Raw genomic sequence first — 574,556 nt, 5'->3', positions numbered from 1 at the left:
GAAATGTTAAATCGGTCAGGCTCTAGTGGAATTGCGCTTTTGTTAAAATAAAATAAGTTATTCCCATAGTGGCTCATAATTTCTTCCTTTAATGAGGTGAACATTTTGAGGTACCCTCTGTTCATATTTGCATTTGAATGGCAATGCATCATACTTACTGCTTACTGTACATTACCACCTAGTTCCTCTACTCACCTGATAAATATGCATCATACTTACTGCTTACTGTACATTACCACCTAGTTCCTCTACTCACCTGATAAATATGCATCATACTTACTGCTTACTGTACATTACCACCTAGTTCCTCTACTCACCTGATAAATATGCATCATACTTACTGCTTACTGTACATTACCACCTAGTTCCTCTACTCACCTGATAAATATGCATCATACTTACTGCTTACTGTACATTACCACCTAGTTCCTCTACTCACCTGATAAATATGCATCATACTTACTGCTTACTGTACATTACCACCTAGTTCCTCTACTCACCTGATAAATATGCATCATACTTACTGCTTACTGTACATTACCACCTAGTTCCTCTACTCACCTGATAAATATGCATCATACTTACTGCTTACTGTACATTACCACCTAGTTCCTCTACTCACCTGATAAATATGCATCATACTTACTGCTTACTGTACATTACCACCTAGTTCCTCTACTCACCTGATAAATATGCATCATACTTACTGCTTACTGTACATTACCACCTAGTTCCTCTACTCACCTGATAAATATGCATCATACTTACTGCTTACTGTACATTACCACCTAGTTCCTCTACTCACCTGATAAATATGCATCATACTTACTGCTTACTGTACATTACCACCTAGTTCCTCTACTCACCTGATAAATATGCATCATACTTACTGCTTACTGTACATTACCACCTAGTTCCTCTACTCACCTGATAAATATGCATCATACTTACTGCTTACTGTACATTACCACCTAGTTCCTCTACTCACCTGATAAATATGCATCATACTTACTGCTTACTGTACATTACCACCTAGTTCCTCTACTCACCTGATAAATATGCATCATACTTACTGCTTACTGTACATTACCACCTAGTTCCTCTACTCACCTGATAAATATGCATCATACTTACTGCTTACTGTACATTACCACCTAGTTCCTCTTACTGTACATTACCACCTAGTTCCTCTACTCACCTGATAAATATGCATCATACTTACTGCTTACTGTACATTACCACCTAGTTCCTCTACTCACCTGATAAATATGCATCATACTTACTGCTTACTGTACATTACCACCTAGTTCCTCTACTCACCTGATAAATATGCATCCGGCCGTCCATTCTTTTAACATTATACAACATTATACAATAGCAGTACAGTTTAGCTTAACCACAATTGGAATCAAACTCATTCCCGTTGCACTCACTATCAGTTTCTCGATTAGACACAATCTCCCTACCACTACCACTTAAAGGATGTATCGCTCAGTATTGTCCTAAATAAGCTCTCGCTGTGGCGTGATGACAAGGTGCAAATATCAGTAATGAAATCCAATGAATGCTGAAACAGAACAGCAGTGTGACTTGTGTGTTTTCCCCTCTTGGCTAGAGGATCAGACTACACACACACAAGAGGGACTCTTAATCACCCAGCTGCGGAGGAATAAGTTGACTACTGAGCCCGGAGCACAAAGAGTCCCCTCTGGCCATTTCATTAGCTGTGCTAGACCGTTTAAAAAGACAAAGGAGACCATGTCACAGCCCCATGACATATTGGGTATTTTTCTACAATATCTTCATTAGGTTTGAGAGTTTGTTGGTTACTGGTGAAACTAGTCAACATGAGAATGAAGAAAGCTTGGTAGCCAGCTATCAATATACAGTGCAGATGTAGGATCTTAATTTGATCACCCTGTTGCTTGAGAACTTGCAATGCAGGACATTTAAAATTGTAGTGTATTGAGGTTTAAAAATGCTTCTGAAGTTACGAAAAATGTATCAACCCCTACAAAAATGTCCATTATTTATAATTAACATTTACTATTGCTGCAGGATTCTTTTTTCTGCTGTAGCAAACTGGCTCAAATTACAATCCTACGTCAGTATCGCCCAGCTTTTCACTTTATCTCTGCAGCTTTGTCACTTCGAAGTAAACCCAGTAGGAAATATGCCTAAAGCCATTTTAAAGATCAAGGGTAAGCCTCAGCATCTGGTCTCCTTATATTACAGACCTATTTGTAGGGATTGGTGCTCTTCCAAAGAATTATATGTTAGGATACAGTATGAGACATCCTCCTCTTGATTCAGGCAAACTCTGATAGCTTTCTGGGATTATTCTCCCATGGCTCTGGTGTCCAAAGATCAAACTGTTTTCTTAATTTTTCCCCCATGCCCTGCAGCCCTCTCCTACTATGAAAGTTTTATATTGACTTTATAAGTCTGGTTTAGGGGTTCAGATGACCATGCGCTAAATGGGCCCTCAGCAGTGTACTTTGGCAGGCAAAGCAACCAGAGTAGACCATTCCGGGGGCAATATTTACCATTTGTTAGATGTTAAACAGACAAACATGAACTGTGCTGTCGAGTGAACCGTTCACTGTGTATGCATGGATGAGAATCATAGCATGTCGGTGCCAGCACAGTCACAGGGAGGCAACCAGCTCCCTCTTGAGTATGCTTGAGAAGGTTCAGTGTTTGTCTTGAAGGTGAGCTAATTCACCCCTCTTATCTCTGGCACTTTCTGCCAGCTGCTGTTTCTAGATAGATTACTGTCAGATTGAGTCCACTGTATGTGTGGTAAGAACATTAGAACCATGACTGACAGGGAGCGTGCTTTAACATGAGTTACCGTCCCAAACAGAACACAGGATATCAAAATCTGAGGCAAAAACAACAACATATGTTTGGCTGCTGTCCGGGTTGCTTTTTTACCCCCTACTGTACACAGGTAGTGGTACACATTCTGTGACATTGACTGTGTCTGCATCTGCCCAAAGATTGATCTAGACCCCATGGTCTTTCCCCATTCGCAAGTGGAAGACAAACCACCCTCGACATCTGCACTGACATTCTAGAACACGGGGAGTGACCTTCTAGAACACTGAGAGCAGTCGAACCTCACGACAGCAGGTCAGTTAAGGGTTGTAACTGCTTCACTGAGGAGAGGCAGTTACATTTCCTGTATGATTTTTTAAATATTTGGTAAATACTTCCCATAAAAAAATTATAATAAATGCAGCTCCTCTGGTAATTGTATTTGTATTTATTAGAGATTCCCATTAGCTGCTGCCAAGGCAGGGGTCCAAACACATTAAAGCACTTACATCTCACATAAATCAAAGATAAACAGTACATCATATATCATTATTACACCACTACATGCAGTGCATTCGGACAGCATTCAGACCCCTTGACTTTTTCCACATTAAAGCCTTAATACAAAATGATTTAAATCGTTTTCCCCCCCTCATCAATCTACACACAATACCCCATAATGACAAAGCAAAACCTGCTTAAAAAAAACATTTTTACAAATATATACAGCCGATTTTGCAGGTTTTCCTACTTACAAAGCATGTAGAGGTCTGTCATTTTTTAAATCATAGGTACACTTCAACTGTGAGAGACGGAATCTAAAACAAAAATCCAAAAATCACATTGTATGATTTTTAAGTAATTCATTTGCATTTTATTGCATGACACAAGTATTTTATCACCTACCAACCAGTAAGAATTTCGGGTCTCACAAACCTGTTCGTTTTTCTTTAAGAACCCCTCCTGTTCTCCACCTGTATTAACTGCACCTGTTTGAACTCGTTGTTTGGAGGAAGAAGAAGGATGAGTACAACCCCAAGAACACCATCCCAACCGTGAAGCATGGAGGTGGAAACATTCTTTGGGGATGCTTTTCTGCAAAGGGGACAGGACGACTGCACCGTATTGAGGGGAGGATGGATGGGGCCATGTATCGCGGGATCTTGGCCAACAACCTCCTTCCCTCAACAAGAGCATTGAAGATGGGTCATGGCTGGGTCTTCCAGCATGACAACGACCCGAAACACACAGTCAGGGCAACTAAGGAGTAGATCCGTAAGAAGCATCTCAAGGTCCTGGAGTGGCCTAGCCAGTCACCAGACCTGAGCCCAATAGAAAATCTTTGGAGGGAGCTGAAAGTCTGTATTGCCCAGTGATAGCCCCGAAACCTGAAAGATCTGGAGAAGGTCTGTATGGAGGAGTGGGCCAAAATCCCTGCTGCAGTGTGTGCAAATCTGGTCAAGAACTACAGGAAATGTATGATCTCTGTAATGGCAAACAAAGGTTTCTGTACCAAATATTAAGTTCTGCTTTTCTGATGTCATGCAATGAAATGTAAATTAATTACTTAAAAATCATGCAATGTGATTTTCTGGATTTTTAGATTCCGTCTCTCACAGTTGAAGTGTACCTATGATAAAAATGACAGACCTCTACATGCTTTGTAAGTAGGAAAACCTGCAAAATCGGCAGTCTATCAAATACTTGTTCTCCCAACTGCTGTTATATATATATACTGTATATACATTTACATAAGTATTCAGACCCTTTACTCAGTACTTTGTTGAAGCACCTTTGGCATCGATTACAGCATCTTCTTGGGTATGACGCTACAAGCTTGGCACACCTGTATTTGGGGAGTTTCTCCCATTCTTCTCTGCAGATCCTCTCAACCTCTGTCAGTTCGCTGCACAACTATTTTCAAGATTCTCCAGAGATGTTTGATCGGTTTCAGGTCCGGGCTCTGGCTGGGCCACTCAAAGACATTCAGAGGCTTGTCCCGGCTGTGCCTTGGCTGTGTGCTTAGGGTCATTGTCCTGTTAGAAGATTAACCTTTACCCCAGTCTGAGGTCCTGAGCGCTCTGGAACAGGTTTTCATCAAGGATCTCTCTGTACTTGTCTCCGTTCATCTTTCCCTCGATCCTGGCAAGTCTCCTAGTCCCTGCCGCTGAAAAATATCCCCACAGATGATCCCATGATGCTGCCACCATCATGCTTCACTGTAGGGATGGTACCAGGTTTCCTCCAGACGTGACTCTTGGCATTCAGGCCAAAGAGTTCAATCTTGGTTTCATCCGACCAGAGAATCTACCATAAAGGCCTGATTGGTGGAGTGCTGCAGAGATGGTTCTCCTTCTGGAAGGTCCTCCCATCTCCACAGAGGAACTCTGGAGCTCTGTCAGAGTGACTATTGGGTTCTTGGTCACCTCCCTGACCAAGACCCTTCTCCCCCGATTGCTCAGTTTGGCCGGGTGTCCAGCTCTAAAAAGAGTCTTGGTGGTTCCAAAATTCTTCCATTTCGACACAATCCTGTCCCGGAGCTCTACGGACATATCCTCTGACCTCATGGCTTGGGTTTTGCTCTGACATGCACTGTCAACTGGGGGACCTTATATAGACAGGTGTGTGCCTTTCCAAATAATTTTCCAATCAATAGATTTGACCACAAGTGGTCTCCAATCAAGTTGTAGAAACATCTCAAGGATGATCAATGGAAACAGGATGAACCTGAGTGTCATGTGTGCTCTCTCTCCGGCCTCTAGGTCACCAGGCTGCTCGTTATGGCTTACACCTGTCACCATCGTTACGCACACCTGCACGTCATCAGACTCACCTGGACTCCATCACCTCCTTGATTACCTTTACCTATATGTTACTATCTTTGGTTTCTTCCCCATGCGTCATTGTTTCTGTTCTTGTGTCATGTCTGCGTTTTTTTGTGTGTCTTATTTTGTATTATGGTGTGTTTATTTATTAAAACACTCACTCCCTGAACTTGCTTCCCGACTCTCAGCGCACATCATTACACTGAGCTCAATTTGGAGTCTCAAAGAAAAGGGTCTGAATACTTATGTAAGGAAGGTATTTCTTTATTTTTTATACAGTTGCAGAAATTTCTAAACCTGTTTTGGCTTTGTCATTATTGGTTATTGTGTGTAGATTCATGAGGGAAAAAATATATGTAATCCGTTTTATAATAAGGCTGTAATGTAACAAAATGTGGCAAAAGTGAAGGGGTCTGAATACTTTCCTAATGCACGGTATCTACAATACAAAATGTATTATACCACCATACAACAATATTATAATGTACTGTCTGTGTGTAGGGTGCGTGTGCTAGCTTGTGTGTGCGTATGTGTTCTTCTGTTCCTCTGTGTGTGTGTGTGTGTGTGTGTGTGTGTGTGTGTGTGTGTGTGTGTGTGTGTGTGTGTGTGTGTGTGTGTGTGTGTGTGTGTGTGTGTGTGTGTGTGTGTGTGTGTGTGTGTGTGTGTGTGTGTGTGTGTGTGTGTGTGTGTGTGTGTGTGTGTGTGTTCACAGTCCCCGCTGTTCCATAAGGTGTATTTTTATCTGGTTTTTAAATCTAATCTACTGCTTGCTTCAGTTACCCAATGTGTGATAGAGTTCGTTGTAATCATGGCTCTATGTAATACTGTGCATCTCCCGTAGTCTATTCTGGATTTGAGGATTGTGGAGAAATCTCTGGTGGCATGTCTTGTGTGGTATGTATGGGTGTCCGAGCTGTGTGCTAGTAGTTTAAGCAGACAGCTCGGTGCATTCAGCATGTCAATACTTCTTGCAAAAACAAGTAGTGATGAAGTCAATCCATCCTCCACTTTGAGCCATGAGAAATTTGTACATTTGATTAATGTTAGCTCTATGTGTACATTTAAGGGCCAGCTGTGCTGCCCAGTTCTGAGCCAATTGTAAATTTCCAAGGTTTCTCTTTGTGGCAGCTGACCACACGACTGAACAGTAGTCCAGGTGCGACAAAACTAAGGCCTGTAGGACCTGCCTTGTTGATATTGTTGTTAAGAAGGCAGAGCAGTGCTTTGTTATGGACAGACTTCTCCCCATCTTAGCTGCTGTTGTATAAACATGTTTTGACCATGACAGTTTAAAATCCAGGGTTACTCCAAGCAGTTTAGTCACCTCAACTTGCTCAATTTCCATGTTACTCATTACAATATTTAGTTGAGGTTTAGGGTTTAGTGAATGATTTGTCCCAAATACAGTATTTTTAGTTTTGAAATATTTAGTACTAACTTATTCCTTGCCACACATTCTGAAACTAACTGCATGTCTGTGTTGATGTGTGTGCAGGTATTTATTGGTATGAATCTTGTCCTGGAGGCAAAGTTGGGCAACTTCCACTAGATGGGCCAGCTACAAAGTAAAAAATGTACTATAATACATAAAAATGCATGAAAATAACTGCTTTTTTGGTCTTAATTTAAGGTTAGGGTTAGTCATAAGGTTAGCAGTATAATTAATGTTAAGGTTAGGGTTAGGTTTAAAATCAGATTTTATGACCTTGTGGCTGTGCCAGCTAGTGATACCCTTTAGAGCTGCCTCCAGTACGAGGTCTCCCAATAAATATCAACCTACGAGTGTGTGTGTGTGTGTGTGTGTGTGTGTGTGTGTGTGTGTGTGTGTGTGTGTGTGTGTGTGTGTGTGTGTGTGTGTGTGTGTGTGTGTGTGTGTGTGTGTGTGTGTGTGTGTGTGTGTGTGTGTGTGTGTGTGTGTGTGTGTGTGTGTGTGTGTGTGTGTGCTCGATCCAGGCCTTTTTGGCATGTACAGTACTGAAATTAAATTGCTGCTGCGTCAGCCTCGTAATTCCCAGCCGGCAAGGTTTTTGATTTGGTGCCAGGCTTTTAGCATGAGACACGTATACTGGACCCTGTGCGCCCTCCCTGTACCCATAGCATGGGTACACCATTAAGGCCAGCACCCCTGCTCATGTCACACCAGAGGGTCATGACCTTTATTATCCCTGCCTCTTTCTAATGGTGCAGAGATCTGAGCTAGCTTCGCCTCTGCCTCCCTCCTCATAGGCTGTGTCTGAAATGCCACTCTATTCACAGTATAGTTTGCACTACGTTTGACCAGAGCCCAGACGCACTAGCTTCTGCTCTGACAACCTCCACATAGAAAACGGTAATGCACTTGAAGACACCCTGAGTACAAGCATGCTCTGTTTAAGTGAGGGCCACAGCTCAGAATTGCTCAGATCCAAGGTTATCTGCTCAAGTGGATTATTGTGTGTAGTGTTTCAGGCTGAGTCGTGATCTGGGAGCTATTAAACCATCGCCTGACATAACGCTTTGTATTCAGGACATAAAGTTAAGTTCTTTGCCAATTGTTTGTAGTTTTACTTTAGTGAAAACAGGATGCATGTTTTGGAAACAATGTTCAGTACAGGCTTCCTTCTTTTCACTCTGTCATTTACAGTTGAAGTCGGAAGTTTACATACGTACACTCCACAAATTTCTTGTTAACAAACTATAGTTTTGGCAAGTCGGTTAGGACATCTACTTTGTGCATGACACAAGTAATTTTTTCAACAATTTTTTACAGACAGATTATTTCACTTATAATTCACTCTATCACAATTCCAGTGGGTCAGAAGTTTGCATACACTAGGTTGACTGTGCCTTTAAACAGCTTGAAAAAATCCAGAAAATTATGTCATGGCTTTAGAAGCTTCTGATAGGCTAATTGACATAATTTGAGTCAATTGGAGGTGTACCTGTGGATGTATTTCAAGGCCTACCTTCAAACTCAGTGCCTCTTTGCGTGACATCATGGGGAAATCAAAAGCAATCAGCCAAGACCTCAGAAAAAAATTGTAGACCTCTGCAAGTCTGGTTCATCCTTGGGAGCAATTTCCAAACGCCTGAAGGTACCACGTTCATCTGTACAAACAATAGACCGCAAGTATAAACACCATGGGACCATGCAGCCATCATACCGCTCAGGAAGGAGACGCTTTCTGTCTCCTAGAGATGAACGTACTTTGGTGCGAAAAGTGCAAATGAATCCCAGAATAACAGGACCTTGTGAAGATGCTGGAGGAAACATGTACAAAAGTATCTATATCCACAGTAAAACGAGTCCTATATCAACATAATCTGAAAGGCCTCTCAGCAAGGAAGAAGCCACTGCTCCAAACCCGGCATAAAAAAGACAGACTACGGTTTGAAACTAAACATGGGGACAAACGTCATACTTTCTGGAGAAATGTACTCTGGTCTGATGAAACAAAAATAGAACTGTTTGGCCATAATGATCATTGTTATGTTTGGAGGAAAAAGGGGAGGCTTGCAAGCCGAAGAACACCATCCAAACTGTGAAGCACAGGAGTGGCAGCATCATGTTGTGGGGGTGCTTTGCTGCAGGAGGGACTGGTGCACTTCACAAAATAGATGGCCGCATGAGGGAGGAAAATTATGTGGATATATTGAAGCTACATCTCAAGACATCAGTCAGGAAGCTAAAGCTTGGTCGCAAATGGATCTTCCAAATGGACAATGGCCCCAAGCATACTTCCAAAGTTGTGGCAAAATGGCTTAAGGACAACAAAGTCAAGGTATTGGAGTGGCCATCACAAAGACCTGATCTCAATCATATAGAACATTTGTGGGAAGAACTGAAAAACCGTGTGCGAACAAGGAGGCCTATAAACCTGATTCAGTTACACCCGCTCTGTCAGGAGGAATGGGCCAAAATTCACCCAACTCATTGTGCGAAACTTGTGGAAGGCTACCCGAAATGTTTGACCCAAGTTAAACAATTTAAAGGCAATGCTACCAAATACTAATTGAGTGTATGTAAACTTCTGACCCACTGGGAATGTGATGAAAGAAAGAAAAGCTTAAATAAATAATGTAAAAAAATAAAGTTCTCTCTATTATTATTCTGACATTTCACATTCTTAAAATAAAGTGGTGATCTTAACTGACCTAAGACAGGGAATTTTTACTAGGATTAAATCTCAGGAATTGTGAAAAACTGAGTTTAAATGTATTAGGCTAAGGTGTATGTAAACTTCCGACTTCGACTGTCGGTTAGTATTGTGGAGTAACTACAATATTGTTGATCCATCCTCAGTTTTCTCCTGTCTCAGCCATTAGACTCTGTAACTGTTTTCACCATTGGCCTCTTGGTGAAACCTCTGAACGGTGTCTTTCCTCTCCGGAAACTGAGTTAGGAAGGTGCAATTACTAACTTCATGCTCAAAGGGATACTCAATATCTCACTTTTATTTTTACCCATCTACCAATAGGTGCTCTTTGTGGTTGAATCTGTGTTTGAAATTCACTGCTCGACTGAGGGACCTTACAGATAATTGTATGTGTGGGGTCCAGAGATGAAGTAGTCGTTAAAAAGTAATGTTAGACGCTATTATTGCACACAGAGTGTGTCCAGCAACTTATTATGTGACTTGTTCAGAACATTTTCCTCCAGCACTTATTTAGGCTTGCCATAACAAAGGGATTGAATACTTATTGACTCGAGACATTTCAGGTTTTCATTCTTTATGAATTTGTAAAAATGTCTAATAACATAATTCCACTTTGACATTATCTGGTATTGTGTTTAGGCCAGTGACACATAATCTCAATTTAATCCATTTCAAATTCAGACTGTAACACAAGAAATGTGGAATAAGTAAAGGGGTGTGAAAACTTTTTGAATGCACTTTACACTGTTGCTACCAAAAGCATCTGACTTCATTGTTAATGATCATCTCTAGCGAATGGGATATTAGAGGTCGGTTCAGTTTTGGTTTGATTATTCATTTATTATTACGGTATTATTTGATTATTATTATTATTATTACGGTCTCATATGGTCTGTGTGTTTAACCGCCTCTGCCTGTGGCCCGAAAGAACAGGTGCAATGTATTATGGTCATTGTAGTTAATTACCACATTTATGCACTGAACTAGGTTGACTATTTGCCTAATGAAAATACAACTTCCAATCAGCCACAGTTTTTGACTTAACTTTTAGAGAAACGGCGTGTTGAGCTCACCCCAAAAAATTACTAAATGGAATTTTAGAAATTGAATCGACGTCGGTCAACTAGTTGTTTAACAACCCACCAAAAAACGAAATGTAATTTATTCGCTCAGCACTACCGCTTGGGAAGGTGGACGATATCATCTCCCATAGTGTTGATCACATACATACAGTACCAGTCAAAAGTTTGGAAACACCTACTCATTTCAGGGTTTTTCTGCACTGGTTTTTCTGCATTGTAGAAAAAAAGTGAAGACATCAAAACTCTCAAACACATATGAAACTCTGAAACACATATGAAACTCTGAAACACATATGAAACTCTGAAACACATATGAAACTCTGAAACACATATGAAACTCTGAAACACATATGAAACTCTGAAACACATATGAAACTCTGAAACACATATGAAACTCTCAAACACATATGAAACTCTGAAACACATATGAAACTCTGAAACACATATGAAACTCTCAAACACATATGAAACTCTGAAACACATATGAAACTCTGAAACACATATGAAACTCTGAAACACATATGAAACTCTGAAACACATATGAAACTCTCAAACACATATGAAACTCTGAAACACATATGGAATCGTGTAATAACCAAAAAAGTGTTAAACAAATCAATATTTAATATTTTATATTCTTCAAAGTAGCCAACCTTTGACTTGATGACAGTTTTGTACACTCTTGGCATCCTCTCAACCAGCTTCATGAGGTAGTCACCTGGACATCATTTCAATTAACAGGTGTACCTTGTTAAAAGGGAATTTGTGGAATTTCTTTCCTTCTTAATGTGTTTTAGCTAATAAGTTGTGTTGTGACAAGGTAGGGTTGATAAACAGAAGACCCTAGACCCTATTTGGTAAAAGACCAAGTCCATATTATGTCAAGAACAGCTCAAATAAACAAAGAGAAACGACAGTCCATCATTACTTTAAGACATGAAGGTCAGTCAATCTGGAAAATTTCAAGAACTTAGTACAGTCGCAAGAACCATCAAGCGCTATGATGAAACTGGCTCTTATGATGACCGCCACAGGAAAGATAAGTTCATTAGCATTACCAGCATCAGAAATTGCAGGCCAAATAAATGCATCACAGTGTTCAAGTAACAGACACATCTTAACATTAACTGTTTAGAGGAGACTGTGTGAATCAGGCTTTCATGATCAAATTGCTGCAAAGAAACAATTTTTGGTTCCAACCGCTGTGTCTTTGTAAGACGCATAGTAGGTGAACAGATGATCTCCGCATGTGTGGTTCCCATCATGAAGCATGGAGGAGGTGTGAGGGTGCTTTGCTGGTGACACTGTCAATTATTTATTTAGAATTCCAAGCACAACTTGGCTACTTTTTTACTTATTTTACCCAGTAAGATGACTGAGAAGACATTCTCATTTACAGTAACAACTTGGGGAATAGTTACAGGGGAGAGGAGGGATGAATGAGCCAATTGTAAGTTGGGGGTGATTAGGTGGCCATGATGGTATGAAGGCCAGATTGTAAATTTAGCCAGGACACTGAGGTTAACACCCCTACTCTTACAATAAGTGCCATGGGATCTTTAGTGACCACAGAGAGTCAGGACACCCATTTATGTCCCACCCCTACACAGGGAAATGTTCCCAATCACTGCGCTGGGGCATTGGGATATTTTTTTAGACCAGAGGAATGGGTGCCTCCTACAGGCCCTGCAACACCACTTCCAGCAGCATCTGGTCTCCCATCCAGGAACTGACCAGGACCAACCCTGCTTATCTTCAGAAGCAAGCCAGCAGTGGGATGCAAGGTGGTATGCTGCTGCATTTGGCAGTGACATGCCATCCCATCTGGTTTGCAGTCTGTATAAGGGATATTTTACCAAGAAGGAGAGGGATGGAATGCTGCATCAGATGACCTGGCCTCCACAATCATTTTACCTAAACCCAATTGAGATGGTTAGGGATGAGTTGGACTGCAGAGTGAAGGTAAAGCAGCCAACAAATGCTTAGCATATGTGGGAACTCCTTCAAGACTGTTGGAAAATCATTCCAGGTAAAGCTGGTTGAGAGATTGCCAAGAGTGTGCAAAGCTGTCATCAAGGCAAAGGGTGGCTACTTTAAAGAATCTCAAATTTAAAATATATTTTGATTTGTTTTAACACTTTTTTGGTTACTACATGATTCCATATGTATTATTTCATAGTTTTGATGTATTCACTAATTATTCTACGATGTAGAAAATATTAAAAATAAAGAAAAATCCTTGAATGAGTAGGTATGTCCAAACTTTTGACTGGTACTCTATGTGACATAATAATCTTATGACATGACAGAGTTCTAATATTTTTGCCAGTCTTTGCATTCTCATCTGTCCTTAATTCTAAGACTTATTTGAGGTGTAAAAAAATGACAGTAAAACCCAGCACAATATTTACACACAAAAAACACAGGTCCTCCTCAAAATGTCCCTTCCTTTTAGGTTAGGCTCAATTCCATTGTGAGTACCTGACGCTTCGCCTTTCACAGTCCAAAGAAGTGATCAGTAGTGCTGTCACCCCCTGTCTCCTGTGTGAGTCAGTAGCAGTGACCTCCCCTAGTCCTGAGGTGTTCAGTGTCACTGCCTGTCTGGGCCCTGTCTGGCTACACTAGGTGAAACAGGAGAGAGGAGAGGAATGGAAAGGAGAGGTGAGGCGGAGTAGAGATAGAAGAAAGAATAGGTGGAGGGATGGAGGAGAGGAATAAGGGGGGCTCATTGTGTTCGACAACTCACCGCTGGTGCTGCCCATGCCTGTTCTCCCAGTGAGCTTTTCTCTCTGCTGCATGGATGTATAAAAGCTGTTCTCAAATATTGTCTGTGCTCGGCAGAGTGTGCTTTTTCAATCCCAACCTCAGTGCCAAACAGGGCCAGAGGTGGCAGAGATGCCAAGATATGAGCGGCAGCTTTGACGTTGTCATGTGCCGTGGGGACTAGCAGTGGTACAGCATCAGGACCCTCTCACTCTCTCTGAATGCTGGGCAGACTTGTCTTGCTTTGACGATTCAAGGGCACCACGGCAGAATCGGATATGAGAGGTGACTACTTGTCTCGCTTTCAAATGCCTGTGGAGGAGAGTGCACACAAAGAGATTGCTGAGGCACACACACACACACACACACACACACACACACACACACACACACACACACACACACACACACACACACACACACACACACACACACACACACACACACACACACACACACACACACACACACACACACACACACACACACACACACACCTCTTATGTGGCTGCTTTGGTGTTGTGTGAAAGGCTGATAATTCTTGCAGACAGGCGGCATTGTTGCTTTGGTGTAACAAATTGGTCGGGGACTCATCCTCTTGTGCAGCATGGCGCAGTAAGCTGCGATCCTTTGTGAACATTAATTGTCTTTAAAATAAATATGACAATGCCTGCAGAGGATGCTGTGGAGGATAGTAAGTAGCTCCACACTCTGTGGAGGGGCCAGGCCGGGCCTTGTTTTAACAGGATGGATGCTCCACTGCAGCAGTGGCACTAATTCAATGACTGGCTGTATTTCCCATTTCCTTTCTGATGCCGTGCCCAGCGGGCAAAACCGGCAGCAATGATGTAATTCTGACGTCTTATATGACATCATGGTCAGGTTGAATGTAAACTGATGAAATGAAAAACACATTCTTAACTGGTAGCAATCTGGTTATCAGATAACAACATACATCCTTCCCAGATTGTCTTAATTTTTTCATGATTGACATCGTTACCTGGTTTTAATCTCGACATTTTACAACTCTGCAACCAGAAAAACAATTTACAACCACAAAATGATGTCATTATGACATCCCATGCCAAATTTTGTGAGCTGGGTATCTTTATAGAGTAAATGCATTACTAAGAGGCAGTATATACTGTAGGTGGGAGCAGACATTAATGCCATGCTCTTGGTGATGCAGTAGTGACAGAGCATGTACAGATGTAGGATCTTAATTTGATCACTCTTTTGTTGATAGGAAATGCAAACTTGTGGTGTAGTTGTGTTTGAAAATGGCTTGTCGAGTTTCTAATTTCTACTTTGGCATTTCAGGCTTGATCTGCCCTTATAAAAAGGTATCAACCCCTACTAAAATGTTATAATCCACATATTCATTCATATTTCCTTTTGCTGCCAGATTATTTTCCTGCTGTAGAAAACTTGCTCAAATTAAGATCCTACATCTGTAGGCCCCATTCACAAATAGAATAGTATGTCCACTCACTGCAGTAGTGCTGTAGCTGTCAGTATGTAGTGTTTGTAAGAGAATGCACAAGGAAAATGCATGAAAACATTGCTCTGGTATCACATGAGAGAGCAGTCTCTCCTATCAAGTAGAAGCAAATTTAAATGGGATTTGAAAAACAGCAGGAGGGGAACGCTTTTTCCTTGAAAAATAAACTATAAGAGCAAGGCATTCAACATGGCAGTGACAGGGGTTCCTGAGCTGTAGTCTTTGCTCCTCGTATCGCTTAATTTCTCATTTCACTTATGTCATGATCACGGAAAGCCTATTGTAGTTCTTATTTATTTTCATATTCTATGACAATGGATGTCAATGGTATGTTAAGTATATTTTAAAATGTCAGCATTGTCTGTGTGTAAGGATTGTGAGGTTATGTGTCTAGTGGTTAGAGGGCTTTTCTATGAGTATGTGGGTAAGAATCTGATTCGTTGAGACAAGGTTGGATCCTAAAGAATGTTTTCGCATTTCAATCAACATTTATTCACAAGTTGAAAGGGAAATCATGTACAGCATTTCAGACAATCTATCAAAATGACATTATACAGCACATTTTGTCATAACCTACTGTCAATTTGTGCAGTGGTTTTACTATTTCTCACTTTTTGAAGGCCATAACTGAGATATGTTATTTGTCATTTATAAATCGCATATTGATGTCAATGTAATGTATGCACGAAAGTTTGAGTAAGTTACACACACTTATCTCATACTGGTATTCAGCCTAAAAATCTATCTAGGTTAAGTTACTGTTCCTTCACTGGTGTGTTCTATTCTGGATGCTCATATAAACCCTTTATAAGGCGTATATAGATATCAGTAGTTAGCCAATCATACTACAAAAGGTTGAATAGAATAGAATGGAATTACTTTATTTTTCCAGAATAACCTTCAGTTGTGGCAAGTAGGATGTGGCAAGTAGGATGTGGCAAGTAGGATGTGGCAAGTAAGATAAAGAAACATATAAACAGCAACTTTCACACATGACCAATACAAATGCTGCCACCCCAATTTATTCTCATTTAAGAACCGCGCTATGCAAAATAAAAAATGTCAGACAATTCCATTTTTATTTTAAAAGCCGTACTTATAAATGTATAAATGATTTGTGAAGTATCTATGTAGTTCTTATGAAGCCTTTATGAATGCTCTATAAAGCCAGTATAAGTTGTTTGTTTAAAGTGGGACCTAATCTAATGCTATTCTCTCCTCTCTGGTTCTCTCTCCTTTTCTCCCCAGAGGATGGGCTGTAGCTACTTCCTGTGCACCATCATGCTCTTCGTGGCCGTCCTCCTGGCCGTGACGGCAACGGGTACCATCCTCTTAATGAACCACTACCAAGCCCCACCCCCCGGCACTAACAACGGTCCCCCACTCATCTCCACCAACCAGGATGAAGGCAACGCCCTGGTGACGGTCGAGCGGGGCGACGGCTCACGCATCAACATTTTCATCGACCCCAACTGCCCCGACTACAACAACAACTTCCTGCGGCTGGAGGGTGTGCAGACTTCGCTGCTCCACTCGCTGACCGACCACGACACAAGCCTAAAGTCAGTGAAGGGCCAGGACCGAGCCTTGCTGGTGAAGTTGGCTGAGGAGGTGGCCAAGCTCTCGGCCCATGCCAGCCAGCTCAGGTTGGAGTACGAATCTCTAAGGCGAGGCCAGGGGAACCTGGGACAAGAGCTCAACACTCTGCAAACGGAGCAAGGCCGACTTATCCAGGTTAAAGCCCTTTCCTCAATAGGCCCCAAAGCCCCATTCCTCATCTGACCCCTGGAAAGTGGGAGTTTAATGGTTACTTTGCTTAGTGGTGTCTTTCCACCAAAGTGACTTCCACGGCTGTCCCATCTTAGATTTTTCTAGCAGAGTATGTTCTGTACTCAAGTAATCCAGGTTAAGTATTGTGCTCAAGGGCATAACTGCACTATTCTCCACCTGACATTTAGGCCACAGACCTTCTGTTCAACCTTCTGCTAGTTACCATTCACTGCTTGCCTCTACTGCTGCATATGTTCATGAAACTCATACACTCTTGGAAAAAAGGGTTCCTAAAGGGTTATTCCTCTGTCCTCATAGGAGAATGCCTTTTGGTTCCAGGGAGTACCCTTTTGTACAACCTTTTTGGGTTCCATGTAGATCCCTCTGTAGAAAGCGTCCTACATGGAACCCAAAAGGGCTCTTCCTGCAACCAAAAAAGGGTTTTCAAAGGGTTCTCCTATTGGGACAGTCGAAGAACAATTTTAGCTTCTAGATAGATACAGTGCATTTGGGAAAGTATTCAGACCGCTTCACTTTTGCCACATTTTGTTTGGTTACAACCTTATTTTAAAATGTATTGAATGAAAAATGTCCTCATCAATCTACAAACAAAAGTCCATAATGACAAAGCAAAAACTGTTTTTAGAAACTTTTGCAAATATATTACCAATAAAAAACATAAATACCTTATTTACATAAGCATTCAGATCCTTTGCTGAGACTAGACATTGAGCTCAGGTGCATCTTGTTTCCATTGATTATCCTTGAGATGTTTCCAAAACTTGATTGGAGTCCATCTGTGGTTAATTCAATTGGATGAATATTATTTGGAAAGGCACACACCTGTCTATATAAGGTCCCACAGTTGACAGTCAGAGCAAAAACCAAGCCATGAGGTCAGAGGAATTGTCCGTAGAGCTCCGAGACAGGATTGTGTCGAGGCACAAATCTGGGGAAAAGTACCAAAAAATGTCTGCAGCATTGAAGGTCCCCAAGAACACAGTGGCCACCATCATTGCCTCTACTGTGGAAGAAGTTTGGAACCACCAAGACTCTTAGAGCTGGCCGCCTAGATAAACTGAGCAACCGGGGCAGAAAGGCCTTGGTCAGGGAGGCGACCAAGAACCTGACGGTCACTCTGACAGAGATCCAGAGTTCCTCTGTGGAGATGGGGGAACCTTCCAGAAGGACAACCACCTCTGTAGCACTTCACCAATCAGCCCTTTATGGTAGAGTGGCCAGACAGAAGCCACCCCTCAGTAAAAGGTACATGACAGCCTGCTTGGAGTTTGCCAAAAGGCACCTGAAGGACTCTGACTATGATAAACAAGATGCTCTGGTCTGATGAAACCAAGATTGAACTCTTTGGCCTGAATGCCAAGCATCACTTGGCCAATACCATCCCTACGGTGAAGCATGGTGGTGGCAGCATCATGCTGTGAGGATGTTTTTCAGCGGCAGGGACTGGGAGATTAGTCAGGATCGAGGAAAAGATGAATGGAGCAAAGAACAGAGGGATTATTGATGAAAACCTGCTCCAGAGAGCTCAGAACCTCAGACGGGGTTGAAGCTTCACCTTCCAACATGACAACAACCCAAAGCACACAGCCAAGACAATGCAGGAGTGGCTTCGGGACAAGTCTCTGAATGGCCTTCAGCGGCCCAGCCAGAGCCCAGACGTGAAATCAGGTGATAGGGATCTGGAGAGTGAGCTACATTCAGGGGATCTACATGTTTGAGAGTGTGAGTTGGAAGCAGACGTTACAGCTGTAACATAACAAAATGTGGAAAAGTCAAGGGTTCTGAATACTTTCCGAATGCACTGTATTTACTCTTTACAGGTTTTTTGGGTTTGAATAATAACTTAAAAGTTTAAGAACCATGATAAAAAGACAGATTTTTCCATCGACTGCCAGATGGTGAAACATGATTCATACCACTTTGCGGCTGAGCCGATGTTGCTCCCAGACGTTTCCACTTCAGAATAAAAGCACTTACAGTTGATTGGGACAGCTCTAGCAGGGCAGAGATTTGACAAACTGACTTGTTGGAAAGGTGGCATCCTATGATGGTGCCACGTTGAAAGACACTGAGCTCTTCAGTAAGGTCATTCTACTGCCATTGGTTGTCGATGGAGATTGCATGGCTGTGTGCTCGATTTCATACACCTGTCAGCAACGGGTGTGGCTGAAATAGCCGAATCAACTGTATATACTTTTGTATATACAGTGCTAGTCAAAAGTTTGGACAACTACTCATTCAAGGGTTTTCTTTATTTTGACTGTTTTCTATATTGTAAAATAATAGTGAATACATAAAAACTATGAAATAACACATATGGAATCATGTAGAAACAAAAAAAGTGTTTAACATATATTTTAAATTTGTGATTCTTCAAAGTAGCCACCCTTTGCCTTGATGAAAGCTTTACACACTCTTGGTATTCTCTCAACCAGCTTCATGAGGTATTCATCACATGCATTTCAATTAGCAGGTGTGCCTTGTTAAAATTGTATTTGTGGAATTTCTTTCCTTCTGAATGTGTTTGAGCCGGTCAGTTGTGTTGTGACAAGGTACGGTTGGTATACAGAAGATAGCCCTATTTGGTAAAATACCAAGTCCATATTATGTCAAGAACAGCTCAAATAAGCAAAGAGAAATGACAGTCCACCATTACTTTAAGACATAAAGGTCAGTCAATAGGGAAACATACAAGAACTTTGAAAGTTTCTTCAAGTGCAGTCATGAAACTGGCTCTCATGAGGATTGCCACAGGAAAGGAAGACCCAGAGTTACCTCTACTGCAGAGGATAAGTTCATTAGCGTTACCAGACTCATAAATTGCAGCCCAAAAAATTATTCACAGAGTTCAAGTAAAAGACACATCTCAGCATCAACTATTCAGAGGAGACTGCTTGAATCAAGTCTTCATGGTTGAATTGCTGCAAAGAAACCACTACTAAAGGACACAAATAAGAAGAGACTTGCTAGGGCCAATAAACACAAGCAGTGGACATTAGATGGGTGGAAATATGTCCATTGGTCTGATGAGTCCAAATTTGAGATTTTTGGTTTCAACCGGCGTGTCTTTGTGAGACGCAGAGTAGTTGGACGGATGATCTCTGCATGTGTGGTTCCCACCGTGAAGCATGGAGGAGGAGGTGTGATGGTGTGGGGGTGCTTTGCTGGTGACACTGCCAGTGATGTATTTCAAATTCAAGGCACACTTAACCTCTCTTGGGTAGGGGGCAGTATTTTCACATCCGGATGAAAAGCGTGCTCAAAGTAAACTGCCTGTTACTCAGGCCCAGAAGCTAGGATATGCATATAATTGGTAGATGTGGATAGAGAACACTCTAATGTTTTTAACACTATTAAAATAATGTCTGTGAGTATAACAGAACTAATATGGCAGGCAAAACCCCGAGGACAAACCAAAAAAATCAACCGACCACTTTTTTCAATTGCTGTCACTTTTATTATAAGGTGAAGTCCTCCCAGATTGCAGTTCCTAGGGCTTCCACTAGATGTCAACAGTCTTTCGAAAGAGTCTCAGGCTGTTTTTGGAAAATTCTTACCAGAAATTGTAGTTTTTCTATGTGGCTCCCATTTTGGCTGTAGTGTTTCCAAGCGTGTGGAAGAGAGCGCGTTCTTTGGTATTTGTCTCCGGTAAAGACAATAACGATTATCTGTCTTAAATTTTATCGTTTATTCATGTGTTAGGTTACCTAAGGTTTGATTATAAATGTTGTTTGACTTGTTTGGAAAACTTTATTAGTAACGTTTGGGATTCATTTTGTATGCATTTTGATGGAGGGAACACTGGGTGGATTATTGACTGAAGCGCGCCAGCTAAACTGAGTTTTTATGGATATAAAGAAGGACATTATCGAACAAAAGGACCATTTATGATGTAACTGGGACCTTTTGGAGTGCCAACAGAAGAAGATCGTCAAAGGTAAGGCATTTATTATATCGCTATTTCTGACTTTTGTGACGCACCTGCCTGGTTGAAATATGTTTTTCTTGGTTTTGTATGCGGGGCGCTGTCCTCAGATAATTGCATGGTGTGTTTTCGCCGTAAAGCCTAAAAATCTGACACAGCAGCTGGATTAACAAGAAGTTAAGCTTTACTTTGATGTATTACAATTGTGATTTTATGAAAGTTAAATATTTATAATTCTGTAGTTTGAATTTTGCGCTCTGCAATTTCACCGGATGTTGCCCAGGTGGGACGCCACCGTCCCACCTGCCCCCAGCATGGCTACCCCATCATTCTGCAGCGATACGCCATCCTATCTGGTTTGCGCTTAGTGGACAATGACCCAACACACCTCCAGGCTGTGTAACGGCTTTTTGACCAAGAAGGAGAGTGATGGAGTGCTGCATCAGATGACCTGGCATCCACAATCACCCTACCTCAACCCAATTGAGATGGTTTGGGATGATTTGGACCTCAGAGTGAACGAAAAGCAGCTAACAAGTGCTCAGCATATGTGGGACCTCCTTCAAGACTTTTAGAAAAGCATTCTCGATGAAGTTGGTTCAGAGAATGCCAAGAGTGTGCAAAGCTGTCAACAAGGCAAAGGGATGACTACTTAGAATAATCTCACATTTAAAATACATTTTGATTTGTTTAACACTTTTTTGGTTCATAGTTTTGATTCCTTCACTATTATTCTACAATGGAGAAAATAGTATTAAAAAAACAATTTAAAACTTGAATGAGTAGGTGTGTCCAAGCTTTTAACTGGTACTGTATGCTGTTACTAATAGATGACAACTTGTCCGTTCTACTATTTTGATATGAACAGTTAGTTTATTCCCATCAGCACTAATTTCAAACTCACGCATTTGATCAATCCCCAGCGTGATAAGAATGAGATTTTTTAAATTAAATCTGCAATATTCCACTGGCAGCCTGACAGCGGGAGGAGTTCATTCTCAAGTACCTGTGTTAACATTTGTCAAAAGCACACACACACACATATAAAAACACACACACATATAAACACACATATAAACACACACACACCATTATCACTGTGAGTTTCTCACTAATACAAAATACACCATTGTAATCCGATTAGTCTTGGATCAGGAAGACAATAACACTGTCTGTACACATTTACCGTAACATAGTGTATATCGTTTTTTGGGGGGCCTGTTGTTAAGTCTGACTGCTGTTGCTCGGCCATTGTAAGACATGCTTATCAACTCTGTGGACAGAGGTGTGACCAGTGTCATTTTAAACTCTGCATCAACGTGGGTGTGTTTATTAGGGCATTCAATGGAAAACATTTAAAAACTCTTTGCAACACAGTTCATTTTCCTCTAATGAACACGACCTACTGTATGAGTTAATGCGCAGTGGACATTTCTTAGCACCATTCAGATCAATCCATTTTTATTACGTTTTCTCACAAAAAAGAAAATTACTCTTGAGTCCCATTAGGGAGGTGATAACCTAGAGAATAAGCTATAGTCACATACCAGGGGCTGCTCTGCCTCCAGCAGGCTTTAGATCTACCAGGGGACGGATAAATACACTCACCGTATAGAATGTGAATATTTATTTGCTGAGGAAGGCTCAAGGTTAGGTACTTTTATCTTGTCATAAACGTGTTTCATAGTGGTTCTTTTCAGGGGTAAAGAATAAACACACCATAAATTGTATTCATAGCACAGGGGCATTTTCACTTGTGATTACCAAATGATCCTTTCATTGGTTGAGTGAGTCTCACACACACAACATATTTAGTTTTTGTCACTATTGATTTGAGAGTGATTTTGAAGAATCTTAACTGAGGACCCAACATGTATACAGAACAGGATACCAATGATCCCTCAAACACCGATCAAAAAGGGGATTATTTGTGATGAATGAGTCAAGTGAAGCTGCTGCAGTATTGGCATTTATCATGCATTTTCAATGCTGTTGTTCTCCTCTAATCAATAGAGGAGCTTTCATCTCCTACTGAATGGTAATGGTGATATGCTAAGTATGTGTCCTCTGAGTGCCTTTGAAACCCGGATGGCAATGTAACCCTGGGAGCCTGACTCTGCACAGGAGCCCTGTCACTAATGAGGCCTGAAGACACCCTATAGCCCCCTCATTATCTCAATACACACACACCATCTGCGTGGAAAATACAAAATGCTTTATACTATAGGCTACATATTGTAGGATACTGTTCATATGATACTGTAGCAGCAGAAGGAGAAATGCAAAATACAAAGCAACAAATCGTCAAGATCCATGCAGCAGTAACTAGAGCCTAAATTGCATCAGAGTATGTCGGGATGCAGACAATACCGTCTTCCATATCCCAGTTGTCAAACCTTTTAAAGGCCTATTGTGGTCAAAATTACGTTGTTCCTGTGTTTAATATCATATTGTTGCTGATGAAACTAACACTGTAAAAGTGTGAAAACATTTGATCAGAGTTATTTCCTGATAGTTGCTGGTTGAAAATACAATCTACACAGGACCTTCTAATCAGCAGGTTTTCATGGGCGGGAGTTTGGGCTTTTCCATACTTTTCCAAAATATACTTTTTCGCTTACGTTTTCATTTACAGAATAAAAATCTAAAGTTCAATGTGTTTCCATCGCATTTTCAGCTCTGCCGATAGTTTTGTCACAAAAACTAGCCAACAGCTCACAGATACAGTGCAGCTAGGGGAGTTCTACATGATGAGATTATTATGGATAAGAGCAAGAATATTTTAACTTGTCAAACGGCAGTCAAGCTTTAATCATCATGTCACCAGAATAAGATCCTCAAAATGTATTGGAAAGGAGCAGCTAGCTCATCACCGGGCACTCTCACCACCCTGTGAAGTTCATCCGAATTTATTTCATCTGTAGCCTAATAAACTGCATAGTTTCCCGAGTCATAGTGGGAGAACCACACACCATATTATCGTGTGACTCCAAGTTTACTTTGATATGATGGTTATTGTATCAGTTTTTGCGCATAAAGGCGTTTCCACCAGCAGTTCTCGCATAATTAACTTTACAGACACAAAAAGATCCCACCATGTCAAACGAACAAATTATCTGTGGGCATTTACAAAATTGTACCAAAACTACTTGTTTCCATCATAGCTGTTGTGATGTTTTGGAAACATGGTTTGTGATATTAAACGGCTGCATCGGGCCTTTAAGGTCTGCCAGAGAGAAAAAAACATTTTTGGAAAGTCTTTGTCTGTATCTCCTCTCATTCCTCATACCTCTCTACTCACTCTACTTCTGTAATATTGGATTCCACTACAAAATGGAAAAAGAGATCTACTTTTCTAACCTGCTGTCTTTTCTACCCTTTACCAGGGGGAATCAAAACAGCTAAGTAAGTCATAATTAAGCAATAATACATTAGAGACCATGTGTTGTGACATTTGTAACATGGCTGTGACGAGGTCATAACCATGATATTAAACCAATCTATTATGACCCGTCTATGGAAATATGAGACTCTTACATGTTGGTTGTTTTGTTCTAAGACGCCCACTAGCCTCACAAGACTCGCCTGAAGGTAGCCAAGTACCAGTCAAAACAAAATGAAGGAAAGTATTTTCTTTATGGAAGTACTGTAGTTTAGTGCCTAAAAAAAAGGGGTTACATTTAAGAATACATATATAATTTCCTGATCTTTCTTCCTGATCTTCAGATATAGGACAAACACTTCAAAACAAACTACCTTTTGATTTATTTTATGACTGTTTTATCTGTTTCTCCATGTATGAATCTGTTATTCAATGTGTTTCTATGGGCTATTAGCGCTAAGGACAAATTCTATGTTTCATCAAATAAATGTTATACTGTATATTTTATAACTAAAGGGGTCCTAAAATTCCAAATCAAATACCTAAATGATCCTTGGTATGAACATCTCAAAACAATTCCATATTGTTCTTAGTTGAACTTTGTAGGTTGCTATGGCAAGCAAAAATTGTATCATAAGGAGTGTGAGGTATAGGGGCTGTGAAACTATCTTTGCGGTCCTTTCTAGCTCAGTTGACAGAGTATGGCACTTATAACACCAGGGTAGTGGGTTTGAGTCCATCCATATGTAACATGTATGCACGCATGACTGTAAGTCGCTTTTCGATAAAAGTTGCATATATTATTTGCAGGGCATCATTTGTAAACAGTTGTGGTAGAAGTGGATGGTTCCAGAGTCTGGTCTAGTGGTACAGTAGTGCTGCTGACTTTAGACCATATCCCCTAGGAATTCTAAACCTGTTTGAGCCCTTCCTATCTAACTACCCCCTCTGCATCTGTCTCCTTATCTCCTTTCTACCACACTGTCCTAAATAATGGAATACCAAAGGGAATTGGAATTTCGATCTCCTTAAAAAAAGGAATAGAGGTGGTGCTGTAGTAGTTCACTACCTGCTGGGAATTCACAGTCCTGCAAGAGCTCTGCTGCATATCGTCACTTTATTATCAAAGTAAGCTCATTAGAATGACCACTACAGGAAATAGATACCCAGTCCGTCGCTACAGTGCTACATTCCATCAGGGCCGGGGTGATTATAGCCTCTGTTACAGAAACAACCGTCTCTGCCCTTTGCCGTCTCTACCCTCGCATAGTCATAGGAATCAAGAAGGAGGCATGACTCACCTCGATTCATATGTAACCCGAGCCGTTAAATTAATACTGGCTGGCACTTCTCCCCCTCCCTTGTCCCTGCCCTCTTTTCAAGTGGCATCCGCTCACTGACAGACAGCCCAACTCTGCTGCACAGTCACATTTAAATTTATACACAGAGTGTCGGAGACCCAAAGCCTAAGCTGTAGAAACACTCTCAGACGAAATTGACATTTAAAGAGTAGAGCCGAGGCCTTCTTCCTCATACAAGGTAGCAGGTAAATGCGAGGAGTGTCGTTGTGCTTTCCAGGCAGTGCTTTCTGGGAAGCCATTTGACAGTGTTGAGAATAGTAGCCAGAGGGAGATAAGAAAAACGTTTTTGGAGGAAAGGAGAGAGAGGTGGGGGAATTTATTTATTGATTTCAATGGAGAGACCTCTGGATGTGTTTTCAGTTATTAAGGTGGTAATAACTGAATCTCAAGCACAGTGTAAGTTTTATATTTGGCACCCCCTTGTCATATTTATAGTTATTTTTGATGTAGAGCACATATGATTTAAAATGATGATTGTAGGCCTACATCACGTTTTCCAAGCCGAGAGTTCGAGCAAATCCTATCCTAGAGCAAAATATGTCTATGCACATTTTTACAAGACAACCTATTGCTAGAAGTACACATACTGTGTAACCACTGCTCATAGTTTTATATTCACAAAGTACAGTATATCAAAGTACAGTATCAAACTGCTGTAGGAGTTGCTACTGTGTGAGAAGAGAGAGGGCTTCAGCAGATCAGAGAAGAGATGAGTGGAGTGTACACCTCCTGTGGTTAGCATATATTTTTCATACCAGCATTGTTGTTTGAGACCCACTCGTGATTGACAGGCAAGTGTCATTGCTACAGAAGGATGTTAGGGAGGGGGTGGGTGGGGAAGAGGGGAATGGATATGTGGGAGGGAATATGTGCAGAGAGTGATCATGTTTTCACCATGTGCACAGGAAGAGCGCTCCCGTCGGCTGTCATCAATGTCAACCCTGGGGCATTGTGGGTCTCCAAAGAGTTCCTATGTCACCTCTCCTTACTGTAGTCTTAACCTCATACAACCATCCGGGATGTCTTGCAAGCCTACGTTCTGTTTCGCTACCCAGATTCCAGTCTAGTAATTACGAGGCTACTGTGGACTTCCTAAAACATTCTCATTCTAATGAATGAACACTCACACTCAGGGAGATCCCTTTTCTAATTACATTTACTCCCAATTGTGTGGGGTGTGCTGTTAGTCCTATGTCTATCAAGGGAAATGTAATCTAATTTGTGTGTGTGTGTGTGTGTGTGTGTGTGTGTGTGTGTGTGTGTGTGTGTGTGTGTGTGTGTGTGTGTGTGTGTGTGTGTGTGTGTGTGTGTGTGTGTGTGTGTGTGTGTGTGTGTGTGTGTGTGTGTGTGTGTGTGTGTGTGTGTGTGTGTGTGTGTGTGTGTGTGTGTGTGTGTGTGTGTGTGTGTGTGTGTGTGTTGTTAAGTTGTTTTTCCAACTACCGAGTGGGTGTTTAATGGAAGGTTTGTGTGTTTGTTTCCAGCTGCTGTCTGAGAGCCAGATAAACATGGTGAAGGTGATGAACTCAGTGAACGATGCTCTCAACTCCATGCAGAAGGAGACAGGGAACCTGAAGAGCAAGTTCAAGGCAGACCTCCAGAGAGCACCTGTTCGCAGTGCCCGGCCCAAAGGCTGCTCCAATGGTAGGCCTATGGATGGACACCAATGGTGGCTGGTGGAAGGAGAAAAAGGCAATGAGTGCATGGACATCTCCTAACTACACCATGTCAGCTGTAGAAATGGTTGATCCTTTGAGCTGAAGTAAACCATATGTTTGGCCAACTAGATGTATTTAATGCCTGACAAGGCTATTTTACAATTTCACTAGAAGGAAAAAAGCACAGCTTCATACTGAAATATGTTTGCATACTACACCTCTGATACCACAAATTTAACAAAAATGGCATTTCTATAAAGTACAGGATTTGGACGTGATGAAGTGAAGCTGTCAGGACAGATTCAGACGGCTGACTATTAAGAGAAGAAAATGTTGGAGCTCTCTGGTTTCATTTAATCATTTCTATGATAAAATCCAGGATTTAAAAGTTAATCTGGTGTCTATCTGATCTCGCTAGGCTCCAGACCTCGGGACTGCAGCGATATCTACGCAAGTGGTCAGCGGGAGGACGGGATCTACTCTGTCTTTCCCATGCACTACCCTGCTGGTTTCCAGGTCTTCTGTGACATGACAACGGACGGAGGAGGATGGACGGTGAGTGTCTGATCCCTGTATCAACCTGTGTCACGCCCAGCTGTTGCGTAGGAGAAACGACGATGTTCATGTATGGTCCCAGCAAACCGGGAACATTCCCAGAACATTAGCTAAGATTCCCTATAAAGATGCATGATGTGAATATGGCTCTGTTGAAATACAATTAAAATGCCTCAAATGTGAATTTCCATTAAAACATAATGGGGATGTATTCCAAACGGCTTTAAGGAATACACATTTGCATGCTGAGAATGTTGTGGTAATATTAGGTAAAACTTAAAATAACATGTTCTTGAAATGTTCTGAGGACCTTCAAGACAAAGTCTTGGCATAAGCTTGCCTTATAGGCAGAGTCACAAAGAAAAAGACATATCTCAGACTGACTAAGATGGGCAAAAGAACAGAGACACTGGACAGAGGAACTCTGCCTAGAAGGCCAGCATCACGGTGTCATCTCTTCTCTGTTGCCAATGAGACTGATGTTTTGTGGGTACTATTTAATGAAGCTGCCAGTTGAGGAATTGTGAGGTGTCTGTTTCTCAAACTAGACACTCTAATGTACTTGTCCTCTTGCTCAGTTGTGCACCGCTCCTCTTTCTGTTCTGGTTAGAGACAGTTTGCGCTGTTCTGTGAAGGGAGAAGCTCACAGCGTTGTATGAGATCTTCAGTTTCTTGACAATTTCTCGCATGGAATAGCCTTAATTTCTCAAAACAAGAATAGACTGACGAGTTTCAGAAGAAAGTGCTTTGTTTCTGCCCATTTTGAGCCTGTAATCGAACCCACAAATGCTGATGCTCCAGATACTCAACGAGTCTAAAGAAGGCCAGTTGTATTGCTTCTTTAATCAGAACAACAGTTTTCAGCTGTGTTAACATAATTGCAAAATGATTTTCTAATGATCAATTAGCCTTTTAAAATGATAAACTTGGATTAGCAAAAACAACGTGCCATTGGAACACATGAGTGATGGTTGCTGATAATGGGCCTCTGTACGTCTTTGTAGATATTCCATTTAAAAAAAATAGCTTTTCTTTCAAAAACAAGGACATTTCTAAGTGGCCCCAAACATTTGAACGGTAGTGTATATATTTTTCATAATAATTTTTTAGCAAAAAGTTAGGGCTCAAAACAGGTGGGGCTCTCCTGACAGTTTAGCAGTTACTCCGGTCGGCCCCAGTGTCAATAAATTAATAAAACCAAAAGCTTACCTTGACTTGGAAAAGTTCCAGTGTTGGATAGTCATAGCCAGCTAGTTAACATAGCATCCCTCTCTGTTTGAGTTGGCTGAACTATCTTTTGCTTTCAGTACTAAATTATTTTTCTGATCCTTTGATTGGGTGGACAACATGTCATTTCATGCTGCAAGAGCTCTGATAGGTTAGAGGTTTCCTCAGGAAGTTGTCATAATTACTGTGTAAGTCTATGGAAGGGGGTGAGAACCATAAGCCTTCGAGGTTTTGTTTTGAAGTTAATGTACCTAGAGGAGAATGGAAGCTAGCTGTCTTCTGGGTACACCATGGTGCTACCCTACAGAGTGCTGTTGAGGCTACTATAGACCTTCATTGCAAAACAGTGTGTTGTAATCAACTATTTGGTGAAGTTTCTTTTTACTTGAGTCACAGAGCAGTTAAAAGTATGGCCTTTTCTAAAAGTATTACATTTACATTACATTTACATTTAAGTCATTTAGCAGACGCTCTTATCCAGAGCGACTTACAAATTGGTGCATTCACCTTATGACATCCAGTGGAACAGCCACTTTACAATAGTGCATCTAAATATTTTAAGGGGGGGAAGGGGGGTGAGAAGGATTACTTTATCCTATCCTAAGTATTCCTTAAAGAGGTGGGGTTTCAGGTGTCTCCGGAAGGTGGTGATTGACTCCGCTGTCCGCTGTATTACTCACTAATTCATCAAACACATAGGAGCTTTAATAGTGTTACTATCAGAAAAGTTCTAATTAAGTCCAACTTTCAGGGTATGTTTGGACACATTCATTTGTGGTACTTTTCTCATCAATATTCGTGGTATTTCTCTCATCAATATTCGTGGTACTTCTCTCATCAATATTCGTGGTACTTTTCTCATCAATATTATTGAAGTGACCTCTATCACTTTATTGCTCAAAAGCCAATTATTCTGAATTCTGTTTCTATGAGGGATCACTTAAAAGTGCATCTTTCTCAATGCATTGCAATGTGTTTCAAATATAATGCCCAATTAACTGTTCAAGTGTCTTGATGTCACGCCTTGGTCATTGTATCTTGTGTTTTTGTTATATGTTTGGGTAGGCCAGGGTGTGACATGGGTTTATATGTTGTATTTCGTATTAGGGTTTGTATTAATTGGGAGTGTGTATTATTAGGGGTGTGTCTAGTTAGGCTTGGCTGCCTGAGGCGATTCCTAATTGGAGTCAGCTGATTCTAGTTGTCTCGGATTGGGAACCGTATTTAGGTAGCCTGAGTGCGCGTTGTATTTCGTGGGTGATTGTACCTGTCTTAGTGTTAGTCACCAGATAGGCTGTATTAGTTTCATTCGTTTGTTGTTTTCTTCTTCCGTTATTTCATGTACCGTATTAGCTTCATTAAAAGTCATGAGTAACCTACACGCTGCATTTCGGTATGACTTTCTACAAACAACAGAAGAAGATCGTTACAGAATCACCCACCACGATTCACAGACCGAGCAGCGTGTGAACTGGCAGGATCTGAAGGAGGACGATATGGATTATACTACGTGGGAAGAAATCGACAGGTGGGCGGCCGACCCAGTGCGAGTGCAGGAGCCCGCCTGGGATTCCCTACAGCAATGCGAAGAGGGCTATACACGGATGGAATCGAAAAGGAGAGCATGTCTATACAGAGCGAAAACCGTAGGTAACGGGGAAAGCGCAGAGAGAGAGTGGCAGAGTCAGGAGTCAGACCTGAGCCTACTCTCCCTGTTAATTGTGAGGAGCAGCAATATGAGGACTTCTGGTCTTGGGAGATGATATTAGACGGAAAAGGACCCTGGGCGCAGCCGGGAAAATATCGCTGTCCCAAGGAGGAAATAGAAGTAGCTAAAGCGGAGAGGCGTGAGTATGAGGAGGCAGCACTGCGACGTGGTTGGAAACCGGAAAGTCACCCCAAAAAATGTATTGGGGGGGGCTAAAAGGGAGAATAGTTATGCCAGGTAGGAAACCTGTGCATACTCCCTGTGCTCACCGTTGGGCTAGAGAGACCGGGCAGGCACCGTGTTATGCTATGGAGCGCACGGTGTTTCCAGTGCGGGTGCAGAGCCAGCTGCGACTTATACCAGCCCTTCCTATTGGCCGGGCTAGAGTGGGCATCGAGCCAGGTAAGCTTGGGCAGGCTCGGTGCTCAAGAGCTCCAGTGCCCCTGCACGGTCCGGTCTATCCAGAGCCACCTATACACACCAGTCCTCCGGTAGCAGCTCCCCGCACCAGGCTTCCTGTGCGTGTCCTCGCGCCAGTACCACCAGTTCCAGCACCACGCACCAGGCCTCCAGTGCGCCTCGCCTGTTTAGCACAGCCAGAGCTTTTCTCCTCTCCTGCGCTGCCGGAGTCTCCTGTCTGTCCAGCGCCACCAGTGCTCCCAGTCGGCCCAGCGCGTCCAGTGCGCATCGCCTGTTCAGCACAGCCAGTGCTTTTCTCCCCTCCTGTGCTATCGGAGTCTCCAGCCTGTTTAGCGCAGCCAGAGCCTTTCTCCTCTCCGGCGCTGCCGGAGTCTCCTGTCTGTCCAGCGCCACCAGTGCTACCAGTCGGCCCAGCGCGTCCAGTGCGCATCGCCTGTTCAGCGCAGCCAGAGCTTTTCTCCTCTCCTGCACTGTTGGAGTCTCCCGCCTGTTCAGCTCAGCCAGAGCCTTTCTCCTCTCCTGTGCTGCCGGAGTCTCCTGTCGGCCCAGCGTCACCAGTCTGCCAGGATCCACCAGAAGTGCCAGTCTGCCAGGATCCGCCAGAAGTGCCAGTCTGCCAAGATCTTCTAGATCGGCCAGACAACCTTAATCATCCAGGTCCACCAGCCAGCCAGGATTTACCGGAGCCTACTACCTGCCTGAGCTTCCTCTCAGTACTGAGCTTCCTCTCAGTACTAGGCTCCCTCTCTGTACTGGGCTCCCTTTCAGTACCGAGCTTCCTCTCAATACCGAGCTTCCCCTCAGTACCGGGCTTCCCCTCAGTACCGAGCTTCCCCTCAGTACCGGGCTTCCCCTCTGTCCCGAGCTGCCCCTCGGTCCCGAGCTGCCCCTCAGTTATGTGGGGATCAGGGTGAGGACTATTAGGCCATGGTCGGCGGAGAAGGTGGATTATCCTAGGACGCGTAGGGGAGGAACTAGGACATTTATGGAGTGGGGTCCACGTCCCGAGCCAGAACCGCCACCATGGACAGACGCCCACCCGGACCCTCCCTATGCTCTTGAGGTGCGTCCCGGAGTCCGCACCTTGGGGGGGGGGTTCTGTCACGCCTTGGTCATTGTATCTTGTGTTTTTGTTATATGTTTGGGTAGGCCAGGGTGTGACATGGGTTTATATGTTGTATTTCGTATTAGGGTTTGTATTAATTGGGAGTGTGTATTATTAGGGGTGTGTCTAGTTAGGCTTGGCTGCCTGAGGCGATTCCTAATTGGAGTCAGCTGATTCTAGTTGTCTCGGATTGGGAACCGTATTTAGGTAGCCTGAGTGCGCGTTGTATTTCGTGGGTGATTGTACCTGTCTTAGTGTTAGTCACCAGATAGGCTGTATTAGTTTCATTCGTTTGTTGTTTTCTTCTTCCGTTATTTCATGTACCGTATTAGCTTCATTAAAAGTCATGAGTAACCTACACGCTGCATTTCGGTCTGACTTTCTACAAACAACAGACGAAGATCGTTACACTTGAAGATAATATCCAGGGGCTCCTTGGCTTTCCTACCTCTCTTGCATTTTATGTTGCTCTTGAATGTAATGTAGTACAGAGCATCAAACTTTACATATGACAGCATGACATGAGGTCAACAAAAATCCCTGCATGGGGTTTGCTTTATTTGTCGTTGATCACCCGATGGACATCTTCCTCCCATATGTAAGCAAGTGGACTCCCTATCCCACTGGTGCAGTTTGAATAAGTTCCATTCATTTCCCCGCCTGCAGTCAAGGTCTGCAGAAACCCCCCAGATGGCTTGTGCTGAGAGGAGCGGTGGTGAAATGGCATTTTAAACTGAAAAGAGTGTGATATTCATACATTCCCCCCTGCGGGATGGCAATAGCTGAAATAGTGACCTTGCAGCACTGCCTCTATGACTTGTTGAGGTCTCCAGGGCTCTAGAGTCATCTCCCCTTAGCTTGATGTCTAGAGACTGGCTCAGGTTGGTTTAGCAGAGTAGTACCAGGAGACACATTCCCAGACCAAAGAGTCCAACGAATCATTCAAGGAGAGCCCTTTGTTAGCTCTCCATTAAACCAACTGTGGGCAACCACCGCTCATTAGGACCAATGGCTCTGATAAACTAATTAGCCATAGTAAGGCAATTCATAAGGAGAATATTATAGACCAAGCTTTTTCCCACCGACGAGTTTCCTATATTTCTGATACATTTTCTTCCTTCTGAGCACATCTCAGCAGTGGGAGATGGAAGGCGAAGAATGGCGCATTTACAGGGAATTAATAGTCACAGCAACCCTATTCATCATCGCTGGCTTCCAGCAGTTTCCTGATGAGGATGCAGTCTCATCTCTCTCTGCACCGCTGAAGAGCTGGGAGCTCTGCTTTCCTGAGGTACAGGAGGGCTGCTGGTACACTCTCAGACATACCCCCCCCTCTCTCCTGCTCTCTCTCTCTCCACTCTCTCTCTCCTCTTTTTCCTCCATTTGTTTGCCATATAAACACATGAATAGAATATGAATGAGGAAGCCAATTTATGATGTGTGGTACGAGCCTTAGCCAAGTGCTTCCTCCAAGGTCATAGTGTTGGAATCCAGTATTACCGTAGTGTTAGCCTCGTGAGAAAGCCAGATCATATCACACAACCCTAATGGAAAGCATGGATGAAGGTACACTACATAACCAAACATATGTGGACACCTGCTCATCGAACATCTCATTCCAAAATCATGGGCATTAATATGGAATTCGTCCCCCCTTTGTTGCTATAACAGCCTCCACTCTTCTGGGAGGCTTTCCACTAGATGTTGGAACATTGCTGTTGGCACTTGATTCCATTCAGCCACAAGAGCATTAGTGAGTTTGGGCACTGATGTTGGGCGATTAGGCCTGGCTCGTAGTCGGCATTCCAATTCACCCCAAAGGTGTTCGATGGGATTGAGGTCAGGGCTCTTTGCAGGCCAGTCAAGTTCTTCAAGACCGATCTCAACAAACCATTTCTGTATAGACCTCGCTTTCTGCACGGGGGCATTGTCATGCTGAAACAGAAAATGTCCTTCCCTAAACTGTTGCCACAAAGTTGGAAGTACAAAATCGTCTAGAATGTCATTCTAAACTGTAACATTAAGATTTCTCTTCACTGGAACTAATGGGACTAGCCCAAACCATGAAAAACAGCCACAGAACATTAATCCTCCTCCACCAAAGTTTACAGTTGGCACTATGTATTTGGGAAGGTAGCGTTCTCTTGGCATCTGCCAAACCCAGATTAGTCTGTTGGACTGCCAGATGGTGAAGCGTGATTCACCACTCCAGCAGACTCATTGCATTGCGCATGGTAATCTTAGGCTTACAGTATGTGCGGTTGCTCGACCATGGAAACCCATTTCACGAAGCTCCCTACGAACAGTTCTTGTACTGACGTTGCTTCCAGAGGCAGTTGGGAACTCGGTAGTGATTGTTGCAAAAGAGGACAGACCATTTTTAATGCCCTACACGCTTCAGCACTCGTTGGTCCAGTGAGCTTGTGTGGCCAACCACTTCACAGCTGAGCTGTTGTTGCTCCTAGACATTTCCACAATAACAGCACTTAACAGGGCAGACATTTGACGAACTGACTAGTTGGAAATGTGGCATCCTATGACGGTGCCACATTGAAAGTCACTGAGCTCTTGGAGATTGAAGATTGTTTGGCTGTGTGCTCAATTTTATACACCTGTCAGCAACGGGCGTAGCTGAAATAGCAGAATCCACTCATTTGAAGGGTTTATCCACATACTTTTTGCCATGTAGTGTATTTTCTCTGAGGCAGCCCTGATGTTGACAAAGTGACAAAGTGAACAGAACAACCACTTAGTGGTTCTTTTTAGTATAATTGGTAGAAAATGGCGCTTGTAACATCAAGATAGTGAGTTAGATTCCCGGGACCACCCATCCATAAAATGTATGCACACATAACTGTAAGTAGCTTTGGATAAAATCTTCTGCTAAATGGCATATATTATTATTATTACAAGCCAGAGTGAGTTGGCAGATGTCACTCAGATCCCTCTGATTTCAGTTACATGTTGAGGCTTAGCATCAGCTGTGGTGGTGAAGGAAAGGGTTACCTGCTAATAAACATTTAATATAACATTTAATATATACATTTAATACAAGATTGTAACTACCAATTGGTTAAAAAAAATGGGGTAAAAGTACACAACAAAAGAATGTATATATTTTTTTGTGTACTTTTACCCCATTTTTTACCAATTGGTAGTTACAATCTTGTCCCATCGCTGCAACTCCCCTGTGGACTCGGGACAGGTGATGGTTGAGAGCCACACCAATGTGTCGGTGGAAACACCGTCCAGCTGGTGACTGGGGTCAGCTTGCAGGCACCTGGCCCGCCACAAGGAGTCGCTAGAGCATGATGGGACAAGGAAATCCTGGCCGGCCAAACCCTCCCCTAACCCGGACGACACTGGGCCAATTGTGCGCCGACTCATGGGTCTCTCGGTCACTGCCGGCTGTGACACTGCCTGGGATCGAATCCAGGTCTGCGATGCAGTGCCTTAGACCAGTGCACCGCTCGGGAGGCCCCCTGCTAATAAACTTTTTGATAATTAACCGTCCTCCTGGTGGAAGCTCCATAACCAGGCTTCTTTTAGATGAGCTCCTGAGTGGTGCAGCGATTTAAGGCACTGCTAGAGGTGTCACTACAGACCCTGGTTCGATTCCAGGCTGTTTCACAACCGGCTGCGACTAGGAGAACAATGAGGCACGGCACAATTGGCCCAGCACTGTAGATAGGTGGGTTATGACACTCTGGTGTGCAAATATGCCTAAGAGGGAGTGTCTCCATCAGGACACTTCATGCTCTACAGGAGAGCTGTCAAAGATCAAGACCTCGGAGGCCCAGCATCCATACATTATGATCACATTATAACCATCATCTGGAGGGGTCGTCACAAGCTACCACAGCCACAAAGTCATAATTATGGCTAAACCTTGCCTAATTCTACAAAAATATGTAACGGCGTTCTTCGTTTGTAGAAAGAGAGTCGGACCGAAATGCAGCGCGGTGGTTACTCATGTCTTTAATAAATGAAGAGCGATACATGAAATAACTAAATACAAAAGCAAAACAACAAACGGAACGTGAAAACCTAATTACAGCCTATCTGGTGAAACTACACAGAGACAGGAGCAATCACCCACAAAATACAAAGTGACTGGGATGTCTGGGATGGTGGAGTTAATGTGTGCCATAACTACCCTCTCAAAGCACCCAATGATTATAAAAGTGAGTGCTACAGGGCCGTAGTCATTGTAGCATGAAGCCTTAGAGTCTTTAGGAACAGGAATGATTGTGGTAATATTAAAACATGTGGGGATTACAGACTGGGACAAGGAGAGGTTGAAAATGACTGTGAATATGCCTGCCAGCTGTTCTGCGCATGCTCTGAGAGCGCGCCCGTCAGGCCTTGTGGCCTTGCGGGTATTGACCTAATTAAAGACCCTTCTCACGTCGGCCTCAGAGAGCGAGATCACCCAATCCTCTGGGTTGGTGATGGCCCTCACACCCGTCTCAATGTTGTTGTCAAAGCGTGTATAAAATGCTTTGAGTTTGTCTGGTAGAGAGGCATCATTGGGCAGCTCACGGTTAGGTCTTCCTTTGTAATCCGTAATGGACTGATGCCCCTGCCACATACGGCAGGCAGCAGACCCTATGTAATATGATTGTACCTTATTCCTATATAGTCCTTTTGCTTGTTTGGTGACTCTGCGGAGGTCATAGCGGGCCTTCTTGTACTTATTATTGTCTTCGGCCACAGCATCAGTGTTGCCTACAATATATCACTAGCCACTTTAAACAATGCTACCTTATATAATGTTACTTACCCTACATTATTCATCTCATATACATATGTATATACTGTACTCTACAACATCGACTGCATCCTTATGTAACACATGTATCACTAGCCACTTTAACTATGCCACTTTGTTTACTTTGTCTACACACTCATCTCATATGTATATACTGTACTCGATACCATCTACTGTATGCTGCTCTGTACCATCACTCATTCATATATCCTTATGTACATGTTCCTTATCCCCTTACACTGTGTATAAGACTGTAGTTTTGGAATTGTTAGTTAGATTACTTGTTGGTTATCACTGCATTGTCGGAACTAGAAGCACAAGCATTTCGCTACACTCGCATTAACATCTGCTAACCATGTGTATGTGACAAATAAAATTTGATTTGATTTGATTTGATTTGATTTAGCTCTGTGTGTGGTAGCCCTGTTCTTTAGTTTAGCACCAAACTCGGTGTTAATCCAGGGCTTTTCATTGGGGAAGCAGCGAACCCTCACTTGGGTTCAACATCGCTGATGTATTTTATAATGAAACCTGTGACGGAGGTGATTAGCTTGTCAATGTTATCGGCTGAGTCTCAAAACATATTTCAATCAGCGCTAGCAAAGCAGTCCTGTAGCATAGCCTCTGATTCTGGTTACAATTTCTCAACGGAGCGAATCACGGGTATTTCCTGTTTCAACTTCTGCTTGTAAACAGGAAGCAAGAGTACGGAGTCATTATCTGATTTGCCGAATGGCGGACAAGGGAGGGCATTGTACGCTTGCTTGTGTGTAAAGTAGAAGTGGTCTAAGACTTTATTGCCTCTAGTGGTGTTAGAGACAGGTTGATGGAAGTTGGGATTCCCGTGTCTTAGTGACGCCAAATTAAAATCGCCAGAAACCAGAAAGGCAGCCTTTGGGTGTAGGTCTTCCTGCTTGTTTATAGTCTTGTACAGTTTGTTAACTTCTTACGGCTGAAATCCCGTTAACGGGATCGATATGACAACAGTCAGTGAAAGTGCACGGCACCAATTTCAAACAACATATATCTCATAATTAAAATTCCTCAAACATACAAGTATTATACACCATAACAAGATAAACTTGTTGTTAATCCCACCAGTGTCCGATTTCAAAAAGGCTTTATGACAAAAGCATACCTTGCGATTATGTTAGGTCAGCACCTAGTCACAGAAAAACCCAACCATTTTTCCAGCCAAAGAGAGGAGTCACAAAAAGCAGAAATAGAGATAAAATGAATCACTAACCTTTGATGATCTTCATCAGATGACACTCATAGGACTTCATGTTAGACAATACATGTATGTTTTGTTCGATAAAGTTCATATTTATATCCAAAAATCTCAGTTTACATTGGCGCGTTGTGTTCAGTATTGTTTTGCTTCCAAAACATCCGGTGATTTTGCAAAGAGCTACGTCAATTTACAGAAATACTCACAATAAACATTGATAAAGGATACAAGTGTTATGCATGGAATTATAGATAAACCTCTCCTTAATGCAACCGCTGTGTCAGATTTGAAAAAAGGTTTACGGAAAAAGCACACCATGCAATAATCTGAGTCCATCATTTATGTCCAAATACCTCCTTTTTGTTTGCGTGTTTAGTTCACAAATCCAAATTCATGAGGCGCGAGCACTAGGTCCAGACGAAAAGTCAAAAAGTTCCATTACAGTTTGTAGAAACATGTCAAACGATGTATAGAATCAATCTTTAGGATGTTTTTAACATAAATCTTCAATAATGTTCCATAATGTTTTCGTTCATTCTCTTTGTGATATTTGTTATTTAGTGAAATAAAAGTATGAACACTTACCACCCTGCGATTTGGTCCACACCTTCTTCAACAGATGATCGTTACAGATACATCCTTTTCTCTTAAAGCTTCTCTCCAAGCGAAGCACCCGTAGCTCGGCAGTCCTCTCCGCTCATTCTGTTTTTTCTGTTTACCCCATTTTCTCCCCAATAACTGGTTATGACCTTGTCTCATTGCTGCAACTCCTCAAAGGGCTCAGGAGGGGCAAAGGTCAAGACTTGCTTAACACAGAAGTCAGCCGCACCAATGTGTCGGCGGAAACACAGTTCGACTGATGACCGAAGTCAGCTTGCAGGCTTATTTCTGATGGCAAACCTTAAAAAGTAAAGAAAGATAAAAGTGACATAAATACCAGATAGGCAACTCCGTGGTATATCTACCACTAAAGGTCTAGAGAAGCTGTCACGTGTGCTCCCTCTCCAGCCTCTAAGTCACCAGGCTGCTCATTATGGCACACACCTGTCACCATTGTTACGCGCACCTGTGTGTTGTCAGACTCACCTTCCTCCCTGACTACCTTCCCTATATGTGTCACTCCCTTTGGTTCATTGTTTCTGTTGCTGTGTCATGTCTATGCGTTGTTTGTGTTTCTTGTTTTGTATTTAGTTGTGTTTAGTTATTAAACACTCACTCCCTGAACTTGCTTCTCGACACTCAGCGCACTCGTTTTTTGTTTCGGTTGGAATGACGTCGGGTCCGGGAGCCGCTATGGGCTCTCATGCCTCAGACAGATCGCCAGACTCCCTTTCCTCCGCCGGTTCGTCAGGCTCTCATGCCTCTGCCGGATCGCCAGGCTCCCCTGCTTCCACCAGCTCGTCAGGCTCTCATGCCTCTGCCGGATCACCATGCTCCCCTGCCACAGCTGGATCATCGTGCTTTCATGCCTTCACCGGATCGCCAGGCTCCCCTGCTTCCACCAGCTCATCAGGCTCTCATGCCTCAGCCGGATCACCATGCTCCCCTGCCACAGCTGGATCATCGTGCTTTCATGCCTTCACCGGATCGCCAGGCTCCCCTGCTTCCACCAGCTCGTCAGGCTCTCATGCCTCTGCCGGATCACCATGCTCCCCTGCCACAGCTGGATCATCGTGCTTTCATGCCTTCACCGGATCGCCAGGCTCCCCTGCTTCCACCAGCTCATCAGGCTCTCATGCCTCAGCCGGATCACCATGCTCCCCTGCCTCAGCCGGTCTGTCAGGTTCCCGCACCCCAGCCAGCAACAAGTTCCAGCGCATCAGCAGGGGTGACCGGTCCGCTCCTGATCCCCGGGTTCGTCATTTTGGTTGCCGTCCTGCGGCTGGAGCCACACGTTGGGGGGGGGGGGGTGTACTGTCATGTGTGCTCCCTCTCCGGCCTCTAGGTCAATAGGCTACTCATTATGGCGCACACCTGTCACCATCGTTACGCGCACCTGCGTGTCGTCAGACTCACCTGGACTCCATCACTTCCCTGATTACCTTCCCTATATACGTCACTCCCTTTGATTCCTTTCCCAGGCGTCATTTCTGTTTTTGTGTCATGTCTGTGCGTTGTTCGTGTTACTTGTTTTGTATTAAGTTGCGTTTATATATTAAACACTCAGTCCCTGAACTTGCTTCCTGACTCTCACCGCACTTGTTACAGAAGCTCTGAAGATTCTTGGAGTGACTCTTTTTATACTCTGAAAGATGATGCTGTCCAAAGGTTGTTTTAAAACCACCGAACCCTGCAAACTTAAAGAAGTGGCTCGACCATTGATCCTGCAAAGAGTCATGATTTACTATCGTTACAGATGGGTTGGAATTGTAATGCAGTTCTCAATGGGGAGAGTTATTAATAAAAAGCACATTTAATCCATATAGGACTCAAATGTCCCTGATACTAGCAGAACTAGACATGCAATCAGACTGAATACACAATTCTTTGCATTTTATTTTATTTGCTAAAAGGAAGAGTTCAAATGAATGCTTTATTCATTATGGCTCTAGAAGGTTTACTGAAATATTTATCTTTGATATACAGCACAGCACATTTTAAACATTTTCAGTTGGATGTACTATTGCAGGTGTCTTGTAAAAAACAATTATGTTCAATGTATTTTTAATGTGTATACCACTTTTTCCAGTAACCTGTAATTCATTAGTTCCTGAAGTGTCTTTAAAAAAACTATTTAACCATATTTTCTCTGTTGGATAAGGTTTGAACAGTATTTCTGTATAAAACCTAAAATCCTACTCTCAGATTCTCTGCAATAATTCCATTGTGAAGAAGCAGGTAATTTGTGGTGATACTGTATCTTGACATTCAAATTTACAGTATGTTATGTATGGACTCAGCAGCAATACAGAAGTTCCAGAGAATGTCTAGTTCGTCCTTGTAAATATCTCGTCTATCAACGTGTCTATTGTTTGAAATATCAAATGGGTGAAAAAATATTATGATGCCTCCTTCATATACTGTAGATTTTTAATTCTTAATGGGTTTGAATTCATTGTTAGGCATACCTGGAATTGGAAATCCAATGTAATTTTCATCCACAATATTTCAGCAGTAGATTTTTATGATTTTGGCAGGCGATTGAACTTCCGTTGCTGACATCAAGTCAAAATGTATTTGTCACATTGGACAAATACATAGGTGTAGTAGACCTTAGCGTGAAATGCTTACTTTACAAGCCCTTAACCAACATTGCAGTTCAAGAAATAGAGTTAAGAAAATATTTACTAAATAAAAAATCAAATAAAAATATATAAAAGTAACACAATAAAATTACATAACAATAACTAGGCTTTATACAGGGGGTACCGGTGCTGAGTCAATGTGCAGGTGTAGAGGTTAGTCGTGGTAATTTGTAAAGTGACTATGCATCGATAATAAACAGCGAGTAGCAGCATTGTAAAAAGCAAGGGGTTGGTCAATGCAAATAGTCCGGGTGGCCGTTTGATGAAGTGTTCGGCAGTCTTATGGCTTGGGGGTAAAAGCTGTTATGGAGCCTTTTGGACTTGGTGCTCAGGTACCGCTGGAGACTTTGATCATTTTTTTGGTATTCTTCTGACACCGCCGAGTATATACAGTTGAAGTCAGAGTTTTGCATTCACCTTAGCCAAATACATTTAAACTCAGTTTTTCACAATTCCTTTTTTTATCATATTCCCAGTGGGTCAGAAGTTTACATACACTCAATTCGTATTTGGTAGCATTGCCTTTAAATGGTTTAATTTGGGTCAAATGTTTCAGGTAGCCTTCCACAAGCGTCCCACAATAAGTTGGGTGAATTTTGGCCCATTCCTCCTGACAGAGTTGGTGTAACTGAGTCAGGTTTGCCTCCTTGCTCGCACATGCTTTTTCAGTTCTGCCCACACATTTTCTATAGGATTGAGGTCGGAGCTTTGTGATGGCGACTCCAAAGTACATTCATCTCTAGGAGACAGAATGCGTCTCCTTCCTGAGTGGTATGACGGCTGCGTGGTCCCATCGTGTTTATACTTGCGTACTATTGTCTATACAGATGAACGTTGTACCTTCAGGCGTTTGGAAATTGCTCCCAAGGATGAGCCAGACTTGTGGAGGTCCACAATTTCTTTCCTAAGGTCTTAGTTGATTTATTTTGATTTTCCCATGATGTCTAGCAGAGACACTGAGTTTGAAGGTAGGCCTTGAAATACAACCACAGGTACACCTCCAATTGACACAAATTATGTCAATTAGCCTATCAGAAGCTTCTAAAGCCATGACATCATTTACTGGATTTTTAAAAAGCTGTTTAAAGGCACAGTTAACTTAGTGTATGTTAACCTCTGACCCACTGGAATTGTGATACAGTGAATTATAAGTGAAATAATCTGTCTATAAACAATTGTTGGAAAAATTACTTGTGTCATGCATGTCATGCATGCCCTAACCGACTTGCCAAAACAATAGTTTATTAACAAGAAATTTGTGGAGTGGTTGAAAAACGAGTTTTAATGACTCCAACCTAAGTGTATGTATGCTTCCAACTTCAACTGTATTTACTGTACGTTTGTTTATGTGTAACTCTGTGTTGCTGTTTTTGTCGCACTGCTTTGCTTTATCTTGGCCAGGTCGCAGTTGTAAATGAGAACTTGTTCTCAACTGGCCTACCTGGTTAAATAAAGGTGAAATAAATAGATAATGGGGGCCTGTTCGGCCCTCCTTTTCCTATAGTCCACGATCAGCTCCTTTGTCTTGCTCACATTGAGGGAGAGGTTGTTGTCCTGGCACCACACTGCCAGGTCTCTGACCTCCTCCCTATAGTCTGTCTCACCGTTGTCGGTGATCAGTCACTGTTGTGTCATCAGCAAACTTAATGATTGTGATGGTGTCGTGCTTGGCCAAGCAGTCATGGGTGAACATGGAGTACAGGAGGGGTCTAAGCACGCAACCCTGAGAGGCCCCAGTTTTGAGGATCAGCATGGCAGATGTGTTGTTGCCTACCTTTGCCCATCAGGAAGTCCAGGATCTTGCCAAATTTGCCAAATGAAGAGAGAGGGAGAGCTTTGTATGCGTCTCTGTGTGTGGAGTAAAGGTGGTCTCGAGTTTTTTTCCTCTGCTTGCACATGTGATATGCTGGCAGAAATGAGGTATAACAGATTTAAGTTTGCCTAGATTACCTTATATCTACCAGCACGTCGCATGTGCAAGCACAGGGGGAAAAACACTGTTTACTCCATAAACAGAGACGCAGGATAAGAGTAGGAGGGCATGGGGGAAATGGAGTGGCACTGGATCTACGCACAGTTTCCACAAGACAAGTGTGACCCAGATAAGACTGAATTCCTCTAGTGTGCTTCTGCACTTCAAAGTGTAGAAGTGTAGAAGAGACAGTATGGTTTGGAGAATATTGTTGGGTCAGTGTATGTACCTTAATTGGGGAGAATGGGCACGTGGTAATGGCTGGAGCGAAATAAGTGGAAAGGTATCAACAACATCAAACACATCATTTCCATGTGTTTAATGCCATTCTATTCGCTCCATTCCAGCTACTATTATGAGCTATCCTCCTCTCAGCAGCCTCCACTGGTATATAAGTATATCCATGATGTTGTTGGGTACAATGGAAGACAGAATAGGGTTGTGCTCATTAGGGCATACAATGGAAAACATTTTAAAACATTTTTAAATGAAAATGAGCATTTCTTATTGGAAAATTCCAAATAATCCCTCCCTGTTTTAGCCTGTTTCAATGTTACGCGTTCAGTTTCTCTCCTCCACTTATTCCATGTTTCATCAAAAGCTTTTGCCACTTACAGAAAGTCTGATACATTCTCCAAATGGATGTTGGCAAGTCACATAATTTGAGTTGAGGTTCAAAGCTCTTGAACATCTTTGATTCTGTCAACACAAGTCAGACTTGACCCAACAGCAAATGAAAAGCTGAAGGTCTACCCCAATCTACCCCAATCGGCATGTGACAGCACCTCAGTCTTGCTCCCTCTCTGTGTCCAAATAGAAAAACTTACAGCTTATTGGAGCTCGCTAAGCAGTTTATCAGTAATAGAAAAGGATTACCAGGGCTTCATTTGCAAAGGTAAGTAGAGCAGTGCTTTACAGGTGGCCTTTATTTCGTTTGGCTTGTTAGCACTGCATTTACGGTGTGGCTCCATAATCCTAAACAGGTTCAATTAACAGTGCCAGGCATTAAAGACCTTACTTTAAGTCCTACTCCAGTCTATTTTTCAGCTCATTTAGCACCTGATTTACTTAACAAAAGGCACAACTCAATACGTGATCCAGGCATCCTCATGACATGGCACAAGTGGTGGGGAGGCCGAGTGGGGAGGCCGAGTGGGGAGGCCGAGTGGGGAGGCCGATCATCAGAGAACACCATCAGACCAACTCCTCGAATTGCCTCCCGATGAAGTTTTCACTTGTGTCTATTTTGCTCAAAACATATTTTTTTGTGTGTGCATTACTCTATTCATATGTGGGATGTTGTTGTTCAACAGGAAAAGTTTTTTAAATTGCTTTAAATTGCTTTGGAATGGCCCAGGGAGACCACAGCCAGTTCAGAGTGAAAGAATCTGCTAATTGGATCTTCAGATAATAGTAGATTGCCTTTCTCATGTTTAAAGACACAGCAATGGACATTATATACTGTCGCTTTTCATCATGGAATAACCTATGCAGTTATGATACAGATATTCTTCGTTCCCCATTGTATTTATGGTGTTTGGGAGACTGTGTACTTTAACATGTGCATTCATATGTGGTCATAACCGATCAGATGAACCTAATACTTTTATTGATCAAATCTGTATAGAGAATCATGAAGTGGCTTTTGCTGTGTGATCTATTTGAGAAAATGTACAGTTGGAATAAAAAGCCTTTGTTGTGGTGGAGTGATGCACTTTCTCTCTGAGGCTTTGAAAGCTGGCGTTGGTCAGCCAGAGAAAAAGTAGGGGTCATGACACACAAGGGGGTGCAGCAATCTTGCACAACAGAATGACGTCAATGGGAATGACAATGGGAATGACTTTGGGCTAGAATGGTGCTGTGCTATTGGAAAGTGGTTTACGGGGACACTCTGTAGCCCATCTGTCTTTTGGGCTTGTTAACAGGCCTGTATGGAGCCTTATGATGGAACTGGGTAAGTTCTGTTGAGCAGAGGACTGTAGGGAAGAGCAATTTGTACTGCCAACGTGATGTACAGATTAATTTGAACCAATTTGCTACAGCATGATAATAATCCTGCGGCAACAGGAAATGTATTATTGTGTGGATTATAATTAATGGACATTCTTTGTAGGGGTTGATATATTTTCGCAAATCAAGTCTGACATTTTAAAGTGGAAATTACAAACTTTAGAAACTGCTTTAAACCTTGAATACACAACAAGTTTTCATTTCCTGCAGTGCAGGAAAATTCTCAGAAATAAATTAAGATCAAATTAATATCCTACTTCTGTAACGACAACAGGAGCTTTGAAAATATGCCGGCATTGTGTACTTGTGGAACTGTCAATATGTTGACTATTGTTGCTGGTAGTAGTAGTAGTTGTGGGCCAATAACTGAAAGTTCGCTGGTTTGAATATGACAAGGTGAAAAATATCTGTCAATGTGCGCTTGAGCAAGGCACTTAACCCTAATTACTCCAGGGCAGGTATTCCCAAACTGGGATACGTACGTGCAACGTACGCGTGATTCACATTTAAAATATACAGTATATATTTTTTAAATGTAATGGTATTTAAAAAATACCTTTCTTCCCATTTTCAAACAGTACATTTATATTTTCCAACTGGCTATACATTTGTCAAATACATGTAGCCTAGTCAAATAATTACCATCCAATCACATGAACCATTACTCTCTTGCGGAAAACCTTCACTCTTGCACAGACATTTAGAAACAAATCATGACCTTTGAAAAATAAGCCATGGGAGTTTTTTGAGCGAGAATAAATACGACTTTCGAGTAGTAAGACATGTACAAAAGCAACAGATACCATTAATAAGACGGGCTAGAAGCATCTTATATGGTGAGCTACCGAGTGACTAGGACAGGCAAGCCCCATACTATTGTGGAGGACTTAATTCTTCCTGCTGCCGCGGATATGGATGGGACAATACTGGGGGAAAAGGCCAAAAAGACTATGCAGACAATGCCTTCATCAAATATCACTGTTTCACGACGCATCAGTGACATGGCAGGAGATGTTTTGAAACAATTACTGCTTCTTATACAAGCCAGTAAATTATATGTGTTACATCTGGATGAGTCAACAGACATGGCGGGCCTGGCACAGCTCCTGGTATTTTTCCGTTACATTTGTGGGAGATCAATTAAGGAAGAGATCCTCATCTGCAAACCACTGGAAACCAGGACAACATGAGAGGATATTTTTTAAGTACTGGACAGCTTTGTGACATCAAATGGACTTTGGTGGTCAAGATGTGGTGGTATCTGTACTGATGGTGCTAAAGCCATGACAGGGAGACATAGTGGAGTGGGATCGCGTGTGCAAGCAGTTGCTCCCGACGCCACTTGGGTACACTGCAGCATCCACCGAGAGGCTCTTGCTGCCAAAGGAATGCCTGACAGCTTGAAAGACAGTTTGAACACCATAGTGAAAACACTTCCGGCGCCGACAGTGATGGCCGCCTCGCTTCACGGTCCTAAGAAACTATGCATTATTTTGTTTTTTTATGTGTTATTTCTTACATTGTTACCCCAGAAAATCTTAGGTTTTATTACATACAGTCAGGAGGAACTATTGGATATAAGTGCAACGTCAACTCACCAACATTACAACCAGGAATACGATTTTCCCGATGCAGATCCTCTGTTTGGTCCACCACCCAGGACAATGGATTGGATCCCAACTGGCGATCCAAAACTACGGCCCGCAGAAGGGGCAGATGGAGCGGTCTTCTGGTCAGACTCCGTAGACGTGCACATCATGCACCGCTCCCGAGCATACTACTCGCCAATGTCCAGTCTCTTGACAACAAGGTAGACAAAATCCGAGCAAGGGTTGCCATCCAGAGACTGTAACGTTCTTTGTTTCGTGGAAACATGTCTCACTCGAGACACGCTATCGGAGGTGGCACAGCCATCTGGTTTCTTCATGCTTCCTGTCGACAGAAACAAGCATCTCTCTGGTAAGAAGAAGGGCAGGGGTGTATGCCTTGTGATTAACGAGATGTGGTGTGATCATAACAACATACAGGAACTCAAGTCCTTTTGTTCACCTGACCTAGAGTTCCTTACAATCAAATGCCGACCGCATTATCTACCAAGTGAATTCTCTTCAATCATAATCACTGTTGTGTATATTCCCCCCCAAGCAGACACATCAACGGCCTTGAAAGAACTTCATTTGACTCTATATAAACTGGAAACCACATATCCCGAGGCTGCATTTAGTGGAGCTGGGGATTTTAACAAGGCTAATCTGAAAACAAGGCTCCCTAAATTTTATCAGCATATCGATTGCGAGACCCGGGCTGGCAAAACCCTGGATCATTGTTATTCTAACTTCTGAGACGCATATAAAGCCCTCCCCCGCCCCCCTTTCGGAAAAGCTGACCACGACTCCATTTTGTTGCTCCCAGCCTACAGACAGAAACTAAAACAGGAAGCACCTGTGCTCAGGTCTGTTCAACGCTAGTCCGACCAATCGGATTCCACGCTTCAAGATTGCTTCGATCACGTGGACTGGGATATGTTCTGCATAGCATCGAACAACGACATTGATGAATACGGTGATTCGGTGAGCGAGTTTATTTGCACGTGCATTGGTGATGTTGTATCCACAGCGTCTATTAAAACAGTCCCCAACCAGAAACCGTTGATTGATGGCAGCATTCACGCAAAACTGAAAGTACGAACCACTGCTTTTAATCAGGGCAAGGTGACCGGAAACATGACCGAATACAAACAGTGTAACTATTCCCGCCGCAGGGCAATCAAACAAGCTAAGCGTCAGTATAGAGACAAAGTAGAGTCGCAATTCAACGGCTCATGAGAGGTAAGTGGCAGGGTCTACAGTCAATCACGGACTACAAAGAAAAACCAGACCCGCCGCGGACCTTGATGTCTTGCTCCCAGACAAATTAAACAACTTCTTTGCTTGCTTTGAGGACAATACAGTGCCACTGACACGGCCCGCTACCAAAACCTGCAGGCTCTTCTTCACTGCAGCCAACGTGAGTAAAACATTTAAGCGTGTTAACCCTCGCAATGCTGCAGGCGCAGACGGCATCCCCAGCCGCGTCCTCAGAGCATGCGCAGACCAGCTGGCTGGTGTGTTTATGGACATATTCAATCAATCCTTATCCCAGTCAGCTGTTCCCACATACTTCAAGAGGGCCACCATTGTTCCTGTTCCCAAGAAAGCTAAGGTAACTGAGCTAAATGACTAATTTCCGGCATCATGAAGTGCTTTGAGAGACTAGTCAAGGACCATATCACCTCCACCCTACCTGACACCCTAGACCCACTCCAATTTGCTTACCGCCCCAATAGGTCCACAGACAACACAATTGCAATCACACTGCACACTGCCCTAACCCATCTGGACAAGGAATACCTATGTAAGAATGCTGTTCATCGACCTCAGCTCAGCATTTAACACCATAGTACCCTCCAAACTCGTCATCAAGCTTGAGACCCTGGGTCTCGACCCCGCCTTGTGCAATTGGGTCCTGGACCTCCTGACGGGCCGCCTCCAGGTGGTGAAGGTAGGTAACAACATCTCCACCCCGCTGATCCTCAACACTGGGGTCCCACAAGGGTGCGTTGTCAGCCCCCTCCCTGTTCACCCATGACTGCATGGCCATGCACGCCTCCAACTCAATCATCAAATTTGCAGACAACACTACAGTGGTCGGCTTGATTACCAACAACGACGAGATGGCCTACAGGGAGGAGGGGAGGGCACTCGAAGTGTGGTGTCAGGAAAATAACCTCACACTCAATGTCAACAAATCAAAGGAGACGATCGAGGACTTCAGGAAACAGCAGATGGAGCAGCCCCCTATGCACATCGACGGGACAGTAGTGGAGAAGGTGGGAAGTTTTAAGTTCCTCGGCATACACATCACAGACAAACTGAGATGGTCCACCTACACAGACAGCGTGGTAAAGAAGGTTCAGCAGCGCCTCTTCAACCTCAGGAGGCTGAAGAAATTCAGCTTGTCACCAAAAACACTCACAAACCTTTACAGATGCACAATCGAGAGCATCCTGTCGGACTATATCAATGCCTGGTACGGCAACTGCTCCACCCACAACCGCAAGGCTCTCCAGAGGGTAGTGAGGTCTGCACAACGCATCACCGAGGACAAACTACCTGCCCTCCAGGACACCTATGCCACCCGATGTCACAGGAAGGCCTAAAAGATCATCAAGGACAACAACCACCCGAGCCACTGCTTGTTCACCCCGCTATCTTCCAGAAGGCGAGGTCAGTACAAGTGCATCAAAGCTGGGACCGAGAGACTGAAAAACAGCTTCTATCTCAAGGCCATCAGACTGTTAAACAGCCACCACTAACATTGAGGGGCTGCTACAACATACTGACTCAACTCTAGCCACTTTAATAATGGAATAATTGATGTAATAAATGTATCACTAACCACTTTAAACAATGGCACTTTATATAATGTTTACATACTCCATTTTTTATTTTTTTATTTTTTTTACCTTTATTTAACCAGGCAAGTCAGTTAAGAACATATTCTTATTTTCAATGACGGCCTGGGAACAGTGGGTTAACTGCCTTACTCATCTCAAATGTACCTGTATATACTGTACTCTGTACCATCTACTGCACCTTGCCTATGCCGCTCGGCCATCACTCATTCATATATTTTTTATGTACATATTCTTATTCATTCCTTTACACTTGTGTGTATAAGGTAGTTGTTGTGAAATTGTTAGGTTAGATTACTTGTTAGATATTGCTGCATGGTCGGAACTAGAAGCACAAGCATTTCGCTACACTGGCATTAACATCTGCTAACCAATGTGACAAATAACATTTGATTTGATTTGTTTAACTTTGCTAAAGCAAGGCCTCTGAACTCTTGTGAATTTTCTGCATTATGCAATGATATGGGCAGCGACCATGTAACGCTTTTACAACATACAGAAGTGCGCTGGTTATCAAGGGGCAAAGTATTTACACTTTTTTTTAAATTGAGAGACGAGCTTAAAGTTTTCTTTACTGACCATCATTTTCACTTGTCTGACCAACTGCATGATGACGGGTTTCTCACAAGACTGGCCGATCTGGGTGATGTTTTTTCTCGCCTGAATGATCTGAATCTAGGATTACAGGGCTCTCCACAACTATATTCAATGTGTGGGACAAAATTGAGGCTATGATTAAGAAGTTGGAGATCTTTTCTGTCTGCATTAAGAAGGACAACACATAGGTCTTTCCATCATTGTATGATTTTTTGTGTGCACATGAACTCAAGCTTCCGGACAATGTCAAATGTGATATAGCGAATCACCTGAGTGAGCTGGGTGCGCAATTACGGATGACACAAACAACTGGATTCGTTATCCCTTTCATGCCCTGCCTCCAGCCCACTTACCGATATCTGAACAAGAGAGCCTCATCAAAATTGCAAAAAGCTGGCCTCCCGGGTGGCGCAGTGGTCTAAGGCACTTCATCACAGTGCTAGCGAGCCCAAGCTCTGTCGCAGCCAGCCGCGACCGGAAAGTCTATGGGGCGACGCGCAATCGGCCTAGCTTCATCCGGGTTAGGAAGGGTTTGGCTGGTAGGGATATCCTTGTCTCATCGCGCACTAGCGACTCCTGTGGTGGGCCAGGCGCAGTGCATGCTAACCAGGTCACTAGGTGTACGGTGTTTCCTCCGACACATTGGTGTGGCTGGCTTCCTGGGTTGGATGTGCGCTGTGTTAAGAAGCAGTGCGGCTTGGTTGTGCTTCGGAGGACGCATGGCTCTCTACCTTTGTCTCTCCCGAGCCCTTACGGGAGTTGTAGTGATGAGACAAGACAGTAACTTCTAACAATTGGATACCATGAAAAAGGGGGAATAAATCAATAAAATTGCAATGTGAAAGTTTAATTTAAATCAGAAACCACTGCCAGATTTCTGAATAGGGCTGCGCTCAGAGTTTCTTGCCTTGGCAAATCCCACTGTTAAGACACTGATGCCCTTCGAAAACACCTTCCTATGTGAGAGTGGATTCTCAGCTCTCACTAGCATGAAAACTAAATACAGGCACAGACTGTGTGTGGAAAATGATTTAAGACATTCTCTTGAATACAACCCAACATTGCAGAGTTATGTGCATCCTTTCAAGCACACCCCGTGGTGAGTTATTCACAATTTTTGATTAACAAATAAGGTTTTATATGTAAGATGACTAAATTATAAGCAAAATGATTGATTATTATTATATTATTATTTGTACCCTGGTCCTATAAGAGCTCTTTGTCACTTCCCACGAGCCGGATTGTGACAAAAAACAAATTCCTATGTTTAAAAAATCTATCATATAGTGTGTGTGTGGCAGGATTAACATGATGGCAAAAAAACTACATTTGAGAGTGCGCTGACCCTGGTGCTAGAGGGGGTATGCAGCTGGACGTTGAATGTTTGAAGGGGTACAGGTCCATAAAAAGTTTGGGAACCACTGCTGTAGGGTCACCTTTGTTAATGGCTGACACTGGCAGTGTGAAATAGGACAAATATAAGCACCCACCAAATTATAAGGAGTAGTCGTAGTAGCAGTAGTCTTAGTAAGAGTCGTTGTATTAGTAGTAGTAGCAATAGTCTTAGTAACAGTAGTTCTATTAGTAGTAGACGTAGTAGCAGTAGTCTTAGTAACAGTCAGTGGCAATTGTAGCATGGAAATCTTGGTGGGTGAAAAAGAAAAGTGGATTGCATGCCAGCACAGCCACTACACAACACTAAACAATACATTAATTTCACTATAATGGTGACAAATGGTTCCTACAAACTGTTAGCACCTACATAAAGCTGTCTCAACAGCAGTCCCAACATCTTATCACTGCTACATTTGACTATCAGTGGAGCCTTGTCTGGCAGCAAAACAGTTATATCAGCAAACTGAGATTAGGAGCAGTCCCTTTAAGTCCCTGCACTCCTAATCTCAGCTCGTTACCTGTATAAAAGACACCTGGGAGCCAGAAATCCTTTTTTGATTGAGAGGGGGTCAAATACTTATTTCCCTCATTAAAATGCAAATCAATTTTTAACATTTTTGACATGTGTTTTTCTGGATTTTTTTGTTGTTATTCTGTCTCTCATTGTTCAAATAAACCTACCATTAAAATTATAGACTGATAATTTCTTTGTCAGTGGGTAAATGTACAAAATCAGCAGGGGATCAAATACTTTTTTCCCTCACTGTAGCTGATATGGCTGACTTGCTCGGTCATACTATGGCATAAGGGGACGACAAGCGGATAAGAGGCATTCCATAATTTAGATTAATACATTCATGAGCGAGCTAGGACGGACGTAACGTTAGTTTAGCAAATTTGAAATGTACAGCGACAGAATTCAGAACATGGGCCGTAAATAAAGTAAATAAAGTGGGCATATAAGCAGACAATGAAAGCTCTTACAATATTCGATGATAACATTTCTCTAAGACAGGTTATAGGCTTCAGCAGAACAGTCAGAACAGTAGGCGAAATTAAGAGGGGTAATAGACCTAATTGTTAGGATGAGGCACATGGGCTACTACACAACATACACGTAGTATTACTTTCTTAGCTGCAGTATACATATCTCCCTGGCATATTACATAATTTATGAAGCACCATACAATACATTTTTGGACTCACATTGTTCACACTCTGCTAACTTGAACAGGAAGGTGGCGCAGAGGTCCTCTGAGTTAACAGTTGTTTTGAGCGCGGCAAAAATCATGCTTCATTGACAGCATGTCCAATGTTGAATGTTTATCATTTTAAACTTGGAAAAGAGCCCCTGTCACGTCCTGACCATAGAAAGCCTGTATTTTCTATGGTAGAGTAGGTCAGGGCGTGACTAGGGGTGTTTAGTCTAGTTTATTATTTCTATGTGGGGTTCTAGGTTTATTTTTCTATGTTTGTGTTTGTGTATGATTCCCAATTAGAGGCAGCTGGTAATCGTTGTCTCTAATTGGGGATCATACTTAAATTGCATTTTTCCACCTGTGGGTTATGGGATATTGTTTATGTATAGTGTGTTTGAGCATTACGTAGTCACGGGTCTTTGTAAGTTTTGTTATTTTGTTTTTAGTTTCACTTATTCATTCAAAGATGTGGATCTATACTCACGCTGCGCCTTGGTCCAGTCATTATTACGAACGACGTGACAGCCCCTTAATCCCAGATTTGGGACCACACAGCTACTGTCACTGACTCCTTCCAAACCACTCGTTGAATTTGCATATTCCAACTTGTTGTGTAATGTTTATGTCCAATGGCCGATGAGCACGATACATTTTATCTATAATTTCTCTTCATTATTTATCTTCATATAACTAGGATTAAAAAGGATTTGCCAGTAGATTGTCGACTTGATTCATGGTGATGACGGCTAGCTAAGATTGTGAAAGTATGATGTTGCCATGATCAGTCCAATCAAAGCTAATGTACATATAACGTGATTTGACATCATTTTATATGTGTCCAATGACCTTGAGCCTTCTTGGATGGGCACTTCTATTTCAGCAGCCGAAGGGCAAAACTTTCAAGGTCTCCTCTTACACTTGGCAGTGACGTAAAGTGACAGAACACTGAGCCAATCACGGCGCAACGCTTCGTATTTTCTGCTGGCTTGCCACACCACACAAGCATGGCACTAGGCTGAAACACCTGCATTTTGAAGCTGTCTTACTCAAGAAAACAAACCAGAGACCAGAGCTGTGTTCGAAAACTCATACTACCCGCACTAACCGTACTATTTGTGGTGTGAATTGACTATATAGTATGCTTATTGGTCATAGTAGGGATATAGTTAGTATGCCAAAAGTTCCCGTATGCCATACTAAATTCACCAAAATACGAAGTATACATGCAGTATTTCCCTGCTTTTAGGGCCCATAATGCAATTCTTCCGAAATTGGGCATGGCATCACAACATTTTCAGGTTTGAAGAAAATGGCAGAAAATATACAGCCAAAGTCCGATAAAAGTGGATACAAATTCTGTAGGAGACTATTACACAGTAGATATGGTAGGAGAAAATCCAAAGAAATACCAACCGGACCAAAAACCAAGACCATGCTCTTACAATGGAAAGTATAGAGGCATACTGAATTCTAGCTCCCAGGATGCAATTCCTACGGCCTCCACCGGGTGTCAGCAGTCTATGTTCAAGACTTCAGGCTTGTAACTTCCAAAACTGATAAGAAACATCAGTTTTAGTACAGGGACACTGTCTTGGAAATTCGAGTTTGGGCGTGCCATGAAGACAAGACGCACCTGCTAAAGTCATTTTTTTTATTGAACATACTTCTTTCGGTAAGAAATATTTTAGTTTGATTACATTTTAGGGTATCTGAGGAGTAAATAGAAACGTATTTTGACTCGTTGAAAAAAGGTTTAGGGGTACATTTTCAGATTATGTTCTATGCATGTTGAATGAATGGATTACTCAAATCGACAGTGCAATTAGATTAACAATAATTTAAGCTTTCAACCGATATAAAACACGTGTGTACCTAAATGTACCTAATATCCATAATTTTTATGATTATTTATTTTAATTGCGCGACCTCCAGTTTCTAGCGGGACACCTAGCCCTAATTAACAAAACTATAGTTTTGGCAAGTCGGTTAGGACATCTACTTTGTGCATGACACAAGTCCTTTTCCCAAAACTTGATTACAGGCAGATTATTTCATTTATAATTCACTGTATCACAATTCCAGTGGCTCTTTCAAATGGACAACGACCTTAAGGCTTAAGGACAACAAAGTCAAGGTATTGGAGTGGCCATCACAAATCCCTGACCTCAATCCCATAGAAAATGTGTGGACAGAACTGAAAAGCATGTGCGAGCAAGGAGGCCAACAAACCTGACTCAGTTACACCAGCTCTGTCAGGAATGGGCCAAAATTTATTGTGGGAAGCTTGTGGAAGGCTATCCAAAACGTTTGACCCAAGTTAAACAGTTTCAAGGCAATGTTACCAAATACTAATTGAGTGTATGTAAACTTCTGACCTACTGGGAATGTGATTAAATAAATAAAAGCTGAAATAAATAATTTTTAAAAATAAAGTGGTGATCCTAAGACAGGGAATTTCTACTAGGATTAAATGTCAGGAATTGTGAAAGTTTAAATGTATTTGGCTAAGGTGTATGTAAACTTCTGACTTCAACTGTATAAGTGCCAACCACTGGTACCATTGGGGAAGCATTTGATAGCCTTCAATAGTGGCTGTACTACAGAATTTTAAATCATTTTTTTTAAGAACATAGTATATGGGACTAATTTTAAGAAATGTTGCTTAATTAATCTGCTTAATATTATGGTGTTTCTATTCCAAGAAAAACAAAAAAACCTCTGGGATTCCTTTAGGATGGAACAGAAAATATGGTGTTATAGGACGGTCGGGAGTAGGCTACAGTACTTGGCTATTTAGCTAAAGAATCCCCTTGTCATGTGGGCACGTGGGAGACCTGGGTTCAATTCCCTGATGGGGAGGAAGGAGTAGGCTGTCCTTGTAAGTAAGAATGTGTTCTTAACTGACTTGCCTAGTTAAATAAAGGTTACACTTAGAGCATATCATTCCTACACCCTAATTGTGTAATTGTTGTCTAACCAATAGCCAAACAGATATTCTAATTGATTTATGAAGACCAGTCCCCATGCTTGTCTCAGAGCAGTGGTAAAATAGTTGTAGGCTATTGCTTCAAATCCTATTGCTTCTAACTTCAATATGCTCTTTAAATAAATAAGACATACACCAATTAATGGTATATTATAATTCTGTACATGGTGTCCAGGTCAGGATAACCAAAACCTTTCTTTATTAACCTCTTGCTCCTACCTGGCACGCAGGCGTCCCATCTAGACATCTGGAAATGCAAATGCGCTACGCTAAATGCTAATAGTACTAGTTAAAACTCAAACGTTCATTAAAATACACATGCAGGGTATTGAATTAAAGCTACACTCGTTGTGAATCCAGGCAACAAGTCAGATTTTTAAAATGCTTTTCGGCGAAAGCATGAGAAGCTATTATCTGATAGCATGTAACACCCCAAAAGACCCGCAGGGGACGTAAACAAAATAGTCGTCGCTACACAAACCGCACAAATAAAATATAAAACATTCATTACCTTTGACCATCTTCTTTGTTGGCACTCCTAGATGTCCCATAATCACTATTGGGTATTTTTTTCGATTAAATCGGTCCATATATAGCCTAGATATCGATCTATGAAGACTGTGTGATAAACGGAAAAAAATAGCGTCTTATAACGTAACGTCATTTTTTTTAAATTAAAAAAGTTGACGATAAACTTTCACAAAACACTTCGAAATACTTTTGTAATGCAACTTTAGGTATTAGTAAACGTTAATAAGCGATCAAATTGATCACGAGGCGAAGTATATTCTTTAGCTGTCCGTCTGGGTACATCTCAACCAAAATATCCAGTCGGAGACCGGAAGAAATGCGCTGACTTGCGTCTGTTTGACCAAGAAACAAATAGTAGGCAAATGACAAGACTCTAAACAACGTGTGGAAGCTATAGGTATTGCAACCTCGGCCCCATTAAATGTGGTTCACCTTTATCAATGGGTTCAAGTCGCGCATTGATATATTTTTCCATTTTCAGTGATCAGATTTTCCTGCACTTTTCGATGAAATGCACGTTCTGTTATAGTCACAGCCGTGATTTAACCAGTTTTATAAACGTCTGAGTGTTTTCTAACCACACATACTAATCATATGCATATACTATATTCCTGGCATGAGCAGCAGGGCGCTGAAATGTTGCGCGATTTTTAACAGAATGTTCGAAAAAGTAGGGGGTAGGAGTAACAGGTTAAAGACTATCTTAATGTTGGTACTTATTTATTTTGATCCAAAGCCATGAATTAGTGAGTCACTCAGCTTTATGTAGGTGCCGGGCTATATGACTGTGCCATCAACTTGATAATATTTAACGATATTTTGGAGGTTATTTAGTTTTTTTAAATGTAAGTCAGTGATTTTAATCTGAATAAAGGCCCAAATAATATTTGTAAAGGCCAAAACATTTATTTCTGTTTTTAGAGGGAGAGAAACGCAGGACCAATTGTGCACCGCCCTGTGGGACTCCCAATCACGGTCCCAATACTTTTTGTTGTATTATTTGCTTTCTCTTTTCCGGTGTACTAAACTAAAATTGCAACCAATCACGGCCGGTTGTGATACAGCCAACCTAACTGAAGAAATACATTTGACGATAGAATTCTCAATAGAATTCTTCACCTACCCAAGTCTATTGTCCAGCTACCTGCTAACAGCCGTAATGGCCCTGTACAACATAACCGTGTGTGTTTAAAATAGTATTTTCCAGTAAGCAACATTTTGTATACCTTCATTAGACAACTTTGTTCCAATATTCTTGTAATTCATTGATATTTATTCCCAAAGTAATTCATTATAGATACAGAACTAAATTAACATCGGCATTTTGAAATAGTATTTTTATCATTATTTTATTAACGAAAGCATAACACATTGTTTTAGTTTGAACTTGCAGACTGGCACTAAGAACAGCGGGAACGTTTCCCTAGTCAGTGCCATTATTAGTTGCTCTATGCTACCCAGTGTGGCGGCTCCTCCTCCCTTCGCCATGGGCTAGGTCCGTCTTCTGTGCTCGGCACTGCGGGCCCCCTACCCTCGTGCCTTGAACCTTGCGCGCTTTCTGTGGATACAGCTGGAGAACTGCAAGGCAATCCCATTGTGTGCAACTCGGGAGCCGTGACCAATATATATTGTCCTGCTATTAACAGGGTTAATAATATATATGTGAGAATATCCAAGGGGCTTTTATATAATTCTAAATTAATAGTAATAATAATAATCTCTTTGTTTAAAAAATAACAATATTTTGGAGATTTATTATAATTTTTTTCAAATAACCTAAAATTAGCGAGAAAAGGCCATTCCTGAACATGGGGTAAGACATTGTTACTAATTTGTAAATAAAGCCAGTCTGTTATTTATTTCAGTTTTGAGGGAGAGAAACCAGACCCATCTCATGGGTCTGCCAGTTGAGGCCATTGAACCAGCATCTGTAGCAACACAACTTGCACTGCTATGCAGTGTCTTAGACGTTGCACCACTCAGGAGCTGTACAACATGACAGGTCGGGAGTGGCCTACACTACTACAGTAAGAGCAAAATAATCCTAACAAAATAGAAGAATAAAAACCATAGTGTAACAACAGTTTTAGTAATAATACTGAAGTTGTGCACAATTATCAGTTTCTATTTAGGTTTATGTCGCCCATTCATTGTCAGTTAGAGAAACAGTAGTACCCAAAAGCATAACCAGTGCTCTAACTCCCCCTTGCGCTGGTCTGGAGCAATGAAGATATGACGCAGGGTAATCGTATTAAAACACAAATTACCTCTAAGTACCACAGCTTAATCGCAAAACTTTTAGTGGAGCAGCCACTGTTGCTACCTAACATTAGTTGGCTACTAATACATCAAACTTGCCAAGCAGTATTATTAACTATCTGCTATCTAACTAACTAACCAATGTTTATTGACCTGATTATTCACATCATTCTTAGCTAAGTGATATATTCATTGTGTGTTTCAATCGACATTGTTCATTCTGGCTATCTACTCCGATTTCAGAGCACTCTCGCACAGAATAACTGATTCATTTACGAATGCTCAACACCCGTTGAATATGGCCGGTGTCAGTAAAAGTCGGTGAATATAAGCCTAATTAAATTGTTGCCAGCAGCACAGTTACAGTCACCAACACTCTAGATAACATGAAAACAGCCTAACAAGCTCTGCTAGGGTGAGTAAAATGGTCAGAGTGAGGTGTTCTCTGTCTCATTTGTGTCTGGAAGTAGCTAGCCAACATGGGTGCTTGACTGCCATTCTACTCCTTCGCCAGCGTGTCCAGTGTGAGCTCTGAACGCTCCGAATTTATGAACGGATAATCTGACAATGCTCTAGATTTAGGAACGGCCAGAGCGCACTCTGGCACTCCAGATTAAATTTACGAACACAACCAAAATCGTAAAATGTTTAGCTAGTCAATTTTTATGCTAACAAGCTAGCAAGAGGTTGCATAGCAACAACATCAACTTCCGGGAGACAGGTGAAGCTCTAGGACGCTCAACTGAAACGAACAGTTCGTTTACAGTTTACTAAAATGAAAATATACTGTTGTATGTAGTATATTCAAACACCCATACTCATTAAGTATGTAGTATACGGTATTGTAATGGTATTATACAGTAGTTTATAAGCGCAGATATCGACTCTGTCACACAAGCATGCTTTTGCGGCACAGTCGATAGCACGAAGGTCGAGGGTTCGAGACCTGCTCCCTGCTGTTTCATTACATTGGTGTTTAGAAGCGATCACACCTTGCATCCACGACAGTGTGTGTGCTTGGCATGTGAGCACGTTCCTATAAGACGTTGAGTCGCAAGCTTGCGAGGACGCGCTCTTTGAAAGGAGGGAGTAATGCAATGACCCTGGGTTTATAAGTACGGATATCGACTCTGCCGCTCAAGCATACTTTTGCGGCACAGTCGATAGCGTGCTGGACTTCGGGCTAGAAGGTAGAGGGTTCGAGACCTGCTCCCTGCCTGTTTCATTACACTATGTTAGTATGGGTATTCGAACACAGCTCAGGTTTGTATGCGGCATTATTAACTCAATGATATACTGTATATTGTTTTTTTTTACGTTGTTTAAAACTGATATGTGACACGTATTAATGCCAAAATAACATGCAAAACAGACAAGCCCCCCCACCCCAAAAAAATGTGGGGCTCAAAACAGTGACGGGTTGCCACTGGTAACAGTAGTGGTATTAGTAGTAGTAGCAGTAGTTAGTCTAAGTAACAGTAGTGGTGTTAGTAATTGGCATGGTAGCAGTAGTCTTTGTAACAGTAGTTGTATTAATTGTAGTAGCAGTAGTCTTAGTAACAGTAGTTGTGTTAGTAATAGGCATAGTAGCAGTAGTCTTAGTAACAGTAGTTGTGTTAGTAGTAGGCGTTGTATTAGTAGTTGTAGTAGCAGTAATCTTAGTAACAGTAGTTGTGTTAGTAATAGACATAGTAGCAGTAGTCTTAGTAACAATAGTATTAGTAATAGGCATAGTAGCAGTAGTCTTAGTAACAGTAGTTGTGTTAGTAATAGACATAGTAGCAGTAGTCTTAGTAACAATAGTATTAGTAATAGACATAGTAGCAGTAGTCTTAGTAACAATAGTATTAGTAATAGGCATAGTAGCAGTAGTCTTAGTAACAGTAGTTGTGTTAGTAATAGGCATAGTAGCAGTAGTCTTAGTAACAGTAGTTGTGTTAGTAGTAGGCGTTGTATTAGTAGTTGTAGTAGCAGTAATCTTAGTAACAGTAGTTGTGTTAGTAATAGACATAGTAGCAGTAGTCTTAGTAACAATAGTATTAGTAATAGGCATAGTAGCAGTAGTCTTAGTAACAGTAGTTGTATTAGTAATAGACATAGTAGCAGTAGTCTTAGTAGTAGGCATAGTAGCAGTAGTCTTAGTAACAGTAGTTGTATTAGTAGTAGGGATAGTAGCAGTAGTAGTAGTAGCAGTATTCTTTGTAACAGTAGTTGTATTAATAGTAGTAGTAGCAATAGTAGTAGCAGTAGTCTATTAGTATTAGGCATAGTAGCAGTAGTCTTAGTAACAGTAGTTGTATTAGTAAAAGGCATAGTAGCAGTAGTCATAGTATCAGTTGTCTTAGTAACAGCAGTTTATTAGTAAAAGGCATAATAGTAGTAGTCTTAGTAACAGTAGTTGTATTAGTAGTAGTAGCCTTAGTCTTAGTAACAGTAGTATTGGTAGTAGGCATAGTAGCAGTAGTCTTAGTAACAGTAGTTGTATTAGTAATAGGCATAGTAGCAGTAGTCATAGTATCAGTTGTCTTAGTAACAGTAGTATTAGTAGTAGGCATAGTATCAGTTGTCTTAGTAACAGCAGTTTATTAGTAAAATGCATAATAGTAGTAGTCTTAGTAACAGTAGTTGTATTAGTAATAGGCATAGTTGCAGTAGTCTTAGTAACAATAGTATTAGTAATAGGCATAGTAGCAGTAGTCTTAGTAACAGTAGTTGTGTTAGTAATAGACATAGTAGCAGTAGTCTTAGTAACAATAGTATTAGTAATAGACATAGTAGCAGTAGTCTTAGTAACAATAGTATTAGTAATAGGCATAGTAGCAGTAGTCTTAGTAACAGTAGTTGTGTTAGTAATAGGCATAGTAGCAGTAGTCTTAGTAACAGTAGTTGTGTTAGTAGTAGGCGTTGTATTAGTAGTTGTAGTAGCAGTAATCTTAGTAACAGTAGTTGTGTTAGTAATAGACATAGTAGCAGTAGTCTTAGTAACAATAGTATTAGTAATAGGCATAGTAGCAGTAGTCTTAGTAACAGTAGTTGTATTAGTAATAGACATAGTAGCAGTAGTCTTAGTAGTAGGCATAGTAGCAGTAGTCTTAGTAACAGTAGTTGTATTAGTAGTAGGGATAGTAGCAGTAGTAGTAGTAGCAGTATTCTTTGTAACAGTAGTTGTATTAATAGTAGTAGTAGCAATAGTAGTAGCAGTAGTCTATTAGTATTAGGCATAGTAGCAGTAGTCTTAGTAACAGTAGTTGTATTAGTAAAAGGCATAGTAGCAGTAGTCATAGTATCAGTTGTCTTAGTAACAGCAGTTTATTAGTAAAAGGCATAATAGTAGTAGTCTTAGTAACAGTAGTTGTATTAGTAGTAGTAGCCTTAGTCTTAGTAACAGTAGTATTGGTAGTAGGCATAGTAGCAGTAGTCTTAGTAACAGTAGTTGTATTAGTAATAGGCATAGTAGCAGTAGTCATAGTATCAGTTGTCTTAGTAACAGTAGTATTAGTAGTAGGCATAGTATCAGTTGTCTTAGTAACAGCAGTTTATTAGTAAAATGCATAATAGTAGTAGTCTTAGTAACAGTAGTTGTATTAGTAATAGGCATAGTTGCAGTAGTCTTAGTAACAATAGTATTAGTAATAGGCATAGTAGCAGTAGTCTTAGTAACAGTAGTTGTGTTAGTAATAGACATAGTAGCAGTAGTCTTAGTAACAATAGTATTAGTAATAGACATAGTAGCAGTAGTCTTAGTAACAATAGTATTAGTAATAGGCATAGTAGCAGTAGTCTTAGTAACAGTAGTTGTGTTAGTAATAGGCATAGTAGCAGTAGTCTTAGTAACAGTAGTTGTGTTAGTAGTAGGCGTTGTATTAGTAGTTGTAGTAGCAGTAATCTTAGTAACAGTAGTTGTGTTAGTAATAGACATAGTAGCAGTAGTCTTAGTAACAATAGTATTAGTAATAGGCATAGTAGCAGTAGTCTTAGTAACAGTAGTTGTATTAGTAATAGACATAGTAGCAGTAGTCTTAGTAGTAGGCATAGTAGCAGTAGTCTTAGTAACAGTAGTTGTATTAGTAGTAGGGATAGTAGCAGTAGTAGTAGTAGCAGTATTCTTTGTAACAGTAGTTGTATTAATAGTAGTAGTAGCAATAGTAGTAGCAGTAGTCTATTAGTATTAGGCATAGTAGCAGTAGTCTTAGTAACAGTAGTTGTATTAGTAAAAGGCATAGTAGCAGTAGTCATAGTATCAGTTGTCTTAGTAACAGCAGTTTATTAGTAAAAGGCATAATAGTAGTAGTCTTAGTAACAGTAGTTGTATTAGTAGTAGTAGCCTTAGTCTTAGTAACAGTAGTATTGGTAGTAGGCATAGTAGCAGTAGTCTTAGTAACAGTAGTTGTATTAGTAATAGGCATAGTAGCAGTAGTCATAGTATCAGTTGTCTTAGTAACAGTAGTATTAGTAGTAGGCATAGTATCAGTTGTCTTAGTAACAGCAGTTTATTAGTAAAATGCATAATAGTAGTAGTCTTAGTAACAGTAGTTGTATTAGTAATAGGCATAGTTGCAGTAGTCGTATCAGTAGTCTTAGTAACAGTAGTTGTAGTATTAGCAGTCGTAGTAGTATTAGCAGTCATTTAGGTCAGTGCAGCAGCTTCAAGAGAACGGATAAGTCCACTGTCTCAGTTGATTGACAGCTCTGGGGGAGTACAGTACGTTATCAAATCCGCCGTGTGGTGTCTAATATTCCCTGCCAGATTGACAAGAAGAGGGCATGTTTGTTGGCATTGGAAAGGCCTCTCCTTTTACAAACCAGAAGATTGGCATGCTATTCTACTCTGCCAGTATTGGCTGCTCCAAGAGTCTTCCTGGGAATATTCCAATGACATGATTTGATTCTTGTGTTTTTGCACTGTGTGGTTTTGTTTGAGAAGTATGAATTCAGGCTTTCAACAGCTGAGCCAGCTGAGCCCTACAACACACCAAGTACACACCGCAGAAACTCAAGCCACAGACTTTCTAATGTCTCATGCTTGTGCATTAGGGTAATATGAAACTAGCTTTTAATAATCATTCTGAGTGCCGAGATTTGTGCCAAGGAGAAATATTCTGTTTTGAGACATAATAAAAGGATGACAGAACAAAACAATATCTATCAGATGCGATTGTAATTTTTTTGTTTTATAAACATTTATGCAGTATTTTCCTCCGAGTTGAATGAAACATATTCCTAAAGTGATTCATCTGGAACTTCTTATGTTATGAAAATCAACAAAGTGACATTCCATCATGACTTAAATATTCACATTCTCAGGTCCCCTTTAATCTCTCCTAAAGTACACTGTATCTCTCGTCTTCTTCCAAATACAAACGTTTTGTAAGTGATTAGGAGTAGCCTAGTCCTATACTGTATGTACTGTAGCCAGCTCTTCCATCGTTGCCATGCGCCATCCCAACATCATTTCTATTTACCTATGTATACCCAGAACATTAGTAGGCATGTTTTGAGAACGTTAAAATGGCAAGCTTTCCCAGAACTTTTGAGGTTTCCATGGATGTTCCCATGACATGACTATGACGTTATCTCTATGAACATACGGATAACACATTCCAGAAACCATTGTCGCATGTCCTTCTACTAATGTTTATTCAATTAAGTTTTCATTTGAAAAACATTAATGGGATGTTGTCATTAGCTGGAAACCTAATTGGGCACGCAATGGAACACTGTATAACTTTGTTGGAATGCTCTCTGTTTGCTGGGATGATGGGCCTACTAGACCATAGGAAAGTTACATTTGAATCCACAAGAGATTATCCACCACTGCCTCATGTCCATGGCAGCTGTACCATCCCAACATGCTGTTAATGAAGAGCTAAACTATGGGAGTCTGGAGTTCTCAACACATTCTGAGCAGAGCAGAGCAGACCACACAAACACACCAGACAGATTGAGAGCGACGACTGACGATGGAATCAGTAGCCCTTTCTATGGCAAACGTTTAGTCATATTTCAGTTTTCCGTAATGTATATCAAGTGTGATATTGGGATGCAAATTCAAAATGTAATACATTTCAACTCTATATCTGACATGGTACAGGTGTTATGCAGGTGAATGAGGACCCAAAAGCGACTTGGCGAAAACAGAGTCTTTATTCCAGTAAAGGATAAAAGCAATACTCCTGGACAATCAGAGCAGAAAACAAAACATAAAAAACTAAAATCCACTCGTAGTGACGAGGACAGACTGGAGACTCGACCATTAACTGTAGGTTGCCTCGGGAAGGCACCGACCGTAGCAGACTAAGGCACCTGCTCGCACGCAGCATCTGAAGGTGACAAGACACAACAGGGCGAGACAATGACACAGCACAGCGAACATCAAACAAGGATCCGACAGGACAGAAACGGAAAACAAGGGGAGAAATAGGGACTCTAATCAGAGGACAAGATAGGGAACAGGTGTGGAAAGACTAAATGAGTGAGTAGGAGAATGAGGAACAGCTGGGAGCAGGAACAGAACGATAGAGAGAGGAGAGAGAGGGAGGGAGAGAGAGAGGGATAGAAAAAGGGAACGAACCTAATAAGACCAGCAGGGGGAAACGAACAGAAGGGAAAGCATAATGACAAGACAATATAAGACAAAACATGACAGTACCCCCCCACTCACCGAGCGCCTCCTGGCGCACTCGAGGGGGAACACTGGCGGCAACGGAGGAAATCATAGATCACAAACGGTCCAGCACGTCCCGAGAAAGAACCCAACTCCTCTCCTCAGGACCGTAACGGAAAACGATAAAAAGGGAAACTAGGGTACTACTCTAAAAAAAAAATGAGACACGGGTAGAGAACTGAAAGCTTTAGAGCAAACAGGACCAAACAGGCCAGGAGAGTAACAACTAGGGACAGACTGAGACACAGCAAGGGCAGGAACAAGACCAGGAGAGATGCGGTGGCAGGGAACAGACTGAGACCCAGCAAGACCAGGAGCAGAAGCAGAAAAAAAATTACCAGACTTATTCTGCGCGCAGTCCGAACAAGCAGCCACGAAACGGCGCGTGTCACGCTCCTGAGTAGGCCACCAAAACCGCTGGCGAATAGAAGCAAGCGTACCCCGAACGCCGGGGTGGCCAGCTAACTTGGCAGAGTGCGCCCACTGAAGAACAGCCAGACGAGTAGAGACAGGAACGAAAAGAAGGTTACTAGGACAAGCGCGCGGCGACGGAGTGTGAGTGAGTGCTTGCTTAACCTGTCTCTCAATTCCCCAGACAGTCAACCCGACAACACGCCCAACAGGAAGGATCCCCTCGGGATCGGTAGAAGCCACAGAAGAACTAAAGAGACGGGATAAAGCATGAGGCTTGGTGTTCTTAGTTCCCGGGCAATAAGAAATAACGAACTCGAAACGAGCGAAAAACAACGCCCAACGAGCATGACGCGCATTCAGTCGTTTGGCAGAACGGATGTACTCAAGGTTCCTTTGGTCAGTCCAAACGACAAAAGGAACGGTCGCCCTCCAACCACTGTCGCCATTTGCCTAGGGCTAAACGGATGGCGAGCAGTTCGCGGTTAGCCACATCATAGTTACGTTCCGACGGTGACAGGCGATGAGAAAAGTACGCGCAAGGGTGGACCCCATCGTCAGTATCGGAGCGCTGGGACAGAATGGCTCCCACGCCCACCCCCGACGCGTCAACCTCGACAATAAACTGTTTAGTGACGTCAGGTGCAACAAGGATAGGAGCGGATGCAAAACGCTTCTTGAGGAGATCAGAACAACAATCATACGACCGGTGAGGAGGAAGGGAGTTGGTTCTGGACCGACTGAAGACCGTGCGCAGACCATGATATTCCTCCGGCACTCCTGTCAAATCACCAGGTTCCTCCTGTGAAGAGTGAGCAGAAGAAACAGGAGGAATAGCAGACATTAAACACTTCACATGACAAGAAACGTTCCAGGAAAGGATAGAATTACTAGACCAATCAAAAGAAGGATTATGACACACTAGCCAGGGATGACCCAAAACAACAGGTGTAAAAGGTGAACAAAAAATCAAAAAAGAAATGGTCTCACTATGGTTACCAGATACAGTGAGGGTTAAAGGTAGTGTTTCACATAATATACTGGGGAGAGGACTACCATCCAAGGCGAACATGACCGTGGGCTCCCCTAACTGTCTGAGAGGAATGTCATGTTCCCGAGCCCAGGCTTCGTCCATAAAACAGCCCTCAGCCCCAGAGTCTATTAATGCACTGCAGGAAGCTGCCGATCCGGTCCAGCGTAGATGGACCGGTAAGGTAGTACAGGTATTTGACGGAGAGGACCGTCTAGTAGCGCTTATCAGTCGCCCTCCGCTTACTGATGAGCTCTGGCCTTTAACTGGACATGAAATGACAAAATGACCAGCGGAACCGCAATAGAGACAGAGGCGGTTGGTGATTCTCCGTTCCCTCTCCTTAGTCGAAATGCGAATACCCCCCAGCTGCATGGGCTCAACACCTGAGTCAGTGGGGAAAGATGGTAGTGTCGGAGAGAGGGGGGACACAGTTAACGCGAGCTCTCTTCTATGAGCTCGGTGACGAAGATCTACCCGTCGTTCAATGCGAATAGCGAGTTCAATCAGAGAATCCACGCTGGATGGAACCTCCCGAGAGAGAATCTCATCCTTAACCTTAGCGTGGAGTCCCTCCAGAAAACGAGCGAGCAACGCCTGCTCGTTCCAGTTACTGGAGGCAGCAAGAGTGCGAAATTCTATAGAGTAATCCGTTATGGATCGATTACCTTGACATAGGGAAGACAGGGACCAGGAAGCTTCTTTCCCAAAAACAGAACGATCAAAAACCCTTATCATCTCCTCTTTAAAGTTCAGATAATCGTTAGTACACTCAGCGCTTGCCTCCCAGATAGCTGTGCCCCACTGCCGAGCCCGACCAGTAAGGAGTGATATGACGTAGGCAATCCGAGCTCTCTCTCTTGAGTATGTGTTGGGTTGGAGAGAGAACACTATATCACACTGGGTGAGAAAGGAGCGGCACTCAGTGGGCTTCCCAGAATAACATGGTGGGTTATTAACCCTAGGTTCCGGAGACTCGGAAGACCCGGAAGTAGCTGGTGGCACGAGACGAAGACTCTGATACTGTCCTGAGAGGTCGGAGACCTGAGCGGCCAGGGTCTCAACGGCATGCCGAGCAGCAGACAATTCCTGCTCGTGTCTGCCGAGCATCGCTCCCTGGAACTCGAGAGTAGAGTAGAGAGAATCCATAGTCGCTGGGTCCATTCTTGGTCGGATCCTTCTGTTTGGTCCTTCTGTAGCTCAGTTGGTAGAGCATGGCGCTTGTAACGCCAGGGTAGTGGGTTCAATCCCCGGGACCACCCATACGTAGAATGTATGCACACATGACTGTAAGTCGCTTTGGATAAAAGCGTCTGCTAAATGGCATTTATTATTATTATTATTATTTATTATTATGCAGGTGAATGAGGACCCAAAAGCGACTTGGCGAAAACAGAGTCTTTATTCCAGTAAAGGATAAAAGCAATACTCCTGGACAATCAGATGAGAAAACAAAACATAAAAAACTAAAATCCACTCGTAGTGACGAGGACAGACTGGAGACTCGACCATTAACTGTAGGTTGCCTCGGGAAGGCACCGACCGTAGCAGACTAAGGCACCTGCTCGCACGCAGCATCTGAAGGTGACAAGACACAACAGGGCGAGACAATGACACAGCACAGCGAACATCAAACAAGGATCCGACAGGACAGAAACGGAAAACAAGGGGAGAAATAGGGACTCTAATCAGAGGACAAGATAGGGAACAGGTGTGGAAAGACTAAATGAGTGAGTAGGAGAATGAGGAACAGCTGGGAGCAGGAACGGAACGATAGAGAGAGGAGAGAGAGGGAGGGAGAGAGAGAGGGATAGAAAAAGGGAACGAACCTAATAAGACCAGCAGGGGGAAAACGAACAGAAGGGAAAGCATAATGACAAGACAATATAAGACAAAACATGACAACAGGTGTCTTCTTTTTTTAAGCCCATAACCATGTGTGTGAGGTGTATACATTTGTTTCAAATTAGATTTGTTTGACTACAAAGAAACACTCTGTGTGACCCTGATTCAGCCCACTGCAGTAAAAGGTTAAGCTCTTCTCACATACACAGGACACATTATTCAAGTGATTATGTGAACTAATACCATATTGTGGAATGTGTAAGAAGACCATGCCTCTTCCGATGCTGTGCCTGTCAGACAAAGTGTGTCATCTCTTTTTCTCCAAGATGCTGTCATCTAGCATGACGCTTTCCTGTGAATGACTGAATGACTGCTCTGTATTGGGGGCTGGCAAAGAGATTCATTGGAACAGGTGAAATTGCTTTCGGGACTCACTCTTTACGGCGAGGCACAACAAACAGACAAATCAGAGACAGGGGAGGGAGCGAGCAGTACACCCGCCCCTTTGGATTTTATGACACAATAACATATTTCTTTTTAGTGTTTACCCAGCATGTGGGGCTTTCGAGTCAGCGCTTTTCTCAGCAATGTTATTACAAGTGCCCCGTAGCTATACCCATCAATCATCCCCCAATTTCCCATCTCTCTATCTCTCCCAACGCCCAGGACTGTGTCAGCCAGCCTGATATGCCAGCCCGGTTTCTTTATGCCGTCTGAACACCCCTTAATTTGAAGTCAGCATCAGGCCCTCTGATGGGAATATTCATATCCCAGCTCATCAAATATTTATTAAAACATGAGAATTTGCCTTTATTTTAATCACCTGGTTTACACAAGGTGCCGTGGTGATTGGGACAGATTAAGCATCGAGAGGTGGCTAGTTGAGCATTTCCACAGATTAGAGTGAAGAAGTCAAATGTATTGGGTTTCATGGTGGGTTGGAGGAGAGAACAGATTTATTCTCAGTGAGGCCTCTACATATTAATTTTGAATGTAGCCCGAAGCACCTGTCCAGAATGTTGGCATCCTTTATTGAGAGAATTAGGGTGTTTTCACAGATCTCATGACCAAGGTCAGCGCTCTTCAAAGTGTGCATGCTGCTACATGATTAAACACATCAAATGACATTGACCTAGCCATTAGCGCATTGAGCCAGTAACCAAAAGGTTGCTGGTTCAAAGAGCCGACAAGGTTAAAAACCTGTCGATGTGCCCTTGAGCAAGGCACTTAACCCTAATTTGCTATAGGGGCACTGTACTACTATGGCTGACCCTGTAAAACAACACATTTCACTGCACCTATCCTACTGCAATGGCTGACCCTGTAAAACAACACATTTCACTGCACCTATCCTACTGCTATGGCTGACCCTGTAAAACAACACATTTCACTGCACCTATCCTACTGCTATGGCTGAGCCTGTAAAACAACACATTTCACTGCACCTATCCTACTGCTATGGCTGACCCTGTAAAACAACACATTTCACTGCACCTATCCTACTGCTATGGCTGACCCTGTAAAACAACACATTGCACTGCACCTATCCTGTGTACGGTATGTGACAGTAAAACATATGAATATTAGAAGGAATAGATGTACAGCTAGTCATTAGGCGCCAGGTGCTTTAAAAGAGCCTTACCTTTAGTAACATTGATTACTTGAGCCTCTCCAATGGATCACTGATGACTGGGCTAGAGATGGGAATGCTATGAGGCATTTTTAGCAAAATACTCGGAGGAATAACGCTCTTACTGTATCACTATCATAATTACATTTCACATGGACGGGTCCTCTGTCACAATGTATTTGTTTTTCAGTCAACGTGTGTGTGGCCTCTCTCCTGGCTGTGGCTCCTTGGGTTGGTGGTGTGGAACATGTGAGAGGGGGGGGGGCTCATTTACATTGATGGCGACCCTTGCCTCCGCTGGCATTTTCATCGGCCATTGATCCAGTGCCTGACTGATTAATCGTCTATAAAGGGATCAGGAGTCAATTAGTGTCTGAAGCTCACTTCTAATTCCAGCCATGCATCAGCATCCTAGCAGCCTTACCAGGGACCACACAGTTTACACAGACTTTCTGGAGCTATTCACATTGTCAGGCATCCCAATATTGTGCCGATTGAATGTTAAAATGTTTGTTTTCTCTTGATTTCAAAAGGACCGTTGCATACCAAAGACAAAGACCAACCTCTCAGAGGAAAGAGCATTGTTTTATGTTCGCTATGGGTTTTCGTGGCTTTCAGCATTTTTAAGAAAGCAAAATGAATTAAAGGATGATCGGAAACTTGTGACAGATGGTGTTTTGGTCTTGTTTCTAATGCCAATCGAGCACAGTGTCTGAGACATTTAGGAGAAAGATATGTTGACATGATATGGAATTTCCAATGGTATTTTCACTAAATGGGGCTGGCAAACCAACCATTCAAATTCATATTCCCAACAGAAGAAAACAGACTGAAATAGGTAGGGACTACTTGAGCTCATCCAATAAGATCATTTTCTGTTGCAATTTCATATGGTGTACACTAATTAATACAGCCCTGGATTAGGTTGCATTTGGGTTGCATGTTGTCATGGTAATAATATGGGGTGTTTCTTATGTTCTTCCTCCCAGGTCATTCAGCGCAGAGAGGACGGCGCAGTGAACTTCTTCCGAGCATGGGACGCATACCGCGACGGCTTCGGCAAGATCACAGGGGAGCACTGGCTTGGTGAGCACTGATAAACAGGACCAGTACAAATGTATGACTTCCTCCATTGGTTCGATAACGCTTCAAGTTCTTGTCACATTTCCAAAGTCTGCCCATGAAGAAAGGAGAACATTTTATTTAGGTGTGTAATACCAAAACCCCTTCCACGCACTAGAACAACAATTTCAAGCAGACAAGACAGCTGAATCAAATTAACACCTACACAGAAGCTACACTGGGTTGTTGTGAAAACAGTAGGTATTTTACCTGTAACACCAGAAGCGTAGAAGCACAGAGTTACACTAAGCAGCTCCATCCTCTCAGGTTTCATTCATGAGTAGGAGTGTCTCACGCTCTGTAAAAGTTACACATCTGGTGTAGCAAACAACTTGGTCTTTTGCTTTAGCTGAGGATCTACAGGGAACCCCAAAGGGACCAGCTGAGAGCAATTGCATGTTTGTGTGTGTGCGTGTGTGTGTGTGAAGATATAAAGAAGTTGAGTAGCTCTTTTCCTTGTGGCATTTAATACTGGGTGTTGCTACCTCACCAAAAAGAAATCTGCATTCGGTGTTTATATGTTTCATTTCTCAAGTTGCCTCTTTGGGACACTGACGCTTCAGGGGCATAATTGGGTTTGTTTCCTCTTGTACATTCCACCGATCAGGCTCTGGTCAAAAGTAGTGCACTATATAGCGAATAAGGGTGCCATTTGGGGATTGGACAGGGTGAGGCCCCCCGTTTGGCCCCAGCTCGTCCTCACTGTCTCTCCTCTTTGTGGCCTGAAATATGTGAATACAAGATTGTGTAGGTGGAGTGTAGTGTGTGCTTGCATAGGTGCTTGTGTGTTTTTTGTTTGCCCTCAGTGAGTGAACCGGAGCCCTAATTCAGGGTTGGAGGATTGGAAATGACAGTCCTGCTACAAAGCATCAGCATGTCCAGATTGAGTTCTCCAAGAGAGGAGCAGGAAAGAGGAAAATTGCTGCCCACCACATGTTATGAAAGTTATTTTACCTACAGGCACAGCAGAGCACTCTTTATGTACTGTGGGAAGCATCGAGGAGGAGGGGTTCAACAGACATGACAAATGTAAAACTTGATCAATATCGTAACTTTTGAGAGCATTCACTTTACGGCCACCATCTGTTTTGATCCAGGGTTTCAGTATGGGACCTGTCAGTAAATTGTACATAGATCCCATCCCTTGGATAAAGCTTTTCCCTTATCCTAATGCCTGAGAAGACTGTGGTCACCTCCACTTGGAAGATGATCCCACCTATCACACAGACACACACACACACACACTCACTCACTCACTCACTCTCACACACACACTTAACACATTCTGCTGCTAAATCAAAAATATTATAAGTTTAAGTTAGCTGACTTATTACTGAGGTTATCCAAATAACTGTTTATGGTCGAAGCAATATGATCCTGCAGATTTATTTCAGGAAAATACAAATTTGTCTTGCAGCATAAGAATTTGCCTGAAATATGAAAATATGTGTTATTTTGATATTGTGTAGATATGAATATTAATATTTGTATTTTTAAGTCATCAAAGGGTATGTTTGAAAATGCAATTCCATATTTTTATTTGGTAAAGCATTAGCATATTCAGTCAAAACCAACATAGCAGAGTACTTCAGATAAGCAATCTCTTTTATCAGTCATTTTCAAATTAATTTCAATTGGTGATCAAAAACTCAATACCAATATTCTCCTATAAAACTCAGAACCTTTACTCAGCATGCCAATAAATGACCAGTGCCAACACATAGAGACACAAGCATGTAGACACAAACGTTAAGCTCCAGTTCCAGTGGTCTGCAAGGGTAGGAGGGATTATTGAAGACCAAGTGGGGGGGGGGGGCTGACACAACTGCCCTGACGTGATTATGACAGTCATAACATAACAACACGACACCTAACATAACTGCAGTCATTTTACCTGCCTGGCCTGTCAGCACATATTGCATTCTTTTCTCCCAGTAATGAATTAATGACATGGGCCATGCCTGCCAATGCCTCCTGGCGTATTGATCACAGTCTGCATAGTAATGCCTTGTTGCTCATTAAGCACTGCATGCTGGAGAATGAGGGCCAGGGAGTGTGCTGCTAGCGATACAATCTCATCACTCTGCTCGTTTAGAAGAACACACGTCCCAGGGACAGGCAGGGACCCAATTTCCGTGAATGTCTTCATACTGAAAAATAATAAAATAAAATAAAATCAAATTTTATTTGTCACATACACATGGTTAGCAGATGTTAATGCGAGTGTAGCGAAATGCTTATGCTTCTAGTTCCGACAATGCAGTAATAACCAACAAGTAATCTAACTAACAATTCCAAAACTACTGTCTTATACACAGTGTAAGGGGATAAAGAATATGTACATAAAGATATATGAATGAGTGATGGTACAGAGCAGCATAGGCAAGATACAGTAGATGGTATTGAGTACAGTATATACATATGAGATGAGTATGTAAACAAAGTGGCATAGTTAAAGTGGCTAGTGATACATGTATTACACAGGATGCAGTAGATGATATAGAGTACAGTATATACGTATGCATATGAGATGAATAATGTAGGGTATGTAACATTATATTAGGTAGCATTGTTTAATGTGGCTAGTGATATATTTTACATCATTTCCCATCAATTCCCATTATTAAAGTGGCTGGAGTTGAGTCAGTGTCAGTGTGTTGGCAGCAGCCACTCAATGTTAGTGGTGGCTGTTTAACAGTCTGATGGCCTTGAGATAGAAGCTGTTTTTCAGTCTCTCGGTCCCAGCTTTGATGCACCTGTACTGACCTCGCCTTCTGGATGATAGCGGGGTGAACGGGCAGTGGCTTGGGTGGTTGTTGTCCTTGATGATCTTTATGGCCTTCCTGTAACATCGGGTGGTGTAGGTGTCCTGGAGGGCAGGTAGTTTCCCCCCGGTGATGCGTTGTGCAGACCTCACTACCCTCTGGAGAGCCTTACGGTTGTGGGCGGAGCAGTTGCCATACCAGGCGGTGATACAGCCCGCCAGGATGCTCTCGATTGTGCATCTGTAGAAGTTTGTGAGTGTATTTGGTGACAAGCCAAATTTCTTCAGCCTCCTGAGGTTGAAGAGGCGCTGCTGCGCCTTCTTCACGATGCTGTCTGTGTGAGTGGACCAATTCAGTTTGTCTGTGATGTGTATGCCGAGGAACTTAAAACTTACTACCCTCTCCACTACTGTTCCATCGATGTGGATAGGGGGGTGTTCCCTCTGCTGTTTCCTGAAGTCCACAATCATCTCCTTAGTTTTGTTGACGTTGAGTGTGAGGTTATTTTCCTGACACCACACTCCGAGAGCCCTCACCTCCTCCCTGTAAGTCGTCTCGTCATTGTTGGTAATCAAGCCTACCACTGTTGTGTCGTCCGCAAACTTGATGATTGATTTGGAGGCGTGAGTGGACACGCAGTCGTGGGTGAACAGGGAGTACAGGAGAGGGCTCAGAACGCACCCTTGTGGGGCCCCAGTGTTGAGGATCAGCGGGGTGGAGATGTTGTTGCCTACCCTCACCACCTGGGGGCGGCCCGTCAGGAAGTCCAGTACCCAGTTGCACAGGGCGGGGTCGAGACCCAGGGTCTCGAGCTTGATGACGAGCTTGGAGGGTACTATGGTGTTGAATTCCGAGCTGTAGTCGATGAACAGCATTCTCACATAGGTATTCCTCTTGTCCAGATGGGTTAGGGCAGTGTGCAGTGTGATTGAGATTGCATCGTCTGTGGACCTATTTGGGCGGTAAGCAAATTGGAGTGGGTCTAGGGTGTCAGGTAGGGTGGAGGTGATATGGTCCTTGACTAGTCTCTCAAAGCACTTCATGATGACGGAAGTGAGTGCTACGGGACGGTAGTCGTTAAGCTCAGTTACCTTAGCTTTCTTGGGAACAGGAACAATGGTGGCCCTCTTGAAGCATGTGGGAACAGCAGACTGGTATAGGGATTGATTGAATATGTCCGTAAACACACCGGCCAGCTGGTCTGCGCATGCTCTGAGGGCGCGGCTGGGGATGCCGTCTGGGCCTGCAGCCTTGCGAGGGTTAACACGTTTAAATGTTTTACTCACCTCGGCTGCAGTGAAGGAGAGTCCGCATGTTTTCGTTGCAGTCTGTGTCAGTGGCACTGTATTGTCCTCAAAGCGGGCAAAAAATGTATTTAGTCTGCCTGGGAGCAAGACATCCTGGCCCGTGACTGGGCTGGTTTTCTTCTTGTAGTCCGTGATTGACTGTAGACCCTGCCACATACCTCCTGTGTCTGAGCCGTTGAACAGTCCATTAGAAGGTGGTTTAAGCACCTCTATTGTTAATGTATGAAGTGACATATTTCGATGAACTGGGTAGGCTACTGTTCTTGACCCAAATGTCTTTTGGGGATATGTTTTTTTGCCATAATACTCTATTTCAGCTATAGCAACTGATTAAAATGAGAAACTGTGAGGTGAGATTTTGGTCTAGTGCCTGGCACCGATGAGATGAATGCATAATTAATTTGACTGCATACTTTTTGCATTAACTTAAGAAGAGGCGAGTTGCGCGCCCAGGCTCTGTCGTAACTGGCCGCGACCGGGAGTTCTGTGGGGCGACGCACAATTGGCCTAGCGTCTGTCCGGGTTAGAGAGGGGTTGGCCGGTAGGGATATCCTTGTCTCATCGTGCACCAGCGACTCCTGTGGCGGGCCGGGTGCAGTGCACGCTAACCAGGGTTGCCAGGTGCACGGTGTTTCCTCCGACACATTGGTGCAGCTCGCTTCCGGGATGGATGCGCACTGTGTTAAGAAGCAGTGCGGCTTGGTTGGGTTGTGTATCGGAGGGCGCATGACTTTCAACCTTCGTCTCTCCCGAGCCCGTATGGGAGTTGTAGCGATGAGACAAGATAGTAGCTACTAAACAATTGGATACCACGAAATTGGGGAGAAAACGGGGTAAAATTCGAAAAAAAAGAAGAGGTGAGTAAATAAGGATAGCCGGTTAAGTTTTCACATCTGCCTGGGGTTTTCTTCCATAAATTTGAATTGCCATGATGTGGAGCATAAGGTCTGTTTTGGACTGGAATTCAAATAACTTTTTCACACTACTGAGTTAAGCCTAGCCGAGCTGTGCTGTGCTGGCCAGGTAGCCACCCTAGTTGCTGGAACTGGCTGCACAGCCACCACAGTTGCTGGAAAGGACAATGTAAAAAGAAAGCTTTGATAGCTTGAAGAACTAACAAAAAAGGGAGGGACTTACATTCAGTAAGACACACAAATTTTCGTTTTCTGTTGCAAAACGTTTTAAAACATTTTCCGTTGCGTGCTGTAATGAACAAGACCCAGGCTAGGGAAAACAGGCTAGTGGGATGTGGCCATGACAGGTTGTCTAGTCAGGCCGTTGCCCCTGTTTCACCTAATGGAATGCTGTCTCTGTAACTTCGTAATCCTTCTAAAAACTCCCTGGTTTCTTTCTTTCTCGCTCACTTGTACTCTTTGTTTTCATATTCAAATTTAGAGTTCAATTGATTTCAATAAGCTTAGATAAGCAATTTCAGCCTTGGCGCATGATTCAGTCACCTTGCATCTCTTCCCATTAGAATTTGAACAACTACACAGAGAGTAGGATATGGAGTCTTTGCAGAATAGCTCTTCTCATACCACACTATGCAGCCCACTTTTTTTTACTAATGTCCATTATAAACCACTGAACTCTGATGGGAAATGTGATAACAAGACTTTCTGCTGTTGATCATTACTTACATAATTCCTTTCTCTCAGGACTAACTGCTATTGTGGTAGTGATTGTTCTTTGTTTAAGCTAGCTGTTGTACTGTAGCTAGGTTTTTTAAATTGCCTAGGTGATTTGTTGCCATCTTAAATACGCACATTTCAAAGAGTGCCTTTTCTAAATATGAAAACACATATAGTGTAAATAGACTTTATTTCACAGCTAAGCGTTCTGCCATTCATGTAGGTCTAAGCCCTTAGATCAGAATATCTCCTAAGCGAACATATGGAATTTTTTAAGGTAGTCATACAATTTATAATTTAACCATTTGATTTGGAATTTTAGGAGCCCTGTAGGTCTAAAAATAATTTATAACAAAATGATTTGATAAAATATTGCATTTTTTCTTTACTGCTACAGCCCATAGAAACACATTGAATAACAATTGTGGCAAAACAGTCAAAAATAAATCATAAGGACTAAGATTTTGAAGTGTCTGTCCAATATCTAAGAGATACTGTATATATATAAAAAATGACCCATGTTTGGTCACATTATTCGTGACACTTTTTACCCCCTCACAACGTTGGGAGACGAGAAGCAAGCACAGGGAGTGAATATTTAATAAATAACGGACATGAAACAAAACAAGGGCGGTGTCTGGACAAGGGGAACAAAATTACATTAATGCAGACACGGGGAAGAAACTGAGGAAGTGACAGATATAGGGGAGGCAATCAAGATATAATAGAGTCCAGGTGAGTCCCATGAAGCACAGATGTGCGCAATGATGGTGACAGGTGTGCGTAATGATGGGCCGCCCTCGAGCGCCAGAGAGCGGGAGCTGGAGCAGGCGTGACAGTTGCGCCATTTTTACAGCCCGGTATTGGGTTACCTTCAGATGACTGTGTGATTTGCAGCACAAAACAACCGACACTCGTGTTCGTGAGTCTCCCCTTTCGATATTGGTGACATAGTAGTTTGTAGCTCAAACGTTTCGGTCTGAATAGTTGGTTTTGTGAGAAGACCTCTTCACAATTAGGACGTCTGCGCCAGAAAGTTCAGTTGACTGCCGTAAAGCTTGTGGATGTTTTAGAGCAAAACAATCAACACTTATTGGTTTGTAGCTCAAACGGCTTTACAGACGATTTCGTGACTATTTTCTTGTCTGCATCTTCACTTGTGTAGAAAAAGACCGCTTTCACAAACTTTATATTGGCGGAAAGAGGGGATTGAGCTGCAGCCACTACAAGAAATGGCAAGTACTAGCAAAAACACACAGGGAGCTATTCAATATTCAAAATTACATCAACATGTGACGCACAGGTGCATCTATCGACTGTGGGGTTAATGGAGGAATTAGCTTTGGGACATTATTTGATGCATGATCTATAGTTCTTTGCACAGAGAGTGTTATTTAATGAAAGCCTCTCCAACATTATCCAGGAAGAATCAGGAATTCCCCAGGGCAGCTGTCTAGGCCCCTTACTTTTTTCAATCTTCATGAGTAAAGCCAGTGTGTCTATGTATGCGGATGACTCAACACTATACACATCAGCTGCTACAGTGACTGAAATGACTGCAACACTTAACAAAGAGCTGCAGTTAGTTTCAATATTTCAAAAACTAAAAACTAAAAGCATTCACTGAACCCTAAACCTCAACTAAATCTTGTAATGAATATTGTGGAAATTGAGCAAGTTGAGCAACTGTTAGATTGATACAACAGTAGCTAAGATGGGGAGAATTCTGTCCATAATAAAGCGCTGCTCTGCCTTCTTATTAGCATTATTTTTTTAAATTTTAATTTTGAATTTTACCTTTATTTAACCAGGCAAGTCAGTTAAGAACACATTCTTATTTTCAATGACAGCCTGGGAACAGTGGGTTAACTGCCTGTTCAGGGGCAGAACGACAGATCTGTACCTTGTCAGCTCGGGGGTTTGAACTCGCAACCTTCCGGTTACTAGTCCAATGCTCGAACCACTAGGCTACCCTGCAGCCCCAACAACATGGCACGTCCTACAGGCCTTAGTTTTGTCACACCTGGACTACTGTTCAGTCTTGTGATCAAAGAGGGACTCAGGAAAATTGCAATTGACTCAGAATAGGGCAGAATAGGGTACATGGGGAGCTAACATTAATAATATGCATGTCAATCTCTCCTGGCTCAAAGTGGAGGAGAGATTGACTTCATCACTACTTGTATTTTTGAGAGGTATTGACATGTTGAATGCACCGAGCTGTCTGTTTGAACTACTGGCACACAGCTCAGATACCCATGTATACCCCACAAGACATGCCACCAAAGGTATTTTCACATTCCCCAAGGGAAGAACAGACTATGGGAGGCACGCCACCCCATAGTCTGTTCTTGATTTGGGGGCTGTGAAGGGGACTGTGAAGAGTTCTCTGGTGGCATGAAGTCAACCTCTCCTCTCTCATGACTACATGGAACTCTATTCCACATCAAGTAACTCATGCAAGCAGTAAAATTAGATTTTAAAAACAGATAAATATACACCTTATGGAACAGCGGAGACTGTGATGACACACAAACACAGGCACAAACACATGCATACACACACACAATAACTGAACGCACTCACTTAATCTGATGTGAAATCTGTTGTGAAGGTATTGTAACATTTTTAAAATTGTATAACTGCCTTCATTTTGCTGAACACCAGGAGCAGCTGCTGTCTTGGCAGGAACTAATGGGGATCCATAATAAATAAAAATACAAATAGATGAGAAACACATCTACAGTATATTGACAATACTATCAACATATTCACTGAACATTGTATTGTAAAATAAATTGCAGTTGAAGATTTACCAAACTAGTGGAAATATTTGTTATGTTAGTGTGTATACTGTATCCTTGTCCCACTCCAGGCCTCACAGTGGTCATTATGGAGTGCTATTGCTCAGCGAGCTGCAGGCATTATCTCTCTCACAGCTCCACTCTTCCTACTCTCTCTGGGTTTAAACACATTGACCCCTCAAAACACACACACACACTGCACTGACTCTATGCACGCACACTGGACTCTACCCACACACTCACACATACTTACACTAGATACGCCCACACACACATAACCATAACATGCGCACACATGTATACTGACTACACACACACACTCACACCAGTGGAGGCTGCTGAGGGGAGAACGGCTCATAATAATCGCCGGAACGAAGCTAATGGAATGGAATGAAACACCTGGAAACCATGTGTTTGATGTATTTGATACCATTCCACTGATTCCGCTCCAGTCATTACCACGAGCACCGTCCTCCCCAATTAAGGAACCACCAACCTCCTGTGACTCACACACACACACACTTTCACACTCACCACATATGCTGCTACTGCTCATTATCTATCCTGTTGCCTAGTCACTTTACCCCTACCTATATGTACATAGCTACCTCAATTACTTTGTACCCCTGCACATCGACTCGGTACTGGTATTTCCTGTATATAGCCATGTTATTTTTACTCGGTATTGTAATTGTTTATTCACTGTGTATTTATTCCTTTTGTCACTATTTTATTTTTTTGTATTATTTTTTTTTTTATCTTTAACTCTGCATTGTTGAAAAAGGACCCGTAAGTAAACATTTCACTGTTAGTCTACACATAATCTTTACGAAGAATATGACAAATACATTTCGATTTGATTTGATTTGACACACCAGCCCTTCCGTTGCTGTCTTTCCATTCAGTTGATGTTAATTGAAATACTGCTGACAAACTAATGGTCATAGTATGTCTGTTTTATTCTGTGTGTGAGTGCCTCGGAGTGTTATGCAGTATGTGTGTAGTTGGATTACTATTGTTTACTTAAAGTGATGAGATGGGCTGGATCAATCACGATGTCCTGTGTTTTTATAGCGATGTTTGTGCAGACATGGCAAATGCCTAAACCGGCGCTCCCTTTGGATCTCACAGATGAGTTGTATCCATTGGTCAGGAACCAGAGTCAGCCAGGTATTCACTGGTGAAGTTTTTCTCTTGATGTTCTCTTGTAAATTGATATTTAGTCCCTTCAAAGTACATACAGCTCTTGCAAGTAAATGATATGGCGTTCACAGCCTCTGCAAAATCATCCTCACTATATTGAATAATGTAAGCTACAGTTCTGTTTTTAGTCTGATATGTATATGCCCTGTATTGCAGACCCTCCCTGAGTCCCTAATCTTATATAGTCATAAAGTAAATCGCTATAAACAACTCTGGATGGCGGAGAAGGAGAAAGATAAAGAGAATGTATTCCATTGTTCTAGAATAATATCTCACAACAGCATAGAAGCTATGAGCAGGGGTCACCAACAGTGAATATATTGTTGTAATTGCTAAATTTTCTTGACCATAATGTATGTACCTACAAATACCTAGGTCTCTGGTTAGACTGTAAACTCTCCTTCCAGACTCACATTAAGCCTCTCCAATCCAAAATTAAATCTAGAATCAGCTTCCTATTTCGCAACAAAGCCTCCTTCAATCATGCTGCCAAACGTACCCTCGTAAAACGGACTATCCTACCGAACCTTGACTTCGGCAGGGCAGCGATCCTTGACTTCTACTCAGCAAATTGGATGTAGTCTATCACAGTACCATCCGTTTCGTCACCAAAGCCCCATATACAACCCACCACTATGACCTGTATGCTCTCATTGGCTGGCCCTCACTACATATTCATCTCCAAACTCACTGGCTCCAGTACATCTATAAGTCTTTGCTAGGTAAAGCCCCGCCTTATCTCAGCTCACTGGTCACCATAGCAACATCCACCCGTAGCACGCGCTCCAGCAGATATATTTCACTGGTCATCCCCAAAGCCAACACTTCCTTTGGCCGCTTTTCCTTCCAGTTCTCTACTGCCAATGACTGGAACGAATTGCAAAAATCACTGAAGCTGTAACTTTAAGCATCAGCTGTCAGAGCAGCTTACTGTACCTGTACACAGCCAATCTGTAAATAGCACACCAAATTACCTCATTCCCATATTGTTATTTATCTTCTTGCTCTTTTGCACCCCGGTATCACTACTTGCACATCATCATATGCTTGTAACGCCAGGGTAGTGGGTTCGATTCCCGGGACCACCCATACGTAGAATGTATGCACACATGACTGTAAGTCGCTTTGGATAAAAGCGTCTGCTAAATGGCATATATTATTATTATTATTATCATCTGCACATCTATCACACAGTGTTAATTGTAATTATTTCACCTCTATGGTCTATTTATTGCCTTACCTCCCTACTCTTCTACATTTACACACACTGTACATAGATTTTTATTTTGTGTTATTGACTGTATGTTTGTTTATGTGTAACTCTGTGTTGTTGTTTTTGTCGCACTGCTTTGCTTTATCTTGGCCAGGTCGCAGTTGGAAATGAGAACTTGTTCTCAACTGGCCGACCTGGTTAACTTCTTATGGCTGGGGGGCAGTATTGAGTAGCTTGGATGAATAAGGTGTCCAGATGTGCCCAGAGTAAACTGCCTGCTCCTCAGTCCCAGTTGCTAAAATAAATAAAGGTGAAATAGATCAAATAAAAAATAAAAATTGTATTGAGCTCCATGTCAAAAGATAGTGTAAATGGTCTGAGACATTCTCATAATGGGATATCTGTCAGCACAATACTAGGGTGATTCCTGATCACACAACTAGTTTTGATCTTCGCCTCTAGATGATTCTAATTACAGGTCTCTCTAAATCCCTCTCCTGTAGCACTCCTTCATCTCTGACTACTTGTCAAATAAGTGAAGGCCTATGAATTGATGAATGGTCTCTAATACGGTTCCAATCGGCCTTTTTCCCCACAATGTACAAGTTCCCACTCCCAGTGTCTCCTACGTTGGATGGAATAAGTCCGCGAATTGTACTGAATTTTATAGAGATGAGCCAACATCATCAGCTATTCCCTGTTGTGTCGTTTGCCAACATAATCACAGAGTCGTGTGGCCCATTCTCCCGCCGTGTTAAATAAAACATTATTTGGCTCAGCATTGTTAACCTCTCTGGGATATGTGGGACGCCAAATTCAAATAAATTACTATAAAAATCTAACTTTCATTAAATCACACATGCAAGATAGCAAATTAAAGCTAAATCTGTTGTGAATCCAGCCAACATGTCAGATTTCAAAAAGGCTTTTCGGTGAAAGCAAACGAGGCTATTATCTGAGGATAGCACCTCCATAAACAAAAGAGAGAAACCATATTTCAAGACTGCAGGTGCGACACAAAACACAAAAATAATAATATAATTCATGCCTTAACTTTGTCAAGCTTCTTTTGTTGGCACTCCAATATGTCCCATAAACATCAAAAATGGTCCTTTTGTTTGATTAATTCCATTGATATATATCCAAAATGTCCATTTATTTGATCCAGAAAAACACCGGTTCCATCTTGCGCAACGTGACTACAAAATATCTCAAAAGTTACTTGTAGACTTTGCCAAAACATTTCAAACTACTTTTGTAATACAACTTTAGGTATTTTTTAACGTAAATAATTGATAAAATTGAAGACGGGATGATCTGTGTTTAATACAGGAAGAGAACAAACTGTAGCTAACTTTCTGGTCACACACCTTTATCTAACAGTACATTTCAAGTGACCCTCGTTCAAGATGGCAATCCTTCTTCATTACACAAAGGAATAACCTCAACCAATTTCTAAAGACTGTTAACATCCAGTGGAAGCGATAGGAACTGCAAGACGGCCCCTTAGAAATCTGGATACCCAATGAAAACCCATTGAAAAGAGAGTGATCTCCAAAAAAAAAAGATCTGAATGGTTTGTCCTCGGGGTTTCGCCTGCTAAATAAGTTATGTTATACTCACAGACATGATTCAAACAGTTTTATAAACTTCTGCGTGTTTTCTATCCAAATCTAATAATATCATATGCATATCATATCTTCTGGGGATGAGTAGCAGGCAGTTGAATTTGGGCATGCATTTCATCCCGACGTGAAAATACTGCCCCCTGTCACCAAGAAGTTAATAATGTGTTTCGTTAATCGCTTTTGTTGTTGTCTTAGACTAACTACTTATCTAACTCTGCGAGAAAGTCTCTGCTTGTTCCACTGTCCAGAAATGGACTGAAATAAATTAGAACCACCAGTGTTATTTTGGCCAACCCATTTTGCATAAAATGTATATGCTATCACACCATTAAGCCTTTTTATCAATCCAATCCATGCCTCTGCAATTTGCAGCCAACTTGTATTCAACTGAGGTGAATTCCAAGTCAGGGAAATTACATGAACAGAAATACAAGCAGATACCCTAACTATTTTCCCTTGACTAATCTTGGTCGCATACCATACAATGTTTCCTCTGTATCTCAACTTGAATATTCATTGCTTGGATTGTTTTGAATTAAATGCATTTTGTACTTTCAAAGGTAGATTTTTTTTTACTCTCCGTCTGTGAGCTTGTTGATTGGGTTGAGAACTCGACCACAGTAATTTTTCCTTTTAGTTTCATCTGAGAGGTGTAATGACTAATGATGAGAGAGAGATGATGCCTGACTAGCCGAGGATGTCACGCCCTGATCTGTTTCACATGTCCTTATGTCCTTGTGCTTGTCTTCACCCCCCTCCAGGTGTTGCACATCTTCCCCATTATCCCCTGGGTACTTATACCTGTGTTTTCTGTCTGTCTGTGCGAGTTTGTTTTGTTCCTCAAACCCACCAGTGGGTTTCCCCTTGCTCCTGCCTTGTCTATTTTCTAGTTTTCCCGGTTTTGTCCTTTCTGCCTGCCCTAACCCTGTGCCTGCATGCCATCCAGTACCTGTGCATGCCCGTGTTCAAATGAATACACTTTTTTTACTTCGACATTGTCTGCACCTGGGTCTTACCTTCAAATGTGATAGAGGAGGCAAAATCAAGTCAATGCCTTGGAAGATAAGATGTTGATGCTCGGGAGAGTACAGCCAGTACAGAAGTTCAGGGGAGTCATTTGTCATTCACGCGTAGGCATAGATATGTAGGTAAACCATGTGTGGGATCATTTCCATGCAAAGTGTGAGATTTATCAATACGAGCGCAGTGGTGTAAAGTACTTAAGTAAATATACTTTAAAGTACTAAAGTATTTTTTGGGGATATCTGTACTTTACTATTTATATTTTTGACTACTTTTACTTCACTACATTCCTTAAGAGATTTGTACTCTTTACTCCATACATTTTCCTTGACACCCAAAAGTACTCTTTACATTTTGAATGCTTAGCAGGCCAGGAAAATAGTCAAATTCACGCACTTATCAACCGAACATCCCTTGTCATCCCTACTGCCTCTGATCTGGCAGACTCACTTAACACACATGCTTCTTTTGTAAATTATGTCTGAATGTTGGAGTGTGCCCGTGGCCTTCCGTAAATAAATTTAAAAAACAAGAAAATGGTGCCTTCCAGGCCTCCCCGGCCTCCCCGGTGGCACAGTAGTCTAGGGCACTGCATCGCATTGCTAGCTGAGCCACCAGAGACCCTGGGTTCGAGCCCAGGCTCCCTCGCAGCCGGCAGAGACCTGGAGGTCCATGGGGCGACGCACAACTTTACTTTTGATACTTAAGTATATTTTAAACCAATTACTTTTAGACTTTTACTCAATATAATTTTACTGGGTGACTTTAACTTTTACTTGAATCATTTTCTATTAAGGTATCTTTACTTTTACTCAAGTATGACAGTTGGGTACTTTTTCCACCACTGTATGAGTGTTTGCTTACGCACAGTCATGACCATGCGTATACACAGTGCCAAGTGATGTAATAAGGGAACTGCTTGTCAATGTGGAATGGGGAAAACACAAAACATGAAGAACGCTTGCTCTTCCATGACATAGACTGACCAAGTGAAAGCTATGATGAAAGTTATGATCCCTTATTGATGTCACTTGTTACACCGAACAAAAATGTAAAAGCAAAATTCAACAATTTCAACGATTTTACTGAGTTACAGTTCATATGAGGAAATCAGTCAATTTAAATAAATTCATTAGGCCCTGAGAATACAGATACAACAAAATACTGTTGGTCACAGATACCTTTAAAAAAAATGGGCCTCACAATGGGCCTCATCACGGTATTTCTGTGTATTCAGATTGCCTTCAGTAAAATGCAATTGTGTTCATTGTCAATAGTTTATGCCTGCCCATACCATAACCCCACCACCAGCCTTCTGTTATGTATATAAAGTGTATTATTGGGATGCAAACTCAAAATGTAATACATTTCAACTGTATATCTGACATGGTAAATGTGTCTTCTTTTTTTAAGACCATAACCATGTTTGTGAGGTGTATACTTTTGTTTCAAAATAGATTTGTTTAAGACTACCAAGAGACACTCTCTGTGTCACCCTGATTTAGCCCACTGCAGTAGAAGTTTGTGTCAAGAACTGCAAAGCTGCTGGGATTTTCATGCTCAACAGTTTCCAGTGTGTATCAACAATGGTCTCCTAACCAAAAGACATCCAGCCAACTTGACACAACTGTGGGAAGCACTGGAGTCAACATGGGCCAGCATCCCTGTGGAACGCTTTTGACACCTCATAAAGTCCATGTCGTTCTGGGGGCAAAAGGGGAGAGGAGTGCAACTCAATATTAGGAAGCTGTTCCTAATGTTTAGTATATTCAGTGTATATGTTGAAAATGTCTGAAATTGTGAGAGTAATAATTTAATAATTATTGTGAATTCATACAACATGCCAAATGGCATCTCACAGCCCTCGATGAGCTAATGTTTTGGATGCAATCATCAGCAAAACAAACTGTGTGTGTATGACACTTGTAGGAGTTTGATAAATCACACTTTTTCAATGCTTTATATTATACTGTCTCTTAGGCCGTGTCTACACTTGACACTTACATGTGCCTTCTGCTATCAGAATGCGAAGATCTCATTGAAAAGACCGGTCTAGACACATAAAAGTCGCATTGTGAGGAGGTGGTCAGGGATGCATTGTGTGTAGATTTATCCTCAGTCTGGATGTAATCAGGCTACCAAAAGCGCATACAGTGGGATACGTGGTCAGCACTCCGCCCACAAGACTCAACAATGTTTTGTTTGGCTTGTAAGTCGCTCTGGATAAGAGCGTCTGCTAAATGACTTAAATGTAATGTTAAATGTAGGATTATGCTAACCCGTTTGCAGTCCGTTTCGCTTTGCATGCCAGCTAGCTGGCTGTTAGCTACAGTAGTTAGCTACTGCCATCAAGTTGTTGTTGTGTTGTTGTCATATTTAGCCTATTCCACCGTTTGTAGAATGCGTATTTGAATATAGCACAGTGAAAATTAATCTGGACACATTTAAATGTAAGTATAGACGCATGATGTGTTCAGAATTCAAATTCGGAACTCCATGATCAGAATACAAAAACTGCATTAACTGTCAAGTCTAGACACAGCCTTATAGTCTCTCCCCTTCGTAATTGTACAAGCTTCATTAGCTCAGCTTTCGCAGAGAACGGCATTTTATTTTTAATTGAATAATTGCTATTTCATAAGCCTGTAGGTTAAACAATGACAGAGGTTAGCTGGATATTGGGCGGTCTCCCCTGGGAGTGTTCCCCTCAGAATCCAGGAGGACGCTTCTCATGGAGAAGAATGTCAAAGACAAAACGAAAGCTGCATCAAGCCTAATTAAATCTTCACCCTTATTTGCATAGAACTGCGCTAAAGGCGGAGAATGGCTTTGCCAAATCAACTCTGCACAGAGACCTGAGCCTCCTCAATGCAGACGTGCTGGAAATGAATGAAATCAATACCGATGCAGTGATGTGCCTGTCTATGGTGCCAAAGCCACAGGCGAAACCAGATATTTAAAGTAGGGGGACGTAGGGAGGGCCCCAGGTGTCATGGTGGAATGATTCATTTAGAGCAGAACTAAGAGGCTCCATGTCACCCTTTCTGACGGGTGTTCAAAGAACCCCTAACCTAGACTCGCAACTCTCAGGGTCGGCGCAGACGACTGTGTGATGTACTCTATGAAGTCAGCCTCCTCTACCTCTCACCTCTTTCTATGCCTTTATCTGACAGGGGAGGGAGAACACCCGCGCTAGATGTGTTACCAAGAACAAGCACGACTGAAAAGTAAAATCCTGCTGCTGCACAGATGGAAGAGTGTATTCTTAATAATTGGTGGCCAGGAATGTTGCTTCCTGAGGGAAAGGTAGTGTAGTCATGATCATAACCAGGTGGCAAGATTCATGTTTCCTCCTGGCACAATAAAAAAAGAGCTGGTTAATAAATGCATCAAATGTGGCCAATCTCCTATACATACAATCATTACCGGTACTCACCTTAAATAGTTACTCAAACATAATTTTTTATTAGACCAATTTTACAGTTTCTTCATAGTTACATGTAAGCCACACAATTTAAACTTACTTTGAAATGTATACAACTACCTCATCAACTTTACTTGGTATATTTGTCACTGAAGTGATAATTCCCATCAGCATCTTACGGGTGCAAAGACTAACTAATAATCTTTTACAGTTGAAGTCGGAAGTTTGCATATACTTAGGTTGGAGTCATTAAAACTCGTTGTTCAACCACTCCACAAATTTCTTGTTAACAAACTATAGTTTTGGCAAGTTGGTTAGGACATCCACTTCGTGCATGACACAAGTCATTTTTCCAACAATTGTTTACAGACAGATTATGTCACTGTATCACAATTCCAGTGGGTCAGAAGTTTACATACACAAAGTTGTCTGTGCTTTTAAACAGTTTGGAAAATTCCAGAAAATTATGTCATGGCTTTAGAAGCTTCTGATAGGCTACTTGACATCATTTGAGTCAATTGGAGGTGTACCTGTGGATGTATTTCAAGGCCTACCTTCAAACTCAGTGCCTCTGCTTGACATCATGGGAAAATCAAAAGAAATCATCCAAGCCCTCAGAAAAAAATTGTAGACCTCCACAAGTCTGGTTCATCCTTGGGAGCAATTTCCAAACGCCTGAAGATACCGCGTTCATCTGTACAAACAATAGTACGCAAGTATTAACACCATGGGACCACGCAGCCATCATACCGCTCAGGAAGGAGACGCGTTCTGTCTCTTAGAGATGAACATACTTTGGTGCGAAAAGTGCAAATCAATCCCAGAACCACAGCAAAGGACCCTGTGAAGATGCTGGAGGAAACAGGTACAAAAAGTACCTATATCCACAGTAAAATGAGTCCTATATCGACATAACCTGAAAGGCCGCTCAGCATAGAAGAAGCCACTGCTCCAAAACCACCGTAAAAAAGCCAGACTACGGTTTGCAACTGCACATGGGGACAAAGATCGTACTTTTTGGAGAAATGTCCTCTGGTCTGATGAAACAAAAATAGACCATAATGTTTGGCCATAATGACCATCGTTATATTTGGAGGAAAAGGGGGGAGTTGCAAGCCGAAGAACACCATCCCAACTGTGAAGCACGGGTGTGGCAGCATCATGTTGTGGGAGTGCTTTGCTGCAGGATGGACTTGTGCACTTCAGAAAATAGATGGCGTCATGAGGGAGGAAAATGATGTGGATATTTTGAAGCAACAAGACAGCCGTCAGGAAGTTAAAGCTTGGTCGCAAATGGGTCTTCCAAATGGACAATGACCCCAAGCATACTTCCAAAGTTGTGGCAAAATGGCTTAAGGACAACAAAGTCAAGGTACTAGAGTGGCCATCACAAAGCCCTGACCTCAATCCTATAGAAAATTTGTGGGCAGAACTGAAAAAGCTTGTGCGAGCAAGAGGCCTACAAACCTGACTCAGTTACTGTCATGTTTTGTCATTAATTATCATGTCTTGTCCCTGTGCTTCCCCTTCTATTCGTTTCCCTCTGCTGGTCTTATTAGGTTCTTTCCCTCTTTCTATCCCTCTCTCTCCCCCTCCCTCTCTCACTCTCTCGCTCTCTCTTCTCTCTATCGTTCCGTTCCTGCTCCCAGCTGTTCCTATTCCCCTAATCAATCATTTAGTCTTCCCACACCTGTTCCCGATCCTTTTCCCTGATTAGAGTCCCTATTTCTCTCCTTGTTTTCCGTACCTGCCCTGTCGGATCCTTGTCTATATTCACCGTGCTGTGTCTATGTTTTGCCCTGTCGTGTCGTGTTTCCCTCAGATGCTGCGTGGTGAGCAGGTGTCTGAGTCTGCTAGGTTCAAGTGCCTTCCCGAGGCAACCTGCAGTTCTTGATCAAGTCTCCAGTCTGTTCTCGTCTTTACGAGTAGTATTATGCCTTTTGTTTTGTTAAGTATCTTACTGGATTAAAAACTCTGTTTTCGCCAAGTCGCTTTTGGGTCCTCATTCACCTGCATAACAGTTACACCAGCTCTGTCAGGAGGAATGGGACAAAATTCACCCAACTTATTGTGGGAAGCTTGTGGAAGGCTACCCCAAATGTCTGACCCAAGTTAAACAATTTAAAGGCAATGCTACCAAATACTAATTGAGTGTTTGTAAACTTCTGACCCCACTGGGAATGTGATGAAATAAATAAAAGCTGAAATAAGTCATTCTCTCTACTATTATTCTGCTATTTCACATTCTTAAAATAAAGGGATGATCCTAACTGAACTAAAATGGAATTGTTACTAGGATTAAATGTCAGGAATTGTGAAAAACTGAGTTTAAATGTATTTGGCTATGATGTATGTAAACTTCCGACTTGAACTGTATATGTCAAAGTCATTAACAAAAACTATTCAAGGCATTACCAATTACTGATTAAAGATGCAGTCCGGGTTCTTAAGCGCAACAAATTAGTAACATATTGTGCGAATCGGATTCGTAACATAAAGTGTAATAATATAACCCAGGACATAACATCATACGAAATGGACGACATAATACACAATTCGATAATGTAGTACACCAAAAACAGGGATCCGTTTTGGCACTGCACCACCACTTTAAAAACTATTGGCTGGAATTATACAAAGGTTCTGTAGTATCACTTCAACACCTGAGTGTTAAGATTTAATTTGAGATAATGAATATGCTGTTAAACGTCTCCACTGCAATGAGCGCTATTTTATTGGATGAGAGATTCTCAAGGGGTCTAATTAAAACCTAAGCACAATTATGGAAATTCACAGGAAAGTGCAGTTTAAATATAAGTAGTGTGCTTAATTTACCCCCAAAATTCCAAAGCTTTGATGCTGGAAAATGTTAAATGATTTGGCTTAAGATATGTAAACTGTCAGTCTAAAAGCCAAAAGGAGCTGGGGTAAAAAGATACATACTGTGAGCACAAGGATGTAGGGTTAAGACAACACTGAAAAACTCACATTTTGAGGCATGAGAATTGATAGATTGACCATTTTGCGTTGATAAGGACAGACCTACCGGTATGTGCCAGACGGCTCAACTGGGATGAATGAGTGAAGGTCAGACAAAAAGAGGTTCCAATTGGAAAACAGCATGGAGAGTTGTTCATCTCATCAATAATTCAAAAGAGAACATGCAAACTGGCAAGTAAATGCATTTTTTTATTTGTGCTTTTTCAGTGTACAGATCTATCTGTTTCGACATACTGGAAGTCTCTATGGCTTGAGGCTCTGCGTGTACCAATTAATGTCTCAAACTTTTTCCCAAATGATGAAATAACTATCAGATCTATCTGATTGGTACACGTTGCTCTAGTCTAGATGGTCGTGAACTGTTATGGAGACGCATGCAGACAGTGCCACGTCACTTGGTGCATTTGTGCATCACATCGTCTAAGATGTCCTTGAGCTCCACAGTTTCACAAGTCCACAACACCCTCTTACGTTAGCCCTTCGCTCATTCAATAAGTATTCCAACCTTGTGTGTGTCTGATGAAATAAACAGTCAATACAGAACAAGTTGAAGGGCACACAAAACACATTGTAGCTTCCCAATATTAAGACAATGTATTCCAGAATATGAAGCTGTTTGCCTTCAGTGTTATTCTCCTGCCCTCTGTTTCATGTGATCTGCAGGTTGGGGAGAATGTCAGACAATCTCTGTAGACCGCTCCTTGCAGAGGGATTATCAGGCAGTAGCAGCGATCAATGCCCGAAAAGGCATGGTTATCAAAGGGAGGTTTGTGTCGACAACACTGACAACCACGCAAGTTTACCCTGAGACACTGAAGGCTGTGGTGGTTTATTTACTGTAGTTACTGAGCTATCTGTGGGTGTCTTTAATCTCAAATTCTGTAGTCCTTATTTCTTCAGAGGCAAAACTAGTACATATGATTTCATATTATGGATGATGCCACGATGCCATCTTATAGCTTGTTTTGCGAACACACCTAAGTGCACGCAGAGTTCCATCTGATCTGTGATTATAATAGTATCTCATAATTAATCATTGTTAAATTTCTTATATGATCCTAACACACCCTTACAAAAAGGAATGGTGCCCCGTGTGAGGGAAACCCCTTTATATTCTATCGATACAGGTGCACGAGTGGGCACACCGTTGCAGCTGTGGGTGCCATTGTGGAGACTGATGATAACCTTCCAGTGTAAATAGCCCATCTATTTGCTGTGGAATGAACCCATTAAACAACACTGTTTATGCCTGATGATGAACTCTAGCGATATGCTCTGCTGCTGGGAGAAGCCTATCCAATGGATCCAGCTGTTTGAACAATGTGTCTGCACTGGGCAGAGGACGGATTAGGGGGGAGAGAGATTAGGCTACTTGGTGTGGCTTTCCACTGTAATATTAAGGTCATTCTCGAGTGCTGAACCTTTTGGAGTTAAACTTAATCTAAAATCAATTTAGACGCTCCTCCAGCAGCCATGTAATGAATTGGTCAATCAGTGTGCTAGCGATGCGTTCCAAGATTTCTATATGAGAACATGAACTCTTTCTGGTATTTGAGACCACCGCACCATAGCACAGCACATACAATGTGCATACAGAGCATTATGGGTAATAATGTGATAAATGTTAATTGTGACTTTCTCCTCAATTTTCTCCTCACTGGCTATGTGAAGACTAATGTGGAGGCACAATGAAATGACGTAGAACCAACATGGAATAGACTTTGAATTGACGTCTGTGCCCAGTGGGGGTTCACTTGTAGGAACCATACGAGGTGTTCCACAACTGTCGACAACAGCTGTAGAGACGCAGCATGATTGGCTTAGCACCGGCAAAATCTCCTGGCCTATTGTTTTTCTGCCCTGGTGGTATAGCACATAGACCAGTCTACGGCCTACAAAGAGAATTCATATGAGGGAGAGCACAGTAGTTCCTTGCCAAGCACCCATATACTTGCAGAGAGAGAGAGAGGTGCACCCACTGGGTCTGAAACACCTGAAAAGTTAGTTACTGTGCCTTGGATAATGTTATCGTTCAGTGATGGAAAGTGCTCCATTGTGCCATTCCTATTTCTCCATCTTGAATCACAGCTGTTCATGTCAGATCATGACGGGCCTCTCCTCTGTTTCGTCTCAGGTTTGAAGAGGATGCATGCCTTGACCATCCAAGCCAACTACGAGCTGCGAATTGACCTGGAGGACTTTGAGAACAGCACAGCTTTCGCCCAGTACGGAGCCTTTGGAGTGGGACTGTTCTCTGTTGACCCGGATGAGGATGGATACCCGCTGACTATTGCTGACTACTCAGGCACTGCAGGTAATGCAATACCCTACTGTACTGTAGCCATTTATTATGGCTCATACCTGTCGGTTTAGTAGACTTTATAAATCCCCTATAAACCCTAGAAATTCCAGTTTGTTTAAACTTCTTTAAAACTTGTCATTACTATTGGTTCTACTGATCTTTCTATTGATCCTACTGATCTTCTTATTGATCCTACTGATCTTCATATTGGTCCTATTGATCTTCATATTGGTCCTACTGATCTTCATATTGGTCCTATTGATCTTCCTATTGGTCCTACTGATCTTTCTATTGGTTCTACTGATCTTCCTATTGGTCCAACTGATATTCCTATTGGTCCTACTGATCTTCATATTGGTCCTACTGATCTTCCTATTGATCTTCATATTGGTCCTACTGAGCTTCACATTGGTCCTACTGATCTTCATATTGGTCCTACTGATCTTCCTATTGATCTTCATATTGGTCCTACTGATCAAATCAAATCAAATCAAATGTATTTATATAGCCCTTCGTACATCAGCTGATGTCTCAAAGTGCTGTACAGAAACCCAGCCTAAAACCCCAAACAGCAAGCAATGCAGGTTTAGAAGCACGGTGGCTAGGAAAAACTCCCTAGAAAGGCCAACACCTAGGAAAAAACTAGAGGAACCAGGCTATGTGGGGTGGCCAGTCCTCTTCTGGCTGTGCCGGGTGGAAATTATAACAGAACATGGCCAAGATGTTCAAATGTTCATAAATTACCAGCATGGTCAAATAATAGTAATCACAGGCAGAACAGTTGAAACTGGAGCAGCAGCACAGCCAGGTGGACTGGGGACAGCAAGGAGTCATCATATCAGGTAGTCCTGAGGCATGGTCCTAGGGCTCAGGTCCTCCGAGAGAGAGAGAGAAAGAAAGAGAGAAAGAGAGAATTAAAAGAGAGCATACTTAAATTCACACAGGACACCGGATAGGACAGGAGAAGTACTCCAGATATAACAAACTGACCCTAGCCCCCCGACACATAAACTACTGCAGCATAAATACTGGAGGCTGAGACAGGAGGGGTACTGATCTTCCTATTGGTCCTACTGATCTTCCTATTGGTACTACTGATCTTCCTATTGGTCCTATTGATCTTCCTATTGGTCCTATTGATTTTCTTATTGGTCCTACTGATCTTCATATTGGTCCTATTGATCTTTCTATTGGTCAATTCACCCCTCTCTGGGAAGATATACAGTACAGTTTTGAAACATCCAGATATCTGGAAAATCTGATTCAGACATCTGTCAACCAATACGAGAGATCTTTTCAGCTGTAGATCATGAGTAGCAGCATCCAGGCAGTGTGTGTGTGTAATTCTCCTCGATTCAGCTCTATCGCAGGGGGCTCTTTTTGATGTTAATTGGATCCCTCTACTCAGTTAGTCCCAGGTTCCCCTCCTCAGACCCTCACTCATGGTTGGGCCCAGCCAGACAGACTGTTGACCTTCTGGAGCTGCTGGAAAGGGCAGGAATAATGAAGTTGCAAGATGCCTCTGTGGCCACGGCTAACAAAGCAGGTCGTTATTACGGCCCGACATAAACAAACATTCGGATTATCATACATTTAGGAGGAGAATACTGCTTCCACTCGTGTTTAATTAGTGAGGTAGTCTTTAAAGGGCTGCTGCTTGGGATTCAGGGAACATTGATTCCCAATCTTATCAATTAAAACAGTTTTTCATCAGAGTAATTGATTCTGTAGTATTAAAAAAATAACAAGTTTATTTAATTAAGGTTGATACTGCAGCGGCACTGTGTTGGCTTTAGCACAGTCCCGAGTTTTCTTTCAATACCTGCATTTAAATGATTTGTTCTTCATATTTGGTTTCAGTTGACGAACATTTAGGAGTAGCAGGTTGAGATTTAACTGCTGAAACTAATGACAAAGTATCTGTTCACAAATTGGCTCGGACTAAGACAACGCGTGTACATTATTTCACTGTTTGCACTCTATCCGTTTACCCACAAAACTGTCTCTGCCCTTCTATTCTTTGATACTTCATCTTCAACCCCTGCATAGATGATTTAACTATTATCAATAACAACAAACATAATGGTTCTGTCCTACAAAGATGGACATAGGGCTGTAGCGATTCATGACATTTTGTTAGACGATTATTGCCGGTCTCACAATAATTGATCGTTAATTAACATAAACACGTTTAGTATCTCCAGGCCTCCACACATACAAGCTGCATTCCAGCCCCTGATTTGCAACATCTCAGTGCACCTTTGCAACATCTACATTTTTAAAAGTATAATAAATCAATTGAATATACACCATCCATTATTTATTTTAGGCAGGTCTAAAGAAACATTATGATATGTTGAAAATGTATACCAAATTAACAGAATATGAGTTATCCTACTGTATGTTATCTGGCTATGCGCCATGCCATAGGCTTGTTCGTTTAGCTGACAAGATATGCTTATACAGTTCATTCGGAAAGTATTCAGATAGCTTGACTTTTTCCAAATGTTGTTATGTTACAGCTTTACTCTAAAATGGATTCACTTGTTTTTTCCCCTCATCAATCTACACAGAACACCCCATAATGAAAAAACAAAAACAGGTTTTTACAGGCCCCAATCTGAGGTCCTGAGCTCTGGAGCAGGTTTTCATTAAGGATCTCTCTGTACTTTGCTCCATTCATCTTTCCCTTGATCCTGACTAGACTCCCATTCCCTGCCACTGAAAACATCCGCACAGCATGATGCTGCCACCACCATGCTTCACCGTAGGGATGGTGCCAGTTTTCCTCCAGATGTGATGCTTGGCAATCAGGCCAAAGATTTGAATCTTGGTTTCATCAGACCAGAGAATCTTGTTTCTCATGGTCTGAGAGTCTTTTGGCTGCTTTTTGGCAAACTCCAAGCAGGCTGTCATTTGCCTTAAGGAGGAGTGGCTTCTGTCTGGCAACTCTACCATAAAGGCCTGGTAGAATGCTGCAGGAAGGTTCTCCCATCTCCACAGAGGAACTGGAGCTCTGTCAGAGTAACCATCGGGTTCTTGATCACCTCCCTGACCAAGGCCCTTCTGCCCCGATTGCTCAGTTTGGCCTTGTGGCCAGCTCAAGGAAGAATATAGGTGGTTCCAAACTTCTTCCATTTAAGAATGATGGAGGCCATTGTGTTCTTGGGTACCTTCAATGCTGCAGACATTTTTTGGCACCCTTCCCCAGGTCTGTGCCTTGACACAATCCTGTCTCGGAGCGCTACAAACAATTCGTTCGACCTCATGGCTTGGTTTTTGCTCTGACATGCACTGTCAGCTGTGGGACCTTATATAGACAGGTGTGTGCCTTTCCAAATCATGTCCAATTAATTGAATTTACCACAGGTGGACTCCAATCAAGTTGTAGAAACATCTCAAGGATGATTAATGGAAACAGGATGCACCTGAGCTCGATTTCGAGTCTCATAGCAAAAGGTCAGAATACTTATGTAAATAAAGTGTGTCTGTTTTTTATTGTTAATACATTTGCAAAATTGTAAAAAAAAACTGTTTTCGCTTTGTTATTATGGGGAGTTGTGTGTAGAGTGATTACATTTTTAAAAATCAATTTTAAAATAATGTTGTAATGTAACAAAATGTGGAAAAAGGGAAGGGGTCTGAACACTTTCTGAATACACTGTAAGTCCCATGCAATTATTTTATATTATATGATTTTATAGAAAGAAAAATATAATTGAACTTAAAATATAAAGGATATTTTTCCCATTTCGGAGCGAGTGTGCATATGAAGTGGCTGTGTTGAGTGTAAAAGTGATTCAGAGTTATTTGGCAACTCAAGTTGTGAATGATACAAACCTTAGAATGTCTTAGACATCAAAACATATACAGTGTGGACTACATGATGCGACTATAGGCTTTTTATGATTTGAGAAAGAGGCAGAAAAAGCTTGTGCTCTGTTCCTTGCCTCAGGCTGCACATCTGTTCTCTCATCAAGTGATCATATTTTCACCCATCATACTATTCTCAATTTCATCTTGTCTTAACTAATATGTAATAATTCGTTTAGAATGGCCCATTATCAAATGGGCAGGGACAGGGGCAGGGAAAAAAGCGAATGGAGGCCACACCACACGCTTTCCAGACAGTTTGCTTTTCAAAGATGCCTGGTAGGCTACTTCGGTTTTATAGCCGAGCTGAGAAGTAAATATTAAAACACACACATCAACCACTGTTTGAGGAGTGTGCTCTCACTGCGCAACAGTGTAGGACCAAAGCGCAGAGTGGTTAGTGTTCATCATGTTCAATAAAGACAATAAACGTGAACACTACAAAATACAAAACAACAAAATGTGAAAACCAAAACAGTCCATAGACACAAAGACAGGAGACAACCACCCACAAAACCCAACACAAAACAGGCTACCTAAATATGGTTCCCAATCAGAGACAATGACTAACACCTGCCTCTGATTGAGAACCATATCAGGCCAAACATAGAAATGGGAAAACTAGACACACAACATAGAATGCCCACTCAGCTTACGTCCTGACCAACACTAAAACAAAGAAAACACAAAAGAACTATGGTCAGAACGTGACAGACAGGTGATACTCTGCCCAACTCTGTGTGCCATGGGCTCTCCAACCCTATTCTTGCAGCTACCCAGTGCTTCACTTGGGAAACCAAGTGAAATCTGTTTGGAAACATCGATAGTAACATGTTTTCACAACGAAGCATACTTCACTAAACTGTTGACAGCCACTCTCTCTGCACGCTGGAGAAAGAAATGAAGGAGAGAGGGGAGGAAATGGAAACGTAAGGTGGTGAGATATTCTGGATAGCGAAAGGTAATCTGTCACTCAATTAATTATGAAAATATGAAACATTCCCTATTACTAGGCTATTCAAAATCGCCCTGCACAATCAATGAACCAACTGCATCGCCCAGGGCTATGTGTTCGCTCCCAGACTCATGGATAGAAATGTTGGAGTGAAGCATAAGGTCCATCCAGTATGCATCATAATACAGTCTACACTCAAAGGCGATCACTGAAATGTGTTTAATTTTGGAGTATAGGCAGCCGCTAGACCAATTATGTACCTCTTAAATCATCACTTTTGTATTATGTTTTTTTGCCATCTGTAACATGCGGTAGGCTATGTATTATATAATGGCACAATCATTATTTTAATTCAATTTTTGTTCGGGCTTGGGCTCATAAGCCTATGCATATGCATAATCTGTAATATGCGTATGGGTGTTTTGAATGAATCATCACCTTAGAAAGCTCTGTCCATTTCATTGTGTTAGGCTTTGAAACAACATCCACAATGGCATGTTTTACACACAGTTTCAACCTGCTTTTGAACCTCTTTCTTCAAATTGATTATCACAGTGAGGTGAGTTTTAAAAGCAGATACTGTTTAGAATAGAAGTGTTTGATGTGATTTTCGATTGCATTTGGATTGTGGTTAGTGGTTAGAGGGAAAATAGAGCCTTGAGTATCAGGCCATTAGGACCCGATGGAGGGACAATAGAGCCTTGAGTATCAGGCCATTAGAAACCGATGGAGGGACAATAGAGCCTTGAGTATCAGGCCATTATGACCCGATGGAGGGACAATAGAGCCTTGAGTATCAGGCCATTAGGACTCGATGGAGGGACAATAGAGCCTTGAGTATCAGGCCATTAGGACCCGATGGAGGGACAATAGAGCCTTGAGTATCAGGCCATTAGGACTCAATGGAGGGACAGTATAGCCTTGAGTATCAGGCCATTAGAACCCGATGGAGGGACAATAGAGCCTTGAGTATCAGGCCATTAGGACCCGATGGAGGGACAATAGAGCCTTGAGTATCAGGCCATTAGAAACCGATGGAGGGACAATAGAGCCTTGAGTATCAGGCCATTAGGAACCGATGGAGGGACAATAGAGCCTTGACTATCAGGCCATTAGGACCCGATAGAGGGACAATAGAGCCTTGAGTATCATGCCATTAGGATCCGATGGAGGGACAATAGAGCCCTGAGTACCAGTCCATTAGGACCTGATGGTTGTTAACGAGTTGTGTACTACCAATGCATGTGCAGAGTGCATAACAGGAGATTACCATGACTCAACGGTCACATGGAATTATACTGAAGTCATGACTCATGACTGCTGGTGTGGTGGTAATACGGTCACCGCAACAGCCCTAGTTGAGAGAGAGAGAGACCGCAACAGCCCTAGTTGAGAGAGAGAGAGAGACCGCAACAGCCCTAGTTGAGAGAGAGAGAGAGACCGCAACAGCCCTATTTGAGAGAGAGAGAGAGACCGCAACAGCCCTAGTTGAGAGAGAGAGAGACCGCAACAGCCCTAGTTGAGAGAGAGAGAGACCGCAACAGCCCTAGTTGAGAGAGAGAGAGAGAGAGACCGCAACAGCCCTAGTTGAGAGAGAGAGAGACCGCAACAGCCCTAGTTGAGAGAGAGAGAGACCGCAACAGCCCTAGTTGAGAGAGAGAGAGACCGCAACACCCCTAGTTGAGAGAGAGAGAGACCGCAACAGCCCTAGTTGAGAGAGAGAGAGACCGCAACAGCCCTAGTTGAGAGAGAGAGACCGCAACAGCCCTAGTTGAGAGAGAGAGAGAGACCGCAACAGCCCTAGTTGAGAGAGAGAGAGACCGCAACAGCCCTAGTTGAGAGAGAGAGAGAGACCGCAATAGCCCTAGTTGAGAGAGAGAGAGACCGCAACAGCCCTAGTTGAGAGAGAGAGAGAGAGAGACCGCAACAGCCCTTGTTGAGAGAGAGAGAGAGAGAGAGAGAGAGAGAGAGAGAGAGAGTTGAGAGAGAGAGAGACCACAACAGCCCTAGTTGAGAGAGAGAGAGAGAGAGAGAGAGAGAGAGAGAGAGAGAGAGAGAGAGAGAGAGAGAGAGAGAGAGAGAGAGAGAGAGAGAGACCACAACAGCCCTAGTTGAGAGAGAGAGAGACTGCAACAGCCCTAGTTGAGAGAGAGAGAGAGAGAGAGACCACAACAGCCCTAGTTGAGAGAGAGAGAGAGAGAGACCGCAACAGCCCTTGTTGAGAGAGAGAGAGACCGCAACAGCCCTAGTTGAGAGAGAGAGACCACAACAGCCCTAGTTGAGAGAGAGAGAGAGAGAGACCACAACAGCCCTAGTTGAGAGAGAGAGAGACCGCAACAGCCCTAGTTGAGAGAGAGAGAGAGACCGCAACAGCCCTAGTTGAGAGAGAGAGAGAGACCACAACAGCCCTAGTTGAGAGAGAGAGAGAGAGAGAGAGAGAGAGAGAGAGAGAGAGAGAGAGAGAGAGAGAGAGAGAGAGAGAGAGAGAGAGAGAGAGACCGCAACAGCCCTTGTTGAGAGAGAGAGAGAGACAACAACAGCCCTAGTTGAGAGAGAGAGAGACCGCAACAGCCCTAGTTGAGAGAGAGAGACCGCAACAGCCCTAGTTGAGAGAGAGAGAGACCACAACAGCCCTAGTTGAGAGAGAGAGAGACCACAACAGCCCTAGTTGAGAGAGAGAGAGACCGCAACAGCCCTAGTTGAGAGAGAGAGAGACCGCAACAGCCCTAGTTGAGAGAGAGACAGAGACCGCAACAGCCCTAGTTGAGAGAGAGACCGCAACAGCCCTAGTAGAGAGAGAGAGAGAGAATTGGTAAACACCTTGAGTGCTTACTCTCAGAACTTAAAATAAACGCTTTAATGACAGTTTGTTACCTAACTGAAATGTTTTAACCGTTTCATTAGGAGGACAAAAAAGCAATACGATTATCAATGAGTGCTGAATAATTTTTGCTACAATGCTCGTGGAGAAGAGCATACGTTCTCTCTGATGTTTTAATGTATTCATTATGATTATGAGTTCTGTTGCATGTTTAAATACTTTCGCTGCTCTTGTTGTAGATTTCTCTGATTTTTTTTATTCAAATGTGTCCTACATTACATTGCATTACATTTTTTAATGGTACAGTAGGCATCCTTTTTCGGAGGCGTTTTACAGAATTGAAGATGTTAATCATTAATACAGTGTTTCATTATCATATCCTGACACTATGTTAACAATTATTCAATATTATAAAGGTTGCCAACCTTTTTCTCAGTAATCCACAAGCTTGTTGATAAGAGGTAGAGTAGGTAGGCCTACAATGCTCCGGGGTACTTCTTCCATAGGAAGAGAGGCAGACTGACATAGGACAGCAGTTTTCCCTAATCAACTGACACTGAGATTTGTGCAATTACATGATTTTACTATTATCATCACCACTCCCTTTCATCTTCATGATTTTACTATTATCATCACCACTCCCTTTCATCTTCATGATTTTACTATTATCATCACCACTCCCTTTCATCTTCATGATTTTACTATTATCATCACCACTCCCTTTCATCTTCATGATTTTACTATTATCATCACCACTCCCTTTCATCTTCATGATTTTACTATTATCATCACCACTCCCTTTCATCTTCATGATTTTACTATTATCATCACCACTCCCTTTCATCTTCATGATTTTACTATTATCATCACCACTCCCTTTCATCTTCATGATTTTACTATTATCATCACAACGCTCTTTCATTTTCATGATTTTACTATTATCATCACCACTCCCTTTCATCTTCATGATTTTACTATTATCATCACCACTCCCTTTCATCTTCATGATTTTACTATTATTATCATCACAACGCTCTTTCATCTTCATGATTTTACTATTATCATCACCACTCCCTTTCATCTTCATGATTTTACTATTATCATCACCACTCTCTTTCATCTTCATGATTTTACTATTATCATCACCACTCCTTTTCATCTTCATGATTTTACTATTACCATCACAGCTGTATGGTCTGGGTCTAGCTGGTGCAGAGGAGTCAGGCGCAAGACAGCAGAGATGAGTAACACAAGTAACTTTACTCAAAGATTGCAATAATATGTCGTAATACCGAGCCCACAATAACGGACCAAACATACATAAAACAATCACGCACAAAAACCATGGGGAAAACAGAGGGTTAAATAATGAAAATGTAATTGGGGATTTGAAACCAGGTGTGTAAAACAAAGACAAAACAAATGGAAAATGAAAAGTGGATCGGCGATGGCTAGAAGGAGAGGGACCAACTTCGGCGGAAGTCATGTCAACAATGTTCTTTCATCGTCATGATTTTACCACTCTCTTTCATCTTTATGATTTTACTGTTATCATCACAACGTTCTTTCATCTTCATGATTTTACTATTATCATCACAAGTCTCTTTCATCTTCATGATTTTACTATTATCATCACAACTCTCTTTCATCTTCATGATTTTTATCCGGATCCTCATTAGCTGTTGAAGCAGTAGCAGCTATCCTTCCTGCGATCCACAGAAAATATGTAGCATGACAAAATACAGAACAGTAATGGACAGGAACAGCAAGCAACATTTAAACTAAAGACACTATGACTAAAGGAAAATACTACTATTTTAAAGATTATAAGATGAAGAAAGAGAAAATAAATAAAATTAATAATACTAAGAATAATGTGTGGGTATGTGTAGTGTGTGTTTGTTAGAGTGTGTGTTAGAGTGTGTGTGTGTATGTGTGTATGTATATGTGTGTGTGTGCGTGTGTGCGTGTGCGTGTGTGCGTGTGTGTATGTCTCTTCACAGTTTTCTCTTCACAGAAAAAAACAAATGATGCGGTCTGTAGGAATCCGATGGCATTATCGTAGGAGTAAGGGAGTTAACCACGGTGTCCTGGCTATATTCCCAATCTGACCTCGCATACTACAGTGTAACTTGTTCTTAGCCAACTCACCTGGTTGAACAAGAGTTAATTAAATAAGTCTATACTGATGCTACTGGTGGAAAATTTAAATATACAACAGGATCTGTGCTCTGCATAGTGGGATAGATGGGAAGAGATTTTCCTCGTTACCATCAGCCCAAGATTACAAGACAATGAAGACATAACATCCTGTGTGGAAGCAAAATAAGCATCTGAGAGGATATCAGTACAAGAAACCACGGTGCTATGTAGGAAAGAAGCAGCTGTCCAGTCACAGCAGAATCAGCACCTGCAGAGTAGAGCTTGGTGCTGCATTGAGAGGGGATTAGATTAACATGCCACTGGCTGCTACGTTACATCCCTGAGACATACAGTACACCATAGGGTTTAATAAGGCCACCACTGCTGCAGCACATAAAGCCTACAGCCTCTCTACATGCCCCCCTCTGATCTGCGCGCACACACACGCACACACACACGCACACACACACACACACACACACACACACACACACACACACACACACACACACACACACACACACACACACACACACACACACACACACACACACACACACACACACACACACACACACACACACACACACATATCTCTCTCTTTCACGCACGCACGCACACACATTCAACCCACACATATCTCTCACACACACACGCACGCACAAACACACACACACACACACACACACACACACACACACACACACACACACACACACACACACACACACACACACACACACACACACACACACACACACACACACACACACACACACACACACACACACACACACACACACACACACACACACACACACACACACACACACACACACACACACACATACACAGAACCTGTCCAAAGGGAAGTAACGGACTTCCCTGTCCCTGTGGTGTTCATTTATTTTCAATTAGCAGTTTACTATTATATTTCACCCAGCAGTAATGGTCCTTGTTGTTAAACCTCTCACACATATACAGTCCAGTACAGCACCTCCACACCTGTCATTATGATCCTGACAAAATGTCAAAGTGCTAACATGCTGGATGTGAAGGAGGTGAGAGCTAACACTGTACCTCTCTCATTACTCACCCTCTCTCTCCGTCTCTGTCTCTCTGTACTCCCTGCTGCTGCACCCACCCCTCTTTTTGTTCTGTCTGTCTGTCTGCCTGCCTGCCTGCCTGCATGCCTGTCTGTCTGTCTGTCTGTCTGTCTGTCTGTCTGTCTGTCTGTCTGTCTGTCTGTCTGTCTGTCTGTCTGTCTGTCTGTCTGTCTGTCTGTCTGTCTGTCTGTCTGTCTGTCTGTCTGTCTGTCTGTTTGCCTGCCCGCCCGCACGCCGATCTGTCTGTCTGTCTGTCTGTCTGTCTGTCTGTCTGTCTGTCTGTCTGTCTGTCTGTCTGTCTGTCTGTCTGTCTGTCTGTCTGTCTGTCTGTCTGTCTGTCTGTCTGTCTGTCTGTCTGTCTGTCTGTCTGTCTGTCTGTCTGTCTGTCTGTCTGTCTGTCTGTCTGTCTTTGTAAGGTGACTCGATGCTCAAACACAATGGGATGAAATTCACCACCAAGGATCAAGATAACGATCACTCAGAGAACAACTGTGCCTCCTTCTACCACGGCGCCTGGTGGTACCGCAACTGCCACACGTCCAACCTGAACGGACAATACCTGCGTGGGCAGCACACCTCCTACGCCGACGGCATCGAATGGTCCTCCTGGACGGGTTGGCAGTACTCCCTTAAATTCGCAGAGATGAAGATTAGGGCCACGAGAGAGGAGAACAAATGAGATGGAAACAATACTACGTGAAACCATAGACTAATGGACTTAGGTGTTTTTAAAGACACTCAACCTGCCGTGAATCAGAATGAGGACTATGCTCGTACTGTAACCCCTGTCCAAAAACATTCTAATCCCCTCTTGTGGTGTTGTGTTGAAGCCTCCAAGGTTTTGTAACCTTTTGCAATCTCTCGCTGATCTGATCATGTTTGTAATAATTAAGTCAAAATAATGCAGGTAATGTCAGAACTACAGTATCGTTGTGCAATTTTGAAATATGAAATGTTAGGATTTCTCTCATTCCCTTAAATTAATAGAATTTCTTACAGTTTATTTTGGCTGTCCCTGTTACTTGTATATACAGTTATCTTTGCATCTGACAGCATCATGAGTTCTCCTAAGTGTTACGCACTGGTTTCGGTGAACCAAGTTTGCTTGATGAGTAACCTTGCTTGAGACCTGGAGACTTGTGTTAGCTCCCCAAGCTAATGCTTAGGCTTTAGCTCAGTGGGCTATGACCATACTGTGGCGCACAGGAAACGTGGGTTTTAACCCGGTCAGTTACATGAGCTCCTGGTTGACCCCTAGCTCCTGGTTGACCCCTAGCTCCTTGTTGACCCCTAGCTCCTGGTTAACCCCTAGATCCTGGTTGACCCCTTTCTCCTGGTTGACCCCTAGCTCCTGGTTGACCACTAGCTCCTGGTTGACCCCTAGCTCCTTGTTGACCACTAGCTCCTGGTTAATCCCTAGCTCCTGGTTGACCCATAGCTCCTGGTTGACCCCTAGCTCCTGATTGACCTCTAGCTCCTGGTTGACCTCTAGCTCCTGGTTGACCCCTAGCTCCTTGTTGACCACTAGCTCCTGGTTAATCCCTAGCTCCTGGTTGACCCGTAGCTCCTGGTTGACCCCTAGCTCCTGGTTGATCTCTAGCTCCTGGTTGACCTCTAGCTCCTGGTTGACCCCTAGCTCCTTGTTGACCCCTAGCTCCTGGTTAACCCCTAGCTCCTGGTTGACCCCTTGCTCCTGGTTGACCCCTAGCTCCTGGTTGACCCCTAGCTCCTTGTTGACCACTAGCTCCTGGTTAATCCCTAGCTCCTGGTTGACCCGTAGCTCCTGGTTGACCCCTAGCTCCTGGTTGACCTCTAGCTCCTGGTTAACCCCTAGCTTCTGATTGACCCCTAGCTTCTGATTGACCCCTAGCTAATGGTTGACCCCTAGCTCCTGCTTAACCCCTAGACATACCTTGTGATCATGTGTCAGTCCTGTGTCCAGTAAGACACATTCATGACAAAGACATTATATCTGTCAGACAGGGTTTTTCAAGCCAATCACTTCATAAATGGCACTCTTTTTTTTATATAACATTCTCAAAAGACATTGACCCCACAAGACTGGCTTTGAGTGGCATGCGTGTGTGACCTGTGACAGTGGTAGTAGAGAGAATGAAGAGCATAGGTGAGGGGGCTCGGCCAGCGGGCTGGGCCAATTATGATCAGAGGCCTGTATCTGTGTAGACTTCCAGTTGGTGGTGGAAACCTTCTCAGACAGTAGCTACTAGCCTATAAGTTCATCTCCTTGTCATGTGGAGGCTTCCCTGTCTCTCACTTTCTCTCCCTTACTTTACAATCACTGAGAGACAAGTCTGTTCACTGATATGCTGTCTTGACTCAACTCAAATCAGTTGATTCAGTATACTGGGTTTTGGCTGCATTTACACAGGCAGCTCAATTCATTAATCAGATCAGCTCTGAAAAATATTTGATGTGAAAGATCTGATGTGATTGGTCAAAAGACCAAGGAGTGTAAAAAAATATCAGAATGTGGCTATCTGTGTAAATGCAGCCTTCTAGTCTCAGTCCTCTTCAGTGATGCGTCTGTACAGGAGGTGGTTAATAAGTAAGGCAAATCATGTTCTTTACTCAGTACCAAATATTGAGATTCCCTCATGGGCACCCACAATAGAAAAAAAAACATATCCAAAACGCATTATTTGTATCATAATACAATGACTTCTGGCAACTCATTCCCCACAAAAAGCAGCCATTTGGCCAGGCATTGAAAGGCATTGTGTTGCTGGTACAGTAGGACTGTACAGTGTGTCTTTCTCCTTCTTTACAGTGACTTGACATGGCTTTAGATGCCTTTGTGGCAGCAGACAATTGTACATCTGTGTGGTGCCTCCTCAGCTGTAAAAGTCTGAATGACAACATGGCAGGTAGGCTAGCGGCAGGTAGGTAGCCTATAAGACTGTTGAGCAAGTTACCGAAGGTAACCGAAGCCTAGTTGAAAAATAAGTCGATCTTGAGCAAGGCACTTAACCCTAATTGCTTCTGTAAGATGCTCTGGATAAGAGTGTCTGCTAAATTACTCAAATGTAAAAATATGTTGTTACAAAGTTGTAGTGGCACATTGAGGCTCAGAACTTGGAGTCTTGAAACGACATTATGTGGTAGTTATGTGTTTGCTGGGAATGTGGTGTTCTTCTATGAATTCTGTATTATGTTGCAGCCATTTTTCATTTACTGTAATCATGTACTTATTTATTTCCTTATTTAACCTCTGTTTGTTTCGTCATGATGTGGCTAATGTTTCCATTTAAAGGTTGAGTGAAAGCATATCTTATTAACCTCACCAATATGTGATAGGTAGAGAGATCTGTCTAAGTTTGGCTGAAGCTCAAAAGATGGAATCCGCAGTAAGGGAAACTGCGCAACTGTCTGCCCAACGGCCGTAGTTATTGTTTTGTTCATGAAGCAGGGCAGAGAAGTCCGTGGGGGGGGGGACAGTGTTTGTTGTTTACAGTAACTTCTTTGTTGTTGTAATACCACAATCTAACGTGGCAGTTTAACCAATAAGGACTCCAGCTTGAAGGTGAGATTTTTATGATGATATTATTTTGAGTCTGTTTATAATGGTCTGCTGTTGTTGTAAAAGATCCCTCAGTCAAATATGAGCACTTTAAAAGCAGATACGTTGCGATTGACATACAGTATAATTTGTATGTTTTTGTCTCATAAGGAATAAAAAAAGAAACCATCGTTTAGATGTGTATAGTTGTCTCTTCACAGCATTTGAAAATAAAGGTTTAAAGGGTCTGGGTGGTAATGTCTGTTTAGAAGCTTCATAAAGGTATCTTACATGTACTAACATTTATCATTTTACAAGCTTAGTTCTTTCTTTGTTATTATTGTAGCCTTATGGTATAGCTCATTATGGTAAGACTACAATATTAGATGATAATCCATGATTCCACAATCATTTTTTTAACCTTTATTTAAACTAGGCAAGTCAGTTAAGAACAAATGACGGCATACCCCGGCCAAACCTGGAAGACGCTGGGCCAATTGTGCGACGCCCTATGGGACTCCCCATCACATCCAGATCTGATACAACCTGGATTCAAACCAGGACTTGCACTTAGATGCAGTGCCCTAGACCGCTGCGCCACTCGGGAGCCCAAGTGGTGATGAGAAAGACATTGAACAAAACATTCTCAATAAGAGACTACTGTCAGTTTGTCATTTTGGGGAGGTACAAAAATATGTTTATTCTACATAAATAGGCTGCTATAATATATTAGAAATACAATATCCTCCCTCAAAATGAGTATGTCTGTGACTTTAATGACCTCTGGAACGTCTAGTGGTGATCTGTTGAACTGCATCCTTATCCAAGACCCTAATAGCCCTAACCCACCATCCGTGGAAGTTACTAAGGCGTGAAATTGTGCATGTCCTTCAATATAACTCCCCCTTAGGAAGACGACTGACTTCTGCTGTTGTCATCGTTTTCCCCCTAAATGCACAATGTCCATCACCGTTCCCTTTCGGTTCATTTTTCTTTTTGTTTATGAACCAAAAAATAGGCAGAAATGGTTTGTTTTGTGGAATGGAATGAGACCAGGTAGACATTTGTAAACAGTCAATCATATACTACAATGACTATTAGCTCAGGATGTTTTCAATCTAAACTGACTCTCCTGACCGGGCTATTTCCCTGGATGTCCATGGCTTTTTCTTGAATCCTGCTACTGTGTTTGAATGTTCTCAACAGCATTTATGAAATATTCATTTTCTTGGTTTATGTATGCTTGGTGCGTTGGAACTATATCTGTGTCATCCCTATTTTGTATTATCTGTCTCCAGTTGACATATTTATGCCTGGTAATTACTCTTCAAGTCAGGGAGGCTAGAACAAGGCTTTCTGGAGCGGGGCTCATAAGCAGGTAATTGAAAAGATGAGCCTAGAATAGATTGTGTGTTTGTGTGTGTGTGTCTCTCTCTCCCTCTCTTTCTCTCCTTTTCTCTCTCTCCCTCTCCCATCCTCTCTTTCTCTCTCTCTCTCCCCCCTCGTTCTCTGTCCCTCTCTCTTCCTCTCTTTCTCTCTCTCTCTTTCTCCCCCTCTTTCTCTCTCTCTCCCTCTTTCTCTCTCTCTCTCTTTTCTCTCTCTCTCCCCCTCTTTCTCTCTCTCTTTCCCCCTCGTTCTCTGTCCCTCTCTCTTCCTCTCTTTCTCTCTCTCTCTTTCTCTCTCCCCCTCTTTCTCTCTCTCTCTCTCTCTCTCTCTCTCTCTCTCTTTTTCTCTCTCTCTCCCCCTCTTTCTCTCTCTCTCCCTCTTTCTCTCTCTCTCTCTTTTTCTCTCTCTCTCCCCCCTCTTTCTCTCTCTCTCCCTCTTTCGCTCTCTCTCTCTCTCAAAGCCTACTTTCTGGACACTTTGACCACTTGATATAATATGAGCTCTCTCTTGCAGGCATCTTTAAGTGTTGCAATCAAGCGTTACAGACCAGGAATGGTGAGATGGTGCCTTTATAAATGTCAGTGGGAAGTTAGCCTAGTTTAGAAACAAGGTAGGATAGAAGGTGATGCGCTTACTTAAATAGTTTAATCTCCTGATTGGTAGAAGTTATTTCTGTTCTGCAATATTTTTAGGAGGACAAAATACTTAATAGTTTAAAAACTACAAATGGTATCAACAGCTGCAATCTATGTGTGGTATGTCTACATGTTTCAGAAATGGAATGGGGTGTCTAACTTAAAAGGTTTAAGATCAATTGTGGTCTAAAGAATAGTAGGGAGAAGAAGTATGTTGAATGTCTAGAGCAGTCTTGAAGCAAGCACATTAGTTATGGCTCTAGGCGCAACAAACCTTTGTCAATGAGGAAGCTAAGAATTAAGAATTCAATGGCTGGATGGAATAAACTATGACATCCAAGCATCATTATGCAATTCACAACAGGAAATTATGGCACCAGGAAACAAGTAGTTGGTGAATAAACTGTGTGCCCCATCCAGCCAAACACTCTAATTATCCCACCATGTTGCAGTAATAGACTCATTGGGTGAAGTATTTGAAAATGACATTCTGACAGCACAGGGCTGTTGTGTGAGGTGTACAAGAGAAAATGGGGAGCGATATGGTGTGTTGAGCCACTGTCATCATTACCCTATAAAAAGTCTGTGTTCCTGCTGTTCTGTTTCTCAGTAGACGTGGGTTCAAATACTATTGGAAATATTTAAAATAATTTAGCTCTAGTTTTCTCAACTCTACCTGGATTACCAAATGGGAGGGGATTGCAATCGTGTTCTATTGGTTCCATTGTGCCAGGCAAGCTCAAATTAAGCCCAGATAAAGTTTTTGAAATAATTTGAAAAAGTATTTGATTTGAATCCAGGTCTGTTCCTTATCAGGGCCATCAGAGTCAGTGAAGTACAGAGACAGAGACAATACAGTTTGATGTTTACAGCAACTCTCAGTTCTTTGTGTTCAGACTGAACTGCATACACTACAAGTTACTAACACAAAAGGTCAGTTCTAGAAAATCTCTCCCATTTAGGGAGGTGTCCAAGTAATGTGTAAAACAAAAGGAGTGGAGAGTTAGTGACGTATAGGTTGACTCATAATGCGCATTGTTATACTGGTGGATTTAGGGTCATGATATATTGGTTGGACGAAGGGCGGGTGGGTTGCGGCCAGGTTGAGTAAAGAGAAACAATACCTTTAAAAAATCTGTAAATGTATCATTCTAGTGCAATTCATATCTGTAAGATACATTTCGTTTTAGCGTTAGTGCATAAGCCTAATCTTTAGGGCCAAACTATATGCGCGCCAAGTAGCCTACACCCCAAAAGACAAATGGCTGAAAAACTTTGATCCACAGAGGCAAAAAGAACAATGCTTGAGTTGAATTCAATAAGAGAAAAGCTGTGAAATGGAGAGTTGAAAAATAAAGACAACGGAGGGACATTAAAGTAACGTTTGGGAAAGTTTTGGTGAAGTGGTAAAAGATGGTGATAGCAGTGCTGGCGATGTTATGTGTGAGGATGCTATCATCATCCTCTTTTACCACTTCACCAAAACTTTACCTGCCTGTTCCTATTTGGCGCACATAAAGTTAGGCCCTAAAGCTCAGGCTTACTCACTAATGCCGAAAAATAATGAAAGTAAATCCTCAATGTAGCCTCCAGATATAAACTGCACAACAATTATACATTTGTGGATTTCTTAAGGTATTGTTTTCTCTTTATTACGATTTTACTTGAATATGCTTTAGAGCTATTATAACTTTAATTTGAATGAGCAAATGTTTAAGCAAGAGCAGTCCAATAGGTTTTATATCATTTTTGTTCTCATGTGGTTGTAGCACAGATGGAAGAAGGAGCCCGTTGTCTCACCAGATGTCGAAATCTGAAGCATCCATTTAGAACTTCCACTCACCACCAAATATGGTGATGAGAGGAAGTCCAATGGCAGAAAGTGAGAGAAGATTGAGCTAGATGAAATTTGGCCGACATTCTGCAGATGTTCTTATCGATGAAACATTCAATCTCAATACCAATACAGTTTTTTGTTCCCAAAACTAGAGTCTGTTACGAACAGAGTGCAATGAGTTTTGTCAACTTAAAATTTGCATCGTTAGGAGTGCAAAGGCGAATTGAGTTATTGCACACACACACACTTCACAGAGTAGGCGTTCCCTAATGGAATTATGCAAATACATGCTAGAAAGAGCCAATAGGATCTCGCTAGCTTGTGCTTGGCTCTGACCACTTCCTTACTTGTTCTGCCCACTATGTTTCATTTTCTCCCATTGGTAACAACATCGGTGGTGTATCTCAGGTTAGTTACTAGTATCTTTGGTTGTACTGTACAGTGCTTCAACTTTGAACAGATTATTTTAGAATAATATCAATGTGAATAGAAAATATGCTGTTTTGCCAAGAAAAATGGATCTTGTGAATGCTCCTGTAAACTGCACTTTTAAAACATCCTTGCATATTACTTGCATCGCTGTTAGTTTTGCCATGACAGCCTGTTGCCATGCAACAACAAAGCAGATAGTTATGGTTCATTTTAATGGGACCTTTTGAGGAGTCAATGCTTATGTCGTATTATGTGTTGTGTGTGTGTGTTTTTTTTACAACCGTCATGTTTTAGTAATGTGCTCATTATTGTAATCATCTTCAGTTACCTAATTGAGTTATTCTGTATAATGACAAAAACATTTTTTTTACTGACAGTAACAGCAACAATAGGCAAACTTCTCAGGGGCCTCTACCACAAGGTTGTGTTCGGTGTTGAGTGACAGGATGTGTGGAAATGATAGAACAGGGACTTTCCTATTTGGCGGATGTGACGGTCATGGAGGCAATTGAACCCCCTCGCGATTTCTGAGAAATTGGTTATAATAACTGTGTGTGTGTGTGTGTGTTTGAGGGAGAGAGAGGGGGGAGGGAGAGAGAGAGGGGAGGGAGAGGGAGTTGGTAGAGGGGGAGGGAGAGAGAGAGAGAGAAGGGGGAGAGGGTGAGGGAGAAAGCTTGAGAGAGAGTGAGACAGAGAGAGAGAGAAAGGGGGAGAGTGAGAGGCAGAGAAAGAAAGAAAGAAAGAAGAGAGAGAGAGAGAGAGAGAGAGAGAGAGAGAGAGAGAGAGAGAGAGAGAGAGAGAGAGAGAGAGAGAGAGAGAGAGAGAGAGAGAGAGAGAGAGAGAGAGAGAGAGAGAGAGAGAGAGAGAGAGAGAGAGAGAGAGAGAGAGAGAGAGAGAGAGAGAGAGAGAGAGAGAGAGAGAGAGAGAGAGAGATATAGAGAGAGAGAGAGAGAAAGCGTAGGGTAGGGGGTAATAGCATTACGTAAGCTGGCTCCTGGAAATATTTACCCCTCATTTGCACACCATGCTTGGAGTTGATGCCTTACTCACCGTAAAGTACAACATTGTTCGGCACCACACATGGGGTTTTAACACGTTTCCAGGTTACCACAGGGGGGAAATCCACGGTAGTTTTCTCGCTTCAAAAAGGTTACAAAGGTTGACACTATTTAATGGACACATCATATATTAGGAGAGAATAGTGACAATTACCATCTCAAACATAACTTGGTGAATTATAAATGGAGTCTAGTTTAAAACCGACTGGCAACTCACACAATGATCCATCTGCACCAGGTGAAAATGAGTATCCTTCTGGATTTCCTCAAAGTATTTGCGATGATGTACCCCAGCAGAAGTACCTGTGCAGCAACTGTAATAACGTACTGAATGAGGCACGTCAAACTTTGTGCGGCCACCGCTACTGCCTCGCTTGTGTCAGTTGGTTAGTGAGGTAAGGCATTTAAATTACTTATATTCAAAGTTTTGTGAAACATCTTCAACAATAACCAAAGTTAACAATTTCTAACACAGCCTACAACTTCCCTTTTTTGCCATTCCCTTAAATTAAGTTAAGATATTACAATTCTGTTAACATATCTGTGTATATTGTATTGTAAATCTAATCCCATATGTTCATTGTTGTTATTTAGTAATAACAACAACCTTGTTTGCAAGATGTGCAAAGAAGAAGATCCAAGCTCAGAGAGTGAAACAAGCATACTGACATCAGACAATGTATGTATAGTATTACTGAACTTTGTTTAAATGCTGTCATAGCACAAGTGGATAGAATTGAATGATACAGCAAGCCTATATGACCTTGAGTATGGGCAACAAAAACATTACGGCACGGATAAATTACTGCAAAAAAAACACTTCAACAACACATTAAAGAGGCAATCTGGGATTGGTACATTCTTTTTTAACTTTTACATTTCTGATATATAGCCATGGATTGTTGGGGAATTTAACTTGTAAATGCCTCATGAGTTTAGCTCAACTGTCGTAACCCATCAGAGCCCAAATTATAAGCCTGTTTTACTCCATTGTTTATAAAACAATGCAATTGTTAATAAACACAGGTATGATTCAAAACATGTTTTTTTAAATGTCATGGATGGTCAAGCCTAGCATCCATAGCTCCGTCTAGTGTTCACCTTTCTCCAGCCCCATCCCTCAGCCGTTTACCAAAACAAGTGGCAGGATGACTACTTTGTTATTTTTAGAATCCCAGATTGCCCCTTGTTAGGACATCCTTTAAAAATACCGTTCTAAATGTAGGCTACAGTTATCTTTTCAGACTCACTATAACACCACAGCGTCAAAAAGTGAACTTTCCTGTAAAAAACCCTACATTGAATGAGTTTAATCCAAAGGGAGAGTTGTTGGAGAGTCCCCCGTGCCCCTGTATCTTTACATAGAGGTGTGATCATAATTTACATTCTTCATTATTTTACTATTATGCATGGTACAGACCCCAAGGTGCTGTGTGAATGGACCTGATGTGGGTAGGATTCTGCTCTAATATAGGGAAGCAAGATTACATTTATTCCTAGATACACATTCAAATAGAGGCTCTACAACAGTATAATATTGGTGCTTCTAGTGTTATCCCAAGCACTCTCCTTCTATCTACCTTCTTCAGATTTCCATCTACCATCCATCTACCTTCATCAACCTTCCAGCTACCTTCCATCTACCATCCATCTACCTTCTTCAAACTTCCATCTACCTTCCCTTACCTTTCATCTATCTCTGGCATTTACCTTTAATCTACCTTCCATCTACCATCCATCTGCCTTCCATCTACCATCCATCTACAGTACCTTCCATCTACCATCCAATCTACCTTCCATCTACCTTCCCTTACCTTTCAAATATTCTCTGTGATTTACCTTTAATCTACCTTCCATCTACCATCCATCTACCTTCCATCTACGTCTGGCATTAAATCCTTTGTATTCCTACACAAAATAAATGTGCAATAGTAAATATTGTATCTGGATAGATAAAATGATTTACTATTGTCTGACATATGCAATGTTTACTATGAATGCAGTCTCTGCTAAAGCGGGAACATTAGCTTTAATTATACAGTGCCTTGCGAAAGTATTCGGCCCCCTTGAACTTTGCGACCTTTTGCCACATTTCAGGCTTCAAACATAGAGATATAAAACTGTATTTTTTGTGAAGAATCAACAACAAGTGGGACACAATCATGAAGTGGAACGACATTTATTGGATATTTCAAACTTTTTTAAGAAATCAAAAACTGAAAAATTTGGCGTGCAAAATTATTCAGCCCCTTTACTTTCAGTGCAGCAAACTCTCTCCAGAAGTTCAGTGAGGATCTCTGAATGATCCAATGTTGACCTAAGTGACTAATGATGATAAATAGAATCCACCTGTGTGTAATCAAGTCTCTGTATAAATGCACCTGCACTGTGATAGTCTTAGAGGTCCGTTAAAAGTGCAGAGAGCATCATGAAGAACAAGGAACACACCAGGCAGGTCCGAGATACTGTTGTGAAGAAGTTTAAAGCCGGATTTGGATACAAAAATATTTCCCAAGCTTTAAACATCCCAAGGAGCACTGTGCAAGCGATAATATTGAAATGGAAGGAGTATCAGACCACTGCAAATCTACCAAGACCTGGCCGTCCCTCTAATCTTTCAGCTCATACAAGGAGAAGACTGATCAGAGATGCAGCCAAGAGGCCCATGATCACTCTGGATGAACTGCAGAGATCTACAGCTGAGGTGGGACACTCTGTCCATAGGACAACAATCAGTCGTATATTGCACAAATCTGGCCTTTATAGAAGAGTGGCAAGAAGAAAGCCATTTCTTAAAGATATCCATAAAAAGTGTTGTTTAAAGTTTGCCACAAGCCACTTGGGAGACACACCAAACATGTGGAAGAAGGTGCTCTGGTCAGATGAAACCAAAATTGAACTTTTTGGCAACAATGCAAAACATTATGTTTGGCGTAAAAGCAATACAGCCATCACCCTGAACACACCATCCCCACTGTCAAACATGGTGGTGGCAGAATCATGGTTTGGGCCTGCTTTTCTTCAGCAGGGACAGGGAAGATGGTTAAAATTGATGGGAAGATGGATGGAGCCAAATACAGGACCATTCTGGAAGAAAACCTGATGGAGTCTGCAAAAGACCTGAGACTGGGATGGAGATTTGTCTTCCAACAAGACAATGATCCAACACATAAAGCAAAATCTACAATGGAATAGTTCAAAAATAAACATATCCAGGTGTTAGAATGACCAAGTCAAAGTCCAGACCTGAATCCAATCGAGAATCTGTGGAAAGAACTGAAAACCGCTGTTCACAAATGCTCTCCATCCAACCTCACTGAGCTCAAGCTGTTTTGCAAGGAGGAATGGGAAAAAATTTCAGTCTCTCGATGTGCAAAACTGATAGAGACATACCCCAAGCGACTTACAGCTGTAATCGCAGCAAAAGGTGGCGCTACAAAGTATTAACTTAAGGGGGCTGAATAATTTTGCACGGCCAATTTTTCAGTTTTTGATTTGTTAAAAAAGTTTGAAATATCCAATAAATGTCGTTCCACTTCATGATTGTCTCCCACTTGTTGTTGATTCTTCACAAAAAAATACAGTTTTATATCTTTATGTTTGAAGCCTGAAATGTGGCAAAAAGTCGCAAAGTTCAAGGGGGCCGAATACTTTCGCAAGGCACTGTATTTCTACTGCACTGTAGCGCAGCTCTTCAGTGCTACGGATTGAATAGTGCTCTAGATATTGTTTAAAACACTGACAATTGAGTTGTACTTTTCAGCTCCCCAAAACAGGAGACTCATAGGTCTGACATTGGCAGTGACATAATCTACCCCCTCTAATCAGAGTTTATATTCTGATTTTAGCTGAATTCTCACCAGAGAATTGCATTGACATAAAATATTTCACTGTTCTGGTCTAAGTCTTCTCAGAAGAATGTAAGAATTGAGAAAGACAATCAATGTGAAGAGATTGCTGGAGTGGAGTGCAGTGGTGTAATTAGAATGGCTGTAGAGTTCACAGCGTTGAACCAGTTGAAATGTGTCTGAGGTAAATTAGTCCACTGCTGAGGTTCTGAGTCCATAGAAAAATAATGACTAAAAAGGACATTCCCATTCATGTCAAAATGCAGTGTTGTTTTTCTATGGCGGAGACATGTGTCTCGCCAAAAAATGACTAGTGAATAGTAATATGTTAAGTCAGCAGGTAACATAAAACTAATACTTCAGCATGCGTGACATATAACTACAATGGTTAAAAGGTATTATTTTTGATAATACCATATTAATACAATATTAATGAGCCCATGTTGGTCATCACTGTAACCGAATGCTTCTGATCCAAGTCTAAGCCCAAAAGAATGTGGTTCAGCATGAGCTCCTCCCATCATCCTAGGCAGAACAGCAGACGCCCCATAATCAGCTCACTTGTTTAATTAGGATTTTGGTCTGTCATGCTAAAATAATAGGCTCGTAGTATATTCATATCAATATGACGGAACATTTGGAAAAATCTATTTTCATGGTGGATGACTCCTATATTTTGATTCAATCGGGTTAATGAGCCACATTGAATACTTAGTGAGCATCACAGTGGAATGGAAACTAATTGCTGAAGCTTATAACAGTAAAATTTTTTACCTTACATTTAGCATTCATCTTCCCTTTTCTAGGGTCACAAAGCAAAGGCTTGACTGCCTCCGACTGTTCCTTCCACAGTGGGTGCATTGTTGGTCGTCAGTTTTCACTAGCTACTGTAATATTGAATGATTATTATGATGATGATTAAAGCGATAGAATGACTTTGTGTATTTATTGCTTCTGAAATCTAACAGTATAGAGACACAGACAGCAGCACTTCAAAGATCCACATCAAACTGTATCAACTCAGAACAATGACAGCCGGAAAACGTTGTCGTTCAAACCAGTTTAGCACGGAAGAAATCGCCAGTGTGATATATAGAAATCCGGCCATTCTTTATTATGCATAAACGTTTTCCCTCTGAGGAATAAAGTGATTTAAAGTGGAAGTACTGAATTATTAATTGAAGTACTGAAAGTTGATCATCTTTCTCCTATGTGTTACATCAGTTATTCAGTGATGCAGCCATCAATAAGGAGATCTTGGAGTTGAAAGTGCATTGTGCTAACCAAGGTTGCTCCTGGAGGAGTATTCTCAAAGACTTTGAGGTATTGACACTTTTTATACATTTGAAGGATACATTTAAGAATGACTTTTTTGTGTGACAGTGACACTGATATACAGTACCAGTCAAAAGTTTGGACACACCTACTCAGGGGTTTCTTTCTTTCACTATTTTCTACATTGTAGAATAATAGTGAAGACATCAAAATGATAAAATAACACATATGTAGTCATGTAGTAACCAGAAAAGTGTTAAACAAATCTAAATATATTTTATATTTGAGATTCTTCAAAGTAGCCACCCTTTGCCTTGATGACAGCTTTGCCCACTCTTGGCATTCTCAAAACCAGCTTCATGATGAATGCTTTTACAACAGTCTTGAAGGAGTTCTCACATATGCAGTGTGTATCACTGCAGAATTCTGTGGTATCCATGCTGGTTAAGTGTGCATTGAATTCTAAATAAATCACTGACAGTGTCACCAGCAAAGCACCCCCACACCATCACACCTCCTCCTCCATGCTTCACGGTGGGAACCACACATGCGGAGATCATCTGTTCGCCTACTCTGCATCTCACAAAGACACAGAGGTCATCAGACCAAAGGACAGATTTCCACCAGTCTAATGTCCATTGCTCGTTTCTTGGCCCAAGCAAGTTTCTTCTTCTTATTGGTGTCCTTTAGTTTTGGTTACTTTGCAGCAATTCGATCATGAAGGCCTGATTCACGCAGTCTCCTCTGAACAGTTGGTGTTGAGATGTGTCTGTTACTTGAACTCTGTGAAGCATTTATTTGGGCTGCAATCTGAGGTGCAGTTAACTCAAATTAACTTATCCTCTGCAGCAGAGGTAACTCTAGGTGTTCCTTTCCTGTGCTGATCCTCATGAGAGCCAGTTTCATCATAGCGCTTGATGGTTTTTGCAACTGCACTTGAAGAAACTTTAAAGCTGGTTGAGAGAATGCCAGAAGTGTGCAAAGCTGTCATCATGGCAAAGGCAAACTTTAAAGAATTTCAAATATAAAATATATTTTGATTTGTTTGGACACTACATGATTGCATATGTGTTATTTCATAGTTTTGATATCTTCACTATTATCCTACAATATAGAAAACAGTACAAATTAAGAAAGACCCTTGAATGAGTAGGTGTGTCCAAGCCTTTGACTGGTGCTGTAGCTTTATTAAAAAAAAAAAAATTTAAACACTGTAATTTGTAGGTAAAATGTAAAAAGTTCTTTACAGTAGTTGCATAATTAGATCAGGATCAGTGGCCAATATGTCATCTAAACGAAATTAAAATGCCAAGTCCTCTTGTAGACCAAATCTTTTAAATTGGTACCAAAATAATTCAAAGTTATTTCGATCACAATGCTACAATTCTAATAAGGACAGTACTTAGTGATTATACATCATCTAATGCTGCTAAGATAATTAGGTTGTTTATTACAAGTATATCATCTCATAAAGTTTAGTTGAAATGTTGCCATTGAAAGTTTATTTGAAAAAGAAGGGGAAACAGAATCTAATAAAAAGAACAGAGGCCTATTTTGAATGATCTAGATCAAAATGGCCCTTGATGGCTGATATTGATTTTGCACTGAGATCGAGATGTTGAGGATGAAATTGATTGATTCACTGAAATGTTGTGCTGAGCTCGGTTTGGTTATAGATTGCTTTGTTGTCCTTTCTGAATTGTCTTGAATCCTCGTTCAGGAGCACCAGGGGCAGTGTGAGTATGCCCTAATCCCCTGCAACATAGGCTGTGGTCACATGGTGCTGCGAAAGGCCTTGGCCTGTCACCTGGAGAAGGCCTGTCCAAACAACATGTCAGTGTGCCCTGCATGCTGCCATTCTTTGCGCCCCATAGAGCTACAGGTAAGACTGGCCCAAAGAATCCAGTTCCAGACGTGCATTCAGTAGCTGTCAAACTAACCACCTCGCCTGAGTTGCAAATACTGACACTAACAGGTCTCGCTGACATTCTGAGATGTTCAGCCCTGGTATGAAGTGTTTTTCCTCCTACAAAATGGTTAGATAAGAGGTAAAGAGTTCCATGAGTTTTGAAAGTTTGGAACACACCCAATAAAAATGTAGTGCTAGCTGACTAATGGAGTTATGGAAATAAATAGCCAGTGTACTGTTTCCTGTGGCTCTAAATTGCAGGAGTTACAGAGTTGGGAATTCTAAAAAAAAATATGTTGGAATTGTTCTCTAGTAAAAAAAAAACATTGGTTGGGGTCTTGGAGATGGGGTCAGTGTGACATTGGAGGGGTCCCTGCAGCGCAGCTGAAGCCGCAGGGTCTCTAGTGTTTACTGCTGCCCCATATTCCCTTTCGCCAGTGATCTGAGTAGGGCGGGAGACTGCTGAGAGCGTTGGACTGCAGCGAAGGGGAGCAGAAAGCCACAGAACACTTTAGACTCAAGTAAAGTTAGGTTGACCATTAGGGGGTAGGGCATCATGAAAATGTCTACAAAGGGTTGTTAGAACCGACTGCAAAAACTTTAAGTGCATACTACTCTGAAACATTAATACTGTACTACTTAAGTAATTTATTTTTATTTAACTAGGCAAGTCAGTTAAGAACAAATTCTTATTTTCAATTACAGCCTAAGAGCAGTGGGTTAACTGCCTGTTCAGGGGCAGAACGACAGATTTGTATCTTGTCAGCTCGGGGGTTTGAACTTGCAACCTTCCGGTTACTAGTCCAATGCTCTAACAACTAGGCTACCCTGCCGCCCATTCTACTGTACTGTACTACTTAAGTAATGCTGTACTTAATCAATGGTATTACTAGATACCTCGTGTAGCTATCGATTCTATGAAAGAAACTGTAGGCCTACAGATGACTGATTCTCTCAATATCTTCAGCATTTTTGTGTGTTATTTTACAGACACACTCATGTCACAGTCTTGGAGAGGAAAAAGCGGATAAAAAACAAAGAAATGGAAAGGTAGGAAAAAATATGTTTGTTCTTAATGTAGCGCCTGTCAAATCCAATGATGTAATTTGTTGTATAGCTGATGGTTGCTTTGAAACACTTCTTTGTTGCCACATGTTAATTGTCAAAATTGTCTTAATTCTACAGAGTAATCCTCTTCCAGGTTCCAAGGGGAAAGAGTATTGTGTTTTCTCTGAAGTTGGTTGCACATTTAAGGTATGCTATTAATGCCATTACTGCATTATAATAAATGGGGCATCAAATACAAATAATGTGACAAATTAGAAAGCTTTTGCAGTACAGTTATTGACATTTTTGCTTCTAATCCCATGTATTTTAGGGGACCACAGAGAAGCTGAGAGTGCATGAGAACAGCAGCCATGTTGGCCACCTTCAGCTCCTGCTGCGTGCTGCCACCACTACCAGCAGTGACCTGCAGGCCTCCCCACTATCAGCCCCTGCCCCAGGCAAGGAGAACAGGGCTATGGATGAGCAGCTGCCCCATCTCAGAGACACTCTGTCTGGCCTGAGGCTCCATTGGGACATGGGACTATTAAAGGGGGAAGGGGAGCTGGAGAAGGAAGGAGGGGACGGAAGGAATAGCTCGGCAGCTCACAGCCTGCGAGATGATGACCAGGTGACCATACTCTTGGACCTAGGGCGGCAGATAGACACACTGCAGCAGAGGGTCCAGATATCTGAGAACATCATCTCCGTCCTGAACAGGGAGGTGGAGAAGACCCAGCTGAGCATGAAGGCTGTGGAGAGGGAGAACCAGAGTAACCAGGAAATGATTTATCACTTAGAAATAAAGGTACAGTATATCTTGAGTTCGAGCATAAACTCATCTTTGTGGACCAGCTGATTCATTCCAGAGCATGCCGTGAACTTCCAAAAAGTTGAATCACACTCCAATAAGTTCAGTTGAATTATACTTCTTAAAACAACTATTAAGAAGTGCATGCGTCTACTATCCTCCCAAATTGTAGAAAAGTAGGCTAATACGTTCAAGGATGTAACTTTTCTGATGCTCCTAATTTGCAGCGGTGGAATTGTAGACTAAGTATTGCTGCATACACCCACTATTCTTGAAGTAAAATAGCATAATAAAATGCTGGTCTGGCTGCCTGAACAGTGATGGGGAAAGGAAATCCTCAAATGTCACATATTGGTCGGAAAAACGGACTGTTGTCAAGAATGAATTTGGCCTTGCTGAAAAATATCAATTTATATGCCGCTTCTGCAAGCATTCCTCCCTGACTCTTAGAGTAGACAGCCTCTACTCATGTAGCAGTACATACTGATGTAGGATCTTAATTTGAGCCAGTTTCCTACAGCAGGAAAATAATCCTGCAGCAACAGGAAATGTGAATCATTATGTGGATTATAATTAATAGACATGTTGTAGTGGTTGATACATTTTTCATAAGGAAAAATCAAGTCTGAAATTTCAAAGTGTATATTACCAACTTTAGAAGTTTTTTAAACCTGAAAATACACTACGAGTTAAACATTTCCTGAATTATAGGAAAGTTCTCCTGCAACAGAGTGATCAAATGAAGATCCTACATCTGTAGAATACAATAGGTACTTTATTTATCCCAAGGGGACATTTAATGTCAAACAGCAGCAGACAAACAAGACACATTTATGAGACAAAAAAAGTGGAATAGAAAATCAGGAGCCATAAAAAGTGGCATAAACATGCCATAAATGGATTAAGAATGCACAAGCTACTGTTGATGGGAGTCAGTTGATGAAAATCACAATTCAACAACCCCCTTACTCATAATGAATGGGAAAAGAGATGTCATTATTCAGTGACAGCTGTGGGGATTTCAGCTTTTGGGGGATTTCTTACTGTAACTCTGAGTAAATATTTGATAAATCTGTTTTTAAGAATCCCGCCCCTGGAGAGAAAAATGTATGTTTTGAAGTAAATTTCCTGCAATTCTACACATTTTGCCATGACTTATGTGATGTTAATGATCTGAGTGAGAGTGACTAAGAAAATCAATGTGGGATCCCTGGAGGTCAGGGCCCCTGAGCACGTGCCCTCTGTGCCCGGTTGCTATTTGGCAACGATTACTTCAAGTATAGATAACTGGTTAGACTAATTTACCAATCTAAATATTGTAAACTGACATGGATAATTGAGACACAACCAAATGTTGAACTTGTACCTTGTGTGTTCTAATATTGTAACCCTCAACGGTAAGTTGAGACCCTGACTGAGTTCCTAAAACATTAAAAAAGTTATTATTACATTTTTTTGGGTCACGGACCCCCTAGCGGCCGGGGGGCCCTACCCGACTGATTATGTCACTTATGCCAGGAGCAGGCCCTGTTTATCAGTTGAACACATTACAATGGTCTCTGTGCTTGTTGCACTGGATAATAAAATGTGTCAGCTTAATTAACAGAAGAATATAAGGTAATGTTACATTGTCAAGAAGTTTTTATCTGTTGTATTCACTGTAACCATATGCTCTAATATTTCTCTCAAATCAAAAACATAACTTTCAAAGTGGAAATTACAAACTCCAGATGCCTTTTAAAACTTTTTTAAATTTTTAAATGTTCTGCATTGCAGTAAAGGTGTCCTGCAACATGGTGATCACATGAACATACTACATTTGTATGTGGAGGATGTTGATACAGTAACCTGACTATGTCTTCTTAATTGACCCTGAGGAGATTAATAAAGTTGTTTTGAATTTAATTGAATATTGCCCTGTAGGTGACAGAGCAGGAGCATAGAATGGCAAGGAAAGATCTGGTCATCAGCTCCATGAAACAATGTCTCAGCGCCCACCAGGAGGTCTCTTATGACGGCACCTTCATCTGGAGATTGTCTGACCTCAGCACCAAAATGAAGGAGGCCGTCTCTAGCCATGGGAATAGACCAAACCTGTACTCTCCAGGTACAGTACTCTTTCAACTTGATCTAAAACATTGGAACCAGTGGTGAAGGGCAGTCTATTTACACGGAGGGACAGTCTTCTATGCATACATTATTAAATAGGCCTTCATTAGAAAGTGCTTCATTTGAACTAAATTGTTCTTATGTAGATGCTTTGTTGAAACATTATACAGACAGCACTGGTTCAGAGGAACCAAGTTCCCTCCAATATGATTTGTATCCACTGAAACACTGGAACAAGTTTATATCAATGTGTTTGTGTCCTCTCTTTTTTCTAGCGTTCTACACAGCCAGGTATGGATTCAAGGTGTGCATGAGGCTGTACCTGAATGGTGACGGGGTGGGAAAAGGCACTCATATCTCTCTTTTCTTTGTGATCATGAAGGGGGAGTATGACCTACTCCTCTCATGGCCATTCAAGCACAAGGTAAGGAAGATTATCTGTGTTATATCTGTGTAACATACATCATAAATGGTTAATTTAAAGGGTTGAAGTTTTCAACTGAAATGTTATTTGAGATGTGTCTCTACAGTAGATAAAACTCAACAAAAACTCATCATGCCTCTTTGTGGATGTAGTTCTCATCTCTTTCCCTCTGCATCATTAAAATTATGAAGAATGATCAGCCATCTTGTGAGTGTATGTCAGACATGTTAGTGTCTAATCAGCATATCTCCTCACCAGGTCACCTTCTTCCTGCTTGATCAGAATCACAGAGAACACGTGATTGACGCCTTCCGGCCCGATCTAACCTCCTCATCCTTCCAAAGGCCTGTCTCTGATATGAATGTGGCCAGTGGTTGCCCACTTTTCTTCCCTCTTGGTAAACTTCACTCGCCTAAGCATGCCTACTTGAAAGACGACACAATCTTCATCAAGTGTGTTGTTGACACTTCATCCTGAGCCATGCTTCAAATGATCTATCAAAGGAGAAGAAGAGAAAAATCTGAAATATCATTGTATGGTTGTACTTGTATTTATGAGGGTGTATCATTTTCAGAAATAATTTCAAGACAATCAATGGTGTTTTGTTACTGCTAATGAGATATTATAGTTTTGTTTAAAAAAAACTGTGAATTCATGAAATGAATAAAGAAAATATAAACACAATTGCATCAACCACCAATTATGTTAATATATGCCATTTAACAGATGCTTTTATCCAAACCAACTTACAGTCATGCATGCATAAATGTTATGTATGGCTGGTGCTAGGAATCGAATCTACTACCCTAGCATTACACGTGCCATGCTCTACCAACTGAGCTACAAAGGGCCACTGCGTTATTTATGCTTTAAAGTGTTTTTGACAAATGTTGGTTCAGTAAGCCATGGCACCAAACACTCTCAGATGACATTTAGGAGATTTTTATGTTACACATTGAATAAAATTGGATGCCCCTATAAGCTACTTGGTTACCATACTCAAAACTGTCCATGCAGGTGCATGTAGGCTAATTACAACAACATCACGATGTGTTTGATTAGTTGCATTTAGAGTGCCTCAAATGTTTAACATTTAAGATAATTGTAAAAGTGTATAGCAGTACTTACAAGTAGTATATACCAGTGACATTATGGCAGAAAAGATTTTAAAAATAGAATTGTCCCCTCAACTCATCTGCTAAATGACATCTCAGCTGATGCCATAGATTTCCTCTCAGTGTTGTTCCATAAGCAAAATCCTTATAAACATATAGCAGCGCTGTGGAAGTAAACAGAGCCTTCCCATAAATGGATCTCTATAGATTTCATTATTTTTTATTTGCTTAAGAGTAAGCTCAAATAAACAGGGCAGAATCCGCAATCTGACGTCAGTGCTAGTATATCAAATCCTAGATTCTCAAGGAATTTAATTACTAGAACATATTCATGTAATGTGTGTGTTTTTCATTACATACAAAAACATTAATGCATTCAGTCATGCAACGTGAATGCTACATACACTGTGCAGGCATTTTCTTTACAGAAATGTACAAATATATTATGAGTCTTATGATGATGATGACATATAATGATGATGGTGAAGACGACAATGAAGACGATTATGACATATGATGATGGTGAATAGGGTAGTATAGCTAGTAATACAGTTTTGTGTAATAATCAGCAGTAGTGGTAGGCGGTATTATCAAAGATACTACTATCATTCACAATGACATGGATATTATCATAATTACTAAAAGTGCTTGAAAATGCTAAATAACTTTTTTTTTTTTGGTGGGGGACGGACGTTTAAGGCTCACTAAAAGAAGAAAAATAAATGTTCCTAAGCAGCTAGAGAGCGAAATGTTGAACTTCCTGTATGAAGATGATGATGTGATTATGCTAATTACATAAGGAAAACGTAAATTGATTCGCGGGAAAAAATGAAAAATGGCGACTTGCATAGTTTGAACTTTAGCGCCTGTACACATTGCAAGAATCGACAACTCCTAGCGAATGGAACGTTACTCAACAGCAGCGACATTATTTCGAGCATTGACCCTGGATTGGAAGTTAACCAAGGCGGTAAGAGAAGTCCATATACATTATTACAGCTCACTGAATTGGATTTCATTTTTGCATCTCGTCCTACTTTTAATGTCGCAAACTATTGTTATAAAGTGTTCAATCTCATTATTCGGGTATTCATAGATTACATTTAGCAAGCTAAACTAGATGTTCCTTGCATAAATGCATATGCGATACACTACCAAGGGGCAGGTAACATTCGTTTCATTGGTTTGACAGTTGCAGTTTAGCTGGCTAACTAGCAGATATAGCTAGCTAGCTACCAAGCTATATATGGCTGATATAACAACTATAACATGTTTAGACAGCAGACTAGTTAGCGATTAAGAGTTTTGTGAGAAGACATGCAGTCGAGGAGATGCAAAATTGTGATCAGGTTAGCAAAATAAAATACTTTTCATAATTTATGTTGGCGATATGCCCATCTTATTGACGGGACATAATTTCGCCAATCAACTAGTCTGTAATCAGTTTGATAAATTACATTCGAGAGTCGTTACAGTTTGATAGACTACTTGCTAACTGTTAAAAACGTGCCATGCCACTTTGTAATACTTGTACACGACCAGTTTGACTCGCGCAAGTGCTGCAATTTGCGACCGCGTTGACAAGTCAAATTCAAATGTGATGGCTGGCTGCAGTTGGCTGATGAGTCAGTCCGCTGAGGTATAAAATACCTTGGTCAGACCTGTAGGCTGTGCTGTGATCGACACGCAGTAGAACATCCAAATTGAGTCATCAGGCATCAGCCTACATCAGAACAGGAGTGGGGTGTTAAAACAAATATGTTGATGAAGGGCTGGATTTCATGATGCATACATAGGCATATGTCCTATTTTTTTTATTCTTCAGGAAATGCATTTTATGTCACCTTAACAATAGTTTTTGTCTATAGTAGGTGCATGTCAATACATTTGATTAAAAAAAGAACACTGACACAACAATGTTCAACCACCACCTCCATAATGTTGTGATCATGAGGACATACAGTTGCTACCTCAATGACAATGTAAAGCCCTGATTCTCCTAGGAATAGTAGTAGTGTGGACAGCCCAGCTGCAGCATGTTGCAGTCAGCCTACAGAGATAACTTCTGCAGTGTGGAGCCAGATGAGGTGCTGGAGGCCAAGCATTTACCCCAGAAGAGGGAGAGAGGGCGGAGCTTCACAGACATGGAAAGCAGCGTGACCGTGGGCCAGTATGTACTGTGCCGCTGGTCTGATGGCCTATACTACCTGGGGAAGATCCAGAGAGTAAGTCACCAGCACAACAGGACATTGTTTTATCAGTTAAATACTGTAGTATACTTCCACACAATGATTTGGACTCATTTTATTTACATAACAATAAGTACATTATATAATTTTAATTATAATTCTTTCCACAGGGGGTTCTATGGGGACAGCCAAATAACCCTTTTTTTCTAAGAGTGTACTGTCCAAATACTGCTCTGGAGTATTCACACAAATATGGTGGTTTCTCTGTAGATTTTAGGCACTACAGCAGTAATTTGTGTTTTATGACAAATGTTATTGGAATAGAACTGTAATAAACCTGTCATACACAATTAGCCTCCCACCTCATACTATCTGTTTTCACTTCATTCAAGGTGAGTACCTCCAAGCAGAGCTGCTTTGTCACTTTTGAAGATAATTCAAAATTCTGGGTTCTCTGGAAAGACATCCAACATGGTGAGTGGAGAGAAACTGACATATTCATGTTATTGTTGTTGTCTCTGTGTAAAATAAAACAAATGTGTGAATTAGTTTAACTGTCAAACTTACATTCATTGAGGATGTATGTCTGCTGATAATATGGATTTACACCAGACAGGTTCAACATCTCAAAAGCTCTCTCCAAAAGCCATGATTAATGTGAAATCTACTTTCAACAGAATTACACAGCATCCTAACTGGAAATCATTACAGTTTCTTACAGTAGCTCCCTGGACCCTCATGAAGCTCCTTTATTCTGGGCTACATATTCCTCAACACTTTCAATTGGCTTCCCATTAGTTAGCCAACACTTGTACTATACAGTAGGCCACTTAAAGGTATATTTAGACACTTCCCTATTCCCTAATGGACTTGACTGTCCTTTAACTCTTCAACTGTCTAAATGACACTTTTCTCAGAAAGGGCCAATTTATGTCAGTAATGCCTCGCAGATTGCTCTTAATTGAATATCTTGCATGTGCTGTTGACATGCTGACATCATGTTGGATGTAGCTGAAGTATAATCATCATTGAATGTATGCTAATGCTATTCTTTCTCAAAACATGCAGCTGGAGTTCCGGGGGAGGAGCCCAAATGCTCAGTCTGTTCCGAAATGGTGCTGGTATCCGACAATGAGATCCTGCTATGTGGAAAATGTGGAATAGGTGAGTCGCTGTAGAGTCTGACGACCCTTAAAGGAGGATGTGGCTACACTCCTCTTTCTTGCACTTATATGCAAGTGGATGCAAGTTCTTTACAGATTGTGATTAAGAAGGGAGGGGATCTCATTGTTCATTGTATACAGGGCTCAAATAGCTTCTATATTTACTTAATGTATTTGAATGCTTTGACACTATCTCTAAAAGCATAAACTATATGTAAACTGTATTAAATTGACTGGAACAACATACAGAACTGAAGAGGGGTACATCTGTGGCATAACTACATGACTACATAACTAAGGTCATTGAATCTCTGAAAGTGAAACAGTGAACATTTTCAGTTGGACAAAGTGCACAGAAAGCCTCTGTGACTCATAACATCTTTTCAATCCTGTGTACGTTAAACTAAGTACTTTCCATGGGTGTTTGTCTTAAAGAGACCGGTCCCATCTGACAGCTACATTTTGTCCATGACAAGGACATGTATTAGGGTGGGGCCATGCAACAGTTGTGCAGAGTCCTGTCCCAGGCTGTAGTGTCTCGTTGGTTTTGTTTCTACTTGGCTCTTAATTAAAGTAATTGATTGCTTTGGGAGTCCACTCCCTCTGGCTTCCCAACATTTGCTGGACAGGATTAAAGGTGGTTGGATGCCCCCTTCAGATCAACATAACATATTGCTGTGGCTCAAAGTACGGCCGGCAATAGCACTTTTTCATGGATCCATCCATTTATTCATGTATTTAGCCATTTGTTTATTTTTATTGGGTTTGAGCATTATGTTTATTTATTGGGCGAGCATTATGTTTATTTATTGGGCCAGCATTATGTTTATTTATTGGGCCAGCATTATGTTTTCATTGTCCTCTTATCTTTGTTTCTGCCAGGTTACCACCAGCAGTGCCACATGCCACAGGTGGAGAGCTCAATGGTTTTGTCACCATGGTTTTGCAGGAGGTGCATCTTTGTTTTAGCTGTGCGGGTGAGTATTATTGATAGAACAAGCTGCTCTTCAATTGAGCAAGAAACTAATTGAACTAATATAATTTTTAATTACTGTTTGTCTAGGGTAGTGTTCAACAGGAAGAAAACTTTTTGAAATGGGAAGGCACTACCTCAACATGTCCAATAAGAACACAGATTTTTGTTTTCTGTTACCAAACGTTTTGCTACGATGTGTCCGATTGAATGCTGTCCTAAAATGCCTAACCATGTTGACGTGGCTGTTTCTCCTTATCACAGAAAGGGGGAGCTCTCAAAAAGGGGCCCATAGCAAAAGCACTGCAGGCCATGAAGCAGGTGCTTACCTACAGCCCAGAAGAGCTGGAATGGGATTCCCAGCACCACACAAATCACCAACAGTGTTATTGCTACTGTGGAGGACCTGGAGAGTGAGTGTGCTGGCTAGACACACTGCAGCATAGCATTTTACATATCCACTCTTTTAGAAAGCAACTGGATTTGATTCAGATACAGCACTCTGTTGCTCATTTAGTAACTCACTTTTCACTAATGGCTGCTCTCCTCCCCTCCCAGGTGGTACTTGAAGATGCTGCAGTGTTTTCGGTGTGAACAGTGGTTCCATGAGGCCTGCATCCAGTGCCTACAGGAGTCCATGATGTTTGGAGATAGGTGTGTGGAATTGTTATCAAACAGAAGAGGTTTTTTTCTGGGGGTTCCCACGGTTAGGACAAATCCTGGGATGTCAGAGGAAATAATTATAGTCTGGAAAGTGATAGACGTGTCATGGAAGTCGAGGGTATACCGATATGACTGAGGACCATTATGGATTTTTGATTTCCCCTAGAGGCACGTGACTTGTGCTTTCTCCTCCTCTGACCTCTCTGCCTTTCTCTTTCAGGTTTTACTTGTTCATCTGTTCCATGTGTAATAAAGGAGTAGAGTACATCAAGAGACTGGCCCTCCGATGGTAAATGGCTACTATACTCTTCATATCTACCTCTGAGACACACTCTGAGACTCCAGATGTGGTACTTTAATTAAGAATACAAAGGGCATTGGTGTCCTATAGTACAGTAGGTAGAGGATGTGTGGCATTATTATGCTCTTGTGCTTATGACAATGTGCTAGTGTAAACTGACCCTAACAGGATTGTTTTGCTGTTAATACACACTGGGGTGCTAGGCAGCACAATATTTGATTAAGAGGACTACATTTGCACATCTCGCTAAACCCGACTCCCTGTCTGCTAACTCATATGGATGTATAATTGAGAGTTGTATCCCTTATGATGTGATATGTAAATGCTGCTGGTGAGGAAAACCGGTTCTGCACCCAATCACTCTAGATACATTACAATCAGTTCTCATCTCATTTCATGGGATTCCCATCAATTGTCTCTGGTTTCTTATCCAGGGTGGACGTGGTGCACTTGGCACTTTACAACCTGGGAGTCCAGAGTAAGAAGAAGTACTTTGAGCTGGAGGAGATCCTCAACTTTGTCAGCAACAACTGGGACCATTTCCAGTTGGGCAAGGTTGGAAACGAATAAATCCTGTCTGAATTCTGAATAGGAATCCGGATAGGAAATTCAGATTAATGCTGTCTTGTGAAAAACAGATCTTTTTTAAAGCAAATTGCATCGGACTGACATTTTAATATTCCCCACAGCTCTCCAATACTCCTCCAACAGAAAGAGGCCAATATCTCCTTGATGCTCTGAACAACTACAAGAGCAAGTAAGACATCTCTCTCTGTTATATATATATATATATATATACACACATCTTCACAGATGAAAGCAGGTTCACACTGAGCACATGTGACAGACGTGACAGTCTGGAGACGCCGTGGAGAACGTTCTGCTGCCTGCAACATCCTCCAACATGACCGGTTTGGCGGTGGGTCAGTCATGGTGTGGGGTGGCATTACTTTGGGGAGCCGCACAGCCCTCCATGTGCTCGCCAGAGGTAGCCTGACTGCCATTAGGTACCGAGATGAGATCCTCAGACACCTTGTGAGACCATATGCTGGTGCGGTTTGCCCTGGGTTCCTCCTAATGCAAGACAATGCTAGACCTCAATTGGCTAGAATGTGTCAGCAGTTTCTTCAAGAGGAAGGCATTGATGCAATGGACTGGCCCGCCCGTTCCCCAGACCTGAGTCCAATTGAGCACATCTGGGACATCATGTCTCGCTCCATCCACCAACGCCACGTTGCACCACAGACTGTCCAGGAGTTGACGGATGCTTTAGTCCAGGTCTGGGAGGAGATCCCTCAGGAGACCATCCGCCAACTCATCAGGAGCATGCCCAGGCGTTGTAGGGAGGTCACACACACTACTGAGCCTCATTTTGACTTGTTTTAAGGACATTACATCAAAGTTGGATCAGCCTGTAGTGTAGTTTTCCACTTTAATTTTGAGTGTGACTCCAAATCTAGACCTCCATGGGTTGATAAATTTGATTTCCATTGATAATTTGTGTGTGATTTTGTTGTCAGCACATTCAACTATATAAAGAAAAAAGTATTTAATAAGAATATTTCATTCATTCAGATCTAGGATGTGTTATTTTAGTGTTCCCTTTTTTTGAGCAGACACAGTAGATAAAGTGTAAAACTGTAAGTGCTCATTTGAACAAAACTCCACAGATTTACTACATGTACTGCAACACTATATACTGTATCGGCAAATGTCTTTTTCATGTGCTATTAACAATAGTATAGTATGGCCCCCAACATTCAGTAACATTCAGTAAGTTGTTAAATGTTTGTTCTGGTCATACAGTATTTGTTACAACAAACATGTTACTTGGCTGAAGGTGTATTTGTTGATATCACACCCCCTCTGCCAGACCATGAACTTGTCACCGCCCTCGTTATTCCTCCAGGTTTCTCTGTGGGAAGGAGATCAAGAAGAGGAAATGCATCTTCCGCCTGAGGACCCGCGTTCCCCCCAACCCTCCCTCTAAACTGTTTCCTGAGAGGGCTCAGAACGAGGGATGGAGAGGACGAAAGAAAGGCACAGGCAGGAACAGGTATTTTGCGTTGTAGTGAAAGCTGGATACTGTATTTCAATTAGGTTTCTGCTAAATTTCTACAAGACCTCAGTCAGAAAGTGTTGATCAATGTTAAGTGATCATGTAAGTGTAATGTTTCCTAGGACCTCCCACCATTAATTGACCCCTAACAGAGAACAAACATTAAGATGAAAGTTCTCATTTAGTGGTAATGGCTATGTAACAGTTCTACTTGAAGAACTAAAGACTGCTGAAAACAATATAATTTTATCAGGGAATTACTGAATGATATTAGGCTGTCAAATTGTCACCCAGTAATCAAATTGTGTGATTAGAAAGTGAAAGTTGTCTCTTCCTCAGCTCTCTCCCTGCAGAGAAGAGGAGGAAGAGAAGATCAAAATGGCTGCTGGAGGATGCCATCCCCAATGTGAGTTCTCTGATTGTCTCAACATCTAACTCCGGTTGTGCCGACCACCTTTTCTACTGTTTCACTGAGCCTGAACTTTGAATAAATCTGCGCTGCTTTTGTTTTTTCCTACCGCTGATGATTATCTCCTGTTCCTCCTCCATTTTTCTGTGCTCTTTTCCCCCCTCCATCTCAGACCACTGTCCCTCTTCTAAAAGTCTATCTCCTGTCCACCATGTACCATGAAGTCCCTGTGTGTCATTGCCCTCATCCCTCTCTCTTCACGGTTCGACTCAAAGGGAATTACTTACAGTTGGCCTCTGAGGCATTTTACTAACAAATCCCTCTGAGCAGTGCCATGTCTGTCTGGTCCCCAGGCACAATGTGCTCTAACAACAAACCTCTGACATTTCCTAGTAATAAAGCTAATACTGCCAGGAAGGAAGGAGGAAGGTGCTCAGATGAAAATATAGACAGCAATGGCAATATAGACAGCATGTATAGACAGAACTGATGAGAACAAGGATGATGATGGGAGCAATGTTGTTTATGACTGTTTGTGACAATGGTTGAGTACTATAATACCAACAGTGTGTTTGTATGATGTTGTGTAGAATGACCTGACCTCCACCTGGAGCACCAACCATCACATGGCCAACATCTTTGACTTCACCTTGGACGAGTTACAAAGTCTCAAAAGGTAAATGTTGTGGATTTTAAGGGCCAGTTTCCCGGACACAGGTTAAGCATAGTCCTGGATTAAGAAGCATGTTCAATGGCATTTCTCTCCATTAAAATGTATTTTGAATCTAGGTTTAGTCTGTGTCTGGAAAACCAGCTCTAAGAGTGTAAGTTTGAAGACTTTTGTCTGGACATTGACCTACAGTACATGATGATGCTAATTTCCAATGAAGCTGCAAACATTTGACATTGACTTCATTGCCATCAATTGAGTGCAGTTATTTTCTGGGCCGTAACAATCTACCCCCATTTACATGTATTTCCCTTTGAAAGACACGCTTTGTTTCTGTCAGTCTTTGGTCACCACTGTGATTTTCATCAATGTGCCGAATGATGTGATTGAATTACATTTTCCTGTAAAGGCTATCAAATCACGGCCTCCCGAGTGGCGCAGTGCTAGCCGTGCCACTAGAGATTCTGGGTTCGAGTCCAGGCTGTGTTGTAGCCGGCCGCGACAGGGAGACCCATGAGGTGGTGCACAATTGGCCCAGCGTCGTCCGGGTTAGGGGAGGGATCGGCCGGCAGGGATGTCCTTGTCCCATTGCGCGCTAGCGACTCCAGGGCCGGGACACAATTGCCAGACACAATGGCCAGGTGCACTGTGTTTCCTCCGACACATTGGTGTGGCTGGCCTACGGGTTAAATGGGCATTGTGCCAAGAAGCAGTGCGGCTTGGTTGGGTTGTGCTTCAGGGGACGCACAGCTCTCGACCTTCGCCTCTCCTGAGGTTTGTACGGGAGTTGCAGTGATGGGACAAGACTAACTACCAATTGGGGAGAAAACGGGGTAAAAAAATTAATCCATTATCAAATTTTATTGGTCACATACACATTTAGCAGATGTTATTGCGGGTGTAGTGAAATGCTTGTGTTCCTAGTTCCAACAGTGCAGTAGTATCTAACAATACACACATGTAAAAGAAAGGAATTAAGAAATATATAAATATTAGATTGAGCGATGTCGGAGTGGCATTGACAAAAATGTAGTAGAATAGAATACAGTATATACATAAGAGATAAGTAAAGCAGTATGTAAACATTATTAAAGTGACTAGGGTTCCATTATTAACGTGACCAGTGATTCCAAGTATATGAATATAAGGCAGCAGCCTCTAAGGTGCAGAGTTGAGTAACCGGGTGGAAGCCGGCTAGTGATGGCTATTTTAGTCTGATGGCCTCGAGATAGAAGCTGTTTTTCAGTCCCAGCTTTGATGCTCCTGTACCGACCTTGCCTTCTGGATGATAGCAGGGTGAACAGGCCGTGGCTCGAGTGGTTAATGTCCTTGATGATCTTTTTGGTCTTCCTGTGACATCGGGTGCTGTAGGTGTTCTGGAGGGCAGGTAGTTTGCCCCTGGTGATGCGTTGGGCAGACCGCACCACCGTCTGGAGAGCCCTGTGTTTGCGGACGGTTAAGGTTGCCTTAACAGTCGTTGATACAGCCCGACAGGATGCTCTCCATTGTGCATCTGTAAAAGTTTGTGAGGGTTTTAGGGGCCACCCAAATGTATTCAGCCTGAGGTTGAGGAGGTGCTGTGGCGTCTTCTTCTCGACACTGTCTGTGTGGGTGGAACATTTCAGATCGCCAGTGGTGTGTATGCCGAGGAACTTGAAGCTTTCCACCTTCTCCACTGCTGTCGCGTTGATGTGGATGGGGCATACTCCCTCTGCTGTTTCCTGAAGTCCACGATCAGCTCCTTTGTTTTGTTTGAGTGAGAGGTTATTTTCCTCTCCCAGGGGCCTCATCCCCCTGTAGACTGTCTTGTCATTGTTGTGTCGTCTACAAACTTGATGATTGAGTTGGAGGCGTGCGTGACCCCACAGTCATGGGTGAACAGCGAGTACAGGAGGGGGCTGAGCACGCACCCTTGTGGGGCCCCTGTGTTGAGGATCAGTGAAGTGGAGGTGTTGTTTCCTACCTTCACCAGCTTGGGGAGTCCCATCAGGAAGTCCAGGACCCAGATACTATGGTGTTGAATGCTGAGCTATAGTCAATGAACAGCATTATTACATAGGTATTCCTCTTGTGCAGATGAGATAGGGCAGTGTGACGGCGATTGCATCATCTGTGGATCTATTGGGGTGGTAAGCAATTTGAAGTGGGTCTAGGGTGTCAGGTAAGGTAGAGGTGACATGATCCTTGACTCTCAAAGCACTTCATGATGACAGAAGTGAGTGCTATGGGGCGGTATTCAATTAGTTCAGTTACCATTGGGTACAGGAACAATGGTGGCCATCTTGAAGCAAGTGGGGACAGCAGACTGGGATAGGGAGAGAGAGAATATGTCCGTAAACACTCCAGCCAGATGGTCTGCGCATGCTCTGAGGACGCGGCTAGAGATGCTGTCTGGACCGGCAGCCTTGCGAGGGTTAACACATTTTAAATGTTTTGCTCATGTTAGCCACAGAGATGGAGAGCCCACAGTTCTTGGTAGCGGGCTGTGTCGGTGGCACTGTGTTATCCCCAAAACGGGTGAAGAAGGTGTTTAGCTTGTTCGGGAGCAAGACATCGGTGTCCGCAAGGTGGCTGGTTTCCCCTGTGTAATCCGTGATTGTCTGTAGACCCTGCCACATACGTCTTGTGTCTGAGCAGTTGAATTGTGACTCCACTTTGTCTCTATTAGAGGTCGACCGATTAATCGGAATGGATGATTAATTAGGGCCGATTTCAAGTTTTCATAACTATCGGAAATATGTATTTTTGGGCGCCGATTTTAAATGTTTTATTTAAATTGTATTTTAATACCTTTTATTTAACTAGGCAAGTCAGTGAAGAACACATTCTTATTTTCAATGACGGCCTTGGAACGGTGGGTTAACTGCCTCGTTCAGGGGCAGAAAGACAGATTTTCACATTGTCAGCTCGGGGGATCCAATCTTGCAACCTTACAGTTAACTAGTCCAACGCAATAACAACCTGCCTCTCTCGTTGCACTCCACAAGGATAATGCCTGTTACGCAAATGCAGTAAGCCAAGGTAAGTTGCTAGCTAGCATTAAACTTATCTTATAAAATACAATCAATCATAATCACTAGTTAACGACACATGGTTGATATTACTAGATATTATCTAGCGTGTCCTGCGTTGCATATAATCTGACTGAGCATACAAGTATCTAAGTATCTGACTGAGCGGTGGTAGGCAGAAGCAGGCGCGTAAACATTCATTCAAACAGCACTTTCGTGCGTTTTGCCAGCAGCTCTTTGTTGTGCGTCAAGCATTGCGCTGTTTATGACTCCAAGCCTATCAACTCCTGAGATGAGGCTGGTGTAACCGAAGTGAAATGGCTTGGTAGTTAGCACGCGCTAATAGAGTTTCAAACGTCACTTGCTCTGAGCCTTCTAGTAGTTGTTCCCCTTGCTCTGCATGGGTAACGCTGCTTTGATGGTGGCTGTTGTCGTTGTGTTGCTGGTTCGAGCCCAGGGAGGAGCGATGAGAGGGACGGAAGCTATATTGTTACACTGGCAATACTAAAGTGCCTATAAGAACATCTAATAGTCAAAGGTTAACCACTTGCTCCTACCTGGCACGCAGGCGTCCCATCTAGAGCTCTGGAAATGCAAATGCGCTACGCTAAATGCTAATAGTATTAGTTAAAACTCAAACGTTCGTTAAAATACACATGCAGGGTATTGAATTAAAGCTACACTCGTTGTGAATTCAGGCAACAAGTCAGATTTTTAAAATGCTTTTTGGCGAAAGCATGAGAAGCTATTATCTGATAGCATGTAACACCACAAAAGACCCGCAGGGGACGTAAACAAAATAATTAGCATATTCGGCGCTACACAAACCGCACAATAAAATATAAAACATTCATTACCTTTGACCATCTTCTTTGTTGGCACTCCTAGATGTCCCATAATCACTATTGGGTCTTTTTTTTGGATTAAATCGGTCCATATATAGCCTAGATATCGTTCTATGTAGACTGTATGATAAACGGAAAAAAAGAGCGTTTCATAACGTAACGTCATTTTTTAAAATTCAAAAAGTCGACGATAAACTTTCACAAAACACTTCGAAATACTTTTGTAATGCAACTTTAGGTATTAGTACACGTTAATAAGCGATAAAATTCATCAGGAGGCGATGTAACTTCTATAGGTGTCGTCTGGAAAAAAACATGGCCGAGAGAGCTCGACCAAAACATCCGGTCGGAGAACGGAGGGAAGGAGTTCCCTTGAACCGGTTAGACCAAGAATCAATTGCGAATCAAATGACAAGACTCTAGACAGCGTGTGGTAGCTGTAGGCGCTGAAACCTCGGTCTCATGTAATTCGGTTCACTTTGAACAATTCCTGGAAGTAAGCGCAAGGATATTTATTTCCATTTTCAGTGATCAGGTTTTCCTGCGCTATTCGATGAAACTCACGCTCTGTTAAAGTCACAGCCGTGATTTAACCAGTTTTAGAAACGTCAGAGTGTTTGCTATCCACACATACTAATCATATGCATATACTATATTCCTGGCATGAGTAGCAGGGCGCTGAAATGTCGCGCGATTTTTAACAGAATGTTCGAAAAGGTAGAGGGTCGACTTAACAGGTTAATGAAATACAAATGGTACGAGGGAAATAGTCCTATAATAACTACAACCTAAAACTTCTTACCTGGGAATATTGAAGACTCATGTTAAAAGGAACCACCAGCTTTCATATGTTCTCATGTTCTGAGCAAGGAACTGAAACGTTAGCTTTCTTACATAGCACATATTGCACTTTTACTTTCTTCTCCAACACTTTGTTTTTGCATTATTTAAACCAAATTGAACATGTTTTATTATTTACTTGAGGCTAAATTGATTTTATTGATGTATTATTATATTAAGTTAAAATAAGTTTTCATTCAGTATTGTTGTAATTGTCATTATTACCAAAAAATGGCAGATTTTAATCGGTATCGACTTTTTTTGGTCCTCCAATAATCGTATCGGCGTTGAAAAATCATAATCGATCGACCTCTAGTCTCTATACTGACGTTTCTCCTGTTTGTTTGTCTTACGGAGGGAATAACTACACTGTTTGTATTCGGCCATGGTATCAGCTCTCGAACAGCGCTGAACAATACAAGAAAGAAAGGCAAACACTTTGGGGAATGTTGACCATCAACAGAGCTTTCTTAGAGGAGAATCAATAGATGGGGACTAGCTGGTGCAACTCCAAAAAGGGGACTAACTCTGTTGGAATGTGAGAAGTGGAATAGGCTCATAGCTGTGTAGCACCTGAACTGAGCTGGACGGTGAAAACGGCTAATGATGATTCTGTGAGAGTAGACTTTGAAGCATTACATTAACGTCCTTCCATTAGCTAGATGTAGTACTTTCACTCACACGCGCACACACCTTTAGCATGCAGGCTCTTGTATTATGGGCTCAGAACAGTGACTTGGAATTTGGAGGCCCCACGTAATCGTGAGCAGCCATGGTGATCGTTGATTTTCCTTAGTGAGGTTTTGAATAAAAACAGAAAATAGGACCGTCAATGCTAGAGCTTTTCTGTTCCATCCAGGGGCCCCATCAATCTCTGATTATTCTGCCCCATCATTCTATGATTATTCTGCCCCATCTAGGGGCCCCATCATTCTCTGATTATTCTCTGATTATTCTGCCCCATCAGTCTCTGATTATTCTGCCCCCCAGTCTCTGATTATTCTGCCCCCTCAGTCTCTGATTATTCTGCCCCCTCAGTCTCTGATTATTCTGCCCCCTCAGTCTCTGATTATTCTGCCCCGTCATTCTCTGATTATTCTGCCCCGTCATTCTCTGATTATTCTGCCCCTCATTCTCTGATTATTCTGCCCCCTCATTCTCTGATTATTCTGCCACATCATTCTCTGATTATTCTGCCCCATCCAGTGGCCCCATCATTTTCTGATTAGCGCCGTAATTCCAGCGTTTGAATGGATCTGTTGTTGTTTACTCCTCAGCACCAGCTCAGGACGGACCTTCAGTCTGGACCTGGACTCCACAGATGCGGCTAGTACCACAGGATCTGCCACCACCAGTGTCTCCTATGACCTCAGGTACAGCATTGTGGTCGCAATGGCTTCGGGTACAGCACTGTGGTCGCAATGGCTTCGGGTACAGCACTGTGGTCACAATGGCTTCGGGTACAGCACTGTGGTCGCAATGGCCTCGGGTACAGCACTGTGGTCGCAATGGCCTCGGGTACAGCACTGTGGTCGCAATGGCCTCGGGTACAGCACTGTGGTCGCAATGGCCTCGGGTACAGCACTGTGGCCGCAATGGCCTCGGGTACAACACTGTGGTCGCCATGGCCTCGGGTACAGCACTGTGGTCGCCATGGCCTCGGGTACAGCACTGTGGTCGCCATGGCCTCGGGTACAGCACTGTGGTCGCCATGGCCTCGGGTACAGCACTGTGGTCGCCATGGCCTCGGGTACAGCACTGTAGTCGCCATGGCCACGGGTACAGCACTGTGGCCGCAATGGCCTCAGGTACAGCACTGTGGTTGCTAAGTCTTTTGTTGTTAGAAAAGGTAACTCACATAAATTATCTGTGCACCTTATCCTCTTTGGTGCTCTTTACAGGAAGAGGGCTCTGACCTCAACACCATTCAAGAACCTGCTTGACTGTAGTCCAGGGCCCTTATCCACAAAGTGTCTCAGAATAGGAGTACTGATCTAAGATCAGGTCCCCACTGTCTACTGTACGTAATCGTATTGATTATGATTTAAAAGGCAAAACTGACTGTAGTGAATACGGACCCAGGTGTTGGCGTCAAAGGGGACTTCCAGGTGAACGGTCAGGTTGCATGATCAATGTGATGATCAGTCTCCCTCCCTCTTCCCCCAGCTGTTTCTCACTCATTTGTTCTTTTCGTTTTTTTGTCTCCACCGTGTGTAGTGTGGTGCAAACCGATCGATAAGACCCCTGACTCTAAACGCTGCAGCCCAGGCTGTCAGATGAGCTTTTTCTCTGCCTTTCCAAGCTCTTGAACATGTTCCTATGTGAGAAGTTGAGGGGAGACCAGCGTGTTTGACATCACACAAGAAGTATGATGTGATGTCTTGGACAATTAATGCAGTTGGCTCCTGTACATCTTCCAATATTTGCTTATAGTCGTCTTGGTTGGAACTAAGCAACTCAATATATCCACATTGACAAACCCACCATTGTTTGAACATTGTGAATCCCCCCCTTTTTGGGAACACCCCTGGGCTCTCTAACTGACTGGCTTTATTTTTGCGACATTCTCAGTTCTGGCTCCTCCTCTCACAAGAAGGGGGTTCTGAAGTTTGACATTCAGAGTGTGTTGACATTTTATGGTGGTTTTCTTTGGAAACTTTTTTTTTTTTTGCTCTTTGCCTTTACTGTATTTTAGTTCCATGGCTGAAACTCCTACTAATGGGGTGACCGTGGTGCTTCCGACGTCTCATGTGGCTCAGAGAGAGGGGATTGATTGTTATGATGATGTTTACGCTGATGTAACTGCCCTGCCCGTCTCCACGCTGGTGCTCTGCCTTGACACACACACACACTGTCCTAAGAGATGAGAGCAGTGTGTGTGTGTGTGGCTAGAGATGGGCCTCATCATTTCATGTCCCTATTCCCAGATACCCCAGATATTTCATCCCTCTGTTTTAGTCTGTTTATTTTTAAATGTGGCTTCTGCTCATTAACATCTCTGTCTGATACTCTAGAGAGGCCATGTGGGGAAATAAGAGGCGTGTGGTGTGTTTGGAGACAGAGTGATTCCGTGGGGCGACAGAGCTTGTGCCCCCGCTGTGCCCTTCTCTCTCCCTGTGGTTCAGATCAAACATGCCAGTTTAGTATCTGCCTCTCCTCCACTCCCTCTCTTGCTGGCTCCCGTTGGCTAGGATGTGTCAATGTAATGAGATGTAGAGTTAACTGACAGTCAACTTGGTATCGGAAAAGAGGACGTCATCTGATTTGGGAATCCACCTATCTAAGCCTAGTGTATTTTTTAATAGCCTAGAAAAGTTTCCATCTGTTTAGTCTTCTTCCGACTGTTTTTAAGGGGGATGTATAAAAGCAGCACCGACAGTCATAGGGCATGAAAACCACAGACAGATGGAAAGGGTATATAGCGGACCACAGCTACCCCTGGTGGCTGATCGAAGTCATGTTTAGTTGGACTGGGTGTGCAATGTCCAGTTGCCATTTTTTTGTTGTTGACTCTACAAAGGTATGTCTGGTGTCACAGCAAAGCAGTCAATTCAGGAAACCGCTGTTGCGTTTGTTTCAATAGGTTGCTGATATTAGGGTCATGTTCATTTGGCACCAAACAGACAGACTGGACTTGTCCAATAAGAAATGTTCATTTTGCAAAACATTTCCATAAATGCTTTGCTGCATGCCCTAATGAATGTTTTTCTAACCTGTTGCAGGAAGAATGTTGGCAGCCGTAAGAGGAAGCTGCCCACCTCAAACTACACGGTGCTGGCCACTAAGAGGGAGGTGGTGGAGAACGAGCTGAGCCCTATGGAGCAGAGCCTGCCGGGAGAGGAGACGGCCTCCGTGATGCTGGACAACACCATCGACAGCCACACCTTCGACAGCATCAGCGAGGACGACTCATCCCTCTCCCACCTCAAGTCCTCCATCACCAACTACTTTGGGGCGGCGGGGCGGCTCACCTGTGGAGAGAAGTACCAGGTGCTGGCCCGCCGGGTCACTCTGGAGGGGAAGGTGCAGTATCTTGTGGAGTGGGAGGGCACCACGCCCTACTGACCTGGCCAACCAGACAGGCTGTCTTCAGTTAGGTGTTACAGAGAATGGGGGAATAAATGGCAAGATCAGCCTAGCAAGGCCTACCTAGTTGTACTCATTTAATTGTTTCATGTTGCTTTCTCTTGCGCTACAGTACTATTTCAGTATATATGACAAGTAAAAATGGTTGTTCTCTTCCACCATAGCTAAGGTTTTTATTATTTAATTTGTAATTCAACCGGAATGTATTGAACAGAAACGTAAAGATTGAGTACGTTCTTTTTTTATAGATACATTGTCTGTTTGGTAGCGTCCTCAATAATTTTCCACAGTAACAGCCTGAAAAATAGTCCCATGGGGCACAGATGTAAATTCAGCGGCTATTCCACATTATTTCGTTGATTCAACCAATGTGTGCCTGTTGGGGTTTGCCTTGGTCTTAACCGGATGATAGTTTGAGTAGAAGATTTGTGATGGTACTGTAAAGGTAACGTGTGAGATGGCCCAGGGGTCCAATAAATAACAATACCACTGATTCTAAAGGATGGCAGCAAAACTGTTGAAAGAGCACTGCTAAATGGGCTGTCATTGTCCCTAAATTCAATTCAGACAACTTCCAATAATATTCTGCTCTACTAATAGTTTTTCAGTGTTTTATTTTTTTTATTTTTTAACCTTATAACAGCAATATGCCATATCCAAGCAACATTTAACTTGTAGCAAGTTATACCTTTATCATTGTTGTGCCTCTCCACTGATCAATGAAACCGCAGTTTAACAGCTTTATCTACGCAGTACTGTAATGCCAAGTCTAAAAGCTGAGTAACAAACACATGTTTTTATGAAATATCACTTAACAGTCGGTTTATACTTGGTCCTTTAATTTTCAAATGTGTTTAGAGAGAGTTTTCCCGGATGGTTAGGAGGACAAGAGACCAAAGCAAATACTACAAGCATTTCTGATAGTGTTCCTGGTTTTCCTTTTATCTCTAGTGGTTTATGCTGACATAGGTAGTTTGGCTTACGTAGATGCAAAACGGTTGTATTTAATGGAAATTCAAGGTAGAGGATGGAGAACTTATTTTAACATAGTACTTTTAGACACTGTAAGATCTTTTTTTGACATTTGAAATATAGAAAGTCAGAATGAGAATATTCCTTTAGTCATGGACTTTAAGGGGGAGTCTTGGTCTATGCTCTTACCATATCCAAAGATGACTTTATATATTACTCTCCCACCTATAGATATTTCTGTTTCCTCAAGACATGTATTTGTTTTGTTCCAGACTTGGATATCTTTTCGCTGACCGTGAAACCTGGGGCTGTGTACATTGGGGCACTCAGTGGGGGGGGGGGGATTTAGCGGAAAACAAAAATGAGCATTTTAGGCCTATTTATTTGACACGCCCAGGTAATCCCTCTGTTTCGTTTAGATTTCTTCTGATTGTGCTTAATGAACAGGATACAGAATCTTTCGACCTTGATAAATATGATTTGATATGAATATGTCAGTACATCATGAAAGATAAATGCCGCTTTCCTATGAACATTTCTGTTAATGTACTTCACCCTCTTTACGTCATTGCACTATTGACACATCTTAAACTATGCAAGTATGTTTTTTTAAATTGATGTTACTAAATAACCAAATATTATTTACAATATAGTTTTAATTGATTATTATGTAAATTTGTGATCAGAAGTCACATGCTATATATGCGTTATATTATTAATAAGCAAAGTTTTAAGCTACTTGTAATATGTTTCCCCTTTAGCATTTTGCAACTGTTTATGCACTTACTTTCCTTCAAATTACAGTATGACTGTATTCACTCAAACAGTTTATATTATGAGTAGATTCATATCTATCCTATGGAGTTTCCATTTTATGGATGATTCTTGAATAGTGACACATCAATGGTTAACTGTGTGCAGCATAAAAGTTTGACTTTAGTTGTATTTTAAATCAAATAAAATGCATCTTTAAACATGAATGACTGTATAATAGTTGTTTTACCATGTTACATACCCAGAGCTGTGTATATAGATAACTTCCTGTGTACTGTACATTTACCCTTATTTCCTATGCTTGTTAGAAATGTTAACTGTTAAATCTCTCAGCGGGCATTACGCATCTTTTGTCATTCATTAAACTTTTATTTGGTCTTTCGAATTGTAATAAAAATCATTTGAGATGCCTTACTGTATGTACAGGACACATGGTATATACCATCCAATGAAATGCTTACTTGCAGGTTCCTTTTTGACAATGCAACAATAAGAAATAATACAACCAAGTAAATGGCTCAGTAGAATAGAATAAACATTTTAGCATCAACTTATGGAAGGCCATTATTTTGGGGAAAGGGATTGGGAGGGCAAGTGTTTACATTGTCCAGTATTTAGCAATAAATGAGTGGTAGCAGCATTTGTGATGTGTGAAGCATGAATGTATAGGCTGTGTTTAGACAAGCAACCCAATTCTGATAAAAAATAAATGTCACATTGGTATTTTGACTAATGAGATCAGCTCTGAAAAAGATCTGATTGGTCAAAATACCAATTAGTGGAAAAAATATCCGAATTGGGCTGCCTGTGTAAATGCAGCCTGCGCGTGTTAAGGTGCGGAGTCTGTTTAGGTGGCCAGTTCAATTGTTCAGCACTATGATGGCTTGTACTGTCTTGGCTGGGGTGTGTAGTGTCCTTGATGATGCTGCGGGACATCCCCGGGCACCGTTTCCAGTCTGTCCTGGATGGGTGGGAGCACGGTCCCGGTAATGTATTGGGCTGTCTTCACCACCCCATGGTTCTTTTGCTCCTCCTTAGATATAGATGCCATACCAGTTTACCTTATTGCAATAGAAGAGCCCAAAAACCGAATTCACACAGAAATACAAATGTAAAATGGTACATCATCTTAAAACCATATCCACATCTGTTCAGTACTCACAAAAGTCTTTAGCATTACTAAAACAAAGTCTGGTGGTTTTCCAGAGCAGCATGTGTAGAGAAGTGTTAGAGGAGCCTGTAATGAATGTACAGAAAGAGACTAAATTAACTGTTATGAGACTGACAGTATCAACTTTACACATGATTACACAGCAAACATCCTTGGAGGAACATGCATGACCCTCACCAGTGTCACCTTACCATATTAACGACACAACTATAAAGATAACTAGATGTTCATCTGCTTATATTACATGAAGAGTAGGCTATGAAATGTTTCTCAACATTCCTGTCAGTTTACTGTTTAATTGTTTATGCATTCTGGTATACCTAAAACACGTGACCTCTAATCAGGGGCACAACTGTGGTTTTAGAAGTGGGGTGGGACAGAATTATAATTTTTTAATCCAGTCTGATAAACACTCCAAACAGCCTACCCGACCCATCAGAGGTGTCCGCAAGGTCCTAGAATACATTGTGGCCTAGTTTTGTATCACATTCCAATGATAAAACTGGGGGGGACAAAAATGCAATTTCCGAATGTGGGGAGGACATATCCTCCTGTCCCCAGTGAAAGTTGCCCCACTGACTTTATCATTAAACTGGTGACTAGTGAAAATTATTTTTCAACCTCTAGCCTTGGCACTAGAGGGCAGCATAATAGCATGAAACAGATGGAGACTTGACGCCCGATTAGATCCAGTGACTGATCAGTTCTGTCGTGATTGTAAGCAGTGGTGGAAAAAGTAGCTAATTGTCATACTTGAGTAAAAGTAAAGATACCTTAATAGAAAATTACTCAAGTAAAAGTGAATGTCACCAAGTAAAATCTGGACCCTCTCTTTCTAAAATTATCCGCCACCAGTGTTGCAACCCCTATTACCAGTCTGTTCAACCTCTCTTTCGTCTCGCCCGAGATTCCTAAAGATTGGAAAGTTGCCGCGGTCATCCCCCTCTTCAAAGGGGGTGACACTCTAGACCCAAACTGTTACAGACCTATATCCATCCTACCCTGCCTTTCTAAAGTCTTCAAAAGCCAAGTTAATAAACAGATCACTGACCATTTCGAATCCCACCGTACCTTCTCCGCTGTGCAATCTGGTTTCCGAGCTGATCATGGGTGCACCTCAGCCACTCTCAAGGTACTAAACGATATCATAACCGCTGTCGTTAAAAGACAGTACTGTGTGGCCGTCTTCATCGACTTGGCCAAGGCTTTTGATTCTGTCAATCACCGTATTCTTATCGATAGACTCAACAGCCTTGGTTTCTCAAATGATTGCCTCGCCTGGTTCACCAACTACTTCTCAGACAGAGTTCAGTGTGTAAAATCGGATGGCCTGTTGTCCGGACCTCTGGCAGGGGGTATCACAAGATTCAATTCTCGGGCCGACTCTTTTCTCTGTATATATCAACGATGTCGCTCTTGCTGCAGGTGATTCCTTGATCCACCTCTACGCAGACTACATCATTCTGTATACATCTGGCCCTTCTTTGGACACTGTGTTAACAAACCTCCAAACAAGCTTCAATGCCATGCAACACTCCTTCCGTGGCCTCCAAATGCATGTAAAAACTAAATGCATGTTTTTCTTATTTTTCTTTTGTTGAATTTTACCCCCTTTTTCAGTAGCTACTATCTTGTCTCATCGCTACAACTCCCGTACGAAGGTTGAAAGTCATGTGTCCTCCGATACACAAACCAACCAAGCCGCACTGCTTCTTAACACAGCGCCCATCCAACCCGGAAGCCAGCCGCACCATGTGTCGGAGGAAACACTGTGCACCTGGCAACCTTGGTTAGCGTGCACTCCGCCCTGCCCGCCACAGGAGTCGCTGGTGCGCGATGAGATAAGGATATCCCTAGGGTTAGGGTTAGGGTTAACCCAAACCCTCCCTAACCCGGACGACGCTATACCAATTGTGCATTGGCCCATAGACCTCCTGGTCACTGCCGGTTATGACAGAGCCTGGGCGCGAGCCCAGGGTCTCTGGTGGCACAGCTGGTGCTGCAGTACAGCGCCCTTAACCACTGCGCCACCTGGGAGGCCCCCTAAATGCATGTTTTTCAACCGATCGCTGCCCGCACCCGCCCGCCCGACTAGCATCACTACTCTAGACGGTTCTGACTTAGAATATGTGGACAACTACAAATACCTAGGTGTCTGGCTAGACTGTAAACCCCCTTCCAGACTCATATTAAGCATCTCCAATCCAAAATTAAATCTAGAATCGGCTTCCTATTTCACAACAAAGCATCTTTCACTCACGCTGCCAAACATACCCTTGTAAAACTGACTATCCTACCGATCCTCGACTTCGGTGATGTCATTTCCAAAATAGCCTCCAACACTCTACTCAGCAAACTGGATGCAGTCTATCTCAGTGCCATCCGTTTTGTCACCAAAGCCCCATATACCACCAACCACTGCGACCTGTATGCTGTCGTCGGCTGGCCCTTGCTACATATTCGTTGCCAGAGCACTGGCTCCAGGTCATCTATAAGTCTTTGCTAGGTAAAGCTCTGCCTTATCTCAGCTCACTGGTCACCATAACAACACCCACCCGTAGCACGCGCTCCAGCAGGTATATCTCACTGGTCATCCCCAAAACAAACACCTACTTTGGCCGTCTTTCCTTCCAGTTCTCTGCTGCCAATGACTGGAACGAACTGCAAAAAAAAAATCGCTGAAGTTGGAGACTTATATCTCCCTCACTAACTTTAAGGTTCAGCTATCTGAGCAGCTTACCGATCGCTGCAGCTGTACATAGCCCATCTGTAAATTTCCCATCTGTAAATAGCCCATCCAACTACCTACCTCATCCCCATATTTTTTTTATTTACTTTGTTTTGCTCTTTTGCACACCAGTATTTCTACTTGCACATCATCATCTTCACATCTATCACTCCAGTGTTAATTTGCTAAATTGTAATTAATTCGCTACTATGGCCTATTTATTGCCTTACCTCCTTATGCCATATGCACACACTGTATATAGATTTTATATAACTCTGTGTTGTTTTTTGTCGCACTGCTTTGCTTTATCTTGGCCAGGTTGCAGTTGTAAATGACAACTTGTTCTCAACTGGTCTACCTGGTTAAATAAAGGTGAAATAAAATTAAAACATATATATTTTTTACCTAAGTACTTTACACCACTGATTGTAAGTCACAATGACAATCAAATTAGAGGTCGGAAGACATACACTATGAATACTTACACTACACGGCCAAAAGTATGTGCTCTTCGAACATCTCATTCTAAAATCATGGGCATTAAAATGGAGTTGGTCCCCTCTTCTAATTGTGGCGAGCTTTACACCACTCCAGCCAATGCTTGGCATTGTGGGAATGGTAAATTTAGGCTTGTGTGCAGCTGCTCGGCCATGGAAATCCAGTTCTTGACGCTCCAGTCTAAACAGTTATTTTGCTGACCTTGCTACCAGAGGCAGTTTGGAACTTGGTAGTGAGTGTTGCAGCTGGGGTACACGATTTTTATGGCTTCAGCACTCTGCGGTCCCATTATGTGAATGTATGTGGCCTACCACTTAGCAGCTGAGCAGTTGTTGCTCCTAGGTATTTCCACTTCACAATAACAGCACTTACAGTTGAGATCTCTATGGAGATTGCATGGCTGTGTGCTGAATTTTATAAATGTGTCTTCTATGGTATAATGTCGTTCGCAACAATGTGAAGTGCGCGTGTTATACACCTGTCAGCAACCATTGTGGCTGAAATAGCCGAATCCGCTCATTTTGAAGGCGTGTCCATATATTTTGACCATGTAATGTATCTACTGCAGGGCTAAATACGCCTAGCTTCTACGTCCCATAAACGTTTCCAAAAAGTAATGTATTTAAAAGTAAATAAGAGAGAAACAAACCCGAAACAATTGATCACAGCCTAGGTCTATGCCAGTCAGTTAATCCTTTAATTTAATTAAGGTGTTTAAGGACGTTGTAGCTGTGTCGAAACACGGCCCTATTTTCTGTCAGCAAGTTTGATTTTGTATTTGAAGTGTGAAATGCACAGCGCGAGGCCAAGAAGTTGTGGAAGCCATGTGGATGGTCCTGAAAAGTGAGAGTGAACATTCGCACGGATTATTCTCTTACGCTGAATTTCCTTTTGTATTATTCATGGTGTGATATGCGAAACAATGCTTAAAGTAGATTACATGCCTCAATCATTAATAGCTGAGGGAGACGTCACTTTATTTTTGAATCGTTATCCCCGGGAAAAGTGCGCTCTACTTCGAAATAATATGCAGAATTTGGTGACCCATCTTTCACGATGTCAATTTCAAGGCTGGATGAGGGTTATCGGTAAGTAGCATTTAAACACAGCTAATGGAACCTCAAGTACGGATGAAAGGGGGAGGAAGTCGCTTTGCCTCAAAGCAATCGGCTCCTAGCTAACTAGGTTGATATGCTTGAGAAAATGTTATTCCCATGCACGTGAAGTAAACACTCCGTGTACAAAACAATACGAACACCTGCTCTTTCCATGACAGACTCACCAGGTGTATCCAGGCGAAAGCTATGATCCCTTATTGATGTCACTTGTTAAAACCACTTCAATCAGTGTGTAGATGAAGGGGGTGAGACATGTTAAAGAAGGATTTTTAAGCCTTGAGATAATTGAGACATGGATTGTGTGACATTGAGGGTGAATGGGCAAGACAAAAGTGCGCGGGGTATGGTAGTATGTACCAGGCGCACCTGTTTGTGTCAAGAACTGCAACGCTGCTGGGTTTTTCACGCTCAGCAGTTTCCCGTGTGTATCAATAATGGTCCACCACCCAAATGACATACAGCCAACTTAATACAACTGTGGGAAGCACTGGAATCAACATGTGCCAGCATCCCTGTCGAACGCTTTCGGCACCTTGGAGAGCCGACGAATTGAAGCTGTTCTGAGGGTGCAACTCAATATTAGAAATGTGTTTTTAATGTTTTGGCCAGCTCTAAATCAAAATTCCTGATGTAGTAATTCCAGCTACCTAGCTACACATGAGTCATGACAGGTGAAAATCTAATTCATGTGTCTTTCCTTTTCTTCTTGACAAGTTATGAAACCATAATACCAATATTAAAATGCAGGATACAAGCTTGGTTGTGTAAAAAACAGTAACACAGTTGACAGGAGTGATGCAACCATTACAAAGAAAAAGTAAGCAGGACTAAGCTGTAAGCTTAACTGGACACACGGGACACTTATCCATGCTTCAGAAGAGGGAACAATCAATCACTCAGCCTTGCTATGTCTTCAGTCTGATATGGGCACACACTTACTGACAATGCTGATGTAGCCTATCTTAAGGTTAACATCAAATGAGACAAAATCCTTCTTCCTCAAGCAGTATACTACTTGAACTTGTGAACATTAGAGGATGTAACACGCATGGGACATTTGACCCCTGGTAGTAACCTTAATCTCCCAGAAAGTGGGGATTACTAAAAGCACAGCGTGTTCGCCTGCAATGACCTGATCTGCGCTGCCTGTACGAGACCACCATACTACAGTGAAGGTTATTGAATGATTCCCTTGATTTGATAAGGCTTGATGCCGTCTGTGTGATGTGGCGGAAGAAGGGATCTGAAAAATGCATTGATTGTTTGCTCTTTATCAGATCTTACATGAGTCCCATCTCCACTGTACAATCCGGGATGCTGGCATGTTTTTTTATGTGCTTGTTTGTCATCCATTCCAATAGAAGGGACTTGCTTCTATGTACTTACAGGTACTGTAATTCATATTGGAATAAATATACTAAAGCCTATTAATTAAATGGAATCCACATTCATTGTCTGTCATAGCTTGTTAATATGCATGTTTTGCAGATATGAAGAGCTCATCAACTAACTGGATATCCTGCGGCCAGCCTTTCACTGAGCCTGCCATATGGAAGCCAAAGTTCTGCATAGTTACCGACTGTCAGCTACTCCTATTGGACAAACAAGAGGTATTTAACTCCTACTAAATAATGAATAGTATGTGGTGTGAGGATTGAAGAGATGGGAAATCATGCAGGCCTGCATTTGTATTAGTTTTTTAGAGTGGAATTCCACCCTTCTGGAGCCTGGAGTGAACTGTCCCATTGTTTATTACCAGTAGCAACTGTAGCATAAATTGTTGTCATTGCCTGCTGTCCTGGCTGTTACCCAGATCCACCCACTGCTGCTGCAGGAGCGCCGGGCCGAGTCGTGCACGGTGTGGCTACTACGTCATACCCTCACTGTGCCCAGAGACTGCAACAGCCTTGGAGACAAAACAGCCCTGGCCACAGACAACAGTAAGTACAGTCTACCCACTCCTACCTTACCAGACTGAGTACACATCACTCCACTATACTATGGGATGAAACGCTTACCTGTCAATCAACACAGTAGAGTACAAGTAAAATATGTGATCTTTTTCGTTCACTCCGTCTTTGAAGAAGAAATTGCAAAGTAATCAACAATCGGCAGCAGAGTAAACTAGGCTACTTGTTGTAAATATTGGTTTAGAAATTTGACTAAGGATGGAGTCTGGAGTAACTGAGTTTTGGCTTTGTTTGAGTCATAATGCTACAAATGAATTGAGCCTAGATGTAGGTAAAAGAAACTTGATGCGAAAATTGCTTGTGGTGGTGAAATCAAGGCTTTTTTTCCCAGAATGGGGATAAACTGCTTGTGGATTAGGCCTAACGGTGGAAGAGTGTGCTTAGACATGAAAAAATACTTAAACTAATGTTTTGCAAAATTTTCAGGTTAATGTTTAGGCTTGTCCTGGAGACAGAACTGAGTGATTTCTGCTAGATGGGCCAGCGGCAAAGTCAAAATTGGCTATATTGTAAAAATGTATGAAAACATGTGCTTTTTTGAGCCAACAGCACCTCTTACTCTTACTTATTTCCTTTCCTTCCCACTGGAGGTCTCAGCAGTCAATGACTCTGAACATCCTCAAACCTTTTCTAGTCATTCCTTTCCCAGTACGCTGCAATAATGGCAAACTGTGACCACAGGACTCAAAATAGAAATTCCTTGGTGTAATATAATCCATACATTTGCCTATTATTGCTTGTTTTTGCACAGTAGTGTCCCTAGGTGTGCCCCAAGTAGAGTCCTTCATAGGTCAGTTTGGCATAGAATTGTTCACTGGTATAGAATTGTTCAAAGAGCTGATCCGTAAACCAGTCATATAACATTAATTTATGTTTAAAAAAAGTATGACTCTAGAGTAGTAGGCTTTATTATGAATATTATTACTACTATTACTATTCCCCTTCCCTGCATTAATTTGATCTATTCACCATTTGGATAAAAGGAACATTTTATAATGCGATGTGTCACTCAAATCGCTTTGAGAGAAAGAGCCTTTAATTAGACTTCTTACCTAATGCAAGCATGTAGCCGACATAACAAAATAAGACCTTTACCTTCAATATTGTTTAGATAATCAAATAGCTTAAATTGAAATAAACCATTCCCAGACTCGAATATAGGCTGCAAAAATAGGCTACATTTATTTAGTAGGTTCCTCAAACTTTTACCAGTCGCTCAGGTTTACACTTTTTACATGGCCTGCCTGTAGTCTAATGAACAAAAGCCTGAATTCATGTAATAAATAATTGATAATTAACTGAATTATCGAAAACAAATAGGCCTAACTTTTTGCACTGTGCAAGCTGTGCATCCATCTACCTCGTCATTGTCCTTCCAAACTGGAGATTTCACTCGTGCAGCACCTGTTTCCCCTATAATGTTGTAGCCTATATTTCTCTCTGGTTAGGCCTATGCTAGACATTTTTGCGTGAGCTAGGCTAGTCCCGTGTAGCTTAGTCGGTAGAGAAAAAATATAAAATATCAACAAAAAATGTATCCAGTGAAAGTAAGCTTGGCAATGTGTCATATACTTATGTGGGGAGAGGGAACATAAGCTCTGCGTGGACAATTTATAACGTTTTAGCATCACACAAATAAGGGATACTGTAGTTCCCAGCTCCAAACACTCTCAATGCGAGCGCGGCTGATGTCTTAAGTCTGCTCACAGAATGGAATTCGCAAACAAAACGCAACACATGAAGCTTCTGGGTTTAAAAAAAGTGTATTATCTTGATTTTAAACGTTTCCGACCTGCAATGTAATGGTTCTGAACCATGAGCCAGCCCACGGATTGAAATAATGTTTTAATTCTACCAGGAACTGTGGGTATCCGATCCGATGCAGGACTCCAGCCCCTAGCTGCTGTGCCCCTTAGCTCCTGTGCCCCTTAGCTCCTGTGCTGTGCCCCTTAGCTCCTGTGCCCCTTAGCTGCTGTGCCCCTTAGCTGCTGTGCCCCTTAGCTGCTGTGCCCCTTAGCAGCTGTGCCCCTTAGCTGCTGTGCCCCTTAGCTGCTGTGCCCCTTAGCTGCTGTGCCCCTTAGCTGCTGTGCCCCTTAGCTGCTGTGCCCCTTAGCTGCTGTGCCCCTTAGCTGCTGTGCCCCTTAGCTGCTGTGCCCCTTAGCTGCTGTGCCCCTAGCTGCTGTGCCCCCTAGCTGCTGTTGCCCCTGCATCGCAACCTGGTTGTGTAGAGGAGAAGGTGGCCGGCCATTGGTCAGGAACTCAGAGAACTGAAGTGAGAGGGATTCTGAGCTATGTTTTGTTTAGTGACCATATGATGAAAAGGGAGAGAAGAAGAAAAAACATGCTGTGTCTTTAAGAGCTGAGTAGCGAAAGCTGGCAGCCAGGCCCTGAGTTGAGCTCAACCCAATCATAGTCTTGGAACGGCTGCCAGATGTAGCGTAGCAGCAGCCAGAACACAGCAGAGCTGCCCCTGCAAAACTAGGCAGCGCTACTCACTGGGACAGGCGGGAGACGAGGATACATTTCTGTGCCTCACTCGATTCTACATCCTCACGCACACACACGCACAGGGCTGGCAGAAAGGAGTATGCCTCATTTGGTGCTGTGAAGTTATGGAGTTGGACAACACGGCCAAACCGGAGAGCTACAATGGTAAGAAGAACGTTTTAATAAAGCAGACAAACTGTTGAAGCCTGCATCTGTCCCCGTGGCAAAGGGCGCTTTAAGGTTAGGAAGATTGTTAGTTGTTCCCTTTGTGCTTTCTCTCACTCAGTTCTGGTGAAGTGGGGTTGTTTGCTGTGGAGACAGATTGCTTGTGGAATTCCTATGAATCAGATGTTTTGTTCGAGTAGATAGAGCAGAAGCATGGGGGTTCTAATACTGTATTCAACATACTGTTTACTAGGAATAACTTTTAGTCCATTTGAACGCCACTAGGAAGAATGTTTTAGTCCATAGAGATTGTTAGTTGTGTTAGTTGAAAAAGTGATTGGACTGTTTACTGTTTTTGCATAGAATGTGATGTCTGGGGTATTTTTCTGTCTCAGAATAAATTGGAACACTCTGTGCAGCAACTGGATTTCCACTCTGTAATCTGTGGGCTGAATGACTCATAAAAATCCTGTGTTAGGACTTCTGAGGAATAACAACTGCGCAGCACATCGGCTCAAGTGTGAGGACGTGTAGGAGTCACTAAGATGTTTGAGAAAACAACAGAGATTGTTTCTCTTAAAAGCTTGTACATTATTTTAACATTTCAGGAGAACTTTTCAGTGTACTGTTGATGAGAAATTCTCCTTTGTTTCAAATAGCAATCCACTTGGAATACTTAGAATATTTCCACAGCCACACTTGGCTGACTTGGATTTATTCCGTTTTATTAGCCGGGCTCTGTGCCCATTTTCAAATTTGTCATGAGAATTACCACACTAACTTTAATTTCTTTGGAAATATAGTCTGTTCTCTTATTAAGTCCTACATCTAAGTGTACTTCAATGAGTTGAACCAATATCTAGTATATATACAGTCGAGCATGGATTAGAGTAGTCACCCATCCTGGTGTTGGTGCTCAGACAGTCTTCCTCTAGGCTCTTGTCTGGGTTGTGCTGGCCTTATACTCCCCCTGATGCACCAGTCAGTAACCTAGACACTTCTTTGTTCATAACTGCCAGTATCTTCATGTCAATGCTCTGATATGATCAACACATTTACTTATACTATTCTTTAGTTCGTAAGAGTTTGAATGAAGACATTGCCTATTTTTCTATTTAACATGTCCTATGGTTAATTTGAATACATATTTTAGAATTTCTAGCTTTATGAGCATTCAATGTTTTGGTGTGATGAATAATTAATTGAAGGATATTAGCACTTGCAGATTTCACTGTCAGTACTAAAGATACTGGTCTGGTACAGACCTTTTTTACCTACTCTAACAGCTGAAAAACACAATCAGAAATTCATTCTCAAATATTCATGAATATTGAGCTGAAATAGCAATATCAACAGTTAATATTACATAGTGTTTACTCATCATTCTCTTAAGTATCCAAAACCATTTGTTTTTCTGACACTAAGGGGTGACATGCTCCTACCTGCAGTAGGCCTAAATCTAACACAAGGTGTTAGCATAATCTCGATGACATAATTATTAAATTGGACATAATCTGCTTTAGTATGAAAATTGTCAACATTTTCTTACTGTGTTGCAATTATGGATTGGCAGTAGCCTATAGTGGACATGTTATTGCAGTTTTGGGATGATCTTAACTCTACTGTTGGGGAGAAAGACCCAACATCCCACAGTGGCATTATACTTGGGTCCCATCCTTTTGTTCATCAATTTAGATGTCTCCCTAGTTACAACAATGGTCATATTCACTGCCAACATTTAGATACAGTATGTCTTTCAAACCAAATAATCTAACCACTGTTGCCTGATTTTGAAATGTCAATGAAACAATTATAAACTGTAAAATGTGTTGTACGGCAGATTAACTGAAAATCTCCCATTTTTTCCTTCCAATTTGACCAAGTAGGCGAAACAGTTTTGTTTTTATCCCCTCTAGCATGGGATAACTTGTCTGCTTGGGATGAGTCCCCCCTCCAGATTGAAAAATGCCTCCAGTGTACATAAGTGGAATTAGGAGCTAGAAGCAGAACTGCCATGTCTGTCGGTGCCATCTTGGCAATTAAGTGTCCTCCTTATTTCCGTGACCAAAGAACTCTAATATAGGTTAGAAAATAATATCTCAAAAGTCTATTTGCATTGGATTATTTACAGTGCCCCTTAAAAAAGTGGTACGGCTTGCTCATGCCTTTTGAGTTAAAGCTGAGGATTGTGGATGACATTTTAATGGGTCCATTTTGGCCCTCTTGAAAGGCAGTGCTTGCCTCTGAATTTATTACACTTCTTTTTGACTCAACTTTTTGGGGCGTTAAACTGCGTAGGTGCATTAAATCTAGTGTTGAAGATTAATTTGTAACCTTTTTAGTCTATGCAATGGTAGTTTTGGTTTTTAAATCCACTTTATCCTGTACAGTTGTGAAAGTATGTTGGCTAGCTGACACCAGCTCTTCCATGTCATTTAGGTGGAAACATGAGGCTGTCACTCATCAAATTGTCTTTGAATATAGTAACAAGGCTCAGTTGTCAATGCTCCTGCTATGTGCTTCAGTGGTTTTACTGATCGGTATGAGGACAGTTGCCTTTGACACTTCAATTCACCTTGAGAGCAAGGTACTGATTTGAGAGATTTTACATTTCTATGAAATGTTTGCGATTTAATGATACGGGTCCCTTTATTCAGCTCAGTTGTATTAGAGCGGAGTAACTGATTTAATTGTCAGATATATAAAAATAAAGATAAAATGTTGACTAGATTAGGCTACATGGTTTGACTAAATGGTGTGAAGTATTTGACACACTAATTCTCTTTCTATTCTTTAAACTCCACCTGTTGAGCCACTGTGGTTAAATGTTGAGCTGCCAAGGAGAAGACAATAAGCAGATGTCCCTTCACTGTAGATCTCGTGCTCCGTCTTTGACATATACACATAAACATGTTAAAGTGTGTGGGCTTGTGACATTTGAAGTCCGAATTCCTTCAGAGAGGAACTTGGCTCAGCTGGCCGTCATACGCCAGGGCAATTTGCTGACCTCACATGCTGCACATAAGTGTCTTTGTCTGTGAAAAATCAGCTGACTTGTATTAATCCCCTGCCCAATCTTCACTATTGTTTCTATAGTCCTCCACTCAGGAAGTTCTGTCTTGCACAGCTAGTCAGGGCAGTGTGCTGGAGTGCACCACACAATGATAGACTCATAGCGATGAGTTGAGAACATACAGTGGAATAGCATAGAGAGAGAGAAAGTATTTTGCATAAATTCAGAACAGTATCACCCCTCTTTGTAAGCCAAGGACACCGTTGTTCAAGAAACAGCGGCTGGCTATGGCAGAGAAATCACAGATAAAATGTTTTAAAAATCTCATAGCAAGACCATACTTTCAAAGCCATGTTATTTTTCCGTATGCTAGTGATAATATGATACATTTCACTATGCTTTGTCGTGTCTTTGGCTATGCCGGATTAAGTGATATGACATGCTATTCTATAAAATAATTTCGCCGTAATTAATATTACCTGATTGAGCTAATCATGTAAATGTAATTAACTAGAGAGTCTGTTATCTTCCAAATAAACTCTTAAAGACCTAGTAATATTTTACATCAATAGCAGTCAATATTAATCGTCATCTTATTTCAGTCTCATCTGAAAGTTGTAAATTCTTGGTTATCTGCACGAACCCTGGCTAACAAGTTGAATCAGCAATACAAAATTGGGTTTAATTATTTATTTACTAAATACCTAACTAATCACACAGAATTACACATATTTAAATCATAACTTGATTACAAATTACGTCATAAAGGAAAATGTCCCTATGACAGCTGGTTACACAAGAAAAAGGGCTGGGTTTGAGTGAAAGAGCGGGAGACTGAGGAACAAAAGAGAAGAGAGAGAGAGAGAGAGAGAGAGAGAGAGAGAGAGACTGCTCTCGTCAATGTACAATAGCTCAGAGTCACACTGCCTGCAGAAACAATAGTTCCTTACCAGTTTACAACCAACTGGATTGAGAAGGTAGAGAGAATGTACACAACACTGCTTATTATCCTTCCATCAGGACATTATTTCTGTACACTTTTCAAACCACGTTCTCCTGAGGGAAACCCATCTTTTCCATTCATTTGCCACGCTCACTCACTCCTAGAATCCTCTATGTGCTCGAATAATGTCGCTTGGATGATGAATTATGACAATCTCAATCTTTACTTGGGTTGTAAAATTCCGGAAAACATTCCCAGTTTTCTGGATCTTTCTGAAACTTTGCAATCCTAATCTTTACACATAGACACACAGTCAGCATGCTATTGATAGGATTGCTAATCCTGATAAAAGTAGAGCTGGGACAATAAATAGAAAATGATCGATACTGACCGAACCAATCATTTATCGAGGACATTTTACTAAGTCTTATGACTGGGCGATATGGGCAAAATGTCATATTACATTACAAAATGGTGTCCTTTGACAGCTCTTTGGTCTGGCCATAGTGGAGTTTGGAGTGTGACTGTGGACAGGTGTCTTTTATACTGATAACAAGTTCAAACAGGTGCCATTAATACAGGTAACGAGTGGAGGACAGAGGAGCCTCTTAAAGAAGAAGTTACAGGTCTGTGAGAGCCAGAAATCTTGCTTGTTCGTAGGTGACCAAATACTTATTTTTCACCATAATTTGCAAATAAATTCATTAAAAGTCCTACAATGTGATTTTCTGGATTTTTTTTCTCTCATTTTGTCTGTCATAGTTGAAATGTACCTATGATAAAAATTACAGGCATTTCTCATCTTTTTAAGTGGGAGAACTTGCACAAATGATGGCTGACTAAATACTTTTTTGCCCCACTGTATATCTATCCTACCCTGCCTTTCTAAGGTCTTCGAAAGCCAAGTTAACAAACAGATCACCGACCATTTCGAAACCCACCATACCTTCTCCACTATGCAATCTGGTTTCCTAGCTGGTCATGGGTGCACCTCAGCCACGCTCAAGGTCCTAAACGATATAACAGTCATCGATAAGAGACAGTACTGTGCAGCTGTATTCATCGACCTGGCCAAGGCTTTGGACTCTGTCAATCACCACATTCCTATTGGCAGACTCGACAGCCTTGGTTTCTCAAATGACGGCCTTGCCTGGTTCACCAACTACTCTCAGACAGAGTTCAGTGTGTCAAATTGGAGGGCCTGTTGTCCGGACCTCTGGAAGTCTATGCGGGTGCCACAGGGTTAAATTCTCGGCCGACTCTTTTCTCTGTATGCAACAATGATGTCTCTCTTGCTGCAGGTGATTCTCTGATCCACCTCTACGCAGACGACACCGTTCTGTATAGCTCTTGCCCTTCTTTGGAAACTGTGTTAACTAACCTCCAGACAAGCTTCAGTGCCATACAACTCTCCTTCCTTGGCATCCAGCTGCTCTTAAACGCAAGTAAATTTAAATGCATGCTCTTCAACCGACCGCTGCCCGCCCGTCCAGCATCACTAATCTGGATGGTTCTGACTTAGAATATGTGGACAACTACAAATACCTAGGTATCTGGTTAGACTGTAAACTCTCCTTCCATACTCACATTAAGCATCTCCAATCCAAAATTAAATCTAGAATCGGCTTCCTATTTCACAATTCTTCCTTTGGCCGCCTTTCCTTCCAGTTCTCTGCTGCCAATGACTGGAACTAACTGCAAAAATCACTGAAGCTGGAGACTCATATCTCCCTTACTAACTTTAAGCACCAGCTGTCCGAGCAGCTCACAGATCACTGCACCTGTACATAGCCCATCTGTAAATAACCCATTCAACTACCTCATCCCCATACTGTTATTTTTGCTCCATTGCACCCCAGTATCTCTACTTGCACATCATCATCTGCACATCTATCATTGCAGTGTTTAAATTGTAATTATTTCGCCACTATGGCCTATTTATTGCCTTACCTCCCTTATCTTACCTCATTTGCACACACTGTACATAGAAAAAAAGTATATTGTGTTATTGACTGTATGTTTGTTTATGCTATGTTTAACTCTGTGTTGTTGTTTGTGTCGCTTTGCTTTATGTTGGCCAGGTCACAGTTGTAAATGAGAACTTGTTCTCAACTAGCCTACCTGGTTAAATAAAGGTAAAATAAAATAAAATAGAATAATATTGAAGACATCAAAACTATGAAATAACACGTATGGAATCATTTAGTAACCAAGAAAATATATTTTATATTTGAGATTCTTCAAAGTAGCCACCCTTTTCCTTGATGACAGCTTTGCACACTCGTGGCATTCTCTCAGTCAGCTTTATATATATATAATATATATAAATATATATGTGTGTGTGTTTTTTTAACTGGTGCACATTAATGTTGTTTATTTATCCTTAGATTGATCGTTATTGTGATAATTGAGTCCATTTATGATATGGACGTTTTCCCTTTATCGCCCAGCTCTAGATGAAAGCCAATGCAGAGCACAAGACCTGGAATTAGCACTGAAGTTTTGGCAAAGTTTTTGTTGGCCAGAGCTGGGTGGAGTAATAAGCTGATTTAGGGTGTTTAGAACAATCCTTTATCTGGTATCACTAGTTATCTTTGAGTATAAAGATATCCTTCACTGTAGTGATGAGGACCAGTCTCAAGTAGAACCTTCTCCACAACCAAAACTGGGATTTAAAAGCCAACAGTGAAGGTTACACTCACTGGACAGTTAGGTACACCATCCCGGTCACGAAAATTGATCGCTCCTACAGACAGCGAGTCACATGGCCATGGCCATTTTATATAACGCAGGCCGACAGTCAGTGAGGCATTCAGTTACTGTTTTATTGAACGTTAGAATGGGCAAAACAAGTGACCTAAGTGACTTTGAGCGTGGTATAATCGTTGGTGCCAAGTGAGCCGGATCCAGTATCTCAGAAATAACTGCCCCCCTGGGCTTTTCACGCACCAGTATCTAGGGTTTTTCACGCACCAGTATCTAGGGTTTTTCACGCACCAGTATCTAGGGTTTTTCACGCACCAGTATCTAGGGTTTTTCACGCACCAGTATCTAGGGTCTTTCACGCACCACTATCTAGGGATTTTCACGCACCAGTATCTAGGGTTTACCGGGAATGGTGTGTCAAATAAAAAACATCCGGTCAGCGAAATCCTGTGGGTGAAAACAGCTCTTTGATGAGAGCGGTCAAAAGGACAATGGCAAGAATTGTGTAAGCTAACAGGCGGGCAACCAACCAACAAATGCCATCGGCATACCACCCTGCATACTGCTGCTGGCTTGCTTCTGAAGCTAAGCAGGGTTGGTCCTGGTCAGTTCCTGGATGGGAGATCAGATGCTGCTGGAAGTGGTGTTGGAGGGCCAGTAGGAGGCACTCTTTCCTCTAGTCTAAAAAAATATCCCAATGCCCTGTATAGGGTGTTGTCTTTCAGATGGGACGTTAAACGGGTGTCCTGACTCCGAGGTCATTTAAGATCCCATGGCACATATCGTAGGGGTGTTAACGCTGGTGTCCTTGATAAATTCCCAATCTGGCCCTCAAACCATCACGGTCACCTAATAATTCCCAGTTTACAATTGGCTCATTAATCCCCCTCCTCTCACCTGTAACTATTCCCCAGGTTGTTGCTGCAAATGAGAATGTGTTCTCAGTCAATTTACCTGGTAAAATAACAGATAAATAAAAATGGCGGTACAACAGTGGTGTGCAGAACGCGCAACTCATGGATCCTTTTCATGGATGGGCTATTGCATCAGACGACCACACCTATCAGCTAAAAACAAGAAGAATCAGCTCCAGTGGGCATGCCATCACCAACATTTGTGGACAATTGAGGAGTGAAAAAGAATTGCCTGGAATATGACCGTGAGTTCAGTTTACTTGAGTGGCAAGCACAGTCCCCAGACCTCAACCCAATAAAGCATATAATAATATAATAATATGCCATTTAGTGGACGCTTTTATCCAAAGCGACTTACAGTCATGTGTGCATACATTCTACGTATGGGTGGTCCCGGGAATCGAACCCACTACCCTGGCGTTACAAGCGCCATGCTCTACCAACTGAGATAGAACAGGCTGTTCACAGCATGAATGTACCACTGTTCTGGAGGAAAAGGGGGGTCCGACCCACTATTAGATGGGTGTACCTAATAAATACCAATATCTCACATTGGTCATATGCACGACTACCAAAAAGATGGGAACAGCATGCAGACTCAAGTAGGTCACCCAGACCTCTGTTTCCTGCTCATGAGACATTTTCCGCAGCCTGGCGTGAAACACCTCTGCCTGTATTTCTGGCCTTGGCTTTAAACAACGACATATTTTGGAACACTGCTGATTTGAGAGAGCTCCAGAGATTACTCTTGTTTTTGGAAGAGCAGAGCTGTGGAGAATTGGAGAATTCACAGCCCCCAGGCTTTTCACAGAGAAGCCTCTCATGGCAGTGGGTGGGCGCAGGTGGGAGGGAGCAGCACTAGGTGCTGTATGAAGGAGTAGACCAGACTGAGGGGTGGGTGACTGAGCGTATGTGACATGCCTAAGAGGGCTAGGATTCCAAAAGGGTTAGATCCTATCACAGCTGTATTACCACCCTCTCCAGAGGCATGAATTGCATTTATGAAGGGGGGAAAACAACTAACTGAAACCTGCCCCTGTCAAGGTTTCATGTGTCCTCTAAACTGCTTGCAGCATGACAGAGATTTTTCAGGGGCTGGAGGTTGTTGGAACATTCTTTCAGCGATGCATATTTGTTAGATTACAAAGCTGCAGAATGTGGGTTGCACTAGTCTAAAAAATGAAATGAAATGAAGGCAAAGAGAAACCCTGGACTCTGATCACTGGAGCCTCGCTTTGCAGTCCCGGGTTTGAACAATGACAGCAATTGTCTCTCAATGATCTATGCAATGCTGTAGGCATGCAAAAAATAAACATGTATTTTTGCAGCACTTATGTATAGACAGTAGACCTAGACGTATAATTGCACATATACACTCCATGACCAAAAGTCATTCTCTATCTCGTTCCAAAATCATGGGCATTAATATGGAGTTGGTCCCCCCTTTTGCTGCTATAATAGCCTCCACTCTTCTGGGAAGGCATTCCACTAGATTTTGGAACATTGCTGTGGGGTCTTGCTTCCATTCAGCCCGAGCATTAGTGAGGTTGGGAACTGATGTTGGGCAATTACGCCTGGCTCATAGTCGGCGTTCCAATCCATCCCAAAGGTGTTTGATGGGATCAGGGCTCTGTGCAGGCCAGTCAAGTTCTTCCACAACGATCTCGGCAAACCATTTCTGTATGGACCTCGCTTTGTCATTTTAAATTTTTTATTTCACCTTTATTTAACCAGGTAGGCTAGTTGAGAACAAGTTCTCATTTGCAACTGCGACCTGGCCAAGATAAAGCACAGCAGTGTGAACAGACAACACAGAGTTACACATGGAGTAAACAATTAACAATTCAATAACACAGTCGAAAAAAAGAGAGTCTATATACATGGTGTGCAAAAGGCATGAGGAGGTAGGCGAATAATTACAATTTTGCAGATTAACACTGGAGTGATAAATAATCAGATGGTCATGTACAGGTAGAGATATTGGTGTGCAAAAGAGCAGAAAAGTAAATAAATAAAAACAGTATGGGGATGAGGTAGGTAAAATTGGGTGGGCTATTTACCGATAGACTATGTACAGCTGCAGCGATCGGTTAGCTGCTCAGATAGCAGATGTTTGAAGTTGGTGAGGGAGATAAAGTCTCCAACTTCAACAATTTTTGCAATTCGTTCCAGTCACAGGCAGCAGGGAACTGGAACGAAAGGCAACCAATGCTGAAACAGGAAAGAGCCTTCCCAAAATGTTGCCACAAAGTTGGAAGCACAGAATCGTCTAGAAAGTCATTGTATGCTGTAGCGTTAAGATTTCCCTTGAAAAACTGCTCCAGACCATTATTCCTGCTCCACCAAAGTTTACAGTTGGCACTATGCATTAGGGCAGGTAGCGTTCTCCTGGCGTCTGTCAGACTGCCAGATGGTGAAGCGTGATTCATCACTCCCAAAGAACGCTTTTCCACTGCTTCAGAGTCCAACGGTGGCGAGCTTTACACTGCAGCTGACGCTTGGCATTGCGCATGGTGATCTTGGGCTTGTGTGTGGCTGCTCGACCATGGAAACCCATTTCATGAAGCTCCCGACAAACAGTTTTTGGGCTAAAGTTGCTTCCAGAGGCCGTTTGGAACTCAGTAGTGAGTGTTGCAACCTAGAACAGAGGATTTTTACTCGCTTCAGAACTCACAATCCCATTCTGTGAGCTTGTGTGGCCTACCACTTTGCAGCTGAGGTGTTGTTGCTCCTAGATGTTTCCACTTCACAATAAGAGCACTTACTGTGGACCGGGGCAGCTCTAGCAGGTAGAGGTCGACCGATTAATTGGCATGGCCGATTTAATTAGGGACGATTTTCAAGTTTTCATAACAATTGGTAAATGGCATTTTTGGACGCCGATTACATTGCATTCCACGAGGAAACTGCGTGGAAGGCTGACCACCTGTTACGGGAGTGCAGCAAGGAGCCAAGGTAAGTTGCTAGCTAGCATTAAACTTATGAAAAACAATCAATCTTAACATAATCACAAGTTAACTACACATGGTTGAGGATATTACTAGTTTAACTAGCTTATCCTGCATTGCATATAATCAATGCGGTGCCTGTTAATTTATCTTCAAATCACAGCCTACTACGGGTGATGATTTAACAAGAGCATTAGTGAAAAAAGCCCTGTCGTTGAACCAATGTACTTAACCATAAACATCAATGCCTTTCTTAAAATCAATACACAAGTTTATTTGGTTAATATTGCCTGCTAACATGAATTACTTTTAACTAGGGAAATTGTGTAACTTCACTTGCGTTCTTTGCAAGCAGAATCAGGGTATATGCAGCAGTCAGGGCCGCCTGGCTCGTTGTGAACTGTGTGAAGACCATTTCTTCCTAACAATTAATTTTTACATAATTATGACATAATGTTGAAGGTTGTGCAATGTAACAGCAATATTTAGACTTATGGATGCCACCTGTTCAATAAAATACGGAATGGTTCCGTATTTCACTGAAAGAATAAACGTTTTGTTTTCGAAATGATAGTTTCCGGATATGACCATATTAATGACCCAAGACTCGTATTTCTGTACATTTATTATATTATAATTAAGTCTATGATTTGACATTTGATAGAGCAGTCTGACTGAGCGGTGGTAGGCAGCAGCAGGCTCGTAAGCATTCATTCAAACAGCACTTTCCTGCATTTGCCAGCAGCTCTTCACAATGCTTGAAGCACAGCGCTGTTTATGACTTCAGGCCTATCAACACCTGAGATTAGGTTGGCAATACTATAGTGCCTATAAGAACATCCAATAGTCAAAGGTATATGAAATACAAATGGTATAGATAAATAGTCCTATAATTCCTATAATAACTACATCCTAAAACTTCTTAACTGGGAATATTGAAGACTCATGTTGAAAGGAACCATGAGCTTTCATATGTTTTCATGTTCTGAGCAAGGAACTTAAATGTTAGCTTTTTTTACATGGCACAAATTGCACTTTTACTTTCTTCTCCAACCCTGTGTTTTTGCATTATTTAAACCGAATTAAACATTGTTTATTTGATAATAAATTAATTTTTATTTATGTATTATATTAAGTTAAAATAATAGTTCATTCAGTATTGTTGTAATTGTCATTTATTACAAATATATATAAATACATAAAAATTGGCTGATTTTAATCGGTATCAGCTTTTTTTGGTCCTCCAATAATCGGTATCGGCGTTGAAAAACCATAATCGGTCGACCTCTACTAGCAGCGCAGAAATGTGATGACCTGACATCCTATGACAGTGCCATATTGAAAGTCACTGAGCTCTTCAGTAAGGCCATTCGAATGCCATTCTTTGTCCATGGAAATTCCATGACTGTAGGCTCGATTTTATACACCTGTCAGCAACGGATGAGGCTGAAATAGCAGAATCCACTAATTGAAGTGGTTGTCCACATACTTTTGTGTATATAGGCTTATATGAAGGCATGACTTTTTATAGAGTTTTTAGCCAAAGTTGTCTCTGACAGGAATGTCTGGGGTGGAATTGGGTCAGCCCAAACTTCTCCAGATGTTTTTTTAAAGATCTGGTCGCTCAGACTGTTGTGGGAACTGGATTTGAACGCTGACAAAACAGCAACCAGGGTGTTTTCTGGACCCTGTTCTTTTTCAGACACAAACACATTGACTGGATGTGTTTTAAATCACTTGGGGAAAGTAAACTAAGTTACCTTGATTGAAATTATATTTTTACTATGAGTTGTTTTGGCAACTGACATTGTTAAGGGGAGCAATCAAACATTTTGTTCAGTTTAAAAAATAAATGTTTAATAAAAACATTGATTGATGTAAATAAAATGCACAGGCATGATTGTTATTGTTTCTCTGTTTTGATGAAGTCTGCAGCCTAATTAGAATGAGGCACTTTGTAGCAACAACAAAACCATCAACATACTCAGCACAATGTAATTCTACTTTGAGACAGTAGGGCTAATTCAGAGAAAATTGTCTCGAAGTTATTCAGTGTTTCCAATCCGGAAAATCACTGTCTGTCTCAATGTTGCTATAAGAGAGAGTTAAATCTATTTTATGACTGTATTGATTGGAGACTGCATGAACATAGCCTGTCCCATGGATTGGAAACATGGATTGTGTTCATCATCAGATTATGCTGGAAACAGGAAATTAAAGTGTTTTTTCTTGGGCAAGTTCTGACCTGCTCTTAGTGATTGTCATAGGGCCTAAGAGGATGTTCAAGTTACATGCTCTCCTCTCTCATGACATGAAGTCTTTGTTTCACAGAGAATCTTCATAATAACAGTGATCTCTGCCCTTGCATGACTCAGTAGATGTCCTGTGCAGAGGTGTTCATAAAACCTGCATGATATAATGCAAGTGAAGCACTGTACAGAACACCTTTTAGAATACCGCTGGCAGGGCTTTGTATGTTGGCCTCCTGTTGTGTGAAAGCCCTGAATCGGGATCAGTTGGCCACGTCGCTCGTCTGGTAACCACAATACCGTGACCCACTGAGATTACTGACTTAATCTCTAAATCTAGCATATTAGCTAGGTTTCCATCCAATTGGCGACCGATTTTCATTAAATGGAGTTGTTGCAGATGAAAGGCTGTGCATGTGCGATATGATGGTTATTGTGTGTGCAATAGGATGATTATTATATCAATATTTGTGCATAAATGCGTTTCCACCACCATTTCTTGGGTAATTCATTTTACTGACACAAAAAGATCCCACCTTGTTTAGCGTATTTAATTTTGTCGACATCTGGAAAGTTGACTGACATTTGCCATTTCCATCAGGCCTGTCGTGACTTTTATTCATTTATACCGACATGTTCTTTACTCAAATAAAAAGGTTGGATGGAAATCTGCTTAGATACCTCCAAAATCCTGTGGATCCATTTTCAATGCTTACACATACTGAGGTGATATACAGGTTACCAGCCGCACAAATTGTGTCCATCCCTTTACTATGTTTAGCTTAATCCCCATTCCACACAATAATCTCTGCCCTTGCATGACTCAATAGACGTCCTGTGCAGAGGTGTTCATAAAACCTTTAGAATACCGCTGGCAGGGCTTTGTATGTTGGCATGCTGTTGTGTGAAAGCCCTGAATCGGGATCAGTCGGCCACGTCACTCGTCTGGTAATCACAATACCGTGACCCACTGAGATTATTGACTTAATCTCTAAATCTAGCATATTAGCTAGGTTTCCATCCAATTGGCGACAGGTTTTCATGTGAATATTCTAAAATATGCATGAAAAACAATTGTGCATTTCCCCACCGCTTTCCATTAAATTGACTTGTTACGGATAAAAGGCTGTGCGTGCTGAACATCAAAATAACTTTTGCGGTCAAATTCCCATCTACTGACTATTTTTTAAAATTTAAGTTACGTTAAATGGGTTTCCATCGCATTTTCAACTCTACTTATGGTTTTGTCAGGAAGAAATGTGTGTTTATATAGTGAATGTGCTCACTCTGGTTTTAAAACGTGCCCTCTAGCCAACAGATAAATTGCGAGTAGGCTAGCCTACATGATGAGATTATTATGGACAAAATGAGCGAGATTATTTTTTATTTGTCAAACAGCAGCCAAGCATTGATTATCATGTCACCAGAATAAGACCCTCAATATTTATTGGAAAGGAGCATCAAACTCATCACCGTACACTTTCACCACCCTGTGAAGTTTATCATCATTCATCTGTAGCCTAATTAACTGCATGCTTTCCCAACCAGTCTAGTGGGAGGACCACATAACATGTCATCGCATGACTCCAAGTTTACTTTGATATGATGGTTATTATAGCAATATTTATGCATAAAGCCATTTCCTGCACTTTCTTGCATAATACATTTTACCAACACAAAAAGATCCCACCTTGTCTAGCTTATTTATTTTGTAGACGTTTGGAAAGTTTACCGACCAATTTGCTGTTTCCATCAGGTCCGTCGTTACATTCTTTTATCCGACATGTACTTTACTCGCATAAAAAGGTTGGATGGAACCCTGCTTAGAGACATCCACAGTTCTGTGGATCCATTTCAATGCTTACACATACTGAGGTGATATACAGGTTAACAGCCACACAAATGGTGTCCATCCCTTTACTATGCTTAGCTTAATCCCCAATCCACGCTGTGCCCTGAGGTTGCAGGCTCAAGGGACTAAGCTGTCAGTGTACATGAATATTGCACAGAGATCTCTGCTTGCTGGCTGGTGGGATTGTTGAATGAATAATGAAAGGATTGCTATATGTAAAGTCTGACTGTCATGTTTTGTCTTAGATTGTCTTGTCATTTTGCTTTTTCCTCTGTTCATTTTCCCCCTGCTGGTCTTTTTAGGTTCGTTCCCCTTTTTCTCTCTCCCTTCCTCTCTCTCTTCTCTCTATCGTTCCGTTCCTGCTCCCAGCTGTTCCTATTCCCCTAATCAATCATTTAGTCTTCCCACACCTGTTCCCGATCCTTTTCCCTGATTAGAGTCCCTATTTCTCTCCTTGTTTTCCGTTCCTGCCCTGTCGGATCCTTGTCTATTGTTCACCGTGCTGTGTCTGTGTATCGCCCTGTCGTGTCGTGTTTCCCTCAGATGCTGCGTGGAGAGCAGGTGTCTGAGTCTGCTAGGTTCAAGTGCCTTCCCGAGGCAACCTGCAGTTCTTGATCGAGTCTCCAGTCTGTTCTCGTCATTACGAGTGGAATTATGTCTTATGTTTGTAGAATTACTTTACTGGATTAAAGACTCTGTTTTCGCCAAGTCGCTTTTGGGTCCTCATTCACCTGCATGACACTGACTGCATAGCTGACATATTTCAGTTACCACTGAAATGTATTACATGTGTCTAAGTATGTTTCTTTTTTATTAAATGTATAAATGTATAATTTCTGCGGGTCGTTGAATGACTTTGTCAGATTGGAGAAAGAGGGGTTTCTCTTTTTAGATTATTTCTTTAGAACCCTTTTCTGTCACTCTTAGCAGTAGTTTGAAGCCTCACATTCATTAGGATAAATAAATAATAAATGTTGGGTGAAGAATTAATCAGTCATCCTATTTCTTATGTTTTACTTCAACTGAAAGATTAGTGGAATCTGTGTGGGTAGCTGGACAGGTAGGATGACTGACAGTGAAGGTGAACAGGTGTTCACGTGTCAGGTGACAGAGGAATGGATGAGACTGAGGCAGGAATTCCTTTAACCATAAAGTGGTATATTTACTGAGTAGTGTGGATTCATGGACGCACAGAATTTCTGGATCAGATGGAGTTAAGGAAGAGAAAACAGCGAGATCAGGCGATGGCAATTTCCTCCTTTTATGGAGTTGAGATCTGTCGGACATTTCCACCTGACCTAATTAAAGCGCCCCTGGCCCAGCTGAGTAAATGGCAATGAATTAAAGGATTATTCCACCAACTCCATGGGCCTTTTCTACAGCCACCCCGGAAATTTGTTAAATTCCACACTCCTCAAAAAAGGCTCATTGCTCCCCGTCCTCTGTCATCTCAGGGAGAGGAATTAGTCGGGCAACTGGCCGGATATATGTCCGGTTCTTCACCTGGATCTCCACTGATCTAACACGACCATCGGTCCCAGGCATGGTCTTAGTTATACGGCCCACCGGCCAGGAGGCTCGAGGCAGCTGAGGGTCCACCATCATTAGTACTTGGCCAGTTTCCAGGCTGGCCATTTCTCTCCGCCATTTCCCTCTGTGCTGTAGATTTGGTAGGTAATCCCGAATGAATCGGGCCCAAAAATGGTCAGCTAAGATTTGGCTGTGCCGCCACCGGCGTCTGCCTACGAGGTTGGTATCAGCATACATGGCTTAAGGAAGAGCATATTCGGTGTAACCGGATCGGGGTCAGCGATGTCTGCAGAGAGATATCCCAAGGGTTTGGAGTTCAGAATCCCTTCCACCTCTATCAGGACGGTCCTCAAGACAGTTTCAGTGACAGTTTGGTCCCCTAGGACGACTCGTAAGGCCGTCTTTACAGATTTGATCTCTCGTTCCCATGTTCCTCCAAAATGAGGAGCGCCTGGAGGGTTAAACTTGAATGAGATTTGTTGGTCTATCAGCCGATCCTGGAGTTTGGTCTCCATGGCTTGGAAGGCTTCCTCCAACCTGGCTTCTCCTGCCTTGAAGTTCGTACCTCTGTCAGCCAGGATCTCGTAGGGTTTCCCCCATCGGGAGATAAACCGCCGTAGGGCCATTAGGAAGGCTTCTGTATCCAAACTCTCCAATAGGTCCAGGTGGACACATCTGGTTGTCAAACACTTGAATAGAATGCCCCAGCGCTTTTCAACACGACGACCTAACTTGATCATCAAGGGGCCAAAGCAATCTACTCCTGTTGACCAGAAGGGTGGTTTAAGGAGGCGCAAGCGAACAGGGGGTTAATCTGCCATTTTGGGCACCGTAGCTCCGGCCCGCCATCTCTGACATTCTACGCAGGCGTATTGGTGCTTACGAATGGCTCCTCGTCCTCCAATTATCCAGTACTTCCGCCTCATCTCCCCATAGACCCTCTCTGGCCCTGGCTGGAGAAGCCTCTCATCATAACTCTTGATGCGGAGCCTGGTAAGAGGGTGTCTGGAGTCAAGGATAATTGGGTGGATAGCATCTGGGTCCAAAACCTCTGCTTGGCGCAGCCTCCCTCCGACTCTGATCACTGATCATATTCTGGGGCAAGAGAGAGAAGACGGCTGTCCTTAGCCACTTCCCTACCGGCTTTCAGAGCTGTTAACTCCTCAGGGAAGCTAACTGCTTGTGCTTGCTGGAAGAGTAGTGTCTCTGCCGCGAAGGAGGTGGGTATAGAAGCCACCCCATCTGAGGTCTGGTCTGTGGCGGCGATCAGATCCGGCAGTGTTTGGGATTGTGTTAGGTCAGGGAGAGCCGTTGTTGGTTCCATAGAGATGCTGTAGCATTGGGCGAACTTCCTTAACTCATGAGCTTCAGTTGGTTGCGGAGGGGCCGCACGCCTGGGGCTGTCGGCCACTCGTTCTCTGGTTGGGACAAGAATGGTGGTCCCAAGCTCCAGCGATGGGGTTTAGCCAATTCCTTAAGGGTTTTACCGCGAGTAACGTCATCAGCAGGATTGTTTATGCTATCAACATACCTCCAGCCTTGGACTTCTGTTAGGTCTTGGATTTCCGCAATGCGAGTTCCGACAAACACCTTATACCTGCAGGACTCTGACTTGAGCCAGGTCAATACAGTGGTCGAATCACTCCAGTAGATGACCCGTTGGATTGGCAAGGTGAGCTCGGCTCGCAAGGTAGAGGCCAACTGGGCTCCGGAAAGGGCAGCACTGAGTTCCAGCCTAGGCATTGACAACTGCTTCTTGGGTGCGACCCTGGACCTGTCCATGACAAAGGAGACATGGGTGTGGCCTGCCTTATCCTCCACTCTAAGATAGGAAACAGCCCCATAAGCTCGCTCCGAAGCGTCACAGAACACATGCAGTTCCAGGCATGATCCCAGTTGGTCAGCACAGGATGGTACATAACATCTTGGCATTTGGACATCAGAGAGCTCCGTTAACTCTGTTTCCCAACAGATCCATCGTTCCACTAGGTCAGCCGGGTGGATTGGTTCATCCCAGTCCCTCTTGGTCTGCCACAGGTCCTGGACTAAGACTTTGGCCCGTGTTGTGTATGGCAGGATATACCCAAAGGGATCGTATTGACTGGCCAGGGTCCGATAGATGGTGCGCAGAGTGGGGGTTTCCTTACTTGGGGAGGAGCGGTGCTTATACTCCAGGGTATCCGGTATGCAGCTCCACCTCAGTCCTAGAGTGGGCTCGTCTGGGTTAGCACCAGACTGCATTAGCCATAGTTCACTGCTACTGGACCTAGCTTGTGGCGGGAGGTGCTGGATAACCTCCGCTCTGTTACTAGCCCACTGTCGGACCTCAAATCCCCCTTTGGACAGGAGATTCCATACTTTATCAAGGAGTGCTTTCGCGTCAGCCGTGGATGGGATGCTCTGTAAGCAGTTATCCACACAGAAGGCATTTTCCACTGAATCCAATATTTCTGGGTCACTGTCTGGATGTTCCCGTGCGTGTCTCTGCAGAGCGTATATGGCACAGCAAGGACTGCAGGTGGTGCCAAATGGGAGTACCTGCCATTCATAGATAGTGGGCTCTGCATCTCGTTCCATATCTCGCCTTATGAACCGGAGCAGTGTGGTGTCGGAAGGCAGTAAACGAATCTGATGAAACATGGCTTTGATGTCTCCACTGATGGCTGTAGAGTGCTGCCGGAACCAGAGAATGACACCGAGCAAGGAAGGACCTAAGGTTGGTCCGGGGAGTAGACAGTCATTCAGGCTTTGACCAGCAGCTTGGAATGAACAGTTGAAGAAAAGTCTATACTTTTCACCATGTTGCTGGATAACATGGTGAGGGAGATACCAGGATGCACGAAGTGCGTTTCCCTCTTCATGAGCTGTCACATCAGTGACATAGCCTGCCTTCACAAGGTTATGAATCTCTCTGTTATGAACTTTTGCAAGCTCAGGATTCTTCACCAGGCGTCGCTCCGTTCCACGCAGTAGTGGGAGTACAGCCCGTGTCGTGGTTGCCAGAGGAGGATGGTTGGGCACCCGTAGCAGTGGGGTTGCATACCTGCGAACGCCATCCATTTCAGTGGTGGTGGTACTCTTCTCCAGGAGGTCTAATGCATAGGAGTCATGTTTCGAGCGAGTGACCTCCTATAGCTTCCGGTTGGAGAAGGTGTCCATCTTCCAGAGCATCTCAACATTCCGAAGGAGGTCAGTGGCTGCACAGGGGAATGGATCTGGATTGCATCTGGCGAAGAGGACCTGCTGTGACTGTACAGCTTGGGTGGAGAGAAGTAGATGGGATGGACCTTGCACAGCCCAACCCAAGGATGTATGGACAGCAATGGGCCCTCCTTCTGGTCCAGCTCGTATAGGCTCAGTCGGGGTGACGAGATGTGGGTGGTCTGACGCAATCAGGATAAGTGGTGCTACTCTGGCCAGGTTAGGAAGAGGTAATCCTCGTAGATGAGGATATTGTTTCTGTAGAACACTTACAGGGCAGGAGTGCTCTGCGAAATTCAAGCCATCTGCCGTGAAGGCATTGGTGATGTTATAGGCCACGTCCCTGTTTCCTGAAGGTGAAATGCTAAAGGTTACAGCAGAGCCTTTCATTTGGATAACATCATGTCACACCTTTCTGAGATTAAGGGTCTCGGGGGTCCCCTCCAGGTTAAGCTGACGGGTGGCCGCCGTGAGAATGATTGTTCTTTCTGACCCATCATCTAGAACGGCGAATGTATCAATGCTTCTCCCTTCACTTTGCAGAGTGACCTTGACCACCTTCAACATGACCCTTGGAGACCGGTTCTACTGGTCGAGGTACAGCTCCTTTGCAGCGCCTACCATGAGCATACTCTGCTCCTTCTGTGCTTGGAGAATTAGATCATGCATCACGGTGAAATGGATTTCTTTACAGCGATTGCAGGGTTTCCTCAATGTGCAGGTCTCCGCCTTATGGCTACGGGCACACTTGTAGCATTGCTCGCCTGAAGTGATCCAGGCCTTCAATTGAGTTTGAGTGAGCTTTTTTACTCTGGGGCATGAGCCAAGGAAGTGCCCCTTACTATTGCAATATGGATAGTAAGGCTGGAATTTGATGTTCTTGCTCTTGAGAGGGGTCTTCTTCCCGGGTTCCTCCCCAGCCTCACTATTTAAGTACATGGTAGTGGGATTTGGCCTTTTCTGTCCCACCTGGCGTTCAAACTCCTTCCTTCCCCCGGTGGCTATGGCTGAGATTGTGGCCTGGTGAGCGATGCTCTTCGCCTTTGCCTTCACCTCCAACCATGCGGCCAGGTCTCTGAGAGCATAGGTGCTTCTCGAGCCCTCTTTCAGGATGCCCTTATTCAAACAATGTTCAATGAAACTGTCTCTGAGGTACACTCGAAGTTTGCTAAGAAGCCTGTCCACGTGGGCGCCACATTTCAGCTCGTTCCCGTCTTCTCCTTCAACGGATTGGAGCATCGAGGTCAGGGATTGGACAGCCAGGGAGAATTCTTGGAAGGCAGCATGGTCTCCCATTTTAATCGGAGACATGTTCAGGATGTTGTTTAGTTCATTCTGGACTAGCTGACGTGGCTCACCATATCTCGCCTTCAGGGCCTGGAGAGCAGCAGTGTATGGTGTTGCGGAGTGCATAAAGGATTGGGCCAGCCTGTATGCACTGGGAAACCGCAAATGATCCATTAGTACTTGGTATTTGTAGCATTCTGACAGATGACTGTGAATACCCAGTAGGCTTTCCAATGCCATTTCCAAAAGGAAAAATTCACTCTCCTTTCCGTTTTCAAAGTATGGCAGTTTGGGTCTGGGAATTCCATAGGCTGAGGCTACTAGAAGTTTCATAATGTTTGCTCCCTCTTCTGGTTGCGTGAAGGATAAACCCGGGACTTCTGATGAGCCCACTGTGGCCTCATTGGGCTGGTCCCCTACTGTCCCAGACCCTCCCATTTGTGGCAGCCGGAATTGGGCGAGAGCCCTCCGACCTGTTGTTTGAGAACTGGCCTGGCCCTGGATGAAAGGAAAGATTTGCAGTGGTTGGTAATTGGCAGAAAGGCGAAGGAGTGATGCTTTGTCCAGATGGAGGAATGCTAACTTGTGTCACTGGCATAGAGGGCGTTGGCAGAGCGGCCTGTCTTGCGTGCCCCGTGCCCCAGGACTACCTGACATGATGACTCCTTGCTGTCCCCAGTCCACCTGACTGTGCTGCTGCTCCAGTTTCAACTGTTCTGCCTTATTATTATTCGACCATGCTGGTCATTTATGAACATTTGAACATCTTGGCCATGTTCTGTTATAATCTCCACCTGGCACAGCCAGAAGAGGACTGGCCACCCCACATAGCCTGGTTCCTCTCTAGGTTACTTCCTAGGTTTTGGCCTTTCTAGGGAGTTTTTCCTAGCCACCGTGCTTCTACACCTGCATTGCTTGCTGTTTGGTGTTTTAGGCTGGGTTTCTGTACAGCACTTTGAGATATCAGCTGATGTACGATATCAGTCTGAGCACTGATGGAGGGATTGTGCGTTGCTGGTGTAATTCGGGCAGTTGTTGTTGCCATCCTGTACCTGTCCCGCAGGTGTGATGTTCGTATGTACCGATCCTGTGCAGGTGTTGTTACACGTGGTCTGCCACTGCGAGGATGATCAGCTGTCCGTCCTGTCTCCCTGTAGCTCTTTCTTAGGCATCTCACAGTACCGGCCTTGTCATTTATTGCCATGGCCACATCTGCAGTCCTCATGCCTCCTTGCAGCATGCCTAAGGCACGTTTACGCAGATGAGCAGGAACCCTGGGCATCTTTCTTTTGGTGTTTTTCAGAGTCAGTAGAAAGGCCTCTATAGTGACCTAAGTTTTCATAACTGTGACCTTAATTGCCTACCGTCTGTAAGCTGTTAGTGTCTTAATGACCGTTCAACAGGAGCATGTTCATTAATTGTTTATGGTTCATTGAACAAGCATGGGTAACAGTGTTTAAACCCTTTACAATGAAGATTTGTGAAGTTATTTGGATTTTTATGAATTATCTTTGACAGACAGGGTCCTAAAAAAGGGATGTTTCTATTTTTTGCTGAGTTTATAATCCTGTTTTGCTCACACTGAGATGTGTGTGTGTGTTAATTATTGACATCTTGTCTCAGATGAATGAAGCCTATTGAAGCCATTCAAATCAAACTGAGCTGATAAAGGTCTTTTTGTAGGTTTATCATGTTAAAAGGCAGATGCAGAGAACATTAGCAATGACAATGCCGTTATGATTCACATCACAAATCAACTCATTATTTACATTCACAAAATGCATGTTCTTGCATAGATAATGAATCTGTTTTTGTTATGCTGGCACATACATGCGTGTACGGTGGTGCCAATTTTCTCGCCTGTCTCTAAATGTATTCATGTCCAGGCCACTGTGGTCCAGAGATAAAACAGACAGTGTCTTCAACGTCATCCTATAATTCATTGGGATCTGTCAAATGTACACAATAGCTTCTGCCGCTCTCAACACACAGGCGGTTTCTCCTCTGTTCTCTGCATGTGTAATGAAGCAAGCTGATGTCCTGTGTAGTTACCACTGTGCTGAAGACTGCGGCTGTTCAAAGATACTACTGTAGGCTGTGTTACGGCTTTTTAATTAATTGAAACCTTGTGTTTTGTCATTGATGGAAAAATACGGAATGAGATGTTTTTAGTCACTTTGTTTTATATCGCCTACAGTGGAAGCTGCTGAGGGGAGGACGGCTCATAATAATGGCTGGAATGGAGCAAATGGAATGGCATCAACCAATGTGTTTCATGTATTTGATACCATTCCACTCATTCCACCCCAGCCATTACCACAAGCCTGTCCTCCCCAATTAAGGTGCCACCAACCTCCTGTGATAGCCTAGTCTCTGGAGGGATCTTTTTGAAGGTTTTCCGTGACTGATGTTAGCAAATTGAAAGCAATTTTCTAATAACATCATGAAACACGACCTCATCAGTAGTAGGGAAAGAGATACATGGGCTGTGTTCCGAATCCCTACCCAAAGTGTATACTTGCGCACTCCACTCATGGATTGAATAACATTGGATTGGTGTAAGTAAGCGCAGACTAAAGGAGTGCACACTTCAGAGCCTGGGTGAGCCTTTGATAATCCACCCGAGTTCAATAGCACTTCTCCCCTTCTCCAAAGGAGGGCGCTGCATGAAAACATTTGGGGCCATGACTGGAGGCACCACAGAATAGATATACCGAAACATTACCAGCTTAATTTGATTCCTATCACCCACCACTGTCTAATAGATTTTACTGACACAAAAAATATCCCACCTTGTCTAGCGTATTTATTTTGTAGACATTTGGAACGTTTACGGACAAATTTGCTATTTCCATCAGGCCCGTCATTACATTATTTTATCTGACGTACTTTACTCGCATAAAAAGGTTGGATGGAACCCTGCTTAGAGACATCCACAGTTTTGTGGATCCATTTCAATGCTTACACACACTGAGGTGATATACAGGTTAACAGCCACACAAATGGTGTGCATCCCCATTACTATACTTAGCTTACTGTCTCCTATTGCGCCAGGACTAATAGAATATTCACCACAGTGGAAAAGTGGTTGTGGGGGATGAGAATGCGTGACCCTCAGGGCCATGTGCAGTAGGAGGAGAGGGAATGTCTTGTATCTATTGATGGAGCCAGACTGCATAAATCAAAATCAAATTTTATTTGTCACATACACATGGTTAGCAGATGTTAATGCGAGTGTAGCGAAATACGTAATATAGTAATATTGCTTTGATTAACTGAAATTATATGATACTGCTACTTTTGTTTGCACCACTCACCCCCTAAAGTTGTAGTTATGTTTTGGTCAAATTTTGATGAAGCCCCGAGGAGATGTGGTATATGGCCAATATACCACAGCTAAGGGCAGTTCTTAGGCGCAATGTGGTGTGCCTGGACACAGCCCTTAGCCGTGGTATATTGGTGATATATCACAAACCCATGAAGGGCCGTATTGCTATTATAAACTGGTTACCATCGTAATTAGAGCAGTAAAACAAAATGTTTTGTCATACCTGTGGTATACGGTGTGATATACCGTGGCTTTCAGCCCATCAGATTTCAGGGCTTGAACCACCCAGTTTATAATTGTAGTTATGTTCCGGGCCCCTGACCATCCACTCAAGAACAAATCATCCCACAGCTGAATCTAGTTGAATCCTGCAGTATGGTATCCTGTCACTTTTTTTTCTCTTTTCTGTCAATTCTGTCCAGTTGTCTCTTAACAAATTAATTACATTTTTCTAGAGACTACATGTTGATCAGCTGTTTCTTTCCTTATATACATTATGTAATCACTGTGTTCAAAGAAGACTATATGATTTATATCAGTTTATCTTCTGAATGAGTGTAGCCTATTTAGTTGTCGAAATTCCTCAGTCTGGAGTGGTATTCGGGAGCTTTTAATCTGCACAGTTTTGTGTGGGTGAAATAATGCCTTTATGGGGAGGAAGTGGGTCCCAGCGCGCACGCACGCACATGCACATACACACACACACACACCCCCCCAAAAGGCTTCTCCAAACATATTGCCTCCCTGCCAAAGATGGAGCATATATTTGTTCATCAACACTCTGGGGTCGTTTTGGACAGGACAGGATTACTTGTGTGGATGGGCCCCTGGGAGGAGATCATGGCCAGTATTCACAAAGCATCTCAGAGAAGCAGTGCTTATCTAGGATCAGATTGGATCATAATGAATAGGATTATATGAACTGTGGGGGAACTGATCCTAGATCAGCACTCCTACTGAGATACTTTGAATATGGGCCCAGGGCATAGCATAATGCAGCAGGGGCAGTAATAGTATCATCAGTCATTGATGATAGCCAGCTCTGTGTGGGGGCAGACAATGTCTAGCTACTCCTGGGCAGAGCATGGTTCAAAGTAGAGGTCGACCGGCATGGCCGATTTAATTAGGGCCGATTTCAAGTTTTCATAACAATCTGTAATCATAATTTTTGGACACCGATTATGGCCGATTACATTGCACTCCACGAGGAGACTGCGTGGCAGGCTGACCACCTGTTACGAGTGTGCAGCAAGGAGCCAAAGTAAGGTGCTTGCTAGCATTAACCTTATAAAAAAAAATCAATCTTAACATAATCACTAGTTAACGACACATGGTTGAGGATATTACTAGTTTATCTAGCTTGTCCTATAATCAATGCGGTTCCTGTTAATTTATCATCAAATCATAGCCTACTTCGCCAAACGGGTGATGATTTAACAAGAGCATTCGCAAAAAAAGCCCTGTCGTTGCACCAATGTACCTAACCATAAACATCAATGCCATTCTTAATATCGATACACAAGTTTATTATTTTAAACAAGAATATTTAGTCAATATTTCCTGCTATCACAAATTTATTTTAACTATTGAAATTTTGTCACTTCTCTTGCATTCTGTGCAAGCAGAATCAGGGTATATGCAGCAGTTTGGGCCTCCTGGCTCGTTGCGAACTGTGTGAAGACCATTTCTTCCTATCAAAACTAATTAATTTGCCAGAATTTTACATAATTATGACATAACATTGAACACTCTGCAATGTAACATCAATATTTAGACTTAAAGATGCCACTCGTTAGATAAAATACGGAACGGTTCCATTTCTCACTGAAAGAATACACGTTATGTTTTTGAAATGATAGTTTACGGATTTGACCTTATTAATGGAGCCTTAGGCTCATATTGCTGTGTGTTTATTATATTATAATTAAGTCTATGATTTGATAGAGCAGTCTGACTGAGCAGTGGTAGACAGCAGCAGGCTCGTAAGCCTTCATTCAAACAGCACTTTATTGCGTTTGCCAGCAGCTCTTCGCTGTGCTTCGAGCATTGTGCTGTTTATGACTTCAAGCCTATCAACTCCCGAGATTAGGCTGGCAATACTATGGTGCCTATAAGAACATCCAATAGTCAAGGGTATATGAAATACAAGTGGTATAGAGAGAAATAGTCCTATAATTCCTATAATAACTACAACCTTCAATATTCCCAGTTAAGAAGTTTAAGACTCATGTTAAAAAGAACCAGCAGCTTTCATATGTTCTCATGCTCTGAGCAAGGAACTTAAACGTTAGCTTTTTTTACATGGCACATATTGCACTTTTACTTTCTTCTCCAAAACTGTGTTTTTGCATTATTTAAACCAAATTGAACATGTTTCATTATTTATTTGAAACTAAATAGATTTTATATATATATGTATTATATTAAAATAAGTGTTCATTCAGTATTGTTGTAATTGTCATGATATATTATATATATATATATATATCGTCCGATTTAATCAGTATTGGCTCTTTTTGGTCCTCCAACAATCGGCGTTGAAAAATCATAATTGTGATACTCGTTAGTATCATGGCAAGGAAAACAAAAACAAAGCAGAAAGTGGATTTAACTTCTTTAGAAAAACAGCCCTAATGTTCTAAACAAACATCCTTATGTTGTCATCCAGAGTCGCGTTTATTTATTTTCCAAGCTATAGCACACAATATTTTACATACAGCAGGTTTTCAAAGAACCAAAGAGTTTAGTCCGCTTCATGTTTTCATTTTTGCCCCAAAATTGTGCTACTGGTGTCGACACAGCCCTAACGCATTCCCCAGCCTCTTAGCTTGCTCTTAGCATTATTTGTGAAAGACACAGAGTCATTTTAGTAGTTTGGGCCTGCGGGCCGTATGTTTGACATCCCCGAACTAGTATAAGTAGGATTTTGTTTTTCCTAGTATGTTCAGGTTGCCAGGACAAACTCCCGGCCGTGCGACTGGCTGTTGTTTCCAGGGTGACATGTGAGGGGCTCAGAGGGGTGTGTGACAGGCTGTTTTTCCAAGGGTGACATGTGAGGGGAACGTGACTGGGAGTGTAACAGTAGCAGCACTGTTGCTGGGCTGACGGCACGTGCTCCACGGTCAAGGCTTTGGGGATGTAGGGGCACATGCTGTCAACGTCTAAAAAAATAACATTGCATCATAATATAGCCTATCACCAGGGTTGTACCTCTATACTGCTCTTCAATGACGAACTCTCAGCACTGGTATCTCTAAAAAATAATATATTTTTTAAATTATTCTTTATTTTTGGGGTTGTGAGTTGACACCGGCACGCTGCCGGAGAGGTTACAAGCATGACCCCTGACCTGCCCCCTCAGAAGTAGAACTCAACCCCTCACAGGAATTGTCCCCCTCCCCAAGATTGTTTATCCTGACATGTAGGTGCAGTGCTGTTCTCTAGTCTAGCACATGACATCAGAAACTGCTCAGCTCAGTACAACAGTGATGACTGAATAGTCATAATAGTCTGAATAGGTTTCTAGCAGACTGTTAGTATATCGGAGGTTGAAATGTCGGGCACAATGAGGAAAAGTTTGGGGAGGAAGTCCTAATACTACAGACTACTGGGTCAGACCCGTCTGCACAGACAGCACATTCACTCCAGGAGTAGGACCAGAGCTGCAAACAGGGATAACCAACTACTGTTTTATCCCCTGGGACAGTCCTCCACCAAAAAATTAATCCCTCAGGATTGTTATTTGTCACTTCACTGACTTTTGTCTAACCTAAATATCCCAGGAGAAAGTGTGATGTATGGTAGTGAGCAAGTAGGCTACCACAGTAAACAAGGTCTGTCCCTGACAAAAAAAGGAATATTGGTTGACCTAGGGAGAGAAAAAAACAACATTTTAACATGTTTTTTTAATTGTATTTTTATAAAATAAACTATATGTATTTAGCTTGTCTGATGCTTTAAGCACACTGTTTGATGAAATAAGAAACGCATGACTCCAGAGGGAGCCAGAGATCAAGATAATCAGAAGAAAAAAGACGTAAACTGACCTGACCATCCTCCTTTCGCTCCTGCTGGCTTTGCAGATTCTGCTGTTAGTCTCCTGAAGTTGCCAGTAATAGGCTACAAGGAGTCGGCAACCTTTCTCATGTGGAATGACTATTTATCTTAGTATTTCTACCGATCTGCGTGCCAGTTATGGTTTTCAAATGCACATTTTCGTGGAACAGTTTCATATAATTTATAATAACGTCGTCATATCTCAATCATTGTCATGTGGTTATTTACAATTCTATCCGAATAAAAATTATACAAACCCAAAATTAACTTCTATTGCCATTGTCAACTATGTAAAAATAGCCTACATAAAGACAACAATAAAAACATTGCATCCTGCAGGTAGAATATATCCTATAAATCACATTGGCTACCGCATAGCCTATCTGCGACAAACTTGAAACATTTGTATCAACTTGGGTCCGCAGAGATTCCTGTGCCAGTGAGCTCGGGACAGACACGGCTGTAGGCTATTTGTGCAAGGGATAAGAGCTCATCAGGTAGGCCAATTTTATGACATTTCCACTGGATCAGAGCATGACATTTTTCCCTTTCATGCTGAGTGGTTATCGAAAGGGAGAGAGATGGAAATATTAGTAAAATACATTGACAAACTAACTATTGTCATTCTCAATGGATCTAAAAACAGACTTTATTTGCTTGCTGTTTTAGGTTAAGAAAACATTACTTTGAGAAGCTCCACAGCTCATTAGTGGTGGTGCGTTAAGCCAATCATAAATACTATCAGATCCCCAGATGGGCACATTCATATGCCTACATTTACATGCAGGCCAAGTAGCCTATAGGCTTACTTCTATGCGTAATCAGGTGCATGTCCTTACTCAACATTGACAGGAGCACTCCAAACAAGAGACACTGACTAAATTGACAACTTGTCAATGGAATTAAATAAACAAACTTGTTTCTCACAAGCATAGGTTGTGTGTTCTGCAAACAACATGTCCACTCTGACAATAAGAACGGTAAAATACTGGAGTAATAATATATTCAAATCAAATTTTAGTCTAGGTAATTGAGGTAATATGTACATGTGGGTAGAGTTAAAATGATTATACATAAATAATAAACCAGAGAGTAGCAGCAGTGTAACAGAGGGGTCTGGGTAGACCTTTGATTAACTGTTCAGGAGTCTTATGGCCTGGGGGAAGAAGCTATTAAGCCTTTTGGACCTAGACTTGGCACTCCGCTACTGCTTGCCGTGCGGTAGCCTGAGAGAACAGTCTATTGTAACGGTTTTGACTTGAGGTTATTATTTATAGGGGTGCCAGGTAGGTTGTGCCTACCAGAGAAAACATTAGTTTCTCCTTTTAGTTTGGGTGGGAATGAGTCCCATCTGGTCCGTCAAGTCTACACCAATACAAAGGACGTATGTAAAAGTCAGGATGGAAATAAACTTTTCATAAACCCTTAAAACATTGAAAAGAACTTCAAAAACAATTATATTCTGTTGCGTGGGTTGTATTAGCAACAACAATGATTACACACATATATAATAATATCACAATGAGTTCTGGCTCCTCCAGAAATGTCCTGTACCTCGGGCCTAAAAAGAGTCCTGCCCGGTAAAGGAGTTCAGTGAACTCAAGTGACTTTTGTCACGCGATGTTTGTCCGTTCGTTCCGTGTAGCGTAAACCCAGTATTAAACATACAATCAATATACAATTTCTTTACCACAGAACCTTAAAGCGGATCAACTCTTAATTAAGTCCTCAACTACCACTAACTACACAAATCACAGTATACATCACATCCAAACAAATGAAATACCGTATACAAAAAGGTGGTAGTCAGTCGGTCAGTCAGACAATCCAATCCGCCAATAGATCTCCAGCGGAGAAAGGCCACGAAGAACGGAGAGGTGTAGTCCAGGGACGCAAAGAGTGGATCCGATCCTGGGTAAACTCTATTAGGCAACAAAACACACGTTTAACGGCAACAAAACAACGGAATAGAGAAGCTTCGGGAACTGAGGGTTGAACACATCCTCAGTCACGTCTCCATCACAAAAACCCCCTTTTGCGCAGCTGATACTGGCTATTTAATTGGGAATTAAAGGGAAAGCGCCCTATTGGAAGGAGCTGCACTGAGACGGTTCAGAAAAATTCAGGGCCGTCACACAATGACTAGGGCCTTCCTCTGACACCTCCTGGTATAGAGGTCCTGGATGGAAGAAGTTTGGCCCCAGTGAGGTACTGAATGCATTAACAGAAATTAACGTAACCAAACAAACATTGTAGATTTGAAATGATAGGAATTAACGATAAATGTACTACTGGTGATGTATGTAATGGGGAATTAATAGACACTAACAATCAAACACAAACAATTCACACAATGAAGTTATGAAAACAACTCATGGGAGAGACGGCATTTTGGAGAGAGATGTGCATCTTAACCACATCCCCTTCTTCTTGGACTGCCATCCAGCGGCTTGCGCAATTGATTAGTCTCGGCCCCATATATATTTCCTACTGCTCGACAAAAGATTATTGTTTGACCAACAGCCTATCAAATAAAACAATCGACCAGTCGACTAATTGGGGTCAGCCCTACAGTAAACAGCCCTGGTAATGTTTGTCTGATGATCTGTGCCTTTCGGCTTGCGCTCTGTACTGAACTAAAGGCTCATTTGTCATGTAGGAATTTACACACAGGTATAGGTTAGGCTATGGGGAAAGGGGACCCCTCTTTCCTAACCTAATAATGCTTACCCCTGGCTTTTACTTCGAATTAGTGGTGGGAAAACACATTTTTTCCAATTTGGAGATGAAAAACCACAAGCTTCCTGCATTGTTTCCTGCGTTGTTTTTTACGATCTGTACCTAGAGTTGCTCTTTAAAGTCGTCTTTGAACTTGAGTCTGAGTGCTCTACTCAGAATTCCTTTGTATTCATATAAACACTTTGGATAATGGACTTTTTGTGCTTTGGAGAGAAAAGGTCATCTTTCTTGCATCACAGTGCTGTTGTGTGACACTCACACTGAAACAACTGCATTGTTTGGTTTATCCAATGCCCAAAATGTCTGAAGACGGAGCACATTTTTGACTGTTAGTGTTAAAGGGATACTTCGGGATTTTGGCAATGAGGCCCTTTATCTACTTCCCCAGAGTCGGATGAACTCGTTGATACCATATATATGTCTCTGTGTACAGTTATAAGGAAGTTGCGAACTAGCACTAGCGCAATTGCTAACTAGCATTACCCATAGACTTCCAGTCATTATGCATCTGCTAGCATGCTAAAACTAAAATACTGAGGTGCATTCTTTTTACCACATGGTTATAAAAATGTATCTATACTAAGTCTAAACACTTTAAGATACTGTATCAAACAAGAAATCAGACAAAAGATTGATGCAATGGTGTGCGGCGGTAGGCAGTTAACTGTTTGTAATATAACAGCTCTCCAGTGAAGACTTCTCTTTGATCCAGGTTGGCTCTTCACACTGCCTTAGGGGATGCACTTCCGCTGGCCTATACACCATGGACTGACTGCACTAAAAGACCGATAAACACCCTTTGCTCTGTCAGTAGAACATTTTATTTTACAGAGGCTGTACAGTAATTTATGTAGGCATATAAACTCAGGAAAAAAAGAAACATCTCTTTTTAGGACCCTGTCTTTCAAATATAATTAGTAAAATTCAGATAATTTCACAGATCTTCATTGTAAAGGGTTTAAACACTGTTTCCCATGCTTGTTCAATGAACCATAAACAATTAATGAACATGCACCTGTGGAACGGTCGTTAAGACACTAACAGCTTACAGACGGTAGGCAATTAAGGTCACAGTTATGAAAACTTAGCACACTAAAGAGGCCTTTCTACTGACTGAAAAACACCAAAAGAAAGATGCCCAGGGTACCTGCGCATCTGCATGAACGTGCCTGTAGGCATGATGCAAGGAGGCATGAGGACTGCAGATGTGGCCAGGGCAATAAATTGCGATGTCCGTACTGTGAGACGTCTCAGACAGCGCTACAGGGAGACAGGATGGACAGCCGATCTTCCTCGCAGTGGCAGACCACGTGTAACAACACCTGCACAGGATCGGTACATCTGAACATCACACCTGCGGGACAGGTACAGGAATGCAACAACAACTGACCGAGTTACACCAGGAATGCACAATCCCTCCATCAGTGCTCAGACTGTCAGCAATAGGCTGAGAGAGGCTGGACTGAGGGTTTTGTCTCACCAGGGGTAATGGTCAAATTTGTGTTTCTCGTCGAAGGAATGAGCATTACACCGAGGCCTGTACTATTGAGCGGGATGGATTTGCAGGCGGAGGGTCCGTCATGGTCTGGGGTGGTGTGCCACAGCATCATAGGACTGAGTTTGCTGTCGTTGCAGGCAATCTCAATGCTATGAATTACAGGGAAGACATTCTCCTCCCTCATGTGGTGCCCTTCCTGCAGGCTCATCCTGACATAACTCTCCAGCATGTCAATGGCACCAGCCATACTGCTCGTTCTGTGCGTGAATTCCTGCAAGACAGGAATGTCAGTGTTCTGCCATGGCCAGTGAAGAGCCCGGATCTCAATCTGGGACCTGTTGGATCGGAGGGTGAGGGCTAGGGCCATTCCCCCCCAGAAATGTCAGGGAATTTGAAGGTGCCTTGGTGGAAGACATCTCACAGGGTGTCAAATCGGAGGGCCTGTTGTCCGGACTTCTGGCAGTCTCTATGGGTGTGCCACAGGTTTCAGTTCTCGGGCCGACCCTTTTGTCTGTATACATTAATGTCGCTCTTGCTGCTGGTGATTATCTGATCCACTTCTACGTAGACAACACCATTCTGTATACCTCTGGCCCTTCTTTGGACACTGTGTTAACAAACCTCCAGACAAACTTCAATGCCATACAACACTCCTTCTGTGGCCTCCAACTGCTCTTAAATGCAAGTAAAACTAAATGCATGCTCTTTAACCAATCGCTGCCCGCCCACCCGTCACTACGCTGGACGGTTCTAACTTAGAATATGTGGACTACAAACTACAAATACCTAGGTGTCTGGTTAGACTGTAAACTCTCCTTCCAGACTCACATTCAGCATCTCTAATCCAAAATTAAATCTAGAATATGCTTCCTATTTGGCAACAAAGCATCCTTCCCTCATGCGGCCAAATATACCCTCGTAAAACTGACTATCCTACTGATTCTTGACTTTGACGATGTCATTTACAAAATAGCCTCCAACACTCTACTCAGCAAATTGGATACAGTCTATCACCGTGCAATCTGTTTGGTCACCAAAGCCCCATATACTACCCACCACTGAGACCTGTATGCTCTCCAGCCAACAAGAGCATACAGGTCGCCAAACCCACTGGCTCCAGGTCATCTGTAAGTCTTTGCTAGGTAAAGCTCCGCCTTATCTCAGCTCACTAGTCACTATAGCAGCACCCACCCCGTAGCTCGCGCTCCAGAATAAGGTAAAACATAACTTAGTCCGCAAATGTTAATGAGGGAAGTCCCTGTTTACATGTACAAGTATTTAAAGAATAGAACTGACAGAAATGGTTTAAATTAGCCTAGTCTTGGTTAACAATACTTAACACGTGTATTTCAGGTACCTTCAATTCATTCAGAATTTAAAGAATTCGAAATAATGTGATTTATTTATTTGAACCAACATTTTAGGCTTGAAGAAATGTCAGCTAGTCAAGGCAGACTTATGTTGATGCCTTCTGAAAGCTAGCCAGTGGAGGATGCAACCAGAGGATATTCCTGGAGACAGCCAAATGCAGTGTAAACTGTCTCCAGACCTCTACGCATCACTTTCTCATTTTCACAGCGTTCTCTTCCTGCTTGTTTGAAGTGATCTTGTCATGTTGATGTGCTTTCATATTATCTATTGGCCTTTCTGTGGTTGATGAGCTATGGTAGCTAGCTTAGCAAACCCATTATTAGCCGAAATTGTTCTAAAAGCCAGAAGTTAAGTATTACACACTATCAGAATATTCTCATGTAATTGAATGCAGTGATTGTCTGTTTTCTCCTTCCTCCGTGAGAAAGTTTGAGGCGATAAATGAGGGAGCTCAGAGGTGCGCCTTCTTGTTGGAGCCTTATCTTTCCCACAGGGGCAGAAATAAGAGTGAAGCGTATCTCTCAGTGTATCAACTTAGAACAGATACCGACACAGAGAGAACAAGCATGGATTTCGTAGTCTGTCAGGGATGGCGGTTTTTCATGCGAACTCTGCTTCTACCTTTCTCTCATTACCTGTTTGTTTATGTAGAATGCAATGTGTAGCGCATCTCAAACTCATCTTTTAGGTGAAGCCAGATCCAAGGGGTTGTCTACCTTTTTCATTTTAAGATTGTTCCTCCTTTCTGAAGATCATATGTACATTGTTTGGGATTATAATAGAACCGCAAACGTCTACCTTTTGGAATTTGATTGAATTGTGCCGCAATGACTTATATGCAAATTCCTCTCCCCCTCCCCAGAGCTCCCTCCTGAGAGGGTGGGTCGCAGGCGCAGCATGCCGGGTAGCGCTCTGGACAAAAGCCCCTCCATGGAGCCGGCCACCTCTACCCCATTCAAAGTCACGGTGAGCATTCAACAGTACACCTACTCTACTGCTCCCTCTCTCTAGTCCCCCCTCCCATCTCGAGCTCTCTTCCCATCCCCCCTCTCAAATTGTTTTATTGAAATGAAATACAATTGTACATGGATGATAGTTACACTGTATTACTTGTAAATTACTGTATATACAATGTAACTCTTCAGGGAATTAATGGTCATGGGATGTCCCTCAGACTATGGCAACCATATACATATATGGCAGTAATATTTGTGGTTCTCCCTCACCCAGAATAATTCCTGCATTATGTCATTAGTAAATGCACAGAATTTGGGAATTGATTGAGATATTTTCTAGAAAAAATCTTCTCTTATTTAGGAATATTTCACACAGTAGATCAAAAAGTGTCTCTACCTCCCCTGTCGTGCAATGTGTTTTTGTCTGTCCCTTTTTCTATAGCCAATTTGTGGTCACTGAGTCTGTATTTGGTCAGGATCCGTCTCTGTTTTGTATCTCTGAGAGTAGAGATATTCTGCCAATTTGTATGTTCTTTTGAGGGCCAAATTTAGTTTATTCAGTGTTTTTGTTTCATTTTCCCAATTTGTCAAATAGGTTTTCATTTATGTAAAAATTTGATTGATTTCCTTGTGTGTTTAAATTATAGGGTTATAGGGTTTTTTAACAGCTGACATAGGGGACACTTTTCAGGGTTCAGCTCTTGGGTTTCCAGTGCTTTGATTTGTAAGGCTGTTAATTTCAAAATGTTAGTGTCCTTTTCTTTATATTTACAATTAAAGAGAATCATCCAAGTTCCACTCTGCATGGATTATTTGGAACTCTCTTTTGGATATTTAGGATAATTCTGCAGAATTCTGTGTGACGATTTTCTATTGGGTTTTTACCAATGCCTATAATCGTAATTACAGGTTGGACCCCAAACCGTGCTTCCATATACTGGAATTGGTGAAATTACACTACTGAATATTTTGCCCCAGATTTGGATAGGAATATTTATTTTAGAAAATTGTAATTTTATGGACTAAAATACTTCACAGGGTTTTTCTTTTAGTGCATTCACTGTCAGACCAAATACACCACAGGCACGGATTTATTTTGTCCCTGTTAGTTGTACCTGGGACTAAATTTGAATGAGTGTCTGCTGCTCTGATTCCTGGCCTTCTTCTGTCAAATCATAACTTTGGTTTTCTGAAAGTTATTGTTGATTGCCCCACTGATGCTGTATTCTCAAAGAATGTTAAGTTGTTCCCGTAGATCTTGCTCTGTTAGTGACAGTAGGACAATGTCACCTGTGTAGAGCAGGAATTTGACCTCCTCATCCTTGAGGGTGAGTCCAGGGGCTGCAGATCGGTCCAACAACACTGCTAGTTCATTGATGTAGACGTTGAACAGGGTTGGACTTAAACTGCACCATTGTCTCAACCCTCGCCCTTGAGCAAAAAAATGTTATTTTATTGTTCAGTTTAATGCTACATGTGTTTCAGTATCTACATTTTATGATGTATACTTTACCCCCAATGCCGCTTTGGAGGGTTTTGTAATATATAAATATAAATATAAATCAAAATCATTCTTAAAATCAACAAATGTGCAAATATTTTTCCTCTGCATTTCTGATGTACTTGTTGGTTTATTAGTGTGTAATGTTTGTATGTGGTCTGTTCTGAGTTTGGGTAGAAAGACATTTTGTTTTGTTTTGCTGTGAGCAAGATCTGTATTCAGAATACAGCAGAACAGTTTCCCTATGTTACTTGTGAAACATATTCCCCTATAGTTATTAGGGTCTAATTTGTCAAATTTGTATGTATGCGGGTTATGAGTCCCTGGTTCCAAATATCAGGGAAGCAGCCACACTTCAAAAACAGGTTGAATCATTTAATAAGGTTTCCTGCAACTCAGGAGTAATGTGTTTAAGCATTTAATTCCTGATGCTGCCTTTCCAGGTTTTGTATTTGGGGTTTAAAGTAATGTCTTCTGATGGTATTATTCCATAGACTTTCAAAGTGATCTATCCAAATGTTGCCATTTATTTATCCTTTTTTTCATTTAGATCATTCCATTTCTCCCAGAACGGGTTTCCATCAATGAAGTCTTCATTCTCTTTTAGAGTGTTTTCAAAATGCTTCCGTTTCTTCCATCTTAGGTTTTGTTTGTATTCTTTCAATGTATCAAATCAAAACAATTTCATTTGTCACATACATCTGAATACAACAGGTGTAGACCTTACTGTAAAATGCTTACTTACAAGCCCTTAACCAACAATGCCGTTTTAAGAAAATAAGTTAAGCAAATATTTACAAAATAAGCTAAAGTAACAATACGGCTATGTACAGGGGGTACCAGTACCAAATCAATGTGCGGGGATACAGGTTAGTCGAGGTAATTGAGGTAATATGTACATGCTGGGCTGAATACCGGATTTTACGATATAACGGTATTGCTGCACATACCGGTTTTGGTTTTTACTTCTATAACGGTATTGGAATGGTTAAATGTGATACGCTATGTATAAAGTCAATTTGTATAGTTTACTTCACTTCTTGAGTCATCTATATCCGTTCTCTCTCCATTCTGTTTTCCACACAAACCTAGCCCCGCCCCCTGTCTCTCAAGGAGTGAATTTGTTGTTCCTCTACCACGAGTCACTTGCGTTCAGTTTCTGCATGGTAAATGCTGCAGATGAAACAATGTTGATGAATATTAATGCTGTTTTCACTTTGCTTCTTAATATACATCCACTGGACTTCTACAATTACGCTTAGTTCATGTTTCTTACATCTGCAAACAGCTAGTTTGTCTTTTCTTAGTAAGTTGGGCCTAAATCTTGTTAGCTGCTATTGCTAATTGCTAGCTAGCTAATAAATGTACTGAGTCAGAGCAAACATAACTAACTATACAGCCTGATAATACTAGTGATGGTGTACACCTGCATGTTTGTTGTGCAACAGTACCTTCTAAATCAGAGGACAACGCAAGGCAACAATGTTAGCTACATGAAGTAGCTAAAAGAGAAACAAAGATTATAGGGTCCCCTAGGAAACACTTGACAACACTTTGGTTCCTACCCTGTCACAATAACTCCTCCCTGGCATTTGTTGTCATGTCAAACACTGTATTCAAAGTGCCCACTATTATATTCAAACTATATAGTTTTTATGGTCATTCTATATCCATGATTCCAACAGTTCATCTAAAGTGTTTTGCTCTATATCACAAGTCAAATCGCAGTTGCAACATTTGGTCAAAATGTAGGTCTAGATTGTTTGCCCATATCATGCCGCCCTCCGTGACAGTGTGGAAATTATCTCAAATGAGTGCAAGAAATTTAGAAATGAATGAAAATGCTGACTTTTTTGGTGGGGTTGAATTGAACAGTATAAAACAATCAGAATAGAGGAAGACCCATAGAAATCACTATAAATATATGTTTTGCCACCACCATCTGAACGCAAATTTAAATGTTGTGAAAATTCTGTGCAACTTCCAGCATGCATTTACTGTGAACACTGAGGCTGTACCCGCTTTAAGCTAAAGTTTTTTTAAAGTGGCCAAGTAGGCTCCTGTGGCTATTTGCTTATAATGACGATCTACCAGAGTGGCCTACCATCAATAACAATGGAGAAAATGCATCCTATAACATTTTAACATGTAAATAGCTGTTCTATTATTCAGCCTACAGGAAAAGCTAATATGTGGTGTTCAATGTCCTATCCTACCGATCCTTGACTTCGGCGATGACGTTTACAAAATAGCCTCCAACACTCTACTCAGCAAATTGGATGCAGTCTATCACAGTGCCATGCGTTTTGTCACCAAAGCCCCATATACTACCCACCACAGCGACTGGTATGCTCTCATTGGCTGGCCCTCGCTTCATATTCATTGACAAATCCACTGGCTCCAGGTCATCTATAGGTAAAGCCCCGCCTTGTCTCAGCTCACTGGTCACCATAGCAGCACCGACCCGTAGCACAGGCTCAAGCAGGTATATTTCACTGGTCACCCCCAAAGCCAATTCCTCCTTTGGCTGCCATTCCTTCCTGTTCTCTGATGCCAATGACAGGAACGAATTGCAAAAATTGCAAAAAGCTGGAGTCCTATATCTCCCTCACTAACTTTAAGCACCAGCTGTCCGAGCAGCTCACAGATCACTGCACCTGTACATAGCCCATCTGTAAATAGTCCATCTAACTACCTCTTCTCCATACTGTTATTTATTTTGTTGCTCATTTGCACCCCCGTATCTCTACTTGCACATTTGTCTTCTGCACATCTATCACTCCAGTGTTTAATTGCTAAATTGTAATTATTTTGCCACTATGGCCTATTTATTGCCTTACCTCCCTTATCTTACCTCATTTGCACACACTGTATATAGACTTCGCTATTGTGGTATTGACTGTATGTTTGTTTATTCCATGTGTAACTAACTGTGTTGTTTGTGTCCCTTTGCTTTGTCTTGGCCAGGTTGCAGTTGTAAATGAGAACTTGTTCTCAACTGCCCTACCTGGTTAAATAAAGGTGAAATAATAAATAAATAAACATGTTAGCCTACATTCAATGGGACTTTTGGTGAAAAAAAGATGCTTGGCTTGACATTAACCTGTTTATCCACTTGTCCTTCAGACAAGGAGGTGACTGAAAATGTTGTTGTGTTTGTTTGTTGCAAGAAACCACTTTACAAAATAAAATGCATAATTATTACCATACTAATTATTACAGAGAATCAGTCAAATTATACTACCCTCTGCCTATTGGCTACTTAGCTTATTCAAGCCTGTCTCAAGTTACAACATTGCCCCTTTCTAAGACAAAAAACAAGCTCTTTACCTGACTCTTTTCAAAGAGGTCTAGAAATATACACGTTTTGTACTCTTTTAGGAAGCAATCACTCCCCTATTGCTGACTACAAAAGATCTATAACTGGGCTAATAACTCACTAACTAGCAAAGGATATGAACAAAATGTGCACACGTGGCTACATGCAGCTCTTGCTTTGATCTCAAAACAAGTGCATCTACTCACAAAAGCTCATGCTGTAAACACAGTCCAGTTCAATGTAAATGGCACAGATCCATATATGACAATGGTCTATTTGCATATAGGCCTACTGCAGCTCTAATGGTTTATGCCACGCTGCTCTGTGTAGAGTACGGGCGTGTCAAAGCAATTGACATTAGATGCAATACAACAAAATCTCTTGCATGGAAAAGTTGATAGTGTTAACAGGGAAAACTCTAGAACAGGGGTCACCAACCTTCTTTGAGTCAAAATGCAAGCTGAGATTTACTGCTCAGATGTTTAGAAAATACATTACTTAAGAAGAGAAAAAAACATTACTTAAAAGTAAGCCTTGCATTGTTGTTTGGGCCATTTACAAAAAAAAATATATTGCAAAATATATGATCACACCGGCAATAGAACCATTGTTGTATTACTTCTGAAATGCAGATGAGTGGGCATACATTTTAAATATTTTGGTTTTTATTTGTATTTTATTGGTCTGATGGTGCCTGCATCTGATGGTCAGTCTCAGTGGAGGGATAGAGAAGGAGACTGAGGGTCCCCCTCTCAACATCCCTCCACTCTCTCTTTCCTCTACTGACACTGACCAAAAAGGGAGATCGTCTTCCAGCTGATGGTGAAACTCGAGTCGCACTGCATTATTTCTGCCTCATGCACACATTTATATTGTTACTCCTATGAACAGAGAGAGTGAAATATGCCTCGATATTAACGACTATAGATCAGGCAGAGGCCCACCTGCTTTGCATGTTATTTTAGCATTAATATGAGTTACATATCAGTTTGCTGACAATGTATATATATATATATATATATATATATATATATATATATATATATATATATATATATAACTGCAAGCATCTCACAACAATCACTATTTTGCTTTCGCTGCCTGCTATTCAGTGGAGAGGGGTGTGGTCCAAGTCTGGGTTTAAGGATTTAAAAAGTCTCTCTGAAAGGGTCTCAAAACATGTCTGCATGTGATGCATAATTCTCAACGCCGTTAAACTGGGATTCCTGGGGAGCTCAAACGTTGTGGCTCAGCTAGATATATAGACGAGCCATCGACATTCACAACCAACAGAGGAGAATAGGTATGTGCTTGCCAAAATTATAGCATGCATTAAATTGTCTGGCAACTGTGAGACAGCACTGCAGAGCCATGACGAGTCAGCCGACTCCTTGAACACAGGCGTTTTCAATTGTATTTTTGAGGCCATGCGTGATGGAGATTACAGGGTACAAAAGAGCACTATTACTATCTGTTATTTACAGGAGACGTCAGTGGTCTCGTCGGCCTGTACAGATGCAAAAAGAATCTCCGACACCTTCTTAGCTATAGCTTCTCTGTACACTTCATACATACAATCCAAAACGTTGTTTTAGATCATGCTTGATGTACCCTTAAATTTGTTGTTCTTCAAAATGCTGCGTTACTTGTTACCAGACAACAGTGTGTGTGAGAAGTTTCTGTAGAGGTGAAGGACGACTGGTGTTGGCCTCTCCAACGCATCAAACAAGTCCTACCGGCACTGAATGTCAAGAAGTTGGCTGCACAAACCTACGCCGGCAGCGGTGATGAGTGGTAATGTATGTGGTGTCCAAACACTACTGAAGGATTCCTTTTTCAGAACTCCAGTGTGCTACCAAGCTATGACCTGTGGGCAACCAGGAGAAGTTGAAAAGGGAGCTGTTTACTGTCTACCAGCATCCTGAGCTGCACACTGGAAAGACAGCACTTTCTTTATTGAAATCACTCTACGAGAGCAACCTGTAGGAGGCCTTGTCTGACACGGTCTCTCTTCTCAAAATCATCATCGCCACTCCTATGACAACTGCCAAGTTGCCCAGAGGCTCTGGCGCCTCTGGGCAGAGGGGCTCTGGCGCCGGACAGGCGGGACACTCTGGCAGCGGCGCCGGACAGGCGGGACACTCCGGCCGCGGCGCCGGACAGGCGGGAGACTCCGGCCGCGGCGCCGGACAGGCGGGACCACCTGCAGGGAGGAGACAACCTGGTGCGTGGAGCTGCCACAGGAACCACCAGGCTGGGGAGACCATCAGGAGGCTTGGTGTTAAGAGGAGCCTGAAGGACCGGGCTGTGGGGGAGCACTGGAGCTCTGGTGCGCAACCTTGGCACCACTTCCCCAGGCTGGACAACTACTCTAGCCCGCACCCTCCAGAGTGCAGGCAGAGGTTGAACCGGGCTGTGGGTAAGCACGGGAGATCTGGTGCTTACTACACGCACCTCTCCCACATTTGCCCGGCACGAGCGGAGCGCAGGCAGAGGACGCACTGCACCCTCCCAGCGCCCCGGAGACACAGCACGCAGAGCCGGCGCAGGATAACCTGGACCAAAACTGCGTACCGGCGACCAGACCCGCTGAGCAGGCACCATACGCCCTGGCTCAATGCCCACACTCGCATGGCACTTTCGGGGGGCTGCCCTAACGCGCACCGGGCTATGGGCACGCACTGGCGACACCGTGCGCTTAACCGCATAACACGGTGCCTGAACAGTAATGCGCTGCTTATCATAAGCACAAGGCGTGAGCTCAGGTCTGCTACCTGGCTTAGTACCACACCTCGTGTGCCCCTCCCCCAAATGTTTTTGGGGCTGCCCCTCGTACCTGTCGCGCTGCCGTGCTGGCTCCTAATATCGCCGCCGCTCAGCTTTCGCTGCCTCCAGCTCTGCTTTGGGGCGGCGATATTCCCCAGCCTGTGCCCAGGGTCCCTCTCCGTTCAGTATCTCCTCCCATGTCCAGGAGTCCTGTGATGCTGGCCTCTGTTGTTGATGCTGCTGCTGCTGTCGTCGCTGTCCTTTACCACGCCGCTTGGTCCGAGTTGGGTGGGTGATTCTGTAATGGTTTTCTTCTGGGGAAAGAGAGGTGGACCAAAATGCAGCGTGGTTAGTTTTGTGCATCTTTAATAAAGATGAAAGTACAACAAACTACAAAACAAGAAACGTGAAAAACCAAAACAGTCCTATCTGGTGCCACAAACACAAAGACATGAACAATCACCCACCAACACACAGTGAAACCCAGGCTACCTAAGTATGATTCTCAATCAGAGACAACTAATGACACCTGCCTCTGATTGAGAACCATACTAGGCCGAAACATAGAATTACCCAAATCATGGAAAAACAAACATAGACTGCCCACCCAACTCACGCCCTGACCATACTAACTAAATACAAAACACAGGAAATAAAGGTCAGAACGTGACACGAAGAAAGTAATACTTTCCCCCCTTAGAACTTAGGTTACTGTTCTGACATGCTGGTGCACATGTAGCCTATAACCTGTTTTAGGGAAATCTCATCTTAGAATATTGTAACAGCTTTCATTTGTCTGCTTACGTTCCCCCATTTGTAACATCTTTCATTGCCTGCCTACATTCCCCCATTGTAAGAGCTTTCATTGTCTGCATATTTGCCCCTACTGTTCGGACTTGGTGTACAGGGAGAATTCTGTAACAACTGCCCATATTCTGAATTATGTCGCTGTCCATTTCAAAAGTACTGAACGAATAGGCATATATTACAGACCATGTAGAGGTCTGTAATAGGTCTGTAATTTTAATCAAAATTACAGACCTCTACATGCTTTGTAAGTAGGATTACTTAAGAATCATACAATGTGATATTCTGGATTTTTGTTTTCGATTCCATCTCTCACAGTTGGAGTGTACCTATGATAAAAAATGACAGACCTCTGCATGCTTTGTAAGTGGGAAAACCTGCAAAATCGGCAGTGTATCAAATACTTGTTCTCCACACTGTAATATATATATATATATACAGTGGGGCAAAAAAGTATTTAGTCAGTCACCAATTGTGCAAGTTCTCCCACTTAAAAAGATGAGAGAGGCCTGTAATTTTCATCATAGGTACACATCAACTATGACAGGCAAAATGAGAAAAAAAATCCAGAAAATCACATTGTAGGATTTTTAATGAATTTATTTGCAAATTATGGTGGAAAATAAGTATTTGGTCAATAACAAAAGTTTATATTATATACCCTTTGTTGGCAATGACAGAGGTCAAACGTTTTCTGTAAGTCTTCACAAGGTTTTCACACACTGTTGCTGGTATTTTGGCCCATTCCTCCATGCAGATCTCCTCTAGAGCAGTGATGTTTTGGGGCTGTTGCTGGGCAACACGGACTTTCAACTCCCTCCAAAGATTTTCTATGAGGTTGAGAACTGGAGACTGGCTAGGCCACTCCAGGACCTTGAAATACTTCTTACGAAGCCACTCCTTTGTTGCCCGGGCGGTGTGTTTGGGATCATTGTCATGCTGAAAGACCCAGCCACGTTTCATCTTCAATGCCCTTGCAGATGGAGGTTTTCACTCAAAATCTCACGATACATGGCCCCATTCATTCTTTCCTTTACACGGATCAGTCGTCCCGGTCCCTTTGCAGAAAAACAGCCCCAAAGCATGATGTTTCCACCCCCATGCTTCACAGTAGGTATGGTGTTCTTTGGATGCAACTCAGCATTCTTTGTCTTCCAAACACGACGAGTTGAGTTTTTACCAAAAAGTTATATTTTGGTTTCATCTGACCATATGACATTCTCCTAATCTTCTTCTGGATCATCCAAATGCTCTCTAGCAAACTTCAGACGGGCTTGGACATGTACTGGCTTAAATCAAATCAAATCAAATGTATTTATATAGCCCTTCGTACATCAGCTGATATCTCAAAGTGCTGTACAGAAACCCAGCCTAAAACCCCAAACAGCAAACAATGCAGGTGTAGAAGCACGGTGGCTAGGAAAAACTCCCTAGAAAGGCCAAAACCTAGGAAGAAACCTCGAGAGGAACCAGGCTATGTGGGGTGGCCAATCCTCTTCTGGCTGTGCCGGGTGGAGATTATAACAGAACATGGCCAAGATGTTCAAATGTTCATAAATTACCAGCATGGTCAAATAATAGTAAGGCAGAACAGTTGAAACTGGAGCAGCAGCACAGTCAGGTGGACTGGGGACAGCAAGGAGTCATCATGTCAGGCAGTCCTTGGGCATGGTCCTAGGGCTCAGGTCAGTTGAAACTGGAGCAGCAGCATGGCCAGGTGGACTGGGGACAGCAAGGAGTCATCATGTCAGGTAGTCCTGGGGCATGGTCCTAGGGCTCAGGTCCTCCGAGAGAGAGAGAAAGAAAGAGAGAGGAAGAGAATTAGAGAACGCACACTTAGATTCACACAGGACACCGAATAGGACAGGAGAAGTACTCCAGATATAACAAACTGACCCTAGCCCCCCGACACATAAACTACTGCAGCATAAATACTGGAGGCTGAGACAGGAGGGGTCAGGAGACACTGTGGCCCCATCCGAGGACACCCCCGGACAGGGCCAAACAGGAAGGATATAACCCCACCCACTTTGCCAAAGCACAGCCCCCACACCACTAGAGGGATATCTTCAACCACCAACTTACCATCCTAAGACAAGGCTGAGTATAGCCCATAAAGATCACCGCCACAGCACATCCCAAGGGGGGGGGGGGCGCCAACACAGACAGGATGACCATAACAGTGAATCAACCCACTCAGGTGACGCACCCCTTCCAGGGACGGCATGAGAGAGCCCCAGTAAGCCAGTGACTCAGCCCCTGTAATAGGGTTAGAGGCAGAGAATCCCAGTGGAAAGAGGGGAACCGGCCAGGCAGAGACAGCAAAGGCGGTTCGTTGCTCCAGAGCCTTTCCACTCCTGGGCCAGACTACACTCAATCATATGACCCACTGAAGAGATGAGTCTTCAAGTAAAGACTTAAAGGTTGAGACCGAGTTTTCGTCTCTGACATGGGTAGGCAGACCGTTCCATAAAAATGGAGCTCTATAGGAGAAAGCCATGCCTCCAGCTGTTTGCTTAGAAATTCTAGGGACAATTAGGAGGCCTGCGTATTGGAGTCCATCACTCCTCAGCAGGTCAGGCTTGGTCCTGTTTGTGGGTGAGTCCCAGAAAGAGGGCCAATTATCTACTAATTCTATCTTTTGGGAGGGGCAGAAAACAGTTTTCAACCAGCGATTGAGTTGTGAGACTCTGCTGTAAAGCTCATCACTCCCCCTAACTGGGAGGGGGCCAGAGACAGTTACTCGATGCCGACACATCTTTCTAGCTGATATGCACGCACTCTTACCCCATCTAACGAGGGGGCCAGGTCAATAACTCTGATGCAAGCTATGTTGCGCTTGGTGATCTCTGACTGTTTCATCCTAACATCGTTGGTGCCGACGTGGATAACAATATCTCTATACTCTCTACACTCGCCAGTTTTAGCTTTAGCCAGCACCATCTTCAGATTAGCCTTAACGTCGGTTGCCCTGCCCCCTGGTAAACAGTGTATGATCGCTGGATGATTCGTTTTAAGTCTAATACTGCGGGTAATGGAGTCGCCAATGACTAGAGTTATCAATTTGTCAGAGCTAATGGTGGGAAGCTTCGCGTCTCAGACCCCGTAACGGGAGGAGTAGAGACCAGAGAAGACTCGGCCTCTGACTCCGACCCGCTGCTTAATGGGGGAAACCGGTTGAAAGTTTTTGTCGGCTGAATGAGCGACACCGGTTGAGCGTTCCTACAGCATTTCCTTCCAGAAACCGTGAGAAAGTTGTCCGGCTGCGGGGACTGTGCCAAGGGATTTATACTACTATCTGTACTTACTGGTGGCACAGACGCTGTTTCATCCTTTCCTACACTGAAATGACCCTTGCCTAACGATTGCGTCTGAAGCTGGGCTTGTAGCACAGCTATCCTCGCCGTAAGGAGAGTACAGCGACTGCAATTAGAAGGCATCATGTTGATGTTACTACTTAGCTTCGGCTGTTGGAGGTCCTGACGAATCGTGTCCAGATAAAGCGTCCGGAGTGAAAAAGTTGAGGAAAAAATCAATAAATATATGAACGGTAATTAAAAAGTGAAAACCGTAAAGTTGTCAGGTAGCAAAATAGGTTGGCAACAAAACGCACAGCAACTCAAAAACAAGCCTGCAAGTTGTGACCGGAAATGACGTAATCCCACATCTGCTTAAGCAGGGGGACACGTCTGGCACTGCAGGATTTGAGTCTCTGGCGGCATAGTGTGTTACTGATGGTAGGCTATGTTACTTTGGTCCCAGCTCTCTGCAGGTCATTCACTAGGTCCCCCCGCGTGGTTCTGGGATTTTTGCTTACCGTTCTTGTGATCATCTTGAGCCCACGGGGTGAGATCTTGCGTGGAGCCCCAGATCAAGGGAGATTATCAGTGGTCTTGTATGTCTTCCATTTCCTAATAATTGCTCCCACAGTTGATTTCTTCAAACCAAGCTGCTTACCTATTGCAGATTCAGTCTTCCCAGCCTGGTGCAGGTCTACAATTTTGTTTCTGGTGTCCTTCGACAGCTCTTTGGGCTTGGCCATAGTGGAGTTTGGAGTGTGACTGTTTGACGTTGTGGACAGGTGTATTTTATACTGATAACAAGTTCAAACAGGTGCCATTAATACAGGTAACGAGTGGAGGACAGATGAGCCTCTCAAAGAAGAAGTTACAGGTCTGTGAGAGCCAGAAATCTTGCTTGTTTGTAGGTGACCAAATACTTATTTTCCACCATAATTTGCAAATAAATTCATTAAAAATCATACAATGTGATTTTCTGGATTTTTTTTCCTAATTTTGTCTGTCATAGTTGAAGTGTACCTATGATGAAAATTACAGGCTTCTCATCTTTTTAAGTGGGAGAACTTGCACAATTGGTGGCTGACTAAATACTTTTTTTTGCCCCACTGTATATATATATATATATATATATATATATATATATATATATATATATATATATATATATATATATATATATACACACACACACACATTTTTGTAATAATGACAATAGCAACAATACTGAATGGACAATTAACACTTTTATTTTAACTTAATATAATACATATTATTGGCTTTTGGATGGGTGTTCTTAAGATGATTCCACAGGTTGGTGGTATGTTTTTATTTAGCCGTTGCTGACCCCATGCTTACATCTTTATCACAAATAAGACACCTTGCTTTCCCTGGTGCCAATTCCATGTAATAGTCCCACACTGGTGCTCTGCTTTTCTCTGCCAACTGTAAAACACACACACAGCTCTGAAGTGACAATGATACTGAAGAGTCTGCTTAGGAGACAAATACTCTTAACTGTTTGAATAAAAATAGAGTTTAAGTTACCTGTGATGAATGTTGAAAACAAAAACTGTAATTTCTATATGCAGGAAATCCTATTTTTATAATGGACATGGTAAGAATTGACGACCAAAGTGCGAGTCATAATTCCCATGACACCTTCTAGCAAAATCTGAAAAGCGGTTCCTTCATTCATTTATTCCATAGGATATTTTTAGATTCACTTAAAATAAGGTCTGTGTTTCGTGTAGGCTTACACCACCTTGCCAATTTTATAACTGTGTAGATATCCATAGGACAAGGTAACTGATCAATATTGGCTAAATATAAGCGAAGATCATTTTTTTGGGATTGGAGTAGATTTCTGAAAATATTTTGACAAACGTTACCTTTTCCTAGTGAGATTTACACAGGTATTAAAACGCAGAGGCGGTTTAAGCCTGCACGAAACCCAGACCTTATTTGAAGTAGATCAAGACATTCTCTATGGAAGACATGAACGGTAAAATAACGAAGGAACACCTTTCAAGTTCAGCCGCAAGTTATTACAGGAATTATAACGCGTCAACTATTTCTCTCTAAACCATATACCTTTGACTATTACGAGCCTGCTGCTGCCTACCACCCCTCGGTCAGACTGCTCTATCAAATATCAAATCATAGACTTAACTATAATAAACACACAGAAATACAAGTCTTAGTTTCTGGATTTTACCTATCACCTCGAAAACAAAACGTTTATTCCGTTCCGTATTTTATCTAACGGGTGGCATCCATGAGTCTAAATATTCCTGTTACATTGCACAACCTTCAATGTTATGTCATAATTACGTAAAATCCTGGCAAATTAGTTTGAAAAGAGCCAGGCGGACCAAACTGTTGCATATACCCTGACTCTGCGTGCAATGAACGCAAGAGAAGTGACACAATTTCACCTGGTTAATATTGCCTGCTAACCTGGATTTATTTTAGCTAAATATGCAGGTTTAAAAATATATACTTCTGTATATATTTTAAGAAAGGCATTGATGTTTATGGTTAAGTACACATTGAAGCAACGACAGTCGTTGATTGATTGTTTTTTCATAAGATAAGTTTAATGCTAGCTAGCAACTTACCTTGGCTTACTGCATTCGCATAACAGGCAGGCTCCTCCTGAGGCATGTGGTTAGAGCGTTGGACTAGTTAACTGTAAGGTAGCAAGATTGACAAGGTAAAAATCTGTCGTTCTGCCTCGTCATTGAAAGTAAGAATGTGTTCTTAACTGACTTGCCTAGTTAAATAAAGATTAAATAAAGGTGTAATTTACACCACAAAAAATGTACATAAAAAAAATATATCTGCAAAATCGGCGCCCAAAAATACACATTTCCGATTGTTATGAAAACTTGAAATCGGCCATAATTAGTCGGCCATTCCGATTAATCGGTAGTTCAAATGTCAAAACTCATGTCGACGTTCACTATTATTGAAGGAGAAGGCGGTTCTTACCCAGTTACATAAATCCACAAAGAGTAGAAACCATGGCTTTATGTAAACCCTAAAAGTTTGCGGGCCCTATTATTCACTGTTATAGTGCATATAATGTATTATTTAGAGTTGTGTAGTGGCTTCACTAGGCATATATATATATATTTTAATGGTTCTTTGCCCCACCTAGATTTACATGCTAAAATCACCACTGCTATAGATAATTTTCCTTCTCAATCGACCAATAGTGAAGACATCAAACTATTAAAGAACACATGGAATTATGTAGTAAACAAAAATTGTTAAACAAATCAAATATATTTTGTATTTGAGATTCTTCAAAGTAGCCACCCTTTGCCTTGATGACAGCTTTGCACACACTTGGCATTCTCTCAACCAGCTTCATGAGGTAGTCACCTAGAATGCATTTCAATTAACAGGTGTGACTTGTTAAAAGTTAATTTGTGTAATATCTGTCCTTAATGCATTTGAGCCAATCAGTTTTGTTGTGACAAGTTAGGGGTGGTATACAGAAGATAGCCCTATTTGGTAAAATACCAAGTCCATATTATGAAAAGAACAGCTTAAATAAGCAAAGAGGAACAACAGTCCATCATTACTTTAAGACATGAAGGTCGGTTAACCTGGAAAATGTCAAGAACTTTGAAAGTTTCTTCAAGTACAGTCAGAAAAACTGCGCTATGAAACTGGCTCTCATGAGGTCTGCCACAGGAAAGGAAGACCCAGAGTTACCTTTGCTGCAGAGGATAAGTTCATTAGCGTTACCAGCCTCAGAAATTTCAGCCCAAATAAATTATTCACAGTGTTCAAGTAACCGACACATATCAACATCACCTGTTCAGAGAAGACTGTGTGAAATAGGCCTTCATGGTCAAATTGTTGCAAAGAAACCACAACCAAAGGACACCAATAATAAGAAGAGACTTGCTTGGGCCAATAAACACGACCAACAGACATTAGAAGGGTGGAAATCTGTCATTGGTCTGAAGACTCCAAATTGGAGATGTTTGGTTCCAACCGCCCTGTCTTTGTGAGACACAGACTAGGTGAACGGATGATCTCCACATGTGTTGTTCCCACCGTGAAGCATGGAGGAGGAGGTGTGATGGTGTGGGGGTGCTTTGCTGGTGACACTGTCAGTGATTTATTTAGAATTCAAGGCACACTTAACCAGCATGGCTACCACAGCATTCTGCAGTGATACGCCATCCCATCTGGTTTGCACTCTCAATCTCATTTGTTTTTCAACAGGACAATGACTCAACACACCTCCAGGCTGTATAAGGGCTATTTGACCAAGAAGGTGAGTGATGGAGTGCTGCATCAGATGACCTGGCCTCCATAATCACCAGAACTCAACCCAATTGAGATGGTTTGGGATCAGTTGGACCACAGAGCGAAGGAAAAGCAGCCAGCCACTGCTCAGCATATGTGGGAACTGTGTTGGAAAAGCATTCCAGGTGATGCTGGTTGAGAGAGTGCCAAGAGTGTGCAAAGCTGTCATCAAGGGAAAGGGTGGCTACTTTGAAGAATTTAAAATAGATCTTTAGATTTGTTTAACACTTTTTTGGTTACTGTTATGTCATAGTTTTGATGTAGAAGAGAGAAAAATTTAAGAAAAACCCTTGAATGAGTCGGTGTGTCCAAACTTTTGACTGGTACTGTATATCCCAATCTGACTTTGGTGCAGGTCAGTTTGTTCTTCACATTGCCCCGTCTCTGGTAAACACGCGTTATTTCAAATAAAATGAAAAGTTGATTTGTCACATGCACAGGATACAGAAGATGTAAACAGTACAGTGAAATTGTTAAATGCACAGTAGCAATAACAAAAACAAAGGGTCCAGATTGTAAAAATAATAATTATTAGATGACACTTACCTGACACACTTGTCTAAAATGTATGGGTCGTGAAGGAAATGCTATAACTAACACCCAGCCACATCTACAGTAGTTCCTCCTTTAAAAGTTGCAGCGTACCATTAATGTTTTTTAGTGCTAGTTTGACCACCAGAGGGCGTCTTTGAGAAGCATTTGATACCCGTCAATAATGTCTGTACTAGAGAATGCGGGCACACGGGAGACCGGGGTTCAATTCCCCGACGGGGAGGAGGGAGTAGGCTGTCCTTGAAATTAACAATTTGTTCTTAACTGACTTGCCTAGTTAAATAAAGGCGCATTACAAAAAAAGAGCATTACGTTTCTACACCCTCGTATTCTAATTCTAGTCTAACCAATACCCAAACAGAGATTCAGTGAAAATAAAAATCTCATTGATTTATAAAGACCAGTCTCCATGCCTGTCTCAGAGCAGTGTGAAACGGTGCTAAAATAGTTGTAGGGTAATGCTTCATATCCTATTGCTTCTAACTTTAATATGCTCTTTAAATAAGACCTATGCCACTTTTAACAGAACATTACTCAACACTAGTGAGACTCATGTCGCCAACAGTATATCGAAAAAAAGACTCCTCCAATAATTACATTGGTGGATTGGAGGATATTTCTGTAATTCAGTGATATTTATTCCCATAGTAATTTGTTATGGATCCATAACTAAATAAACATCGGCATGTTGAAAGAGTATTTTTATCATTATTTTATTAATGAAAGCATAAATATACCATTATTAGTTACATTGTTTTAGTTTGAATGTGCAGACTGGCACTAAGAACAGAACAGCGGGAACGTTTCCCTTGTCAGTGCCATTATTAGTGCAATGCCCCATAAAGTGTTGCCAGTGTGGCCGGGAGGGGGTCCACCCCCCAACCCCCTTACTCCCCATGGGCTAGGTCAGTCTTTTGTGAGTTGCTCTCTTTCAGTGGATACAGATGGAGAAATGCAAGGCAATCCCATTGTGTGCAACTCAGGAGCCATGAACAATGTGACCAATATATATTGTCCTGCTAATAACAGGGTTAATAATACACTGCTCAAAAAAAATAAAGGGAACACTTAAACAACACACTAACTCCAAGTCAATCACACTTCTGTGAAAACAAATTGTCCACTTAGGAAGCAACACTGATTGACAATACATTTTACATGCTGTTGTGCAAATGGAATAGACAACAGGTGGAAATTATAGGCAATTAGCAAGACTCCCCCAATAAAGGAGTGGTTCTGCAGGTGGGGTCCACAGACCACTTCTCAGTTCCTATGCTTCCTGGCTGATGTTTTGGTCACTTTTGAATGCTGGCGGTGCTTTCACTCTAGTGGTAGCATGAGGCTCAGGTAGTGCAGCTCATCCAGGATGGCACATCAATGCGAGCTGTGGCAAGAAGGTTTGCTGTGTCTGTCAGCGTAGTGTCCAGAGCATGGAGGAGCTACCAGGAGACAGGCCAGTACATCAGGAGATGTGGAGAAGGCCGTAGGAGGGCAACAACCCAGCAGCAGGACCGCTACCTCTGCCTTTGTGCAAGGAGGAGCAGGAGGAGCACTGCCAGAGCCCTGCAAAATGACCTCCAGCAGGCCACAAATGTGCATGTGTCTGCTCAAACGGTCAGAAACAGACTCCATGAGGGTGGTAGGAGGGCCCAATGTCCACAGTTGGGGGTTGTGCTACAGCCCAACACCCTGCAGGACGTTTGGCATTTGCCAGAGAACACCAAAATTGGCAAATTCGCCACTGGCACCCTGTGCCCTTCACAGATGAAAGCAGGTTCACACTGAGCATGTGACAGACGTAACAGAGTCTGGAGATGACGTGGAGAACGTTCTGCTGCCTGCAACATCCTCCAGCATGACCGGTTTGGCGGTGGGTCAGTCATGGTGTGGGGTAGCATTTCTTTGGGGGGCCGCACAGCACTCCATGTGCTCGCCAGAGGTAGCCTGACTGCCATTAGATACCGAGATGATCCTCAGACCCCTTGTGAGACCATATGCTGGTGCGGTTGGCCCTGGGTTCCTCCTAATGCAAGACAATGCTCGACCTCATGTGGCTGGAGTGTGTCAGCAGTTCCTGCAAGAGGAAGGCATTGATGCTATGGACTGGCCCGCCCGTTCCCCAGACCTGAATCCAATTGAGCACATCGAGGACATCATGTCTCGCTCCATCCACCAACGCCACATTGCACCACACACTGTCCAGGAGTTGACGGATGCTTTAGTCCAGGTCTGGGAGGAGATCCCTCAGGAGACCATCCGCCACCTCATCAGGAGCATGCCCAGGCGTTGTAGGGAGGTCATACAGGCACGGGGAGGCCACGCACACTACTGAGCCTAATTTTGACTTGTTCTAAGGACATTACATCAAAGTTGGATCAGCCTGTAGTGTGGTTTTCCACTTTAATTTTGACCTCCATCCAGACCTCCATGGGTTGATAAATTTGATTTCCATTGATCATTTTTGTGTGATTTTGTTGTCAGCACATTCAACTATGTAAAGAAAAAAGTATTTTTTTGAGCAGTGTATATCTTTGAGAATATCCAACATACTTTTATATAACGTTAGCTTGCTGGCTCGCTAGCTAAAGTTACGTGTATGATCTGTGTAGCAATATTATTAGAATCAGAAATCCATTTGCATTCTTAGTTATAGCCTAATGGTAGCTAGGTAACATTGAACCTGGTCGGTTAGCTTTAGCTACCTGGAGATTCATACTACAGCTATGACAATATTTTTATTGGTGGGTAGAAGTATGAGTTGGGACTATGCCGGTTCATTGTTTAAATGGCTAGCAATGTCTAAACAAAAATGTCTATACAAAGTACTTCCCCAGATGATTACATGACCCATCAAGTTAGACATGTATGTCTGGGGGTGATTAGGGCCATCTATTGTATTTCAAGAACATGTGCACATGTCTAGACAATAGTGACGCATCCATTTACCTACAGTGGTTCCTCCTTTAAAAATTGCGCGCTTACACCGAAAGACCTAGAGGTAAATTGTGGTTTAATATGGTAATCAGCATCACCACTTCATTGCTCCGGACCAGCGCGAGGGGGAATTAGAGCACTGATTATGCTTTTGGGTCCTACTGTGTCTCTAACTAACAATGAATGGGCTACATAAAGCTAAATAGAAACTGATAATTGTGCACGACTTCAGTATTACTTACTAAAACTGTTACACTAAGATTTGTATTATTTTATTTTGTTATTATTTTGCTCTTTCTGCAGTTGTGTAAGGCCACTCCCGACAGGTCATGTTGTACAGTGCCTCAGTGGCGCAACGGTCTAAGACACTGCATAGCAAAGCAAGTTGTGTTGCTACAGATGCTGGTTCAATACCTCAACTGGGAGACCCATGAGATGACTCTAGGTTTATGGTTTCTCTCCCTCTAAAAACAGACATAAATAATTCTAAATACTGTTTGTTTATTTAGTTATGGATCCATTATGAATGACAATGGGAATAAGTATTGGACAAAGTTGTAAACAAATTGTTGCTTACTGGAAAATGCTCTTTCAAACACACACGGTCACGTTGTACAGCGCTATTAGCAGGGCTATATTTTGGCCTTTATAGGCGGTGCACTATTGGCTCAACGGTTTGTCTCCCTCTAAAAACAGAAACAAATATTATTTAGGCCTTTATTCAGATTACAATTGCTCACTTTTTAAATTTTTTAAACGAAATAACCTTATTGTATTATCAAGTTGATGGCACAGTCATATAGCCGGCACCAACATAAAGCTGAGTAACTCATTCATGGCTTTGGATCAAAATAAATAAGTACCAACATTCTTTATGATCGTTTTTAATAAAGAAATGTTTTGGTTATCCTGATCTGGACACCATGTACAGTTTTATTATAGTCCATTATGGGCTATTAGCAGGAGAATATACCTTTACCAACCCCTCTCTGTATTTTGATACTTTGTGGATGGGGGCTCCTGCAGTGCAAAATGCATTGCTACAGATGCAGGTTTGATACCCGTGCCGGACACCAACGGGAGACCCATGAGGCAGCTTTTGGTTTTCATTTATAATCCTCCAATCCTTTATATGTAATTATTGGCGGAGAGTCATGTCATATCTTTCGATATACTGTAGGCGACATGAGTCTCACTAGTGATGAGTAATGTGCTGTTTAAAGAGATGTAGGTCTTATTTATTTTGAGCATATTGAAGTCAGAAGCAATAGGATTTGAAGCAATAGCCTACAACTATTTTAGCACCGTTTCACACTTTTCTGAGACAGGCATGGGGATTGGTCTTAATAAATCAATGAGATTTTTATTTTCACTGAATCTCTGTTTGGGTATTGGTGAGACTAGAATTAGAAAATGAGGGTGTAGAAATGTTATGCTCTTAGTGTAACTTTTATTTAACAAGGCAAGTCAGTTAGGAACAAATTCTTATTTACAAGGACAGCCTACTCCTTCCTCCCCGTCGTGAAATTTAACCCTGGTCTTCCGCTTGCCCGCACGACACATGGATTATTTAGCTAAATAGCGAGTACTGTAGCCTACTCCCAACCGTCACGTAGTACAGCACCGTATTTTCTGTTCTATCGTCACGGAAACTCAGGGGGTTTTTCATTTTTCTTATACTATAATAATATATATATATATATGTTCTTACAAAAAATGTTTTAAATTCTCTAGTACAGCCACTATTGAAGGCTATCAAACACTTCTCAAAGATGCCCTCTGGTGGAAAAACTAGCACTAACAAGCATTAGTGGTAACAGTGGTTGGCACTTAAATTATGTGCCATAGAATTCTGCGGCACCAAGCATTCTGTGCCGCAGTATGCTGAAACTTTTTAAAGGACAAACCACAGTACATATGGTTTGACACTCCGGTTCACACTGACTGTGGCGTGTGCAGAAAGTAGCAAATAATTTTTTCCAACTGATCTGTCTGCTTATTTCAAGGCATCAATGTTGTTGAGAAAGGTAGGAAAACTTTTGTAGTTCTTGATGGCTAACGTTATATATTTAAAAACCGGCGCACGCTACATTGCAAACCAATCCAAACTCATCTCTCGGCATGTCCAGCCCATTCATTATCTCAGCCAAACATTGCTAGTAGGAAGGTTCTTGTCTTTTTTTGTAGTTAAATCAACTAGGCTCGTAATTTAACAATTTTATTAGTATTTACAGATGGAATACACTTGTTATTACGGCACATGAAAGTTCACATGTTCGATAAAAAACTTGTGCTTATGTTCAAATGCCTCTCCTGTGAAGTGCGACATATGCCTAGTTTCCTGAAACGAGTCACATTTGTCCAAGTATGTATGACAAGGTTTCCAGCTTGGCTTGATAGAGCCGTTGTAGTGCACTGTCAGTCTTGGGACACCAGAATTTAGCTGTTTTAGGAATAGTAACATATCTTCCAGATAATTTCCCCTTTGCCAATATAATTCATCCATCCACCTGACAGGTGTCATGTCAAGAAGCTGATTAACAGCATGATCCCTGAAAAGAGCTTCTGGACATCAGAACACGATTACTCACTTCGAACTGGACAAAGATTTTTTCTTTAATGAGTCCGACGTGAAGGATATACTGCTTTGTCGAGACAAGGCCCAAATCTCTGGCATCCACGTGAAGAAAAGATGGAGGATAAAGGGGAGGAGGGCGGGCTGCCTTGTATGAATTTGCAGATGAGTAGGTAAACCACCACTACCCTCTGCACAATCATTGGAAAAGAAACTGGCGATCTACGATTTAAGACTATCCTACCAGCGGGACATTAAAAACTGGAATATCTTATGTTTCACCGAGACGTGGCTAAACGACGGCATGGATCAAATGGAGCTGGCTTGTTTCTCCGTGCTTCGGCAGGACAGAGCAGCTACGTCTGGTAAGACAAGGAGGGGGTGTATGTCTATTTGTCAATAACTGCTGGTGCGCGATATCTAATATTAAAGAAGTTTCGAGGTATTGCGTACCTGAGGTATAATACCTCATGATAAGCTGTAGACCACACTATCTACCAAGAGAGTTCTCATCTATATTATTCGTAGACATCTTATACAGCACTCAACAAGCTGTATATGGCCATCAGCAAACAAGAAAATGCTCATCCAGAAGTGGCACTCCTAGTGGCCCGGGACTTTAATGCAGGCAAACTTAAATCTGTTTCCCATAATTTCTACCAGCTTGTCACATGTGCAACCAGAGGGGGGGGGGGGGTGACTCTAGACCACCTTTACTCCACACACACAGAGATGCATACAAAGCTCTCCCTTGCCCTCCATTTGGAAAATCTGAACATAATTCTCTCCTCCTGATCCCTGGTTCCAAGCAAAAACTAAAGTAAGTAGTACCAGTGACTTGCTCAATAAGGAAGTGGTAAAATGACTTGGATGCTACGCTACAGGACTGTTTTGCTAGCACAGACTGGAATATGTTCCGGGATTCATCCAATGGCATTGAGGAGTATACCAACTCAGTCACCAGCTTCATCAATAAGTGCATCAACGACGACAACGCCCCCACAGTGACCCTACGTGCACATCCCAACCAGAAGCCATGGATTACAGGCAACATCCGCACAGAGCTAAAGGCTAGAGCTACTGCTTTCAAGGAGCGAGACACGAATCCGGACACTTATAAGAAATCCTGCTATGTCTTCAGACGAACCATCAAACAGGCAAAGCATCAATACAGGACTAAGATTGTCAAAGTATTACTACACCGGCTCTGACGCTCGTCGGACGTGTCAGAGCTTGAAAACTATTACGGACTACAAAGGGAAACCACCCGCGAGGTGCCCAGTGACGCGAGCCTACCAGACGAGCTAAATTACATTTATTCTCGCTTCGAGGCAAGCAATACTGAAGCATGCATGAGAGCACCAGCAGTTCCGGATGACTGTGTGATCACACTATCTGTAGCCGGTGTGAGCAAGACTTTTAAACAGGTCAACATTCACAAAGCCGCTGGGCCAGACGGAATGCCAGGACATGTATTCAAAGCAAGCGCGGACCAACTGGCAAGTGGCTTCACTAACATTTTCAACCTCTCCCTGACCGAGGCTGTAATACCAACATGTTTCAAACAGCCATTGTGCCTGTCCCCATGAAAGTGAAGGTAACCTGCCTAAAAGATTACTGCCCTGTAGCACTCAGGTCGGTAGCCATGAAGTGCTTTGAGAGGCTGGTCGTGGCTTACATCAACACCATCATGCTGGAAACCCTAGACCCACTCCAATTTGCATACCACCCCAACAAATCCACAGATGTCTCAATTGCACTCCACACTGCCCTTTCCAACCTGGACAAAAGGAACACCTACTGTATGTGAGAATGCTGTTCATTGACCACAGCTCAGTGTTCAACACCATAGTACCCACAAAGCTCATCACTAAGCTAAGGACCCATGGACTAAACACCTCCCTCTGCAACTGGATCCTGGTCTTCCTGACAGGCCACCCCCAGGTAGTAAGGGTAGGTAACAACGCATCTGCCACACTGATCCTCAACACTGGTTTCCCTCTGGGGTGTATTCTTAGTCCCCTCCTGTACTCCCTGTTCACCCACGACTGCGTGGCCAAGCACAACTCCAACACATTTACATTTACATTTAAGTCATTTAGCAGACGCTCTTACCCAGAGCGACTTACAAATTGGACACTATAAAGTTAGCTGATGACACAACAGTGGTAGGCCTGATCACAGACAACTATGAGACAGCCTATAGGGAGGAGGTCAGAGACAGTGTGGTGCCAGGACAACAACTTCTCCCTCACTGTGAGCAAGTCAAAGGAGTTGATCGTGGATTATAGGAAAATGAGGGCTGAACAGGCCACCATTTAACATCCTCAGGGCTGTAGTGGAGCGGGTCGAGAGCTTCCAAGTTCCTTGGTGTCTACATCACCAACAAATGATCATGGTGCAAACACACCAAGACAGTTGTGAAGAGGGCACGACAACATATTTTCCACCCCAGGAGACTGAAAAAATTTGGCATGGGTCCCCAGATTCTCAAAACGTTCTACAGCTGCACCATCGAGAGCATCCTGACCAGTTGCATCACCGCCTGGGACTCTAGTCACCCAAGTAATAGGAAGTCTAGGACCAAAAGGTTCCTTAACAGCTTCTACCCCCAAGCCATAAAACTGCTGAACAATTAATCAAATGGCCACCCAGACTATTTACATTGACACCCCCTTTGTTTTTACACTAATGCTACTCACTGTTTATTATCTATGCGTAGTCATTTTACAAATTACCTTGACTAACCTGTACCCCCACACATTGACTCTGTACCGGTACCCCCTGTATATAGCCTCATTATTGTTTTGTAATTTTACTTAGTACATATTTAGTAAGTATATTTAGTAAATATTTTCTTAACTCTATTTCTTGAACTGCATTGTTGGTTAAGGGCTTGTAAGTAAGCATTTCACGGTAAGGTCTACACCTTGTTGTATTCGGCGTATATGACAAATCAAATTGGATTACTCAGGTGCACCTTGTGCTTGGGACAAAATTGGGACAAAAAGCCACTCTAAAATGGGCAGTTTTGTTACACAACACAATGCCACAGATGTCTCATGTTTTGAGGGAGCGGGCAATTGCCATGCTGACTGCAGGAATGTCCACCAGAGCTGTTGCCAGAGATTTGAATGTTAATTTCTCTACCATAAGCCACCTCCAATGTTGTTTTAAAGAACTTGGCAGTACGTCCAACCAGTCTCACAACCGTAGACCACGTGTTACCACCCCATCCCAGGACCTCCACATCTGGCTTATTCACCTGCGGTGAACAAACAATTTCTGCACAAACTGTCAGAAATCGTCTCAAAGAAACTCATCTGCATGTTCATTGTCCTCACCAGTGTCTTGACCTAACTTCAGTTGGCAAATGCTCACCTTCAATGGCCACTGCCATGCTGGAGAATTGTGCTCTTCACAGATGAATCATGGTTTCAATTGTACCGGGAAGATAGCAGACAGCGCAGCGCGTATGGCGTCATGTAGGCAAGTGGTTTGCTGATGTCAACGTTGTAGACAGAGTACCCCATGGTGGTGGTGGGGTTATGGTATGGGCAGGAATAAGCTACGGACAACTAACACAGTTACAATTTGAATGCACATAGATACCATGATGAGATCCTGAGGTCCATTGTCGTGCCATTCATCTGCCGCAATCACCTCATGTTTCAACACGGATGGCCCCATGTCGCAAGGATCTGTACACAATTCTTGCTGAAAATGTCCCAGTTCTTCCATGGTGTGCATACTCACCAGACATGTCACCCATTGAGCATGTTTTGGATGCTCTGGATCGAAGTGTATGACCGCACGTTCCAGTTCCCACCAATATCCAGCAACTTCGTATCCCCATTGTCATGACGTTGGCCTGGGGGATAGGTTTATGACAGTCATAAATACCTCTTCCCCCCTTTTTCCTCTCTCTACCCTACTAAGGTTTGCAAAAACCCTTGGTTAACAGAGATTCTGGGAACGTCAGAATGTGGGGGGAAATGAACTATATTCTGGTAATCCGAACAATTGAACATATGCAGTGGTACCTAATGAATATGATGTCAGTTCGGTTGTCATCTGAGACATTCTCATCAACAATAAGATGACATAAACTCTACAGTGGAAAGTCTATACATCAGAGTTATCAGACTCACATGGAATTGTTGTTCAATTTAAATGTTTGAATATGAAATTATTTGTGATCGGATTAAATGTGATTTTAGCTTCTAAAATGTGAGATGTGGGTTTTCATAAGTTAGGGCTGCTCACTCAGTGGCCCGCCCACGTGAAGCGACAGAGGTTGTAAACTATGACACACACACCTTCTCTTCCTTCCTATATAAGCTCTTGACGACAACATAACTATCTGTTCCAATGAGGTAAGATGACGATCCTATGTCAGAATGGTTCAGATAAAACTGCAGAACGAAGCCAACATCAGCATGAGCTTTGGTTGCGAATGGTATGAACTTTGAACTTTTATTCACGACAGAAGTGATACCTCCTAGCCGTTAAGTTAGCGACCGCAGCTGCAAATGCAGGTTAGGAAGGAACAGACAGAGTATCCCATCTACCACACAACGACGCTACTACAACTTATCCAAGTGACCACCAGAGACATTCTTTAAAGGACAGAGGACTCGGTTTGGCAACACGGTCTTCCATCTACCACCAACCTACTGAAGTGCAGCTCAGAGTAAATATTTTGCATTTTCCTTTTCCAAATGATTTAGAATGCATAAGATACTGTATTTACGATAGCACAGTTTCTCCCTTTGTTCTTCAGTCTTCCCACTCTTTCACTCAACCCAGCCCCTTTTCCTTTGTGTAACAAGCTGTCATATCTGTTCTGCCCGCTATTGACATTTTAATATGACGTAAAGAATTATCTAGGTATAATTAATTCTTTTTACATGTAATTCTGTGTGATTAGTTAGGTATTTAGTAAATAAATAATTAAACCCAATTTTGTATTGCTGATTCAAATTGTTAGCCAGGGTTCTTGAAGAACCAAGAATTTACACCTTTCAGATTATGAGACTGAAGTAAAATGATGATTAATGTTGACTGCTATTGATGTAAAATATTACTAAATCTTTAAGAGTTTATTAGGATGATAACAGCTCTATAAATATTATTTCGTGGTGCCCGACTCTCGTAATTTACATTTACATGATTAGCTCAATCAGGTGATATTAATTATGGAGAAATTATTTTATAGAATAGCATGTCATAGCAATTAATCCAGCATAGCCAAAGACACGACACCATTGAAGAAGAGTGGGACAAGATTCCACAGGCCACAATTAACAGTTATACTTTTGTCAACCAAAGAAAATATTTTTGGCTATGAATGGAGGTGGAGATTATGGTCCCTTACCCCCGAAAGGAAGGTTCATGTTACTTCAACAGAATATGATCAGGTTAGTGAATTCCCCTTAGAGCAGATGTAGGAAGTGTGATTGCTCTGGTGATCTGGGAGTTGGTGCACAGACACACACACACAGCTCTTTTGTTTGTTATGTCAGGCTACTAATCAGTGGGCTTCCTTTACTGTTACTCTGTTGGATCTTGACAAGCACAGTAACCTTCCTGAGTGTTTAGATAGGGTAAATAGATGGAGGAGCCCTCAGGTCAGGCTGGTGGTGCCAGAGAACCAGCTCCATGTTATCTGATGGCACTTTGGCTCCCAATGGTCACATTGGAGGGAGAGACAGCAGATATCTAATCAGCTTATCCTTGTTGCCCCCCCCCACCCTCCCCACCCATTCTGCACCACGGTCATAATCAATTGTTAATGGCTTGTTGGGTTTCAGAGAGGACTGAGAATTCACAGCCAAATAAAGCCCTGGCATTCTGTTGTCGAGTTCTTGTTGAGCAGAGGTCAGTGCCTCCCAATGCCATCCTGGCTGAGTCCTCCGAAGAGCAGGATACTATGGTGACATTACTGCTGAGCGCCTCCCTCCCTGTGGTTCGTCATACCTGAGTCAGATTCATTGGCTGATTACGGCATGGTGACGGATTACCCATTACACAAGAGACGTCCAGACTTTAGGTATATGTCACCATTGGTAATACAGTGCTGCGCTTCGCGCAGGATGCATTCATGAGCGCATTGTATATTTGTAATTTGCCAATCTCTCTCTTTAAGAAAAATGTCTAAGTATAACGATCGGAAATCTCCCTTCACCTTCTGTCTCTCTCTTCAGGATGTTCTCCAATGGGATAAAATATGAATGAAATTATTCACTCAATGAATAAAAGCCGTAGGATGATACAGGATGGTGTTGGCACGCTGTGGCTCCTCCCACTAATCATTTCTTGTCCCTCTGTGGGACTAGAGGGAGGCTGGCCATCCTGCACTGAGCAGAGCTCTGAGTGGGAGGGAGGAATGGAGGGGGAGTTGGAATTAATGTTAATTGAACAGGACCTGGAGCTTGTTGGAGCAGAGGGGGGGGGGGGGCAGGAGAATCTCAATACCGCCAGCAGGTGGTCCCTGTGAGAACCAGCAGGAGACATTAACAGAGAAGAGGATATCCCAATGGCCTCATTCATACAAATCTGAAGTTAGAATTTCCACTGTAGTTTGAGCACAGCAGTGAGTCCTTTGATTTGACATTCAGCTTCTAGGCCCTACTTACTGGACAGATCAGTAGAACCACTACTCAATGGTATTTGCCCAACCCCTGAATGTATTTTTTTTGTCAAATTCTCATGCAGCACCGCAGTCTGAACAAAAAGAAAAGCAAGGGTTAATCATCGTTTCATCCATTGTGTTTACTATCCTGCCCTACCTACCCTACCCAGAGCTTCCCTACCTTGCCTTGCCCTAACCCACCCTACCATGCCCTATCCTACCTCCCCCTACCCTACTCTATCATTCCCTACCTGCCCTACCTATCCCTACCCTGCCTTCCTCATGTCACCCTACCCTGCCCTACCTTACCTGCCCTACCCCTCCTCGCCTTAATCTACCTTGCCATAATCTACCTTGCCCTACTCTACCACGCCTTATCCTGCCACACCTCACCCTACTCTTCCCTACCTCATCCTGTCCTACCTCACTCTACCCTACCTACCTCACCCTACCCTGCCTACCCTACCTCGCCTTATCCTGCCCCTCCCTACTTCACCCTACCCAGCCCTATCCTACCTCACCCTACTCTATCAATCCCTACCTCACTGTGTACTACCTACCCTACCCTTCCCTACCTCGCCCCACCCACCCCACCGTACCCTGCCCTACCCTACCCTTTCTACCATACCCTGCCTACCTCACCCTTCCCTTTTTCCTACCTCACCCTACCCTGCCTTACCCTACCTCACCCTACCCTGCCCCTCCCTACCTTACCCTGCCATGCCCTAACCCACCCTTCCCAGCCCTAACTCACCCTACCCTGCCTTACCCTACCCTGCCCCTCCCTACCTTACCCTGCCATGCCCTACCCCACCCTTCCCAGCCCTAACTCACCCTACCCTGCCTTACCATACTCTGCCCTCCCTACCTTATCCTACCCTGCCTGACCCTACCCTATCCTACCTCTCCCTACTCTATCATTCCCCTACCTGCAATATCTTGCCTTCCTTGTGTTACCCTACCACGCCCTACCCTGCCTCCCTCGCCTTACACTACTTCACTCTGCCCTGCCTCGCCCTACCTACCCTGTCCTTCCCTTCCTCAACCTGCTCTATCTACCTCACTCCACCCTACCTCGCTCTACCCTACCTACCCTACCTTCCTCGCCCTATACCATGCCATACCCTTCCCTGCCTTGCCCTACCTTGCCAGTCCTTATAACTACCTCACCCTGCCCTTCTCTATCTTACCTGCCCTACCTCACCCTTCCCTGTCCTACCCTACCCTACCCTGTCCAACCCTACCTCGCCCTGTCCTACCTTACCCTACCGCAACCTTCCCTGTCCTAGTTTGCCCTTCCATTGTCCTACCCCACCCCACCCTGACCTACCTACTTTTGCCCTACATGCCCTACCTAACCATAACCTACCTCACCAGACTGTGTCCCACTCTACCTCACCCTATCCTACCCTTCCTCACCCTATTCTACCCTACCTCACCCAGAGGTTCTCTGTAGGAGAGCCAGGGTCTGCTGAATCATCAAACACCTCTCTCTCCTCCAGCTCTGTCAAGCACAATCAATAATTCGCATTCCAGTCTCTCTGCAAATGTCATAGGAAGGGAAAGCCTATGAATAGAGATCCCAGATTCCCCACAAATTACAGCAGGAAAGGAGTAATGCCTCCCAAGAGACTGGCATAATTGGAAGTGATGATTTATTTACCAGAAGCAGAAACGTTTGGGTCTTTTGAAGAACTGATTTGCTTGAAGGTACCGTTTTAGAAATGGGAGTCTTGACTGAAACCAGTAAAATCCAACCTCAAGTCAGCTCAACATCGAGAGGTGAGGCTATGTTCAATATCTGTAATGTGATGTCATGAATGATTTCCTCCTTGTGTGCATTTTACTTGTCAGTAGCTAGGTTTACATCCAATTGGCGACAGATTTTCACGCGAAGATTGTATATTTGGAATAAAAACAATATGAGCATTTTCCCACCAGACATGTTTCCATCAAACTGACTTGTTGCAGATAAAAGGATGTGCGTGATGACGTAGTGCATATAAACATAACTTTTGCAGCTTAATTCTCAAGTACCAAATAAAGAAATATTATTTAAATGGATTTTCATCTTATTTCAACTGATAGTTTTGCCACAAATGTTTGCATTTTATAGCGAATGTTCCCATTCTGGTCTTGGCACGTGCGCTCTTGCCAGCAGCTCACAGATACAGTGCGGCTATAGATTATTATGGAAAAGATGTATTTGTCAAACGGCAGCAAGCATCGATCATGTCACCATGTTTGTTGGAAAGGAACATCAAGCTCATCACCTTGTACTTCCAACACCCTGTGAAGACAATGTATTTATTAAATCTGTAGCCTAATAAACGGCATGCTTAACAAAAGAGCTTTCCCAAACGAGTCTAAAGGGAGGACCACACACCATATCATCGCGTCCCTCCAAGTTTACTTCGATATGATTGTCATTATATAAATATTTGAGCATAAAGGCTTTTCCACTGCCATTTCTCGCATAATTAATTGCACTGATACAAAAAGATCCCACATTGTCTCGAGTATTTTGGGTTGGTCGACATTTTGGAAAGTTTACCTGCAGGCCTGTCGTGGATTTTTTTGATCCAACATGTAATTTACTCGAATAAAAAGATTGGATGGAAACCTGGTTAGTGTCACAGATTTCTTGGATGCATTAAAGAGTTCCTCTGTTTGCATGGGAGCTCATGTGATTCAATTGGGGATCGGTGTAGCCTAATGCGGATGGCACAAATATAATGTAGACTGTAAAATGATAAGGAGTAATAACTAAATACATTTTGGGAGAATTTACCCATGGTTGCTCTAGAAGGAAATTGCCTCGTTTTTTTATGAGCAGTGCTTGTACAATATTGCAGATGGATATTTTCATGTTGTTCCTTGAAGCAGACTAGCGTCGACAATTCTTCCATTTCACAAATGTATGCACAGGGCAGCTGCATTAGCTATGGAGTGATGTCTGTAAACTGTTAATTTGTTTGGTGTGTGAAACAGTGGGAACTGAAGTGTGAGACCGATCCTTGTGAAAAACTGTTATTGGATGTATTTATCACAATGTCTGGTGATTGTCTTTTATCCTTAATGCCCAAAGCCTCGCGTTCCTCCTTTGTTGCTTTCCACCCACGATCTTCTTAAATGGCTGCAAAAAGACTATAGTCCAACCATTTGCTCAAATAGTAATTAAGGAAATGCATTAATTGTACAGGGAAGAAGCCTTGTTTAATGTTTAACATTGCAGCACCATCATTATCACCGCACATGGTTGTGGCTGAGGCTGTATCTTGTTTTGTACCCCTCACAACCACAGGAGACGCAGACGGGTCTAGGTTTTAGAATAATCCAACTCTTGTTGATCTCTAATCTCTACAGCCTATCAAATGCACATTCTCAGTTTTCCTCTCTCACCTTGCGGCCGCTCAAATCCTGTCATTTTATGTGGAATACTGTTTCCATGGCAACAGGGATTTAGGGGAGTCGCACATCAACGCGGCTGCTTCTGCTGTGTGTGCACAGCGAGCAGATGTGCAGGAGAGATCCACACGACAATTCACAGCTCTCTCCGAATGCCACGGACGAGAGGAGACTGGGGGAGAGAGAGAGGAAGAGCTCAATCAATAGCATTTCCTCTTGTTGCTCCACCGTTTATTTTGTGTTTTATCTAAATGAAATGGGTCTGTGAGTGAATTTTCTCCCTTTGGTCTCTCTCCTCCCCCTGGGCCACGGCGACGCCCCTCTCTCCCTGTCCAGGGCTTCCTGAGCCGCCGACTAAAGGGCTCCATCAAACGCACCAAAAGCCAACCCAAGCTGGACCGCAACAGCAGCTTCAGAAACATCCTGCCGGGCTTCAAGACCACAGACAATGACAGGTGAGATGCTATTTATCAACCCCCTCCACACACCTACACACACACACCACAACACCTACACACACACACACACAGAACTGTACACACACAAACACATATTTCATTCTACAAACAAACACACTCATATCCACACATTCTTCACCAGGCTATTAATGTGCACTGGCTATCTTCCATTCACTAACCACTCTATGGTGTCAAGGTCAGTCAATTCTCACAGGAAAAATAAGCTTTGTATTGTACAATGGGCTAATCCACATACTGTACAGTGTGATGTCCTCCCCAACCTTCATATTGTGGGGCTGTGACACCTCACTGGTCGGTGGAATGACACTGTCAGTAGCGTGGCTGCAGTGCTTTACGTGGTTCATGCAGTGCTTGACGTGGTTCTTAACCTGCACACACAGTACAGGCTCTTGTTGAGGTGGTAGGAATTGGCTGAGCTGTGCTGCGCTGTGCTGTCTGGAGATTTCATCCCTCATTACACCTGCCCATTAGCCTAGGTTTGGAGGAAGAGGAAAACTTTCTCATGGCAACCACAAGGCACTGGAGCATGATAGTGGCAATGCTTGTGTGAGTAGCTATCCTGGAGTATGATGCAGTGGACCGTACATGCTTGAATACGGTTTGTTACTTTTGAGGGTGTGTTTGTTTGTGTGGATATGTTTGGAACTGGCATCCAAGCTCCTGGCTCTAGTAGTGTAGACCAGTGTTTACTGTACCATCAACCGAATTTTGGTCTGCCCGGAGTACCCCTAAAGTACACACTCGTGCATTTTACTAGTAAGCCTAAAGTGTCATGAATCTTGTCAAGTACCCTCTGTGGATAGGCCAAGTACCCCCAGGGGTCCTAGTACCCCTGGTTGGGAACAACAACTGGTGTAGACAAACAGACTGGGCGGGTGTCGTCAACACCAGTCACTGACAGGTCCACTCCACTCAATGAGCTCACACAACCCACTGAGTGAACGTTATAAATGGCCATGCAGCAGAGTGGTGCCACCTCCACTACACACTGTCATGTTTTGTTTCTATAGTGGCATGGACTCAAGTAGAGGTTGATGTAGCCTATATGCTATATCTGTTCTAATGGGGATTTGATTTAGTTTCTGAACATGAACATGTACCCTAACAACCATTTCATTATCAAGACTGTATGAGGAGCCAATGTGGGCTTGTTCCTTATTCCATAGCTGTACATTATGTTGTGACATTGTCATTTGTATGGACCTCCTTTGTCTTTTTGGCATTGGTTTTGCTAACCCGGGACGCCTTTGCCTCGAAAGACTGAACTGAGAGAACCCCCCTCCCCCAGTGCTGTAGTGTTTCTGTGGTCCTTTCCGTCGCCTGGTTAGCCATTGGAAGGATTTCCAGGTCATCTTTTAGTTCCAGCTCAGGGCAGTACTGTACAGTACAGGCAGTGGCCTACTTAATTACAGTGGCACACAGCTCTGTAACAGAGAGACACACTAATACCAAGAGACATGGGACCCTCGGGCCAGCCTGTGTCGCAAGCCTTCTCAGCTTCGTGTGTGTGTGTACTAGTGTCTTTGTTTGGTTTTTATTTAAAGCTTCAATATGTAACTTTTGGGGCGATCCGTCCAAATTCACATTGAAATGTTTGTTTATAGATCTGTCATTCTCATTGAAAGCAAGTCTAGGATGTGGTAGATATCTTATATGTGTGCTATGTCTATGCTTCCATTGCTTAAGTTTAGTTTTTGCGTCTTTCACTTTCGGCTTTGTACACCAGCTTCGAACAGCTGAAAATACAATATTCTTGTTTATGGAAAATATATTTCAGAGGTTTAGATGGTATAATGATTCTCTACTCCCATCAAACTCAACTCTGGACCTCGAAGCCACTTCCACTGCATTTTTTCATTGTTCCCCTCTCATCAGGGACTGATTTAGACCCGCGACACCAGGTGTGTGAAATTAATTATAAGGCAGAACACAATACCAGCAGGCTCCGGACTTTGTAGGGTAAGAGTTGAGTACCCTTGCTCTACACTATCCTTGCTAGTTTTGTCACATAAACTAAAATTTAACAAACCATTTGAATTTTAGCAACCAGGAAATAGACTGGTGCCTTTTTTTGATGGCAAGCTGCTGTCTTCGTTTTAGAGCCTGATACCAATATTGTTTTTCTCTTGACTATAGTCACGAATTCGGACTGATACTGTACTGTATGTACTATATTGCAATTGGCCGTGTTGAGCTAGTGATTACTCAGTGTGACTGGCTGACTGGCTCAATGGCTGACTGGCTCAATGACTGACTGGCTCAATGGCTGACTGGCTGGCTGGCTGGCTGGCTGGCTCAATGACTGACTTATTTACATTTACATTTAAGTCATTTAGCAGACGCTCTTATCCAGAGCGACTTACAAATTGGTGCATTCACCTTATGACATCCAGTGGAACAACCACTTTACAAAAGTGCATCTAAATATTTTAAGGGGGGGGGGGGGTGAGAAGGATTACTTTATCCTATCCTAGGTATTCCTTAAAGAGGTGGGGTTTCAGGTGTCTCCGGAAGGTGGTGATTGACTCCGCTGTCCTGGCGTCGTGAGGGAGTTTGTTCCACCATTGGGGAGCCAGAGCAGCGAACAGTTTTGACTGAGCTGAGCGGGAACTGTACTTCCTCAGTGGTAGGGAGGCGAGCAGGCCAGAGGTGGATGAACGCAGTGCCCTTATTTGGGTGTAGGGCCTGATCAGAGCCTGGAGGTACTGAGGTGCCGTTCCCCTCACAGCTCCGTAGGCAAGCACCATGGTCTTGTAGCGGATGCGAGCTTCAACTGGAAGCCAGTGGAGAGAGCGGAGGAGCGGGGTGACGTGAGAGAACTTGGGAAGGTTGAACACTAGACGGGCTGCGGCGTTCTGGATGAGTTGTAGGGGTTTAATGGCACAGGCACTTATCAGCTGGCTCAATGACTGCCTGGCTGGCTCAATGACTGCCTGGCTGGCTCAATGACTCAATGACTGGCTGGCTCAATGGCTGACTGACTGGCTGGCTCAATGACAAGCTTGATGGCTGGCTCAATGACTGACTGACTGGCTGGCTCAATGACTGGCTGGCTCAATGACTGACTGGCTGGCTGGCTCAATGACTGACTCAGCGGCTGGCTCAATGACTGACTGACTGGCAGGCTCAATGACTGGCTGGCTGGCTAGCTGGCTCAATGACTGACTGGCTGGCTCAATGACTGGTTGGCTGGCTCAATGACTGGCTGGCTGACTGACTGGCTGGCTGGCTCAATGACTGGCTGGCTGGCTTAATGACTGACTGGCTGGCTGGCTCAATGACTGACTGGCTGGCTGGCTCAATGACTGACTGGCTGGCTGGCTCAATGACTGGTTGGCTGGCTCAATGACTGGCTGGCTGACTGACTGGCTGGCTCATGACTGACTGGCTGGCTGGCTCAATGACTGGCTGGCTGACTGGCTGGCTGGCTTAATGACTGACTGGCTGGCTGGCTCAATGACTGACTGGCTGGCTGGCTCAATGACTGACTGGCTGGCTGGCTCAATGAGTGACTGGCTCGATGACAGACTGGCTGGCTGGCTCAATGACTGGCTGGCTCAATGACTGACTGGCTGGCTGGCTCAATGACTGACTGGCTGGCCGGCTTACTGACTGACTGGCTGGCTGGCTCAATGACTGACTGGCTCGATGACTGACTGGCTGGCTGGCTCAATGACTGACTGGCTGGCTGGCTGGCTCAATGACTGACTGGCTCGATGACAGACTGGCTGGCTGGCTCAATGACTGACTGGCTGACTGGATGGCTGGCTTAATGACTGGCTGGCTGGCTCAATGACTGACTGGCTCGATGACTGACTGGCTGGCTGGCTCAATGACTGACTGGCTGGCCGGCTTACTGACTGACTGGCTGGCTGGCTCAATGACTGACTGGCTCGATGACTGACTGGCTGGCTGGCTCAATGACTGACTGGCTGGCCGGCTTACTGACTGACTGGCTGGCTGGCTCAATGACTGACTGGCTCGATGACTGACTGGCTGGCTGGCTCAATGACTGACTGGCTGGCTGGCTCAATGACTGACTGGCTCGATGACAGACTGGCTGGCTGGCTCAATGACTGGCTGGCTCAATGACTGACTGGCTTAATGACTGGCTGGCTGGCTCAATGACTGACTGGCTCGATGACTGACTGGCTGGCTGGCTCAATGACTGACTGGCTGGCTGGCTCAATGACTGACTGGCTCGATGACAGACTGGCTGGCTGGCTCAATGACTGGCTGACTGGCTGGCTCAATGACTGACTGACTGGCTGGCCTGCTCAATGGCTGACTGGCTTGCTGGCTCAATGGCTGGCCTCCTGGCTGGCTGGCTCAATAGCTGATTGGCTTAATGACTGATTGGCTGGCTGGCTCAATGACTGACTGACTGGCTGGCTGGCTGGCTCAATGACTGACTAGCTTGCTGGCTGAATGGCTGGCCTCCTGGCTGGCTGACTCAATGCGAACTCAGGCTGTCTGGCTGGCTGGCTCAATTGCTGGCTGGCTGGCTGGCTCAATGACTGACTGGCTGTTTCAATGACTGACTTACTGACTGGCTGTCTCAATGACTGACTTACTGGCTGTCTCAATGACTTACTGGCTGTCTCAATGACTGGCTGGCTGTCTCAATGACTGACTGGCTGTCTCAATGACATACCAGTGGAGGAGGAGCGCAAGGTGTTGTGCGCGTATTCGGCCCAAACAATGAAGGACGACCATGTGGACGGGTTGTTACGAGTCATACATCGGAGGGTGGTTTCCAGCTCTTGATTCATCCTCTCTGTTTGGCCGTTGGACTCCGGATGGTACCCTGAAGATAGACTGGCAGAAGCCCCCATGAGTTGGCAGAAGGCCTTCCAAAACCTAGAGGCGAACTGGGGACCTCTGTCAGAAACCATATCTTGAGGAATGCCGAAGACTCGGAACACATGATTAATTACCAACTCAGCCGTTTCCTTGGCAGAAGGTAACTTAGTCAGAGGGACGAACCTGGCCGCCTTTGAAAACCTGTCGATTATGACTAGGATAGTAGTATTGCCATGGGATGGAGGAAGGACAGTAATAATGTCCAACGAGATATGGGACCAGGGTCTGTGGGGAACAGGTAAAGGGTGAAGGAGTCCTTGCGGGCGGAGGTGAGAAGATTTGCCCTGGCAGCACACGGGGCAAGCATTGACGAAAGTGGCAACGTCTTCTCTTATGGTAGGCCACCAGAACTTACGCTGGATGAACTCCAAGGTGCGACCTACACCCGGGTGACAGGTGAGGTGAGAGGAGTGCCCCCACAGAAGGACCTGAATCCTCACTGCCTTGGGGACAAACAACCGATTGGCAGGACCTCCTTTTGGGTCCGGTTCAATAGCTTGAGCTCGTCTCACGGTATCCTCAACTTGCCACGAGATCGGAGCCACGGTCTTAGCAGCAGGAAGGACAGGCATGTCCGTGTCATCTCGAATGGCAGGAGCATAGACTCGGGACAGGGCATCCGGTTTGAGATTCTTCGACCCGGGCCGATAGGTGAGGATAAACTGGAATCGATTGAAGAAAAGAGACCATCTAGCTTGTCTAGAGTTCAACCGCTTCGCCTGCTGGATATACTCCAGATTTTTGTGGTCCGTAAGCACTTGAAACGGGTGAGAAGCCCCCTCGAGCCAGGTCTCCATTCCTTCAATGCCATCTTAACCGCTAGGAGTTCACGATCCCCCACATCGTAGTTCCTCTCAGCCGGGGTAAGCCTGTGTGAGAAGAAAGCGCACGGATGAAGCTTCTTGTCTTCACCCCTCTGAGACAGGACAGCTCCAACACCAACCTCTGAGGCGTCTACCTCCACCACAAACGGTTCATCCGTAGTCGGTAGTATCAGGATGGGAGCAGAGAGGACGCGCTGCATGAGTCCTTGGAAGGCCGTCTCAGCTTCTCTTCCCCACAAAAACCTTGCATTGCCACCCTTGGTTAAAGCTGAGAGAGGGGCTGCCACCAAGCTGAAGTTCTTGATGAACTTGCGGTAAAAGTTTGTGAAGCCCAGGAAACGCTGAACTTCCTTAACGGATTTGGGGGTGGGCCAATCCGCTACCGCCCCTACCTTCCTGGGGTCCATTTGGACTCGACCGGGTTCCACTACAAATCCCAGGAATTGTACTCGGGATGAATGGAATTCACATTTTTCCAGCTTAACGTACAGATGGCTATCTAGGAGGCGTTTGAGTACTTGTCTGACATGCTTTGTGTGTTCTTGAAGAGAGCTCCAAAAGATGAGGATGTCATCCAAGTAAACGAACACAAATATGCTTCCTGGAGCAGCTCGAAGGCTGTGGCCATAAGGGGTAGCGGGTAACGGTTACGGACGGTTATGGCATTGAGTCCCCGGTAGTCGATGCAAGGACGTAATCCACCGCTGCGCCGACCTTGGTGGAGAGTCAGGAGCTGTTTGGCTGAGTCAGGACCACTGCTTGGGCCTTGAAACACTCGTTTGAATTCCTCAGCAAAGGCAGAGTAGCTGGCACAGCAGGAACTATGGGCATCCCACACAGCAGTAGCCCAGGCCAGGGCTTTTTCCGACAGCAGGGTGATGATATATGCGATCTTAGACCGGTCGGTGGGGAACGACGAGGGTTGCAGCTCGAAGGAGAGAGAACATTGGGTGAGAAACCCTTTACAAGCACTTGGATCACCTGAGAACCGTTGGGGAGGTGGAAGACGAGGTTCAGCCAGAGGGTTAACTGCCATGGGTACGTGAATCTGAGGTACTGGGACGGGAACTGTTGCCGGGGTAAGTCGATCAGATCTGCTTTATGGAAGTCAGCATCTCCAACAGAAGATGAGAATGTCTAGCCATTAAGGCCTCTTGCTGAACCAGGGTGGCTTTGTGGCACTGGACAGTCTCCTGGTGGTGGGACAGCATGGCAACAAGGTCCTGGGAACTGGCTGCCTCTGGGTGCATTTTTGGCTCTGTGTTTCTGTCAGGACCCGGTTACGAACCCGGGTCTCCGGAGTGAGAAACAGTCACTTAACCAACTGAGCCACGAATAGTCGGCAGAACCCAGAAGATGAGGCAGACACAGCAGTACTTGAGACGGTGTATTTAATGAAGTAAAAAATGAAGTTCTTCAGGAAAACATGTAACTCCACAACCTCAAAAGGAATCCTACAAGAACAAAGGTAATCCTCCAAGACAAAAAAGGTAAATCCACAAGGTGGAAGGTAAAGCACAAAAAGCCTCAAAAGATACTCAAAAAAACAAACAAACAAGAACAAAAAAACAGAATTCCACAAGAGAGTCCACCGGGATCAACAAGAGTTCTCAGAGTACTAGGGCTGGGTGCTAACATACAAACACAGAGCAAAGAACAGAGGAAAACAAAGGGTTTAAATACAATCAGGGGAAACGAGGCACAGGTGCAAATAATAATGGGGATCAAGGGAAAACAAAAAGGTCAAAAGGCACAATGGGGGCATCTAGTGACCAAAAACCGGAACAACCCTGGCCAAATCCTGACAGATGTGGTGCATAATAAAGACAGGATGAGGATTTGGCCTCGCTGTCAGAACGATATTTGCCACTTTTTGAGTTTCGGAGATTTGTGCTTAATTTGATAACTGGCATGTCGAATTTCATTCTGGAAGGTGAGGGAATTCCTCTTGTAGGATAGCCTATTATTAAAGTCAAAATCTGTATGCTTTCCTGGTTTTCAATGGTCATTTAAATGAGTGATATACGGCATTTACCTATTGATTCTTGAATAATACAACTTAGAAATGCCTCATGACTGAATCCATACACTTCCATTAGGGTCTACAATACATTTTGTTGTCTAATCACAAACTTATTGTCACGCCTTGGTCATTGTATTTTGTGTTTTTGTTATATGTTTGGGTAGGCCAGGGTGTGACATGGGTTTATATGTTGTGTTTCGTATTGGGGTTTGTATTATTTGGGATCGCGGCTGATTAGGGGTGTGGTATAGGCTTGGCTGCCTGAGGCGATTCTCAATTAGAGTCAGGTGCTTATCGTTGTCTCTGATTGGGAACCGTATTTAGGCAGCCTGAGTTCGCTTTGTATTTCGTGGGTGTTTGTTCCTGTCTCTGTGTTGTAGTCACCAGATAGGCTGTAATTAGTTTCACGTTCCATTCTGTTGTTTTTGTATTTAGTATTGAGTTATTTCATGTACCGCGATTCTTTCATTAAAGGCATGAGTAACCTACACGCTGCATTTCGGTCCGACTCTCTTCTTTCAACAGACGAACGACATTACACTTATGTCATATCTCCCTTCTATCTTTAATTTCAAATGTGATTGATTTATTCTGATAAAGGTTATTTCATGAGTCTGTATAAAAGCTTACTAGCCTGTGATTTGAGAGTGAATAATAAGGTATGCCCTTTTACTCAGTCTGGTGCATCTGTTATCAAACATATTTGTCTCAAATACAATTTCAGCTGGAAGAGCTTGAGGCTTACCATGCAATCATCAGCTAACAATTTCTTATTGGTCAGTTTTTAACCTACACAAAACAACATTCCAAAAATAAGCAACATTCACAGATATGCAAAAATCTTTGTGGAATCTATTCTGTCAATACAGTATGTTACCTTTATATAGGGCATTTTATTTTCAGAGAGATTGATAAGACTTGCAAGAGCCTTCATTCAGAGAAAAAAAAACACTCTTAAGGAAAATAACCCATTGTATCCCTACTGTCTAGACCAATGCTTTTCTCCACACCCACTCACTGTTGAAGCTATAAAAAACACCTAGCAGGGCCAGTCTTTTTCCAAATGTCAGGTCAAATTCCACATTTGAACTTTTACAGCAAATGTATTGTATTTGATAGCTACTGTACTTATAACATACAGCTGGCTTGTATACAGACCGTACGTTTGGTCCTTGTATAAGAGTATTTGATTTTGAACTGGCTCTTTCCGAGACCATCCGCCAAATGTTCCTGGCATCATGACTGTGCTCAATGGGCTTGGAGCAGAGCAACTTAATATTGCAGGCCTATACGGTAACTGCTGTCAGGAGCAGGAAGAAGGTGGGGTGGGGAGCTACTGCTTGACAGAGGCTGTCATCATGTCATGTCTCTGTTCCTTTTCAACACTGTCTGACATGGGAAATGACTCTGAGATCTTCTCACTGACAGACTGCATGTTAATGCAGCCCGCTCTATTCCTATCAGGCTCTGAGCCTTCCAGGGCCAGCAGCAAACACCATGCCAGGAGGAGACGGCATTGTTGATTGATTACACTGGTGGTGCTGTACCAGGTTTCCGATCAGTGTTATGTCTTGACATTAAGCACACGTTTGTTGAGAATCAAATCCCAATGACTGCAGAGAAACAGGATTCTGTCTGCCGCAAGACAGATTTTTGTCAATCCCACTAGCCCAGAAATGTCACGCTGAGCTACGTGAGATGACATCATAATGGGTGCAAGTGTTGTGTTGATGATGATGTTGTTGATGCTGAAGGTTACAGGTCAAGACAGTTGTAGTGGTGATGTTGTTGATGCTGAAGGTTACAGTATATGCTGATGCAGAACTACCAGAGGCCACTGTCTTGACTGAGCAGTGATCTGACCAGCCAATGGAAGTGGTAAGCTATAATGCTTACGGCAGTGAATCCCACTCATCGGCACAAAGCCCCTGTCTTGTTACTTTGGATTTATTTGATTTAAATGAGAGCTTAACCCAATCCTTAACCGTTCGGTGTGGTTCGTCGTTTCACACACGCACGCATTCACGCACATACTTATTCGTTCTGTGTGAGTATGTAGTCCTTACCTGTAATTGGGTAGCTAATCGTTACAGGGCCGTTAAGCAGGAGATGATCACCTTGTTGGACTATCAGTCCTGGTTTTAGGCTGTGATTTCTCCATCTCTCCTATTCTTTACTAAGTGGTCTTTGTTTTTATATGTTTTTACATTATGCCACCTTTAATATAGTACTACTTAGCAACCTATCTATATTAGCCTCTGGAGTACTCTTCGTTTTAATGTGGAAGGTAAGCAGAAAGCCCTTAAGGTACCAGAATTCTGTGGTGACGCGAGCAATGTGTCAGAAACAGTTGTGTGGCTCAAGCTGCGCTCACGTCCATGTAAGACTTCAGAGACACAATCATTTGTGTGAAAGGAGAAAAAAACATATTGTGAAGTCTAGAAAATAAAATTGTCTGAAAATTGCTCACTTATCCGTGGAAAGTGTCAGTTGCCGGGGAAGCAAAGATACCATTTACTTTATGCAGTGTTGTCATAGAAACAATAAAAACCTGACAGTTAACAAGTGTGTATATTGTTAATTGTAGCATTGTGCGTGTGCCTCCAGTGACTGACATTCTTCTCAGAGCTGGCTGTCAATGACTGTCCCTCTTCTGACAGTGTAGGGAAGATCATGGCCACTTATGCTTTACCCTTGTTCTCTACAACTTTAGTGAATGCTGCCTATGAACAAGGCTTCTGAATTCTTCTGAACAGAGCACAGCTCCAAAAGATCTGATTGACCAATTAGCCCAAAGCTGACAGAGCATACCATATGGCCTCTCCCTGTACTGTCGGCACACACCCCCTCACTACTCCCCCGGAGGCAGGTCCCTGTGCAGGGAGCAGGCCGGTCTGTCACAAAGACACCAAGACAAAAGACCGCACGCACACGCACGCACGTACGTACGTACGTACACACACACACACGGCAGCGGGGGGGCAGAGCTACATCACGCCACACAGCCTTATGCTGCGTGCACACAGACACACAGACAGAGAGAAGGAAGGATAGGAGAGGGATAGAGAGAGAGCGCAAGACGGTCGACTCCGAGCAGTCCTCCACCAGCCAGATAGAGGGAGAGAAGGAGAGAGAAAGCAGTTGCCCTTAAAGGAGAGAAGTGGGGGAGGAAATAGGGCAGGCTGTCTCTCAGTGGGGATAGAAGATAGAGTCCAGAGGAGACAGACTGGGAGGGGAGGGAGGGAAGGGGGTGGGAAGAGTGGAGGAGGGAGGGAAGAGAGAGAGAGGGAGGGTAGGAGAGCACAAGGCTAATAGCAGCTAGCAGAAGCCCACTGTGAAAGCTGAATGAGCACCACCACGCTCTCAGTAGAAAATGGAACTCTGAGACGGCTCCCTCATCCTCCCCCACCTCTTCCACGCCCCCGTCCCCCGCTCCGATTGTTTCCGGGGATTCTGATAGAATGCCTGGTGAGTATTCCGCCACATCTAATGGACTGCACTGTCTTCATCTCAGGGTGTTAGGGACGCTTAACAAGCTGCATTTACATATAGGCTTTGTGGGCTCGGCATCTCATTATCTGTCTATAGACATTGAGGGTGTTTCTCATGTTTGGATGCTATGTGGTAGTCTCTGTTTAGAGCTGAGCGATATGGACAAAAATCCATTAATCGACATGAATAAATAGAAGAAGATTATAATTCTTTGTTGTTTTTATCCTTTAAACTACTACTACTACTACTACTACTACTACTACTACTAGTTTGATGGTTGTAGCCTTCAATTGTCCCATTAACAATAACCCATACTAGAAAACGTATTTCAATCCAAACTTTGCATTTCTCTAGCATAGGCTACTTATCATAATGAATGATATCAGCAAAATGCCTGCTATAAGTGATCGGTATGGTCGGTGTCAATCATTTTCAGTTTGTGATCCCAGCTCTATTCTCTGTCATTCTGGTTCTGGTTTTCATTTACAGAGTCATATAATTTACATTTTGAATGATGGCATGTCACATTAAATATTTGCTGCTAGTAGACATCTTCATTTGCTTTTAGCCAGACAGCACAGTGTTCCTTTGTGTCAGAATAGATGCACAACACTGTAGTTCACTCTGTAATGACATCTCAACAATGTTACTTTGAAAGGCATCCACAGATTTGCTGCTATTCTAAAACCTATTGAAATATTCTATAGAGAAGTGGTAATCAGCTCTACCCGTGTGTGTGTGTGTGATGCATAGAGAGTCGTGGGGAGATATTTTCCTCAATCTTAATTCACAAGGAGCTCCATGTTGAGTATCAGGTCGTGTGCATGTGAAGAAGCTGAAACGGGGACCATAGAGGTCTGAATCCAGACCAACACTACCTCCCTTAATGCAGCACAGCTTCTCTGACTGCAAAAGAGAAGAAGGATGTTGGAGAAAATATTAAGGGCTTTAATGATTTCTGCCATGGCATTGTTTTACAGGCCTGTAAAAAAGGCATTGTGATATGCCTGCTGGGGTCTCTGTGCCTGCCGCGCACACACACACGCTAGACAGAGAGGCCAATCTTTTAATGGAAGGATTCTGGAGTCTGAAGTAAAGTGTTGGTGCTCATTAAATCCAAACTCCTGTCACATCCAATTTCTGGAAGCAATCAGACATCTTCTTAGCAGTGGAACAGTTGCCAAAAGGAGGCGAAAACATGTCATCACCCTTCTAAGCCAATGTGATATCATGTCTTCCCAGTCACAGCACTTATTTTAAACACTAAAAGTGTTTAAAGACTTCAGTTTAGTGTGTATTTATTTATTCAAGATTTAAACTGATATGAATTTTAATATTTAGGTTTCATTTATTTGCACCAAATAAAACAATACAGATCAAATTTAAATGAAAATGTAAAAGTGTGCAGGTATGGTTTGGAAGGCCTTCCAGTGCATTCGGAAAGTATTCAGACCACTCCCCTTTTCCACATTTTGCTACGTTACAAGCTTATTCTAAAATGGATTTAAAAAAGAACTAATCCTCAACAATCTACACACAATACCCCGTAATGACAAAGCGAAAACAGGTTTTTAGAAATGTTTGCAAATGTATTAAAAACCAAAAACAGATACTTTATTTACATAAGTTTTCAAAACCTTGGCTATAAGACTAGAAAATTAGCACAGGTGCATCTTGTTTCCATTTATATGTATAATGGAGCCCCATTTGTTGCTGCCAAGGCATCAGCTACTCTTCCTGGGATCCAGCAAAATTATGGCAGTTTATACATTTTTTAAACATTACGATACATTCACAGATTTCAAAACACACTGTGTGCCCTCAGGCCCCTACTCCACCACTACCACATATCTACAGTACTAAATCTATGTGTACGTATAGTGTGTGTGTGTATATGCATGTGTCTGTTCCAATGTTTGTGTTGCTTCACAGTTCTCGCTGTTCCATAAAGTGTTGTTGTTGTTTTTTAAATCAAATTTACTGCTTGCGTCAGTTACTTGATGTGGAATAGAGTTCCATGCAGTCATGGCTCTATGTAGTACTGTGTACCTCGAATAGTCTGTTCTGGACTTGGAGACTGTGAAGAGACCTCTTGTGGCATGTCTTGTGGGGTGTGCATAGGTGTCTGAGCTGTGTGCCAGTAGTTTAGACAGACAGCTGGGTGCATTCAACATGTCAATACCTCTCATAAATAAAAGTAGGGATGAAGTCAATCCCTCCTCCACTTTCCGCCAGGAGAGATTGACATGCATATTATTAATATTAGCTCTCTGTGTACATCCAAGGGCCAGCCGTGCTGCCCTGTTCTAAGCCAATTACAATTTTCCTACGTCCTTTTTGTGGCATTTGACCACACGACTGAACAGTGGTCAAGGTGCGACAAAACTAGGGCCTGTAGGACCTGCCTTGTTGATTGTGTTGTTAAGAAGGCAGAGCATCGTTTTAATATAGACAGACTTCTCCCCATCTTAGCTACTACTGCATCAATATGTTTTGACCATGACAGTTTACAATCTAGTGTTACTCCAAGCAGTTTAGTCATCTCAACTTGCTCAATTTCCACATTATTTATTACAAGATTTAGTTGAGGTTTAGGTTTTAGTGAGAGTTCCAAATACAATGATTTTAGTTTTAGAAATATTTAGGGCTAACTTATTCCTTGCCACCCACTCTGAAACTAACAGTAGCTCTTTGTTGAGGGTAGCAGTCATTTCAGTCACGGTAATAGCTGACGTGTATAGTGTTGAGTCATCCGCATACATAGAAACTCTCGCTTTATTCAGTCAGTGGCATGTCGTTAGTAAAAATTGAAAAAAGCAAGGGGCCTAAACAGCTACCCTGGGGAATTCCTGATTCTAACTGAGTTATATTTGATAGGCTTCCATTAAAGAACACCCTCTGTGTTCTGTTAGACAAGTAACTCCTTATCCACATTATAGCAGGGGGTGTAAAGCCATAACACAAGTTTTCCAGCAGCAGACTATGATCAGTCATTTTATCATTCATTTCTCTCAGCCACTCATCAGTCATTTGTGTAAGTGTTGTGCTTGTTGAGTGTCCTCTATAAGCATGCTGAAATTCTCAATTTCTCAATTTGTTTACTGTGAAATAGCATTGTATCTGGTCAAACACAATTTTTTCCAGAAGTTTACTAAGGGTTGGTAAAAGGCTGATTGGTCGGCTATTTGAGCCAGTAAAGGGGGCTTTACTATTCTTGGGTAGCGGAATGACTTTAGCTTCCCTCCAGGCCTGAGGGCACACACTCTCTAGTAGGTTTATATTTAAGATGTGGCAAATAGGAGTGGCAATATCGTCTGCTATTATCCTCAGTCATTTTCCATCTAGATTGTCACCCCGGTGGCTTGACATTGTTGATAGACAACAATAATTTTTTCACCTCTTCCACCCTGACTTTACGGAATTCAAAAGTACAATTCTCATCTTTCATAAGTTGGTCCAATATACTTGGATGTGTAGTGTCAGCGTTTGTTGCTGGCATGTCATCCCTAAGTTTGCTTATCTTGCCCATGAAGAAGTCATTAAAGTAGTGTGCAATATCAGTGGGCTTTGTGATGAATGAGCCATCTAATTCAATGAATGAAGGAGCCAAGTTGGCTTTTTTCCCCAAAATGTAATTTAAAGTGCCCCAAAGCTTTTTTACTATCATTCTTGATATAATTTATCTTTGTTTCATAGTGTAGTTTCTTTTAATTTTGTTTAATTTAATTCACATGATTTCTTAATTGCACTATGTTTGCCAATCAGTTGGGCTGCCAGACTTAATAGCCATACATTTTGCCTCAAACTATTTTTCAATTCCTCATCAATCCAAGGGGATTTAACAGTTTTTACTGACTGTTAGCACTTGGTGGTCTATAGCATCATCCCACAAGAATGGGCTTTAGGTGAGGCAGATGAATCTGTAGCCATATTACTTCAACATTAGATCATCTCTTAAGCTTTACAAGAATGTGGTTCTGAATGTAGATCGCAACACCGCCTCCGTTGGCATTTCTGTCTTTTCAGTAGAGGTTATAACCATGTATTGCTACCACTGTATCATCAAAGGTATTACCTAAGTGAGTTTCAGATATAGTCAGAATATGAATGTCATCTGTTACAAGCAAATTATTGACTTTATGGACCTTGTATTTTAGGCTACATATGTTAGTATGGGGTCTTTTTAGCAATTGTCTGGGTTGCTTGATTGTTTTTAATGTTTTACTGGGAAGCTTGTCAGAGGTAGACTTCCTCATGTTATTTACATTGGAGATGATAGTGCAGGGTGAGCTGCGTAAAGTGGTCTTCCTACTATTGCACATCGCCTCAGTCCTAACAATGTAACTCTGGTTTATAGGCTCATGATTACTGCTTACAATAACTGTAGGATAAACATATGTATTTGGTGCAATTAGGGGTACATAAATTAAATGACTTACATTCGGTTTGCCAATGCCCCTAAGATCATGTACATTTGATGCAGCATTATGACGACTAGTTGTCGCAATGGTAGGGATTAACTGAGCTGGTCTTGGATCATTTACCAGTCATTGTTTCAACGCAGCCTTGAAATGCGTGGACAGAGTCCAGGAGCCAAGATGATTTGGATGAACTCAGTCATTCCTGTTTCCAGAAGGTGTCAAAGTTATCAATAAAAGTGACTCCAGCAGAGCTACAGTAGTGTTTTAGCAAGCTGTGTAATGCCAGCAGGCTGCTGAATCTTTCACACCCGCGGCCCAACGATGGTACTGGACCTGAAATTATTGGCCGTTTTTGGAGTCTTTTAATGACAGTCATTGACTGTCTTTGAAATGTTTCTACAGCTTGATCCGTAGAGCTCTGAGACTGTCATGTTTTGTCATTTATTATCTTGTCTTGTCCCTGTGCTTCCCATTCTATTCGTTTCCCTCTGCTGGTCTTGTTGGGTTCTTTCCCTCTTTCTATCCCTCTCTCTCCCCCTCCCTCTCTCACTCTCTCGCTCTCTCTTCTCTCTGTCGTTCCGTTCCTGCTCCCAGCTGTTCCTATTCCCCTAATCAATCATTTAGTCTTCCCACACCTGTTCCCGATCCTTTCCCCTGATTAGAGTCCCTATTTCTTCCTTTGTGTTCCGTTCCTGTCCTGTCGGTTCCTTGTCTAGAATTCGCCGTGCTGTGTTTGTGTATCGCCCTGTCGTGTCGTGTTTTCCTCAGATGCTGCGTGGTGAGCAGGTGTCTGAGTCTGTCTGGTTCAAGTGCCTTCCCGAGGCAACCTGCTGTTCACCTGCTGTTCAAGATCGAGTCTCCAGTTTGTCCTCGTCATTTCGAGTGAAAGTTGTGTTTTTTGTTTGTATTTACTTTACTGGATTAAAGACTCTGTTTTCGCCAAGTCGCTTTTGGGTCCTCTTTCACCTGCATGACAGAAGGAACCGACCAAGGAATGGACCCAGCGACTTCAGACGCTCGTTACACTGCCGTCGAGATCCAAGGAGCCATGCTCGGCAGACACGAGCAGGAATTGTCTGCTGCTCGCCATGCCGTGGAGAACCTGGCCGCTCAGGTTTCCGACCTCTCTGGACAGTTCCAGAGTCTACGTCTCGTGCCACCTGTTACTTCCTGGCCTGCCGAGCCTCCAGAACCTAGGGTTAATAACCCACCTTGCTACTCCGGGCAGCCCACTGAGTGCCGCTCCTTTCTCACGCAGTGTGAGATTGTGTTCTCTCTCCAACCCAACACATACTCTAGAGAGAGAGCTCGGGTTGCTTACGTCATTTCACTCCTTACTGGCCGGGCTCGAGAATGGGGCACAGCTATCTGGGAGGCAAGGGCTGATTGCTCTAACAAGTTCCAGAACTTTAAAGAGGAGATGATTCGGGTTTTTGACCGTTCAGTTTTTGGTAGGGAGGCTTCTAGGGCCCTGGCTTCCTTATGCCAAGGTGAACGGTCCATAACGGATTATTCTATTGAGTTTCGCACTCTTGCTGCCTCTAGTGAGTGGAACGAGCCGGCGCTGCTCGCTCGTTTTCTGGAGGGACTCCACGCAGTGGTTAAGGATGAGATTCTCTCCCGGGAGGTTCCTTCAGATGTGGACTCTTTGATTGCTCTCGCCATCCGCATAGAACGACGGGTAGATCTTCGTCACCGGGCTCGTGGAAGAGAGCTCGCATCAACGGTGTTTCCCTGCTCCGCATCGCAACCATCTCCCTCCTCTGGCTCAGAGTCTGAGCCCATGCAGCTGGGAGGGATTCGCATCTCGACTAAGGAGAGGGAACGGAGGATCACCAACCGCCTGTGCCTCTATTGCGGAGTTGCTGGACATTTTGTTAATTCATGTCCAGTAAAAGCCAGAGCTCATCTGTAAGCGGAGGGCTACAGGTGAGCGCAACTACTCAAGTCTCTCCATCAAAATCCTGTACTACTTTGTCGGTCCATCTACGCTGGACCGGTTCGGGTGCTACATGTAGTGCCTTGATAGACTCTGGGGCTGAGGGTTGTTTCATGGACGAAGCATGGGTTCGGAAACATGACATTCCTTTCAGAGAGTTAGAGAAGCCTACGCCCATGTTCGCCTTAGATGGTAGTCATCTTCCCAGTATCAGATTTGAGACACTACCTTTAACCCTCACAGTATCTGGTAACCACAGTGAGACTATTTCTTTTTTGATTTTTCGTTCACCGTTTACACCTGTTGTTTTGGGTCATCCCTGGCTAGTATGTCATAATCCTTCTATTAATTGGTCTAGTAATTCTATCCTATCCTGGAACGTTTCTTGTCATGTGAAGTGTTTAATGTATGCCATCCCTCCCGTTTCTTCTGTCCCTACTTCTCAGGAGGAACCTGGCGATTTGACAGGAGTGCCGGAGGAATATCATGATCTGCGCACGGTCTTCAGTCGGTCCCGAGCCAACTCCCTTCCTCCTCACCGGTCGTATGATTGTAGTATTGATCTCCTTCCGGGGACCACTCCTCCTCGGGGTAGACTATACTCTCTGTCGGCTCCCGAACGTAAGGCTCTCGAGGATTATTTGTCTGTGTCTCTTGACGCCGGTACCATAGTGCCTTCTTCCTCTCCGGCCGGGGCGGGGTTCTTTTTGTTAAGAAGAAGGACGGTACTCTGCGCCCCTGCGTGGATTATCGAGGGCTGAATGACATAACGGTTAAGAATCGTTATCCGCTTCCCCTTATGTCATCAGCCTTCGAGATTCTGCAGGGAGCCAGGTGCTTTACTAAGTTGGACCTTCGTAACGCTTACCATCTCGTGCGCATCAGAGAGGGGGACGAGTGGAAAACGGCGTTTAACACTCCGTTAGGGCATTTTGAGTACCGGGTTCTGCCGTTTGGTCTCGCCAATGCGCCAGCTGTTTTTCAGGCATTAGTTAATGATGTTCTGAGAGACATGCTGAACATCTTTGTTTTTGTCTATCTTGACGATATCCTGATTTTTTCTCCGTCACTCGAGATTCATGTTCAGCACGTTCGACGTGTTCTACAGCGCCTTTTAGAGAATTGTCTCTACGTAAAGTCTGAGAAGTGCTCTTTTCATGTCTCCTCCGTTACTTTTCTCGGTTCCGTTATTTCCGCTGAAGGCATTCAGATGGATTCCGCTAAGGTCCAAGCTGTCAGTGATTGGCCCGTTCCAAGGTCACGTGTCGAGTTGCAGCGCTTTTAGGTTTCGCTAATTTCTATCGGCGTTTCATTCGTAATTTCGGTCAAGTTGCTGCCCCTCTCACAGCTCTTACTTCTGTCAAGACGTGTTTTAAGTGGTCCGGTTCCGCCCAGGGAGCTTTTGATCTTCTAAAAGAACGTTTTACGTCCGCTCCTATCCTCGTTACTCCTGACGTCACTAGACAATTCATTGTCGAGGTTGACGCTTCAGAGGTAGGCGTGGGAGCCATTCTATCCCAGCGCTTCCAGTCTGACGATAAGGTTCATCCTTGCGCTTATTTTTCTCATCGCCTGTCGCCATCTGAGCGCAACTATGATGTGGGTAACCGTGAACTGCTCGCCATCCGCTTAGCCCTAGGCGAATGGCGACAGTGGTTGGAGGGGGCGACCGTTCCTTTTGTCGTTTGGACAGACCATAAGAACCTTGAGTACATCCGTTCTGCCAAACGACTTAATGCCCGTCAAGCTCGTTGGGCGTTGTTTTTCGCTCGTTTCGAGTTTGTGATTTCTTACCGTCCGGGTAGCAAGAACACCAAGCCTGATGCCTTATCCCGTCTGTTTAGTTCTTCTGTGGCTTCTACTGATCCCGAGGGGATTCTTCCTTATGGGCGTGTTGTCGGGTTAACAGTCTGGGGAATTGAAAGACAGGTTAAGCAAGCACTCACGCACACTGCGCGCCGCGCGCTTGTCCTAGTAACCTCCTTTTCGTTTCCTGTTTCCACTCGTCTGGCTGTTCTTCAGTGGGCTCACTCTGCCAAGTTAGCTGGTCATCCCGGTGTTCGAGGCACTCTTGCGTCTATTCGCCAGCGCTTTTGGTGGCCGACTCAGGAGCGTGACACGCGCCGTTTCGTGGCTGCTTGTTCGGACTGCGCGCAGACTAAGTCGGGTAACTCTCCTCCTGCCGGTCGTCTCAGACCGCTCCCCATTCCTTCTCGACCATGGTCTCACATCGCCCTAGACTTCATTACCGGTCTGCCTTTGTCTGCGGGGAAGACTGTGATTCTTACGGTTGTCGATAGGTTCTCTAAGGCGGCACATTTCATTCCCCTCGCTAAACTTCCTTCCGCTAAGGAGACGGCACAAATCATTATCGAGAATGTATTCAGAATTCATGGCCTCCCGTTAGACGCCGTTTCAGACAGAGGCCCGCAATTCACGTCACAGTTTTGGAGGGAGTTCTGTCGTTTGATTGGTGCGTCCGTCAGTCTCTCTTCCGGGTTTCATCCCCAGTCTAACGGTCAAGCAGAGAGGGCCAATCAGACGATTGGTCGCATACTACGCAGCCTTTCTTTCAGAAACCCTGCGTCTTGGGCAGAACAGCTCCCCTGGGCAGAATACGCTCACAATTCGCTTCCTTCGTCTGCTACCGGGTTATCTCCGTTTCAGAGTAGTCTGGGTTACCAGCCTCCTCTGTTCTCATCCCAGCTTGCCGAGTCCAGCGTTCCCTCCGCTCAAGCGTTTGTCCAACGTTGTGAGCGCACCTGGAGGAGGGTGAGGTCTGCACTTTGCCGTTACAGGGTACAGACTGTGAGAGCCGCCAATAAACGCAGGATTAAGAGTCCAAGGTATTGTTGCGGCCAGAGAGTGTGGCTTTCCACTCGCAACCTTCCTCTTACGACAGCTTCTCGTAAGTTGACTCCGCGGTTCATTGGTCCGTTCCGTGTCTCCCAGGTCGTCAATCCTGTCGCTGTGCGACTGCTTCTTCCGCGACATCTTCGTCGCGTCCATCCTGTCTTCCATGTCTCCTGTGTTAAGCCCTTTCTTCGCACCCCGTTCGTCTTCCCTCCCCCTCCCGTCCTTGTCGAGAGCGCACCTATTTACAAGGTACATAAGATCATGGACATGCGTTCTCGGGGACGGGGTCACCAATACTTAGTGGATTGGGAGGGTTACGGTCCTGAGGAGAGGAGTTGGGTTCCGTCTCGGGACGTGCTGGACCGTTCACTCATTGATGATTTCCTCCGTTGCCGCCAGGATTCCTCCTCGAGTGCGCCAGGAGGCGCTCGGTGAGTGGGGGGTACTGTCATGTTTTGTCATTTATTATCTTGTCTTGTCCCTGTGCTTCCCATTCTATTCGTTTCCCTCTGCTGGTCTTATTAGGTTCTTTCCCTCTTTCTATCCCTCTCTCTCCCCCTCCCTCTCTCACTCTCTCGCTCTCTCTTCTCTCTATCGTTCCGTTCCTGCTCCCAGCTGTTCCTATTCCCCTAATCAATCATTTAGTCTTCCCACACCTGTTCCCGATCCTTTCCCCTGATTAGAGTCCCTATTTCTTCCTTTGTGTTCCGTTCCTGTCCTGTCGGTTCCTTGTCTAGAATTCGCCGTGCTGTGTTTGTGTATCGCCCTGTCGTGTCGTGTTTTCCTCAGATGCTGCGTGGTGAGCAGGTGTCTGAGTCTGTCTGGTTCAAGTGCCTTCCCGAGGCAACCTGCTGTTCACCTGCTGTTCAAGATCGAGTCTCCAGTTTGTCCTCGTCATTTCGAGTGAAAGTTGTGTTTTTTGTTTGTATTTACTTTACTGGATTAAAGACTCTGTTTTCGCCAAGTCGCTTTTGGGTCCTTTTGGGTCCAGCAACTCCGCAATAGAGGCACAGGCGGTTGGTGATCCTCCGTTCCCTCTCCTTAGTCGAGATGCGAATCCCTCCCAGCTGCATGGGCTCAGACTCTGAGCCAGAGGAGGGAGATGGTTGCGATGCGGAGCAGGGAAACACCGTTGATGCGAGCTCTCTTCCACGAGCCCGGTGACGAAGATCTACCCGTCGTTCTATGCGGATGGCGAGAGCAATCAAAGAGTCCACATCTGAAGGAACCTCCCGGGAGAGAATCTCATCCTTAACCACTGCGTGGAGTCCCTCCAGAAAACGAGCGAGCAGCGCCGGCTCGTTCCACTCACTAGAGGCAGCAAGAGTGCGAAACTCAATAGAATAATCCGTTATGGACCGTTCACCTTGGCATAAGGAAGCCAGGGCCCTAGAAGCCTCCCTACCAAAAACTGAACGGTCAAAAACCCGAATCATCTCCTCTTTAAAGTTCTGGAACTTGTTAGAGCAATCAGCCCTTGCCTCCCAGATAGCTGTGCCCCATTCTCGAGCCCGGCCAGTAAGGAGTGAAATGACGTAAGCAACCCGAGCTCTCTCTCTAGAGTATGTGTTGGGTTGGAGAGAGAACACAATCTCACACTGCGTGAGAAAGGAGCGGCACTCAGTGGGCTGCCCGGAGTAGCAAGGTGGGTTATTAACCCTAGGTTCTGGAGACTCGGCAGGCCAGGAAGTAACAGGTGGCACGAGACGTAGACTCTGGAACTGTCCAGAGAGGTCGGAAACCTGAGCGGCCAGGTTCTCCACGGCATGGCGAGCAGCAGACAATTCCTGCTCGTGTCTGCCGAGCATGGCTCCTTGGATCTCGACGGCAGTGTAACGAGCGTCTGAAGTCGCTGGGTCCATTCCTTGGTCGGTTCCTTCTGTCATGCAGGTGAAAGAGGACCCAAAAGCGACTTGGCGAAAACAGAGTCTTTAATCCAGTAAAGTAAATACAAACAAAAAAACACAACTTTCACTCGAAATGACGAGGACAAACTGGAGACTCGATCTTGAACAGCAGGTGAACAGCAGGTTGCCTCGGGAAGGCACTTGAACCAGACAGACTCAGACACCTGCTCACCACGCAGCATCTGAGGAAAACACGACACGACAGGGCGATACACAAACACAGCACGGTGAATTCTAGACAAGGAACCGACAGGACAGGAACGGAACACAAAGGAAGAAATAGGGACTCTAATCAGGGGAAAGGATCGGGAACAGGTGTGGGAAGACTAAATGATTGATTAGGGGAATAGGAACAGCTGGGAGCAGGAACGGAACGATAGAGAGAAGAGAGAGCGAGAGAGTGAGAGAGGGAGGGGGAGAGAGAGGGATAGAAAGAGGGAAAGAACCTAATAAGACCAGCAGAGGGAAACAAATAGAATGGGAAGCACAGGGACAAGACAAGATAATAAATGACAAAACATGACACCACCAATCAGGCCTTTATGGTAGAGTGGCCAGATGGAAGCCACTCCTCAATAAAAGGCACATGATAGCACACTTGGAGTTTGCCAAAAGGCACCTAAAAGACTCAAGATTCTCTGGTCTGATGAAACTAAGATTGAACTCTTTAGCCTGAATGCCAAACGTCACGCCTGGAGATAACCTGGCATCATCCCATACAGTGAAGCATGGTAGTGGCAGCATCATGCTGTGGAGATGTTTATCAGTGGCAGGGACTGGGAGACTAGTCAGGATCGAGGGAAATATGAACCAACGCCTGAGGTTATTGTCCTGCTAAAAGGTGAATTCATCTCCCAGTGTCTGGTGGAAAGCACACTGAACCAGGTTTTACTCTAGGATTTTGCCTGTGCTTAGCCCCATTAAGTAATTTTTTTATCCTGAAAAAACTCCCCAGTCCTTAACGATTACAAGCATACCCATAACATGATGCAGCCACCACTCTGCTTGAAAATATGGAGAGTGGTACTCAGTAATGCGTTGTATTGGATTTGCCCTAAAAATAATACTTTGTATTCAGGACACAAAGTGAATTGCTTTGCCAAAATGTTTTCAGTATTACTTTTGTGCCTTGTTGCAAACAGGATGCATGTTTTGGAATATTTTTATTCTGTACACGCTTTTTCACTCTCTCAATTAGGTTTGTATTGTGGATGAACTATATTGTTGTTGATCCATCCTCTGATTCTCATATAACAACCATTAACCTCTGTAACTGTTTCAAAGTCACCAATGGCCTCATGGTGAAATCTCTGAGTGGTTTCCTTCCTCTCCAGCAACTGAGTTAGGAAGGACGCCTCTATCCTTGTAGTTACTGGGTGTATTGATACACCATCCAAATAACTTCATCATGCTCAAAGGGATTTTCAATGTCTGCTTTCTTTCTTTTTTACCCACCCAAGGTGCCCTTTGCGAGGCATTCGAAAACCTCCCTGGTCTGTGTGGTTGAATCTGTTTGGATTCACTGCTCGAGTATGGGACCTTACAGATAATTGTATGTGTGGGGTACAGAGTTGAGGTAGTCATTCAAAAATCATGTTAAACATTATTATTGCACACATTGAGTCCATGCAACTTATTATGTGACTTGTTACGCAAATTTTTACTCCTGGACTTATTTAGGCTTGCCATAACAAAGGGGTTGAAAACGTATTCACTCAAGACATTTCAGCTTTTCATTCTGTATACATTTGTAAAAATGTCGACCAAAAAAACATAATTCCACTTTGACATTATGGGGTTGTGTGTGTGTGTGTGTGTGTGTGTGTGTGTGTGTGTGTGTGTGTGTGTGTGTGTGTGTGTGTGTGTGTGTGTGTGTGTGTGTGTGTGTGTGTGTGTGTGTGTGTGTGTGTGTGTGTGTGTGTGTGTGTGTGTGTGTGTGTGTATGATCCAGTGACAAATATCCTAATTTTATATTTTTTAAATTCAGACTGTAATGCAACAAAATGTGGACAAAGTCAAGGGGTGTGACTACGTTCTGAATGCACTGTACACATTAAAATACACCTTTTATTATACACGATACAAAAGCAAGATTAAATCAGAAAAAAATGACGTTCTTCAGAGGCACAGAATAGCCTATTTCTGCATAGCCTCCATGTTCGTTCTTTCCTACACTAGAACATGCTTTCTGCCTGTTTATTTTGAGGGACATCTTTGCTATAATGTTTTCTATTCGGAACTAGGGTCCTTCGCGAGGCACATGTCCTGTTAGTAGGGAGTGTTTGAAACATTTTGGAGGTGGCCGGGATTTTAAAAAATAACTGTCAAAAAGCCACTTAGTAAACTGATATATCTGAGATAAAACTTGGAGATGGCTGCAGCAATGAATAACGATGAATAGGCTCGTCTTTATTCACATCAAATATTTTGCAAATCTGTTGTCTTTGTTACACCTTTGTTTCCTTTTGATATTTTAACTTTAACGGACTGGAACTGCACAACAGATGGCAAATCAACTGCATACAGGGGAGCTAGTGAAATGCTGTACTGTGCATTTAATCTGGTAGTTTGAATACAGTGCAATACTGCTACGCCCAGCAAAGGTCGCTACTTGGCAACCCCGAAGACTGCATGAAATAGCCTACATCTGGTGTAATAACACTACAAAACAGCGTTATGCCTCTTACTCACTCTAAATGAGACTAGAATGAGACAGAAATAAGCATGAACTACATGGCAAGGTCACATGAGTTAAATGAAAGATTGAATGCAGAAAATAAAGTGTTCTTCATTATGTTGTTAGCATACAGGATCTGAAAACATTAGAGCATAGAAATTTGAAGCTTGTGTTGACTGAGTTATATTCTTCATTCTGTGCCAGTCTATTGTATACATGCAGACATGTTACTGTATCCACATTTTCATTTTTTAAATATATTTTTTTATATCTCCAGTATGTTCTGTGTTTAGTAATGCACTCCTTTTGACTCAGCCGAGTCACAAAGGCACTTGTTTCTCCGCACTTAATGGCCTTATTATTTCCTGTTATGTTATTCAGGCTCCTATAAGCCATCCAGTTCCTTGGCAGCATCTCCGGATCTTCACTTTATAAGGCTTGACATCATCTACATCCTGTGATTTGTCTGTGTTCCAAATGTTGATTCTCCCATTTGGGACACTACTAAGCCAGCACTGTGTTCTTAATCCCTTGAATGCTGGTGACAAAATCAGTGATACATAAAAACATTTCTCCAGATAAAATATCTCTTGGGTTTCTAAACATGAACAACAATATCAGTATAGTTGGATATTATTTTTTACTGATATTATGTTTAAATGATAGCGATGGGACCTGTCTGTACAGTAGTGCCACTTGTCTGGTGAACAGCAATACATATAACCTCATGAAATACTAGAGTAGAATATGCTATTGATAAATTACCCCTTCATACATCAAAATGTGCTAGTACTGTAAGTAGTATTTGCTTATGTTTTTATGTGTTTAGCTCAAATAAGAATTCTACTGTCGCAGAGACACGAAATTCCAATCTAATTTATTCGGCTGTTATGGAGTTGTGGGCGTACAGTTGAAGTCAGAAGTTTACATACACTTAGGTTGGAGTCATTAAAACTCCTTTTTCAACCACTCCACAAATTTCTTGTTCATAAACTATAGTTTTGGCAAGTCGGGTAGGACATCTATTTTGTGCATGACACAAATAATTTTTCCAACAATTGTTTACAGACAGATTATTTCACTTATAATTCACTGTATCACAATTCCAGTGGGTCAGACCTCTGAAAGAAAATTGTATACTTCCACAAGTCTGGTTCATCCTTGGGAGAAATTTCAAAATGCATGAAGGTACCACGTGTATCTGTACAAACAATAGTACCACAGACCACCAGCTTCCCGGCTGATGTTTTGGTCACTTTTGAATGCTGGCGGTGCTTTCACTCTAGTCGTAGCATGAGAAGGAGTCTACAACCCACACAAATGGCTCAGGTAGTGTAGCTCATCCAGGATGGCACATCAATGTGAGCTGTGGCAAGAAGGTTTGCTGTGTCTGTCAGCGTAGTGTCCAGAGCATGGAGGCGCTACCAGGAGATAGGCCAGTACATCAGGAGACGTGGAGGAGGCCGTAGGAGGGCAACAACCCAGCAGCAGGACCGCTACCTCTGCCTTTGTGCAAGGAGGAGCAGGAGGAGCACTGCCAGAGCCCTGCAAAATGACCTCCAGCAGGCCACAAATGTGCATGTGTCTGCTCAAACGGTCAGAAACAGACTCCATGAGGGTGGTATGAGGGTCCGACATCCACAGGTGGGGGTTGTGCTTACAGCTCAACACCGTGCAGGACATTTGGCATTTGCCAGAGAACACCAAGATTGGCAAATTCGCCACTGGCGCCCTGTGCTCTTCACAGATGAAAGCAGGTTCACACTGAGCACATGTGACAGACGTGACAGTCTGGAGACGCCGTGGAGAAAATTCTGCTGCCTGCAACATCCTCCAGCATGACCGGTTTGGCGGTGGGTCAGTCATGGTGGGGTGGCATTTCTTTGGGGAGCCACACAGCCCTCCATGTGCTCGCCAGAGGTAGCCTGACTGCCATTAGGTACCGAGATGAGATCCTCAGACCCCTTATGCTGGTGCAGTTAATTTGCAGATAAATTCATAAAAAATCCTACAATGTGATTTTCTGGAGAAAAAAATCTAATTTTGTCTGTCATAGTTGAAGTGTACCTATGATGAAAATGACAGGCATCTCTCATCTTTTTAAGTGGGAGAACTTGCACAATTGGTGGCTAACTAAATACTTTTTTGCCCCACTGTATTATATACAGTATATATATTTAATATGTTTTCACTGCAACTGCCAACCAACCACAGGAAGTCTCAGTAGCCCACTCTCAATGTGCAGACTGCCTGCTATTGCCTTCTGCCACTCTGCTAATCATCAGATGAGGGGAGGTGGGGAGGCAGGGGGTCTGTGGGTAACTTGATTGGGTAACTGATTTAATAAAAAATACAAATGCATAAGAAATAAATGTGACTGGTCAATTATGTGAGTTGGGCCCAGGATGGGAAAAAAATTCAACCACAGGAGCCCACTCTCAATGTTCAAAATACACCAGAGAGCATTATTTACCCACAGAGAATCAATAGTTTACAGAAATGTACTGTGGGTGAAGTTTTCTATCACAAGCACATACAAGTATCTGCATAAATTAAGGGAACACCAACAAAAAGTGTCTTTAAAGGATGTTTGGCCACCATGAGCTGCCAGAACAGCTTTAATTCACCTTGGCATAGATTCTACAAGTGGACCTAAACCATGGCACAGGAAAATTCACCCCACACCACATATACTTTGTATCCGTTATTTACTCAAGTGTTACCTTTGTCTTGGCAGTATGCCTACAGTATATGCCTACAGTCAGGAAGGCTGCAGTTTGTGCGGCATGCGCACCAAATATAGTCCACAGCTTGTTGCGTGGTGGCCATAGACATACTATCCCTAAAGGGTTTTATAAGCTCTTAGCCTGGCATTTGGCTGTTAAAAATGGGTACACTAGCAATGGATGCCTTTACTAACTTTTTTTTTACTGCTTTTTCTCCCCAATTTTGTCATATCGAATTGGAAATTAGTCTTGTCCCATCGCTGCAACTCCCGTACAGACTCGGGAAAGCCAGCCGCACCAATGTGTCGGAGGAAACACAGTACACCTGGTGACCGTCTCAGCGTGCATGCGCCCAGCCCGCCACAGGAGTCTCTTAGAGCACGATGGGACAAGGACACAGCCCAGTATTGAACCAGGATCTGTAGTAACTCAGCTAGCACTGCGATGCAGCGCCTTAGACCGCTGCGCCACTCGGAGGCCGTGAATTATATTTCTATGATTGGATGCTGTTGGTTAGCCTTTTGTAGATTTCAAAATACAATGGTGGGAAAAACGCACAGTTTGGAAAGCAAATAAATACTGCTGAAAAGAGAAGACTAATCTGCGTGTAGAACCAATAAAATAAATAAATTCTCAACTCCCAATTTGTCGCTAGCAGCTGCACTGTTTTCAACGTAGCTCATCTTGGCAAATGGTTTTAGGGGGCAGGGGATATGAAAAAAATCAAAGTGGTCCTGGCCCTGTTTACACCTTGTATCCTTTAAGATCAATGGTCCAATGAGTTCATTGAAACAATGCTAATTTCATTACATAATGGCCTTGTGTGTGTGCTTGGCCCCCAACAGCCTGCAGTGGGATTGATACGATCATTAGGTAAATGCTGAGCCACAGAACGCAAGTTGAATAGCTGCCATCAGACAAGCATGAATCTCTCTCTCAATAAGTCAATTAAAAATCAGAAAAGTTGTCAGCACAGTGCATTAACAGACTGCAACATGAGTTAGCCTACTGCCGTGGAGTTTGGTCTAGAAATCCTGAAGCTTGTTTGCCATTGACTAGAAATATGCTTATAAAAATGTATATCATTGATCCCATACTATGGAAACCGACCCATTTCTATTCAAAGACCACTATAACAGTACTGCATGGGAACTAGTACAACTGTGTCTATTTGTTTAATTTCATTTATGCCTTTTTCTCTGTATCATTCTCAGTATCTCACTCTGTCCCAACACTGATAAGTTGAGCTAGAGAATACAACGACAAATTCATTACCTGAGGATTTTTTCCAGACTCAACCCCTGAGGCAGGAAGTAGAACCATGTTTAATTCATGAAGCCAATGGAGAGCCAGGGGAGCGATGAGTCAGCAGATATCTGTTTGCTGCCCAGCAGGTGCTTAATTGCCCTGCTTATCCTCCTAGACATTGATTGTAGTGTGCATGTGTTAACCAACACCACTTACAGAACAACTGAAAAGATGAACATGCACTGTAGGGGTAAACATTTCTTCTACTCTCTCTGTCTATATTATCTGTGAGACTTAATTGGCTTTTTGGCTTTTTCAGTCATTAAAATACAGTTGAGTTGTGGATTGAAGACGAAGCATGTATTACAGATGTTATGATTTTTACGTACAATTCATTTTTTGGAACCAATAAAACTAAAAGAAACCCTTGAAGTTACTTGGTTGCACAAATATCTTTATGGCTTACTGTGGGTAGTATGCTACTGTAGTATGTTTTACCATGGGTAGTATGTTTCACTGTGGATAGTATAGTAGTATATTTTACTGTGGGTAGTATGGTAATATGGTTTCCTGGGGGTAGTATGTTTACTGTGGGTTGTATGGTTTACTGTGGGTTGTATGGTTTACTGTGGTGTAGTATGTTTTACCATGGGTAATATGTTTACTGTGGGCAGTATGTTTTACTGTGGGTAGTATGGTTGTATATTTTACGGTGGGTTGTATGGTTTCCTGGGGGTAGTATGTTTACTGTGGGCAGTATGTTTCACTGTGGTGTAGTATGTTTTACTGTGGGTAGTATGGTTGTATGTTTTACTGTTGGTAGTATGTTTTATTGTTGGTAGTATGTTTTAATGGGGGTAGTATGTTTTACTGTGGTGTAGTATGTTTTACTGTGGTGTAGTATGTTTTACTGTGGTGTAGTATGTTTTACTGTGGGCAGTATGTTTTACTGTGGGTAGTATGGTTGTATGTTTTACTGTTGGTAGTATGTTTTACTGGGGGTAGTATGTTTTACTGGGGGTAGTATGGTTGTATGTTTTACTGGGGGTAGTATGTTTTACTGGGGGTAGTATGGTTGTATGTTTTACTGTTGGTAGTATGTTTTACTGGGGGTAGTATGGTTGTATGTTTTACTGTTGGTAGTATGTTTTACTGGGGGTAGTATGGTTGTATGTTTTACTGTTGGTAGTATGTTTTACTGGGGGTAGTATGTTTTACTGGGGGTAGTATGTTTTACTGTGGGTAGTATGGCTTTCTTGGCTTCTTTCACTTCAAGGATCTCAATTGTTCTCTTGAGCTGTGTTATTGCCGTTCACCTTTAACGGTCTTGATGTTGGTCTTCTTCTCCCACTCCTACTATCTGTGACTAAGTGACCAGTAAGAATGCAACCTCCCTGATTCTGCAGCTGTGCTCTGCCATTTGCCAGAGGCACTTTAAAGCATGGTGTTGGAGCAGCGTCCCCACCTGCTATACCATCAAAAAGACGTCCAAGCAGAAGAGCTACCAGCTGGGAGAGACTAGAGAGCCCCGTCATGCCAACCCCATAGAGCCAGATCCCGTGGCATCTGACAGGGTGTACCCACAACACCAGTCTGGTTTTGGTTCACATGCCTCCCCCAGCCCTCCTCTCTGTGTGGGACATCGCACTGGCTCTTGCCTGCGTTGACACATTGTATGTGTGTGACTGACTGACCGTGTCTCTTCCTCTTCTCCCCCAGATCCCATCTGATGCCGAGGCTGAAGGAATCGCGGTCTCACGAGTCGTTGCTCAGCCCCAGCAGTGCAGTAGAAGCTTTAGATCTCAGCATGGAGGATGAGGTGTTGATCAAACCGGTGCACGGCAGCATCCTGGGCCAGGACTACTGCTTCGAGGTGAGCCCACGACCACCACTGCCTGTCATGACTGTCGCAGCTCAAGGCTCGCTGACAGCTGACTAATTTTAATAGTATTTCTTAGGATCCTGAACCTCGGTACATAATGCATTGTGTTTAATATACTCTTTCGTTGCCATTACATATGTCTGAAAAGCTGCAGGTCTCTGACTTTCTGTCAAGCAGCCAGTGCCTTTGGGTATTGTGTGTGTGTGTAGCTGGGCATTTGTTAGGGAGGAGGGTCTCCCCGCCCCTGCGCTTCCTGCCTGGTAGGGGCCTGTGTGTCTGTCTGACCCATCTGTTGGCATCTCCATGCTCCTGCTCTCTGTGGATCTGCTCTGAGAGGTGAGCTCCGAGGATTTACTGCCTATTATGCTAAAGCACGCTGCCAGCTGGACAGACCATGGCTCTGTGACCGGGAGGAAGTCTGACGGGGTCAGCCAAAAAAACAACAAGCATTTCTCTCATGATCAAGTGCAAGAGAATTTCAATGGCTGTCCAGGCTTTGTTTAGTCTGGTATCGGTGTGCATTGTGCAGACCCTGCAGCGCAGCGTGTGTGTGTGTGTGTGCGTGTGCGTGTGCGCGTGCGTGCGTGCGTGCGTGTGTGTGTGTGTGATACCCAACCCTGCTTTAGATTGGGTATGTAAGCCATCATTGTAAATAAGAATTTGTTCTTAACTGACCTGCCTAGTTAAATAAAGGTTAATTCGAAAAGATTGATACGCACAGACCATCATATGGGTGTTTTTCATGATTCATAAACTAAAGGGCTTAATCATCTGCCATACTTTCACAGGTAACTACTTCCACTGGAACCAAATGCTTTTCGTGTCGGTCATCTGCCGAGAGGGACAAATGGATGGAAAACTTAAGGAGAGCTGTACATCCTAACAAAGTAAATCAAATGCTATATAGCGTATAGGCCCATCTGTGGAAGAAAATAATAACAGTACAATAGAATACATGTCAAAGTACCCAGGAAAAGTCTCACATGTTTGATGTTTTTCACAGGACAACAGTCGGCGTGTGGAGAACCTTCTAAAATTGTGGATTATTGAGGCCAAGGACCTTCCAGCCAAGAAAAGGTATTTCTGTGAGTTGTGTCTGGACGACACGCTTTACGCACGGACTACCTGCAAATTCAAAATGGACAATGTATTCTGGGGAGAGCACTTTGAGTTCAACAACTTACCTTCCGTCAAAAGTGTCACTGTCCACCTGTACAAGGAGTCGGACAAAAAGAAAAAGAAGGACAAGAACAACTATGTGGGCCTGGTCAACATTCCCGTCGGTGCCGTCACGGGACGCCAGTTTGTGGAGAAGTGGTATTCTGTGAGCACGCCCAACCCGAACAAAGGGAAAACTCCCGGACCTATGATTCGACTCAAGTCGCGGTACCAGAGCATGAGTATCCTGCCCATGGAGTCATATAAGGAGTTTGCAGAGTACATCACCAATAACTACATGCTGCTGTGCTCCATCCTGGAGCCTGGCCTTAGTGTGAAGAACAAGGAGGAGATGGCCAGTGCCCTGGTTCACATCCTACAGAGCACCGGCAAGGCTAAGGTAAGGCCTCCTACTTTCCACAGAGGCTGTCCTACACTCAAACGATAGTGTGTTGTGTTCTCTGCATTTCCATTTTCAAATGATAGTCCAAAATAGTAATATTACCGAATGTCAAATATAAACACAACCCAGATCGAATTGATAGTAAAGACAAAGCTCTCCTATTGTAATCATTACAACTGTGAGGGTTTTGATTGGTCACAGTCAGTGATACCATTGTCTCAGATAAGTCAACATCTCAGCTGCATATTGCACACAAAAGCTGCAAAAGATTAGGCAAGATTGAAAAGGAGTCCAGATAAGGTTATCTTGTCTCCGTCTACGATTGGGGTTTAAAAGTCAAGTTAGCCTCATATTTCTAGTCTTTGGGAGTCCTCCCACATGCTTACTATAAGCAGTCTCCTAGACCTAGAAGAATGTGAATGCTTACTGTTTGGGTTGGGAGAGGGTCGTGGTTATTAGGAGTCAAACAGAGGCAAGTGAATGATTCCTGTTTGGGTTGGGAGAGGGTCGTGTTTATTAGGAGTCAAACAGAAGAAAGTGAATGCTTCCTGTTTGGGTTGGGAGAGGGTCGTGTTTATTAGGAGTCAAACAGAAGAAAGTGAATGCTTCCTGTTTGGGTTGGGAGAGGGTCCTGTTTGGGTTGGGAGAGGGTTGTGTTTATTAGGAGTCAAACAGAAGAAAGTGAATGCTTCCTGTTTGGGTTGGGAGAGGGTTGTGTTTATTAGGAGTCAAACAGAAGAAAGTGAATGCTTCCTGTTTGGGTTGGGAGAGGGTCAAACAGAAGAATGTGAATGCTTCCTGTTTGGGTTGGGAGAGGGTTGTGTTTATTAGGAGTCAAACAGAAGAATGTGAATGCTTCCTGTTTGGGTTGGGAGAGGGTCGTGTTTATTAGGAGTCAAACAGAAGAATGTGAATGCTTCCTGTTTGGGTTGGGAGAGGGTCGTGTTTATTAGGAGTCAAACAGAAGAAAGTGAATGCTTCCTGTTTTGGGTTGGGAGAGGGTCGTGTTTATTAGGAGTCAAACAGAAGAAAGTGAATGCTTCCTGTTTGGGTTGGGAGAGGGTCGTGTTTATTTGGAGTCAAACAGAAGAAAGTGAATGCTTCCTGTTTGGGTTGGGTTGGGAGTCAAACAGAAGAAAGTGAATGCTTCCTGTTTGGGTATTGTTTATTAGGAGTCAAACAGAAGAAAGTGAATGCTTCCTGTTTGGGTTGGGAGAGGGTCGTGTTTATTTGGAGTCAAACAGAAGAAAGTGAATGCTTCCTGTTTGGGAAACAGGTTGTGATGTCAAACAGAAGAAAGTGAATGCTTCCTGTTTGGGTTGGGAGGGTTGTGTTTATTAGTCAAACAGAAGGGAATGCTTCCTGTTTGGGTTACTGGGATGGAGTCAAACTACTGGGATGTACTACTGGGACTTTTCGTTTTCCGTTGCAAAGTGTTTTCTGGTGTTCCCTGCTGTGGAAAGATAATGGGTACCACCCCTGCTTAGAGTGGGTGGTTGGGGGACTGTGATGACAACACTATATTGTATCAGCACTTTCTAATGAGGACTAGCTGAAAGGGGACTTGTGTACACTAACTGCTGCTAATACCTCCAATTTAGGACAATGGGCTGTGGTCAAAATGTTACATTTGAAACATAGGCCTAGATCATTTTAATTCAGTCCCTGTTTTTCACCACTTGCCATACGTTAGGCTATGTGGTAAATAGTCCTTCTTAAGTCCAGGTAATCAATACATGCCATTGAGGGATTGTTGTTTGGTGTTTTTGAACCAACAGTAATGGAATTTTAAAATGTAGCTGAACTGCACACATGAAAATCTTCCCTACTACAGAGATCAAATCAAGTTTTCTTTATACAGCACATTTCAGACATTGCAACAAATAAACAATGAAAATAAAGGCTGAAATATTTACTACACAATAAACTTGAGATAAAAAGCTAAAGAATGACAACTAAAAAGCACCCTAAGGAAAAGCAAAGCTAAAAATGTGTTTTAGGATCTCTTTTAAATATGTCCACCAATATAGGTCAAGTTAAGATTCTGTCTTTATCCACGTTCTGTCTTTATTTCAAACTGCGCAGATAATCAGGTCTCACCATGCCTGGAGAAGTGTTTCACATCTCAGGAGCTACATGAACGTGATTTATCTAGTTGAAATCAAGGCTATATCTCATATGAGTGTTGTGAATGAGGTTGTGATCTGGTACACGGCCACTGTGCTGTCTTCTCTCACACCAGTCCCAGGAAGGAAAGCGGTGTCAGCCCCCTGTGGTAATTAGCCTAGTAGTCCTCCTTAATTCCTGATCCGCTCCATCCACTCTTCAGCTCCTGCTGTAAAACCATGCAGTGAGACTGAACGATAATGCGCGCGCACGCGTGCGTGAGTGTGTGTGTTCGTGTGCACAAGGTCAGCACTTGTTATTGCGGAGCGCTATTTCAGCATAGAAACTTCTCTTTAGATTTTGTCCCTCAAACTTTTCTGCTGCTATGTAACACCACTGTAATAATGCAGATGCCCCACAGAAGCTTACGCCTACTAGTCTTTGCTAGAACAGCAACAGGGCGATGGAGCTTCATTAAACAGCCTTTCTTACGTTGGCCTACGTTCTGGTCTGAGAAACAAGTGGAGCTTTGCCTCATTATGCATCTATCCACTGCCCTGTGGTGGCTCACACCCCCTCTTCATTTAATTTCCCTGTTTAGCCCTAATCCAACAGATGGATAGATAAGGATTGGTGGCTCTACGCTTTCACTTAGGTTGCTCCTAGTCTAGAGGCTCTCTTTCATTTTAAAATGACTGTTGCTATTGGCTACAACTTCAAAAAGACAAACAGCATAAGAGCTTGTTAGTGTGTTACCCACCTGGCATAGCGTGTTAGTGTGTTAGTGTGTTACCCACCTGGCATAGCGTGTTAGCGTGTTACCCACCTGGCATAGCGTGTTACCCACCTGGCATAGCGTGTTACCCACCTGGCATAGCGTGTTAGTGAGTGTGTTACCCACCTGGCATTAGGTTTTAGTGTGTTACCCACCTGGCATAGCGTGTTAGTTAGTGTGTTACCCACCTGGCATAGCGTGTTAGTAAGTGTGTTACCCACCTGGCATAGCGTGTTAGTAAGTGTGTTACCCACCTGGCATAGCGTGTTAGTAAGTGTGTTACCCACCTGGCATAGCGTGTTAGTAAGTGTGTTACCCACCTGGCATAGCGTGTTAGTAAGTGTGTTACCCACCTGGCATTAGGTGTTAGTAAGTGTGTTACCCACCTGGAATAGCGTGTTAGTTTTTTACCCACTTGGCATTAGGTGTTAGTGTGTGTGTTACCCACCTGGCATAGCGTGTTAGTAAGTGTGTTACCCACCTGGCATAGCGTGTTAGTAAGTGTGTTACCCACTTGGCATAGCGTGTTAGTGTGTTACCCACTTGGCATTAGGTGTTAGTGTGTGTGTGTTACCCACCTGGCATAGCGTGTTAGTAAGTGTGTTACCCACCTGGCATAGTGTTAGTTAGTGTGTTACCCACTTGGCATTAGGTGTTAGTGTGTGTGTTACCCACCTGGCATAGCGTGTTAGTGCGTTACCTAAATATATAATAATATAATAATAATATAATAATATATATAATATATAATAATATAATAATACCTGGCATAGTGTTAGTATGTGCAGTCAGTGCATGTTAAAGACTTCTCTAGCCGCTCTCCAGGCCTGTCTGGGGGTAGCAGTAGGGAGTGGGACAGTAAAATGCTTTTCACACTAGTATTGTGCTGAGCTGAACTGTACTTTGCTGACCTGGAACATTTCCTTTTCACATTGCCCTTTCCCAGCATGGGTCCAACAACTATGGTGGATGTGTAACCGTGGCGGCCCGGGCCGGCTCAAATCAAATCACATTTTTATTGGTCACGTACACATGGTTAGCAGATGTTATTGCGAGTGTAGCGAAATGCTTGTAAAGTAGTGTGAGACGGGTTTAGCTTAGTCATGTGTGTGGCTGATGTGCAGTGAGTGACTGTGTGCTGTCAGTGACTGTGTGCTATGAGGGACTGTGTTAGTGTCTGTCAGGATACACGGCACCTCGTACATTCATAATCCTCTGCACCATCCAGATATCAGTTTAATGGTTGGATGATCTGGTACGAGGTCCACAGCTTGTCAACATGGGAGATACCAGTTACATTGACGAGGAGCATTCAGGTATTTAGCCTACATTTGACTGATACAGTAAATACTGTGCGTACAGTAGCTGAAATGTCTACCTCTCTCTCTCTGGTACAGTCTTTGGGATTATGATAGCATGTTCCCTTTGATGCCCCATTAGCATGCATAGCCTAGCTAGCCTATCACCATGCCTTCCATAGATATGACTGCAGTCAACCAGAGCAGATTACAGGAGCTCGTAAAGAGGGAGTATGACTGGTTAAGAAGGACACCGCCTGAGAACGACTGTATGTGTGGGCGGGGGGAAGGAAAGGAGGGGCTAACCACTTGATCCATTAGCACAGAATCTATAAGAGAGGAAGAGTCACTTGTCTGAGCTACCTTTCTCTCTTTTTCTCTCTCTGTCCAAACTCACTGCTCTCAGTATCAATCAGGCTTAGGCTGTGCAGCAGTACAGTTATTTATTTATGTTGAGACTGTTCACGCTCTGCATTTCAGATCACATTGATAGGCTCATTTCCTTGCAATACACACTATCTAGATCTGTTCCCAGAACCAGGCTGGTTGCCTGGTTCCATGATGCAGCTCTGATCAGCCTCTGCCTGCCCACTGGGCACAGACGTCAGTTCAACGTCTAGTTTTGATTTACATTTGGTTGAGTTGTCAACTAACGTGAATTCAACAGAACATGTCACCATGTCATTGGATTTAGGTTAGAAGTTTGGTGAAAGAACATATGAAATCCCCTTACGTTGGTGACTTTTTTCAAATCCTATCAGTTTTAATAATAATAATAATATATAGTTTTCCATGTTGATTCAACATCACCACATATATTTTTTGGGTGGAAATGATGTTGATTCAACCAGTTTTTGCCCATTCACTCACCTTATTACCAGTTGTATTTGTATGTTCTTGGCGGTGAATATGAGGTGAGGGGACACCTTCCAATACTTAAAAAAGGCATGCTTCCTTCCTCCTCCCTCCCTCCCTCCCTTCGGAGAATTATGGTGACATGATAGGATTGGTGAAAGCTACAGTATGTTGTGGAAACCTTTCTGTTAGCCTACCTAGCCAATGGGATGAGATCACTACAAGGAAGGAAGGAAGGGGGAGATTTATTTTCAAAGTATTGGAACAAGGCCTCACAGTTCTATTTTGCTTTCAGGACTTCCTGACTGACCTGATGATGTCAGAAGTGGATCGCTGTGGGGAGAACGAGCACCTGATCTTCAGGGAGAACACACTGGCCACCAAAGCCATTGAGGAGTACCTTAAACTGGTGGGGCAGAAGTACCTGCAGGACGCACTAGGTAGGTGACATCCAGACACTGTAAAGGGGACAGTGCTACTATTACAGCAGAGAGCAAAAGTATTTTAAGATAGAAGAGGAGCCATGAACACATGGAATAGGCCTGTGTGTTGTTCATTATGTATCATACTTCTGGCTAGTATCTGGCCTTCAGAAAAACTCCCTGCACTCTCCACACACAGTACATTTTCAAGTGACTCTTCAGATCAATTATTCATTGTTTTTCTGTAAAGTGACTGTTTCAGTGGTGGAAAAAGTATCCAGTAAAAATAAAGATCCCTTCATAGAAAACGACTCAAGCAAATGTGGAAGTCACCCAGCAAAAAAGTCTAAAAGTATTTCCTTTTAAATACACTTAAGTAACAAAAGTAAAATGTATTTGCTAAAATATACTTAAGTATTATAAGTATATATTATTTTAAACCAGACGGCACAATTTTCTTGTTTTTTAAATGTATAGATAGCCTACAACACAGACATAATTTACAAATGAAGCATTTGTGTTTAGTGAGTCCGCCAGATCAGAGGCAGTAGAGATGACCAGGCTTGTTCTCTTGATAAGTGTGTGAATTTGACTTTTGTCTGTCCTGCTAAGCATTCAAAATGTAACATGTACTTTTAGGTTTCAGGGAAATTTTAAAAAGTACATTATTTTCTTTAGGAATGTCGTGAAGTAAAAGTTGTCAAATATAGAAATAGTAAAGTACAGATACCCCAAACAACTACTTAAGTAGTACTTTAAAATATTTTTGCTTAAGTACTTTCCACCACTGCTTTGTTTGAAGCCATGTTGAATGATTCAGTGCATTGGTCTGTCCTTGATGGTTGACTGGCACTCTTATTAAAAGTATGTCACCAAAGATAATGAAAAGGGAATAAAATAATGTCAGAACTTGGGGCTCTTTTGCTAGCTGTCTAGCGATGTAAAACTTTGGTGAAAGACAATCAGTGAGAAAATGATTCATCAATCTAGCTGCGGGGTAGAGATTTGAATCTGTCATCTGATGTCCGTGGACTCAATTCAACAAAGGGAACAGTATTGTTTTTTTACCATGTTTTGTCATGCGCCACAGGCTATTTAACACACCACATTATAATAATCCAATAGTCCATAAACAGTTATAGCAAATAACAGCAGCAGTTTCCTTACCTAGTACAATTAGTGGGTTTTCTATCAGTGTGCATGACATTAGCGTGTGCCAACTAGCAGAACTGTACGATTTTAGTGCCAAAAGAAATTGAATCTGAATTGAATTTCTTTTGCCTCTAAAATCACTTCATAACTGTAAGCCTATATGTACTGTAATGGAGATTGTGGTCCTAGTCAGAGTAGTGACAACAGGCCTAGGTGCTGATCTCCCTCCCTCTCCCAGGAGAGTTCATCAAAGCCCTGTACGAGTCAGATGAGAACTGCGAGGTGGACCCAGGGAAGTGTTCCTCAGGAGACCTCCCTGAGAACCAGAGCAACCTGAAGATGTGCTGTGAGCTGGCCTTCTGCAAGATCATCGACTCTTACCGGTAAATAAACACACATCCCTCCCCCTCACTGCCAATAGAAGTAGCTAGCATTAGCCCTCATATTCTATTACCGACCATCATCTAATGAAAGCTTGAATTGTGCAAATTACATAAAAAATGAATGGACCTGTCAATGTTTCCATGCAGTGTTTTTCCGCGGGAACTGAAGGAGGTGTTTGCCTCGTGGAGGCAGCAGTGCAGCAGTCGGGGCCGGCCGGACATCAGCGAGCGTCTGATCAGTGCCTCTCTGTTCCTGCGCTTCCTGTGTCCAGCCGTTATGTCCCCGTCACTTTTCAACCTGATGCAGGAGTATCCTGACGACCGCACCGCTCGCACCCTCACGCTCATCGCTAAGGTCACGCAGAACCTCGCCAACTTCACCAAGTAAGTGTGGGTGTGTGTACTAGTGTGTTAGTGATGCATGGGTTGACTTATAACCCACAGTCCCTGTGGTTATGTCTGCAGGGCAGGCTGGTTTAAATAGTGTGTGGGTGAAGAGCGGGTGGGTGGCGGACAGGTTGAATAAAGAGAAAACAATACCTTAAAAAATGCATAAATGTATCATTCTTGTGAAATGTATATCTATAGGCTACATTGATGTTTTTCTTTCATACTTTTAATGCTATCTGAAATTAGTGAGTATGCCTAAACTTTAGGGCCTAACTGTACGCTCTCCAAAGAGCCTACACGGCAGTAATCAAATGCTTTTGGGAATGGGCAGAAAAAGTTATTGTCTATCCACGGAGGCAAAAAGGACAATGTCAGAGTTTAATTCAATAAGAGAAAAGCTGTGAATGGAGAGTTGAAAATAAAGAGAAGGGAGGGCCAGAAAAGTAATGTTTGGGAAAGATTTGGTGTGATGATTGTGAGGCGCTATACAAATTTGATCGTGCCAAGTCGGGGACTTCGAATAGGCCTATGACAAGTCAAGGGAACTGAAGCCTACTGTTCAGATGGGTTAAATGAAAACTGAAATCTGGACACTGACTGTAGGTCTATAACCTTTCACATAGCTGTAATAATATTAAAGAAGAGCAGATTCTCTGACAGAGGAAATGCTGCTTGTATCTAATTATGGACAAGTTGACTTAACAAATTATAAGCAGAAACGTATCTAAATCAGGCGCAACAAATCCTGCAACCCCTGTCACAAAAATTGTTTTGCCGTCTCCGACGGTAGCCTATGGTGCATTTTCTATATTAGCTGGTTAGGGGCCTCATATTTTCACTTTATCACATATAAACTCAGCAAAAAAAGAAACATCCTCTCACTGTCAACTGCATTTATTTTCAGCAAACTTATCATGTGTAAATATTTGTATGAACATAACAAGATTCAACAACTGAGACATAAACTGAACAAATTCCACAGACATGTTACAAACAGAAATGTAATATTGTGTCCCTGAACAAAGGGGGGTCAGTATCTGGTGTGGCCACCAGCTGCATTAAGTACTGCAGTGCATCTCCTCCTCATGGACTGCACCAGATTTGCCAGTTCTTGTTGTGAGATGTTACCCCACTCTTCCACCAAGGCACCTGCAAGTTCCCAGACATTTCTGGGGTGAATAGCCCTAGCCCTCACCCTCGGATCCAACAGGTCCCAGATGTGCTTAATGGGATTGAGAACGGGGCTCTTTGCTGGCCATGGCAGAACACTGACATTCCTGTATTGCAGGAAATCACCCACAGAATGAGCAGTATGGCTGGTGGCATTGTCATGCTGGAGGGTCATGTCAGGATGAGCCTGCAGGAAGGGTACCACATGAGGGAGGAGGTTGTCTTCCCGGTAAATGCACAGCGTTGAGATTGCCTGCAATGAAAACCAGCTCAGTCCGATGATGCTGTGACACACCGCCCCAGACCATGACGGACCCTCCAATTCTAAATTGATCCTGCTCCAGAGTACAGACCTTGGTGTAATGTTCATTCCTTCGACGATAAAAGCGAATCCGACCATCACCCCTCCCTGGTAAGACAAAACGAGACTCGTCAGTGAAGAACACTTTTTGCCAGTCCTGTCTGGCCAGCAACGGTGGATTTGTGCACATAGGCAACGTTTTTGCCTGTGATGTCTGAGGACCTGCCTTACAACAAGCCTACAAGCCCTCAGTCCAGCCTCTCTCAGCCTATTGCGGACAGTCTGAGCACCGATGGAGGGATTGTGCGTTCCTGGTGTAACTCGGGCACTTGTTGTTGCCGTACCTGTCCCGCAGGTGTGATGTTCGGATGTACCGCTCCTGTGCAGGTGTTACACGTGGTCTGCCACTGCGAGGACGATCAGCTGTCCGTCCTGTCTTTCTGTAGTGCTGTCTTAGGAGTCTCACAGTACGGACATTGTAATTTATTGCCCTGGCCACATCTGCAGTCCTCATGCCTCCTTGCAGCATGCCTAAGGCACATTCACGTGGATGAGCAGGGACCTTGGCCATCTTTCTTTTGGTGTTTTTCAGAGTCAGTAATAAGGCCTCTTCAGTGTCCTAAGTTTTCATAACTGTGACCTTAAGCTGTTAGTGTCTTAACAACCATTCCACAGGTGCATGTTCATTAATTGTTTATGGTTCATTGAACAAGCATGGGAAACAGTGTTTAAATCCTTTACAATAAAGATCTGTGAAGTTATTTGGATTTTTACGAATTATCTTTGAAAAACAAGGTCCTGAAAAATGGACGTTTCTTTTTTTGCTGAGTTTAATTGAGCGGTTGCAGGTGGGTTATTAGCAATTGCGGGTGACCTGCACACCACTAGTGCACATCCATAAAATGTGCATGTTTGTATATGTGTATGTTTGTCTGTTGGAAACCGCATCATTCCTTCTGTTTTTGTTTCTTTATCTGTCCAGGTTTGGTAACAAGGAGGAGTACATGTCCTTTATGAACCACTTCCTGGAGCACGAATGGACCAACATGCAACGCTTCCTGCTGGAGATCTCCAACCCAGAGACCATCTCCAACACGGCAGGGTTCGAGGGTTACATCGACCTGGGCCGCGAGCTCTCATCCCTGCATTCCCTGCTGGCCGAGGACGTCTCTCAGCTGGATCAGGTACAAGGATTACGCCACACTACTGGGATTTACTCTCCAATGTCACATTCTCACTACTTTCAGTAACCAAGCTACCGGATACTAGTCCTTTCCTATGGCTGGACAAAAGTGGACATATCGATTTTATATGTGAAAATGACATTATACAAAATAATTAGTTCATAGGAATTGCATGAGACATATGCATGGGAGATATCAGTGTACATTATTATTTTGTCTCCTGCAGAGCACAGCCTCTAAGCTGGGTCCCCTGGCCCGTATATTGCGGGACGTGAACTCTGCGCTGACCAACCCATCTGGGGTCCAGGTGTCCACCCCCACAGATGGCATGGGCTCTCCTCCCCTCCCCCTCCCATTGGCAAGCTGCAGCCTCTCCACCGGCCTACCTCTTCACAAGATAGTCGTGGACAGCGAGCTCTCTGGGTAAGGGGACCACAGAATTCTAATGAGTGTTATTTATGCTTCGTATGACACACAATCTGCAGAGATCAGGAGATCTGTATGGGAGTTTACATGATTAGCATTTCAACATTTAACTTACAGGCCCAATGCAGTTGTTTTTATATTGCTATCAAGTAATTTCTGGGTAACAATTAAGTACCTTACTGTAAAACGTTTCCATTCAAATGGGCAAAAAACTCATGCAAGAATTTTGTCTGGTAGTGGGAAGGGGAAAACCGAAAACTAGCTGTTATTGGCAGAGTGGTTTGGAACACTTTTTGTTATTAGTCTATTAACTAATTTAATGGTGACGTCACAATGGATAGACAACTCTCGCCCATGATACACATTTTAACACTTTTACGGTGTCGGTTTCATAAGTTGTTCATATGTGACCAGCCGGCTCGATTTGGTCTCATGTAGCAAATGTAGAAATGTTTTTTTTTTACATTCGATAAAAGCAGAGACTCAGGGCTAGAAGATGGAGGAATAATGGGAAAGGAATTCTGCTTTGAAAGTTAATAAACTTGTAACCCCACTTTTGAGAAAATGGCCCTTTGAATTTTTTGTACACCTTCTGGAGAGCTCTTCTTTGTCTACACCCATTCAGCATAGTTCACACCCTCTTAAGCCTTAGCCCAACCATCTCTTTAAGAAGGCCATATTCTAAACAGTATGGTTAGTACGGTAGTGTGCTAAACAACCAAAGATTTCAATAATAAAAGCTGGTTTATACTATGTCTATCAACATGTCTGTATACAGTTGTCATAGTGACATCATGAACATTCCATTGTCATCTGACATCAAACTTGTCATTATGAAAAAGTATAAAGACAAAAACGACAGGCTGCATAGACATCGACAGCCTGGTAGTCCAAAATAGCATAACTGGTGTATTTTAACACCAATAAACCGATACGTTTAAAAAATAATTCAGTATATGTCATTTTGGCGAACCAGGCAACTAAAAGCAACTTTCTAAACAATGTTTTAGTTCTAGTTTAACTAGCTAGCTAACGTTAAGTTAGCTTACGGTTGTGAGTGTGACATGTAGCTAGCGCATAACGTTATTACCTCATAATGTTACTACCCTGCATGAATGTACAGTTAGCTAAAGCTAACCAACTAGGTTCAATGTTAGCTAGCTAGCTAACATCGGGCTCTAACTAGTAATACAAATGGCCCAGAGATACGAGTAATATTATCTAGCTAGCGAGCAAACGTTAGCTATCTAGCTAACAGTACGTGTAACAGATGTGAAACGGCTAGCTTAGTTAGCGGTGTGCGCTAAATAGCATTTCAATCGGTTACGTCACTTGCCCTGAGACCTTGAAGTAGTAGTTCCCCTTGCTCTGCAAGGGCCGCGGCTTTTGTGGAGCGATGGGTAACGATGCTTCGAGGGTGACTGTTGTCGATGTGTGCAGAGGGTCCCTGGTTCGCGCCCGGGTATGGGCGAGGGGACGGACGTAAAGTTATACTGTTACATTGATGCTGTTGACCCGGATTACTGGTTGCTGCGAAAAAAGGAGGAAGGTCAAAAGGGGGGTGAGTGTAACGGATGTGAAACGGCTAGCTTAGTTAGCGGTGTGCGCTAAATAGTGTTTCAATCGGTTACGTCACTTGCTCTGAGACCTTGAAGTAGTAGTTCCCCTTGCTCTGCAAGGGCCGTGGCTTTTGTGGAGCGATGGGTAACGATGCTTCGTGGGTGACTGTTGTGGATGTGTGCAGAAGGTCCCTGGTTCGCGCCCGGGTATGGGCGAGGGGACAGTTTAAAATGATACTGTTACATACGCTTTAACTTAATTAAAATTTGAATTGTATAATATCTGAAAATGTAGCTAGCTAGACTCTCTTACCCGTATACATGGATGAATGCTTCTCCCTCTCTTTCTCGGATGCCATGGTTGCACTTAGTTTGAGGATGTAATCCAGAGACAGGTGTTTTTTGCAGTTCTTCGTGATATATTTCAAAAAAGCCTTATTAGAAAGGAGTACCGCCACATACTGAGCAGCTCATGTTATAGACCAGGGGTGGGCAACTCTAGTCCCCGAGCACCTGATTGGTGTCACACTTTTTCTACATCCCTAGCAAACAGAGCTGATTAATCAAATTGCATTCTAAACTGAAGAGCATGGTTAGGTGATTATTGGAGTCAGGTGTGTTAGCTGGAGCAAAACTGTGACACCAATCAGGCCCTCGAGGACTGGAATTGCCCACCCCTGTTATAGACAGAAGCGTGCTACATGGCAGACCAATCCGAACTTATCTCTTGGCATGTCCAGCCTATCCATTATCTCAGCCAATCATGGTTAGTGGGAAGGTTCCTGTCTGGCACAGCGGTCTAAGGCACTGCATCTCAGTGCTAGAGGTGTCACTACAGACCATGGTTCGATTCCAGGCTGTATCACACCTGGCCGGGATTGGAAGTCCCATAGGGCGGCGCACAATTGGCCCAGCATCGTCCGGGTTTGGCCGGGGTAGGCTGTCATTGTAAATAGGAATTTGTTCTTAACTGACTTGCCTAGTTAAATAAACTGACTTGGCTCGTAATTTAACAATTGCATTCGTATTTACAGATGGCACATATGGTGTTATTAAGGTACATGAAAGTTCACGTTCCAGAACGTGCATAAAAGCGGATTTCGATTTTTTTCAAATGTTTACGTTCAAATGCCTCTCCTGTGAAGTAGTGGCGCGCGAGATATGTCTAGCTTCCTGAAATGAGTCACATATGATATAAAACACTGGAAAACTGAATTTTGACTTCACTGGGCCTTTTAATAGATGTTGATTTTACAATTCATACGTTATTTTAACAGTCCTTTGAAAACCACAAGGATATTATCTTCACAGTGTCTCTGGTCTAAAACAACATTTCTCTCATTTGATGCCGTTGTCTTGGTGCAGGTTGGTGGATTTTACGAGGCTGCCGTCGCCAACCCCAGAGAACAAGGATATATTCTTTGTGACGAGGAACTCTGGCATCCAACAGTCTCCAGCCAGAAGCTCCAGCTACTCGGAGGCCAACGAGGCTGAGGTGCAGCTCCCCAACAGCAGCAAGAGTCTGTCCATGGTGGACCTGCAGGACAGCCGCAGCCTGGAGAGTACCCCTGGCCCCAGCCCTGGCTCCCCCAGCGACATGCTCTTCAATGACAGCCAGTCCCCCGTCACCCCTGGGCCTGGGGGTTGGGCCGCCCGCACCCCGCAGGGCATCATCCCCACCCCCGGCCCCGGACCCACTCTAAGGAGGACAGGTCAGACCCCTACCACCCCCAGCACAGAGAGCAGCACCCCAGGGAGGCCCACCCAGCTCCTGGCTCCGCTCTCCTTCCAGAACCCTGTTTACCAGATGGCCACGGGGATGACCATGAGCGTGTCCCCGCGGGGTCCCCTGGCTGACTCGGGCTCTGATGGCCACAGCTCCGTCAGCTCTCAGGGCAACAACACAGAGGACACCCCCAAGCAACCGGGGGTCTTCCTCACCCAGGGGGTGGCGGTCAGTAGTGGAGGAGGCAGCAGCAGTGAGTTTACCACCCGCCGCCAGCTGTCACTCGGGGAGCACCAGCCCAACGTGCCACGGCAGAACAGCGCCGGCCCTCAGCGAAGGATAGACCAGCCCCCTCCGCCTGTCACCAGGGGCAGGACACCACCCAACATGCTCCAGACAGCCTACCCCGGTCCGCGGCCCTCCAGTGGCAGCATGATGTCATCATCCCCCGACTGGGGGCCCAGTGGCGGCAACCGTCTGAGACAGCAGTCGTCTTCATCTAAAGGGGACAGTCCTGAGACCAAGCAGCGCACCATGCACAAAGTGAGTAGAGCATGTAACATCAGGGGGGTCTCTCTGTGGGTGGTGGAGCATTCAGTTCTTGACACAATTACCATACCCTGTTCAAAGGCACTTCAATATTTTGTCTTGCCAATTCACCTTCTGAATGGCACACATACACAATCCATGTCACAATTGTCTCAAGGTTTAAAAATCCTTCTTTAACCTGTATGTTCATGTCATTGTCAGTAAAAAATCATTCAAATTTAGTAGAATAACGACAATGTTACAATGCAAACTCCCTTGCACTGCTTCGCAACATCTTTTTCTTAGTAGTTTAGGTGTTCTGGCCCTCATATTCCTATAATTTGCTTCTGAAGCCAGTTTTGTAAACAAGGTGCGGGAGTGGAGGTATTTAACTTTTATTTAACTAGGCAAGTCGGTTAAGAACAAATTCTTATTTACAATGACGGCCCTGACGACACTGGGCCAATTGTGCACGGCCCTATGGGACTCCCAATCACGGCTGGATGTGATACAGCCTGGATTCGAACCAGGGACTGCCTCTTGCACTGAGATGCAGTGCTTTTGAACGCTTTGTGTGTGTGTGTGTGTGTGTGTGTGTGTGTGTGTGTGTGTGTGTGTGTGTGTGTGTGTGTGTGTGTGTGTGTGTGTGTGTGTGTGTGTGTGTGTGTGTGTGTGTGTGTGTGTGTGTGTGTGTGTGTGTGTGTGTTAACTATTTAACTGTACTAGAATGCTTAAAAGGAATTCTAGTGCATAATATTGGTTATCAGTACCGGGTTTGTTTTGGGGCAAGGAAAATATCAGATATTGGTGTCGGCCAAAAATGTCATATCGGTGCATCACCTTCAACAACACATCTGCCACGCTGATCCTCAACACGGGGGCACTTCAGGGGTGCGTGCTTAGTCCCCTCCTGTACTCCCTATTCACCCATGACTGCGTGGCCTTGCACGACTCAAACACCAAGTTTGCCGATGACACAACGGTGGTAGGCCTGATCGCCGACATCGATGAGACAGCCTACAGGGAGGAGGTCAGAGAGCTGGCAGGGTGGTGCTAGGACAACAACCTCTTCCTCAAAGTGAGCAAGATAAAGGAGCTGATCGTGGACTACAGGAAAAGGAGGGCCGATTACACCCCCATTCACATTAACGGTGCTGTAGTGGAGCGGGTCGAGAACTTCAAGTTCCTTGGTGTCCACATCACTATCAAGCTCCTTGGTGTCCACATCACTATCAAGCTATCATCATCTAAACACACCAAGACAGTCGTGAAGAGGGCATGACAACGCCTACTTCCCCTCAGGAGACTGAAAAGATTTGGCATGGGTCCTCAGATCCTCAAAAAGTTCAACAGCTGCACCATCAAGAGCATCCTGATTGGTTGCATCACCGCTTGGTATTGGAACTGCTTGCATCTGAGGTTAGTGCATCCGGCCCACTAAATCACTGGGGCCAAGCCTCCTGCCATGCAGGCCTCTATACCAGGCGGTGTCAGAAGAAGGCCCTAAAAATGGTCAAAGACTCCAGCCACCCAAGTCATAGACTGTTCTCTGCTATCGCACAGCAAACGGTACCGGACCGCCAAGTCTAGGACCAAAAGGCTCCTTAACCTCTCTAGGACCCTAGCGTCACATCTGGCCAACATCCAGTGAGGTTGCAGAGCGCCAAATTCAATTACAGACATGCTCATTATAAAAATTCAGAAAACAAAACATATTTTACATAGGTTTAAAGATTAACTTCTTGTTAAACCAACCATAGTGTCATATTTATAAAATGCTTTTTGGCGACAGCATACCTAGCCCAGAACACACCTAGCCCAGAACATAGCCCAGTTGACAAATTATTACAAACAGTAACCAGCCAAGCAGAAGCGTTACAAAACTCAGAAATGGTGATAAAATTAATCCCTTACCTTTGATGATCTTCATATGGTGGCAATCAGAAGACATTCATTTACTCAATAAATGTACCTTTTGTTCGATGAAGTCTCTTTATATCCAAAAACCTCCGTTTTGTTAGCTACTTCAGTAATCCACAGGCTCAAACTCAGTCAAAACAATCAGACAAAAAAATCAAAATTGTATCCATAAAGTTCATTCATAGAAACATGTCAAACGATGTTTATGTTCAATTCCTCAGTTTTTTTTTAAAATGATCTATAATATTTCAACCGGACAATAACGTTGTCAATATAAAAGGTAAACAAGAAATGCACATGCGACTGAAACTCTGCGACACGTTAGGTTCCACTCGTTCAGACTGGTTTTACTCCCTCATTTATAAGAATACAAGCCTGAAACAATTTCTAAAGATGGTTGACATCTAGTGGAAGGCAAAGGAACTGCAAATGGAGTCCTAAGTCAATGGATCCTGTAATGGCATTGAATAGAAAACTACAAAACCAACAAAAAAACTACTTCCTGAATGGATTTTTCTCAGGTTTTTGCCTGCTAAATCAATTCGGTTATACTCAGACATTATTTTAACAGTTTTGGAAACTTTAGAGTGTTGTCTATCCATATCTACCAGTTATATGCATATCATATATTCTTGGCCTGAGTAGCAGGCCGTTTAATTTGGTCATGCTTTTCATCCAAAATTCCGAATGCTGCCCCCTACCCTAGAGAGGTTAACAGCTTCTACCCAAAAGACTGCTAAACAGTTAATCAAATGGCTTCCCGGACTATTTGCATTGACCTCCTTTTTTTTACACTGCTGCAGCATAGTCACTTTACCCCTACCAACATGTAAAAACTACCTCAATTACCTCGACTAACTGTACCCTGTATATATCCTTGTTACTTTTTTTTTTTTACTTTAGTTTATTTTATGTTAACTTTTTTTAACTCTTCATTGTTGGTTAAGGGCTTGTCAGTAAGCATTTCACAATAAGATCTAACCTGTTGTATTAGACGCATTTGACAATTTGATTTGATAAACTAGGACGGCTGGTTTGATGTTTCGTTTGAAGAAGCCATGCGTTCTGCATTTTCTCTCTTCTTGCTTGATTTTCAAAAGTGACTGTGTCGCTTGTGCTGTGTCGAATGCATTTAAAAAATAAATTAAAAAATAAACTTTATTTAACCAGGTAGGCTCATTGAGAACAAGTTCTCAATTGAAACTGCAACCTGGCCAAGATAAAGCAAAGCATTGCGACACAAACAACACAGAGTTACACATAGAATAAACAAGCGTACAGTCAATAACGCAATAGAAAAAAAATAAAGTCTATATACAGTGTGTGAGGAGGTAAGGTAATAGATAGTAGCGGAGTAATTACAATTTAGCAAATTAACACTGGAGTGATAGATGAGCAGATGATGATGTGCAAGTAGAAATACTGGTGTGCAAAAGAGCATAAAAGTAAATAAAAACAATATGGGGATGAGGTAGGTAGATTGGGTGGGCTATTTACAGATGGGCTATGTACAGCTGCAGCGATCGGTTATCTGCTCAGATAGCTGATGTTTAAAGTTAGTGAGGGAAATATAAGTCACCAGCTTCAGCGATTTTTGCAAATCGTTCCAGTCATTGGCAGCAGAGGACTGGAAGGAAAGGCGACCAAAGGAGGTGTTGGCTTTTGGGATGACCAGTGAGATATACCTGCTGGAGCGCGTGCTACGGGTGGGTGTTGTTATCATGACCAATGAGCTGAGATAAGGTGGAGTTTTACCTAGCATAGACTTATAGATGACCTGGAGCCAGTGGGTCTGACGACGAATATTAAGCGAGGACCAGCCGACTAGAGCATACAGGTCGCAGTGGTGGGTGGTATATGGGGCTTTGGTGACAAAACGGATGGCACTGTGATAGACTGCTTCCAGTTTGCTGAGTAGAGTATTGGAAGCTATTTTGTAAATGACATCGCCGAAGTCGAGGATCGGTAGGATAGTCAGTGTTATGAGGGTTTGTTTGGCGGCGTGAGTGAAGGATGCTTTGTTGTGAAATAGGAAGACGATTCTGGATTCAATTTTGGATTGGAGATGTTTAATAAGAATCTGAAAGGAGAGTTTACAGTCTAGCCAGACACCTAGGTATTTGTTGTTGTCCACATATTCTAAGTCAGAACCGTCCAGAGTAGGTATGCAAGATGGGTGGGCGGGTGTGGGCAGAGAATGGTTGAAAATCATGCATTTGATTTTACTAGCGTTTAAGAACAGTTGGAGGCCACGGAAGGAGTTTTGTATGGCATTGAAGGTTGTTTGGAGGTTAGTTAACAGTGTCCAAAGAAGGGCCAGATGTATACAGAATGGTGTCGTCTGAGTAGAGGTAGATCAGGGAGTCACCCGCAGCAAGAGCGGCATCGTTGATATATACAGAGAAAAGAATTGGCCCGAGAATTGACCCTGTGTTACCCCCATAGAGATTGCCAGAGGTCCGGACCACAGGCCCTCCTTTTTGACACACTGAACTGTGTCTGGGAAGTAGTTGGTGAACCAGTCGAGGCAGTCATTTGAGGAACCAAGGCTGTTGAGTCTGTCTATAAGAATACGGTGATTGACAGAGTCGAAAGCCTTGGCCAGGTCGATGAAGATGGCTGCATAGTACTGTCTTATATCGATGGCAGTTATGATATCGTTTAGTACCTTGAGCGTGGCTGAGGTGTACCCGAGACCAGCTCGGAAACCAGCTTGCACATCGAAGAAGGTACGGTGGGATTCGAAATGGCCAGTGATCTGTTTATTAACTTGGTTTTCGAAGACTTTAGAAAGGCAGGGCAGGATGGATATAGGTCTATAACAGTTTGGGTCTAGAGTGTCACCCCCTTTGAAGAGGGGGATGACCGCCGCAGCTTTCCAATGCATGCGCAAGTGCAGTCTGGCTAACTACTTTCCCCTTAATTAACCTCTTACAGCTACCCCCCTACTTTTTTATCAATTTCCACCTGAAGACATACCCAGATCTAACTGCCTGTAGCTCAGGCCCAGAACCAAGGATATGCATATTCTTGGTTTCATTTGAAAGAAAACACTCTGAAGTTTGTGTAAATGTGAAATGAATGTAGGAGAATATAACACAATATATCTGGTTTAGATAATACAATGAAAAAAACATACTTTTTTATTTTTTATTGTTGCATCATCTTTAAAATGAACAAGACAAAACAAACATTCAGATAGGATGATGGGGACAATTTCAGTGAAACACATAAGAGGGCAACAGCACTTGTGCAAAGTTTCAGAATGATAACTTCCAAAATGAGTGTGCTACATGACATTTATCATGAAGTCATCCAGGTGTCCCACACAAGTAGCCCAAATGTACCCAAGTGGCCAAAATGGTGAAGTTATACATTTTGAATGGAATAACTATATACAAAAATATAGTATTCTAACACACCCCCCCCCCCAAAAAAAATTGTTTGAGAAAAAACATGAAAAAAATACATATACATTTACAAAATAACACTTTCAATATTTGGAAGACCTTCAGTCCTCTACACAATATTGTGCTGCTGATGCCAGGTGCCATAGCAGTCTCTTTCTGCTGTAAAGCAGAGAGTCACCAAGCATGTGGTGCATGTGATGGGGTACTTCATTTTGCAAAGAACACAGCGACGCCTCCATGCTGTGCCCTTTTGGTCCTAAGGCACATCCATGCATGCAGAAATACATTTGGGCAGATGAACACCACTTGTGGCAGGAGCAAAAGGGACAGAGGTAGAGGGGCCAGAACGTGGTGCAGTGGTGCTGTAGCACGCAAGCTCCTTGGTGAGCATCTCTCTGAAGGCTAGCTGTGAGATGGCGGGCTTTCCAAAGCTCTTAGCCATTTCCTTGTGTAGGATGAATGCATTCACCACAGCAATGTCGATGAAACGATAGAAGAAGGTCTTGTATCATTTCATTGTCTTATGAAGAACATTGTAATAGCCTGTCAGCGCATCTGACAGGTCCACACCTCCCATGCTCTTGTTGTAGTCCTTTGCGGTCCATGCCCCAGTAGCGCTGAGACAACAGGTGTCCGGCTGGATAAACCAGCTTCAGTGGGGGATGGACACCTTGGCACTGGGGGCTTCCATTCGGAGTCAGTGTCACTGTGAAAGAAACTCTTCAGTTAGAATAGTTTCACATATGAGCCCTGTATCAACAGGTATAATAAACAGAGATGTATAGAGTACAGGGAACATAAGGTTGAATATATTATTATAGACCTGCTAGATCTACTGTCTCATTTATATAATGACAGACCAGCTAGATCTACTGTGTATTTTATATTATGACATTACAGCTAGATCTACTGTCTCTATTATATTATGACAGACCAGCTAGATCTAATGTCTTTATTATATTACAACAGACCAGCTGTATCTACTGTCTCCATTTCACTTTTGCCATTGTTGTGGGCCTGCCCTCCCCTCAACAGCCTCAAATAGGCTATTTCATGGTGGGGTGGGGTGGAGCAGCAGACACACGCATCTCGGCCATGCTCCCCCTAATCCACAATGTGTGTGTGTGTGTATATATATATATATATATATACATACATACACACACACACACACACACACACACACACACACACACACACACACACACACACACACACACACACACACACAAACAGGCATACAAACATACCCCCACCCACAATGTATAGCCAACGTGTACTTTACACATTTCATTAAATGTTTATATATTGCTACTAAAATGTAACAAAATCACAAATAATATTTTATATTATTAATTTTAAAAAACTGCATTAGCATGAAGAACTTACCAGTCCAAAACGATGTCCTCTCCGTTCAAAAAATATTCCTCCATTTGGGAATCAAAGCTATGCTAGCTAAATGAATCTGTCTCACTTTCCCAATCAATTTCTTCTTAAATTGTGTGTAAATCTGTATATCTAGACTTAGATTTAGCTTTCCCTGACTTAGTCGCCATACTGATTGATATATAAACAGCTGAAGATGCGCTTTACCAAAATAGTGCTGTGCGTAACATGCGTGGCTTCCAGTATGAATCTTCAATGGCGAATGACCCTATTTACGCTAGAGTTTACTACATGGTTTGGTCTTCCAACACATAACCATTACATATTGCCGTTTACCTCCGCTCATTGGCTATCGACCGAGCTAGATTTCAAGACGATCAGTGGTTATTGGGTTAAAATACAGTCAATCAACGAAACAGCTGTCATATCATTGGTGCACAATGATGTCATTACTTGTTGTCTTCAAATCGGTTTCCTTCAGTCAATACGTTCCGCGAAATTACCCACCAGTTTGGTTGTGTTACAAACAACCAGTTGATTGCAATGAAACCAAACATGACTGGATAAAGTCACGTTTAGTGTGTGTATTTACATCAAATGTGTTGTCGAAAATTGAATGAGACGGAATACACGACACAAGCCGTTCACAAAATGTTTTGTGTATAAAAATTGATTTTTATCAAACCAAAAGACCATTCATTGTGTAACAATGAGCATTGGGATTGCAAACAGAGGAAGATCATCAAAGGTAAACTATTTATTTTATTGGAATTTGTGATTTTGTTACGCCTGTGCTGGTTGAAATAGATTTTTCTTTATGGGGCTCTGTCCTCAGATAATCTCATCGTATTCTTTAGCAGTAAATATTTTTTTTAATCTGACAACGCTGTTGGATTAGCAAGATTCTAGGCTTTCGAATCATGTGAGACACTTGTATTTTCATGAATGTTTAACATGACTATTTATGTAGCGATCACCGTATGTTGTCGAATTTAATCCCGCTAACAGGTTCGGTGGGCAGAGAGGTTAATGTCTATCTGGCAGAATTTGGATTGCATGTACTAGGTGTTGCAGGAAGGAAATTAGATTCTGATGAGGAATAACTCTCCATAACCAATGGCTGAACACCAGAATAATAACACAGAGCCAAGCCCATTAGCTTTGCTAGCCTTACTTCATCTGTGGCCTAGAGGGATGAGCCAGGCGGGATATGACCTCAGTGGCGGTCTCCAGCTCACACTCACTGTGGTTGGTGAAGAGAGTATGGCTTTAATGCCCAATTGGCCTCAATAAGCATTAATAACACTCAGCCTCACTAAGCGAATAGCAAATCACCCAGGGCAGTGAGTCCATAGGCGGTAACCTACAGGTCTCAGTGCTGAATCCTGCGAACGGAGTAGACAGGCAGAATTAATTGTGTGACTGTGGACACCGGAGTGGTTATTAAATGCATGTTCCACTCAAGTAAATCAGTTTTGTCCCTGGTCTTAATAAACCCTCATTGTTAACAGATGTAGTATTAAACTAGCTAAACTCAACTGCACCCCTCCCCTTGGTAATATTTGGGATCTCAGACAGAGTAGGAGGAGTGTGTGGTGGTTGCCTGTTCCCAGACAAATCAAATCAATCCCATAATTTATTAAAATCTTCTTTTATCAAGGTTTTAGAGACTTGATTCCACGTTCTCGTGATTCCTTAATAACATTAAATAGACAATTCCAGATGGTTAATTCACCAATGCAAAAACAACCACCCCTGTGTCTTCCCCTTGCTTCACATGTGTTCCTCTGATCCCCCTAGCTGAAAACACTGGCTCTGCTCTACTCCTCAGTAGACACTGGCTTCCCATTGAAGGGCATAAGTACTCAAATGGACGTCAAAGATTGTTCTTTATCCATTTAAAAAATAATAATGCTTTGACTCTAGTGTTCCATTTGTATATGTGCATTTGCAGGGCACTACAAAAAAGAAACTAAGCATCACACTGTTCTTTCCCTAAATGCCTTTTCCCTCCATGTCACATTCCATCCATTCCAACCCCTCCCTCCACACGTGCTCAGTACGCACACAAGCTCCTGTTAGGCCTACAGAAATAACTGTCTATAAAAATATATCTAACTGATGGGATACACAAGCTACATTCCTTTCCAAATGATGACAGATGTATCACAAATTCAAAATGGACAGGTTGATTGAAGTAGGAAAATGTGTTCCAACAACAAGCGGCAGTTTTCGAATAATTGCATCCCATCTATTTTCCGCTTAAGCTACTTTGCAAACTGTTAGTGCCATTTAGAATTAGTTAGCCTCGGCTATAACCCCCCAAAACATAGACAGGTTCCACACTGACAATATGCAAAAACATTAGTTTGACTAAGACAGTGTATTTTCATCAGAAACATTAAGCATATGCCTACTCACCAAACATATGTCATGGCCTTAATTCATCACTATGCAGTGTTCAATGTGGAATGTTCATCCATTTAAAAATTCAAAAGAACAGGCAGAATAAGCTAAATTCAACGTCTGTATATCGAAAATAAGATATTTTAAATCTCCGTTTCAAATTATCCCTCTCTGAGAATAACTGCTCCAGGCATGAGATGTGCATCACTTCACACTGGCCACTTTATTCATTTGGATAAATATTCTGTTATATTTTATTCTTATATTACATGTTTTTTTTACTATAAAATAGGTGCCTTGACTGTGATAAGGGCTCAGGAATTAAGAGCGTCTGTCTACTAAATGAACAAAAAAAGGCTATGCCATTACACAGCCATAGAGTTCTACAAGCAGGTTACTGCCTTTTTGAAGATTGTGTTTCAAGATATAATATAATAACCAGTTGATATTATGGTTTCAATAAATTCATCTTACATGGCACTTGCTTTTTTATTGAGGCAATTTAGCTTTTAGGATTTGTTTGTAATGGTTATGATAAATAAGGCATTGTTGTGGTCTGTTGGCATACTGTATAGATACATGCGCGGGCCCAGTGCGGGCCTTGTGTTCTAAAAATGTATATTGTCAGTTTGAGTGCTCAAAAAAATAAATGAGTACTTGAACAGCCAAAACATGTCAAATGGCCATCCCTATCCTATTGTAGCTTGTGATGTTCATCATGCAACATTTATTTACCCTGCCTCACTTCTTCTAACAATTACTTACCAGATGGCTTGTGTGTGTGTGTGTGTGTGTTCCACCAGGCGTCCTCCCCTGTGAACCCCAATGCCCTGGACCGTACTGCTGCCTGGCTGTTGAATATGAATGTCCAGTATTTAGACCATGAGGGAGTTGACCCAGATACCAAGCACAGGGAAGACCTCAGAAACAAAGAGGAGCTCACCCAGACTGAAAAGGTAATGTCTAGCATCTTGTAAAACCTAGCATCTGCTACAACGCAACATCGCAATAATATTCAGCACGGCTACTCTACTTCTTTAGAGGAGTAGCATAAAGTCAGAACATATTCATGGTTATTAACATGAGCTATCAATATGAGATTCTAAGGTTGTTATTAATGAAGTGAAAGTGTTGCGGAGCCAAAAGCAAAAAACGGACAGAGGCACTGTATAGCTCCCTACTAGCAGGTCTTGATTTGAATGCATGTGGCTATTAAAGGTTTATTTGCTGCTTAAGTGGTATGAAAATGATACTGTGTGCAGAGAAGCACCATGATATACTGTATACTGGTGGTGAAATTATAGTACAGTATACGAGTTGAATTAGCCTCTCTATTCTGACATTGTTGAAATGTAGGTAGACTGCCAGGTGTAGGTTGATGTTTATTGTCATGAATCTTGCCCTGGAGGCAGAACTTATTGATTTCCACTAGATGGGCCAGCTTGCAAAGTCATAATTGGCTATGTTGTAAAAATTCAAGAAAACTAAAATGTGCTTTTTGGTATTAAATTAAGGTTAGGCATTAGGCTAAGCAGTGTGGTTAGGCATTCGGCTTAGCAGTGTGGTTAAGGTTAGGCATTAGGCTTAGCAGTGTGGTTAGGGTTAGGCACTAGGCTTAGCAGTGTGGTTAAGGTTAGGCATTAGGATAAGCAGTGTGGTTAGTGTTAGGCATTAGGCTTAGCAGTGTGGTTAAGGTTAGGCATTAGGATAAGCAGTGTGGTTAGTGTTAGGCATTAGGCTTAGCAGTGTGGTTAGGGTTAGGCATTCGGCTTAGCAGTGTGATTAAGTTTAGGCGTTAGGGTTAGGCATTCAGATTAGCAGTGTGGTTAAGGTTAGGGTTAGATGTTGTGGCTGTGCCAGCTAGACCACTCTGCAGAGCTGCCTCCAGGGCAATATTCATGACAATAAATGCCAATCTGCTAGATGGGTATAGGCGGAACTGCACACACTGAATCTCAAGAGAAGATTTATCTCAACAGGCAAGTGTGTGCCCTCCCCTCCCTCTGCCAATTTCCCCAGCTACTCCAATGAATTATACACCAGCAACATATTGCACTTGAACACACTTACAAGCTGAAGTTACAAAACTACACGGACACATTTTCATCACACACATAGGATTTCAAATTGTAGATGTTTTTAAGAGGTGTTTTAGTGATCATTTCACAGTTTTCAGGTCTGCCAAAGTGAGAACCAAACACAAATCAAACTTCTGTTCATTATTGTTGACAATTACTACCTGTAAATGCTCTTTATAAAGTCCTTAGTTATAGTTAGTTGAAGGGCTCTTTAATCTGTTTGTATTAAACAGACAGATACAGTACTCAGTGCTGGAATATAATATTTGAAGAATTTGTTTCAATCCCTATGGTTTTAGACCAGGTTCTGTCTACTGTATGGTTTCTATGGAGTCTAGTTGGTACATTACACAACAGCAGTGTCTTTTTTTAATAGTTTGTTAAATGCTGTGGGATTTTTTCAGGAATATGTTTGGGATTCACTTGCTTGCAGAATTTCCCAGAGACAGCAGAAATGTACCTGAAAGCTTTGCAGGATCCCACATTTGAACCCAGACCCATTTGAACCTAGCATGACTACCAGCTTTGACTTGATTGTGTACCTGAGTTTTCATCCATACACTTGCATTAGCATACACCATAAATTACAGTAGTTACTCCACAGAAGATGTATGACTACTCTTCTGTCAGCAGTTGAGCCCAAGAAAAACAGAATCCATTTTTTTTATTTGATTTAACTAGACAAGTCAGTTAAGAACAAATTCTTATTTACAATGACGGTCTACCAAAAGGCAAAAGGCAAAAGGCCTCCTGCGGGGACGGGGGCTGGGATTTTAAAATTACAAATGAAACAAAACACACACAAGGACACGAGAGACAACACTACATAAAGTGAGACCTAAGACAACAACATAGCATGGAAGCAACACAACATGACAACAACATGGGTAGCAACACAACATGACAACAACATGGGTAGCAACACAACATGGCAGCAGCACAAAACATGGTACACACCATTATTGGTTACAGTCAACAGCACAAAGGGCAAGAAGCTAGAGACAACAATACATCACAGAAAGCAGCCACAACTGTCAGTAAGAGTGTCCATGATTGTGTCTTTGAATGAAGAGATGGAGATAAAACTGTCCAGTTTGAGTGTTTGTTGTAACTCGTTCCAGTCGCTAGCTGCAGTGAACAGAAAGCATAACAAACAACCACAAACAGTCTCTTAGCCCACTGAATGGGGGCTGCTTTGAGAATGACAAGTGTGTGTGTGACACTGGTCTGACTGCCACTCTGTCCTGTGTCCAGTACCAGCAGGAAATAGCCATCCTGCAGGACAGGCTGTGTCAGTCAGCCAAGAAGCTGGAGGAGTATGAGTGTCACCTGAAGGGCCAGGACGAGCAGACCCAGACGATGCTGCTGGAGTACCAGGCGCGCCTGGAGGACACAGAGGAGCGTCTGAGTCGGCAGCAGGACGACAAGGAGCTACAGATGAAGAGCATCATCACGAGGTGAGGTGTCCTTTACCTACCAGTGGAGACTGGTGTGACTTTAAATCGGAGGACGGGCTCATTGTGGCTCGTTATAATGTCTGTGGCTGAATAAATGGAACGGTATTGAACAGCCATCAATACAAACATATCTTTGTTATTCTTTCAGGCTGATGTCAGTTGAGGAGGAACTGAAAAAAGATCATTCAGATATGCAGTCGATAGTGGACTCTAAACAGAAGATCATTGAAGCCCAGGTGAGTGTTTATAGTGTCCACAATAAATGTTTTGCCTGGCAATAGATGTTTTTTACACAACTGTCAATATAAAGTATTTACTCAAATATTTTATTCACAGATTTACTGTAACATGTCAGACTACGGACTTGAAGAGAACAGCGCCCTCTGGCTTTATAAATGTTAACAACCTCCTCAGATTGAAAATGATAGGTCTCACTCACTGCAAACAATCCAGCCACTGGAATTACTGTGACAAGTACAAAATGTACTGTATGTGGACAACCTACGTGTTTACTTCAGCAACATTCCTTTTCTGTTTACAATAGTGGCTGCTTGTTTTGTTTAAGTTATGTTGGTTTGCTTAGAAGCGGTAGTACAGTCGATCAGAGCCATGTTATGAAGGATTAATTGGATTGTGTGATGACAACCCTCTTCTCTTCCTCCCTCCATCTTTCTCTTCCTCCATCATTCTCTGTTCCTCCCTCTCTCTCCCTCCTCACTCTGCAGGAGAAACGCATCGCCTCTCTAGACGCGGCCAACACCCGCCTGATGAGCGCTCTGACCCAGCTGAAGGAGCGCTACAGCATGCAGACCCGTAACGGCATCTCCCCCACCAAGCTCCAGATCACGGAGAACGGAGAGTTCAGGAACAGCAGCAACTGCTAGGGAGGAGAGAGGGGGCTAATCCCATCAAAGACACTTGGGCTGGGGGAGGGAGGAGGAACTACCAATAGATTTATACTGTCCAAATCCATTATTTTCAATGGATGTGGTCAGGATCACAGAAAGAAGGGCTATACTGACTGAAACTGTTGCTTAAAAATATAAAGGACTTGATCAGATTAAAATCAAATGTATTTATAAAGCCCTCCTTACATCAGCTGATGTAACAAAGTGCTGTACAGAACCCCAGCCTAAAACCCCAAACAGCAAGCAATGCAGGTTTAGAAGCACGGTGGCTAGGAAGAAACCTAGAGAGGAACTAGGCTAGGTCCTCTTCTGGCTGTGCCGGGTGGAGATTATAATAGAACATGGCCAAGATGGTCAAACGTTCATAGATGACCAGCAGGGTCAGATAAAAAAATAATCACAGTGGTTGTAGAGGGTACAACGGGTTAGCACCTCAGGAGTAAATGTTGGCTTTTCATAGCCGATCATTCAGAGTATCTCTACCGCACCTGCTGTCTCTAGAGAGTTGAAAACAGCAGGTCTGGGACAATGTAGCACGTCCGGTGAACAGGTCAGGGTTCCATAGCCGTGGCAGAACAGTTGAAACTGGAGCAGCAGCACGACCAGGTGGACTGGGGACAGCAAGGAGTCATCATGCCAGGTAGTCCTGAGGCATGGTCCTAGGGCTCAGGTTCTCCGAGAGAGAGAGAATTAGAGGGAGCATATGAGCATACTTAAATTCACACAGAACACCAGATAAAACAGGAGAAATACTCCATATATATATATATAACAGACTGACCCTAGCCCTCCGACACAAACTATTGCAGCATAAATACTGGAGGCTGAGACAGGAGGGGTCGGGAGACACTTTGGCCCTGTCCGACGATGCCCCCGGACACGGCCAAACGGGCCGGATATAACCCCACCCACTTTGCCAAAGCACAGCCCCCACACCAGTAGAAGGATATCTTCAACCACCAATTTACTATCCTGAGACAACGCAGAGTATAGCCCACAAAGATCGGCACGAACCCGGGGGGGGCGCCAACCTGGACAGGAAGACCCCGTCAGTGACTCAACCCACTCAAGTGACGCACCTGTCCTAGGGACGGCATGGAAGAGCACCAGTAAGTCAGTGACTCAGCACCCGTAATAGGGTTTGAGGCGAGGCAGAGAATCCCAGTGGAGAGAGGGGAACCGGCCAGGCAGAGACCGCAAGGGTGGTTTGTTGCTCTGTGCCTTTCCGTTCACCTTCACACTCCTGGGCCAGACGACACTCAATCATATGACCTACTGAAGAGATGAGTCTTAATTAGGTTGAGACCAAGTCTGCATCTCTCACATGGATAGGCAGAACATTCCAGATTGACTTTAGAGAAAGCTATAACGTCTACACCTGGCTGCAAGACATCCTAAACCTGCTATCCTAGTACATAAAACAACAGTTGTGCTGTTATCTTAGAGCCTGTTTTGAAGTGATTTGAACAACTATAAGCTTTAATGTTTCTGGTTTCTCATCTACACTTATAATTTCCAGTCACTGTGTTTATATAGCACCTGGTGCTAAAAGAGGACGCTCGTTTATGGACCCTATGTTTTCAGAGTTTAGTAAACAGAGTAAGTATGTCATACTCACAGCCAAGCTGTTTCTTCCAGCAATAGTATAGTACAGTACAAGTGTATAGTACATTGTAGCATCAATATTTGATTTTACTCAATGGCTGTTTTTTTATCCCAGTGTTTTGTTTTGTTTTACTTCAAAAGCATACAGTATATGTTGCCAAGTGAACAACTCTATCAGTGAAAGCCTCCACTCATGTTGACAAGCTTTTGAAAACCGTTCTGTATCGACTTTTCCCGAAAGCACGTCCCAATAGAAAGTGTTTCTATATACTTCCTGTATATTTTACGTATACTCTGCTGTTCTTACCTCATCAGGACTACAGTAGCACAACAAACGTGCTGTGTTTTAAATTGCTAATGGTAAAGAAAGAGCTCAGCTATATCATTTTTTGCATACTTTGTATATGCTTAAATATTAGTATATTTAGAGGTTTACATACCTCGTAGATGTATATAAAATGTTCACAGTATTTATATTGATTGTCTGGAAGGGGAATAGTATTTTGTACTGTATATGTTCATTGTGTTAAACTCGGCTGTGCTAATATTGCAAGACAATAGTAAGAGTTTGATTGTAATTGTATGTCTACGTCAGTAGACAGTTCACACATTGTTTCCCCCATTATCCCCTTTTCATATGTGGGTTCTTTGTTAAAAATGAACAATTTATTGATGCTATTATATAATATTGATAAACATAGTTTACTGTTTTGTCCTCTGCATATCTAAATTGTTATGTGTAGGCCAAACCTTCACTGTTTGCAGTTTGACAGTGCTGAATAGAATAGGACTGAACTCAAATACCTGGCCACTCCTCTGCCCACTCCTCTGGCCACTCCCCTGGCCACTCCCCTGGCCACTCCTCTGGCCACTCCCCTAGCCACTCCTCTACCCTTGCGCTTCTGGAAGAGTCATTTCACTAACGGCCCTACACAAACACTCCTTCATTTAGAATACCTTCTATCCAAAGTGAGTGATGAACGTCTCTTCCGGGCAGTACATCCACATGGGGTTTTAGGCTGTAACTGAGGTATAAACCAGATTCATTGTCAGTTCAAGTTCCCTCTAGTGTTGATTGAAGCTATGAACATGGAGTGGACTTAAGGCCTTTTTTGTAGTCTTATTTAAGATGCAGGTAGCTAACTTTAGCAACCTTCAAAGGTGGTCTCAACAAGTGGCTTTGCATGACTTCTCAATTCTGACTTCCGCTAATTCTCATCTGAAAACACCAGTGGTCTGCTTTCAGGAAATGAGTCGCCTGAATTACTGTGTTGACCTGTGTTTTGGTCTGTGGAAATGTTAAGCTTAAACATAATTTGATTTTTTTTATCAACTAGACTATTGTTAAAGTACGTTATGTTTTATTTAAAAAATGTAAAGTTGTGTAAAATGGTATTTATGTTATGCTATAAATTATGTTTGTTTCAATCAGTTCAACATTATTTATTGAATATCTTTGTTTTTTGTTTTAATAAAATGCTGAATAGTATTTGTCAGTGTATGATGGATTGTGTTGAAGCTGCAGTTATAGAACATCTGCATTCTGATAGCAATGTGCTACAGGTATAGAACATCTGCATTCTGATAGCAATGTGCTGCAGGTATAGAACATCTGCATTCTGATAGCAATGTGCTGCAAGTATAGAACATCTGCATTCTGATAGCAATGTGCTGCAGTTATAGAACATCTGCATTCTGATAGCAATGTGCTGCAGGTATAGAACATATGCATTCTGATAGCAATGTGCTGCAGGTATAGAACATCTGCATTCTGAAAGCAATGTGCTGCAGGAATAGAACATCTGCATTCTGAAAGCAATGTGCTGCAGGAATAGAACATCTGCATTCTGAAAGCAATGTGCTGCAGGTATAGAACATCTGCATTCTGATAGCAATGTGCTGCAGGTATAGAACATCTGCATTCTGATAGCAATGTGCTGCAGGTATAGAACATCTGCATTCTGATAGCAATGTGCTGCAGGTATAGAACATCTGCATTCTGATAGCAATGTGCTGCAGGTATAGAACATCTGCATTCTGATAGCAATGTGCTGCAGGTATAGAACATCTGCATTCTGATAGCAATGTGCTGCAGGTATTGAACATCTGCATTCTGATAGCAATGTGTTACAGGTATAGAACATCTGCATTCTGATAGCAATGTGCTGCAGGTATAGAACATCTGCATTCTGATAGCAATGTGTTGCAGGTATAGAACATCTGCATTCTGATAGCAATGTGCTGCAGGTATAGAACATCTGCATTCTGATAGCAATGTGCTGCAGGTATAGAACATCTGCATTCTGATAGCAATCTGCTGCAGGTATAGAACATCTGCATTCTGATAGCAATGTGCTGCAGGTATAGAACATCTGCATTCTGATAGCAATGTGCATCTATTTCCCTCAAGTGTTGTTGTTGCACCCAACCTGCACACAGAAAATCTCTTTGGAGGATTTAAATGTATTTTCTCTTTCAAAGCGAAAGGTGCGTCCTCCTGCTTTGGTGTTATGTTATTGAAAGGAAATAATATATACTGCACTGCAATAGAAACCACAGATCAGTTCACAGTATAGTGCATCTTCGTTGTCTCCCAGTTCTTTTAGGGACGTTTTGCCAACGATTTGCAAGAGAGTGACAAACTATTCTCTTTCCTTTTTCCTTGCCCTATATAATACTTAACAATATTTTTGCCATGTTACTGCAAACATTTCTATGAATGTTAAAATAATAATTTTGTGTGTAAATGGTAACAAGAATAGGCCTATCATCGTAAAAGTAAAAACATGTATGTAATTTATGTAGAAATGCAACTACAATTAAAGATTTATTTCGCTAATTTAATCATGTAGTGTTTCTCATGTGGTATTTATTTTTACAAACTACCTGAAATGCTGTCATTGATCAGTGACATTTATATAAATATTGCCACCTAGCGGTATAAAGCAAGTACAGTAATTAAACCATATGCACAAAACAAGCAGCAGGCAAACTTGGTTGAATGGACATCAACAAGAAACCAGAAACTAATGACATCACTTGTCCGCTGGGATGAATCTAGAATTAATACACATCCCTCTCTCCAAGGATGTCTCAAGGAGAGCTGGGATATGTAAAAAAAAAAGAAGAGATATATATATATGTAATTTTACATTTGATTCGCAGATGCTCCTATTACATACATTTTCATATTTTTTTTGCACCAATTTATGCATTCGTATTAATACACACTTGTAGGTAACCCTAATTGCTAATCGCCGTCAATAATGGCTGATTCCTGGTTGCGACCCCACTCTCCGAGGGTGTCTCAGTGGGATATATAAAAAAAATCCAATTCACATATGTATAATGCACACTTGTACATGTGTGAAATAGGACCAATATAAGCACCAATTGACCAAAAACACAAAGACAAATGATCATCTTAGTGATCTGTCGTTATCCATACAGAGTAGACCCGGGATTCTTATCTAGACTGTTAATGCTCTGATCACTATCTGGTAGGTGGGCTGTTGACCAGATGACATCCCAGAGGTGGGAGGGTAATTCAGTCCAGAATATTTCTGATAGCCCTCATATGCAACCTGTGGGAACTCAGACAGTTCCACTGGCCTCTACCTTCTTCTCCACAGCAGCAGAGACACATTGCACATATCATCCAGTGGGGTACACATCACACACCCCATGGTACCTCAGCAACACTCTGACAGAGCCACACATTTGATCATTCTGCTACTTCTACCTCCGAAGGTCTCTGATCTCAATGAGTTTGAACATTCAGGACAAGGCGTTCAATGATAAATCCCTTACATGTCTTCTTGCGGATAATACGAGGTCAGTATTATCGTTTTCAGGGAGAGTTTGGGGTCTCTGCCTACCTATTATGTTGCTAAGCAGATGTGCTTCCCTTTCCCCAATATGTATTTTGTTCAGATGTTCAGTTTCCCTAAGGAGAAATGATACATGAGACATATAGGTTGTGAAGTCAAATCCATTCTAACTGTATATTAGAGCTAATTCATCTGTTGTAAAAGTGTTCAGACAGGAAAATATGAAAACAGTAACAGTATCTCACCGTGTGCATATCCAGGACTTTTGTTAAACAACAATCCTTGCTGTATTCTGAAGAATGTCATATTTCATTCAGTTCCCTTAGCTAAATATGCCTGTATGCTGCCACCCACCTCAATTACCATAATAATGTGTCACTGCAGGTCAGTCATTCTCTAAACGGAAAACATCAACATAAAGCGTACCTTCAGGTTGCGTTTTGCTGGAGAAATGGCAGTAGTTCCAAAAGCTACACATCCATCATATTAAATGACAGGCCTACTCCTTGTGCTCCTAAGCATGTTTTGCATATTTATCTGTTTTATTTTTAAGTTAATCCTCATGATTTTTCTGGAGCATTCCAGTTCTGTACCTTCTAAAAGACACTACAGTCCCAAGGGGTCTGAGAAGCCAGTCTGAGCCAGGTACACAGAACATAACCCGGCATGACAAATAGCAGCTCAAGGGCAATTCCATGATAACGGAATTACTCTCAGATACTCAAATTTTTTCACTTTAAAATGCATTCCAAACAAAAAACATTGATTTCAAAGTTTAACAAACCATAGAACTAACTCTATGCGCACAATCTACTTTCTACAGTCTTTCCAAAAAACAAATTTACAGGAAGAACTATGCAGATTCAAAGTTTGGCAACAGAATAAAAGTGAGGGAGATTTTACTGTAATTATGTTACCTACCTTTCCATCTCCACAGGTTTTCCAGTAAGTGTTTTTTTTTTGTAATTGTGTAAATTGTTAAGTGGTATTGTATGGTTTGTTAAACTTTGAAATCAATGGTTTCTGTTTGGCATACATTTTAGTCTCACTGTAATTTCGTTACCGTAGAATTGCCCTCAAGTAAATACAGTGGAAGGTGGAGGGGATTTACTGTACTTGTTTAGGAACTTACATACAGGGACTTATGTACATACATTGACTTACATGAACCCATTGTAAACTTTTTATAGAATCTTACAGATGCCATGGGCAATGTGGACTGCAGACATGTGGTGAAGTCTCTGTGCATAGTATTTTCTGTGGTTCAATGTGTGTAGGAAGGAGAGTGAAGAACACCTGATATTAATTCAAGCATCCAGAATGGTGCAGATGTTACAAGTAGGGCTGATATGATTCCCTATTAAACATATTGGTTCTTCGCCTGTATCTTTTATGTTCTGTGGCTCTGCCACAACAAAATGCACAGAAATATGGATGTTGTCTTTTTATCAAGGGGTTGACATGTTTTCATCACTAGAATGGTACAGTAATAAGACCAAGACTAGTAGAACAAAACAGTCTTCACCTGTCCTCGAAAAATGAGCAGTACTTTAGAAAGTGTAAGCCCTGCCTTCAGCATTTCTGCTTGGTCCTTTTCCAGTATCAGGGCCAGCCACCACTCTTTTCAAAGATGGAACAGCTTATTTAATGTGAAGATGTGTGTCCCCTTTAGATAGTCAAAAATAATAAGCAAGAATCATTCAGAACTAGTCTAATGCTCCTAAATATTTATTAGCATCACATCCTACTGGACAATAATTGGATTGTTTCCCCTTTTGTTTAATTCAATGCAAGATAAGCACTACATTGGTAAAGCAGATGGATTTGGTGCAGTCACATGTAAACCTTACTGAGGATGGTCATCACACGTCATAGAACTGAATGACAAAGGTTGTGTTCAGCAGACAAAAATTAAAGTAAACTTAAAAATAGAGTGAAACGGGTCAGTACTGTCCAATGAAAATGTTTGTTTTCAATTCTAACATTTTTGCTAGTTTGCCCTAATGAACCAGACCCACCACACTACACAGAGCTGACCAGACTCATTTGCCTCCCGCAGTGATAGCCAGCAGGCTGTTTGTCCTCTTCATAATGTTGGGTACAAAGAGCAGTCCTGAGGCTCTCTCAATGCTCTCGATGGGCACCAGGAAGCGCTCCAGAGGAATCTTGTTATCCACAGGTGTGTTGGGCATCACATACGAGCGCAGCTCCACCTCTCCCCTCTGCTTCTCCAGGATCACCACCTTGAAGAAATGGGTGGGGACCGCCACATGGTTCCTCCCCATCACCTGGTACTTCACATACATTTTCCCATCTGGTTCCTGTCTATAAGCAGAGAGAAGGAACAGTTATGACTTCTGTATCATTCTCACCTTGGACCCCATTCACACAGATCATGATGCTTGCATAATGCCTGTTTGCAAAAGCAGATCACAGTGTGAATGGCGTTTAAGATGGCAACACTGAAAAATACCATTATGTTTGTTATGGAAGTCTGTTTCAAATGACACTCACCTGGGCAGATAAAGTGGTCCCGTGCACACAAACACATTCATGTAGTGCTTGGTAAGTGAACGGCAGTACTGCTCCAAGTTGTTCCATGCATTTTGATTTAAATTTGGGTTCTAGGGGAAGACGAGGTGAATAAAATAAACTTGATTTTCTTGAACAGCCATTCATTGATTCATGCACTTTGCTCTGGAAGTGTAGCTACATGGGATTCAGAAGCCTTTTTGACTCATCATTCGCGTTTTAAACCGCACACTTATATTGCCACCTTTACCACTCGCACACTGTGTAACACTTATTCATCTTCACATTGCCTAATATGCCATGTTTCCCCACAATACATGACTTGCCTGTGGTGAGACATTACTGAGATAGAACGTGTCATCCATTGCCTTTTGATTCCATTTGTGATTGGCAGCTGCTGCCAAATGCCCCCTGTCAAATCCACTGCCTCTGTAGTCTGCATTGGTAGCCCTGTGGTATACGTGCACCGTATCATCCTCTTTAAAGTCGCAAAATTTCCTATCTGAAGGTCCTGTCAAGCCATCAGGACTGAGTTGCTCTATAACCCATGCAGCAGTCCTGTTTCTGGGATCATAAGATGTCACGTAGGACTCCCTCGTCTTGATATTGGCGAGAGATGGGAAGCCGTACTTCATTGCAGCTGTTGATCGGGACCCTACCATTTGACCGCCTCCTTGGTACGTGGTAAGGTCGGTTGCTGCGTCCACACTTGGAATAGGAATAACGGGTACTCGATTGAGTAATCCATGGCTCGGATTTATGCATCTATTCGTCGAATCTCCATTCAGAGACGCACCAATGGTCGCTCCCACAGTCAAGGACACGCCGGAGATAAACCACTTAGAACAGATAACACGATACATTTTATGCACCGGAATAATTACCACAAACTATTACCAAGTCTTTACCGATTTTACAACAATCAGCTACATAAAAAGTTAATTTCATATCACACATTTCCACATGCTCGTTTCTTTTTCAATATTCGCTGTTATGGAATGGGCGCATGGATATGACGATTTCAGTAGCTTCGTCTTAAAGGTACAATACAGAATTTAGTAGGCTCTAGTACAGCGTAAACTACCGTGCCTTCAGAAAGTATTTATACCCCTTGATTTATTCCACATTTTGTTGTTACAGCCTGAACTCAAAATTGATTAAAAATATTTGTTTTCCTCACCCATCTACACACAATACCCCTTAATGACAAAGTGAAAATGTTTATACATTTTAGCAAATTTATTGAAAATTAAACATCATATTTGCATAAGTATTCAGACCCCTGAGTCAATACTACACCTTTGGCGGTGATTACAGCTTTAAGTCATCTTGGGTATGTTTGTATCAGCTTAGCACTGGATTTGGGGATCTTATCCCATTCTTCCTTGCAGATGTTCTCAAGATCTGTTAAATTAGATGGGGAGTGGCGGTAAACAGCAATCTTCAAATCTTTCCACAGATTTTCTACATCATGTCCAAACAATTAAATTGGCCACAAGTGGACTCCAATCAAGTTGTAGTGATGTCTCAAGGTTGATCAAAGGGAATTCGATACACTTTAACTCAATTTGGAGCGTCATAGAAATGGGGTGTGAATACTTATGTAAATTAGATATTTCTGTATTTATTTTCAATGCATTTGGAAACATTTCTAAAAACATGTTTTCACTTTGTCATTGTGGGGTATTGTGTGTATACATGCATGAGAAAACAATTACATGTTATCAATTTTGAATTCAGGCTGTAACACAACAAAATGTGGAATAAGTCAAGGGGTATGAATACTTTCGGAAAGCACTGTACAATTGTATGGCTCTGACTATACCAGCAACATGTGACCAACGCATTCAGTTTGACAAAATACATTGGTGGTGGTAGATCATCTTTAATTAATCAATTCAATCGTTATAACATTTCTGCCTGTTGTCTTTTGTGGCCTTAATACAACAAAATATTAATGAAAAAAGCTAACTTAAAAAACAAAGTTCCAAATAATATTGAGTATAAGAGCAAAGCAGATCAACCTCTGTTTAAAATCATTTGTATTTCACGTTTTTGTTTTTCATCCGAAACTGAGGTTAATGACCCTCTATATTTTTACATTGTCGTATTTCTACGTTATTCTTAATGACAGAGGCCAGCCTTATGACCTTGATCTCAGGTGCATCATGACCCCTTCTGTAGTCCCACATATGTACTCAGGGGAGAGCAGCTGGGTGGGTTTGTTGTAGATAAGGTAGCAGTTGAGATGTTTCGCCTCTTGCCACGCTGCCTCTATAACATTAACCCTGTCTCTGTCCAGATGCTCCTGGCATGTCCTAGTCAGCTTGTAGACCTCCTCCACAGTCCCTCCAAACACTGCTCCGGCATAGTAGAAGTCCCCCTCATTCAGGGGCACAAAGGATAATGAGGCAGGTCTGCATTCGTAGGGGAACTTGTCCCGGCTCTCATAGTAGTAAGATAGGTGAACTGCAGCTACAAGCTGGCTGAGCGCCTCAGCTCCCCAGCGCTGGTGAAACTTCATGTCCACATCCAGACAAAACAGGAAGTGGGCCTCTTTTCGAATCCTTTCTTGAATTTAATTGGAATTATTTTGGGTAACAGATATATACAACAAAATGTACAATGTGGACCCAGAGGATATCACTTGAAAGTATTCATTAATACGGTAATGGTAAATGGTAAAAACAATAATACATATAATGATTAAAAGGCAAGACAAAATGACAACCAACCATAAATACATTCATTTGTATTGACATCCTAAAAAGTGTCACTATTCACTGCACGTCTCCCTAACCTTAAAAATCAACCATATTAATTTCACATTAAAACAATCTATTAATTGAACATCATACCAATCCTTCAAAATAAATACACCTGACCAGCAGTAGGGGGGCACAAGAGGCAGTGGAGTGGTTTCTCTTACTTAGACAATCTTGTCCAAATGAAAACCTTTGCCTGCTTTTTAAAGCTATTTTGACTTTTTCTTTACTTGGATCTCCAAGGGGAAGCTATTCCATAGACAAATGCTGTATAGAAAAACATGCTCCTCGCGGTACTGTTTACTCTTGGGAGTTTACAAGACATGACACCAGGTCTGGTATTGAATCTGTGTTGGTTATATACCATATCAATGTGGTTTTTCATATAACCTGAGGCAAGATTTAAGATGTAAAAAATATAATGTTTAAATTGGTCCACACTGGACTCCAAAAGCAACAAGGCCACCTCCCAGAACTCCTGTACCCCTATGTGGGTCCTAGGGGGGGACATTCAGCATATACCTGACAACATTATTTTGCATGACATGCATTTCTCCTTTTCAGCTTATTTATAGCCCACTATACCAAGTAGAGCAGGCATAAACAAAATGACACTGAATCAAGGTTGAGATAAGCAGTTTCTTAACTTTAATGTTAAAATATCTAGTGTTACAATACTTCAATTTGTTTGCCATTTTAGGAAGAATTTTAGCAGAAATCAGGTCTCCGGAAAGGGATTGATCTGAGGACACACCATGATAAGTTCCACTTGTTTTAGATTCAATCTCTTTGCCTGCACAGTTTACCTTTATCTTGTCAGCCCTAAGCAATATACGTTTTGTTCCAAACAATATCTATTAAGTTTTTCCCAAATGTGTGACAATTTGTTGCCAGTCAACCAATTCCTTACTCAGGGTCTCCTCTATGTAAAATGTATCCTTCCCTGATACTAAACTCAGCAAAAAAATAAATGTCCCTTTTTCAGGACCCTGTCATTCAAAGATAATTCATAAAAATCCAAATAACTTCACAGATCTTCATTGTAAAGGGTTTAAACACTGTTTCCCATGCTTGTTCAATGAACCATAAACAATTAATGAACATGCACCTGTGGAACGGTCATTAAGACACCAACAGCTTACAGACGGTAGGCAATTAAGGTCACAGTTATGAAAACTTAGGACACTAAAGAGGCCTTTCTACTGACTCTGAAAAACACACAAAAAAAGATGCCCAGGGTCCCTGCTCATCTGCGTGAACGTGCCATAGGCATGCTGCAAGGAGGCATGAGGACTGCAGATGTGGCCAGGGCAATACATTACAAGGTCCATACTGTGAGACGCCTAAGACAGCACTACAGAGAGACAGGACGGACAGCTGATCATCCTCACAGTGGCAGACCACATGTAACAACACTTGCACAGGATCGGTACATCCGAACATCACACCTGCGGGACAGGTAAAGGATAGCAACAACAACTGCCCGAGTTACACCAGGAATGCACAATCCCTCCATCGGTGCTCAGACTGTCCACAATAGGCTGAGAGAGGCTGGACTGAGGGCTTGTAGGCCTGTTGTAAGGCAGGTCCTCACCAGACATCACCTGTAACTGACTGGCTTTTACTTTTGATTTTGACCCCACCTTTGTTCATTGACACATTCCATTTCTGTTAGTCACATGTCTGTGGAACTTGTTCAGTTTATGTCTCAGTTGTTGAATCTTATGTTCATACAAATATTTACACATGTTCAGTTTGCTGAAAATTAATACAGTTGACAGTGAGAGGACATTGCTTTTTTTGTTGAGTTTAAGTATGGTTGAATCATCAGCATAAAGCAGGAGTTTGCTCTTTACTGTATCTGGCATATCATTAACGTATATAAGAACTACAATTTCTTATATAAAGAAAAAAATGGAATCTATGCGGTACTCCACAGGGTTTTTCTTTGGCCTCTGACAGAACATCACCAACATGACATACTTGCAATAAACACAAGTGAGACAGAGAGCTGGTTTCAAGCGCAGAGCGCAACAGGTGTTTAGTGAAAGGGACCATAGGAGGAGGCAGGTAGCTGGGTCCAGGGGCAGGCAGAAGGTCTTTAACGGTAGGTCCAAAAATGGCAACAGTACAGGCAGGGAAGACGCAGATGTTACAATACTTGTGTTTTGTTGATCAGATAAGACCTAAACCAATTCCCTGCTACATCATTTAGACCCATGCATTTCAGTTTCATCAGTAGAATATCATGGTCCACAGTGTCAAAAGCTTTCTGCAAGTCTAACATGACCATACCTGTGTAGTTCCCCTTCTCACCATACTGCTTAATGTGGTCAAAAAGGTGGATAAGGCAAGAATCAGTAGAATGAGCTGTTCCAAAGCCAGATTGTAGTTCATAAAGAAGTTTGTGCTCGAGAAGGTATCCCTCAAGTTGATTAAAAACTCATCTCATCTGGATAAGGTGACTTTGTTTTACTGCTCTTCTTGTGGAGCGGAACCAACCGAGCTGTTTTGAGATCATTGGGAAATGTACCACTTCTTATATGGTGTTCTTGATGAATTCCATCCTCCTGCCAGTGTGTAAACCTGGGTACCAGGATCAGGGTAAGGGACATCCCAGAGGCCATGGGTATGGCTGGAACCCCCTGGGTTCGGTCACTGAATATATAATAGTGGACTCTGAACCCAAACAAATAGTTATGCTCTGCCGTCACCAAAAATGTCCCAAGGAAGCGAATGTACCTGCCAATCACATCAAATAAAATGTCAATTCAGTTCAAATAATAACAGGTATTATAATTCAGAAAAACATTGAAAACAACTCAAATTTGGTTTAATTCATTCATATTTATTTACTTTCCAACAGCAAAAATCGTAGTTGCTATAGTGACGTTTTTGATACATGTTGTCAATGATGTCTAAATTGAAGGTGCACTCCCAGATGATGGGTGCCAACCACGACATCGCTGTCAGAACGTCTGCTCTTCAGTTCTGCAGTGTCTGAGGAAGTCAGATACAGAGAATCATTATCATAGAAAATACTATCTTCTACTTTTGGCATATTGCTTTTCTTTTTCTATTAGATTTCAGCAATTCATAATTTTACGTTTGCAAACACAGTGAATTAACTGTTACCTTGGATTCATACATTTGTGCTGTATGTAGACACGTCTAAAAACAACATGGAAATTAGGTTTTACCTTACTGAAATTACATTGAATGACTCACCTGTCAGGAGAGGTGACCTCTACTTTTATTTGTCTCCATGTTTCTTTGACATCCATTTTCTTTCCTTGCCCAATGATCGATTGATCCCTGACTCTGAAATGTCAATAATAGGCATAGTGCTTGAATATTAAACATATCATTTAGTGGAAGAGAAAGTCAAGAAGGGAACTGGACACCCAGAGTTAATAGCATGTGCTTGACGTTGACTGAAATACTGTAGGTGCCGGTACTAATTTTGGGTACTGCTACTGTTTATATTTAGGTGCAGGAGCTCCACAATACTTTCGAGCTAATATTCTATAAGAGGTCACAAACACAAAATAGAAAAAAATCACAAACACAAAATAGAAGATTTTGCATACCATATTTTCTGACTCCGGTGCTATTCTTCCATTGAGGATTTGTAGTGTCTCAATCTTATTTTGTTCTTTACAACTTTCATCCAACAAATCATTGGCTGCTAAAATCCAGAGCTGGGATCTTGTTAATTTTGGATATGGGCTCTCACATTTCATATGCACAGTTTCAAAACAGAATTTCCTGACACATATCCAGATATGATATCCCTTGCATACCAGGTTTATGATGCTCAGGATAAGGATACATAGCAAATCATAATACTGTAGTATCAATGTCATGGTTTCATATCATAATACTGTAGTATCAATGTCATGGTTTCATATCATAATACTGTAGTATCAATGTCATTGTTTCATATCATAATACTGTAGTATCAATGTCATGGTTTCATATCATAATACTGTAGTATCAATGTCATGGTTTCATATCATAATACTGTAGTATCAATGTCATGGTTTCATATCATAATACTGTAGTATCAATGTCATGGTTTCATATCATAATACTGTAGTATCAATGTCATGGTTTCATATCATAATACTGTAGTATCAATGTCATGGTTTCATATCATAATACTGTAGTATCAATGTCATGGTTTCATATCATAATACTGTAGTATCAATGTCATGGTTTCATATCATAATACTGTAGTATCAATGTCATGGTTTCATATCATAATACTGTAGTATCAATGTCATGGTTTCATATCATAATACTGTAGTATCAATGTCATGGTTTCATATCATAATACTGTAGTATCAATGTCATGGTTTCATATCATAATATCTGTAGTATCAATGTCATGGTTTCATATCATAATACTGTAGTATCAATGTCATGGTTTCATATCATAATACTGTAGTATCAATGTCATGGTTTCATATCATAATACTGTAGTATCAATGTCATGGTTTCATATCATAATACTGTAGTATCAATGTCATGGTTTCATATCATAATACTGTAGTATCAATGTCATGGTTTCATATCATAATACTGTAGTATCAATGTTTCATATCATGGTATTGTCATGGTTTCATATCATAATACTGTAGTATCAATGTCATGGTTTCATATCATAATACTGTAGTATCAATGTCATGGTTTCATATCATAATACTGTAGTATCAATGTCATGGTTTCATATCATAATACTGTAGTATCAATGTCATGGTTTCATATCATAATACTGTAGTATCAATGTCAGTTTATCAATGTATCAATGTCATGGTTTCATATCATAATACTGTAGTATCAATGTCATGGTTTCATATCATAATACTGTAGTATCAATGTCATGGTTTCATATCATAATACTGTAGTATCAATGTCATGGTTTCATATCATAATACTGTAGTATCAATGTCATGGTTTCATATCATAATACTGTAGTATCAATGTCATGGTTTCATATCATAATACTGTGTATCAAGTATCATAATACTGTAGTATCAATGTCATGGTTTCATATCATAATACTGTAGTATCAATGTCATGGTTTCATATCATAATACTGTAGTATCAATGTCATGGCTTCATATCACAATATTGTAGTATCAATGTCATGGTTTCATATTGTGTGACCTAAATCAATCACCTAATTGTAGCTCTAGCATTGTACATGTTTTGTTAGAGACATACGTGATAATGCTCGTTTGGGACCTCAACGTGTAATGTAATAACATGTAAAAATAAATATCTAAAGCTAGGTTCCAGAAATGTGTTCCTCCAGAAGTATTATATTCACCTATTAGAGAGAGTGTGTGTGTGTGTGTGTGTGTGTGTGTGTGTGTGTGTGTGTGTGTGTGTGTGTGTGTGTGTGTGTGTGTGTGTGTGTGTGTGTGTGTGTGTGTGTGTGTGTGTGTGTGTGTGTGTGTGTGTGTGTGTGTGTTTGTTGGGTAAAACCTTGGATTGAATTCTTCAACTTTCAGACCTTCAGGCTTTATTCCTGCAATGGCATCAGGAACATCATCTAACAGTCACATTCTCAGGAATTTTTAGAATAATAAAAAGCTCATCATGGGTCATTTTCTTCAGAATGATAACGTTTACTTGGAACAAAAATAACAATTTCTACAAAAAAAATATTCATACATAGATTTGTTTGATTTGGATTGGTTATACTCTCTCTCTTTGCTTCATGATTTCCATGCAACAATTGATTCTCCACCACAAGCTACTGAAACATCAACTCTGGTAAAAAAACAAACACACAAAAAAGGTTTACTTTTTCTCCACTTTTCAGTTCAATGATTGTTCCAGGAAACAAATAAACTATGCAGCAAAGTAAGGAAATGTGAATTTGAGAGTAAGATAAACTTGGCATTAGTAGACCTCAGCAGTGATTACAGCCATCTCTGTTCAGAAAGCAAGTTGGGTAAGTGCAGTATATCAGTGAGAACAAACTTAGATGTACGACAATACAATTCGCTCTAAACTTTTCTAAGATAGTGATTTTGTTTTTTTGGTATAAGTTCTTTCAGTACTGGCATTCATAGAGAGGAACTCTCTCTGTCTCATCGTGGCGAAGGCTGGAGCCCTCAAACACTCTCCCAGAATGCAACAGTACAGTTAGACTGAGCTAAGCACTGCGAATGGCGGATCCCAAAAATGTAGCCAGGTGTATTCCAGCTGTCCCGGGTGTAGCTCAGCAAGCAGTGACTTGTCTAAGCAGGGCGTTGGCTAGAAGGCAACTCAGCATGGCAACCAGGCTGAGGTAGGAAGCAGAGGCACCGCTGCAGCCCCTCTCTCCCTCACAGAGCAGCTGCTCACACAGCAGGCCCTTGTACTCTGGCAGACACAGACACTTCTGGTTCTGGAAGCAGGTGCCTCCATTCTGGCACAGCAGCATGTCGTCGTCGCAGACGTTGGCTATGAGGGGAGACAGGGAAGAGATGGAGAGTAAGGAGGGAGCAAACTAAGTGGCCCGCTGAATGCCTCAAGGATACAGGATACTCTGGTTCTGGCAACAATTACTGTACATTAACAAGACACCTGTTCTGACCTTACCTGTACAGTTCAAATTTTCTCTTGAATTAGTGATTATACAGTAAAGTTTGCTAGATTGTTACACAACCTTGCAAAGGACTCATGGCGCTCACATGGTGCTCACACACACACACACACACACACACACACACACACACACACACACACACACACACACACACACACACACACACACACACACACACACACACACACACACACACACACACACACACACACACACACTCCTTACGGGAGCAGCCTTGTCTCCAGCTGTATCCAGGCAGGCAGTCCTCGCACTTCGTCCCAGTGGAGCCATCCCTACACTGGCAGTACCCTGTCTCGTTGCAGCGGGCGTGGAAGGACCCCAGCTGGTTACAGTTACACTCTGCACAAAGGGATTAACAAGACATTGCTGTTTTAGTGGGTAGAAATACAGCACAGCACATCTACATAAGCCAAGTGCTCATCAATCTAGTTGAAACAGCAGTGTCACTAGCCCCGGTCACATAGACCTACATCAACATAAACATGTCAGTGGTATTACACTGCCCATTCTATGCACGTTTAATCATTTTACATGAAGGAACATTGTGTTTTACTCCCTGACACATCTCTCAGCCTGAGGAAACTTTGAGAGCCTGAGGCATTGCTTTACCATTTCTCTGTAATATTACTTTAGTACATGTATTATTACTTTAGTACCAGGTAGGACAGGGTCGTCTTCATTCGCAACCAAACAGAAGGAAATGGACTGAAACGGGGGAATTTGTCAAGTAAGAAAAGTGCCTGATTTTGATTCCATTGCCAAATGTAGAATGTCCAATAGATCACAACAGTACTAACAGTATTGCTGTTGTGTATGATAGATCCTCCAGTAGGTGTCAGTGTGCCATTGTGTCATTCTTGCTCGGCACTCTGCATTACTTTGTGTAGTGATACTGTATTTATGTAGTAAAATGTTAATCAAGGGTTTATAAAGGGGCTGAAAAGTGTATACTTTCATAGACTATTTATTATGAGTGTATATATATAAATCAGTAATAAATCATTCAACCTCATTGGTTGAATTTGTGTAATTGTAATTTTCTTGGTTTACAAATCATTTGTTTATAAATACACCTGAATGTTGCATGCTGTTTAAAATTGTCGACAGTTACATTAAATTTAGACACTGGCTGTATTCTTTAGTTACAGTCATTTTTTCATCTTACCTATGATAAATGGGGAGTCGAATAGGATGCATGGCAATGGGCTCCACCAATTTTAATATAGATGTGAAAAGAGCATTTAAAGTATACTTAAACAACGTAACAGTTAACAACTTTAGACAGGGTACCTTCATGTATTGTTACATATGCTGCTTTACAAACATTGTATGCTGATTAATTTAGAGCCAGCAGGTGTAATTGTAATTCCTAATATTTTAGGCTACTATGGTATGAATCGCAATGTTTTCAACCTTTTCTGAATAAATGATTAGCTGGCTATAATGATTCTATTTAGCTGTTATAGGCTCAAAGGATCATGCTTTAATACTCTTGACCTGCAAGGGGTCATACAGGAGACATCACAGATTTGCAGGTGATTAGTAGTGATTGAAGGTAATACACAATGATACATCTGTCTTGTTTTGCCTTTATCAAACATTTTCCACTGTGCATATCATTGTGTAATGTACATTAAGGAACTGATGAGAGGTCCTGACCTATACAAATGTTGTCATCGTCCAGCTCGGCAGAGATATTCCGGAAGTATCCCAGTCGACAGTGCTGACAGTTCTGCCCCCTAGTGTTGTGTTTGCAGCTGACACAAGTCACGATGTTGATAAAGTCAATATAACTGCAGCGGTTCGAGTGGCCATAGCACTCACAGTCTGACAAGGGGAAAGAGCGGAGTAGGGTTAGTGGAGGAGGAGGAGGAGGAGGAATGGTCCTATTCAAACAATTCAAACTCAGAGGTAGCACTCAAAGTTATTCACTCTACACTCTTAGAAAAATGTTTCCAAATGGGTTCTTCAGCTGTCCCCATAGGAGAACCCTTTTTGGTTCCATGTAGAACCCTTTTGGGTTCCATGTAGAACCCACTGTGGAAAGGGTTCTATATGCAACCCAAAAGGGTTCTACCTGGAACTAAAAAAAGGTTATTCAAAGGGTTCACCTATGGGGACAGCCGAAGAACCCTTCAAGGTTCTAGGTAGCAAATGTATTTCTAAGTGTACAACTTAACTGTTTCACTCATTATACAAAAGCCAAATGGATAAGACATAGCAGGATCCATAGGCCTGAATTATGCTGAGTTCAGAAACCACTTCCTGACTTTGTGGCCCCATGGGAAATCCATTGACCTCAATTAGTCAAAATCTGCATTATTTAACCAGCTAACGATCCGGCCTCAATACTGTACATTGATTTACAGAGGTGTAACGTAATTAATGGTAGTGCAAATACACCAAATAAGTTGTTTCAATTTTGTTTGCATTACAGTCTTGATCAATTGATTGTCATAATGGAGCTTATTATGCATTAGCAGTTTGTTCCATTATACTACAAGAAGCTAAATAATACTACAAGGAGATTTAGATTATGGTTTAGTTGTTTAATCAGGCATCATGTTACATCTCTATGTTTAGATGGGATTCATTATTGACACATTATTTTGAAGATGCTGCTGGTGCAATATGAAGACCTGCTGTGCCACAGAGTAGAGCAGTGGGACGGGGACGGGGACGGGGACGGGGGCAAGAACAGCTTATCAAATATGAATGGACCAATTACCCTACAAGAATGGCCACTGTCTCACAAATGAATCCACAGTTCAAACAGACATCCACACTAATCACATTACGCAATCAGTGGAAACAGACGCTATAGGTTGTGAGATTTCATTAAGTTCACAATAAAAAGGAACGACAGTATTACTAAAATGGAACGGAAATGAGTCGCTTACCTTATGAAACAAACAGAACACCAAAATGCAACAAAGAAACAACAAAAGATGAATGAATGAAGGAAAATAATTGGCAAACTTTGGCCATTTTTCCACAGTTTTCTTGTCCAAACAGATCTAATGCGGGAAATGATTTCTTACCTTGAAATTGGACGTATGCAATCTTAGACTGGCTGTATTTGGACCCACCAGGAATCAACAGTTTGACAACCGCTTGAGAAATAAAGCATATATTTAACTGAGTTATAGCTAATACTAACATGCCCATGTGAACACGCCTCTACTACGTAGTCGCTGAAATATAATGACCACTAAAATCAAAATGTCTGCCAAACACAAGAGGTTACGACCTGCTAATAGTGAGTCACTGTCAGACATCTCACAGGATTCACAGACAAAGACAGCATACAATCCATAAATAGTTATCAACCATGTAAATCTACCCATTAACACAAAGCATTGTGCATTACATCGTTCAGTAATTAACAAAGCATAGCTATTTACTGCTCTACCAGAACAACATCTCATTCCCAAACAGACAATCCACCTCACCAGCAGTAAGAGGCCTTACTAGGGATGTGTATATTAGGGAACGCAATGGGAAAAAACGTGTAACGGGACGGTGATAGTAATCACCGTCCAAAGTTAGTTTTCAATACTGGTTCATCTACAGCTGATGAGTGGAGTCTAAGTGGTGACAGAATCACCCACACAATATTATGTGGCCCATTCTGTAACATGTCAACAACAAAAATACATTAGGTTTCACACACACACACACACACACACACACACACACACACACACACACACACACACACACACACACACACACACACACACACACACACACACACACACACACACACACACACACACACACACACACACACACACACACACACACACACACACACACTACTCCTAATGCATGTTAGCAGCCTGGTGCTTTGAGTCAATAGCCTCATGAAACCATGGATCAGGTATCTTACTGGGACATAGGCTCAGCCCAAAAAATGTCTCAATGCTTTTCTACTCCTATTTTGTTCATCAATTATCTATTTGCACTCTGACCCCCCAGTGGGGATGTTTTCCTATAGCAACCAGGTGACTAACACGTCAACTTCAACCCCGTTGCTGAGTCACCGTGAGTGGGTTCAGGGAATTCAAAATGGATGGTTACCGACACCTCTACAAACTGACATGCTAATGATAGCAGAATTAGCATACAGTACAAACACTACTAGACTACTGTTGATCAATATACCTTTTGTTGTCTCTTTCTTTTTCACCTTCCCTTTGCTTTCCCATTTGGCTTCAGTTTTGGGGGTAACTATGTACACCAGAGAGATTGTGAGAGATCAGAATAAATAGCAACTTCAAACTGTTTACTCATTCTTTATTAGTGTTGAATGAAACTTTAGGTATTATCCCCCCAACTATTTGAGGAAGCCATTAAGGCAACACCCTGTATGAAGGTCGTAACACCTTACTGACACGACTGCATATTAGCAGCATATAGACTGCATACACAACTGCATATTAGAGTACCATTTTGTTAATTCTAAATGTGGTTCCTTCCATATTTGCAGTGTTACCATAGTTTACTGATGGAATATGCATAAACTTATAAATGGAATAAAAAAAATATATCACAATGTACCTGTTTCCTGTTTAACATTTTCTTCTTTATTTTCCCCTTTCTCACTATCCCGAGTATCAGGAGCTGGATCACCTGAGTCAGGAGCTGGATCACCTGAATCAGGAGCTGGATCACCTGAATCAGGAGCTGGATCACCTGAGTCAGGAGCTGGATCACCTGAATCAGGAGCTGGATCACCTGAATCAGGAGCTGGATCACCTGAATCAGGAGCTGGATCACCTGAGTCAGGAGCTGGATCACCTGAATCAGGAGCTGGATCACCTGAATCAGGAGCTGGATCACCTGAGTCAGGAGCTTGATCACTTGTGTCAGGAGATGGGGTTGCTGAAGATGAGTCTGGAGCTGTAGTAACTACATCAGGTGCCTGGATAGGATCATCAGATGTTAAGGTATCTGTGTCAGGGGATGGAACAGCTGCATCAACCAGTGCCGGGGAAAGAGGTTCAGGTGCTGAAGTAACGGTGTCGGGAGGTGGAGGAACTGCTCCTGGTATTGAAATAGCTCCAACAGATGTTGAGATAAGTCCATCAGATGCGGAAGTAGCCACGTCAGAGGTGAGTGTATCTCCATTAGATGCTGGAATAAATGTAGCAGATACTGAGGTATCAGCATCAGGTGCAGAGGTAAATCCATTTCTTAGTGGTGTTACTATATCAGTTACTGGAGTAACTGTGTCCGATGCCAGAAAGGGCACACCAGATGTCCAAGTGAATTCATCAGATGCTGAAGTAAGTTGTGGTAAATATGTCAGATGTTGGAGTCACTGTGTAAAATGTTGTAGTACTGGTGTCAGATGTTGTGGGACTGGTGTCAGATGCTGTGGGACTGGTGTCAGAAGTCACTGTGTAAGAAGTTGTCATTGTGCTGTCTAGTGTTTGAGTAAATCCATCTGATGTTGGAATGGTTGCATCAAATGTGACGTCAGTTGCTTCAGATGATTGAGTAACTGCAATTGTGTACAGAAAAATCACGAGTTGTCAAGATGGCATATTAACCACTATATCTATAATATATTGATGTTGGCTCGCTGGCATTGTCCAGTGACATTGCCAACTGTTCCCCCATTTCAGTCAGTATCAGTAGAAATGGAATACCCCATGCCCTGATATCATCACTTCCATTGCATCTGCCCTGTGGCCCAACCTCAGGCACAGTGTTCTGTGCCTCCATCCTGTTATGGTTTCATGTATGTATCTATCTCCACGGGCTCCATCATTTTGCCTGTTTTGGTCTCCCTTACCATGACCGGTCTTCTCTCGGCTTGTGAAATATTTAGCAGCTGTTCATTCAATTGTTATTCAGAAATAGATCAGAAATGCTTGAGCTTTGACCCCCAGCACAGTAATGCTGGCTCAACCTTGTGCTCCAGAAAGAGAGGATGTTACACAATGATAGCGTATTTCATGATTTATCGCCCCTGGCTGTTGATTGTGTCCAGTGGCAGCACTTTCCCTGTACGGTGTGAGGTATAGCACCGGCTGGGCGGGCAGCACACAATGCACCGGTGGATGCACACAATGCACCCACCGGTGGATGCACACAATGCACCCACCGGTGGATGCACACAATGCACCCACCGGTGGATATAATCAGACCCTTGCTAAGCAGGAGGAAGGTGCTAAGGGGGCAACAAACAGAATGGCCATTTGATTTAAAAGTAAAATGCCACAAAGCACTTTGGTGTCGTTTTTATTGCAGGTGATTAGAAACGTTCTGTTGCATTCTCTTTCCTATCAAACATTCCCAAGGGAATCAAAATAGCTACATTCATCTGTGTTCTAGAACTCCCTGGGATAAGATCAACATGCTGCCAGGTCCTGAGAAATAGTGAGCCTGCTGGGTATTTAATCTTCCAAACAAGAGAGTAGAAAACACCTGGCCAACTTCTCACCTTCAGTATTTACAAACTGTCACTGTCAAAATAGACAAAAAACAGCGTAGAATTATAGAGTTACCTTATCATCATTGGTCCTGTCAAAGTATGCATTCCATACTCTCCAAACTCCCCTATTCACTCCCACTGTCTCTTTATATCTGGGGGTTACAAATGTGGGCTCTGTACAGTGAGTAAAAAAACAAGCCTCTGTTCTAATACTCACCCAGCCTCTGAGGGACACGACTAAGTGTAAGCTAGTAGCTGACACAAGACAGGAACCCCTGAAGTGTAAATACCCTAGCACATGGAGATGTTAACAGAGCAGCATCATGGCCCACATACCGTATCGTGCCTTAAGGACTACTTTAGCCCAGTAATCATGTTTAATCTCTTTACCCCAGTGCAACCTACGGGGAGATTAAGGCACTCTATGGCCTCCAGCAGTCATGATCCACACTGAAAGAGGTTAATGGGTGTAAATAGGGGGTCTACAGGCTTCTTTGAGTTCTCTGACAAACAGTGAGGATTTCTGAATCTCTTGCCTGTCACTCTTACACATCTGTTTCAAGTGAGGCGTGTTTCGCTATCCTTATAGTCCCAAACATTTGTCAAATGTACTAAATGATAAGTCATAGAAAAATCTGTGACTATCAGTAGGTCCAAGTGGATGCATTGCACTAGTCAAACCAATATTCACACTTTTGGATCTATAAACAAATATCAAAAAGACATTTACAGAAAAAAGGTGTCAAAGCTAATGTAGTGTAAGGGTGCAAGGTCAGAGGTCAGGGATTCCTCCGGTGTATCTGGGTACTTACCTTTCGGCTACGCATTCACTGTGGTTGTGGGGGGTGTTACCTCCAGGGGTGGCGAGGTCACTGTGTTTAAGGATGGACTATCTGTCTGGTCGGGACTGGCAGAGACTGGCACAGTGGCTGGTATAGTGGAGGTTTGGTCAGTTGCCACAAGCAACACTTGAGGGAGTAATTGGAGAGCATTTACTGAGCCAGTAATGAGGTGTTAGGTTGAGAGGTTTATTGTGTATTCATAAGGCAGGTATTATTTCATTAACTTCAACAGCCACACACCAATGCTCTCCAGATGTTGTCTAACATCATATTACAACTGCAATCCTAGTGTTTGCCTAGTGAGACTAAAAGTATCCCGACTAAAATACTTTGAATTCATATACAGTTTGAGGTGATCATACTCTATACTACTACTACTACTACGAGACGTGTGTTCATCTCACTAGTTTCCCACCTGGTGTGTCAGCGAGGGAGTCCCTGAGCTGCGTGCTGGATGTGGGACCCACCACAGCTGTCACTGTGTCAGTGATGCTGCTGGTGTCTATTTGGCACAGAAGATGATGGGGGTCATACAGTGTCTCGTAAGTGTCTGACATTTTGAAGTATTCTAACAATGAACGCTATGCTTCTAACTAAAGGTACATTGGCTGAGAGACAGAAATACAAGCACACACACAAATTAATGAACGCACATATAAAACACACACGTACATGCATGCAAACATGCCTACACACAATATTGGTTTCTTTGCGCTTGGCCTATAACCAAATCATGTTTTTATTATCCCCTATGTCCAATTTTTCAAATCATACTAATATTATGCGTCAACGTCAACATGGTTCAGGTATAGCACTAAGCGTGGAGTCTCCCTGTAGTGTAGTGAGACGTGGCAGAGAGGAGCGACTCACCCTCCTCCTGTAGATGGGTGCATTGGGATTCAGTGGGGCGCACTTGGAACAGTGGGAGCATTCCTGCTGTCTGGCATGCTGATGTTTTATTAACGCAGAATCCCTCCCCAGTGGTTGATCATTAGCACATGGCCAAAAGGACACACTCTCAATTCAATCTTTACTTAAAAAGAGGCCCAATTATCAGCCGGGAAGAGTTAATACACACTGGGCACCAAGGCACAAGCGCATATCATTAAGGAAATGTTTGTGCATGTACTTTGGGACAACTGCTGGAGCATATCTTAATAGCATCCATGTGGGGAATTCAATTCTGTTCCGCTTTCTTATGATCTGTATTTACATATCTGAATACTACTGTAAAGTTAGTTGTTGGAAGGATTGGACCAAGGTGCAGCATGGAAGGCGTTCATCCTATTTATTCATGTGAACCAGCAGCAAAACAAATAAAGAGTAACAAAACAAACGTGCAGCTTTGTAGGGCTTAAAAGCAACAATACAAAATCAAGATCCCACAAACAACAGGTGGGAAAAGGCTGCCTAAATATGATCCCCAATCAGAGACAACGATAGACAGCTGCCTCTGATTGGGAACCATACCAGGCCAACATAGAAAATAAAAAACTAGACTACCCACCCTAGTCACACCCTGACCTAACTAAAATAGAGAAATAAAAGGTTCTCTAAGGTCAGGGCGGCAAGGTAGCCTAGTGGTTAGAGCGTTGGACTAGTAACCGAAAGGTTGCAAATTCAAATCCCCGAGCTGACAAGGTACAAATCTGTCGTTCTGCCCCTGAACAGGCAGTTAACCCACTGTTCCTAGGCCGTCATTGAAATTAAGAATTTGTTCTTAACTGACTTGCCTAGTTAAATAAAGGTAAAATAAAAGTGTGTGACAACTACGTGCCAAGAACAACATTATGGCTTCGTTAGGGTGGGGTATTATTGACAAATGGCCGTGCTGAAATCATATGTCTGCTGGAGGTGAATTTACCTGTGGTAAACTATCTGGGCTACATGGGACTCACACGTATGTGGAGCAGAGCTAGGTACTGAGGCAAGTCACAATTCATATGTACTGCAGCTGTGGGGTAACACTTACTATCTGCCTCAATGGACAACCAGTTTAGAGAATAATGTTACCAGAGAAGATCTGTTCTCTGAATGACATCCCTAGATCATATATTACTCTCAGCCTCTTGATGGTGGAGTTACACTGACGTATCTGTGTGTGTGTGGGTGTGTGCTTGAAGGAGATTTAAATTAACACCACTACAATGTGCCATTGGTTGAATTTGTCATCGGTCATCCATAAATGCAATGAATTTCACCTTGTACATACAGTGCATTCGGAAAGTATTCAGACCCCTTGACATTTACCAGCCTTATTCTAAAAGTGAGAAAAACAATTCCTCTGCAATCTACACACAGTACCCAATAATGACGAAGTGGAAACAGGGTTTTAGAAATGTTTGCATATTAATTAAAAATTAAAAACAGAAATAGCTTATTTACATAAGTATTCAGACCCTTTGCTATAAGACTCGAAATTGAGCTCAGGTGCATCCTGTGTCCATTGAGCTGGCCACCTGGCCAAACTGAGCAATCAGAGGAGAAGGGCCTTGGTCAGGGAGGTGACCAAGAACCCGATGGTCACTCTGACAGATTTCTAGAGTTCCTCTGTGGAGATGGGAGAATCTTCCAGAAGGACAACAATCTCCGCAGCACTCCACCATTCAGGCATTTATGGTAGAGTAGCCAGATGGAAGCCACTCCTCAGTAAAATGCAAATGATAGAACTGCTTGGAGTTTGCCAAAAGGCATCTAAAGACTCTCAGAACATGAGAAACAAGATTCTCTGGTCTCATGAAACAGTATTGAACTCTTTGGCTTGAATGCCAAGTGTCACGTCTGGAGCCTGGCACCATCCCTACAGTGAAGCATGGTAGTGCCAGCGTCATGCAGTGGGGATGTTTTTCAGCGGCAGGGACTGGGAGACTAGTCAGGATCGAGGGAAAGATTAACAGAGCAAAGTACAGAGAGATCCTTGATGAAAACCTGCTCAAGAGCACTCAGGACCTCAGACTGGGGAGAAGGATCACCTTCCAACTGGACAAAGACCCTAAGCACACAGCCAAGACAATGCAGGAGTGGCTTCGGGACAAGTCTCAATGTCCTTGAGTGTCCCAGCCAGAGCCCAGACTTGAACCCGATCAATCATCTCTGGAGAGACCTGATAATAGCTGTGCAGAAAGCAACCCTCCCCATCCAACCTGACAGAGCTTGAGAGGATCTGCAGAGAAGAATGGTAGAAACTCCCCAAATACATGTGTGACAAGCTTGGAGACAAGGAGACTCAATGCTGTAATCGCTGCCAAATGTGCTTCAACAAAGTACTGAGTAAATGGTCTGAATACTTATGTAAATGTTATATTATCGTTTTTTAATTTTTAATAAATTAGTAAACATTTCTAAAAACCTGTTTTTGCTTTGTCATTATGGGGTATTCTGTGTAGTTTTAGAATAAGGCTGTAACGTAACAAAATGTGGGAAAAGTCAAGGGGTCTGAATACTTTCCAAAAGGCACTGTATTGTATAGTAAATCCTATCACAACCGTCTTGTGATTGTTTTATAGTATTAATATCTAAAAAGATTGTCCTTGGTGGGGAATGTATTGTACAGTATGCACTATTTGTGGTGAGAATGGAGGGATATAAATATTCATCACTCATCCCTCCATCATTCCAACCTTTCTCCCTCCCGGAGACAGGGAAAGATTCTGTCATCGTGAGGAATCTCACCTTGGAGAACAACGCCGCTGTGATACAGGGATCATGTGTGGAATTAATATGATATATAATGATACAGCCATCCTCTGTTATACCCAATCTTTAATCACCTTTAATCCTATGGTTGGGACTGACTACACACCTGGAATTGATAGGAACCCCACCAAGATCTCTATTCACAAAGCGTCTCAGAGCAGGACTGCTGATCTAGGATCAGGACCTCCACTGTTCATAATCTTATTCATTATTTCTTAAAAGTCTAAGCCGTTGGGGGTGGTCATACTATGGATCATTCAGCTATTTGACTAAAATTTTAGGGCCCCTTTAGGTATAAAATATATATATTGAATTTGGCCTTTACTATTATACCCCAGAGAAACGCTTTGAATAAAACATTCATAATAGTCAAAAAATAAATAATAAGAAACAAGGTTTTGAAGTGTTTGTCTTATATCTAGGAGATCTAGGAAGACATCTCAGGAAATATATTTACACTACCGTTCAACAGTTTGGAGCCACTTAGAAATGTCCTTGTTTTTAAAATAACATCAAATTCATCAGAAATACCGTGTAGACATTGTTAATGTTGTAAATAACTATTGTAGCTGGAAATGGCAGATTCTTTATGGAATACCTACGTAGACATGCAGAGGCCCATTATCAGCAACCATCACTCCTGTGTTCCAATGGCACGTTGTGATAGCTAATCCAAGTTTATCATTTTCAAAGTCTCAACGTCAACAGTGAATAGGCGACTCTGGGGTGCTGGCCTTCGAGGCAGAGTTGCAAAGAAAAAGCCATATCTCAGACTGGCCAATAAAAAGAAAAGATTAAGATTGGCAAAAGAACACAGACACTGGACAGAGGAACTCTGCCTAGAAGGCCAGCATCCCGGAGTCGCCCCTTCACTGTTGACGTTGAGACTGGTGTTTTACGGGTACTATTTAATGAAGCTGCCAGTTGAGGACTTGTGAGGCGTCTGTTTCTCAAACTAGACACTCTGAATGTACTTATCCTTTTGCTCAGTTGTGCCTACCACTCCTCTTTCTATTGTGGTTAGTGCCAGTTTGCGCTGTTCTGTGAAGGGAGAAGTACACAGCGTTGTACAAGATCTTCAGTTTCTTGGCAATTTCTCACATGGAATAGTCTTCATGTCTCAGAACAAGTATAGACTGACAAGTGTCAGAAGAAAGTTCTTTGTTTCTGGCCATTTTGAGCTTGTAATCGAACCCAGAAATGCCGATGCTCCAGAGATACTCAACTAGTCTAAAGAAGGCCAGTTTTATTGCTTCTTTAATCAGTACAACAGTTTTCAGCTGTGCTAACATAATTGTAAAAGGGTTTTCTATTCAATTAGCCTTTTAAAATGATACACTTGGATTAGCTCACACAACGTGGCATTGGAACACATGAGTGATGGTTGCTGATAATGGGCCTCTGTACCCCTATGCAGATATTCCATGAAAAAAAATGCAGTTTCCAGCTACAATAGTCATTTACAACATGAACAATGTCTACACCGCATTTCTGATCAATTTGATGTTATTTTAAAGGACAAATTATTATTTTTCTTTCAAAAACAAGGACATTTCTAAGTGATATACACACATACATACTGTATATTTTTTTACACATATTTAAACCCTTTTTTGGGTAGGCACAAAACTACTTCTATCACGTTTCAGGTAAGACCCAGGTAAGACCCAAGTGCAGACTGTGTTGAAGAAACAATGTTTATTACAACAACAGGGGCAGGGAAACGACAGGTCAAGGCAGGCAGGGGTCGATAATCCAGAGTAGGGGCAAAGGCACCAGACGGCAGGAAGGCTCAGGGGCAGGCAGAGAGGTCAGGCAGGCTGGCTCAGAGTTAGGACAGGCAATGGTCAAAACCATAAGGGCGAGAAGAGAGACTAGGGAAAAGTATAAATACCCAGGGAATAAGTGGGGAAGATGGGCCACACCTGGAGGGGGGTGGAGACAAGCACACGGACAGGTGAAACAGATCAGGACGTGACACCTTCATCCTTTAAAACTGATTCCGGTTACCTTCAGACGACTCCCGTGACACTTGTGGAAAACGGATACCCACATCGTGAGAGCCTCCCCTTTCCATAGAATGGTCATAATAGTTTGTAGGTGAAACCATTCGGACGCTACATACGTTTTCATGAGAAGGTCGGATTTTCGGGATGTCACAGGGAATGACAAAACACCTCTAGCTCTGCCACCATTCACCGCAGATGCGGAAGTGAGATTTTGGCGGATGCAGGTCTCTCTAGTTCAAACTGACAGATTTTAACGGGGACTTTTTTTATTATGTTACTTACACGCAATTGACTCTAGATTTTATAATACAATTAATCCAAACTGTTCATAGATCAGCCCTCCAAGTCAAGAAAACGCTGCCTTTGTACTTTAACAAACAAGTGAGAATTGTCTAATGAACAAGCATGTCGAATTAATTTGGAGAAAAAATGATGACTGCCAAGCATCTTAGGTGGATGTAGAGTAGAATCTACTCTCATGCCATTAATTTTGAGCAAATTCATAATCGTCTACTGGGTACAGATGTAGTCTTTTAATTTGATCACTATTTTGTTGCTGATAATTTTCCTGCACAGCAGGAAATGCAAACTTGTAGTCTATTTATCAACCTCTACAAAATATGTCCATTATAATCCACATAATAATCCACATTTCCTGTTGTTGCAGGATACGTTTTCTGCTTTAGCAAACTGGCTCAAACCATATGAAATCTCCCTCTGATCCTTTAACTTATTGTGTACATAATGTTGCTGCTACTGTCTCTTATGACTGAAAATAACTTCTGGACATCAGAAAAGCGATTACTCACCGCGGACTGGAAGAATCGTTTTCCTTTAACGAGTCTGACGAGAAGGATATCTTGCTTTCACCCAGATCCACGCCTTTTGCGTGAAACTGTAACATCTTATGTTTCACCGCAACGTGGCTGAACGAAGAAATGAACAATATGGAGCTGGCTGGATTGTCCATGCACCGGCAGAACAGTGATGCTACCTCTGGTAAGACGAGGGGCGGGGGTGTGTGTCTATTTGTCAATAACAGCTGGTGCGCAATGTCTAATATTAAAGAAGTCTCAAGGTATTGCACGCCTGAGGTAGAGTACCTTATGATAAGCTGTAGACCACACTATCTACCAAGAGAGTTCTCATCTTTATTATTCATACCCATCTATTTACCACCACAAAGCGAAGCTTGCGCTAAGACAGCTCTCAACCAACTCCTATAAGGCCATAAGCAAAATAGATAATGCTCATCCAGAAGCGGCGCTCCTAGTGGCCTGGGAACTTTAATGCAGGCAAACTTAAATACGTTTTACCAAATTTTTACCAGCATGTCACTTGTGCAACCAGGGAAGAAGAAGATAAATCCTAGACCACCTTTACTCCACACACAGAGATGCAAACAAAACTCTACCCCGTCCTCCATTTGGCAAATCTGACCACAATTCTATCCTCCTGATTCCTGCTTACAAGCAAAAACTAAAGCAGGAAGTACCAGTGACTCGCTCAATATGGAAGTGGTGTTATGATGCAGATGCTCCACTACAGGACTGTTTTGCAGGCACAGACTGGTATATGTCCAATGGCATTGAGGAATACACCACCTCAGTCATCGGCTTCATCAATAAGTGCATAAAGGCTAGAGCTGCCACTTTCAAGGAGCGGGAGACTAATCCGGGCGCTTATAAGAAATCCCGCTATTCCCTCAGACGAACCATCAAGCAAGCAAACAGCGTCAATACAGGATTAAGATTGAATCCTACTACACCAGCTCTGACGCTCGTCGGATGTGGCAGGGCTTGAAAACTATTACTGACTACAAAGGGAAACCCAGACATGAGCTGCCCAGTGACGTGAGCCCACCAGATGAGCTAAATGCCTTTAATGTTTGCTTCGAGGCAAGCAACACTGAAGCATGCACAAGAGCACCAGCTGTTCTGGATGACTGTGTGATAACGATCTCGGTAGCCGATGTGAACAAAACCTTTAAACAGGTCAACATTCACAAAGCCGCTGGGCCTCAAAGCATGCGCAGACCAACTGTCAAGTGTCTTCACTGACATTTTCAACCTCTCCTTGACAGAGTCTGTAATGGCTACATGTTTCAAGCAGACCACCATAGTCCTTGTGCCCAAGGAAGTGAAGCCATAGTCCCTGTGCCCAAGGAAGCGAAGGTAACCTGCCTAAATTATTACCGCCCCATGGCACTCATGTCGGTAGCCATGAAGTGCTTTGAGAGACTGGTCATGGCTCACATCAACATCATCCTACCGGACACCCTAGACTCACACCAATTGCAACTGGATCCTGGACTGCCTGATGGGCTGCCCCCAGGTGGTAAGAGTAGGGGTCCCCTCAGGGGTGTGTACTTAGTCCACTCCTGTATTCCCTGTTCACCCACGACTGCGCGGCCAAACATGACTCCAACACCATCATTAAGTTTGCTGACGACACAACAGTGGTAGGCCTGATCACCGACAACATAGAGACAGCCTATAGGGAGGAGGTCAGAGAACTGGCAGTGTGGTGCCAAGACAACAACCTCTCCCTCAATGTAAGCAAGACAAAGGAGATGATCGTGGACTACAGGAAAAGGCGGGCCGAACAGGCCCCCAATACATTGACGGTGCTGTAGTGGAGCGGGTCGGGAGTTTCAAGTTCCTTGCTGTTCACATCACCACAAACTATCATGGTCCAAACATACCAAGACAGTCATTAAGAGGGTACAACAAAACCTTTTCCCCCTCAGGAGACTGTAAAGACTTGGCATAGGCCCCCAGATCCTCCAAAGATTCTACAGCTGCACCATTGAGAGCATCCTGACCGGTTGCATCCCCGCCTGGTATGGCAACTGCTCGGCAACTGACCGTAAGTCGATACAGAGGGTAGTGCGAACGGCCCAGTACATCACTGGGACCAAGCTTCCTGCCATCCAGGACCTATATAATAGGCGGTGTCAGAGGAAAGCCCATAAAATGTCAGAGACTCCAGACTGTTTTCTCTGCTACTGCATGGCAAGTGGCACCGGAGCGCCAAGTCTAGGAACAAACAAAAGGCTCCTCAACAGCTTCTACCCCCAAGCCATTAGACTGCTGAACAATTCATAAAAATTGCCAAAGGACAATTTACATTGACATACCCCACCCCCCTCTTGTACACTGCTGCTACTCACTGTTTGTTTATTACCTATGCATAGTCACCCCACCTACATGTACAGATTACCTCAACTAGCCTGTACCCCTGCACTCTGACTCGGTACCAGTGCCCCCTGTATATAGCCTCGTTATTATTATTGTGTTCCTTTTTATTATTACTTTTTATTTTAGTCTACTTGGTAAATATGTTCTTCTTCTTGAACTGCACTGTTGGTTAAGGGCTTGTAAGTAAGCATTTCACGGTAAAGTCTACACTTGTTGTAATAGGCGCATGTGACGAATACAGTTTGATTTGATTTGTGTCACCACAGAGAAAGGTATCAGAGCAAGGTGCTTAAAAATAAATATGGATTACCTTTTCTCTTGAGTATTGATATTGAGCATATTCCATAATTCATCAGGACAGATGGGGGGAGACATGACCAGGGCCGGATTAAGAAATCTTTGGACCCCAAGGCTTTGTTTTTGTTTATAGTCCCAAAACACCAAACTGTGTGTTTTTCCAGTAATTGTATTTTTAAATCTGCAAAAGGCAAACCAACAGCCGCAACCAACAATAGAAATATATATCCTTTACATTTTTTGTTTTCCGGCCTCTTCGGCCCCCCACTGGCCTGGGCTTTAGTCCCGGTACCTCTGCGTTAATGTATGTGTCTATAGGTTTCCAATTATGAAATAAAAAAATGACTAATTTCCTCCCATGAGCTTAGAATAGTTCAAGCTATCATGAACATTTTAAACATCTCATAGTACAACTATGAGTCCTTGAACATTAGAAAGACCCCTTTCAGTGAAAGCTAAATGGACAACTGACCCTGGACTTCTCCACTGTTAACACCATATCACTTTCCCAATGGACAGTGGCTGACCTAATCACAGTTCAGTATCCTGTCCTATGCTGTTCCCAGGGGGATTGTCCTTAGACTTTACTACACTCTACAAACTAGCCTAGAATTTCTCTATTTTCAGACAGCTAAACTAAAAGATTTCCTCTGGGCACGTGTATTGTGGAATTTTACATTTTCACTTGTGAGGTTTTGAAGTCACTACTGACAGGGAACACACGCTGTAAAAACTCTCACACTCAGCGCCTGTGAGATTTTGTCTCTTCCCGGCAGTAGACAGAGCCATGAGGTGGTTCCAATCTACTGAGCCGCATGCACTCGCACGCGCACGCACACGCACATCATCAGAAATCACTAGGCCTGTGTCCAGCCTGACATTACGGGAGATCCAGTTCTATGGAAGTATAATTCAGCACAAATTCTCTCTCACACGCACACACAGAAAAGAATGCATGCAAATACAAAACAGAAATGTGCATGAATGCAAACCATCACACACAAACACACACATACAGACACGCACAGAAATGTGCATGAATGCAAACCATCACACACAAACACACACATACAGACACGCACAGAAATGTGCATGAATGCAAACCATCACACACAAACACACACATACAGACACGCACAGAAATGATTTATTACAAATAACGACATCTTTACTCCTCTGATAACACAACACACATGCAGATATGAATATGTCCTATTCTTTCCAGTATGCTATGCATCACAGACTACTGTAGTGGGGTTGGTAAAAACTATGCGTGAGCTATACAACACTCATACTCAACCAGCCACTTTACTACTACAAACTAAATGACCAAGATTCATCAACTCCTCTCTTCTCCTTTGCCTTTGTGCTACGTCAACACTATAGTATACTTCCCTTTCAGCTTTGCAGTACTACACATTTCCTGGTCATCAGGAATGCACCGGGGACACATTCTACTGTATGTGCTGCTTTAGTAAATGTACTCTGGTTTAAAAGTCAATAGGAGGTAGGAGGTTGATGAGCTCTCAGGCTGTCTGCGTCTGAAATGGCACCTTGTGTCTGTCATATACCCGAGTTATAATAAGTGTGCTTAAATGGAACGTAATTGCTTTTTTAATGCGATTTTCTCTCAACGAGTAGTCTGATCTTGAACAAGCATGAGAATAGCATGCTACTCACCTCACTATTCGTTGGGGGAGGAGATCAAAGAAATGAAAGTGTGTCTACAGATACACCGTATTCTGACCTTGACTTAAATTCCCTCACAGCTCCACCACCTTTACACACGATGGAATTATGAATAAGGTCGAGCAACCTGTTGGTTCCAAGTGGAACATCATCTACATTATTTTTTCTGATAGAAATAACACCCTTCTCCATGCACTGTATTTTACAAATTGATAAGAGCTATTAATAAGACCTAGGTAAATTAGTCATCTGTTTGGATAAGGGGATTGAAAATTTAGTGACAATTGTTTTAGATCTTATTTGACCATATGATCACTGGAGATTAATGTGAAACCAGTCACATGGTGGCAAACTGAAGCATATCAACATGTCACCATTTCCACAGTGAAGTTTATAAAATGCTGGCCTTATAATTGATCAAATGTGAAATGTGGAGACCCAAGCAATAGGCTTCTGTAGCCTATCGCAAATGACAGTGTAGCACCAAAATACTAGCCGTTATCGGTAGCCACCGTCAGTTATACCAACGTACATTTATAACTGTCACTGACTTTAGTGTTAGTTTCCTTACATTTTGCATCATTCTATTACATGGTTAGTTTACCTTTCTTTCCTCTGTCACGTTTGTGTGGTTGTTCCTGAGGATCGCTAGCAATAGTGGCTAACATATTACAAGTTGTGCAATAATATGAAACATTCTAACCTATTTGAGTCATTATGGAACGCAGACCATACATAGCAGTTTAAACATGGATCCTGGTGCACGGCTCACAACGACTGGACCGTTGTCATCACAGTTCCATGATTAGTGAGGATTATTAGGGTAGATTTATAGGACTACCATTCAACCCCTATTGTATGCTTTCTCCCCGACCAATAATTAATGGACTGAACAATTGAATATGGCAGCTTTCAGGATGAATCAAACCACTGTATTTTTTATTTAGAGCATAAAGGCTCTCCAAATGTATTTATTTTTAATTCATAAATATTTTGCCAACCCTAAATAATATAAATATGATTTTATAAATAATAATAATAATAATAATATTTAGAAATGTACCAATTGGTGCTGAAAGGGGAGGAATATGCATTTAGTGCTACATGGTTTCCTCTTATTGATCCGTAATATTCTGAAATGTTTTCCTGTATATTTTCTAACTAAGGTAGACTACCCCGTATTAAATGGATGGATTTAGATAAATGTACTGAAAACCTTATTGAATAAAAACTCCACTAGAAATTATATTGGGAGGTTTTCAGCAGTTTAATTAAATTCATTCAGAGCACGCAAGGGAACCACGCCTGCAAATCCTGTTACGCAGCTACAAAAGGTACGTCTGAATACCAACTTCTGAGAAGTGCGTAGAAAAGGCGTACATTTCCTAAGTCTGAATCGGGCCCATAGTGCACTACTTTTTACCAGGGCCCATATGGTTCTGTAGTAGTAGTGCACTATATAGGCAATATAGGGAATAGGGTGCCATTTCGGATGCAGCCTATGTTCCTTTTAGACAGGCACTCTGCCTGGCTGTCAGATACTCCAACCATAGTTGCTCTCCCACCTTCTATACTAGTGGTAAATGTGGGCAGTTGGTCTGTGGGTGGATTAGCTGTAGTTGCCAACACAGGTGTGGTTGTTGGCGGGGGCTGGACTGTTGTGGGGGCTGAGAGGGCACAACACCAAGAAGGTAGAGAGAAAATCAAATTATATCAACAAATGCACTAACATGGGAATATCTGGATCATGGATATACCATCAAATAACCCATTATGTGATTCTGCTTGCCACAGACACATGTATAGAGCCATCACTTGTTTGGCCGTTGATGAGAACACCTTGCTTTCACAATATGGTTATTCCACCACAGCTGTGGCTGTACAGCATCTCTTATGCAGATGTACGATCTTAATTTGGAAAAACTTTCCTGCAACACAGGAAATATAAAACGTATAGTGCATCTGAGGTTTAAAAAGGCTTCTGAAGATAAATTTCCACTTTGAAATTTCAGACTTGATTTTCCCTTACAAAAAATGTATCAACCCCTACAAAAATGTCCATTAATTATGATCCATATAATAATTTACATTTCCTGTTGCTGCAGCATTATTGTCCTGCTGTGGCAAACTGGTTTAAATTAAGATCTTACATCGTTAGGTCTGCACAGAACCCACATGCACTCACAGTCCCTCTCACACCATGTCCTTGGCTAGCCCTCATCTACAAAACCTGTTACACTGAAACACTTTGAAGCCCCTCCCCCAATTTGAATTATAGACCGGCACTGAGGGATATAAAACTGTGGAAAAATGTGTTGGGAGTGTGATCATCATGATTACCATGAAGGGACCCACCACAACACCAGAGTGGAGGGACATAAATGATAGACAATAAATATGATTTTTTTTTAAAGTATGGCATACGAACAGAGAATGAAAAAGAAACGATAACAAGCTCTATCCCATTTGATTAGGATTGTTACTTACTGCCAAGAGTCCCAGCAGCCTCACCTGACAGACAGACAGACAGACAGAGAAAGAGAGAGAGTGAGAGAAACAAATGGAGATTTACTCATTTATTTTTGAGAATAAGTGTCTTTATTTATATATTTTTATTTTTAAAGAGATGAAGGCTTTTCAGCTTTCAGTGCTTAATGTACAGAACATCAGGCACCAAATCTGTCATTGGAAGCGGCAAGCCCCCTTTCCCGCTGTAGTTTGTGAGTAAAGAAAGGGTGCTTCTGCATACAGTGTCAGTGTACATCTGTAGAATTCCTCAAGAAAAAGGACTTCTCTCTTGTGAAATGTGACAGCTTCGGCTGCACCACTCTGTGGCTGTATAGAGCAAATAACTTTTCAGCCATTACTTCATCCATCAAGTAACGTGCCTGGTACAGTATTTTTGGTATAATATGATGTTTGAAGTGTACAGCTGTCAGCTACGTACAGGTATTGGGGGATCCGTTGGGGGTGGGTAGGTAGGATCCAGGTTTCCATGACTTGGCTTTGAAGCCCCTCTCACAGCGAGTGCAGTCCTGGCCCGTCGTATTGTGCTCACAGTCACACTGCAGGCTGCCCTCCCGAAAGGTGCACTGGCCAGCATGGAGGTTACACTTACACCTATGGCAAGATGGGGGGGGGGGGGTAGAGGCAACATCAATCCACAACACTGTGATGGCCTCACTTGAACAACTCCTGTGCTAATCATGCATGATCAAGTACACCTTGCGGGTTGGTGACACAGTTTTTGATCAATATTATTTTTTATAAATTACATTCCTGGATAAATTGTGGTGTTAAAGAGTAAGCCTAAAGAGTAAGATTTATAGCACATTGTTAATTTATTGTGGGCTCAAAGATGAGTATGACGAGAGAGAGAGAGGGAGGGAGAGAGAGAGAGAGAGAGAGAGAGAGAGAGAGAGAGAGAGAGAGAGAGAGAGAGAGAGAGAGAGAGAGAGAGAGAGAGAGAGAGAGAGAGAGAGAACAAGAGATAAAACGTTCTTGAAGATCGTGATTGACAATCAGCAGTATGCATTTGCATGTTTTATAAGTGGCAAGAGCTAAATCTTTCAGGGAAACAGAATCAAATAAATAGATAAGAAAATAAAAAGTATCAGGTCAAACAACATTTCCTGATCTCGAGAAATTACTAGGCCATTTACATCCAAATCATTTTTTGAATGGGTAAGATTGAGATGGCGAGAGAGGTGGCAAGCAGGATAGCATGGTAATGGTGATATTTGAATAACAATAATAATCAGATGAGGGAGTCACTTCCAATATAAAGTGTTCCACTCTGGTGAGCCGACCACCCTTCATTTGCATGAAATATTCATAGGACGGACCTCCACACCTCCAAAAGGATTTGTATTTTTGTATTTTATTACGGTTCACCATTAGCTGCTGCCCTGCAGCAGCGACTCTTCCTGTGTTCCAAACAAGATTAAGGCAATTACATACAAAATAAAACAGTACATCACATAACACATTATTACACACTACTCAACCACAACATCTCTACAATACAACACATTATTACACACTACTCTACCACAACATATCTACAATACAACACATTATAACACACTACTCTACCACAACATATCTACAATACAACACATTATTACACACTACTCTACCACAGCATATCTACAATACAACACATTATTACACACTACTCTACAACAACATCTCTACAAGACAACATCCATAATACAGCAATATAACAATATTACCATGTGTAGAGTGCATGTGTCTGTGACTGTGTGTGTGCCTCTTCACAGGATGCACTGTTCCATAAGGTGTAGTTTTATATGTTTTTTTGGTCTCTGATTTTACTGCTTACATGAGTTACTTGATGTGGAATAGAGTTACATATAGCCATGGCTCTGTGTAAGTGCTGTGCGTTCCCCATGGTCTGGACTTTGGGACTGTGGAGAGACCTCTGGTGGCATGTCTTGTGGGTTATGCATGGGTGTCTGAGCAGTGTGCTAGTAGTTTAAACCGCAAGACAAGTAGTGATGCAGGAAAGATTGAGATACATGTTATTAATGATGTTAGCTCTCCATGAACATTTAAGGGCCAGCCGTGCTGCTTCTGTCGGTAACAGGCTGATTGGTTGGCAGTTTGAGCCAGTAAAGGGTGGTTTACTATTCTTAGGTCGCAGATATCTCGTCTCCTCGCTTCTCTTTGCCTACTCATCTCCTCTGATCTACACTTACTGTGCCCTATAGCTAGCTAGACTTCCATTGAAAAACCTGATTGAGATTACAGTGAACTTCCTGAACTCTCCAAAGGATTGCTCTTTGTCTGTAGATGTCCAGCAAACACAACAACATTGTGTCAACATTGTCCAACAACAAACCATACTGTTATAGGCATACAAAACATTTATTCTGGATCTTCTCAATCAATTCTGGGTGAAAATACAGTAGAATCAGAATTTGTTATTTGGTACTTAGCATATCCAAAAACTGCCACTTTGATACCATGAAGATGTACAGTCGTGGCCAAAAGTTTTGAGAATGAGACAAATATTAATTTTCACAGTCTACTGCCTCAGTTTATATGATGGCAATTTGCATGTACTCCAGAATGTTGTGAAGAGTGATCAGATGAATTGCAATTCATTGCAAAGTCCCTATTTGCCATGCAAATTAACCGTATCCCCCAAAAAACATTTCCACTGCATTTCAGGCCTGCCACAAAAGGACCAGCTGACATCATGTCAGTGATTCTCTCGTTAACACAGGTGTGAGTGTTGACGAGGACAAGGCTGGAGATCACTCTGTAATGCTGATTGAGTTCGAATAACAGACTGGAAGCTTCAAAAGGAGGGTGGTGCTTGGACCTTTTCGGGTGCGTTTTAATCAGTGAATATGTCATCACACTGTCTTCAACATTCGCATAAAATGACATACCCAAATTTAACTGCCTGTAGCTCAGGACCTGAAGCAAGGATATGCATATTATATATACCATTTGAAAGGATAAACTTTGAAGTTTGTGGAAATTAGAAATGAATGAAGGAGAATAACACATTTGATCTGGTAAAAGATCATACAACAAAAAACAAACATGCGATTTTGTATTTTTTTCTGTTCCATTATCTTGGAAATGCAAGAGAAAGGCCATAATATAATGTTTCAGTTTAGGTGCAATTTAGATTCTGGACACTAGATGGCAGCAGTGTGTGTGCAAAGTTTCAGATTGATCCAGTGAAGAGTTGCAATACTGTACAGTATTTTGTATCAAGTCTGCACAAATAATAATAATAATAATAATAATATATGCCATTTAGCAGACGCTTTTATCCAAAGCGCCGAATTGGTCAATTGATACATATTCAAGTACATAACAATAGAGAACATACAAAACTGATATGTTAATACAAAATTTAAGTTTACACACTCCCAGGAATGTCATACATGATGGATCATTAGCTTATACACAAATTTTCACACATCTAGATGGCCGGGCGGGGTAGGTATGGAGCCAGAAACAGGGGTTCAAACTGTTGAACCCAGTTCCTACATTTGAATATAACATTTATTTTATCAAACAAAACTATGCTAAATTTTTATCTCTTGGACTCTCAGGAGGACAAATCAGAGCAAGAATGCTGAATGTATTACTGAAAAGTACATTATTTACCTTCGGAGGTCAATGTATCAAACCAGTTGCTGTGATAAGTTATCTTTTGTTGTGCACTCTCCTCAAACAGTATTTTGTTCACTGAAAGAGCTACTGTAAATTGGGCCGCGTAGATAGATTAACAAGAATTTAAGTTTTCTGCCCATTTAAGACATGTCTATGTCCTGGAAAGTTTGCTGTTACTTACAATGTCATTCTGATCATGGGTTTCCATCATGCATACAAAGGGCATTCTACGAGTACGGTCTTAGCATAAACGACAGATGATTGGTTAAAGAGTATGGATGACAGGAAGTTAGTTGGTGTACTGTTGCTAGATTTCAGTGCTGCTTTCGATGTAATTGATCATGAACTGTTACTAGGTAAACTCAAATGTTATGGTTTTAAGTCTGCAGCTCTATCCTGGACAGAAAGCTATCTATCCTGGAGATGGCAAAAAGTGTTCTTTAATGGTAGCTTTTCAAACAGTAAATATATACACTGTGGTGTTCCTCAAGGAAGCTTTCCTAGGCCCACTTCTCTACTCTATCTTTACTGATGATTTACATTCAGTAATGAATAAAGCAAGAGTGGTCATGTATGCTGATGACTCTAGCATCAGAATGTAATGAGCTAACATATGTACTGAGCAGTGAACTAAGAATGGTGTCTGAGTGGGTTGATATGAACAAATTGGTTTTGAACATTTCTAAAACTAAATGTATTGTCTTTGGTTCAAGATATATGCTTGCTGATGATCCCCAATTGAATTTGCTGATGAATAGAACTCATGTAGAGCAAGTGAAAAAACTAAACTACTGGGCGTCATGTTTGACGCAGCTTAATCATGGTCAGAATACATAGACACTAGTATTATTAAGATGGGTAAGGGAATTGCTGTTACAAGAAAATGTTCAGAGTATGTAACATCTATGACTCTGAATCAGGTGATTAAATCCCTTGTCCTATCACACTGTCCAGTTATATTGTCATCTGCAGCAAAGAAAGATAAAAAAAACTCCAAATGGCTCAAAACAGGGCTGCCAGATTAGCTCTTCATTACTCTATCTGTATGAATATTATCCAAATGCATCAGAATCTCTCATGGTTTCACGTTGAAAACAAATTACTATCCAGTCTTCAGATTTTGTTTTAGGAATGTTATATATTTTTTTAGAAAACAACGTTTTTTTTTCTGGCCAGTTAGTACATCCGAGCAACACGATAACCACCAAAACAGACAGGCAAGGACAAATCACTATAAATCTACAGATTTATATAGAGCCATAGCTGAATGGAACTATTTACCAATCCATATTTCTCAGGCAAAAAGTAAATCCACCTTCAAGAAAAAACTAAAATAACAGATAATGCGATAGACCATATCACTGGACAGGAAATAGAAAGCATCAACTGAATGTTAAATGTGTTTCCTGTCAGGTATTTTAATTGTCTGTATTGTCTACTTGTTGAATGTTTGTGAAGTCTTGATTTGTGGTTCTTTGTAATGTCTTGGTTGGACCCCAGGAAGATTAGCTAGCGTTATGGTGTTAGCTAATGGAGATCCTAATAAAAATAACAAATTAGTCAAATTAGCGCACGTTAGCATCAACCGTCCCGGTATAGGGACACCGATCCCGTAGAGGTTTTTAATTAAAGGTTAGATATACTTTCCTCCTGGTAATGATGGATACAAGGGTGGATCATGTGAAGATGTGGCTCTTTCTCATTTCAAACTGAACACAATGAGGAGGATAATTGACAGACAGCCTGGTTTCATTCCAAACCGATTGACTTCAATTAAGTCTGTTTTCAAAAGCCCCTCTGGAAACTGTTGGAGTTTCTCCCACCCTCTTGAGACCTGTAAGCCATAATTAATAACTTGGCGACAATCGCAGGGCTTTTTCATCCCAGGGCTCCTGGAGACAGAACTCCCATCAAGTGCCTCTTCATTACAAATAAATCAGCAGCCCACTTTGTCTCAGTGCCTTCTGTGAAAACCCCTGGCGCTCCAGCTTATCACTAGGTCCTCCACTTTAGCTACACTATTAATCAATTACAGAACTATTTGGGCAGTTAGCGATCTCCCACCAAACATCTATGAACAAAGATAATCTTATTCACTCCTTAACATGCTCATGGAAGTTGCTCATCAACTATTTTGCAAGAAAGCTCTAAACATTGAATAAATTCAGTCTTTCCCAAACTATTGCTGGCTTTCATAGGGACATTTTCCATCCTCCTCCACCATTTATGCTTACAAATACTGCATGAACATTTGCATCCACTGGATGGTCCCTTATTACTGTAACAAAGCCACTGTGCCTTATTTAATGACAGAGACCCTACCCAAGCCCTATCCCTGATTGTAATGCTTCCAGGAGAAAGTGCAAGCTCTAAAAAACATTGATGCAAAAGAGATCTGTCTTGTCTGATGGCAGAATAAATGCCTGCTGGCATATTCTAAATGTGCTTAGTTATGGACTGTGAAACACTATGCAATGTGCACACACTAGTAGGCAGACTGGTATGCATCACCATCAACATGAATATTACAAATTATTGACACCTCACAAAAGTGCAAAGTGGACAGTAAAGCCCCATGATTAAACATGGAGAGTGAGCCAAGGACAGGATGAATCATTTGCTACACTGTAAAGGACAATATGGACAAGGTCGCTCTGTCTTTGACAAAAACATATTGTTTTCCCTTCTCCTTTGAGAAGTCACTGAAGCATGGGGGTGGCTGCGGAATAGAGAACAGACCCTCACACCAAGCCGTATACTATATATTAATGGCTCTGCTCACCCTACGCTCTACATTCAGGAAGTATCCTGCCTTCACGCAGTGGCTGTCACACACACATGTACACAGTAACACATGTACACACACAAGCACGCACGCACACACAGTAATTCATTACTGAGACCACGTTAGATTTTCAAGCGCAAAAATAGTGTGCGGAAAATTATGCTTTTGTCAAGGTGTGAGGATGTGTGCGTTGGATTTTCAAAGTGCCTTTAGAAACCCCCGCTATGATTGTGAAGGAGCCTCACTCCTGTGCTCTCGGAGGAAAATGCTCTCCTTCCTTCCCAGAACCAGGGCAGCTATATCCGGCTGCTGCAGGGCAACACCCCCGCTGCCTGGGCTCATGAGCTCATGTTAAGGGCCAGCGCCAGCCAGGCCCTGCTATTGGGCCAGGATCAAACCCCCATCCGGCCATCTGGAGAGGAAGAAGAAACAGGACCGTACATTCTATATATTTTTTAACAGGGAAGACATATTGAGACCTAGGTCTCTTTTTCAAATGGGCCCTGTATAATACAACATAACTATACACATTATACACAAAATACTGTATATATGCATATTTACACACACATTAAAATAGAAAAGTCCAGTCATGGGAAGCACAAATAAAACATTACAAACCACCTGGAAATACAGCATTCCTCCACACATAAGTCCCCAATCAATACTTTAAATTTCCCAAACGGCACCAGAACATCAAGATGAAATGTATTTGGTATTTTGTACCTAGCTCGGTGGAGACCTTAGGAACCTCAAGACTTAACCAATCCTATGAACAGGTTAGGCAACTCAGGTGTATATACTTCAACAGCAAAGTTAGATAAGACAGAAGTTTATGAAGTAGGGCCTTGTAAACACGAAGGAAGTAATGCAGAGATCTGTGGGTCTTTTAGCGAAGTCCATCCAACCTTTTGATACGGGATGCAGTAATGAGTATCAAAACTGTGACCTGTAACAAAACAGCGTATGGTACTGTAGATGGCATCCAAGGGATTAAGAATAGTAGCAGCTGCACTTAAATAATATCACCATAATCAAGAACAAATAAAAAGGTTGACTGAGAATGTGATTCCTACTACTTAGAGAAAGGCACGCTCTGTTTCTGTAGAAAAAGTCAACTTTAAATCTTAACTTCTTAACCAGCTCATCTATATAATTTTTAAAATGTCAAATCCATATAAATCGAAATGTAAAAGTATTTATATGCGGGAACACATTCAATTGGAGAACCATCTAATGAGTGAACATGTAGACAATCTGAAACATTCTTACGAGAGTTTAAAAACAACGTGTATTTGGTTTTGCTCTTATTAAACAGAAGTTTTAAATCAGCAAGGGATTCCTGCTTAGCTATAAAATCTGACAGTAGTTTGACACAGAACAGATATTGGCATGGCACCAGCCCTACGCACGGTGTCTCCGGTTCGCCAGCACAGCCCAGTGCGGTCTGTTCCACCTCACCACACTGGCCTGGCTACGGGGATTATCCAGCCAGGTAAGGTTGTGCAGGATCGGTGCTCGAGACCTCCAGTGCGCTGAAGTCTCCCGCCTGTCCAGCGCTGCCAGAGTCTCCCTCCTGTCCAGCGCTGCCAGAGTCTCCCTCCTGTCCAGCGCTGCCAGAGTCTCCCTCCTGTCCAGCGCTGCCAGAGCTGCCGTCTGTCCTGAGCTGCCAGAGCCGCCTGTCTGTCCTGAGCTGCCAGAGCCGCCCGTCTGTCCTGAGCTGCCAGAGCCGCCCGTCTGTCCTGAGCTGCCAGAGCCGCCCGTCTGTCCTGAGCTGCCAGAGCCGCCCGTCTGTCCTGAGCTGCCAGAGCCGCCCGTCTGTCCTGAGCTGCCAGAGCCTCCCGTCTGTCCTGAGCTGCCAGAGCCGCCCGCCAGTCAGGAGCTGCCAGAGCCGTCCGTCAGTCAGGAGCTGCCGGAGTCGCCCAGCGCTGTCGTAGTCACCCTTCACGCCGGAGCTGCTGAAGTCTCCCGCCTGTCTGGCGCTGCCGGAATCTCCCGCCCGTCTGGTGCTGCCGGAATCTTCCGTCCATTCGGGGCCCGCTGCTAGGGTCCCCAATCCGAGGTCGGCGGCGAGGGTCGCCGCTCTAAAGGCGCCACTGAGGCAGGGAAAGAAGCGTGCAAAGACTATGGTGGAGTGGGGTCCACGTCCCACGCCAGAGCCGCCACCGCGGACAGACGCCCACCCAGACTCTCCCATATAATAGGTTCAGGTTTTGCGGCCGGAGTCCGCACCTTTGGGGGGGGTACTGTCACGTTCTGACCTTAGTTCTTTTGCTATGTCTTTGTTTTAGTATGGTCAGGGCGTGAGTTGGGTGGGTAGTCTATGTTTGTTTTTCTATGTTGTGGTTTTGTGTTTGGCCTGGTATGGTTCTCAATCAGAGACAGGTGTCGTTCGTTGTCTCTGATTGAGAATCATACTTAGGTAGCCTTTTCCCACCTGTGTAGGGTGTGTGATTGTTTTCAGTTATATGTATGTCAACTTACAGAACTGTTTAGTTTTGCTCTCCTTTTGTTATTCTCTTTAGTGTTCTCTTTTTAATAAATATAATGATGAACGATTACCACGCTGCGCTTTGGTCCTCACCTCATTCCAACGACGAGCGTTACAATAATAGTATCAGTACATCTTTATGTACTTAAAAAAAGCAGATTTAAATTCATCAATCATGATGGCCTGAGTTCAATCACTAAGATAATCATAAAACCATGGACAGGTGTCAGAGCTCAGGCCTATTGAGGACAACTTATTCAATAAAATAACCTGATCAACAGTATCAAAAGCTTTTGACAGGTCCACAAATAAAGCAGAACATTTCATTTTAGTGTCTAAAGCATGGACAAGATCATTAACTGGTTGCTGTATTAGTGCTATGCCCAGGCATAAACCCTGATTAGTTTACATTCAAAATACATTTCTAAAATAAAAAATAGCAAAGAGCTGTGATGGAAATGTTATACTTGTGCTTTTCTAATAACTAATTTCTGTGTTCTATTCATGTGCTGTTCTAATAACCAATTTCTGTTTTCATGCAAGTGACTGATTGAACGAATCCTCACTTATCAGTATCTGCAATTTGGTAGTACGCCCAGACCTTGTTTGGAGAACGAAAGACATCTCAGTTTCAAGGTCTCAGCTTAGAGAGAAGAAGCCTTGTGAGGTATTGGTCGGTCACATGAATGAAGCAAATATTAATTATTAATTCATTATGAATAAGCTAATTCATGCAAATATGACTTGTCAGTATACAAGGGAACTAACGGGACTGCCCCATTAGAGCTCCTGACAGATATTCATCAAGCTTCTTGGAACATCTCCAGCATGCTGACAATAAACAATGATTCATTTAAGATTGACTTCGAGTGTCCCTGTGTAAGAATTTCCACAACAGTACATTTACCAACGATTCAAGAATCTTAGCTAGACAAGGAAGCCTTGAAATTGGTAGATAATGATTAAGATCACTACTATCCCCGTCCTTATGGAGTGGCAGAACAAGAATTGATTTCTGTACTTTTGGAATATTTCCTGATAACAATGTTAAATTAAAAAATCTAGGTACTTAACCTCTTGCTCCTACCTGACACGCAGGCGTCCCATCTAGACATCTGGAAATGCAAATGCGCTACGCTAAATGCTAATAGCACTCGTTAAAACTCAAACGTTCATTGAAATACACATGCAGGGTATTGAATTAAAGCTACACTCGTGAATCCAGGCAACAAGTCAGATTTTTTAAATGCTTTTCGGCGAAAGCATGAGAAGCTATTATCTGATAGCATGTAACACCCCAAAAGACCCGCAGTGTACGTAAACAAAATAATTAGCATAGTCGGCGCTACACAAAACGCACAAATAAAATATAAAACATTCATTACCTTTGACCATCTTCTTTGTTGGCACTCCTAGATGTCCCATAAACACTATTGGGTCTTTTTTCGATTAAATCGGTCCATATATAGCCTAGATATCGATCTATGAAGACTGTGTGATCAACGAAAAAAATAGCATTTTATAACGTAACGTCATTTTAAAAAATTAAAACAATAAACTTTCACAAAACACTTCGAAATACTTTTGCAATGCAACTTTAGGTATTAGTAAACGTTAATAAGCGATCAAATTGATCACGAGGCGATGTATATTCTATAGCTGTACGTCTGGAAATAATGTCCGGGTAAATCTCAACCAAAATATCCGGTCGGAGACCTGAAGAAATGGGCTGTCTCTTCTTCATTTGACCAAGAAACAAAGCCTAGGCAAATGACAAGACTGTTGACATCGTGTGGAAGCTGTAGGTCACCTTTATCAATTGGTTGAAGTGGCGCATGGATATATTTCTCAATTTTCAGTGATCAGATTTTCCTGCACTTTTCGATGAAACGCACGTTCTGTTATAGTCACAGCCGTGATTTAACCAGTTTTATAAACGTCTGAGTGTTTTCTATCCACACATACTAATCATATGCATATACTATATTCCTGGCATGAGTAGCAGGGTGCTGAAATGTTGTGCGATTTTTAACAGAATGTTTGAAAAAGTAGGGGGTAGGAGTAACAGGTTAAGCAGACCAGGATCCAATTGGTCGGCCCCTGTGGAAGTCTTGTTGTCTATTGCTAGTAAAGCATCCAGGACTTTTTTTCTTTTGTAAATAGCCTAAAATAAAAACTTTGACTATCATTTCTCTGAACATTCACCAAATTTCCCCTATCAGTATCCAGCACAATATCATTGTGAATAGGCTTAGAAGTTATTTCAAAGAGACATATCAGGGATATGACAGTTTTCCAGAATTTAGCCAGGTTCCCATTACAATCCAGAAGAGTGGTTACATAATGCTCCCGAGTGGCGCAACATTTTAAGGCACTGCATCTCAGTGCAAGAGGTGTCACTACAGTCCCTGGTTCACACCCAGGCTGTATCATATCCGGCTGTGAATGGGCGGCGCACAATTTGCCCAGCATTGTCTGGGTTTAGCTGGGGTAGACCGTCATTGAAAATAAGAATTTGTTCTTAACTGACTTGCCTAGTTAAATAAAGGTTAAATAAATAAATACAACATAATAATCAGATTTAGCCTTTCTGCTTTGTCTTACACAATCATTCCTCAGTTTCTTAAACAATTGCCAGTCTGTGCCTAAGTCTATGTTCCTGGCCTTGACCCAAGCATCATCTCTTTTATGAATGACATCTGATAATTCTGGAGTGTACCAGGCATTCGATCTACCTTCAAACCTTACTTTTATGAAGGGAGCATGATTATCCACAATAGTATTGAAGACTAAGCTAAATCAGGCTCAAAACTAAATCAAGTTCAGGGTTCGCTTAAATACAATCAAGGTCACTAAAATAAAGATAATGTGAAAAAAAGCTCGTCCTGAGAAGTTTGTTAAAGTTCTGGAACAATTGATGCCAGCAATACACACCAGGTCTCCAATGCCCCTTCCCAAACCAGTATGTCCTGTGCCAGCTCCTCGCACTCTCCCTCAAGTGAGCTTTCCCAGTCAGGTCCGTCCTGTTCCTGCTCCTCGCATTCGCCCTTAGGTGCGTGTCACCAGCCGGGTGCCACCTGTACCAGGCCCAAGCATCATGCCTCCAGTGCTCCTCCACAGTCCAGTACGTCCTGTGCCTCCTCCCCACACTCGCCCTGAGGTGCGTGTCATCAGCCCGGTACCACCAGTGCCGGCCCCACATACCAAGCTTCCGGCGACAGTTCCCAGTCCAGAGCTTCTGGCGACAGTTCCCAGTCCAGAGCTTCCGGTGACAGTTCCCAATCCAGAGCTTCCAGCGACGTTTCACAGTCCAGAATCTCCAACGACGGTCCACGGTCCGGAACCTCCTGAGACGGTCCGCGGTCCAGAGCCTCCAGCGACGGTCTGCGGTCCAGAGCCACCAGCTACGGTCTGCGGTCCAGAGCCTCCAGCGGGGATTCCCAGTCCGGAGCCCTCGGCCATGATCTACGGTCCGGTGCCTCTGGCGACGATCCACAGTCTGGTTCCTCCGGCGACGATCCACTGTCCGGGGCCCCCGGCGGCGATCCACTGTCCGGAGCCCGCGGCGACGATTCACTGTCCGGGGCCCCCGGCGATGATCCACTGTCCGGGGCCCCCGGCGGCGATCCACGGTCCGGAACCCCCGGCGACGATCCACTGTCCGGAGCCCTTGGCGACGATCCACTGTCCGGAGCCCTTGGCCACGATCCACTGTCTGGGGCCCCCGGCGACGATCCACTGTCCGGGGCCCTCGGCGACGATCCACTGTCCGGAGCCCCCGGCGGCGATCCACGGTCCGGAGCCCCCGGCGACGATCCACGGTCCGGAGCCCCCGGCGGCGATCCACGGTCCGGAGCCCCCGGCGGCGATCCACGGTCCGGAGCCCCCGGCGGTGATCCACGGTGCGGAGCATCTGGCGACGCGCCCCGCACCGGAGCCGCCCCCGATGGTAGATGCCCACCCGGACCCTCCCCTATTGAGTCAGGTTTTGTGTCCAGACCTTTGGGGAGGGGGTACTGTCACACCCTGACCATAGAGAGCTGTTTATTCTCTATGTTGGTTGGGTCGGGGTGTGATTTAGGGTGGGTTATCTAAGGGAATTCTATGGTGGCCTGATATGGTTCCTAATCAGAGGTAGCTGTTTATCGTTGTCTCTGATTGGGGATCATATTTAGGTAGCCATTTCCCCCATTGTGATTTGTGGGATCTTGACTATGTTTGTGTGTAGTTGCTTTCTGCACTGCATGTAGCTTCACGTTTCGTTTTTTCGCTTTATTATTTTTGTGCTTTAAGTTTCTCTTCTAAATTAAAGGATGGAAACATACCACGCTGCATCTTGGTCCACTCCTTATAATGATCGTGACAATCTCTAACACAAACAACTGGGAAAAGGTCACTAATGTCTTGGGCAAAGACACCAGTTGAAACATATTTCTTTGGTGTATTCATTAACACAAGCTCAGAGTTTACTTTGAAGGATCTTTAGGGTTGGGCTGTGTATGCTTAGTCATCATCTGGGTTAGGTTTAGTTCATTACAAATGTATTTTAGATTGTCTGAAGAATGCATTTCTTCATAATTTAAGTCACCCAGGATCATTTCTGATTTAGTAAAATAAGACAACTAGTTAACTCCTCGAGTATACAAAGATTAGCAGAGGGAGGTTGGTCGACCACTACAACAGTTATGGATACATTTTTCTCCAGACAAAAGGCTTAAATATGGTAGGAAAACATTTCAGTAAAGAGACAGCTAAATATTTTTTTTTGAAGAATAATCAGTCTACCCTGTCTGTCAGCTCTAAACACATTATAACCGTCAATATTAATATCAGAATGGTTATAATATTGCATAGAACTACACCATTTGGTATATCCCTATTAGTATTAGAGGAAGGACAAGACATTTGAATTACTTTTCCAATTACTTTTCTAAAGTTAGCACCAAAGGGCCTGAGGCCCCAGCCAATGTCAATATGAGGAACTCTCAGAGTAACCAATGATAGAATGTTATAAACTGACTTACATGGGCTTTGGTTGCTATTGTGCAACAGCCCAAGGCCTCTATGTGATTTGGAAACCGATGGAGAATTAAAGTTGATGAAATTCACATTTGAATTAAAAGCACTGGGTGAGCAGGCCACCGTGGGCTCCTATTTTGAGCTAACAATAGCAGATCTAAGAGTGGAGTTCAAATGAATAGGTACAAGATTACAACTGACGACACCCCTGGCAGTATAGACAACAGTATGACGATAACGCTTAGAGAGGATGGGAAGTATTACCCGAGCGGGTTTGGTCTGTCACTGCGTCAATATCTTAACGCTGCCTTGAAAAGGTGAAGAGCGGGTTCAGGCTCCTAGATGGTTTGGGTGGAGTCCAATATCTCTGTAGAGCGTCTTTTGTTTCCAAAAAGTGCAGAAATGGTCAATAACAGTTATGCCAACTGAGTGGCAGTAATCTTTAAGCCAGATATGAAGTGCTGCAGAACCTTTCATAACCACAATCCAGCGACAGCACGGGACCAGAGATAATAGGCTGATTTTCAGAGCCTTTCAGAGTGTTGATCAGCCCAATAAAGTCCTGTTTCATTCGCTCTGATTGACCCTTTTTGATGTAATGTGATCCCAGATGCACTATGACAGCAGCAGCCCTGGGATGCAGGATCGATAACCGAAGCATCCGTCAGCTCCTCATAAATCATCCTTCTCCTTTATTCTACAAAGGGGGTGGGGAGGAGGGGCCGGGATGGGAAGGTGGTTGGTAGGATGGGAAGAGGGAGTGAGATGGGAGGGGAGAGGTGGCCCCGGCCAGGCCAGGCCACACTACTGCTACCATGTATGGGTTGAAGTCATATGAAGTCAGTTGCAATTTCAAACACAGACTTAGAAACAGTGTTTTTAATCCGCCTAATGTAAAGACAATCACAGCCTGTAAACAGCTGAATGTTTATTACTGTTGGTGAGCCAGAGACGCCAGCTCCACCTTTCAATAAGAAACACGCAAAAAAAGGTTTGCATTTGCCGGAAATGAGAAATTCCGCATTTAGGTGAGTAAATAACAGCAAGTGCTAAACAAATATGGATAGACAGATCAAAGGCTGGCGTAGAGTCAGGTGCCCCGCTCGCTCACAGCTGGGAGCTGCCGTTAATGGGAGCTTTATTTAATTCCTAAACTTCTCTCGGGAGAATTGCCGGGCGTCCACTCCCACTGCCTCATGATGACTTGCTTAATCCCAAATAAGAATGGATAGCGAGGACACAGGGACAAATGGTGCCTTCCGATTCACCCTCCTGCACAGAGGGGGCCACAACCATCATTATTACAGCTGTTAACACTCACTTCTTTCCCAATGGGGCTGTCCATGCATAGAAAGACGAGTACAATAGAAAAGGACAGAAACACTCAAACGTATAAATGTACAATCACTTTTTCAAATCAAATCAAATTGCATTTGTCACATGCTTCGTAAACAACAGTTAAATGCTTACTTACGGGTCCTTTTTCAACAATGCAGAGTTAAAGATAACCTACTACTCAGCCGGCACAACTAGGCTCATAACCACCATGATGCATTTATAGAGTGGGCTATACTTGACTATTGTGATGGTCGATGAATCTGAGAGGATAAAAGTAATTGCATGACTTCATTCTGTATATCAGTATTGGTTGTTTAGGAGGAACATTGTACTGCTACTCATATTGATTTTCAGGAATACAGGTTGTCTCCATGGGCCTTGAAGAGGATATGTAGAATTGGCTTTAACCCTCCTGGTGTGTTCTGGTCGAATTGGACCGATTTACAAGTTCTCTCTGAAAAATGTAGTTCATTTGATCTGATTGTCATAAGGATCCATGACTTTGTCCACACAGGGCATCTGAACACACAAAATACATTTAGATTATTTTCATAAAATTTGGGGTGTTTTATTTAACTTTTGTACACCTGTGGTGTTCCTGGTCAAAAATGACCAGTGATTAGAAATGAATGGGTGAGACTAAAATGATTGTATAAGAGTTCAGGCACATGCCCATTCAGCAGATGGACACACGTCCTCTACCAGACCCATACATGCATGTGTGTTTGAACACACACACACACGCACACACACACACACACACACACGCACACACGCACACACACACACACACACACACACACACACACACACACACACACACACACACACACACACACACACACACACACACACACACACACACACACACACACACACACACACACACACACACACACACACACACACACACACACACACACACACACACACCTCACTCCCCTTCTTGGCTTCCATGGCAACCCCCACAGGAATCTTTCCTGAGTAGAATATTTCCCCTATGGGAACCACACCTGTTGGCATTCTCACAAACAATCGCAACATTGTTTCAATAATATGTCAAACTTTTCTCACAGCTCTTTTTTGAGGCCTTGCTCACAATTCATTCTGTGGCAGCACAATGACCATACAATATACTGTATGTCAGGCTCTTGATCATATCTTTGATCATGACACTGGTGAGGAGGAGAGAGTCCTTTGACACAAAGTTGTCTGTGATAAATAGCAGAATATGTTTCATCTGAGTGTTTGTTATAATCAAAATAATCCATACATAATGTTTTTTTTTAAACTCAAAAACGAGTTGTATGAGCTCAGGTTAATGAGGCCTACAGGCCATAAATAGCAAATAGAAGTTCAAAACTTGTAATGTTCACAATAACTTAAGTTGATAAAGTGATCTAACACAACATTAGGTGATAATTTATGTATTATTATGGATTTATAATCAACTATAATGGGGCGGTCATTTTGGACCGGGAACACAGAATTAATTAACATGAAACGAACACAATAGGAGGGTTAAACAGGCTTTTCTGCTTTGGTTCAGATCTGTGCCTGGGACCAGAAGGACTCTGACCTCCACTAATGATAACCTGCTCAGGGTTTTCACAACAGCTCTCCACTGGAGATAACATTTCACCTGACAAACAGTGAAACTAACAGCCCCTGTACATTCTTATAGAGGTTCTGAGGCACAGCTGCTTTAGAATTCTGCTAGCCCCTTGCCAGGGAAAATGTCTGAGAGAGGCAGTCATACAGGGTTCATTGCTCCACATGCGTTTTACATTTTCTCTCTTTTCTCTTTCACTGTTCTCTGAGGAACGTCTGATATGAGAAGAAAACAAATCTCTGCTGTTTCCAGCTAATACCCACGAGAGCACTGGATCCCAACGCAACCCGGAGGGATGGACATCTACAGGAGACTTTTTCTCCATATTTTTCACCCTTGCCCCTACTGGAGAATTTTGCGATTTAAGTGTTGGTGAGTGCCGGCACGGACCAGGGAGACACCACCTCATGAAGGGAGCAGCAGCCCTTCTACAACATCAAGCTACTGGCTATTTTATTACCAATTGCCAACGACCTTGAAAGCTTTGGCATGGACAGCTCCTTTAAATTATTCACACAGGATGCAAAAAACAAACTTCTACTGCACTCCCAACCAGCAAGGGCGGAAGTCAAATGCAAAGCGCAGCTCCTTTTCCTGAAGGGATATGCAGATAGGCAGAGATATACTGTAGATACATTAGTGTAAGTGAGAAGTGTAGACAAAGGGGAGCTTTAGAAAGGGAGACGGCTTCAAATTTCCAAGAGCACACCAAAATAGCACACAGGGAAAATAAAAGGGTCCGTCCTTGCATAATTAATTTGTGGGCTCCGTGGGTTGAGTCTCAGTGGGATTCTGCCAATTATGACCAGAGTGTTTTGAAAGCACCCGCAGTGCAACTGTCCACAGCAGAGACAGTCAGGGACTGGATCCCTGCACTTCTTCCACTATACACTGTAGTGGAGGCTCCTCAGAGGAGGAAGGGGAGGACCATCCTCCTCAGTGAATTTCCTAAAAATGTAAATTGTTAAAAAGTTAAGTTATCCTCTTTAGATAAAACTATACTAAATATAGTCACGTCACCAAATAAGTAGCCTCAACAGCACTCTGTAAAGTAGTAAGTACCATGGTGTAGCCAGAGGACAGATAGCTTTCGTCCTTCTTTGCGTACATTGACTTCAATACAAAACCTAGGAGGCTCGTGGTTTTCACCCCCTTCCATAGCCTTACACAGTAATTAAGACAACTTCCGGAGGACGTCCTCCAGCCTATCAGAGCTCTTGCAGCATGAACTGACATGTTGTCCACCCAATCAAAGGATACGATAATTAATCTAGTACTGAAAGCATAAACTACAGCTAACTAGCACTGCAATAAAATGTGGTGAGTAGCTGTCTCAAAAGAGAGTGAAAGACAGTAGTTGAACAGTTTTGAACAAATTAATTTCTCCCAAAATGAAGCCTACTGAAACACCCTGCTCAAACAGAGGGGTGCTATGTTAGCCAGCTGGCTATGACTTTCCAACACAAAACTGGAACTCTTCCAAGTCAAGATAAGCTTTTGGTATTACTAATTTATTGCCCCCGGGGCCCACCGGTGTAACTGCTTACTGACTGTACACTAACGGTACTGCATTATTGTAGCGGGTTTACAAACACGCTAGTTCTATTAGCTATGCTGACTATGACGTTACTTTAGATAATATGATGACAAAGATGTAGGCTCTTTGTAGAGGTTTGGCTTGGCTGTTATGAGAGTGAACTGTTTACGTGGGATCAGGGGTGTATTCATTCTGCCGATTCTATTGAAAAACGTTTCTTAAACGGAAGAAAACTCCAATTTGTCTCTCGACCTGTGTTCACCTATGTTGTAAATGTTATTTTCATAGGCTCTGTCGTAGCAACCTCATGATGGGTATAAGGAAAACTTTACTATCATCTGGTAGCCTAAACCTATCGCTGTTACATTGAACTGGGCGAATGCTGTTATAGAAATAAGGCCATGCTCATGACAAAATACATCGTCCTCCCTCATCTTAAAACAGCACTGACCACCACTGACACACCATGTGTAGAAGCACATCTAGCTTTTTTTTGGGGGGGGGGGGGGTTAGGGTTAGGGTTAGGGTTAGGGTTTTGTCACCAAAGCCCCATATACTACCCACCATTGCGACCTGTGCGCTCTCGTTGGCTGGCCCTCGCTTCATACTCGTCGCCAAACCCACTGGCTCCATGTCATCTACAAGACCCTGCTAGGTAAAGTCCCCAATTATCTCAGCTCGCTGGTCACCATAGCATCTCCCACCTGTAGCACACGCTCCAGCAGGTATATCCCTCTAGTCACCCCCAAAACCAATTCTTTCTTTGGTGGAAAGGTATTACATTCAATTCTAAATAAAAAATTATAACTTATTTATTTACATAAGTATTCAGACCCTTTGCTATGAGACTCAAAATTGGGCTCAGGTGCATTCTGTTTCCATTGATCATCCTTGAGATATTTCTACAACTTGATTGGAGTCCACCTGTGGTAAAGGCAAATGTTTAGACATGATTTAGAAAGGCACACCTGTCTATATAAGGTCCCAAAGTTGAAAGTGCATGTCAGAGCAAAAACCAAGCCATGAGGTCGAAGGAATTGTCCGTAGAGCTCCGAGACAGGATTGTGTCGAGGCACTGATCTGAGGAAGGGTACCAAAAACTTTCTATAGCATTGAAGGTCCCCAAGAACACAGTGGCCTCCATTCTTAAATGGAAGAAGTTTGGACCACTAAGACTCTTCCTAGAGCTGGCTGCCCAGCCAAACTGAGCAATCAGGGGAGAAGGGCCTCGGTCAGGGAGGTGACCAAGAACCCGATTGTCACTCTGACACAGCTCTAGAGTTCCCCTGTGGAAATGGGGGAAACTTCAAGAAGGACAACCATCTCCACAGCACTCTACCAATCAGGCCACCATGGTAGAGTGGCCAGACTGAAGCCACTCCTCAGTAAAAGGCACATGACAGCCCGCTTAGAGTTGGCCAAAAAGCATTTAAAGACTTCCAGACCATGAGAAACAAAATTCTCTGGTCTGATGAAACCAAGATTGAACTCTTTGGCCTGAATGCCAAGTGTTACTTCTAGAGGAAACCTGGCATCATCCCTACAGTGAAGCATGGTGGTGGCAGCATCTTGCTGTGGGAATGTTTTTCAGCGGCAGGGACTGAGAGACTAGTCAGGATAGAGGCAAAGATTAACGGAGCAAAGTACAGAGAGCTCCTTGTTGAAAACCTGCTCAAGACCTTCCAACAGGACAATGACCCTAAGCACACAGCCAAGACAATGCAGGAGTGGCTTCAGGACAAATCTCTGAATGTCCTTGAGTGGCCCAGCCAGAGCTCAGACTTGAACCCGATCGAACATCGCTGGAAAAACCTGAAAATAGCTGTGCAGTGACGCTCCCAATCCAACCTGACAGAGCGTGACAGGATCTGCAGAGAAGAATGGGAGAAACTCCCCAAATACAGGTGTTCCAAGCGTGAATTTCAGTATTTCAGCATAATGTCTCCTAGAGGTTTCTTCATGGTTTTAATTAAAGTCATGTTCTCAGAACGTCCAGAGACCATTAAGAAACAACATTCTTCAAAGAATCCTCTAAGAATGTTATTTATAAACATATACATTCCATTCTCAGCATCAAGAAAATTATCTCTATCCTCTATCTTGTTAAGTGTGTTCAGGTGTGTTAGCCTGAACACAAATAGATTTGGGGGGGGGTTTGGATCATTTGATTTACACAACATGCCTATCACTTTGAAGATGCAAGAAATAAGACAAAAAAACATCAAACATAACTATTCACCCCCCCCCCCCCAAAGTCAATACTTTGTAGAGCCACCTTTTGCAGCAATTGCAGATGCAAGTATTTTGGGGTATGTCTCTATAAGCTTGGCACATCTAGCCACTCTGGTTTTTGCCCTTTCTTCAAGGCAAAACTGCTCCAGCTCCTTCAAGTTGGATGGGTTCCCCTGGTGTACAGCAATCTTTAAGTCATACCACTAATTTTCAATTGTATTGAGGTCTGGGCTTTGACTAGGCCATTCCAAGACATTCAAATGTTTCCCCTTAAACCACTCGAGTGTTGCTTTAGCAATATGCTTCGGGTCATTGTCCTGCTGGAAAGGGAACTTCCGTCCCAGTCTCAAATCTCTAGAACACTGAAACAAGTTTCCCTCAAGAATTTCCCTGTATTTAGCGCCATCCATCAGTTTCCCAGTCCCTTCCAATGAAAAACATCCCCAATGCATAATGCTGCCACCACCATGCTTCATGGTGGGGATGGAGTTCTTGGGGTGATGTGAGGTGTTGGGTTTGCGCCAGACATAGCGTTTTCCTTGATGGCCAAAAAGCTCAATTTTAGTCTCATCTGAGTACCTTCTTCCATATGTTTGGGGAGTGTCCCACATGCCTTTTGGTGAACACCTCACTGACCATTTTACTCAACCTAGCAGAGCTGGTTAGACGGTTTTCATGTTATCCAGACCGTTGGTGACTAACCTGCTGCTGGCAACAATTTAATTACGATGTTTTGCTTATGTTTACTGACACTGGCCATATTCAACGGGTGTTGAGTGTTCGTAAATTCATCAGTTATTCTGCGCTCTGGTACACTCAGAGGAGAGTTCTCTGAAATTGGAGTAGATCGCCAGAGCGAATTTACGAAAGCACCCGAATGTCCATTAAGAATGCACAACGACTATACCACTTAGCTAAGCTCAGAATGACGGGAATAATCAAGTCAATAAACGTTGGGTAATTAGTTAGATAGCATATAGTCAATATACTGGTAAGTTTGATATATTATAAGCCAACTAACGTCAGGCAGCGAGCTAACATACCAGTACATACTGCTGTAATGATATGCTATGTGGTTCATAAGGATAGCGTAGCTAACAAATTGTCAGCCAACATAACGTGTAAGCTAACTTACTGAAAAAGTAATTACTTTATTACATTGCTCAACATTTTCTTAACATTTGTCATAATTAGTTAAAGCAATTAATTTGTATCCGCTCTCGTTGTACTTCGGCTGCATATTTTCTGCCATTTTCTTCAAATCTGAAAATCAAATCAAATCAAATTGTATTTGTCACATACACATGGTTAGCAGATGTTAATGCGAGTGTAGCGAAATGCTTGTGCTTCTAGTTCCGACAATGCAGTGATAACCAACAAGTAATCTAACTAACAATTCCAAAACTACTGTCTTATACACAGTGTAAGGGGATAAAGAATATGTATATAAAGATATATGAATGAGTGATGGTACAGGGCAGCATACAGTAGATGGTATCGAGTACAGTATATACATATGAGGTGAGTATGTAGAAAAAGTAAACAAAGTGGCATAGTTAAAGTGGCTAGTGATACATGTATTACATAAGGATGCAGTCGATGATATAGAGTACAGTATATACGTATGCATATGAGATGAATAATGTAGGGTAAGTAACATTATATAAGGTAGCATTGTTTAAAGTGGCTAGTGATATATTTACATCATTTCCCATCAATTCCCATTATTAAAGTGGCTGGAGTTGGGTCAGTGTCAATGACAGTGTGTTGGCAGCAGCCACTCAATGTTAGTGGTGGCTGTTTAACAGTCTGATGGCCTTGAGATAGAAGCTGTTTTTCAGTCTCTCGGTCCCAGCTTTGATGCACCTGTACTGACCTCGCCTTCTGGATGATAGCGGGGTGAACAGGCAGTGGCTCGGGTGGTTGACGTCCTTGATGATCTTTATGGCCTTCCTGTAACATCGGGTGGTGTAGGTGTCCTGGAGGGCAGGTAGTTTGCCCCCGGTGATGCGTTGTGCAGACCTCACTACCCTCTGGAGAGCCTTACGGTTGAGGGCGGAGCAGTTGCCGTACCAGGCGGTGATACAGCCCGCCAGGATGCTCTCAATTGTGCATCTGTAGAAGTTTGTGAGTGCTTTTGGAGACAAGCCAAATTTCTTCAGCCTCCTGAGGTTGAGAGGCGCTGCTGCGCCTTCTTCACGACACTGTCAGTGTGAGTGGACCAATTCAGTTTGTCTGTGATGTGTATGCCGAGGAACTTAAAACTTGCTACCCTCTCCGCTACTGTTCCATCGATGTGGATAGGGGGGGTGTTCCCTCTGCTGTTTCCTGAAGTCCACAATCATCTCCTTAGTTTTGTTGACGTTGAGTGTGAGGTTATTTTCCTGACACCACACTCCGAGGGCCCTCACCTCCTCACTGTAGGCCGTCTCGTCATTGTTGGTAATCAAGCCTACCACTGTTGTGTCAAACTTGATGATTGAGTTGGAGGCGTGCGTGGCCACGCAGTCGTGGGTGAACAGGGAGTACAGGAGAGGGCTCAGAACGCACCCTTGTGGGGCCCCCGTGTTGAGGATCAGCGGGGAGGAGATGTTGTTGCCTACACTCACCACCTGGGGGCGGCCCGTCAGGAAGTCCAGTACCCAGTTGCACAGGGCGGGGTCGAGACCCAGGGTCTCGAGCTTGATGACGTGCTTGGAGGGTACTATGGTGTTGAATGCCGAGCTGTAGTCGACGAACAGCATTCTCACATAGGTATTCCTCTTGTCCAGGTGGGTTAGGGCAGTGTGCAGTGTGGTTGAGATTGCGTCGTCTGTGGACCTATTTGGGCGGTAAGCAAATTGGAGTGGGTCTAGGGTGTCAGGTAGGGTGGAGGTGATATGGTCCTTGACTAGTCTCTCAAAGCACTTCATGATGACGGAAGTGAGTGCTACGGGGCGGTAGTCGTTTAGCTCAGTTACCTTAGCTTTCTTGGGAATAGAAACAATGGTGGCCCTCTTGAAGCTTGTGGGAACAGCAGACTGGTATAGGGATTGATTGAATATATCCGTAAACACACCGGCCAGCTGGTCTGCGCATGCTCTGAAAACGATGTGAAGCCGTGCCCATTTTCTGAAGAATTGCATTATGGGACCTAAAAGGATAGGATATGGGACCTAGGATAGGATAAAGTAATCCTTCTCACCCCCCCCCCCTTAAAAGATTTAGATGCACTATTGTAAAGTGGCTGCTCCACTGGATGTCATAAGGTGAACGCACCAATTTGTAAGTCGCTCTGGATAAGAGTGTCTGCTAAATGACTTAAATGTAAATGTAAATGTAAAAGCACAGAAATGGTGTCCACTGCTTGTATACTTCGTATTTTGGCGAATGTAGTACAACATCCGGGAACTTTTGGCATACTCACTATATCCATAATATGACCAATAAGCACCTGTTCTGGGAACAAACATTTTTAGTTTGCAGGGAGGTTCTGAGAATACTCAATTTACATCACAAATAGTATGGTTAGTATGAGTATTTGAACACAGCTCATGAGTTCTAAACCTAATCTAGCAGTGTTATCAAAAGTCTTATTGAAACATTATTCAGAAACCTCAAATAACCTATCATTTCCATTCTCAGAACGTTATTTATTACCTTCAAATAACCTATCATTTCCATTCTCAAAGCGTAAAAAAATAAAATAAACTCCCAGTAAAAAGTTAAAGGAACAATAGTAAAATGATCTCAGAACCTCCCTGCAACCTAAAAATGTATGTTCCCAGAACAGGTGAAATGTTCACTTACATTCTCAGAATGGTTAAACGGAACATTTTTAAAATGTTCAGGTATGTATGGCTTTGTTCCCAGAACCAATGGGAAACCAAAAACTTGCGCTCCCACAACTTCCAAAGAACCAAATGTGCTAGCTGGGTAATGATAATGAACCGTATGCTCTCGATCATTAGAGGACGGATGGACAGGTTGGCTGGCCAGCGATCTCCTACTGTGATGGAGCTGCACCAAAAATAGTCCTCCTCATCATAGAATTGGGCAGATGAAAATTTGATGAGGGACAGCGTGCTGCTGAAATATTCTGTTTGCCTTCATAAGGACACCCTCTTTTGTTTGTGCCCCTGGGGGCATGTGATCCATGTAGGCTGCCATGATATTTACGCCTGAGGTGCTGCTGGCGTACAAGTAGGATCCCACACTTAGCAGCCTTTCAAAGATCCCATATCTGCAAACGTTGCTCGGTGCATAAAAACCAGACATTTCCAGCCTTTTCCTAAGAGACAAATTGTCCGCAGAGTAACCTTTGAAAAAACTGGCATCATTGGGAAACAAACCACTCTTCACTTCAAATGATGCTTTACTCCCTCAATTAAACCTTTGTAAATTTATATTTCAATATTTCCCTCTACAAATAGAAACCTTTATCCATCTCTTGCTTAACATCTTACTTCTGCAATCTGGAAGATAGAGTTTTTGACAATAAACTATAATGATACAAGACCCAAAATGATCCTGCTGAGTGACAATTCAATTTGATTTTTTTCACCTTTATTGCAATGCAAAGCTAGTCAGAAGATTACTTTTTTATTCTCAAATTGACACACTAGAAGCTCATAGTGTCAAATGGCTGTTTCATCTCATTGGGTAATGATGCTCCAACAGTAACCAACCCCCCAAAAAGTCTGTTTTATTGTCACATACACCGGATAGCAGAGCAGGCGGACTGGGGAGAGCGAGCGTGGGAGAGAGTGTGCTGTTCTCCACTCATACAGAGCTTACTTCCTGAGATGACAGCATTAATTCCTCATGTTCCAACCCCCTGAAATGTTAATTTCATTAGCCGCATTAGGGTTGAACTGTAAGTGTTGGAGTACCAGACGGCGAGCAGTGTTTTCTATTTTCATAATTCGTCTGCAACCCAAAGCTGACAGCGTCAGGGCAGAAAGCATGGACTGGTTAACTCTGTTATCATCCTAAGCCTGGACCGAGCATCATTAGTCATACAATAAGCTACTCCCCTACAGGGAAACACAGAGAGAAAATAACTGTTGGAAAACTATGGTTCAGTACAGTATGTCTTGTGAACAGGCATACTGTACTGATATATTGTAGGCCTACTATATATTCAGTGGGAGCAGACAGCAATTCCTTAAAAGGCTTTCAAATGAAAGTTAGAAACAGACATAATAACACAAATGCATTTCTCATACATTTTCTAGAACGGTCCGTTCTTGAAAATGTTGGGAATACCCAAGTGGCTGTATCACTACCGGCCGTGATTGGGAGTCCCATAGGGCGGCGCACAATTGGCCCAAATGTCGTCCGGGTTTGGCCGGGGTAGGCCGTCATTGTAAATAAGAATTTGTTCTTAACTGACTTGCCTAGTTAAATAAAGGTTAAATAAATAAAAATAAAAATGTAATGTGCCTCGACAAAGCAACACAAAGTTCACATAATCACAAAATCAAGTGCTGAGTCAGCGTGATTCCACAAAATGTTACTACACTCCATGCCACTGTGTGTGTGTGTGTGTGTGTGTGTGTGTGTGTGTGTGTGTGTGTGTGTGTGTGTGTGTGTGTGTGTGTGTGTGTGTGTGTGTGTGTGTGTGTGTGTGTGTGTGTGTGTGTGTGTGTGTGTGTGTGTGTGTGTGTGTGTGTGTGTGTGTGTGTGTGTGCGTGTGTGTGTGTGTGTGTGCTATTTCATGCCGTGCACAGGTGTCATCATGCCAGCCAGGTTTCTGTTCTATCGGCAGAATCCCTCAGACAAACAAACTGTATGTGCACTAACTAAGTGACTCCTTGCAGTTTCCTCCAGAAGCATATCATTATTGATAATCTTTTCAAAATGAACCTTTTCTCAACATACAGGTACAGGATTTGATGGCAGGTAGAAGAGGATGCTGTCGAGAGAGAAAGAAAGAGCTGAATCAGAACATCTTTAAAAGTAATGAAATGTACTGGCTGAGTACTGACTACACTCATCCCCTCATTAACTGCTGAAGGACATAGCAAAAAGATGAGGAAGACCAGAAAACAGAATTAGAATCTGATGAAGAGGACTTCCTACTCAATTAACAGTCCTTTGGGTTTTGATTCAGTGCTTCCGACAAAACACACTGAACATACCACTAATGATATGATATATGATGTTTTATTTATTTATTTATTATTTCACCTTTATTTAACCAGGTAGGCTAGTTGAGAACAAGTTCTCATTTACAACTGCGACCTGGCCAAGATAAAGCATAGAGACAACACAGAGTTACACATGGAGTAAACAATTAACAAGTAATGAACACAGTAGAAAAAAAAGAGAAAAAAAGAGAGTCTATAAACATTGTGTGCAAAAGGCATGAGGAGGTAGGCGAATAATTACAATTTTGCAGATTAACACAGGAGTGATAAATGATCAGATGGTCATGTACAGGTAGAGATACTGGTGTGCAAAATAGCAGAAAAGTAAATAAATATAAACAGTATGGGGATGAGGTAGGTAAATTGGGTGGGCTATTTACCGATAGACTATGTGTCACGCCTTGGTCTTAGTATTTTGTGTTTTCTTACTTTATTAGGTCAGGCCAGGGTGTGACATGGGTTTATTCTGTGGTGTGTTTTTGTATTGGGGTTTTAGTAGGTATTAGGATTGTGGCTGAGTAGGGTTGTCTAGGAAAGTCTATGGTTGCCTGAGGCTTATCGTTGTCTCTGATTGGGAACCATATTTAGGCAGCCATATTCTTTGAGTGTTTCGTGGGTGATTGTTCCTATCTCTGTTTGTTTGCACCAGATAGGCTCAGTCACTTTGGTTTTTCTTTTTTCCTATTTTTGGAAGAGAAGAGAAGAGAAGAGAAGAGAAGAGAAGAGAAGAGAAGAGAACGAGCGCCATTCTCCTTGCGGAGATGGTGCTAAATACATCAACACGGTCGGTCCCTGGGATTGGGCTGGCCAACACGATTTGGTTTGCTTGGAAGGAAAAGGAGTTGGAGCCTTTAGGACGGGAATCTTTTGGAAGGATAATATTGATGGGGATTCTAAAGCTGACGGTGAAGGACGTGTTTTGTTTCCAAGGCAGCTCGTTGGAGGGAGCATACGACGTGGCACTATATACAGAGGAAAAACACGATGATATCCTGAGAAGGGCAAGAGCAGTGGGAGGTGAGAGGCCGATGTGCCACTATGAAATAACAAGCCTGGCGAAGAATAACTTTAGGGTTGTAACTGTCAACATTTACAACCCTTACGTTAAGGACGAAGAGGTGAGGGCTTTTCTGGGGAGATACATGGATAACGTCTCCTCAGCAAGGCACCTCAAAGATTCCCTTGCGTTTTAGAATGGGAGGAGAGGCTTCCAGGCCCTCCTCAGAGAGGACCCAAAGGGACATGGTGGCTACCTCCATCCTCCTGCTATGTTCTCCCTAGGGGCTGACAGGGGGATGTTGTTTGACGTCAGCCCCCATTTTGCAGGCGCTGTATGGCCTACGGTCACATATTCGCCTCGTGCAGTACAAGAAAATGCAGATTTTGTGCATCTGAGGATCACGAGGCGAGGGATTGTGACAAGCCTAAGACGTGCCATGGGTGTGGCTCGTCACCACACCTGTGGGGGGGTGCCCGGCCCGACAGAGGTCATATGCGTCTGCGGCTGGGGGGGGAGCAGGGGCGGGGGATGGGGGAAGAAGAGGAGGGGAAGGAAGCACGCCTCATGACCAGAGTACAGGTCCAGAGGGGAAGGCCACAAGGAAGGAGGAGGAGCAAGAAGCGGCGGATGGAAGAGAGAAGGAAACGGAAGGCACGGGAGTAGGAGAACCAGGAAAAGCGGCGGAAGAAGGCAACCAAGTGGAGGAGCATGAGAGAGAAGAAAGCGAGGGAGGAGTGGTGGAGAAGGAGATGGTGGAAGAGCAAGTGGACTGGGGGGAATGTGCCCTGGTGGAAGAGATGAGGGGTATGTTGGAGGAGCTGGCGGGGGGGGTGGTGGTATCTCTCTCTACTGCCGTCATCACCAAAGAAAAGAATGAAGAGGAGGGTGCGATTGGCCGACAGTGAGAGGGAGGGGATGGCCAAGAGTGATGGGGTGGGAGAAACCTCTGGGTTGCTGCTGGTTTCCCCAGGCCCTCAACTTCTGTTGGGTGGGGACACACCTAACAAGACTCAGGACTGGGTACAGGAGGAGGTGGGGAGTTTTTTGTTTGGGGACTCAGCCTCCCCGATTTTTTTTCCAAACCAGCTGCAACACTGGGGAGGGGGAGGATTGTGGGGTAGACCCAGGGTGCAGGGCACCCCGGAGCCAAACACTATTCCTGCATCCTGGGATGGTGTGATGGAGGAAGAGTGGGGGATGTCGGGAGTACGGATGGTGTTCTCACCAGTAGATATGGAGCAGGGGAGCATCGGGTGAGTCTCCTGTTTTAGTTTATTTTCTGTCTGGGTTTAGAATTTGAGTGTATTACATGTTTTTATATTTTCATGGGGTCTAATTTTACTTTTGTTAGTTTAAATGTAAGGGGTTTAAGGGATTTTGTTAAGGGGAGGGCGGTTTTTAGTTATTTGGAGGGTGTGGGGTTTGATTTTTGTTTTTTACAGGAGGTTCACCTGAGGGATGGAGGGGATGTTAGTAGGTTTAAGAGGGAGTGGGACAAGGGGGAGTCGGTTTGGGGTGTTGGGGGGATGCACTCTTCGGGGGTAGGGATTTTGTGTGGGCACAGGGAGGTAAAAGTGGAGGATTCTTTTGTGGTAATGCAGGGGAGGGTTATAGGGGTGGATGTCACGATAAGGGATTGTAAATTTAGATTAGTGGTGGTGTATGGGCCACAGGTGGTGGCAGACAGGAGGGAGACGGCTCTCCTCTTCGTTCTGTACATTGAGCCTCTGGGGGCTGCCATTAGGGCAGACACAGGGGTGGAAGGCTTGCTGATCCCTGGAAGTGGTGGGCTGCGTGTTAAGATGACGCAGTATGCCGATGACACTTCCTTGCTGTTGTGCATGGACTCATGCCTGACAAGGTCCCTTGCCATCTTTGGGGATTTCACCCGAGCGTCGGGAGCAGTTCTGAACCATGCAAAGTCTTCCGTCAAGTTTTTCGGAAGATGGCGCGGTAGAACGGATCTGCCTGGGGGGTTATCTCTCTGTGAGGATTCTCGGGGTCCATTTTGAGACCTCCGGCTCAGCGACACTAAACTGGAACATGCGTATCGCAGTGGTAGTCTCCAACTTCAGCGATTTTTGCAATTCGTTCCAGTCACAGGCAGCAGAGAACTGGAACGAAAGGCGGCCAAATGAGGTGTTGGCTTTAGGGATGATCACTGAGATAACACCTGCTGGAGAGAGTGCTACGGGTGGGTGTTGCCATCGTGACCAATGAACTGAGATAAGGCGGAGCTTTACCTAGCATGGACTTGTAGATGACCTGGAGCCAGTGGGCCTGGCGACAAATATGTAGGGAGGGCCAGCCGACTAGAACATACAAGTCACAGTGGTGGGTGGTATAAGGTGCTTTAGTAACAAAATGGATGGCACTGTGATAAACTGCATCCAGTTTGCTGAGTAGAGTATTGGAAGCTATTTTGTAGATGACATCACCGAAGTCGAGGATCGGTAGGATAGTCAGTTTTACTGGGGTAAGTTTGGCAGCGTGAGTGAAGGAGGCTTTGTTGCGGAATAGAAAGCCGACTCTAGATTTGATTTTAGATTGGAGATGTTTGATATGAGTCTGGAAGGAGAGTTTACAGTCTAGCCAGACACCTAGGTACTTATAGATGTCCACATATTCTAGGTCGGAACCATCCAGGGTGGTGATGCTAGTCGGGCGTGCGGGTGCAGGCAGCGAACGGTTGAAAAGCATGCATTTGGTTTTACTAGCGTTTAAGAGCAGTTGGAGGCCACGGAAGGGGTGTTGTATGGCATTGAAGCTCGTTCGGAGGTTAGATAGCACAGTGTCCAAGGAAGGGCCGGAAGTATACAGAATGGTGTCGTCTGCGTAGAGGAGGATCAGGGAATCGCTCGCAGCAAGAGCAACATCATTGATATATACAGAGAAAAGAGTCGGCCCGAGAATTGAACCCTGTGGCAGAGACTGCCAGAGGACCGGACAACATGCCCTCCAATTTGACACACTGAACTCTGTCTGCAAAGTTGTTGGTGAACCAGGCAAGGCAGTCATTAGAAAAACCGAGGCTACTGAGTCTGCCCATAAGAATATGGTGATTGACAGAGTCGAAAGCCTTGGCCAGGTCAATGAAGACGGCTGCACAGTACTGTCTTTTATAGATGGCGGTTATGATATCGTTTAGTACCTTGAGCATGGCTAAGGTGCACCCGTGACCGGCTCGGAAACCAGATTGCACAGCGGAGAAGGTACGGTGGGATTCGAGATGGTCAGTGACCTGTTTGTTGACTTGGCTTTCGAAGACCTTAGATAGGCAGGGCAGGATGGATATAGGTCTGTAACAGTTTGGGTCCAGGGTGTCTCCCCCTTTGAGGAGGGGGATGACTGTGTCAGCTTTCCAATCCTTGGGGATCTCAGACGATATGGAAGAGAGGTTGAACAGGCTGGTAATAGGGGTTGCGATAATGGCGGCGGATAGTTTCAGAAATAGAGGGTCCAGATTGTCAAGCCCAGCTGATTTGTACAGGTCCAGATTTTGCAGCTCTCTCAGAACATTTGCTATCTGGATTTGGGTAAAGGAGAACCTGGAGAGGCTTGGGCGAGTAGCTGCGTGGGGGGGGGGGGGAGCTGTTGGCCAAGGTTGGAGTAGCCAGGAGGAAGGCATGGCCAGCCGTTGAGAAATGCTTGTTGAAGTTTTCGATAATCATGGATTTATCGGTGGTGACCGTGTTACCTAGCCTCAGTGTAGTGGGCAGCTGGGAAGTGCTCTTGTTCTCCATGGACTTTACAGTGTCCCAGAACTTTTTGGAGTTAGAGCTACAGGATGCAAATTTCTGCCTGAAGAAGCTGGCCTTTGCTTTCCTGACTGACTGCATTTATTGGTTCCTGACGTCCCTGAACGGTTGCATATCGCGGGGTCTGCTATTTCAGTCCGCCACAGTATTTACACTGAGTGTACAAAACATTAAGAACACCTTCTTAATATTGAGTTGTGCCCCCTTTTGCCCCTCAGAACAGCCTCAATTCGCTGAGGCATGGACTCTACAAGGTGTCGACAGCGTTCCACATGGATGTTGACCCATGTTGACTCCAATGCTTCCCACAGTTGTGTCAAGTTAGCTGGATGTCCTTTGGGTGGTGGACCTTTGGGTGTTGAAAAGGTTGAGCGTAAAAACCCCAGCAGCGTTGCAGTTCTTAACACACTCAAACCGTTGTGCCTGGCACCTACTATCATACCCTGTTCAAAGGCACTTAAAGGGATACTTTGGGATTTTGGCAAAGAGTTATTTTATCTATTTCCCCAGAGTCAGGTGAACTTGTGGATAGCATTTTAATGTCTCTGCATGCTAGCAGATACCCATAGACTTCCAGTCATTACGCTAACACTAGTTAGCATTGGCTTGCAAAACTATAATAATAATAATAATATATGCCATTTAGCAGACGCTTTTATCCAAAGCGACTTACAGTCATGTGTGCATACATTCTACGTATGGGTGGTCCCGGGGATCGAACCCACTACCCTGGCGTTACAAGCGCCATGCTCTACCAACTGAGCTACAGAAGGACCACTACACAAAACTACTCTAACTTCCTTCATACTGTCAACAGACATAAAACTGGTATCCACCAGTTCAGCGGACTGGAATTAGATAAAGGGTCTCATTGCCCGAAGTATCCCTTAAATCTTTTTCTTGCCAATTCACCCTCTCGATGGCAAGAAAATGCTTTAAAATCCTTCTTTAACCTGTCTCCTCCCCGTCATCTACGCTGATTGAAGTGGATTTAACAAGTGACATCAATAAGGGATCATAGTTTTAACCTGGATTCAACTGGTCAGTCTATGACAATGTTTTTTACACTCAATGTAATTACTGGCTACACTCATCCCCTCATTAACTGCTGAAGGACATAGCAGAAAGATGAGGAAGACCAGAAAACAGAAGAATCTGATGAAGAGGACTTCACACTCAATTAACAGTTCTGTCAGTTAAATACAAGTAGTGATATATGTACCGTATATAATTACTTGTACAATGGAAGGGCAGGCATCCATTCCCTTGTCGCTTGCCGACTCCAGACAGGGTGTGACTGAGCATTTGACCTCGCCCTCACTGAAGCTAAGGCCCATTGCTGGATGTTTGACAGACAGCACTGATTGTGATGGCATAAGGATTTTGTTTAGAAGCAAACTCACAAGTCTCATGAAAGTTGTTTAAGTGCCCTCTCCCCTCACTCCCAACCTGCAATCATTACATTCATAATGTTTGTCCTCATACTACTGCTCCACAGCACACGACTCACACAAGCTGCTCCCAAAACTAGGCCAAATCCTGCATCATGCACAACCGATTGCAGACCAAAGCAAAAAATGTACAGAAAGACTGTAGCCTATAGACACAGTAGCAGCAGCGCACTAACTTCATCCCTACCCTTGCCTTACCCAAGACAAGAAAGTTGTGCTGAGGTCACACTGACATTTGTTCTTCTGTGCTCTACAGAGATCTATCCAGAGTGTGCCTTCAGTTGAGTTCCAGATACACGTGTCCTTTTTACCCCCACTCAAATAATGACCTTACAAGGACATAGGCAGGTAAAATAATGGTGTCAGAGACCAGCCCTTTGTCATAGTGACAGTTAAGGATATATCCCATAATACTTTTCACATCTGTGATTGGACAGGCCCATAAGGCTGAGAGGGTCACTGCTGTCACTGTCAGGTGTGACAGACTGTCATCTTAGGGAGACACTCTCTCTGTGCTCCTCGTAATATCAGCCACCCGGTCTTCTTCACAGCTCAAATCTCTCCACAGTCACAACACAGCAACACAAGCAATGGAGAAAAGCCACTCAGAGCTCCCTCCATGCTGTGCACAGGCCTGAGAGGACACTGTTTGACAACTATCTGGATGCCATGCCGACTGGACTGTCTGTGTGGATATAAATGATAGGCTGGAAAACTCTCTCCAATGGTAGAGTTTTCATTCCAACACTGCTAAACACAGTTAACGAAGTAATGCCTGTGTTCTGTATATTATATTATTAACAGCCATTGTGGGCTGGGGTGGTGCATGTTTAGAGGTGGTTGGATTGGGAGGATCTGGAGAGAAATATAGTGTCTGTCCTATTGGTCTCTCCCATAATCCACTTACTTTCTAAGAGTTTCCCGTCTGGATACATGTTATTATTATTATTATTTATATGGAGCTGTTTTCCAATGGGAGAGGAAGCAGGAGATTTAAAGTGCGAGAGGTCAAAATGTCACTGTCAGCTCTGCCTACGGGATCCTTGTGGAAAAAAATGAATCATGTTAGCACACAGAGGTATTCCTCCACACTTATATAATCAGGTTGCCCATGTGTCTCCCTAGTCCCAGCCCAAGGAAATCCCCTGTTCCACAGTCCGTTAGTTAGACTGTGTGGAAGGAGGATCAGGCCTAACATTATACAGTATTACATTCTCACGACCTAGGTTTTGGAGATGAAAAAAAATTACAGAAACCCAACAGGCAAAAGTTAGCGCCTCGAACCCTAATTTGAGACAAGCCTGTGAACTTCAAGCTTTCGTGGAAAATTATTCATTATAAACAGTTGATAGTGGCAAGGTCCTTTTCCCCACTGTGACAGGTGCCGAAACAGGACCAAAGTTTACACAGACCACCTCAGAGCCCAGGCAGATAAAGACAGCATTTGTGGGGCCTCTGTCTGTCTGACACTTGGGTTTCTGCTGACAGCTTGACGTCTCTTATCATTGTGTATTAGAGGAAGGTGGGCGAGGAGGTCAGACAGATGAAGGCTATGCCAATATATTACACCCAACAACTGGATCCATCTGTCTCCTGAAAAAAGATAATACTGTATGCACCAGGGTCACTCTCACACTAACCTAACGTAGCAGGCGTAAAAGATACACCTGAAACTAGATCCCCTAGTTATTGGTCTTGACAAGAAGAAAAATAAATAAAAACCTCCCCTGACAGTTTTATCTTCTGTGCTGTTCAACCAATCCAGTAAATGTGGAGGAGGAGTTAAGATGGAGTCCTGCCTTGTTAACGTCCAAAAGTGGAAGTCGCATCACAGGCTCTCTTTCCATTTCCCCTCGAAACTGGAACATCTGGTTGTTGGGGACTGGACTCTCACCCCAATCCACCTATCAATGACAGCGTCCCTATTTCCACCCTTTATTTAATCGTTTCCTGATTGTCACAATATGATTCATTTAGATATGTGTTTGTATAATACAAACCAAGGGTTTTCAAATGCCTTCTGGACACAAATAAGCTTCACACCATAAATATTTTGTAATGTTCTATTTGTAGACTCCCCGGACAGCTCAACTTCATCCACACCAGCTGGTGATTATTTAGATATTGCCGTATCAGGCTTGTGTGTGTGTGCAGTTTAGTCATTTCCTAAGCAGACAGATTCATTTCAGACTGTAGGATAGTAATGATCCAGTGCATGCTGAGTGACCAGAGTGAAGGTCTGAGAATGGTTTCCCTCTTTTCTTCTTGTTCTATCCTTCTTTTAACAGGCACACGGACAGAATGGGAGAAACAGATATATCTGGTTTGCTCTAGTACGCTGTTTCTCAAAATAATATGTGCCATCAGGCAAGCTACGGTCCTTCCTCCTTGAGGCCACTTCAAACTAGCACTTTGAGGAACGAGGGAGGGGGAAGGAGGGAGGGAGGAGAAGGAGCAGTGGGAGGAGAGGAGGAAGGGGAAGGTGAGGTGGAGGAGAAGGGGGGATGGAGAAGGAGGAGGGAGAGGAGAGAAGGGGAAGAGGAGGTGGAGGAGGAGGCGAAGAGGGAGATGAGGAGAGGAAAGGAGGAGTAGGAAGAAGTGAAGAGGGAGGCGAGGAGAGAAAAGGGGGAGTAGGAAGAAGTGAAGAGGGAGGCGAGGAGAGAAAAGGAGGAGTAGGAAGAAGTGAAGAGGGAGGCGAGGAGAGAAAAGGGGGAGTAGGAGAAGGAGTCAGTTTCATCCCTGTGCTGATGGGCATGATGTCATTACAGAGCCCTGGGCCTCCTCCATCTGTGTGTGCAGTCCATTTAGGGAGGCACACACACAGGCCATAAGGGAGGCCGTCCCATCCCCTTCATTTAAACACTGCAAGTGCTTCTCAATACTTAGGGATGATCAAAATATCCAAGAAGAATTTCCTGGTGGTTATTAGCTTAACATGTCCCTATTCCCTAATCATTATAAACCAGTGAACATCAGTCATGGGCTCTTTACCTTATCTCTCTGTGTCCATTTGACCGCTCATCTTCCCCTACCCCCATCCTCAACCCCCTCTAAAAACAATTTGCTCTTTGACGTACAGGAATAACTATTGACTGACAGCTTGTATTACAGGAGGTTTGGGCAATGCAATGATGCCCCGAGGGGCTAATTCATACATTTTTATCAATATTTATATTAGCAAAGGTTACTGATTTAGCACTAAGATTGGATTGCTATAGATTTCACTGTCAGTAGAAAGAGCGACTGTTTCTTTGACAGTATCAAGCCGGTTTGTGTTTCAGACAATTTTCTGCACAGCTCCTCATCAGAAACCAAGACCGTGGTCACGCTTTCCTTCTGGACTATTGTATACAGTGTACACTGTACAGTATAACATTAGGACTGTGCATTTTACCATTTGACTACAAAAAAAGACCCTTACTCAAATATCTTTGCAAGAGATATTGTCCAATGAGACAAATAAAGGTAAGGGTGTGTGTATTTACCTGGCTGGTACATCTATGTTGGAGATGGCGTAGAAGTATTTGAGGAGGTTGTCTCTCTGGACGTAGGTTCCCCCCAAGGCCGGCTTCAGCAGCCTCAGTCTCAGGTTGGTGAAGGTGAAGAAGTCCCTCAGGCCCTTCATACTCTCCATGCGTGTGTACAGGCTGTCCATATTGAGCAGCTTGGGCCCTGCGAAGATGGCAAAGCGCGCCATCACCTCGAAGCGCAGCACCTTCTCGTTCTTGGAGCCCACCCAGCGAGAGTACTGCTCTGTGCAGATGACCCGCGTCACATTGGTGGCCGACAGGTCCTGCACCCGCTTGGCGGGCATGTCGAAGGCGTCCATGCAGTCATCGGCGTAGAACTGGTAGGGCTGCCAGGTGCGCCCTTTGTCCAGGGACTTGTCCAGCACCATGATGGTGGGGCGGCCATACTCGAAAGTGACCTGGATGTCATCGGTCAGCTCCAAGCTCTTGTTCCAGGCCAGGGAGATGTTGGCCAGCAGGGGCTCCGGGTAGCGGCTCCACGTCACCGTCTGCCAGTAGGTGATGAGGCCACTGCTCTCACGGTCCTGCATCAGCTGGGGAGGGTGAGCCAGGTCCGGGTTGGAGGCGTCACATTCGTCACTACACAGGTACGGGTTCTCCTGAAAGAGGGAAAGACAACTGGTCAGTGTTGGGAAACACTGTTCTACTCTCTTCCCTTTAGAATATAGTACACATTTACTATCTCACCATTTTCTAACATTCTAAATCCATACTGAGTTTTGATTTCATCTAGCATAGACACTATGAATTATACAATCTGAGAAAAAAGGGTTCCAAAAGCGTCTTTAGGCTGTTCCCATAAGACAACCCTTTTTGGTTCCAAGTAGATTCCTTTTGGATTCTATGTAGAACCGTCTGTGGAAAGGCTTCTACATGGAGCCGAAAAGGGTTCTACCTAGAACCAAAATGAAAACCAAAAACCAAATAGGGTTCTTTAAATGGTTCTCCTATGGGGATAGCCAAAGAACCCTTTTAGGTTCCAGATAGCACCTTTTTTTAAGTGTAGGAATGACCGCCTAAAAGGTTCCCACAAGCTCACAAAGTACGCAACTGATGTTTTGGTAGTATTTATTGGTTCTTTGGAAGTCTTTGCTTATGAGAAACAAGTCAGATAAAATTAAAGTAACATTTGCATGATCTTATATAGTCTGGGGGGGGGGGGCCTAACAAAGAAACCTGAAAACACCTGGAAACAGATTTTCCAAAACAATCTGGCCAACCTTTTTAATGGGTCCCCCTGGGACCATGTTTGTGTGTTTGTCCCAACATGTTAACACACTCAGCATATGTCTCCATTAAACACTTTGTAGGCTGTGTTTGGTGGATATCCATCTGGGAATTGCCCTGTATGCAGGAATCAATGCCTCTGGTTATATCAACACTCATTTAATGCACATTGTGAATTAGTGTTTCCATTTAATCAAATGACATCACTCAACAACAAAAAAACATCAGAAAGACTAATGAGATGGGTTGCATACCTAAATGTCTGAAAATAGATAGCTTCAACAGTGTTGAGGTGTAATACTACTCTAGTGACACAGATGGATTACACACGGAATGGATCAACAAGGAGGCTTGCCTGCTATGTGGTCATCCCTGACCTCTAAATCCCAGTGTCAATACGTCACATTGGTCTGCCTGAGTGCAAACTGTCACACTCGTCACCAACAGTCATACTCACCCACACAGCTTCCAGGCCTGGGTTCAAATACTATTTGAATTTGTATTTGTTTTATTAAGGATGCCTATTAGCTGCTGCCTGTGGTCCAGCAAAAATTAAGGCAGTAATATACATTAAAATAAAAGAAAGGTAACATTAAAATACATTTTACAACAGGTTTCACAATACATTAAGTGTGTGCAAATCATCTCAAATACTGTATTTGTGTTTGATTGAGCTTGCCTGTTGCAATTGAACCAATAAACAATTATACAAAATGTCTTAAACCCCAGCTTCCTGGAACTCCAGACAGGCATTAGGTATATTTCAAATATACTGAACAAAAATATAAACACAACATGTAAAGTGTTGGTCCCATGTTACATGAGCTGAAATCAAATATCCCCAAAATGTTATATCCCTGTTAGTTAGCATTTCTCCTTTGCCAAGATAATCCATCCACCTGACAGGTGTGGCATATCAAGAAGCTGATTAAACAGCATGATCATTACCCAGGTGCACCTTGTGCTGGGGAAATTAAAGGCCACTCTAAAATATGCAGTTTCATCACACAACACAATGTCACAGATGTCTCAAGTTTTGGGGGAGCGTGCAATTGGTATGCTGGCGGCAGTAATGTCCACGAGAGCTGTTGCCAGAGAATTTAATGTTCAGTTCTCTACCATAAGCCACCTCCAAAGTCGCTTTAGAGAATTTGCCAGTAAGTCGAATCAGCTTCACAACCGCAGAACACGTGTAACCACGCCAGCCCAGCTCCTCCACATCCGCTTCTTCACCTGCGGGATCGTCTGAGACGAGCCACCCGGACAGCTGATGAAACAGTGGTTTTACAAACTGACAGAAACCGTCTCAGGGATGCGCATCTACGTTCTTGTCATCCTCACCAGAGTTTTGACCTGACTGCAGTTTGGCTTCATAACCGACTTATTGGGAAAATGCTCACCTTTGATGGCCACTGGCACGCTGGAGAAGTGTGCTCTTCACGGATGAATCCCCATGTCGCAAATATCTGTACACAATTCTTGGAAGCTGAAAATGTCCCAGTTCTTCCATGGCCTGCCTACTCACCAAACATGTCACCCATTGAGCATGTTTGAGATGCTTTGGATCGACGTGTACGACAGCATGTTCCATTTCCCACCAATATGCATGAACTTTACACAGCCATTGAAGAGGAGTGGGACAACATTCCACAGGCCGCAATCAAACAGCCTGCGAAAGAGATGTGTCACTTTGCATGGGGCAAATGGTGGTCATCCTAGATACTGGGCATGATCAGATTAATTGCAATTATTTGCAAAGTCCCTCTTTGCCATGGAAATGAACTGAATCCCAAAAAAACATTTCCATTGCTGTCACGCCCAGACCTTAGAGAGCTTTTTTTATGTCTCTTTTTGGTTTGGTCAGGGTGTGATTTGGGTGGGCATTCTATGTCCTTTATTTCTATGATTTGTGTTTCTATGTGTTGGCCGGGTATGGTTCTCAACCAGGGACAGCTTTTTATCGTTGTCTCTGATTGGGAATCATACTTAGGTAGCCCTTTTTCCCTCCTTTCAGTGTGGGTAGTTGACTTTGTTAGAGGCATTATTGCCGAAGTTAAGCTTCACGGTCGTTTCCTTGTTTTGTTGGCTACATTTCTATAAATAAAAGGAATATGTACACTCACCACGCTGCACTTTGGTCCACTTCTTACAACGCCCATGACAACTGTATTTCAGCCCTGCCACAAAAGGACCAGCTGACATGTCAGTGGTTCTCTCGTTAACACAGGTGACAGTGTTGACGAGGACAAGGCTGGAGATCACTCTGTCATGCTGATTGAGTTCAAATAATAGACTGGAAGCTTCAAAAGGAGGGTGGTGCTTGGAATCATTGTTCTTCCTCTGTCCACCATGCTTACCTCCAAGGAAACACGTGCCGTCATCATTGCTTTGCACAATAAGGGCTACACAGGCAAGGATATTGCTGCCAGTAAGATTGCACCTAAATCAACCATTTATCGGATCATCAAGAACTTCAAGGAGAGCTGTTCAATTGTTGTGAAAAAAGCTTCAGAGCACCCAAGAAAGTCCAGCAAGCGCCAGGACCGTCTCCCAAAGTTGATTCAGCTGCGGGATCGGGGCACCACCAGTACAGAGCTTGCTCAGGTATGGCAGCAGGCAGTTGTGAGTGCATCTGCACGCACAGTGAGGCAAAGACTTTTGGAGGATCGCCTGGAGTCAAGAAGGGCAGCAAAAAAGCCACTTCTCTCCAGGAAAAACATCAGGGATAGACTGGTATTATTTAAAAGGTACAGGGATTAGACTGCTGAGGACTGGGGTAAAGTAATTTTCTCTGATGAATCCCCTTTCCACTGCAAATATTGACTGTTTGTATCAACTTTATGTAATTGTCAATAAAAGCCTTTGACACTGACAAAAATATCTAAAGACACTGAAGCAGCAAACTTTGTGGAAATTTATATTTGTGTCATTCTCAAAACTTATGGCCACGACTGTACATGTGATGGAAGATTGCACTGCATATGTGATGGAAGAATGCAATGTGCATGCAGAGGGTTGCAATTCCATTGAATTGGGGATAGTTTAACCAAAATATGCCACAAGATCTAGAATTTCCTTGTGTATCCCACAATTTTTGTTTTACTGTTATAAGCTAACTTTTAAAAATAAATTTAAGCAACATTCCTGGGCTTAACTTCCCTTGGAAAATTTCAGAAAAAATGTACTGGAAAGTTTCCGACCCTTTGCAACCCTACCTCTGACCTACCCTGAAGATGACCTCACCAGTTCGTTCACACAGTCAGAGGCCAGTCGACATTATTAATTCCAATCATAGTCAGCCAGTCAACATTGTTAAGACATTGTCTTTAAATCCAATCAGATCCAATCTGTGGAACTGCACTGACCGAAATAGGAAAAAAGAAGAGACATGTCAGAGGAGAGGAGAGGATAAGTGAAGAGAAGCGAGCCCACAGATTTGGACAGGACCACAGTCCACACACATGCCCAACTGCATTGGTGTGGATGGAGAGCCATGTACTGTATGGGAAGCTAGTGTTTAGCGCTGCTATTTACCCACCTGGAGAGATGTCTCCTCTCCTCTCTGGCTCTCTTGCTTGACTTAATTACAGTGAAAGAAGCTCCTGTGGGAGGGCTGCTGATATAACAGCTGGGAAACAGCAGCCTAATTATACCAAAGAGAAAACAAGCCTCACAAGAGCCTCACCTTTCCCAGCATGGACCACAGCCTACTGTCTTTTAATCTGCACGAACACACACACACACACACACACTATGATGTTCATAGCACTGTAAAAGGGCTGTAATCAATCAAAAACCTTATTTTTTTCATGTTGGTTTCCTAAAACCTTGTAATTCCCTGAAAGGTGACGTAGATGATTACCACACTAACAACTTAATTTGAAGAATTCCCCAAGACCTCCAATGGCATGACAATAGGCAGATGGAGATTATTGCTTGTGGTCATAGCCAAATGGGATGAAATCTTACCCCTTTGGGAGCACAGGAGGGGGGCTGAAGCTACCAGGACTTATGTATAATTCATGACACAGGACAAAACGGGCCAAAGCTGCACATTTGTGACATCACAGTACCTCTACACCGGTAGGATAAATACACCATGGTGACATATTTACATTTACATTTACATTTACATTTAAGTCATATCTAATCTAAACAGTTCTCATAACACACTGCAAACAATGTACCAAATTGAAGCCCTTTCTATAATGCACTCCACTGCTGTGTTGTAACCTGCAGTGCTATTTTTAGTTTTGGATGTTTTTACATTGTAATGTAGGGCATTTCTGTTGAAACAGAGTACTGGTAAATAATCATTTGAGCTCATAGGATTGAGAGTGGCAGTGCTGCCTCACTTCACATATGGACACTGTCTGTCTCTTCTCTTTGTCTTTCAAACTGTATATAATTACATCAGAAGTGGGTCTGAGTTTTGTTGTTTTGCTTAGCTCCCTCCCTCACTCCCTCATTCTCTCCCTCATTCTCTCCCTCATTCTCTCCCTCTTTCTCTCCCTCTTTCTCTCCCTCTTTCTCTCCCTCATTCTCTCCCTCATTCTCTCCCTCATTCTCTCCCTCTTCCCTCCTCTCAGGTTAACTCTCTTGGAACTACCCATCCTGGATCCGGGAGAATTGTCATCAACGACAATAATTAGCATAGCGCAACGGTCAAAGAATATTACTAGAAAATATTCATATTCATGAAATCACAAGTGAAATATAGTGAAACACAGCTTAGCCTTTTGTTAATCACCCTGTTATCTCAGATTTTGAAATGATGCTTTACAGCCAAAGCAAGACAAGCGTTTGTGTAAGTTTATCGATAGCCTAGAATAGCATTATGTCCATCTAGCAGCAGGAAGCTTGGTCACGAAAATCAGAAAAGCAATCAAATTATTTGTTTACCTTTGACTCCCTCTTCCCTCCTCTCATTAAGCAATGCTACATGCAGTCTGCCCTGTTCCCAGCAATGGTACATACAGAGTCTGCTCTGCTCCCAGCACTGAGTAAAAATGCAATGGCATCTCCTGTGGGCCTACATTGACAGATACAGTATTTGCTCTAAATCATTCATGAGCAGGAAAGCTTTTCCAAGGAAAGTCAACATACTCAATAGGGGGATGGCTTATTCTAAGCAATGAAGTTGCTTTTTAGTTAACTGTCCCTTTAATGTAACTTTTTTGTTGACTCCCTTTTGTTAACTCTCCCTATAATTGGAGGCACCTCTGAGCTACAGAGACGTGTAGAGATCGCTACGTATCAGTCCTCAAATGGAGCTTCCTGAGTTATACAGGCTATTGAGCGTTAGCGATCTCTATACATCTCTATGCTCTGAGAGCACCTGCAACCAATTTCCCTCATTAAATACCTGCTTTCCTTTGTCTTTTAGTTCAGTGCCAAACAAGCCATGTAGTTGTGAAGAACTCTCCTGCATTTATCCTTTTATTTCGGTTATCTGTGCATCACAGTATCCAGCCACACACAAGTAAATAATAGACATTGAATGGATTATGACTGAAAGAAGAAAATGAATGGGGGCCTAGACTCTAAAATGCAACCTGATGTCGCTCTCCCTATCGTTGTCGTCTATCTGGGACACCTGCTTCTGTAACAGCACCTACCTCACCCAGTGCATTCAGAATAGGCAACCTGCTTTAACCATTTTTTTAAAAATTAAGTAGAGGCGTGGATAAGAAAAAACAGGTGTGACCTGTGTGACCACCACACATCTCCTTCGCATAGAGTTGATCAGGCTGTTGATTGTGGCCTGTGTAATCTTGTCCCACTCCTCTTCAAAGGCTGTGCGATGTTGCTGGATATTGGGGGGAACTGGAACACGCTGTCGTACACGTCGATCCAGAGCATCCCAAACATGCTCAATGGGTGACATGTCTGGTGAGTATGAAGGCACCATAACCCCACCATGGGGCAGTCTGTTCACAATGTTGACTTCAGCTAACCACTCGCTGCCATACGAGCTGTCTTCTATCTACCCAGTACAGTTGAAACCGGGATTAATCTGTGAAGAGCACACTTCAAGCGTGCCAGTGGCCATTGAAGGGGAGCATTTGCCCACTGAAGTCGGTTATGATGCCGAACTGCAGTCAGTTCAAGACCCTGGTGAGGACAACGAGCATGCAGATGAGCATCCCTGAGATCGTTTCTTGAAAGTTGTGCAGAAATTCTTCAGTTGCGCAAATCCACAGTTTTATTAGTAATATAATAATATAATAATATAATAATAATAATATAATAATAATAATATAATAATAATAATATAATATAATAATATATGCCATTTAGCAGATGCTTTTATCCAAAGCGACTTACAGTCATGTGTGCATACATTCTACATATGGGTGGTCCCGGGAATCGAACCCACTACCCTGGCGTTACAAGCGCCATGCTCTACCAACTGAGCCAGTCCGGGTGGCTGGTCTCCAACGATCCTGCAGGGGAAGAAGCCGGATGTGGAGGTCCTGGGCTGGCGTGGTTACATGTGATCTGCGTTTGTGAGGCCGGTTGGTCATACTGCCAAATTCTCTAAAATGACGTTGGAGGTGGCTTATGAAATTAACATTTCATTTCCTGGCAACAGCTCTGGTGGACATTCCTGCAGTCAGTATGCCAATTACACGCTCCCTCAAACTGCACACTTTAGTGGTCTTTTGTCCCCAGCACAAGGTGCACCCATGTAATGATTATGCTGTTCAATTAGCTTTTTGTTATGCCATACCTGTCAGGGAGGTGAATTATCTTGGCAAAGGAGAAATGCTCAATAATGGGGACATGCACAAAATGTTATAGAAATAAGATTTTTGTGCATATGGAATATTCTTGGGATCTTATTTCAGCTCATGAAACATGGGACCAACACTTTACATGTTGTGTTTATATTTTTGTTCAGTGTATATCCACACTCAGTTTTACATGTGACCCATATAAGATTTGCTCATTCACACTGATGTTGTCTCTGAAGTAGCACACAGATACAATGCTAATTTCCTGCCACCTTCCATTGGATGACACTTGAAATCTGACTGCCTGTCTGGACTCCCTGTGGCCTCTAAAGATCCCTTATCAATCATTGTGAGAGACAGAGTGTTAGGCTCGATGTCGCAACCTGGCTCATGCTACCTCTAATTATCCCCCTTTCAATTTGCCACAATCCATCCTAACCTCTCCACTACCACAGCCAATGTGAGGTTTGCAATTTGGCACAAAGAAAGCTGCTGTGAGCATTACCCAGGTGGATGCTACATATTGCTGCATGTTTAGTTGTAAATGTTATGATCATAATTACCATTGGTGATATTTAGGATGTTAAGTGACTTGTCACTAAACACAAAGACAGATGCTCAAATCAGTGAGTAAGTCTATGGCTATATGACAATTGATCAGCAGAAGATGCAGATAACACAGTATCAAAATGGACATAGTATGCTTTGTGATCATTATTCTGACCCCATGTAGTACAGCCCAACTGGACAAATTATACATCTGTTTATTCTACAATCAAGCCAGCTGGTTGCCCACAGCAACATTGTCAGCCTCTCTTAGACCCTTGTCAGCACCACCCCCCCAAAAAAACAGAGCTTACACATAAACAAGCGTATAACTTTACAGGATACAAAATACTACAAAGAAATGTGAATGTAGCCCTATACCATGATGCATGATAGTGCACCTCGCATAGCCCCATAGTCTAGTGTGTCCGTTTAAACAATGTTGGTTGTAAGTCGCTCTGGATAAGAGCGTCTGCTAAATGACTTAAATGTAAATGTAAATGTAAGTTAGTGATGGGGGGTGGGAAATCGTTAGTTGCATACTGTATGGAAATATTTTGGGAAGATCATGCTTGACTCCAAGTATCGATTTGTAAAAAAATGTTTTTAAAAAGTCTACCTGGTCGGCTGTACCTCCGCCAAAAATCTGGTATTTTGCATCCTATAGCTTCTCCATCTTCTTTTTAAATTGCCAACATGTTTTCAGCACTTATTTCCATGACTGATCATAACTAATTTTCTCATGTTATCTCCTGTCCCTCTGCAGCAGACATACAGTATAGTGAGCAATATGTTTGGAACATCAAATCCCAATAAAACCGCAGTATCCAATTGCAATACATAGAATAGTAATTCATATCAGTACCTAGTATCTCTTCCACAAACACAATACAAATGTAATCTAATAATATTGTTTGAAAATCAAACACATTTTTATTTAGTTAAATAACCAGAGATAGACTTAGTGGGTTTTAGTATGCAACCATTAGGTAATAAATAACTATATTGATGCAGAAACCTGTGTAACATTGTCCAATGTACTAATGATCAATTACCTGATGATTTGGAAGATAAATTATTTTCTGATTTGTTTCAGTGTATTTCTGCTGCTAAAAATAAATAAATATAGTCATATTAAATTAATATATTTCATATTTATATAAAAAATATTTTTTATATAATTAAGTTGTTATATTATATTGGTGCATTTATGGAGACAGTGATTCCACACAATTTTAATTGTCTTTAATCTTGTTTACATTTTTCACTATAATAAAAAGTAATAAAAGTCGGTTTCAACTCTTCTGTCCTGAGTTGTCTCATAGAAAAGGTACATTGTCATGCCATCATTGTCCTACCATTAGCTCGAGGTAAAAGGATCAGATACCCTACCCACATCCTAATGAACAACTCCTTCCATGTCAATTTCCTGTTATAGAGACAACACTTCAAAGTTTAGGTCTATTGTAAAAGTCATGAGCCTGAAACTTACCAGAGTACAGAACCTCTCCGGGGGATTGCCGCAAGTGATGCCAAGGGGATCCACCGTAATTTGCATGAACTCCTTCATAGCCGTGGGTTTGGGTTGGCATGCGTAAAACTCCCATGTCTGTCCATTATCCATACTAACCAGACTCTTGCATATGTCATACTGTCCAAGTGTCAAAGTCACAAAGTGCAGAAGAAAGACCACCTGTGAGAGCATGGCACTCGTAGAGACCACATCCATCGTCCAAGACCGAGTGTCTGGAGGGAGGCAAGATGTGCCACCGTCGGTCCACACACAGAGAGGATCAGCTTCGAATCCGTTTTGTTTTCATGTTGAGACACCTGCCGCTTGTAGGATACAACTTAACTCTGCTGGATGTCTATACAAATCTAGGCCTATGCCTTCCCAAATAAGCTACATGTACTTTAGTTTCGAAATATGTGTTGTCCTACGTTGAAATTACATCAATGAAAGCATTCCTTTAAAGTATAGTTAGTTGCACTTTAAAAGGAGCCTGTTGTGTTTGATATTGGTGACATGCAAATCTTGCTCAGATCAAACACCTTTGGCACTCCAGGCAAGTCACAGTAAAAGCAGTCGCATGTCCATGAGTAGCCTATACCATTTAGAATATTCCCGCGGTCCACTCAGAAGCTCCCTCTTGATGAGATTTTGTTGAGTTTAATGTCATTCAAATGATGGGTTTACATGCTCCATTTTTGGCTATATCGAGAAGGAGAAAAGACAATTTGTTTAACACACACTGGACGATAAACGTGGTTTCCACGTGAAATAGACGTTGAATTGATGTCTGTGCCCAGTGGGCAGCTTATTGGGGGGAGACTTGCCACTCACATTTTCAACAAAATAAGGCACACTAAAACTCTACTGTAGGCTACTGCTACTTCTTTATTGTTATTATTATTATTTATTTTTACGACAACTAACAACCATCAATCTTTAATTAGATAAACTTTAATATATTTGAAACCCTTTATATTACATATCGGTGTAGACCTAAATCTGAAATATTGTAGCCTTTCACTTTGTTTTCACAACCAATTCATATTCATAAGACGACCATAATTGATGCATTTTCCTAACTCAAACGCAAGTTCAAAAAGTTATCCAACGTCCCCACAGAAGGATGGATGACTGTTGAACTCATATACTCTGCCATTAGAAGTAACGGAACTGTCGACCATTTCTCCCAGGCAAATGGAGACATACCTAGGCTACACTTTGCAAATAAACACGCTAGAAATGTCGCATTGTGACTAATTCTATAAACTTTGAAAATGTTTGGACTCCCATAGGTGGGGTACGGATGTTCTCAACTTTGACACTACAGCCTATGTCAAACCTCTAGCTCTCTGAAGTGTATTTATGATTCCAAATGTATAAAGGTAATACGAAATATGTGGCTAGTCATTACTGCATGGTTGCAAGCATGATTCATTTTGACGGTGTAATTCGTTTTTAATAGATACATGAATAAGCACCATCAATTCCTCGTGTTCTAGGTAGAACTCGAATAGCACGGCACTTACCAAATTGCTCCGAGAAGGTAGGCATGTTCATATTCTGCCATGGGTGCATCCCTTTGCAAAAGTGTTGTCAGCATTCTGAAGCCTGCGGTTGTACCTTGGTTCGTCGTTAAAAAGAAGCTTAACGTCACTGTACTTAACTGTATTCCCTTCAGTAAGATGATTAGATTAGATGCTCTCCCCTTCTGTTTGTTTCTCTTCTGTTTGATACTTTTGAGGAAAGCAGTGCGTCGTTATGATGATACCGACTACATCCCGTACGCGCAATAGATTACTTCTAAATATATCATATTTCAATACTTTTTCAGGAAAGGCATTGCGTCTGTTCATGTTACCCTACTTTTTACGATATCAGTTTTGTCCTACGCGCTCAAGGGCAGAAGGAAATAGCTTAATTTTTCTCTCTCTCTCTCTCTCTCTCTCTCTCTCTCTCTCTCTCTCTCTCTCTCTCTCTCTCTCTCTCTCTCTCTCTCTCTCTCTCTCTCTCTCTCTCTCACTTTCCCCATGCATTAACACACTATCTTATTTCAAAAATCCCTACTGCTCTTGTTCTCCTGCGCTCTTTTCGTCTCCATCAGAATCTGATCTGCAAACTGCGTGTTTGTGAAGAGGGTGCGCAACTTCATTTACCGCCCAGTAATATAACCATCCCATGAGTCGATCGGGCTACCTGTCCTGCTTAAAGGAACAGCTCAAACGAGTCACTCAAGGCAGATATGGATATCTAGTTTTCACTCAGCAATAGACTAACGCAAATTGTTTTACAGTTAAACAACTTGAAGTTCATTTATGGCTCTTGAAAAGTATAGTCTATGCATTCTAAACAGTCTAGGCCTGTAGCCTAAAACTCTAGAGGAATATGTAGGCTAGCTTATGCTTTTTTTATTGTTGACAATTGCATTAATGAATAATTAAGATGGACAGTAAAACGAAAAAGTAGCCTAACCCTAAAGGTGCGACTTTAGGATATAGGTGTAATTCAAGTAATTATAGCATCAAGCCAAGGGTAGCTTCTTACCTATTAAGGAACACTAAGTTGAGCTGTCCATGGCCCTGATGGTCACACACTTTATTTGTTGCTGTAAATTTAACCTTGATTTAACTAGGCAAGTCAGTTTAAAAACAACTTCTTATTTATAATGACAGCCTACCCTGGCCGACGCTGGACCAATTGTGTACCCGCCTATGGGGCTCCCAATCACGGACGGATGTGATACAGCCTGGAATCGAACCAGCGACTGCAGTGACGCCTCTCCCTGCACTGAGACGCAGCGCCTCAGACCGCTGCGCCACTTGGGAGTAGAGGAAAGCAACAGGGTCTACAGGGTTTCTACAGGGTCACATGAAGCCAAATTATTGTCACAGGCAGGCAGTGACACAATGTTTGTAGACAGAAAACTTAGCAATGATTAACAAAAAAATGATTAAGAGGGAATGTTATACCTGTTGTTGGCAAATGAGAGCAAAAGTGTGGGCATGGGAAGAGAGAACTACAATTCCCTTGCTACATGCATTCCAAATCAATGACGTTGTTTATGCGACGTACAGTCCCAGCGTGTGGAAAAAATGGCGGACGCAATGAACGTCGGTGTGAATTTAGAAGCATTTTCTCAAGCAATAAATGCCATTCAGGCACTTCGTTCGAGTGTAACAAGGGTTTTTGACTCTCTGAAAGATGGGATGAAAAACAAAGAAACCCTTGAAGGACGCGAAAAGGTTTTTATTACCGAGTTTCAAGATAACCTGCAGTCTGTGAATCGCGACTTGAAGTGAGTAACGTTAGCCGTAGCTAGCTGTAAACACAAGAAAATGCGAAATATTTGCTGTTAACAGACAGCGTGCTGTTTAGTTATAGTCCGTGAGGAATGTACTGTTGAAGTAGAAATGGTGTGCGTGTATATATGTAACGTTAGCTTGTGTGTGTGCTCAAGAGCAATTAATAATAATGTATTTTATATAGCGCTTTTCGTTACAAAAATTCTCAAAAACTCATAATAGTAACTAGCTAGCTAGCTAACCCCAGCACACTGGCAAGTCTTGCATGCACACCTCAAAGTGCTTTCCATTACATGGTGATTGTCAATAGCTATGTCTCCATCCAATTGGCGACAGTTTTTTAATGCAAATATTCTAAAATCAGCATAAAAATAATATGCGCATTTTCCCACCAGAGATGTGTTTGCATCAAATTGACGTGTTGCAGATAAAAGGCTGTGTGTGATGTGGTTAACATTTTTAAAAAACCTATTGGGGTTAAATTCCCATTTACTGATTAAAAAATACAAGTTAAATGGGTTTCCATTTAACCAGCCTGAATTCTTCTACACACAATACCCCATAATTACAAAATGAAAATGAAAATGAAATTAAATGGGTTTCCATCACATTTTCAACTCTTCTGATGAATGTTCCATTATATAGCGAGTGCCCACTCTGCAATTGGCACGTGCGCTGTGGCCAACAGCGCCATATAGCCTACATGATGAAATTATTATGGACAAAAGAGTGAGATTTATTTTTATTTGTCAAATGGCAGCAAGCAACGGTCATCATGTTGTTTTTTCACCTTTATTTAAGTTCTCATTTACAACTGCGACCTGGCCAAGATAAACCAAAGCAGTGCGACACAAACAACAAACAGAGTTACACATGGAATAAACAAACGTACAGTCAATAATACAATAAAGTCTATATACAGTGTGTGCAAAAGGAGGTAGGATAAGAGGGGTGAGGCAATGAACAGGCCATAGTGGCAAAATTATTACAGTATGGCAAATTAAACACTGGGGTGATAGATGTGCAGAAGATGAGTGTGGAAGTAGCTATACTGGGTTGCAAAGGAGCAAAATAAATAACAATATGGTGATGAGGTAGTTGGATGGGCTAATTTACAGATGAGCTATGTACGGGTGCAGTGATCTGTGAGCTGCTCTGACAGCTGGTTCTTAAAGGTAGTGAGGGAGATATGAGTGAAATATACCTGTTGGAGCGTGTGCTGCAGGTGGGTGCTGCTTTCGTAACCAGTGAGCTGAGATAAGGTGGGGCTTTACATGGCAACTACTTATAGATGACCTGGAGCCAGTGGGTTTGGCGATGGATATGAAGCGAGGGCCAGCCAACGAGAGCATACCGGTCGCAGTATATGGGGTTTTGGTGACAAAACGGATAGCACTGTGATAGACTGTATCCAGTTTGCTGAGTAGGGTGTTGGAGGCTATTTTGTAAATGACATTGCCGAGTCAAGGATTGGTAGGATAGTCAGTTTTACTAGGGTAGTGAAGGAGGCTTCGTTGCGAAATAGGAAGCCAATTCTGGATTTAATTTTGGATTGGAGATGCTTAATGTGAGTCTGGAAGGAGAGTTTACAGTCTAACCAGACACCTAGGTACTTGTAGTAGTCCACATATTCTAAGTCAGAACCGTCCAGAGTAGTGATGCTGGACAGTTGGGTAGGTGTGGGCAGCGATCGGTTGAGGAACATGCATTTAGTTTTGCTTGCATTTAAGAGCAGTTGGAGGCCACGGAAGGAGAGTTGTATGGCATTGAAGCTCATCTGGAGGTTAGTTAACATAGTGTCCAAAGAAGGGCCAGAAGTATACAGAATGGTGTCATCCGAATAAGATCCCCAATGTTTATTGGAAAGGAGCATCAAGCTCATCACTGTATCACAATTGATTTAATCTGTAGCCTAATAAACTGCATGCTTTCCCAACGAGTCTAGTGGGAGGACCACACATGTCATCTTGTGACTCCAAGTTTACTTTGATATGATGGTTGTTATCAATATTTGCGCATAAGCTTTCCAGCAACATTTCTCGCATAATTAATTTTACAGACACGGAAAGATCTCACCCTGTCTAGCATATTCTGTTATGTAGACATTTGGAAAGTTTACCATCAAAAATTATGTTTCCATCAGGCCTGTCATGACATTTTGTATCTGACTTACTTTACTCACATAAAAAGGTTGGATGGAAACCTGGTTGAATGTAAAACATTTGTTGCACTCGCTAGATACTGTTGACATGAAGGACTCTAACATACAGTGGGGCGAAAAAGTATTTAGTCAGCTCCCAATTGTGCAAGTTCTCCCACTTAAAAAGACGAGAGAGGCCTGTAATTTTCACCATAGGTACACTTCAACTGTGACACAAAATAATAAGAAAAAAAATCCAGAAAATCACATTGTAGGATTTTTAATGAATTCATGTGCAAATTATGGTGGAAAACAAGTATTTGGTCAATAACAAAAGTTTATCTCAATACTTTGTTATATACCCTTTGTTGGCAATGACAGAGGTCAAGCGTTTTCTGTAAGTCTTCACAAGGTTTTCACACACTGTTGCTGGTATTTTGGCCCATTCCTCCATGCAGATCTCCTCTAGAGCAGTGATGTTTTGGGGCTGTTGCTGGGCAACACAGACTTTCAACTCCCTCCAAAGATTTTCTGAGGTTGAGATCTGGAGACTGCCTAAGGCCACTCCAGGACCTTGAAATGCTTCTTATGAAGCCACTCCTTTGTTGCCCGGGTGGTGTGTTTTGGATCATTGTCATGCTGAAAGACTCAGCCACGTTTCATCTTCAATGCCCTTGCTGATGGAAGGAGGTTTTCACTCAAAATCTCACGATACATGGCCCCATTCATTCTTTTCTTTACACCCCCATGCTTCACAGTTGGTAAGGTGTTCTTAGGATGCAACTCAGCATTCTTTGTCCTCCAAACACGACGAGTTGAGTTTTTACCAAAAAGTTATATTTTGCTTTCATCTGACCATATGACATTCTCCCAATCTTCTTCTGGATCATCCAAATGCTCTCTAGCAAACTTCAGACGGGCTTGGACATGTACTGGGGGACACGTCTGGCACTGCAGTATTTGAGTCCCTGGCGGCGTAGTGTGTTACTGATGGTAGGCTTTGTTATTTTGGCCCCAGCAGGTCATTCACTAGGTCCCCCCGTGTTGTTCTGAGATTTTTGCTCACCGTTCTTGTGATCGTTTTGACTCGAGGGAGATTATCAGTGGTCTTGTATGTCTTCCATTTCCTAATAATTGCTCCCACAGTTGATTTCTTCAAACCAAGCTGCTTACCTATTGCAGATTCAGTCTTCCCAGCCTGGTGAAGGTCTACAATTTTGTTTCTGGTGTCCTTTGACAGCTCTTTGGTCTTGGCCATAGTGGAGTTTGGAGTGTGACTGTTTGAGGTTGTGGACAGGTGTCTTTTATACTGATAACAAGTTCAAACAGGTGCCATTAATACAGGTAACGAGTGGAGGACAAAGGAGCCTCTTAAAGAAGAGAGGTCTGTGAGAGCCAGAAATCTTGCTTGTTTGTAGGTGACCAAATACTTATTTTCCACCATAATTTGAAAATAAATTCATTAAAAATCCTACAATTTGATTTTCTGGATTTTGTTTCTCATTTTGTCTGTCATAGTTGAAGTGTACCTATGATGAAAATTACAGGTCTCTCATCTTTTTAAGTGGGAGAACTTGCACAATTGATGGCTGACAATACTTTTTTGCCTCACTGTAAATGTTATTCTCCCAAAAAGGAATATGCTGAAAAATCAAGATTTATTTTTGTGCACCACTTTGCATATTTAGCAATGCTGTAGTACCATGCACCTCAAAAAAATATATATTTTAAAAATCGAACTTTTGCAGAAGTATAAATTACATCAGATTTGTAAAATATTAACAGGAAAGCACTTTTAATTGAAAATATTAGGCATTTGCTATGTGTGCTGTTTTCTTTGGATAGTCTTGTAAATCTTAGATGATTAATATACATGTGTATTGATATAAATTATTTGTTGTCTCCATTGTGGTGAATCTATTCTGTTGTCTTTTTATTGATGTGTTAAAGGGAACAACAAGCCTATTCTAACAGCTGCTATTCTATGTACTTGCGTAGTGAATTGGAACGCCTCAGTACGTTGGTTGGCAGACCTTCAGAGAGTCATCCCCTTCACAACAGTGGCCTGCTGAGTCTGGACCCAGTTCAGGACAAGACTCCGCTGTACAGTCAGCTCCTTCAGGCTTACAAGTGGTCTAACAAGGTAGGCTAAGCTTTTCTACTGGGCTACAAAATATAAGGCCAGTATTCAGTGGTAGTGCGTACTGGATTTTCTGCAATGCAGTTTCTTTCATGCTGCGTGAAATATTGGAATCTTGTGGACAATTTCCTTGAATGTCAATGTGAAGCCCCTCCATCCTTAAAAATACTTGTTTGTATCCCATCTATTATCCCAATCTTAGACATTGATTGATGTTTCCTCAATGTGCATTAGCTAAAGACCTACAATGACATGCTAGCCTCCATCCGTTTTTAAAAATACTTGTTTATTATTTTTCACCTTACAAATGATCCCATCTATTATCCCTGTATATTGTTATAATGTACATTTGTTGTTACTTTTTGATTGATTAGATTTGTTTTTTACTTTAGTTTATTTAGTAAATATTTTATTAACTCTATTTATTGAACGACATTGTTGGTTAAGGGCTTGTAAGTAAGCATTTCACAGTAAGGTTGTAACAAATAACTTTCTTCTGAAACTCATCAGTCTATTCTTGTTCTGAGAAGTGAAGGCTATTCCATGCGAGAAATTGCCAGGAATCTGAAGATACCGTGCAACACTGTCTACTACTCTTCACAGAAAAGCGGTCCCGGTGCACAACTGAGCAAGAAAACAAGTATATTAGTGTCTAGTTTGAGAATCAGACACCTCACATGTCCTCAACTGGCAACTTCATTAAATAGTACCTGCAAAATACCAGTCTCAACGTCAACAGTGAAGATGCGACTCTGAGATGCTGGCCTTCTAGGCAGAGTTGCAAAGAAAAAGCCATGTCTCAGACTGGCCAATAAAAAAATAAAAAAAAATAAAAAATAAATAAAATAAAATAAAAGATTAAGATGGAACATGGACACTGGACAGAGGAAGACTGTAAATAAGTGTTATGGATAGACTAAGTTTGAGGTGTTCGGATCAGAAAGAAGAACATTTGTGAGACACAGAAAAAATGAAAATATGCTAGAGTGGTGCTTGACGCCATCTGTCAAGCATGGTGGAGGCAATGTGATGGTCTGGGGGTGCTTTGTCGGTGGTAAAGTGGGAGATTTGTACAGGGTAGAAGGGATCTTGAAGAAGGAATGCTATCACTCCATTTTGCAACACCATGCCATACCCTGTGGATGGCTCTTAATTGGAGCCAATTTCCTCCTATAACCCAAAGCACAGCTCCAAACTATGCAAGAACCATTTAGGAAAGAAGTCAGCTGGTATTCTGTCTATAATGGAGTGGTCAGCACAGTCACCAGATCTCAACCCTATTAAGCTGTTGTGGGAGCATCTTGACCGTACGTAAGAAGTGCCCATCAAGCCAATCCAACTTGTGGGAGGTGCTTCAGGAAGCATGGTGTGAAATCCCTTCAGATTTCCTCAAGAAATTGACAATTAGAATGCCAAAGGTCTGCAAGGCTTTAATTGCTGCAATGGAGGATTCTTTGACGATAGCAAAGTTTGAAGGACACAATTACTATTTAAATAAAAAAATCACTATTTAAATAAAAAAATCTAGACTATATTTCCTATTCATTTTGCAAATATTTTCATGAATGTTTTCATGTGTCAAATCGGAGGGCCTGTTGTCCGGACCTCTGGCAGTCTCTATGGGGGTGCCACAGGGTTCAAATCTCAGGCCAACTCTTTTCTCTGTATATATCAATGATGTTGCTCTTGCTGCTGGTGATTCTCTGATCCACCTCTCCGCAGACAACACCATTCTGTATACATCTGGCCCTTCTTTGGACACTGTGTTAATAAACCTCCAAACGAGCTTCAATGCCATACATCTCTCCTTCTGTGGTCTCCAACTGCTTTTAAATGCTAGTAAAACTAAATGCATGCTCTTCAACCGATTGCTGCCTGTGCCCGCCCTCCTAGCATCACTACTCTTGACGGTTCTGACTTAGAATATGTAGATAACTACAAATACCTAGGTGTCTGTTTAGACTGTAAACTCTCCTTCCAGACTCACATTAAGCATCTACAATCAAAAATGTAATCTATAATCGGCTTCCAATTTTGCAACAAAGCCTCCTTCACTCATGCTGCCAAACATACCCTTTTAAAACGGACTATCCTACCGATCCTGGACTTCGGCGATGTCTTTTACAAAATAGCCTCCAACACTACTCAACAAATTGGAAGCAGTCTATCACAGTGCCATCCATTTCGTCAACAAAGCATCCCAAATACTATCCACCACTGCTACCTGTATGCCCTCGTTGGCTGGCCCTAGCTACATATTCATCACCCCGCCTTATCTCAGCTTACTGGTCACCATAGCAACACCCACCCATAGCATGCGCTCCAGCAGGTATATTTCACTGGTCATCCCCAAAGCCTTTGGCCACCTTTCCTTCCAGTTCTCTGCTGCCAATGACTGGAACGAATTTCAAAAATCACTGAAGCTGGAGACCCAACTACCTCATCCCCACATTGTTGTTATTATTATTTTTTTGCTCTTTTGCACCCCAGTATCTCTACTTGCACATCATCATCATCTGCACAGCTATCACTCGTGTTAATCCAAATTGTAATTATTTTGTCTCTATGACCTATTTATTGCCTTACCTCACTAAACTTACTATATTTGCAGACATTGTACATAGATTTTTCTAATGTGTTATTGACTGTACGTTTGTTTATCCCATGTAACTCTGTTGTTTTTGCTTTATCAGTAACACTGATTTGCTTTCTTGGCCAGGTCGCAGTTGCAAATGTGAACTTGTTCTCGACTGGCCTACCTGATTAAATAAAGGTGAAATAAATAAATGGAAAACAAGGACATTTCTAAGTTACCCCAAACTTTTGAACGGTAGTGTATCTAGCTTATTTTTATTTCAGGGTGACTGTTGCCTTTATTTCACACTGGAAAGGGTGCTCACTAATGGACTAATATTGCTTTAGAAATAAGATTGTTTATGTATCACTGTGGCAGTTTTCTGACCATGTTCTGGAGTGCTTGTGATGGAGCCAGTCACAATGTTTGATGTAGCCTAATATAAAAGTCCAGGGCTCTCCTGTTGAGAATGCACAGATGTCTCCCACTCCAGTATCTGATATACTTGTGCCTGAAGTGATCTTGAACCCCATGTCCCCATTTTCAATGTCCATTTTCATGGGGTACTTTGGCTTCCTTTGATCACTTGGCTTTCGCAAGAAAATAACTCAATGAACGTTATTTGCCTTACACATAAGACTCCCTCCTAGTGCTCTTATATAGATAAGAGAACGCAAGGTAGCGCATCTTCATTAAGGAAGATGCATTGCCTTCAAGTATTTATACCCCTTGACTTATTCCTCATTTTGTTGTTATAGCCTGAATTCAAAATGTGTTAAATAACTGTTTTTCACCCATCTACACATAATACCCCATAATGACAGTGAAAACATGTTTTTAGAATTTTTTTCTCCAAATAGATTGAAAATGAAATACAGAAATATCTCATTTGAATAAGTATTCACACCCCTGAGTCAATACATGTTGCAATCACCTTTGGCAGCAATTACAGCTGTGAGTCTTTCTGCCTAAGTCTGTAGAGCTTTCTACACCTTGGATTGTACAATATTTGCCCATTTTATTATTTTCAAAGTCTTTAAACTCTGTTGAATTGGTTGTTGATCATTGCTACACAGCCATTTTCAAGTCTTGCCATAGATTTTCAAGCCGATTTAAGTCAAGGGTAACTAGACCACTCAGGGACATTCAATATTGTATTGGTAAGCAACTCCAGTGTAGATTTGGCCTGTTTTAGGTTATTGTCCTGGTGAAAGGTGAATTCATCTCCCAGTGTCTGACTGAACCAGATTTCCGGCTAGGATTTTGCCTGTGCTTAGCTCCATTCAGCTTATTTTTTCCCCCTGAAAAACTCCCCTGTCCTTAACGATTACAAGCGATTACATAACATGATGCAGCCACCACTATTTTTCAAAATATGGAACGTGATGCTCAGTAATGTATTGGATTTGCCCCAAACATAACACTTTGTATCCAAGACAAAAAGTAAGCTGCTTTGCCACGTTTTTGCGGATTTATACTGAACAAAAATATAAACGCAACATGCAACAATTTCAAGATTCTGAGTTATAGTTAATTTAAGGAAATCAATTAGGCCCTAATCTATAGATATCACATGGTTGGGCAGGGGCGCAGCCATGGGTGGGTCTGGGAGAGCCACTTGGGAGCCAGGCCCAGCCAATCAGAATGGGATTTTCCCCACAAAAGGGCGTTTATTACAGACAGAAATGCTCCTCAATTTCATCAGCTGTCCGGGTGGCTGGTCCTAGACAATCCCGCAGGTGAAGAAGCCGGATGTGGAGTCCTTGGCTGGTGTGGTTACAAGTGGTCTGAGGTTTTTAGTCCGTTTCTACGTACTGACAAATTCTCTAAAATGGCTTACGGTAGAGAATTTAACATTCACATGGTGCACCTGTGTAATGATCATGCTGTTTAATCAGCTTCTTGATATGCTACATCTGTGGATGGATTAATTTGGCAAAGGAGAAATGCTCACTAACAGGGACATAAACAAATGAATGGCTTCTGCCGCCTGCAAGTTATTTAATTTAAGGGAAATGTGGTCAGTCTGGAATTATGCAATTCTGATATAAAAAAATAGATGTATCGACATAAAAAAATGTATAACAATCTTATCTATCATATCCCATTTTTTATATAAAACATTTAGATTATCTTTCAATAATTGTAATGTTTATCAATAATTCAATTTATTCAGTGTTTAATATATATTTTTTGAATATGTTATTGATAATTACATTTATATGTAAAAACATTGAATTACTGATAAACATTCAAATTGTTGATATTGAAAATTATATTGATATCAAGAAATACAGTTGATACAGTGGGGCAAAAAAGTATTTAGTCAGCCACCAATTGTGCAAGTTCTCCCACTTAAAAAGATGAGGCCTGTAATTTTCATCATAGGTACACTTTGACTATGACAGACAAAATGAGAAAAAAATCCAGAAATTCACATTGTAGGATTTTTAATGAATTTATTTGCCAATTATGGTGAAAAATACGTACCGTGCCTTGCGAAAGTATTCGGCCCCCTTGAACTTTGCGACCTTTTGCCACATTTCAGGCTTCAAACATAAAGATATAAAACTGTATTTTTTTGTGAAGAATCAACAACAAGTGGGACACAATCATGAAGTGGAACAACATTTATTGGATATTTCAAACTTTTTTAACAAATCAAAAACGGAAAAATTGGGCGTGCAAAATTATTCAGCCCCTTTACTTTCAGTGCAGCAAACTCTCTCCAGAAGTTCAGTGAGGATCTCTGAATGATCCAATGTTGACCTAAATGACTAATGATGATAAATACAATCCACCTGTGTGTAATCAAGTCTCCGTATAAATGCACCTGCACTGTGATAGTCTCAGAGGTCCGTTAAAAGCGCAGAGAGCATCTTGAAGAACAAGGAACACACCAGGCAGGTCCGAGATACTGTTGTGAAGAAGTTTAAAGCCAGATTTGGATACAAAAAGATTTCCCAAGCTTTAAACATCCCAAAGAGCACTGTGCAAGCGATAATATTGAAATGGAAGGAGTATCAGACCACTGCAAATCTATCAAGACCTGGCCGTCCATCTAAACTTTCAGCTCATTTATTTTTTAAATATTTTTATTTCACCTTTATTTAACCAGGTAGGCTAGTTGAGAACAAGTTCTCATTTGCAACTGCGACCTGGCCAAGATAAAGCATAGCAGTGTGAACAGACAACACAGAGTTACACATGGAATAAACAATTAACAAGTCAATAACACATTAGAAAAAAATGGGCAGTCTATATACAATGTGTGCAAAAGGCATGAGGAGGTAGGCGAATAATACAATTTTGCAGATTAACACTGGAGTGATAAGTGATCAGATGGTCATGTACAGGTAGAGATATTGGTGTGCAAAAGAGCAGAAAAATAAATAAATAAAAACAGTATAAAAACAGTATGGGAATGAGGTAGGTGAAAATGGGTGGGCTATTTTCCTATAGACTATGTACAGCTGCAGCGATCGGTTAGCTGCTCGGATAGCTGATGTTTGAAGTTGGTGAGGGAGATAAGTCTCCAACTTCAGCGATTTTTGCAATTCGTTCCAGTCACAGGCAGCAGAGTACTGGAACGAAAGGCGGCCAAATGATGTGTTGGCTTTAGGGATGATCAGTGAGATACACCTGCTGGAGCGCGTGCTACGGATGGGTGTTGCCATCGTGACCAGTGAACTGAGATAAGGCGGAGCTTTACCTAGCATGGACTTGTAGATGACCTGGAGCCAGTGGGTCTGGCGACGAATATGTAGTGAGGGCCAGCCGACTAAAGCATACAAGTCGCAAGTCGCTGATCAGTCTTCATACAAGAAGACTGATCAGAGATGCAGCCAAGAGGCCCATGATCACTCTGGATAAACTGCAGAGATCTACAGCTGAGGTGGGAGACTCTGTCCATAGGACAACAATCAGTCGTATATTGCACAAATCTGGCCTTTATGGAAGAGTGGTAAGAAGAAAGCCATTTCTTAAAGAAATCCATAAAAAGTGTCTTAAAATTTGCCACAAGCCACCTGGGAGACACACCAAACATGAGGAATGGGAAAGAAATTCAGTCTCTCGATGTGCAAAACTGATAGACATACCCCAAGCGACTTACAGCTGTAATCACAGCAAAAGGTCTACAAAGTATACTACAAAGTATTACAAGTAATTACAAAGTCTACAAGTAATACTACAAAGTATTAACTTAAGGGGGCTGAATAATTTTTACACACCCAATTTTTAAGTTTTTGATTGGTTAAAGTTTGAAATATCCAATAAATGTCGTTCCACTTCATGATTGTGTCCCACTTGTTGTTGATTCTTCACACAAAAAAAAAACGTTTTATATCTTTGTTTGAAGCCTGAAATGTGGCAAAAGGTCGCAAAGTTCAAGGGGGGCGAATACTTTCGCAAGGCACTGTATTTGGTCACCTACAAACAAGCAAGATTTCTGGCTCTCACAGACCTGTAACTTCTTCAAGAGGCTCCTCTGTCCTCCACTCGTTACCTGTATTAATGGCACCTGTTTTGAACTTGTTATCAGTATAAAAGACACCTGTCCACAATCTCAAACAGTCACACTCCAAACTCCACTATGGCCAAGACCAAAGAGCTGTCAAAGGACACCAGAAACAAAACTGTGGAACTTCACCAGGCTGGGAAGACTGAATCTGCAATAGGTAAGCAGCTTGGTTTGAAGAAATCAACTGTGGGAGCAATTATTAGGAAATGGAAGACATACAAGACAACTAATAATCTCCCTCGATCTGGGGCTCCACGCAAGATCTCACCCCGTGGGGTCAAAATGATCACAAGAACGGCGAGCAAAAATCCCAGAACCACACGGGGGGGCCTAGTGAATGACCTGCATAGAGCTGGGACCACAGTAATAAAGCCTACCATCAGTAACACACTACGCCACCAGGGACTCAAATCCTGCAGTGCCAGGCGTGTCCCCCAGTACATGTCCAAGCCCGTCTGAAGTTTGCTAGAGTATTTGGATGATCCAGAAGAAGATGGGGAGAATGTCATATGGTCAGATGAAAGATATATAACTTTTTGGTAAAAACTCTACTCGTCTTGTTTGGAGGACAAAGAATGCGGAGTTGCATCCAAAGAACACCATACCAAACATCATGCTTTGGGGCTGTTTTTCTGCAAGGGGACCAGGACGACTGATTTGTGTAAAGAAAAGAATGAATGGGGCCATGTATCGTGATATTTTGAGTGAGAACCTCCTTCCATCAGCAAGAGCATTGAAGATGATACGTGGCTGAGTCTTTCAGCATGACAATGATCCCAAACACACCGCCCGGGCAACGAAGGAGTGGCTTCATAAGAAGCATTTCAAGGTCCTGGAGTGGCCTTAGGCAGTCTCCAGATCTCAACCCCATAGAAAATCTTTGGAGGGAGTTGAAAGTCCGTGTTGCCCAACAACAGCCCCAAAACATCACTGCTCTAAAGGAGATCTGCATGGAGGAATGGGCCAAAATACCAGCAACAGTGTGTGAAAACCTTGTGAAGACTTACAGAAAACGTTTGACCACTGTCATTGCCAACAAAGTGTATATAACAAAGTATTGAGATAAACTTTTGTTATTGACCAAATACTTATTTTCCACCATAATTTGCAAATAAATAAATAAAATATCCTACAATGTGATTTTCTGGATTTTTTTTCTCATTTTGTGTCACAGTTGAAGTGTACCTATGAAAATTACAGGCCTCATCTTTTTAAGTGGGAGAACTTGCACAGTTGGTGGCTGACTAAATACTTTTCTGCCCCCAAAAATACACGCAACTGTCTCCCATTCCAGCGTGTTGCTTCTTTTGCCCAAAGGGAGGATAAACACAGTTGATCGATAGCAGTTTTCCAGCTATTGATCAGTCGGCTAAGGCTGCATACCTCTGCTGTCTTTTCCCATGTCTCTGTCTGACTTGCTCGCCAACTTGATTCCTCACGGTCATGGGCAGAGGGCACCCACCCAAATACACTGAAGTTTCACTTCTTATGGTAGTTTGCCTCCCGTCAACGGTACTTTCATTCGTCATTACCAGTGCATAGGAACTCCGGATGTTGTTGAACTGCTTTTTGGATGTATGCTGAACAAAAATATAAATGCAACATGCAACAATTTCAAAGATTTTACTGAGTTACAGTTCATATAAGGAAATAAATGTATTAAATCTATCGGTTTTACATGACTGGGAATACAGATATCCATCTGTTGGCCATTTGCATCATGCAGCGCCACACATCTCCTTCGCATAGAGGTGGTCAGGCTGATTGTGGAATGTTGTCCCACTCCTCTTCAATGACTGTGCGAAGTTGCTGGATATTGGGGGGGAACTGGAATGCTCTGTTGTATACGTTTATCCAGAGCATCCCAAACATGCTCTATGGGTGACATGTCTGGTGAGTATGCAGGCCATGGAAGATCTAGGACATTTCCAGGTTCCAGGAATTGTGTACTGATCATTGCATGCATTGTCTTGGAAAAGAAGAAATGCTCACTAACAGGGATGTAAAAACATTTGAGAGAAGTAAGCTCTTTCTGGGATCTTTTATTTCAGCTGATGCAACATAGGACCAACACTTTACATGTTGCGGTTTATATTTTTTTGGTTCAGTGTAGATCCACTCAGGTATAAGTGTTTTCCTTTGGGTTTGTCTTTCTGTGTAGCACGTACTGAATACTCTTCCTAGATTGTGCAGGCTATTCAATGTTGTTGTTTTGTTTTGCTGTGTTAAAGTCACGGGTGAGTGCTGTTGCATTATTTTTTCCCTCTCCTTAAAGTACGATATTCTTTGTAAAAGCGAAAGACTTGTACAGTGGTTGGTGTAGGGAGGGAGGTGTCTTTGTCCATCTTCTCCCCACCTCCACCCTCTGGTGTTTTTTCCCCAGCCCACAGCCCAGGTGTGAAGCAGAGTTGGAGGGAGATTATCTCTGTCTCCCCCATGCCTCCAGAGGGGTCCAAGGGGAGCGTCGATACTCCTGGGTCTGGTGCAGGAGTATCGACGCTCCCCTTGCACTTGGCCAAAGACTACAGAACTGACCCTTTCTCCTGCAGTCTTTATGTTAATGTAAACATAATTGATTAGAGAATGACCAGTTCTGCAAATATAGAGGAAGCAACAAACAAAAAAAGTTTGCACAGTTGTGCTGTGACTAATGTGTGCACAAATGGTAGGCTATACCCAAGCCGGTGGTAAACCAAGGTCATTAACAAGGGTACATGATGCTTCTGGAATTGCCATTCATCTCAGGTTCTTTTTCTCCATTAATTGCTTTCCAGGATATTCAAAAACATGGATTGTAGTTCGCATAAAATGATAACAAAGTGTGAAAAATGATACAGCCTGTTTTAGAAATACAACCAGATTTCAAGACGGGATATATGCAAGAATGAGTAAACAAACATTTCATTAAAGGGAAACATGTTCAGCCCACGGCTACTACTTGTCACTCACCATAGCCCAACCTAAGATATGTTCAGTTTGAGAAAGCTCAAGGTCCATTTTGTCCTTAGGCCTAGACTATTATGTTTAATAAAAACACATTTTTCTTCCTATTGCTCTAATTTAAGGTGACCGTGTAGTTCACTTGGTAGCCTGTTTGCCCTGTCATGTTCTTTTTGGCCTTAAGCAAGGTGAATTATATATTAGCCAACTCCTCTGACTGCTGTTTCACTGTGTGATACACTGATACATAATACGTTTTCTAAACCTATTACATTGAAATCTAATTGTATTTGTCACAGGTGTAGATTAACAGGGAAATGCTTAATTGCGGGCCCCAACAATGCAGAGAGAAAAATAATAGAAAGATGATATCATGAGGAATAAATACACAATTAGTAACGATAACTTTGCAATACACTGAGTATACCAAACATTAGGACCACCTTCCTAATATTGAGTTTCACCCCCCTCCCCATTGCCCTCAGAACAGCTTAAATGTGTCAGGGCATGAACAATCTACAAGGTGTCAAGTGTTCCACAGGGAGGCTGGCCCATGTTGACTCCAATGCTACCCACAGTTATGTCAAGTTGACAGGATGTCCTTTGTTTTGTGGACTATTTTTAATACACACGAGAAAGTGTTGAGTGTGAAAAACCCAGCAGCGTTGCAGTTCTTGACATAAACCGGTGTGCTTGGCATCTACTACCATACCCAGTTCAAAGGTACTTTTGTCTTGCCCATTCACCCTCTGAATGGCACACATACACAATCCATGTCTCAATTGTTTCGAGGCTTAAAAATCCTCCTTTAACCTGTCTCCTCCCCTTCATCTACAATGCTTGAAGTGGATTTAACAAGTGACCTCAAAAAGGGATCATAGCTTTCACCTGGTCAATCTATCATGGATAGAGTAGGTGTTCCTAATGTTTTGTACACTAAGTGGATACACATGTACAGAGGTACAAGGTAATTGAGGTAGATATGTACATATAGGTAGGGGTAAAGTGACTAAACAGCAGGATAGATAATTAGCAGTATTAGTATTATTAGCAGCATTCTGATCCAAATCCAAAATGCTTGTGACAAAGACTTTTCAGTGTCTAAGACCATGGGCTACGTGCCAGTGAAAATAATATCTTGGTTTGTTAACTACATCAGTATTGACTGCTTAATCATATTTGTCTTCTAAATCAATGCGGTAGCCTACATTATTTTAGTCAATAATTCAATAGTGGTTCCATCACACCTCATTCTCTTAGGTCAGAGGTCGGCAACCTGTGATTTTTGGTTTTTATTTAAAACAGTATAATAAATATTGATTACAATCAAACCTGTTTTTATTATACTACTTGTATCTGTGCTTTATTATTCAATTTCGTGTGGCTTGATGTGGGAATTTCAATTAATCACTGGAGTGCAATATTTCCTTTTGTTGGTAGGTTTTTAAATCCAAAAAGTATGTTCACGAGTTTGGATTATCCCTGCAACTTCACCAGACAGCCAGTGTCCACTGCTCTGTGGCCCTGAACGTCAGATTTCATGGTAATTTGACCCGACTGCTATCCGTGGTGCTGAATATCATATATTGCCGCTATTGTCCTCTCAAAAGGGATGGAATTTATTTTGCGTTTCCCTCAACAGGTGACATCAATAAGAGATCATAGCTTTCACCTGGTCAGTCTGTCATAGGAAGAGCGTGTTTTGTACACTCAGTGTATATATACATTATTTTAATAGCAGGACACTAAGGTTCATTGTTCCACTGAAGAGTATGAATTAGGCTGTTTGAGAAGATTTAAATCCTAAGTAACATGTACACTCATTGTTTGATGTACAATGAAAGTATTCAGACCTCTGGACTTTTTCCACATTTTGTTACTTTACAGCGTTATTCTAAAATAGCTGAAATCAATTATGTTCCTCATCAATCTATACACAATACCCCATGATGACTAAGCAAAACAGGTTTTTAGACATTTTTGCAAATATATTATACATACAGTTGAAGTCGGAAGTTTACATACACCTTGGCCAACTACATTTAAACTCAGTTTTTCACAATTCCTGACATTTAATCCTAGTAACAATTCATTGTCTTAGGTCAGTTAGGATCACCACTTTATTTTAAGAATGTGAAATGTCAGAATAATAGTAGAAGGAGTGATTAATTTCCACTTATTTCTTTGATCACATTCCCAGTGAGTCAGAAGTTTACATACACTCAATTAGTATTTGGGAGCATTGCCTTTAAATTGTTTAACTTGTGTCAAACGTTTCGGGTAGCCTTCCACAAACTTCCCACAATAAGTTGGGTGAATATTGTCCCATTCCTGCTGACAGAGCTGGTGTAACTGAGTCAGGTTTGTAGGCCTCCTTGCTCGCACATGCTTTTTTAGTTCTGCCCACACATTTTCTATGGGTTTGAGGTTAGGGCTTTGTGATGGCTTAATGTCTTTGTTGTCCTTAAGCCATTTTGCCACAACTTTGGAAGTATGCTTGGGGTCATTGTCCATTTGGAAGACCCATTTGCAACCAAGCTTTAACTTCCTGACTGATGTCTTGAGATGTTGACGTGACGCCATCTATTTTGTGAAGTGCACCAGTCTCTCCTGCAGCAAAGCACCCCCACAACATGATGCTGCCACCCCCATGCTTCACGGTTGGGATGGTGGTCTTCGGCTTGCAAATACCCCCTTTTTCCTCCAAACACAACGATGGTCATTATGGCCAAACAGTTATTTTTTTGTTAACTCAGATTAGAGGACATTTCTCCAAAAAGTACGATCTTTGTCCCCATGTGCAGCTGCAAACCATTGTCTGGCTTTTTTATGGCGGTTTTGGAGCAGTGGCTTTCAGGTTATGTTGATATAGGGCTCATTTTACTGTGGATATAGACACTTTTGTACCTGTTTGCTCCAGCATCTTCACAAGGTCCTTTGCTGTTGTTCTGGGATTTATTTGCACTTTTCGCACCAAAGTACATTCATCTCTGGGAGACAGAACTAGCTTTTTCAAACAGAAATTTCCATCCTGTAGTACTAGCTCAAAAAAGTTCTGGGACACTGTAAAGTCCATGGAGAATAAGAGCACCTCCTCCCAGCTGCTCACTGCTCTGAGGCTAGGAAACACTGTCACCACCGATAAATCTACTATAATTGAGAATTTCAAAAAGCATTTCTCTACAGCTGGCCATGCTTTCCACCTGGCTACCCCTACCCCCGTCAACTGCCCGGCACCCTTCACAGCAACCCGCCAAAGCTCCTACCATTTCTCTTTCACCCAAATCCAGATAGCTGATGTTCTGAAAGAGCTGCAAAATCTGGACCCCTAAAAATCAGCCGGGCTAGACAATCTGGACCCTTTCTTTCTAAAATTATCTGCCAAAATGGTTGCAAATCCTATTACTAGCCTGTTCAACCTCTCTTTCGTATCATCTGAGATTCCCAAAGATTGGAAAGCTTCCCCGGTCATTCCCCTCTTCAAAGGGGGTGACACTCTAGACCCAAACTGCTACAGACCTATATCTATCCTACCCTGTCTTTCTAAGGTCTTCGAAAGCAAAGTTATTAACAAACAGATCACCAATAATTTTGAATCCCACCGTACCTTCTCCACTATGCAATCTGGTTTCAGAGCTGGTCATGGGTGCGCCTCAGCCATGCTCAAGGTCCTAAACGACATCATAACCGCCATCGATAAGAGACATTGCTGTGCAGCCGTATTCATCAATCTGGCCAAGGCTTTCGACTCTGTCGATCACCACATTCTTATTGGCAGACTCGACAGCCTTGGTTTCTCAAATGATTGCCTCGCCTGGTTTCCCAAATGATTGCCTCGCCGGTTTCCCAACTACTTCTCTGATAGAGTTCAGTGTGTCAAATCGGAGGGCCTGTTGTCTGGACCTCTGACAGTCTCTATGGGGGTGCTACAGGGTTCAATCCTCGGGCCGACTCTCTTCTCTGTATACATCGATGATGTTGCTCTTGCTGCTGGTGATTCTCTGGTACACCTCTACGCAGACGACACCATTCTGTATACTTCTGGCCCATCTTTGGACACTGTGTTAACTAACCTCCAGACAAGCTTCAATGACATACAACTCTCCTTCCGTGGCATCCAACTGCTCTTAAACGCAAGTAAACCTAAATGCATGCTATTCAACCGATCACTGCCCGCACCTGCTCGCCCGTCCAGCATCACTACTCTGGACGGCTCTGACTTAGAATATGTGAACAACTACAAATACCTGGGTGTCTGGTTAGACTGTAAACTCTCCTTACAGACTCACATTAAGCATCTCCAATCCAAAATTAAATCTAGAATCGGCTTCCTATATCGCACCAAAGCATCCTTCACTCATGCTGCCAAACACCCTCGTAAAACTGACCATCCTACCGATCCTCGACTTCGGTGATGTCATCTATAAAATAGCCTCCCAACACTCTACTCAACAAACTGGATGCAATCTATCACAATGCCATCTGTTTTGTCACCAAAGCCCCATACACTACCCACCATTGCGACCTATGTGCTCTCGTTGATTTGCCCTCGCTTCTTACTCGTCGTCAAATCCACTGGCTACAGGTTATCTACAAGTCTCTGCTTGGTAAAGCCCCACCTTATCTCAGCTCACTGGTCACCATAGCAGCACCCACTTGTAGCACGCGCTCCAGCAGGTATATCTCAATGGTCACCCCCAAAGCCAATTCCGCCTTTGGTCATCTTTCCTTCCAATTCTCTGCTGCCAATGACTGGAATGAACTGCAAAAATCTCTGAAGCTGGAGACTCGTATCTCCCTCACTAGCGTTAAGCACCAGCTGTCCGAGCAGCTCACATATCACTGCACCTGTACATAGCCCATCTGTATACAGCCAATCTATCTACCTACCTCATCCCCATACTGTATTTATTTATTTATTTATTTATCTTGCTCCTTTGCACCCCAGTATCTCTACTTGCACATTCATCTTCTGCACATCTACCATTCCAGTGTTTAATTGCTATTTTGTAATTACTTCGCCACCATGGCCTATTTATTGCCTTAACTCCCTTAACTTACCTCATTTGCACTCACTGTATATAGACTTTTTGTTTTCTTTTGTTCTACTTTATTATTGACTGTTTTGTTTTTTCCAAGTGTAGCTATGTGTTGTTGTATGTGTCAAATTTCTGTGCTTTATCTTGGTCAGGTCGCATTTGCAAATTAGCAACTAGCCTACCTGGTTAAATAAGGTTGAAATAAAAATCTAGGTCACATCAATAGACAAACACAGTCTGCTTAAACTAATAATACTCAAACAATTATACTTTTTCATGTCTTTATTTAACACACCGTCTAACCATTCACAGTGCAGACTGGAAAAGTATGTGAACCCTTGGATTTAATATCTGGTTGACCCGCCTTTGGCAGCAATAACCTCAACCAAAAGTTTTATGTGGTTGTGAATCAGACCTGCACAATGGTCAGGAGGAATTTTGGACCATTCCTCTTTACGAAACTGTTTCAAGTCAGCAATATTCTTTGGATGTCTGGTGTGAACTGCTCTCTCGAGGTCATGCCACAGCATATCATTCGGGTTGAGGTCAGGATTCTGACTGGGCCCTTCCCAGAAGGCGTATTTACTTCTGTGTTTTGGGTTGTTGTCCTGTTGCATCACCCAACTTCTGTTGAGTTTCAATTGGCGGCAGTTAGCCTAATATTCTCCTGCAAAATGTATTGATAAATTGGGAGTGTATTTTACCGTCGACGATAGCAAGCTGTCCAGGCCCTGAGGCAGCACATCAGCCCCAAACCATGATGCTCCCTCCACCATGCTTTACAGTTGGGATGAGGTTTTGTTGTTGCTCTGCCTTTTTTTTCTCTGCACATAGTGTTGTGTGTTCCTTCCAAACAACCCAACTTGGTAGTTTCATCTGTCCACAGAAAATTTTGCCGGTAGCGCTGTGGAACCTCCAGGTGCACTTTTGCAAACTTCAGACAGTTTTTTTTAGGACAGTAGTGGCTTCTACCGTGGTATCCTTCCATGAACACCATTCTTGTTTAGCGTTTCACGTATCGTAGACTCGTCAACAGAGATGTTAGCATGTTCCAGAGATTTCTGTAAGTATTTACCTGACTCTCTAGGATTCTTCTTAACATTATTGTGGTCCTTCTGTAGCTCAGTTGGTAGAGCATGGCGCTTGTAACGCCAGGGTAGTGGGTTCGATCCCCGGGACCACACGTACGTAGAATGTATGCACACATGACTGTAAGTCGCTTTGGATAAAAGCGTCTGCTAAATGGCATATATTATTATATTATTATTGAGCATTCTGAGCTGTGAGCTTAGTCATCTGTACTGGATGGCACTCCTAGGGAGAGTAGCAACAGTGCTGAACTTTCTCCATTGATTGACAAGTTGTCTTACCATGGACTGATGAACATCAAGGCTTTTAGAGATACTTTTGTAAACCTTTCCAGCTTAATGCAAGTCAACAATTCTTAATCTTAGGTCTTCTGAGATCTATTTTGTTCGAGGCATGGTTCACATCAGGCAATGCTTCTTGTGAATAGCAAACTCAAATTTTGTGAGTTTTTTGTAAAGGGCAAGCTAGCTCTAACCAACATCTCCAATCTTGTCTCATTGATTGGACTCCAGGTTAGGTGACTCCTTACTCCAATTAGCTTTAGGAAAAGTCATTATCACATACTTTTTCCAACCTCCACTTCAAAATCGACAAGAAAAATACAATTTGTGTTATTTGTTTAAGCACACTCTGTTTGTTTATTGTTGTGACTTAGATGGCTTTCTTCTTGCCACTCTTCCATAAAGGACAGATTTGTGCAATATACGACTGATTGTTGTCCTATGGACAGAGTGTCCCACCTCAGCTGTAGATCTCTGCAGTTCATCCAGAGTGATCATGGGCCTCTTGGCTGCATCTCTGATCAGTCTTCTCCTTGTATGAGCTGAAAGTTTAGAGGGACGGCCAGGTCTTGGTAGATTTGCAGTGGTCTGATACTCCTTCCATTTCAATATTATCGCTTGCACAGTGCTCTTTGGGATGTTTAAAGCTTGGGAAATCTTTTTGTATCCAAATCTGGCTTTAAACTTCTTCACAACAGTATCTCGGACCTGCCTGGTGTGTTCCTTGTTCTTCAAGATGCTCTCTGCGCTTTTAACGGACCTCTGAGACTATCACAGTGCAGGTGCATTTATACGGAGACTTGATTACACACAGGTGGATTGTATTTATCATCATTAGTCATTTAGGTCAACATTGGATCATTCAGAGATCCTCACTGAATTTCTGGAGAGAGTTTGCTGCACTGAAAGTAAAGGGGCTGAATAATTTTGCACGCCCAATTTTTCCGTTTTTGATTTGTTAAAAAAGTTTGAAATATCCAATAAATGTTGTTCCACTTCATGATTGTGTCCCACTTGTTGTTGATTCTTCACAAAAAAATACAGTTTTATATCTTTATGTTTGAAGCCTGAAATGTGGCAAAAGGTCGCAAAGCCCAGTTTTTGATGACTTCCAGCGCCGACTGAGATGGCCGCCTCGCTTCGCGTTCCTAGGAAACTATGCAGTTTTTTGTTTTTTTACGTGTTATTTCTTACATTAGTACCCCAGGTCATCTTAGGTTTCATTACATACAGTCGAGAAGAACTACTGAATATAAGATCAGCGTCAACTCACCATCAGTACGACCAAGAATATGTTTTCCGCGATGCGGATCCTGTGTTCTGCCTTACAAACAGGACAACGGAATGGATCGCATACAGCGACCCAAGGAAACGACTCCGAAAAAGAGGGAAACGCGGCGGTGTTCTGGTCAGACTCCGAAAAAGGGCACATCGCGCACCACTTCCCAGTATTCTTCTTGCCAATGTCCAGTCTCTCGACAACAAGGTTGATGAAATCCGAGCAAGGGTGGCATTCCAGAGGGACATCAGAGACTGCAACGTTCTTTGCTTTACGGAGACATGGCTTACTGGGAAAACGCTATCCAGGGCGGTGCAGCCAACGGGTTTCTCCACGCATCGCGCCGACAGAAACAAACATCTCTCTGGTAAGAAGAGTGGCGGGGCGTATGCCTCATGACTAACGGGACATGGTGTGATGAAGGAAACATACAGGAACTCAAATCCTTCTGTTCACCTGATTTAGAATTCCTCACAATCAAATGTAGACCGCATTATCTTCCAAGAGAATTCTCTTCGATTATAATCACAGCCGTATATATCCCCCCCAAGCAGACACATCGATGGCTCTGAACGAACTTTATTTAACTCTTTGCAAACTGGAAAACATTTATCCGGAGGCTGTATTCATTGTAGCTGGGGATTTTAACAAAGCCAATCTGAAAACAAGACTCCCTAAATTTTATCAGCATATCGATTGCGCAACCAGTGGTGGTAAAACCTTGGATCATTGTTACTCTAACTTCCGCGACGCATATAAGGCCCTGCCCCGCCCCCCTTTCGGAAAAGCTGACCACGACTCCATTTTGCTGATCCCTGCCTACAGGCAGAAATTAAAACAAGAGGCTCCCACGCTGAGGTCTGTCCAACGCTGGTCAGACCAAGCTGACTCTACAATCCAAGACTGCTTCCATCACGTGGACTGGGACATGTTTCGTATTGCGTCAGATGGGAATATTGACGAATACGCTGATTCGGTGTGTGAGTTCATTAGAACGTGCGTCGAAGATGTCGTTCCCATAGCAACGATAAAAACATTCCCTAACCAGAAACCGTGGATTGATGGCAGCATTCGCGTGAAACTGAAAGTGCGAACCACTGCTTTTAATCAGGGCAAGGTGTCTGGCAACATGACTGAATACAAACAGTGCAGCTATTCCCTCCGTAAGGCTATTAAACAAGCTAAGCGTCAGTACAGAGACAAAGTGGAATCTCAATTCAATGGCTCAGACACAAGAGGCATGTGGCAGGGTCTACAGTCAATCACGGACTACAAGATGAAATCCAGCCCAGTCACGGACCAGGATGTCTTGCTCCCAGGCAGACTAAATAACTTTTTGCCTGCTTTGAGGACAATACAGTGCCACTGACACGGCCTGCAACGGAAACATGCGGTCTCTCCTTCACTGCAGCCGAGGTGAGTAAGACATTTAACCGTGTTAACCCTCGCAAGGCTGCAGGCCCAGACGGCATCCCCAGCCGCGCCCTCAGAGCATGCGCAGACCAGCTGGCCGGTGTGTTTACGGACATATTCAATCAATCCCTATACCAGTCTGCTGTTCCCACATGCTTCAAGAGGGCCACCATTGTTCCTGTTCCCAAGAAAGCTAAGGTAACTGAGCTAAACGACTACCGCCCGTAGCACTCACTTCCGTCATCATGAAGTGCTTTGAGAGACTAGTTAAGGACCATATCACCTCCACCCTACCTGACACCCTAGACCCACTCCAATTTGCTTACCGCCCAAATAGGTCCACAGACGATGCAATCTCAACCACACTGCACACTGCCCTAACCCACCTGGACAAGAGGAATACCTATGTGAGAATGCTGTTCATCGACTACAGCTCGGCATTCAACACCATAGTACCCTCCAAGCTCGTCATCAAGCTCGAGACCCTGGGTCTCGACCCCGCCCTGTGCAACTGGGTACTGGACTTCCTGACGGGCCGCCCCCAGGTGGTGAGGGTAGGCAACAACATCTCCTCCCCGCTGATCCTCAACACGGGGCCCCACAAGGGTGCGTTCTGAGCCCTCTCCTGTACTCCCTGTTCACCCACGACTGCGTGGCCACGCACGCCTCCAACTCAATCATCAAGTTTGCGGACGACACAACAGTGGTAGGCTTGATTACCAACAACGACGAGATGGCCTACAGGGAGGAGGTGAGGGCCCTCGGAGTGTGGTGTCAGGAAAATAACCTCACACTCAACGTCAACAAAACTAAGGAGATGATTGTGGACTTCAGGAAACAGCAGAGGGAACACCCCCTATCCACATCGATGGAACAGTAGTGGAGAGGGTAGCTAGTTTTAAGTTCCTCGGCATACACATCACAGACAAACTGAATTGGTCCACTCACACTGACAGCGTCGTGAAGAAGGCGCAGCAGCGCCTATTCAACCTCAGGAGGCTGAAGAAATTTGGCTTGTCACCAAAAGCACTCACAAACTTCTACAGATGCACAATCGAGAGCATCCTGGCGGGCTGTATCACCGCCTGGTACGGCAACTGCTCCGCCCTCAACCGTAAGGCTCTCCAGAGGGTAGTGAGGACTGCACAACGCATCACCGGGGGCAAACTACCTGCCCTCCAGGACACCTACACCACCCGTTGTTACAGGAAGGCCATAAAGATCATCAAGGACATCAACCACCCGAACCACTGCCTGTTCACCCCACTATCATCCAGAAGGCGAGGTCAGTACAGGTGCATCAAAGCTGGGACCGAGAGACTGAAAAACAGCTTCTATCTCAAGGCCATCAGACTGTTAAACAGCCACCACTAACACTGAGTGGCTGCTGCCAACACACTGTCATTGACACTGACCCAACTCCAGCCATTTTAATAATGGGATTTGATGGGAAATGATGTAAATATATCACTAGCCACTTTAAACAATGCTACCTTATATAATGTTACTTACCCTACATTATTCATCTCATATGCATATGTATATACTGTACTCTACATCATCGACTGCATCCTTATGTAACACATGTATCACTAGCCACTTTAACTATGCCACTTTGTTTACTTTGTCTACACTCATCTCATATGTATATACTGTACTCGATACCATCTACTGTATGCTGCTCTGTACCATCACTCATTCATATATCCTTATGTACATGTTCCTTATCCCCTTACACTGTGTATAAGACAGTAGTTTTGGAATTGTTAGTTAGATTACTTGTTGGTTATCACTGCATTGTCGGAACTAGAAGCACAAGCATTTCGCTACGCTCGCATTAACATCTGCTAACCCTGTGTATGCGACAAATACAATTTGATTTGATTTGAAAGTTCAAGGGGGCCGAATACTTTCGCAGGGCACTGTAGCTAGAAGCACGGCAACCCTATCTATCTGTCAAATACGGGTGTGACAAGCTTGTAGCGTCATAACCAAGAAGACTTTAGGCTGTAATTTCTGTCAAAGGTGCTTTAACCTTTCTGGCGCTGGTGTTCTGCTAGCTATCCACCTCGTCAACATCCGGTGAAATTGCAGAGCGCCAAATTCAAAATACAGAAATAGTCATATTAAACATTCATAAAAAATACAAGTGTTATACATCGGCTTAAAGGTGAACTTCTTGTTAATCCAGCCACTTTGTCAGATTTCAAAAAGGCTTTACGGCAAAAGCATACCATGTGATTATTTGAGTGCAGCGCCCCGCTTACAAAAGCATACAAACATTTTACAACCAAGTGAAGGAATTACAAAAGTCAGAAATGGCGATAAATTTAATCACTAACCTTTGAAGATCTTCATATGGTTGCAGTCACAAAAGTCCCAGCTACACAATTAATGTTAGTTTTGTTCCCAAAAACTGTTTTGTTCAGTAATCCACTGGCTCAAAGGTGGTCAAAGATGCAGATGAATACATCCTTATAGTACCGGTAAAGTTTGTTGAAACATGTCAAACAATGTTTATAAATAATCGTCAGGTTGTCAATTGTCTAAATAATCAATAATATTTCAACCGGAAAATTGTGTCTTCGATAGAAAAGAAAAACAACGAAGGGCGCGCACTTGATCACGCACGCAAACCAGCCCTGCATTCTTCCTCAGTCCACAGGCAGAAAGGTCTCATTATTCTTCATTTTTTCAGAAAACAAGCCTGAAACAATGTCTAAAGACTGTTGACATCTAGTGGAAGCCATATGAACTGCAACCTGGGTCCTAACCCATTAGATACTCTATAGGCATTTAATTGAAAATAGCCACATAAAAAAATCCCTTTTGAATGATGTCTGTGAGTATAACAGAACTCATATGGCAGGCAAAATAATGAGGAGAAATCAAAACAGGAAGTGAGAAATCTGAGCTTTGTATGTATTCACCACAGTTCCCAATGAAATCCCCTTGAGTTATTAATGATGTTGAACTTCCTAGGGTTTCCACTAGATGTCAACAATCTATATACATTTGAATGAGACTTCTACTGTGTTGTGGGACTGAATGAGAGCAGAATCTATCAGGTGACTGGCAGTCAGACATTTTCTGATCATGTTCATTCCTCATGGTATCCACTTGCGTTCCATTGCTCATCAAGTCACAAAGGAATACTCCGGTTGGAACTTTATTGAAGCTATATGTTAAAAACATCCTAATGATTTGATTCTGTACTTAGTTTGAAATGTTTCTTCAACTTGTAATATACATTTTTTAAGTTTTTGTCCGACGTAACACTGACCAGAATGAGCGTTTGGATATGTATACCAAACGCGCTAACAAACGGAGGTATTTGGACATAAATAACGGACATTATCGAACAAAACAAACATTTATTGTGGACCTGGGATTCCTGGAATGCTTTCTGATTAAGATCATCAAAGGTAAGGGAATATTTATCATATTTGTTGTTTATGTTGATACCAACACGGTGGCTATTGTGACTATTTCAGATTATTGCATGGTTTGCTTATTCCGTAAAGTTTTTAAAAATCAGATACAGCGGTTGCATTAATGGCTGTGATAGGAGGACTCAAGATAGATCAACGACATTGTAGTTACCCCACAATACTAACCTAAATGACAGAGTGAGAAGAAGGAAACATGTAGAGAATAAAAAATGTTCCAAAACATGCATCCTTTTTGCAGTAAGGCACGAAAGTAAAACTGCAAAAAATGTGGCAAATAAATTTACTTTTTGTGCTGAATACAGAGTGTTATGTTTGGGGCAAATACAACACATCACTGAGTACCACTCTTCATATTTTCAAGCATGGAGGTGGCTGCATCATGTTATGTTTAGGATAACAATAAACGGCATAGCGCTAAGCACAGGCAAAATCGTAGAGGAAAACCTGGTTGTCTGCTTTCCAACAGACATTGGGAAACAAATTCACTTTTAGCAGGACAATAGCCTAAAACACAAGGCCAAATCTACACGAGTTGCTTACTAAGAAGACATAGAATGTTCTTGAGTGGCTTATTACAGTTTCGATTTAAATCGGCTTGAAAATATATGGCAAGACATGAAAATGGCCGTCTAGCAATGATCAAGAACCAACTTGACAAAGCTTGAAGAAAATAAAAAAGTGTGCAAATATTGTACAATCCAGGTGTGCAAGGCTCTTAGACTTGCCCAGAAAACACACAATTGTAATCGCTGCCAAATGTGATTTTAACATGTATTGACTCAGGGGTGTGAATACATAGGTCAATTAGATATTTCTGTATTTCAATTTCAATAAATTAGCAAAAAGGTCTGAGAACATGTTTTCACTCTTTCATTATGGGGTGTTGTGTGTAGATGGGTGAGGGAAAAAAAACAATTTTAATCCATTTTGAATTCAGGCTGTAACACAACAAAATGTGAAATAAGTCAAGGTCTGCAAATACTTTCTGAAGGCACTGCAGATGTGGCACGGCTACTGATGTACAGTGCTAAGCTGTATCCTCCGGACTGCATTGCTACATTTCCCCTCAACCCTTTCAGCCCTGTTTGCTTCTTCAAGGTCACATTGCCAGCGGCAGACTTACATTCCCCACTTAAAAAGCAAGAGGCCAGCGGCCACAAATCCAGACAGCTAATGATCTCAGAGATTAAGAAGCCACTATTAGTCCTATCTTTCTGAAAATTGGTCTAATAGCAAATTATGCATCGATGTTATCTTTAAAAATACCTCTCTAGATCTACATTACTCCATTCACTTGCATTCCATTTTAATTAGTGAAGGTTCTTGCTTTTCCGTAATGCTGGTGTGAAATTCAATATACAGTTTCATGCATTAGAATTCAATGCTAGAATGCGGCTGTGTGGCTTTTGAATGACCTCACTTGCTACTGGTAAAAATCCTTCTGACTGATATCGTGTACAGCATTTCTCATCCAATGTCATTACTTATGTCTATCTTTCTTGGTAAACTAGTCTTATCAAAAACCCTGATGGCAATAGAATAAGCTGATAATTATTTTCTCTGCACAGTCCCGATATTCCACCAACAGGTTGTAAGTCTTAATCATCTGTTGAACAAGGCTGTCAAAACAGGTGAATGACGGGGCTCAGCCCCTTACCCAAGTTATGATCAGAGAGCAGATAGCTTGCCTCCACACCACACAACATGGCTCTGCTCTGCTCTGCCAGTAATGATGGAGCACATGTCTGCAGATTGCTGCAAAAGGCACAACTAATGGCTGGTCAGTTTGGAAGATCTGGACTGTGAGGGGGGAGGGGGAATCAACTTTTAAAAAGCAGAGACCTTTTGAAAATATGCTGCTCAGAGAAAAGATGTTTGATGTTCAAACTTTGCTGGCATGGATCCCTTATTAGTTCTCAGACACGGGACTATAAAGCTTAGAGAACAGTCGCCTGTGTTTGCTTTCGCCTGCTAATTCCTCATTAAAAAAGTTCAGGACAGCAGGGGACCTTTTGATAATATTTTCCAAATATTTGTTTTCTGAATACCACAGATTCATCTGTAACTGCTCATGTCTGGTGCTTTCACAAGGACCTTTTCATCTTGGATTTCTTTCATTATTTGCAGTGTATTTTCTTCCAAAACTAGCCAACACGTTGTGTTGAACCCTGTGGACATGATGATTTTTCAGCCAATCTTCTTTGAGCAATCCAAGAATTGGAATATTCCATAATCTTTCACATTACACTTTGTCAATTGCATTAGCCTATGCCTGTAGCGGTTGCCTCACCAATGTGCACGACCCCATGTTGTTTCTGATATCTAAGTGTATTCTAAAATGATTCTATGCTGTTTGTAAGAGGTTGCTCAAATCAAAGTTTATTTGTCACGTGTGCCGAATACAACAGGTGTAGTAGACCTTACAGTGAACCGCTTACTTACAGGCTCTAACCAATAGTGCAAAAAAAAGGTATTAGGTGAACAATAGGTCAGTAAAGAAATAAAAACAACAATTAAGACGGTGAAGAACAGTAGCGAGGCTGTATACAGTAGCAAGGCTACATACAGACACCGGTTAGTCAGGCTGATTGAGGTAGTATGTACATGTAGATATGGTTAAAGTGACGATACATATGATGAACAGAGAGTAGCAGTAGCGTAAAGAGGGATTGGCAGGTGGTGGGTGGGACACAATGCAGATAGCCCGGTTAGCCACTGTGCAGGAGCACTGATTGGTCGGGCCAATTGAGGTAGTATGTATGAATGTATAGTTAATTCAAGTGACTGTGCATATATGATAAACAGAGAGTAGCAGCAGCGTAAAAGACGTAGAATGTATGCACACATGACTGTAAGTCACTTTGGATAAAAGCGTCTGCTAAATGGCATTTATTATATTATATAAGAGTTGGGGGGGTGTAATTAATACCAGGCATACACTACATGATTTTGCCACATTCGTCACGTTTGCCATCCAAGACACATTTTCATGATCGGGGTGAAATCCTATGAACTTGGGCAATGATCAATCAGTACGTTGGGACTCGCGTGGTTTGAGCGAAATGTAACTTTAAAGATACTGAAATCATCCAAGTATGATGCATTTTGCATAATTTGATGTTGTATTTTGCAAAGTTTTTATCTTATGATGATGCGTTTTGCATCATATGATGCACCAGGCCATGCAAAACGAATTCCATCAATATTACATCCGCGTGCGTCCTACCATGACAGAAACCAAAAGATAATTTAATATTATCATTATTTCATATCGTGTCCATATTCTGCACCTCCATTTCTATTTAAAAAATGTTTCTGCACTTAATAATGTGCAAAACTAAATTCCTATGACAACCAAAAAAACGCAGGGCTGGATCAACTTGGGAATCATTGTGTAATAAGATCGCCCACGTCCTGGGGTTGAGGAATAAAAGATGTGGGACAAAGAAATCGCAAAATGTGAGCACATCCAAGATAAGATTTTACATTTATGTGTAGTGTATGCCCTGATTAAATTACTGATAAAAAAAAATAAAACGTGAGCATTTGTTCAGTCATTCTGGCAGCGGTCGTTGGCGGTTAGGACTGCATTGTCACACCGCTTCTTCTTCTTCTTTAGTAGAAACTGGTTTAAACCCAAATTAGTTTCCTGTGAGGAATATGTCCAATCTCATCTGCGTTTGAACTTTAGATCGCTGGTTATTTGGTGTGTTGAAAGTGATTTAAAATATGTTTGCAATGAAGTAATAGCTGGCTTGTTAATTTTGTGTTGGGACTACTAAATGGTTGTTTTTCTATTATTATGATTGAGGTCTACTGGCTTATTTGAGTGAATGGGTAGCTAATTCTTTCACATTATTGTATGCTGTGTGTGACTGCTGTTTCTATCAGCACTCTCTTTCAGCATGCTGAAATAGTGGAGGCAGGGCACCTGTTTTCTTTGCTCTGAGTTGCAGTAACTCTCCGTGGTCCTGAATCAGTAGTTAATCCTGTATTTGACTGTTGTCTGTTGGAATTGTTTCTTTGAAATGATGTATGTATTTTTGTCCTTATATCACGGTGGCGTATGAATGCATTTCTAAGAGATTAGATTAGACTAAACAATGCAATTATCACAGCAGGTTGTAATATGGATTTTTCTGGCTTGGTTCCCTTGTGGTTAACACACACCGTGACTGTTGTGCCGCTCTTGTGTCCGTGTGCTGTCTCTCTGTGAGCTGTGTCCTGTTTTGATTGTGTCGTAAAAGCATTGCTTCTCCTCCTTCTCCTGGCGCTTTCAGTGATGCTCTGTTTGTTATTTTCTTGAGTTTTGAATTTGATTTGATGTATTGGAAATGTTTTCTCCAACTGAAGGACTAGGTCCAATAGTCACAGTTCGCCATTGGGAGGAGATGCAGGGAGTTGTGGAGGTTGGGGATCTGGACAGGCAGGGAGACAGATGGCTCTAATTGAATGGAATGGGTAGCAGGTAACTAGAGCTTGTGTCAGAGCTGAATGGAGATAATAACCGGTTACGTTCACACAGCACCCTGTTGTTCCCGCTCTCTCCCACATATGAGGCTTTTGGGAGCGCTCTGTAACTTGACTGAAAAGGGGGAAGAAATGCTGTCAGAACGTTCGGAAATGACATGTTTATTCAGTATTATCTTCTTTGTGAAAGAGTTCCCAAACAATATTCTGAATTGGGAGTAGAGCCACTAGTATTGAATAATATGTAGGCCTTACTGTATACACTGCGCTACGTTGCTGCTGCAGTTTACTTCTGCCGTGGCTAGCTACTACCATCATCTGACATATGGGCTTAACGCAGGACTGTTCAATTCCAGTCCTGGAGGGTCAAAACACTTCTGGTTTTCATCCTCTCCTTTAAACAGGGACACCAGGTAAGTGCAATTCAACTACCAGTTAGAAACAGAAACCAGCTTTTAGCTATCAAATTTTCTATATGTGTCGACATAAGGTAGTCGGGTGAAGGTGATTCAAGAAATAACTGAAACGTTATCTTGGCAACTACATGTTATGGCAAATACTACATATAGAAATGGAGACAAACAAGCACAGCTAAACAATGTGACCATGGACTGAGTAGCTGACGAAGTGAGTTTAGAGACGCTACTGACAAATTCGCACTGGCAATGAGAAACTGTCTAAGCAGATTAATAAAATATCTGATGTTAAAAACATCTAAACTGATATGGCTGAGCTGGGTGAACATGTAGAGAAGGCCGAAACCGAACAAAATACATGATTACGGGGCTTACTGAAAGATTAAACGGGATGGAGGTCTTCAGTCGCCGTTCAAATCTTCTTTTCGTAAATTTCCCTAAAGCTGTAGAACGGAATGGACGAATTCCTGGAAAAGGTCATACCAAAACTATTGGGCCAGTAGAACTTCACACGGGCTCCCACAATTGAACAAGCAAATCAAACAGGTGGCCCGAGAGGGGACACGAGCAGCAAAGGGGAGCAGGGGCATCATTGCAAAGTTTATATTGATTTAACACTTTTTTGCTTACTACATGATTCCATGTGTGTTATTTCATAGTGTTGATGTCTTCACTATTATTGTACAATGTAGAAAATAGTAAAAATAAAGAGAACCTGGAATGAGTACGTGAGTGCCAACATTTGATAGGTACTGTGTATATATACACAAACGTATGTGGACACACCTTCAAATTAGTGAATTTGGATGCCAGTGGCGGGAAAAAGTACCCAATTATCAGACTTGAGTAAAAGTATAGGACCTTTTTTAATAGAAAATGACTCAGGTAAAAGTGAAAGTCACCCTGTAAAATTGTATTTGGTTTTAAATATACTTAAGTATCAAAATAAAAATGTTGTTTCAAATTCCTTATATTAAGCAAAGCAGCTGGCCACATGTTCTAGTTTATTTATTTACAGATAGCCAGGGACACGCTCCAACTTGGACATAACTTACAAACGAAGCATTTTGTTTAGTGAGTCTGCCAGATCAGAGGCAGTAGGGATGACCAGGGATGTTCTCTTGATAAGTGTGTCCTAAGCAATCAAAATGTAGCTTGTACTTTTGGGTGTCAGGGAAAATGTACATCATTTTCTTTATGAATGTAGTGAAGTAAAAGTTGTCAAAAATATTAATAGATAAGTACAGATACCCCAAAAAACTACTTAAGTGGTACTTTTATTTTTCTTAACTACTTTACACCACTGTAGGATGCCTCCTTTCCAACAAGTCAGTTTGGCAAATTTCTGCTCTGATAGAACTGCCCCGGTCACTGTAAGTGCTCTTATTGTGAAGTGGAAAGGTCTAGGAGCAACAACGGCTCAGCCACGCAGTGGTAGGCCATACAAGTTCACAGAACGGGACCGCAGAATACTGTAGCATGTACAAATCATCTGTCCTCAGTTGCAACACTCACTACTGAGTTCCAAACTGCCTCTGGAAGCAACTTCGGCACAAGAACTGTTCGGCGGGAGCGTCATAAAATGAGTTTCCATGACCGAGCAGCCGCACACAAGCCTTAGATCCACATGCGCAATGCCAAGCATCAGCTGGAGTGGTGTAAAGCCCCCTGCAATTGGAATCTGGAGCAGTGGAAACGCATTCTCTGGAGTGATGAATCACGCTTCACCATTTGGCAGTCTGATGGGCAAATCTGTGTTGGCAAATGCCATGAGAACACTACCTGCCCGAATGCATAGTGCCAACTTTAAAGTTTGGTGGAGGTGGAATTAATGGTCTCATGGTTTGGGCTAGGTCACTTAGTTTCAGTGAAGGATAATCTTAACACTACAGCATACAATGACATTCTTGACGATTCTGTGCTTTCAACTTTGTGGCAACAGTTTGGGGAAGGCCCTTTCATGTTTCAGCATGATCATGCCCCTGTGCACAAAGTGATGTCCATACAGAAATGGTTTGTCGAGATCAGTGTGGCAGAACTTGACTGGCCTGCACAGAGCCCTGACCACAACACCTTTGGGATGAATTGGACCGCTGACTGCAAGCCAGGCCTGATCACCCCATATCAGTGCCCGACCTCACTAATGCTCTTGTGGCTGAATGGAAGCAAGTCCCGGCAGCGGTGTTCCAACATCTAGTGGAAAGCCTTCCCAGAAGATTGAAGGCTATTATAGCAGCAAGGGGGTGGCATATTCCATATTTATGCGATGTTGAATGTGATGTTCGACGAGCTGTTGTTCACATACTTTTGGTCATGTAGTGTGTGTGTATATATACTGAACATAAATACATTTCATTGATTTTTAAGGAGTTACAGTTCAAATGAGGAAATCAGTCAATTTAAATAACTTCCTTAGGACCTAATCTATGGATTTCACATAACTGTGAATACAGATATGCATCTGTTGGTCATAGATACCTTAAATAAAAATTGGCCTCGCAATGGACCTAAGAATCTAGTCACGCTATTTTTGTGCATTCTCATTACCATTGATATAATGTAATTGTGTTCATTGTCTGTAGCTTATGCCTGCCCATACCATAACCACACCTCCACCATGTGGCACTCTGTTCACAACATTATCAAGCCACTCACCCACACAACGCCATACACGTGTTCTGCGGTTGTGATGCCGGTTGTACATACTGCCAAATTCTCTAAAACGACGTTGGAGGTGGTTTATGGTAGAGAAATGAACATGCACATCTCTGGCAACAGCTCTGGTGGACATTCCTGCAGTCACCATGCCAATTGCATGATCCCTCAACACTTGAGACATCTATGGCATTGTGTTGTGTGACAAAACTGCACATTTTAGTGGCCTTTTATTGTCCCCAGCACAAGGTTCACCTGTGTAATGACCATGCTGTTTAATTAGCTTCTTGATATGCCACACCTGTCAGATGGATGGATTATTTTGGCAAAGGAGAAATGCTCACTAACATGGATATAAACAAATTTGTGCACACAATTTGAGAGAAATAAGCTTTGTGTGTATGGAACATTTCTGGGATCTTTTATTTCAGGTCATGAAACATGGAATCAGCACTTTATATTTTTGTTCAGTGTATAGTATTATTATTTACAAAAATGTATTGCATAGAGACATAGTCATTAAGCAGTAACCTGCATTAAAAGGAATAGCCACTACCGAGGCACCAATATGGTTGCTCTCTCACCTCTGCAACAGTACATGATGGATTCATGCAGGAATCATCAACAGGGAGGAGTGGAAAGAGAAACATGAAGGATTTATTGTTAAAAAAACAAAAAAATGTCTTGTGAATACATGCCCACTAAGAAGCTTGAGGATTGATCAACACTATTCTCATTGTAGCCGTGAAGTAGTGTATCAGCACCTTTCATAATGTATGGAGTAAATATGAGACACAAAAATATGTGAAGACCCTTCTCAGTATCACGTGTTGTGGATAATACGTAAGTTGGAATGTCAATGGAATTGTTCAACCAGCTACAAGAATTAAGGTATTTTCTTATTTGAAAAATAATAATGCCAACGTCTTACTTTTTTTTATACAAAAAACTCACTTTTTTTAGCAGTGAAAGGAAGTTTTTGGCGACCTTGAGATAGGTTGTCCTCCACCTACTCCTCAAGATCCAGAGAAGTATCAATTCTCATTTATATTTTTTTTACTACAGAAAAATGCCAAAATGGACATTTTATAATGGTTAAAGGAAATCTGGCACAAGAAAAAGTCACTTTGCTGAATTGTTATTGCGCAAGTGAAGATGACCCAAAGTTCATTAATGACCTTATACTGAAACTATCTCAATGTGAGGCAATATTATATGGGTGGGGGGGGGGTGATTTTATTTGTGTGCGGGATGCAGATCTAAACAAATCATCAACTAAACTGTATACTATTCCTAACATGTCTAAGGTATTAAACCACAACAGATCCATCTCGTTGATATGTGAACTGTGGAGATATTAACATCCAACTGAAAGACAATACTCCTTTTACACTCATGTCCACAACTCATATTCAAGTATTCACTTTAAACAAATTTGTAAACCTTTCTTCATTTGACTGTTTCTGAGTGTAAATACCTTTGAATATTTAGACTATAGCCCAATAAGCTCAAACCTCCTATGCCAATAACAAAGACATGGTGATTCAACACAATGTTCCTTGGAGATAAGGAATTTACCTCATATCTCAACACAGACATATTTGGGTAAGAAACTGTAGATAATGAAGTTTGACCAACTGTTGTCTGGGAAGCTCTCAACACATATATGAGATGATGTATCATGTCTTACTCTTCACATTATTTCTAATTCATAAAGAATTAGAATTACTAGAACCATAAATCCACGACTTAGAAAGAAAACAGTTTAGATAGAAATGCTGACACCCTTCAACAGTTGAACACTTTGAAGCCCTAATATTACACGAACACCTGCTGAGACTGCTGCCATGAAACCCAAGCAACAATATGTTGAGCAAGGTGAAATTGCAGTTGGTAGCGTAACAATTAATTGATTTCAGAAGGATCCAGTCTTTAAAACATTTATTACACCTGTATCGGTCCGAAAACAAAAGTTAAACGGATGATATAGACATTCTCCTTAAGGCCATCTTACCAATTATTCAGTGCCTTCAGAAAGTATTCATACCCGTTGACTTACTCCACATTTTAGTGTTACAGCCTGAATTCAAAATGGATTAAATTTGTTGTTGTTTTTTCTCCCATCTGGTCACAATACTCAATGATGATTATGTGAGAACATGTTTTTAGAAACGTTTGCTAATTAATGAAAATGAAATGCAGAAATATCTAATTTACATTCACACCCCTGAGTCATTACTTTGTAGAAGCATCTTTGACAGCAATTACAGCTGTGAGTCTTTCTTGGTAAGTCTCTTTCTGGGCTCCCGAGTGGCGCAGCAGTCCAAGGCACTGCATCTCAGTGCAAGCGGCACTGGATTCGAACCTGTATCAGGCTGTATCACATCTGGCCACGATTGGGAGTCCCTTAGAGGCGGCTCAAAATTGGCCCAGCATCGTTATTGACCCAGCATTTTTATTTTTACCAATCCAGCATTGGAAAACCTCCATAGTCTTTGTGGTTGAATCTATGTTTGAAATTCACTGCTCGACAGAGGGACATTGCAGACATCATGTTAAACAGGGGTGAGTCCGTATTATTTTACTTGTTAAGCAACTCCTGAACTTACTTATGCTTGCCATGACAAAGGGGTTGAATTCTTATTGACTCAAGACATTTCAGATTTTCATTTTTATTAATTTGTACAAATTTCTTCATAATTTTGCTTTGACATTATGGGGTTTTGTGGGTAGGCCAGTGACAACATATCTCAATGTATTCCATATTAAATTCAGGCTTTAACAACAACAAATGTGGAAAAAGTCAAGAGGTGTGAATACTTTCCGAAGGCACTGTATGTGAACCAGAGAAGATGAATATGGATAGAAACATTACCCCAGATGAATTGTTGGCCATCAATAATTTACAAAATGGGAAATCCCAGTGGAATTTTTAAGACACTTTGTCTCAAATTGCTAAAGTCCATGTTACTTATGCTCACAGCAGCTCGAGAGAGAAATGAACTTCCCCAGTCACTATGTTTGGCTACAATCACCCTACTTAAAAATAAATGAGGATCCATTGTAATGCGGATCCGTCTGCCCAGTATCACTCTTGAATGTGGATTATAAAATCATTGGTAAAGTATTTGCTTTTTGCATAGAAACAGATCAAACAGGATTTAATAATAATAATATAATAATTATATTTGGACGCTTTTATCCAGGACTTAGTCATGTGTGCATACATTCATGGGTGGTCCCGGGAGATCTACAAGCGCCATGCTCTACCAACTGAGCTACAGAAGGACGGAACAGGATGTCTTCAGAGATCTTGCTCTATTTAAAATCAAATTTTATTTGTCACATACACATGGTTAGCAGATGTTAATGCGAGTGTAACGAAATGCTTGTCCTTCTAGTTCCGACAATGCAGTAATAACCAATGAGTAATCTAACCTAACAATTTCACAACAACTACCTTATACACACAAGTGTAAAGAGATGAAGAATATGTACATAAAAATAAATGAATGAGTGATGGTACAGAACGGCATGGGCAAGATGCAGTAGATGGTATAGAGTACAGTATATACATATGGGATGAGTAATGTAAACATTTATATTAAGTGGCATTGTTTAAAGTGGCTAATGATACATTTTCAAATCAAATCAAATTTATTTATATAGCTCTTCGTACATCAGCTGATATCTCAAAGTGCTGTACCGAAACCTAGCTTAAAACCCCAAACAGCAATTAATGCAGGTGTAGAAGCACGGTGGCTAGGAAAAACTCCCTAGAAAGGCCAAAACCTAGGAAGAAACCTAGAGGAACCAGGCTATGTGGGGTGGCCAGTCCTCTTCTGGCTGTGCCGGGTGGAGATTATAACAGAACATGGCCAAGATGTTCAAATGTTCATAAATTACCAGCATGGTCCAATAATAATAAGGCAGAACAGTTGAAACTGGAGCAGCAGCATGGCCAGGTGGACTGGGAACAGCAAGGAGTCATCATTTCAGGTAGTCCTGAGGCATGGTCCTAGGGCTCAGGTCCTCCGAGAGAGAGAGAAAGAGAGAATTAGAGAGAGCACACTTAAATTCACACAGGACACCGAATATATATATATATATATATATATATATATATATATATATATATATATATATATATATATATATTCGGTACAGGGGAAGTACTCCAGATATAACAAACTGACCCTAGCCCCCCGACACAAACTGCTGCAGCATAAATACTGGAGGCTGAGACAGGACATCAATTTACATCCATTTTACATTATTAAAGTGGCTGGAGTTGAGTCAGTATGTTGGCAGCAGCCACTCAATGTTAGTGGCCTTAAGATAGAAGCTGCTTTTCAGTCTCTCGGTCCCTGCTTTGATGCACCTGTACGGTCCTCGCCTTCTGGATGATAGCGGGGTGAACAGGCAGTGGCTCACTACCCTCTGGAGAGCCTTACGGTTATGGGCGGAGCAGTTGCCGTACCAGGCGTTGATACAGCCCGACAGGATGCTCTCGATTGTGCATCTGTAAAAGTTTGAGTACGCTTTTGGTGACAAGACTGATTTCTTCAGCCTCCTGAGGTTGAAGAGGCGCTGCTGTGCCTTCTTCACCACGGTGTCTGTGTGGGTGGACCAATTCAGTTTGTCCGTGATGTGTACACCGAGGAACTTAAAACTTACTACCCTCTCCACTACTGTCCCGTCGATGTGGATAGGGGGGTGCACCCTCTGCTGTTTCCTGAAGTCCACAATCATCTCCTTTGTTTTGTTGACGTTGAGTGTGAGGTTATTTTCCTGACACCAAACTCTGAGGGCCCTCACCTCCTCCCTGTAGGCCGTCTTGTTGTTGTTGGTAATCAAGCCTACCACTATAGTGTCGTCTGCAAACTTGATGATTGAGTTGGAGGCGAGCATGGCCACGCAGTCACGGTTGAACAGGGAAAACAGGAGAGGGCTCAGAACGCACCCTTGTGGGGCCCCAGTGTTGAGGATCAACAGGGTGGAGATGTTGTTACCTACCCTCACCACCTGTGGGCAGCCCGCCAGGAAGTCCAGTACCCAGTTGCACAGGGCGGGGTCAAGACCCAGGGTCTCGAGCTTGATGATGAGTTTCGAGGGTACTATGCTGTTAAATGCTGAGCTGTAGTTGATGAACAGCAGTCTCACATAGGTATTCCTCTTGTCCATATGGGTTAGGGCAGAGTGCAGTGTGGTTGCGATTGCGTTGTCTGTGGACCTATTGGGGCGGTAAGCAAATTGGAGTGGGTCTAGGGTGGAGGTGATATGGTCCTTGACTAGTCTCTCAAAGCACTTCATGATGACGGAAGTGAGTGCTACGGGGGCGGTAGTCGTTTAGCTCAGTTACCTTAGCTTTCTTGGGAACAGGAACAATGGTGGCCCTCTTGAAGCATGTGGGAACAGCATACTGAGATAAGGATTGATTGAATATGTCCGTAAACACACCAGCCAGCTGGTCTGTGCATGCTCTGAGGACGCGGCTGTGGATGCCGTCTGGGCCTGCAGCTTTGCGAGGGTTAACACGTTTAAATGTTTTACTCACATCGGCTGCAGTGAAGGAGGGTCCACAGGTTTTGGTAGCGGGCCGTGTCAGTGGCACTGTATTGACCTCAAAGTGAGGAAAGAAGTTGTTTAATTTGTCTGGGAGCAAGACATCGTGGTCCGCGACGGGGCTAGTTTTCTTTTTGTAGTCCATGATTGACTGTAGACCCTGCCACATACCTCTTGTGTCTGAGCCGTTGAATTGCGACTCTACTTTCTCTATACTGATGCTTAGCTTGTTTGATTGCCTTGCGGAGGGAATAAATACCACTGTTTGTATTCGGTCACCTCTGTTAGATATGGTCAGCATAATCCAAATGAATATATTACCATGGTTGATGTATTTATTCCTGGCCCTGCCAGTTTTAATTCCATGTACATTTTTAAATAAAATAAATGGCCTGCTATCAACTTTATTTGGAATGGAAAGACCTTGAGTCAAATTGACTGTTTTACACTTACCCTATAAAGCTGGAGTTCTTGGACTACCTCTTATGAAGATGTATTACTGAGATGCACAATTGCATTCACTTAAACAATGAACAGCAGACTATCCTTGTGCATATAGGAGTATCAAAGCCACAAAAGTAATACATCGTTATGTAAAATATATTCACTACTTCGGGTCCAAGGCATCGATGAAAAAAACAGACATTCCAGTGATTCTCAATTCCATTTGTATTTGGGGGAAATGTACATGCATTCATGAGGTGGAAACTTATATCATCAGGCACCTCTGTTTGGAATAACCCCACCTTTCTGCCAGTGTCCTTTAAGTCCTGGTTCCAAAGTGGTATCATGAATTTTGAATGTGTACTATGATGGATCTCAACTGTCATTCAATTAATTACAGGAAAGATTAGGAATATCCAAGGCCGAGTTCTTCCAACTCAGAAATCGTATTCAATTGCTTCAACAGAATCTGGATGAACCTAAGGCATCTAGCGCAGAAAAAATTCTGAAAGAAGCTGCTACGCCAAAGAAGTTGGTTGCCAAGTTATATCAAGGGTTGATTGAAACTATACCTGATGGTTCAGAATAGAGGTCGACCGAATATGATTTTTCAACGACGATACCAATTATTGGAGGAGCAAAAATTCAGATACCTATTTAAATCTGCATTTTTTAATTTTATGTATTTGTAATAATGACAATTACAACAATACTGAATGAACACTTATTTTAACTTAATATAATACATCAACAAAATCAATTTAGCCTCAAATAAATAATGAAACATGTTCAATTTGGTTTAAATAATGCAAAAACAAAGTGTTGGAGAAGAAAGTAAGTGCAATATGTGCTATGTAAGAAAGCTAATGTTTAAGTTCCTTGCTCAGAACATGAGAACATACAGTGGGGCAAAAAAGTATTTAGTCAGCCACCTACTTAAAAAGATGAGAGCGGCCTGTAATTTTCATCATAGGTACACTTCAACTATGACAGACAACATTGTAGCATTTTTTATGAATTTATTTGCAAATTATGGTGGAAAATAAGTATTTGGTCACTTACAAACAAGCAAGATTTCTTGCTCTCACAGACCTGTAACTTCTTCTTTAAGAGGCTCCTCTGTCCTCCACTCGTTGCCTGTATTAATGGCACCTGTTTGAACTTATCAGTATAAAATACACCTGTCCACAACCTCAAACAGTCACACTCCAAACTCCACTATGGCCAAGACCAAAGAGCTGTCAAAGGACACCAGAAACAAAATTGTAGACCTGCACCAGGCTGGGAACACTGAATCTGCAATAGGTAAGCAGCTTGGTTTGAAGAAATCAACTGTGGGAGCAATTATTATGAAATGGAAGACATACAAGACCACTGATAATCTCCCTCGATCTGGGGCTCCACGCAAGATCTCACACCGTGGGGTCAAAATGATCACAAGAACGGTGAGCAAAAATCCCAGAACCACACGAGGGGACCTAGTGAATGACCTGCAGAGAGCTGTGACCAAAGTAACAAAGCCTACCATCAGTAACACACTACGCCGCCAGGGACTCAAATCCTGCAGTGCCAGACGTGTCCCCCTGCTTAAGCCAGTACATGTCCAGGCCCATCTGAAGTTCGCTAGAAAGCATTTGGATGATCCAGAAGAAGATTGGGAGAATGTCATATCGTCAGATGAAACAAAAATATAACTTTTTGGTAAAAACACAACTCGTGTTTGGAGGACAAAGAATGCAAAGTTGCATCCAAAGAACACCATGCCTACTGTGAAGCATGGGGGTGGAAACATCATGCTTTGGGGCTGTTTTTCTACAAAGGGACCAGGACGACTGATCCGTGTAAAGGAAAGAATGAATGGGGCCATGTATCGTGAGATTTTGAGTGAAAACCTCCTTCCATCAGCAAGGGCATTGAAGATGAAACGTGGCTGGGTCTTTCAGCATGACAATGATCCCAAACACACCGCCCGGGCAACGAAGGAGTGGCTTCGTAAAAAGCATTTCAAGGTCCTGGAGTGGCCTAGCCAGTCTCCAGATCTCAACCCCATATAAAATCTTTGGGGGAGTTGAAGGTCCGTGTTGCCCAGCAACAGCCCCAAAACATCACTGCTCTAGAGATCTACCAAAATACCAGCAACAGTGTGTGAAAACCTTGTGAAGACTTACAGAAAACGTTTGACCTCTGTCATTGCCAATAAAGGGTATATAACAAAGTATTGAGGTAAACTTTTGTTATTGACCAAATACTTATTTTCCACCATAATTTGCAAATAAATTCATAAAAAATCCTACAATGTGATTTTCTGGATTTTTTTTCTCATTTTGTCTGTCATTCTTGAAGTGTACCTATGATGAACATTACAAGCCCCTCATCTTTTTAAGTGGGAGAACTTGCACAATTGGTGGCTGACTAAATACTTTTTTGTCCCACTGTATGAAAGCTGGTGGTTCCTTTTAGGTTGTAGTTATTATAGGAATTATAGGACTATTTCCCTCTATACCATTTGTATTTCATTAACCTTTGACTATTGGATGTTCTTATAGGCACTTTAGCATTGCCAGTGTAACGTTTGAAATGCTATTGGCGCTCACTAACTAGATAGCCATTTCACTTTGGTTACACCAGCCTCATCTCTGGAGTTGATAGGCTTGAAGTCATAAACAGCGCAATGCTTGACGCACAACAAAGAGCTGCTGGCAAAATGCACGAAAGTGCTGTTTGAATGAATGTTTACACGCCTGCTTCTGCCTACCACCGCTCAGTCAGATACTTAGATACTTGTATGCTTGTATGCTCAGTCAGATTATATGCAACGCAGTACACGCTAGCTAAAATCTAGTAATATCATCAACCATGTGTAGTTAACTAGTGATTATGAATGATGTTTTTTTCTAAGATAAGTTTAATGCTAGCTAGCAACTTACCCTGGCTTACTGCATTCACGTAACAGGCAGTCAGTCTCCTTGTAGAGTGCAACGAGAGAGAGGCAGGTCGTTAGAGCGTTGGACTAGTTAACTGTTGTCAGCTCGGGGGATCCAACCTTGCAAGGTGAAAATCTGTCTTTCTGCCCTTGAACAAGGCAGTTAACCCACCATTCCTAGGTCGTAATTGAAAATATGAATGTGTTCTTAACTGACTTGCCTAGTTAAATAAAGATTAAATAAAGGTGTAAAAATAAAACGGCGCCCAAAAACACAGATTTCCGATTGTTATGAAAACTTGTAATCGGCCATTCCGATTAATCGGTCAACCTCTAGTTCAGAACCTATAAGGAAAAAATTAGAAAAGGATCTAAACGAAGAAATTGAGGAGAACCGTTGGTCACAGATATGTGAAAATGCTCATCATACCTGTTCCTACAACCTAAGACATACTGCAATTTAACATAATTCATAGGACTTGTTCACAGACATATCACATCTCTGTTGGATATGCAAAAAGCATTACATATTCTGTGGTCCTGTGTCAAACTGACACCATTTTGGGATAATATTTGTATCATTTCATTGTGTCTAGGAATTTATATTCATCCATCTTCACGATTATGTCTGTTGAAAATGTAAATATTACTGCTCAATATCAGAAATGTATAGCCGTCAATTGGAAAGAAGTCGTCAATTGGAAAGAAGTATCTAGTTACATCCCTTTAGATATGGTATATTATAAAGTTAAACAAACAATTGAGAGATTGGAGGACATGCAGTATGTTGATCACCTCGGAGAATGTTTTGCATAGTGGGCGTTTTGTTTTCATATTTGAAAGAAAATGTCAAAACAGAAACCAGAAGTGTTTCGGCCCTCGAGGACCGCAATTGAACAGCCTGAATAGCCTGGGTTAAAGCAACATTATCTGCTCTGCAGCTTTTGTGCTTGTTTATTTCTATCCATTGGATTTAGTGTGTTTGGCATTCAGATTGAGCTTCACTGGGCTCCTGCAGCATCGGGCTTGCTTCACAATCCAGGCCTAACAAAGTAGCCTCATTAGCCATGAAGAGGAGGCTTGGTCAATTAAAATAATTCCCCGTTAGCACAGCTGCTTTGGTCAGCTAAATTTAGCTAGGGGAGCGCTGTGTAGTCTGCCTCTCGCCTTGATTTGATTTGAAACGGCTCTCCATAGCCGCACATCTTGGCTAATTAGTTCAAGAGGAGGAATATTTGAATAGCAATTAATGAGCTGCGGGATTATATGAGCCCCAATTTAAGTGCTCTTTCTGTGGATGAGCCCTGTGGCCAATCCACAAAGAAGTGAGGTGATGTACCATAAGATAGCTGGCGGAATCAGTCCAGATGAGACCTGCTACCTGTTTGCACTGCAGCCAGGAGACCCTGAGGAATGGTGCTAGGTTGTCCTCTACTTGTTGATTTGATTTCTGTTGTCTCCTGTTGTGGTAATACTTTGTGACATACTGGTATAGGCTTACTGCATTTTGATACAGGATACATTAAAACTGATCAACCTGTTGAAGAATTGCTGCATAGAAACCCTTAACATTATACACTAAACAAAAATATACACAACATGCAACAATTTCTAATATTTTACTGGGTTACAGTTGATACAAGGAAATTAGTCAATTGAAATTAATACATTAGGCCAAATCTTGTGTGTATCAGAAAACCAGTCAGTATCTAGTGTGACCTCTATTTTTACCTTATACAGCGCGACACATCTTCACATGGTGGATTTGCTGGGTATTGGCGGGAAAACGCTGTCAAACACGTTGATCCAGAGCATCCCAAACGTGCTCAATGGGTGACATGCTTGGTGAGTATGCAGGCCATAGAAGAACTGGGACATGTTCAGCTTCCAGGAATTGTGTATAGATCCTTGCGACATAGGGTCGTGTATTATCTTGCTGAAACATGAGATGATGGCGGTGGAGGAATGGCAAGACAATCTGCTTCAGGATCTCCTCACAGTATCTCTTTAAATTGCCATTGATAAAATGCAATTGTTTTCGATGTCCATAGCTTATTCCTGCCTGCCCATACCATAACCCGATTTCCACCATGGGGCACTCTGTTCACAACATTGACATCAGCAAACAGCTCAGCCACACGACGCCATACACATTGCCTGATTTTTGCCCGGGTATAGTTGAAACCGGGATTCATCCGTGAAGAGCATAGTTCTTCAGCGTGCCAGAAGCCATCGAACGGGAGAATTTGCCCAATGAAGTCGGTTACGACGCTCAAAGGCAGTCATGTCAAGACCCTGGTAAGGATGATGAGCATGCAGATGAGCATCCCTGAGACGGTTTCTGACAGTTTGTTTGAAATTCTTCAGTTGTGCAAACCCACAGTTTCATCAGCCTGTCCGGGTGGCTGGTCTCCGACCATCCCACAGGTGAAGACTCCGGATGTTGAGGTCCTGGGCTGGCGAGGTCACATGGTCTGCAGTTGTGAGGCCGGTTTGGACGTCCTACCAAATTCTCTAAAACGAGGCAGCTTATGGTAGAGAAATGAGCATTCAATTCCCTGGCAACAGCTCTGGTGGATATTGCTGCAGTCAGCATGCCAATTGCACGCTCCCTAAAAAAATTGACATCTGTGGCATTGTGTGACAAAACTGCACATTTTAATGGCCTTGCGTTGTCCCCAGCACAAGTTGCACCTGTGTTCTGATCATGCTGTTTACTCAGTTTCTTGATATGCCACACCTGTCAGGAGGATGAATTATCTCCCCAAAGATGACATGCTCACTAACAGGGATGTTAACAAATTTTGTGCTCAATTTAAGAGAAATAAGCTTTTTGTGCTAATAGAACATATCTGGGATCTTTATCTCAGTTCATGAAATATGGGACCAACACTTTTACATGTTGAATTTATATTTTTGATCAGAATAAGTTGACTAATAAAACTTCAGTCAGTGTAGATGAAGACTGGTTTAAGAAGGATTTTTAAGCCTTGAGACAATTGAGACATGGATTGTGTATGTATGCCATTCAGAGGGTGAAGACAAAAAAATGTAAGTCTGCCTTTGAATGGGGTATGGTAGTAGGTGCCAGGCTCATCTGTTTGAGTGTGTCAAGAACTGCGATGCTGCTGGATTTTACACGCTCAACAGTTACCCGTGTGTATCCAGAATGGTCCACCACCCAGAGGGCATCCAGCCAAAGGCAGGCCTGTGGTCGAAAATGGGTCATTGATGAAAGCGGACAAAGGAGGCTGACACGAATTGTGCAGAGCAACAGATGGGTTACAATTAGTCAGCTGACAGTCCAGCACAACATTGGTGCTCAAAGACCCAAAAAAGAATGCACAACTCATCATACCTGGATACGAATGGGGTATGGCAGCCGACGACAGAGTTCTACTTCTTTCAGCAAAAATGTAAAAACTGAGGATGCAGTGGGCTCAGGAACGAAAACACTGGACCTTGGAGAATCTGATTAATCCCAGTTCCTGCTATTTCATGCTTTTGGGAGGACTAGGGTATGGAGAGAACCCCATGAGTACATGCATCCATCCTGTCGTGTGTCAACATTGCAGGCTGGTGGTGATGTTGTGTTTTCATGGCACACATTGGGCCCCTTGCAACCTTTAAATTCCACAGGATATCTGAACATCATTGCCAGTCAGGTGCATCGTTCATGGCAGTGTCTCCATCTGCAAATCAAAACATTTTCAGCAGGATAATAATGCCCCAATGATAATAATGCCCCATGCCACAAGGCTAGGATTGTCCGGGAATGGTTCCACGAATATGACAGTTAATTCCGCTTACTGCAGTGGCCTGTCCAGTCACCAGATCTCAATCCAATTGAGCATCTGTAGGATGAGATGGAACAAGCTATTCGGAGTAGAGATCCACAACCAGCCAACTGGTGGGAAGCATATGAGTCAACATGGACCAGAATCCCTGTGGAACGCCCCTACGAATTGAGACTGTTCTGAGGGCAAAGGGGAGTGCAACTCAATATTAGGAAAGTGCTCCTCATGTTTTGTACACTCAGTGTACATGCTTATTAAACATTATGCTAATTATACCTGTAAATTCATACCAAATGAGTAATGTCTTTATCAGGCCTGTACATACCCTGTTTTAATGTTTTATTGCTGGTCCCTTTAGGCTTTACTGTCACATTTGACACCTGCCGTTGGGCTGTAGGACGGATGCTGATTTTAACACCTGTGTGTTCTGCATAGCTTCCATCTCTTTCACGCCATTTCATCAGACGTGGAGTGGCACTGCCGACAGGCTTCTGTCGCTTCTACATCAAAGTGAGAGCTGCTTTACTTGCCACTCGTCGCTCCCAAACCAACAACAGGAGGAGAGGGGGAGGCAGAGTGGGCAGGAGTGGAGGATATAGTTGGGCTACCAAACCAAATATTTCTCCTTTTTATGTGAGCAGATTGTTGTCAGGCTTGGGTTTTAGCTTTGGGAAAACAGTCGGCTACAGTGTCTCAATTAAACTTGATGATGAGTCACTTCTTTTCTTATTTTTCTCTACTCTGCTGCCAATGTTATCTTGTGAATTTTCTGGTTTTGTGTGGGCTGCTCCAGGCTAGAACAGAGGACACATTATAATATATAACAGTACAGCTTTCAACTTGTCATGTGTCACTTAACTCAAGGTCAGATTTCTACCTTTTTATTGCCTTTAATCTGACGCCTGTCACATTACTGTCATATCTTTGGCCTTGGAGCTGTATTTAAGCGTCTCAAGGTTTAGTGACAAAACAGACCCAGGCTAACTCAGCTTTTGGGTATTCACTATGTATGCTTGATGTGATGTGGTTTAGAGCTGCTCAGGATGATCTCCACCCTGTAATAGAGTACCGTCTGAAGTGTCTTGTCCTTCTCACCACATTAGATACATATCCTATCACATGGTTTCAATGTTTCTGTGGGTTGCTTAAGCAAGGTGCATTTGGATTTCAGCATTGGCCATATATGTCTTAATCCCTAATGTCCCATGTTTCCTGTTAGGCCTAGTTATTGTATTAAAACATGGCATGTTTTTATTATTTTCTGTTCTTTTCTCCCCATTCAGTTGCAGTATCATGCTGGCTTGGCGTCCAGTCTTCTTAACCAGCAGTCATTGAAGCGCTCAGCTAACCAAATGGGGGCATCTGCCAAGAGAAGACCCAAAGTCCAGCCCAGTACCCTGGTTCTGCCACCACAGTAAGTACAGCCCCTCTTCCTGCTTAAACATTTCCCTGATAGTTGCTAATGCAATGATTGAATGACTGAAAGATGAATGATATCCCTCCAGTTATTTGTCTTTCTGTTTATAGTTGTCATAGTCCAGAAGGATCATGTGACTAATACAAATGGTGCATTGTCCTATTTTGTTGTCTTAGACCTCTTGCTTTGATAGGAGAGTGATGAGAGTGGGGGAAGGGCATGCAGGAGGCCTGGTTGGAGGGACTGAGGGACGACGTCCCCTGTGGAAGATGAAAGTGGTTGAAGGAGAGCGAAAATAGTGGTCCCCTGCGGGCATAGTGCGTGGTCCCCAGCTGGAAATGCTGCTACAAAACAGAAATCCATTGTGTGTTGGGCTCTTATGGATAGTCCTTGATCAGTGTGGCATTGTACCCTTAATCATCTTTGTACGCTGGTCTTTGAAATCGCCCACCTTTTTTCATCAATGTGCCTTTTGATAGATATAGGCTTCGTTATTTATAATGTTATTACAATGCAGCTTTCTGGTGGATCAGGTTTGCAGAATGTGTGAAAATTGCACCTGGTGCTCTCTTCTGTTCACCCTCACACCCCTTGTCAACAAAAGAAAGATCCTCACAAAATGTCAGATTCACTGGGTTTGTGACATTTTCCCCCCATATTTCCCATCTGGCACTTTAGCAGTTTTTGGCTTGGTAGGTAGGGCTATCTTTGCTCAGTAAAGTGTCTGCACTCTGGATGTAAAAGGAAATATCAATAGTGGGCAACAGTGAAGGCACGGCTGTCACTGTACATCTTCCCTGAGCAGCTTCTCACTGTCCGATACCTGCGTTGTGCTGGGGTGACTCTGAGCTTTGGGGAAGTCTAATGGCTCCGTACAGCACAGGAAGAGAGTGGATGAAGAGTGGGTCAAGGCGAAGCCAACCAGCGGCTCCTCTGTCAAACGTCATTGTTCTGATGAATTTGCCGTTTCTAAAAGGAGCAGCCAGCGCATGAATTATGCAGCACAACCTTTAAGTTTTTTTTGCATCCACCCCCGGCATTTTTCTTCTCTATGTAGCTACAGAAATGCCCCAGAAAGTGCACTGTGTAATTACATTATTCCAAAGAAATGTTGATGGTAGTGAAAATGATATGATAGTACTGAAAATGATATAATAATGGGTTTATGCAGACACTAGCTACCAAGGAGTCAAGTCCTTAACAGACACATTTCTGTTGGACATTAGATCAATGGCAGGCCATTAGAGACTGGCCAGGGTGAAGGTTCAAATCGAATCTGCTATGTCATGTGAGCTAATCCTTGAAAACAATCATGGTCAACGTATGGAGAAACCAGGTTATACAATCTAATAGCCTATTAGTCCAACAAGTCACAAGAGTTTGGCATGCAGGAGTCAAGACTGGATGCTGAAGAGATGAACAAATAATAGAATACATCTGACTGCTAACTAGCATGCCTCATGGTAGGACATTGTCCGGGATGTGGCTTTGGTATGAAAGGGGGTTTCCAGATGCATATGAGAGAAGCGAAGAGGCAAAATTTTATTTGGCTGAATTTGCTGAAGTAGTCATACCTGAACAGCAAACCTGGTTTTAAAAAACTGATAAAGCAACACCTCATGGCACAACGCCTCTCCCCTATTTGACCTAGATATATTTTGTGTTTATATATTGATCAAATCTAATTGTGTTTGTCACGTTCGCATGGTTAGCAGATGTTAATGTGAGTGTAGCGAAATGCTTGTGCTTCTAGTTGCGACAGTGCAGTAATATCTAACAAATTCACAACAACTACAGTTTAAGTCGGAAGTTTACATACACTTAGGTTGGAGTCATTAAAACTAGATATTCAACCACTGCTCCAAAACCGCCCCAAAAAAGCCAGACTACGGTTTCCAACTGCACATGGGTACACAGATAGTACTTTTTGGAGAAATGTCCTCTGGTCTGTTGAAACAAAACTAGAACTGTTTGGCCATAATGACCATCATTATGTTTGGAAGAAAAAGGGGGTTGCTTGCAAGCTGAAGAACACCATCCCAACTGTGAAGCACGGGGGTGGCAGCATCATGTTGTGTGGGTGCTTTGCTGCAGGATGGACTGGTGCACTTCACAAAATAGATCATGAGGGAGAAAAATTGTGGCTATATTGAAGCAACATTTCAAGACATCAGTCAAGAAGTTAAAGCTTGGTCGAAAATGGGTCGTCCAAATGGACAATGACCCCAAGCATTCTTCCAAAGTTGTGTCAAAATGGCTTAAGGACAACAAAGTCAATGTATTGGAGTGGCCATCACAAAGCCCTGACCTCAATCCGATAGAAAATGTGTGGGCAGAACTTTAAAAGCATGTGCAAGCAAGGAGGCCTACAAACCTGACTCAGTTACATCAGCTCTGTCTTGAGGAATGGGCCAAAATTCACCCAACTTATTGTGGGAAGCTTGTAGAAGGCCACCCGAAACGTTTGACCCAAGTTAAACAATTTAAAGGCAATGCTACCAAATACTAATTGAGTGTATGTAAACTTCTGACCCACTGGGAATGTGATGAAAAAATAAAAGCTGAAATAAATCAGTCTCTCTTATTATTCTGACATTTCACGTTCTTAAAATAAAGTGGTGATCCTAACTGACCTAGGCCAGGGAATTTTTTACTAAGATTAAATGTCAAATATTGTAAAAATACATAAATACGGAGTTTAAATGTATTTGGCTAAGGTGTATGTAAACATCCGACTTCAACTGTACCTTATACACACAGATGGAATAAGAATATGTACATAAATATATGGATGAGTGTTGGCTGTGCGGCATAGGCAAGATGCAATAGATGGTATGAAATACAGTATATACATATGAGATGAGTAATGTAGGTTATGTAAACATTATTAAATAGGCATAATTTAAAGTGACGAGTGATACCTTTTTATTAAATCCATTTGTTAAAATGGCCAGTGATTTGGTCCTTTTAGTTTTTCCATGATGTGTACGCCGAGGAACTTTAAAACTTTCCACCTTCTCCACTACTGTCCCGTCGATGTGGATAAGGGGGTGCTCCCTCTACTGTTTCCTGAAGTCCATGATCATCTCCTTTGTTTTTTGTCGTAAAGTGAGAGGTTGTTTTCCTGACACCACACTCCGAGTGCCCTCACTTCCTCCCTGTAGGCTGTCTCGTCATTGTTGGTAATCAGGCCCACTACTGTTGTGTCATTTCGAACTTGATGATTGAGTTGGAGGTGTGCATGGCCACGCAGTCTTGGGTATACGGTAGAGGGCTGAGCACGCACCCTTGTGGGGCCCCAGTGTATTGGATCAGCGAAGTGGAGATGTTGTTTCCTACTTTCCCCACCTGGGGGCAGCCCGCTTAATGATGAGCTTGAAAGGTACTATGTTGTTGAATGCTGAGCTGTAGTCAGTGAACAGCATTCTTACAGAGGCATTCCTCTTGTCTAGATGGGATAGAGCAGTGTGGTGGTGATTGCATCGTCTGTGGACCTGTTGGTGTGCTATGCAAACTGAAGTGGGTCTGGATATGTAGCTATGTGCACCATTGTAAAGTTAATTTAGTTCTGTTATTGTCTATTAATGTTCTATATTATGTCATTTTTTGTGTGGATGCCAAGAAGAGAAGCTGCTTCTTTCGCAACAGCTAATGGGGATCCTAATAAAATACCAACCGGTCAGATCACTGTATTACATTTACATTTAAGTCATTTAGCAGACGCTCTTATCCAGAGCGACTTTCATCAATGAGGCAGATCACTGTCATGCATATGTGTTAATCCTCTAAATGGAGTCATGCTGAATGTAATCAGCTAAACTGGAACATATTGACTGACTCCGCATAAGCCAACCTCCCTTAGACCGCTAGCTAGCCCCCCCCCCGGTCTGGATTATTAAGTTAAGTGGTTAACACATTTAGGTTAATCATGCATCTCTTTGAGCTGCTAGAGTTGCTGCTCTGTCTAATCCAGAGACGCAGTGACCGAGTTAGAGCAATCTATTGTTAAAAGTGAAGATAAATGTACGATTAAAGTCAAACTAACCAGTAAGCATGATCGTGATTCCAACAGACTGACTGATATCAGATCTATTTTTTTCTCTGGAAGGGTACCACTACACACTGAGTGTACAAAATATTAGGATCACCTGCTCTTTCCGTGACATAGACTGACCAGGTGAATCCAGGGGTGAAAATTATGATACCTTATTGATGTCACCTGTTAAAACCACTTCAATCGTTGTAGATGAAGGTGAGGACACAGGTTAAAGAAGGATGTTTAAGCCTTGAGACATGGATTGTGTATGTGTGCCATTGAGGGTGAATGGGCAAGACAAAAAATGTGTCTTTGAACGGGGTATGGTAGTAGGTGACAGGCCCCCTGGTTTGAGTGTGTCAAGAACTGTAATTCTGCTGGGTTTTTCATGCTCAACAGTTTCCCTGTGTATCAAGAATGGTTCACCACCCAAAGGATATGCAGCCAACTTAACACACCAGTGGGAAGTATTGGCAGCAACATGGGCCAGCATCTCTGTGGAACGCTTTTGACATCTTGTGGAGTCCACACCCCAGCAAATTGAGGCTGTTCTGAGGGCAAAAAGGGGTGCAACTCAATAGTAGGAAGGTGTTCCTAATGGTTTGTAATGTGTAGTAATATGGTGATATTGCATCTGCTTCTGGAAGGTCATCTGTGAGCTGTGCAATGTCATTTTGGTGGGACTAGTGCTGGGGTTGTCGTCTGTTGGCCAACGATGATAATTGTGTCTCTCCTGGGACACAGACCTTTGTCCTTGGAACATCAATTCAGATTGCAGTTGTCACCTTGGACTTGTCTATTCCTATCAGCATAGAGGCTAAGCAGGTCTATTGGGAGCCAACCCCATCACCTTCCCCACTGCACTGCTCTCTTAGGTCTGGCCTTGTCACAAGTATCACACAAACACACAAGTCCACTCACATATTAACACGGTAACAGAACAAGAGTAGGAACATTTCTGAAACACACGCTTTTTTTCACATTGATCTTAAATGTGACATCACATTGTAACTGGAGTGATCATTTCCAGATGGGGTTGTCTTCTCAATGAAGTTTGGGCCATCACATGGTTCTTCCCATTTTCTTTCATTGATCCCTAATATTCTGAAACCATTCTCTCCATATATTCTAGTGGGTCTGTGGACAAAATTCCAACTAAAAAATAGACACAGTATTTAAAGGGATGACTTAAGAGAAATGTACTGAAAAGCCTATTGAACGAAAACTTCACGAGAAAATCTGTTAGCCAGTAAGTGAGTGTTTTCAGCAGTTGAATTACATTTATTTAGCGCACACAAGAGAGCCATGCCTGCAAAGCCCGTTAAGCACCTGCACATGGTCTGAATACCAACTTACTGAGAAGTAAATAGGAAAGACATGTGTAATAAAGGTGTAATATCCTAAGTCGGAATCGGGCCCTATGTGCATTGGGTTGAACATAGGCAGTAGAGTTGCTTAATAAAGATGCAAAATGTCAATTGGCAGCATTGTAGGGTGCCAGGCAGCGGCCAGACAGTTACAAGACAAGACTTGTTCTTACATTCATACTGTATCTTCAAAAAGACTAGCTGCTACACAGACAGTCTAATCTTCATGTGTTTTCTTTTAGTCGAGTCCTATTTTTTTAATCCATATGTACAATCAACTCTCGCATAGAGTTAGGCCTAAATTCCCTGTTTGGAGCATTTGAATTAGGTTAGGGTTACATGATGATGTCCCAGAATCACTTGCTGCCTGCACCATGGAGGACTTGGTGGCAAGGGGTGGTTGACTTTCCCAATTCAACATTTAGAATATTCGGCTGTCAATGAAGGCTTAAATTGGGAAGCCAATCAGAGCACAAGGGTGCTCTCCCCACAAGAAAATGAAAGTACATTTAGTCAGTCTACAGCGAGCTGAACGTTTTTGCGCCATTATGTTTTCATCTTTAACCCTCCAAACCATCTATAGACTATTGTCTCTCATCAGGGCCACATTTGCTGTGAGCACACTAGGCATGGGGAGACGTTTCTGAAGATTGTGCAAAGCTGTTGTAACAGATGTGAAATGACTAGCTAGTTAGCGGTGATGCGCGCTAATAGTGTTTCGATCGGTGATGTCACTGAGACCTTGAAGTATTGGTTCCCCTTGCTCTGCAAGGGCCGCGGCCTTTGAAGTTATGAGTACTGATGCTTCGTGGGTGTCAGTTGGTGATGTGTGCAGAAGGTCCCTGGTTCAAGCCCAGGTTGGGACGAGGAGATGGACGGAAGCGTTATTTCATAGTTTTGATGTCTCCACTATTATTCTACAATGTAGAAAATAGTAAAAAAATAAGAAAAACCCTTGAATAAGTAGGTGTGTCCAAACTTTTGATTGGTAGTGTATATATGTCATTTTCTGCTACGTAGTAAAGATTAGCTAGTGTTCGTCGGTTTTACCTGTGCCAAAACTCTGGCATTTCTTATCCTATAGCTTGTTCTCCATCTTTTGTTGTGCACTTATCTCAAACTTGTTTTCTCCTGGCTCTCTCTTGTTTCTCTTCAGCAGAATTGCAATACATATTGTATTGGCACATAAGTATTGTGATAATATAGTTCTTGGCAATTCCAAGCCCTCATTAGGACAAAGGATGATATGGCAGCCACTTCAACACACAGAGGCAAATATTTGACTCTTTCAAACCCATCCTCGTTTTGTATTTAGGGAGCAGCTCAATATCAAGTAATTAGGGCTATGCTAATTGAGTATCCCCATGGTGCATGGTTTCGTTTTAGGGAAGTCAACTTTACATGGAGACTGGAAGAAACTTGCAAGAAAAACAGGCCGCTGTTTTTTTTTAAAAGGTGTACGGAAGTTTTCAATGTTGAACCATACATGTACCAGGGGAATTTCTGGGGTGTCAGGCTCAAATAACTTGGTTTAGTTATAAGTGGAACTTGAAACTCCTAGCCCAGAATGGCAAGTATCCAACGCCCAGGGAGATGTTAATTTACAATACTGATTTGAGTCAGTGAAAATGTGTTGTGTTCTGGTTAAATGAGTTTCACTCCGTAGATGAATTATTAAGCAGTTAGATGTAAGAACAAGTCTTGTCTTGTAACTGTCTGGCAGACTGCACCCTACAATGCTGCCAATTGACATTGTTCTGCATCTTTTTTTAAGCAACTCTACTGCCTTTGTTCAACCCAATGCACATAGGACCTGATTCCGACTTAGGATATTACAAATAAAATGTAATTCAACTGCTGAAAACACTCCCACTTACTGGCCAACAGATTTTCTCGTGAAGTTTTCATTCAATAGGCTTTTCAGTACATTTCTCTTAAGTCATCCCTTTAAAAATGGTGTACCTTTTTTAGTTGGAATTTTGTCCACAGACTCAGTAGAATATATGGAGAGAATGGATTCAGAATATTAGGGCTCAATGAAAGAAATCCACCTAAATACATGCATATTCGTCTCTGTTTCAGCACCAATTGGTTTCATTTTAAAATACTCTGATCTTGTAGATTATTTAGGGTTAGGAAAATATTTGTGAATAATATTTTTTTTTAAACAAGTTAGGAGAGCCTTTAAAAACATTCAGTTCTTCAACCCATGGTAATGTTGGAAGATTTGTGTGAATTATAATAGGTTGAATAGTGTACAATAGTAGGCTATACCCTTGTCTATTACCTGCACTAGCCATGGAACTGTGTGACAACACACCCAAGTATTGTGCCATGCGTCGGGTTCAAACTGTTGCAGCTTGGTCTGCGCTCCGCTAAATAACAATTTAATTAGCCCACATGTCTTTAAAAAAATATATATACTACCGTTCAAAAGTTTGGGGTCACTTAGAAATTTCCTTGTTCTTGAAAGAAAATAAAAAATGTTGGTCCATTTAAAATAACATCAAATTGATCAGAAATACATTGTAGACATTGTTAATGTTGTAAATGACTATTGTAGCTGGAAACGGCAGATTATTTATGAAATATGTACATAGGCGTACATAGAGAGGCCAATAATCAGCAAACATCACTCCTGTGTTCCAATGGCATGTTGTGTTAGTTTGAGAAACAGACGCCTCACATGTCCTCAACTGGCAGCTTCATTAAATAATACCCACAAAACAGCAGTCTCAATGTCAACAATGAAGAGACGACTCCCGGATGCTGGCCGCCTAGGCAGAGTTGCAAAGAAAAAGCCATATCTCGGACTGGCCAATAAAAATAAACGATTAAGATGGGAAAGATTAAAATGGGATTAAGATGGGCCTAGAAGGCCAGCATCCCAGAGTCGCATCTTCACTGTTGACGTTGAGACGGGTGTTTTGCGGGTACTATTTAATGAAGTTGCCAGTTGAGGACTTGTGAGGCATCTGTTTCTCAAACTAGATACTCTTAATGTACTTGACTTCTTGCTCAGTTGTGCACCGGGACCTCCCACTTTTTTATTCTGGTTAGGGCCAGTTGGTGCTGTTCTGTGAAGGGTGTAGTACACAGCGTTGTACAAGGTCTTCAGTTTCTTGACAGTTTCTCGCATGGAATTGCCTTCATTTCTCAGAACAAGAATAGACTGACGAGTTTCAGAAGAAAGGTCTTTGTTTCTGGTCATTTGAGCCTGTAATCAAACCCACAAATGCCGATACTCAACTAGTCTAAGGAAGGCCAGTTTTATTGCTTCTTTAATCAGCAAAAGAGTTTTCAGCTGTGCTAACATAATTGCAAAAGTGTTTTCTAATGATCAATTAGCCTTTTAAAATGCCATTGGAACACAGGAGTGATGTTTGCTGATTAGCTCTATGTACGCCTATGTGGATATTCCATAACCAAAATAATGCCCTTTCCAGGTACAATAGTCATTTACAACATTAACAATGTCTACACAGTATTTCTGATCAATTCAATGTTATTTTAATGGACAAAAAATGAGTTTTTCTTTCAAAAACAAGGACATTTCTAAGTGACCCAAACTTTTGAACGGTAGTGTATATATTATCAACTGTTACTAATGATCCTCAGCAACAACCAGCTGAAGGGAACTAACAGTAAATTGACAGTTGAATATATGTGGTTATTAGTCCTACCAAGGGTCGATACTGATAGTTGCTAATATTTAACATGATAGAAAAGAGGTGGGTTGGCCGATAAATAAGACATTCGAGACTGCCCCTCTCTACAATTTAAATTCTGCATAATGGCACAGCATTTCATAAACTTTACAGTGGAAAAGTCATGTTGATATGCTTCAGTTTGCTGCCATATGACTGGTTTCACATTTGTCTCCAGCTATTATAAGGTAGAATTGATCAAAAACAACGGTCATTTATATTTACAATTCCCTTATCTAAACTGATTACTCATTTACCTAGCTCTTATCAAGTTGTAAGTTATAGTGCACGGAGAATGCTGTTATTTCTATCGGAAAAAAAGAGAGTATATACTTTGTCCACTTTTACTTGAAACCAGCAGATTTGCTCTACTTCATTGATGGTTTCATCTCGGGTAAAGGTTAGTTAAATTAAGGTAAAACAAATAAAAATTCTGAATTTTTATAATGAGTATTTCTGTATTTGAATTTGGCGCTCTGCAATCTCACTGGTAGTTGGCCAGGTGGGACGCTAGCATCCCACATACCCTGAGGTTCATCTACACACAATACCCCATGACGACAAAACAATAACTTTTTTTTGTGATAGTTTATATGAAACAAAATAACAGACATCACATTTACATAAGTATTCAGACACTTTGCTCAGTACTCTGTTGAAGCACCTTTAGCAGAGATTACATCGTCTTGAGGTGCCTTTTGGCAAACTCCTAGCGGGCTGTCATGTGCCATTTACTGAGGACTGGCTTCGGTATGGCCACTCTACCATAAAGGCCTGATTGGTGGAGGGCTGCAGAGATGGTTGTCCTTCTGGAATGTTCTCCCATCTCCATAGAGGAACTCTTGAGCTCTGTCAGAGTGACCATCGGGTTCTTGGTCATCTCCCTGACCGAGGCCCTTCTCCCTGGATTGCTCAGTTTGGTCGGGCGGCCAGCTCTAGGAAGAGTCTTGGTGGTTCCAAACTTCTTCCATTTAAGAATGAAAAAAGCCACTGTGACAGAATCCTGTCTCGGAGCTCTACGAACAATTCCTTCGACCTCGTGGCTTGGTTTGCTCTGACATGCACTGTCAACTGTGGGACCTTATGTAGACAGGTGTGTGCCTTTCCAAGTTATGTCCAATCAATTTAATTTACCAAAGGGGGACTCCAAGTTATAGAAACATCTCATGGATGTTCAATGGAAACAGGATGCACCTGAGCTTAATTTCGAGTCTCATTTAAATAAGGTATTTCTGTTTATTTTTTATACATTTGCAAAAATGTATAAAAACCTGTTTTCACTTTGTCATTATGGGGTATTGTGTGTAGATTGCTGAATATATTGTTTTAATTAATCAATTTTAGAATAAGGCTGTAACCTAACAAAATGTAGAAATGTCAAGGGTGTCTGAATACTTTCCAAAGGCACTGTTTTGTAGTTTGAAACATTTGCTATTTTTTTCAAAGGGTAAAAAAGTACTCTGTCATCCTCCAGGTATGTGGACGACGTGATATCAAGGATCGGCAGGATGTTTCCAGACATGTCGATTGAACTCTTCCGACCCAACGGGACGTCAGCAGTACTTCTGGTAAGATTCCTCCTCACCACCGGGAATACAACACTCCTCTGGTCCAAAACTGCTTCTCACACATTCAACATCTGACCAATTATTCAAGTTTGGAAGGCCACTCCCAATATAAATATATAAAAATGCTGACCAAGATGATATTTGCATGGTGTCAGCAATATCCACAAAAGAACATGCAAGCTATGCACCTTGTCCTCAGTTTTTTCCTTCATCGGATACCAGGATGAGTGCAGCTTCCTGTCCATGACTGCTGTCCAAAAATACAGAACCAAGGAGCTATTATGGTGTGTGTATTCTGTGACGAGATATCCATGATAGAGGGACACTGGTTAAGTTCCTTGATGATTGTCATGTGCAGTTGAAAGGGTACTGCACATCTGACTGTTCATGCAAGAGGTAGATTATAGAGAAACATCTTCAGTCCTCCTACCAACACTAGGTTCTCCCCAGCTCTGCTTTTGCTCTAAGTTTTATTTATATGAAGTGTTTAAGCATTCGAAGAAGAGTTGAGCTGTTAAATATTAATACTACCTGTAATTATTAACATGGTTCCCTGGGATGTGTAGTGGAGCTCTGCTCTACAGCAGCATACATACTGCTGAACGGCACAGCTACTGTTCTTTACCGTCTCTTACCACAAAAAGGACCCTACAAAGTCAGTGCCTCTGACTTAGTGATGAGAGAAATAGCACTCTGGTCAGTCTTGCTATTTTAATCATGACCGCCAGGTCGTCAGCACTCAGCACTTTGGCCTTCCCTTTAAGTATTTTAGTATTTTATTACAGATCCCCATTAGCTGTTGCCAAGGCTACTCTTCCTGGGGTCCAAACAAGATTAATGCAATTGCATACAAAATGAAACAGTACATCACACAACACATTAATACACACTACTCAACTATAGCATCTCTACAATACAACACATTATAACACACTACTCTACCACAACATATCTACAATACAACACATTATTACACACTACTCTACCACAACATATCTACAATACAACACATTATAACACACTACTCAACTATAACATATCTACAATACAACACATTATAACACACTACTCTACCACAACATATCTACAATACAAACATTATAACACACTAATACCACAACATATCTACAATACAACACATTATAACACACTACTCTACCACAACATATCTACAATACAAAATCCATAATACAGTAATATAACAATATTACTATGTAAATGTGTGCTAGAGACGCCAGGACAGCGGAATCAATCACCACCTTCCGGAGACACCTGAAACCCCACCTCTTTAAGGAATACCTAGGATAGGATAAAGTAATCTTTCACAGATGCACTATTGTAAAGTGGCTGTTCCACTGTTTTCCTTATGAGGCTCTGATAGTTTTGACTTAAATGTTTTTTCTTGTTTTCTTTTTTTCTTGCATTAGTTACAGTGCCTTCAGAAATTAAGAAAAAATTACAAGCCGAAATGCCAATAAGTATTCAACCCCATTTATGGCAAGCCTAAATAAATTCAAGAGTAAAAATGAGCTTAATAAGTTGCAAGGACTCATTCTGTGTGCAATAATAGTGTTTAACATAATTTTTGTATCACTACCTCAACTCTGTACCCCACACACACACAATTATCTGTAAGGTCCCTCAGTTGAGCAGTGAATTTCAAACACAGATTCAACCACAAAGACCAGGGAGGTTTTCCAATGCCTCGCAAAGGAGGGCACCTTTTGATAGAGATTAAAACACGTAAACAAAGAAGACCTTGAATATCCCTTTGAGCATGATGAAGTTATTAATGACTCTTTGGATGTTGTATCAGTACACCCAGTCACTGCAAAGATACAAGCGTCCTTTCGGACAACGCTCAGGGATTTCTCAGTGAGGCCAATGACGACTTTAAAATATTTACAGGGTTTAATGGCTGCGATAGGAGAACTGAGGATGGATCAACAAAATTGTAGTTATTCTACAAGACTAACCTAATTGACAGACTGAAAAGAAGGGAGCCTGTGCAGAATAAACATATTCCAAAAGCTGCATCCTGTTTGTAGCACATTTACAGTAACACTGCAAAAAATGCGACAAAGCAAGGACTTTCTGTCCGGAATACAAAGTGTTATGTTAGGGGCAAATCCAATACAACACATTACTGAATACCAATGTTCCCTATAATTGTTTTCTAGCACCTAGGAAATTTGAGGTCTTTTGGGTGAACATTTTGTGCAACTTCCGGTGCGCATTTACAGTGAACGCTGAGGCTATACCCTTACAGTTTTAGACAGTAGCCTTGTGGACAATGTTCCCTCAAAAAAATATCAACAGTGAGCAAATTTCAGGTCTGCTGAGCTCAATTGAATATTGTGTGGAGTGCAGGCTGAGTCGTGCGCAATATAATGTTTTGTTTCGGTATTTTGCATTGAAAGTGGCTAATATTGTGTCGGTCACAATTGTCACAGTAAAGGGAAACGTTATTAGTGTTAACTAACAGGGAGAGCTCTATAATGTTGAGTGAAGTTAAATCTCATGCTTCTCTCTGTGGGCTGATAGTTCTTCTGCGCTTTGCGTGGCAGTCCCAGGGGAGCTACCCGACAGTCTTGGGCGCATTTGAGCATAATATAGGCCTACCAACAAAACCAATAGACAAAATCCAATAAGATTTTCACGTGGAAATATATTTTTCTTTCTATGATGTAGCCTATATGTTGTATTCAATGCAGGCCTTTCAGCAGGACAATAACCTAAATAACATGGCCAAATCTAACTAGAGTTCATAGGAGGTTGGTGGCACCTTAATTGTGGAGGACAGGCTCGTGGTAATGGCTGGAGTGGAATGGTATCAAACACACAGTTTCCATGTGTTTGTCATTCCATTTGCTCCGTTCCAGCCGTTATTATAAACCGTCCTCCCCTCAGCAGCCTCCACTGCTGGAGTTGCTCTTCGAGAAGACAGTTTATGTTCCTGAGTGGTTGAGTTAGTTTAGACTTAAATCAGCTTGAAAATCTATGGCAAGACCTGAAAATGGGTGTTTAGCAATGATCCACATTTGACAGATCTTGAAGAATTTAGACAATAATAATGGCCAATTGTTGCACAATCCAGGTGTGCAAAGCTACTAGAGACTTACCCAGACAGACTCACAGCTGTAATCGCTATCGATTATTCACATGCCTGTATTGACTCAGGCGTGTGAATAATTATGTAATGAGGTATTTATATATTCCATTTGCAAACATTTCTAAAAGCATGTTTTTGCTTTGTCATTATGGGGTGTAGATGGTGGAGAAAACACAACAAAATGTGGAATAACTCAAGAGGTATGAATACTTTCTGAAGCCACTGTACTTAATGTGGAATAGAGTTCCATGTAGTCATGGCTCTATGTAATACTGTGTGTTTCCCATTGCCTGTTCTGGATTTGGGGACTGTGAAGAGACTAGAGGTCGACCGATTATGATTTTTCAACGCCAATAATGATTATTGGAGGACCAAAAAACCTATACCGATTAATCTGCTTTTCTTTTATGTATTTGTAATAATGACAATTACAACAATACTGAATGAACACTTATTTTAACTTAATATAATACATCAATAAAATCAATTTAGCCTCAAATAAATAATGAAACATGTTCAATTTGGTTTAAATAATCCAAAAACTGTAACGGCGTTCGTTTGTCGAAAGAGAGTCGGACCAAAATGCAGCGTGGGTGTTACTCATGTTCTTTAATGAATGATCGCGATACATGAAATAACTTATAAATACAAAACAACAAACGGAACGGGAAACCTATTACAGCCTATCTGGTGAATACTAACACAGAGACAGGAACAATCACCCACGAAATACACAGTGAAACCCCGGCTACCTAAATATGGTTCCCAACCAGAGACAACGAGAATCACCTGACTCTGATCGAGAACCGCCTCAGGCAGCCAAACCTATGCTACACCCCTACTCAGCCGCAATCCCAATACCTACAAAACCCCAATACAAAACACAACATTTAAACCCATGTCACACCCTGGCCTGACCAAATATATAACGAAAACACAAAATACTATGACCAAGGCGTGACAGAACCCCCCAAGGTGCGGACTCCCGGACGTACCTCAAAGCCATAGGGAGGGTTCGGGTGGGCGTCTGTCCATGGTGGCGGCTCCGGCTCAGCCACGGGGCAGCCCGTGGCTGAGGGGCAGCCCGTGGCTGAGGGGCAGCCCGTGGCTGAGGGGCAGCCCGTGGCTGAGGGCAGCCCGGGGCTGAGGGGCAGCCCGGGGCTGAGGGGCAGCCCGGGGCTGAGGGGCAGCCCGGGGCTGAGGGGCAGCCCGGGGCTGAGGGGCAGCCCGGGGCTGAGGGGCAGCCCGGGGCTGAGGGGCAGCCCGGGACTGAGGGGCAGCCCGGGACTGAGGGGCAGCCCGGGACTGAGGGGCAGCCCGGGACTGAGGGGCAGCCCGGGACTGAGAGGAAGCTCAGGCAGGTAGTTGGCTCCGGTAGATCCTGGCTGGCTGGCGGATCTGGAAGATTCTGGTTGACTGGCAGATCTGGAAGATTCTGGTTGACTGGCAGATCTGGAAGAGTCTGGTTGACTGGCAGATCTGGAAGATCATGGCTGACTGGCGGATGTAGCTGCTCTGGCTGCTCCATGCAGACTGACAGCTCTGGCTGCTCCATGCAGACTGACAGCTCTGGCTGCTCCATGCAGACTGACAGCTCTGGCTGCTCCATGCAGACTGACAGCTCTGGCTGCTCCATGCAGACTGACAGCTCTGGCTGCTCCATGCAGACTGACAGCTCTGGCTGCTCCATGCAGACTGACAGCTCTGGCTGCTCCATGCAGACTGACAGCTCTGGCTGCTCCATGCAGACTGACAGCTCTGGCTGCTCCATGCAGACTGACAGCTCTGGCTGCTCCATGCAGACTGACAGCTCTGGCTGCTCCATGCAGACTGACAGCTCTGGCTGCTCCATGCAGGCCCAGAACTAGAAACCTATTACAGCCTATCTGGTGAATACTAACACAGAGACAGGAACAATCACCCACGAAATACACAGTGAAACCCCGGCTAACTAAATATGGTTCCCAATCAGAGACAACGAGAATCACCTGACTCTGATTGAGAACCGCCTCAGGCAGCCAAACCTATGCTACACCCCTACTCAGCCGCAATCCCAATACCTACAAAACCCCAATACGAAACACAACATTTAAACCCATGTCACACCCTGTCCTGACCAAATATATAACGAAAACACAAAATACTATGACCAAGGCGTGACAAAAACAAAGTGTTGGAGAAGAAAGTAAAAGTGCAATATGTGGTATGTAAGAAAGCTAACGTTTCAGTTCCTTGCTCAGAATATGAGAACATATGAAAGCTGGTGGTTCCTTTTAACATGAGTCTTCAATATTCCCAGATAAGAAGTTTCAGGTTGTAGTTTTGGAATTATAGGACTATTTCCCTCTAAACCATTTGTATTTCATTGACTATTGGAGGTTCTTATTGGCACTTTAGTATTGCCAGTGTAACAGTATAGCTTCTGTCCCTCTCCTCGCTCCTCCCTGGACTCGAACCAGCAACACAACGACAACAGCCACCATCGAAGCAGCGTTACCCATGCAGAGCAAGGGGGAACAACTACTATAAGGCTCAGAGCAAGTGACGTTCGAAAAACGCTATTAGCGCGCGCTAACTAGCTAGCCATTTCACTTCGGTTACACCAGCCTCATCTCGGGAGTTGATAGGCTTGAAGTCATAAACAGCGCAATGCTTGATGCACAACGAAGAGCTGTTGGCAAAATGCAAGAAAGTGAAAATCTGTCGTTCTGCCCCTGAACAAGGCAGTTAACCCACCGTTCCTAGGCCGTCATTGAAAATAAGAATGTGTTCTTAACCGACTTGCCTAGTTGAATAAAGGTATTTTTAAAAATGGCAAATCGGTGCCCAAAAATACAGATTTTCGATTGTTATGAAAACTTGAAATCGGCCCTAATTAATCGGTCAACCTCTAGAAGAGACCCCTGGTGGCATGTCTTGTGGGGTATGCATGTCTGAGTTGTGTGCTAGTCATTTAAACAGATAGCTTGGTACTTTCAACTAGAGGTCGGCCGATTTAATCGGAATGGCCGATTTCAAGTTTTCATAACAATCGGAAATCAGACTTTTTGGACACCAATTTGGCCTATTTATTTTTTACACCTTTATTTATACTTTATTTAACTTGGCAAGTCAGTTAAGAACACCTTATTTTCAATGACTGCCTAGGAATGGTGGGTTAACTGCCTTGTTCAGGGGCAGAACGACAGATTTTCACCTTGTCAGCTCGGGGGATCCAATCTTGCAACCTTACAGTTAACTAGTTCAACTCTCTAACCACCTGATTACATTGCACTCCACGAGGAGCCTGCCTGTTACGCGAATGCAGTAAGCCAATTTAATTTGCTAGCTAGCATTAAACTTATCTTATAAAAAACAATCAATCATAATCACTAACTACACATGGTTGATGATATTACTAGGTTATCTAGCATGCCCTGCGTTGCATATAATCAATGCGGTGCGTATTCGTGAAAAACAACTGTCTTGCTCTAACGTGTACCTAACCATAAACATCAATGCCTTTCTTAAAATCAATACACAAGTATATATTGTTTAACCTGCATGTTTAGTTAATATTGCTTGCTAACCCTGCTTGTTGCGCCCTCTGTGAGGACCATTTCTTCCTAACAAAGACAGCCAACTTCGCCAAACGGGGGATAATTTAACAAAAGCGCAATTGCGAAAAAAGCTAAATTGTTGCACGACTGTACCTGACCATAAACATCAATGCCTTTCTTAAAATCAATACATAGAAGTATATATTTTTAAACCTGCATATTTTGCTAAAAGAAATCCAGGATAGCAGGCAATATTAACATGGTGAAATTGTCACTTCTCTTGCGTTCATTGCACACAGAGTCAGTGTATATGCAACAGTTTGGGCTGCCGAATTTCCCAGAATTGTATGTAATTATGACCTAACATTGAAGGATGTGCAATGGAACCGTTAGATAAAATACGTAACGGTTCCGTAATTCACTGAAAGAATAAATGTCTCGTTTTCGAGATAATAGTTTCCGGATTCTACCATATTAATGACCTAAGGCTCGTATTTCTGTGTGTTATTATGTTATAATTAAGTCTGTGATTTGATAGAGCAGGCTGACTAAGCGATGGTAGGCATCAGCAGGCTCGTAAGCATTCATTCAAACAGCACTTTTGTGCGTTTTGCCAGCAGCTCGTCGCTGTGATTCAAGTACTGAGCTGTTTATGACTTCAAGCCTATCAACTCCCGACATTAGGCTAGTGTAACCGATGTGAAATGGTTAGCTAGTTAGCAGGGGGCGCGCTAATAGCGTTTCAAACGTCACTCGCTCTGAGATTTGGAGTGGTTGTTCCCCTTGCTAAACAAGGGCCGCGGCTTTTGTGGAGCGATGGGTAACGCTGCTTCGAGAGTGGCTGTTGTCGATCTGTCCCAGGTTCGAGCCCAGGTAGGAGCAAGGAGAGGGACGGAAGCTATACTGTTACACTGACAATACTAAAGTGCCTATAAGAACATCCAATAGTCAAAGGTGTATGAAATACAAATCGTATAGAGAGAAATTGTTCTATAATTCCTATAATAACTGCAACCTAAAACGTTTTACCTGGGAATATTGAAGACTCATGTTAAAAGGAACCACCAGCTTTCATATGTTCTCATGTTCTGAGCAAGGAACTTAAACGTTAGCTTTTTACATGGCACATATTGCACTTTTTCTTTCTTCTCCAACACTTTGTTTTTGCATTATTTAAACCAAATTGTTTCATTATTTATTTGAGGCTAAAGTGATTTTATTGATCTATTATATTAAGTTAAAATAAGTGTTAATTCAGTATTGTTGTAATTGTCATTATTGCAAAGACATTTTTTTTTAAATCGTCCGATTAATCGGTATCGGCTTTTTTGGGTCCTCCAATAATCTGTATCGGTATTGGCGTTGAAAAATCATAATCGGTCGACCTCCACTTTCAACATGTCAATACCTCTAACAAAGTAAAGTAGTGATGCAGTCACTAAACAAAGTAGTGATGCAGTCACTCTACTCTACTTTGAGCCAGGAGAGATTGACAGGCATGTTATTGATGTTAGCTCTTCGTGTGCATTTTAAGGTCCAGCCGTGCTGCTCTGGGCCAACTGTAATTTGCCTATGTCCTTCTTTGTGGCACTTGACCATATGACTGGGAAGTAGTCCAGGTGCGACAAAACTAGGGCTTGTTGGACTTGTTTTGTTGATGGCGATGTCAAGCAAGCATAGCAGCACTTTATTACAGACAGACCTCTCTCAATCTTAGCTTCCCATCAATACATTTTGACCATGACAGTTTGCAATGCAGGGCTGAGCCAAGCAGGGTAGTCTCCTCAGCTTGCTCCATTTCCACATTATTCATTACAAGATTCAATTGAGGTTTTGGATTTAGTGAATGATGTGTCACAAATACAATGCTTTTAATTTGTTTATATTTAGGACTAGCTTATGTCTTGCCTCCCATTCTAAAACTGACTGCAGCTCTTCGTAGCCCATAAGACTTCTGAACAGTTCGTCTAATCTCTACCCAGACAATTTACATTGATCCGCTTTATTATTTATTTATTTATCTTCATTGGTTTCCACTGACTCCCTTGAACTGGCTGTATGCACTCACTAGATCGGGGGGAGACATAAAAAATATATATGTAATTTTACCTTTTTCTCCCCAATTTCGTGGTATCCAATTGGTAGTTAGTCTTGTCCCATCACTGCAACTCGCATACGGACTCGGGAGAGGTGAAGGTCGAGAGCCGTGCGTCCTCTGAAACATGACCCAGCCAAGCCGCATACTCACACATAGACACACTTTACATATGCACTGCTTCTTGACACAATGCCCGCTTAATCCGGAAGCCAACCGCACCAATGTATTGGAGGAAACAAAATCTTTGGAGGGAGTTGAAAGTCTGTGTTGCCCAGCAACAGCCCCAAAACATCACTGCTCTAGAGGAGGTCTGCATGGAGGAATGGGCCAAAATACCAGCAACAGTGTGTGAAAACCTTGTCAAACTTTTTCTGTAAGTCTTCACCTCTGTCATTGCCAACAAAGGGTATTTAACAAAGTATTGAGAAACTTTTGTTATTGACCAAATAGTTATTTTCCACCATAATTTGCAAATAAATTCATTAAAAATCCTACAATGTGATTTTCTGGATTTTCTTTTCTCATTTTGTCTGTCATAGTTGAAGTGTACCTATGACGAAAATTAGAGGCCTCATCTTTTTAAGTGGGAGAACTTGCACAATTGGTGGCTGACTAAATCCTTTTTTGCCCCCCATGTAAACTCTGGATTGCCAATATGCTGCCACCGGTCAGCCATATTGGCATTCCTCAGTAGGAACAGTCCTCCATAGGAATGAATGGAATTCAATGAAATTATTAAAGCACAAAATGCAAGAGGTTTTTGTTGTAGTGGGGACAGTAACATTAGAAGATTTAAAAAAGTATACTTTAAGGAGCAATTTTGTATGTATTCTTTTTCATGTTTAGCGCAAGATCATTTAAAACTATGAATTGTCTGTAATGATCATCGCAAAAACAATTCTAGACATAAATGCATTTCAAAAGCTTCCATAATTTGTTGTACAATTTTGTGGAAGTTCCAAGATGGAGTCGCGGTTGCTTTAAAACAGCGCCCCCTGTCAGTCATCTAATGTATACATAAATCATGCTCCATCCCCACCAACAGGGGTTCACTGGCTCACAGATGGCCCAGTTGGCAGGCTAGCAGCCCAGCCAGATACAATTCTACTCCCAGCCCTGTCCTCCATAGTACACCCAGGCCTCATTACCTCACCACCACCGTCACTGTCACAGCAGAGCTCGAAAGAACACAGTCATTTAAATACAAACAACCCAAATGTCGGTTTCTTGCACATGGATTTGTTAATGGACTGTTAGTTTTGTAACAATCACTGTGTGTGTGTGTGTGTGTGTGTGTGTGTGTGTGTGTGTGTGTGTGTGTGTGTGTGTGTGTGTGTGTGTGTGTGTGTGTGTGTGTGTGTGTGTGTGTGTGTGTGTGTGTGTGTGTGTGTGTGTGTGTGTGTGTGTGTGTGTGTGTGTGTGTGTGTGTGTGTTTGGCCACTGTTAAAGTTAATAATTTGTCCATCTCTTGAAGTGGGTTTTAAGGAATGGACAATCATTTTTGCGTCACCCCATCAGAATATAATGTACTTCATTGTCAGAAGATTTTTAAAGAGAGGTTAGCTTTCGAAAAGCCCAGAATGTACGAATTAACGATTTACAAAACTGAAGATCTTGCCTTTTGGGTTGGTGTGTCCTTGAAGGAATTAAGTATAGAACATGACTGACAACTGGCAAGCATGTGTTCTGCTAAGGGAAATCAATAGCATAGAGGAACAAAGTCTACTAGGCCACCATGGGTTTCGTCTGGTAACCTGTAATAGAAAATGAAAGGCCCTGCTTGTGCTGTTACTCGCGCTCTCCCTTTCTCGCTTTCTCTCCTCTCTCCCCATCCTCCCTTTCTTTCGTTTTCCCTTTCTCTCGCCCCCATGTTCTTTCTCTCTCGCCCCCATTTTCTCTCTCTCACCCCCTTTTCTCTCTCTCTCGCTCATTTATCCACCCTCTCCCTGTCTCTCGCGCTCTCTTTCTCACTCTCACGTTCTGTGTTTGTAAACAGCGTTAGCAGCGAGAGGGAATGCAGCATTAATTGGGGTGGTTGATTGAGGTCAGAGGAAAGGTTCAGAGCGTGTACTCCCCTCCAGTGGCAGTCTACAGGCGTCCACAGGCTTCCCATTCGAAACTGTTCGAAACATTTCATGCATATATTATGATGACATTTTGACATTTTTGCTCGGTTTGGTCTTAGGCAAGGGATTTTTTTGGCTGTTCTAGAGGCAAGACTACGCCCCTTCGTCAGTAATTGGTCAACAGTATGGATTCTACAATAGTGTTGTCATTCAACGATAGACGACTCGTTTTCATGGACATTTTTTCACTTGAGAAATATTACACCGAACATCTTAGTTACAGTACCTTCAGAAAGTACCTTTTCCACATTTTGTTGTGTTACAGCCTGAATTAGAAATTGTTTAAATGTAGATTTTCTGACACTCGCCTACACACAATATGGCTGTCCCCGACAACATCAACAAATGTTAGTCGACAGACAGTTGTCTGTTCCATCGCCCAATCGATTGGTCGACATTTTACAATACAGTCAACTACATGTAGGCTACTGAGCTTGTTTGATGCTTTAAACACTGCGGCGACAAATGAAGACACAAATTACTAAAGACGGGGAGCCAGAGATCAATATAGCCTAACCAGAATAAAAAAGTCCTGTTCCCTACCCTCTTCCCCTTGCTTGCTGCTGCTGGCCTTCCCAGATTCTGCCGTTAAGCTCCAGAAGGTACGGGTAATGGGCTACACCATCAGTTGGCAATGTTTTCCATTTGGTGTGCCAAGTTATCGTACCATTTCTACTGACCTGCCTGCCAGTTATTTTAGGCGCAGTATTTGCAGCATACTGCAGTTATGCTGCACTTTAACTGTAGTTATAATGCAATTATACTGCACTCTTACTGCAGTCTTTTTTCGTGATGGAAATTATACAAATCTAAAAGTTGACTTCTGTTGCCATTGCCAATATTTAACAATAGCCTACATAAAGCCAACAAATAAAAACATTACAGCCCGCAAGTATAAAATATCCTGATTTTAAAATATCCTAATCATCACATTGGCTATGCGTGGCCAATCTGCAAGGAACTTGAAACATTGTATTAACTTGGTCTGGTGTGAAGCTTGTGCTAGCAAACTTACGTTGTATAAAATATTCTGGGCCCTCAGTTTCCTGTGTCAGTGAGCTCCAGACAGAAGGACACTGCTGTAGCCTGTTTACGCAAATGAAAAGAAGGTAGGCCTATTTTATGAAGTTTCCACCAGATCAGAGCTTGACATTATTTCCACTTTCATGCTGTAGTAATCGAAAGCGAGAGAGCTGTAAAGATTACATTGAGGAACTATTGTCATTCTCAATGGATGTAAAAACAGACTTTGTTTACTTGCTGTTTGAGGTAAAGAAAAAATTACTTTGAGAAGCTCCACAATGATGAGTTAAGACAATCAGAAAGAGTATCAGATACCCAAATGGGCGCATCTTATAGGGCTACATTTGCACGCAGGCCAGGTAGACTAGTACTACTTCTATATGCATACTAAAGTGCGTGTCCTTACTCAAGATTGACAGGAGCGCTCCGAACAGAAGACAATTCATAAATTGACAATTCGTAAATGGAATAGGAAAGAAATTACACGTTTTTCTGACAAGTGTAGTCTAGGTTGTGCGCTCTGCAAACGTGTCCACTCCTACAATGACAACTTTAAAACTGTAACATTAATATATTGAATGCATTAACATAATTACCTTAACAAAACAAACATTGTAGATTAGAAATGATGGGAAACAACGGTAAATGTACTACTGGTGATACGGGTGTGCCCTTCCCTCAGCCTCCCAATGGATTAGTCCACTGACAGGCGTGAATCAGACAGGTGTCTCGAGTGCCATAATTCCTTTAAATAAATTTGCCACTTCTCAACTAAAAAAAACCTTAGGCTGTTGGTCGACAATCAACAAAACAATCGACCAATTGACTAAATGTGGTCAGCCCTAACACTCAGTACCCCATAGTGTTAAAGTGGACTCAAGTTTATCTTTACAAATGAACCTTTCTAGCGCAGGGGTTCCGCTAGCGGAACACCTCGACAACATTCCTCTGAAAAGGCAGCATGTGAAATCCAAAAATATTTTTGGGGAATATGTAACTTTCACACATTAACAAGTCCAATACAGCAAATGAAAGATAAACATCATGTTAATCTACCCATCGTGTCCGATTTCAAAAATGCTTTACAGCTAAAGCACAACATATGATTATGTTAGGTCACCTTCAAGTCGGAAAAAAATTCCAGTCAAAGATAGGAGTCACAAAAAGCAGAAATATAGCTCAAATTAATCACTAACCTTTGATGATCTTCATCGGATGACACTCATAGGACATCATGTTACACAATAGATGTATGTTTTGTTCGTTAATGTGCATATTTATATCCAAATATCTCAGTTTACATTGGCGCCTTACGATTTTGCAGAAATACTCATAATAAATATTGATAAAAGATACTAGTGTTATTCACAGAATTAAAGATAGACTTCTCCTTAATGCAACTGCTGTGTCAGATTTTTTTAAACTTTACGGAAAAAGCATAATCTGAGAACGGCGCTCAGAGCCCAAAACAGCCAGAGGAATAGCCGCCATTTTGGAATCAACAAAGTTAGAAACACCATAACAATCCCCTAACCTTTGAGGATCTTCATCAGAAGGCACTCCCAGGAATCCCAATCCCAATAATTTACTGATTTGTTCCATCATTTATGTCCAAATAGCCACTTGTTATTAGCGTGTTCAGCCCAGTAATCCATCTTCATGAGGCGCGAGCATTTCATCCAGACAAAAACTCGAAAAGTTCCGTTACAGTCCTTTAGAAACATGTCAAATGATGTATGGAATCAATCGTTAGGATGTTTTTAAAATAAAACATCAATAATGTTCCAACCGGAGAATTCCTTTGTCTTCAGAAAAAAAGCACTGGAACGCGAGGTAACTCTGTCGGTACCGCGCGTGTCATGAGGCCAAGGCTCTCTGCCAGACCACTGACGCAGAGGTCTCATGAGCCCCTCCTTTATAGTAGAATCCTCATTCAAGTTTCAAAAGACGGTTGACATCTAGTGGAAGCCCTAGGAAGTGCAACCTCATCTATATCTCAATTTGTACTCGGTAGGCCAATCTTTGAAAAACTACAAATCTCAGATGTCCCTCTTCCTGGTTGGATTTTTCTCAGGTTTTTGCCTGCCATAGGAGTGCTGTTATACTCAGACATCATTCAAACAGTTTTAGAAACTTCAGTGTTTTCTATCCAATGCTAATAATATGCATGTATTAGCATCTGGGACAGAGTAGGACGCAGTTCACTCTGGGCACGCTATTCATCCAAAAGTGAAAATGCTGCCCCCTATCCCATTAATAAACAATTAAAAGCTGAAATGTCTTGAGTCAATAAGTATTCAAGCCCTTTATGACAAGCCTAAATAACTTCAGGAGTAAAAATGTGCTTAACAAATCCCATAAATTGCATGGACTGTAATAGTATTTAGATAGCCAGTACGAGGGTTTGCACTTAGGTTAGAATGAAAGGCGGCCGGTACGTGAAGGAGAAAATATCTGTAGAGTTCAAAAAGTACTCACTCAAAACCATGAAAAGGAATAACCCAAGGAGTCCGAGATGATGTAAAAAAATAATGTAATTAATTAAATCCATGCTCGAAAGAATACATAAAGTGAAAGTGCAAGGTGCTGAATAAAATGAAAAGGGAACAGAGCATACGTTTCGGCCTTATGTCTTCATCTGTGCTGTAGAAACAGATTAACAACACAAGTACTTAAGACACACCTGCTGTGCGTAACAGGTGCAGGCAGATAGTTGATTAGAGACTGGCGAATCGGAAGTCAATGCATATTAACAAGGGATATATAGAAGAATATAAAAAATTGACCATTCAAATGTGTCACACAACTGGAAAGAGACAACAGTCTGGCCTATATAATATCATAAGCAATAGATATGAAGTACTCAAGTAGGCGAAACATTTCTTTGTACAGCACTGTCGTAGGCATAAGGCCAAAACGTGTGCTCTGTTCCTATTTCATTTTGTTTAGCACCTTGCATTTTCACTTTTTTAAATATTTTGAGCATGGATTCAATTAATTATATATATTTTCCATTGCGGCCTCCTTGGGTAATTCCTTTTCATGCTTTTGGGTGCGAGTAGTTTTTGAATGATGTTCCAAAACATGCATATTGTTTGAAATAAGACACCAAAGTAAAACTGCGGCTACTTTGAATACAAACTATTATGATTTGGGCAAAACCAACTTCATATTTTCAAGAATGGTGGTGGCTGCATCATGTTATGGGAATGCTTGTCATCATCAAGGACTAGGGAGTTTTTTAGGATGAAAAGAAACGGAATAGAGCTAAGCACATGCACAATCTTAAAGGGAAACCTGATTCAGTCTGCTTTTCAACAGACACTGGGAGACAAATTCACCTTTCAGCAGGACAATAATGTAAAACACAAGGCGAAATATATGCTGGAGCTGCTTACCAAGATGCCATTGAATGGTCCTGAGTGGCCTAGTTAAAGTTTTGACTTAAATCAGCTTGAAAATCTATGGCAAGATTTGAAAAAGTCTAGTAATGACCAACAATCGAGGTGCAAATCTCTTTAGACTTACCCAGAAATACTCACAGCTGTAATTGCTACCAAAGGTGATTCTAACCTGTATTGACTCAGGGGTATGAATACTACATCTTGATATAGTTATGTTTGATGATCCTAGTTGTTTGTTGTTGCTTCTTTTGAAACATTTGAGAGGAGCAGGGGTGTGCTGTACATGGGGCTCGTTCATTTAATTTTAAAGTGACCTTGTTGGGGTATCGATCTAAATAAATAAAAAAAAAAATCCCACATCAAGGTGTGAACACCTGGGTCAAGGGGAGCTGGGCAGGCAGGCAGTGCTCCATGTGTGGAATATTGACCTGATATCCTCTGACTGGCTTAATTCTGAGGAGGAGAGACCCTCCAGGCGCTGAGGTCAGGACAGGGAGACCAACAAACATGGCCGTCATCAAAAGATATAGCCAGCCTCACCAAACCCTCAACAAGCAGGATCAGGTAGCAGACTGACTGGCAGCCAGGTGGGCAAATAAGTCCTGTTTTGGTGATGAAATAAATCAGTGATCCCTTCCACTGTTTTTTTTAACCAGTTCAAAGAAGAAACGGATTCACTGTCAGCAATTCACTCCCCCTTGTGTCACACAGCAGCATTGTTGGATTTAATTGACTTTTTCTTCAGACCAAATGATTAACTGTCAAGAGGAAAGGTTATTGTTGTATTTTCTACCATTTGTTGCCCAGAGCCACACAAACTCAAAAAACTTGACTTCATTCCTTATGGTGACATATCAGTGGGCTAATAGTTTGGGATGTTAAATTATGAGCCTCTACATGTCTTTGACATGTTTGCTGCGAATAGGATGTGAAAATGGCAGAGCATTTTATTGCGAGGCTGACTTCCCTCTTTCTCTCACTATCTTGTTCTGTTCTCCATCTCAACTTGTCAGATGTATTTTTTTCCTCTCGGGACCATGGAGGACGTCAGTCACATCCAGACCCACTTGTTGCTTGGAAACTGTTACTTTTTAATATCGTGTCTCCAATTGGTTGTGTGCTCTGCTCTCTACAGTATGCGATCTGCTGCCCACTCTCTCGCTAAATAAAACGGCCCACCATCTGTGAGCCTATGCTGCAGCCACGGACAGAAATGCACTTTTCCTTTTCCTAATTAACCACACTAGGCCAACTCATTGGGGACCAAAGTGGAGCTCTGTTCTGCCCACTGAGTCATACTTTTAGTCTGGGCGTCAGGAGAGCACTTTGTAAATGTAGGAAGTATAGCTGCCTAGGTAGGGAGTCTGCTAGTCTCATTTGTATAATATGTAATAGTAGTGTGTCAGTCATTTCAAACACATTTTGAAACATTCAGAAAATATTAAGTAGACAGTACCTGAGTGTAGAGAGAAGTCTTAGACTCTATGCTTATGCTTATTGTAGTTGGGAATATGTCCAACATAATCTGTCAACATTTGTTCAGGAAGGAGACCCAGATCAATTCCTCATGTAAGCGTACTTGCACCTGTGCGTCTGTGTGTGAGCACGCTGCTAGGCTTTCGTCTGTCCCATTTTTTGGGATAGATGGAGCCATTAGCTGATGTTTGTATTTTAGCGCCTCGTAAGTGTAGGTTATGTAGTACTTTGGAGCTCCACAAACTCACTCTGTTTGGACCTCCACAAAGAGAAGGCACCATGGACTATAACAAGGTGATTCACAATCTGCTCCCACAAATGTATCAACTGAGGCTTTTAGGAATGACAAATTGTTTAAAGTAGAGCCCGGGTCTACATTCCAAACCACATTTTCTGTTGATACCGTTATATTCCTTTGAGACTGGAGAAATCTGCAGGTCTCAAATGAAAGATTACTTTATTACTTTAATATATTATATAACGGAAGTAGCCTAGTACTTTATTTAAATATAGTTGATGTCAATCCACCTTGGAAAAGAAAACCGAGAGGAATCCAATTGTTTACAGTACCGTTACAGTCTCCAGTGCACTCAGAAAGTATTCAGACAGCTTGACTTTTTCCACATTTTGTTATGTTACAGCCTTATTCTAAAAATTGATTTCATATTTTTCCCCTCACCAATCTACACATAATACCCCATAATGACAAAGCAAATAAAATGTTTTTTTAATTTTGCAAATGTATTAAAAAAAAATAAAAACGAAAATATCACATTTGCTTAAGTATTCAGACCCTTTACTCAGTACTTTGTTGAAGCACGTTTGGCAGTGATTACAGCCTCGAGTCTTGGTGTTGGGTTAAATGGGGCGGCAGGTAGCCTAGTGGTTAGAGCGTTGGAATAGTAAGTTGCAAGATCGAATCCCCGAGCTGACAAGGTACAAATCTGTCGTTCTGCCCCTGAACAAAGCAGTTAACCCACTGTTACTAGGCCATCGTTGCAAATAAGAATTTGTTCTTCACTGACTTGCGTAGTTAAAGGTTAAGGAAAAAAATGCATAAGGCATTCAGTTGTACAACTGACTAGGTATCCCCCTTTCTTGGGTATGACGCTACAAGCTTGGGTAGGTAGCTACAGGCACACCTGTATTTGGGGAGTATTTCCCATTCTTCTCTGAAGATCCTCTTAGTCTTTGTCAGGTTAGATGGGGAACGTCGCCGCACAGCTATTTTCAGGTCTCTGCAGGGAATTTCGATCAGGTTAAAGTGCGGGCTCTGGCTGGGCCACTCAAGGACATTCAGAGACTTGTCCCGAAGCCACTCCTGCGTTGTCTTGGCTGTGTGCTTAAGGTCGTTCTCCTGTTGGAATGTGAACCTTTGCCACAGTCCGAGGTCCTGAGCGCTCTGGAGCAGGTTTTCATCAAGGATCTCACTGTACTTTGCCCGCGATCCTGACTAGTCTCCCAGTCCCTGCCTCTGAAAAACATTCCCACAGCATGATGCTGCCGCCATCATTTTATTATTATTATTTTCACCTTTATTTAACCAGGTAGGCTAGTTGAGAACAAGTTCTCATTTACAACTGCGACCTGGCCAAGATAAAGCAAAGCAGTGCAACACAAATAACACAGAGATACACATGGGATAAACAAGCGTACAGTCAATGACACAATAGGGGGGAAAAGTCTATACAGTGTGTGCAAATGACATGAGGTTAGGCAATAAATAGGCCATAGTAGCAAAGTAATTACAATTTAGCAGATTAACACTGGAGTGATAGATGAGCAGATGATGGTGTGTAAGTAGTGATACTGGTGTGCAAAAGAGCAGAAAAGTAAATAAAAACAGTATGGGGATAAGGTAGGTTGTTTGGGTGGGCTATTTACAGATGGACTATGTACAGCTGCAGCAATCGGTTAGCTGCTCAGATAGCTGATGTTTAAAGTTAGTTAGGGAAATGTAAGTCTCCAGCTTCAGCGATTTTTGCAATTCATTCCAGTCACTGGCAGCAGAGAACTGGAAGGAAAGGCGGCCAAAGGAGGTGTTGGTTTTGGGGAAGACCAGTGAGATATACGTACCTGCTGGAGCGCATGCTACGTGTGGGTGTTGTTATCGTGACCAGTGAGCTGAGATAAAGTGGAGCATTACCTAGCACAGACATAGATGACCTGGAGCCAGTGGGTCTGGCAACGAATATGTAGCGAGGGCCAGCAGACTAGAGCATACAGGTCGCAGTGGTGGGTGGTATAAGGCACTTTGGTAACAAAACGGATGCCACTTTGATAGACTACATCCTATTTGCTGAGTAGAGTATTGGAAGCTATTTTGTAGATGACATCGCCGAATTCGAGGAACGGTAGGATAGTCAGTTTTACTAGGGTAAGTTTGGCGGCATGAGTGAAGGAGGCTTTGTTGCGAAATAGAAAGCTGATTCTAGATTTGATTTTGGATTGGAGATCATGCTTCACCGTAGTGATGGTGCCAGGTTTCCTCCTGACGTGACGCTTGACATTCAGGCCAAAGAGTTCTTGGTTTCATCAGACCAGAGAATCTTGTTTCTCGTGGTCTGATAGTCCTTGAGGTGCCTGTTGGCAAACTCCAAGTGGGCTGTCATGTGCCTTTTACTGAGACAATTCCTTCGACCTCCTGGCTTGGGTTTTGCTCTGATATGCATCAACTGTGGGACTTTATGTACAGTACCATTCAATAGTTTGGACACCTACTCATTCAAGAGTATTTTCTTTATTTTTTACTATTTTCTACATTGTAGAAAAGTGGTGAAGACATCAAAACTATGAAATAACATATGGAATCATGTAGTAACCAAAAGTGTTAAACAAATCAAAATATATTTTATATTTGAGATTCTTGAAAGTAGTCACTCTGCCTTGATGACAGCTTTGCGCGCTCTTGCTTTGCACGTGCATTCTTTGCACATGCATTCTTTCAACCAGCTTCACCTAGAATGCTTTTCCAACAGTCTTGAAGGATTTCCCACATATGCTGAGCACTTGTTGGCTGCTTTTCCTTCACTCTGCGGTCCATCTCATCCCAAACCATCTCAATTGGGTTGAGGTTGGGTGATTGTGGAGGCCAGGTCATCTGATGCAGCACTCCATCACTCTTCTTCTTGGTCATATTGCCCTTACACACCTGGAGGTGTGTTGGGTCATTGTCCTGTTGAAAAACAAATGATAGTCCCACTAAGCGCAAACTAGATGGGATGGGGTATCGCTGCGGAATACTGAGGCAGCAATGCTGGTTAAATGTGCCTTAAATTCTAAATAAATCACTGAAAGTGTCACCAGCAATGCACCCCCACACCACCTCCTCCATGCTTCACGGTGGGAACCACGCATGCAGAGATGATCCGTTTACCTGCATCTCACAAAGACATGGCTGTTGGAACCAACAATCTCAAATTTGGACTCATCAGACCAATGGACAGATTTCCACCATTCTAATATCCATTGCTTGTGTTGCTTGGCCCAAGCAAGTCTCTTATTATTATTGGTGTCCTTTAGTAGTGGTTTCTTTGCAGCTAACAGACCATGAAGGTCTCCTCTGATCAGTTGATGTTAACGTGTCTGTTACTTGAACTCTTTGAAACATTTTATTTGGGCTGCTATCTGAAGTGCAGTTAACTCTAATAACATTATCGTCTGTAGCTAATAACATTATTGTCTGCAGCAGAGGCAACTCTGGGTTTTCCTTTATTGTGGCGGTCCTCATGAGAGCCATTTTCACCATAGCGCTTGATGGTTTTTGCAACTGCACTTGAAGAAAGTTTTATAGTTCTTGAAATTGTTTAACACTTTTTTTCTGTTTACTACCAGATGTATGTGTTATTTCATAGTTTTGATGTCTTCACTATTGTAGAAAAAAGAAGAAAAAAAACTGGAATGAGTATGTGTCCAAACTTTTGACTGGTACTGTATGTAAATAAGGTATTTCTGTTATTTATTTTAAATATATTTGCAAAAATGTCTAAACCTGTTTTTGCTTTGTCATTATTGGTTATTGTGTGTAGATAGATTAGGGGGGAAAAAGTAATTTAATCCATTTTAGAATAAGGCTTTAACATAACAAAATGTGGAGAAGGGGAAGGAGTCTGAATACTTTTTGAATGCACTGTATATCAAATCAAATGTATTTATAAAGCCCTTCTTACATCAGCTGATCTCAAAGTGCTGTACAGAAACCCAGCCTAAAACCCCAAACCGCAAGCAATGCAGGTGTAGAAGCATGCCAGGTTCTTCATCCTCTAGTCAACTGTAATTTTAGCTGTTTGCAAATAAATGTTTTTCTAGACTCCATATTGACTTGTGAGGTACATGAACTTCTGACAACTTTGATTCAGTGTGAATTGTTCATGTAATGATGATGATTGATTTGTTGTCCATTACAAACTTTCTTGCAGAATAATTTATAAATACTGAAAAGGCTACTAAAACTACAGAAAGGCTCTTAAAATGGAGGATTGATTTGGATTTAATGTAGCTGAAGGGCGGTTGGTGACTGTTTGTCAGACATGGGAGAAGTCAGTACTCAGTCATTCGGTCCATGTGTACTTGAGCCTCATGTCCTGGGCCTGGCCAGGGTAGAGCAGAGAGCCAGGGCCCTGCCTTTATAAAAGGCCTGTCGTCAGTAATGTATTCTCCCTTTGAGCACCTGTCTTGGCAAGTAGCGAGCAGGCCGCCGGAGAGTTTGACAGCCTTAGAGCCGCCCTGACACAGCCCAACCGCTAAAGACTGGAAAATGTGTGTTGCTGAGGGAACCCTCATGAAATATGAATGGATGCTCCTGCTTTTTCTAGACATGTTTAATCACGTCAGAGGATTTTCTAGTCCACGCTCCTACATTGAACTTAAAGGGGCCTTCCAGGTCTGCAGTATTCAATTGTTTCAAAATGTATTTTGATTTGTCAGGACTTTTTGAGAGACGTGTGTGTACTCTGAGTAGTGGTTCTGGGTTGATCTACAGTTTATCCTACTTTGACTGGCCATGCAGCAAGACTTTCCTCCTCTCATCATACTGCATAAATACTGCATTTACCTAGTTAGACTTGAACTGTTTTGGAACCATCACTGTCTTTTACTAATCTGTGCTAACACTTAACAGGAGTATGTTTCTCTCCTTTCTACACTGCAAGTGCACTTGATGGGTTCAGGCGCTCCTTGAAATTTGTTTGCTGATCACCTCTCCAATTAGCTGGTTATAAGAGCTGTGGAAGTGACCAGCCTTTTACAGAAGCCTCTTAGGCCGTCTTCTGTGGAGAAACAAATTATTTTCAATGGTGATATTTTCTCCATTAATGGATTTATTCATTTATGCATGGAGGGTTGTTAGATTCTCTGTCACCGGACTTAATACGTATCCTTTTGTTTTTTATTTTGGTGTGCAAAACAATCCATCAAGTCAAATGCTTTTGAAGTGTTTTCCTCACTGCAGAAATTCAAATACCGAGCACAGTAAGATGACCATTTTCTCTCATAGCTTAGAGTTTACTAATCCACTGAACTGAAACACTGATCAGTTTCCATTGTATTTAGAGCTAGAAAAACATCCAACTGGTCGAATATTTAATAAGAAACGATTTAATGAGCCATCTGAAATGACCATTGCAGATGTCTCGGGGGCACTTCGTTTTACGCTACTGCTTCCACAATGTTTGTATGATGTTAACAGGAAATTATCTGGCAACAAATTGATATGTTAGAGTTCAACACAATTGGTAACTACTGTATCTGGTACTAAATTGTACCCGTGAAACTGTTTAATTATTTAATTGGTTAGCTTATTACTGTGTAATTAACATGTTACCATGTAAGCCTACCATAAGGCTTTCACAGACTCAAACAATGTCAACACAATCTTTTCAGCTTGGGGAAGCCTGATGAAGACAATTTAGTTGTGAACACTATACTATATTAATGAAAATAGTTGTTTTGTACATATAGCCAGCCTAATGCCGAGGTAAATGGCTGGTAACATTCGTAAAAAAGACTGCCTCTGATTATTTAGATCTTTAATTTATTGAAAAATGAATTTCAAAATGTGTAGGCCTACTTAGTATATTTTATAACATGCAACATCTTTTGAAACATCTTTCTTTTCTTTTGAAACAACTTTGAATGAACTGTTGCTCAGTTCATGCAAAGTTGTTCTGCTAAGTCTGCCATTGAATCCAACTGGCTTGTTTAAACAAAGGTTTTCTCAGTCACTCCCCCTTTCTCATGTTTGAGTGGAGTCCTGAAAGCCCTCCCAAATATTGTGCTCTCCCTGTCAGTCTGGGATCGTCTTCGCTCCCATTCACCAGCTGAGCCGGAGCGCTGACTTGGAGGAATAATTCAGACTGGGTAGAGCAGCCGATAAGCACCGCTGTTTTGTTTTAGGGACGCTGCTGCTGTTGGAACAGCTTTGACAAATGAAGCAAGGTTTTTTCTCCCTCTTATCATGCTCCCCCTCTAACCCTTTCTCTCCCTCCTCTCTTTCTCGCTCTCCCTCTTTCTCCATCTTTCCCTCTCTCTCCCTCTTTCTCCATCTTTCCCTCTCTCTCCCTCCCTCTCTCTCTGGTACCTAAAGAGGTCAATTTCGGCTGTTTCTTTCTTATCCCCTGCTCTTACACAGAGATAGTCAAAGCCCTTTGTAAGCTTTACTCAGCCTTGAAAGATCAAGGTCAATATCTAACAGGGCACACTTTGCAACTCCATAATTATGTATGTGAAGCGTGTGTCAGATGAAAAGAGGTGTCTGCTCTTTTCCAAGGTTAATTCACTGGAAAGTACAATAAGCCTATTGGGCCATCCAGTGGAGAGCACTGTAGGTTAACCTTCGCCTCAAGGGGAGAGAGAAGGGGAGAGAAGTCTATGCACATTTTTTGACATGGCAGTTGGTTAGGAGATGATTGAACAAGGCTTCATTTGTCGTTGTCTTTTCATCTCTGCTGTCTCTTCCTTTAGGTGACGTTGGGGAAGGTGCTGAAAGCCATCGTGGTGATGAGAAGCTTGTTCATAGACCGGACCATCGTGAGAGGATTCAACGAGAATGTGTATTCTGAGGATGGCAAGGTATTGTGTTCAGGGTTAAAAGGGAGGTTAGTGCCCAAACAGCTGGATTGGGTTGTACTGCATGAGATGGTGAGGTGCGACCCTCTCTCCATTGAAAAAATATGCATACGGTATTACTTCACATAAGGTATTACTTCACATAAGGTATTACATTACAAAAAGTATTACTTTTACACTCAGGTCAAGAGACGTCATGCTAGGCATATTATCTGTTCACATCCCAGGAGACTTCAGTCGAAAGGTCTTCACAGGTCCCAAAAATGTTGATCCATTCTGAAATGGATCCGTGGCTTTCCCACATGACCCAATATGCATCCCGGAGCCAACTAGGTAAAAAACATGTCGATGTGCCCTTGAGCAAGGGCACGTAACCCTAAATGCTCCTTTAAGTCACTCTGAATAAGAGTGTCTGATAAATAACTCAAATGTATAAAAATATATATATATGTAAAATCAAAAAATTAAAAGCCATGAAAAAATTTTTTTTTAAGAGAGACCAATTCTGAATGTACTCGAGGACAGACCTGTGCCGGTTCGGATTAGAGAGACCCATTCACTTCCGAGAGTAGAAAAAGAGAGAGAGAAACCTGCTAGCGCCATCAATAAACAAGCGATATTGGCCAAATTATTTACAGTTGAAGTCAGAAGTTTACATACACCTTAGCCAAATACATTTAAACTCAGTTTTTCACAATTCCTGACATTTAATCTAAGCCAAAATTCTTATACAAGGGGGTTGATGGTCTCCAGCTGCTAACGTAAGACGATGCAATCCAGGATCTGGACCTCCATTCCTCATTGTCAGTTTTCTGTTGGCACGGCTGAATAATTTAGGTGACCACTTCCTCTCTTGCACACTCACATGAAAAACTTGTAAAGAATATGTGACATTGGCTTTCCTCTACGATTTCCACTCTATCAGATTCAACATTAATCCCTAATTAATTTTGAATGTGGCTCTGTGTTGGTGTTTCACCCTCACTCAGCCAGAGAGTGAGGACTCTTTGAACTGACATCAATATTAGGAGTCCATCAAAGCCACAGAGAACCTTGATCACCATTAATTATTCCAATGAATGGTAGACTTCTGAACCTCCTGCCAGAACAATGCTGTCTGATGTACTCAACTGTGTATGTGTGCGCACACACAAGCACATGCATGGATTTAGTGTTCAAATCGAGCTCTCACATACACTACCGTTCAAAAATGTAGTGTCACTTAGAAATGTCCTTGTTTTTGAAAGAAAAGCACATTTTTTGTCCATTAAAATAACACTAAATTGATCAGAAATACAGTGTAGACATAGTTATCCTCTTAAAGCTAGGGGGCACTATTTCTATGTTTGGAAAAATAACGTTCCCAAAGTAAACGGCCTATTTCTCAGGACCAGATGCTAGAATATGCATGTAATTGACAGATTAGGATAGAAAACACTCTAAAGGTTCCAAAACTGTAAAAATATTGTCTGTGAGTATAACAGAACTGATATTGCAAGCGAAAGCCTGAGAAAAATCCAATCAGGAAGTGAATCTTATTTTGAAACCCCTGTGTTCCTATGCATCCCTATGGCCCATTTGAAAGGGCTATCAACCAGATTGGAACCAGTATGGATATAATTTGGAATTTTTGTCTGCGTTGTCGTGACCGCTCTTTCCGGTGGATTCCTGGGCATAACGCCCCAAACTAACGGAGGTATTTGGATATATAAAAAAAATATTTATGGAACAAAAGGAACATTTGTTGTCTAACTGGGAGTCTTGTGAGTGAAAACATCCGAAGATCATCAAAGGTAATCGATTAATTTGATTGCTTTTCTGATTTTCGTGACCAAGTTACCTGATGCTAGGTGTACTTATCGTTTTGTCGAGCAATCGATAAACTTACACAAACGCTTGTATTGCTTTCACTGTAAAGCTAAATCTGAGACGACAGGTGGATTAACAAAAGGCTACACTGTGTTTTCCTATGTTGCACTTGTGATTTAATGAATATTAATATTTTCTAGTCCTCAACTGGCAGCTTCATTAAATAGTACCCGCATTTGCCCATCTTAATCTTTTATTTTTATTGGCCAGTCTGAGATATGGCTTTTTCTTTGCAGCTCTGGCCAACATCCCAGAGTTGTATCTTCACTGTTGATGTTGAGACTGAGGTTTTGTGGGTACTATGTAATGAAGCTGCCAGTTGAGGACTTGTGGGGTGTCTGTTTCTCAAACTAGACACTCTAATGTACTTGTCCTCTTGCTCAGTTGTGCACCGGGGCCTCCCACTCCTCTTTCTATTGTGGTTAGAGCCAGTTTACACAGCAGTAGTACACAGACAGCAATGTACCAGATCTTCAGTTTCTTAACAATTTCTCACATGGAATAGCCTTCATTTCTCAGAAAAAGAATTGACTGATGAGTTTAGGAAGAAAGTCCTTTGTTCTGGTCATTTTGAGCCTGTAAAATCGAACCCACAAATGCTGATGCTCCAGATACACAACTAGTCTAAAGAAGGCCAGTTTTATTGATTCTTTAATCAGTACGACAATTTTCAGCTGTGGTAACATAATCACAAAATACTTTCATAATGATCAATTAGCCTTTTAAAATTATAAATTTGGATTAGATAACACAACGTGCCATTGGAACGCAGAAGTGATGGTTGCTGATTATGGGCATCTGTAGATATTCCATAGATATTCCAGCTACAATAGTCATTTAAAACATTAACAATGTCTACACTGTATTTCTGATCAATTTGGTGTTATTTTAATAGACAAAAAGCATGCTTTTCTTTCAAAAACAAGGACATTTCTAAGTGACCCCAAACTTTTGAACGGTAGTGTATATGTAACTGCCACAACTACCCAGGGTACTTTATAGAGATAATGTGCTCCATGGAAAATGTTTTTAAGTCCAGACATTCCCAAAGCTCCACCTAGGATGAGTTCGACAGACACAACAGCAGCCAGGGTTTTGTTTAGGATGTCTCGCACCCCCGCCCCTCAGGCTCCAACATCCCTATTTCTGCCGTTTTCTCCACTAATTATCATACGGTACGAAGCAGCAGGAGCAGCAAGCTGAACCTTCTAGCATACAGAGAGAGAGGGAAAAGGAGAAGGAAAACTGCACTATCAAAGGAGGGCTTCAAAGACTATCGAATGCATCTCTTGGGTAATTTGTGATCCTGTCTTATTTTCCCTTCAAAGGGTCTCTGTGTGTCGGTAGTGGGTAAAGGGACAGAGGGGGATTGAATCCGATTTCTCTAATAAATGCTGACACCAGGCCTGTTTGATATTAGTTTCAGGGTAGTGTTTTGATTTGTTATCGCCTTTGAAACTGTTTGGATGACCTTCGCACAATCTCCTGCCCTTCTCTCCCAGTTCACCGAAGGACCATGCAAGTCACAGGACAGCAGGGGATCCAGAAGAGAGGAGCCATTTGAATTTAAAATATAGACCTGATCAAATTATCAATACAATGTTAATGAATGGTATTACAAAAATTATAGACTTAAGTGAATGTTGATGGTGTAGTCCAGAGGTATTTAACTCTCCCCCCACCTTTATTTAACCAGGTAGGCCAGTTGGTAACAAGTTCTCGTTTACAACTTTTCTGTTCTACCTGATGAATGAATGGCACACACCTGGTGTCGCGGGTCTAAATCAGTCCCTGATTAGAGGGGAACATTGAAAAAATACAGTGGAACTGGCTTCGAAGTCCATAGTTGAGTTTGGGGGAGGTCAGTCTTGATGATGACGACACGTGTACTCCAATCTCATTGTTCTAAATTCTCAAAATTAACACTTGCTGTGATTTGTATCGTATACAACTGAAGAAATTGATGTGTGTGGATGTGAAAATGTACGATTGATTACATAGATATGAGAATAATATCATTTTCTCTCCTCAGCTGGATATCTGGTCAAAGTCAAACTATCAGGTATTTCAGAAGGTGAGACCCTATCTCTATGTTTACTCCAAACGGAGATACAATGCACAACCCTCTGTGCAACCCTCTGTCTCTCTCCCATTGGGCCAGCTGTTGCTGGGTGTTCTCTCCCACTTGTCAAGCCCTGTCATACCAAAATGTACTCTGTTTCCAGTCTGATTTAATTTCAAACTCATTTCTGGCGAGCATATGGGGGTTATGAGTCGTCTTCACTTCCCTCTCATCCTCCCTCACCATATCTCATCAGGCGGAGTCATCGCCATGGCAGCATATGGGCAGCCAGAAAGCCACACACACCAACGACTGGGATGGAGCCAGCATTAATAGAAAGAGAGCCCCCAATTGTGTTTTTCATAGAGCATTGTCACTTGTGCCCCCTGGCTGTTCAAAGCACAGTATGTTTATTTCTTGATCTCATCCTACTGCTAAGTCAAACAGACCGTGGGAAGGCGATAGAAAGGGAGGATGGCACCTCTCAGCTTCCCCTCCCATCTGTCACTGCACTGCCAAGGTCTGACTTGTCACAAAAGCCTCTTTGTTAACCGCCCAGTCATATCCTTACATCTTCTTTGAGGAAAAAGCCACCCCTTCTGCTTTGATATGTTTTCCCTGTGCATTTAGTGTACTATATTCCTGCCATGTGCTGCTAATAGCCGTGTCCCTCATGGTTTGCCAGATGGTAAAAATGTAATAGCAGTGGACATATTGACTGGACACAGAATAAAACAATACTAGCTACATCGACAGAAGAACTTAGTTACGTAATAGATGGCCCGCAGATAATTACATGTGGGATGAATATTTGATTTTGATCAAAGTATTAAGAATTTTAAAAAACAGTCACTGCCAAGTGAATGTGTAGGAGTGAGAGATGGATACAGTATACGCTATGATTAGTATTGCTCCAATGACAACCGTGCAGTAGTCTACCAGAACTCTTTTAGTTATTTTAAAAGTTGAGTAATAAGTACTCTGTCTTTGAAAACATCTTGTTTTACTTGACCGCTTGAATTGATTATGTTATGTAATGCTTGCTCATAAAACCATATAGAATTGAAAATGAACTGGCAGGTTTAATGTGATTTTATTGTTTCAGGTTTAGCAGAGACATCTGGAATGTTCGCAAATGTTCATGGGTTTTTACAAGCCCCGTTTTCTCTCTTAAGGTTACGGATCATGCCACCACTGCTCTGCTGCACTACCAACTTCCACAAATGCCCGACGTGGTGGTACGGTCCTTCATGGTGAGCACATTCACAAAGCAAACGCTCTACATAACCCTCTCCCACCCTGTGTCTGAGCTCCTCTACTTGATAATCCACTGTCTTTTGTCCCATATCTTCACCATGTACATACACATAGCTGATGGATTGCACTTCCATTGCTAGTCAGTCCAGGCATCTTATCACACATTACTGTAACAGTACCTCATTTGATTTAAAGCTCAGAGACTAATTTTTTATAAGGGGAGGAGGGGGTTGAAAATTGTCAGGCTATTACTGAATAACTACTGGTTGAGTCAGACAAAGCTTCCATCTCTCACTGACGCTAGTAGCCAGACACCACATAGAGTCCAATACAGGAGGTACCTCAGGAAGCATAGAAAATACTTGTCATTGTTATTGTGTGATGTATCAGGTACCATCGGATGTTCTTACTCCTGGCTTCCCGGAGTGCAGGGCGGGGTTATATATTAGTGTTTTGATGTTTTAGTCTTTAAATAGCCCGACTGTCCACTCTGTAGATCCATGCTCTTAGTGCTGAAGTGAGGGAGATTGATTAGCCGCTCCTCTCCGGTGCTGAAAATCAATGAGATACTATTTTGATCTGACCCGGCCAGGGTGTGGTGGCTGGGTAGCACCGCCGTCCTTTAGGGAGGGGTTTAAAACGGACAGCTCAACGGCTCGGCTTCAGGGCCAACAGTGGGGCACCTCCTTTACTGGCCTGTCCTCATTTACAGCTTGACACTGTCCAGAAAGACATGATCACTACATACCCAGACATCACCATGTTTTGAAACGTCTTAAGACATCTTAAAAAGTCAAGACATCTTTAAGGTGCATCTATAGACTGTCTCAATACGTTTGAAGACAATCTTAGAATGAATGAGACGTTTCAAGGAACTATAAATAGTATTTATATGGTTAAGTTGTATACATATTGATTCCATGTTTGTCTTGTAGTGATTTGGCAATCACTTACTCATTGCTAGCACAAACTTTACAAACAGATCTGTTTAAAACAGATCACTTCAACACTTGCAGGATACCTCTGATGTGCTAGAGTAGGACCTAAGAACAGTGAAATACAATATTACATTTAAGTATGTGATTATTTCTCAATATATGTAAATATTCAGATAAAAAAGATGGGCAAGACTCCAGGCTCTGTCGCAGCCGGCCACAACCGGGAGACCCATAGGACTGCTCACAATTGGCCCAACGTCATTAGGGGAGGGTTTGGCTGGCAGGGATGTTCTTGTCCCATCGCGCACTAGGGACTCCTGTGGCGGGCCGGGCGTAATGCAGGCTGACACGGTCGCCAGGTGTACAGTGTTTCCTCCGACACATTGGTGCGGCTGGGATCCGGGTGAAGCGGGCGTTGTGTCAAGAATCAGTGTGGCTTGGTTGGGTTGTGTTTCGGGAAGATGCACGGCTCTCGACCTTCGCCTCTCCCGAGTTCTGTACGGGAGTTGCAACGATGGGACAAGACTGTAACTACCAATTGGGTACCACGAAATTGGGAGAAAAAAGGTGCAAAAAAATGTTTGATATAAAATAGATGGTCATGATAGGAAACTAAATGTACAGATTCTTAGAAGTAGATGGTCATGATAGGAAGCTAAATGTACAGATTCATAGAAATAGGAAGCTAAATGTACAAAGTTATTGTGCTGATGTTGCTTCCAGAGGTAGTTTGGACCTCGGTAGTGAGTGTTGCAACCAAAGACAGGCGATTTTTACGCGCTTCAGCATTCGGCGGTCCTGTCCTCTGATCTAAAAGTAAAAGGGTGTGAGTACTTTCTGAAGGTACTGTATGTCTGCAATCAATCCTGTTGAATGGAACAGTTGGCCTAAGTCCCGTCTTAAATAGCTACTAAAACAGTCAAACAAATATGGGTTTTCTGCACCTGTTTCTCAGTTGCTATTCCAGAGACATTTCTCTCTCCTTACACATAACTGTATGTAGTCTTCTGGTTGCAGAGCTGACCTGAGATTGTTGTAATGGGTCTTTTCTCACGCTTCCCAGTGACAGTGGTGAACATTACCCTGGCTGGTGATGAATCTTGGAGCAGGGTTTTAATCCTTTAGATTGATGGTGCCGGTGAATGTGTTCTGCCAGGTGTGTGACTGAGAAGGAGGTGTGGCTGGCTGTAGCCCACTGACTGGCTGGGAGAGAAAGCGGGGGGAGCCCAAGCAGGAGGAGAGGCTCCATTTCACCCCCCTAGGTGGATCAACCGCAGGCCCCCACATTGGGTCTCTCTCACCATTGTCAGCACATATGCTCATTGTAGTGGCCATCATTGAGTTTTGATTAAAAATGTCATGTTTTACTAGAATCAGTCTATTGGTGAATCCTCCTGACAAATATATCACTGTCCTCCAGCCTGAATGTCCCTTTTCTACTCTCCTCGGCAGACCTGGCTAAGAAGCTACATCAAGCTGTTCCAGACCCCTTGTCAGCGCTGTGGAAAGTTTCTGCAAGAGGGACTTCCCCCGACCTGGAGAGACTTTCGTACCCTGGAGGCCTTCCACGACACGTGCAGGCAATGAGGAAACGGTGGGGACAGGTTCCATTGGAAACTGCTCTGAACAACTCATCTGATAAGACGAGAGCATGGCAAGACTTCACCTTCTCTTCAACCTCTGTCTACATTGTGCATATAGAGCAACAACCCCGGGATATATAGACTATCATGCCCGGTAGTCCACTTCCTGTTTGAATAGGCATCAGGTAGCCGACTGGGATGAAGAGAGGGCTTCAGTACGTAGGGGGAATTCAAGTTTACAGACGTCAACATCCAAATTAAAATGCCAAGACTGCCACCGTTGACTCTTCCATCATTAACATGACATGAATGTTGTTTAGGTCTGTAAGTCCCCCCCTCCCCTGCTGTATATGATGATGTCATATTAATGAGTCTACCTTTAACCTAATCTCACACAGCTGACCAAATGTTTGCCTTAGAGAATTGTTGCTCCTACTCCAGTCCCCTGGTTGTGCGGCAACCTTTTCTTCTGTTCCACACAACTCTCCAAATAAGTTATTTTGCATCAAAGGCTGAGCGAACATATTCATGCCCCTTGTGCCGTTTTTTGGCATTGTGTTGTAATTGGTCACTTTTATACAAGAGCTGGGTTTAATATTTCTTGATCTATGCTGGATATGTGGAGGGAAAAGTATTTTTTGGTTGTTAAAAAGTCAACTTCAAAAAGTAGGTCATGACCCTTATGTATTTAGATGGCAAGCGAAGGGAATTGCTAATTTTGTATAGATGTAATATCTTAATTTTATCACCCTATTGCAGGAGAACTTCCTGCAAAGCAGGAAATGTTTAACTTGTAGTCTATTTGAGGTTTTAAAAGTTTGTAATTTCCATTTAGTAGTTTGACTTGATTTTCCCTTACAAAAAAATGTATCAACCCCTACATAAAATGTCCATAAATTATAATCCACATAATTTCAGTTTCCTGTTGCTGCAGGATTATTTTCTTGCTGTACCAAACTGGCTCAAATGAAGATCCTACATCTGTAGAATTAGGCGCCTGCCTTTTTGTACATTTTCAAAATAGTCTTTTTTTATAACCATTGTCTAAATAAAGTACAGAATTGTTTTAATTGTAGCCGTCTGTCATCTTATCTCAGTCTTCTAGAGGAAAGGGTCTTGTCAATTCACAACACATTTTGAATATCTCTAGTCTTCAATGTTGTTCATCAATTTTCAGATTAGACATTACGCATGCATTTCATCATTCATGGGGCTCTTTGTGACTGTGAACAGCAGTTATCAAGGATCCTTTTGCACATTCTCAAAGAGCGTACAGTTCAGTCAAATGTAGTGTAAATGTTTTACACCACATGCAAAACTGAAATACTGAAATCAAGGTATTTTAAGTCACAAAGAGACAGCACACAACACTCTCCGAACTAAAAACTTTGTTGCACAGTTTTGAAAAAACTATGAGTTTGTGAGGGGTTGAGATTGCATGAAGAGTGAAAGTAGAATGGGCCATTGTTTCGTAACCTCCCCAGTACAGTACGGACATTGTACTTTGTCACCTCTGTACATGTCGCTTTCTGGCTTTCCAGCTCTGAATGATTGATTTTGTTTATGTTACGATGTAGAATCAGCCATAGAAAGAGCTATTCAGATGAACCATAAAAGGAATAATGATGATGGTGGTAACAGCATACTGTTAGTGCCGTCTCCTCCATAGGACAGAACTGTGTGTCTGTCCATCTGTTTTGTCCGTCGAAGGTTTGCTGTGTCTGTCAGCGTAGTGTCCAGAACATGAAGGTGCTACCAGGAGACAGGCCAGTACATCAGAAGACGTGGAGGAGGCCGTAGGAGGGCAACAACCCAGCAGCAGGACCGCTACCTCCGCCTTTGTGCAAGGAGGAGCACTGCCAGAGCCCTGCAAAATGACCTCCAGCAGACCACAAATGTGCATGTGTCTGCTCAAACGGTCAGAAACAGACTCCATGAGGGTGGTATGAGGGCCCGACGTCCACCGGTTGGGGTTTGTGCTTACAGCCCAACACCGTACAGGACGTTTGGCATTTGCAAGAGAACACCAAGATTGGAAAATTCGCCACTGGCGCCCTGTGCTCTTCACAGATGAAAGCAGGTTCACAATGAGCACATATGACAGACGTGACAGTATGGAGACGGCGTGGAGAACGTTCGGCTGCCTACAACATTCTCCAGCATGACCGGTTTGGCAGTGGGTCAGTCATGGTGTGGGGGGGCATTTTGGGGGGGGGGGGCCGCACAGCCCTCCATATGCTCGCCAGAGGTAGCCGGACTGCCATTAGGTACCCGAGATGAGATCCTCAGACCCCTTGTGAGACCATATGCTGGTGTGGTTAGCCCTGGGTTCCTCCTAATGCAAGACGATGCTAGACCTCATGTGGCTGTAGTGTGTCAGCAGTTCCTGCAAGAGGAAGGCATTAATGCTATGGACTGGGCCGCCCGTTCCCCAGACCTGAATCCAATTGAGCACATCTGGGACATCATGTCTCTCTCCATCCACCAACACCACGTTGCATCACAGACTGTCCAGGAGTTGGCGGATGCTTTAGTCCAGGTCTGGGAGGAGATCTCTCAGGAGACCATCCACCACCTCATCAGGAGCATGCCCAGGTGTTGTAGGGAGGTCATACAGGCACGTGGAGGCCACACACACTACTGAGCCTCATTTTGACTTGTTTTAAGGACATTACATCAAAGTTGGATCAGCCTGTAGTGTGGTTTTCCACTTTCATTTTGAGTGTGACTCCAAATCCAGACCTCCATGGGTTAATACATTTGATTTCTATTGATAATTTTTGCGTGATTTTTGTTGTCAGCACATTCAACTATGTAAAGAAAAAAGTATTTAATAAGAATATTTCATTCATTCAGATCTAGAATGGGTTATTTTAGTGTTCCCTTTATTTTTTTGAGCAGTGTATTTTTTAAATGGTATCATCCAGCTCTTCTTGGTAAGAGGAATCCTCAGAAGCAGCCATTTTAGCTAATTATGGGAACTTCCATGAGACAAGTCCAGTGTCTCTATTGAACAAGGACAACCATATATACTCTCTGCTAGTGTGAGGGGGCAATCGGCCAAAAACACAAAGGCCACAACAATTGCTACAAAACATGACTCCATTAATTTTTATATCAGACAGCAGGCTCAATCAACCAATGACGTCATTGGTTGAACTCTCCCTGTGCAAAAATAAAATAACACAGCTTTAGTGCATAATTATGTCCGAAACACCCGATCGATCATCAATCAGAATTATGTAGGGAGACTGGATGAACACCCCAAATAGTGTCTAGCGGTGAAGTTTCACTTTAATAGAACAATAAGGAGCATCCAAATGTCTCTGCCAATTCCTGCTAGTTTAATGTAGTTTATTTTGTTCTTGTTTTGAGGTGTTTTTACTTGCACAATGTCTATGATTATATGGATAAAATTCACTAGCTAAATAACAACTAACGATGTACACTGCTCGTCGAACATCTCGTTCCAAAATCATGGCTATTAATATGGAGTTGGTCCCCCCTTTGCTGCTATAACAGCCTCCACTCTCCTGGGAAGACTTTCCACTAGATGTTAGATCTGTGTTGCCCAGCAACGGCCCCAAAACATCACTGCTCTAGAGGAGATCTGCATGGAGGAATGGGCCAAAATACCAGCAACAGTGTGTGAAAACCTTGTGAAAACTTACAGAAAATGTTTGACCTCTGTCATTGCCAACAAAGGGTATATAACAAAGTATTGAGAAACTTTTGTTTTTGACCAAATACTTATTTTCCACCATAATTTGCAAATAAATTCATTAAAAATCCTAAAATATGATTTTCTGGATTTTTTTTCTCATTTTGTCTGTCATAGTTTAAGTGTACCTATGATGAAAATTACAGGCCTCTCTCATATTTTTAAGTGGGAGAACTTGCACAATTGGTGGCTGACTAAATACTTTTTTGCCCCACTGTATATATATATATTTTTTTACAAGTAAGAGTCTTGTCCCACCTCTGCATTTCCTTTAGCCTCCCCCTGTTTCCTTTGAGTTACCCGTTGTTGGTGCATTTCCTCGTAATCCTTCCCCTCCCATTATCCCACCCTCTCCCAGCCCCCCTCCTCATCCCACCTCACACACATTCTCCCTTGGAATGCCTAATTATTGCTCCCCAACACTGCTTATGATTAATAATGAGTGCTGGTGTTCCTCTCCCCTCAGGTGTGAAAGAAGACCAAGAGAGCAGGGTGTAAGGTGTGTAGCTAGCAACGCTGCTGAATGACTGGTGTCTACAGAGCCAACTGTGCCCCGCGCTGTAAGCCTTTTTTCAGCACACTTTTCAGTGCACACACTGGTAGTTAAGACTACTCAATTATCCTCACAGGATTCACTATCCAAATACACACTATAATGTGTGTTATGTTAGAAAATGTTGACATTATACACAGACAAGACGTGTTCCCTCCTTGTTTTATAAAGTTTCCCCTCGTCATGAAAATGGAAACTGACAGCATAATAAAAGAGTGGCTAAGTCGATGTCAAAGGTTGTCAAAAACCTATTGAACAGACACCCTGACATTTCTTAATTACAGTGGAGGTGTTTTTTTTTACCATGGACTCCCATTCTGCCTGCATTACCGAGAAGAGGGGAGGTGGAAGGAGGTCTGTGTAAGGGAGGTCAGTCGTTGTCCCGAGAGGCAGATGGTGATGAGTTCCTCTCGATGCCAGGAGAAGCCTGGACAGACTCCATTCACACAGCCCTAGGCGTATGTAGGAGGTGCGTACACCGGGATCGGCCTCAGCAGTGGAGGCCACATCCAACTCCCATCTGTTCTTTGGCTCCACCACCAGATCTCCAACTAGCACTGTGTTGTCAGCAGCACTCCACCACGTGAGTCCTGCCTTCTCTCTGGTCATGGAAAGGTCATTAACTGTGAACCTGTCCAACCACACCACAATAATGATTGTATATCAGCATGTTTGAATAGAAATATACAGTGACACATTTGAATGGCATTTAAAATGATGATGCAACAAAGTGAAGAACCTAAGCAAGTAGTACATATCATTGGTCCTCCGTATGTTTACATGCTTTCTAATAATTTGATATTAAACTGATTATGGGAGTAGACAGAGTATGACATTGGTCATGTCAACACCTTACTCTGCTTATCTTCAGCATAAGGTAGTAATCGAAGTAAGCATACGCTGATTAAAACACCTAGTTTTCTGATTGTAAAAACAATTATTAGACATGTAAACAGCTTAATCAGAGCTTCAGCGATGTATTTGATCTGCACATTTTATTATTTTATTTTAACTTTATTTAACCAGGTAGGCTAGTTGAGAACAAGTTCTCATTTGCAACTGTGACCTGGCCAAGATAAAGCAAAGCAGTTTGACACATACAACAACAAGAGTTACACATGGAATAAACAAACATACAATCAATAATACAGTAGAAAAAAAATCTATATACAGCATTTACAAATGAGGTAGGATAAGAGAGGTAAGGCAATAAATAGGCCATGGTGGTGAAGTAATTACAATATTGCAATTAAACACTGGAATGGTAGAATGTGCAGAAGATGAATGTGCAAGTAGAGATACTGGCGTTCAAAGGAGCAAGATAAATAAATAAATACAGTATGGGGATGAGGTAGATTGGATGGGCTAATTTACAGATGTACAGGTGCAGTGATCTGTGTGCTGCTCTTGACAGTTGGTGCTTAAAGCTAGTGAGGGAGGTAAGAGTCTCCAGCTTCAGATTTACCTAGCAGAGACTTGTAGATGACCTGGGGCCAGTGGGTTTGGCGATGAGTATGAAGCGAGGGCCAGCCAAAGAGAGCGTACAGGTCGACAAAACGGATGGCACTGTGACAGACTGCATCCGATTTGTTGAGTAGAGTGTTGGAGGCTATTTTGTAAATGACATCGTCGAGGATCAGTAGGATGGTCAGTTTTACGAGAGTACGTTTGGCAGCATGAGTGAAGGATGCTTAGTTGCGAAATAGGAAGCCGATTCTTGATTTAATTTTGGATTGGAGATATTTAATGTGAGTCTGGAAGGAGAGTTTACAGTCTAACCAGACACCTAGGTATTTGTAGTTGTCCACATATTCTACGTCAGAACCATCCAGAGTAGTGATGCAGGTGCGGGCAGCGATCGGTTGAAAAGCATGCATTTAATTTGACTTGCATTTAAGAGCAGTTGGAGGCCACGAAAGGGGAGTTTTATGGCATTGAAGCTCATCTGGAGGTTAGTTATCACAGTGTCCAAAGAAGGGCCAGGGGTGTACAGAATGGTGTCATCTGCATGGAGGTTGGTCAAAGAACCACCAGCAGCAAGAGTAACATCATTGATGTATACAGGGAAGAGAGTCGGCACAATAATTAAACCCTGTGGCACCCCCCATGGAGACTGCCACATGTCCGAACAACAGGACCTCCGATTTGATACACTGAACTCTATCAGAGAAGTAGTTAGTGAACCAGGTGAGGCAGTCATTTGAGAAGCCAAGGATGTAGAGTCTGCCAATAAGAATCTTGTGATTGACGAAGTCGAAAGCCTTGGCCAGGTCGATGAATACGATTGCACAGTTATTTCTCTTATCGATGGCGGTTATGATATCGTTTAGGACATTGAGCATGGCTGAGGTGTACCCATGACCAGCTCTGAAACCAGATTGCATAGCGGAGAAGGTACAGTGTGATTAGAAATGGTTGGTAATCTGTTTGTTAACTTGGCTTTCGAAGACCTTAGAAAGGCAGGGTAGAATAGATCTAGGTCTGTAGCAGTTTGGGTCTAGAGTGTCTCCCCCTTTGAAGAGGGGGATGACCGCGGCAGCTTTCCAATCTATGGGAATCTCAGACGTTACGAAAGAAAGGTTGAACAGGCTAGTAATAGGATTTGCAGCAATTCCGGCAGATAATTTTAGAAAGAGAGGGTCCAGATTGTCTAACCCAGCTGATTTGTAGGGGTCCAGATTTTGCAACTGTTTCAGAACATCAGCTATCTGGATTTGGGTGAAGGAGAAGTGGGGGAGGTTCGGGCGAGTTACTGTGGGGATCGCAGGGCTGTTGACCGGGGTAGGGGTAGCCTGATGGAAAGCATGGGTATTCGTAGAAAATGCTTATTGAAATTCTCAATTATAATGGATTTATCAGTGGTAACAGTGTTTCCTAGCCTCAGTGCAGTGGGCAGCTGGGAGGAGGTACGCTTATTCTCCATGGACTTTATAGTGTGCCATAATTTTTTTGAGTTTGTGCTACAGGATGCAAATTTCTGCTTGAAAAAGATAACCTTAGCTTTCCTAACTGCCTGTGTATATTTGTTCCTAACTTCCCTGAAAAGTTGCTAATGCAGAACGCCACAGGATGTTTTTGTGCTGGTCAAGGGCAGTCAGGTCTGGAGAGAACCAAGGGCTATATCTGTTCCTGGTTCTACATTTTTGGAATGGGGCATGCTTCTTTAAGATGGCGAGGAATGCACTTTTAAAGAATAGCCAGGCATCCTCTACTGACAGGATACCTGGGCCAGCATCCTTCCAGAATACCTGGGCCAGGTCGATTAGAAAGGCCTGCTTGCTGAAGTGTTTTAGGGAGAGTTTGACAGTGATGAGGGGTGGTCGATTGACCGCAGACCCATTACGGATGCAGGCAAAGAGGCAGTGATCGCTGAGATCTTGGTTAAAAACAGCAGAGGTGTATTTGGAGGGCAAGTTGGTTAGGAATATCTATGAGGGTGCCCATGTTTACGGATTTGGGGTTGTACCTGGTGGGTTCATTGATAATTTGTATGAGATTGAGGGCATCAAGCTTAGATTGTAGGATGGCCAGGGTGTTAAGCATGTCACAGCTTAGGTCACCTAGCAGCACAAGCTCTGAAGATAGATGGGGGGCAATCAATTCACATATGGTGTCCAGGGCACAGCTTGGGGCAGAGGGTGGTCTATAGCAAGCAGCAACAGTGAGAGACTTGTTTCTGGAAAGATGGATTTTTAAAAGTAGAAGTTCAAATTGTTTGGACACAGACCTGGATAGTAAGACAGAACTCTGCAGGCTATCTCTGCAGTAGATTGCAACACCGCCCCCTTTGGCAGTTCTATCTTGTCGGAAAATGTTATAGTTAGGGATGGAAATGATAGGGTTTTTGGTGGACTTCCTAAGCCAGGATTTCAGACACGGCTAGGACATCCGGGTTGGCAGAGTGTGCTAAAGCAATTAATAAAACAAATTTAGGGAGGAGGCTTCTAATGTTAACATGCAAGAAACCAAGGCTTTTACGGTTACAGAAGTCAAAAAGTGAGAGCGCCTGGGGAGTAGGAGTGGAGCTAGGCACTGCAGGGCCTGGATTAACCTCTACATCACCAGAGGAACATAGGAGGAGTAGGATGAGGGTATGGCTTAAGGCTATCAGGACTGGTCGTTTAGTGCGTTCAGAGCAGAGAGTAAAAGGAGCAGGTCTGGGCGTGAGAGAATAGATTCAAGGCATAATGTACAGACAGAGGTATGGTAGGATGTGAGTATATTGGAGGTAAACCTAGGCATTGAGTAATGATGAGAGAGATATTGTCTCTAGAGACGTTTAAACCAGGTGATGTCACCGCATATGTGGGAGGTGTAATTAAATGGTAGGTTAAGGCATATTGAGCAGGGCTAGAGGCTCTACAGTGAGATAAGACAATAATCACTAACCAGGACAGTAATGGACAAGGCATATTGATATTAGGGAGAGGCATACGTAGCCTGGTGGATCAATAGGGGTCCAGTCGGGCTGGCTGGAGACACAGTTATTCAGGCAGCTAGCAGGCCGGGGCTAACAAGCTAGCAGACCGGGGCTAGCAGAAGGGCCTTATAGGGACGTCTCGACAGAGGAAAGTCTGTTTTGGTCTCTGCGTGCGGTGACGTTGTTAGACCTGTCGTGATGGATTAGTAGGGTTCCGAGTAGCAGAGGGGTCCAAGTCCATTTGGCAAAATAGGTATAGTGGCCCAAGAAATTGGCCGATGGATCTATACAGCTAACAGTCCAATATGCTCTAGACCTATAGCAGCTAGCAGGACGCGGCGATCGGATGAGCATTCAGGGGTGGTCGTGATGTAGAAGCCAGTTGAGTACCCCCTCGAGCAGATTACGTCGTAGTCCAGTCGTGAAGGATCTGCGGGGTTCCGTACCGGCAGTAGAAGGGGTCCGGGTATTGTAGACAAGGAGTGGCTGATGGACCTCTTTAGCTAGCCGGGAGAAAGGGCCTAGCATGGGCTAGCTCCAGGCTAATTGGTGCTTGCTCCGGGACAGAAATTAGCCAGTACTCGGATAGCAGCTAGCTAGCTGCGAAGATCCAGGTGTAAATGTCCAGGGCTTGCGGTAGGAATCCGGGGATATGGAGAGAAAATATGTCCGGTATGCTCTGGTTTGAGTCGCGTTGTACAAACTGGCGAGAGCTTTCCGAGCTAAAGATTAGCTGATGACCGCTAGCAGTGGTTAATTGATTAGTAGCTAGTGAGCTGGCTAGCTTCTGTTGGGGGATTCTGAATATGACGTGAATAATACTTTAGAAAATATTTTTTTAAAGATATATACAAGGGACATGACAAGACTGGGACAAAAGACATCTGACTGCTATGCCATCTTGGATTATTTTATAACATGTACCAGCAGTTTAAGTTTGTAGTTTGGAGAAAAAATTGCGAATGGTTTTCACATACAGACTTTATACAGTGCCTTCAGAAAGTATTCACACCTAGGTTTGCAAAAGGGTCGGAACTTTCCGGTACATTTCTGGAATCATACTGGAAATTTTCCATGGGAATTTAAGCCCGGGAATTTGGGAAATTTTGCTTAAATTCATCAAAAAAAGTTAGCTTATAACAGTGAACCTTTTTTTTGTGGAATTACACATAAGGCAATTCTAAGTCTGGTGCCATATTTTGGTTAAACTATCCCCAATTCAATGGATTTGCAATCCTCTGCATGCACAGCTCATTCTTCCATCACATGTACAGCTGATTCTCAAGATTTTGCACACTAATGGGATGCTATTGAGCCCACATTACTACACTGTCTGAGCCAAGAACTATGTGCTTTCTGGTAAGTTTTGATTACAATACTGGGTGGGGTGAATATATTTTATATGACGAACATGATTTTTTGTTAACTAGTAAATAGTAGCCTCCAGCAAAGTGTGTTTAAATAATTTCTTACTTGTTAACAATTTCTGTTAGTTAGTTTTTGCTACAATGTGGGTTTTAGCTTGCTTGAGTTTGCTAACTGTGGAGTGTTAATTATTTCCATACATTTAATTTTAAAACATTTATCTTACAAAGGAGTTGTTTAATCTAACTGCTTAACTATTTGTCTGTACATGGTATTGTAGTTTTTCTTTTACTCATTTTTTTCTAGTCTTTACAGGACAATCTGACGTGTGGAGGCATTTCACTGCAGCTAATGTAGAAGGAAAACCTGTGTACATTTGCAAATACTGTGCCAAATCACATGTGAAGAATGCAACAAAGGTGCAGAATCATCTGGCCAAGTGCATAAAGTTCCCTCAGCGCTGACAACAACCAACCTCTGACAAAAGTCCCTCTACTTCTAATCGAGGTGAAAATGATGAATCCTTATCGATAGCAACAACTCATGGTCCTCCTGGAATCAGACGTTTTTTTGACTCAATACGTAGTCAGAGAAGTGCTGATGAATGTCTTGCTCGAGCTGTGTATGCAACTGGTTCACCTCTGATGCTCACAGGCAATGTGTATTGGAAGAGATTTCTGAATGTTCTTCGCCCAGCATACACCTCTCCAACCAGACATGATTTATCTACTAATTTGCTGGATGCAGAGTTCAATTGAGTTCAAATCAAATCAAAGGTTATTTTTCACATGCGCCGAATACACCTTACAGTGAAATGCTTACTTGCAGGCTCTTACCAATAGTGCAAAAAAAAGGTATTAGGTGAACAATAGGTAAGTAAAGAAATAAAAACAACAGTAGAAAGACAGCAAAAAAACAGTAGTGAGGCTGTATACAGTAGCGAGGCTATAAAAGTAGCGAGGCTACATACAGACACTGGTTAGTCAGGCTTATTGAAGTAGTATGTACATGTAGATACGGTTCAAGTGAAGTGAAGGTCAATACAATTTATAGAGAAAGACTGTATTGCAATCTGATGGGTGGTCAAATGTTTATGAAAGAATAACTAACTACATCATCTCCACCCCTCACTCGGAGAGCACAGACTCAAGGGACAACAGACACACCGGTCTCTATATTGCAGATGAGCTGAAGGCAGTCATCAATGACCTTGGACCACAGAAAGTATTTGCACTGGTTTTTATTGATTGATTGATTTATTTAATTCACCTTTATTTAACCAGGTAGGCTAGTTGAGAAAAAGTTCTCATTTGCAACTGCGACCTGGCCAAGATATGGTGACAGACAATGCTGCGAACATGAAGGCTGCTTGGTCTCAAGTGGAGGAGTCCTACCCTCACTTCACACCCATTGGCTGTGCTGCTCATGCATGGAAGCTGCTCCTCAAGGACATCATGGCACTGAAAACAATTGATACACTACAAGAGAGCTAAAGAAATGTTTAGGTATGTGAAGGGTCATCAAGATATAGCAGCAATCTACCTCACCAAGCAAAGTGAGAAGAATAAGAGCACCACATTGAAGCTGCCCAGCAACACCCATTGGGGTGGTGTCATCATGTTTGACAGTCTCCTGGAGGGGAAGGAGTCTCTCCAAGAAATGTCCATATCACAGTCTGCCAATATGGACAGCCCCATCAAGAGGATCCTCCTGTATGATGTATTTTGGGAGAGAGTGGTAAGCAGCCTGAAACCTATAGTAGTAGCCATTGCACGGATTGTGGGAGACAATGCCATTCTGTCTGATGTTCAGACTCTGCTAGCAGATGTAAGAGAAGAAATCCGTACTGCCCTGCCCACTTCACTGTTGCTCCAAGCAGAGGAAACTGCAGTTCTGAAAAACAGCGTACATGTTGGATCCCAAGTTTGCTGGCAAGAGCATCCTGTCTGGTGCAGAAATCAACAAGGCCTATAGTGTCATCACTACCGTGTCTCGCCACCTTAGCCTGGATGAGGGTCTGGCGAAGTACACTTCCAAGAAAGTGCTTTGGGATGGAGATGCAATATGGCAGTCGTGCCAACATATCCCATCACCCACCTGGTGGAAGGGACTTTGTGGATCTGAGGCTCTTTCCCCTGTTTCCGCCATCATCCTCCAAATCCCACCAACATCAGCCACCTCAGAGCGCAACTGGTCCTTGTAAGGAATACGCACAACAAAGCACGCAACAGGCTGACCAATACAAGGGTTGACAAATTTGAGGCTTTTTGAGCTTGACAATGAGCCATCCTCAACAAGGTTGGAAAGTGACAGTGAAGATGAGGCATCAGAGTCTGATGTTCAAGAGGTGGACATTGAGGATGTCCAGGGAGAAGGAAGACAACCAAAGCTTTAGTTTCTAGACTATCAATTTACAGATGTATGTTGAAAACGTTTTTGGGAGATGCGATGGATCATTGGATCATTCAATATTCCCTTTCTTTTGTTGTTCAGTTAAATCATCCCATGTGAAGAGTCAACTCATTTAATTAAAGTTCAATTCATAACTAAATTGTTTGTTTGTTTTTCTATTGGAAGGATTTAGTCATTTGCAATGATGTCTACTTATGATAACGTAAAAGGTTTATGTTTCTGTCTCCATATGATATGGTACATATATCCAATTAAAACAACATCTACATTTAAATGGATTTAATATTAATTTGCATATATTTCTGTTAATTCCCATATAGTCCCGTTAATTCCCACGGAAAGTTTCCACCTCTGAATATTTCCCAAAATGTGCAACCCTATTCACACCCCTTTACTTTTTCCACATTTTGTAGTGTTACAGACTGAATTTAAAATGGGTTAAATTGAAATGTTGTGTCATTGGCCAACACTCAATACCCCATCATGTCAAAGTGGAATTATGTTTTTAGAAATGTTTAAAAATTAAAAGCTGAAATGTCTCGAGTCAAATATTCAACCTCTTCGTTATGGCAAGCCTAAAAAAGTTAATGAGTAAAAATGTGCTGAACAAGTCACAAGTTGCATGGACTCACTCTGTATGCAATTAGAGTGTTTAACATGATTTTTGAATGACTACCTCATCTCTGTACCCCACATATACAAATATTTGCAAGGTCCCTCAGTCGAGCAGTGAATTTCAAACACAAATTCAACCACAAAGACCAGGGCGGTTTTACAATGCTTCGCAATGAAGGGCACCTATTTTTTTAAAGCAGACATTTGAATATCCCTTTGGGCATGGGGAAGTTATTCATTACACTTTTGATGATGTATCAATATGCCCAGTCACTACAAAGATACAGGCAAACTTCCTACCTCAGTTGCAATAGGAGAGGAAGGAAGCCGCTCAAGGATTTTACAATCAGGCCAATGGTGACTTTAAAACAGTTGCTGAGTTGAAAGGCTGTGATAGGAGAAAGCTGGGGGTGGATCAAGAACTTTGTAGTTACTCCACAATACTAATCTAAATTACAGAGTGAAAAGAAGGAAGACTGTACAGAAAAAAATACTCCACAACATGCATCCTGTTTGCAGTAAGGCACTAAAGTACATCTGCAAAAAATGTAGGAAAGAAGTCTTATTTTGGGGGCAAACACAACACATCTCTGAGTATCATGCTTCATATTTTCAAGCATGGCGGTGGCTGTATCGTGTTATGGGTATGCTTGTCATCGGCAAAGCCTAGGGAGTATTTTAGAATAAAAACAAATGGAATAGAGCTAAGCACAGGCACAATACTAGAGGAGAACCTGGCTAAGTCTCCTTTCCTACAGACACTGGGAGACAAATTCACCTTTTAGCAAGACAATAACCTAAAACGCAATGCCAAATATACACTGGAGTTGCTTACCAAGACAACATTGAATTTTCCTGAGTTGTCTAGTTACAGTTCTGACATAAATTATCTTGAAAATCTATTGCAACACTTAATAATGGCAGTGTAGTAATGATCATCAACCAACTTGACAGAGATTGAATAATTTTTTAAAGAATATTGTGCAAATATTGTACAATTCAGGTGTGCAAAGATCTTAGAGACTTATCCAGAAAGACTCACAGCTGTAATCGCTGCCAAAGGTGATTCCAAGATGTATTGACTCGGGTGTGAATACTTATGTAAATAATATATTTATTTTTGCTTAATCTATTTTGAATTCAGGCTGTAACACAACAAAATGTGGAGTAAGTCAAGGGGTATGAATACTTTCTGAAGGCACTGTATGTCCAAACTCAATCAAATAGGCTTCCCAAATATAAAGTGGTCACTGTGGTAGAATGTTTTCATCAAGAAGCCTGATTTTAGATGTCCATGTAAACAGGATTATTAGGGAAATCATTCTTCTTGAAAAGCATGTAAATGTTAAAATCAAACTATTTTAATATGACTATTCACAATTATCACATTGTGTGCATGCTACTGTACTCAATGACAGTTGGGGGGGGCTCTTGGCTGAGGAGTAGTGATACACCAGCCCTGAAAGCTCTCTGAATCAGATGCTCTACTGGCTCCTGGACAGAAATAGAATTGTATCCCATTCCATAACAGATGGTGAAACTTTCATAGAGAGAAACCAAAGTCAAGTACAAGATGCACAGTATTAGGGAGAAAGGGGAATGATTTGCTACTCAACAGTAGTTCTGCTGTGGCAAATCTAGCCCGGCAGTTGGCCACAGGTGGTCTTACAATCACATTCACTTTTATTTGATTGTGTGTTTTTATTGATTCTATGGAATCCAGGATTCCCTGGAAAACAGTGGTAATTATTACTGAGCGGACTTTCCTGGCTAAACAGATGAAATGACATTCACTAATGTACATGCCATAACATTGATACCGTTGGTACATTGTCCAGTAGTTGGAACTCACCAATACGAGTTTGTAATGGTAGACATGCAGTATATAGTTTTATGATGATGTTCTTAAATGTTATTCTGTGTAATTGTTCATGTCTATGATTAAGTTGTAGCACTGGGCGAAAGAAAAGAAAAGCACCACGACATGATTAGACAGGCTAATCACAGAATAAGTTTGCAATAAACAGTGAGAGATGTACTGCCCTGATGAACCCCACGTATTAAAATATTCATTATAGTCATCCAATTAAATATCATCTCCAGGGCATTGTTCCTTCAATGCTGTCAGTTTTATATATCTATGCAAATGTACAGTTATGAATAAGTGCTTGAACTTTTCATAATGCTGAATTACAGCATTCTAATGTCAGTTTCTTTATTTGGAAACAGTGCTTTAGTGTGATATTTGACAGAATTGAATTTACTTCAAAGAAGAATGCGTTATTCCTAGAAGTTTTCAGTGGGCACCGGGTGGCAGTCTTCTAATTCATTGATAATTGTGTTTAAATTAGAGTCCCTATCAGTTCAGTAAACTACGGCAAAAACACGTAGGTTTACAGATTTGGAGGACTGGAAATTGGGCCCTATTGTGATAATTGAATACTATTTGTTGTGCCTACTAAACAAAACAAGGGAACTAGAATAGCATAGAAAAAGTACTATAATCAATGTGCAATATATTCCCCCATTCTCTTCCTTCTGGGAACAAGCATTTCCTGGCTGGTTGAAGCCACTAAAGTTAATTCAGCTACAGTATCAATAGCCTGGCAGGGCATTAAAGGCAGCACAGTCAGGGCAGCTACAGTATCAATAGCCTTGCAGAGCATTAAAGGCAGCACAGTCAGGGCAGCTACAGCCCCCAGTGGTAAACACACCTTGAAATCTAGATTGGAGATTAGCAAATCACTGAGGTCAGAAGACTGATTGATATTTAATTAAATGTAAATATTAAAATAGATGTTTGTATCCGAGTTGCATCTTGAAAGTGCTACTGTGGGGTCCGTAGGGGGTTAATGATGTGAATTGTATTGATGTTGGGCTCTCTGACAAGTGTTAACTGATTTTCTGTCCCTGGCAGAATTGTGCTGCTTGTTAATCCATTGACGTCAGATCGTGGTAGGGCTCAGTGGGTATAGGTCATCGCTAACAGGATGCTAATGAGGGCCGGCTAATACATTTGTGCTTTATCAGCCAATCAATGCATGCTGCAGCCGGCTGTAGCCTGGGAAGCTAGCAGTGCCGTGAGAAACTGGACCCAGGTTCAAAACCTCCCAGTCACCCACCCTCCAACTCCGGGCCTATATTTTTGTTCCTTCAAAGGGTTTTGAGGTTTTAATTTTCCAATTCCAACAAAGTAAATAATTTGTTTTACTATAGACAGTTGAATTGATCAAATAATCCAAGATACATGATACTAACCAATTATTTGGGGGTTTCAAGCAGGTTTTATTGACCACTTTCCATGTGATAAAATTGACCATGGCACTAAATTACATGTTGCAAAATCAAGGGATATACTGTAGACAGTGGAATTAAAAATGTATTCTCAAGTGCTTTTGGGTTTGCCAAGCACATTACTCTCAGACATGCACTGATCGTTTGGGGGCAATACATTAGTCCTTTCTTAAAACTCTCAGAGGAACAGTGTTACTCAATCTTTTCCACAGCGCGGCCTGCTCCCAGAGAGCACAGCTTTGTTAAAATGTTTTACTTTAATCCCTTAACTGGCATGCAGGAAAAGGAAGGAGAGGAATTAATCTTGGAGAATGATCCTAAATAAAAACAGCAGAGGAAGAACCAGCGCTGGCTGCCAGGCAACTATACTGCACACGTCCTTTGTCTTTTTAAATGGAAATCGTGTAACACTGTTGGATTAAATCATAGCTGTGGAGAGAGGGCTGCTCAATCCACATTCCGGACTAATCTGTATCCCTATGACCATCTGTATCTCGCAGGGTTAGACTCTTCAAACACATGCAGAGAACGTCTGTCGAGTCAGCCTGTTCTTCTACACAAAGACATTAATGCAGAAAAGATGGAGATCAGCTCACATTAAACTTGCCACATATAAACTCTCAGATCAGATCTGTGTGGATTGGGGATGAGATCCACAGATGCAGTGCCTACGCCATAGCACATAGACTTGTCACAGGGGCATGATGTCTTTTGAAACTGAGGGCCGAGGCTTCCTCAAATGTATCCACTTGCACACTGAAAGTCTAAAATATATATATATATTTGCATATACAGTGCATTCGGAAAGTATTCAGACCCCTCAATTTTTTCCACATTTTGTTATGTTACAGCCTTATTCTAAAATGTATCAAATCTAGATTTTTTTTCTCATCAATCTACTCATAGTACCCCATAATGACGAAGTAAAAACAGGTTTTTAGAATTTTTTGCAAATGTATTAAAAATAAAAAAACAGATACCTTATTTACATAACTATTCAAACCCTTTGCTTTGAGACACGAAATTGAGCTCATGTGCATCCTGTTTCCATTGATCATACTTGAGATGTTTCTACAACTTGATTGGAGTCCACATGTGGTAAATTAAATTGACTGGACATGATTTGGAAAGGCACACACCTGTCTATATAAGGTCCTACAATGCATGTCAGAGCAAAAACCAAGTCATGAGATCGAAGGAATCGTCTGTAGAGCTTAGAGACATGATTGTGTCGAGGCACAGATCTGGGGAAGGGTACCAAAAGATTTATGCAGCAGTGAAGGTCCCCATGAACACAGTGGCCCCCATCATTCTTAAGTGGAAGAAGTTTGGAACCACCAAAACACTTCCTCGAGCTTGGCCACCTGACCAAACTGAGCAATCGGGGGAGAAGGGCCTTTGTCAGGGAGGTGACCAAGAACTCGGTGGTCACGCTAACAGAGCTCCAGAGTCCCTCTGTGGAGATGGGAGAACCTTCCATAGAACAACCATCTTGCAGCACTGCCAATCAGAATTTTATGGTAGACCGGGCAGTCAGAAACCAATCCTCAGTAAAAGGCACATGACAGCCAAAATGCACCTAAAGGACTCTCAGACCATGAGAAACAAGATTCTCTTGTCTGATGAAACCAAGATTTAACTCTTTGGCATGAATGTCAAGCATCATATCTGGAGGCACCCTGGCACCATACCTACAGTGAAGCATGGTGGTGGCAGCATCATGCTGTGGGGATGTTTTTCAGCGGCAGGGACTGGGAGACCAGTCAGAATCGAGGGAAAGATGAACGGAGTAAAGTACAGAGATCCTTGATGATAACCTCCTCCAGAGCGCTCAGGACTTTAGACTGGGGCGTAAGTTCACCTTCCAACAGGACAATGACCCTAAGCACACAGCCAAGACAACGCAGGAGTGGCTTTGGGACAAGTTTCTGAATGTCCTTGAGTGGCCCAACCAGAGCCCGGACTTGGACTCGATCTAACATCTCTGGAGACCTGAAAATAGCTGTGTAGTGACGCTCCCCATCCAACCTGACAGAGCTTGAGAAGATCTGCAGAGAATAATGGGAGAAACTTCCCAAATACATGTGTGCCAAGCTTGTAGCGTCATACCCAAAAAGTCTCAAGGCTGTAATCTCTGCCAAAGGAGCTTTAAGAAAGTGCTGAGTTCAATTGTGTTCATTGATAATGTAGAAAAATGTATTTTATAAATGTTAGAATAGGGCTGTAACGTAACAAAATGTGGAAAAAGTCAAGGGGTCTGAATGCACTGTGCATTCAAAGATCGAATTTGGCCATTGCTTAATTGGTGCATGTCACTTCTGATCTCCCTACCCCAAAGACAACATGCACCTAATGTATACAGCTTCAATGGGCATGGCAGCCCTGCTTTACCCTACTCTGCCCCCTCTCATCCTAATGGAAAGGATATGATGGAGTGCTAAATGATCTGATAGAGGTCATGGAATTAAATAATTATATTTGATGAAATCGTATTAGTTGAGCACGATCACATATGACCTTCACTCAAAATTAATAATGCATTTAATGTTTATTTGAGGCTCATTATCAAAATCTATACTTTTTCGTTGGATTATCTTTTTTCTCAGTGACAGACCAGAGATTTGATTTCTCTTTCATTCGTGTCAACTTCTAAGAGAGCATGTTCACCAAGAAATTGCAATGTTTGATTTATAAGCAAATCAAAATGATGAAATATATCATCAAGTAAGAGGTGACTACCGATTATTACATTAAGTTTGTTTATAAAACCTTGTATACCGGGATGTAATATGCAGTATTCATTTTTTATTTGCTATTGGATTTGGAATATAGACACAATTTCAATCAACGAATGCTTTCTGTTTCTGAAACAAATCAAATGCAAAGCACAATCACATGATCACACCTTTTTTTGGATGTAGCAGTTAATTATCATTCAACATTGTTGTATTACTCTCATTTTACTACAGTATATACTGTCATTATACACAGAGGGTCAGCAATAAGAGGTAGCTAATTACCATACAACAGATGGGCAACCAATTACAAACGTGCACTTTTACACTGTTGCATTCTACAATTTGAACTCAGCTGGAAACGTGTAGATTTATTTCTGATCTAGCTTCTCTAACACGTGCATAGCTTCTTTAATTTGCATGAAAGTCTAACCTTCATTAGAGATGAGCAGATCACTCCAGGGGCCATTCTTAAATGATTCCTCAATGCGTTTGATTTTAGATTTCTCTGCTGTTTGAAGGCCCCTACTTAGAGTGGGGGAAGTGCATGACCAGAATACTAACCTAATGTATGTGCTTGTTCACAAAGGAAGTGAATTGACCTCTATTCAAAGAGGAGCAAGATAACCATGGAATGTGGAATACTATTTGTCAAGGAAGTTTTGATGTCCTGAAGGTTTGAGCATCATTTAAAAATATATATATATTTAACCATTATTTATCTAGGCAAGTCCGTTAAGAACAAATTCTTATTTACAAGACAACTTACCCTGGCCAAACCCAAACCCGGAAGACGCTAGGCCAGTTGTGCGCTAGGCCAGTTGTGCGCTAGGCCAGTTGTGGGACTCACAATCACGGCCGGTTGTGATACAGCCTGAAATCGAACCAGGGTCTGAGTTGTTGTTTGTGTCGCACTGCTTTGCTTTATCTTGGCCAGGTCGCAGTTGTAAATGAGAACTTGTTCTCAACTAGCTTACCTGGTTAAATAAAGGTGAAATAAATCCAATCAAATCAAAGTAGTGACGCCTCTAGCACTGAGATGCAATGCCTTCGACTGTCGAGCCACTTGGGAGCCCCTCATTAAGCACTACTTTAAAATAATTTAATCTTACAAAAAAAGTATATAACTTTGAATCATTACCAATTCATACCTTGAGGTAAGAAACCACTTAAACTACAGCGATGAAAGAAATGTCAACACTGCTAATTTCTGTAATCAGATACCACCCAGTTTATTTTAGTTTATGTTAGAACATACCGCATCTAAATTCATTTAGAAGAAAATGCTTCATCATTCTTTTATTAATGTGTGAATATTTATCCTGGCTTTCCTCGTTACTTTGGGAGCGATATGCTAGCTGTCATATTCCCACTAAATATGTAAGCAGAAAGAAAATAGAGCGCTCTATACCATGCATTCCAATGAGGGAGGGATATTAGAAATTCCTTTTGATGGGAAATCTATTTGAATATCTTTCAAGCTGTTTTTCTTTAAAGATACATCATACAAATACTGTATTTTTTTTTTACATCAGTACTCCTGCTATAAACTGCCAAAGGTAGTTTGGGACATTTTCAATTATATTGTGAAATATTCCACAGCATTTCTCTGGAAATAATCCTTTGAGTAAAAAATTAAATAATATATAATAATAATAATAATAAAACTCTAAATAAGGTTTCCAAAATAGTAAATTGTGTCCAATTCATAGAATTCCATGACTATGACTATGTACACTTTGTCAGCCTGGGCATTACTGCAAGTAGCATACACTTCAAATATCTCTGTTCTTTCATAAGTATGTTGTCCCAAGTAGTATACTAATGATTATGTTTTAGTAACTACTTTGGAGAGAATTGACCAAGCAACAGAAACCCATGGCTTTTCAGCCTCTAAATTGCTCCTTTATTCCTTGTTGCATCAGTGTCTCCATCATCCTCCTCGACTTTTTAAATCACCAGCTGCCACTGCTTTACTGTAGAGACTCTCATCAGATCCTGTCTCATCGAGCACTCTTAAAATAAGTCTGCTCTACCAGTGCACCAATCTTAATGATGTGTGATATAAGATGTTTTTATTTTGTGTAGTGGTACATTATGCTTGTAATATGGACATGGATAAATAATGGATCTTGGAGGTGCCACTTCTCCAAGGTCTTCATTATCCTCTATTTATCAGGAGCCAGAAAGTTAAAGAGGTGGCTTTAAGCACCATGCCTCTGTCCTGCTCCACATGGCTTGGTCTAAACGCCATGTATTGCAGATGTGTTACTCCCCTGGCCCTGTCCAACTGCTTCCATCTTTCTCCTGCATCGCTGAAAGGACCCGCTCAGCTTCCCCTATCAGATCCCATGTAATCACTCTTTAAGCATACTGTCTTTTGTCTTTTCCTTTACCTCGGGGGAAAAGCCTGTTTAGGACCGTGGCCACTGCTGTGTGCTTGGACAAGGTCACAGAGAGACTGTCGCTGCATGTCCTTCCTGCAGACTACAGTAATGAGGGATGTGTTCTTCTTATTACAAGATAGACTGCATTTCCTCAAGGGTACACAGTCAAAGGTCATACAGACTGAAGCGATACTCAAAGAAAAGTATCGGGAATGGACCAGCAAACAGAGGAATTAAAACCTTGTAAAATTGTCTGCACTGTTATACAATATTGCTATATTTTAAAGGTATGCGTGTCTGTGTGCGTCTCTGTGTGCGCGTGTCTGTGTGCGCGTCTGTGTGCGTTCGTGTCTGCGAGCGCGTCTGCGTGCGTGTCTGCGTGCGCGTCTACGTGCGTGTCTGCGTGCGCGTGTCTGCGTGCGTGTCTGCGTGCGTGTCTGCGTGCGTGTCTGCGTGCGTGCCTGCGTGCGTGTCTGCGTGCGTGTCTGCGTGCGCGTGTCTGCGTGCGTGTCTGCGTGCGCGTCTGCGTGCGCGTCTGCGTGCGTGCCTGCGTGCGTGTCTGCGTGCGTGTCTGTGTCGTGTCTGTGTGCACGTCTGTGTGTGTGTCTGCGTGCATGTCTGTGTGCGCGTGTCTGTGTGCGTGTCTGCGTGCGTGTCTGTGCGTGTCTGCGTGCGTGTCTGTGCTTGTCTGCGTGCGTGTCTGCGTCCGTGTCTGTGTGTGCGTGTCTGCGTGCGTGCGTGTCTGTGTGCGCGTGTCTTTGTGCGTGTCTGTGTGCGCGTGTCTGTGTGCGTGCGTGTCTGTGTGCGTGCGTGTCTGTGTGTGCGTGTCTGTGTGCGTGCGTGTCTGTGTGCGTGTCTGTGTGCGTGTCTGTGTGCGTGTCTGTGCGCGTGTCTGTGTGCGTGTCTGTGTGCGTGTCTGTGTGCGCATGTCTGCGTGTGTGTTGGGGGTCAGAGCAGAGATGTGGATGGGATAGTAGCTCACCATCAATATGTTTTTATTGAATCACAGGGCCTGTCACCTGAAATAAAACAGCGTGACCCCACTGACAGGGGCCTGGGATGAGATCTTCTTCCTTCCTCTGCTCTTTCGTGGAAGACTTGTCAAGGTCTGCGTCAATAATAGATGGGAACGGTGCATCTCTCAGGCCTGGGGGGGATTTTACATTTTAGTGAATTTTGTAAGCAATCACCATGTGCACACAGAAGTGTGTGTGAGAGAACTCGAGAGAACGAGAGAGGGAGAAAGAGAGAGGAAGAAAAAAGAGAGGGGGGAGAGGGGCAGAAAGAGAGATGGGTAAGAGAGAGTGAGATAGAGAATGAGAGAGAGAGGTGGGGGGATGGGGAGGGGTGGAGGACACTCATACATTTTTATCACCAATCTGCATGCTGCCTCTTAAATAATGTATTGATCTCTGGACTTGTTCTTAATTCCCCTGTTATCTGGGTGTGCAAAGTAGACATAGTTGCTCGTGATGGATGAGTGGTTTGGCCAAGCTGTCTATGTACTTTGACAGCCATCGTCCCACTTCAGTGCTGGAGGTGACCTTTGCCAAGGTTGGAAGAGTGGGCATCTTTTTCAAACCTCTTCCATTTAAAATGCAGATTAGAGCACAGTTCCTATAGTTACTATCGTTGATATCACTTTTCCAAAGAACAACTTGAATATAGTAACCACAGCCTAAATGTTTCAACTGAGATCATTCATGTGGTATGACAGAGGATATTGGCGGGTAATGTACAATACCAGTCAAAAGTTTGGATACACCAACTCATTCAAGGGTTTTTCTTTATTTTTTACTTTTTTCTACATTGTAGTGAAGATAGTGAAGACATCAAAACTATGAAATAACACATATGGAATCATGTAGTAACCAAAAAAGTGTTAAAGAAATCAAAATATATTTCATATTTGAGATTCTTCAAAGAAGCCACCCTTTGCCTTGATGACAGCTTTGCACACTCTTGATATTCTCTCAACCAGCTTCATGAGGTAGTCAACCGGAATGCATTTCAATTAACAGGTGTACCTTGTTAAAAGTTCATTTGTGGAATTTCTTTCCTTCTTAATGTGTTTGAGCCAATCAGTTGTATTGTGACAAGGTAGGGGTGGTATACAGAAGATGGCCCTATTTGGTAAAATACCAAGTCAATATTATGGCAAGAACAGCTCAAATAAGCAAATAGAAAGACAGTCCATTATTACTTCAAGACAATATTTCAAGAACATTGAACATTTCTTCAAGTGCATTCGCAAAAACCATCAAGTGCTATCATGAAACTGGCTCTCATGAGAACCGACCACAGGAAAGCAAGACCCAGAGTTAGAGGATAGGTTCATTAGAGTTACCAGCCTCAGAAATTGCAGCCCAAATAAATGCTTCACAGAGTTCAAGTAACAGACATATCTCAACATCAGCTTTTCAGAGGAGACTGCATGAGTCAGGCCTTCATGGCCGAAATTCTGCAAAGAAACCACTACTAAAGGACACCAATAAGAAGAAGAGACTTGCTTGGGCCAAGAAACACGAGCAATGGACATTAGACCTGTGGAAATCTGTCCTTTGGTCTGATGAGTCCAAATTTGAGATTTTTGGTTTCTACCGCCGTGTCTTTGTGAGATGCAGAGTAGGTGAATGGTTTGTCCTCTAACAAATCAATGGTAACTTTCGGTGTTCCTCAAGGTGCCTTTCTAGGACCACTATAGTTTTCACTATACAGTGGGGAGAACAAGTATTTGATACACTGCCGATTTTGCAGGTTTTCCTACTTACAAAGCATGTAAAGATCTGTCATTTTAATTATAGGTACACTTCAACTGTGAGAGACGGAATCTAAAACAAAAATCCAGAAAATCACATTGTATGATTTTTAAGTAATTAATTAGCATTTTATTGCATGACATAAGTATTTGACCACCTACCAACCAGTAAGAATTCCGGCACTCTCAGACCTGTAGGTTTTTCTTTAAGAAGCCCTCCTGTTCTCCACTCATTACCTGTATTAACTGCACATGTATGAACTTGTTACCTGTATAAAAGACATCTGGCCACACACTCAATCAAACAGACTCCAACCTCTCAACAGTGGCCAAGACCAGAGAGCTGTGTAAGGACATCTGGGATAAAATTGTAGACCTGCACAAGGCTGGGATGGGCTACAGGACAATAGGCAAGCAGCTTGGTGAGAAGGAAACAACTGTTGGCGCAATTATTAGAAAATGGAAGAAGTTCAAGATGACAGTCAATCACCCTCGGTCTGGGGCTCCATGCAAGATCTCACCTCATGGGGCATCAATGATCATGAGGAAGGTGAGGGATCAGCCCAGAACTACACGGCAGGACCTGATCAATGACCTGAAGAGAGCTGGGACCACAGTCTCAAAGAAAACCATTAGTAACACATTACGCTGTCATGGATTAAAATCCTGCAGCACAAGCAAGGTCCCCCTGCTCAAGCCAGCGCATGTCCAGGCCCGTCTGAAGTTTGCCAATGACCATCTGGATGATCCAGAGGAGGAATGGGAGAAGGTCATGTGGTCTGATGAGACAAAAATAGAGCTTTTTGGTCTAAACTCCACTCGCCGTGTTTGGAGGAAGAAGGATGAGTACAACCCCAAGAACACCATCCCAACCGTGAAGCATGGAGGTGGAAACATCATTCTTTGGGGATGCTTTTCTGCAAAGGGGACAGGACAACTGCACCGTATTGAGGGGAGGATGGATGGGGCCATGTATCGTGAGATCTTGGCCAAGAACCTCCTTCCCTCAGTAAGAGCATTGAAGATGGGTCGTGGCTGGGTCTTCCAGCATGACAACGCCCCGAAACACACAGCCAGGGCAACTAAGAGGCTCCGTAAGAAGCATCTCAAGATCCTGGAGTGGCCTAGCCAGTCTCCAGACCTGAACCCAATAGAAAATCTTTGGAGGGAGCTGAAAGTCCGTAATGCCCAGTGACAGCACCGAAACCTGAAGGATCTGGAGAAGGTCTGTATGGAGGAGGGGGCCAAAATCCCTGCTGCAGCAGGTGGAAACCTGGTCAAGAACTACAGGAAACGTATGATCTCTGTAATTGCAAACAAATGTACCAAATATTAAGTTCCGTACCAAATATTAAGTTCTGCTTTTCTGATGTATCAAATACTTATGTCATGCAATAAAATGCAAATTAATTACTTACAAATCATACAATGTGATTTTCTGGATTTTTGTTTTAGATTCCGTCTCTCACAGTTGAAGTGTACCTATGATGCTTTGTAGACCTCTACATGCTTTGTAAGTAGGAAACACTGCCGATTTTGCAGGTTATCAAATACTTGTTCTCCCCACTGTATATTCTACCTCTTGGTGATGTAATTCTGAAACACAATGTCAACTTTCACTGCTATGGGGACGACACACAACTGTACATTTCAATGAAACATGGTGAAGCCCCAAAATAGTCTACCCTGGAAACCTGTGTTTCAGACATAAGGAAGTGGATGGCGGCAAATGTTTTAATTTTAAACGGGGACAAAAGGTCGTTGTAGGTCCCAAGAAACAAAGAGATCTTCTGTTGGATCTGACAATTAATCTTGATGGTTGTACAGTTGTCGGAAATAAAACTGTGAAGTACCTCTGGGTTACTCTGGACCCTGATCTCTTTTGACGAACATATCAATAATTTTTAATGGACAGCATTTTTCCATCTACGTAACGCTGCAAAAATGTGAAACCTTTTTCAAAAAATGAGGCAAAAAAGCTAATCAATGCTTTTGTTACTTCTAGATTAGACTGCTGAAATGCTATACTCTCTGGCTACCCAGATAAAGCACTAAATAAACTTCAGTTAGGCTGCTAGAATCAAATTTGATCATATTACTCCAGTGCTAGCCTCTGTTCCTGTTAAGGCTAGGGCTGATTTCAAGGTTTTACTACAAACCTACAAAGTATTAAATGGGCTTGCTCCAACCTATCTTTCTGATTTGGTGCTGTTGTACATACCAACATGTACTCTACTCTACGGTCACAAGATGCAGGCCTCATTATTGTCCCTAGAATTTCTAAGCGAGCAGCTGGAGGCAGGGCTTGCTCCTATAGAGCTCCATTTTTATAGAATGTCTACCTATCCATGTGAGAGACTCAGACTCGGTCTCAACCTTTAATTCTTTACTGAAGATCATCTCTTCAGTAGGTCTTATGATTACGTATAGTCTGGACCAAGGGTGCGAAGGTGAACGGCAATGCACTGGAGCAACGAACCACCCTTGCTTTCTCTGCCTGACTGGCTTCCCTCTCTCCACTGGGATTCTCTGCCTCTGACCCTATTACGGGGGCTGAGTCACTGGCTTACTAGTGCTCTTCCATGCCATCCCTAGGAGAGGTGCATCACTTGAGTGGGTTGAGTCACTGACATGATCTTCCTGTCTGGGTTTTGTGCCCCCTCGGGCTCGTGCGGACGAGGAGAACTTTGTGGGATATACTCAGCCTTGTCTCAGGGTAGTAAGTTGGTGGTCTGTTGATAGCCCTCTAGTGGTGTGGGGGCTATGCGTTGGCAAAGTGGGTGGGGTTATATCCTGCCTGGTTGGCCCTGTCCAGGGGTATTGTTGAACAGTCCCCCCCCGTCTCAGCCTCTAGTATCAATGCTGCAATAGTCTATGTGCTGGGGGGCTAGGGTCAGACTGTTATATCTGGTGTAATTATCCTGTCTTATCTGGTGTCCTGTGTGAATTTAAGTATTATCCCTCTAATTCTCTCTCTCTCCCTCTCCCTCCCCTCCTAGAGGACCGTAGCCCTAGGACCATGCCTCAGGATACCTGGCCTGATGACTCCTGGCTGTCCCCGGTCCACCTGGTCGTGCTGCTGCTCGTGTCAACTGTTCTGCCTGCTGCTATGGAACCCTGACCTGTTCACCTGACGTGCTACCTTATCCCGGCCATATACTTTTATAATTTGCCACCGTGCTTCTACATCTTAATTTCTTGCTGTTTGGGTGTTTAGGCTGGGTTTCTATACAGCACTTTGTGACATCTGCTGATGTAAAAATGGCATTAGAAATAAATGTGATTGGTTGATTTGATTGAAATGGGTGTGGTATCCTCGAGTTATGTTTGTGTAAAGCCGCAAAGACACCGTTGTTGCACCAGTGGTGTAGTGGGTTGGGTATACATCAAACATGGCCTGTCAGAAGGTGTTGACTTCTTTCTGGACAGATTGCTCTGCATGTCACATTTTTACCCCACACAAAATGGAAAAGCATGATTCTCACTTTTCATGAATTCATAAATGCATGCCATCCTCTACCTTCTACACCCCCCCCCTTCTCTCCCTCCCTCTCAGTAATGTAAATTTGGTCTTTGATAATAAATATACTGAGGCAGTGAGAAGGGCATAGACTGAGTATACTATAATTTATATTTCAGCTGAACACATGCAGCCCATACTGAGCTCCTGATGCCGTGTGTATGGGTTCCTTGGAGAGGAGAGGATAGTGTTTGTTATTCATAGAGCTATTAGTGAAGCTGTTAATGAATTGGACCACTCGCTCAATGCTGGGTATTGTTTGTTTTGTCCTATTTGATGTTAACTAGATGCCCATAGACTTTAAGGCAACCAGGGGGGTTTTAATAGAAAAATAAGGAAAACAGCATACAGATCTGCAATTGAAAACCTTTTTTTAATGAATAATGAATTACTAATATCTTAGCAAACCTCCTGGGGTCCTAAACAAATTGTGATACTGTTGTTTTAGTGATGACATGGCTTTGAGCCACATGGTAAAACCACATTGATGTCTGGGTCTTTAGGTTTTGTGTTTCACCCCATCCAATAACTCATTACCAGAGGTAAAAACCTAATTAGAAACTACACCCCATTGCAGATACAGTACATCCCTCTAAAACAGATCAATACATTTATTAAACAAGCCTTCTCTACAGTATGTAGAAACGTTGTTCAGAACCCGTCTACCAAATTGTATTTGTGATCGTCACAGCATAAATATAAGGTAAACAAAACACATGGGAAGGAATACTCCGAAAGAGCCGAGTTTGAATAGGTATTGTAATTTTAATCATTGAAAAAGGAAAGTGTGTGTGTGTGTGTGTGTGTGTGTGTGTGTGTGTGTGTGTGTGTGTGTGTGTGTGTGTGTGTGTGTGTGTGTGTGTGTGTGTGTGTGTGTGTGTGTGTGTGTGTGTGTGTGTGTGTGTGTGTGTGTGTGTGTGTGTGTGTGTGTGTGTCGCTATGGCAGTTAGTGTGGCTCTTACACACCCCAACAAACATAAACATCAGAGATGTGTGCTGTCTCAATGGAAAACTCTCTCACCCTCAGCTCAACCATCAAATAATACTTTTCTCTTAACTCAAATCTCAATAATGAGATAGGTAGTCATATCTTTAAGTGAGGTCATTATTGGTCACATTCTACGATGTACAGATTGGAGTACAATCTGAGGACTTTAAATATATTGTGTATTTATATGCTGCTTTTCTTGACAAGGATTCACTTAAAGAGATGTCAATCTTGGTGCAGCTTTCCTGGTTCAAAAAGATACATAAAAATAAACATGTTATTGAAGGAAACTCACCTGCTCCTGTGCATCAATTAGATCATGTTGTTGAGCAACTAGTTGATGATAGAGATAGATGGCCATCTAGTGGCCACCACTGAACAACAGGGTATAACACAATGAATATTCTCAGCTTGTGGTATAGAGTTGCCTTTGTCAAATGGACATAATAGGCTATAGGATATATCAGTTTCCCTGAGCAGAAGTAGTGCATCCCTGCCCAACTATCCTGCAATCTCTGCAAGAATGGACTTGATTGATCTGACAGATTTCCTGCTGATTTCAAATCAAATCAAATATTATTTGTCACATGCTTGGTAAACAACAGGTTTAGACTAACAGTGAAATGCTTATGGGCCCTTCCTAACAATGTAAATGAGAGAGAAAATAGAGAAATAATATACAAGTAATAATACAATTAATAACAAATACGCAATGAGTAACAATAACTTGGCTATATACATGGGGTACCAGTACCGAGTTGAGTTGATGAGCAGGGGTACAAGGTAATTGAGGTAGATTTGAGGTAGATGTGTACATACACTTAGTGTATAAAACATTAAGAATACCTTCCTAATATTCAGTTCACTCGGTCAGTCTATGTCATGGAAAGAGCATTCATAATGTTTAGTACACGCAGTGTATAACTAGGCAACGGGATAGATAATAAACAGTAGCAGCAGTGTATGTAATGATTTTTAAAAAACAGTTTGTTCAAAAAGGGTCAATGCAGATTTCATTTCAATTATTATTTTTTACAACTTTATTTAGTAAAGATTTTCTTAACTTTTATTTTCTTAAAACTGCATTGTTGGTTAAGCACCTGTAAGTAAGCATTTCAAGGTAAGGTCTACTACATCTGTTGTATTTGTCGCATGTGACAAACAAAATGTTATTTAATGGTATACCCATTGATTGTTATGAGGAATGAGAAATTAGGAATGTGTTACCTTTTCATAAACCAAAATCTAAGGTTGTGTATCCATAATTTCTAGACTTATCAGTCACCTCTTCTGGAGGGCTTATAGTAATTGAATGATAAATAATTGGGTTACAATGGAATGGAGTTCCTTTTTTCTCATAGTTTAATCCTGCCAAGTAGCCACAGCACAAATAGTAGCACAAATGCAATACAAGCACAAATACAATACAATATGTTAAATGTTCCTGTGGCTGTCAGCTAACCCAAGAGGTCCTACCCTCTTGATGAGGTTTTGTACCAAGGTCGCTACTTTATTTGCTTGCTTCGGAGAGTGCGTTCCACACTCTTGAGACACTCGCATTCGCAATACCTTTGAGACAGACTCTCGATGGCCTCACCAGGGTGCCATCCCACTTCCGACACCAATGTACAAGTTCAGGGATAGCTCCGGCCACTTCTGCTGTCAGCCCAACCCCTTAACCTTTACACCAAGAGGTCTACATCTGGACAAGGGTCACAACAATATCATCAACTGAAAATACCATTGAATAGCAGGAAATAGCCCAGATTTAGCCTTTTCTGACAGTTTGTGAATCCTGAAATCAATATATATTTTCTGATGGAAAATATTGAGGACTGTTTTTACTTTAAATACAAAATGACATGAGCTGCATACTCCACTAAACCCATAATAAGTCATATTTATATTTTCTCTCCTATTTCCTATACTAAAACATGCATCATGATTACAAACACAGTCAATAACGTCTCTGAATTCAATTCAAGGGGCTTTATTGGCATGGTAAACATATATTAACATTGCCAAAGCAAGTGAAGTAGATAATATACAAAAGTTTTTAAAAATATCTAAAAATTCACAGTAAACATTACACTCACAGAAGTTCCAAAAGAAGACATTACAAATGTCATATTATGTATATATACAGTGTAACAATGTACAAATGGTTAAAGTACAAAAGAGAAAATAAATAAACATAAATATGGGTTGTATTTACAATGGTGTTTGTTCTTCACTGGTTGACCTTGTGGCAACAGATCACAAATCTTGCTGCTGTGATGGCACACTGTGGTATTTGGTCAGTCACAATGGTCAGCTATTCTGCCACTGTGTACTCTCTGTTTAGGGCCAAATAGCATTCTAGTTTCCTCTGTTTTTTTTAAATGAATTCTTTCCAAAGTGTCTAAGTAATATCTTTTTGTTTTCCCTTTACTTGGTTGGGTCTTTCAGGCTTTGTCTGTCTCCTAGAGATGAACGCACTTTGGTGCGAAGTGCAAATCAATCCCAGAACAACAGCCAAGGACCTTGTGAAGATGCTGGAGGAGACAGGTAGAGTCCTGTATCGACATAACCTGAAAGGCCGCTCAGCAAGGAAGAAGCCACTGCTCCAAAACCGTCACAAAAAAGCCAGACTATGGTTTGCAACTGCACATGGGGACAAAGATCATACTTTTTGGAGAAATGTCCTCTGGTCTGATGAAACAAAAATAGAACTGTTTGGCAATAATGACCATCATTGTGTTTGGAAGAAAAAGGGGGAGGCTTGCAAGCCAAAGAACACCATTCAAACCGTGAAGCACGGGGGTGGCAGCATCATGTTGTGGGGGTGCTTTGCTGCAGGAGGGACTGGTGCACTTCACAAAATAGATGGCATCATGAGGACAGACAATTATGTGGCTATATTGAAGCAACATTTCAGGACATCAGTCAAGAAGTTAAAGCTTGGTCGCTAATGGGTCTTCCAAATGGACAATGACCCCAAGAATACTTCCAAAGTTGTGGCACGATGGCTTAAGGACAACAACGTCAAGGTATTGGAGTGGCCATCACAAAGCACTGACCTCAATCCTATAGAAAATGTGTGCGTGTGTGACCAAGGAGGCCTACAAACCTGACTCAGTTACACCAGCTCTGTCAGAAGGAATGGGCCAAGCTTATTGTGGGAAGCTTGTAGAACACCACCCGAAACGTTTGACCCAATTTAAAGGCAATGCTACCAAATCCTAATTGAGTGTATGTAGACTTCTGACCCACTGGGAATGTCATGAAAGAAAAAAGCTGAAATAAATAATTCTCTACTATTATTCTGACATTTTACATTCTTAAAATAAGTGGTGATCCTAACTGACCTAAAACAGAGACATTTTACTAGGATTAAATGTCAGGAATTGTGATAAACTGAGTTTAATTGTATTTGGCTACGGTGTATGTAAACTTCCGACTTCAACTGTGTGTGACTTCCATGTTGAGGCCCTCTTTGCGGGGGAGGGGCATAGGTCTGATCTGAGGGGGCCTAAATGGGGTGCGGCCATGGTTGACTTGAGGGGGTGTTGATTGGTTGGGGTGGGGGTGTGTATGTGGCTGGTGGAGTTGTCGTCTGGAAGTAGGTCCTCTCGGCGTGGGTCCTCTATGTGTAGGTCCAGGGAGAGGGGTCCCGCAGGTCTGGGAGAGTGTCTCGCTGGTCTGGGCGGGGTGTCTATTGATCTGTTGTGCCTGTGTGAAGTGTTGGGACTGCGTTTGAGAGCGATGTCCTTTAGAGTCCGGGTGAAGGTAGGCACTGCTGCCTTGTATAGGTGGACCTGGTCATAGAGGCTGTTCAAGTCCAGGATGGAGTGGTGGGCCAGGAAAACATTTGGTTTTGAGGCACAGTCATGGGAAATACTTGCGTTTACCCACTGTATGGTAGCAGGGTGGAGATTTGTGCACTTGTGCATTGGGGAAAGTAGAAGAAGCTTTTTCAATCACTCCCTTCAGTGCTGTGGCCACCCTTTCCTGCTGTGTTCTCAGGTCATTTGTGCCTGTGTGTATTATGTGACTGGGTGAACCTAATTGGTCCTCAGTCAGAAGGTCTAGGGCGAGCTGGGTGTTTGGACACCAGAGTTTAGACACTGCGCTTGGGAAAAAGTTTTTCTCTTGTATATATTTCCCATTTGAGCCCATAAGGAGTACAATCTGTGCTATGTGTATGTCCTCAGTGGGTGTGTGGTGGCGGGGGGGTTGTCAGGAGGGCGGCTGACAGGAGTGAGATCCCCTGGGCTTGGGGTTCTTCGTTTGTCTGCTCCGCTGTGATGTCGACGCTATGGTCAGGGTTTGGTGTGGACTGTTCTGCTGTTGTGTTGAGACTTTTGTCAGGAGCTGAGGTGGGCTGTTCAGCTGGCTTCTCTGCGGGGGTGGCTACCTCTCGTGAGTTGTTCTCTGTCACATGCCATCCCTCTCACTCTCTCCTCCAGCAGTCTGATCCTCTCCTCTAGTGCTCTGTTCTTCTCCTGCTCTTGCTTTTTATTTTGTTGAAGTTGTCTCACCACAGTCCAGATATGTCTCTCTCCACCTCCAGCTTTCAGAGGCTGGTTAAGGGGGTTTTATTGTGCTGGACTGTTGTCACAGTCTGTGCTGACTGGAGTGTAATCACCTGCTGTTCCAGCTCCACCTGACTTACCTCCAGCTGGGTAAATGTATCCTTCATTTCAATGAGGGGTAGTACTCTGTGCTGGGAGATTGACTTTCCACTTGTGGTTGCTTGTCTGCAGGGTTATATAATGAAGAGGTCTGGTCTGACCCGCTTGGGGTGGGGGTGTCTTTCTCAAGGGAGAGCTTCTCCTGCTGGGCTAATTCTTTGATTAGGTGAAAGTCAGCTGAAACTTGGGTTGCCCAGAACCAATACTGTTCCAGACTTATAGAGATTTATATTAGCTGACTCAGAGTCCTTGTTGTCTAGTGTCCTGAGTTTCCACCCCTCGTTAACAACCCTTTTAGCAGAGAGGTAGTGTGCTAATATAGCACTGTGCCATGCCAGGGGATGGTTTGTGTAGAAGATGAGGTGCTGTTCCCATTTTTATAATAGTCAGTAAAATGGGTGTCTTGATTTTCCATAAGGAGCTTCATTTTGTGATATTTTCTTGCCTTATCATTCTTTACATACACAGGGTGCTCTATTTTAATTACCTCTGAACAGCGGGAGGCAGCTTCCAAGGCCTCTCCATTTGTTTGGAGTAGACTGTGCGACTCTCCTGCCATTGTTGGGCTAAAGGGCTTTGACACCTCTCACTTGACACGTCAGTGCTAATTGAAGTTGTATCAAGCTTGGCAGCCTTAATTTAGCATTCAGTCCTTATAAAGTAATGCAAAGTATTTTTCTTCATGGCTTTTGGAAGTAAAATATAGCTTCAGACTAAACATTTTTCACTCAGTTCCAGGTTGGATGGTGCAGTGTGGAAAGTGTTCATGATTCTTTTATTCAAAAACAATCAAACAAAAGCGAAACCGAAAGCACACAGGTCTGTCAGGCTAAGACACTAAACAGAAAACAAGATCCCACAACCTAATGGTGGGGAAATGGGCTGCCTAAGTATGATCCCCAATCAGAGACAACGATAGACAGCTGGGAACCACACTCGGCCAAAAACGAAGAAACAGAAGACATAGAATTTCCTACCCGAGTCACACCCTGATCTAACCAATCATAGAGAATAATAAGGATCTCTAAGGTCAGGGCGTGACACTCTCTCACTCATCTATCTATCCTACCCTGCCTTTCTAAAGTCTTCGAAAGCCAAGTTAACAAACAAGATCACTGACCATTTCAAATCCCACCGTACCTTCTCCGCTATGCAATCTGGTTTCAGAGCGGGTCATGGGTGCACCTCAGCCACGCTCAAGGTTCTAAACGATATTATAACCGCCATCAATAAAATACAATATTGTGCAGCCGTCTTCATCGACCTGGCCAAGGCTTTTGACTCTGTCCATCGCCACATTCTTATCGGCAGACTCAACAGCCTAGGTTTCTTAAATGACTGCCTCGCCTGGTTCACCAACTACTTCTCAGATAGAGTTCAGTGTGTCAAATCGGAGGGCCTGTTGTCCGGACCTCTGATAGTCTCCATGGGGGTGCCACAAGGTTCAATTCTTGGGCCTACTCATTTCTCTGTATACATCAATGATGTCGCTCTTGCTGCTGGTGATTCTCTGATCCATCTCTACACAGATGACACCATTCTGTATACTTCTGGCCCTTCTTTGGACACTGTGTTAACTAACCTCCAGACGAGCATCGACACCATACAACACTCCTTCTGTGGCCTCCAACTGCTCTCAAATGCTAGTAAAACCAAATGCATGCTCTTCAACCGATCGCTGCCTGCACCCACCTGCCTGCCATCTAGCATCACTACTCTGGACGGTTCCGACTTAGAATATGTGGACAACTACAAATACCTAGGTGTCTGGTTAGACTGTAAACTCTCCTTCCAGACTCACATTAAGCATCTTCAATCAAAAATGTAATCTAGAATCAGCTTCCAATTTCGTAACAAAGCATCCTTCACTCATGCTGCCAAACATATCCTCGTAAAACTGACTATCCTACCGATCCGTGACTTCGGTGATGGCATTTACAAAATAGCCTCCAACACTACTCAGCAAATTGGATGTAGTCTATCACAGTGCTATTCGTTTTGTCACCAAAGCCCCATACACTATCCACCACTGCGACCTGTATGCTCTCGTTGGCTGGCCCTCGCTTGATATTAATTGCCAAACCCGCATCTCAGCTCACTGGTCACCATAGCAGCACCCACCCGTAGCACGCGCTCCAGCAGGTATATTTCACTGGTCTTCCCCAAAGACAACTCCTCCTTTGGATGCCTTTCCTTCCAGTTCTTTGCTGCCAATGACTGGAACGAATTGCAAAAATCACTGTAGCTGGAGTCTTATATCTCACTCACTAACTTTAAGCATCGACTGTCAGAGCAGCTTACCGATCATTGCACCTGAACACAGAGCATCTGTAAATAGCCCTCCCAACTACCTCATCCCCATATTGTTTTTTGTTGTTGCTCCTTTGCACCCCAGTATCTCTACTCGCACATTCATCTTCTGCACATCTATCACTCCAGTGTTAATGGCTAAATTGAAATTATTTCGCCATTATGGCATATTTATTGCCTTTACCTCCCCAATCTTACTACATTTGCACACACTGTATATAGAGTTTTCTATTGCATTATTGACTGTATGTTTGTTTATCCTATGTGTAACTCTGTGTTGTTTGTGTCGCACTGCTATGCTTTATCTTGGCCAGGTCGCGGTTGTAAATGAGAACTTGGTCACAACTAGCCTACCTGGTTAAATAAAGGTACAATTAAATTAAACTCATGAATCAGATTATTCTGCTAAATCCATCACCGGAGGGCACACTTTTCGTCGCGTGCACTAACATTTCTTCATTCCAGCCACAAGGGGGAGGTATTGATTATGATACTGAGCCGAGTTGTCTGCATCTGGCTGCTAGTCTGCCCATCATCATCATTCTCTCATCGTCGGGGTCTGGCTGGCTGGCTGGCTGGCTGGGATAGCAGAAATTGCTGGTTGTTGTATTTGCATCGGAACTATCAAAACTCAATCGCTTTGGCTGAAGGATGTGGGATTAAAAGAGAATAAAAGGTCAAAATACCTCCTTGGATTTAATTTGTTCCACGATACTGCCACTACTTCGAAATGTCGGGGAAAATAGAGAGTAAACCAGGTAAGCACGGCTAGACTGGACTAAATAGCTAACGGCAGCTAGCGAGGGTTTCCACTAAACAACACAGCTACAAATTCAGATTCCACAGCCACAAAGTCAAAATATAGCAATTTGGTCTTAATTTAAGGTTAGGGTTATTACGGTTAGGTTGGAAATATGAGTTGAAAAATATAAATTGTATAAATGGGCGGGGTTTAGCCATAATTAGGATTTTGTGGCTATGTTAACTAGTGACGACCTCTCGCTAGAAGCTAGTCAGTCTGATTTGTCTGCCTTTTTTATTCTCGCTAGAAATACGGCCGCATCACCCACCAAACTTTCACATTCTGTCGCAGCGTTAGCTAGGTAGCTACTACCTAATCACTATTGGCCAAACATTCAATCAGTGTTTAACTAGCTAATATTAGCTAGCTAACCAGGCAAAGTTAGATTGCTAGCATTGGCTAGCTACATGGTAGCCTAGCTAACTGAGTTAACGTGATTGAAATGGGAAAACTCAACTTTCATATTTTGTTACAATGTTGCTATAAATCTATTCGCATTTAATTAGTTATCTATCTAGTTAGTTTTTTTATTGTGAAAAGAGTTGGTGGCGAATTTATAGCATGTCTAGCAAACTAGCTAGCTAAGATAGCTAGCTTAGGAGCTTGTTAACCTTCGCAGTCTGCTGTAGCCCGAATATAAACTTGTTTGACAGTATTGATAGTAACGTTAACAAGGTAGCTAGTTAATTATAGCTACATCATAATATAGTTTGCGTGTCACTGTTACTTTTAAAATACACAGTGACAATAGCCGTCATTCATTCTAGGCTACCTGATAAATAGGGTCTAACTAGCAATGTAGTAGTAGTGTTTTCTCCATCCCTATGATTTACAGCCAGTAGCTGTCAAGGGTTGGTTATTACCCTCCACCACCTGATCTGACCTTCCTGATCAGGGACTAGCTATTCGAGGAGAATAACAAGTACTTTGTCTAATTCACAGTGTGAGAGTCTTTCTCTTCTCATGGGTATGAGAACTAGTGTGAGTCATAGTTCACTGAACCTTCCTACATCCTCTGGCTGGAAAGAGTCACTTCTAACTACTTAAGTCAAGTGTCCCCATCTGTAGCCAGTATGTATGTGTTCTATGTATTTAGTGAGTTGACACTAGAGAACTAGTTGAGACTGCTAAGGAGTCAGTCAACCCATCTTTTTTGCCACCTTCAAATTAATTGGGTGTGTTTATGATGAAATGTGTTACTCATACCTGCCATACGATTCAGGAATGATTCGATTAAAGTTTATACTGTTTCAGAGAAGACTTAAGGCCTATTGATTTGCTCTCTGTTGGGTTGTGGGTTTAGAAATGGTCATACATCTGGAATTCTAAATGGCAGGGCCAGCACTAATCTCAGGAGGTGTTGTTCACTACTGGTTCATGGTGAACTAGAAGTGGTAGGATCAGGATGTCCTTGTTGAGTGTGTGCTGTGATCCTGATCAGTGGCTGCTGGTTGGTGTTGGTTGAATGACTGTGGACAAGCTAACGCATTAATAACAGTGTTATCTCATCGGATGTGTAATTACAGTGGTGTTCAAATGAGCTGATTAGATATAATCTCCTCTAGTTTTAAACGGCCATTGGCAACACATTCCTTTTAGATTGATGAAAAAAATGGTGTTGGTTATCTCTGAGTGCACATTAAGAGCTTCCCAGCAGTGGTTGTCAGAGGAAGGCCTTCTTGCTGCCATACAAAGTAGACCCTGTCCCTTTGGGCTCGAACCAGGGACCTTCTGCACATCAACAATATGCACTCACAAAGCAGCGTTACCTATCACTCCAAAAAAGCCTTGGTCCTTGCAGCGCAAGGAATATAACTAGCTTACTTCAAGTCTCAGGGGGAGTTTCATCACTTGCACAAGGGATGCTACCAGCATACCGCCCAACAAGCTAGCGATTACAAATGGGCTAGGCTACACAGATGGGGGGGGGGGGGGGGGGGAATTGCGGTACTGTGTTTTATTTTAAATTATGTCATTTTTATGTTTTGCAGGCTAAATGTTACTAGTGCCGGCAGATCAGTTTGGAACAGTCTGAGGCCCTATTGTATATGTGTTCTCTCTTGTAGCTATGATTCTTGATAATTTCCCACTGAGAGATAACTATAGAGGCTCTGTCTTTGTTGTGGCAATTCTTTTTTTTACAATTTACCTTCATCTTCAGTAATCCTCCCACTAGTTCTCTGCAGTTCCTCTTGGTCTAGGGCCGTATCCACAAAGCGTCTCACAGTAGGAGTGCTGATCTAGGATCTGTCCATACAATCATATTAATTATGAACAAAACCCCCCAAAACTGATCCTAGATCAGAACTCCTACTCAGAGACGCTTTGTGGAAACGGGCCCTGATAAGTTCTGATGCATCCTTATGCGTGACCTACATTTGTGGTTATTTTGGGGGGCTACTAACAGTCATGACTCAGTCATGCTAGCCAGCAGATCCCGACCCGCTTGTTTACAACTGCTTACAGCTGCACTAGGGTAGGTAGAAGCCACAGCATCCATTTTGGAATGGCAGTGACAGCCAATCAGCTCTTTTGTTGTTCAACGAGACATGCCATTCCATAAAAAGCAAAAAAATGCTTTGTCACACACAGGATGGGTGCAGTGAAATGTGTTGCTTTACAGGGTCAGCCATAGTAGTACGGCACACTGGAGCAAATTAGGTTTAAGTGTCTCTCAATGGTACATCAACAGATATTTCACCTTGCCGGCTCGAGTATTCGAACCAGCGACCTTTCGGTTACTGGCCCAACGCTCTTACTGCTGGCCCTACGTCATGTCCTCCTCTCCCTCCCAGAACGTTCCAGATGTAGGGTCTAGCATGAGGACGAATATGGGTGTTTTCTTAACGAGCAGCCGGCGGCAGAGCATGCCGCCATCCACATCAACCTGGCTGTAGTGGAGTGGGTCGAGAGCTTCAAGTTCCTCAGTGTCCACATCACTAAGGAATTAGCATGGTCCACACACAGGAGGCTAAAAAGATTTTGCATGGGCCCCCAGATCCTCAAAATGTTGTACAACTATACCATTGATAGCATCTTGACTGGCTGCATCACCCCTTGGTATGGCAACTGCTTGGCATCTGATAAAAGCACTACAAAGGGAAGTGCGTACAGCCCAGTACATCCCTGGGGCCGAGCTCCCTGCCATCTTGGACCTCTATAACAGGTGGTGTCAGAGGAAGGACCTTAAAATAGTCAACGACCGCTAAATAGTTAACCAAATAGCTACTCGGACTATCTGCTATTTACACGGACTCTTTTGATTCATCACATACGCTGCTGCTACTGCTTATCTATATTGTTGCCTTGTCACTTCCGCCCTACCCATATGTCCATATTTACGTTAATTACCTCGTACCCCTGCACCTCTACTCAGTACTGGTACCCTGTGTATATAAACCAAGGTCTCATTACTTTTTGTATTTATTCCTTGTGTAATTATCTTTCTATTATTTTTATATTTTTCTCTGCATTGTTCGGAAGGGTCCGTAAGTAAGCATTTCACTGTTAGTCTACACAATTTGATTTGATAGATAGATTTGTGTAACAGTTGGGATAATGGGGCAATTCTAAGTGCAACGCATTTCTCATCCCTGAATCGATGTAAGTTTTTTTCCGAGCCATATCTCACGCCAGTTCCACAGTGTCTTCATATACACAGGAATGCTGTCCGACCCTAGTGCCAGCTGTAAGCAAGTGGGACAGATCTGCTGGCTACAGTCATGCCTGTTCTGGCCTCACCTTTCTTTACCACCATGGTGGAGAGATTTCCACCCTTGCACAGAGACCGAGCAAACAGGGGAGTGGTTACTGCACCCTCTTGCTCATGTAAATGTTATTTTCAAGTTAGCTAGAGTGGCTGTTGCAGATGGATATATAGCAGTCATGCCATGTTGTTAAAAGTAGCTAGGAACAGTTATTCTCTACACTCAAAATAGTAATTGAAGAACTAAGCTAAGTTCCAGTAGCATTGTGTTCTAGTTAAATGAGTTTTGAAATAGAAGAGGAAGTAATGAGTAGGGCCTGGAAGTTCTTAAAACAGGCTATGAAGGCTAATGTCTAAATGTATCTATTACAGGAAGTGAAATGGTTCAGCCCTCACAATGTTGGAAACTGATGCCGTGGCCATATAGGCTTGGTTATATTTTGGTTTAATAGTCGGGGTGCTTGAAGACCTGAGAGCAAAGTGACCCTTTATAGCTTATGGAGCAGCGGGACATGTCAAGGAAGTAAATTCAACAACATCAGAGAGCAGTCAGAACCCATACATACAGAGGCTCCTTTTGGCATTTCAATGTCATGGTGTTGGTTTGAAGTAGGAGCAAAAAGGTGTTATACAGAGGAAACTGAAACATTGGTCCTGAATTTGGACATCTGCCTGTTCTGTTTAAGTTAACGCTGACATGAAGGCACAATGTTTTACGACCTCTTTATTGTTGTGATTTCTGATGATTGTTCCCTAGTTCTTTTTCTATTTTATCTTGACCTCATTTGTTGTTGAATGTCCATAGATGGATCAATTCTGACCAATGAATTCATTTTCTTAGTAACTCAAGCACTGCTCAATTGTTTTTGTGCCCTGTCTGCTATTGGGTTATTGCATTGGAGTGTTTCTTACAACTCATTATAATGGCCTCTGTGTATTAGCCTACTTGATGACTGGGTGTGCCGTAGATGTTGCTGGCAGTAGATGTGAGCAGCAAACGTAGGCCTTTTTGTATTGCTTCAACCTGTCTACACCGCTTAAATCAATGAGCAACTCAATGTCTTTTATGTAATTATGACATAACATTGAAGGTTGTGCAATGTAACAAGAATATTTAGACTGAGGGATGCCACCCGTTAGATAAAATACCGAACGGTTCCGTATTTCACGGAAATAATAAACGTTTTGTTTTTGAAATGATAGTTTCCGGATTCGACCATATTAATGACCAACGGCTCGTATTTCTGTGTGTTATGTTATAATTAAGTCTATGATTTGATAGAGCAGTCTGACTGAGCGATGGTAGGCACCAGCAGGCTCGTAAGCATTCATTCAAACAGCACTTTTGTGCGTTTTGCCAGCAGCTCTTCACTGTGCTTCAAGCATTGCACTGTTTATGACTTCAAACCTATCAACTCCCGAGATTAGGCTGGTGTAACCGATGTGAAATGGCTAGCTAGTTAGTGGGGTGCGTGCTAATAGTTTTTCAAACGTCACTCGCTCTGAGACTTGGAGTAGTTGTTACCCTTGCTCTGCATGGGTAATGCTGCTTTGAGGGTGGCTGTTGTCGATGTGTTCCTGGTTCGAGCCCAGGTGTGAGCGAGGAGAGGGACGGAAGCTATACTGTTACACTGGCAATACTAAAGTTCCTAGAAGAACATCCAATAGTAAAAGGTATATGAAATATAAATGGTATAGAGAGAAATAGTCCTATAATTCCTAGAATAACTACAACCTAAAACTTCTTACCTGGGAATATTGAAGACTCATGTTAAAAGGAACCACCAGCTTTCATATGTTCTCATGTTCTGAGCAAGGAACTGAAATGTTAGCTTTCTTACATGGCACATATTGCACTTTTACTTTCTTCTCCAACACTTAGTTTTTGCATTATTTAAACCAAATTGAACATGTTTCATTATTTATTTGAGGCTAAGTTGATTTTATTGATGTATATATAATAAGTTGAAATAAAAGTGTTCATTCAGTATTGTTGTAATTGTCATTATTATAAATACAAAAAATCGGCATTGGCTTTTTTTGGTCCTCCAATAATTGGTATCGGTGTTGAAAAATCATAATCGGTCGACCTCTACTCCTGACTCCAATTAGCTTTTGGAGAAGTCATTAGCCTAGGGGTTCACATACTTTTTACAACTTACACTGTGATTGTTTAAATTATGTATTCAATATAGACAAGAAAAATACAGTTATTCGTATGTTATTAGTTTAACACACTGTGTCTGTCCATTGTTGTGACTAAAATGAAGATCAGATCAAATTTATGCAGAAATCCAGGTAATTCCAAAGGGTTCACATACTTTTTCTTGCCACTGTACATCCAAAATACAGATTTGGTTCAAATTAAGTCAACTTCACCTTTACCATTGCCTGATCATCCATTCCGTAGCTATTTCAGAAAGATGTTTACCATGATCTGCCCTTGGGAAGACAGAGATTTACTGGGATCTGATAATCAACCTTTTCCTGTAAAACATTCTCACATCATAGTTTCCAAACTGGTCAAAGCAACCTAGTTAGCCAGACGATGACTTGTTGTGACTCTATTCTGGAAACTCATTAATTTTGTTCACTGCTGGCAGCAGGCAGTCACAATCACAACAACCTGCCTGTTTTAGCGGAAGGGTGGCACATCCCCAGAGATTGATGGGCACAGCGAGGAATTCACAGCAAACACTGGATGAGATGAGCAGTGAATGGACATCCAGACTGCATTCATCCTCATTGACTCTATAGGCAGAATCATTTCACCCCCTGTTGTGAAGCCTGCTGATTCTCTCTCTAAAGCCATTGACCTATCCCTGGCAGGAGTCCCATGCTTCTGTACACAACGGAAGAGCAGCACAATCATTGGTGTTTATTTATGTACTCAATATCCAGTTTCAACCCCCCCCCCCTTTTCACCCATTTAGTATGGGTATGCCAGCAGCATCAAGCTTTTGTTTTCAGTTTCTCTGCAAATCTTCACTACCTCGCAGAGAAGGGGAAATGGGCTGTATCCTGTATAGGCTACCTGAGGTGTTTTGAATGCTGTGCTGTGCACAACTAGTGTCTTCCAAATAGGCTTCACTGATGCATAATGTAGCTTAGCTCATTAAGCCCCTCTGTTCAATTTTAGTTTGGGAATATGTATATGCATCTGTTGGTCACAGATACCTTTAAAAAAAAGAAGAAGATAGGAGCGTGGATCAGAAAACCAGTCAGTATCGGGTGTGACCATCATTTGCCTCATACAGCGCGACACATCTCCTTCATATAGAGTTGATCAGGCTAATGATTGTGGCCTGTGGAATGTCCCACTCCTCTTCAATTGCTGTGCGAAGTTGTTGTGTATTGGCATCCCAAAAATGCTCAATGGGAGACTTCTGGTGAGTATGCAGGCCATGGAAGAACTGGGACATTTTCAGCTTACAGCACACAGATGAGCTTCCCTGACATGGTTTCTGACAGTTTGTGCAGAAATTCTTTGGTTATGCAAACATACTGTTTCATCAGCTGGTGGCTGGTATCAGCGACCCCGCAGGTGAAGAAGCCTGTACTTCCGGTGCTGACAGAGATGGCCGCCTCGCTTCATGTTCCTAGGAAACTATGCGGTATTTAGTTTCCTTATGTGTTATTTCTTACATTGTTACCCAAGAAAATATGATGTTTTATTACATACAGTCGGGAAGAACTATTGGAAATAAGAGCAATGTCAACTCACCAACATTTAAGACCAGGAATACTACTTTCCCGAAGCGGATCCTCTGTTTGGTCCACCACTCAGGACAATGGATCAGATCGGGACGGCCTACAGGGAGGAGGTGAGGGCCCTTGGAGTGTGGTGTCAGGAAAATAACCTCACACTCAACGTCAACAAAACAAAGGAGATGATCGTGGACTTCAGGAAACAGCATAGGGAGCACCCCCCTTATCCACATCGACGGGACAGTAGTGGAGAAGGTGGGAAGTTTTAAGTTCCTTGGCGTACACATCACGGACAAACTGAAATGGTCCACCCACACAGACAGCGTGGTGTAGAAGGCGCAGCAGCTCCTCTTCAACCTCAGGAGGCTGAAGAAATTCAGCTTGTCACCAAAAACACCCACAAACCTTTACCTTTGTATCACAGCCTGGTACGGCAACTGCTCCGCCCACAACCGTAAGGCTCTCCAGAGGGTAGTGAGGTCTGCACAACGCATCACCGGGGGGCAAACTACCTGCCCTCCAGGACACCTACACCACCCGATGTCACAGGAAGGCCAAAAAGATCATCAAGGACATCAACCGCCTGAGCCACTGCCTGTTCACCCCGCTATCATCCAGAAGGCGAGGTCAGTACAGGTGCATCAAAGCGGGGACCAAGATACTGAAAAACAGCTTCTATCTCAAGGCCATCAGACTGTTCAACAGCCATCACTAACATTGAGGGGCTGCTGCCAAGATACTGACTCATCTCTAGCCACTTTAATAATGTAAAATTGATGTAATAAATGTATCACTAGCCACTTTAAACAAGGCCACTTTATATAATGTTTACATACCCTACATTACTCATCTCATATGTATATACTGTACTCCATACCATCTAGTGCATCTTGCCTATGCCGTTCGGCCATCGCTCATTCATATATTTTTATGTACCTATTCTTATTCTTCCCTTTACACTTCTGTGTATAAGGTAGTTGTTGTGAAATTGTTATGTTAGATTACTTGTTAGATAATACAGCATGGTCAGAACTAGAAGCACAAGCATTTCGCTACACTCGCATTAACATCTGCTAAACGTGTATGTGACAAATAAAATTTGATTTGGATGTGGAGGTCCTGGGCTGGCACGGTTACATGTGGTCTGTGGTTTTGAGGCCGGTTGGACGCACTGACAAATTCTCTAAAATGAAATTTGAGGTGGCTTATGGTAGAAAAATTAACATTAAATTCTCTGGCAACATCTTAGGTGGACATTCCTGCAGTCCGCATGCCAATTGCACACTCCCTCAGCACTTGAGCCATCTGTGGAATTGTGTTGTGTGACAAGACTGCACATTTTAAAGTGTCCTTTTATTTCCCCAGCACAAGGTGGACCTGTGTAATGACCATGCTGTTTAATCAACTTCTTGATATGCTACACCTGTCAGGTGGATGGATTATCTTGGTAAAGGAGAAATGCTCACAAACAAAGGATGTAAACAAATTTGTGGACAAAATCTTAGAGAAATAAGATTTCTGTGCATATGGAAATATTCTGGGATCTTTTATTTCAGCTCATGAAACATGGGACCAACACTTTACATGTTGTGTTTATTTTTGATCAGTGTATTTATTTCCTTACCTTGTTATCAGTCTATGGAAAGGAGAGACTATAGTCAACATGTTTGGGTTTGTTTACGTAGCCACTGCCACAATCCGCTAACTGTAGTTAGCAACTTCCTCCAAACTGCACACAGAGACATAAAAATGGTATCCATGAGTTCATCTGGGAAGTAGGTAAATGACTTCAATGCCATAATCCTGAAGTATCCCTTTAAGGTCAGCGGGCTAACAGTCTTGTGGAGCACAGAAGTCCGGGTTGGCTGGTTTTGAACCCTATCGGTCACACAGGCATGCGCAGCACCGCCTGCAGTCAACTCTTAGAGGGCCGTGATGGGAGCCAGATTGTTTGGAGATCATGAGAAAACATGTAGTATTGTAAATAAACTGCTTGTTGCCATAGCAGTGGTCTATCCAGATTCGGGGTGTTGGGGTTGTGGGGAATCGCTGCTCTCATAACAGTGAGCACGAGTGAGGGTACGCCTTTTGTCATGTAGTGTGTTAAGTCACCACTTAAACACTCCCAAATAAAGAGTCCCATGTGCAACACATCATTCCGCAGAAGGTTCTCTCATAAAGCTGATGTCATTGTGTCCCAGCCCCTTTGTCTGTACGGGTTGCTAAAGGATTAATTTGGGCCATGGACTTAATGCAGTTGACAATGAAAAACGGGCAGATTTGTTTGATGTACTCTACAACGTATTTTAGGTTTTGACGGTAACTATTATTTCTATACAGTTGAAGTACAGTACATGTTATTTTTTATGAGGACAGATTACAAGGCTCTCACTCATATTATGCAGTTAAGGCTAATATGTGTACTTTGTTGGTGAGGTAGGCCTATCTATTATCTCACTCTGACAAAAATTCACTTTTTATCTCACTCTCCTATATTGATTGTTCTTCAGAAGCACAGAACGTGCTTACTATTCCTTGTAGGCCGAAGTTCTGAACAAATGCAGTTGGGAGAGGTTGTGTTTCATTAAATGAAACTTCCATAGTTTGACGTGTGGTGTCTCGAAAAGTGACTTTCTAACTAGTGTTCTCTTAATTCACGCTCCCTTGATTATGAAGATTAGCGGTTCTTCTCTTAACTATGCCTTTCTCTCTTTCCCTCTCCTCCTCAGACTCTCAACGCTCCCATTTGTCTTCCTTCACCATGAAGCTTATGGACAAGTTCCACTCTCCCAAAATCAAAAGGACACCCTCAAAGAAAGTCAGTAAGCCGCCTTTAGAACATGGCGTCAAGACTGCGGAGAAACCTGCTAACAAGGTGTGTTTAATGTACACTGCCCAAAAAAATAAAGGGAACACTTAAACAACACAATGTAACTCCAAGTCAATCACACTTCTGTGAAATCAAACTGTCCACTTAGGAAGCAACACTGATTGACAATACATTTCACATGCTGTTTTGCAAATGGAATAGATAACAGGTATAATTTATAGGCAATTAGCAAGACACCCCCAATAAAGGAGTGGTTCTGCAGGTGGTTACCACAGACCACTTCTCAGTTCCTATGCTTCCTGGCTGATGTTTTGGTCACTTTTGAATGCTGGCGGTGCTTTCACTCTAGTGGTAGCATGAGACGGAGTCTACAACCCACACAAGTGGCTCAGGTAGTGCAGCTCATCCAGGATGGCACATCAATGCGAGCTGTGGCAAGAAGGTTTGCTGTGTCTGTCAACGTAGTGTCCAGAGCATGGAGGCGCTACCAGGAGACAGGCCATCACATCGGGAGACGTGGAGGAGGCCGTAGGCAACAACCCAGCAGCAGGACCGCTACCTCCGCAAGGAGGAGCACTGCCAAAGCCCTGCAAAATGACCTCCAGCAGGTCACAAATGTGCATGTGTCTGCTCAAACGATCAGAAACAGACTCCATGAGGGTGGTATGAGGGCCCGACGTCCACAGGTGGGTGTTGTGCTTACATCCCAACACCGTGCAGGACGTTTGGCATTTGCTAGAGAACACCAAGATTGGCAAATTCGCCACTGGCGCCCTGTGCTCTTCACAGATGAAAGCAGGTTCACACTGAGCACATGTGACAGACGTGATAGAGTCTGGAGATGCCGTGGAGAACGTTCTGCTGCCTGCAACATCCTCCAGCATGACCGGTTTGGCGGTGGGTCAGTCATGGTGTGGGGTGGCATTTCTTTGGGGAGCCGCACAGCCCTCCATGTGCTCGCCAGAGGTCGCCTGACTGCCATTAGGTACCGAGATGAGCTCCTCAGACCCCTTGTGAGACCATATGTTGGTGCGGTTGGCCCTGGGTTCCTCCTAATGCAAGACAATGCTAGACCTCATGTGGCTGGAGTGTGTCAGCAGTTCCTGCAAGAGGAAGGCATTGATGCTATGGACTGGCCCGCCCGTTCCCCAGACCTGAATCCAATTGAGCACATCTGGGACATCATGTCTCGCCCCACCCACCAACGCCATGTTGCACAACAGACTGTCCAGGAGTTGGCGGATGCTTTAGTCCAGGTCTGGGAGGAGATCCCTCAGGAGACCATCCGCCACCTCATCAGGAGCATGCCCAGGTGTTGTAGGGAGGTCATACAGGCACGTGGAGGCCACACACACTACTGAGCCTCATTTGGACTTGTTTTAAGGACATTACCTCAAAGTTGGATCAGCCTGTAGTGTAGTTTTCCACTTTAATTTTGAGTGTGACTCCAAATCCAGACCTCCATGGGTGGATAAATTTGATTGTGTTGTCAGCACATTCAACTATGTAAAGAAAAAAGTATTTAATAAGAATATTTCATTCATTCAGATCTAGGATGTGTTATTTTAGTGTTCCCTTTATTTTTTTGAGCAGTGTATATATCTCTCCCTCTACATAGACCTCAAGCTTTTGCTGTGCCCGTCTCAAAAATTGCAATTAGTTGTTGATTTATATCCTACAAGAAAACAGAGTGAGACTGAAGGCAGAGTGACAAACAAAGCCTCATGTTATGCAATAATCACACAACCAAGATGCCGTTAATAAAAGTAATGCCACGCCACCAAGTTCACGATTGTTCTCACGTTGTCTTACTATTACAGAGTCTGAGTCGGTTAGAGGAGCAAGAGAAAGACGTGGTCAGTGCCTTGCGTTACTTCAAGACCATCATTGACAAGATGGCGGTGGACAAGAAGGTGCTGGAGATGTTACCAGGCTCTGCCAGTAAGGTCCTGGAGGCCATCCTGCCTTTAGTCCAAGTGGATACAAGGATCCAGCACAGGTGAGTCTGGCCCAGGGGAGATACACTTTCCTCATCAATCTACACACAATACCCCATAATGACAAAGCAAAACATTTTTCTATAATGTATTTTGCAAAAACCTGTTTTTGCTTTGTCGTTTTGAGCTATTGTGTGTAGATTGAGGGGGGAAAAATATTGAATCAATTTTAGAATAAGGCTTTAATATAACAAAATGTGGAAAAGGGGAAGGGGTCTGAATACTTTCTGAATGCACTGTATCTAGAGCTTGTTAGCCCATTGAGGATTTTTAGACAACGCTTCAAAAGTCACGAGGCGAGATCCAGCCAAATGTCATTTTAAGTTGCTGATTATATTCGTTTTAAGGTTGAAATCATGAGGAACCTTCAAAGACTGATACAGAATTGCCAACCAACCATGGAGTGTTTTTGTCAGTCTGTGAGCCCAATCTTTCCTCTGGGGTGTTCACAGCTCGGGGGTGTCCTCCTGTCTGAACCGTGTGTACCAGAGTCTGGGCAATCTCATCCGTTGGTCTGACCAAGTCATGCTGGAGGGGGTCAACCTGGAAGATAAAGAAACCATCGTTACCGTCACCACTGTGATCAAGGCAGTGCTTGATGGTGTTAAGGTAATGTTAGCATGCCAGACCATCACCACTGTGATTAAGGTAGTGCTCGGCGGTGTTAAGGTAATGTTAGCATACCAGACTGTCACCACTGTGATCAAGGTAGTGCTCGGCGGTGTTAAGGAAAGGTTAGCATACCAGAAACATGAAATATGAGACATCGCAGATTATGTGTACCATTTAATTAACGTTATGGTTTTTGGGGAAATGGTTGCTAGCCGAGTACTTAGTACTCTCTCAGTAAGAGATGGTAAAAATGGCTATGAAGTTGTCTAGCATTTATAACTGCACACGGTGATTGTTCACAGGAGCTAGTGAAACTGACCATAGAGAAACAGGAGCATCCTTCCCCCACGTCTCCTGTCAAACCAGTGCCAGTGGCCACCCCACCTGAGAGGTGAGTGAGCGACGGAGGACATCAATACACTCCTCCACTAACCTCATTTTCTCATATGTTCAGTAAATACAGTGGGGCAAAAAAGTATTTAGTCAGCTACCAATTGTGCAAGTTCTCCCACTTAAAAAGATGAGAGGCCTGTAATTTTCATCATAGGTAACTTCAACTATGACAGACAAAATTAATGGAAAAAATCCAGAAAATCACATTGTAGGATTTTTTATTTATTTATTTGCAAATTATGGTGGAAAATATGTATTTGGTCACCTACAAACAAGCAAGAATTCTGGCTCTCACAGACTTGTAACTTCTTCTTTAAGAGGCTCCTCTGTCCTCCACTCGTTGCCTGTATTAATGGCACCTGTTTGAACTTGTTATCAGTATAAAATACACCTGTTTACAACCTCAAACAGTCACACTCCAAACTCCAAGACCAAAGAGCTGTCAAAGGACACCAGAAACACCAGAAACAAAATTGTATACCTGCACCAGGCTGGGAAGACTGAATCTGCAATAGGTAAGCAGCTTGGTTTGAAGAAATCCACTGTGGGAGCAGTTATTAGGAAATGGAAGACATACAAGACCACTGATAATCTCCCTCGATCTGGGGCTCCACGCAAGATCTCACCATGTGGGGTCAAAATGATCACAAGAACGGTGAGCAAAAATCCCAGAACCACACGGGGTGACCTAGTGAATGACCTGCAGAGAGCTGCGACCAAAGTAACAAAGCCTACCATCAGTAACACACTACGCCGCCAGGGACTCAAATCCTGCAGTGCCAGACGTGTCCCCCTTAAGCCAGTACATGTCCAGGCCCGTCTGAAGTTTGCTAGAGAGCATTTGGATGATCCAGAAGAAGATTGGGAGAAAGTCATATGGTCAGATGAAACCAAAATGTAACTTCTTGGTAAAAACTCTACTTGTTGTGTTTGGAGGACAAAGAATGCTGAGTTTCATGCAAAGAACACCATACCTACTGTGAAGCATGGGGGTGGAAACATCATGCTTTGGGGCTGATTTTCTGCAAAGGGACCAGGACGACTGATCCGTGTAAAGGAAAGAATGAATGGGGCCATGTATCGTAAGATTTTGAGTGAAAACCTCCTTCCATCAGCAAGGGCATTGAAGATGAAACGTGGCTGGGTCTTTCAGCATGACAATGATCCCAAGCACACCGCCCGGGCAACGAAGGAGTGGCTTCGTAAGAAGCATTTCAAGGTCCTGGAGTGGCCTGGCAGTCTCCAGATCTCAACCCCATAGAAAATCTTTGGAGGGAGTTGAAAGTCTGTGTTGCCCAGCAACGGCCCCAAAACATCACTGCTCTAGAGGAGATCTGCATGGAGGAATGGGCCAAAATACCAGCAACAGTGTGTGAAAACCTTGTGAAGACTTACAGAAAACGTTTGACCACTGTCATTGTCAACAAAGGGTATATAACAAAGTATTGAGATAAACTTTTGTTTTTGACCAAATACTTATTTTCCACCATAATTTGCAAATAAATTCATTAAAAATCCTACAATGTGATTTTCTGGATTTTTTTTCTTCTCATTTTGTCTGTCATAGTTGAAGTGTACCTATGATGAAAATTACAGGCCTCTATCATCTTTTTAAGTGGGAGAACTTGCACACTTGTTGGCTGACTAAATACTTTTTTGCCCCACTGTATATATCAGACTTGACGGTAATTGTACAAGATGTAAAACAACATCAGTAAACAACTTGCATACCCACAGTGCTGCTGAGCCGCCAGCCAATGAGAAGGAGAGTCTGGACAAGAGCTCAGCCACGTCCCAATCTATGGAAGCCCTGACTGAACCCACTGGAGAGGAGGAGGAGGAAGAAGAGGTGGTGGCCCCAGCAAAACCCCCTCTCCCTGGCCTCAAGATGGCTGAACACAAGTAAGAGCTCCTTTCATGGAGATGGTGTCTGTTTCATAGCTTCAATATACAGTAGTTCATCAATGGAGCCCCCCTATCACTGGCCCAGACATGTCGCTTCAGGCAAGGTCAAGTCTCCACCTCTCTTTCTTCAAATGGCACAGAGCTGCATATCAATATCATGATCCACGCAGATTACCATTCCATTCTGCAGGATACCATTGCATTCAGACTTAATAAACTGCTTCGGAATGGGAAAAGTTTAACCCCTCATAAGATAATTTAATTGACTGCTCTCAGTCACAGCACAAGGCAGGGTCAAGTCTGCACTGAAGTAAATGCAGTAAATGCAGTAGCCAAGTCAGTAGCCAAGTCACAAATCACTGTTTAGCCAAGACTCAAGTCCCCAACTCTGTATACTTGTTAGGCCTGCTGATAGCGCAGCACCAATTTATCAACTGAAAAACGTTTATTGTATACCACTCATCACATTGAATGTCCTTGGATTACAGGCCAATGTGGTTGCCGCTCGTCTCTTTACAAGAAGACAAGAGAGGTACAATAGCTGGGAAACTGTGTGTTATAAGTAGTCTTGATTCTTTAGAAAGCTTTATAGACTTTGAAGGGGGTAAAAAAGGGAGGTGTCAGAAATTAGACTTCCTCTGGTGAGAACTGTCACGGCACCATCTCTGAGGCTCTTTTCTTTTGGGAAAAACTGTGCTCGGCAGAGGCTGGCGAGTTTACGGCCAGAGAGTGACGACAAGGAATGGAAATGGACCAGATTCCAGAGCCCACCACAAACACACTGGAAAGCAGCATATCCAGACACTTCTACATCCTTAAAGGCTCTTTGTCTTTCCTTCTGCTCCCAACAGTAGCTCTCTAAATTTCACTTGTCCCGCAGCAGGTACGGGTAGCTCTCTGAATTTCACTTATCCCGCAGCAGGTACGGGTAGCTCTCTGAATTTCACTTATCCCGCAGCATGTACGGGTAGCTCTCTAAATTTCACTTGTCCCGCAGCAGGTACGGGTAGCTCTCTGAATTTCACTTATCCCGCAGCAGGTACGGGTAGCTCTCTGAATTTCACTTATCCCGCAGCATGTACGGGTAGCTCTCTAAATTTCACTTGTCCCACAGCAGGTACGGGTAGCTCTCTGAATTTCACTTATCCCACAGCAGGTACGGGTAGCTCTCTGAATTTCACTTATCCCGCAGCAGGTACGGGTAGCTCTCTGAATTTCACTTATCCCGCAGCAGGTACGGGTAGCTCTCTGAATTTCACTTATCCCGCAGCAGGTACGGGTAGCTCTCTGAATTTCACTTATCCCGCAGCAGGTACGGGTAGCTCTCTGAATTTCACTTGTCCCGCAGCAGGTACGGGTAGCTCTCTGAATTTCACTTGTCCCGCAGCAGGTACGGGTAGCTCTCTGAATTTCACTTATCCCGCAGCAGGTACGGGTAGCTCTCTGAATTTCACTTATCCCGCAGCAGGTACGGGTAGCTCTCTGAATTTCACTTATCCCGCAGCAGGTACGGGTAGCTCTCTGAATTTCACTTATCCCGCAGCAGGTACGGGTAGCTCTCTGAATTTCACTTATCCCGCAGCAGGTACGGGTAGCTCTCTGAATTTCACTTGTCCCGCAGCAGGTACGGGTAGCTCTCTGAATTTCACTTGTCCCGCAGCAGGTACGGGTAGCTCTCTGAATTTCACTTATCCCGCAGCAGGTACGGGTAGCTCTCTGAATTTCACTTATCCCGCAGCAGGTGCGGGTAGCTCTCTGAATGTCACCTTGCACACAGCAGGTGCTAGTAGCTCTCTGAATTTCATCTTACCCGCAGCAGGTGCGGGTAGCTCTCTGAATTTCACCTTGCCCACAGCTGGTGCGGGTAGCTCTCTGAAAGTCACCTTGCCCACAACAGATGCGGGTAGTTCTCTGAATGTCACCTTGCCCACAGCAGGGTAGCTCTCGACAGCGGTCTGTGTGTCTTACGCAGGGGCACACTGCAGATTTTGTCGTTCTTTTTTTGTGGTAATTCATTTGTATTTTTCTCCTCCCTGGGGACTTGCCTTGCCTTGTCACCCACACCCCACTCCCTAACTGGCATAGTGTATATCCTCAACTTCTTCATCACCACAGCTGCCTGCCTGCCCTGCATCTCGTCATTGGGCCATCTGTGTGCACTGCGGTGTGGAAACAATTCAGTAGCTGCTGCTCTCTCCACCACTATCTGTTTGTGGAGTGGGAAAAAGCAGCCAGGCAGTGACCCGTGCACTGCACATTTTTCCCATTGTTCTGCTACTACAGAATGCTCTCGGAAAGTGTCAGATATTGTATATTATCTCTCAACCCACCCAGGCCAGTGTCAGTGCAGTCTTTTCCCAACCTCCCTTCACCATACATACTACATAATACATACTACACAGTACACACAGAAGAAGTGAATCAGTCAGTGTACTGTGGCTAGGGCTGCATGCGTGGCTTTTGGAATACGTTGCATTGATGGTCATTGCACGCTGCTTCATATTTAAATGATGTCACCTTCTTCTCCCCCACCAGTCCTCCTGCTCTGCCTCCAAAGAAGCGCCAGTCTGCCCCCTCACCCACCCGGGTGGCAGTAGTGGCCCCCATGAGCCGCGCCACCAGTGGCTCCAGTCTTCCCATGGGCATCGGCCCCCACAAACAGGTACAGTGACTCCAGTCTTTCATGGGCATCGGCCTCCATAAACAGGTACAGTGACTCCAGTCTTTCATGGGCACCCGTCCTCCACAAACAGGTACAGTCACTCCAGTCTTTCATGGGCATCGGCCTCCACAAACAGGTACAGTGACTCCAGTCTTTCATGGGCATCGGCCTCCACAAACAGGTACAGTCACTCCAGTCTTTCATGGGCATCAGCCTCCACAAACAGGTACAGTGACTCCAGTCTTTCATGGGCATCGGCCTCCACAAACAGGTACAGTGACTCCAGTCTTTCATGGGCATCAGCCTCCACAAACAGGTACAGTGACTCCAGTCTTTCATGGGCATCAGCCTCTACAAACAGGTACAGTGACTCCAGTCTTTCATGGGCATTGGCCTCCACAAACAGGTACAGTGACTCCAGTCTTTCATGGGCATCAGCCTCCACAAACAGGTACAGTGACTCCAGTCTTTCATGGGCATCGGCCTCCACAAACAGGTACAGTGGAAGGAGCACCTACACACACTGGGGCTGTGTCTGAAATGGCACCATATTCAGTATAGTGTACTTCTTCTGGCCAGGCCCCATAGGGAATACATTGCCATTTTGGATTTTGCTATGTTTTACACCGGGGTGTGACCTATATAAGCTATTTCTTGCACTGTTTATTTTTTGCCGGCTATTATGTATTTTTCCACTAAAGCGGGTCTTGTCACCTCTCTCTGGTTGGCAGGAGTTCGAGGTGGATGCCCTGCAGCGGCGCTTCTCTGGGGGCAGCCATTACTACGGAGGGGAGTCGCCGCGCATATCCCCCTGCAATAGCATGGGCAAGCTGAGCAAGTCCGACGGGCAGCTGTCCTGGACAATGGACAGTGGGCAGTGCTCACGCAACACCAGCAGTGAGGCTCTGGGTGAGTACTTAAACAGGCGTCAAAGCTCGATCTTTAACCAGAGATTCATTTTATTTTTCAAATAATGTAAACTATTTGGTGGAATGTGCTTTGTGCCTACCCGAATGGGCAAGTCAAATGTTGTCTTTAAGACAACATTAATTTGCTTTGACTCTAGTGTTCCATTTGTACATTTTACTTGCCCGTTTGGGCAGTATTTCGTGTCATATTCACTCAATTCCATTCCAACCTCTCCCTCCGCACGTGCTCAGTGCACACACAAGCTCCTGTTAGGTTTACAGAAATAATTGTCTATAAAAATATATGTAACTGATGGAATACACAAGCTACATTCCTTACAAATTATGGCAGTTTTATCACAAATTCAAAATGGACAGGTTGATTGAAGTAGAAAAATGTGTTCCAACAACGAGCTGCAGTTTTTGAATAATTGCGTCCTGTCTATTTTCCGCTTAAGCTACTTTGCAAACTGCTAGTGCCATTTAGAATTAGTTAGCCTAGGCTATAACCCCCCAAAACATAGACAGGTTCCACACTGACAATATGCAAAAACATTAGTTTGACAAAGAGCGTATTTTCATCAGAAACATCAAGCATGCAGTGGCAAGAAAACGTACATTAACGTTCAAAAGTTTGGGGTCACTTAGAAATGTCCTTGTTTTTGAAATAAAGCACATTTTTTGTCCATTAAAATAACATCAAATTGATCAGAAATACAGTGTCGACATTGTTAATGTTGTAAATCACTATTGTAGCTGGAAACTGCATATTTTTTTAATGGAACATCTACATAGGCGTAGAGGCCATTATCAGCAACCATCACTCCTGTGTTCCAATGGCACGTTGTGTTAGCTAATCCAAGTTTATCATTTTAAAAGGCTAATTGATCGTTAGAAAACCATTTTGCAATTATGTTAGCGCAGCTTGAAAACTGTTTTGCTGATTAAAGAATCAATAAAACTGGCCTTCTTTAGGTTAATTGAGTATCTGGAGCATCAGCATTTGTGGGTTTGATTACAGGTTCAAAATGTCCAGAAACAAAGGAATTTCTTCTAAAACTCATCAGTCTATTCTTGTTCTGAGAAATGAAGGCTATTCCATCTGAGAAATTGCCAAGAAACGAAAGATCTCGCACAACGCTGTGTAAGAGTGTCTGCTAAATGACTTAAATGTAAATGTAAATGTACTACTCCCATAACACAACAGCGCAAACTGGCGCTAACCAGAATAGAAAGAGTGGGAGGCCCTGATGCACAACTGAGCAAGAGGACAAGTACATTAGAGTGTCTCGTTTGAGAAACAGACGCCTCACAAGTCCTCAACTGGCAGCTTATTTAAAAGGTACCCGCAAAACACCAGTCTCAACGTCAACAGTGAAGAGGAGACTCCGGAATGCTGGCCGTCTAGGCAGAGTTGCAAAGAAAAAAACATATCTCAGAATGGCCAATAAAAATAAAAGATTAAGATGGGCAAAATAACACGGACACTGGACAGAAAAACTCTGCCTAGAAGGCCAGCATCCCGGAGTCGCCTCTTCACTGTTGATGTTGAGACTGGTGTTGTGCGGGTACTATTTAATGAAGCTGCCATTAGAAATTTCTAAGTGACCCCCACCTTTTGAACGGTAGTGTATGTGAACCCTTTGGAATTACCTGGATTTCTGCATAAATTTTACATAAAATTTGATCTGATCTTCATCTAAGTCGCAACCATAGACAAACACTGTGCTTAAACTAATAACACATTATTGTATTTTTATTGTCTATATTGAATACATAATACATAATTGGCAGGCAACATTTTCACAAAAACAAGAAAAGCATTCAAATAAAATGATTTACCTTTGAAGAACATTCGGATGTTTTCAATGACGAGACTCTCAGTTAGATAGCAAATGTTCATTTTTTCCAAAAATATTATTTGTGTAAGAGAAATAGCTCCGTTTTGTTCATCACGTTTGGCTAAAAAAAAAAACGAAAATGCAGTCAACACAATGCCAAACTTTTTTCCAAATTAGCTCCATAATATTGACAAAAACATGGCAAACGTTGTTTAGAATCAATCCTCACGGTGTTTTCACAATTCTATTCGATGAAAAATCATTTGTGGCAGTCAGTTTCTCATCAGAGGCAAACGGAAAAATACTGCAGCTGGAGATTACGCAATAATTGCGACGGAGGACACCAAGCGACCACCTGGTAGATGTAGTCTCTTGTGGTCAATCTTCCAATGATATGCCTACAAATACGTCACAATGCTGCAGACACCTTGGGGAAAACGTGGAAAACATAAGCTGACTCCTAGCTCCTCCACAGCCATATAAGGAGTCATTGCCATGAGGCGGTTTCAAAAAATGCGGCACTTCCTGATTGGATTTTTATCTGGGGTTTTTCTGTAACATCAGTTCTGTGGCACTCACAGACAATATCTTTGCAGTTTTGGAAACGTCAGAGTGTTTTCTTTCCAAAGCTGTCGATTATATGCATAGTCGAGCATCTTTTCGTGACAAAATATCTTGTTTAACTTCTTGCGGCGAGCCATCCCGGATCCGGGATCGTGAATACAGCCTCAAACTCATTACCATAACGCAACGTTAACTATTCATGAAAATCGCAAATGAAATGAAATCAATATGCTAGCTCTCAAGCTTAGCCTTTTGTTAACAACACTCATCTCAGATTTTCAAAAATATGCTTCTCAACCATAGCAAAACTAGCATTTGTGTAACAGTATTGATAGCTATTGATAGCTAGCATTAGCATTTAGCGTTAGCATTCAGCAGGCAACATTTTCACAAAAACCAGAAAACCATTCAAATAAAATAATTTACCTTTGAAGAACTTCGGATGTTTTCAATGAGGAGACTCTCAGTGTAGAAAAGGCCCATGGAGTTGGTGGAATACTCCTTTAATTAATTGCCATTTACTCAGCTGGGCCAGGGGCGCTTTAATTAGGTCAGGTGGAAATGTCCTACAGATCTCAACTCTATAAAAGGAGGAAATTGCCATCGCCTGATCTCGCTGCTTTCTCTTCCCTAAATCCATCTGATCCAGAAGTTCTGTGCCTCCATGAATCCACCACAGACTACCAGTAAATATACCACTTTATGGTTAAAGGAATTCCTGCCTCAGTCTCATACATTCCTCTGTCACCTGACACGTGACCACCTGTTCACCTTCACTGTCAGTCATCCTACCTGTCCAGCAACCCACACAGATTCCACTAATCTTTCAATGGTCCTTTGAGCCGGACGATGACTGAACCAAAGACAGGTGAAAAGGAAATGGAGGCGGAGAGGGAAGAATTGTCTCCACTGGAAGGAAGAAGAGAGGAGGAGAGAGCAGCTGAGGGAAAGGTCTTGGAACAAAGGAAATATCCAGGAGCTAAGCCTAAAGCAACAAAGGCTTCATCCTCAACTACCAGGAGCACCAGAAGAACCAGGCAAGCACCTGGTTATCTTAAGGACTATGTGGTCGAGGTTCCGACATCAAAGGGCAAGCCCACCAGAGCTCAAAGAGTTGATGGATCAACTATATGTTTCAGCCATCAACCATCCCCTCTGAGCCAAGGACCGGAAACTGCTTTGGAGCAGGAAAGTGGTCTACGTGAGGAACCTATGGAGGGGGTAACTCCCACTGCACAGGTCGACCAGCTTCCAGAGGCAGGCTCCGCTCACCCCTTAACTAATGGGAAATCGTCGAAGCACTCTAGATGGAGTGGGAGTTCGACCAGTGGATACCCCTTTGGAAGTGGCCATGGCAGCCGCCATTCACTAGCCCTCAGCAATTCACAGAACGCTGTCCTACAAGAGAGGATGAAACTATTAGCTTTGGAGGAAATTGAGCGTCAGATTGAGGAGGAACGACAGGCTCACGAACGATGTCACCAATTGGATGTGCAGGCCCGTAGAGCTCTACAGGAAAGGGAATTAATTGCCAAGGACCTGGCACAGCAGCGACGGCACCGTCAAGCCAGAAGGGAATTAGAAGAGGCACGGATGGTCTCATCCTTCCTGGAGAGGAACGAACAGGGAGTTGACCTGACCACCCCTCCACATGGACCTGAACTGTCTGCCTTTCTTTCCCAATCTGCCCCTCTGGTACAGCATGGCACACAGTCCTCGGAGGCTCCGGGGTCAACAGCCAACACGGAGCACGGGAGACGGGCCGCTCCGCCAACGCCCTCTATGCCAGTGACACAAGTTAGCATTCCTCCATCTGGACAAAGCATCACTCCTTCGCCTTTCCGCCAATTACCAACCAAGGCAAATCGTTCCTTTCATCCAGGGCCAGGCCAGTCCTCAAACAACAGGTCGGAGGGCTCTCGCCCAATTCCGGCTGCCACAAATGGTGGGTCTGGGACAGTAGGTGACCGGCCCAATGAGGCCACAGTGGGCTCATCAGAAGTCCCGGGTTTATCCTTCACGCAACCAGAAGAGGGAGCCAACATTATGAAACTTCTAGTAGCCTCAGCCTATGGAATTCCCAGACCCAAACTGCCATACTTTGAAAACGGAAAGGAGAGTGAATTTGTCCTTTTGGAAATGGCATTGGAGAGTCTACTGGGTATTCACGGTCATCTGTCAGAACGCTACAAATACCAAGTACTAATGGATCATTTGCGGTTTCCAAGTGCATACAGGCTGGCCCAATCCTTTATGCACTCCGCAACACCATACACAACAGCTCTCCAGGCCCTGAAGGCGAGATATGGTGAGCCACGTCAGCTAGTCCAGAATGAACTAAACAACATCCTGAACACGTCTCCAATTAAAATGGGAGACCATGCTGCCTTCCAAGAATTCTCCCTGGCTGTCCAATCCCTGACCTCGATGCTCCAATCCGTTGAAGGAGAAGACGGGAACGAGCTTAAATGTGGCTCCCACGTGGACAGGCTTCTCAGCAAACTTCCAGTGTACCTCAGAGACAGTTTCATTGAACATTGTTTGAATAAGGGCATCCTGAAAGAGGGCTCGAGAAGCACCTATGCTCTCAGAGACCTGGCCACATGGTTGGAGGTGAAGGCAAGGGCGAAGAGCATCGCTCACCAGGCCACAATCTCCGCCATAGCCACAGGGGGAAGGAAGGAGTTTGAACGCCAGCAGGGACAGAAAAGACCAAATCCCACTACCATGTACTTAAATAGTGAGGCCGGGGAGGAACCCGGGAAGAAGACCCCTCTCAAGAGCAAGAACATCAAATTCCAGCCTTACTGCCCATATTGCAATAGTAAGGGGCACTTCCTTGGCTCATGCCCCAGAGTAAAAAAGCTCACTCAAACTCAATTGAAGGCCTGGATCACTTCAGGCGAGCGATGCTACAAGTGTGCCCGTAGCCATAAGGTGGAGACCTGCACATTGAGGAAACCCTGCAACCGCTGTGAAGAAATCCATCTCACCGTGTTGCATGATCTATTTCCCCAAGCAAAGAAGGAGCAGAGTATGCTCATGGTAGGAGCTGCAAAGGAGCTGTATCTCGACCAGCAGAACCGGTCTCCAAGGGTCATGTTGAAGGTGGTCAAGGTAACTCTGCAAAGTGAAGGGAGAAGCATTGATACATTCGCCGTTCTAGATGATGGGTCAGAAAGAACAATCATTCTCACAGCGGCCACCCGTCACCTTAACCTGGAAGGGCCCCCCGAGACCCTTAATCTCAGAACGGTGCGACATGATGTTATCCAAATGAAAGGCTCTGCTGTAACCTTCAGCATTTCACCTTCAGGAAACAGGGGCGTGGCCTATAACATCACCAATGCCTTCACGGCAGATGGCTTGAATCTCGCAGAGCACTCCTGCCCGGTAAGTGTTCTACAGAAACAATATCCTTATCTACGAGGATTGCCTCTTCCTAACCTGGCCAGAGTAGCACCACTTATCCTGATTGGGTCAGACCACCCACATCTCGTCACCCCGACTGAGCCTATACGAGCTGGACCAGAAGGAGGACCCATTGCTGTCCATACATCCTTGGGTTGGGCTGTGCAAGGTCCATTCCATCTACTTCTCTCCACCCAAGCTGTACAGTCACAGCAAGTCCTCTTCACCAGAAGCAATCCAGATGCAGCCACTGACCTCCTTCGGAATGTTGAGATGCTATGGAAAATGGACACCTTCTCCAACCGGAAGATACAGGAGGTCACTCGCTCGAAAAATGACTCCTATGCATTAGACCTCCTGGAGAAGAGCACCACCACCACTGAAATGGATAGCGTTCGCAGGTATGCAACCCCACTGCTACGGGTGCCCAACCATCCTCCTCTGGCAACCACGACACGGGCTGTACTCCCACTACTGCGTGGAACAGAGCGAAGCCTGGTGAAGAATCCTGAGCTTGCAGAAGTTCATAACCGAGAGATTCATAACCTTGTGAAGGCAGGCTACGTCACTGAAGTGACAGCTCATGAAGAGGGAAACGCACTCCGTGAATCCTGGTATCTCCCTCACCATGTTATCCAGCAACATGGTGGGAAGTATAGACTTGTCTTCAACTGTTCATTCCAAGCAGCTGGTCAAAGCCTGAATGACTGTCTACTCCCCGGACCAACCTTAGGTCCTTCCTTGCTCGGTGTCCTTCTCCGGTTCCGTCAGCACTCTACAGCCATCAGTGGAGACATCAAAGCCATGTTTCATCAGATTCGTTTACTGCCTTCCGACACCACACTGCTCCGGTTCATATGGCGAAATATGGAACGAGATGCAGAGCCCACAATCTATGAATGGCAGGTACTCCCATTCGGCACCACCTGCAGTCCTTGCTGTGCCATATACGCTCTGCAGAGACACGCACGGGAGCATCCAGACAGTGACCCAGAAGTATTGGATTCAGTGGAAAATGCCTTCTATGTGGATAACTGCTTACAAAGCATCCCATCCACGGCTGAAGCGAAATCACTCCTTGATAAAGTGCGGAATCTCCTGTCCAAAGGGGGATTTGAGGTCCGACAGTGGGCTAGTAACAGAGCGGAGGTTATCCAGCACCTCCCGCCACAAGCTAGGTCCAGTAGCAGTGAACTATGGCTAACGCAGTCTGGTGCTAACCCAGAAGAGCCCACTCTAGGACTGAGGTGGAGCTGCCTACCGGATACCCTGGGGTATAAGCACCGCTCATCCCCGAGTACCGAAACCCCCACTCTGCGCACCATCTATCGGACCCTGGCCAGTCAATACGATCCCCTTGGGTATATCCTGCCATACACAACACGGGCCAAAGTCTTAGTCCAGGACCTGTGGCAGACCAAGAGGGACTGGGATGAACCAATCCACCCAGCTGACCTAGTGGAACGATGGATCTGTTGGGAAACTGAGTTAACGGAGCTCTCTGATGTCCAAATGCCAAGATGTTATGTACCATCCTGTGTTGACCAACTGGGATCATGCCTGGAACTGCATGTGTTCTGTGACGCTTCGGAGCGAGCTTATGGGGCAGTTTCCTATCTTAGAGTGGAGGATAAGGCAGGCCACACCCATGTCTCCTTTGTCATGGCCAGGTCCAGGGTCGCACCCAAGAAGCAGTTGTCAATGCCTAGGCTGGAACTCAGTGCTGCCCTTTCCAGAGCCCAGTTGGCCTCTATCTTGCGAGCCGAGCTCACCTTGCCAATCCAAAGGATCATCTACTGGAGTGATTCGACCACTGTATTGACATGGCTCAAGTCGGAGTCCTGCAGGTATAAGGTGTTTGTCGGGACTCGCATTGCGGAAATCCAAGACCTAACAGAAGTCCAGGACTGGAGGTATGTTGATAGCATAAACAATCCTGCTGATGACATTACTAGAGGTAAAACCCTTAAGGAATTGGCTAAACCCCATCGCTGGAGCTTGGGACCACCATTCTTGTCCCAACCAGAGAACGAGTGGCCGACAGCCCCCAGGCGTGCGGCCCCTCCGCGACCGACTGAAGCTCATGAGTTAAGGAAGTCTGCCCAATGCTACAGCATTTCTACGGAACCAACAACGGCTCTCCCTGACCTAACACAATCCCAAACACTGCCGGATCTGATCACAGCCACAAACCAGACCTCAGATGGGGTGGCTTCTATACCTACCTCCCTCGCGGCAGAGACACTACTCCTCCAGCAAGTACAAGCAGTTAGCTTCCCTGAGGAGTTAAAAGCTCTGAAAGCCGGTAGGGAAGTGGCTAAGGGCAGCCGTCTTCTCTCTCTTGCCCCAGAATATGATCCAATCCTTGGAGTGATCAGAGTCGGAGGAGGCTGCGCCAAGCGGAGGTTTTGGACCCAGATGCTATCCACCCAATTATCCTCGACTCCAGACACCCTCTTACCAGGCTCCTCATCAAGAGTTATGATGAGCGGCTTCTCCACCCAGGGCCAGAGAGGGTCTATGGGGAGATGAGGCGGAAGTACTGGATAATTGGAGGACGAGGAGCCATTCGTAAGCACCAATACGCCTGCGTAGAATGTCAGAGATGGCGGGCCGGAGCTACGGTGCCCAAAATGGCAGATTTACCCCCTGCTCGCTTGCGCCTCCTTAAACCACCCTTCTGGTCAACAGGAGTAGATTGCTTCGGCCCCTTGATGATCAAGTTAGGTCGTCGTGTGGAAAAGCGCTGGGGCATTCTATTCAAGTGTATGACAACCAGATGTGTCCACCTGGACCTACTGGAGAGTTTGGATACGGAAGCCTTCCTCATGGCCCTACGGCGGTTTATCTCCCGACGGGGAAACCCTACGAGATCCTGGCTGACAGAGGTACGAACTTCAAGGCAGGAGAAGCCAGGTTGGAGGAAGCCTTCCAAGCCATGGAACCCAGCCTCCAGGATCAGCTGATGGACCAACAAATCTCATTCAAATTTAACCCTCCAGGCGCTCCTCATTTTGGAGGAACATGGGAGCGAGAGATCAAATCTGTAAAGACGGCCTTACGAGTCGTACTAGGGGACCAAACTGTCACTGAAACGGTCTTGAGGACTGTCCTGATAGAGGTGGAAGGGATTCTGAACTCCAAACCCTTGGGATATCTCTCTGCAGACATCGCTGACCCCGATCCGGTTACACCGAATATGCTCTTGATGGGACGCCGAGATGCGTCACTTCCTCAAGCCATGTATGCTGATACCAACCTCGTCGGCAGACGCCGGTGGCGACACAGCCAAATCTTAGCTGACCATTTTTGGGCCCGATTCATTCGGGATTACCTACCAAGTCTACAGCACAGAGGGAAATGGCGGAGAGAAATGGCCAGCCTGGAAACTGGCCAAGTAGTAATGATGGTGGACCCTCAGCTGCCTCGAGCCTCCTGGCCGGTGGGCCGTATAACTAAGAGCATGCCTGGGACCGATGGTCGTGTTAGATCAGTGGAAATCCAGGTGAAGAACCGGACATATATCCGGCCAGTTGCCCGACTGATTCCTCTCCCTGAGATGACAGAGGACGGGGAGCAATGAGCCTTTTTGAGGAATGTGGAAATTAACAAATTTCCGGGGTGGCTGTAGAAAAGGCCCATGGAGTTGGTGGAATACTCCTTTAATTAATTGCCATTTACTCAGCTGGGCCAGGGGCGCTTTAATTAGGTCAGGTGGAAATGTCCTACAGATCTCAACTCTATAAAAGGAGGAAATTGCCATCGCCTGATCTCGCTGCTTTCTCTTCCCTAAATCCATCTGATCCAGAAGTTCTGTGCCTCCATGAATCCACCACAGACTACCAGTAAATATACCACTTTATGGTTAAAGGAATTCCTGCCTCAGTCTCATACATTCCTCTGTCACCTGACACGTGACCACCTGTTCACCTTCACTGTCAGTCATCCTACCTGTCCAGCAACCCACACAGATTCCACTAATCTTTCACTCAGTTAGATAGCAAATGTTCCGTTTTTCCTGAAAGATTATTTGTTTGGGAGAAATCGCTCCATTTTGTGCGTCACGTTTAGCTACTAAAAAACCTGTATCCAGGATTGTGTAAATCTATCCGCAAGCTCATTAGCATAACACAACGTTAACTATTTATGATAATCGCAAATTAAATTAAATCAATATGCTAGCTCTCAAGCTTAGCCTTTTGTTAACAACACTGTCATCTCATATTTTCAAAAATATGCTTCTCAACCATAGCAAAACTAGCATTTAGTGTTAGCATTTAGCATTAGCATTTAGGATTAGCATCAGCAGGCAACATTTTCACAAAAACCAGAAAAACATTCAAATAAATAATTTACCTTTGAAGAACTTCGGATGTTTTCAATGAGGAGACTCTCAGTTAGATAGCAAATGTTCAGTTTTTCCTGAAAGATTATTTGTGCAGGAGAAATCGGTCCGTTTTCTGCGTCATGTTTGGCATGTTATAAAAACACTGAACTTTTTCCAAAATAACTCCATAATATCGACTGAAACATGGCAAACGTTGTTTAGAATCAATCCTCAAGGTGTTTTTCTACATATCTCTTCAATGATATATCGTTCGTGGAAGTGTGCATTCCCCTCTGAACCCCATGGGAAAATGCCTGCAGCTGAAAATTACGCACCAATTTAGACAAAGGACACCTGGCGGACCCCTGGCAAATGTAGTCTCTTATGGCCAATCTTCCAATGATATGCCTACAAATACGTCACAATGCTGCAGACACCTTGGATGAACGGCAGAGAGCTTAGGCTCATTCATGGCACATTCACAGCCATATAAGGAGACGATGGAATACAGAGCCTCAACAATTCTGCTCATTTCCTGTTTGAGGTTTCATCTTGGTTTCGCCTGTAGCATGAGTTCTGTAGCACTCACAGATAATATCTTTGCAGTTTTGGAAACGTCAGAGTGTTTTCTTTCCAAAGCTGCCAATTATATCCATAGTTGAGCATCTTTTCGTGACAAAATATTGCGCTTAAAACGGGAACGTTTTTTATCCAATAATGAAATAGCGCCCACATGGCTTCAAGAAGTTAAAACGGGAACGTTTTTCATCCACAAATTAAAATAGTGCCCCCTAGTTATAAAAGGTTAATAAACAAATTAGGCACTCTTGATACAACATTTTGAACAGAAATGCAATGGTTCATTGGATCAGTCAAACATTGCACATACACTGCTGCCATCTAGTGACCAAAATCTAATAGTAAAACAACAACAAAATACACAAGACTGGTTGGTTTTATCTTTGTATTATCTTTTACCAGATCTAGTGTGTTATATTCTTCTACATTCCTTTCACATTTCCCCAAACTTCAAAGTGTTTCCTTTCAAATGGTACCAAGAATACGCATATCCTTGCTTCAGGGCTTGAGTTACACAAATCTAACTGCTTGTATGTCATTTTAGGTGAAAATTGAAAAAAGGGGGTGGATCCCTTAAATTCAAGGGTTCACATACTTTTTCCAACCTGCACTGTGAATGTTTACACAGTGTGTTCAATAAAGACATGAACATTTATAATTGTTTGTTATTAGTTTAAGCAGACTGTGTTTGTCTATAGTTGTGACTTGGATGAAGATGTGCTCAACAAGCCGACCTGGTTAAATAAAGGTGAAATAAAAAACAACACAAAAACAATCAGATAACATTCTAAAGGGTTCACATACTTTTTCTTCCCACTGTATGCCTACTCACCAAACAGATGTCATGGCCATAATTCATCACTATGCAGTGTTCAATGTGGAATTGTTCATCCATTTAGAAAATTCAGAAGATTAAATCGAACGTCTGTATATTGAAAAGAGGACAAATGTTGGTTTGTAACCCTGAATTTTTTCTTTCGTCTCAAATAAATTGAGCCCCGTTTCAAATGATCCCTCTCTGAGAATAACTGCTCCAGGCATGAGATGTGCATCACTGGCAACTTTATTAATTTGGATAAATATTCTGTTATATTTTATTCTTATATTACATCATGTTTTTTTTTACAATAAAATAGGTGTCTTGACTGTGAAAAGGGCTCAGGAATTAAGAGTGTCTGTCTACTACTGAACTTCCGGCGCCGACAGAGATGGCCGTCTCGGTTTGCGTTCCTAGGAAACTATGCAGTTTTAATTTTTTTTTACGTGTTATTTCTTACATTGGTACCCCAGGTCATCTTAGGTTTCATTACATGCAGTCGAGAAGAACTACTGAACATAAGAGCAGCGTCAACTCACCATCAGTACGACCAAGAATATGACTTTCGCGAAGCGGATCCTGTGTTCTGCCTTTCACCCAGGACAACGGAATGGATCTCAGCCGGCGACCCCAAAAAACGACTTTGAAAAAGGGGAAAACGAAGCGGTCTTCTGGTCAGACTCCGGAGACGGGCACATCGTGCACCACTCCCTAGCATTCTCCTCGCCAATGTCCAGTCTCTTGACAACAAGGTTGATGAAATCCGAGCAAGGGTAGCATTCCAGAGGGACATCAGAGACTGTAACGTTCTTTGCTTCACGGAAACATGGCTCACTGGAGAGACGCTATCGGAGACGGTGCAGCCAGCTGGTTTCTCCACGCATCGCGCCGACAGAAACAAACATCTTTCTGGTAAGAAGAGGGGTGAGGGCGTATGCTTTATGGTTAACCGGTTAAGCCCTGTTTACTGCCCTTTCTGGAGGAATTGGGTACACATATAAAACAGGATAAATTTTTGTCAAAAGTTGCTAATATATGCATATAAAAAATATTATCGAATAGAAAACACTCTAAAGCTTCTAAAACCGTTTAAATTTTGTCTCTATGTAAAGCAGAAGTCTCAGGGCATGCATTCTCCCAAAGTCTCTCTTGTCATGGAAAAAGTTGGCCCAACTTTGATGTCATCGTATACGCCTTCCCAATCAACTACCGCTCTGGGAACAGTCTGTACGTGTTCAGCGCGAAGCCTGCTTTCAATGGGGCTTCTCATTGTGAGAATCGCGCGCTCACGAGACGTTGAGCGTGCCGAAAGGTCTCGGTCACGCGAAAAAAAAGTGTACGTTTATGCGCGCTCTGCCCCCGCTCTCTCTTTTCTTCAGGATCAATTAAAAGACGTGTGTGTTTTTCGCTTCGTCCTCACAATTGCTGTACACCTTTATAACATGTTAAAGCTTAATTATGAACATAGTTTGACAAGTTTACTCGACATATAATATATATTTTCAACGTTTTGGTGCGCATCCACTTGAATTTTGCCTACATTTCGACTGAAATGTGGCTATTTTGAGAACCGAAAGACGCAGACTAGAAAACTGAACGCTGTTTTGGTAAGTATAATCCCTTCCAGGTCTTTTGATGGAAGAACAGCAAAGGTACGGGAATATTTATGTGTTAATTTTGGGTTTCTGTCGACTCCAAGATAGAGGAGGCATAATGATACATTTGGAGCGCCGACTCCTAGTATAGCCTAGTAAACGCAACCTGTAACGTTAAAAATAAATGTAACACAGCGATTGCATTTAGAAGAAGTGACTAAATAACTTTTTTGCCCGCTTTGAGGACAATACAGTGCCACTGACACTGCCCGCAACTAAAACATGCGTACTCTCCTTCACTGCAGCCGACGTGAGGAAAACATTTAAACGTGTCAACCCTCGCAAGGCTGCAGGCCCAGACGGCATCCCCAGCCGCGCCCTCAGAGCATGCGCAGACCAGCTGGCTGGTGTGTTTACGGACATATTCAATCAATCCCTATCTCAGTCTGTTGTTCCCACATGCTTCAAGATGGCCACCATTGTTCCTGTTCCCAAGAAAGCTAAGGTAGCTGAGCTAAACGACTACCGCCCCGTAGCACTCACTTCCGTCATCATGTAGTGCTTTGAGAGACTAGTCAAGGACCATATCACCTCCACCCTACCTGACACCCTAGACCCACTCTAATTTGCTTACCGCCCAAGTAGGTCCACAGACGATATATATATATATACTGCACACTGCCCTAACCCATCTGGACAAGAGGAATACCTATGTGAGAATGCTGTTCATCGACTACAGCTCGGCATTCAACACCATAGTGCCCTCCAAGCTCGTCATCAAGCTCGAGACCCTGGGTCTCGACCCCGCCCTGTGCAACTGGGTACTGGACTTCCTGACGGGCCGCCCCCAGGTGGTGAGGGTAGGCAACAACATCTCCACCCCGCTGATCCTCAACACTGGGGCCCCACAAGGGTGCGTTCTGAGCCCTCTCCTGTACTCCCTGTTCACCCACGACTGCGTGGCCACGCACGCCTCCAACTCAATCATCAAGTTTGCGGATGACACAACAGTGGTAGGCTTGATTACCAACAACGACGAGACGGCCTACAGGGAGGAGGTGAGGGCCCTCGGAGTGTGGTGTCAGGAAAATAACCTCACACTCAACGTCAACAAAACTAAGGAGATGATTGTGGACTTAAGGAAACAGCAGAAGGAACACCCCCCTATCCACATCGATGGAACAGTAGTGGAGAGGGTAGTAAGTTTTAAGTTCCTCGGCGTTCACATCACAGACAAACTGAATTGGTCCACCCACACAGACAGCATCGTGAAGAAGGCGCAGCAGGCTTGTCACCAAAAGCACTCACAAACTTCTACAGATGCACAATCGAGAGCATCCTGTCGGGCTGTATTACCGCCTGGTACGGCAACTGCTCCGCCCACAACCGTAAGGTTCTCCAGAGGGTAGTGAGGTCTGCACAACGCATCACCGGGGGCAAACTACCTGCCCTCCAGGACACCTACACCACCCGATGTCACAGGAAGGCCATAAAGATCATCAAGGACAACAACCACCCGAGCCACTGCCTGTTCACCCCGCTATCATCCAGAAGGCGAGGTCAGTACAGGTGCATCAAAGCTGGGACCGAGAGACTGAAAAACAGCTTCTATCTCAAGGCCATCAGACTGTTAAACAGCCACCACTAACATTGAGTGGCTGCTGCCAACACACTGACTCAACTCCAGCCACTTTAATAATGGGAATTGATGGGAAATGATGTAAAATATATCACTAGCCACTTTAAACAATGCTACCTAATATAATGTTTACATACCCTACATTATTAATCTCATATGTATACGTATATACTGTACTCTATCATCTACTGCATCCTTATGTAATACATGTATCACTAGCCACTTTAACTATGCCACTTTGTTTACATACTCATCTCAATTGTATATACTGCACTCAATACCATCTACTGTATCTTGCCTATGCCGCTCTGTACCATCACTCATTCATATATTTTATGTACATATTCTTTATCCCCTTACACTTGTGTCTATAAGGTAGTAGTTTTGGAATTGTTAGCTAGATTACTTGTTGGTTATTACTGCATTGTCGAAACTAGAAGCACAAGCATTTCGCTACACTCGCACTAACATCTGCTAACCATGTGTATGTGACAAATAAAATTTGATTTGATACTAAATGAACAAAACAAGGCTATGCCATTACACAGCCATGGAGTTCTACAAGCAGGTTACTGCCTTTTTGAAGATTGTGTTTCAAGATATAATATAATAACCAGTTGATATTATGGTTTCAATAAATTCATCTTATATGGCACTTGCTTTTTTATTGAGGCAATTTAGCTATTAGGATTTGTTTGTAATGGTTATGATAAATTACGCGCTGTTGCAATCTTATGACATCTAGGGAAATGCACCCAAAAATCCAGTGTTTTAAAAAATTATGTTCTAAAAAAATGTTTGTTTTTTCATGCGAGTACTCAAACAGTCAAAAGATTTCAAATGCTCATCCCTAACACACACACATGAAACTCACACACAACACAAACACATATGAGTTACATGTTCCTGCACTGGCTTCACAGAGGCCTGCTTGGAGAGGAGCCCATTGGGTAGAGAGGATCCCATTGGTTTTTGAGAGGAGCCACTATGAGCCCATTAGGTTAGAGAGGAACCACTATGAGCCCATTAGGTTAGAGAGGAGCCACTATGAGCCCATTAGGTTAGAGAGGAGCCACTATGAGCCCATGAGGTTAGAGAGGAGCCACTATGAGCCCATTAGGTTAGAGAGGAGCCACTATGAGCCCATTAGGTTAGAGAGGAGCCACTGAGCCCATTAGGTTCGAGTGTAGCCATTATGAGCCCATTAGGTTAGAGAGGAGACACTATGAGCCCATTAGGTAGAGAGGAGCCACTATGAGCCCATTAGGTTAGAGAGGAGCCACTATGAACCCATTAGGTTAGAGGAGACACTATGAACCCATTAGGTTAGAGGAGCCACTATGAGCCCATTAGATAGAGAGGAGCCGCTATGAGCCCATTAGGGTAGAGAGGAGCCGCGATGATTCCAGCAAGAGAGGCCTGTCTCTTTGATTAGGAGCACTGTGGTCACCACGGGATCACCATAGTTTGTCTTGATGTGGCAGCCACAGTGTGCGGAAACAAGCCTGCTGCTGATGCGTGTAATGAGTTAACACACGCAGGCAGGAGCTTCCTGTTCTTGCCACCTCCAACAGCACTGAGCATTGTTTACGAGCTGTGACCACCATCTTGTGAGACAAGACTTCACCGAGGCTGCATCTCAACAGTCTTTAAGCAGTCTCCTCTCCTTCATCTGCATCGGTCTGGAAACAGGATAGCAGGGAGTAGGGCAATATGGTGGATGCTTACTGGGAATTTGTTGAGGAGAGGAAGCCATGCGATGCTATTGAGATGCAGCCTCAAAAAGTCTAAGTTGTAATACCACGGCTGAAACCTTTTGGGACCGAAGACAAGAAAGTGACTGTTGTCAGGGTGATAAGAACATTGCACCAGGTCATCAGGTGGCCCTTTTCTCAGTGGAAAGAGAAGGGAACCGTTTTGTGCCTTTTCCATTGTGATCAACTGACGTGTCATGGATCAGTTTCAAAACCAACCCTTTGTGAAATCCCAATATCCCACCTCACCCCCTAATGAAAATAGATTCTGCCTATGTGTTTGTTGTGCTCCTGAGTGGGGATTTTAGAGAAAAATACCTTTTATGCCAAAGTGACAGTGTGGCATTGTTTTCAGTGCTCTGTGGGGTGACTCACCTGTCCCCCATCTCTCTCTCTCTCTCTCTCTCTCTCTCTCTCTCCCTCCTCCCCTCCACAGACACCACAGACCACTACGACCCGGACTACGACTTCCTGCACCAGGACCTGTCCAGCTTGGAGCAGATGACTCCTGTGCCAGTGGGAGCGTGCCTCAGCCCCCTGCCTGAGTCCCACAGCGAGTCTTCCTGCCCCGGTCCGCCGCTGGCACAACTCCACTTCAGCTCCCTCCAGGGCTGCTCCGTGACTTCCGCCCTGCCGCCCCCTGCCCTGCCAGAAAAGAAGCGCAGAGGTGGCGCCTGCTCAGGCTTTTCCGACGGCTCCTACTCGGGCTCATCCTGGTGCGTTTCCTTTGAGCGCCACCCATCCCAGTACGACAACCTCATGGAGGAGGACCTTCCGCCTGTGCCCCCCTTTCCCCTGTTCACGCCCGACATCTTGCCCCTGTGCCACACCGCCGGGGGGTTTGTGTCTGAGTTCAGCGGCAGCGAGACGACAGACGTACCTCAGAGTCCACCGCCACTCCCTGAGAAGAAGAGCCGTCACAGTGAGTATCTGATGTCAGGGGGAGGCAGAAATAATTCATAAAAAGCCTTATACAATCTCTGCTGTTACCAGGATTTTGACATTTAAGCTCCAAATACAGCGGATTAGGCCCCTTCGCTATGTCTGTAATGCACATGGAGGCCTACTGCTGTGCTATAATGATAAAACCACAGAATTAAATAGAACACATTCAATTTTATCTCAGTGTAACGTTGGGGTCCCATGTTTTTTTTCCAGCAGGGGTTATGGCTGGGTTCATACAAAACCTGGCACCCTTAAGGCGTCAGCAAGCTCCAGTTCGGCTGGCGCCTAGCCAAACTCGGTTAGGTGAACCGAACGATTGTGCTCTTATACTTTCTTAAAAGACCTTTGCTTGAGAAAAAAAGCACCAATAGTACTGTTTGCCTTAGCAAGTATACACTTCCTCAAAATAGTTAGAATTAAAAAATAAAAAATAAATTCTTCCTTTATTTAACTAGGCAAGTCAGTTAAGAACAAATTGTTATTTTCAATGACGGCCTAGGAACAGCGGATTAACTGCCTGTTCAGCGGCAGAACAACAGATTTGTACCTTGTCAGCTCGGGGATTTGAACTTGCAACCTTTCGGTTACTAGTCCAACGCGCTAACCACTAGGCTACCCTGCCAAAAATCTGTAATTTAAAAAAAAATGTTTTTGCCGAGGATATCTTCGATTATACATCTAAGATGTTTGGTGCAGTTTTTGTGAATGAAAAAGTGTGCTTGAAAAAGAGTAATCTCTTGTTGAATGACAGCAAAGACTTTATTGAAGAATCCATACTGTTGACCAATCACCGATGAAGGGGCGTAGACTTCTATGGGGTCAATTTCACGCCATATGTATTGAATTCAAAATAAAATAAATCGTGAACATGAAAAATAAAGTTGAGAATATTAACATTATATTTTCAGGACGGGTGAAATAATGGATGTTGAAATCAAAAACCCAACAATTAAAAGCAAAATGTATAGAATTATATGCACAGAATTGTATAAATAAGACATCAAACCCCAAAAACTTGTAAGCAAATAATTTTAAAGTGAGAGCAAAACTCTATGACAAATGATTCAATTTTTTTTTTTGAAAACTAATGCAAAAATCGTTTTCGGTTAAACTTTCCCAGTAACCAATCCTATTGAATAGATTTTGCCTCCACTCTTGCCTGAATGTACTACCTTTCAGTTATACATCTCGTATCTTTGCTTTCACTGCCAGTCTTTTCGATTGCAAGTTTGGGCATCATTTTCCCGTGAAAGGCGAGGTTTAGAGGGAGGCGTAGACAATGAGTCTCCGTTGGTCCGCTAGTTTTGGAGTGACGGTTCGTCTTAACCCAATCAATGAACATGAATTACCTGTCGCACAACGTTCAGCGCAGGTGTTGGTAACTCGTTCGCCATACATCTGCGCTAAACTTTGTGCAACAGGTAATTCATATGTTTACTAAGTTGTTAGATGGTTTGTTATTAAATGTATTAGATAGACATGCTTCTAATATCTGTACATTATTGACCCATGACTGACATATTTTTGATGTCCATTAGCTAAAACCATAAAACTAGGTGACGTCAGACCGTCTACTCAAATAGGCAGTAGAAAAAAAGCCTGTCTATCATGTTCATTGATTGGGTTAAGACGAACCGTCACTCCAAAACGAGTGGACCAATGGAGACTCATTGTCTAGACCTCCCTCTACTCCCCACCCTTCAGGGAAAAATTATGCAAAAACTCGCAATTGAAAAAAAACTGGCAGTGAAAGCAAAGAAACTGACATCGAAGCAAAGATACGAGTAGCGTAACCAAATGGTAGTACATGTAGGCAAAATCTATTCAGTATGATTGGTTGCTGGGAAAGTTTAACCGAAAACGATTTTTGCATTAGTTTTCAAAATTCTTGGGTTTTGCTTTTGATGTCTTATTTTTGTTTATAATTCTATACATTTTGCTTTCAATTGTTGAGTTTTTGATTTCAACATCCATTATTAATTTCACTCATCCTCGAAAATATCATGTTTACATTCTCAACTTTATTTTTCATGTTCACAATTATGTTTTTTTTTAAATCAATACATATGGCGTGAAATTGACCCCGTAGACTTCAGCTACCAACTTCGGTTTGCCTCAAGAAAAAATGTTGTGCGCCCGAACAGATGACAAAAAAAACATACCCTAGCCTAAAACGTCACAAAATGTTGTCATAATATATGCACAAACTCTTCCGAACTGTTTCGGCTGGGAAGCATTTGGACACCTTTATTAGGCAGGTGTGTCCGTCTGATACATGCTTGTAATCCCTGCAGATCTGTCATACTTATTATGTTCCTATAGGATTTGGTTGTTCCATCTTGCCCTCAACCCTCTGTCTGCTAGCTAGACCATCACAATGGAGCCAGCCATGTTGGATAGGACCTGCTGCTGCTGCTGCTGCTGCTGCTGCTGCTGCTGCTGCTGCTGCTGCTGCTGCTGCTGCTGCTGCTGCTGCTGCTGCTGCTGCTGCTGCTGCTGCTGCTGCTGCTGCTGCTGCTGCTGCTGCTGCTGCTGCTGCTGCTGCTGCTGCTGCTGCTGCTGCTGCTGCTGCTGCTGCTGCTGCTGCTGCTGCTGCTGCTGCTGCTGCTGCTGCTGCTGCTGCTGCTGCTGCTGCTGCTGCTGCTGCTGCTGCTGCTGCTGCTGCTGCTGCTGCTGCTGCTGCTGCTGCTGCTGCTGCTGCTGCTGCTGCTGCTGCTGCTGCTGCTGCTGCTGCTGCTGCTGCTGCTGCTGCTGCTGCTGCTGCTGCTGCTGCTGCTGCTGCTGCTGCTGCTGCTGCTGCTGCTGCTGCTGCTGCTGCTGCTGCTGCTGCTGCTGCTGCTGAATGAAGAGCCGTTCGGAGTTCCATGCGCTTCATGTTTGTGCTGCAGGCTGGCCCTGTGGGGGTGTGGGTGTAGGTGTGTGTGGATGAGTCCACAGCTAGGAGCCCTGTGTACACACACACACACACACAGACACACAGACACACAGGCCTGGAGGTTTCACTTATGCCAGCCCTGTGAGCTCACATGAAATAATGCATTTGTTGATGCAAGATGGCGTAGCAGTCGGCGTAGCAGTCGGACGTGTGTTTTGTCTTGTCCTTGTCCTGTCTGACCCTCTATTTCTGAAACTATCTGCCGCCATTGTCGCAACCCCTATTACCAGCCTGTTCAACCTCTCTTTCATATCGTCTGAGATCCCCAAGGATTGGAAAGCTGCCGCAGTCATCCCCCTCTTCAAAGGGGGAGACACCCTGGACCCAAACTGTCATAGACTTATATCCATCCTGCCCTGTCTATCTAAGGTCTTCGAAAGCCAAGTCAACAAACAGGTCACTGACCATCTCGAATCCCACCGTACCTTCTCCGCTGTGCAATCTGGTTTCCGAGCCGGTCAATAGCCTCGGTTTTTCGGATGACTGCCTTGCCTGGTTCACCAATTACTTTGCAGACAGAGTTCAGTGTGTCAAATCGGAGGGCATGCTGTCCAGTCCTCTGGCAGTCTCTGTGGGGGTGCCACAGGGTTCAATTCTCGGACCGACTCTTTTCTCTGTATATATCAATGATGTTGCTCTTGCTGCGGGCGATTCCCTGATCCACCTCTACGCAGACGACACCATTCTATATACTTTTGGCCCGTCATTGGACACTGTGCTATCTAACCTCCAAACGAGCTTCAATGCCATACAGCACTCCTTCCGTGGCCTCCAACTGCTCTTAAACGCGAGTAAAACCAAATGCATGCTTTTCAACCGATCGCTGCCTGCACCCGCATGCCCGACGAGCATCACCACCCTGGATGGTTCCGACCTTGAATATGTGGACACCTATAAGTACCTAGGTGTCTGGCTAGACTGCAAACTCTCCTTCCAGACTCACATCAAACATCTCCAATCGAAAATCAAATCAAGAGTCGGCTTTCTATTCCGCAACAAAGCCTCCTTCACTCATGCCGCCAAGCTTACCCTAGTAAAACTGACTATCCTACCGATCCTCGACTTCGGCGATGTCATCTACAAAATGGCTTCCAACACTCTACTCAGCAAACTGGATGCAGTCTATCACAGTGCCATCCGTTTTGTCACTAAAGCACCTTATACCACCCACCACTGCGACTTGTATGCTCTAGTCGGCTGGCCCTCACTACATATTCGTCGCCAGACCCACTGGCTCCAGGTCATCTAAAAGTCCATGCTAGGTAAAGCTCCGCCTTATCTCAGTTCACTGGTCACGATGGCAACACCCATCCGCAGCACGCGCTCCAGCAGGTGTATCTCACCGATCATCCCTAAAGCCAACACCTCATTTGGCCGCCTTTCGTTCCAGTACTCTGCTGCCTGTGACTGGAACGAACTGCAAAAATCGCTGAAGTTGGAGACTTTTATCTCCCTCACCAACTTCAAACATCAGCTATCCGAGCAGCTAACCGGTCGCTGCAGCTGTACATAGTCTATTGGTAAATAGCCCATCCATTTTCACCTACCTCATCCCCATACTGTTTTTATACTGTTTTTTATTTATTTACTTTTCTGCTCTTTTGCACACCAATATCTCTACCTGCACATGACCATCTGATCATTTATCACTCCAGTGTTAATCTGCAAAATTGTATTATTCGCCTACCTCCTCATGCCTTTTGCACACATTGTATATAGACTGCCCATTTTTTTCCTACTGTGTTATTGACTTGTTAATTGTTTACTCCATGTGTAACTCTGTGTTGTCTGTTCACACTGCTATGCTTTATCTTGGCCAGGTCGCAGTTGCAAATGAGAACTTGTTCTCAACTAGCCTACCTGGTTAAATAAAGGTGAAATAAAAATAAATAAATAAAAATAGAGGAGGGGACTCTCCCGGCTGTGCAGGAAATTAGCTTGTGCTGATTGGCCCTCTCAGCGTATGTGTTGAAGGGTGGCCATAACTATGTAGTAATCAGCACATTTTATATGTTCAGTAGCACTATAAAGAGCTTAAAACCAGGACTAGCAGGTTTGGCTGCACTTGTGCCTCCGCTAGCCTGTTTATTTAGATTTTCAACAGCAGAGGACTGTTCTAATGACTGAATGGTCAGGGTTTCTACAGGGCTAGCATTGTCATCTCCCCCAAAATACGATTTTCTTGTTTTGAAATTGTATTTAATGCACACCACGACCATTTTTCATGTTTACAATTTACAGGATTGGAAGTGAAGTGCTCCATTTAAACCAACGTTTGACATGTAGAATTTCCTCCTCATCTAAACACTATAACAATGTGTAAACGGTTTGGGATACTCTGAAGAACACTGTCATTATCATCTACAAGCGCATTGTTATTGTAATATCCCGTTTTTTTGGTCTGTGTTTGTGTGCGTCTGTGTGTGCGTCTGTGTGTGCGTCTGTGTGTGCACATCTCACCCCCACAGTACTGAAGTACATGCAGTTTGTGGAAGACTACTCGGAGCCCCAGCCCTCAGTTTTCTACCAGATGCCACAGAGCAAGAGCATCTATGAGCAACGCAACAAACACTTCCAGGAAGTCTACGGCTTCAATGACTCGTTTAGCAGCAGCGACTCTGTCCACGAGCCCCTCCCACCCCCTGCACTGCCACCCAAACAGAGGCAGCTGGTAAACTATAGCCCCTCACCTCACACTGAAGCCACACTGAGGCCTCACACTCCCCAGTGTTACAACATGCAGTACGCCAGCCCATCCACACACCCTGTTCACACACATCCATCACTTACCAAGGCCCAATACATATGCATTTCAGGAAACTCATTTTCTTATATATTGTACCAAGTGTGTAGTGGTGAGTGAGTCAATGATGTTTTAGCCCATATGTATAAGATAGAAGAAGAAAAGCAGGGTGTTAAGTCCTAAACATCCAGAATGCAAGCAGAGTCTAGTGGTTACTCATCTCCAAACTCTACTTCAATACATAGAGAAAACATTTTAAAAGACATGTTTTATTGTCACATACACCGGATAGGTGCAGAGAAATGTGTTGCTTTACAGGGTCAGCCATAGTAGTACGGCACCCCTGGAGCAAATTAGGGTTAAGTGCCTTGCTCAAGGGAACTTAACCAGTAGGCTAACTTTTGCATCATAAAAAAAACATCTTAACAACAAATACAAATCAGTGCAACGGTACAATTGAAATTACTAACACTTCTCAGTAAGATGTGTTTTTCCGCCGGCATAAGACGATTGGCCTTTTGTACAGACTTGTCCTCCATGATGTCCCATCTTACATCCCACCATTGTATTTGAATTGAATTTGTTTTCATCATTTTGGCCATTTGTTATGTTTGTTTCAGGCCTCTGCAAGGCTGTAGTAGTTTACTTCCCAGATTATATTCAATGCCATAATCTCTCTACCAGACATTCATGGTTGGAAAAAGTCATTTGCTCTGCCAGAAAAAAAAAGCATGAACCCGATATAAATGAGTCAATCCATGCTCAAGGTTTATCCGTATTTACGGATATTTTTAAACATATCTAAAGCGGAACAAAATGTGAGAAACGAAAATGAAACATTTCTGCACATTTTTTTTCCTGTTATTTGACCGTGTGGATTACTGCATGCCCAGTTCATAGTGGGTGAGGATTAAGACCAATCACAGAATCCTCTGGGGAGCAGGGAAATAACACAAGGATTGGTTTGAACTTAAGCTATAGATGTAGACAGGGGCACAACTTTGGTTTTAGAAGTGGGAGGGACATAAACATTTAAAAATTAAATGTATCCAGTCGGATAAACACGCCAAACAGCCTACCAGACTGCTCTGAGACGTCTGCATGGTCCTAAAGCACACCGTTGCCTCGTTTTGTATCACATTCCAATGATAAAACTGAAGGGGTCAGAATGTGGCGGGGGACATGTCCCCCCCGTCCCAGTGAAAGATGCGCTCCTGGATGTAGGGAGGGAGAGGAAAGGGTGTTTGTGTTTCATGTAAACAAAAAGTTGTTTCTTTGCTGGCGGTTGTTAACTGACATGTCCACATTGTGTACTTTCTGATTGCCAGAATGAATAGACTTCTACCTGAGCAGAATGTCCACTCACTTCTGATACAGTAGCTAATTATTTCCATTTAGGCCAGTGATGTGCTTTGCACAGTATGTAGGCATAGTTCAACGTGGTCTCAGGGCAATTCGTATTATTTTGTACGTAAATCTGAGCAACTCCATTTAGTATGATATATTATGTTACGTTAGGTTGCATTATGACTTGCCTAGTTAAATAAAGGTACAATTTTTAAAATATATATATATTTTATTAATGAATGGAGTAGCGATCAAAATCAAATGTTATTAGTCACATGCGCAGAATCCAACAGACCTTACTGTGAAATGCTTACTTTCAAGCCCTTAACCTACAATGCAGTTTTTATATATTTACTAAATAAACTAAAGTTTAAAAAAATAGGTCATTTGTAGATGTAGGTGGGGGTAAGTTGACTATGCATAGATCATACAATATCATACTAATTATAGGATATATAGTATCAAACATCTTACCTGGACATGCAATAGCATACGAATTGGATGATATACATCTTGGTGCATGTATAGTATTATACTATTTCTCTGAGACCAGGTTGCTTGTTGTGCCTTCACAACAAAGGAGAATCATGGAAAGAATTTACGTTGGCAGTTAGGGGAACTAATGACAAAGGTTAGGATAATTTATGCAAATGCTTAGGTGAAATGGGTTAAAGGGAAAATCCACTCAAACTATATTTTAGTATTTCTTTCCTTTAGTCTACTGTTGATACGTTCCACGGAAACTCTGACATTTCCGACATGGTAACTGCGTTCAACAAATCAGCAAGTTAGAAATGTTGGAGTTTCCTAGTTCCGACAAGGATGTGAACGCAGACTAGTTCCCAGCAGTGTCACCGGCCACATCATCATGATGATGCGTTTTTCATCGTAAGATGCGTTTTAAATAAAAAATAACATTTTGGGGCTTCATTTTCCATTGCACTCATCAAATCTCATTCCTTCTTTCTTTTTGGAAAGCCCGGCCTCCATCAGAGCGATGCATAACACAGAGGTAACAGTAGAATATTAGAAAGCAGTAGTGTGTTTCTATTTTAACACTTTGTCTGCCGTAGCATTCTTTTAGTCCATCAAGCCTATTGTTTTCTGCTGCTTCTAGATTGGGCTTAACTATCTGCGTAGACCTACGTCTTCTTTTGCTAACTAACATCTCCTACTGTACTTTCTCTCTGCTCCTCTCTTTCTACTTTCTCCTTCCCCCACGCTCTCCTTTTCCCCCCCTTCCAGGCCTCCCACTCTGCCTCTTCCTCGTCCTCTTCCTCGTCCTCTCTCTCCTGCCACCTTCATCGGTCGCAGGCTGCAGTGGTGGTGGAGGAGGAGACGGGGACTGCTCTCAGCATGTCAGTCTCTAACTCCTCCCTGACCACCCCTATGGTGAGTGACTCTCAGTTGGCTTGTCTGCCTGCCTTTCTGATTCTCTGCTCTTCTCACTCTCTACAGTAGACTTGGCTTTAAATAGTATTTGTTTTCTTTCTAAAACGTTTTATTTAACCTGGAAAGTCACGGGCAAAGTGCGGTGCTATATTAAATGAAAATGTTGCACTTTGGGAACTATTTAATTGGTCCCACCGTGTCAGGCAAGCTCGATCAAGTGCATCAGAAGTACTTGAAAAGAAAACCAATACCAGTTGAAACCTTGTCTGCTCCGCCACAGACATGACTGGGCTTCTGCTTTAGAAGTATTGACACCAATACAAAAAGTAAATTTATTAGCCATTAGCCATTGTAGAGATGTTCAGCTACTGATAAGGGAGTATATTGTGCAAAAAACACACACACTGGCAAACACACGTTCATTCTTCACTCTCTATCAGACCCCTCAATATTTATACAATAAATGGCCATCTCTGTCAGAGAGAAAGAGAGAAAGCATGCAGTTGTTTTCATCCAGAATTTGTGAAATGTGTTATTTATATTAGCGGATGTCATTCATTTAAAAGTGGGGCTTGAACACAATCCAGAACTATTATGACACAAACGCAGCAAATTAATGTTCTGTATTCTTCTTTGTCTAATCATTCTGGTTTTGGAGCAATGATGAGGACAATTGATCTGTTCTTGCTGAAGAACCATTGATCCTTGTTGCACCCTTTTGACTTGGTTTCAATTAAACCTATATGCATGGGATATTCAACAGATCTGTTACAAGTTACAACAAGCACATTTTGTGAATATGTTATTTTGAAGAGACTGAGTTGATTTAGCAATTCTAGTCACTGACTGACCAGTCAGATACAGACAATATAGCCTACAGTCATATTGTTCTCCGATGGAAAGTATGCCGATGCATCTCTCTCAATGATCTATTTCTCTTTGAACTTGTAGATCTCTCAAGTAGCTTTTGTCTTAATCTCTCTTTCTCTTTCCTTCTCATTTCTCGCCCTCGCTCTCTCAGCATAAGACAGTTCTCCGGTCCTATTCTCAGGACTTTGCACCTCTCTGCCAATCTTCCATTCCATATCTTCTCTCATCTGTCTCTTCCCACTCTCCCATTGTCCACCAATCACAGAGCATGGACCTAGCGGCCCCGGGCAGTGGCAGCCCTGACCCTGTGCTAGTGGCCAACGGCTCTCTGGACAGCTCTCTTGCTATCGGTCTTCTCACTGACTCTTCTTTCTCTGACACTCGTCAAACCTCTTTGGTGAGCCCTAGCTGTGTGTTGTGACAAGTGTTAGGCACTGTGCGAAAAGAAAATGGGATTGCGTTTGACAGGGGGGGTGCTTTTGAAGAAGAGCACAAATCTGGAGTAAGGTATAAACATTGTTAGCAAAGGGCTGTTTCAATGTCGGTGATGTTCTTATCCTTGAAAATAGGCCAAACCCTAGGTTTAAAAAAACAAGTCTGCAGCTCTATGTATGCTGTGGTGATTAGAACAGTTGGTTCTTAGTGGCTTTATTTGAGATGATATAGGTACTTGTTTGTTTTGTCCGGCTAGTTGTGAGAAGCTTTTGCATTCGGAACCACATTTGCTTTTTCCAAGCATCTGTCATTCTCTTTGCTGTCTTTCTTTTCCCCCCGTAGAGCGAAAGCGCTAATGAGGAAGGCGGGGAGGGAGAGTACGTTAATCTGTACACATCCAGCCAAGCCGACGGAGATGGGCTCTCCCGCCGAGTAAGTAGCCTTAGCAGAGAGGTTGCATGAGAGCGAGGAGAGAAAAGCGTGCTTTCACAGACAGTTGCACCATGACTGACAACAGACCTCACTTAAGTAACCCTATCTGTATGTGACCTAACCACTCAGGATTCGTTGTGTCTCTTCGATCGCTTGGCATGCCCTGCTTTGGTAACTGCCTGTACATGACCATGTTTCTCTTCCTTTCCCCAAATCCCCAACTACTGGACTGTCCCTATTAGCGGTTGACCGATTATGATTTTTCAGCGCCGATACCGATTATTGGAGGACCAAAAAAGTCGATACCGATTAATTGTCCGATTTTATTTATTTATTTGTAATAATGACAATTACAACAATACTGAATGAACACTTTTATTTTAACTTAGTATAATACATCAATAAAATCAATTTAGCCTCAAATAAATAATGAAACATGTTCAATTTGGTTTAAATGATGCAAAAACAAAGTGTTGCAGAAGAAAGTAAAAGTGCAATATGTACCATGTAAGAAAGCTAACATTTCAGTTCCTTGCTCAGAACATGAGAACATATGAAAGCTGGTGGTTCCTTTTAACATGGGTCTTCAATATTCCCAGGTAAGAAGTTTTAGGTTGTAGTTATTGTAGGAATTATAGGACTATTTCTCTATACCATTTGTATTTCATATACCTTTGATTATTGGATGTTCTTATAGGCACTATAGTATTGCCAGTGTAACAGTATAGCTTCCGTCCCACTCCTCGCCCCTACCTGGGCTCGAACCAGGGTTACATCTACAACAGCCACCCTCGATGCATCGTTACCCATCGCTCCACAAAAGCCTTGGCCCTTACATTGCAAGGGGAACAACTACTTCAAGGTCTCAGAGCTAGTGACGTCACCGATTGAAACGCTATTAGCGCACACCCTGCTAACTAGCTAGCCATTTCACATCGGTTACACCAGCCTAATCTCGGGAGTTGATAGACTTGAAGTCATAAACAGCTCAATGCTTGAAGCACAGCGAAGAGCTGCTGGCAAATGCAGTAGTGCTTGTTGAATGAATGCTTATGAGCCTGCTGCTGCCTACCACCACTCAGTCAGACTGCTCTATCAAATATCAAATCATAGACTTAATAACAACATAATAACACACAGAAATACGAGCCTTAGGTCATTAATATGGTCAAAATGTTTATTCTTTCAGTGAAATGCGGAACCGTTCTGTATTTTATCTAACGGGTGGCATCCTTAAGTCTATAATATTGCTGTTATGTTGCACAAACTTCAATGTTATGTCATGATTATGTACAATTCTGGCAAATTAATTAGTCTTTGTTAGGAATAAATGGTCTTCACACAGTTCGCAACGAGCCAGGCGGCCCAAACAGCTGCATATACCCTGACTCTGCTTGCACTGAACGCAAGAGAAGTGACACAATTTCCCTAGTTAAAAGAAAATCATGTTAGCAGGCAATATTAACTAAATATGCAGGTTTAAAAAATATATACTTGTGTATTGATTTTAAAGAAAGTCATTGATGTTTATGGTTAGGTACACATTGGTGCAACAACAGTGTTTTTTTCACGAATGCGCTTGTTAAATCATCACCCGTTTGGCGAAGTAGGCTGTGATTCGATGAGAAATTAACAGGCACCGCATTGCTTATATGCAGGACAAGCTAGATAAACTAGTAATATCATCAACCAAGTGCAGTTAACTAGTGATTATGTGAAGATTGATTGTTTTTTATAAGATCAATTTAATGTTAGCTAGCAACTTACCTTGGCTTCTTGCTGCACTCACGTAACAGGTAGTCAGCCTGCCACGCAGTCTCCTCATGGAGTGCAATGTAATCGCCCACAATCGGTGTCCAAAAATGCCAATTACCTATTCTTATGAAAACTTGAAATCGGCCATTCCGATTAATCGGTCGACCTCTCGTCCCCATTCCCTACTATATGGGCCTATGTGTAGTTCTAGCTCAAAGTACATCAGTCACTCCCCTGTCATTGTCTCAAGGGGGGTTTGTCTCCAAGTGACAGTGAGACATTTTCTATCATGTTCATAAACTTGGCCTTTAAGGTCAATGGTGGTTGTCCACCTGGGTCAGGTCTGGATCGTAGTAACTAATTACAACTGGATTCATGAATGGCTCTGAGTTAAGTCTGTGTATTTAACATCTTCCATAAGGCCTTTCACCAGGAAGGACAGCCCAATAAAACGACTAAACGTTCAGCTTATTTATTCAGTCTTTCTCGCTCAAAGTTCTCCCCATTCCCCGTGTTTTTAGTAAAAAGACAATCTGGACTGTCTTCTGGGATGGGAGGTAGATACAGTGCCTTCAGAAAGTATTTACACCTCTTGACTTTTTCCACATTTTGTTGTGTGACAGCCTGAATTTAAGGTGGATTAAATTGAGATTTGGTGTCACTAGCCTACACACAATAGCCCATAAAGTGGAATTACATTTGTAGACATTTTTACAAATTCCAAAATGTCTTAAGTCAATAATTATTCAACCCCTTTTCTTATGGCAAGCATAAATACATTCAGGAGTAAAAATGTGCTTAAAAAGTCACAAATTGCATTAACTCGCTCTGTGTGCAATAATAGTGTTTAACATTTGAATGACTACCTCATCTCTGTACCCCGCACATACAATTATCTCTAAGGTCCCTCATGGCCAAATCTATACTGAGTTACTAACCACAATGACATTGAATGTTCCCAAGTAGCCTAGTTCTAGTTTTGACTTAAATATTCTTGAAAATCCATGGCAAGACTTGAAAATGGCTCTCTAGCAATGATCAACAACCAACTTGACAGAGCTTGAAGAATTTAAAAAAGGAAAAATTCCAAGTATTGTACAATCCCGGTATGCAAAGCTCTTAGTCTTACCCAGAAAGAATGATTCTAACATGTAACTCAGGGGGTTTGGATATTTATCTAATCAAGATATTAGTGTTTTATTTTTCTTACACATTAGTTATTTTGTGGGGAAAAAAAGAATAGACAAATCCATTTTAATCCCACTTTGTAACACAACCAAATGTGGAAAGAGTCAAGGGGTGTGAATACATTCTGAAGGCACTGTATATTAAGTTTATTGTGTATTTAGTGTTGCATTTGCACTAGAGAAGTGAGGCTAGAGTTATGCATGTATCCATACCACAGGAGATTGGTGGCACCTTAATTGCGGAGGACAGGCCCATGGTAATGACTGGAGTGGAAGGTGGAATGGTATCAAATACATTAGACATGGTTTCCATGTGTTTGATGTCATTCCATTTTCTCCGTTCGAGTTATTATTATGAGCCGTCCTCCCCTCAGCAGCCTCCTCTGATCCATAGAGCGTGTAATATTTATAGTGTGTGTGCGAACAACCATTGTCTGTTTTCCTCAAAGCTGACGGAACAACTCACTGAATACTAAGTTGAAACCTCCATGTGCTTAGACAACGTACCCACACATTTACCTTAACTAAGAAAGAATTTTCACCTTTATCTTGACCTCAGGGTCATGTTCATTTGGTACCGAACAGAAGAAAATAACCTGAAACAAGCATAGAAATAAATGTCCAATGAGAAATGCACATTTTCGTTTTCCACTGCAAATCATTGTGAAACCTTTTCTGTGCCATGTCCTAATGAACATGACCTCAGGCTGCTGGATTTGGTGCGAGACCGGTCCTAACCACTCTGTGTTGTTATCAGGACTCGTCTGCCATAGATGACTCACTGGAGGACACTGCCTCAGAGAACCCACTGTGCAATAACAAGGACATGTCCGATGACCGGTAAGAACCCGTACCATGACAGTCTGGCCTTTCTGTTTCCTTTTATTTTGAGGTTAAATAAATAATACAATATTCTCCATTGTTCCTACTCTCCAGTGACAGAAGGAAGGATTCCCTTTTTTGTTATATTCTTTTTCTCTTTCTCACTCAGCCGAAGACAAAAGTCGTCTGAAGATGGGCAGAGTAGCGAGGAGACGGATGAGCTTTCCCTCATCGATCACATGGAGATCATGTCCCGGTTAACACTAAAGCAGGAGGTAAACGTGTCCTCGTTTTCTACTGTTGATGGTCAGTCCATTTTACCTCGCGTCTCTTTCAGATCAAGCTGTTTAATCATAGAGCAGTAGATGCCTCTTTTTATGTGATACTTCATAGGATCCTACATGGCTCTACGGTGCGACTATTTTACTCGCATATGCGCCTAGAAATAGATGTGTGCAAACTTTTTACATTTATTTTTATTTTTTACCCCCTTTTCTCCCCAATTTTGTGGTATCCAAATGGTAGTTACAGTCTTGTCTCATCGCTGCAACTCCCGTACAGGACTCAAGAGAGGCGAAGGTCGAGAGTCGTGCGTCCTCAGATACACAACCCAGCCAAGCCGCACCGCTTCGTGACACAATGCACGCTTAACCCGGAAGCCAGCCACACCAATGTGTCGGAGGAAACATCGTACACCTGGCGACCGTGTCAGCATGCATTGCGCCCGGCCCGCCACAGGAGTCGCTAGAGCATGTTGGGACAAGGACATCCCTGCCGGCGAAACCCTCCCCTAAACCCGGCCAACGCTGGGCCAATTGTGCGCCGCCCCATGGGTCTCCCGGTCACGGCCGACTGTAACAGACCCTGGACCCGAACCAGGATCTCTCTAAGGCAGTGCCTTAGACCACTGCTCCACTCAGGAGACCCCTGTGTCCAAATTTAGCTGAAAGTCTACTAAAGTGTGACTTTGTTCTCGTGTTTCTTGGCTATTTACATTGTTTTGTTCACACACTAGGTTTTATTTCAATGTTAGTTTGAGCTTGCTCAACTGCTAGCGAAGAGACATGTCGGAGAATCTCATCTCTGACAGACAGACATGTGAGTCCCACGTTACAATGGTAATGTCCCGCCCCTTAAAGGGGCAGCTGAAATGTTTTGTCTCACCTAAGTGACTCAAATATTTGAGGGTACATTGTAATTGATTCAGCATGGAACACTCCAAAAACCAAACGTTTTTCAATTTCTTAGTATAAAAACACTCTTCCTCATACTTTTATTGTGCACCTACATTTTATTTTTGTCCTCGTATCTTTTTCTACTTAGGAGCTCATGTGCTCCTTGTAAAAAAATGTCAGCATAGATCCCTGTCCTACAAGAAGGATACTACTAATACAGAATAAGCCACCAATCAGCTGTTTACAGAGAGCTTGCCCTCTGCTGGCCCCTGCCTCTGTAACTCAAATGCAACGTCCCTGTCTGTTACTGTTACGAGGTCCAGCCTGCTGGTTTTCTGATCTACCTGATAATTAATTGCACCCACCTGGTATCCCAGGTCTAAATCAGTCCCTGATTAGAGGGGAACGATGAAAAAAACACAGTGGAAGTGGCTTTGAAGTCTAGAGTTGATTTTGAGGGGGCTATATGATCACATTCTTACAGTAGATTATAAATATGTAGATGAAGATCTGGAGTTAGCATGGCAAGGTCAGTGCAGCTTTAGTAGCGCCAATCTCCTTATAGAAAACCCCCTCATGGCTAGCATGGCTTTTCAAAACATATTTTTCAATATTGTCAGAATGGTTTCATCAGGACAGTCACTTGTAGGGCTACACTAGGACTCCTCATGAGGTCAACAATTAGGCTAATCCTCTCTCTCTGCTCTTACAACTTTATCTGTCCACATGTGATACCAGAACGATGACGGTCCAGATGTCAGAGCCGGATCGGGGGATATTTTATTAGTCCACGCCACAGAAACGGACCGCAAAGGTATTTATGACCTCCTTAGTACATCCCCCTCCCCCTCCCCCTATTACATGCAGTCGGTGTCCACTCAGATGGAAGGTACAAGTTATATCCTTTACGAATCAATGGGTGTATATATACACACTACCGTTCAAAAGTTTGGGGTCACTTAGAAATGTCCTTGTTTTCGAAAGAAAACATTTTTTGTCCATTCAAAAAAACATTAAATTGATCAGAAATACAGTGCAGACATTGTTAATGTTGTAAATTACTATTGTAGCTGTAAGGCCAGCATCCCGGAGTCACCTCTTCACTGCTGACATTGAGACTGGTGTTTTGCAGGTACTATTTAATGAAGTTGCAATTTGAGGACTTGTGAGGCGTCTGTTTCTCAAACTAGACAGTCTAACGTACTTGTCCTCTTGCTCAGTTGTGCACCGGGGCCTCCCACTCCTCTTTCTATTCTGGTTAGAGACAAATCAAAATAAAATCAAATGTATTTATATAGCCCTTCGTACATCAGCTGATACCGGCCTAAAACCCCAAACAGCAAGCAATGCAGGTGTAGAAGCACGGTGGCTAGGAAAAACACCCTAGAAAGGCCAAAACCTAGGAAGAAACCTAGAGAGGAACCAGGCTATGTGGGGTGGCCAGTCCTCTTCTGGGTGGAGATTATATAACAGAACATGGCCAAGATGTTCAAATGTTCATAAATTACCAGCATGGTCCAATAATAATAAGGCAGAACAGTTGAAACTGGAGCAGCAGCATGGCCAGGTGGACTGGGGACAGCCAGGAGTCATCATGTCAGGTAGTCCTGAGGCATGGTCCTAGGGCTCAGGTCCTCCCAGAGAGAGAAAGAAAGAGAGAATTAGAGAGAGCACACTTAAATTCACACAGGACACCGAATAGGACAGGAGAAGTACTCCAGACATAACAGACTGACCCTAGCCCCCCGACACATAGCCTACTGCAGCATAACATAGGCTACTGCAGCATAAATACTGGAGGCTGAGACAGGAGGGGTCAGGAGACACTGTGGCCCCACCCGAGGACACCCCCGGACAGGGCCAAACAGGAAGGATATAACCCCACCCACTTTGCCAAAGCACAGCCCCCACACCACTAGAGGAATATCTTCAACCACCAACTTACCATCCTGAGACAAGGCCAAGTATAGCCCACAAAGATTTCCGCCACGGGACAACCCAGGGGGGGGACAGGAGGATCACATCAGTGACTCAACCCACTCAAGTGACGCACCCCTCCCAGGGACGGCATGAAAGAGCCCCAGTAAGCCAGTAACTCAGCCCCTGTAATAGGGTTAGAGGCAGAGAATCCCAGTGGAAAGAGGGGAACCGGCCAGGCAGAGACAGCAAGGGCGGTTTGTTGCTCCAGAGCCTTTCCGTTCACCTTCCCACTCCGGGGCCAGACTACACTCAATCATATGACCCACTGAAGAGATGAGTCTTCAGTAAAGACTTAAAGGTTGAGGCCGAGTTTGCGTCTCTTACATGGGTAGGCAGACCATTCCATAAAAATGGAGCTCTATAGGAGAAAGCCCTGCCTCCAGCTGTTTGCTTAGAAATTCTAGGGACAATTAGGAGGCCCTGCGTCTTGTGACCGTAGCGTACGTGTAGGTATGTACGGCAGGACCAAATCGGAGAGATAGGTAGGAGCAAGCCCATGTAATGCTTTGTAGGTTAGCAGTAATACCTTGAAATCAGCCCTTGCCTTGACAGGAAGCCAGTGTAGGGAGGCTAGCACTGGAGTAATATGATCAAATTTTTTGGTTCTAGTCAGGATTCTAGCAGCCGTATTTAGCACTAACTGAAGTTTATTTAGTGCTTTATCCGGGTAGCCGGAAAGTAGAGCATTGCAGTAGTCTAACCTAGAAGTGACAAAAGCATTAATACATTTTTCTGCATCAATTTTGAACAGAAAGTTTCTGATTTTGGCAATGTTACGTATCTGGAAAAAAGCTGTCCTGGAAATGGTCTTGATATGTTCTCCAAAAGAGAGATCAGGTTCCAAAGTAACGCAGAGGTCCTTCAGTTTTATTTGAGACGACTGTACAACCATTAAGATTAATTGTCAGATTCAACAGAAGATCTCTTTGTTTCTTGGGACCTAGAACAAGCATCTCTGTTTCGTCCGAGTTTAAAAGTAGAACGTTTGCAACCATCCACTTCCTTATGTCTGAAACACATGCTTCTAGCGAGGGCAATTTTCATTGAAATGTACAGCTGTGTGTCATCCGCATAGCAGTGAAAGTTAACATTATGTTTTCGAATGACATCCCCAAGAGTTAAAATATATAGTGAAAACAATAGTGGTCCTAAAACGGAACCTTGAGGAACACCGAAACTTACAGTTGATTTGTCAGAGGACAAACTATTCACAGAGACAAACTGATATCTTTCCGACAGATAAGATTTAAACCAGGCCAGAACTTGTCCGTGTAGACCAATTTGGGTTTCCAATCTCTCCAAAAGAATGTGGTGAACAATGGTATCAAAAGCAGCACTAAGGTCTAGGAGCACGAGGACAGATGCAGAGCCTCGGTCTGATGCCATTAAAAGGTCATTTACCACCTTCACAAGTGCAGTCTCAGTGCTATGATGGGGTCTAAAACCAGACTGAAGCATTTCGTATACATTGACAGACAGTTTGCGCTGTTCTGTGAAGGGAATAGCACACAGCGTTATACTAGATCTTAAGTTTCTTGGCAATTTCTCGCATGGAATAGCCTTCATATCTCAGAACAAGAATAGTCTGACGAGTTTCAGAAGAAAGTTATTTGTTTCTTTTTGAGCCTGTAATCGAACCCACAAATGCTGATGCTCCAGATACTCAATTAGTTTAAAGAAGGCCAGTTCTATTGCTTCTTTAATCAGAACAACAGTTTTCAGCTGTGCAAACATAATTGCAAAAGGGTTTTCTAATGATCAATTAGCCTTTTAAATGACAAACTTGGATTAGCTAACACAACGTGCCATTGGAACACAGGAGTAATGGTTGCTGATAATGGGCCTCTGTTCGCCTATGTACAATAGCTACAGCTACAATAGTTAACAACATTAACAATGTCTACACTGTATTTCTGATCATTTTTATGTTATTTTAATGGACGAAAAAATGTGCTTTTCTTTCCAAAGCAAGGACATTTTTAAGTGAGCCCAAACTTTTGAATGGTAGTGTAAATAATTCATGTATAGTCCAAAAATGGATGTAGCAACTAAGGATTCTAGCTTTTACTAGTACTGCTTTTCTATAATACACCCAGACTTTCCTTCCTCGCAAATAGAGCTCTGGGGAAGCGAGAGGATATTCAGTAATCTCCTTTGTGGTCTTCTTTTCCAGATCTTGTCTTGTACTGTGAGGCTTTCCTGACGACATACAGAACGTTCATAACCCCAGAGGACCTTATCAAAAAGCTGCACTACAGATATCCTTTCCATGCTTCACTTCTCACATGTGGACCCAAAGAATTTCCTCCAACAAAGCCTGCTTGGTTGAGACAATGGGGAATGGGTAGCAAAATCCCTACCACATCACTCCCCTAGTCGTATACACTCTGAATACTGTAAGATGTGTAATATACTTTGACTATTTGTTTGTTTTCCTTAACACCTCCACACATACACCAGATTTTGTCACTGCCCAGATACATTCAAGAAGAAAGTCAGCAAAAACACCTTCTTTGTTCTTGTCCGTGTGGTGGACGAGCTGTGGTGAGGTCTCTAGCCTGCCATTTGACCAGAAGTCTAGCTATCAAAAACCTGCAATCTGCAAAGAAAAGTTTGTCCTTCAATGACTGTGCAACAATGACGATTCTTATTCACTTTTCCTTTGGTCTGTTCCTGGTAAAAGGGGGAGGGGTTAACCAGTCATGATTACAGAAACGCAAACTTGTCACTTTTTGGCTATTTTCACTGTAGACCCGAAGAATATTTTTTGGGGGGCGGGGTGTCTTTTTCTCATATCAAAATAAATGATTGAGCACAGAATGCATTCCTACATGTCCTACAAAGAGAATATCAATCAGAGTTCAGAGCATGATGTCAGATATGTCATATCAAAATGAGTGCTTCATCCAATATCAATGTGTGACAGCTGTGATCAGCCAGCCGCATCCCCTACCAGCCAATAGCCTGCTCGGTTGTCTGCTCTTTTTGCGCATATCCATCAGTTTTGAAATGTAATTTAGCTGTGATGGCAAGCTGGTGTGTGCAGAGAGTGATAGGACTTCTGTTACATTTGTTTAATTATTGGAGCAGCTCGCAGCGCAAGTAAACACCTCCTCTGGTCTTTTTCCACCTCCACCACCCTCTCTCATCCCCTCGGCTGTGTGTATGTGTGTGTGTCAGTCTGGTGGAGATGACGGAGGACATCCTGATGCAGCTGATGGACTTGGTGTTCAGGCTGGTGTGTAACGGTGAGCTGAGCCTGGCCCGCGTCCTCCGCACAAACATCCTGGACAAGGTGGAGCAGAGGAAGCTGCTGCGCTACACCTACTCGCTCAAACCACTGGCCGCAAGAGGTGTCGCCGCCAGGTAGGTCCGTGGACGAGGATACTGTGACAGCTAAAACGTCACGTCCCTTGTCTCTGTATAATGGATCAATAAAGATTGTATTGCAATGTATTTTGTAGTGTTTCAGAGAATGTTACCGCTTGCAGAGGCATTTAGAAATGTTCTGCTCCGTGACAGTGAAGGATTTCCTTGTTGTGTTCTGAACATCAATGTATCACAGTGTCTAGTTCTATCTAGGGCCATATTCACTTTCTTCTAATTACCTCCCCCCATTTCCTGTGTGAAACTTTAGACCTGGGACCCTGCACGACTTCCGAAGTCATGAGATCGCCGACCAGCTAACTCTCCTGGATGCAGAGCTCTTCTACAAAATTGAGGTAGCTCATCCAAGCATGTCTTTCTCCTCCTCCTGTGTATGCTGCCCCTCTGCCTAAAAAGTAGTTATTTGTGTCTCTCTCTCTCTGGACAGATCCCTGAGGTGTTGCTTTGGGCTAAGGAGCAGAACGAGGAGAAGAGTGCCAACCTCACACAGTTCACAGAGCACTTTAACAACATGTCCTACTGGTAAGCCTGCACCTCACATCTTCTCTTAGTCACCACGCTGCTTCTCTTGGTCACTGCAGAACTTCAGTTCACTGCCCTCTCTCCGAGAGGAAAGCGGCCAGGTCTGGAGAACATGTGATGAAACTGATGCATCTCTCCCCCTTCGTGTCTCCCTCAGGGTACGGTCCATAATCATTCTGCAAGAGAAAGCCCAGGACCGAGAAAAGCTCCTCCTTAAATTTATCAAAATAATGAAGGTATACCTTTTGAAATGTGGATACTTGAGCAAACAGTTGTTTTGGGCGTGTTTGTTGAAAAAGCAACAAATTCTCCAGTGCATTTTAAGATGGTCTCCCTCCACTCTCTTGCAGCACTTACGGAAGCTAAATAATTTCAACTCATATTTGGCAATATTATCTGCCTTGGATTCAGCTCCCATCCGAAGACTGGAGTGGCAGAAAACAACCTCAGAGGTGAGATAGACTGTGGTCTAATCAATGTCCAAAGATTGCTCTGAAACATCAATTTATTGTAAAAAAAAAATAAAAAATAAAAAAGTGTCATCCTCACAGCAGTTCTTTTTACCTTTATTTAACTAGGCAAGTCAGTTAAGAACAGGTTAAATGCCTGTTCAGGGGCAGAATGACAGATTTGTAACTTGTCAGCTCAGGGATTTGGACTTGTAACCTTCCGGTTACTAGTCCAACGCTCTAACCACTAGGTTACCCTGCCGCCCAGTTACTGTAAGGTAGCGCTAATATGAACTCTCTCTACACATGTTGGTGTTGTTTGATGTTAACATGGACAACTGTCACTGTTCTCTTTACAGGGCCTAGAGGAATACTGCACGTTAATAGACAGTTCCTCGTCGTTCCGGGTCTACAGAGCGGCACTGGCAGACGTGGAGCCCCCATGTATACCATATCTGTAAGTCAACCTGCTGGTTTAAAGTGTATGCACTTTGCTGTTCTGTAAGTCAACCTGCTGGTTTAAAGTGTATGCACTTTGCTGTTCTGTAAGTCAACCTGCTGGGTTAAAGTGTATGCACTTTGTTGTTCTGTAAATCAACCTGCTGGGTTAAAGTGTATGCACTTTGCTATTCTGTAAATCAACCTGCTGGGTTAAAGTGTATGCACTTTGCTGTTCTGTAAGTCAACCTGCTGGTTTAGAGTGTATGCACTTTGCTGTTCTGTAAGTCAACTTGCTGGGTTAAAGTGTATGCACTTTGCTGTTCTGTAAATCAACCTGCTGGGTTAAAGTGTATGCACTTTGCTGTTCTGTAAGTCAACTTGCTGGGTTAAAGTGTATGCACTTTGCTGTTCTGTAAATCAACCTGCTGGGTTAAAGTGTATGCACTTTGCTGTTCTGTAAGTCAACTTGCTGGGTTAAAGTGTATGCACTTTGCTGTTCTGTAAATCAACCTGCTGGGTTAAAGTGTATGCACTTTGCTGTTCTGTAAATCAACCTGCTGGGTTAAAGTGTATGCACTTTGCTGTTCTGTAAGTCAACTTGCTGGGTTAAAGTGTATGCACTTTGCTGTTCTGTAAATCAACCTGCTGGGTTAAAGTGTATGCACTTTGCTGTTCTGTAAATCAACCTGCTGGGTTAAAGTGTATGCACTTTGCTGTTCTGTAAGTCAACTTGCTGGGTTAAAGTGTATGCACTTTGCTGTTCTGTAAAATCAACCTGCTGGGTTAAAGTGTATGCACTTTGCTGTTCTGTAAATGCTGGGTTAAAGTGTATGCACTTTGCTGTTCTGTAAATCAACCTGCTGGGTTAAAGTGTATGCACTTTGCTGTTCTGTAAGTCAACTTGCTGGGTTAAAGTGTATGCACTTTGCTGTTCTGTAAGTCAACTTGCTGGGTTAAAGTGTATGCACTTTGCTGTTCTGTAAGTCAACTTGCTGGGTTAAAGTGTATGCACTTTGCTGTTCTGTAAATCAACCTGCTGGGTTAAAGTGTATGCACTTTGCTGTTCTGTAAATCAACCTGCTGGGTTAAAGTGTATGCACTTTGCTGTTCTGTAAATCAACCTGCTGGGTTAAAGTGTATGCACTTTGCTGTTCTGTAAGTCAACTTGCTGGGTTAAAGTGTATGCACTTTGCTGTTCTGTAAGTCAACTTGCTGGGTTAAAGTGTATACACTTTGCTGTTCTGTAAGTCAACTTGCTGGGTTAAAGTGTATACACTTTGCTGTTCTGTAAATCAACTTGCTGGGTTAAAGTGTATGCACTTTGCTGTTCTGTAAGTCAACTTGCTGGGTTAAAGTGTATACACTTCGCTGTCACAAGTGATGCAAATGGATTTGCACTTCTACCATTTGTATTGCTTACTTTGCATTTCACGTCTTTACTATTTCTTGTTTTTTTTCCTCACTCGACACACAGGGGTCTTATCCTCCAGGACTTGACCTTTGTCCATCTGGGCAACCCTGATCAAATCAACGGGAAGGTCAACTTCTCCAAGCGCTGGCAGCAGTTCAACATCCTGGACAGCATGAGGCGCTTCCAGCAGGTGTATGTATACAGTGGTCAATCTGGCTGTCGCTCTCATACAGCTTTATGTTCAACGCACTTTTCTTTCACATAACAATTTGTTAAATCATTGGCCTATCTTTTATATTTGATATTTTCCATGAAGTTTTACCACCTTTGCAATGTTTAGAAGGTGTTTTCCCTCTCTCCCAGGCATTATGATCTGAAACACAACGACGATATTGTCTCCTTCTTCAACGACTTCAGCGACCACCTGGCAGAGGAGGCTCTGTGGGAGCTGTCTTTGAAGATCAAGCCTCGGAACATTACGCGGCGCAAAACAGAGCGCGAAGAAAAGACATAGGAACATGTCCCACTGTATTGGGCCTTGGGTCAAACTCTTCATGATTACAAGAGACTACAAACGAGAACTGTGAAGGCAGCTAAAAGACTGGGATGTTTTTTTGTTAGTAGTTTACATGACCTCTCCGACTTAGGATTCTCTGTTGTGGATTGCACTGGGTCTCAGTTCGTGTGTGAGTAAAGCCAGTGAGATAGACACTGTGCAGAGCACAAAGTGTTGGGAGGCTCGCAAAAAGATTCCTCCTGTTCACCTTTGTCGCCAACCTCATCCACCCAATGCCATATTATGGGTATAGTCCAAGCATTTCAGGATCTCACAACCAGAGACATTGTCCTGACTAAAACCATATCATACTGATGTGTGCCAAGGGAAACACCACTCAGTTTAGGCTTCTTTTTTATATGGGACACCAGCCCTTTTTTTGATGACAAAGTGGGATACCATAACACCTGACATGGCAGAGAACTGCTGTTGGTGGTGCAGAACTTTGAGAAAAATACCTCAAATCACCCCGGTCTGCTTCAAGACTACTGGTGGTAAAGATATTACTGATGCACACAAGACTGAATTTTGTAGTTCAAGGAAGTGTTGTATGATACTGTCTGACTGATGCAATGCAGTTTTCCTTTTGTTCTTTAAAAGGATATTTCAGAAATGGGGAGAAGTGATATGAAGTTTATATACAGTACCAGTCAAAAGTTTGGACACACCTACTCATTCAAGTGTTTTCATTTATACTATTTTCTACATTGTAGAATAATAGTTGATATCAAAACTATGAAATAACCAAAAAAATGTTTTACCTTTATTTAACTAGGCAAGTCGGTTAAGAACAAATTCTTATTTACAATGACTGCCTACCTATTCTCCCAATCACGGCCGGATGTGATACAGCCTGGATTCAAACCAGGGACTGTAGTGATGCCTCTTGCACTGAGATGCAGTGCCTTAGACTGCTGTGCCACTCAGATCCCACATACTGTATGGAATCATGTAGTAACCAAAAAAGAAAAAGTGTTAAACATGTCCAAATATATTTTATATTTGAGATTTTTCAAAGTAGCTACCCTTTGCCTTGATGACAGCTTTGTACACTCTTGGCATGCCTTAAAAGTTCATTTGTGGAATTTCTTTCCTTAATGCAATTGAGCCAATCAGTTGTGTTGTGACAAGGTAGGGGTGGTATACAGAAAATAGCCATATAAGCCACATAAGTCCATATTATGGTAAGAACAGCTCAAATAAACAGAGAAACGACAGTCCATCATTACTTTAAGACATGACGGTCAGTCAATCTGGAAAATGTCAAGAACTTTGAAAGTTTCTTCAAGTGCAGTTGTAAAAAACCATCAAGCACTATGATGAAACTGGCTCTCATGAGGACTGCCACAGGAAAAGAACACCCAGAGAGTTACCTCTGCTGCAAAGGATAAGTTCATTAGAGTTAACTGCACCTCAGTTTGCAGCCCAAATAAATGCTTCACAGAGTTCAAGTAAGAACACATCTCAACATCAACGGTTCAGAGGAGCCTTCATGGTCAAATTGCTGAAAAGAAACCACTACTAAAGGACACCAATAATAAGAAGAGACTTGCTTGGGCCAAGAAACATGAGCAATGGTGGAAATACCTCCTTTGGTCTGATGAGTCCAAATCTGAGATTTTTGGTTCCAACCGCCTTGTCTTTGTGAGATGCAGAGTAGGTGAATGGATGATCTCCGTGGTTCCCACCGTGAAGCATGGAGGAGGTGTGATGGTGCTTTGCTGGTGACACTGTCAGTGATTTATTTAGAATTCAAGGCACACTTAACCAGCATGGCTACCACAGCATTCTGCAGTGATACGCCATCCCATCTGGTTTGCGGTTAGTGGGACTATCATTTGTTTTTCAACAGGATAATGAACCAACACACCTCCAGGCAGTGTAAGTGCTATTTTACCAAGAAGGAGAGTGATGGAGTGCTGCATCAGATGACCTAGCCTCCACAATCACCTGGCCTCAACCCAATTAAGATGGTTTGGGATGAGTTGGAAAAGCAGCCAACAAGTGCTCAGCACATGTGGGAACATATGTGCAAAGCTGTCATCAAGGCAAAGAGTAGCTACTTTGAAGAATCTCAAATATAGAATATTTTGATTTGTTTAACACTTTTTTGGTTACTACATTATTCCATGTGTTATTTCATAGTTTTGATGTCTTGTTCTACAATGTACAAAATAGTCAAAATAAAGAAAAACCCTTGAATGAGGTGTCCAAACATTTGACTGGTGCACTTAAAAATCGAACAAACACCTCACAAGTGCCGCAGAGGTCTAAGGCACTGCATCGCCATGCTTGAGGCATCACTACAGACCCGGGTTCGATCCCAGGCTGTGTCACAACCAGCTGTGACCAGGAGTCCCATAGGGCGGCGCGCAGTGGGCCCAGCGTCGTCCGGGTTAGGGGAGGGTTTAGCCGGGAGGGGCTTTACTTGTCTCATCGCGCTCTAGCAACTCCTTGTGGTGGGCCGGGTGTCTGCAGTCTGATTTCGGTCGTCAGTTGAACAATGTTTCCTCCGACACGTTGGTGCAGCTGGCTCGGGTTAAGCGGGCGGTTGTTAAGAACCGCAGTTTGGCGGGTCATGTTTCGGAGGACACATGACCTGACCTTTGCCTCTCCTGAGCCCGTTGGAGAGTTGCAGTAATGAGACAACATTGCAATTGAATATCACAAAATTGAGGAGAAAAAGGGGATAAAATAAAATATAAAATAAAACATTAATGAACAAAAAGGTGATGTGATTTGTGTCAAGGGATCTATACATAGCAGTGAACAGCAATCATAAGTGGACCTTAGGCAAGCATGTCCATAACAAGTCTCTCTCAAAAGGGTCACCTCAATGCCAAACGAAGCAAATACAAGATGGTACATTATCCCTTGACAGAATCAATCCTACCAGACCACAGATCCCTGTGCAAGTAAATAAAACCTGCAGTATTTCTACATGTTGTGTGTGCATAATTTATTCCTCTCTGCCAAAGTCATCCCGTGCAGTGTGCAAATAGATGGCATCAAGTAAGCATAGAATGAATGGAGGGTCAATGGAGGTTTTCCTGACGAATAAAACATTTCTAATGGCAATCATGCCTGAAATATGTCAGTCAGAACATACTTGGAAAAATCTGTCCCGTGCCATTGGACAATTTTTCTCCCCATTTCATTGAAGAAGTGAACATTTTGAGTCTCAAATTGATTACAGTACCAAAGACAGAGTAGAGGGTGCAAAGTCAGTGCACCGATGTATTCCAGTGTAACCACAGGAGATTCCCTAAAAACACACCACTTCGATACAGCTACAACCGGACGTGACTTTTTCGCAGCAAGTTACAACTTAAGCTGCAGGTTTGGAGAATTAGTTTAGGGTTAGTGTCTAACCGTCTACAAAGTCACTTCCAGTCGTAGCTGTATCAAAGTGCTGTTTTTAGGGAGTCCCGGCAGCAGGGCTGTCCATCCGTGAGACCATAAATCAGTAGTCGACTTGAGGGTCTGCTGCTGTGGAGACAGCCTCTAATTGTCTAAACTTGGGGAGATTCTCATTTGGGCAAAAGACCATCCTCTCCTCAACGACTCAGTCCTCTCCTCCGTGACCTGGAAACCGATAAGTGGTCGAGTAGTGTCAATTAGTTAGTAGGCGACCGGAAGAGTGTCCTCACCTTCTCCCGCCAGGGAAGCACAAGGCCTTTTCTCATTTGGGAAAAAGTCTGTCCTCCATCTCTCCTCCGTAACCCGGAAACCGATAAGTGGTCGAGGAGATGTCAATTCATTAGTAGGCAAATGGAAGACGTCTTCCCCTTCTCGATAACCACCGTTCATCGAGGATATTCATGTGTATCCTGAGTCCTCCACAGAAGTGGTTTAAAATTTGCCACACACCCTCTGAATCAGCTTTTGTTTTGGTCAGAGGAAAGCATGCACACATTTTAAAACAATATGCTACTTATAGTTTTATCTATAAAATGTATGGCAAAACTAACTTATGTTTTTATGACTACACATTTATTCAGGGTTCTACCACTGTAAACGTAATTTGAGTTGAGTAATTTCATACAAGCGTGTTGTCCACATTGTCTCCTCACCACCTCTTCTTGATTGCCTTTTACAAATGGAGGCGAGAGGGGACAGAGGAGTTGAGCAAATCAAATTGAGAAGAGGAGTAGTGCTATCTGGGATCTTTGTGTCGTCCCTACCCTTCTCTCATAAATAAGTACTACTCAACACTACTATACAAAACCTACTGGTTTTACAACATGATTGCTTTTGAGATGTGTATAAACCACTGCTACTTAAGTAGTTTTTGGGGATATCTGTACTTTACTATTTATATTTTTAACTACTTTCACTCAATATATTTTCCCTAAAATTATGTCAGTGTTGGAGTGTGCCCCTGACTATCCGTAAAAAAAAAAAAAGTGATCTGGTTTTCCTAATATGGAATTTAAAATGATTTATACTTTTACTTTTGATAGTTAAGCATGGTTCAAATCAAATACTTATAGACTTTTACTCAAGTATAGCAGTTGGGTACTTTATCCACCACTGACCATTAGTGATTTACACTACCGTTCAAAAGTTTGGGGTCACTTAGAAATGTCCTTGTTTTTTAAAGAAAAGCACATTTTTTGTCCATTAAAATAACATCAAATAGATTTTTTTATGGACTATCTACATAGGCCATAATCAGCCATCATCACTCCTGTGATCCAATGGCACATTGTCTTAGCCAATCCAAGTTTATCATTTTAAAAGGCTAATTGATCATTAGAAAACCCTTTTGCAATTATGTTAGCACAGCTGAAAACTGTTTTGCTGATTAAAGAAGCGAAAAAACTGGCCTTTAGACTAGTTGATTATCTGGAGCATCAGCATTTGTGAGTTTGATTACAGGCTCAAAATGGCCAGAAACAAAGGACTTTCTTCTGAAACACGAGTCTCAATGTCAACAGTGAAGATTAGACTCCGGGATGCTGGCCTTCTAGGCAGAGTTCCTCTGTCCAGTGCCTGTTCTTTTGCCCATCTTAATCTTTACTTTTTCTTTGCAACTGCCAAGTGCATATTTTATTAACTCAAGTTTCTAACTAGTTATATCAAACAAGAAATACGATTATGCAAATGTATTTATTTTATTAAATTAATTTGAGGCCTTGTCTTCATTCAGCTTTGACTTATGTATCTTGGTCCTGTTTCTTGTTGCAATCACATTTCTCAACCATGTACCCTTTTAGAAAATAAAGACAAGTGCAAGAGACAACCAACTAGAAGCAATTATCAATCATCTGCCAGCAGAGGTCACATAAGACAACACAGAAAAACATTTGATAAACAATGTTAATCTTACCAACAATGGCCTCCAGTCTTCTTATTTGGAGGGCCTCCTTGGCAACAGGTAAACAAAAGAGGAAGTAGAATGGGTAAGTATACCAATATGAACATACTGTACATGTGCATACAAACATACTTATTAGCTAGCAAACAGAAAACAGGCTACATAGCTGCATTTCAATAGGTCCGTGCTATCTGGGATCCTTGGGACATCCCTACCTTATTAATGTTGACATAATGGGTAAGGGTTAGAAGGGTAGGCATGTCCCAAGGATCCTGAAATAGCACTGTACCTTCTTGGTTACCTTAACTTTTTCAAAAAGGGGGTGCGATGACACAGGAGTTGAGCAAATCCAAATGAGAATCTCCCACTGAAATTCAGGCTCAGGTTTTGTGATGGTTTGAATGGTCAAATAATGGAAAAAGTACCCAATTGTCATACTTGAGTAAAAGTAATGATGAAATAATAAGTAAACAATTAATCAAGTAAAAGTGAGTCACCAAGTAAAATAATACTTGAGTAAAGTAAAAAAAAAAACTGGTTTTACTATGAATCAAATTCCTTATAACCAGTTGAATGATATGTCAACATTTAGATTTCTCCCTAAATAGACATACAAAAACGTAATTATTTTTCATGATGGCCATAAACAATAACTGGTCATGTTGCATAGTTTAAGAAAGGTCTTGGAACATTGTTGTATAAATTGCTGAGGTGTACTCACTTCTGAGGACTCAATCTCAAATATTATGAAAAAGTATTTTTTATTTCCTATTCCCTCAAAAAATTGAGCTTGAAATAACAGAAATTATTTTAATATAGTAACACCTTTCCCCTTTAATAATTAATTTTACGTTTATAACATACTGACAGTACAATTTTGGAACCATTTCATATAACATACAGCAGAGAATTGTCTACTAAATGTCCTCCAAGCGGCAGAGACACCATTAAAATGTGTGCAGACTCGTTACAACTTCAACTTTAAGCAAGAAGTGCTTTTGTCCAACTGTGACCATGAGAAAGTGGTCTTGCTCAAATTCTATTAAATGATTGTCATTTTTTCATGTTGTGAGAGCTCAATCTGGCAGACAATATCACAGCGAGATGAAACCACAAATGTTGGATTCGCTAGACGGTTTATTTATGTAACCTTTATTTAAAATAGGCAAGTCCGTTAAGAACAAATTCGTATTTACAATGAAGGCCTATCCCGGCCAAACCCTAACCCAGACGACGCTGGGCCAAATGTGCGCCGCCCTATGGGACTCCCAATCACGGCCGGTTGTGATTACAGCCCTTTTAAATACTGCCTCCCAGGCTGGGCTCTGGCTAGGCCAGAAAGTCTGACATCACTCCCTATGCAAATGTAGAGGTAAGCAAACCGGACGGCACAATTATTAAAACATTTGTACATTTAAAGGACAGCGAAGGGCATACTCCAACACAGACGCCATTTCGATCAGAAGCATTAGGGATGGCCGCGCGTTCTCTTGATAAGTCCATGAATTGCACCATTTTGCTGTCTTGCTTCAGAATTCTAAATGTAACAAGTACTTTTGGGTGTCAGAGGAAATTAATGGGGGTAAAAAATACATATTTTCTTTAAGAATGTAGAGCAGTAAAAGTTGTCAAAAACATAAATACTCAAGTAAAGTGCACCATTCTTCAACAGTATGAGGTATGTTGAGTATCTTTGCTCCCGTTTGATGGATGTGGTTGGGTATGCCATGATCGTATTGCTATTTGCAGTGTGGAAAAAGTACACAAATTGATAGAAAGTCACCCAGTACAATACTACTTGAGTGAAAGTCCAAGTATTTGGTTTTAAATATACTTATGTATTAAAAATAAAAGTATAAATAATTTCAAAGTCCTTATATTAAGCAAAACAGACAGCAATATTTTGTTATTTATTTACGGCTAGCCAGGGCCACACTCAAACATAATTTACAAATGTAGCATTTGTGTTTAGTGAGTCTGCCAGATCAGAAGCAGTAGGGATGACCAGGGATTTTCTCTTGATAAATGTGTGAATTGGTAAATGTTCCTGTCCTGCTAAGCATCCAAAATGTGAAGAGTACTTTTGGGTGTCAGGGAAAATGTATGGAATAGAAAGTACATTATTTTCTTTACAAAAGTAGTGGAGTAAAACTAAAAGTTGTCAAAAATATAAAAAGTAGTACTTCAAAGTATTTTTACTTTACTTTATAAAAATCCCTCATCCATGCATGATATGGATTTTAGTTTTCATGTCCAGACAAATAAACAAAATCAATTGTTTATTTAAATGTTTCTAAGAATATTCCTAACATAAAGATAAAAAGAGATACCTACTTTAGAAAAGAAGAAGAGAATCTTTAAGTGTCAACTTTATTTCTCATCTCCCAATACTAATCTCTCCTTAACCATTGAGGTTCTGCCTTCATTTTTCACATCATCATTTTGATATGCCAAGTGAGTCCAAGTAAAAGATAACATTTTATATACATTTTTATGCTGGAGTCAAAATCAAATGTCCAAAGGTGATTTTTAATTCCCACCAGTTTCCCAAGGTCAGAAGGACACACATCAAATAATGCAGTGAATTGATGAGTTCAAGTAGCATCTACAGAGGACTGCAGTCAAATATCCTGTATGTCAAACTAATGAGCAGGGACTCCTGTTGCAAAAAAAATCCTCAAATTTCTCTCTGTTAGACAACTATATGGGCATCATGCAATATTCTCAGATTAATCATTAATTTATTCAGACCCCCACAAGAACCGTGTCTCCACTTGGAAGTTGAAACATGTACCTCTCAATCTTCTGTCTGATGCCCACACAGGGTACAGTCATGTTTTGTGCATTCTCTCCATGCATCCTCTTAGGGTTTCATTTGTTTTGAAGTATCAATCCCAAATCACTGCATTTACATATTTTCTCCAGTGTGTATTCTCCTATGACTGTTTAATACACTTGCATCACTCAGCATTTTCTTCAGACAGGACACATAAACCCTGAGTGAGTTGGAAACCAGTGGTGAAAGATTTGCTACTATTTTAGCAGTAATGTGGTTTCTTCCCCTCTGTGACTTCTCATATGCGATTTCATTATATGCTTATTCAGATTGGACTGCTGAGTGAAACATTTGTCACAATCCTGTCAGTGAAATGATTTATCACCCGTATGAACCCTCATATGCACTTTCAGATTACTTCTTTTGGTAAAATGTTTGTTACAAAGATGACAAGGATGTGGTTTGTCTCCTGTGTGGCCCATTATATGAGATTTCAGATTTCCCTTTTGAGAAAAACATTTTCCACAATGATGACAGCAATGCGATTTCTCCCGTGTGGCTCCTCATGTGCTGTGTCATGTGTGTACTCCTAGTGAATGCTTTGCCACAATCATGGCAGCAATACAGATTCTCCCCCGTGTGGCTCCTCACATGTTGTGTCATGTGTGAATGCTTTGCCACAATCATGGCAGCAATATGGCTTCTCCCCTGTGTGGCTCCTCATATGCCGTGTCATGCAATCCCTTCGAGTGAATGCTCTGCCACAATCACGGCAGCAATACGGCTTCTCCCCTGTGTGGCTCCTCATATGCCGTTTCATATAATCACTTCGGGTGAATGCTTTGCCACAATCTTGACAGCAATACGGCTTCTCCCCTGTGTGGATCCTCATATGCCTTTTCAGAACTCCACCTCGAGCAAAACATTTTCCACAATCCTGACAGCGATGCAATTTCTCCTCTAGGTAGCTCCTCATATGGGTAATTTGTTTAGAGTTGGACCTGATAGGTGATTTCAGATGGGACACTACGGATTTCCTGCCCTTAGAGCTGATAAGGGAGCTCTGTAATTTTTCTGTCCGCATCCTTTTTGATTTCCGCGTCTTCAAAGCTGACAGAGGTCCTTCACTCTCATTCCAGTCAATAACTTCACTATTTTCACTCTGAGCTGTAGAACAGGCTGGATTTACTGCAGTGGTGGGCTTATAGTCACTGGCTAGTGCTGATGAGTCCTCTTCCCCAGGTTCTGTTTTGATCTGTTTAGTGGAGGGGTCTCGGTCTTTGTATTCTTTACTTCGGGTTATGCTCAGATGTGAGGACTCGTCATACTCACTTTTCACACTGAAAGGAATGAATACAGAGTCTTTATCATTCTTCAGCTCTTGAAATGGCTCTTCTCCATGGCTGGTCATAAGTTCCTCCTGTTCCTCTTTAATCTGTGTGGGATTTGAGTCCTGCTCCAGACTGAGGCTACATTCTTGCTCACAATGGTTCTGCTCAAGGTAAACCTCCTCTTCAGAGACTGTGGTTTTCTGGAGATCTGAAGGGAAGGAGAAAGAATGTATTTGAAATAAGGGTTTCTGTAAACCTGGCAATATTTCAGGTGCAGCGAACAACTAATTTACCATTAGAATGCACATGAAAAGCTTTGTATGCCTATTTGGACCATTCAATGTATATTCTTCAATATCTACTTTCATATGTATGTTACTCATTTGCAACGCTCATGGAATTACTAATGTAACGGAATGATTCCAAGATTTATGTACACATCCACCCTCTAAACCACCATAATCACAAAGTTTTTCAACTGGTCGCTCAGAACAGCATTGTTTCCATTTAATGAGACGTTGCATGTTGTGCCCCCTGGATCATATTCATTAGAGCACACCGCAATAAACTGTAGCAAAACATTTTGCAATGTACACTCAATGTAGCCTTGGGTTCTCAAGAGCTCCCCTAGCCATGTAAACTGGAACCTCAGCAGCAGAGCTAAAGCTTGTGTCCGAGGTTGTGTATTGCTGTTTAGCCGCAATTAGGATATTTTCGATTAACCTTAACTTAGCGACACTTTCTTCGTTCTCAATTTGAAAGTCACCGATACTTGCTAAACTCCCATGGCTAATTGCAGGGGGAACGTTGGAATGACTGCCTTGCCTGGTTCACCAATTACTTTGCAGACAGAGTTCAGTGTGTCAAATCGGAGGGCATGCTGTCCGGTCCTCTGGCAGTCTCTATGGGGGTGCCACAGGGTTCAATTCTCGGGCCGACTCTTTTCTCTGTATATATCAATGATGTTGCTCTTGCTGCGGGCGATTCCCTGATCCACCTCTACCCAGACGACACCATTCTATATACTTTCGGCACGTCATTGGACACTGTGCTATCTAACCTCCAAACGACCTTCAATGCCATACAACATTCCTTCCGTGGCCTCCAACTGCTCTTAAACGCTAGTAAAACCAAATGCATGCTTTTCAACCGATCGCTGCCTGCACCCACATGCCCGACTGGCATCACCACCCTGGATGGTTCCGACCTTGAATATGTGGACATCTATAAGTACCTAGGTGTCTGGCTAGACTGCAAACTCTCCTTCCAGACTCATATCAAACATCTCCAATCGAAAATCAAATCAAGAGTCGGCTTTCTATTCCGCAACAAAGCCTCCTTCACTCACGCCGCCAAGCTTACCCTAGTAAAACTGACTATCCTACCGATCCTCGACTTTGGCGATGTCATCTACAAAATGGCTTCCAACACTCTACTCAGCAAACTGGATGCAGTTTATCACAGTGCCATCCGTTTTGTCACTAAAGCACCTTATACCACCCACCACTGCGACTTGTATGCTCTTGTTGGCTGGCCCTCGCTACATATTCGTCGCCAGGCCCGCTGGCTCCAGGTCATCTACAAGTCCATGCTAGGTAAAGCTCCGCCTTATCTCAGTTCACTGGTCACAATGGCAACACCCATCCATAGCACACGCTCCAGCAGGTGTATCTCACTGATCATCCCTAAAGCCAACACCTCATTTGGCCACCTTTCGTTCCAGTACTCTGCTGCTTGTGACTGGAACGAATTGCACAAAAAAAAAAAAAATTAAATTAAAAAAATATAATAATAAAAAAGACTTATCTCCCTCACCAACTTCAAACATCAGCTATCTGAGCAGCTAACCGATCGCTGCAGCTGTACATAGTCTATTGGTAAATAGCCCACCCATTTTCACCTACCTCATCCCCATACTGTATAATAAATAAATAAAATAAAAAAAATAAAAAAATAAATATAGAAAAGGATTTGTCATTAAATTTGTAGCGCAATTTTTTAAAATTTAATAACAGAGCATTTTCTAAGTCAAAACGTTCCACCTGCAACTAGCAATGGGAGCAACACCGGTGTCTTCCAAGTCAAGGATGTAGAAAGTATTGCCATGTAAAGGTTAGTTAAAAAACGGTTGACGGTGCTTTTCATTACCTAAGCCACGGGTAATCAACTACTACTTGAGAAGGTCCGGTCACACAAATTTACAAGATGGCAAAGTTCCAGATGGATATTGTCATTTATCGGCGTAGTAACAAACCCCCACCTCGTGGCCCGTGTCACGCCAAACTGTTCACACCCTTCGTTGGTGCAGAGAAGATTTAGTTAATTTAAAGCTAATCCTGCTATTCTACACACTTTGCCCATGTATTATGTGTGTTGATACTGTACGATATGTGACTCAACAAAATCAATGGAGGCCCCTGGACACGAAGGGTGCGTTCATCTGCCCAGGATTTGCTGACGAATGCCAGATCTTACAACGCCAGGACAGGTATTTTACGTATCAGCTAACTGATAATAGTTATAGCAATCTGGTGCCTGACCGACACTGCGGTCAATGACACGCATCCATTGGCTGACGCATGCAACTGCAACTGTAATCTGGCAATGATAACTACAAGATTTAGATAGTTGGTTAGCCCAGGGTTTCCCAAACTCGGTGTTTATTTAGTTTTAACCAGCTAATCTGCCATGACGGATATCAGAATTGGCTTCGCTAAAGTACCCAAACAAAGCCAAAGGAGAGCGATGAATAGCGATGCCGAGCTCCAGCTAGCTACGTGTGCAGAACCTAGCCCCCCTCCCACAAGCGCCAACATTTGTATTTATTAGGCAGCAGCTACTCTTCCCGGGGTCCAGACAAATTAAGGCAGCTATACAATTTAAAAAACATTACAATACATTCACAACAGATTTCACAACACATTAAGTGTTACTACCACATACAGTTTACGTAAGTTTACATCCACTTAGGTTGGAGTCATTAAAGCTCGTTTTTCAACCACTCCACAAATTTCTTGTTAACAAACTATAGTTTTGGCAAGTCGGTCAGGACATCTACTTTGTGCATGACACAAGTCATTTTTCCAACAATTGTTTACAGACAGATTAATTCACTGTATCACAGAATTCATTCATTTGAGTCAATTGGAGGTATACCTGTGGATGTATTCCAAGGCCTACCTTCAAACTCAGTGCCTCTTAGCTTGACATCATGGGGAAAAAATCAAAAGAAATCAGCCAAGACCTCAGAAAAAAATTGTCCTCCAATAATCGTTATCCGTGTTGAAAAAATCATAATTGGTCAACCTCCAATTCCAACCACTGCAATTTAGCTGGTACACCACTGAAATTGACATTTTAACTTCGAATTACTACCACAAAGACGATTGCTGGTCCAACCACCATCAAATGTCAACTTAAATAGCCATGTCTATTCTATTAGCTCTATTTCAATAGGTTTCCTATGGAGTATTGAAGACATCATTTAAAAACAGGGATGTGCAACTGGCAACTCCCATTTATTAGAATACACAATTTCAAAATTTGGTTGTGCATCAGCAGTTTCTCATTACTGACAGTCACTCAATTAGCCCATGTCAAAAAATATTTTTAGATTGGTAAATTAGACTAGGGGCCAGCTATCTAAACTTGTAGTAATCATGATCGAATTACCTACTGGGTAACCTCCATTGGTTTTGCTAGTCACTCTCACTCTAATTAAACCCAGCAAACATCTAAAATTGCCCCCCCCCAACATTTCACTTAGGGCCCCCCAAAAGGCTTGCTCTGACTGCATGTGTGGGTATGGATGTGGGTACGCAGACCCGTGAGCCACTGCAGTCCCAGATATTCTCATTCAAGTCAACATTCTCTGATGCGTGGACCTCCAACCCTCTTTGTGTTACCATTTGAAAGTTGTTTTTAGAACATTTATCAGCCTAGACATGACACCCACCCTGTCTCAACCGATGGCAGGCTCAACACAAAAACCTTAGATCTTAAAAATTGTCTAAGCTACAACATATGCAGAAATGTATATATTTTTTGTTGTTGATCATTTTAAAAATGTAAAAATACATGTTATATCTTTTCCAGTGATGAAGACATGGATGGCTCATGGTATGGTGGGTTATTATGCAAAATGGGTCAACTTTGGGCACCTCTCTCTCATAAATGTTTTGGCATTCAAGTTCAAAAAGTCACTTTCTGACCACTTCAACCATGGACAAATATGTATGGAAAGTTTCATTCAAATCAAAAGGGGTGCAGTCAAAAAGTGATTGAAATCAAATGGAACAATCTCAAATGGCTTGTTTGCATAAAGGCCTAATGTAGCTCTGATTGGCGTAACGCACGGCCGCATTCCCACTCTATATTGCTATAGCATTTTCACAACTGCCTTTGTGTATGTAATTCCCAAACAATAAGAATTAACGAACACTTAGATTGTCATTTTCAAGTTCTCGCTTGTCAGAACATTATTTTCAAACGTTTCATTCTTCCTGGGGCGTGTACATGAGCAGATTTTATAATATTTCATGCTGCTAAAATGCTGTCAGCTCCACTTTAAATCACCGTAGAGTAAGTGTGTATTTTGCATTTGAAATTATTTTGTATCGTGATATAAATCCCTCTACTTTCATGTTTCTAGATACGTAGCGCAATTGAGAATCAATTAATGTTTAGATAGAGTATTTGACTGCTTTGGCTACCAGAGCCAAGTCGCTTTTTATAAAATAATATGCAAGGTCCTTATAGGTACTAAAGGAGTAGCCTAACGTTAGGCTCCTTTAGTCCATTATTGGGCTAGGGCTCCCCCGGTCCGACGCTACTGATCAACAAGAAATAACCCATGTTTAATAGCTAAATTAACGAATTGCCAATGTTTAATGACGAGACGTAAAAGTGTAACAAACCTGCTCTATGTAACTGTATCTCTGGTAGAAGGATGAAATCAAGCAGCCTCTTTACACAGTCGTTCGCCTCTTTCGATGGGGAAACATTTTCCTGGTACTCTGTTATGGTCTTTTCAACAGCTCTGAATAGTTTAGGACACGCTCTAAATCTTTCGTTGAAAATCAATCTCAACAACTCTATGTTAGACATTTTCACACAATGGTTGGTAGCTATCTAGTGTGTTATTTATTTTTCCTTTTCCTTTTCCTTTTCCTTCTTCTTCTTCTTCTTCTTCTTCTTCTTCTTTAAGCTTAAATGACAGACTACTACAACCTATTGGTGTATTGCCGCCACCTACTGTGCGAGGAAATGAATGAGATTTTATTTTTTATTTTTAACATTGCGAGAAATGGGTATGATGTTATTTTCCATGTGGCAGATATATTAGAGAAAGGGCAAAATATGAATCCCTGTGGCCAATGACACCCGATCAACCTTTACTCTCTGTCTTTGGTGCTGCAAATTCAGTGCTCCGATGTTTTCCAGACTAGCCAATCACAGGAGAGTCCCTTACCGGAAGTGACTTTTTCGTAGCAGATTAGGATAATAAACTATCCGTAATATTTTTAAAACCAAGTCTTTATTTTTGTATTGTACGGGTAAAAGTTCCGACTTTTATTTAATTCAATAAACTCATGCCTGTTCCACAGATACTGCGTTTTGGAAGTGTCAATGGGGAAATTATATTTGTCTTTCATTTGGTACCAATCGGTCAGCAGGTGTCGCTAATTTAAAAGGCAACTTTAAGGGTCATAGACAGTCATGAAGAAGATAATGCGAAGATTATGCAGATGGATATGCTTTTGGTAGATGTCAACCAAATTAAATTCCCTGTTGTGAATACTAATGCTACCAATAACAAGTCAAGTAACTATTTTATTTAGAGACATTGAGAGGAAAATAAGTCAAATGTCAACATTTCTGTAGGCCAAAGTAATATGGGGTAGAGATTTTAATACAGTATTACATGATAATCTAGATAGATGGCCTCCTAAGGATAGCAACTAGGAATATATGTTTAAATTGAAGTGTTTTAGATATTTGGAGACATAAGAACTTATATAAGAAGATGTTTACATGGAGTACCAAAGATGTATCTATTGAATACCATATTGATTTCTGGCTGATATCTGAAGATATGGCTGACAAGATTGATACAGTTGCAATTTAACCATCAATTTTAACACACCACAAAAGGATTTCAATAAAGATAAATATACATGGTTTGTCAACAACAACAAAAAGTTAGTCAAGTTTACTGAAAATGTAGTAAGACTTTACTAGAGAATTAAGTATTTAAGAAGGAAGTAGCAGGAATTATTGATAAATATTGGATCCGTGCTTGTGATATAAATACCTTTGAAAGTTACTGGGAACTAATGAAATTTGATATAAGGCTTTTGGCTATTTCAGTGGGGAAAATAGTTGCTTGTGCGAAAAGAATATAACATCATAAATTGAATAATGGATTATACAAAAAAATCTGATCTAACGAATCAGGAATTACTGGAGCTATCATCCATGCAAATGCAGTTTGACCGTATCTATGAGGAAAATGTCCGGGGAGCGTTTGTAAGATCAAGGCAAAAATGGATGTAAGAATGCGAGAAAAATACAAAATAGTTATTTATTTTAGAAAAAAGACAGGTGAAATTAATTCTGTATGTAAATTAATTATCAATAATACGCCCAATGAAAATTCTAAAGAAATGTTGCCCAGTTTTATCAGAATCTGTATACATCAGCCCAGTTAATATGGATTATTTCTTAAACAATGTAGAAAACATTGCTAAGAAGATAATGATTTCAGGGATTTTTGTGATGATGAGTTATCTGAAATGGAAATAAAAGATTGTATTAAAAGCTTAAGGCACTGCATCGCAATGCTTGAGGTGTCACTACAGACCTGGGTTCGAACCCAGGCTGTTGTAACAGTTTAGACCGTCCCCTCGCCCATACCCTGGCGCGAACCAGGAACCCTCTGCACACATCAACAACATTCACCCACGAAGCATAGTTACCCATCGTTCCACAAAAGCCGCGGCCCTTGCAGAGCAAGGGGAACCACTACTTCAAGGTCTCAGAGCAAGTGACGTCACCGATTGAAACGCTATTTAGACTATTTCATAGTTTCAGGTTTAAAATTTAATATCAA

At 42.6% G+C, this 574,556-nt stretch overlaps 9 protein-coding genes and 1 pseudogene across 19 annotated transcripts in view; 6 read left to right on the top strand and 4 right to left on the bottom strand.

Annotated features, from left to right (window-relative positions):
* fibcd1a (fibrinogen C domain containing 1a) overlaps window positions 1–108,544 on the top strand; it is a 122,015-nt gene extending 13,471 nt beyond the window's left edge. For both annotated transcript variants that reach the window (XM_046347968.1, XM_046347967.1), the window contains 6 exons: window positions 16,376–16,861; window positions 27,068–27,227; window positions 27,660–27,796; window positions 71,475–71,571; window positions 93,740–93,919; window positions 105,221–108,544. In XM_046347968.1, the coding sequence (XP_046203924.1) occupies window positions 16,379–16,861; window positions 27,068–27,227; window positions 27,660–27,796; window positions 71,475–71,571; window positions 93,740–93,919; window positions 105,221–105,483 (1,320 nt within the window). In that variant the 5' untranslated portion in view covers window positions 16,376–16,378 and the 3' untranslated portion in view covers window positions 105,484–108,544. The remainder of the gene's footprint in view (window positions 1–16,375; window positions 16,862–27,067; window positions 27,228–27,659; window positions 27,797–71,474; window positions 71,572–93,739; window positions 93,920–105,220) is intronic.
* Window positions 108,545–112,552: 4,008 nt separating this feature from the next.
* On the top strand, window positions 112,553–125,773 carry traf1 (TNF receptor-associated factor 1). 3 transcript variants are annotated; one of them, XM_046347964.1, is made up of 11 exons: window positions 112,553–112,587; window positions 113,908–114,064; window positions 114,264–114,348; window positions 118,742–118,840; window positions 120,513–120,674; window positions 121,692–121,751; window positions 121,887–121,955; window positions 122,080–122,553; window positions 124,480–124,663; window positions 124,941–125,089; window positions 125,348–125,773. In XM_046347964.1, exons 3-11 carry the CDS (start codon window positions 114,289–114,291, stop codon window positions 125,564–125,566), a joined length of 1,476 nt encoding a protein of 491 aa, XP_046203920.1. In that variant the 5' UTR covers window positions 112,553–112,587; window positions 113,908–114,064; window positions 114,264–114,288; the 3' UTR covers window positions 125,567–125,773. The 3 variants fall into 3 exon arrangements, with proteins under 3 accessions (XP_046203920.1, XP_046203922.1, XP_046203919.1); XM_046347966.1 differs by lacking the exon at window positions 112,553–112,587 and having other exon boundaries at window positions 113,533–114,064; window positions 124,941–124,956; window positions 125,048–125,089; XM_046347963.1 differs by lacking the exon at window positions 112,553–112,587 and having other exon boundaries at window positions 113,533–114,064.
* Window positions 125,774–127,021: 1,248 nt separating this feature from the next.
* On the top strand, window positions 127,022–145,539 carry LOC124034579 (PHD finger protein 19-like). 2 transcript variants are annotated; one of them, XM_046347961.1, is made up of 15 exons: window positions 127,023–127,174; window positions 128,208–128,429; window positions 128,786–128,867; window positions 129,462–129,557; window positions 130,439–130,533; window positions 130,794–130,942; window positions 131,088–131,183; window positions 131,413–131,481; window positions 131,928–132,048; window positions 132,183–132,250; window positions 133,403–133,549; window positions 133,892–133,958; window positions 134,552–134,637; window positions 140,605–140,700; window positions 143,050–145,539. In XM_046347961.1, the coding sequence occupies exons 2-15, from the start codon at window positions 128,241–128,243 to the stop codon at window positions 143,390–143,392; spliced, it is 1,704 nt and encodes a 567-aa protein (XP_046203917.1). In that variant the 5' UTR covers window positions 127,023–127,174; window positions 128,208–128,240; the 3' UTR covers window positions 143,393–145,539. The 2 variants fall into 2 exon arrangements, with proteins under 2 accessions (XP_046203918.1, XP_046203917.1); XM_046347962.1 differs by lacking the exon at window positions 140,605–140,700 and having other exon boundaries at window positions 127,022–127,174.
* Window positions 145,540–150,307: 4,768 nt separating this feature from the next.
* LOC124034578 (disabled homolog 2-interacting protein-like) lies at window positions 150,308–283,018 on the top strand. Of its 4 annotated transcripts, XM_046347958.1 has the most exons (19): window positions 150,308–150,644; window positions 152,163–152,284; window positions 152,488–152,614; window positions 189,794–189,897; window positions 222,345–222,463; window positions 253,183–253,336; window positions 254,134–254,232; window positions 254,349–254,422; window positions 254,543–254,903; window positions 260,236–260,380; window positions 261,753–261,897; window positions 262,045–262,281; window positions 264,741–264,942; window positions 265,169–265,365; window positions 268,293–269,196; window positions 279,107–279,259; window positions 281,636–281,838; window positions 281,987–282,074; window positions 282,564–283,018. In XM_046347958.1, the coding sequence occupies exons 1-19, from the start codon at window positions 150,479–150,481 to the stop codon at window positions 282,720–282,722; spliced, it is 3,759 nt and encodes a 1,252-aa protein (XP_046203914.1). In that variant the 5' UTR covers window positions 150,308–150,478; the 3' UTR covers window positions 282,723–283,018. The 4 variants fall into 4 exon arrangements, with proteins under 4 accessions (XP_046203914.1, XP_046203913.1, XP_046203915.1 ...); XM_046347957.1 differs by having other exon boundaries at window positions 254,349–254,903; XM_046347959.1 differs by lacking the exons at window positions 150,308–150,644; window positions 152,163–152,284; window positions 152,488–152,614 and adding an exon at window positions 154,807–155,296 and having other exon boundaries at window positions 254,349–254,903.
* A 6,870-nt stretch (window positions 283,019–289,888) lies between these two features.
* Window positions 289,889–291,742, bottom strand: endog (endonuclease G). The gene is made up of 3 exons (XM_046345426.1): window positions 291,040–291,742; window positions 290,696–290,805; window positions 289,889–290,506 (listed from the first exon to the last, which is right to left on the bottom strand). The coding sequence occupies exons 1-3, from the start codon at window positions 291,574–291,576 to the stop codon at window positions 290,224–290,226; spliced, it is 930 nt and encodes a 309-aa protein (XP_046201382.1). The 5' UTR covers window positions 291,577–291,742; the 3' UTR covers window positions 289,889–290,223.
* Window positions 291,743–292,791: 1,049 nt separating this feature from the next.
* LOC124033042 lies at window positions 292,792–296,762 on the bottom strand (annotated as a pseudogene).
* A 2,283-nt stretch (window positions 296,763–299,045) lies between these two features.
* Window positions 299,046–369,432, bottom strand: LOC124034577 (netrin-G2-like). The gene is made up of 8 exons (XM_046347955.1): window positions 368,874–369,432; window positions 367,327–368,046; window positions 357,280–357,923; window positions 321,229–321,401; window positions 320,769–320,792; window positions 301,763–301,930; window positions 300,308–300,442; window positions 299,046–299,937 (listed from the first exon to the last, which is right to left on the bottom strand). Exons 2-8 carry the CDS (start codon window positions 367,561–367,563, stop codon window positions 299,714–299,716), a joined length of 1,605 nt encoding a protein of 534 aa, XP_046203911.1. The 5' UTR covers window positions 367,564–368,046; window positions 368,874–369,432; the 3' UTR covers window positions 299,046–299,713.
* Window positions 369,433–370,406: 974 nt separating this feature from the next.
* med27 (mediator complex subunit 27) lies at window positions 370,407–462,503 on the top strand. Its single transcript, XM_046347954.1, has 8 exons — window positions 370,407–370,639; window positions 374,785–374,929; window positions 419,070–419,200; window positions 429,788–429,881; window positions 453,620–453,727; window positions 457,626–457,667; window positions 458,831–458,908; window positions 461,303–462,503. The coding sequence occupies exons 1-8, from the start codon at window positions 370,437–370,439 to the stop codon at window positions 461,435–461,437; spliced, it is 936 nt and encodes a 311-aa protein (XP_046203910.1). The 5' UTR covers window positions 370,407–370,436; the 3' UTR covers window positions 461,438–462,503.
* A 35,211-nt stretch (window positions 462,504–497,714) lies between these two features.
* On the top strand, window positions 497,715–558,774 carry LOC124034575 (rap guanine nucleotide exchange factor 1-like). 3 transcript variants are annotated; one of them, XM_046347951.1, is made up of 26 exons: window positions 497,715–497,942; window positions 508,130–508,275; window positions 510,051–510,229; window positions 510,680–510,836; window positions 511,142–511,230; window positions 512,970–513,134; window positions 515,673–515,799; window positions 516,531–516,708; window positions 533,671–534,156; window positions 539,583–539,785; window positions 542,450–542,596; window positions 543,732–543,863; window positions 544,244–544,333; window positions 548,033–548,115; window positions 548,267–548,372; window positions 550,011–550,086; window positions 553,426–553,510; window positions 553,704–553,796; window positions 554,433–554,618; window positions 554,890–554,974; window positions 555,067–555,161; window positions 555,319–555,397; window positions 555,512–555,613; window positions 555,970–556,067; window positions 557,526–557,654; window positions 557,826–558,774. In XM_046347951.1, exons 1-26 carry the CDS (start codon window positions 497,915–497,917, stop codon window positions 557,974–557,976), a joined length of 3,495 nt encoding a protein of 1,164 aa, XP_046203907.1. In that variant the 5' UTR covers window positions 497,715–497,914; the 3' UTR covers window positions 557,977–558,774. The 3 variants fall into 3 exon arrangements, with proteins under 3 accessions (XP_046203907.1, XP_046203908.1, XP_046203909.1); XM_046347952.1 differs by lacking the exons at window positions 542,450–542,596; window positions 543,732–543,863 and having other exon boundaries at window positions 497,716–497,942; XM_046347953.1 differs by lacking the exons at window positions 542,450–542,596; window positions 543,732–543,863; window positions 544,244–544,333 and having other exon boundaries at window positions 497,716–497,942.
* Window positions 558,775–562,966: 4,192 nt separating this feature from the next.
* Window positions 562,967–572,656, bottom strand: LOC124034574 (zinc finger protein 41-like). Of its 2 annotated transcripts, XM_046347950.1 has the most exons (4): window positions 572,362–572,656; window positions 567,447–567,653; window positions 563,351–563,387; window positions 562,967–563,230 (listed from the first exon to the last, which is right to left on the bottom strand). In XM_046347950.1, exons 1-4 carry the CDS (start codon window positions 572,549–572,551, stop codon window positions 563,218–563,220), a joined length of 447 nt encoding a protein of 148 aa, XP_046203906.1. In that variant the 5' UTR covers window positions 572,552–572,656; the 3' UTR covers window positions 562,967–563,217. The 2 variants fall into 2 exon arrangements, with proteins under 2 accessions (XP_046203906.1, XP_046203905.1); XM_046347949.1 differs by lacking the exons at window positions 562,967–563,230; window positions 563,351–563,387 and having other exon boundaries at window positions 565,432–567,653; window positions 572,362–572,655.
* Window positions 572,657–574,556: the final 1,900 nt, after the last annotated feature.

This window comes from Oncorhynchus gorbuscha, linkage group LG04 (assembly GCF_021184085.1).
Source record: "Oncorhynchus gorbuscha isolate QuinsamMale2020 ecotype Even-year linkage group LG04, OgorEven_v1.0, whole genome shotgun sequence".
In the NCBI taxonomy this organism is placed as follows: domain Eukaryota; kingdom Metazoa; phylum Chordata; class Actinopteri; order Salmoniformes; family Salmonidae; genus Oncorhynchus; species Oncorhynchus gorbuscha.
The sequence above is the reverse complement of the archived record's forward strand: the minus strand, read 5'-3'. Positions and strand labels throughout refer to the sequence as shown.

Coding starts and splice junctions, on each gene's coding strand:
- endog (XM_046345426.1), bottom strand. CDS start 291,576: ATGTATCGTGTTATCTGTTCTAAGTGGTTTATCTCCGGCGTGTCCTTG. Junction 290,806..291,039: donor TCAGTAATGTCTCACCACAG/GCAAGTCATGTA, acceptor GTCTTCCCCTAG/AACCCAAATTTAAATCAAAA. Junction 290,507..290,695: donor GGACCACTTTATCTGCCCAG/GTGAGTGTCATT, acceptor CTCTGCTTATAG/ACAGGAACCAGATGGGAAAA.
- LOC124034577 (XM_046347955.1), bottom strand. CDS start 367,563: ATGGATGTGGTCTCTACGAGTGCCATGCTCTCACAGGTGGTCTTTCTT. Junction 321,402..357,279: donor AACATAGATGTACCAGCCAG/GTAAATACACAC, acceptor ATCTTGCCATAG/GTGTAAGTGTAACCTCCATG. Junction 320,793..321,228: donor CAACGGATCCCCCAATACCT/GTACGTAGCTGA, acceptor TCTGTCTGTCAG/GTGAGGCTGCTGGGACTCTT.
- LOC124034578 (XM_046347957.1), top strand. CDS start 150,479: ATGCTTAAAGTAGATTACATGCCTCAATCATTAATAGCTGAGGGAGAC. Junction 269,197..279,106: donor AGCAGCGCACCATGCACAAA/GTGAGTAGAGCA, acceptor GTGTTCCACCAG/GCGTCCTCCCCTGTGAACCC. Junction 281,839..281,986: donor ATGAAGAGCATCATCACGAG/GTGAGGTGTCCT, acceptor TTATTCTTTCAG/GCTGATGTCAGTTGAGGAGG.
- traf1 (XM_046347963.1), top strand. CDS start 113,853: ATGGAGTCTAGTTTAAAACCGACTGGCAACTCACACAATGATCCATCT. Junction 122,554..124,479: donor TTTATCACTTAGAAATAAAG/GTACAGTATATC, acceptor ATTGCCCTGTAG/GTGACAGAGCAGGAGCATAG. Junction 124,664..124,940: donor ACCAAACCTGTACTCTCCAG/GTACAGTACTCT, acceptor TCTTTTTTCTAG/CGTTCTACACAGCCAGGTAT.
- med27 (XM_046347954.1), top strand. CDS start 370,437: ATGGCGGACGCAATGAACGTCGGTGTGAATTTAGAAGCATTTTCTCAA. Junction 429,882..453,619: donor GGACGTCAGCAGTACTTCTG/GTAAGATTCCTC, acceptor CTCTTCCTTTAG/GTGACGTTGGGGAAGGTGCT. Junction 457,668..458,830: donor ACTATCAGGTATTTCAGAAG/GTGAGACCCTAT, acceptor TTCTCTCTTAAG/GTTACGGATCATGCCACCAC.
- LOC124034574 (XM_046347949.1), bottom strand. CDS start 572,551: ATGTCTAACATAGAGTTGTTGAGATTGATTTTCAACGAAAGATTTAGA. Junction 567,654..572,361: donor GATACAGTTACATAGAGCAG/GTTTGTTACACT, acceptor CCTTCCCTTCAG/ATCTCCAGAAAACCACAGTC.
- LOC124034579 (XM_046347961.1), top strand. CDS start 128,241: ATGTTGCAGTCAGCCTACAGAGATAACTTCTGCAGTGTGGAGCCAGAT. Junction 128,430..128,785: donor ACCTGGGGAAGATCCAGAGA/GTAAGTCACCAG, acceptor ACTTCATTCAAG/GTGAGTACCTCCAAGCAGAG. Junction 133,550..133,891: donor AAAGGCACAGGCAGGAACAG/GTATTTTGCGTT, acceptor TCTCTTCCTCAG/CTCTCTCCCTGCAGAGAAGA.
- LOC124034575 (XM_046347951.1), top strand. CDS start 497,915: ATGTCGGGGAAAATAGAGAGTAAACCAG. Junction 544,334..548,032: donor GAGATGGGCTCTCCCGCCGA/GTAAGTAGCCTT, acceptor TGTTGTTATCAG/GACTCGTCTGCCATAGATGA. Junction 555,614..555,969: donor GGCAGAAAACAACCTCAGAG/GTGAGATAGACT, acceptor TTCTCTTTACAG/GGCCTAGAGGAATACTGCAC.